This window comes from Drosophila gunungcola, chromosome 3R (genome assembly GCF_025200985.1).
Source record: "Drosophila gunungcola strain Sukarami chromosome 3R, Dgunungcola_SK_2, whole genome shotgun sequence".
In the NCBI taxonomy this organism is placed as follows: domain Eukaryota; kingdom Metazoa; phylum Arthropoda; class Insecta; order Diptera; family Drosophilidae; genus Drosophila; species Drosophila gunungcola.
The window spans coordinates 5,457,247-6,014,271 of NC_069139.1; the positions used below are offsets into that span (position 1 = coordinate 5,457,247).

General features: G+C 39.9%; 66 protein-coding genes, 1 long non-coding RNA gene and 7 other non-coding genes across 123 annotated transcripts; 37 read left to right on the forward strand and 37 right to left on the reverse strand.

Moving 5' to 3' along the window:
* Nucleotides 1-5,416: 5,416 nt before the first annotated feature.
* LOC128266672 (uncharacterized) lies at nucleotides 5,417-82,838 on the reverse strand. The gene is made up of 2 exons (XM_053003346.1): nucleotides 82,556-82,838; nucleotides 5,417-5,428 (listed from the first exon to the last, which is right to left on the reverse strand). The coding sequence occupies exon 1, from the start codon at nucleotides 82,768-82,770 to the stop codon at nucleotides 82,567-82,569; it is 204 nt and encodes a 67-aa protein (XP_052859306.1). The 5' UTR covers nucleotides 82,771-82,838; the 3' UTR covers nucleotides 5,417-5,428; nucleotides 82,556-82,566.
* LOC128266666 (odorant receptor 85b-like) lies at nucleotides 63,116-64,493 on the reverse strand. Its single transcript, XM_053003336.1, has 3 exons — nucleotides 63,524-64,493; nucleotides 63,320-63,475; nucleotides 63,116-63,252 (listed from the first exon to the last, which is right to left on the reverse strand). Exons 1-3 carry the CDS (start codon nucleotides 64,481-64,483, stop codon nucleotides 63,196-63,198), a joined length of 1,173 nt encoding a protein of 390 aa, XP_052859296.1. The 5' UTR covers nucleotides 64,484-64,493; the 3' UTR covers nucleotides 63,116-63,195.
* Nucleotides 64,890-66,192, reverse strand: LOC128266667 (odorant receptor 85c-like). 2 transcript variants are annotated; one of them, XM_053003338.1, is made up of 4 exons: nucleotides 65,820-65,928; nucleotides 65,236-65,758; nucleotides 65,016-65,171; nucleotides 64,890-64,954 (listed from the first exon to the last, which is right to left on the reverse strand). In XM_053003338.1, the coding sequence occupies exons 2-4, from the start codon at nucleotides 65,752-65,754 to the stop codon at nucleotides 64,898-64,900; spliced, it is 732 nt and encodes a 243-aa protein (XP_052859298.1). In that variant the 5' UTR covers nucleotides 65,755-65,758; nucleotides 65,820-65,928; the 3' UTR covers nucleotides 64,890-64,897. The 2 variants fall into 2 exon arrangements, with proteins under 2 accessions (XP_052859298.1, XP_052859297.1); XM_053003337.1 differs by having other exon boundaries at nucleotides 65,236-66,192.
* On the forward strand, nucleotides 71,674-75,333 carry LOC128266662 (transmembrane protein 135). 8 transcript variants are annotated; one of them, XM_053003327.1, is made up of 7 exons: nucleotides 71,674-72,037; nucleotides 72,124-72,224; nucleotides 72,292-72,406; nucleotides 73,561-74,504; nucleotides 74,566-74,706; nucleotides 74,770-74,936; nucleotides 74,998-75,333. In XM_053003327.1, exons 3-7 carry the CDS (start codon nucleotides 72,376-72,378, stop codon nucleotides 75,125-75,127), a joined length of 1,413 nt encoding a protein of 470 aa, XP_052859287.1. In that variant the 5' UTR covers nucleotides 71,674-72,037; nucleotides 72,124-72,224; nucleotides 72,292-72,375; the 3' UTR covers nucleotides 75,128-75,333. The 8 variants fall into 8 exon arrangements, with proteins under 8 accessions (XP_052859287.1, XP_052859286.1, XP_052859285.1 ...); XM_053003326.1 differs by having other exon boundaries at nucleotides 72,127-72,224; XM_053003325.1 differs by having other exon boundaries at nucleotides 71,674-72,224.
* On the forward strand, nucleotides 76,914-79,526 carry LOC128266664 (transmembrane protein 135-like). Its single transcript, XM_053003333.1, has 4 exons — nucleotides 76,914-77,335; nucleotides 77,420-77,876; nucleotides 78,182-78,958; nucleotides 79,018-79,526. The coding sequence occupies exons 2-4, from the start codon at nucleotides 77,724-77,726 to the stop codon at nucleotides 79,453-79,455; spliced, it is 1,368 nt and encodes a 455-aa protein (XP_052859293.1). The 5' UTR covers nucleotides 76,914-77,335; nucleotides 77,420-77,723; the 3' UTR covers nucleotides 79,456-79,526.
* A 26,578-nt stretch (nucleotides 82,839-109,416) lies between the features above and the next one.
* Nucleotides 109,417-111,236, forward strand: LOC128251851 (putative odorant receptor 85d). The gene is made up of 3 exons (XM_052979077.1): nucleotides 109,417-110,448; nucleotides 110,646-110,801; nucleotides 110,868-111,236. Exons 1-3 carry the CDS (start codon nucleotides 109,417-109,419, stop codon nucleotides 110,922-110,924), a joined length of 1,245 nt encoding a protein of 414 aa, XP_052835037.1. The 3' UTR covers nucleotides 110,925-111,236.
* Nucleotides 111,237-117,551: 6,315 nt separating this feature from the next.
* Nucleotides 117,552-119,391, reverse strand: LOC128266665 (pachytene checkpoint protein 2 homolog). Its single transcript, XM_053003334.1, has 3 exons — nucleotides 119,234-119,391; nucleotides 118,803-119,178; nucleotides 117,552-118,563 (listed from the first exon to the last, which is right to left on the reverse strand). Exons 1-3 carry the CDS (start codon nucleotides 119,293-119,295, stop codon nucleotides 117,724-117,726), a joined length of 1,278 nt encoding a protein of 425 aa, XP_052859294.1. The 5' UTR covers nucleotides 119,296-119,391; the 3' UTR covers nucleotides 117,552-117,723.
* Nucleotides 119,392-119,556: 165 nt separating this feature from the next.
* LOC128266670 (28S ribosomal protein S18a, mitochondrial) lies at nucleotides 119,557-120,249 on the reverse strand. The gene is made up of 2 exons (XM_053003343.1): nucleotides 120,055-120,249; nucleotides 119,557-119,964 (listed from the first exon to the last, which is right to left on the reverse strand). The coding sequence occupies exons 1-2, from the start codon at nucleotides 120,149-120,151 to the stop codon at nucleotides 119,594-119,596; spliced, it is 468 nt and encodes a 155-aa protein (XP_052859303.1). The 5' UTR covers nucleotides 120,152-120,249; the 3' UTR covers nucleotides 119,557-119,593.
* Nucleotides 120,250-120,613: 364 nt separating this feature from the next.
* Nucleotides 120,614-121,289, forward strand: LOC128266671 (protein KRTCAP2 homolog). The gene is made up of 2 exons (XM_053003345.1): nucleotides 120,614-120,723; nucleotides 120,780-121,289. Exons 1-2 carry the CDS (start codon nucleotides 120,720-120,722, stop codon nucleotides 121,199-121,201), a joined length of 426 nt encoding a protein of 141 aa, XP_052859305.1. The 5' UTR covers nucleotides 120,614-120,719; the 3' UTR covers nucleotides 121,202-121,289.
* LOC128266668 (uncharacterized) lies at nucleotides 121,207-122,567 on the reverse strand. Of its 2 annotated transcripts, XM_053003340.1 has the most exons (5): nucleotides 122,261-122,567; nucleotides 121,821-122,204; nucleotides 121,501-121,770; nucleotides 121,330-121,398; nucleotides 121,207-121,254 (listed from the first exon to the last, which is right to left on the reverse strand). In XM_053003340.1, exons 1-5 carry the CDS (start codon nucleotides 122,405-122,407, stop codon nucleotides 121,234-121,236), a joined length of 891 nt encoding a protein of 296 aa, XP_052859300.1. In that variant the 5' UTR covers nucleotides 122,408-122,567; the 3' UTR covers nucleotides 121,207-121,233. The 2 variants fall into 2 exon arrangements, with proteins under 2 accessions (XP_052859300.1, XP_052859299.1); XM_053003339.1 differs by having other exon boundaries at nucleotides 121,207-121,398; nucleotides 122,261-122,565.
* A 597-nt stretch (nucleotides 122,568-123,164) lies between these two features.
* On the forward strand, nucleotides 123,165-128,623 carry LOC128264618 (uncharacterized). 2 transcript variants are annotated; one of them, XM_053000216.1, is made up of 9 exons: nucleotides 123,165-123,321; nucleotides 123,404-123,905; nucleotides 123,967-124,122; nucleotides 124,216-125,322; nucleotides 125,402-127,307; nucleotides 127,393-128,016; nucleotides 128,080-128,222; nucleotides 128,285-128,393; nucleotides 128,463-128,623. In XM_053000216.1, coding segments are annotated over exons 1-9 (4,614 nt in total). In that variant the 5' UTR covers nucleotides 123,165-123,319; the 3' UTR covers nucleotides 128,528-128,623. The 2 variants fall into 2 exon arrangements, with proteins under 2 accessions (XP_052856176.1, XP_052856168.1); XM_053000208.1 differs by having other exon boundaries at nucleotides 123,967-125,322.
* Nucleotides 128,624-135,283: 6,660 nt separating this feature from the next.
* On the forward strand, nucleotides 135,284-184,832 carry LOC128266289 (uncharacterized). The gene is made up of 7 exons (XM_053002700.1): nucleotides 135,284-135,679; nucleotides 150,522-151,230; nucleotides 172,429-172,661; nucleotides 173,548-173,776; nucleotides 175,776-175,914; nucleotides 175,980-176,402; nucleotides 180,576-184,832. Exons 2-7 carry the CDS (start codon nucleotides 150,822-150,824, stop codon nucleotides 181,930-181,932), a joined length of 2,790 nt encoding a protein of 929 aa, XP_052858660.1. The 5' UTR covers nucleotides 135,284-135,679; nucleotides 150,522-150,821; the 3' UTR covers nucleotides 181,933-184,832.
* A 5,560-nt stretch (nucleotides 184,833-190,392) lies between these two features.
* Nucleotides 190,393-195,067, reverse strand: LOC128261679 (putative odorant receptor 85e). Its single transcript, XM_052995479.1, has 4 exons — nucleotides 195,021-195,067; nucleotides 191,850-192,722; nucleotides 190,603-191,143; nucleotides 190,393-190,547 (listed from the first exon to the last, which is right to left on the reverse strand). Exons 2-4 carry the CDS (start codon nucleotides 192,635-192,637, stop codon nucleotides 190,473-190,475), a joined length of 1,404 nt encoding a protein of 467 aa, XP_052851439.1. The 5' UTR covers nucleotides 192,638-192,722; nucleotides 195,021-195,067; the 3' UTR covers nucleotides 190,393-190,472.
* A 5,001-nt stretch (nucleotides 195,068-200,068) lies between these two features.
* On the reverse strand, nucleotides 200,069-200,162 carry Trnay-gua (transfer RNA tyrosine (anticodon GUA)). The gene is made up of 2 exons: nucleotides 200,126-200,162; nucleotides 200,069-200,104 (listed from the first exon to the last, which is right to left on the reverse strand). It is a non-coding gene; the product is annotated as a tRNA-Tyr (tRNA).
* Nucleotides 200,163-200,650: 488 nt separating this feature from the next.
* On the reverse strand, nucleotides 200,651-200,743 carry Trnay-gua (transfer RNA tyrosine (anticodon GUA)). Its single transcript has 2 exons — nucleotides 200,707-200,743; nucleotides 200,651-200,686 (listed from the first exon to the last, which is right to left on the reverse strand). It is a non-coding gene; the product is annotated as a tRNA-Tyr (tRNA).
* Nucleotides 200,744-201,316: 573 nt separating this feature from the next.
* On the reverse strand, nucleotides 201,317-204,126 carry LOC128266656 (probable cytochrome P450 313b1). Its single transcript, XM_053003318.1, has 6 exons — nucleotides 203,520-204,126; nucleotides 203,074-203,463; nucleotides 202,950-203,019; nucleotides 202,420-202,546; nucleotides 202,178-202,357; nucleotides 201,317-202,112 (listed from the first exon to the last, which is right to left on the reverse strand). The coding sequence occupies exons 1-6, from the start codon at nucleotides 203,671-203,673 to the stop codon at nucleotides 201,525-201,527; spliced, it is 1,509 nt and encodes a 502-aa protein (XP_052859278.1). The 5' UTR covers nucleotides 203,674-204,126; the 3' UTR covers nucleotides 201,317-201,524.
* A 524-nt stretch (nucleotides 204,127-204,650) lies between these two features.
* Nucleotides 204,651-209,217, reverse strand: LOC128262719 (dual specificity mitogen-activated protein kinase kinase 4). Its single transcript, XM_052997210.1, has 5 exons — nucleotides 208,881-209,217; nucleotides 207,861-208,708; nucleotides 207,661-207,801; nucleotides 207,435-207,520; nucleotides 204,651-207,371 (listed from the first exon to the last, which is right to left on the reverse strand). The coding sequence occupies exons 1-5, from the start codon at nucleotides 208,909-208,911 to the stop codon at nucleotides 207,197-207,199; spliced, it is 1,281 nt and encodes a 426-aa protein (XP_052853170.1). The 5' UTR covers nucleotides 208,912-209,217; the 3' UTR covers nucleotides 204,651-207,196.
* A 139-nt stretch (nucleotides 209,218-209,356) lies between these two features.
* Nucleotides 209,357-209,920, forward strand: LOC128262952 (uncharacterized). The gene has a single exon (XM_052997581.1). It carries the CDS (start codon nucleotides 209,565-209,567, stop codon nucleotides 209,829-209,831), a length of 267 nt encoding a protein of 88 aa, XP_052853541.1. The 5' UTR covers nucleotides 209,357-209,564; the 3' UTR covers nucleotides 209,832-209,920.
* LOC128262788 (dihydroorotate dehydrogenase (quinone), mitochondrial) lies at nucleotides 209,835-211,375 on the reverse strand. Its single transcript, XM_052997338.1, has 2 exons — nucleotides 211,145-211,375; nucleotides 209,835-211,090 (listed from the first exon to the last, which is right to left on the reverse strand). The coding sequence occupies exons 1-2, from the start codon at nucleotides 211,190-211,192 to the stop codon at nucleotides 209,918-209,920; spliced, it is 1,221 nt and encodes a 406-aa protein (XP_052853298.1). The 5' UTR covers nucleotides 211,193-211,375; the 3' UTR covers nucleotides 209,835-209,917.
* A 171-nt stretch (nucleotides 211,376-211,546) lies between these two features.
* Nucleotides 211,547-213,002, forward strand: LOC128262863 (protein SYS1 homolog). Its single transcript, XM_052997461.1, has 3 exons — nucleotides 211,547-211,818; nucleotides 211,879-212,000; nucleotides 212,686-213,002. Exons 1-3 carry the CDS (start codon nucleotides 211,654-211,656, stop codon nucleotides 212,879-212,881), a joined length of 483 nt encoding a protein of 160 aa, XP_052853421.1. The 5' UTR covers nucleotides 211,547-211,653; the 3' UTR covers nucleotides 212,882-213,002.
* On the reverse strand, nucleotides 212,951-214,078 carry LOC128263025 (uncharacterized). Of its 2 annotated transcripts, none has more exons than XM_052997796.1 (2): nucleotides 213,685-214,078; nucleotides 212,951-213,270 (listed from the first exon to the last, which is right to left on the reverse strand). In XM_052997796.1, exon 2 carries the CDS (start codon nucleotides 213,244-213,246, stop codon nucleotides 213,010-213,012), a length of 237 nt encoding a protein of 78 aa, XP_052853756.1. In that variant the 5' UTR covers nucleotides 213,247-213,270; nucleotides 213,685-214,078; the 3' UTR covers nucleotides 212,951-213,009. The 2 variants fall into 2 exon arrangements, with proteins under 2 accessions (XP_052853756.1, XP_052853667.1); XM_052997707.1 differs by having other exon boundaries at nucleotides 212,955-213,604; nucleotides 213,685-213,942.
* A 347-nt stretch (nucleotides 214,079-214,425) lies between these two features.
* LOC128258322 (ATP-dependent RNA helicase bel) lies at nucleotides 214,426-220,542 on the reverse strand. 4 transcript variants are annotated; one of them, XM_052989896.1, is made up of 5 exons: nucleotides 220,309-220,542; nucleotides 219,765-220,232; nucleotides 217,523-217,892; nucleotides 215,242-217,122; nucleotides 214,426-215,169 (listed from the first exon to the last, which is right to left on the reverse strand). In XM_052989896.1, the coding sequence occupies exons 2-5, from the start codon at nucleotides 219,807-219,809 to the stop codon at nucleotides 215,051-215,053; spliced, it is 2,415 nt and encodes an 804-aa protein (XP_052845856.1). In that variant the 5' UTR covers nucleotides 219,810-220,232; nucleotides 220,309-220,542; the 3' UTR covers nucleotides 214,426-215,050. The 4 variants fall into 4 exon arrangements, with proteins under 4 accessions (XP_052845856.1, XP_052845866.1, XP_052845845.1 ...); XM_052989906.1 differs by having other exon boundaries at nucleotides 215,251-217,122; nucleotides 219,765-220,542; XM_052989885.1 differs by having other exon boundaries at nucleotides 219,765-220,542.
* A 135-nt stretch (nucleotides 220,543-220,677) lies between these two features.
* Nucleotides 220,678-223,966, reverse strand: LOC128264362 (BLOC-2 complex member HPS5 homolog). Of its 2 annotated transcripts, XM_052999814.1 has the most exons (4): nucleotides 223,706-223,966; nucleotides 223,109-223,609; nucleotides 221,893-222,741; nucleotides 220,678-221,829 (listed from the first exon to the last, which is right to left on the reverse strand). In XM_052999814.1, exons 1-4 carry the CDS (start codon nucleotides 223,787-223,789, stop codon nucleotides 220,849-220,851), a joined length of 2,415 nt encoding a protein of 804 aa, XP_052855774.1. In that variant the 5' UTR covers nucleotides 223,790-223,966; the 3' UTR covers nucleotides 220,678-220,848. The 2 variants fall into 2 exon arrangements, with proteins under 2 accessions (XP_052855774.1, XP_052855766.1); XM_052999806.1 differs by having other exon boundaries at nucleotides 220,678-222,741; nucleotides 223,706-223,965.
* Nucleotides 223,967-224,189: 223 nt separating this feature from the next.
* LOC128253105 (peroxisomal N(1)-acetyl-spermine/spermidine oxidase) lies at nucleotides 224,190-230,365 on the forward strand. The gene is made up of 6 exons (XM_052981257.1): nucleotides 224,190-224,802; nucleotides 225,647-226,052; nucleotides 226,115-226,889; nucleotides 226,949-227,069; nucleotides 227,133-228,236; nucleotides 230,025-230,365. Exons 1-5 carry the CDS (start codon nucleotides 224,536-224,538, stop codon nucleotides 227,313-227,315), a joined length of 1,752 nt encoding a protein of 583 aa, XP_052837217.1. The 5' UTR covers nucleotides 224,190-224,535; the 3' UTR covers nucleotides 227,316-228,236; nucleotides 230,025-230,365.
* Nucleotides 228,335-228,427, reverse strand: Trnay-gua (transfer RNA tyrosine (anticodon GUA)). The gene is made up of 2 exons: nucleotides 228,391-228,427; nucleotides 228,335-228,370 (listed from the first exon to the last, which is right to left on the reverse strand). It is a non-coding gene; the product is annotated as a tRNA-Tyr (tRNA).
* On the reverse strand, nucleotides 228,851-228,942 carry Trnay-gua (transfer RNA tyrosine (anticodon GUA)). The gene is given in 2 exon segments: nucleotides 228,851-228,886; nucleotides 228,906-228,942. It is a non-coding gene; the product is annotated as a tRNA-Tyr (tRNA).
* Nucleotides 229,448-229,540, reverse strand: Trnay-gua (transfer RNA tyrosine (anticodon GUA)). Its single transcript has 2 exons — nucleotides 229,504-229,540; nucleotides 229,448-229,483 (listed from the first exon to the last, which is right to left on the reverse strand). It is a non-coding gene; the product is annotated as a tRNA-Tyr (tRNA).
* A 5-nt stretch (nucleotides 230,366-230,370) lies between the features above and the next one.
* On the forward strand, nucleotides 230,371-234,169 carry LOC128253093 (transketolase-like protein 2). Its single transcript, XM_052981246.1, has 3 exons — nucleotides 230,371-230,506; nucleotides 232,145-233,743; nucleotides 233,812-234,169. The coding sequence occupies exons 1-3, from the start codon at nucleotides 230,403-230,405 to the stop codon at nucleotides 233,987-233,989; spliced, it is 1,881 nt and encodes a 626-aa protein (XP_052837206.1). The 5' UTR covers nucleotides 230,371-230,402; the 3' UTR covers nucleotides 233,990-234,169.
* A 278-nt stretch (nucleotides 234,170-234,447) lies between these two features.
* Nucleotides 234,448-235,149, forward strand: LOC128266116 (C-type lectin 37Db-like). Its single transcript, XM_053002397.1, has one exon. The coding sequence runs from the start codon at nucleotides 234,460-234,462 to the stop codon at nucleotides 234,985-234,987; it is 528 nt and encodes a 175-aa protein (XP_052858357.1). The 5' UTR covers nucleotides 234,448-234,459; the 3' UTR covers nucleotides 234,988-235,149.
* Nucleotides 235,150-235,185: 36 nt separating this feature from the next.
* LOC128266114 (39S ribosomal protein L19, mitochondrial) lies at nucleotides 235,186-236,303 on the forward strand. Its single transcript, XM_053002395.1, has 2 exons — nucleotides 235,186-235,327; nucleotides 235,381-236,303. The coding sequence occupies exons 1-2, from the start codon at nucleotides 235,264-235,266 to the stop codon at nucleotides 236,244-236,246; spliced, it is 930 nt and encodes a 309-aa protein (XP_052858355.1). The 5' UTR covers nucleotides 235,186-235,263; the 3' UTR covers nucleotides 236,247-236,303.
* Nucleotides 236,304-236,440: 137 nt separating this feature from the next.
* LOC128266115 (protein unc-50 homolog) lies at nucleotides 236,441-238,069 on the reverse strand. The gene is made up of 3 exons (XM_053002396.1): nucleotides 237,626-238,069; nucleotides 236,813-237,172; nucleotides 236,441-236,755 (listed from the first exon to the last, which is right to left on the reverse strand). The coding sequence occupies exons 1-3, from the start codon at nucleotides 237,954-237,956 to the stop codon at nucleotides 236,619-236,621; spliced, it is 828 nt and encodes a 275-aa protein (XP_052858356.1). The 5' UTR covers nucleotides 237,957-238,069; the 3' UTR covers nucleotides 236,441-236,618.
* A 246-nt stretch (nucleotides 238,070-238,315) lies between these two features.
* LOC128266256 (putative transferase CAF17 homolog, mitochondrial) lies at nucleotides 238,316-239,658 on the forward strand. Its single transcript, XM_053002647.1, has 2 exons — nucleotides 238,316-238,455; nucleotides 238,525-239,658. Exon 2 carries the CDS (start codon nucleotides 238,526-238,528, stop codon nucleotides 239,570-239,572), a length of 1,047 nt encoding a protein of 348 aa, XP_052858607.1. The 5' UTR covers nucleotides 238,316-238,455; nucleotide 238,525; the 3' UTR covers nucleotides 239,573-239,658.
* Nucleotides 238,320-240,256, forward strand: LOC128266257 (cysteine-rich DPF motif domain-containing protein 1). The gene is made up of 2 exons (XM_053002648.1): nucleotides 238,320-238,455; nucleotides 239,698-240,256. The coding sequence occupies exon 2, from the start codon at nucleotides 239,710-239,712 to the stop codon at nucleotides 240,175-240,177; it is 468 nt and encodes a 155-aa protein (XP_052858608.1). The 5' UTR covers nucleotides 238,320-238,455; nucleotides 239,698-239,709; the 3' UTR covers nucleotides 240,178-240,256.
* Nucleotides 240,257-240,346: 90 nt separating this feature from the next.
* On the reverse strand, nucleotides 240,347-241,473 carry LOC128251890 (uncharacterized). The gene is made up of 3 exons (XM_052979136.1): nucleotides 241,379-241,473; nucleotides 241,280-241,320; nucleotides 240,347-241,219 (listed from the first exon to the last, which is right to left on the reverse strand). The coding sequence occupies exons 1-3, from the start codon at nucleotides 241,434-241,436 to the stop codon at nucleotides 240,347-240,349; spliced, it is 972 nt and encodes a 323-aa protein (XP_052835096.1). The 5' UTR covers nucleotides 241,437-241,473.
* A 6,657-nt stretch (nucleotides 241,474-248,130) lies between these two features.
* Nucleotides 248,131-249,985, forward strand: LOC128262571 (uncharacterized). Its single transcript, XR_008268353.1, has 2 exons — nucleotides 248,131-248,577; nucleotides 249,578-249,985. It is a non-coding gene; the product is annotated as an uncharacterized LOC128262571 (long non-coding RNA).
* Nucleotides 249,986-253,370: 3,385 nt separating this feature from the next.
* Nucleotides 253,371-253,998, forward strand: LOC128251898 (uncharacterized). The gene is made up of 2 exons (XM_052979150.1): nucleotides 253,371-253,854; nucleotides 253,925-253,998. The coding sequence occupies exons 1-2, from the start codon at nucleotides 253,548-253,550 to the stop codon at nucleotides 253,996-253,998; spliced, it is 381 nt and encodes a 126-aa protein (XP_052835110.1). The 5' UTR covers nucleotides 253,371-253,547.
* A 2,337-nt stretch (nucleotides 253,999-256,335) lies between these two features.
* On the reverse strand, nucleotides 256,336-263,433 carry LOC128266341 (protein hunchback). Its single transcript, XM_053002799.1, has 2 exons — nucleotides 262,990-263,433; nucleotides 256,336-259,536 (listed from the first exon to the last, which is right to left on the reverse strand). The coding sequence occupies exon 2, from the start codon at nucleotides 259,516-259,518 to the stop codon at nucleotides 257,209-257,211; it is 2,310 nt and encodes a 769-aa protein (XP_052858759.1). The 5' UTR covers nucleotides 259,519-259,536; nucleotides 262,990-263,433; the 3' UTR covers nucleotides 256,336-257,208.
* A 13,448-nt stretch (nucleotides 263,434-276,881) lies between these two features.
* On the forward strand, nucleotides 276,882-279,519 carry LOC128252784 (sterol O-acyltransferase 1). The gene is made up of 2 exons (XM_052980827.1): nucleotides 276,882-277,714; nucleotides 278,371-279,519. The coding sequence occupies exons 1-2, from the start codon at nucleotides 277,045-277,047 to the stop codon at nucleotides 279,405-279,407; spliced, it is 1,707 nt and encodes a 568-aa protein (XP_052836787.1). The 5' UTR covers nucleotides 276,882-277,044; the 3' UTR covers nucleotides 279,408-279,519.
* On the reverse strand, nucleotides 279,431-283,025 carry LOC128252790 (cyclin-dependent kinases regulatory subunit). 2 transcript variants are annotated; one of them, XM_052980836.1, is made up of 3 exons: nucleotides 282,885-283,025; nucleotides 279,986-280,062; nucleotides 279,431-279,917 (listed from the first exon to the last, which is right to left on the reverse strand). In XM_052980836.1, exons 2-3 carry the CDS (start codon nucleotides 280,042-280,044, stop codon nucleotides 279,686-279,688), a joined length of 291 nt encoding a protein of 96 aa, XP_052836796.1. In that variant the 5' UTR covers nucleotides 280,045-280,062; nucleotides 282,885-283,025; the 3' UTR covers nucleotides 279,431-279,685. The 2 variants fall into 2 exon arrangements, with proteins under 2 accessions (XP_052836796.1, XP_052836795.1); XM_052980835.1 differs by having other exon boundaries at nucleotides 282,657-282,937.
* Nucleotides 280,553-282,658, forward strand: LOC128252789 (uncharacterized). The gene is made up of 3 exons (XM_052980834.1): nucleotides 280,553-280,879; nucleotides 281,130-281,559; nucleotides 282,384-282,658. The coding sequence occupies exons 2-3, from the start codon at nucleotides 281,343-281,345 to the stop codon at nucleotides 282,575-282,577; spliced, it is 411 nt and encodes a 136-aa protein (XP_052836794.1). The 5' UTR covers nucleotides 280,553-280,879; nucleotides 281,130-281,342; the 3' UTR covers nucleotides 282,578-282,658.
* A 679-nt stretch (nucleotides 283,026-283,704) lies between the features above and the next one.
* On the forward strand, nucleotides 283,705-286,179 carry LOC128252788 (uncharacterized). The gene is made up of 2 exons (XM_052980833.1): nucleotides 283,705-284,299; nucleotides 284,742-286,179. The coding sequence occupies exons 1-2, from the start codon at nucleotides 284,044-284,046 to the stop codon at nucleotides 284,933-284,935; spliced, it is 450 nt and encodes a 149-aa protein (XP_052836793.1). The 5' UTR covers nucleotides 283,705-284,043; the 3' UTR covers nucleotides 284,936-286,179.
* Nucleotides 286,180-286,306: 127 nt separating this feature from the next.
* Nucleotides 286,307-287,879, forward strand: LOC128252786 (uncharacterized). Its single transcript, XM_052980829.1, has 2 exons — nucleotides 286,307-286,487; nucleotides 286,547-287,879. Exons 1-2 carry the CDS (start codon nucleotides 286,466-286,468, stop codon nucleotides 287,653-287,655), a joined length of 1,131 nt encoding a protein of 376 aa, XP_052836789.1. The 5' UTR covers nucleotides 286,307-286,465; the 3' UTR covers nucleotides 287,656-287,879.
* Nucleotides 287,880-287,962: 83 nt separating this feature from the next.
* On the forward strand, nucleotides 287,963-290,754 carry LOC128252785 (transcription factor Ouib). The gene is made up of 4 exons (XM_052980828.1): nucleotides 287,963-288,232; nucleotides 288,311-288,879; nucleotides 289,202-289,450; nucleotides 289,516-290,754. The coding sequence occupies exons 1-4, from the start codon at nucleotides 288,041-288,043 to the stop codon at nucleotides 289,742-289,744; spliced, it is 1,239 nt and encodes a 412-aa protein (XP_052836788.1). The 5' UTR covers nucleotides 287,963-288,040; the 3' UTR covers nucleotides 289,745-290,754.
* Nucleotides 290,755-291,008: 254 nt separating this feature from the next.
* On the forward strand, nucleotides 291,009-292,399 carry LOC128252787 (transcription factor Ouib). Of its 2 annotated transcripts, XM_052980832.1 has the most exons (4): nucleotides 291,009-291,278; nucleotides 291,339-291,414; nucleotides 291,463-291,835; nucleotides 291,900-292,399. In XM_052980832.1, exons 1-4 carry the CDS (start codon nucleotides 291,156-291,158, stop codon nucleotides 292,258-292,260), a joined length of 933 nt encoding a protein of 310 aa, XP_052836792.1. In that variant the 5' UTR covers nucleotides 291,009-291,155; the 3' UTR covers nucleotides 292,261-292,399. The 2 variants fall into 2 exon arrangements, with proteins under 2 accessions (XP_052836792.1, XP_052836791.1); XM_052980831.1 differs by having other exon boundaries at nucleotides 291,339-291,835.
* Nucleotides 292,400-292,720: 321 nt separating this feature from the next.
* LOC128252729 (transcription factor Ouib) lies at nucleotides 292,721-294,206 on the forward strand. Its single transcript, XM_052980709.1, has 4 exons — nucleotides 292,721-292,909; nucleotides 292,966-293,516; nucleotides 293,572-293,817; nucleotides 293,873-294,206. Exons 1-4 carry the CDS (start codon nucleotides 292,790-292,792, stop codon nucleotides 294,141-294,143), a joined length of 1,188 nt encoding a protein of 395 aa, XP_052836669.1. The 5' UTR covers nucleotides 292,721-292,789; the 3' UTR covers nucleotides 294,144-294,206.
* A 17-nt stretch (nucleotides 294,207-294,223) lies between these two features.
* Nucleotides 294,224-295,588, reverse strand: LOC128252730 (transcription factor Ouib). The gene is made up of 4 exons (XM_052980710.1): nucleotides 295,399-295,588; nucleotides 294,793-295,343; nucleotides 294,473-294,718; nucleotides 294,224-294,417 (listed from the first exon to the last, which is right to left on the reverse strand). Exons 1-4 carry the CDS (start codon nucleotides 295,516-295,518, stop codon nucleotides 294,288-294,290), a joined length of 1,047 nt encoding a protein of 348 aa, XP_052836670.1. The 5' UTR covers nucleotides 295,519-295,588; the 3' UTR covers nucleotides 294,224-294,287.
* A 67-nt stretch (nucleotides 295,589-295,655) lies between these two features.
* Nucleotides 295,656-297,733, reverse strand: LOC128252734 (transcription factor Ouib). The gene is made up of 4 exons (XM_052980717.1): nucleotides 297,492-297,733; nucleotides 296,718-297,424; nucleotides 296,418-296,663; nucleotides 295,656-295,955 (listed from the first exon to the last, which is right to left on the reverse strand). Exons 1-4 carry the CDS (start codon nucleotides 297,630-297,632, stop codon nucleotides 295,790-295,792), a joined length of 1,260 nt encoding a protein of 419 aa, XP_052836677.1. The 5' UTR covers nucleotides 297,633-297,733; the 3' UTR covers nucleotides 295,656-295,789.
* Nucleotides 297,734-298,082: 349 nt separating this feature from the next.
* Nucleotides 298,083-301,941, forward strand: LOC128252731 (VPS35 endosomal protein sorting factor-like). 3 transcript variants are annotated; one of them, XM_052980711.1, is made up of 12 exons: nucleotides 298,083-298,210; nucleotides 298,277-298,367; nucleotides 298,427-298,540; nucleotides 298,602-298,773; nucleotides 298,836-299,491; nucleotides 299,557-299,723; nucleotides 299,780-300,062; nucleotides 300,127-300,437; nucleotides 300,500-300,831; nucleotides 300,895-301,203; nucleotides 301,265-301,533; nucleotides 301,593-301,941. In XM_052980711.1, exons 1-12 carry the CDS (start codon nucleotides 298,194-298,196, stop codon nucleotides 301,698-301,700), a joined length of 2,829 nt encoding a protein of 942 aa, XP_052836671.1. In that variant the 5' UTR covers nucleotides 298,083-298,193; the 3' UTR covers nucleotides 301,701-301,941. The 3 variants fall into 3 exon arrangements, with proteins under 3 accessions (XP_052836671.1, XP_052836672.1, XP_052836673.1); XM_052980712.1 differs by having other exon boundaries at nucleotides 298,602-298,770; XM_052980713.1 differs by having other exon boundaries at nucleotides 298,427-298,528.
* A 67-nt stretch (nucleotides 301,942-302,008) lies between these two features.
* On the reverse strand, nucleotides 302,009-315,054 carry LOC128252732 (PP2C-like domain-containing protein CG9801). Of its 3 annotated transcripts, none has more exons than XM_052980714.1 (3): nucleotides 314,672-315,054; nucleotides 304,914-305,211; nucleotides 302,009-304,849 (listed from the first exon to the last, which is right to left on the reverse strand). In XM_052980714.1, the coding sequence occupies exons 2-3, from the start codon at nucleotides 305,045-305,047 to the stop codon at nucleotides 302,848-302,850; spliced, it is 2,136 nt and encodes a 711-aa protein (XP_052836674.1). In that variant the 5' UTR covers nucleotides 305,048-305,211; nucleotides 314,672-315,054; the 3' UTR covers nucleotides 302,009-302,847. The 3 variants fall into 3 exon arrangements, with proteins under 3 accessions (XP_052836674.1, XP_052836675.1, XP_052836676.1); XM_052980715.1 differs by lacking the exon at nucleotides 314,672-315,054 and adding an exon at nucleotides 312,570-312,697; XM_052980716.1 differs by lacking the exon at nucleotides 314,672-315,054 and adding an exon at nucleotides 305,616-305,671.
* A 707-nt stretch (nucleotides 315,055-315,761) lies between these two features.
* On the forward strand, nucleotides 315,762-322,372 carry LOC128256916 (protein NASP homolog). The gene is made up of 5 exons (XM_052987641.1): nucleotides 315,762-315,899; nucleotides 320,335-320,672; nucleotides 320,764-321,389; nucleotides 321,448-321,725; nucleotides 321,785-322,372. The coding sequence occupies exons 2-5, from the start codon at nucleotides 320,356-320,358 to the stop codon at nucleotides 322,064-322,066; spliced, it is 1,503 nt and encodes a 500-aa protein (XP_052843601.1). The 5' UTR covers nucleotides 315,762-315,899; nucleotides 320,335-320,355; the 3' UTR covers nucleotides 322,067-322,372.
* LOC128256914 (uncharacterized) lies at nucleotides 317,255-341,201 on the reverse strand. The gene is made up of 6 exons (XM_052987625.1): nucleotides 341,093-341,201; nucleotides 340,441-340,846; nucleotides 323,107-324,926; nucleotides 322,434-322,673; nucleotides 318,894-319,031; nucleotides 317,255-318,835 (listed from the first exon to the last, which is right to left on the reverse strand). Exons 3-6 carry the CDS (start codon nucleotides 324,338-324,340, stop codon nucleotides 318,555-318,557), a joined length of 1,893 nt encoding a protein of 630 aa, XP_052843585.1. The 5' UTR covers nucleotides 324,341-324,926; nucleotides 340,441-340,846; nucleotides 341,093-341,201; the 3' UTR covers nucleotides 317,255-318,554.
* A 1,620-nt stretch (nucleotides 341,202-342,821) lies between these two features.
* Nucleotides 342,822-344,810, forward strand: LOC128256454 (uncharacterized). The gene is made up of 4 exons (XM_052986833.1): nucleotides 342,822-343,444; nucleotides 343,510-343,785; nucleotides 344,027-344,212; nucleotides 344,322-344,810. Exons 1-4 carry the CDS (start codon nucleotides 342,953-342,955, stop codon nucleotides 344,676-344,678), a joined length of 1,311 nt encoding a protein of 436 aa, XP_052842793.1. The 5' UTR covers nucleotides 342,822-342,952; the 3' UTR covers nucleotides 344,679-344,810.
* A 233-nt stretch (nucleotides 344,811-345,043) lies between these two features.
* Nucleotides 345,044-346,982, reverse strand: LOC128253082 (phenoloxidase-activating factor 2). The gene is made up of 4 exons (XM_052981243.1): nucleotides 346,662-346,982; nucleotides 346,404-346,609; nucleotides 345,897-346,153; nucleotides 345,044-345,839 (listed from the first exon to the last, which is right to left on the reverse strand). The coding sequence occupies exons 1-4, from the start codon at nucleotides 346,822-346,824 to the stop codon at nucleotides 345,251-345,253; spliced, it is 1,215 nt and encodes a 404-aa protein (XP_052837203.1). The 5' UTR covers nucleotides 346,825-346,982; the 3' UTR covers nucleotides 345,044-345,250.
* Nucleotides 346,983-347,936: 954 nt separating this feature from the next.
* On the forward strand, nucleotides 347,937-348,388 carry LOC128261794 (uncharacterized). The gene is made up of 2 exons (XM_052995661.1): nucleotides 347,937-348,129; nucleotides 348,193-348,388. Exons 1-2 carry the CDS (start codon nucleotides 347,998-348,000, stop codon nucleotides 348,316-348,318), a joined length of 258 nt encoding a protein of 85 aa, XP_052851621.1. The 5' UTR covers nucleotides 347,937-347,997; the 3' UTR covers nucleotides 348,319-348,388.
* Nucleotides 348,389-348,978: 590 nt separating this feature from the next.
* Nucleotides 348,979-355,209, reverse strand: LOC128252241 (uncharacterized). Its single transcript, XM_052979812.1, has 5 exons — nucleotides 354,513-355,209; nucleotides 350,267-352,929; nucleotides 349,917-349,994; nucleotides 349,704-349,847; nucleotides 348,979-349,643 (listed from the first exon to the last, which is right to left on the reverse strand). The coding sequence occupies exons 1-5, from the start codon at nucleotides 355,108-355,110 to the stop codon at nucleotides 349,347-349,349; spliced, it is 3,780 nt and encodes a 1,259-aa protein (XP_052835772.1). The 5' UTR covers nucleotides 355,111-355,209; the 3' UTR covers nucleotides 348,979-349,346.
* LOC128252240 (uncharacterized) lies at nucleotides 352,791-379,398 on the reverse strand. 5 transcript variants are annotated; one of them, XM_052979810.1, is made up of 12 exons: nucleotides 377,612-378,111; nucleotides 375,148-375,880; nucleotides 374,331-374,562; nucleotides 371,181-371,294; nucleotides 370,233-370,493; nucleotides 363,513-363,743; nucleotides 363,356-363,457; nucleotides 361,944-362,222; nucleotides 360,319-360,471; nucleotides 358,305-360,002; nucleotides 358,145-358,243; nucleotides 352,791-352,929 (listed from the first exon to the last, which is right to left on the reverse strand). In XM_052979810.1, the coding sequence occupies exons 2-12, from the start codon at nucleotides 375,729-375,731 to the stop codon at nucleotides 352,915-352,917; spliced, it is 3,768 nt and encodes a 1,255-aa protein (XP_052835770.1). In that variant the 5' UTR covers nucleotides 375,732-375,880; nucleotides 377,612-378,111; the 3' UTR covers nucleotides 352,791-352,914. The 5 variants fall into 5 exon arrangements, with proteins under 5 accessions (XP_052835770.1, XP_052835769.1, XP_052835768.1 ...); XM_052979807.1 differs by lacking the exons at nucleotides 352,791-352,929; nucleotides 377,612-378,111 and adding an exon at nucleotides 379,058-379,398 and having other exon boundaries at nucleotides 356,766-358,243; XM_052979806.1 differs by lacking the exon at nucleotides 352,791-352,929 and having other exon boundaries at nucleotides 356,766-358,243; nucleotides 377,612-378,112.
* LOC128252243 (uncharacterized) lies at nucleotides 355,154-356,463 on the reverse strand. Its single transcript, XM_052979814.1, has one exon. The coding sequence runs from the start codon at nucleotides 356,387-356,389 to the stop codon at nucleotides 355,847-355,849; it is 543 nt and encodes a 180-aa protein (XP_052835774.1). The 5' UTR covers nucleotides 356,390-356,463; the 3' UTR covers nucleotides 355,154-355,846.
* Nucleotides 371,301-374,312, forward strand: LOC128252242 (uncharacterized). Its single transcript, XM_052979813.1, has 3 exons — nucleotides 371,301-372,144; nucleotides 372,552-373,712; nucleotides 373,823-374,312. Exons 1-3 carry the CDS (start codon nucleotides 371,897-371,899, stop codon nucleotides 374,244-374,246), a joined length of 1,833 nt encoding a protein of 610 aa, XP_052835773.1. The 5' UTR covers nucleotides 371,301-371,896; the 3' UTR covers nucleotides 374,247-374,312.
* A 424-nt stretch (nucleotides 379,399-379,822) lies between the features above and the next one.
* LOC128259396 (T-complex protein 1 subunit eta) lies at nucleotides 379,823-384,783 on the forward strand. The gene is made up of 5 exons (XM_052991743.1): nucleotides 379,823-379,982; nucleotides 380,162-380,422; nucleotides 380,486-381,305; nucleotides 381,494-381,817; nucleotides 384,364-384,783. The coding sequence occupies exons 1-5, from the start codon at nucleotides 379,980-379,982 to the stop codon at nucleotides 384,588-384,590; spliced, it is 1,635 nt and encodes a 544-aa protein (XP_052847703.1). The 5' UTR covers nucleotides 379,823-379,979; the 3' UTR covers nucleotides 384,591-384,783.
* Nucleotides 381,836-383,987, reverse strand: LOC128259390 (uncharacterized). The gene is made up of 2 exons (XM_052991730.1): nucleotides 383,681-383,987; nucleotides 381,836-383,616 (listed from the first exon to the last, which is right to left on the reverse strand). The coding sequence occupies exons 1-2, from the start codon at nucleotides 383,985-383,987 to the stop codon at nucleotides 382,070-382,072; spliced, it is 1,854 nt and encodes a 617-aa protein (XP_052847690.1). The 3' UTR covers nucleotides 381,836-382,069.
* A 47-nt stretch (nucleotides 384,784-384,830) lies between the features above and the next one.
* On the forward strand, nucleotides 384,831-385,786 carry LOC128259402 (uncharacterized). The gene is made up of 2 exons (XM_052991757.1): nucleotides 384,831-385,139; nucleotides 385,203-385,786. Exons 1-2 carry the CDS (start codon nucleotides 384,926-384,928, stop codon nucleotides 385,760-385,762), a joined length of 774 nt encoding a protein of 257 aa, XP_052847717.1. The 5' UTR covers nucleotides 384,831-384,925; the 3' UTR covers nucleotides 385,763-385,786.
* A 1,426-nt stretch (nucleotides 385,787-387,212) lies between these two features.
* Nucleotides 387,213-388,873, reverse strand: LOC128252870 (uncharacterized). Its single transcript, XM_052981023.1, has 2 exons — nucleotides 388,441-388,873; nucleotides 387,213-388,380 (listed from the first exon to the last, which is right to left on the reverse strand). The coding sequence occupies exons 1-2, from the start codon at nucleotides 388,492-388,494 to the stop codon at nucleotides 387,811-387,813; spliced, it is 624 nt and encodes a 207-aa protein (XP_052836983.1). The 5' UTR covers nucleotides 388,495-388,873; the 3' UTR covers nucleotides 387,213-387,810.
* A 7,966-nt stretch (nucleotides 388,874-396,839) lies between these two features.
* On the reverse strand, nucleotides 396,840-400,249 carry LOC128252868 (protein bunched, class 2/F/G isoform). 3 transcript variants are annotated; one of them, XM_052981021.1, is made up of 2 exons: nucleotides 399,888-400,249; nucleotides 396,840-398,539 (listed from the first exon to the last, which is right to left on the reverse strand). In XM_052981021.1, exon 2 carries the CDS (start codon nucleotides 397,993-397,995, stop codon nucleotides 397,144-397,146), a length of 852 nt encoding a protein of 283 aa, XP_052836981.1. In that variant the 5' UTR covers nucleotides 397,996-398,539; nucleotides 399,888-400,249; the 3' UTR covers nucleotides 396,840-397,143. The 3 variants fall into 3 exon arrangements, with proteins under 3 accessions (XP_052836981.1, XP_052836979.1, XP_052836980.1); XM_052981019.1 differs by having other exon boundaries at nucleotides 399,519-400,249; XM_052981020.1 differs by having other exon boundaries at nucleotides 396,840-398,533; nucleotides 399,515-400,249.
* A 1,634-nt stretch (nucleotides 400,250-401,883) lies between these two features.
* On the forward strand, nucleotides 401,884-403,144 carry LOC128252873 (vasotab). 2 transcript variants are annotated; one of them, XM_052981027.1, is made up of 4 exons: nucleotides 401,884-402,043; nucleotides 402,432-402,623; nucleotides 402,681-402,764; nucleotides 402,856-403,144. In XM_052981027.1, exons 1-3 carry the CDS (start codon nucleotides 402,016-402,018, stop codon nucleotides 402,737-402,739), a joined length of 279 nt encoding a protein of 92 aa, XP_052836987.1. In that variant the 5' UTR covers nucleotides 401,884-402,015; the 3' UTR covers nucleotides 402,740-402,764; nucleotides 402,856-403,144. The 2 variants fall into 2 exon arrangements, with proteins under 2 accessions (XP_052836987.1, XP_052836986.1); XM_052981026.1 differs by lacking the exon at nucleotides 402,856-403,144 and having other exon boundaries at nucleotides 402,681-402,827.
* On the reverse strand, nucleotides 402,869-404,326 carry LOC128252871 (iron-sulfur cluster assembly scaffold protein IscU). 3 transcript variants are annotated; one of them, XR_008267349.1, is made up of 4 exons: nucleotides 404,025-404,243; nucleotides 403,402-403,850; nucleotides 403,312-403,349; nucleotides 402,869-403,009 (listed from the first exon to the last, which is right to left on the reverse strand). XR_008267349.1 is itself a non-coding variant. In XM_052981025.1 (3 exons), the coding sequence occupies exons 2-3, from the start codon at nucleotides 404,109-404,111 to the stop codon at nucleotides 403,470-403,472; spliced, it is 468 nt and encodes a 155-aa protein (XP_052836985.1). In that variant the 5' UTR covers nucleotides 404,112-404,130; nucleotides 404,196-404,326; the 3' UTR covers nucleotides 403,367-403,469. The 3 variants fall into 3 exon arrangements, 2 of the variants coding, with proteins under 2 accessions (XP_052836985.1, XP_052836984.1); XM_052981025.1 differs by lacking the exons at nucleotides 402,869-403,009; nucleotides 403,312-403,349 and having other exon boundaries at nucleotides 403,367-403,850; nucleotides 404,025-404,130; nucleotides 404,196-404,326; XM_052981024.1 differs by lacking the exons at nucleotides 402,869-403,009; nucleotides 403,312-403,349 and having other exon boundaries at nucleotides 403,367-403,850.
* Nucleotides 404,327-404,488: 162 nt separating this feature from the next.
* On the forward strand, nucleotides 404,489-407,573 carry LOC128252858 (armadillo-like helical domain-containing protein 3). Of its 2 annotated transcripts, none has more exons than XM_052981002.1 (5): nucleotides 404,489-404,689; nucleotides 404,764-404,965; nucleotides 405,028-405,484; nucleotides 405,854-406,809; nucleotides 406,866-407,573. In XM_052981002.1, the coding sequence occupies exons 1-5, from the start codon at nucleotides 404,636-404,638 to the stop codon at nucleotides 407,318-407,320; spliced, it is 2,124 nt and encodes a 707-aa protein (XP_052836962.1). In that variant the 5' UTR covers nucleotides 404,489-404,635; the 3' UTR covers nucleotides 407,321-407,573. The 2 variants fall into 2 exon arrangements, with proteins under 2 accessions (XP_052836962.1, XP_052836963.1); XM_052981003.1 differs by having other exon boundaries at nucleotides 405,031-405,484.
* Nucleotides 407,574-407,708: 135 nt separating this feature from the next.
* LOC128252856 (uncharacterized) lies at nucleotides 407,709-411,520 on the forward strand. The gene is made up of 2 exons (XM_052981001.1): nucleotides 407,709-409,473; nucleotides 409,532-411,520. Exons 1-2 carry the CDS (start codon nucleotides 407,973-407,975, stop codon nucleotides 411,472-411,474), a joined length of 3,444 nt encoding a protein of 1,147 aa, XP_052836961.1. The 5' UTR covers nucleotides 407,709-407,972; the 3' UTR covers nucleotides 411,475-411,520.
* Nucleotides 411,521-411,743: 223 nt separating this feature from the next.
* LOC128252853 (tight junction protein ZO-1) lies at nucleotides 411,744-502,327 on the reverse strand. Of its 17 annotated transcripts, none has more exons than XM_052980982.1 (15): nucleotides 501,192-502,327; nucleotides 465,332-465,407; nucleotides 451,898-452,411; nucleotides 428,528-428,697; nucleotides 424,626-426,188; nucleotides 423,964-424,561; nucleotides 420,662-420,895; nucleotides 419,540-420,129; nucleotides 419,322-419,470; nucleotides 418,999-419,098; nucleotides 417,703-417,943; nucleotides 417,342-417,636; nucleotides 416,925-417,057; nucleotides 413,425-415,610; nucleotides 411,744-412,638 (listed from the first exon to the last, which is right to left on the reverse strand). In XM_052980982.1, exons 1-15 carry the CDS (start codon nucleotides 501,730-501,732, stop codon nucleotides 412,415-412,417), a joined length of 7,614 nt encoding a protein of 2,537 aa, XP_052836942.1. In that variant the 5' UTR covers nucleotides 501,733-502,327; the 3' UTR covers nucleotides 411,744-412,414. The 17 variants fall into 17 exon arrangements, with proteins under 17 accessions (XP_052836942.1, XP_052836944.1, XP_052836943.1 ...); XM_052980984.1 differs by lacking the exons at nucleotides 465,332-465,407; nucleotides 501,192-502,327 and adding exons at nucleotides 452,672-453,261; nucleotides 454,622-454,891; XM_052980983.1 differs by lacking the exon at nucleotides 420,662-420,895.
* On the forward strand, nucleotides 448,638-448,710 carry Trnar-ucg (transfer RNA arginine (anticodon UCG)). The gene has a single exon. It is a non-coding gene; the product is annotated as a tRNA-Arg (tRNA).
* On the forward strand, nucleotides 449,778-449,850 carry Trnar-ucg (transfer RNA arginine (anticodon UCG)). The gene has a single exon. It is a non-coding gene; the product is annotated as a tRNA-Arg (tRNA).
* A 4,240-nt stretch (nucleotides 502,328-506,567) lies between the features above and the next one.
* Nucleotides 506,568-510,694, forward strand: LOC128252866 (maternal effect protein oskar). Its single transcript, XM_052981016.1, has 4 exons — nucleotides 506,568-507,199; nucleotides 507,599-508,022; nucleotides 508,479-509,240; nucleotides 509,585-510,694. The coding sequence occupies exons 1-4, from the start codon at nucleotides 506,605-506,607 to the stop codon at nucleotides 509,685-509,687; spliced, it is 1,884 nt and encodes a 627-aa protein (XP_052836976.1). The 5' UTR covers nucleotides 506,568-506,604; the 3' UTR covers nucleotides 509,688-510,694.
* Nucleotides 510,695-511,322: 628 nt separating this feature from the next.
* On the forward strand, nucleotides 511,323-516,212 carry LOC128252865 (succinate--CoA ligase [ADP-forming] subunit beta, mitochondrial). The gene is made up of 9 exons (XM_052981015.1): nucleotides 511,323-511,406; nucleotides 511,474-511,548; nucleotides 512,542-512,645; nucleotides 513,482-513,634; nucleotides 513,696-513,858; nucleotides 513,930-514,197; nucleotides 514,533-514,957; nucleotides 515,038-515,207; nucleotides 515,843-516,212. The coding sequence occupies exons 2-9, from the start codon at nucleotides 511,480-511,482 to the stop codon at nucleotides 516,012-516,014; spliced, it is 1,524 nt and encodes a 507-aa protein (XP_052836975.1). The 5' UTR covers nucleotides 511,323-511,406; nucleotides 511,474-511,479; the 3' UTR covers nucleotides 516,015-516,212.
* On the reverse strand, nucleotides 516,125-518,570 carry LOC128252863 (beta-catenin-like protein 1). Its single transcript, XM_052981013.1, has 4 exons — nucleotides 518,432-518,570; nucleotides 516,929-518,374; nucleotides 516,400-516,595; nucleotides 516,125-516,329 (listed from the first exon to the last, which is right to left on the reverse strand). The coding sequence occupies exons 1-4, from the start codon at nucleotides 518,459-518,461 to the stop codon at nucleotides 516,244-516,246; spliced, it is 1,758 nt and encodes a 585-aa protein (XP_052836973.1). The 5' UTR covers nucleotides 518,462-518,570; the 3' UTR covers nucleotides 516,125-516,243.
* A 6,591-nt stretch (nucleotides 518,571-525,161) lies between these two features.
* Nucleotides 525,162-539,134, reverse strand: LOC128252861 (ichor). 3 transcript variants are annotated; one of them, XM_052981008.1, is made up of 3 exons: nucleotides 538,256-539,134; nucleotides 537,899-538,042; nucleotides 525,162-529,027 (listed from the first exon to the last, which is right to left on the reverse strand). In XM_052981008.1, exon 3 carries the CDS (start codon nucleotides 528,940-528,942, stop codon nucleotides 527,128-527,130), a length of 1,815 nt encoding a protein of 604 aa, XP_052836968.1. In that variant the 5' UTR covers nucleotides 528,943-529,027; nucleotides 537,899-538,042; nucleotides 538,256-539,134; the 3' UTR covers nucleotides 525,162-527,127. The 3 variants fall into 3 exon arrangements, with proteins under 3 accessions (XP_052836968.1, XP_052836969.1, XP_052836971.1); XM_052981009.1 differs by having other exon boundaries at nucleotides 537,899-538,063; XM_052981011.1 differs by lacking the exon at nucleotides 537,899-538,042.
* Nucleotides 539,135-557,025: the final 17,891 nt, after the last annotated feature.

The window sequence follows — 557,025 nt, forward strand, 5'->3', positions numbered from 1 at the left end:
GGAATAACAAAACAAAATTATAAATACAAAAATGTTTAAACTGTCAAAATATTTATTGTATCAGGACTAAAAACCAGTTATTTTTACAAACTTTTAAGTTTTTAATTTATATAAATCTTTTTTATCCAACCATTTAAATAAAATACGAAAGCTCAAAACTTTTTAAGTGTTGAGTTAATAATATGATTACGCAAAATATTTTAACGATCCAGGATGTCGTAATATCTTCCCTTAAAACAATTACAAATTTTATTGCCATTTTTCTGTTTTCCCATACAAAGCAAAATGCAGCTTACAAATTGTTAAAGAAACCATACTCAGCTTGAACATAAGCCCAGAAATGAAGTGCTACTTTCGCTTCCCCCAAAACCCATAATACCCATTCGGTTGACGCTCCAAATGGGATAAAACGAGGCCAGAGCTCTAAGCATTTAAATGCTAAATAGCTGGTAAAAGGATAACGCCATATCCTTATTGCCACCTAACTAGTTCACGCTGTGTTGTGTGCTGCGTGTCGTGCGGCGGGGTCGCGAACAGAAATTAAAGTGTTACCAAAATAATAGCAACAAATTGCCCTGCCTGAACAGCGTCACAATACAGAAATGTCGCGATTCACCCAGCGGGCGACCTTTGGCTCGGTGGTCGCCGCGGGTGGTCAAGAGTTTGGGCCCTGGCCACATGGTGTGACATTTATTTAAATTAAGCCAAACGCGATGGAAGGATAGCGGCTAGACATGCGAGTCCTGCCAGGGGCGGCAACTGCAGTCAATATTTGCTCGGCAGCCAAATGCTCGAACTCCATTTGCAGCGGTAATCAAAAGGAGCCGTCCGTGCTATATACGAGACTCGTGTAATTGTTTAATGTCGAATTTCCCCCCACTCAAATGCCTCGTTTTTTCACAGTTTCTTGTATCCTGTTCGCTCTCGCTGACATTTTTCCGAGGCGCTAAATATAAATTAAAGTGCGCAAAGTGTTTCCTTTTAATGGCCATTTCCATTTCCATGCCAGGCTTCTTGTTGTCGCTCCTTCTGTTTTACAATGTCTGAGCTAACAAAGGAAAGCCTTCCCCCTTTGGGTTTTCTTCAGCCGTTTTTTTTTGTTTCTTTCTTTTCTCGAGCAGAGTTGGAGAAAAATGCAGCTGGAACGTGAGTCGCGTTCAGCGTTCGACGGATATCCGTTTGCAGAGAGCCGGAAGGTGAGACGCAGTAGCAGTTGCAGTTGCAGTTGCAGTTACAGTTACAGTTGCCATTTGCAGTGGCTGAATGAAACCTAAAGGCCCGGCAAACGGATATGTCGCGCAAAATGGTGAATGCCTGGATGCAGGATTCTGGATTCCGGCTGCGGAATGCAAAGTAGAGCAGTAGAGACCGTTTTAATTATAATGCTAAAATATATATGCCAGAAAATTGTGCAGCCTAATTGCCAAGCAGCTGCTTTTGAGGCGAAGACCAACGAATTAAATGCATAAATTGATGGGAATTTATGGCCTTCGAGCAACGTGCCCGACTTAGATTTGTTTGCCGGCACGAAACACAATTAGTTGAGCCGCATCGGGGGCCGACACCAAATACTAATACCATACATAATGCCTGGCAAGTGCACACGACGCTTTGCATCGCCAGGATGCCAGTGCACCGCATTCCCGACTAAATAAACACACGGCAATATAATGTCGAGGACGAGATGTGAATTTCGGTTTGCTTTGACATTTGTTTAACATGCTGCCCGGCTCTCTATTTGTCCCAGTGTCCATCTGCCTCCGCATTACGTATACGCCCACCTGGCTGGCTGGATGGCTGGCTGGCAAAACCAAACAATCTGCCTGTTTCCGAGCAAACACGTCGAATGCGTATGCTTAATATTGCATAACCCCGTATGCATTCCAAATGCACATTAACTGCACACACAAATACGGATGCGCCACCACCTCACCCACACTTGACACACACTTGACACACACATGCCACACACACACACACTGGCACAGATTGTGTCGTTGGCGGTTTCCGGGAAATTGCTGCCTAGCGCCTCCTAGCGATGGAAAATTGAATTATGAATAATTACGTTTTCCTCGCTGTTGTTGTGGATGTTGCTGTTTTCATGACATAGTTTGTGTGCATACATATCCCAAAACATAAGTGTCAATGCAGATCATTGAATACTCTCTCTTGCATTTATTTTGCCTGAAGCGTGGCAGTCCCACAAGTTTTATGCGAATATAGAAATAATAATAAAAGTCTGTAGACCGAACCAAAAGGCAATCGATAATAATTAAATCATTGGTTAAAGTAGATTTAGATTTTCTAAAAAAATAAATACTATCGATTTCTAGGAAAATAAAGGAAAAAAAAGAATTACTCTGCTTTTTAAATTTACAAAAAAATTATAATTTTTGGTAGTTTTCAATCGATGTACTGGAACATCAAGCTATTTATTGGATTTTGAAATAAAAAATTCTTTTAATTACAATACATAAACCAAGTAACTTTTGACAAATGTTTTTCTAATGGAACTTCCACCAAAATTCTTAGAAATCCTCTAATGAATAAAACATAAGTATTTTCGTATTTATGAATAAACCCTTAACCCTTAGTTAAAGTAAACCTTAAGTCGCTGTACCTTAAACTCAGCACTCAATAGAATTTCGCATAATTTTGCAACCATGAAAGAGGGGAAAATCATTCTTAAAGGGTGTGTTCCCGCAGTTACCCTTCTGAAGAGACTTTAATATTCCGTATTCATGCCGCGGCGCTGCATCTGTGTGTTTGCCTTGGCTTTCGTATGGCACAGAAGCCACACTCAATGCACGTGCTCCGTGGTGCGGTTGACGATTACATTTCATCGGCATTGGCATCGGCATTGGAGGTTGCAGAATTTGCATTGCCAGCACACCGACGACTTGTGTTTGTGCAGGCAAACTCATTTGGCTTTTTGGCACATTAGGCGGTTAGCAAGGAGCTGCCAGCTCCTTTCTAAACGACTAAAACGACAAGGACGAGGCAGGCAAAGCCGTCGACGACAATGGGGGCAGCACTGCGACCGTTGATGGTGACGGTGATGCTGATGCCGCTGTAATTGGCCCTAATCTACTTAGCTCATGGCATTGAGGGGGTGCTGTCCCCAAAACACAATGCCCGCGCTGGACGCACGCTCTCACAATGAGCCTTTGCCGAGCGCCAGTCATTGTGTCCTTCTGTACTCCCCAGGATCCGCTGCTATCTCCACTACTCTCCTCTCTCCTCCCTCCAACCTCCTGGCTCCTGGCCATTTCCTTGTCCGTCCGCCAACGTCTAACAAGTCCAAACAATTGACAAAATGAAGCGACAACGCTGAACGAGTCTGGAACGGGCCAAATCTAATTTAGCGCAAGTGATGGCAGTAGTCAGGTCAGGTCGGGTCGGGTCGGTGAAAATTCGTGCCAGAGCGAGGGGCAGTGGCAGTGGCAGTGGCAGGTATCCTGCCTCCGGATGCTGCACAAAGAAAAAAATGTCTACAACTCGAGCTTGTGTTACAAAATAGTTGTTAAACTTGTATAGCTAAAATAGCTATCCAAATGTTGTTATTTTAAGATTTGTAGCTTAAAGCCTTAAACTTCTTCAACTAAAATTACTATATTCATTTAATATAAATTTATAAAAAATCCTATCCCAACAAATATTTTCAAAAACCAATCACTATACTTTTTGACTGCTTTGTGTGTTTGTGTTCAAGTTTTTTTATGTTAAAGTATACTTCAAATTCCATTTGTTGTGATGGGATTGGAATTTTTTACATGTCTTTTGAAATGTTGATAGACCCTTAACTTAATGGATTCCTAGAGAAAGACCATTGGGACCAATTATTGTTAACAAAAAGAAATATAAACAAATGTCAAAAGCCTTTTAAAATAATGTATCTAATTTGTCTAAGAGTATGCAACGAAAAATAGGAGTCATCTTTTGAGATAAAACTAAAGGACTTCCGGACTACAAATATATTGCATTCATTTTAAAACCTGGTGATTCCTGATATATTATTTTTCTTACTGTGTGCTCTGGCTACGTGATGTGCTGTTGACAGTAATTTGGTAAATATATATCTAACGCTTAATTTTTATAAACTTTGCGAAGCAATTTTTGTCGCAGCTTTTTTTACAGCTTTTTTTAGGGAGCATATGTGCCTTTACTTGGGCCGTTCCGCATTGTTGTAAAACGGCAAGCAGATGCTCAGCATGAGCATCAGCATCCGCATCATCGTCATCGTCATCGTCATCAACATAAACCCCCATCTATTACGGGACAATCTGATTCGGAAAGATGATGAGGCTGAGAGGCATTATTCTGGGTGCCGCTGTTGTTGATGAGCGTGAAAAGCAATTGTTGCGCCTAATAGACATTGAGTCGCACCCACCTCCTTGTCTTGGCGTCCTTGTATTTCCTTGGGATTTGCGTTGTCCCTGGCATCACATAATTCTACATATTCGTACTTGAATTATATTATGTCCTTGGCAGACATTCAATAAATTCACTGGGCCATATGATTACGCTGGGGCGTTCACATGTGCCTACGCTCACATGCCTCGTCATGCCACGCCCCCCTACCCGCCCCTAACAGCCCACTTTCACGTTCAATTGTAATGCCAACGTCACTCGAGTGGCATACAATTATGGCATTTTCCATTGAAATCCGCTTAAAAGTATTTTGCTTGAGCTGCTCCTGAGCACTTGAGCAGTTGGCCATTAATTTGGCAAACAAAGCGAGGTAGGGCGAAGAAGTACCCACTCCAGCCCCATCCAATTAATTAGCATCAAAAGGGGCACAAATAAAGGAAGAACAAAATAAGAGGAGAAATGCGCCATGGGCACGCAACAAGAAGAGAAACAACAATGACAACGAGGACATCTGACGAACCCTGACCGACTGCTGCTGCAATGAGCTTTGACACCAAGTGTCAACCGTACTGCTCCGCTGCTCCTCTGCTCCGATCTGCCACGCCCACTTTCACGCCCCCCTCAAAATGCCGTACAAGAAAATCTACTTAGCGAATTTCGGAGCAAGACAGCAATTAGGCAGGCACCGCCGCTCGAAGGGAGCTTCTCAAAAGTGTCACCTGGCTGCCGACTGACGCTGATTGTTAAACGACGTTGGCAGGTACCCAAAAAACTATTGCGCGGAGCCTTGTTCTTTTTATACCCACCACCAACAAGTCCGCTTGGTTCAACGATTTTTATAAGCTGCCAAAAAACTTCTGCCTCATGCCTTGAGAGCGACTTTTAAGCGGCCTTCGACTAATTGAAACTTCACTTGATGGCAAAAAAATAAGCAAGCAAAAACGAGTGATGCCCTTAAACTTAGTCTTTTGGCTATGGAATTATTAATTTATTATATCATCATGATAAAATCGATTGCCAAAACCATAAAAGATTAATGAAAAAGGTAGGTAGTAAAGTGGGTAGCAGAAAAATAAAACCATTTAAAAATTGTAGTTCTTTATTTGTTGTACATAGAAAGCACAGCTTAATGCTTATTTTTGTTTATCGCATAGTCATTAAAATCTATTAACGAAGCCATTAGCTTATGCATTAAAGCAAATTTAAAAGAAAATTATGTGCAAATTAGGTTTGGTAAAGTTTTCCAAAACCTTTTACGTTTGCTTAATATTGACTGAGTTTTTTCAAGAATCTAAAATCTTAAAAACCTTCCGCAATTTTTGGAAAGCTTTCCAAAACCTTTTACGTTTGCTTAAGCTTAACTGTTTTTTGCTAGGACATAGTAACATCAGTCTGATGCAATGCATATTTGTCTAGCGGCCTCGAGAGTACCCCATGCACGAGCGCCTAAAAGCACACACCACATTGATATACTAGATTACGTGCAACAGTGACGGGGCTCTAGTAGAGTGAAAATGGTGCCTTCGAAAAACCTGGAGTGATGTATCTCGTTGTGGGTGTGCGTGCGCAAAAGTTTTGCTTCAAGCTTCAAGCCAACAACAACACAGAATATCAGGCTGCAAACGAAAAAAAAAACCGAAAGCCGAGAGAAATATAAGAAATAACACTTGACATTGACAAATTAGTTGCAGAAGACAACACGAGCACTCCACCTCCCATTACCACTTCGACTGCCACTCCCACCACTTTCTGTGGGTGGGTTAACAGGGCGACAGCTGTGGGGCCGCGTCGAGGTTAAAAATAATAAAATACCTACTGACATGATAGACACGAGAGACTTTTCCTTTTATTTAGCTTAGATTGGAAAAGTTTCGACAGTCCAGCTGGGCCGTAAAATGGGGGGTGCTACGCGATGGAATCTGACTCTGCAGCACTTGCAGTTAAGCAGCGGCCGAGTCCACTGAATAGAGTGTCCAGCCGCTTCGCAGCGATTTACCACGAACATGTGTAGCTAATGCTGCTTATTATATAACTTTGCCCCAGCCCCCCACCCCACTAACTAAACCAGTCTCCAGCTATTTTGCTATGTGGGTCATGGCTATATGGCTGGCAGAACGGAGAGGAGGACACAAATTTCGCAGAATTTATTGCATAGTTGCAGGAGCAAGAGTAGTTAAAGTAAATCTCAACATAAACTCCCGCAGCTGGGAACGCTTGGTTTGGAGGGAGATGGGGATGGGTATGGGTATGGGTATGGGTATGGGGATGGGTATGGGAACTCGCATTAAACTTTTGCCTAATGAGTTATATGGGAACTGCTACTGGGAAGTAGAGAATGGGGAATCGAGCAAGTTGAGGCACCCGACCCGGGAATGGAAAACAATTATAAGCGCGCCAAAAAGTATGCAAGTAATTTTTTACAAGCGCCTCCACAGTACATTACTTGCAGGGCAAAACTTTTACGCTCCAGTCGGTGTGCTGCGACAGACAAACTTTTGTTGCTTTCAATTTATTTTGCAAGTTTTTCGCCCCACTTCAGACTTGAGGCTTCAGTCCAGCTTCCAACAGTCCAAGAGTCCAGGCCGAGTTATGCAACAAATAAATCACGCGAATTCCTTGAAATGAGCAACCCCAGCAGAGTCTATCACAATCTAAGCTCTGCTCAATGTATGCGAAAGTTTTGACAACTTGACCCATCCCATCGCAGGCTTTTCCGTGGCTAGAAGATATCTGTCCGTTGGCCACTGATTAATATTTACGAGTATTTCAATTTGCTAGATTGTTTGGGGCCAGTCAAAAGCCATAAGCGCTTTTCCCGGACACTTTTTGTTTTTTGGCAGGGACTGAGAAACGAGAAATTGTTTTTTCAAATTTTTATCATAAAAATACGTTTTGAATCCCGCTGCCAAACTTTGAAATTTCAAGGGGAGATGCTCGAGGGCTTATTGAGGGGCTGTTTTTGCTTTTAGGCGCTTTTTGACATACTTTTGAGCTGCTGCTTTTTGTCTTGAAGTATATTAAAATCGAGCAAGGGTGCCGGGTTTTCTCTAATTTATCAGCCATTTTCTACGTCCTTCCTTCCAATCTCCACCCTCCAGTCAGCAGTCAGCAGTCAGCACTCTTTTTTCTTCAGCTGACGGCTTTTTAAGTGCGGCACTTCATTTGCATTTAAAATGTTTTCGCCCGCTCAGTTGCCAGTTGCCAGTTTCCAGTTGCCAGTTGCCGGCTGAACTTTGGCCGTTCATTTGGCACATTGCTCATTGTTGGTGGGAGTGGGTCAAGCGTTTATTTGTTTGGATTTGCCTCGGTTATGGCCATTCCTTCTGCGGTCTTTCAACCTCAGCCTCCACCTCCTTGGCCTTTTTGCGACGGTCGAGAAGGCTTCGATTTTGGCCTGCCAAGTCCGCAATTCTCTTCAAATTAAATTACCTTGAATAATGGCTAGCAGACAGCCCCAACCGCCGAAGAGGATTCCAGGGTCTATCCTAAGAATGCCATAAAACGCTACGCAAAACACCTTACGAGAATTTACGCATTTAAATGATTGTGCAACAAGGCGGGGCATTAAGATAAAAGAAAGCAAAAAGGGTCCCTTTAATTTATAAACATTTCTCGACTACCTACCTAAATACATTCTAAACATATTCGGGGACGTGGCACATCGTAAATTAAAGGCTAATTGCAGCTTTGAAGATGATGAATTACGGGGACTGGGCCACATTAAAAAATTAATTTACATTTTTTAATTTATTTATTTTCTGTCTGTATATTATGGCCACTGTCCACCGGCGAATCGCAAGTGGAAATTAACTTGCTGCTGCCACTGTAGCCTAAGGCGAGGTCAGAGGAAAAGCGAGCATAGAAGCTGCAGACGAGCTTTTTAAAAACGGAATTGAAAAGCGAGATACGGTGTACAGCAGTTACACAAGGAACAATTCTATAAAATTCCCGACTTTAATTGTAAAAAGTATTTCCATAAATATTTAATTTAAAACTGACAGTCTCTAAGGCTATAACAACTTTTTCTGCGGGTCGAGATATAGGCCGTGTCATAATTCTTTAATTGTACATCAATGACATCGAAATTTGTCACGTTCTTAATAAGTGGTTAATTTTTTCGTACAAAATAAAACAAAGGCGAATAACAGCAGTGTCGGGACCATTTTATAAATTGTGTGTGATAATTGTATGGAACTCATTTTTATAAAATTATTGAATAACAAGCAGTTATTTATGGTTTTAATTCCCATGTGGTTATATGAAGTATTTTTCCATTATGCAATGTTTATCATTATCGTAATGCTATTATTGTGATGTTATTTTTCTCGCTTTTTTCCAATGCTTCCATAGAAACTTTCGGTATAAACAAGTTGCTTTCATAAACATTTATATTTACAACTGCTGGGGAATCGAAACTTCCGCTTGGCGAGGCTATCATGCCCTCCTGTTTTAAATGAAAACGATATTTGGTCCAGTGCCTGATTGGTTTAAGGGGGCCGAAGTGAGCCCCGACCACATCCGGATCCACTTTCACTGCCACCACTACTAGTAGCTCCAATTTCCCAATCCGCCTGCGCGGAGAGACGAAAAGTTTGGCGTGGCCATGCAGCAACTTTGACACTTCCCGAAATTAATTACTTTAAACCAAATTCCCCCCCGGTGCCACGCCCCTTGGACACAGCAGTAGCAACAGCAGCAGCCGCCGCTGTCCGAGCGAAATTAAATAATAAATTATTATTTCTGTGCGAGCCAATGAAGTGTGGCAAATTTAATGGGGCGCCACGGCCCTGTGAGTACATAGTTCGGCTAGTGCGCCACTTCAAAGTAATTGCAAAGGACGAAGGACTACCGCTACCGTCCCCCATTTCCAAATCCTGTCTGGGATCCATACGAGCGCATGGCAACGGACGGGGAGCAAAACAAAAATAAATAAATTATAATAAATGACTTTAATCTTTCAGCATAATTTCAGTTCTGGGCAATTATTGACGCCCGGCTGGCTTGCCTTGCTTTAAATTAGATTTTCATTTTGTTTTATTTATACCCATATTTCTGTGATTTTCCCCCATTCAAGATTTATCAGAGCGAGCATCGAGAGTACTGTTAAGTTCTAAACGAGTGCCGCTTAAAATTCCAGCGAAATGTGTCCCTCATCATGGCGAAAATATTTTTTTTATATATTTTTACTATTTTGTGACTTCTCCTCCACTTTTAACAGGTGCAGCGACTTGGGCAGATTTAACGTTAGAGTGCACACCTAGCCAAGTGCTGGTGGCATTGTCAAGATGGGCCTTGAAGGCAACTCACCAGAAACTCCACTGCGATCTATGCGATTCCATCACTTTGGCTTACCTGTAAGAGGAGAAGAAAATGCACTCTTGTTAGTGGATGGAAAATACAAGGAGACTGGTTTGCAAAACACAAAAGAGGCAGCCAAATGAGAATTGATTGCAGGCCCAAAAAATATACGCCACCCCATTTCCGCTTGCCAAACAAAAGCCCAAGCCCAAGCACAAGCCCAAACCACCAAGGACAATCCCATTAGACTGTGTGTGTGTGTGTGTGCATCTTCGTCTGGAATAAAAATCGGCTTAGAGCCCAATAAGAATCAACACAAAATGTGTCAACACCTTTATGTTGCCGTTGCCACACCCCAAGGAAGATCTCCGAAAAATGTGTCCCTCTGTGCCAATGTCTTCCTTCTCGTTCGTTCGCTCGCTGCTTTTAGAGACAACATGTTTTCCGATGGCTCAGGACGCATATTTGTGCCAGCGCAGTGGGTGGAACGGAAAATCTATATTCATAGGACGCAAACACACGGCGACATACTATACACATGTACACATACGCGCAAAAGCAAATTATGAGCCATCGCTCCCCAGTTGAGCGAACCGAAGAAAAGCAAAAAGTTTGCGTCGGCTTAATGTTCTAATATCCTTCGATGACGAAGGGTGAAAAATGCTTCTTAAATAAGTAAATTACAACGAATATAGCAGAGAGATTTTTGAGTAAGATTAAGAGTAGTGTAAAACACTTATAATAAAAATGTGTCCTAAGTTAAGAAGGTATTTTTGTCTTAAATATTCTGGTATACCCGCTAAATACAAAATTATAAAGATTAAACTATAAAAATATAAATTACAAAACTAATATAATAACGTTTTTATTATTTGGTTTTAGTTTAAAGATTGCCTTAATATATAACCAACTTTATATCAATTTATTAGATATTGCAACGTTTTAAGTGTATTCAAATGAGTGTCATTCATTTATTGGCGATTTGGCTCCTATTAAAATATTTTCTAAAGCTCTAAAAATGTAAAGGATACGCCATCCCCTAGGAGCCAAAACCTTTTTCGAAGGGTAATCTCTTCAGCTGCTTCGTTCCACTGCGGCAGTGGCAAGTCATCCGTGTAAGTTCCACCTGCCGAACTCGAACCCTTTGCCCTTTTCCGCTGGCAAAGGTATTTGCATTTAGTGTAAACGAAATTTGTGAGCTGGCCTAAAAACAGATTGCCCTTTGCCCCGCCGATAAGTGGGTTGTGGGTGGTTGGTGGATGGTTGGTGGGTGGTGGCAGGTGGTCCTTAATCCAGCGACTGTCATAATTTGACGTGCGCAAGGATACTTGGCAACCCAGGATGTGTGTGTGCGTGCGTGCGTGTGTGTATGGGTTTATGGGTGCCAGCGGACACAGTGAGGCGTAAAATTCTGTTGCCAGATTCATTCGTTCAATTCGCGCCAAGCTTTCTGTCATCCCTTCGACCCCGCAATGTCAATGTCAACTCGTCCACCCCCTCATTTCCGCATATCCGCATTTCCACATTTCCACTTTTCCACATTTCCACCTGCTGTCAAGGTGTTGGCGCTCTTTTATCGCCGCTCTGTTGTTCTTTTTTTTTGTTTTGTTTGGCCTGTGCGATTTGCGTAATTTTCAGGTTCATTTAGCGTTTAATGCTTGTAAAGAAATTTTAATTTTATGGCCAACAGCCAAAGGCGCTCCAAAAGCGGCCGCCAGAAGCGGCAGCCAGAAAGGTGAAAACAAATTTCATAAAGGATTATGCGCGCCTCACTGCATTTTTATGCCAGAATGGGGAGCGTGTGTATATCCTTTATATATCCCTGAACAGCGGAAACGGGTGGTATGGTATCATCGCCTTTGGCCGCTTAAAGTTTAAGTTCTCGTGTCAAGTTGACAAATTATTTGGGTAAATATTTGTATGATTTTGATAATGATGTTAGGCTCGGTTCGGTTGGCTTGAGTTCCACTCGTGTGCGTTTGGAATTGTTGTGGTCCCTGCGGTTCTTCTCGCGTGCCACCAAATACAAGCATACACTTTGCTATATACCATTCAATGTGTCAAGCCAAACACTATTAATTAGCTGATAGTCACAAGCAGGGGCTGGCCTCACATATTGAATATTAATTACACTTCCCCCGGCAGTCACCACTAACCGTTCGCCGTTCGAAAGCTAATTAAGCGACCATTGACAACGACAACAGCCAAATGTGAGCAAGGCAAACACTTGAATGCAAAAACCCTTGAGGGCCTAGCTTGAATCAAGATAGCGCTGGAACACATGGAATCCTTTCGGGGGTGTACAGTGTAATTAGCACCTGACCTGGCTTTCCTCAAACAAGGACTTTGGGTGAACTAGCCGCGAGCCATGGCCCCATCGATGGGGATTCGTGGGAAAGTTGACCGGCTAACAAAAAAAACACTCAATGTGGACTTGACCTACGGCAAAGAAAGAATAGAAAGACGGTTCTGTGCAGAGAAAGCTTTAAATTTTGAAAGTTAAATAATAAAACTGTAAAATGAAGATAGGGTACAAAATAGTTTAAAATGTTGTTGCTGTAACTTGCGAATAAATATTAAAAAAATAAAATATGTTTTCTACAACTTTCTTGACGATATCGTTGTTTTGCGTATTTCATGCTTTCATACTTGTCATAAGTTATTAAAATGATTGTGATTAAAGAGTAATATTATAGAGTAATAATATTCTCTATGACAAAACACTGATAAAATATATTATTAATATTAAATATAAATAAAAATGATTTCGCTTTGTGTAGCTTATCCATGACCGTGGCGCAATGGCTAAAGCTTTGGCTGTTCATAGCCCCGCATCAGACCAAACACTTTCTAATGAACTTTTCGGAAACAATTCTGCAGAAAATCTAAATCTAAATCTGAATAGGTATACGAATGTGGTGGGGTGAAAAGAAACAGGTAAATTACGTGGCCATAGACCATAAACCCGCAAACAGAGAAAGGTGTACTATGCTGCACACCGAGTTATAGACAGGGCGAGAAAGATGGAATCGGGCGGTGGATGGGGTTTTGTGGGGAGGTACTGGGTGACTAACAATGGCGAAAACTGTTAGCCAGCCATGACGATGACAACGACAGACAGACGGACGGACAGACGCTGGCGCAAAATTGAATGCAAACTGGCATCAGAGGCAACCGAGGAGGCGGAAGCGAGGAGGGGTCACAGAACGAAGGGCAAACTTTTGTGCGACCTCAGATATAATTTTTTGGGAAAGTAATATAAAAGGGAAAAGTGCAAATTCCATCCCGCTTCCCCCGGCACTCCCAGTCACACTATCTGTGGCCATCTCTGCGATAATGATGACTCCGGTCGAGCTTTTGGAAATTAAAATTGCATAAATTATGCAAAAATGTTTGAAACTCCGGCCGTCGCAACTGCAGCTGCCACAGGTCACACAAATGAGCCGGACCCTGAGATGCGAGTAAATCACTTTGATTGCCCTTGGATTGGGATTGGTGAGTGGGTGTGTGAGTGGAAGCAGTCCCCTGAGGGAGTGCATTATTTTCTGCTTATTATTCCGGCACACACAAAAACGACCAAGGAGCAATCAAGCCACAGGCGGCGAACAGGGGTTAAGGGGTATGAAGCGCTGCCAATCGTTGATTCATCATGCGAGGAGTGGGAGCCATCATCGATATTCATGCTCCAGCCGGGTTAACATTTCAACTTGACGTCGGTATTCCACACGCCAAAAAAAAACCCTCTGTATTGGTCATACAATTTGTTGAAATTTAAAAATTGGAAGGCTAATAATAAATACAAGGCTTAAAATATGGCAGAATAAATTCGAAAATTTCAGAAGTTTAAAAATAATTTGTTTGAGCTAAGTAAATAAAATTTGTATACTTTAAATATATATATATATATACTTTAAGATATGCTTTTCTAGGCTTATAGACTTATATTTTGCCATAGCCAAAGTTAAATCGTTTTTAATATAACAAATTGAGTTTTTTTTGTTATGATGGTAATGGCTGATTGTCTTCAGTGCAAATATCGTTGAGGAGTTCGAAGGCTGAATTCGCTGAATTGATAATTGGCAGGCGCTCAGCCTCCGCTCACCGATTTTCCGTCTGCCCCGAGGGCATTAATTATTTATAGACACAGCAAATTGTTTGAACAGGACTCGCTATGAATGGCAGCGTTTTGTTGGGCAATTGCAGGTCATTACCAGGTGACTCAGTCGCTGTCTACCTGTGTTTCTGTTGTTATCAGAGGGAGTGCATTAAAAGTGCATTAGTCCCTACCTGAGCTCGCCGTCTCTGGCCGATTGTCCTACACAACGGAAAAAAATATGTCACCAAAAGTTGACTTTAAAATGGTCAACTTTCTACGGCTTGAATATTTTTACTAATGTGCAGTTTCTTATTTATTTATTACACTTCCATGCATGTTTTCCAGGCTATGGTAAATATGTTAAACAACTTATCAAAAACATTTCATGTAATTATCATTTCTCAAATGAATCATTGGAAACATATATACAAATCTTGTTAAGAAAATTGTAAATATTAGAAAATGTATATAAAGTACAATGTAACTCATTTATTTAAAGCATTGATAATCTCATTAACGAAGGGGCGTACCACCTATATAAAAATGTTTATATTTTATTTAAGTAAACTTAAATAAATACATTTAAAATCTTCGTCAATCAAGTACAGCAACTTTAAAAGGTAACTCTTTTGTTTCAAACATTGATATTCTCATAAACTAAGGTCTGTACTCTGATATTGTAATAAACTAAGGTCCGTACCACCAATTAAACAATTTCCCTCAGTGCACTGTGTAATGAGTATGCCCAAGTCAATGGCCCGGCTTATCAGGCTCGCATTTCCTCAAATTGTCGTGCTGTCATTTCCGCCGCACGTGTGTAATCACAGAGGCGTAAAGTGTCGGCCGAAATGCTGCCAGCGCATAAATCCCGCTTCCTTTGAAACACTTCACCGCTGATCTGCAGGAGGGACAGCCCCGACGAACCAATCATGACATTTCCACCGACCGACCGACCGACCGAACAATTAAAGGCATTCACAAAGCAACTAATTTCGCCCGGCAACGCAGCGCTCAAAAAACAAACTCATCACTAAGTCTTTTTGTTGTGTTTATCGAGTGGGGGCGGGGCCGAAAATGAGTCAAGCTGTGCACGATGCTGATGAGAAACACGACCGGATTTCATTTTTCATAGCCCAAACAAACGAATCTTTATTTTGTAATTTCGCACTTCATTTAGCGTTAAATTAACAGCAACAAACATTCGTTCGTTCGTTCGTTCGCTCTCGAGAACAAGAGACATGGACTTCTTTGATTTTAGGCACGAAATAACCATAAAGCGTTGGAGGTTCTGTGGATGCTGGAGAGGACCAGCAGACGGAGGAGGAGGAGACTCGCACGAAATGCCATTTAATCATAACTCAGCAAAAGTCGAATCGGATTGCTAACTAATGTGGAGGTAAGGGAATCCGGGGAGACTTTGTGAGCAAAGAGGGAGCGTGTTGCAGCATAAATAAGAATCAGCACGCGGCTGAAGCGGCTGAAGAAGAAGCGGCACTCAGCCCGTCAGCGGTGATGCGCTTCACTGCAGCGGAACGACAACAGCAACTACAACAGCAGCCATAAATGCAACAACAGCAGCAACTTCAACAGCAACAAGCACACACAGTGGCATAGCTTTGTGCCATGTTGTACAAGCCGGCAAAAAACAAACGAAGAACGATTGAAAAAACAATAAATAAAGGGGCTAATTTGTAGGCCGAAGCCATGGATACCCTAAACCAGACTTATTATTACGGGTTCTGCCGCAGCGGACATGGCAACCGATGACGAATCGCACGCTCAGCAAATGAAATTAGAAGATAGGGATTGTCTGTACTATACCACCATCAAGACGTCTCCATGTCATAAACATTAACATAAACAAGTGTTTGTCATTGTTTGTGTTGCGCTTCAAGTTTTGAATAAATAAATAAACCAATATTTCCAAATTAATTCAACGCTTTTCATATTTCTTGTTAGTTAATTAGTTATTACGATTATTGTTTTGTTCTTGAGTTGTACCTCAAAGATAAATATTAACAGAATCTTAAAGTTTACTACTCCTTGGAAATTAAAATACGATTACTATCCTATCTCGTTTAATTAATTACATCAGCTATGTGGATACGATAAGTTTTAATTGTTTATTACCAAGATGTAGTGTTTTATTCGCAAAGTGCCTAAGGTCTTGCCAGGAGGAATCGAATGTCATTTACCCTCTGGTACGAAAAGGTCATTATGTGCACATTCAGCCTAAGCTACCTCAGGAAAATCCAGTTTAGCTGCGATCGGGCAGAAGAGTCGAACGACTGCGACTCTCGAACGACATCTAACCAAAAAGAGACTCATAAATGCGCAGTCGCAGCGGCAACTTCGACAGCAACAACAGCAACAGCAGCAAGAGCAACAGCAACATCGACAACGGCAACAGCTACAGCAGCAACATGAATGGATTGTTAAATGTGAAGGCCGCATGCCTGGGCCAAAGAAATGCCAAACGATGCCCAGTCGCTGGGAGAAGATTCGGCAAAGCCAAATGCAGCTGTGCAAGCCTACTACACTGGGAAAAGTTTTTCTTTTCAAGTATCAAATTACAGATAAAAGAAGCAGATAGAAAACAATTCATTCTTTAAGAACTGTTAAAATAATACAGCTTTTATATGATGATCAAGCTTTTGAAAACTTATTTATCACTGATATTTCTTACTTATCCTTTCCATCGAAGGGGAAATTAGCAGATATAAGCTGCAACTTTAAAATGTAAATTAACTTTAATGTTTATCAGTTACTTTAAGCTAAGTATTTTGAGGTAGCTTATTGAATATAAATTAAAATTTCAAATCTCTTTGTTTTGTGATAAAAAAAATCGTCCCATCGATCATTTAAAATTATGAAAACAACTTCTTTGCGTTAATATTTTTGTTTTTGGGGAAGAAACTCAATTATATGTTGACAATTCCCTCTCTGATCTCTGTGATTAAACTATCCTCCCATCGATCGTTTAAAATTATGAAAATTATTTCCCGTGTGGCACCCTCGACCCCACGATGAACGACGCTAACGATGCTGCCTTTGCTGTGCTGGCTGCGCATTAAATGCTCAGATTTCTTCGGATTGAATAAAGAGTTGGCCATTCTTCTGGTGCCCCGGCTGCTGAGGCTGCTGAGGCTGCTGTTGTTGCTTCTGCTGCTGCCGCTTCTGCTTCTGCTGGCCAGGCAGCCTTTCATAATCGCAAATTGATGTGCCAGCCGAGCAACATCTTCGTCTCCTCGGCTTTTTCCCCCCACAGCTGTGCAGTGGAGCGTGGGAGCGCTTCGAATGTGGAAACTAGCCAGGGAAGCGGGCTTACCGGGCGGTGGGTGGTTGGTGGGCTTAAGAGGGGGTGTGTGGGGGAACTCATTGGCTAATGCCATCTATAGTACGGCGATGCCTGCTTTCGGCCAGCTGTGCGTCGAAATTGATAACCGCGAAATAACAAAAGCGTCTACCAACTGAAATTCGCTTCATTCAATTTTTATTTATGACTTCTTTTGGCATTCATTTCAACTCGGTTTCGCATTGGCTTTGGTTTCCATACACTGGCGTTGAGGGCATAGTAATGGGTAAGGGAAGCCTTTAAACCTTGGCCATTGAAAAGAGTAGAATTAAAATATTTTCAGGGAAAAGAACTTAAACCAATTAACTATTTTTTTTTATTTTTTTACTGTTGATCACTTTTATATTTATTCGATTTTATTCAAATAAATAAATTGATTTGATACTCGAATCAAGTAAATATCTCATAAGAGGATTATTTTACAACTGATTCTAGGCTTAGTAACCTATTCGTAGGGTATTCCCAAATCGGTTTTCGGCATCGTGCCGCCTTGATTTTTCCGAGATTTTGTTTGTTTTGGCTTTTCGCATTGATTTCTTGTTAATTTTACATTTGCAGTTCGCTGGCTTTCCTTGGGAATTTCCCGCCCGCAACCCAACCAGCACCCCTCTCCCATTGTTTTATCTGCAACTGGCGCCCGCTTTTGTCGGCTTTTGTTTTCGCTTTTCTTTTATGGGGGTTTTCTTTTGCTCATTTTAGTGTTATTCTTCTGCTCCTTCGCTTCGCCAGGGGGATGGGTAGTTATTGTTTTAGTTAAGTTGACCATTTGTATACGATTCGCTTATCTGTGGACCTCCATGCCAGCCATCCCAGCCATTCCCCGCTCGACATTTGCGGCCTCATTTATTTTCATTTTCTTTGTCATAACAATCTTTTTATTCTGCTCATTTCTGATGCTCCTCCTTCCTTCTATTTGACCTTAACACATTTTTCGTGTATATCTGGCTGGCCCGCTTTTTATTCGGTTCTTGTGCTAATGCAATTGCGGCAACAAATTTTATTTGACCATGAAGTGACCGAAAAAAGCAATGGAAATGGCATCAAATCAAATTAACATAATTGCCTCAGATTTGTGACTTCTTTAATGGGTGATGGGTGGAAAAATGAGAAATATGACCAAGTTGCTTTCTTCAGCTGTCCTGGCTCATTAGCAGTCATCTCGGAATCTTCCCGGAAAGAAGATTCATTCATCTGGTAATTTTCTGCTGCATTCCCAGGAATCTCATAAGCAGCTTAATATTGTATTTTTTTTTTCGTTTTTGAGGGGCAGGGGGCACGAACGAGGCACCATAATAATAAAGTTAAATAAACGGACAAACAATAATGACAATTGAAGATTTATGAGGCCCCGAAACGAAGCGAAGGCAACGAGGTCTTGTCATTTTTTTTGTATTTTGGGATGAAAAACCAGTTGTGATGAGGCATTTTAGCATTCAGCAGCCGCACGAAGTTGTCGGATCATTACAAGTTGCACGTTGCAAGTTGCTCGTTGCACGCTGCACGTTGCACGTTGCACGCTGCTAATTAGATTGCAGCCAGAAATGTGAGCGTAGCCGATGCCGAGGCTCCACTGCGCTCCTACACATTTGAGACGTGATCAGTGATCACTGTACCACGCGGAAAGGCAAAAGTGTGTCAATGTCTGTGAACTGGAACTGGAGCGTTGAAACGCCGATCTCGACTCCACTCGACTCGACTCGCTTCTCTGCTCTTTTCTGGCTGCATTTTCATATAATTTACAGGCAGAAGACGGAGGCCCTGAAATGGAGCCGAGCCAACACTGAAAGCAGTCAGTCCGTCTGCCGGTCTTTTGTATTTACCTGTGATTTAAAACGGCGGAGATTGCGCGCAAGTGGGGGCGGCACTAAATTGCCCACATGTGTGCCTGTACAGGTGCATTCAGCAGAGCGGCAAGCTCCGATATTCGAGATCCAAGATCCAAGATCCAAAACTCCAGAACGGCAGCGTGACCCGCCACTTTAGCCCATTCTGATGGCATTGGAGTCACGTCGTCGCTGCAAATTGCATTCCAAACTGCCATTGGAAGACCATCCTCATATCCTCAATCCTCACCATCACCACTCAGTCCCCCGCACAGCCCCCCTAATTAAGTGGGCGTGTCAGGCAAACAAAGTGCTAAATTTATCTGCTATTTTCCTCCTTTAGCCAAATGATATGTGCCGCCCAAAAGGACCATTAAGACGTTTCTCAAATTGGCTGCAGTCGAAAAAAATTATCTTTGAATAGTATTCATAATTGGCATTATGGCATTATGGCATTTTATGGCATTCCAGGAAAAACCATTGAATCAACTAGATTTTAATTTTCTTTAAGAACATTTAAAATGTGGTTTTATGGCATTTTAAGAAAAACTCTTGTTTGTCTTACAAGTAATTTAAAATTTAAAAAAAAAAATAATTTTTGATTGTCTTTAAGAATATTTAAAATGTAAGGATCATGTAAGGATGCAAATGATTAAACTTTTAGTAGATATTTTATTATGTCTTATTATCAGAACATTTGGTTACAAAAATACCCAAATAGCAAGGATTATTGCAGTTTATACCAAAATCCCATACATTTTCCAACCAATCATTTTTTTTCACTGCATCTAAAGGCAGTATTTACCAGTTCAAGGGTCGAACTGGAGGCGTTTCTGCAACACGTGCCTTCACATTCGCAGTGCGTGGCAAATTGCGCGTGGAAAATGTGAAAGCGTCTCAGCGAAGATCGGAATCTTGGGGAGCTTAGGCCAAATCATTTGGGTAATGGCCACAGATGACGAACTATGAGCTGGCACAAATGACAAGGCAGGGGGATCGGGATCGCGGCCCATCAATCAGAGGCAGCGACAAATTATGGAACTTCTGTAAGCGAATCGTGGACAATGTTCGGCTGCCAAAAGGCATTAAAACCCAATCAGAGGCGAGACAACTCGGGGGGAATGGGAATGGGCTGTGGCTGGGACCATCAAAGTCATCAGCTAATGAGACTTTGACTGCGTTTAGTTTTCGATTTGCCAGACAAGGCGGTCGCAAGCTGAAGCCAGCAGCAAAAACTATGCCAGGTCCCAACTGTCAACGCGTGTCAAGCGCGGAAGAAAACATTTGACAGGCCTCCAAACGGAGGGCGGAGTCGCTCAATTAAAGCTTCTTTCGGCCGGTTCCCCCATCTCATTTCATCTTGCCCCAAAAAAGAAATCAATTAGTGCGAAATTAGCCAGGAGAGGCGAGTCACGGTCAGAATCAAACAGACAAGGCCCTCACTTCGCTGCGGAGTAAATCATTTCGGTCTCTTTCAATGGACACTGCCACATTGTGGCTTTATGGCTTTTGATATGGGTCCGACGATTTGTATCTAATGAATTTTTAAGCTGAAAATTATTAGACATTTGACTCCAACTCTAATTTGATTGCCATCAGCGATAGCCAAGACAATCTCAAGCCCGACTTGAAAGATACCCGTCAATCAGATGCAGTTATTGGGGGGAAGCAACTATTTATTAGTTTACATAATTAACTATTTAGGAAATAGTTATGGCAAATGCGACTTTTAATTTGAGGAAATCAAAAAGGGGCCACTACTATAACTAAGATACAAAATTGAGTCAGTTATGTTGTTAAATTTTGCATTTTTTTTAAGTTTTTTAAAGCAATGAATCTTAAATTTAATTTAAAATCAATCCCATGTAGTTATTGGTTGCGAACTAACTATTTTTCAGATTATAAATAATTTATTTAGAAAAAAGTGGCAAGTGCGAATATTAGTTTTGGTGAATTGAAAAGGCACACTAGTGTTACTAAGAAAAAAAATTTAGTCAGTTTTGTTGGTAAATTTTTTTGTTTTTATAAACTTATACTTTCTTTAAAATCCTAACTTTTTTCCCATCTACTCTACGCCCGAAGCCCTCCAAACAGAGTTCTACATCATCATCACAGGCAATCACAACAATGGGCGGCATAGTGATAAGTTAATCTTAAGTGGATTTGGCTTTTAAATGCCAGACACATGATGGGAGATCATAGCCCGCCTGTGGTGGGCTTCAAGTGGAAAACCCCAACTTCCCCCCGATATTGCCGTCTAATTGCAGCAGTCACTGTTTTCTGGCATATCTGGGCTAGGGTGGAGTAACCCTTACCCAAAATACACCCTCTTGCACTCGCGATTCCTCTTAGGATCGCATAAATCACAGTCGAGTGCATTTAATTAATTTGTGCCTAGTGGGGGAAAAAAAAAACAAAAATATATGAAATGAAAAGTTGTGGAATGTGTGGCAACGGGGAAGGGGGGGAAGTAAATTCGACAAAAATATGAGGAAAAATACAAAATAAACTGGGAGTACAATGGAAAAGTTGCGCATGCAGCTGCCACACACAGAACAGAAATTTGTTTTTATTTGCATCTGGTTGTTGTGTTTTTCTAAATGGAAATTTGAAATTTTAGCCGCAGACGCTGTGGCAGGTGCCATTCTAACGGTTACTGCTCACTTTTTGTTTTCCATTTCTATTTCCATTTCCATTTGGCTCGGCTTCTTGCTCTTCTGCTTTTTTGCCGCTTTTCTATTTGGCTGTTTGGCTGTTAGCTTGTTTGTTTGTTTGTTGGTTTGTTTATTTGCTTATTTGTTTTTGCAATCTCTTCACGGTGGCTAGTTCGGATTTCCAATTATTGGATTTCAACACCCCCGCAATGGAGTAGCTCATTAGAACAAGTACTGTAGATCGCTCGCCAGGGGAGAACGACTTCCGATTGCCCATATTCAATATGCAAATTGATGGGGCCAACTAAATCGCATCTAATTGCCACTCTTTTTCCGCGAAGGCGAAAGCCAATGCAATCGATTTCGCGGAAAACACTGCTTCATTCAAAGGCGGGGAATGCGATGGAAATTCCCGGAAAATTTCGCCAACTAGAGTAGGGCAGTTATTGAGGACTCAAGGACTCTCTTTGGCAAACCAAGGACCGAACTACTGTGCATATCAATAATTCCCATTAATTGCCCTCCGTCCATGCAACCGTTTCCCCTTTAACCCAGTGCATTTCCGTTTCCGGCGAACTAGAAGAGAAGGAAGGGGTGAGTGGGCGGGCCGCACTTGCTGCACTTGGCTAATTCTGTTTTAATATTCAAATTTGGTTAAAAAAACGAGTAAATACCTGGGGGTGGATTGGTGTGCTAGTTCTGTTCTGCAGCTCCATTTGTTGATGCAACATCGTGCAATTGCTGCAGCAGAAACACGAGGGGTGGAAATTTCTGTTGCTTTTCCAAACTTACGCCACATGCACAGCCGAAAAAATGTTTCCAAAATAGTAGTCCTTTGGTTTATAAATTTTTGCTATTTATTTTATTATTTATTATCGTAATTGCATTGAATTAAACAAAAATCTAACCTAATCTAATTTTGCAATTTAAATATAGGCTTCAGTAAATTACACTTATTGTATGCTACTCATATACTCATTTTTTATTATTCTTACAAAAAAAAAATGTATATTCGATTTTATAATGGATATTTTTTTAAGTTTCTTGTAAATATTTGGTTAATCATTTCAAAGCAAAATGTGGATAGGCAAGCTCCTATAATTTTAGGTAAAGCTTAAATTGTTTATTTTTTTTTATTGGTACTAAACAAAATTATGAGAAACTATTGATTTTTTTTTAATAAGTACTATTTAAAGTGGAATTTTCCAAACGTCAAAGGAAGTCTGAGCACTATTCCGAAGTAAGCGATTTTTAGACAACGAGACATGATTAAAATGTTTGTGTTTTTTTTTTACAAAACAGACTGGAGACTGGCATTTTTTTAACCACAAAATGTAATCGAAATGTGTTTGTATGTTTTTTCCTGTGCACAAACTGCAGACTGAAAGTGAGCCGAAAATGGAATAAAATCCAACGCAACGCTGAGGCGTTCTGCTTGGCTAGCTACGGCAGCAACAAAAGGTAAAATCGGCATGTGAGTGTGTCGGCTATATGCTATACATTCGTAAGCGGGCGAGTTTAACGAACTAGGCTTTGTGTTTTGGTCCACTCTACTCGGCGCTCGTACTGGCCAAACAAACTAATTTGGCCCTCCATTTCCGCCCCTCCGCCCAACTGCATGCTCCTCTGCACACACACACGAACATTTTCACATTTTCACATTTTCACCATTTCGCAATTCTAAACATTTCCATTCGTTTTAATTTGAAGATAAGTAATTTTGGGACTTCTTCTTGGAATTGCAGGAACCAATTTGATTTGCAAACATTTTAAATTCGATTTGCAGTAAGCCTTTTCAGGACTCTGCTGTCAAGGACGCTGCAGCACGGAAATCAAATAAACAAATCAAATATGAAATGTGCCATTTGAGTCAGTTATTCGGACCGAATGTCGTGCGAAATATGAAATCATTTTCGTCCTGCTATTTTCCTGGTAAATGCTGATTGGGTGTCTGGAGCAAAGGAATGGGGGGGCAACTAAAATAGGGCCGGTGGATAAGGAGAAAGCCGCCCTCTAACTTGCCGCCACATGTGCGAAAGATAAAACCCCGATATTCGGGTGGTGCTGCAACATTTTTCTTATTTACGAGCCACATAGCCATAAAAGGCGACATAAATTTCGTAGAGCAGCTCCTGCTTGCCGGAAAAAAAATACGACAAACGGGAGATTTTTCGTTGCCAAAATGCAGGCGGCAGTCGAAAGCTGTGAGGAATAAAGAAATTGATATAAATGCCGGGGCAAAACTCGCACATCCTCAGAGATAGAAGGGGAACTTCGAATAAGGATAGATCGCACACATTGCGCCGAAATTGCGCGAAATGTCGTCAAAGCTTGTCAAAATATTTAAACGAATGCGTAGTATGTTTGATGCGCGGCGGTATGATGATTCAATCATAGGAATAAATTCCCAAGGAATCGAACTCCTGACATTAAGTTTTTGAAGGCTTTTCCTAATGGCAAAACAATCCTCGATTATTACACCAGCCAAGGCACGGCAATAACCATTAATAAAAATGTTTGGCATTTAAAATTAAACGACTACGCCGCACGTGCCGCCTGTTTTATTTTTTTTTTTTTGTCTTGGGGCAAAACGAAAACTTTGAGGCAATTTCATTTCAATTCAAGTGTGGAATTTAAGGCCATTTGCATATCAAAAACGAGGAGAGACGAGAGTCCTTTTGCCGCGCAGCTGGCGACGATTGCGAATCGCCTCCTTTTCTCGAAGGAAAACAATTAGCGGAAAATAACTTGGCAGCGGAATTCGCGCCCAACGAATCGACGTAATTGCAGATACTTTTCTGCTTTCAAGAGGGGGTAAGTGTTTTCCCCCCCGGCACTCCAAATATCATTAACATGAATTTATAAACAATCGCGGAGAGGCTTAATTAAATTTCCCCTCCTCTGCGCAAGGAGCAAAACTTGTCCAAAGAAAAGGGTTAGCGATTCCATAAAACATTCACAGACCATAAATGTGTGTGAACTTTCGGAGTATGGCAATTTTTTTAAATAATTGTCCATAAATATAAGCGGACATAAAAAGGGCAACCGAGCGCTTAATCCGTTGTCGCATTTAATATATTGGCTATCCCGGCGAATGGAGTAAGTAAAGCGAGCACCAAATCCTTTGGCTCGTAAAATGTCAAGAAAATTTTTATTGATGAGCCAAAGGCGAACGACGGCGACGACGACAATGACAACACACAACGCTTTCGTCTTGCCGAGATTTCCTCGTCCTTGCTGGTGGTACTGTAGTTGTAACTTTTTTTCGAGGACACGCCATAACCGATGGCCGGGAGTTTGGGCCCGAAGTAAAAGTGTGTCAAAGTGTTTCCCGGCACATATAGAGTATAGGTATGGCACTCGTTGGTAAACTGGCTAAATTCAGAGCCAACAAACAATCCGGTGACACGTGACTCCAAAAAAAACAACACTCACACACTTTGTTTATCATATATAACTCATTTTTGGCTATACCTTTTTCAATATCCATGCGATTCCGTATATGCAACAATTCTCGGGCTGCTATTCGTTCACCATCTAAATCACAAGTCACTGTTCACCGCGCCAGATGTTCTATCCGCACGATTTCGGAACATTTCTTTTTGAAACTGACCTTGGGGTATTTCCAGTGATATCGCGATTTAATTGTTGATTTTTCTAAACGTATTAGAATTTTTTTTCGGTGGCGAAACACAATTTGCTCAGAGCCCGGTGCCCGGAGCAGCACGTCCAAACGGCGAAACAGCGAAAACGTATTTGAATTTAACGAACGACCAGCGAACGACGTTTCTTTCCCGTTTTGGCCGCTAACAGAAGTCATTGTTTCCCTAACATTTATGTTGAGGTTCTGCGTTCGCTAACAGAATTGAGAAAGGTTGGTTGTCGCAACTGAGAGAGATTCTCTCAGAGAATCCACCCGAAGCCGACTTCGTGCGTGGGTGCCGACGGAAAACGATCGACCTATACCAACCACTCAAACCTGTTAACGCATTTTCTCGCCTCTCGACCATGTTGTGTTTACGTTTTTTACAGTGGCTCAAACGCGGTTTCGACTCAAAAAGGTTTGAGCATGTTGCAGACTTGGGTTTTGGTGTTGCAAGTCTGGGCCTAAGCAACATGCGCACTCAGAAAAAAGTCGTCCATAAAAACAGAGAATGTAAAGATTTTAGAATATTTTCTTTTTAAATTTGAAAGAGGACTTTCCATTGGTGTGATTTTGGTCCGGTGAGTATTATGCTTGTTTGTATCTCTGATTAAGCAAATTTTTTAATAATAATTATAATATAATATAAATAATTATAGTATTTTGAAGTGTAACGATAGAGTAAATATTATGATATATCTTTTGAGAGCAAACCCTTTCCAAAATTTCAAAACAATCTATATCTTCCTTATTTTTAATCCATTTCAATTATGTATTTTATCGTTCTCATGACCTTCAGCCAATTCAAAACCTTTCGGACTGATTTAAGCAAAGGTTTTGTATTTAAAGAATTGTCAGGCCTAATCTTTTTTAGGAACATCGTTTATCACATTCCCTGCAAAAATTGTGCTTTTGTTTCTACGAGTCAATCTTCCGCGCACCGCTCTTGTGATTATGTCGCGTCAAACGCTTGGCTGACTGTGGGTCCAACCTTCTTTCGAGTGGGTAATCCCCGAATACGTTCTCGACTTGGCTCACTCTGGTCCACAATTAGTTTTCACGCTCGAGTGGCTCGAGAGCAGCCGCCCCGAACCCTGAACCCTCCTAATCGGCCATACACACCCTGTTGTTAAGGAGACAACGTTTAATTAACCGTTTTGGGACCCGCACGATGGTCGTAAAACCGTTAAAGTAACTGAAAGTAACTGGGATTTTTATGGTCTTAGTAGATGTTTTTCAATCCCAAACTAATATAAAGTGGGTGCCCCTGTTAACCCATTTTCCAGCGCAGATAAGCCGAATAACTCACATGTTCAGGGGCAGGGACCGCCGTGCTCCTATCGGGCCTTCCGCATGAACGAAGCCAGTCAGGTGTCTATTAACTGCCAAGATTTTTGAAGCATGCCACCCCCAACACCGCCTAGTATCCTTGTTCGCCCAACAAATTTCCCATTAAAATCAAATGGAATTTCATATATTCAGCGAGGTGGGGCGACTAAAGGATGAGGAGGCAACAGCTGCAGTGACATTTGCCGGCGTACTTAATGACTAATGGACTCTTAATGATCTAACAAGGTACACACATTCTATACATACTCTATAGCATTGACACCTTTAGCTGCATCTTCCGAGCAATGAGGCAAAAGGATGTCGCCCCTGCTGCTGTTTTTGTTGGGCGGATGCACGATGTCGCCTCACAACAAAGTTCAAAACTTAATAATGCAACATTAGTTGCCACGATGTCGACGCTCACATACACAACAAGAAAACCTGATGGACCTTAGAAAAATATAAGACGATGGCAGGATATATAAAAAATATAATTTTCCAGCTGAGTTTCCTATTTAATATTTATAAACTTAAGAACTGTGGTTAATTTTTTCAAGAACATGCGGTAAAAATTTGGTCTTATATTTTGTGTCCATTTTCTGGGCGATTTTTCAAGAGATGGCTTTGCAGTAAAATTATTTAAACCAGCATTTTTAAGGCCATAACTTTTCGTTCACATTTCTGGTTTAACAAGAAAGGAAGCAAACTTCGGTCAGCCCAAGTTCATATACCCTTATAATACCGTATACAAAGGCATAACTGTAAAAGTTTATTGTTTAGTTTTCCAAAAATCTGCGTTTAAATAAAGTCTTTTAATTTTCTGTCGATTTAATTGTAATTTTAGTATTCTATTTCTATTTTCTACTCAAAGGAAATAGCTTTTTTAAAATATTACCTATAATTTTACAAGTTGTATATGGTCCCAAACAATTAGCATTTGAATATTTATACTAAATATCCGAAGTAATTTTTAAAAACTTTTTAATAAAATCAGGCTCAAGTAGTTGGATTAATTTGACAGTTTTTCTCTCTTGTGTAGCTTGTGAAGGTGTCCCGGTGCTCGGCGTTCAATGCACGAAACGTGCCACTTGCATCAGTCGCGAAATGTTGCAAGTGCCACTGGCAGCACGTTGCCAACATCCTAGAGAGAAGTAAGCGATGGGGTGGTTGCCCCATATAGATGCAACGGAAGCGGGTAAGAGTCGCAAAAAGAGCAGGCGAAAAACGCAACCAAATTGCAAAAATTAAATTAGTAAATTTTGTTACAAACTTTCCGAGGGAATGGGGGTGGCTTTTTGGCCATCTAGAGGGGATTTTGGTCTAGGTCAAGGGGGTTGCTGTGCTATTTTGTCGTGGAGTCTTGCGATTTTGCTGCTGCTGCTTCTGCTGTTGCATTCTGTGTCGTTCATGCGCTTCATTTATCACGCAGCTGTCAAGTTTCGCCAGAACCAGAACCGTGACTCCCAGAAGGTGAGTGGAAATGGGCGGAAAATGTGGGGTAGGGGGTAGGTGGAAACCTTACGAAAACAGCTAGGCCAAAATTAACCTTCGACTAGCCCCCCAAAAAGCCAAGAAGCGCCGGAAGAAGAAACCAAAAACAGTTTTACACGCCGCCGCACAAAGCAAACACCTCGAACATATGTCAAGTAATCAGCCAGCAAAGTCAGATTTGAACGGGAATAGAAATTGGAATCGGCAACTGACTGCCTCTCAGTCTGAATCTGAGTCTGAATCTGTGTCTGAATTTGTATCTGTATCTGTAGCTATAGCTGAATCTGAATCCGCGCCAGACGCTGGGGCAAAGTTTACCTTGGCGGCACATGCCAAGCATAAAATTGAATATGTATCTAAGACTTGGCGAAATGAATCTCCAAACGGCGGCCAAGAAGGTAATGTTTATGCTAGACAAGCCCCGCCAGTGTAAACAGGCTAGATAAACGGAAGGGGGCGGCGGCGAGGCGGTCGTCGCCAGAAGTTCACGGCTGAGCGGTTTTGCGTTTGCGCGCCGTTGCCGACGTCACCGGCAAAATATGGGGAGGTGCACTTAGAAAAATATGTATTAGGTTGTTAAAGTCGCTCAGCATAAGCATGGGTTGTGTTTTAAAAATTCTAGCAAAGCATATCCACAAAAAACATTGAAAACAGTAAAAAGTTAGCTCACCGTGCTAACAACTAACAAAACCTTAAATTTATATTTTCAAATAAATTAAAATATTTCATTATTGTAATTTTTATAGTCACTAAGGTTTTAGAAACGCAATTAGATTTACGTAAATCGAATCTTTAATTTGAGAAAGTATAGATATGGATGTATACATCAAAAGAAAATATTCTCCAATTGTTCTGATCATTTTTTTTGGGCTACACCAAAAATAAAAAATTTAAGATACAAATTCGAAACTAGTATTTTTATTAGTGTAAACAGAAGGGCGGGTAAATTGTAGGAGGGTGGATGGTAGGGAAGTAGCCGGGCCGGTTACAATTTTTGACTCACCGGTCCGCTCGACTGAACTGTCGACTGTCGAACGTTTTCCGTTAGCGCTTTTCGCTTTTCGCTTTTACCATTTCCCATTTTCCCCCGGCGCACAAAACCCACGGTGACCGCAAAGCAAAGTTCAGGGTTGGAACGGGGAAAAGCATGGGAATGTTTTCCGTTTTTTATGCAATAGAAACCGATGAAAACTAAAATTTACCAATAAAAACAGAACAAATAATTGTGAGAAAGGGCGGCAAGTGGCCTGGTGGCCTTTCCCTTTTATTATGCAGCATAATCAACCATCCGGTGGCAGCAACAAGAGTCAACCCCTGCCAAGCTGCGAATGTTTAACCCGCCCCTGCAGCTCGTGTCATCTCGTTTTTGTAAAGACATGCAGCAAAGTTGCCGTTCTAGCCATTTGGCTACAATTTGATATTTTTCATGTGAAAGTTAGTGCAAGGTAACAAATTATATAAATTACGGTTTTGGTAAAGCTAAATTTTTATTTATTTTACACCTTAAAACTTATTTATTTATTAATAAATCGTTTAAGTTTTGGTACAGTGTTAAATAAAGAATTTTTCTATGGTTTTGAAGCTTAAATTGAAGCTAATAAATCTTTGTTTTAAGCTAATAAATCCTTTAAAAATGTACAGTGTAAAGAATAATTATAACATATTTACTATAAATGAAATCCATTTTAAGACATTAATTAATGGCAATATAAGAGTATAAAATTTCAGCCTTTCATGCATTCCGTCTGATATAATGCCGTTTCATTTAATTTAATTAAATTTCTTGTAGTTGATTATGTAAAATTGGCGACAGACTTATAGAAATTTTCCAAATGCTTGCAAATTACAACTTGTAATTACCAATATAAGCAATATATGTTAAAGAATTTAGAAACAGTAGATAGTAGGTTAAAAACCCTTTTTCTTGAGATACCTATTTTTACCAAGCAGCCAGTAGAGGACAACTCAAATTAGGAGGCTCTCGACAAGTGCATTTTTTGTAAGCTTTTTGTAAAACTGTGGCATCACTGTGATGCTGCCTGAAGCGCTGCCGCCGTTAAGTGCTTTCCACCTGGCGGGCAGACAACCTCGACACCAGTACACCCCCACTGACACACTACCTCCCCAACCCCAACCCTACACACACACACACGCGCCGCACAACAGGAAGCGCGAACATTTTTGCTCATTTGTTGCCCTTTCTCATTTAACTAAGTGCGATGAAGTCGTTCGTTGGCCCCGCGAGAGGTGGGTCATGTGAGAAGTGGTGCTGGGGCAAAGGATTCTAGCCTGTCTGAGATTAGGCTGATGGTAAATTCATGTTATGCAGTCCACACACACACAGGCGCTCAAAAAAAAAGACACGTTAAGAAATGTTGCATACAGCGGGGTGCTGGCTGAAATTAATTCATCCCCAAATTGTTTTGGACTGTGACAGCGGCAGAAGTCGTTGCACTCCGCCGCCACACTTGTGTGGATCCCCTTTCCCCCAACCCCTCCTTTTTTGCACCCCTCACAAGTGTCCACATGTGGCGAAAAAGTATTTGAAACTTTTTTCTCATTCAGCACCGTGCACATTTTAAATGGCAGCCAACGCTTGACGGCTGGCCTGCCGCTCAGGTGCGCTTACAAGTGGTCACATGGGGGCCAAAGGGATGCCAAAAGGATGCTAAAGGGCGGGGTAAAAGGGAGGTTGGATTGGGTGGCGACTGCCGTTTTGCGCCACTGTGTCGTCCCAACAACACTTTCACAGGACAGCAGGCAAATGCGACAAATTAAAGGGTGAGAAATAAAAAACTAAGTAATTTAAAATATGTTAAATAACCATTTATGAAATTTTATTTAGGGGTGCAATCCATTGTCGTTGGGTAATCTTTTGAACGAGATTATTTATTCATGCAGTTCCATCAGACATCGATACCTGGGGTCATTTTTCTACCGACCTTGGGTGCCACAAGGTGATAACTCAAGCAAATAATTCAATTTGCACACTTGCATTGGCGTTGCTTTAAATATATTTAAATTTGTCTGAGAACAAGCAGACAAATGCTGCAATTAAGACTCTATTCTTCGAGTTGGTTTCATTTGAATGCTGGGATTTGGCACTAAGCTTTATTAGACAACTGCAAAATCTTGTCTTTGCCGGGTTGCTTGGCACTAGTTGTTGCTGCGAATCCGAAATCCTTTCCAACAGCCACCCCCCATCCCACTCGCCTTTCACACTTTTCAGTGATTTGCAGTTAAGCTTTTGCGTACTTCTTGGCACTGGCTACTTATGGCTTTCTGTTGACTTTTAGTTCTCTGGTTTCCGGCTGCCGTCTGCGGTCCAAGTAAAAAATCCGAGCTCCTCGACAAACTCCCCATTAAGTTGCCAGCGTAAGCAAATTTATTACAAACTAGTCTGGGACTTAATACTCGGGTTATTTCCCTAGTTTTTGGAAAGTCGGCTTTAAGACTTTCCGTCAGCTGCATTGACATTTGCTGGTCATCGATTTAATTTCGTCACTCGAGTAAAAGTCAACATTTTGGGAAAAAGGGGGGAGTTGGGTGGTTTTCAGGGGGCGGCGAGTGCGGCTGATGACTTCGTTGAGTCCGTAGAAAAGGCAACAACAATGGCCCCGCACACAGAAGTTGTTGACAGCTCACGTTCGACGGACGATGTTGATGACGTCCACGTTGCCCAAAAACCCAGATCCCACTGCCTGTTGTTTCTGCTTGTTTCGTTTGCGTAAAATTTTGCTGCACGCGCTGACCAAGCGAACAAAAATATGAGGGAAAAAGAACCCACAGTAAAGAAAACCAAATTAATCACAAATATTACTTACCATGTGCAGTCGAAGAAAAAATCAGCAAGGATGGCAAATATTTATTTAACAAAGTATATATTATTATTATTTTTTTGTGTTCACATGAAATATGTTTTTTTTTCAAGTTTCAAGAAGGAATTTTCACCTTAGCTTTGACAAACAGCAACAGATTTAAATAAAATATAATAGTTAAAGCACAAATGGTCAAGAGAAGCAGTGATCTTTTTTTGTAGTGTGTATTTTTCCCTCATTTTCCCGTAGCTTGTGTGTGTGTTTTCGCCATCTTCATGTTATGCGTGTGTGTGTGTGTGTGTGTGGGTGAGTCCTTTTGTCCGGGGCATGTTTCTTCATTTGACACTTGCCCGTTTCCGTTTCCGTTTTCAGTTCATGTTTTTGGAATTATTTCATTTCATTTTTGAAGTCACTCGGAGAACTCCCCCACATGTCTTTGTGTGCCGTTGGCTCTCTCATTTTCCTCATCCCCTACTATTTGTGCCGTCCAGCCCAGTCGTTTTATCATTGTTCTTGTTTGTTTATTTATTAAATTGACACATGCTGACAGCAGCCAGATAACGGCAAATGGAATGGAGTGTCAGGAGCAACATGGACGCAGGACCAGCGGCAGCAACTGCAAAGGAATCGGACATTGTGGCAGCTTCCACTGGCTCGAGATGGGGCATAAATCACTCGGAAGTAAATGCTGTTGGCCCACATAATGAACTTGGCCCCTATTTCGCCCCCTAACGATCCAAGCTGCAGTTGCAGTTGCAGCGGCGTAAAGGAATTTTAATTTCTCGCAAAATTAACTTCTGCTCAAATTATTACGTTGTGCAATGCAAATGCCAGCCACTCGTTTGCCCAAAAATTCACTTAGGGACCCAAGGACTCCAAGCTTCAGCTTCAGCTTCAGCTTCAGCTGCAGAAAAGAATAGAAGGAAAGGCTAAGCCAAGCAAGCCATAAAACAATAATTGCAACATCAGTTAGAGAGGCGAAAGGGTTAGTCCTTATTTTCGGTGCTTTCGCCACTAGCTTCCCGATCCCCCGATCCCTTGACTCCTTCTTTTTCGCTGTTTTGTCTGATTAATACAAATGAGCGGCGATTTGTCATGTCACTGCGTTTAAATTTATCATTTTCCACGACAGGCGCGAGTTTTCCAGCAATTGTTGTTGGTGTTGCGTTGTTTTTTTCGCCGCTACTGTTGTTTCCTACATGCCTTTTCGTATCGCAGCTTTATTTTTATGTGCTTTTCGGTGTGGTTGTTGTTGCTCCTTCCTTCCATAACATTCTCTTGTTTGTTTTTCCTGTTTCCGGCAGGCGCTTCCTCCTCCCCTTCCCTTTTCTTCCCGCCACCCAAAATCCACCCACCTCCCACATTCCCATTACTCGGACTTTCACCCACAATGGACGCAACGGCGCCAAGATCGCTAGCATTGCACATTTTGGCATTCGACTCGCTTTCGTCCTTCGTCCTTTGCCCATCTCTCTTTCCGACTCTTTCTGTTTCGCTCTTTTCAATACCCTCGCAAAGGATAATTGAGTTTTCTCCATTAATATACCTGGTTGTGAGAGACACAATTTCTGCAGTTATTGCTTTATCCATTAACTTTACTCGTTTGAGTTGGATAAGAGAGCAAGGACAATATTCATTTTAAGCATCATCTTTAAATATTTAAGAAACTATTTTAAGTACCTAAACGTCCTAAGTTTAATAATAAAGGAACAAATATTAACTAAATACTAAATAACACCCATCCTATATTCAGTAGTATTATTAATTAACCGACTAGTTTCAATTAAAGTTTTGTATTGTTATTTTAATACTTTTTACAGTAGTAGGTAATTTTGTATACATAGTTTAAAATTCAGAAAAAAAACGCAAAAAAAAACAACAATTAAAAAAGCTATTGAGAATGTAAAGTTCATGAACAAATTGAAATGTTTTGGTATCATAGAAACTGTTTTTATTATTTTAGTTTTGCTTTGAATTTACAATACGGTGAATGAACCGACAGTGAATCATGGATATTGACCTATACCAAACATATAAATATTATTTACTAAACGAAAATAGCGTATTCGAGATGCGGATAACCCTTTAAATTTTCGGTCCGTTCCGCTCCCAATCTCTCCTTTTTCGAGGCTTAGGCGCCTGACTCCTCCATTGTTGCCCCTGCTGTTGCTGCTGAGTGAATTTTATGTGGCATATGCCGAGGCGCAACATTTTTGTTAATGGCTTGTAAAATTTTTTCGCATACACAAATCCTTTCTGGCTTTTTCCTTTGCCCAGTAACTTTTTGCCGGAAACTCCGTGCCGCTGCTGCTTCGCCTTCTGGCTCACTTGCTGCTTGGCTGGGCGTTGACATGACGCTGCACATAGCACATAGCAGCAGCAGGACCGGAGCCATAAGTCCAACCATTCCAGCACCCCACCAGTCCAGTGATTTACCCTCCCACCCCCTGGGATCCCATAATTGTTTGGTAGTTTTTGCCGGCTTCGTGCAGCTGTTGTGGCATTTGCCAAAAGCATAATTCGATTAGCTTTTATCGCAGCGTGTTCAACTGCAATCATTGCGGAAAAATGCCAATTAGAAAAGTTACAGCTACTCGCAGAACGCGTCCACCCGCAGCGACTGTTTGTCCTGAACCGAATTTGTCCTAGTTTTTGCCATGACAGTGCGTCCTTGCGCCTGTCAAAAATATTTTTGTCTAAAAATTCGGTATTTTCTATTTTTAAAAGTCGATCGCTTTTGCGTTGTTTTAATTTCCATAACTGCCTCGGGAATCCATGGCTTAGTTTTCAACGTGTCAATTGGATTATGTGAAAATTAAAGTTTTTTATTTGGTTTTTACAGAAAAGGGTTGTTTTTGATAATTTTAAATAGAGTAAATTTAAATGGATTTAAGTTTATTTGTATTTTTACAAAAGCATTTTAATAAAATACTTTCTATAGGGCTTTATTTATATTAAAAAAAAAACACTTAAAGCTTAAAATTTATCAGTTTTTTATTATACTTAAATAAAAAACTGCAGTACATAATAATGTTTTTTCTGATACAAGATCTATATTTTATTTAAGGTAGAGATACAAATATGTAAACTCCCATTTAAAATAAATATATATTTATGTTAAACTTATAAGAACTTATTTTTTGACACATCCTTTCATTTCACAAGATAGGTGGGGTTTCAAAAAGCGAAACAATAAAATATAGAAGGAAATAAAAGATGCAATAGTGGGATACAAAACACACACACACATTTTCGGAGAAATTTGTGCACCATAAATTTCAGGTTGAAAGCAGCAGAAACAACTATGAAAATTGACAGCAGAAGCGTCAGATGGAGGAGGAAAAGGCAGTCAGTCAGGTAACTAAAACTATCCAGCACAGCAACAGCACCTGGAATAACATGAGCTACCCATCTTTCCGCCAGGAATTATCCCCCTCCCCATTACTCCCCTTTCGACTAAATGAAACTTAGCCGAGTTTCGTTTTCACTTTAATCAAAAACTTTTTGCCCCGCCACTGAAATTTGCATTCATTTTCTTTTCACGCTAAATAAATTATTATCTAACCAGTGCTAGTATGCGTGTTATGTGCACGAGTACGTGTGGAGTATTTAGCCGAGAAGAAAGTCAAGCAAAATGTTGGTGCTTCTGTAAGTTGATGAGTCGAGCAAGAACTCACTCGAAAAAGGAATATTATACACGCCAAAAAACCAATATAAAACTTAAACTTGTTTACCTAGTTTCTATTTGTGCAAGTAAAAAATTATTTGTGGAAATTTAAACAATGTATTGAGTATTTTGATATGTGTAGAATGCGGGAGTAGGTATTATTGAATTTATCAGGGTAAATAAATATTTACTTTGAGATATTTATTTAATTTCTCCTAATAATCAAATTAATTTGATACTGATGTGTGTTCATTAAACTGTTTTTATCTTTGAATTTTAGTGAAATATTTTCCAACTTAAAATTCACAAAAAAAGACAAATTCCATGTACAGAACTTACTTTTCTTATAGTGCAACCTCTTTCAAACAGGAATTGATTGATTCATGGTTAGCTTTCGAAACCAACTCCGGGAGACGTTCTTCAATCCTGGCAATGACATGAAAACATTTGCCACATAAGAGTCTGCAATTAATAAGCAGGAATTGCAGTGGGCGTGGCAGGGGATGTGGAGCAGCTGCCATGTTCGCGTTCCACTTTGACTGGTTGAGATTAGTCCTGCGGAGCGACGGAGAAGGACACATGTTGGCTGTTGGCTGTTGGCTGAATGCTTCGCTGCTGTTATTAGTGTATCTCTCTGTCATTTAAGCTGCAGATATTCCGCCCAGATCTCGGGCCAGCTCCTTCACAGCCATTTGTTGTGCTGTTTCTTTTCCTTGCGCTGGCACATTTGCGGCCTGGCGAGAGGGGCGGGGAGGGAAACTGCGTTTTTGATAACATTTTAATGAAAACTGTCAGTTGCAATGTGCCTGTGAGTTGGCAGTGTTCCGCTGCATCTCTCGGCAACTTCACGCCACGCCCAAACGCCCTCAGGCAGCTGCTTTGTCAAGTGTGAATTCAACACTTGTGACTTGACATTTTAGGCGAAATGCAGTCGTGGCTGTGCAGCGCAGCCAACAAAAAGCGGCAACAACATCAACAGCCGTGCGGCAATCTTCATAAGTTCCGCATACGCCCCGTATACCCCGTTTGTCCCGTTTGTCCCGTTTTTGCCGCACCCTTCACTCTCTGGCCGCAGCTGTGCATTAGGCAAACTCGCCTGCGAAATGACTTAAAATGAATGCGCGAAACAATTCGGCGGGCTGCTTTGTTTGTCAGGACGAGGACTCCACTACACTCCACACCACTCTTCACTATTCACTCTCTACTGCCGACTTGAACTGCGGCTGCCGTTTCCACCACAGCCTCATTTCGCCCTGCTGCTGCTCATTTCGGTGGCTAAATTAAAATTGCATCCCGGCAAATGCGCTGGGGTCGTCGAGGGTCTGATGTGCAGCTCGGAAAACCATGGCTGCTTGTCTTATTTAAGTTTTACCCAGCCTCCGCTGCGGCCGCATGCCGATATTTGCTTTCGCTTTTTGCGCCAAAGCTGCGAGAATTCGCCTTAATTAACGAAAAATTTAGTTTCTTACTACTGCAATTTTAGTGGAAAGAATAGAACAGAGTACAATCGGGGGAAAAACTCTCAATTCTTTAGCTGAATTCGGGAAATTCCGGATGAAAAAATAGTTTGACTTAAAATGACCTTAAAAGGCTGGCCAAACTATACTCAGAAATGTGCTAGAAATAGTTTAATTAAATGTGAACTTTTTGCCAAGATCTTATATAAACGATTAGAAGTCTACAATTTCCGAAGAAAAATTTTCAATAATTATTAACTATTTACTAAATAGTTTGTTAAGATTTTATATGAACAAAAGCTGGCCGAAACACAAAATACTAAATTTGCACTATTTTTTTTTTTTTTTTGGTCGATAAAAAAAACGTTTAACTTAGAAGATTGAAGACTCTAGTATTCTAAAAACCCTGAATTTCTAGAATTTTCCGTTTTTTGTATAATGCCCTACTTTGGGGAACTACAATGAAACGATTATCATAATCATGTTCTTGTTCACGATGGTTGCCACCTGCACTCGACGGATTAACATTTTAATTGTGGCAGCGGAAATGAGCTTGAGCGGGTTTCTAACGGCTGGGGGTAAAAGACGTCAAAAAGCGTAGCCAGAAGCTTTGGGGCTGGCAATTAACCTGACCGCGGGCAAAAATTGCATTTCCGAGTCGAGAAATAGGATCAGGGGTAAAGGCTACCCAGCAGTGGAAGTGCACCTGCAGCTGCGTTTGGCTTTTGTTTGCGCATCAAATTGCAATTGCAATTGCTTTGTATGCATACATAAGCAACGGCAACGGCAGCAGCAGCAGGTGTATGTGTGTTTGTTGGTGGCCCAAGCGGAAATAAAACCAAAACGGATATGCTTACTAAGTACCTGAACACAGCGGCCACATCCGGCGGCGCTCGATGTGTGCTGTATGTGGCTGATGGCTGATGGCTGATGGTTGTTGTCTGTGGGTTCTTCCCTTTTGATCTTGCTGATGTAGATGTAGACTTCAGCCCCCTGGACAGCCGCGCTTCAACCGGCTACTGTCTGTTTGCATTTACTGCGGTATTTAGTCCATTGATTTCCCCTCGCCCATCGGATTGTATATCTATCAAAATTGATCTGGGATGCGAGGCGAATGGAAGGAATTTCTCCAGCTCATTGCATTGCCATTGAAGGGCGAAAAACACTGGCTGAGTAAATTTAAATCCACTCAAGCAGCAAGAGCAAGACGTACTCTGGCAAATTGCTGTCGGTTCAGTTCAGTTCAGTTCGGTTCGTCCGGCTCGTTTCGATTCGTTTTGTTCCGTTTTGGTTCGGTTTGGTTCGGTCAATGATGAGACACACAGAGATTGAATGTCAGAGGGAATATCATATGCGCGACAAAGCAAAGTTTGCTAACCAGATAGCGGGAAAGGAAAGGGGGAAAGTGTTGTCTGCGCTGGCAAAACTTGCGGTGCCAAAAGTTTCGAACAAAGCTGAAACTAAGTTCCACCCCCACCGTTCGTTATCCTTTTAGTTGCAGGCGAATTTTGGCTGGAAATGCATTTGATACTCCGCCCAAAAAGTAGATCACACCTTTCGCCGCCGCCTCACTCCATTCAGTTTGCCAATCATTTGCCAAGCAAGCAGGCTTAGTTTACTTTGTCTGCCAATTTTTAAGCGCCACAAAGCCTACCCAAATTAATCCCTTTAAATGAGTTTCCAGCGACCGACAGCTGCTCATTTCACGCTGCCTGACCTTCATCACATTTCAGCGAATAAATTTCATAATTTCGCACCGCCATGGGAAATGAAAGCAAGACACCCGAGAGCAAATGCCGCAAACGGGATATGGCGAGAACAATAAATTGAATATCATTTGTTTATTCGCTCCAATGCCTTTGTCAACTGACATGGTCGCCCAAACACGCGCACACATCAGCAGGCGCATAAAATGTAATAAAATGCGAGCATTGCAGGTGTCAACCGAAAAACCGACGACCAACTGTCCGCTGCGAGAGCACCAGAGATGCAACTGTAGCAGGAGCGTTCCGAAGGCCACACTTTGAGGCCAAAAATATGCAACAAAACACACGGACACTGGCACTGTGGGAAAAATAGGTAAATATTGATAGCAAAACAGTGGGGTAATGTGCTCCCAGTTTTATAAAACATCACCATTCCATGGGTTCAAAGTGATATGTTCCCAGATTTGAAAATTTTTTTAAAATATGTGGCATTAAATACGCTAAGAACGTTTTTTAATAGTAAATCACGGTTTTAATGTACTTGTCTTGTCATTTGAAAATGTATAAATTTGTTTGAGAAAACAGGTATTAAATAAAAATCATTTATTATTTATTTAATAAAATGTCAGAAAAAATTCTTGAAGAAAAAACATTGCAGTAAAGTAAAAAATGCGACATACCTATGAAAACCTTTGCAAGCTCTGTGTTCCAACCTTTTGTTATTAAACGCAAACAATTGCATTATATTTTTATTAAGCCTTAATTTGTTCCGAATTTTCTTAAAAACGAGAATTGCTTGACTTTCATATCATAAAAATCATATTAAACTATTTCGCACAAATCCTTTATATCTTATAAGTTTCTCAGTGTATCCGCACACACAATGATGTGCTCATATTTATGCAATTTAAAGTAAAACACAAAACTGTTGCCGCTGTTGGTCAACATGGCGTATAAGCAATGTCTGCCATGCAGCCTGCCACACACACGCAAACACGCGCGGGTTCGAAAAGAGAGAGAGAGAGAGAGAGAGAGAGTGAGGGAGAATGGGGAAAAGAACGCGTTTTCAGTGAAAGATACGCAGCATGATGGCATCCTATCCTGCTGCTCACGCTGTCGTCCTTGCTCCTGCCATTTTATTTCAATTCTGTGCAAAAATGTCGAACGGGCTTTGACTTGGCTTGGGCGGCCAGCGGCAACGCTTTGACACGAAACAAATTTAACTTTTTCATCTCCAGAGCGCTCGTCACTGCCAGCGTGTGTGTGTGTGTGTGTGTGTGAGTGGGTGTTGTTTTGGATTGAAACACCAATCGGTATGCCACCCTTTTGCATGCTTCACGCTTTGCTGCATACTTTCAGGCGCAAAGCGATTTTGCGTTTTTGGCATAGGACAGCCAGCGAGTGGGTCAGAAAAAGAAAAATAGAGAGGTACCGCGCAAAAAACGGGCAAATGCGAAGTGAGCAGCGTTGGGAAAAATGCATAAAATATGCGCATATATAATTTGACTAGGCGTGCGTCCACCAAGGTGGTCTGTGTGTATGTGTGTGTACAATATAGGTGTGCGAAAGCCACTGTTGTTGCTGCCTTTGGTTGCATTACTTTCATAAATATGCATGCGGCATGCGGCAGTTTGTGCTTTTAATTAAAATGCAACGGCGCTCCAGTACCAGTAAAAAAAAAAAAACAAAAAACAAAAAACCCAAAAAAAAAAACGAGCGGAACTGCACACATATTTGAAGTTTGCCTTGCAATTGATTGAATTCCTTGAGCCCGTGGCCCCGTTTTCTCTTTTCTTGCCTTCTCAGCTATCCTTGGAAAGCATATTTCAATTACATAGAGTGCGGCAAGGGGGCGTGGCAGTTCTGGTCAGCTAATTTCATTCACTAGTCCGATGAATTTCTGTTCAAACTTCGAACTACGAGTTCGAGAACGAAACTTGTGCTAATTAATTCATGCAAATGTTCCCCCCTCCAAAACAACTGTCAAGAGTTTGAGGCTAATTATGCGGAGCATTCTCCACAAAGCAGTTTTCCTCGGCCCTCCTCCAAAAAGCATTGACATTTTGTCAATGTTGTCAGCGTAAAATCCCAAGCAAGAGTGTCATAAACTCTGACAACAGTGCGCAGTTTTGTAAAATTAATTAAACAAAAATGTAAGAAAAGTACAAATAATTTTCCGGCGCTAGTACTTGAGTGTCAGCAGCGTCAGAAAAGGGGAAAGTTGTCGAAAGACCAACTTAAATGAAATTTGGGTGGCAGCAAGGAGATAAAAACAGGGGAAAGATAATGCAAAGAACGGGGAAATATTTTTTGAGAAGGCAAGGTTGGGAAAGCTGTCATATGCCCTGCCTTTTGCAGCAAAATGGGCAGTGGTTCTTAAACAATTTTTAAACAAACCTCAAACCCTCTGGCAGGAACGTATTTATGGCAAGATTAGAGCGGGAATTGCTTTGCTTGGGAAATGCTGTCTAAGTCGGCCATAATAATAAAGTAATTTGCAACAAAAGGTTGCACGCGGCAGTCAGAAGAGCTGAGCTGAGCTGAACAGAGCTGAACATAGCGCAACAGCCAAATAAACTCGAGCAAAACAATGGGAATTGCACTTAAGAAAATGAATTGCATGCAAATGAGGTGCAAGAAGGCGGCGGTTGGGGTTGGGAAATTGCGAGGTTGAGTGGGCGTGTGCCAGGCAGCCGCAAAACAAGACCACAAGTCAACCAGCGAACAACCAGCAACAACAATCGTTCGAGAGGTGTGTGTGCACAGGAGGATTTTCCTGGATGCGCAAGGGGTGAAAGGGGCAAAAAGGGGGTTAAAGGGGTTCTCGGGGGCTGTGGTCCCAACCAGGCGTTAAAATGGCATTTACAGCGCGGCTCTTTGCTGGCAGAGCGCAATAAATTTTCCATGGAAAATTTCGTACATTTGATTTTCACCAGCTTTAACGACATTTTAATGTGCGTGGAAAACACAAACAGGAAAACAGCTTTCCCCCCAACCGCCCACCAACCCTTTCGCTTCAATCTCTCGAACGCTGCACTTCCGCTGCGGAAAAATGGGGGAAAAACGGGCGGAAAATGGGGAGCCGAGTGCTCGAGCGAGAACTGTAAAGTTTTCCGCGTGTGCTGCTGGCAAATAAAAGTGCAGACTTTTAATCAAATTAATAGTTTTCGGTGCCAGGACCCAGGTCAAGTATCAACATGTATGCACAACAAAAAAATGGACAGAAATCATGTTAGTAGCTCAATTGGGTATTGTTTAGAAATCCATACCATGCATTCACAGAAAAAATTATGTTTGTTTTAAAATTCCATTTATGGATCCTTTTTAAGTTAAAATACTTTTATAAATTTCAAATTGCATAGGATATAAAAATTCAAATGAACACAAAATAAAAATGTTAGAACTGAAGTTGATCAGTAATTTCAACAAAATGATATTCAACATTTCACTTATTTTATACGAATAATTACGTATCTTACATAAATAGGAAACAAATTTAGATTTGTTATAAAAAGTAATGCAAATAATGTCCATCAGTGCAATAAAAAAGATGGCAGATCTAAGATTAATTCATAACATCCAATAAAATAGGAAAATACTTTTATACACTATCAGATTGACAATCATATTTTTTTTGAGTGCGGGTGTGAGTGGAGTTTTAGCAGTGAAAATCGCTTTTGGCAATCAAATGCGAAATCAAAATCCGAAATCGAAATACGCAAACAAAATTGTAAAGTGGATTTGATGTCGAAAGTGTTTAAAATTCGTTTGTGCATTCGCCGCCTGTGTGGGTGTGGAATTAAGTGCCAACTACGGGCGGGAAAACTTTCAACACTGCCACACTGCCGAGCTATTTTTGGACCATAAGAATGATCGGTCCGAAAATACGGGTCTCTAATCAATCAGTCAAAACCAACGCAAGCAAATGCACAAATTCACCACCGCACTCGATTTATTGGTTAAATGCCCTAATTACTTTAAAAAGCCGCTTGCCCACGGTCCGTCGCCCTTTCCCTAGTCATTGTGCATTTTTGCCAGCTCTGCGTTTTTATTGAATGTTTGCAAATGAGCATAAATAAATAATTCAATTCAATTTGGAATTTCGCTCGTTCTGTGGGTTATTTGCCCACACTATTCGACTTCCCTAGGGCTTCGACCAATAAATCAGTCATTAAAGAGACCCACAACTAATGCGACAAATGTGCGAGGCGGTCGCATAAATTAAAATTAACATTTGGTCACCCGAATGAGCCGGCCTGTCCGGCTGTCCTTTTGGGCGCATAGTATGTGTGAACCATCATGTGAATTAGTAAAATTAAACCCCAAAATGCCGACCGCAAGCTGCCGCAACAGCAGTGCACGCAGTTTAATGAGTTCGGTTGCAGTTGGCGCTGCCATTTCACGTTCCACTGCAGTTGCATTCGTCCCATTTCATTGCTGATGTCCTCCCCAAAAACACACATTGACCGCAACTGCCATCATGGCCAAGAATTTCTCTTAGCTAAATCGAATTAAATCGCAAAGTAAAACACAACTCGTACTTGTAATCGCTGCAGCCCTTGTTATTCCGACAAAGTGCCTTTAATTTAAATGGTTAGATGGGCAATCGATACCTGTCTGTGATATCCATTCTTTGTTTTGTTAAGGTCAAAAGCTAATTCATAGATATATTTCTAGTCCCAGTCGTAGATAAGCTTTCAAATGGGTAGACAAATTACGTTGGAATAAATTAGATCAATATTGTTCTCTTATTTTGTCTTGTGAGGTATTTAAAAATTTAAGAACCATTTTAGGAATTATTTTATTGGCAATACAAAGCAGGTTGATAGGTGATTTTTATTCTATGCTTTATTAAGGCTCAGAAACATAGTTTTACCTCAGTTGTAGATAAACTTTCAAATGTGCAGATACATTACATTGGAATAAGCTAGATATAAAATATCTCTTGTTTTGCTTACAAAAATCTGTCTTTAGAGGTATTTGAAAATTTAATGCAAATGTAAGGAATTTAAGTTCAATTAAAATTATTTTAAAATATTTCTAAATAGATAAAGTATAAAATATCCCTGTATCTCCCGGAAAAATCCATTAGTGCGCCGCGGGTAAAATATTAAAACGAAAGCCCACCCAACAAAAAATATTAATATGGCTATCCCTCCATTGAGAAAACAACAACTTGTCAAATTAAGCCGAAAAAAGCCTAAAAATAAAGCCAAAAACAAATAAATATTATAAATTATTTATGTTAAACGTTTCAAAGGGACATTTTGCCAGCGAACCGCTGAAGGAGTAGGACTGGAGGCCACACAACCCACTTCCCAATTGTCCCACCCAAATCCCCGATCTGGTCTAAAAAAAAAGGCACCTGGCCAGGCGGCAAACTAAAACAACTACTACAAACAACTTGGCAGCCTCAAGGCGATGAAAATTCTTTGACATGAATAAATTATACAGGAGATACGGGGCTGGGAGGGTCCTTCCATCTCTTTGGGCCACTTCTTGGGGCACTTTTTGGTGTTGTTGGCCAGGCTTTTGTTTATTGCCCTACTGTTTTGTTTTGTTGTTTGTTTGCGATCCTTTTGGCTTGAGTGAGTTGTTAGTGCCACGCCTGCGGTGGGATTTTATAGTTTCTGACCCAACACTTTCGTTGCTTGGGCATACGTGCTTTCCATGCCTTTCGAGTGCATTTTAGCAACTTAATTAGTTTCATTGTTGGCTTTAAATTTGGGCTCTCCCATTGCCATTTATATTAATAACAATAACAGAGCGGCAAATATGCAAATGCAATTGCTTTTTCCGTGCACACTTTGAAATGATATATAAACATTATTTGTTCGCAATGTCAACTGGCCACTAAAAACGTTCTAATTTATGCCTTATTAAGCTGCTGTGTTTGTGGCTGGTTTTTTTTTGTTTTCGTTTTGAACGAACGCAATCAATCGCAACAAATGCCGTTCGACTGAAATACAGGACATTCAATATTCGGTATACTTTTTTTGCTCTGCTAGATTTTAATTTCAAATTCATTTCGTCTATAAATGCAATTTTCTAAATTGCATTGATTTGTGTGCTCAAAACACACAACACAGCACACAGCACAGCCAGCCGGCAAAGCTGAAAAAACCATGGCAAATACCGAAATTGATTTCTGTATGCCATCAATAATTCCAATATTGCGCATTTTTAATGCTAATTTAAGGGAATTTAATTTGAAATTCCATCGGCGGCCTGTTAAATTTTGTGTCGGTGTCGATGCCGATGAAATGGGCAATGCAAACAGCCCCAAGCGAAAAGTTGAAAACATATTTGCAACTTTCTGATCCTTTCTTTGCTGGCCAAATCAAGCTGGCCCCAAGCCAAACATCAATCAATCAACAGCCTGGAATTCTGAGACTAGCCCCAGTTGCGGCCTTCGGACGGAGTCCCCGAAAGTATTTACAGCATATGCAAGTTGTACGTACAACGGGGCGTATGATGAATACATAAGGATAGGGATCCCCGAACAGGGTAGCATTTCATTATTACACATGGCCAGCACAAGCCACAAAGCTTTCGCAAATTGTCTAGTTGGATAAGTCCAAGGGATCAACTTCTCGGCAAGGGGCAAAACTTTATTTTCTGGCTCTGGTGTTGGTTATTCGGGGGTCGCAAAGTTTTCAGCTCAGATTCTCTGCATCCGAAACCAAAACCGAAAATCCGCCAAAAACTTCCACTACTTATTATTTCTATTCATGAATAATTAACGGCATTGTTGTTGTTCAATGGCTTTCTGCGGTTCTGCCTACAGAGAATGACTTTGAAATTGGGATCCGAAAAGTAGTTAAAGAATTGCAGACGTCTAAAATGTAAAGATGTGTGTGCTGGAGTATAGTTGGTAAACTTTGAACTGTACCCTTGGGGTGCCCGTTCTATGCAAGTTGTACGGCTTATAAAATTTAATTGGTTTTTTGCCGGCAACAGCAGTATGAATTGATTGCAAGAAAATGCAGGAAAACACAAGGGGGGCATGGGGGACACAGCTGAAAAGCAGCTTTTCCTTTTTGCACCGCCAAGTCCCAGCTGGCCACTCATCTGTGAACGCACTTTAGCAGAATGCAGCCAGCACTTAGCTAACTGGCGCCTTTTATTGCCCCTTTCCTCATTCATTGCTGGCCGGCAACAAAACGGTTTAATTTAGTTTCCTGTTCCGATGAAGCTGCCAACCGCTCACTGCTCGAATGGCGCACGTGATTTTTGATACCCCGGCGAGATTTCCGTTGAAAGCAGCACATTCACATGGCTCTGAATGGCAGAGTTCGCTAAACCCACCCACAAACAATGAAAGCCGAACACCCAATGCAGTCTGTATGCGTAGCATTTACAGAAGCGCGAAATTTAACGCCCCGAATTGAGCTGCTTCGCTAATTATATGAATTCACACAATGTCAGGACTTGCGGATGACAAAGGCAAAAGCAAACGGCAGCAGCACCAACAGCAGCAGCAGCAGGCAACTTCCATATCCGCTTCCGCTACGTTTCTGTCTCAGTTACTGCTACAATTACAATTACAATTACAATGGCGCGGCATTAAACAATTCAATTATTTAAAGGAGCGCCCAAATGAACAGCGACAATCTTTCTGTTTGGAAATTATTAAAGAGCCGGCTGCTCAAGGGTTCAAGGGTTTCCCAGGGGCCGGCAAAATGAAGTCTTAAATCACGGCATGTTATTTCCGCTGCACCATTGCGAGTTCCCCTTCCGGCACAACTCCCACACACCATCACCAACACCAACCAGATCACAATCGTAGGGGGAGAATTGTTTTCGTGTTGGAGCGCGATTGCGATTGCGATGGCGATTGCCTTGTTTGCCTTTACGTTTTATCAGCAGCGCCTTTTATGTCATCATAACCGCAGCGGGTCTGAGTCCCAGTCCGAATCCGAATCGGAATCCGAATCGGAATCGGAATCCTTGCCGGATTCTGTGTCCGGCGAATGAGAATGAGAATGTCCGTTTACATAAATTTTCACTGCGCAAAAAGGGAAGAAAACTGTCGAGCGAGCAGAAAAATGAGATGACAAATGAAGTTTGTCGGCTAATGGCAGCGGAAATGCGCGAAGCGAAGGGAAGGGGCCGGGAAAACTGCGGAAAACTGGGCAAAACTGGGAAAGCGGGCCAGATCGTTTGAGGTATGCACCATAGCTTACACTTTTTGCGGCGTGGCAATGAACGGAAGTTGAAACAAACAAGTAAATAAATGGCGCCAATTTGGGGCGGCCATGGCGACAGCGGCTCTTCGAAAGGAAAAAGGAGGTGGAAAGAGGGGTCACCCAGTCGCTTGTTGTTTTAAAATTGGTCAGGGAATGTGGAAATTTATTCGGTAAGCCGAGCTGACTCAGGCGGGGCGATTTTAACGAGAGTAAACAGAATCCATTTTCGCGTATGATTGGTGGCCTCTCTTTCGGTCCATCGCCATCGGATCCGCTGCCTAACGAGCTGGAGCTGAAGCTGGCCTGCTTGCTTAGCTCCACTCAAAAGTGGTCCAGACAAACAAGTAACTCAATATTAAAAACCAATATGTCCAACTTCCGCAACACTTTATTACACCAGCTAAGGAAGCAGCAGCAGCTGGATGTGGAAGTGGAACCAGATAGCTACATATTACGTGTGTCTGATAGGGGTTTGTCCGGCTCAAATATGAGTATGCCATATGATAATATCCCCGGAAAGCACATGTAGCCATTGACCCTTGCCCACTGGCAAGTAGAGAAGGCTAACTTTAAGACAAAGCCACTTGAATACTCTATATAGGGAGTAGAAAAAGCATGTTTAAGGAAATTTTATCCAGTAAATCAAAAGCATAAGAAGGTCACAATAATTAATCTACTGAATACTCAGGTAAAACCTATTTTGAGGTAAAACCCTTTTAAATAATTATTCACAGCAAAAAAATGCTTAACTGCAAATTTCGTTACTATTAAACAAATTATTATCAGACTTAGAATATTAGTTTACCTAAAATTCATTTTTCTGTTGTCATTTAAATTAAATAAAGAGAATTTTGTTGGTATTTTTTAATTTATATGTTCGATAGACTGTTAAAATAACTAATTCGTTAATCCCTCTTTTTTTGTTAAAAAAATATGTATATTAAACTTTTAAATTAAATCCTCAATGTTTTTTTATAAATATAAAATCAAAAAATAAAAAGCATAAAAGCTTATATAAGTCACTACTTACCAAACTAACGCTTTAATAGACCCATATACCCCTTACCCAATGGCAAATGTTATGTCAACTCGGAAATCTAATCGCTGACTGCGATCAAAGTGTGCAATTGTACAGATATTGGGTTATAAATTAAATTGTGAGCTCGACAAGCGCCTCGAAGTCGGCCGGACACTTTGCCGTCGATGGCCACTAAGTAGCACGGCATGTCCATGACTCCAACTTTCTGTCCGGCCAACGTTGCGTATACGTAATTTGAGGGGCGTCGTGCGCCATAATGTGCCATCAGGCTGGATATTCTCCGTTCCTATGACTGGACATTAAGTATGCCATAAAGTTGACTTTGTATGCGTGTGACTTCAGCTGAGTTTGTGTGTGTTGGGATAACCTTTGGGCATTGTAAATATTATTCTAATCATTCGCTATAAATCTACATATGAAAATTTCAGCTTTAGTTTGCCTTCAGACAGAGGAAACCCAATCCAGTCGGTACCTAACCAAACTTAAATTATTAAAGCTGCTGATATATTTTGCTCTTTCCGTTTTTAATTAGCTTATCTGTACCTTCATTATTTCCTGCTCGGCTGCTTACCACTCAAGCATTCGCTTTGGCCTTTGATGGGGCAGGAAACTTAATTGGTTGCCTCCGCCAAAGTTGCATCACTTGCAATGCCCTTCATTAAAAATAAAAAAATTGGTTTTCCTCGCAGTTTGTTTCTGCACCTGACGAAGATTCAGCACAAAAGCGGCTAACGAACTGCCACAAGCAGCTGACCATTGCTGACTTTGGCTTTGACTTTCCCCATCCGGTGGCCGCTCCATCCAGATCCTGTGGTGCGGACTAACTAACTAACTGAGCTGAAGGTTATCTGAAATAAGACTAGCTGCAGAAACTAAATGGCGGGGCTAAAAGCTGCGTCAAACCCAAAAATGCGGACAGAAGTCGCTGCAACATGTGTCAGCCAGACGGAGTGATAATATATTTTTGTGGTGGCTCCTTTGGATTCATTAAAGCAAAGTGAGCGGGGTGGAAAACCTACCTGTAGAAAAAGCATTCATCAATACATATTACAAGGAAAAACTTTGACAAGATGTGTGACAGTGCATCAAAAGAATTATTTCTAAAGCAAATTCATTTAGTGAGTTCCGAAACTATCAATGTATTTTTAAATACGTATATATCAACCAGAAAATCCATGAGCACGTTCAAAGTTAAATAAAAATGGCCAAAATACAGGACTTAGTACCATAACAAAGTAATTGGTAAATGAAAACGTTGTTGCACAAACTTACTTAAAAAGGCTGTTAGTCTACTTTAAAAAAACATAAAATACATTGTTCGTGCAATAAAACGAAATTAACATTTTTTCAATATCGAAATAAAAAAAGTTCCTAAATGTTCCCAGAATTTGTACAACCAAAATTTTACACATATTTTGTATTAAAATGTTTATTCATTGCTAAGCCAAATTTATCAGCGTCCAAATAGTGTAGGGAAAATCTTTTCCACTTTAAAATATGTACATTTTTGTACAGTATGCAGTTTCATGTTAATCAAAAGCATTGTAACTTACTTACCAGTGGGAGAGTGCAGCAAAAATATCTGTGACCTGGTGGCAGCCACGAAGGCAAAACAAACGAGGCCAACAAAGGTGAAACCGAACAACAGAGTAGATAGAGGTAGAGTTTGGGGCTGATAAGACGCATAAGCGTTTGGGTCTGGGTTTGCGTTTGAGTTTGGGTTTGGTCTACCCCGCGAGAGGCTGGCACGTTGATTGCCCGGCCAAAACAAAACAGTTTGGAATAGTGCGGAATACGGCGGAGGATGGAGTATTGTGGCAAAACCAGGACACCCTTCTTGTGCCGGATCCGTGACTGCCAGTTAACTTTGTCTTGCCTAACGAACGCGGGTTAGTTAGCCAACTTGTGTGGGCGAACGTTTTGCCTTATCAGCGGTCAACGCAACGTGGCCTCCACCACGCAGGAGCAGGACCTTCGCCACGTCCTGGATTCAGTTGAGTCGGGTTTTTCTCTTTTTTTCGTTATCCAGGCTGGCGGCGGCAGGGCAAGTTGTTGACACTTTTATGAACTCCACAGATTGGCCATGTTGCGTGGCTTTTGTTGCGGTCTGTTGGCCCGTTACAGCGACCGCAGAGCAACACACAGCAACAGCAGCTGAGGCACCGGCAGCAGCTGCAGATTCAGATAGTCGTTCCACTGCCCCTGGCAGTAAATTCTGCAAAGCCCACGTGCTAATTTGAGGCTTTATTCCGGATTCTAGTCTGGCGATAGCCGTCTACGGCCACGTCACCTGCATCCTTATCATGGATGTAGCTGCCTCAGTTCCAGCAGAACACACACCTTCGCAGCCCAACTCCGCGCCTCGCCACTTCGACACCTCAATGTCGTTGTTTTGGCCTGCTGCCATTGCCCCTTATGCTTAGACAGTCGCTTTTGCCGGTGACACCGTCACCGACCGCGAACTGTCCTTCCAAACAAAGCACTCTGAGTTTCCGGCGAGATTGGTATTCCAGGAGATCATGTCCAATCCGTTTTTCTAACCCAAATGTGGTGGACACACTTTAATTGCTAGTTTTATTACCACTTCTCTTACAGATCGCACTGCTCATAAATCAGCTAGGCAAAACTGGGACCTTTTTATATATTTTATCATGGAAATATAAAATATTTAAATAAAAAACTTATAACTTTTTCAATAAGATTAAAATTGTTTTTCCACTACAAGCTATTCATTGAATATATGCAAGCAGATATTTAAAATTTTAAAGTATATAAGCTGTTCAAAAACATTAAGCCATATATTTATTAAAATATTTGATATACAGTCTTGTCTCTACAAACTGAATTCTTAAAAGTTGAAATACTTTGTCTATTAGAAAGTTATAACTTAAAATCATTTTTAAAGTATTTACCTATACTAATTGATTAAAAGCATATATTAATTTTAAGTTAATGTTTAGGTTTAATTAATTCATGTGTAATAAAGAAGTAATGCATTAAATACCAAGTAAGGAATGCATTCTTTACTTTTAACCTACCTAAGACACATTTGTCGTAATTTCTTTAGTCCATGAGGGAAGACAATATTCTCGCAAAACATTTTCGCAGACACAGGAGCGTTCCTTAAAGGAAACCCTGCGGCTGCGAGCAACTAATGAACGGATCCCAGCAGTCTAGCGTACATAATTGCTGTGCTGATAATGATGATGGCCCATAAAATACGTCAATTTTAATAAATACCCATAAAAAAAAATTTCAGCACTGGCACTAAGCCGTGCTGACATTTTCATTACCCAGAACGGCTGCAGTTTCGCTGATGCCAAATATGCCACAGCTTCTCCTTTGCCAGTCGGTTGTCAAGTGCGCTTTGTTTCCTATGTCTCTCAATGGCATTGACTGTGATTCGCCTTGGCAGGACGAAGCCAGGAGCTGCAGGAGCTGAAGGAGCCACCGAAGCGACGAAGGAGTAGTGAATAAGCGCCATCGGGAACACTCAACTACCACCACCACCACCACCATCAACATTCTGCATAATGTCGTTTGCAATTTTTTAATTAAAAAATTTCCACAACTTGGTTGGCTTCTATTTGGCTGCTCATTTCGGTTTTTTCTTTGTTTACAATGCACTGCGTGTTGAATAGCCCATCTTAGGGCAATAGTGGAAGTCAAGTGACAGGATGACAATTGTCACACAAGCAGTACTCGAGGCCAGGCACAAGACCAAAGGATTCTCCACTGCCAAGAGCACAGCACTCTATAAGGCAGAAGAACAAGGCTCGAGACTCGATTTGTCAGGCTTGAGAAATTAACCCAAGCACACAAACGTGTAGTTCATTAAAAATATGGCTGTTGCTAGAAAAAGTTTCAGAATGCACAAATACGTCCTTTGGTTCTGTTTTTTAACTTTGGCAATAGAAAATGTTAACTCTTTCTGCAAAGTACGCCTTGTTCAGACAATTTTGTTTATCTATTGTGATCCTCACAAGATTTTCTTTGCAACAGGCTCTAGAGACTTACATTTCATAATTTTTTCAATAAAAAGAACAAATTTCAAAAGACAATTGATTTAAATTAATAAAAGATTTTTAATTGGTCCATGTTTTGTATTGTTTTGACAAAAAAATTCCATTTTTTTTTTGCTTAAAGTAAGGACGTATACAAATACATTCTGTATCAGGACTTTAAGCAAAAATATGAAATCCCATTTATTTTTTTTTATGTTATTTTACAAAAACTAAACAAAATTTTCTACTGTTGCGTTGGAGTGTTTTATATACCTTTGTAAATGTTATTTAAAATATTAAGCTCAAATTAAATTCTAAGCAAATTTGTCTATCTGAAGTAGTAGCTCTAATTGATTTCGCTAACAACAGCAACTTAGAATTCTCAGCTTGAAAACCGCTTTTAGAAAAAGACAGGCCTCCACAGAATGCCTTGTCTTAGGCCAGAAACCAGAGCCAGGCTCGCAGCAGAGTCGGCTAGTAACACTTACATGACACAAACTGACGGCCAACATGGCGTATGCGTGTTGCCTGCTGCCTGCTGCCAAGCTGCAAATGCCGAAGAACGCAACGGGTGAGTGGGAGCGGTATGTGTGCGGGTTGGTTTTATTAATATTTGCCTGTTTTTGGGCAAACAGCAATAATGAAAAAGAATTCCACTCTTAATTGCAACACCAACTGAGAGAAAGCAGCTGCTAAAAAGTAATTAAAATTTGTCAACATTTTGCCAAGAGACACTTTGTCGACTAGGCCTAGATTTGTTTGAAGTGCTTGAAACAAAATGAGAAAATTTCAGACAGCCTCAAATGTACCACGAAATTAGAACCGCAGAGAGAAAAAAACGTACGGAAACTAAATCTAATTTAAGCCGATTAAAACGCAAGTAGGCATCAAATGTTAAATAATTATTATTTGGAAAAGTAAATATTTGCCAGGACTGAATGTTGGCAAAATGTTTCCATTTTGGTTCACTAGTCGAATGAACATGCATATTTTTATTTATATTGGTCTGATTTAAGCGATAGAGATTTAGAGCGACAGCGAGTTCCTCTATAATTAAGTTGATCCAATTCCATAACGCATCACGGTCATTCTGCATTTGATTAGTGTAAACATATCATTTATAAATAAATGTACGAGTCAAACACATAAATATTGGTATACATTGTGAAGTTTATTCAACTGTAGGCATAATTTAAATGCAAGTGGACAGAACCGCTGACAGTTGGTGGCCGATTTTCGGCTTATAATTATTTACACTTGACGCACCAAAAAGCTAAGCCCTCCCCAAATCTATTGAAATTTGAACGAAACCCCATCGATTCCGGACATATGGGGTGTCACGCTTTATTTATATATATAGAAATTTAAGTTAAGTTCAACCCATTGATTCAAATTAAATAAAATGCGCCAAAGCTTTCAATACAAAGTAGTAGACTATTCGGAAACTTTAACTTTTTATAATACTTATACTATTGATATTGGTAATAATGGTTTTATTATCGACCATAAAACTTTTAATTACCATGCAGTTGTTATACCTAAATGTTGTATACCAAAAACACTTGTTAATTGGTTAATTCATAAGTTTGGTTGGGCGACTAATTTAGATTTGTAATCAAATCGTCTGTTATGTTTATGCAATCAGTGGCCCAGCGGGTTGTTTGTGTATGGGTGGTCATTTATGTATCCATGTGTCTGTAAATGTATCTTTGTCCCGGTGTGAATGTGTGTCAGTGTGGCCCTGCTAGCCTAATTTAATTACAATCGCCAGAGAGGCAAAAAAAAAAAATGGTGCTTCGATACTTTTGGCCAATAACTGCGAATTTTAATTAAATTCAGATGCGTGCAAATGTGTTTGTGTTTTTTGGCGCTGTTCTTTCTCTCTGCGTGTGTGTTTGTGTGTGTGTGTTTTTGTGTGAGGGCGTGCTTGTGTGCGTGTTTGTTATTGCATATTAAATTTGCACAATTTGGGACTGTTTGATGTTTGCGTGTGACTTTCGACTGGCCACAGCAGCTGAACGACTGGCGCACGAAAGTATGCAGCAACATTTTCAAATCAAATTTTTGGCCATTTGATGCAATTATGCATGCAATTGTGGTGTATTTGTTTGTACTTGCGATGTGTGTGTGTTTGTGTGTGTGTGTTCGTATTTGCCGCATTTGATTTGATTTCGTTTGTGGCAATTTAAATTTTGCTGCAATAGTTTGCAATTTTTTACTGGTGCTGATGCGGATGCGGATGCTGATGCTGCCGCTACTTTGGCATCGAACGTCCACAGGCGACCATAAATGCCACTTCAAAGTAAATTATGACACACGCACACTGGGCACAGGGAGATATACAGCTTGTAGCGGCAGCTGCGGTAACAGTGTAACACTTGCCACCACGAAACGGCAACGTCGCCGGGTGAAAACATGGAAAAGTCCTTCGCATCCTTCGTACATCAACATCAACGCCTGTTGGGCGCATGTTAAACACTCGAATGCAATTTGTTAGACAAGATATGTGGCAAGCGCGCCACGAATGTTGCATCCTAGTCGCCACTCCACCGCCTGTCCCTCCATCCCCCCCTCTTTCCCAGCATTTCCCGCTGCTGCAGTACGCCCGGAGCTATAGCTATGCTGGCTGTGGCGAAATTTATGCAAACGCATGCGGCAGCCGAACGCATAATTCACATAATTTGTAGCAGTTGCATTTTTCGCCAAATGCCTCGTGGTCGTTATTGCTGTGGCTGTTTCTCGCATTTTACACTGGCTGTCGCTGCTGCCATCGCTGAGTTTTTGATGCATTCTGCCAAGGCGAAGCAGCAGCCACTGATGCTTTGTTGATGGTCCGAAAATTTGCCACAAGTTTAGCATAAAATCCAATGCAAATTGCCCCCCACACACACACACACACAAGCACAACAAGCACTAATACAAACACAAGAAAGAGGGACATCTGAGGAGATATTGCCTTACCTTTCTAGGACTCAGCTGGTAATGATTTGTGGCATATATTCCTCATGCTCCACTGACTCACAGTCATATAGCTAAGTATGGTTGGGGCGTGGAAATCGCCCGGGGGATGTCACCTGAAATGGAGCGCAACTGTGGAGAAAACTCAAAGGGAAATGACACAGATCAGTGAGCACCTTACAAAAAGTTCAACATCCTGCTACAGTTTTCGCCAACTTTTGCGATTTCATCACATACTATGGAGTGTTGAAAATTTTAAAACCAGTTGAACCGATTCGCCAAATATGTTTACTTCCACCTATTTTGATATTCTATTTATTCTTTTACAAAGTTTGCCTCCAAGTTGGGCCTTTAAATGTAAATTCTAAAACCAATTTAAGATTTAAGGTCTCAACTTTAGATTAATTTTGAAATGTATAACAAAATAAATTAAATAAACTCAAAAATTAAGAAATTAAAAAAAATAATAAACTTAAGTAAATTTATAGGTAATTTTATAATAATAATAAACTTAAGTATGTAAGTTTAAATTAAAAACAAATATCTGTTTCTATTAACTTTTTATATAGCTTGCCAAGTTGGGGCTTTAAATATAAATACTGCGTACGTTTTATTTTTAAATAGTCGACTTTTGTTTATTTTTTAATTTGATTAATTTTGATAAATATATTTCACTATAAATAGGCCCTTAATTTAAAATAAAAACAATATATGCTTGCGATTTATGAAACCGGAACACGCTTAGGCCTTTTTAGTAAGCGACCCATAAGAAACAACTGTTGAAATGAACAGGCTAAAGGAAGGGTCATTTCGGGTTGACAGGAATTTCACATACACCTGCTGTTGATTCTGGGTTAAGGATAGCCATAATTTAAGGTAAGCAGTTGACACATGGATCCCGACCGCTATCCGCCCATTAATCAATCGACGAGGACTCTCTCCTTGCTGTGGGGATAATTCGGCTCGGCTCTGCTCTGCTTTATCAATAATGCAAATTTATGACTCAGTGCCTGGCCTTCCATGCCTTTGAGCCGTGCCTAAGTTTTAATTAAAAATCTGCCAATAAATTACATCAAAGAAATTACAACAAGAATCGTTGCCTCGTTAACTGATTATGCAAAACACAAGAGCCACGCCCCCCCTCCGTCGACCGCCCTCGCCGACAAGTGCAATTATTGTCAGGCATTTGCTATGCAAAGTTTTTCTAATTGAAAATGCAAGCTCAAGAAGGCCACGGAAAAGGGGGCGGGGCTAGTGCTGGTGCTGGATTATGGGCGTGTACCACAACAAAGCGTTTGGAACGACCACAACGGCAAATACAAATAATAAATTTAAAATGGCCGCCAAATGGCTGCGAAGCGGCAAAAACAGAGGCAGACAAAGGCAAGCGTGAAAGCGCGAAAATACAAAACAACTGGGACAAAATGGGTAATGGAGATGGGGATGGAGATTTCCCAAAAGGGAAGGAAAATCCAAGAACAAAGGGAGCTGGGAGGGGGAGAGGGTTACGACCATGATGCAGCCGCAATGCAAGTGCCCCGGCAAGTCAAAGTCTTAAATTGAAAATGATACTTAAATTAAAATGCCAACTGGAGTGGAACGAAAATGATATTAAAACTGAGCCACAACAACAACAACAACAGCAGCAGAGCCAGAAACAATAACAATAACAATAACAACAAAAGGAGCGCCTCCTGCCTGGCCGCCTGCATTTTCATTGATAGCTGACAGTGGGCGTGGCAATTGTGGGCATGGTCGTCTTAGTGGCTGGCCACAAAAGCCTCGAGTTTGTCAACAAAAATGAAATTACTCCTTGCCTCTGTTGTTGTCGAATATCCTGATATTGTTGTATCTATTTGAAGCTGCCAGTCCAGAGTTTACACGAAACACTTTTCTAATTAAACAACAAAAGGTATGCACACCGAGCAGGTAAAGGCAGTGGAATACAACAAAAATATGAAAAAGAGGCGAGCTCCGGCATTCCCGTACACCTGGCAATAAGTTCAACTCATTTCCGATAGCCGAGCTCCTTTGGCTCGTTAAATGCATAAATAACCAGGATACAAAGGGGGACACAGCGAAGCGAAAGAGGAAGAAGGCACGCACTCCTGTGTCTCTGCCACTGAATTATGAATTTGCAGCACAAATACGAACATTTCTCATATCACGAGCACTGATAGGATACACCGGATCATACAGAGAGCAAATATTTCTAGTTTTCAGTGGTTTCATTAAAGCTCATTGTAAAATTGTCGTCTAGTTTAACCAATGTTCCCAGAGAAATTTTTGTTTAACCGGTTCACATAAAATAATCATTTTTTCCTTTGACATTAAAATAATCGATATCATTGCTCTTCTTTAGTTTAGTTTTGTTTTTATTTTGCAAACAAGTTCTTAAATATTAGGTAAGCACAACCTTTTTTTTAGGCTCCTAAAATAATAAAATACAGTATTGTAGATATAGCAAAAGGAAATGGGTATTATTTTAATGCACCACTTGAAATCGTAGACATTGTAGACACTGCAACAGAAAACAGCCATTGCCCTGGGTTTCTCTCAGTGTAAAGATACAGAACCGTCTTTGGCAGAGCACAATGACCTAGCCGTCGGGTGGCAGCTGGCTTTAAAGCCGGCAGCCAAGCCTCTTACGGGCTCCACTGACAAACAGTTTAGAGTTGGGGCAACGGCACTCCATGGAGTTGCGTTTGCTGTCTTTGCCTGCAGTGCAGTCAATAAAAATAAATGTCATAAGGAGGAGCTTAAGCGACAAATGCATCAGTGTGCAAATAGACCAGCTGGACGAGGACAAGCACTGGGACAAGCAGGTCCTGTCCACTTTCAACGCTTTGAGCTGGCAAACAAACAGGCAAGGAGCTTCCCATCTGGATGCCAATGAAAGAGCTTTTGCTTGACATTTGCTGTTTGGTCAGCTGGCTGGAAAAGGGTGGGGGGAATCCAAGGGAATCCATACAGAAGCCAATTTGGTATGCAACGACTAATCAAGCCACTCTAATGCAAACTCAATTTGCACTGGCGGTAAGAAAGGTGTCGTCGCAGTCTTATACCGACCGCACCTCCAGCAGCAGCAATCATAATCATCGAGCCTGTCCCGAGGAGCTCCTCTATACATACTAATGATGTGCATGCCACACGAGGCTGATTTAATTTCCTTTCCACCTGCAGCACACACACACACACACTCGCACACACAGCGCCACACACGCACCGACATGCAAGGGACACCACCGCAGGTCTCAACACTTACAGGAGCCACAAAAGTCAACATGAGGAGAGAACGGAGCGAAACTTTTCCAAGCACATATATCGAGCTACTTACACTCAAAGAAATCATTTTCAGGAAGTGAATTTATATGAGAATTTCCTTTACCTAAGCCCGAAATTAAAGTGTATTTGTAAAAAAAAATATTAGCAATTTTAATTGAGTAAATAAGTGATATAAAATGTTTGGGGGAAAAAGCATTCTAACCTTTGTCAAACAAAGTTTGGATAAACAAAGGTTTTTCCTAATAAGACAAAAAAAAAAACAAAATGTAAAATTACTTAATCTTTTGACATCGACTTTGAAATTCCACTTTAAAAATTTATAAAAAGGTGCCATAGTTAAAAGAAAGCTTGTATACAAAATAACAAAAATAATAGCTAGCTCTAAAATGTTTGCCAATTTACGAGTCAAGTGTAAGTATGTGCGAGTTTGGGGGTTTTGCATCAAACTTTAACATAAACTTGGATGTCGCTTCCGTTTCCGCTGCCAGAGCTACAGACGATGACAAGCGCAAATTTCACCGCCTTAAATACACACACACACACTCAGACACACACACAGCACATCTAAATGTTCTTCTCACAAGTTTTTTGCTCACATGTGAGTGTAAGTCCTGCGGTCGGCGGTTGTGTTGGTATATGTGCAGGTGTAGTTGCGTCTTTTAGGCAGCCATCATTTTTGTTGCTACTGTAATGTGGCATAAAAAATGAATTATGTGCACATGCATTTCTTATGTGCTCGCAGCCGCACTCTTATTACTTCCTTTTTAGCCAGAAAGGCTCACACCCACACTCGCCACACTCCCCGCCGCTCCGTGTAAGCTGTTGAGTAATGAGCAAATGAAATCCCCTCGCTTATCTTTGCGCGTCTTTGTGGCCGCTTTGTGTGAGGCTCAGCAACCTACTTAGGGCCTAAGCCCTGCTTACGACCACCCTATACTATATCCCCCACGCTCCTCCTTCGCATTTAATAAGTTTTACTGATTGCAACGCATTACTTTTATATAGATTCCCGACTATCGCTCGCATTACTGTCACAATTATCCAGATAAAGGCAAACATCCCATGTCGCCGCCTTGACAAATCGTTTCGAATATGAATGCTATTAGTTGGCCAGTGAAATCCACTATTAATGGCCTGCTATAAGAAATCAATAAGCCAACGTTAAATTATCGACAATCATAGCTCAAAATAGCAGCAACCCAAAAAAAATGAAACCCATTAAGAAATGTTGTCTTGCCGCAAAATCGGAACTGGGGCAGGTCTTTCATTTTGTTCCACATTCATGGAATGCCGTACCATTTGCCTAATGCAAGGCCATAAAAGTATCGCTGCGGCCCCACTGCGTATGAGTAATAATGCTGGAAAAACTAATTTAGAGGCTTTTAGTCTCCATTTAGAGTTTGCTATTGAAAAGGATTCTCCACATGGATTCGTGTGGATTTTCACACATTCACCCAACACCAATGAGCAGGATTCTTTGATGCGAAAACTAAATGAAACTCGAAACGATTTTTGGGCAATTTTCGCGTGGCCAATTTTTAGTATTTTAGCATTTTTCCGTGGACACTCCAGCGTATGAGCCGCAGTCAACTTTTGACAAGAAAAACTGCTCTCAAAATCAATAAATCACGTTAGATCATGGGCATTTGGGGGTTGCAGGGGGGGCTTAGATTGGCGCTAAGCCGAAACTAAAATCCCCAGCTCGAGGAATGGCAACATATTGTTTCAATATTTGAATTCAATTTAATGGCAGCTAATTGAAAAAACAGATCATCCAGTGTGCGGCCAACAATAATGCACTGCCCCCAGTTTGTCCAGCGATTGGGTCACATACTATAGTATTTTTTCCTCTGCTTTTCTGAAACAATGCCATCGGTTTTTTGCCAATTGGCCATTGAACACGCTCCACTGGGTCATCATGGCACCAGTTGCCATCACCATCACCATCACCATCGCCATCACCCCCTGAACCATCGCCATCACGTGTTTGTCCCTATCCCGGGAGTTGAGTTATTTGCACGTTTTGATAAGTGGACTTAACAACCGCTGGCTGACTGGATGGCTGAAAGCATTGTGAGCGGGTGAAAGGCCGAAAAATGATACGATTTTTTGCCATTTCTCCTTTCGCTCTGCCGGTCACGATGCATTTTGCATGGAAAATGCAAATTCATATTTGCCCATAAATGACAAAAATGTTTATGTTGATAGCCATTCGGCTGTTCATGGTCGTACAATTGAATTTTAAGGTAATAAAACAGGAATCGAAGTGATGATGAAGTAAGTGGATAATTGATTTATTGAAATGAGACTTAACCTTTGACAAATAAACTGCAAGCTTTTTCTCTTGGTAAAAGATAAACTTTTTAAAGCTATAAAACAATAGCAAATAGCTAAATAAAAAAAAATGTAATGAAATAACATAATATATTGTTAGTAGAAGAGGCTGCCCACAGATACCACTTTTTAAAAACTGCATTAAAATTAATGTTGTTTGGTTTTTCTCTCAATTTTAAATAGCAACCATATCAAAAATTTAAATCAGGCTATTAAAATTTTGTTACGAAAAATCAGGAAAAACACAACCTGTTTTGGTGACACTCAAATTAAATTTTTTTTAATATTTAATTATTTTTCAATTAACCCAAATGTAAAGCCTAAAATTTAGTAATTGGTAATCATCGACCACAAATGCATCAGAATAATTTGAAAATATAGCAAAACCCTTATATTGTGTACTAGACTTAGCAATGTTGTTTGGCTATTAGCTAATTTGTTATTGATTTATCACATGATTTTATTTCAATATTCCATGGTAAGCCGCATGTGAATGCCAATTTGAAAACGTTGTCGTGGCGTAGATAATTTGCTTGGCGCCAGGAAAACCGTGACAGTATCAGTAATTGACTTCACCTGATATGATCTTCATGCTTGCCATGGATTTGGGATAGGTTAGACAGAAATAAACACATATATATATACATATATATATATATATACATGATAATAAACGTGACCATGTTTGGGCGCCTTAAATTATGCAATATGACAGCGTGAGATATTGAATGAATTTTTCAACCTTACTTTCTGTTGTTGCTGTTGCTGTTGCTGTAACTGTTGCTATTTCAAAATCGCCCAAAACGTGACCAGAAATTAAATTGTAGCCCATTTGGAGCTTTATAAAAATTTCACAAAAATGAAAAATAAATCCCCAAAAAGAGCCACATCGCACACAGCGATGGGAAAAAAGAACAAAATAAATAAGAAAGTAAACCTGGCACACAAAAAAATTAAATATGTCGTATTCAGAGTAAGGGAAATTGACAGAGTTCTGGTTTTCTGGATTGAACTGTGGGACGGGAGTGATGGACACAAAAATAGGATTTCATAAATTTTATGCACGCGGGCGGCCTTCTCAAACAATAACTATGCAGGTGATGTCGGAGTCCGTCAAAATTGAAAATATTATGTGAAAAACTCCCACATCCTGGCCCGCCTGTCGTCCATCATCCTTCCTACAGCCAGGACACGCTCCAGCGCATAAATTGCTAATATTGTTGAGTGCGTGCACATAGCCACACATCATGGGAAAAACTGCATTAGATGCCATCAAACGGTTTCGTTGTCCACTGCCTTCAGAAGGAGCTTTCTTTTGCTCCGCATGAAGCATGCGCCAAACTTAAAATTTCAAAAAAGAAAACTTACACCAACAGCCAAGCAAACTGAATTCGGGACCGAAGTGCCAAACACCCTTGAGACTTACAAAAATGTAACATGTTACCTAAATTGTAACTGAAACACATTGGGAAGGTGAAACTTACAGGTTGTCAGCCTTATCAAAATTTTGATTTCAGGAATGAAAATACAACACAACATAGGTCAGATAACAATCGCTAGCGAAATATTTAATAAAACATTAATTTAACTCATTTTGGTTGTGCCTCTTTAAAAGACTTAATATTTTACTAGTTAAAAGTAGCTTTGCCTGTAGAACTTAGAAGAAAATCAAGTACCCTTTAAGCCAGAGCAGAGAAAACTCATAAGCACAACTTGTGTGCAGTGAAGTGTAAAATGTACTCTGCAATTTTCTTTTGTAGCAACATATTTGCTCGCTCTCCAGTGGAGCCGTAGAATTGCCTTTTCAGTGGCAGCGGCGAACGCTAAAAAGATTACTACGTTTTTTCCCTGTGTCGAAGCGGCAATGGACATGCGTGGAGCTCGTGCCGCCGCATAATTAAGTTCGCTTTGAGCCTTTGAAAGCATTGTATGGGGCACATAGGAAGGGGATTAGGGATTGAGGGATCTTCTTTGGACACACCCATTATCCCTATTGGGCCTTTATAGTGCGCCGCAGGGAAAAGAACTTGTAAGATATCCCCAGCAGCGAAAAAATAGGTTCAATGTTAGAAAAAATTGTAAGATTTTAGTTTCCGTCATGTTTGACCTTGTACTTAATAAACTTTCCTTACTTTAAACTGTTTATTTTATATAAGTTTTTAATAAATTTCTATATAGACTTGGCATAATGCATATTTGGTTAAGGACAATGCTTACGAATAGGTCTGCGTGTTTTGCTGAAGTAACAGCTACAAAGGTTCAAGGTGATCCCAGGGTTATAAGCTTTCGCAACTTTAATTAGGCCAAAATAAATCTTTTACTATAAGTTATTAAAACTTGATTTAAATCAATCAAAACTAAGGAATTTCATAGGTTGTAATCACTCTGAGCTGACTCAAAAATATTAAAGCCCGAACCATTTTATTACCACCCTCACACTAATAAAATAAACTTATCCCATTTTTTTAGGCCCATCACCATTGCTGATATGAGCATTTTATTTTTGAGTTACAAATTAAATTCTAAATAAATGTGCTATGAATTTGTCTACCGTATAGATTGGTCAGCTACATAATTATTTTATATTTCATCTAAGGACTAGGAATAAATTGAATTCTACATAATTACTTTTGATTTCATCTAAGGACTAGGAACAAATTGAATTCCTTTAATTTACTTTATTGACCGTACATGGTGCGTAGCAAAGCGAAGAACTTGTACGAAATCTGAAGAAGCTATAGTTAAAATTAAGACAAAAATATATTAAAGAACATATACAAGAGTGTAAACCAAAAAACTTACATCCGTCATTGTAGATCTGCTAATGTCCAAAAATATGGTGGCCTTTAGATAAGTCAGATTCTGAGCTCGAGCTATTATAATAACCAAGGCTCTTTTATAGCGGATGTCAGCATGAGTCCAGTTTTGACTATATGTAGCCACCGAAAGGCCAAAACTCTACAAAAAAGGACTTAAATAAATCGATTTTTAACTTGTTTAACTCACCGCATCGGCCACCAGCTGACCATAGTGACAAATCAAGTAGACCTGACTCATGGACGAGAAGAGGAACAGGAACAGCTTAGTAATCATATCCGGTGAAACTCCAACGGTCATCTGGAATCCCACAAAGCAGATGACAAACGAGGACACCATAAAGTTGAGTAGCAGTGGTATCCCGAAAATTTCATTCACCACATCGGAGAGATGAAGGATCCGTTCGTGATACCTAACAGTGTCCGCCAGAAACTGGGAGTCCTGCTCCCAGTCGCCACTTAGTTCGTGGCTCTCCATAGTTTGTGAAAGATAATCAAAGTGCATTACAACTTGAGTGGCCACTGCGCAGAGCAAAAGATCGGAGGATATTTGTCCAGCAGCTGCCGTATATCCTGCAAAGTTCTGGGAGAAGAGCAGAGGGTAATAGGTCCAGTTGTCCTCCCATTTCCATGGAATGTACATGAGGTATGGCAATGTTTTTCCCACCACGCGAATGTTAAGCCACTTCTCGTAGACCAGAAACTGCATAACGCTGTACAAGTTGAAGGTCCAGATGAGCAGCGAATAGAGCAGCGAATAAGTAAAGCTGATCCTGGAGCAGGATTTAAGATACTTCTGCAGCTTATACCTCTGCTCCTGCACCTTTCCCCGTGGGTACATCTCCTCCAGTTCTCTGGCCATTCCATTCATAGCTGCCTTCTTCCACCAGATGAAGCACATCTTACTCATGCCCACAATAATAAATCCAATGTAGGATAGCACAGTGACGGCCTCCAGAAGCTTTCCATTGTTGTAGGCACTGCGAAAATATATACTCTCCCCGATCGCAACCATAGTCAAGTTAATCACATTGGCCCAGAATACGATCCGGGTTTTAATACTGTTTTTGTGCTCCAACAAGTCCTTTTTATACGGCTCAATACCCACAGCGGTGTAAAAGAATTTGGCGTACTTCATGAACTTATCCATCTTCGAAGAGAGTTTAGCTACTTCCTTGAATAGAATGAGCCATCTGAATTGGTGGGATGCCTTTTATACCACTTCTACTTGTCACGCAATGCAAATATATAATCAATATTGATTTTGATGCAAGAACCTTGGAATTATATGATAATTATAAGCTTTCGGAAAAGGTGTACTTTCTTAGGTACAGTTTTTAATGCTGATGTACACCCTGTCTGGGTAATTTATATATTTAGGTTGAAGAAATTTGTTTAGCAAATATAGTATATATACTTATTGGAGTTGAACAAAGAACACCCATGTGTCAGTAAAGCAAAAACAGAAAGAAACAAAATTTTTATTTATTTTAATTTTTTAATTATATGAAGTATACATGACATGGTACTATAGTTTCATTAAATGAGTTTCAGCATAAATGGATTACTTGATATACATGGTACGGAGCAGAGCGAAAAATTTGTATGATATCTGAAGCAGCTGGAAAAACACAATGATTATTATTTTAACAAACCGAAAAAAAAAGCCAGATGGATCTTACATCCGTCATTGTGGCCCTCGTTATATTCATAAAAACTGTGGCCTTCAAATAAGTAGTTCTTTGTGGTCGAGCTATTAAGAATACCAATGCACGACGATAGCGAACATCAGCATCATTCCAGTTCTGTTTGTAGGCAGCAATGGACAAGCCAGAGCTCTAAAAATTAATAAAACATTCATGAAATACATTACAAATCGCTATCAGATTGCGTAAGCATTACCGCATCGGCAATCAACTGGCCGTAGTGACAAATCAGGTACACCTGGCACATTGAGGAGAACAGGAACAAAGAAAGCTTAACCATGATATCCGGTGGAACTCCCACGGTCATTTGGAATCCCACAAAGCAGATGACAAATGTGGAGACCATGAAGTTGAGCAGGAGGGGTACTCCGAATATGTCATTGAGGACATCCATTAGACGTAAAATACGATGGTGATATCGGACAGCCCCGGCCAAGAATCTTAAGTTCTCGCTCCAGTCCCCACCCAAGTGATGGTTTCCCACCACTCGTGCCAGGTGATCAAAGTGCATCACCACTTGAGTGGCCACTGCACAAAGCAATAAATCCGTGGCGATCTGTCCCGAGGCTGAAGTATGTCCTGCAAAGTACTGACTGAATAGCAGCTGATAATATGACCAGTTGGCCTCCCAGTTCCAGGGAAAGTATACAGGGTATGGCAGAGTCTGACCAACTACGCGGATCTTGAGCCACTTCTCGTAGACGAGGAATTGCATAGTGCTGAACAGATTGAAGGTCCAAATGAGCACCGAATAAAGGAGGGCGTAGGTTATACTAATACGGGAGCAGGATCGCAGATAGCTATCCAAGCGATAGACCTTCTCCTGATCCTTGTTTTGAGGATATATGTGCTCCAGTTCATGAACCATATCGCTGAGGTCCGGTTTCTTCCACCAGATAAAAAGCATCTTGCTCATTCCCAAGAACACAAATCCTATATAGGACATTACAGTGACGGCATCAATTAATTTTCCACGGGAGAATGAAATTCTGAGGTGTAGAAACTCGCCAGTAACAATCACACTCAAATTGATTACGTTTGCCCAGAAAAGGAGATTCGACCACAGACTAATTTTCCTTGGACGAGAGGACTTCGTATACGGCTCAATGCCCACGGATTTGTAAAAGAAAACTGCGTACTTCATGAACTTCATTCTCTGACGATGAACTTATTGAATAAATGTTGCTCGGAGTTCTTTTATAGACCCTTGTCCAAGGAACACGCAGCCTTTGTTTTGCCACGTAATGACATAATTATAGAACTGTTTACAGTTAATGCATAGAGTTCAGTTTATAATTCAGGGCTTTGTTCACAACTTAATTATTGATTTCGTGTACATAAACAGCGGATAATTGTTATGCCTAGGCAAACGCAATCACGATTCCCATCCAAGTTCCCTCATCCTTCTCAGCCCGTGAAGGCAACACAATAAATCACTCGAAGATTGAATCCGACGGAAAGCAATTGAAACGTTTGAAATGCAATTCGAAAGCGGATCGAAACCAGCGCATCAAACCCAAGACCCGGACGCAGTCCAATTCGGGGAAAGTAAAGTCTTTTTCCCTCGCACTTGAAATAAATTAAATCTTTTCAGCTTTCAACAATTCAGCTTAGCCAGAGTGAGAGAATATAAACACAATGAATTACGCCCGCAGAACACGTTAGCCCAATTATACAACGCGGTCATAGTAAAATATCTACAGTAAAACCTGTAAAGACAACTTATTTTTGACGATTGTTTAAAATACGGAATATAAGTTTTATTAAAATAATAATAAATCTAACATTTACAGTGTAATCAGTCTACTTCATAGTCACACGGCGAAATTAAAAGATAGCTTTTGGGCTTTAAATTATACAAAATATGCGTGCTAAATTATATTGTTTAATATTTAGTGAAAATTAATTTAAAACAAAACGCTAAAGCATAAAAAAAGCAATTCGAATGCACCGTCCATTAAAATATATGTACTTTTCAAAGCGTACATACACTTTAAGTAATACAATTTTTGTGAACGGAGCTGTTTCTCGTAAAACTAGAAAAATATTTTGTATTGGTCTGTGATCTGTTATTAAAAACACACAATTATGATAAAAAACTATGATATTTTAAAGTATTTTGTGCTTAATAATATGAACTTCATGGAAGTCCAAAAATCATTAAAACACTTGAATCTTTTAAGAATGGTACCTCTGCCATTAAAAGTTTCGTCAGTACCCAGATTTGACTGTATCCAAAAGTCTTGCCGATGCAATTCTAAAGCTAGCCATGTGCGTTGCCCTACAGAACTGTGCCACTAAAATGCAAACAGAGCGATTAGAAGTGAAAAAGAAGGCGGGCGGGGGCAGTTACTGGCACCACAGTTGGCCAAAAGAGATTTTTGGGCCAAATTGAAAGACAAAAGCCCTGAAATGTTGCTTCCATTGCGGACAGCGAATCGCTGCGCGAAAAGCAATCCCATCGGGTCAAAAGCAAACGAAAGAAGGATTTTTGCATTTTTCCATTTATCACGCATGGAAATTGAAGCGCTCTCGAAAAAAGTGGGCTGATGGGCGGGTCCGAAGAGTACAACCTGGAACTTGAAATACAATTAAAGCTTTGGGACCCACCACTGGCCAGTCAAGCGCCAAAAACTTTTCATGTCTCAAGTCTCGAATTTCGGGTGAAGAGCCATGTAGGGTAACCAGGTTTCCGGTGGCTCCTTCCCACACCCATCTATTACCTGCCAACCACCACCCCCAATTTATTCACCCACCGGCGGCAAGCCAAACTTATTATATGCACACATACCCCCAAAGTTTACCTGGACTTTGGCGATGGATGTGGAAATGTGGATGTGGGCAGCGCAAACTTTGAGGCAAAGTTTTATGAGCAGCAAACTAATTTCGTTTGACTTTGCTTCGGGAATATTGCACCACGGCTGGGACGACGGGAATTGATTTTGGTCCTGTTGACGTTGCTGTTGTTCCTCCCAAGTGATCACATTTGCATATGAAAACCAGATAGAGGGTTAACACCAAACCACTCAAAGGGCTGAAAGTCTCGATACCCTCGATACTTTTTAGATAATACAATATACTCTATTAGCAGCGAAATATGTTGTATGATTTGCATGAAGATTGGAGTAATCTGCGAGCCAAACACATTAGTTTTCAAGCTACAGATTTTTAAGTTTACTTATATTTCTCGAGCGTTCATGCTTATCAAACGTATTTTTCAATACAAGTCATTATCATGAATCTAGAAAAAATTGTGTCAATTTTATTTAAGAAATTTTTAAGACTTAATTTACTTTTTTTCAGTTAAAAGCAAGAAACAGTGAACTCGACAATAGCGATCTCTCTTGCTTTTAACTGGAAATGTACGGAAGTTGATATCCAGAGAGATTAAATAGTAAAGTCCGAGCATAATCCGTTGTTTATTTCACGTTTGCCAACAATTTCCGGCGTTTGCGGCAATTGTCTTTCGGTTTGCTTGGCTGTGTGACATTTGACACATTTACTCCTTCGCCAAACGGACGATGGAACATGTGTGATTTTGCCCCAAGAAAACAATCATGGTTTGGTATTGGGGTTTTGGTAAAATGTCTGTTTTGACACTCCCTCGTTGGCAGAAGCCGCAAAATTTCTATTTTGAAGTGAAGTCAATGCGGTGTTGGCCACATTTTTGGGTGGCAAAAGTGGAAAATGGGTAAATCGGAAAATGGTATAATGGGAAAATGAAGGAAGGGTTTTTGGGCTGACTCTATGGTCAAAGTCTTCCCACAACCATTGATGATTCGGGGCGAACACAGCAGGTATCGGTTAACCAACTTGTGATCGGGGCCAAGAGAAATGAAACGAATGAAAGCAATTAATAAAATAACAACTTTGTGCAAAATTAATTGTGTATTATGCAAAAGGCTTGCTAATGGCAGGATATGCATCAATGTACGCTGCTGGTCCTGGTCCGCATAAAATATTACAGTGACGACAATGTCTCCTCCGGCCGTAGATCCTTGTCCCGATTCTGCTGCTTCTGTAATGGCCGTGCGCACCAATGAGCAAATGAACAATTTATTACCGCTTAATTGAACACATTTGGAAGCAACCACACAAACACACACACACACACACACACACCCTCGAAAAGGGGGGCCTAAACAAATGGCCACATGCAGGCGGCATCCTGAACAGGACCTCCGCATTAAGCCATGCCAGAGGGGCTTGGGTTTTGGGCTTCGGGTTTCGGATTTCGGGTTTCGGCTGGTTTGTGGACCAGGATAAATGAGCCCAAGACAAGTCTATAAATGCCGGAGAGTTTGGGCAGGAGTGCGAGTCCTGTGTGGTCAAGCAACTCAATGAAAACCCAACCCCAAGCTGGCTGAGTATTCGGAAAATCCGTTCCTTGTAGCCTCGCTGCATATTAAACGCACGGCTCGCTGGACAAATTGATTTCTAAGTGGCTGCCGGATTGACAGCTCACAAGGTCCTTGTGTGTGGTGCTGTTTGTGTGCTCCGCCCTTCTCCCCGCCAGCAATTTCCACAATTATCCTGCACTCGACCTGCAACCTGCAACCTGGTCTGCTTACCCGGGCTAATTGCCAATTGAACCCCAAAGAAAGCGGGGCAACTCTAGATTAGCAGCAACAATAAGGGAGCTCGCCGCTTGAGTGCTTACCTAACGACACGTCAGAAACAGGGATTTATTTCGCGACAGAGAATGGGACAGGGAAAGGGACAGGGACACCCGCTAAACACCTTGAGTAAATTAGGTGAGTGCCAGGTCCTGACAGAGTCAAGTATATTTGATATACATGGCACTCTCCTCCGCCTCCGCCCCCAAAAAACAACACACTGCCTAAGCCAAAAGGCAAAAACAAGCGAATCACACAAAGCAACCGCAATTTCGCTAAGCATTTGAGCGGCAAGCAGCAGAAGTGAAGCTACGCGGCGACCACAAAGGAGGAAAGGATCCGAACAGGACTCACCCCATCTGCTTAGGCCTTCTCCTGAATGAACTACTTAAGCGCTTTTGGCTTTTCAAAATAAGCCATACCACAGGTAAATGGCAAAAGCAACAGCAACAGCAGTGGGAGCAGCCACAAACAATAACGAAATATTTGGTATATCCACAGTGCCGTGTCAATACACTGGGGAAAATTGGGAAAAATATATGTTTATTATTAAAATAAGTACTAAGTTAATTCAATTCATATTTTGACATTTAACCAACAGTTCGTAATTAACGTACATTTAAGACGGCAGTTCCTTAAATTATAAGGTAATCTTTTTTCTAGATGGTGCTTTCAATTTTGTATCCCCTTAACGATTTAAAATAAATACAAATCAGATATTTCGATAACGATTTTTGTAAAGTCTTAATAATGATAATAAAACCCATTTATAACATATAGAAATTTTAAGCAATTAATCGGCAATTCCTAAAATTTTAGGGTCATCTTTTTTCTTAATAATTTTAACTTCTTTGTATCCCCTTAAAGATTAAAAATAAATACAAATCCTGAAGTGCTACACATATTTCGACAAAGATTTTTGTAATGTTTTGATAGAGTAAATTCGTTCAGACTTAGTAAATAATTTTTTTTTTTGGTGCATGCAAACAATTTATTTTAAATTTTAATTTGAAATTTAAATTTAAAAATAGGATTTTAATATTCCATTTAAATTGCTTAACGTGATAGTTTTGACCTTTAAACAAAAAAAAAAACACTCAAATTGTAGTCATATATTTCCACTTTACTCTTTTAGCCAAAAATAAAGCATGTATTTTGAATTTAAATAAAATATTAAATAAGTTCTTATTCTCGCAGTGCATGCGTAAATGAAAAGAAGCAGAAGGATAAGTACGAAATGGAAATGGAAGTGGTGGTCTGAAACCTGAACAAGAGCTCAGCCAGAGACATGCACAGATACACTTTATGAACTACAACCGAAATCCAATTGATTGCACAGGCACAGCCACATAGTCTTTGGCGGAGTCTACTTGCTGCTCGAATGGCAAACAATTTGGCAGGCCAAGTGCTTTGGTCGTCAGGCAGCCTGAGTTCATGGTTGTGGCACGAATTGTGGCCTCAGAGATTGCCGCAGGATTCGCAAATGAAAATTTCAGGCACGCGTGGGCGACAGGACGCAAAGGAGCGTGGGAGGCGGATGGGGTGGGGGAGGTGTAGTCAGCAAAAGCAGATTCATTAGCTTGTCTATATAATTTTCAGCCAATTAAGTTTCACTCTTGGCTGAAAGTGTGATTTTAATAAGGAACAAGTGAGAACTCTATTTGCATTCAAAATATAAAGTAAGCAAAGTTAGCTCAATAAATCAAATTTCCATAAATATTAGTTTATTGGGATTAGATACTTTTAAAAATTATTCTAAAATATTACTTATTTTGGCTTCTTTTGTGACTTTAGACATTTTAAATAAATTTTAATTAAATAACATTTGATTTATTGTCCTGAAATGTATGCATTTACAAAAATTTACTTTGAGTTAAACATTTTAATAAAAATATATAAAATTTGGTAAGTTCATACGTTCTTAAGCCAGCAATTAAAATTCGCGCCTTCTTTCGTCAGCCAAAAGCTGATTGCTACAGCACTCGCTGACATGTGTTCTCGGCACGATATATCGATATACCGATAGGCGAACGGGCGCAGCACAGCCGATGACCAGCAGATTGCTTATTATTGTTTACAAAACGCGCAATTCCCGTCAAAAAAGGCAGATAAAACAGTGATAAAAGTCGCGCAGCGAGTGGGAAAATGCAGCTGAAGGCCTGCTAAGACAAGCAGCATTTGCTGCTCGAAGGCAGTGGATGCAGAAAGTGTTTTCCACCCCGCCCAACCACTTGTTGTTGTTGGACTTTGCCGCCGCCCCATATAACACCATCCATTATCCACTATCCATTAAGCTCGCAAGATTTCTCATTCGATGTCGAGTGGATCCGGAATCGGGGCAATCAAGGCTGTTCACCTATATCACAATTCGGGGATTTCGACGTAAGCTGTCACACATTGTCAAATTCTCATTCCGGAACTTGGAAACGTCGTAACGCCAGTAATCTCGAATCTGAACAAATATTCAGCAGCACATTAAAAAGCCAGCACTAGCCCATATCTCGAATCAAGTTGGTGATTACCGACTGTTCAGTTTATTGCCCGCCGTCAAGTGTCCAGCAGTTGAATCGTAAGTACCTCTCTATATCACTCGATAATGCAGATTAGCAGTACGGAGTACTGGGTATTATTCATAGCACTCTCCGAAAGATTGCGCTAATGTCTCGAATCGACATTGACCTCATGCAAATGGCTATATCGGGGTCTAAGGTTAAAATATAATGAGGAAAACTCGTTCAAATTTCATGCCAGGTAATTCGACTTTAAAAGCCCTAAACAAATTTATTTTAATCTAAGGAGTTCCATAGGTTAAGGTTAATCTTGATTTAAATAACACATTATCAAAATGATTCCCTTGGTTACCCATGGCAAATAAATATAAGTGGACGTTTTTAAAGAGAAAGCTTAAACGATTTTGAATTTGTTGCTATAATGTCATAACAAATATTGGTTTGCTGCTACTTTTATTTCACTTAACGTCGTAATTTCATAAGAAAGATCTTGTTTTTCTTATTTTTGAGAGTATATTACATATAACTTTTTAAACATTTCACCTAATTACTCATTACATTGTGGTAAATAAGCAACGTATTTTGTATAAGGCAAATAAGTAGTTGACTTGGGGTCTCAAATTCGCGCTTTATATGGTTTTTTTCAGGTACACAAGCATATAATGATGAATCACTTTTAAAGACCCCACTTCTCTTTCCATTCCTATATCAACAAAATATAACCAATCCTAATGATTATGTAGAGCCTTTGTTCTTGCCTTTGCCAAATCCCCCGCAGCGGCTAATCTCGCGTATGTGTATCTTATCGATAGACAGCAGTAAATTGCCACAGATACCCACCGAACAGCTGTAATCTGTAATCTGTAATTTAAGCCAACTTTTCAAGGTTTGCCTTGGGAAACAAGTCAGTTCTGGCCCGTCCAGCAGCAGTTGCAGTCCGCCCCCTCAGCGAAAACAAAAAGAAGTATACAAATCAAAACAAAGTTATTTTTGGGGCTATTTTCAAGTTCAGTGGAACAACCGATAGGACAATAATAACAGCTTGTATACCCGTGGCCTGAAGATAAGATTAAAAGGTTAAAAAACGGACTCGGACTCGGCCAACCCATATGCAGTGATTAACCATTGAAATTATTCCACCCGCTCAGAAAGTTTTGATTTTCTTTATTAGTTTCTTATCAAACGTATTCCATTTTTTACCAGGTGTATAAGTAGTTAATTTCTTATCAAAAACGAACTTATATTCACATTAACTATGGTTATCTTATAAATGTGGGTGGTATAAATTAAAAAGAGACTCCTTTCATAATTATAATGTTACCAATTCCGATAAGGTCTAAATATAAATTACGGACTGGTTCCTTTCTAATATAAATCATTTCTCTCTCATCACAGATCTACATTCCACAATGGCAGGGCAGAGCAAGCTGATCAACCCACTGTCCATCACCTGCAAGGAGTTCCAGCATCCATGGACGGACCACTGCATCAGCGCCACCGCAGGAATCCTGCTCTCGACCACACCCTACTGCTTAAGGGTATACACAATAGTGTACGCTTTGTCGCTTCTGATGCGCCACCGCATTCCCAGTCGCGAGGATCTGCGCAAGACACTGCTCGGCATCATCCAGTCGACGGCCTTCCTGGTGACCAACGCCTACACCTTCATCCTATACAACTGCGCACTGCGGCACTTGATGGGCAGCTATCACTTCTCCACGGTGGCCTTTGTTCCATGCTTTTTCGCCTCGTTTTCGGCCATTCTGGTGGAGCGACCTGCCCGCCGTCCGCTGCTCACTCTTTACGTGGCCAATGTGGCCACGGAAACGCTCTGGAAGATGGCCGAATCGAGGGGCTGGGTGCGTTCCATACCGAATGGACAGACACTCATCTTCGGGCTGAGCATGTCGGCGCTGCTTTACCTGTATCGAACTGGTGCCGCCAAGGATTCCATCTTCAACATTCTGCGCATCTTCGTGGGCAAGGAGGAGGCGGGACCGCTGGCCAAGCCAGATACAGCAGTTTCTGGCGAGCAGCCCGCTCCCACCCGGCGACGTCCCACCGTTAGCTTCTCCTCTGTCTCTGACTTTGTGCGCGTCTACAGCAGCCTGATCCGCGCCAAACACGATAGCTGTCGGCACCAGCAGAGCTGCATCGGCTACTCACTGATCGGTGGCATCAAACCCTTCGTGGGAGGAGTGGCACTTCAGGTGGCTCTGAAGCTGGTGATGAACGTGAAACGAATCACTGATGAGAAGATGGCCTGGAAGAAGCAGATTTTCAACCGTGGCACCCTGCAGCTGGGCATCTTCATGGGCAGCTTTTCGTTCCTCTATAAGGTAAGCGCAAGCCTTACAAAATTTGTCCCCAATAGCCCATAACTATATTGCATCCTTGTAGGCGGTGTCCTGCTTGCTGCGGCACAGTTTCAATCGGGATGATGCCAGATTTGCCATTCCAGCCTCATTGATAGCCTCCGCGGCCTTCACTCAATATCCTGATAACACGGTGGCCTTGTATGTCATGTGGAAGGCGCTGCAGGTGAGCCGCTTATACAAAATTAATGTTTGAAGAATGCCAGTTAAATACCTACTTAACACCTAGATCCTGTGCACTATGGGTCAGGAGCGAGGCATTCTGCCGCGCGTTCCCCACTTCATGCTGTTCCTGTACTCCTTCTTCACGGCTGTGCTCTTCCACGCGGGCATCCTGGAGCCCAAGAACCTGCGTCCCAGCTACTTTAAGTTTCTGCAGGCCATCTCGGGCGATCGGTAAGCAAAGTTCGCACACGCTGCTCTAAGCAACCGATTAAGAACCGCTTTTCTCCATCAGACTAACCAAATTTAATCTGAGCGCCTTTGATGTTTTTGGACTGAGCAGTCAGCAGCAGGCGTGGGACACCATGAAAAAACTAAACATTGTGGAGAAGTCAGCGCTGCCCGCCTTCGCATTTGCCTCCTGAGTCAACAGTAGCGGAATTGTGCTTCCCCGGAGGCCCCATTATATCTCCATATATCCGTGTTTTACAGCGATTTGTATATACGTCAAGAGTCTCCCGCGCTCAAAGAGCGGCCAACGATTGCTAGCCTAAGCTAGTATGGGTGGAATTGTAAATTATGTTTTATTACTTGGTACCAATAAATCTTACAAAAATGTAAATCACAAGAATACTTTTTGAGAATCTTCTGAAATGGCAGGGGGATAATAGCATAGAGGTACTCTTCTTACTTAAGTGGGTGTTATAAGCTTTACGTTCTAATAGTTTCCAAAATATTTTTATTGAATTTTAACCTTTAAAGTGCCAACTTTCAAGCGTTGGGTTTCTTAATGTATATTAAATAAAACAAGAACTTATAACGCTAATAAATGTGAAAATAGGAACAACCTTCAAGCTTTGAAAGCTTAATTCTTTCAGAGTAGCCACTTAAGAGAAATACAAAATTAAGCTCTGAGAAATTAACACACTTTTACCGGTGAGAGCTCTTAAAATTTGATAAGGAACCCCCATCGTCTTTAGGTGACTCAGCGTAAACAAACCTTTACGACCCGATCAGCCACAAATTTCGTCTGGCATGGTAGCAATAAACCATTTCTCAGGTAAGCTTGTGCAGATTAGGAATTACCTAAAATGGAGGCATTAAAACCAGCCGCCAGCCGCCCAATTATTTGCGTGGCAGCTGTATTTGATGGCTGATCAAGTACGAACGTACGGCGATATTTGAACTTGGTGGATTACCAATGGCAGATTATTCAAAGAATAAAACGATGAAAATTATTGGAAGAAAACTGAACTGATAGTGGGTTACATAAAGTTAAAGTGCTGGCATATTTTGAATAATATTGCTGAATTAGAGGGTTGAGATTAAGTGCTAAAATTTGGTTTCTATTGGCTGGCAATTTGCGTGTAACATTTGTCGTTAGTCTGCATTCGATAAGTGTAGTCTAGGAAGCGCAATTTAAATTCAAACCGCATAATGGATGCCCAGAGTAAACTGGCTGAGGTGGCCTTTAATTGCAGCTGCCAGGAGTATATACATCCTTGGACCTCGAGCTGTGCTTGAGCCACGGCTGGAATGATATTATCCCTAATTAATGGTACACTACGAACATATAGTATTTACTTGGTGAGTTGAACAGCTTTTCCTACTTTACGTTTCACAACATATTTATTGTATCGCATCGTATCGTATGCGTAATTCATATCTCAAGGACCTCAAGCACACTTTATCCAGTATTCTACAGTCAACGGCTTTCCTCTCTTTGAATGGCAGCCTTTTCGTGTTCGTTATTTGCACAGTCCGACAGTATCTGGGTGGGTTCCACTTAGGTACGGCGGCTTGGTTGCCAGCTCTCCTGGTCAGCTCCATTTGCCTTGCCGTCGAGCGTCCGGAGGGGGCGTGGGTCTATCGGTGGGTCTCAAGGTGTTCTTCCAGTTCACGATGCAGTGGCGGAAATTAAATATAATATTTTATTTAAACTAATTATGTTGCCTTATAGACAACTTCCTGCAGTCTGCGTCATTCTTTTGGCTACGACAGTGCTCTCTTCGCCATTCCGGCTGGCTTGATCGGCTCTATAGGTCTGCTGCGTTTAAGTTGGGTGTCCTGATCTTTCGAAAGCAGTATTCAATAACTACCGCTTAAATATACAGGTACTATTTTAACTTGGGTAAAAGTCACTTAAACATATTTCCCTTAGGTATTGCAACTGAGTACTTCCTCTAAAGAGAATTATGCATCTAAGAGAAATCTAAAACTGGGGGCTCTTTAAAATTGATAAGAAATACACCATAGGCTATGCATCTAAGAGAAATCTAACACTGTGGAGGCCCTTTAAAATTGATAAGAAATACACCGGCTAGAGTGACGCAGCGTCAACAAACTGATTGCCATTGAGCAACTAGCATACTTTCTGCTCGCGTGTGTTGTTTGCGATAAGAGGGCGCACTTCAGCCGAACCATTTGGGGAACTCGGGGGAACTGTGGGACACTATTGCTGATTACGGACGGAATGGAACTTCTAAGGCGCATCTACACGCAGGCCACTCTTAGGCAAATCGTGGCTAATTGTAGTTAGTCAGTTGTGTTTGATGGCCGACCAGGCTAGAACGTAATTCCCTCGGAGCAGAAAGTATTAAATACTATAAACTTGATAAACAAATTTTCAAAAGGTTTGTCATATACATACAAATACGAATAAATAATGTAATGTGCTCTCTTTCTATGCGTGAAAACATACGACATCCGATCTGCAGCGGAAACTAAGTGGATTACCAGCGACAGCTGATTCAGGAAATGCCCAGCAATAATTTCTGGGAAGCGAGGAACTTGGAACATCGAGATTCAGATTTAATGGACGTTTTTCAGAAATTCTCTGGCTGAAATTACACTGAAATAATAAAGAATCTGGAAAATCAAAATACATATAGCCAGGTCATTTCCGTGGCGCGTTCGGACTATCGACGATAAGCCCCTTTTCTTGATAAGCTTTATCATCTTGGACGGAGCCAATTCGATAATCGTAGACCGCAGAGCATAAGTCGATTTTCAAAGTGGATCATGGCAGCCCAAAGTAAGCTGGCCGAGATGGCCTTGAATTGCTCCTGCTATGAGTACCATCATCCGTGGACCTCGAGCTGTGCCTGTGCTGCGGCGGGCATGATGCTCTCCCAGACTCCCCCCGCTCTGCGTACCTACGTCACTGTTTATGCGGTGAGTTAATGCCTCCCTTGTATTATAAATAGCAAGTATTTTGCACCTGCTTTAGTTGATACGAAGTTAAAGAACTAGGTGCAAAGGTTATGAATTAAGTTCTTAAGTTTATAGTTATTAAATTATATTGCAGCTTATTGATATTAGTAAAATAAATATAAATTAATTCTTACACGCTGGCGACCTCTAAAAAAGGGTTTAAACTTTTATTTTTGCTAGTGAATGCCTTTCCAAATACCTTTACTGTATTTGTTTTATTTATTACCAAGCCTAAAAAAACATTAAATCTGATTTTCCACCTACAGTTGGCCCTGATTATGCGGAGACGCATCCCCTCGCTGAAGGACCTTGGACGCACTGCAGCTGGAATCCTGCAGTCGAGCGCATTCCTTTCCATGAATGGAGGCCTCTTCGTGTTTGCTGTGTGCATGCTGCGCCGGCTTTTTGGTGGTTTCTACCTCTGGACAGTGGCTTGGTTGCCCTCCTTCCTGGCCAGCTTCGCCTGCATCGCCTTCGAGCGTCCTGAGCGCCGTGCTCCACTGGCCATGTACGTGGCCAATGAGGGCATCGAAGCTTTGTGGAACATGCTGGAGGCCCGAGGACTGGTGCGATCCATTCCCAACGGACAGGTGCTCATCATGGGCCTCAGTGTCACCGCCTTGATGTACCTATATCGCGTGGGACTTCACAAGACTGTGGCCAAGGATGCGACCTTCAAGGCCTTGGGCCTGATCGTGGGCAAAGAGGAGGAGGGTCCGCTGAAGACTCCTGTGGTGGCCACTTCGCAGAGCTCTCGACAGGCCGCCCTCAACTTCCGCTGCATTTCATCGTATCTGCAGCTCTACGACCGTCTGCTCAATGCCAAGCATCCTAGTTGTCCCCACAAACGAGGTTGTGCCCCCTACGCCCTCCTCGGTGGCCTGAAACCTTTCCTAGGGGGCGTGAGTCTATCGGTGGGTCTCAAGCTGCTGCTCAACATCACCAAGATCTTCCAGTTCAAGATGCAGTGGCGCAAGCAGATCTTCAACAAGGGCTCCTTGCAGCTGGGACTTGCCTTAGGCATCTTCTCACTGCTTTTCAAGGTAGGTTTATAGCAAATCAAATATATTTTTTTAATTTTACTAAAATATTTACCTTTCAGACAACTTCCTGCAGTCTGCGTCACTCTTTTGGCTACGACAATGCTCTCTTCGCCATTCCGGCTGGCTTGATCGGCTCTATAGGTCTATTGCGTTTCCCCAACACCACAGTGGCCCTGTATCTGATGTGGAAGGCCCTACAACTCTTCTACAACTGGGGCAGTGCTGAGGGAAAATTGCCCGAAGTGCCTAATTTCGCCATGATTATGTATGCTTTCTTCACGGCCGTGCTCTTCCACGCGGCAATTCTTGAAGCTCGTGCTTTGCGGCCCAGTTACTACAAGTTCCTGATGAAAATCTCGGGCAACCGCATCAGCCGCTTCAATGTGAAACCCTTCGAGGCCTACGGACTGAAGAGCCAGGACCAGATCAACTATGTGATCAAGAAACTGCGCATCGATATGACCTCACCCTTCCCTTTTTACGCCCTGACTGTCTAGGTTGTTATTCAACCCAAACACTGTAGAATAAAAGTAAAAAACCAAAAGCAATAAATGTGTAACACAACGATGCAGCAAAACTTTAAATTAAATGCGCGACGCAGAATGGCCATTAAGGACTTTTCAGTAAGGAGCCGCAGAGTGGGCCAACATCAATCACAGAGTGAACAAGCCGCTGGCACCCCTTAGCCCCCCTTAGCCACCCTTAACAACCCCCTCACCAAACCCTCACTCAACCCCTGAGCCACTGGCCTCACCGCTGTGACAACTCTAGACGGCGGCTCCGCTCTGCTCAATTATTTACATTTATATGTCATATAAATTTATTGCCCACCATAACTCAGCCGGTCCGAGTTGAGCTGAACTGAGCTGAGCTGAAACCAAGTGGAGATACCCGAAATGCAGCTACAAATTCACTAAAAATAAAAACAATTATAAAGCAAAAAGGCGAATGAATAAAATGAGACGATATGCCATCAAGACGAAGCTGATAATACCCTAACATAATTGTAACTCGCAAGGAAATCTGTAGCATTTGTTGGGTTAAAATTGGTTGAAAAAAACCTTTAAACATAAATTTCCCAAAAATCCACATAATATGTAATCATAAGTAAATAGCTTACTTAGCAACAAGGACATTCGAGTATAGCATTCCTGCTATAAAATTTAAATAATTTAACTTTCCAAGTTTATGTAACAGGTACAAGAAATAGAAAGAAAGAAAGAAAGCATTAACTTCTTTATATGACAAAAAGTCGGGAGTACTTGTTGGGTTAACAATGGGTTAAAACATATCCACAAATCTCCTTCAATGAAGTATAATCATGTGAAATATATTGCATGTTTAGCTATAAGGACATTCGAATAGCATCCCTAGTATTTAATATAAATACTTGTTTGTTGTTTATATGTTATGATTCTAACTGAAAAACATTCAAAAAAAGTTATTATAATAAAATTATGCAATTTTAAAATGTATGTACTTAATTGGATTTATGTAAGAGTTAAAAAAATTAAAAGAAAAAAAATAATAACATTTATACTTGAGTCTCTATCTGCTTCACTTATCATGCATATTTTTTTTAATAATTGTTTGTTTTGTCTGTGTTGAAACACATATTCCCATTCTAAGTGTACAACATTAATGGCATGCTGTGTGGTGCATCCTTTTTAGGACGATTTTCCTGTGCCCAAAGAACTGGGTGTACAGTAAGTATTAGCCGTCCTTGGCCCCCGTTCTAATGATCATCTTGGCCAGCCATGGAAGCGGAACTCAAGCCGAATCCGAGGCGGGCTTAACAAATGAATTATAGGCTCGGGTAAATTTAATGTGCCACTTAGTTATCGGTGGGGGTATGGGGAGCCCATGGCTTTTATTTTTATGCGAATCATAATAAGGCAGGCCAGCGACTAAGCGACTTCCTTCCGCTTCGCAGCCTGACCTGCCGCCAGCCACTGTTTGTCTTTGGTGATTTTCATTTTTAAATTGAGTTGAAAATAATGAAAATGCAAATTCGCAGGCCAGCTGCTGTTGGACACGCCACTTGGTCGGGGGCTCCTCTGATTCTCGTCGTGCAATTGCAGGCTCCTTGGCATTTATGAAATTTATATGCATGTCAGTGGGCTTCGGCGGGGCAGGGGCTTCTAGTCCAGTCAACAGCATGGAAAATACAAATGAAGCCAGTGACAAATCTCATTAATCACAGCGTCGGAAGAGATGCGGTAGCTGGCGGGAAGGGGGGCGTGGCTCTGCCTGAGTGGGTGCAGCTGTTGGCGCCTTGAAATCTGGGATTATCAGCTTAGCAGTTGCAGTTGTTTCTGTTGTTTCTTTTGTTCTCCTATAGGAGCATACTTGTTGTTACTCCTAGGACGCCTTAAGGAACTGCAAAAAGTGCATATAAATTGAATATTATAAATTTTCTTATTTTGCAACTGCTGCTTTCACTTAGCTGGCTGCTGCCAAGTTGTAACTTCATTTAAGTCAATCGCTCTCTTCTGTGGCACACAAATTGTAAACAAGGGAATTATGCAAATGGATAAATTCCCGACCCCAAGGCAGCGTAATGAAATATTATTGAAGCCCCGTAGTCGGGGGGGGCGCAAATCGAACAGAAAATGAACTTTCAGCTGTCAAAAAAGGCGAAATGGAGAAATGGCAAAAAGCAGTGCAAGTCCAGTCCGTCGGAGAAGAAGTTCTCACCACTTGGCCAAGACTCCATGCTGGACATAAATTTCGTTTTATATTTCTATGAACTGACAAGGTATGTCAACGCAAGATAAGCAACCCCAAGCTGTCCGAATGCTGCCCCAAATAAATGACACTTTTTGTGCGTTCGTAGAAGAGATGAATTTTTAATTAAAATTTGCAGTTGTGTTGGCCAGAGATTGAATGCGAAGTTCTACAATGCTGGACAATCTAGAGAGGTGTATAACTCATAAATTAAATTTCTATAGCTTGGAAGCCATCTATGATTCTTTAGTAATATTTAAGCAACACGTTTTCATTTGCCAGGTTTTGCTTTAACAAAGCAATTCCACTTGTGTATTTTTGACAAACTTGAATAATCTCTTTGTGATTAAAAATGTTTTTTATCTTACGAATTTCAGACCTTGAATTTATTTTTTTATTTATTTTTATGAAACAAATATAGATTGCAAACAATTTCTTCAACCTTTCTTTGTTCTTGATATAGGCGTTGATTTTGTTTGTGATTCCTAAACCTGCTTTGAGACAACACTTTGTATTGACTTTCGTCGTTGATTTAAACAAAATAAATATTCAAAAGGCAAAATAAAAAACCAAACTTGTTTTACTTACAGTACCTTATTACCTGATAAATTCTCTCAATAAAGCCACACCCTACGTTATTTATTCTACTAGACTATATTTATAAAAAAAAACTTTAAAATATTTTTAAACTGGCTTTCTTTTTCTTTTTCTTTAAATTAAATTATTTATCTTTGTTGGTTGTTGATATATTATATTTAATCAGTACATATTTCGTTATTTATAACCAACTGTTAATTTACAATTTACAACTAAAAATTATTTCTAGGAATCACAATGACCTTAAACCGTAGCTGTACATAAATTGGCAAGTTAAACAGCCCCTAGAAGGCAAACATTCGAATGCTGATGGCTCCCAGGGTGCACTCGCCCTCAATTTCGCGTTCCTCGTCTTCGATTTGGCGCAGTCTCACGAGGTTTAGGGGTACGAAAACCCTGAGGAACTCCAGTCCGGCATTGACGAGTCCCAGCTGGAGCCAGATGAGCGACAGCCAGAAACAGGTTACACCGCCAAAGGGAGACGTCATTGTGCCGACGAGTTCGTAGACCTACTGTGGGCTCTACATTGTGGGATCGTTACCCCTCGTAACCCCGTCGAAAACGTGTCGCTACCAAGCGATAAGGTCCCAAAACCACATTACCTCGAGGCGATAGCATATTCATTATCTTTTGAGTCTCAACATTATCTTTTGAGTCCCAACATTTGAATGTTGCTGGGAATTCCGCTCAAACTGCTCCATCGAACCTCTGCGGCAGCGTTTCAAACTTCGTGCGTTTCGTTTTGGGGTGGACCGAATTCGGGTTTTTGCATTCGGTTTCTTCGGCTTCGGGTGCGTTCGCAACAGGATGCGCATTGTGGCAGGACACATGTGGCCCCCTCTCCGAGAATCCAGGATCCAATGCCAGTTGTTCCCCAGACTAACTGGGTTAGTGGTACAAGTTCAGTTTGACGCATTCGCCTTATCGATGGTTCCCTGTTCCATTCGTTCCGCTCATTCGGCAAGGATTTGTGCATACCGCTGGTATGCACTCCGGAGTCCGCCGGACTAACTGAATAACTACCGCGTTCTTATGCATCCGCAGTCGTTGCTCAAAGGACACCGACTTTATCAGCAAAGCGACTCCTTATCCCGCCCTTCAATGCGCTTCATTGCGCACTGCAGCCACCATTTACCCAGCACATCCTTAATGGAAACTACATCGTTTACCTACTTGTAAGCCGTACCATCTCTTTGTCCTTATCTCTTTGCCTTTTGGGGCCTTTGTTTGTTTTCCCCAGCGACATATAGCAACCTTTAAGTGAGTGCTATTGGGCATGGGGTTTGGAATGCATCATTTCGCGTTGACGGGGGGCAGCTCCCAACGTTTATTGGCAGAGCCTTCCTGGTATCCATCTCAGTGACGCCTTTGTTCTGTTCATCCTCCTGCCACTCCCCCAACTTTTACTACCAAAAAACGCTTCCTTTGTTATGCCAGCCGCTCGACGACAATTGCACTTGCTGATTGCCCTCATTTCAGACTTGAAATAATATTAAAAACTTTTACTCCGTCTCGCCGACGTACTGCCTCCCGTCTTTTCGTCTTTCCGTCTCTTTCTCAGCCCCTTCTCCTCTCTCTTTCGCTGCCCGTTCTTTTGTCTTTGTCTTCGTCAATGCCGCCTGCCGCCTGCCGCTTGCTGCTTGTTGCAATTGCAGTCGCATGTTGCAGCCCCTATCCCGGTATCCATATCCTTACAGCCCCATCCCACATCCTTGGGCTTTGATTTCCTTGCTTGTTCTAGTTCTTGTTCTTGTCCTTCTTTTATTTACCACATAAATCACATGCCGGCAGGATTGGAGAGACATTTCTATATCTATCTACTTAAGGTTTTCACTGCCCGACTAGGAGCACTTCCTTGCTCGGCACGGGAAAAAATTAAATATAAATGAAATCTTATATTTACAAAAATAATTAATAAAGATTGAATTTAATATGCATTTACAATATTATTTATATTTTGTAAGCGTAATAATAATGCCCTAGACTAAAACAAAAAAAGGTACCTACAAAAAACGAAATTTAAAAGTATTTTATTATTATTATTTTATTTATTATATTTTTTTTTCACTAAAAAATAATTTGTTATTAAAAAAGTAAGAACTAATATTTGACTTAACTTTAACAAATTTAAAATTTGTATATTTTACTTTCTTGGCTGGGCTGTTTTTCTGATCTATTATTCTCAGTGTACTGTTTGTTCTCCTTTTCTTCTCAGCTGGACCTGCTTATCTCCTGTTCTCGACTTTGTTCTGGTCTCAGTGTGGCCGAGTGCTTTTTGGATTGTTAGTTGCTATTTTTACGATTGCCCATTGTGTGGCCGGAGTTCCCAGTCCGCTCAGCTCCTAGCTACCATCTCCCAGCTCCTCAGCGCCCTCATATCAGTGTTCCTCTCTGCTGCTTTTCGGGATGCGATAGGACACGTATCCGCTTTTGGCGATTTCTTAGCAATTGCACTTGTTGTAGCCGGGAAATGCTAGTGCGTGGGTGGAAATTGGCTGCTTTTTGTCGGGTAATTGATGATTTACAACTTATTTACGCTTCGATTGTGCAATAATTGAAAATTGCTCTAAATTCATTTGGGCATTCCTTGGGAAATATCCTCGCCGTTTTGCCATTGGCAACGGAAATGCCAATTGGCTTTGGTAAACGTAAGGAAAAGCCAAGTTGCCAACTTTTGGATATATAATACCGCCGAATAGCGAAAGTTCTTATATGATTTTTGAGGCAAATCGGCCACTTATTATAATTTTTTATAAGTCTGTATATTAAAAAATGTAAAACCTTAAAAGTTCTGTTAAATTTTCCAATTTGCAGGAATCTTTGTTATACAAAAAAGTGGGAAAAAAGTTGAATATTTGTAAATCCATATGGGAAAAATTATTTTTTATTTGACAAAAACTTAGTTGAAAACATTGAATTTATAGTGATATAATGTTTGTGTTAGCGGGAGGATCTTGTCCTTGCAATAAGTACAACCTTTTGGCAGGGTGTAATTAATCCAGTTGGCGCTTATTAAGCTTACTAAAACACATGGCTGCTGCAGCCCTGATATGCAGCGCGGAAAATGGGAAATGGAAAATGCAAACGGCCGGCTAGCGGATTAAGCCGTTGCAGCACAAAGGAAGCTCCAGTTGCAGCAGCTGCGGTGAAAACCTTCCAGTCTGCGATGTCTGGCAAGCGGACAAAAGCGAAATGTTGATCCTGGGGCGGTCAGGAGGCGCTAGATGGGATAGTGGGCTACTAACCAGGGGCTGCGGGAACACATCTTGGCATTGCGCCACGACCACGAACACACATAACGTGAAATAGATGCTAGCCATGGCCAGCACTGACTTTAAATTCAATTCGGAGCAAATGAAGCGGCTCAGGCAAATTTCTCAGGGCCTTCTCCCCCTTTAACGGCTTTCGTTTCGCTTCGACTTGGCTGCGACTGCTGCCAGCAAATGTGGCTATAATTTGCGGCAACATATGCCCCAGCTTGTGGCAGCTGGCAACTGCCACTCCTCACGCCCAATTGGCTGCAAAATGGGGGCGCTCCCGCACAAAGAATCGTAAATTAATTGCAGCCTCAAAGTTTCTTTGTTGCACTTCAAGCTGCACTATGGACGACGGCCTGGCCTCCAATTATGTCATTAGACAAGCTCCAGATGGGCAGCCATAAATTGCCACCGGGACAACCATAAACAACAGTCAGGTACGACAAATGCCGTCCCGGCATGAAAATGTTGACAAATTTTTCCTTCGCCCATCCCATGCGGCGTATACGCAACGTTGACAAACTCTGCTGCAATTCGTCGCCCAGGGAAAGGCTCATAAATCCACCCAAGCCACCCAAATGCACTTCTTTTTAGTGCCGGCACAGACCAACGACCCTAGTCCGATCCGTATCTGAATCAATTAATTTGCCCCGATACGGATGAGCCCTGCAAAATTAAACTACTGCCGCAGTATACTTCTCATCTGAGCGAGATAACAACAGTTTGACTTATTAATGGACTAAAAATAGTAAGCTTGGATTTTGTTCATTTTAAAAATTTTATTAAAAAGCTTTTTTCATATAAATTCTTATCGGTCTTAAACATTTGATTGCCAATTCAAATATTTTTATCTAAATTCTACTAACTGGATAAATTGCTCCGCTTGAATAACGCATGAAAAATGAATTTATAAAAGTCCCAAAAGTCGGTTGCGCTTGTAAAGTGATAGTTGCTCACTACAAACAAATTTTGTGGAAATAAAAATGTACAGTTTTGGATGGTGGAAAATATTAAATTAAATAATTAATCTGACTTTTAATTAAACATACATGGAGTCCTGCTTTAGGCACTTAAAACATACATACAAAATACGAAAATAAATACGCATGTACTAACACGACTTTAAACAACTTTAAACTGTTCCTGTTTTGGGTCATATTTTTAGTAAACGACATTTACTTACATCAGTTAAGTTTTTCTTACACAACAACCAAATAAAGGAAAACTTTTTATAATACGACAAATATAAAAATCTTTTTCTTTGTGTTTTCTTTTCTTTACCAAGTTTACGTTTTATTATTACGTATACAAAACAGCTTGCAGAAATATAACTTCTGTGACAAATTTTTGTTTCCAGTTTAATTTCAAATGCAAAACTTTGCAGTCTCTTAAAGCTGAATGCGAACAGAAGTTCAGCAGGAGGGTCACTTCGGAGTATTTTTGAAAGCCCCTTCGTTCCTTCCCGGTCGATTCTTATGTCGCCATGGGACACAAACACACTCCCCGTGCGGTCAAAAATAATGCTCGGGGCTCATGCGGCGTAGAGCGAAATGGCTGTGGTGAAAACAGCGGCACTAACAGATGCATTAGCTGCAGACCGGTCAGAATGGTCAAGAGAAGGCCAGAACCGGGCCAGAATGCCAAAGGATAGGTCTCTGGACCGGAGCTCTGCACATGGCTATTAGATTACGATGCGGCCATTGAGCAGGCAGCTGTCGCCGTCGAGCGATGGCAACTTTTGCGCCTTGGCCGGGCTAAAACTCCACGCACGATTGAACCCCCTCAAATCCGAATCCGGATGCCATTCGCCATAGCTATGTGAGTTAGTAGTCCCGCTCGGTGTTTCCGCTCTGGTGATTATAGTTGCGCTCCATTTCAAATGAAATAAAGTCGCGGACCGAAATTAACCCAGTTTCGGGATGAATTCGCCCGGGCATCGCCAACATCGCCAACATCTGCAACGGGCGTTTGCATCAATCTGTTCGCGCTGTCCTTTCAGTTGACTTCATTTAGCAGCAGTACCTCATGGCGTATACACGATATTCATACTCAATTCTAACGCTCAACTGATTGCAAGTGGATTTCTGGTGGGGCGGAGGTAGTAATCGTTGATTCCACTACACATCAAATGAAACGGAATCGTTTGCCATGCTGGACGTAATTAAATGTTGCACTTCCGTCATCGGCGGAAGCGGAGGCGACGATTTACGGCTTAAACAACGGCTAAGTGCAGCAATCATTGTCGGCCAGCAACAGGAACTGAGCGGATCTGAAAAAAAAAATATCAAAAGAAGAAATAAAACACCCCAAACGGGCGAAAACACAGCAAATTAAAATTGTCGCACACTTGGCCAAACATTTGTCCAGCTCTTATCAATTGCTCGAGTCGGCGTCGCAGTCATCGCAATTTGTAACTAACGAGTTCGAGACGACTTTACAGCCACTTGATATACTGTTCCACAATCTACAGTCAATCCCCTGAGGGGGGAAATCGGATAAATCACTAAATAACCAAAAATCTCTTTAAATCCCACTTGGCCTAAATTTTATTTAAATTTGTAATATGCTTACACATTTTCTTAATAGGATTAAATCTGTTCAATTCTCGAAAGTAAAAATCATAACAATTGATTTTTATTTAATTGTAAACTAACTTTGCAAAGAACACTTTAAAGCCATATGTCCTACGTGTTTTCAATTCGCATAAATAAAACCATATACATATAAAATACTTGCATTTATGCAGAAAGAATAATTAATAATTCCGCAATTCACATTAGTAATTCTGAGCCCACTAATGGTTTTTGTCAAACACTAATTATATATGTAATGAAATCTTATTGTTTGCAAATGTTTTATTCCCCTTTAGGCAAAGGATTATCAATATTGATTTATGATATATAACAAAAAATCACATAATATATTTCCGCAGTTCAACTTGAGCAGGTATGACTATGTGATTCCCTTATCCGCCATTCACCTCTGTTTTCCAACACTTAAAACGGAAACGGAAGTGGAACGGGCACGGCACGGGAACGAGAACGGGAAGTGAGCGAGCTGCCATTGTCAAGCTCAGTCGAAAACTCGGACTCGGCCTGGCCGAGTTCCATTTGCCATTTTCAATTTCTGCTGCTTTGGTCTCTGACTGACTTTTATCTGCTCTATCAGCTCGCCTTTTTTTAAGCCATCGCCTAAATACTTGGACTAGAGCGTGTTAAAGTACATTTGATTTGATTTCATTTGATTTGTTGTCGACGTCATGGCTATCGTTAATGGACATTTGGCCAGACCCGGGCGGCGACACTAATCGCTCACTTACCCAGTAGCAACCCCCTTCGGCCACTCATGTATCTGTCTGTCAACACAGAGAAAGGGGGGCGAAAAAGGGGGCAGAACTGTTTGAGTGCCATGGAATTTTTAATGCAATTTGTCTGATTTGTTGTTGACGTTGCTGTTGCCTTGTTGGCTTGTCGTGATTTGTTGCTGATTTTGTCAGTCATTTAGTCATTATAGAGTTTTTCTGCACCCTGCACCAGCGGTGGGTTGGATTCGGTGGTTTACATTGCCCAGCCATCACTAATTGTCATTCAAAATTAAGTGGATTTAGCGTTTTAATTGAAATCGTTTGCCCTGGGCTTTACTGGGCGTGGTTGATCCCACAGACATCATCCTCGTCTGGAGCAGCCTTTAAAGCCAAATGAGGCTAATTTAAGTGGGAGACATTCTGTCATCTACATTAAAGCCACCTAAATTTTGGGACCATGAAAACAATCAACTGTCTGGAAATTGTTTCCGTACCGATTGCCCAGTACTAACCATAACCACCTGCCGTTTGAAACCCGCAAAAATTTTCTTCTGTCAGACGACAGCCAAAAACCAAAAGGGTGTTCACTTTTAAAGTTTTGACTTCTAAACACCCTTTCTGTTTCAATAGTAATATCCTTTAAAATAAATGTTTTTCACAATTTACGAGATATTTTTATATTTCTGTCAATTGGTATACAAAAGAAATAATATTATTTTAGTTGATTGGTTCAGTAATAATCATTGGCCAATAACAACATTTATGTTTCACCTAAACTTAATCAGGTTTTTAGCAACAGTTCTGCAATTTAGTTATTTAATAAAATAATTTAATAGGTATTTAATATAGTAATAACAAAACAGATTTTTCAATTGTGTTTGCAATAGCCATATAATCAGTTTCAGTCACTAAAACATTGTCACAGTCAGAAAATGTTATATAATTCATGTTTCTGAATATTAACAATTTCAGTCTACCTCATTTGTGCCCATGAATATGAGCCTTCTGTGGATGCCAGCATTGTGATGCCAACTGTAAGACCTTTTGGAAAGAGCATAATGGCATGAGTGCTTGTCCACCACTACAGTGTTAGCCCCCAGAGCAGACTGCCCCAATCCTGGCCGTCGTTAAACAGCTTTCAGCTGGAGCTTAGGGGCAAAGTCCTTGGGGCCAGGACTAGACTTCCTGCTCCTACAGAGCTCTAATGTGGTTTGGTCAGTGCGTGTGCAGCAGACAATTAGATGGCCAACGGCACCACCTTTGCGTCTACAGCCCACAGCTGGCAATCAGGGCCAGCAATGAGGCGAAGGGAAAAGCCTGGTAATTTTCTTAAGTCAAGGTATGATATTATGGCGTTGGCCTGATGAGCCTCATTCAGCAATCAAATCTGTGTGGATTTAATGGGCGAGAAGAGGATGGTCGGCCCCATCCATCCGGCGGTGGCCTTCACGGCATGCAGCTGCACTTTTAACTGCTTAAATGTCTGTGAAGCAATAAAAACCTCAAAACTTTTTGCCTACTAAACTAAAAACTTGATTGTTAAAGGACGAGTGTTAGTTGAGCAGAGAGCAGGAAATTGTTGACAGGAAGTTAGGGGGCGGATGCGATTTAATTTGTATATTCAAGCTATGCTGGGGATTGTTCTCGAAAACTTTCCGGCCAGCCCAAGGACATTAGGCGGGCGGAAGTGTCTGTGTTGACTTCATTTGTTGCAGTTACAGGAAATTATTTAATTATTCCAACAGCCCGGATAAAGGACCCCAGTGAAGAGGACCTGGTCGTCATTCATTCGTCACATGACTTAATGAAACGAGTGTAGCCAAAACGAAGTTATGACTTCATATCGTTTGACTTTGGCCCAGCAGCTTGTCTTTTCTGTTTTTCTTGGCCCAGCATGTGGTGGCCCCAGGAACATCAACACCTAATGATGGACACCATCAGCACATCGTGGCTGCCAGCTGGCAATTATGGCCAAAGACGAGAGTCACGTCCTTCCACAAAATGATTTTATCGGGGAGCCTTCCTCAATGGGGAAAGGGGGTAGTTTAGAAATGGTTGATTCTTCTAGACGGTTAGTTTTGCCCTTACGACCCTTTAAAGTGTCCCCTCGACCACTTGTTGTGCTTCGGTTATTAAAGAATCTTCACAAACGGTGGGCCAAATAAATTAAGTAAACGTAGCGTGGTCGATTTTGCGTGTGCCATTAATCAATTGCTGTCAGCAGGGGGAAATTTCTGGAAGACGGCTAGGTCCAGCTACAATAATAGCCCGAAATGCCCATTTAAAGAGATCTCCTAGGGGTAGAGGGAGCCTCAGCCTACCAGTCCGGCTCCCAATCAGGTAAACAGGCCCAGATTGGACGACAAAAGGCTGCCTCCTTATCGCAGCCAGCCAGGACATCGTCGTCCTGGCTTCGTCCTTTGGCAATGCCAATAAATAAAATGTTGTGTGTGTGTGCTGTGCCCATAGTAAAGCTGAACGAGTATTTGCACAATGTTTTAAATCAATTTATCAGCAGGAGGCCCATAAAAAGGAAGGGAGGAAAGCGAACTGGGGTGTCTGAAGTGTTTGCTGGTTTACAATGCAATTGTAATAATACACACAGTGTAAGCACCGATGAGCAAATGACAACAGAAAGCGGAACGATTTCCATCTCCATTTCCATCTACACAAACAGGAAATAGGTATCATCAATTCTCATCAAATTGCTATCATTTTAGCGATGATAACAATGCTGCATGGAGTTGGGAAATATATATTGTACTAATCATAGTATATTTTATATAGTTTTAAACTTAAGTTATTTAATATTAGTACTCAAAAAATGTTTATATTATTTGGTAAGTAAGTTATATTAGTTAGTATTTATTTATATTCCGTGATAAACATTGAATAGGGTATAATTGTGACTTTAATCAAACTTCTCGGATCAATCCTAAGTTTACAGTCCTATTTAGTCTCTTGTGATTATTTTGCAATGCTGCTGCTATTCTTTTTTTCTCAGTGCATTATCGAGACAGAGTCATTGGAGTTTATTGATACGACTGGCAAAGCCAAACAGTTTTACAGTTATGACTGAACACCCGATTAAGTCCTAATATGAATTTTATCGCGATGCCACCTCTTCAGTCAGTTAGTGAAGCTGTCATTAAAAGCGTTTATTGTGATTATAGGGCAGGAGAGTGCCGAAATGAGTAATGATTCGCTGGGAAGGCAGAGGGATGGGGATGGGTTGGTGGAATGTGCGATTCACCGGGGTTTTTATTAACGCCCGGCAAGTGGAAAATTTCGTCGAGTTGATAAAGATTGATTGACGGCCCGACGTACTGTGCTCGGGACAGCGAATCCTGAATCCTGGTTGTTTGTCAAGACAAATTGAGTTGTCATAATTTGAATCTCGTTCCCTGGTGAGATTTGGGAATCTTTAATCAGAGAAAGCCATAATGCAGTCCCTGGGAGTATTTAAAATCCTCATGTGAGCGAGGCTAGAGCATAAAAAATGTATATCAAGTAATTACGACGAATGCCAACGGCTGTTACTGCAGTTATGCTTTTATTCGCAACGCATACACATTAAGCGCGTAAACAGTTCGCGAGCTAAGTTAAATACTGCTGCACAAATAACAAATACAAAGCAATGAAATGTAATTTAAACGCAAAAAATACATTGTACTTGTGAACAGGAAATTAAGTATATGGTGTCGCCACCTGGCGGGTCCATTACGCAAAACGCAAACAATGTGCAATCACTGTGAAAAGTTAGAGGTGGGGGGAGTACGCGAATTCTACAGGAAGAGCGTGACTAGAGAAGCCTGCTTTGGATGCATTCGGCTGAATAAAACCACTGATTGCCGAGTGCTGGTTGATTAACGCAGCTATGTTGAATGACTTCACTTCATTTCACTTGCCACTTGCCATGTGCCCCTCTATGCCACACACGTCGCGCCCACCCCTTCTCCACCGCCCCTTCATGTGTGTTTGGCCATCGGAGTGGAGTCAAAGGCTCTCTAACAAAGGTTGACCTTATCAATGTTTATTTCAGACTATTATGTTCAGTTAATGCATTCCCTTAAGGTGTCTGAAAGTAACTTAAAATAATTGTTTGATTCTTATTTGTAATTGCTATTCCTGCAATGTGGTTTATTTGTAATTGTATTTAGTGAGTTGTACTTTAAAAAAGAGGAATTTCTGCTCTGTATTCAAAACGGAGATTAAATATTTAATTTTCAAAAACAGTTAGTATTTGTAATGGTCCACCCTAGTGAACATGCAAATGCATTATGATGCGTTTTGTTGTTGCGGGGGAGTTTTGGGAGTTCGCCAAGTTCGTGGGAATCAAAGGAGCGGAGAACACCGCCTGGCCAAAAGAAAACAATGTCAGACATTCGCAATTGTTGCCAACTGTCAGGCCACTTGTCGCTGTCGTTGTCGCTCTGGATGTCCTCTTGTGTTTGCTGGTGTTTCCCATGGTGTTTTGGAGTTTTCGGGGGAAAGGCATGCGACTGCAGCCGAAATGGTTTATTGTCTCAGCCCGCTGCTCACCCGCTCCTTCATGGCATCGCTTTCTGTCTCAGCTGTCAGCTCAAAAGAGTTGGCACGTCGAAAGGGGTTTTCGGCTTAAAGCACTCGTCGCCCGTATCAGCCATTTTCCGAATGTTGGTTTTCAAGTTCGATCCTGCCACTGCTAAGCTTCTTTTGCCTGAGGTTGACTGTGGCTATTAGCCCAGGCCAAGGTTCTCGACAATCTATCAACTCTTAAACACCATTTGCAAATGCATCGAATACTTTCATTGGATTTAAGGTACCCCTTTGAGGGGTATTCCGATGCTAACGATTAGGTCGATAGAAAGCCAGAAGGAGACTTCAATGCCAGTAATGCTTCTCAAAAAAAAAAATATATATATAAAAAAATGTAAACGCCTACAATTACAGGTATATCAGACGCTTAAAATAGTTTGGAAAAGCAATTATGTCTTTAAAGAAATATGTTGACTAAAATATATTTATAAATATATTGATTTTAAATTACTTAAAAAGCTTTCTAAGGCAATTTAAAAAAAGGAGTAAGCTATAAAGGTGTTTTCAACAAACCGTTTTTAGTTAAAAGAAATATGGGTATCACTACTCTGGTAAAGTAAACCAAACTCTTATTTGAAATACCATTTAAAAACTGTTTTTCGTTTACTTCTCTCTCACTTGAGACTTTCGAGGGGTACCACCGATGCGGGAAATGTCGATCCATTTGCGGTTGGAAAATCAAAGTCCGCTTTGCCACCCAGACCAACGCACTTTGCTGCTATTAATAGCAATAGGGAGCGTCCGACGAACATGGAAATGGACTTAAGCCCGGCAGTTGTCTTAAAGTTGACCCAGGCCGTAGAACACACACTCACGCACTCGGGCATGCCTCTGCTCTTATAAATAAATATATTTAAAATAACTTTTCCCTGTGCTCTGAAGTGCATTTAAGCTTTTGACTCCTGGCCCCCAACCAGTGTTACAAATACAGAAGTTAGCAAACCACAAACTCATACACATACGTCGAGAATCGAGAGAGGTTTCTGGCCAAAACCTGCACCTGTTTGCATCAAATTACGAGTTGAGTCCGGCTCCAGCTTTAGCAACCTCAACTTACCTGTGCTGACCTCATCTGGCATTTGTCTCTACAAAACTTGCCATGGGCTCCCCAATTTCCTTTACCACTTCACATCCTACGCACTTTGTTTCCCATTTTCTAGTGGCTGCGTGTGTATATTAAGTTACCATAGTGCAAATATAAATATTTAACATTTCAGTGCAAATGGTCGAAATTCCGTTTTAAGCTGCATTCCAGAAATGGGAAGAAGAACACGTTTTACGGACAAGTTTGTTGCAAAATATTATTTTGAATACATGTCAAATAAACGTTTGGTCTCTAACACACAAATGTGGACACACAAGTGCAAAGCTTGGGAAAAGGGCAAACAGATAATCAAACTAGGCAAATATCTGGCCAAACTTAAACAACCATAACTTTGGCATCTTCTAGTTTTCAGTTGCTGTTCTCATTTCTTTGCCAAGTGAGTGCCACCAAAAAAATGTATAGGTATGTGTATTAAAATATATGTGGAACTGGGATGCGAATATTAGGTACCCATTTTGGATGCATACTCCTGTAACGACTATAAAAACTCTTATTACAATTCTATATCGAAGAAAGATCTCACTTACATTGGACGTTTTTTTATTTAATGTTTAAAAGTTTTCAAATACATCTAAACATCAACGAATTGGCTGTATTACGATAATACGATAAGTTTATTTAAAGTAAGAAGTATTTAAAAATAAATTGACAATTTAATTTTTTTTTGATTTTTTAAATCAAAAGAATAATCTGCCAATGGTCAATATACCCGAGAATCCAGCCGTCAGTGGACAGAAAGATACTGAAACCGAAGAGCAAGCACAAACAACTTGGCCACTCTCCAAGGTTCTGGGAGTCAAGTGGGTGGCAAAAAACAGTAAGCAGAAAGCTTTTGTCGGTCAGCCGCAGGTGATAAAAAGTTGAGCGGGCAATGGGGGAATCCCCTTAGCCAATGCTTTTTGCTGTGGCATCTGCAAACGTTTACATTATGTTTAACAGCATTTGTGGCTGCAGTCAGCCAAAGCAACAATTCGCAGCAATTCGCTAAATAGTTTCATTTCTGGCGCTTTGTTGGCTTCAAACCGCTGCCTTTGACCAATCGCCGAAAAATACTCGGAACCGCACAAAACCGCATAAAACCGCAGAATCATAAATATTTTATGCTGCGGCGTCTTTTATTTGATTCAAAGCTACATAGCTCTTCTTCTGTTAAATGCTTTCGTTTGGCACGAATTGTTTCAGTCGGAAAAACGGAAAACAAATTATTCAAATTCTATTCGTTCAGCTTTAATTAGAGAGAGTGTTCCGGCCACCGTAATTAGCACAGTGCAGCAACCAAGCCAGCATTCGTGTCCTAATCCACGCCAAATAGGGGAAGATATGCGCTATTTCTATCCCTGCTCCTTTAGTACGCTTTTATTGCCCCACTTTGATACCCTAGCTTCAGTTACAAGGGTTTTTCTAAGTAATTATGCTTTGGGCTTATGATCTTAAATTAAAATCTTAAATCTTTTAAATAAATGGAATAATGTTTTTGATTGCCCTTAAACCAAAAAAAAAATTAAGATAAGATAAGAAACCTATTTTTCTTAGAAAGCTTGTTAAACTGATAATTATTTCAAAGAAATTAGTTTACTTAAAGACGAAATTAATTAAATTATTTTAATATTTATATCATTTTATATTATATCATATACAATTGTTCGTTTCACTTCTACATCTTTAGACTAGTCTAGCAACTATAAAGGGTATCTAAACATAGAACTTATTAAAACATTCCTCGCATTTTTTTAAGTTTCCTTCTCTGAGGCTGCTCATTAAACAAAGAACATTAAAGTAATCAAGCTCACTGCACTGGCCAGCGCCGAGATAATCCACAAAAAGGAGGGGGGACTGCGAGAGATTGGGGAACTAGTCGAGCCCGAAGCTCCGGTGGATTTGCAAACAGTCGGTGCCGTAGTTTGTCATCTTTTAGCTGCAATCATCCAGCACAATCATCCAGCCATCCGACGTTTAAACATCGATTGACCCATCTGCAAGGTGACCCAGAGAGGCGAACATTGGCAGTCTGTGGGGGTGGTTGGGCAATTGTGAGGCACAGAGGCACGGGAGCAGGCATCCTTGGTCCTTGGGGCACCCATTTGGGCCCAGTGTGCACCAGCTGCAGCTGCAGTTGCATTGCATCCATTGCCATTGTTGCAGCTGCACAGCTGAGACACAGGAGGCAACTTTGTCCTTGCCGGCCGAAATGTTGCAATTACCATGCACATGGCGTGTCCTACTGACTAGTGATGAGAAGGATTTTTTTATACTTACAGTAAAATTTTTAATTAGAGTGGTTTAGTATTTTTTATTTTCATTACATCAAATTTTAAGTAATAAGGAGGCTAAAATTATCTTAAAATGTGCCTAAAAGTATGCAGTAAAAACTGATACATAATAAATACCTCGATTTTACTGATTCAAAATTTATTGTTGCATACTTTTAGTAAGCTTTTAATGTATTTTCAAAATCCCAGTTATTTTTGTAACGCACCACAGTTCGGTTTATACAAGAATTCACCAAAACTATTGATCATAATTTAATAAGTTCATATTCATATTTTTACGCCAGATACAACAAACAGCATAAGGATATTTGGACATCACTGGATATGACTGTTGGTATAGCCCCCACGAAAAGTTCAATATGTAAATAGGTGGGTGGGCGTGTGTGTGTGGAAGGGGGGGTCTGTCAACACATTGCCAAACGAAAATGAAACAGTCACCTTGGGAGCCATTGCTGCGGCAACTGTGACATGCACATTTTGTGGGTCACTGCCTCGGTGGTTCAGTTGGCGGATCGTTGAATCGCAGCATCGGTGGGGATGTCAACTGGCGGCTCGCTGCTAATGCAGTATTTAAAGCGACCAACTTGAACTCGAACGCGAAAATCCACTTTTGGCACATGCGTCGAGGGGCGATGGCAGCGAATCATTTGCGAAATGTTTAGTCCATGGAAATTTTGCAAGTGCGTGAAAATGCGCAAAAATCGTGCCGCCACACACTCATATACAGTGCCAAAAACAGGCAGCCATTTCCACCCTCAGAGCGCATTAATTAAGCAGAGATGCCACTCAGATATTGTTGCTGCTGCTGCTGCTGCTGCTGTCGTTTCTGCAATTCCTGTTGCTGCTGGCACTGCGTGTTGCAGCAACATGCAACGCTGCTGCCATCACTGCGGTCTCTCCACTCCACATGCCGACTTAATTAAAGAAAACTTAATTAAATGATAACACAGCAGCAGCCAAATAAGTTATGCCGACTATTTCCACTCCTCGGGTGGTTCGGTGCACTGCCATCTCACAGTTTGTTGATCACATTGTGTGGCAGCAACATGACCGACAAGGACAGATATTTCAAAAATAATTGCAGCCCTCGAACAACAGGTGATGGGATGAAATTGTTCTCTGTTGTAGTCTCAATTATGGCCTAAATGTCGGCGATTACTGGAGCATCACAAAAAGGTATGGTCAGAAATTGTTCGGAGGATTTTGTGCTCAATACCCTAAAATACAAAAGGCTTGACAGAAAACAATTGTGTTTATATTATATTATATATAACATTTTTATGCTAAAGCACTGTGTATTACTGACCCACACGTATGATTTTAAAGGTACTCGGATTAGCTTATATTAAATAATAACAAAATATTTTCAAGCAGCCCAAATATGAATTCAAAAACTTTTTATTATTCAGTCATCAGAGATTTTTATTGGATGTAGAGCAATTTTCTAGTTTCCAAATGAAGTTTTACAATTAACTCCATTTTCAGTTAAAAGCTGTTTGCTAAGCACTTAATAAGTTGGGATGAATTCTGTGCGTCGAATTTCTGTCCATTTCGTATGAGATGCAGGTTGGAAAATTCGAAAGGGGCTTGGCCATCGTTTCCAATTGCCAGAGCACCGAACACTCCTTTTCACTCCACACACTTTAGTCGATGCACACCTCTTTCCGCCCATCCGGCAGAACAAAGAAAACAGATATATTAGCGACCAAAAGCATACATGCACTGGAGCTGGAGTATCTGTGTGCGGGTGTGTGAGAGGCAGCACTTTTAGATGACTATGCCGAAATGGCTCTATAAGTGTTTATGCAACTGTCCTCGGTGCCAGTGAGTTCCTGCCTCCTGTATCCCGGCTCCTACCACCCGCCCCACCCACTCCATTGCTGGCCAAGAAAACAGTGACACTTTTCTGCTTGTTACGCCTGTTGTTAAAATTGTTTGCATTCAGACACATACAGCTGGGGTGAAAGTAATAGCGCTTGCATGATTTCCTTTATTATTATTCCCAAAAAATATAAAAAGTGTCTTTTAAAGCACATACATTTTTTCAACCCTTTTTATATTTAAAGAATTCTTAAAACTATTTTTGCGAATGAATTAATTATTCAGCTTTTAAATATTGGATTAAAATACAAAAATATTTATTTGATAACCTCTACTGTAAACAAAATTATTAGTATAATCTTACTATATAACTCGAGAACTTATTGACAATGTGTATCCATTAAATAGGTAGTTAATCCTTAATGGGTTTTTCTCTACACTCTGCTCTTTAAAACTTTAAAATAGGCAAGCAACTTAGAAAACTTAACGAAAACTTAAATTTATATATATTTTATATATATTTATATATATTTTTAATGAAAAAAAAATCGACACTTTTATTTTGACCTCAACTGTGTGTGCCTACAGGAGACACAGTCACTCGCACGCAACACAGCATCTGCATGCATTATGCCATTGTCTCTGTCAATATTGTTGTTTCGTGGCACTGTCCCCAATTCTACGTCTATGTTTGCGTGTATGGGTGGGTGTGTGCGCTTGTGTTTGAGTGCTGCACAAGTGTGTGTGTGGTGTGTTTGTGTGCGTGTGCATTCAAGTAAGCCCCAAAAACATTTGTTGCAGACTTTCAGGCTCCTGCCGCAGTTGCTCTTGCTGCCTTTTTGGTAATTTGTGGGCCGCTTTAAAGTGTTCATCTCTGCATTTAAATGATGTAGGTTTACGAATGGAAGTATGTGCACATTTACCGATCCAATTTCAACTAACTTTTCCGATTTGTTAGAGATACTCTCCATCTGAGTATCTGTTTTATGATCTCAAATAGTGCCTGGGCCGGTTTAAGTCCTTACACTGGCCAACGACACAGGACGTCGTGTCGACAGCCAGACAACATCCGTTTCCGGCGGAATTATGCTCGCGTGCTCTGCAAAGCAACTCCTTTCAATCGTTATCCTGACTTTTCCTCGGTTTCAGTTGCATCTGTGCTTATTTATGTGCACTGACACCGATGCCTATAATGCAAAATTGAATTTTGCTACCATTGATATCCGCCACCAATTGTGTGGCTTCAACTCCCTTTGATTCCCAGCTAAGCAATCACTTTTTTACCATAAAGTGATCAGACATATCGAATAAAGTATGTGTACCCATTAATTGGCAATTTTATATATCCTTTCCATATCCTTGCAACTATCAACACGGCTTAAAGCTTAAATTCAGCCGTGCGCATATGATATTTCAATATTGTTTTGGGATACCATTTTATTGTGGCATTTACTTTTAACTGACGTTGGCTGAAACTCTCTTTTGCATTTATTTTTTGCGTTTGGTTCAGTTTGGCTTGTAAACTGCAAATGACGATTTCCACTCTCTCACTCGTTTTTTTTCTTCCATTCAGTATCGCATTCTCCAACTGTTTTTTATGGCATGTGGAAATTAGAAAATCATTTTGTTTGGCTTTTCAAAGGCCGTGAGTGTGTGTGTGGTGCTTTTTGTGCAGCATTTGTTGCTAAACTTTCCATAAATAGTTGCAAAATCATCACGCACATACACACACACTGCCGCCCAAGCACTCAAACTCACACTCGCACAAATGTCAAATTAAACTTCCTGTCCGTCCGTCGCCTGGCCAAATGGAAAAGTTTACACAAATGTGTACAATTCGCATTTATTTTATTGCATAAATTTGTCGCTTACCGACTTTCCTACGTTCGCCTCACTTTTCCTAACATTCCCAGGACCCTCCATTAAATCACAAGCAAATTTTTGTTCTGCTCTACTAGTTGAAGTGAATGTTGTACAAATTGATTTTTGATAAGGCAAAGCCAAGGAAAACAGGCGCCCAAGTCCAAAGCGAGTGGGGGAGTCAGATTAAATCCCAATAAACAGCGAAACAAAGCCGGAAAACAAGGCCAAAGTAAGTTGAAGTCGGAAAGCGCTGGCAAGATATATGACAGCCGCAAAAATATATTGTTTGCAAAGTTTTATAAGCAACATGGCGCTATCTCCACAGTGGAACAGTGGCCGAAAAACCAGTGGCATCCTCATAATGAAAATGCGTTTTCATAGACAACTTTGCGCTGGCGGCGAACGTTGATTGATTTTGCGTTTTGGTTCAGTTGACAGACAGCTGTCAGTTTGTGGGAGTGGGGTCGAGGTTTCAGGGCATAGCTCAGCGGTCATCACTTATATATGTCGCTCTCTTTCTGGGTTGGCGATTACTTAATTAATAGTTAACTTGGTGGTATAAACAAAGCATTACTCAATCATTGCGATTGTTGAAATAATAATAATAAAAACGGAATTACTCATTGTGTATGATAATAATTATATTTATATTTATTTCATTAGTTAAAAAGAACATAATTTAATTAAATATTAAGTATTCCAGAGAATATTGCAGCATTAACACAAAACAAACTAAGCAGTTTCTGGATAATGGTTACCTTATTACTTGTTTTAAAGGTCAGCAATAGGCTATTGCAGAAAATGTATTCAGTAGTTGATACGCTAATGTATCACTTTCGATTATGTAAATATTATTAATAAATTTGCCTGTTACCAGCTGATTCAAACAGTGAAGCCCGCACAGGTGTAAGCCACATACCGTGTTTGCAGAGCCAAGGTGAGCAAAAACAAATCGACGCACTGTTTGCAAGGCAAAAGTTTTTAATGAGTTGCGACAGGGCGATGGCGGCAAGAATATAGAGAAGCCGCAGGCTGACAGAAGCGTGCTGCTGATTTTTTCCAATAATTTAACTCACGTTGCGTATACGCCGCGTAAACGTCGCCCAAAAACGCAACCGCACATGCCACTTGCTGCACAATCCAATCAAAAGTTTACAATTTACGCTCGAAATGTTTCGCCTGGGAGACGGCACACATTGATTGGCGTCGCGACGTCACCCACCCACCGAGCCACCTTCCCACCCACTCCCCATAACGACCCTCCTCAGGAATAAGCACCCACACACCCAGCCACTTCGCAATCTGTGAGTGCAGGGCGTAAAAAATGTATTCATCGCTTTAAATATGTGCAGGACAAAGTTTTGCCGGCGGGCCTAGACCTCACAGTCAACGAGTGTCCTTGTTACTTTTAGGGTGGACCTTACAAACCTCTCTCAAAATAAAAATACCGATTTGTTAAATTAAAAATAAATTTTTTTTTTAAATAAAGTGATTTAAACTTTAAATGAATGACTTTTATTCTTTTTTTTTTTGGTTTTTCTAAAAAACAAAGCAAAGTTTAACACATGTTTTGTTTTTATTTGTTGCACTATTCAATTTTCCTTTGGTAAGGCAAACTAGTTTTCTTCATTCATTTTGTTGTACCTCTGTGTCTCAGGATGCCTTAAAGATATTCATCAGACTATGGTCCATCCTAGTATCCATGGAGCGCGAGAAAGCCGCTTAGCAATCTCAGTCTCGTGGTGGGAAAAGCAAGCTTAACGCGTGCTACATTAAAAATAATTTAAGAACACCCCAGACACATACTCCTCGACAGCTTATTCGTCTTCATTTCATCTCCAATGATGATTATGATTTAAGGTAAGTGGCCACGCCCCTTAAACATGCATGCATGAGAATTTATTTTCCTGAAAGTCGGTACATATGTTTTAACACTCAATTACAATTTACTTTGCTCGCATCGTTTGTGAGAAGTTTTATTATGCAAATATTGTGGAAGGGAAAGTCAAAGGAGGCTGATAGCAATGCGCACATTTGACCTGGCTGTTTGTGATTGTGTGGCCGGTCCGTTGAGCAGGGGTCAAAGGTTATTTGGGCCATAATTAATTACTTTCAACACAGGTCCCGCACAAAGGGGCTCAGTGATACTGCTGCAGCGGAGTGACAGAGGGGATGATAGGTGCAATCGAATGGTAATCAGCAGACTGAGACACATGAACACGTCCGTGAAGGTTTACAGGAAGTCATACGACTTGGTCGATATATACAGCATGGTGGGCTTGTTTAAAGAAACAAGGACCCAGTGACGAATCTTTAAGGTAAATAGTGATTGAATTTCTAAGAAGTTTGTCAAACAAAGTTTGATTCCATTTTAGATGTTAATTGATCTCTAATTTTTTATTTGCACTATTAGAGTTTTTATCAGCAAAGAAATGTAATATTTCATTGTAACTCTACTATACTACGGATACTACTACTAATAGTACTAAAACTTAACTTTTAATATCCCTGACTTTCAATCATAAATGGAATTCAAAATTTTGATTTTAATATTGTACAAGTTGTTAGTTCTTAATTTTAAAGTTACACTGGCAAGATTGCAAATCATGAATAAATTCAATATTTCGTTTTTGTACACTCTTCAGTTGACAACTCTGCAGTATTGCCTCTTGTATTGCCACCGCTGCTTGCGACATTGTGCCAAGTGCAACTCTATTAGGATCCATCAATGTCAACCAATTTATGCGCATATTAAAAATGCGGTCTTCGGATGACAAACACACCAGAAGGAAGGCACGAAGGAAGCAGAAGGATGCAGCAAGGACCCTGGCAGGACGCACGTGGCGCGTACATTGGCAAACATATGACGATGCGCGAAATTGAGGAACAACTCGCCAACGTGACAAGAGCAGAAACGCAAGCAGAACCTGAGAAGCTTTCAATCTTGTCCTGGTAAAAGGGTTGTGGGCTACACTAAGAAAAACAAAAGTTTGAAATCCAACTATCAATAAAAGCTTTACTATTACAAATTTGTTACATTTCAAAAACTGAGGTTTTTAATTTTTAAACTCAATTTTTTTAATTATAACATAGTATACTTACTTTATTTTTTATTATAATATCTAAGCAAAACAATTTTTTTATAAATAGCAAAGTTTGTTTGATGAAAATAGCTAGACAGCGAATATAAGTTTTGATATTTATACATATGAACCTGGATAAAACTTAATTTAACAAAACCTTTATTTTAACTTTTATTTTCCACACTTTACCAAAAAATGATTTCAGAGGTGCTTTTCTAAATAAAAATATAAATAAAACAAAAAATGGGCAAATTTTCGCAGCGTAGCATTATAAAGTGCACCAAGAACGGTATGGAACTTTGGCTGGGTAAAACGTAACTTTAATGCAACTCGGCAAGGGAGCTCATGATACGATTAGTACGCGTGTGTGGGTGTGTTTTCAAGGGGTGGCGAATGGGAAATAGGAAAAGGGGGAAGTACACTCCGTTGCCAATTATGACAAATGCATGAAATTGAGTTCAAGCTGAATATCCCCATCGACGCCACGGGGACACAAGTCGAATGCGAATTTCCTCTCAGCTTATCGAAATGTGCAGGTGTGTCCTTCCGTGTGCGTCATGTGAATCCTTTATCCCCCTTCTCGAGTGCTGTGAGAAACTATCAACCAAAGACTTAATTTAATCTTGATTCAATTTTCTAGCAAGGCTTCCGCCTTAAAGATTATAAAGACAGCCCAAGGCATCTGATGGAGGTGGTAGTTCACAACACATATCAAAATGCAATTCATTAACTTTTTAACCTCAGAAAAGAGCTGACCGCAGACCAATAAAACCAGAATAATATATTTACATAAAGGTTGCCTCTTGTCGCAAGTGCAGCCAATTTTGCAATTGAAGTCAAGCTGTGACACATACTATCTATGTATGTATGAAAATATATATGTAAGTACATGGTGGTAGACTTGGGTGGTGCGGTGACCTTTTGGTATTATATCAAATGAAACTGAAAATGACATTGCTTTCAAATGAGCCAGACAATAATGATGATTTTATGCATACCATTGAATAATCATTAATTGGCATGGCTGCCCAAGCACAAATATATTTCAATTCATAGTTAGGTACTTTTATAGTAGGACATTAATATCTGCATTTAAATTGTATAGGATTGTAAGGTTAGCCTAAAAAAAAAAAATTTTAGGTAACTATTAAGATAAAAACTTTATTTTTTTACATGTTATAGACGAAGACAAATTCTTATTATTATTATAATTATCATTATTATTTTTTAATTTATACAAGGGACCATTTTCATAATCAGATAATGTATCTCAAAAATAGGTAAGATAACATTAATTACCATTTTAGATTGTTCCTTGTGCAAACTACGTTTAATTTAGGTCAATTGTTCTAATCAAACGACAAATGTTTGATTCTGTGTTATGAGAGGCATTGTACTCGTATGTGTCTGTCATTAGTTTACTGTTCTTTAATTTATGCAAATTTGGCCCACAGTCAGACGAAGGCTTTGTTTATCCTTCCATTGTATTTGCCCCTCAAAATGCATTCTACAGCCTGTTTATGTGTGTGGCTGTTTAATATTTATACAATAATTTGCTGTTCATCTCTGCAATGGAGAGCATGTCCATGCGCAAATCTAGGTCATGGTGAGCATTTGTTATGGTCATTAATATCGCTACTAATGGTATAGGCTTTGTTTTTGCTCCAAATATGGCCAGTAGACTTCTTCACACTGTAATTTCCAGGCCTCGGGAAGTAAGTTAAATGAAAAATACATCCCCAATGCATCGCATGAAATACGGTGTCACGAAACATATGAGCAATATGCTTAATTTGATGGGGATATAATTGAAACCATTAAAGCATTAATCTTTTGCTCAGCCGACTGCATGGCTCATTGAGTGCACACATAAGTAATTCCATTCCGACTCATTATCTCGTTTGATTTGATTTGCCGTTAATCAAAACATAACAAAGCTCAAAAGCACACACAATCCATCCAGTGCCAAAGTCATCTGTCTACATGTCTGCAAGTGTGGCAAGGACAAACATTATAAGGAGACGACAGCTGGCAGACAATTTAGCGCCCATCCCCTCTTCTTTATATTTCCCCTTGGCAATTTTCACGCTCAGTCAAATTCAGTCCTCGTTTGCGAAATATTAAACAAATTAGTTAAATACCAGAAAAATGCATTTAAAATTGAGTTTAACACTCAGACGTGAAAGCGCTTTCGCCCACGTAAACGCCCAATAAACTGGGAGCGCAAAAGTTCTTTCTCGTCTCGGAAAAAAAGTTTTCAGAACTGAAGCCAGCTGAATGGGTTGAAATATGGAGCAACTTACTTGAAGCGTGCCCTCGTTAGGATTATTAAATCACACAAGGTGTGGCAAGAGTAGCTTAAGGATATCAAGCTGTGCCCAAAAATAAAGTAATCAAATATTCATAGTTGCAGGAATTATATTATTGATTTGGCGGATTTATGAATATGTATTATGATTATTATTAAAATTGTATAAATTTCTAAGGATCTAAGGATTTATAATCACTTATAAATCAGCCCTTAAGTAGCATCGAAAAATAAAACACTATTATTAGCCACATTCACTGTTCAATGAAAGAAATTCAACAAGTTATTCAGCCACCTAAAAGCTTATATTTCGCAACATCTAAACTCAAATTAGGTTTATTATGCGGGCCACGTGAAACGGAAAGAGGACACCCTTAGCATGTGTGTCCTGCCACGAAATGTGGCACACTGCCAGCAAAGGGCAATGGCAGCAAGTCGAAAAAATATTATAAATACAGGGTGGAAAATACGGTATGGCAATGGTAAAAACAAAAAAAAAAACACATCGCGGTCTTATCATTGCACATTTCAGTGTTGCTGTTACAATTACGCCAAAGCCAACAACATTTGGCAAGCATTCAAAAATGCCAGCAGCCAAAATATACACACAGACCCCCCCCCCCCCCCCCCCCCCCCCCATTTCCCCCTCATATCTGTCCGTTAAAATAAAAACCCAGCTCTTCGACCAACCCAAACTCATCCAACGGTTCGTTTTCCTGCTACAAATGTTTTTGATAATATGCAACATTGCAACAAACTAACCAACAACAAGAGTTTGCAACACACACAAAATAAATGAAAATGTTTATACTCGATATATGCATATGTATGTACTTACACCTGAGGTCCAACCACTAGGATTAAAAATGTATTTTTAAGTCCGCAAAACTTTATATAGTTAAAAAAACCAAAATAGTAAGGTAAGGTAACGTTTTGGCAAAAAATATTAAAATATGGAACACTTTCCTACTTTTTAGGTAATGTGTTGACTTAGTTTTAAGAATTTGCTGAAAAGAACTTTTTGAACAAATAAAGTCCAAAGCATAAACTCCAATTTAAGATTTTTTGGATATATTTCACTTGTTAGGCCATTTTTAACCTTCAACTTTGGCTATTTGTTTACTCAATGTTTGGGACATGGATTCCTTATATTTAGACCATTAATGGTCCTAGAGCCCACTCTTTAGATCAGTTTTCCTAAAATTTAAGGACATTTTTTCCATTTATAGGTTTTTATTTTCTGGGTGTAGTGTTAGTGCTATTAATTTGACCGTAATTGTATATATGGTATAGCATGCAAGTTACATATACACATAATTGCTTTGTTTACTGGGCATGGGGGAAAAGAAAAGGGGGAAAGGAAATAGGCGCACAGAACCCCTTTTTTGTCTCTGGCCCTCGCAATAGATAAAGCCCACCAAAAGGGGTCGGCCCCAAAATGCAAAACGGAAACTCAAGGACCTTGTTCCACAGCCGAGGGGTGCTGTATGTATGCCATATGTATGCAGATTAATCTGCATAAGTATTAGCTGGAAAACGAGCTGCCAAAAAATCGAAAGCTGGTTTTGCTTAAAAATTAAGCTGATAACCATAAAATGCATTTTCAAGTTCGTTATTTGAGCTTCTATTTAATCAAGTAGATCTTTTTAGACTTCATATTTCTTTTGTAGTTAATAGCAAAAATCGTTTTCCTTCTGACTAACCCCCAAGCACCTATATAAAAATGGTTTCTTATTTAAAATTCCATATACGATTTCCATTAGAATTGTTCTCTGTTAATCTAGTTTGTTACCGTCACATTTTCAATGCAAATGCCCGCTTCATTAACTTTTTATCCGAATGTTGACAATTACTAAAACAAAATAATTAAAATCAATAAAACCTTTTTGTAAATACACTTTTTTCCGACTTATTTCAATCACTTTTTTTATGCATACATAAATCGTTAAACATGTCCATGTCCAACAAAACCAGTAGACGCGCTGCCGCCGCAAAACCTTAAAGTGGAAAATAGAAATGCATTAAAATTACATAACTCCGACAGACATCGAGGACGGCAACAGCAATTTATTAAATTAATTTTGGTTTAACATTACAAATACCATTAAGGAGTGAAAAATGGCCCCCTGCATGGGATAAATTTAAAATGCTAATTGCATTTGAGAATAAATCTCACATGGCCATATATATGGTATATTACACATACATGCAGCTGTGTGTAAATGCTCTTCATTAACATTGCTGCGGCGTAATAGTCATGTAAATTTCATTAGGAATGCGATACGCAAATGAGGTCAGTTAGTCAGAGTCAGATTTTGTATCAGAATCAGAAATAGGATGAAGAAGGAGTTCGCCGGGCTGTCATCTCTTCGCCTCCCTGAATCGAATTTAATTACAACATTCCAAGGACTTTTTGCATTAAAACAAACGAGCAAATAAACATCCAGTGGAAAGAATGCCAGCAAATTCAGCACTACTCGGAGGCAGCAAAACAGTTGATCCAGACATAAACTGGGTGTCATCTGGCCAGAAGAAATGGGAATCCGAATATGTACATTGCCAACTGGATGTGTGTAAACAGGAAATAGGCAAAAACGAAGAACTCATGTCACTGGCACACACTCTTACACCAGCAAGTGTGTCAAGGAAGAAAACAAGGTCAAAACAAATGCAATCCAAACTATAAAGGAAACACATAAATGGATCTCCGAATACTTGGAGACATCTGAATAGAAAACAAAGCATCAACAACAAATCTTCAAAAGCAAAAAAAAACTTCTGTAAGTAAGACTCTAGAAAACAACTGAGTTAGAAAATCGATACAACAATAAACATAAAACAAAATAAAATATAAATACAATTTTAAACTTATGTATTAAACCTTAAAACTACAAAATTAGTGCTTTTATTCTAAGTTATAAGGAATAAATTGTATTATAAATAATAAACCAAAAACAAAACTCAAGAAATAAATTAACGCTTTAACGTTGGAACTTTAAGAACAATGGTTTCTTTTAAATTCAATGACATGTTGACGAGATTTTATTTGACTTTCTCCTTTTATAAAATTTGAACAATCTAAAAATGTAATTATTTATAAGGCAGTTGTATTTAGCAATTTAAGGGAATATTAATTTATTTTAAATTAACTTGGGCACTTAAAACAAATCGAGGCACGTGAATGTTCTGACATTTGTCCATTCGAATGCTCACCCGTGGCCGAACTAATCGCACCCATTTGTGAGCAACTGGAAACACTTAATCGAGGGAGTCATCGATTTCGACTTAGGCGCAATTAACCACGCCCCAGGACGAATGGAACCAGGAATGGAAATGGTAATGGAACCAACTGGCTGGTTCACAACGCCCTAATTGAGAGATGCTCGCCGTGTACATGCTAATCAAGTGGGCTTGTCAATTGTCGAGTGTGTGCGGCAATAGTAAATTATTAAATCATTGACAAAGGCGGGGTCTGGGTTGAAAATTATTTTGGTACATATATAGGACCAGCGACGCGGGAAATTGGACAATTACATTATGGCATTATGGCAGCAATAAGTAAAACTCAAGCCGTTGAGGATCAGGAAAAATCGGAGCCCATTCCGCTGACAAGCTTTCTAAAGTATGCAAATGTTTTCTATCTATCGATTGGAATGCTGGCCTACGATCACAAGAATAATGGTAAAAGAAGGCAGCTCTTGCTTCACTGGATATTCGTTGCCCAGATGGTGAACCTGAATGCAGTGCTCCTTTCGGAACTGATCTACGTATTCCTGGCGATTGCCAGTGGTAGCAACTTTCTGGAGGCCACCATGAATCTATCGTTTATTGGTTTCGTCATTGTTGGAGACCTCAAAATCTGGCACATTTGGAGGCAGAGAAACAAACTCACCCAAGTGGTCAACGAATTGGAGCATTTGCATCCGCAGCGACTGGATCAGCAGGTGACATACAACGTTAAGGATCACCTGAGTGGCTATAGACGCTATAGCAAGTTCTACTTTGGCATGCATCTGGTGCTGATCTGGACGTACAACCTCTACTGGGCTGTTTACTACCTGGTCTGCGATTTCTGGCTGGGAGTACGGAAATTTGAGAGGATGCTGCCCTATTACTGCTGGGTGCCCTGGAATTGGAAAACTGGACATAGCTACAACTACTACCTGATGTATGTCTCGCAGAATATCGCGGGACAGGCATGTCTCTCCGGTCAATTGGCGGCCGATATGTTGATGTGCGCCTTGGTCACCCTCCTGGTGATGCACTTCCTCCGCCTTTCCGGGCATATTGAGGGGCATGTGGCGGGTGTGGCATCGCCCAAGCGGGATCTGCAGTTCCTTCAGGCGGTGGTGGCCTATAACCAGCGGTTGCTCAATCTCTGCCAGCACATCAACGAGATCTTTGGGGTGTCGCTTCTCTGCAACTTCGTTTCCTCGTCCTTCATCATCTGCTTTGTGGGATTCCAGATGACCATCGGCGGCAAGATCGACAATCTGGTGATGCTCGTCCTCTTTCTCTTCTGCGCCATGGTGCAGGTTTTCATGATTGCCACATATGCCCAGCGGCTCATCGATGCGGTGAGTTCGATTTTGGTTTAACATTTTTTTTTATTTTATTTTGATACTTTCGTGGTATTAATATAAAACTGATCTTATTAAGAGATTTGCCATACCTAAACTCAAAAAATTCACGTTACTATAGTTCAGTTTCTATGACAATTTTTTTTTGGCTGTAAATATATGTTCTTTTTTGACTAATATTACCTTAATTTCAGAGTGAGCAGATAGGTCAGGCTGTCTACAACCACGACTGGTACAACGCCAACTTACGCTATCGCAAAATGCTAGTCCTGATTGTTAAGAGGGCACAACAACCAAGTTGCTTAAAGGCCACCATGTTCCTGAGTGTATCACTGGTCACTGTGGCGGATGTAAGTTGAATTAAATTCTCTATCAATCAGATGTAACTTTAATACATCCACTTCAATTCCTTGCAGCTCCTACAACTATCCTACAAATTCTTTGCCCTGCTGCGCACAATGTACAGTACGTGAAGTGGATGCCTTTTGTGATTATGGCCACAATTTAACAGCCAAACATCAGGTGGCAGTGACATTGTGTGGAGCAAAGGTGCAATTCATCGCAAGCCAATAACTTACGCCAGTTGCCGCACAGAGTTGTGGTTTTTAATTAAAGTAGTAGCTGAAATGATTAGCGCGAATCGCAGGTCACGGAATAAAATCAAACCGCAGTAGCAATGATTAATTATCGACATTTCGTTTGCACAAAGAGCCGATGCCAAATGCCAGACAAAGCATTTTGGTGCTTTTAGAATTAGCGACTCCGTCAACCTCTTTCCCTTTACATTTCACCAAGCATTACCGCTTTACCACCTCGTGATCAATTTAATTAAAGATTCCCGAATCCTACCTGCTTGCCAATTAAGAATGCCATCAGGGATGCAAAAACAGTGAAGTGCTAACTTGGGTTTATAAATTAATAGTTTAAACCAAACTCACTTAGAGTTATATATAATAATATTACTTCTTTATTTTACTTTTTTATACCTCTAAGCTATTAAGCTATTCTTAAGCTTTTTTTAACTTTTGGAAGAGCTCGAGAACTTTGGATTAAATGCATGTTTTTTTTTTAATTTTTTACCTAAACAGTAAGTATATATCTATATACGTATGACAACCTCTACTTAAATATTTAAAAAAAAAAACTTGCATATTTTAAAGATATTATTTTTTGTTATATTTAGCTTTTCTAATATCCAGCCCTGCCTCAAGTCAATCGCATAATAGCCATTTAGGCACTTTGCTTGACCCTATGCAGCACTTAAAAGTAATTTCAAAATATCTTCGCGCCCAGCGAAGTGGCTGGCAAATTGCATTTTTTATGAATATTTAATTGAAAAGTTGACACAAACAGACAACTGGCGGTGGATTTGGCGGGGTAAGGGGTAAGGGCCAAGGCTAATTACATTTCTACGGCTGTCGGCTGATAGATGGGTACGGTCCAGGGCCAGGGCCAATCTGCCAGTCAGATGGATGGCAAAATTGAAGAATTTTTTCAATTAAAATTACTTAAAACGAGCAAAGAAAAGAAGTCGGCCCACGACCAAATGGAAATCAAATTGGTACTGTCTGGATAGAGTGGGGTATGAACAGAAAAAAAATATTTTTTTAAATCAAATAACACGAAATAAAATATATGCCCAGATATGTGCATTAAATATAAAAATAAAATGCAATGCTCTTGAAATAAATGTATATCGTTGTGACTATTTACAAATACAATACAAAGTTTTTAGAAACCCAAATGGATAATCTGGAGGAAATACAACTTTTCAATCTGTTGAACGAACTTCGAAACATTTATCTTTTGTTACATATTTTAGAAATTTAAATACAAATTTGTTTTCTGTGTAAAGCTTAGGTGTGTCTTTTTGGACCCTCCCGAACATAATTAGAAATAACGCGCGTCACGAACTTGACTTTGCCAGGACCAATGTGAATGTAAAATCGGTTGAGGAAGCGGATGTCGATGCCTATGGAAATTGGCATGGAACGGCTGGCCTCCTCATTGCCACGGAAATGCCCAAATAGTTTCGACTAATTTCATTTGCATTTGCAGTTTTTGCTTGTCAAAGTTGAGCGAGTAAAAAGTTTCCTTTCGACTGTCATTCCCAGTTCACTGGTCCCTCATTCACACTCTGCGGCAAATAGTTAAAAAGGGTACTGAATTGCTGGCCAACCGCAGACATTCTTAGTGGGTGCCAAACCACCATTAATCAGAGTAATTGCAGCGACACAAAGGTGGAATGACCCAAACACCTCGGCTAATTAGTAGGCAAAGCAAACGCCCAATGCATACCCCGCCCGATTTTAAAATGAAAAATGCTTTTAACTAACTAGGCCATTTATATTTAAAAAAAAAATTGCATAAATAATGATAAGAGGGTAGAATGAGGAAAACGAAGTTCTTTAATATATATTTAAAGTTGAAAAGCTCCCTTTATTGGGCCTGCTTTTATTTTTGTTTTTTCGTTTGTGTGGGCCTCATTCCATTTATATTTATACATTGCCAAAGTCAAATAAATTAATTCGTGAAACCAAGTTTGGGCGTACTTTGTGTGTATTTCTCCGTCGCGGGAGAAGAACGCAAAGGGTCTGCAAGTTGGAGAAATATTGGCTTTTAAAAATGTCAATATACCAAGCAGCGTGCGCTGATTTGGCAAGAAAATTGCAATTGCAACCAACTTTTTTGCGTCGCTCGTTGAGAAATTGTATTTCGTTTCATCAAATGAAGAAAAATCGTACATTTTATAGGGCCAATGGGATGGGTGTGCTGCAGGACACCACGGGGCCAAAAAGGGGAATGAAGTTGGCTGCCATTGTCCAGGGTTTGGCGCCACAGTGGCTGCCCCTTCTTCCTCGTCAGATTCATCCTGGACAAGGGGTTTTAAGGGGTGCGGATAAGGAAGCACGTCACTTTGGCTGTTATTGAATTTGACATATTTCCGCACAATGTGCGTTGGTTCAATTGTACGTCACAGTCCTTCCTCGCCGGATTGGAATAGGTTGCAAAATTTACCACTTTAAAAAAGAAACATATAAAAAAAAGCTCAGCGTTTTCGAGTTATAGCACTTTAAAAACGAAATCTAAAGTAAAAAGTTATGAAATCTTTAAGTTTTTTTCTGGAACACTTTTGAAAATTTAAAATATTTGGCATACAAATAAGACTTTATAAGAAGTATTGCGTATTTTTTGCAAATCTGGATCACTTTTTGCTTTAATTTCTCAAATTAAAATCAAAACTTTAAATGAAGATGAATCGATATTTAAACGATTGATCGGATTCCAGTAAGTCAAGTTATGGCCACTGGTGGGTGCATTTGCGGAAAATTAAATTGCTGGAATAGTGTGTGTGCGAGTGCCCACTGTACTTGTGCACGCGTATGTGTGCGAGTTGCGCCGGCCAAGGGATTAGCGTCATTGCCATTTTTGGCGTATTTCTCATGTGCCCTAAGCTCGCTAGTCGGATGTGACCCGGCCACGCCTCCTTTTCCAGCCGCCCTAGCACTGCATTTCAGTCGTCTTGTGGGTGTGCCTGTGTGTGTATTTGTCAATTTTCACTCACTTCATTTAAGTAAACACATTTGCTGCATTTCATATTTCCAGTCACGTTCTAAGCATAAATAACACACACACGCACACACAATCGCCGTCAAACAAATGCGATCGCGACTTTAACTAGTTCTCGGTTTTATAACTGCCAAAATTTAGTCAAAACTAAAATGTATCATTTAATTGTAAAATCTTAAGATATTTTTTGTTTTTATAACTGGTTGTACTACTTAAATTGTGTTATTTGATTACCTAGTAAAACGTTTCCATTTTGTTTTTTCCACACTTTTGGAATCGGCAAATTTTAAAAACCGAGTACGGTTTTTAAAGCCAGTTTTTCGATTGTGCAAACAGTTTTATTATTTATCAATACAATTTTGTTTTTAGAATTCATTTAAGATAGTTTTCAGAACATTCCTCTATACAGGAATATGTGTATTTTAGTGTTTTCTCCTTGGGTTCACTTAGTTTAGATGACGGTGGCTGTCATGGATCGAAAATAGAAACTAATACTAAAGCTATGTACTTGCTGTGAACGATGTGAGTTTACTCTGTTGACATTTCTCTGGAGTTTCCCTGGCATCGGATTAAATCTTCCCCACTGCCGCCCAACTTTCTATACAAAAGTTGACTTACAAAATATTGAAACCGCGTGTCGGTGGCTGCTGAAATTAAATTTAAGACTATCTTGTTGTTATCCCTTTTCGGATATTGTGCGGCTGGCTCGGTCTTTTAGCCATATTTCCCTGTTTATTTTGGCCGAAAGTTGGCAAAGAAAATTCTTGGCCAAAAATACATAATTAACGGTCCCTTTTCAATAACGAAACAATTTCAAGTTTGTTGCCCTGACCCGCGAATATTTTCGCAACGGCTGCACTTTGTGGGCAAAAAAGGCGGATGGCCAAAAGGGGAAAATGGTGGCTTTAGAAAAGCTTTACCATATCGACATCGACAGGCGCCAGCGCACACCGCAAAATTGTAAATTAAATCTAAATTGCATCGAACTTCAACGTTTTGAAACGGCTATGAACAGTACATAAATTTAAAAGATTCAAAACTTGCTTTTATGGTTTAAAATTCTTGTAAATCAATAAAACAACAAAATAGATAATTTAAATATACTTAAACTGCTTTTGAAAAAAAGTATTCAAAATATATATTTATATCCTATGTAGTACGATCAAAATAAACTACCAAATCGTTAAGGTTGATATTTAAGAGATTTTTATTTACTTACAAATGAGTTGCTCAAAATGAATTGCCTTACAAACAGCAATTTATACCCGAGTGAAATATTCATCGAGACTTAAAACAACCAGAAATTCTCAATCCTATTGTAAGCTGGGGTATTTGTGCAAATGTAAATAAGAAAATGCTTTCCGATTTAGTTTTCCCATACCAGACAGACGTTAGGCCAATTTTAAAGCATGTTTTGGGATGGAAATTTAAATTTCTTGACGCCGCAAAACGGTAAGCTTACAAATCCAAACAATAAACAAGAAACAATTGCTCCCAAGCAACAAAAACAGGAGCCACAACAATATCGACAGCAGCCGCATTGGATAACAATGGGAATTCGTAGTGGGGAAAAATTTTCCATATTGCTGAAATGCAATTGCAAAATGCTGCTTACAGGCTTCGCACATACACACACACACACACAGAGCAAGGAAAACATAAATAAACGTACCCATCAATGGTTCAATTTTCCATACTTCTGCATGATTGTGCCGGGAGGAACTTTTGGGGGCGGGGGGATCCAAAAGGATGCTACATGGGGAAGCGTTTTTGGTACTGGGAGCCAATGAAAATATAGCATCGTTTTTTTAAGCAATTTATGCCAGCGAGATCTATCCGATTTTCCATAATGAAGGCCAGTTTACCGAACAGAATGTCTTTGAGGTCATTCTAAAGCTTTAATCATTTCTTACCTGCTGATATCCTGCATGTCTTTGGAACGGAAATGATTTTGAATATTTGTACAATGTACATGGATTCAATTGTTTGCACAGACAATACCAGCAATCGAACAAGGCAATGTTGCCGTGCAAAACTCACTGGATGCTCCATACAAAGACCTTCTACAGCTGGGAATCGTAGTCGTTGCTGCTGAAATAAAAACGTTAAACAATAAATAATAGTTGTAACACACGACTGCAACAGACAAATAACGCGCTGTAACTATAAAACGTAAAAATCAACAGCCAAATGCCAGATGAGTCGGAAACTTTTCTCGCCTCGCTGATACGTTTAAAAAAATACCCCAAATTGTGTACAAAAAAAAATTACCAAAAAGGGTTTCAACATGTCAGAAACAAACTTAAAGATTCACTAGTCTAAAACGATGGTATCTGGATTATATGAGAAGTATACATATATTGGGTATAGGTGTATAGAAAGCCATATAAAATAGTGTAGGTATAACGCTCTTTAAGTTCCTTTTGCTGTTACCCACTTAGATACTGATGCGGATCAGCAACCGTGTGGCTAATAAACCCCATATATTTTATATGTCCCGGCAGGAGGACAATGGGTGGAATCACACATGAGCACAGCATCACATTTTCATCAACAGGAATCTGTTTTATCGCACTCCCCTATTCCGGAGCCACATCTACATTTTATTAGCCTTGCAGCTATCCGTTCACATAATTCGATGGCACCCCCCTGCTACTTGTCTATTTTTACTGTCTTTCGGTTTATTGCCACCACCTGTCCTCCTGACCTCTTCCCCCATTTCGAGAGTCCAATGATAGGTATTTGTGCTGATTTAATTAAGGCCACCCAACAATAATATTTACGCTCACATTGAACATAGTTAGCTTTAAGCCTTAAGCCTTATACTCACTTCAATCACAGAAATGTAAGCTCGCATATAAAATTTGGATTATAAAAATTGTCTCTTGTCATTTTGGTCCATTTCGTAATTACGTTAAATCTTTTGAAAGCTTTAACTCTTTCTTCTACCTGTTTTATACTTTTAAGCAAATTTAAATGCTGCAAGCAAAGGTAAAAAGGTATACCTATTTTCTCTAATTAAGCTTTACAAACCATATTTAAATCAAATAAATCAAATAAAATGGCAAAATTCAATCTGTTCTATGGATTTTCACTCTACAATTTAGATCGACATAATATTCCACTTTGATAAAGCTACGATTGCAATTGACTGAGTCTGAGTGGTTCCCAAATGGATGATACGGATCAACAGTCAGGATCAACACAGAATCAAATCGTCAAAAAATTTGATTAGTCGTCACTTGGCCGTGCAATAACTTGGTGTCCCTGGCCACCAAGCTGACCCTATCCTTCTGCATCAGCATCCGATGGCTTCGATGTGTGCCGGACTTGAGAGACGAGTACTCCTGCACTCGAATGTGAAGGACAGGCAAGGCAAAAGTGCTGAGATTGCGTAGGGTCCGATGTCTGCATATCGATGTGGAGGGCGGATGGAGCAGAGTTGATGTAGGAGCTTGCAAGCAAATAACAAGATTTCACGCTTGATTTTCACATCAAAAGCCGGATAAAGAAATGGAAAAATCTCTGTGTCGTGTGCAAATGAAACGAAGCAGTAAACAGAATGGGGATTGAACCCGTGCCTCAGCCTCGGATTGTTTTTCATAGCAGCAAATTGAAGTTTACAATGTATCGCATTTGATGGACTTAGAGTGTAGGTGTAGAAAGCTCATTTTTTTGTTCATTTCTGCTTGGCAGTTTTTTTTAGAGTTCCTTCAAGGACTCCAGTTTCAGCAGTCGCTGCTCGCTCAAATGCTGTTCCAAGGCCATCATCATGGCGTCCAGGAAGTCCGACAGGCTGATCTTCTGATCCACCTCGAAGAGATCGCTGCTGGTGTACTCGGCATGGGCCAGAAGAGGCAGCTTCCGCAGCCTGCGGCCACTAAGCCCGACGCTCTGCAGCGCCAATTGGGTCAGCAGCCCCTCCTCGGCGTCCTCCGCCTCCAAAGCCTCACGTTGCACCACTCCAGCCGACATGAGCTCGGCCAGCATTGTCTTGTAAATGGCCCGAATGGCAGCCATGTCCGGGTACCCAATGTACTGACGGATATCGGCGCGGTCCAGTAAGGCCATATCAATGCTCTGCGCCAGGTTGGAGGTGGCCAGGATGAGCACGTTGGGACAGGTCTTGATGTCGTCCAACTGGGTCAGCACAGCGTTCACCACACGCATGGCATCCTTGGGTTCAGTACTGGACATGGCGCTCCTGGCGTAGGCCAGCGACTCCACTTCGTCAATCAGCACGCAAACCAGATTTTTGGGGTCCGCAACCAGCTCACTGATCTTTCCGAATAGGCGCGCCACCAGCTTGCCGCTCTCCGAGAACCACTTCGAGAACAGGCTGTGGCTGTTAATCTCCACCAGGTGGGTGTACGCATAGCTTCCCTGGGTGCGGATGGCCAGCTTCTGGGCCAGGGCCCGGCAGAGGCTCGTCTTTCCGGTTCCAGGTGGTCCATGGAGCAGCAGCAGCCGGTTGCAGGCAATCACATTGATGTCCACGCGGTGCTGTGAGAAAGTCAGGGCCGACATGGCAAACTTCAGGAGCTGAAAGCAAAATTAAAGGTGTGAGAAGGGTTTGCTTTGCAGGTAAGTTGGTGATGGTGATGGCTAATATACTTTATAACAGTGGTCAGAGCAAGACTAGACTAGTCTAAATAGCCATGACCTTCTCTTTCGCAGATCAATATAAAAATCCTATATCTACAATAGGAATGATCGCGTAAAATGTGGGTGCATCTCGATAAGATCATTATATGTCAATCGGGTTTTGGGTGGCCTCTCACCTTCTCCTTCAATCCGACCTCGTAGATGAGGTTCTCCCACAGGCCCACAAACTGGTTGGCGGGCAGGAGGACATGACTGGCGGCCATGACGCCAGCGGTTCCATCTGCGTCTCCACTGCCGCTTACATCGAGGATTCCGGAGCCCAAGTTCGCCTCCGCCTGCTTTGGGTCATAGAAATGAAAACGGAATTTGGTCCCAGTGGCCTGCAACGGCCGCGCATCGCCATTGTCGCGCTCCAGCAGCACGGATCCCACCAATGAGGCCTGATCATGAGGCAACTCGGGCACGAAGGCCACATTCATTGGCAGATGTGCTGCCAATTGAAAGTAGGAGTACAAAGCCTTTTCCAAATCGGCGCGAGTTGTCGCAAAGCGTCTAAAATAAGGGGTTATTTAATTAGTATTCCACTTGACCGAAAGATTATACTCACATATCTTTCCATTTGAGGCGAACTTCCACGTGAACCGTGCCGCTATTGCTCAAAAAACTCATTTTATAAAAGTCTTTTTTGAAAAATCGTGGGAGCGAGAAATTCAAAGCCGACGCCAAGAAAATGTGACCAAACTGGGCTTGTTAAAAAATACAGGCAAGAGGGATGCACAATATTCGATTGTAAAATGTCCGAGATATTCCTTTTGATAAACTTGTAAACATAGTGCTTAGTTACTTTTTAAGGGAAGGGTAATTCAAAAGTATTTGTTTACTACCCAGTTAAGTTGTTAATCCAATCATAATCATAATCAGCTGACAGAGTACTTCTATTAACACATTTATTGCCATTTAACACTAGCTAGTATTTAATTGTAGACTCCAGGAAGTACTTGTTGAATTTGCGCCAGCCAAAGCGCTTCTTGGGATCCTTTTTGCTCCACGCGGGTGCCAAGTTGGGCATCAGTCCCGCCTTCTGGGCCATTGTCACCAAGGTGCCCAACTTCTTCTGCTGCCGGTGGCACAATCCGGTGATCCTTCTGGGCAGCATGCAGCCATCCGATCGGACATACTGCGACAGGATTAAGACATCCGTGTGCTTGATGTCCAGGCCCAAAGTGCACTCTGGACAGAAGGTGCTCTGGCAGGCGGAGTTAAGCATTAGCTTGGCTCGCGGTGATTCCACATTAACGCCCTCAAAGATCTTCACATTGTTTTCCTGCTTTTCCTGAACTGCAAAGTAACATTTAACTCATTATTTATCAAAATATTCTCTCATTTGGAAGGTTATGAAACAGCCCACCAGTGGTCGGTGATACTAACTTTCTTTAATTTGTCTGGGAGCTGTTGTGGTCACGCTGCGCACTTGTATCATGGAGCTCCGGAGTGACCTGGTGGCCAATTGCAACAGGGATGACATATTGGTGGTGTCTTTTATTTACAATTTATTAAAAAAGTGCTCAAATGCAATGTTATTACTTCGCTGCCCATTCACCACGGAATCTGCAGAGTTGCCACATCAGTTGGGAGTGACTTATCGTATAAAAGTATCGATATATAACTTGTTTAAAGATATCGGTAAGAAAAAAACTATTTATTTATTAATATTAAATACATTTTACGTACAATTGATTCTATAAATATTTTTCGTTTTTAATGTCAAAGCATATATATATATATATATTTTAAATTTTTCATTTTAAAGTTACAACTTCTATTGTTGCCTGTTCTATTAGTATGATTATTTTCTCCCTCATTTTAACAACTTATATTGTAAAACTTAATTCTAATACTTTCCACCATTCACTTGGTGAGCAGGAAATGATTTTTCGTAGAAAAAAGTAAAATCCCTATAAAAGTTTTAACAAAATGGTTTCGCATTTTCGAAAACACCTGACAGCCCTAAACATTAACCGGCTGCGCGCCGACTTGTGAATGGCAGCAGTTTTACACGTACAACAAGACGCCGGCTCGTAGAAGAAAAAATTATGTGTAAGCAAATGGAGCCAAATTGCGGCAATCTAAAACCAAAAACCCAACCATTACAGCCGCCTCGCTGAGCAGCAAAAGCACCCTGGTGTCCTCCATCATCTCGGGCCTTCTCAGCCTGGTCCTATTCGCCACACTGCGTTTCTGCGCCGACTGGTTCAACGATTCGCAGCTGAAGGTCTTAATGGGCGGGTACCTCTTCTCCTGGCTGTTCATCCTGAGCCTCACGTGCGTCTCCAACACGGAGATGATAATCTTCGGCCAGGACTTCCAGGCCAAGCTGCTGCCCGAGATCCTCTTCTGCCTCTCACTCACGGTGGCCGCCTCGGGAATCGTGCATCGCGTTTGCGCCACCACCAGCGTCCTCTTTTCCTTGGTGGGCCTCTACTTCCTGAACAGGATCTCCACCAAGTATTACTCCGTGCAAGTGCCAACCGTGGATGCCCCTGCGGCGAGGAAGGGCGGCAAGAAGTTTAAATGAGCAAGTCGAATCTCTAGCCTGGGCTTTATGTGCTAACCTAAACATTCGAATACCTATATTACACATTAATAAATAACACTCTCTTAAAGTTTATAGTTTGCCGCCTCTGAGGCTGCCTCGTTTCCCACCTCGGAGGTAGATTCATTGCCCGTATCCGTCAAATAGGCCAGTATATTGTGGTCCATAAAGCGCACCAGCTGAAAGTAGGAAAATATTATATAGAAGAGATTTAATTTATAAATTGAGGTCAACCCTTTTTGAATTTAACTACTCAGTGTCGATTTTATGAGCATTCTTACCATGATTCCCTCCAAGCACTTCAGCTCCTTGTGCTTCTCCTCCAGTCGATCCCGCAGCGTCTTGAACCACTCGGCAATCTCCATTGGTTTGGGTGGCAGGTCAAAGCCCCTGTATCCTGCCTGCTTGAGTTCCGCATTACACGAGTTGAAGGCGGCGGTGGCGATGAGCATGGCGAAGGCCTTCACAAAGATGTAAGTCCTGCGCAGCGACCAGTCCAGCATGATGCTGTTATGGCTGATTTGGTTCAACATTTCCCAGATCTCCCACACCTTAAATGACCATAAATTAGCAGAGTTTTAACTAAAACTAGTCGACTAACGCTGCGATAGATGTGCAGGATGATTTGGCAACCAGATATAGTGGCTATCAGCGCGCGGAGCAGCCCGAGGGAGATCATTTTACCGGTGTCGCTGGCCACAAGAATGTGGGGAAGCGCCTCCAGCAGGTGGACAAAGCAGTGCTCCTCGTCGCTGCTGGCCAGCCTTATACTACTGAGCATTTCCACAGTGGCATAGTGGATCATCGTGGGCTTCAGTGTGTCCGAATAGCCGAAGGTCTCGTTTAGTAGCTCTAATCGCTGGTTACATGGTTTTTCGCACTCGTCTTCCGCCAACAGGAACAAACCCACGGATGCAGAGTACAAGGCCACCACCTCCTCCAAGCTCAGGTAACCTTTCAGCAGCTTCAGGAATCCCGCGCGCAGCTTTATTTACAAATCAAGTTTCTTAATGTTTCTCAAAACAAATCTCCAACTCGCACCTTTTCCGCATCGCCTTCTTCGCAAGCTTCCACGCAGAAACTGTAGCGCTGCAGTGGACGCAGACGCTTCAGGACCATCTTAAGCTGTTCAAAACTTAATTCGGGAGCTTTAATAGCTGGCAAGTCGGTCAGAATAGCTTCCAACATGTTTTGTCAACGAACACCAAACTGCCGGCATAAGGTAAGAACTATATAGACACCAGTGTTGCCAAATGAAAAATCAGCTTGTTCCCTAAATAATCCCGCAGAACACCGATTTACCCCTAAGGCCTAGTGCTCAGATAGGCGAAAACCGATCGCCGCCTATGTGAGAGAGTGAGAGGCAAATAACCGGCGAACACTTATCGACAGTGCCTTTTTAACCGTCGGTATTCACATCAACGGAAAAAATACTAGAAATGTGCAGTGCGTTGCCAGACCTCTGGGATGAACTCTCGATGAATGTTTGTCAGGCCCTGGCGAAAAGTATAAAAAATGTAATCTTTGGTGTTGTTGGGTTTGAACTTGCAAGCGAAAAGGCGGGAAAAACGACGAAAAACACGAAAAAGCCGATTTTGCTTTCCCAAATTATTTTGTTTGGCTGCAAGATAATCGAAAAATTAATTGTTTTCAGGGATTTATTTAAAAACTTGCATGTCATGAAATTGGCAATGAATTTATTTTAGCGCTTATACCGCCTTTCAACAAACTTCAATTCGCAATCAACAAATCATTTATTAATTAATGCTCTATGGGGCGATCATATTTAAAATGTTTTTCAATTAAAAAAAATATTTACGCAATTCAATTGTTTAACAAAATATTAAACTAAATGTCTGTTAATTAAATTTTAGCTATTTTCTGCTACTTTTTGGATGGCTGACAGTTTTGACCAGTCCATTAGTCTGGCAACACCATGTTTAGGCGCGTCTTCAAAGGTTTCTGGCAACTCCAATAGAATAGCGTCGCTTCTTTCGTGTAATTTTAAGTTGTGTGCAAAATTAGCGAGTTTTGTTGTGTTTAATTGTAGTAGCTTATGTGACGACCGTCAGAAAAATTTTCCAAGTCAGCACTGCAAAGATGTAAGATCTCAAGAATGGTTTTTGGTCAAGTTATTGGGGACACCAAATTAGAGCGAAGCTAACCGTAAACTTGTTTGTTTAGGTCAAAGCCACAGCAGAACGATGACACCTTGGAGCTGGACGACATCCTCAGCCAGCCGGTGAAGGATAAGGAGCGCATGGCCGCCTTTATGATGCGCAAGCTGGCGGAGAACAAGGCGCCCCAAAACGAGAACCTCTTCGGCAACTTCAAGGTCGACTTTAACGTGGACTTTGAGGTGCCGCTGATCAAGAAGCCCAAGCCCAAGCCAAAAACACCAGAAACACAAAAACAGCCCTTGCGAGAGTTGCCCAGTTCCGCCCCCGAACAAGCCAATAAGCCGCCTGTGGACCAGGCATCCAGTGAGAATCAGCCCCAGGAAAAATCTCCCGCTTTGTCACCCATTCGTCGGCATTCACTGCGGCGCAGTGGTAATGTACCAGGCTCGGACAAACTACGTCGTCATGCCATACGCCGGCGATCGCGGAGCTGTGGACGCCAACTGCTCCCGGAATTTGACGAAGCCAGCAATTTAACCCGCAGCTTCTCCAGCCCCGTAAACTTTGTAAGTTTGTTTGCATCTGTGGAATTTCCTCTACCTAATATTACTTATTGTGCTCTTTAAGATGCCGGGAGTAAGCAGTACACCCTGCGCAGAAAAACCAAACGAGAAAGCTGAAATGCCAGCGGAAGAAATAGCTAAGGATTTGGCAGGCAAACAGACGGAGGAACCAACAACGAATCAAGCAGAGCAGCCAGCGGAAAAACACCTCCAGCCTGAGGTAAAGTCGCCTGCCAGGACCTCTAGTCTTGCCAATGAAATTGCACAAATCTGCAAGGAAAGGCAGTCCTCCTTTCACAACAATGTCTTGCAGCTGGACTATAGTGGTCGGGCACCATATTCAAGACCGGACACACCGCCCTCACCATCTGTGGCGCTACGACGTACCTACACCATGGAAAATGGTCCAGCTCCGGGTCAGCTGCTGCTGTCGCCCTCACAACGCAACTGCGTTGTAAAGCTAAAGAAAAGCCACCAAGAGATTGTGGTGCCCAATACGCCACCACCGCCCAGTTACGAGCCTGCCTGGCAATCGCAGCCACAGCCGGACTTTGTGGTGCCGGAAACTCAGCCGCAGGATCTGGGAGAGCTGGTGCAGACTCTGTCGCGGAGTGTCAGTAGTCCAATTGTGGTGATAAACGCAGCCAATCCAAATCTGAGTGTAAGGAGGGATTCCTTGCAGGTTGGATCGTTGCCAGCTTCGCCAGTTGCCGCAACGTCTTCAATACCGGCGGCATCTTCTGCCAAGCGTCCCGCAGCTATTTCTTCTCCAAAGCATTCCGCAGCTGTTCCTTCTCCAAAACCCAAAGGCTTAACTCCGCGTACGGTAGAAAATGTAGACGCCATAATGACAGACGACGACAGCGATGAGCAGCCCAGCACTGTGGCTCTGAATCTAGCACCGCCGGGCGGTAACACAACCCGCCAGCGTCGCCTACGTAGTTATTATCGAGATCGCGTTACTGGCGAAGCACAGGAAAGTTCTATGCGACTGCTTAACCTCCACCGTTCGGTCAATGCCAATGCCAAGAAGTCAAGGGGCCGAAAGACGAATGTGCAGCTGAACAAGGCACCCAGCGCCCCCATCAATGGCGAGCAGTTCGCCATCGAGCTGACCCGCATGAGCAACTACGAGATATTGGATCTGCGCAAGCGCAACTCGTTGAACGAGGTATATCCTTTGGATGGGCACCGGAAGCCCAGCTCGGAGGAGAAGGATAACCTGGAGGAAAGAATTCAGCGAGAGTTGGAGCGACGGAAAATTATGGACGTGCAGGACGGTTTGCCGGGTAAACCATCCTCCACGGATTCCGAGGATTCAGTGGAGTGGGTGCCGTTGCCGCGGAAGAAACCCGGCCGAGGTAAAAGCAAGGAAATACCGAACCGTCGATCACGCTCCCAGCGACGAGAGCTGCCAATGGTGAGTGTTCGTAGGATATAAGAATATTGTAGATGATTGAAATGGAAGTTTCTAATAATACCGTTTTTTCGTTTCGCAGTCAAAAGAGTTGCAGAACTATTTAAGACTCTCGAGTACGATGGAGACTCGGCGTAAACTATCAAGAGAAGGCAAACGCAGTCTCTATACAAAAGGGGACTCCAATGTTGAGGATTTCGATTCTTCGTCCCCTGTTAAGCTGCCAAGACTTAGTAGAAGCATTCAAATTGTTCCGCCACCTCCCCTTTCTCTGCGCTATTCACAGTCAATGCAATGTGAGCGACGCAGCAGAAAATTCGATTTTGATGATGTGGTGATGTCGGCGCCTCCAGAATTCCACGACAAACCGAGTGATGACACCATCGAGATTGCTCCACCGCCGCCGCAGTATGTTGTAAATACACGAATGAGAAGTACATTTGGGCGCAAGAGCAACAAAGAGGATCTTGTTTCACCTCCACAAGAGTACGAGGGACAAAATGGAGACGTTGAGCAACCTCGAAGGTCGCATGCTATGACCAAACCATCTTTACAATTCAATTCGAGAGGAAGAAGGACGAGGGACAACGAAGTAGTTCCACCTCCACTCGAGTATATTGAACCACCGGAGTACGTCGAAAACGGGGAACACAAATGTAATGATGAGCAACAAATGAGCTTGCGGTGTATTGGAAAAAAATCTGTGCAGTCTTATCCGACTGGACAAGAGACGAGAGTGGAGACACATCTGCTTGAGTATTCTGAAGCACTGAAGCCAGCAGAGAACGATGGGGATGATAGTGACGATGAGCAACCCAGGAGATCGCAGTCCAAAGGCAAGAAATCTCAGCGCTCCGAGACGACTGAACGAAATGCAAAGAAGGACAAAGTGGTTCCTCCTCCATTGGAGTATAATGAAACCTTCCTGTCAAATTCTAAAGGAAAAGAGGCGAAAAAGGTTACAACTCCGCCTGAGTTTAGTGAGCCACTCGAGCCGGCAGAGAACGATGGAGATGATAGTGACAATGAGCAACCCAGGAGATCGCAGTCCAAAGGCAAGAAATCTCAGCGCTCCGAGACGACTGAACGAAATGCACAGAAGGATAAAGTGGTTTCACCTCCATTCGAGTCCAATGAAACCTCGCTGTCAAATCCGAAAGGAAAAGGGACGAGAAAGGATACAACTCCGCCTGAGTTTAGTGAGCCACTGGAGCCGGCAGAGAACGATGGGGATGATAGTGACAACGAGCAACCCAGGAGAGCGCAGTTCAAAGGCAAGAAATCTCAGCGCTCCGAGACGACTGAACGAAATGCACAGAAGGATAAAGTGGTTCCAACTCCATTGGAGTCTAATGAAACCTTGCTGTCAAATCCTAAAGGAAAAGGGGCGAAAAAGGTTACAACTCCGCCTGAGTTTAGTGAGCAACTCGAGCCGGCAGAGAACGATGGGGATGATAGTGACAACGAGCAACCCAGGAGAGCGCAGTTCAAAGGCAAGAAATCTCAGCGCTCCGAGACGACTGAACGAAATGCAAAGAAGGACAAAGTGGTTCCACCTCCATTGGAGTATATTGAAACCACGGATCGATTGTCTAGGAATCTCTCAAACGGGTACAAAAGTGCGCCAGCCGATGCTATTCAGGCGGAGGAGACTATCGAGAAGTCGGAACACATGGAGTCACTTCGTGTAAATACTCCCACCCCTCCGCCTGACCCAAAGGCACGGGATGTGCCTAGCAACAGTCGATCTGCCGTGGGTTACAATTCGGAGGACGATGTGCCAAGTACAAGTCGAACAGCATTGGAAGCTCTGCAGCGTAGCCAACAAGAGTCCAAGACGCAGCCCCAGATCGTATCGAACGCTGATGTGGTGTTTAAGAAACCAACGGCACCGGCACCAAAAGCGAAGAAACCAAAAAAGACTGAAGTAGACAAGTTAAAGCTTCGAAAACTTCCTGTGGAAATGGATGAAGACGACATCAACACCTGTGAGTATACTTTAAGTAATAATATGATTTCCAAAAAAACTATGATTTCTTAAATATAATAATTATATTATTTTATTGTTCTTAGCCGGCATTCGGCGTTCGAAGCGAGGCCATGTGCCACTCCAGAATACCTGGTGCCACACCATGGACCCCAGGACTTTTAGCTTCATGCGTGACTTCTTAGAGCCTCCTAGCCAAAATTCCAAGCTAAAGAAGGCGAATACGAGTAAGGCAAAGAAAACCAGTGTCACACAGTCAATGCCCACTTTGCCGCAAAACTCATCGGTGAGCCGAGGACGAGGACCAGTGGTGGACCGGGGACCATTGTGCAGCAGTACGCCACGAAATCCCGAAACTGGGCTTGGCGCAATACCGAATTCCGAATCACTTGGGGTCACCCCTTTAATCTGGGAAGATACGCCGGTGCAAGCTGTGTCTACGGAGGGGCCTAGAAAAAGAGGGCGGCCACGGAAGCGCGAGGAAGTGGTACAGTCTGAAACAGAAACCGAGCCGGAGCCGGTGACGGCGACGGAGCCAGAGCCAGTAGCACTAACTCCTTCCAGGAACGGACAGCAGGAACCTTTCCTTTACTCGATAACTCCCGCCAGAGACGAACAGGAGGAAGCCTCCATTCGGCTGATGAACTGGCTGCGAGGCGTGGGCAATGCCCACCCCACTGGAAGCATGGCAGACGAAAGCGCCAGCGTCTGTAAGTTGAATGCTATCCCGGATGCTACTTAACTATAACCACGATTCCAATTTGCCGTTGCAGCTCCTGCAAATGATTTAGTTTTTAGCAAGGTGGATGGCATCGACTACGCTTTTTATAAAACAAAAGACAAAGCATCGCTGGGGTATATGCGATTCCAGCCTCACCAGGCTCGCAACAAGAAGCGTGCCAAGGTCTATGCTCTGGTAAGTGGTAGCACTAGTATAATTAGTTCATAGTTGTTCAACATATCCCCTTTTTTTTTTAGAAATTCATTGTGCAATTTGGTGAATTCGCCGTGCAGACCATACCTTTGGGCGAAGAGGAAGAAACGGCAGCCATTCTATGTGTTGGCGACATGATTGAAATAGATAGGGGTAGGATATCGCATTAACAAATATATTGCACTTTTTATTAATTGATTTTTTTGTTATTTATTTTTTCAGGCTCCAGATATAGTATTCAAAACGCTACAGACAGCGTAGGTGTCCTAATGGTTATACGGAGTTAATAAGTTCGTAACTTATAAACCCATTAGCATTTTATGCATTATTTTATTTTCGTTTTCATTACAGAAAAGAATAATATAAAAGTGTGGTTTTGTTAAAAAATATACATTGTTTAGATCTCGTTTTTTGGGAATTGTTGATATAACGCTAAAGGAATTTGTTATCCAGTTGAATTGCAATTCAGTTCGCAATTTCCTTGTAAAAGGAAATGAATAAAATTTGTGTAATTTTTTATTCTTTTCGCCAAGCGAACAAACAAAACACCTACACACGTTTGTGATTCCCATGCTGGCATCCAGTCTAAGCTACTCAGAATTTCAAGTTCATTTAATTTCCATTTTCTTTAAATTTCACAAGTTGCTCGCCGTGATGTGGATGACATTGGAACTTCAAAAGCGAAAAGGCAAACAGGCGTAACAACGCTAGAAAGAACAAACAACCAGACAACTCAGCACCGCATGCAACTTTCTAAACATTTTGCACGTCTGCTGTATGGCAATTTTTATAGAAGACCTCACAAAAAACACACAGCAAGAACACAAACATATATTCTAAAAATGAAAATTAAATCAAAAGAAAACTTTTTCATGGCAGGTGTGCCTGTGCCTGCATCGCAACTCATGGCTGGGAGCAGCATTTAAAATTAACGAAACACCATCTGACATTCATTACAGCAGTTTTAAGCCTTTGATCATCGCACACGCCACTCTCGATGCCGAGTTTTGATAAAGATGCACACAGAATAATGGATTTTAACTTACGGAAAAATAACTGTTTATTTTTTTTTCCATCGAATGATAGACTGTTTGGCAGAAATGTTTATACCCTTTACTTGTAATTTGATAGGAGGATATAATTTAATCTATATGTCCTTTAATTTTAATTTGACTAGAGGATTCGTCTTAGCCAAAAAACTCGACTACAATGATCGATGTTGCCTTAAAATTAGTAAGTTCAATTAAATACTCTCTTTAAAAATATTTTTAAAAATCAATTTTATCTCGTACAATTTTATAATGTTGTTTTAAGTTTAAATAATGATTTTGGGTGTTTACTTTTACCCATTTAATGTTTTAAGTGAAAACTTTTAACAGTAACAGGGTTTTTTTTTAAGTTTTTCGTTAAAATTATTTTTTCTGAGTGTTAAAAAAGCAATGGTATGGCCATTTCTCGAGACTTGTTCAGGTGTAGGCGGGCTGAAATCAGCAGCTACACTCCACGCCCACTACAAAGTGCAGCTCGTGAATGCCAATCAGCGGGATACCTATTGTGTTTCTTTGAATTCTTGCAGAAGCTGCATGGAATTGCCGCTTGACAAACTGCGTGGGAGGAAGGATATCCTAAAAGGTGGACATATATCGGTGCCTGGTTAGCTGTGTGGCCAACCAGTTGCTCCTTTTCACGTTCAATTTCAATTTGTTTGACGACAGGAGGTGACAACACCCCGGTAGGCATGCCAACAGAAAGGACAATCATGCGAGTACTATACAAACGCTTTTGTGCCAACGCATGCATATAGGACATATTTTTATATACGAGGTAAGGGACAATTTTTTTCGCTAACTTTCTAGGGAAAGCGCAGATGTGGGAAACGAGAATTGATAGTCAGATACATTTTCTATTTGAGTTTGACTTTAAGCTAACTGTGCAGCAAGTTGATTCTACTAAATGTACATATGTGGTCAATTTGCTGTTTAACATTCTTAATAAATGGCTTATTTGAGGAATAGCAAATGAAACACTACACCCAAGAAATGATTGATGGACATCGATGTATATGACACAAGATGCAAACATTCTGCGTCTGAGCTGATGGTAAAGGTAAACAGGCCAATTTTGACTTAGAGGTTAGATGTATTAAACTAGTCGTAATTCAAGGCTTTAACTGCTCTTGTTTTTGGCCGAGAGCTGCAATAAATTTTGTTTTTTGGCTGAAGTATTTTGGGTCAGACAGTGCGGTATAAAGTCTATACTTACTGACCCGACCCCATTTATCTTGCTCTGGGCATTGTTTTCTGTGGCGTTGAAAGGAGATATCTGTTATCAAGTATACGCCGGGTATGACCGGACCGAAGGCAAAAAAGGTGCTCATGCATATTTAAAAAAGTTCTCAACGTGAGTATGTGGTTTTTTGAAAGGGTGTCAACAAATCCATTTTATAGGTGGCTAAAAACCCTGACATTGCTCGGTTCGGCTCACATGCATTTGCGCTACGGAGAGGAGTCACAAAAGTTTTATTTTTTTCCGTATTGCCAGGCAGCTGCTGAGAGTGTCTCATGTGACTGCCAAATGAGTAGACCCATATCAAAATTTAATTTTGCTTTGGGTCAGCCTTGTTTACCAAGCTGAATGGACACCTACACAGAGAAGCGTCCTCTGTCCGGGTATAAATATATCTTCATTCAAGTGTGCCTTAAAGAGATGACCACAGAGAATTGGTTTACCGTAAATTCGCTTTTAATTGCTTGACTTGGATTTGCTTAATGACTGCGGTCAGTTAGGAAAATGTTAGCTTAAACTGTAGAATCGAATATATTTTATATTTTATTTTGGGTTCTTATTGGGGGTATTTATCACAAATCTAAGGGGATAAAATTAAAATTCCAACTTATCTGCATTTTTAATTATGCATGGTTAATTGGACAGCTCATTATTGCAATCATTAATGCTTGATTTGTTCTTGATTGACTGACAATGCCATTAAATGTATTTATATATTTTCGTATTTTAATGAATGCTTATTCATATTTTGGTTAAATATAAGCCGCAGCCACATTCACCGAATAGACCACATAATCTGTCTACGTGTGACATTTTCTTTCACTACATACTCGCATAAATTTGGCGTGCTTCGCAGCTTTTTCACATGGAACAAACTAGCGCTAATTAACAGCAGCTGCATCGTTCATTGCATTTGCGGTTGATTAAAGCCTTGTGTCCACCATCAGCTAGCCAGCAAAAATTCTAAATCTATGCCAGTGCCAGTCCGCAGGCTTTGCCTGTTTGATAGAGTACACTGAACCAAATAGCAATACTTACAATACTTAAACCATTGTATCCAGATTTAACTTCCAATAAACAACTTTGTAATCTGCAGCTAACAGATTAATCTGATTTTTGAGGTTTAATTAGTATCTTAAATTAATATTTAAGAAAAGTTAAAAAAGTATTTTATCAAAATTTTTATTTTGCGATTTATTGACAACATTTTCTTGACAATTGTTGTTTTGGCCTTTCAATAAATAAATAACCTTAATTTATATTTTATGTGAGAAATAAATAAAATATTTTCAGCGAGTAAACTATAAGTCCAGTGTGCCGTGTCCCAAATTAGTTTTGCATTAAGAGTGCAGCGGGGAACCACTTTAAACGGCCAACGGTCGAGTTTGGTGTAATGTTAATCAGGATACCAGGGAATTAGCCTGCTGGAACCGACGACTACATCAACTCATTAACAGGTTGTTCTACAAGAGTACTGCTTTTAGTTTGGAGCCTTTGAGTTTTTCGCTTCGCCATTCATTTTAATTAATGTTGTTTCTGCTCTTGAAGTCTCCGTTTGCCGTATTCGGCGAAAGTAAATTATTCAAATTAGTTCTCGTTTTGCATTGAAAAGGGTTTGATTTCGGAGTGAGGGCAGCTGACCTAAAGACGCTTCCCATTTGCGGTCAGTTTGGCGGTGCTACATACAAATATATATTTAAATGAATTCATGTGAGCATGTCCCTTTGGCATAACAAAAATGTTGAAATTTTTTGAAGCTTTTAAAAGTTAAAGTCCTTGTTCCGACTCTGAATGGCTGTCAACCCAAGAAAGGTTGTTGGATTTTGGTCAAGGGTTGATGGCGATGGCTTAATTGGAATACAAAAGTTGAATACTTATAGCTTACTGTTGATGTCAGCCTTTCAATTTAAATTTAAATATACGCGATAATTTAACTTGACGATTTAAGCAGAGAATTCAAGAAAAGTTGCATAGAAACGTTAATAGAGGTGTTTGAATATTGTGTGGCCTTAAAAAGGTTATATTAAAATTGGAGAAATTATATTTTTTGAGAATTGAAATTATGAGTGAAAATATTTTTACTCAGAACACACCTGCATAGCCTACTTTTTAGGGCATTTACTAAAAGAGTGTGATATGTGTCTTCTTTTTATTGCACTTATTTATATTCAATTACGACAAAGGTTTGGAATTTAGCATGCAATCGATCAGCATAGAGGGCAGAGAAATTCTAATGCCACCGGAAACGCAAATATAAATCAGGGATTTTCAAAAACTGAAATCGAATGAGGATGCACACCAAATTCAAGGATTTTGACACGTGCCCAGACTCATTTTTTCAATTTTCCGTTTAGATAAAAAGAGTAAATATTTGTAATTTGATTGTGCAGCGGAAATGCATCAATGCATTCGAGTGGTTTATGCATGGCAGCATTTCTGTTTCCTGTCGCCGATAAACGTCGCATTAAGGGGTGTGGCTGGGGAGGAGGAAAAGGGGCCGGTCAATCGATGAACCGAAACATAAACACACAACTTCAATTTGTCCAAAAATTTCACACTGCCAGGGCGCGTCCATAAAAACCACTCAGCCTCGGCCATTTGGGAGTCCTCCAAACGCCGACAGCGTCCAAAGTGCAAACTCAGCAGCCAAAGGAGTCGCCTTTGATGATGACCACGACCTTTGGATGGGCAGCGGCGACCAGGTGCTGGACAAGTGTCCATCCAGAGTAATTTCATATGTAGGATGCACACGAACGTGTCCAAAGAGGCAGCATGCAAATTGCTTGTCTGGCAGCCTACAGCCAGGATACTTCTGAGGGTGGTCAGTCTATGCCCTCGCCCTTTGGACATGAGCAACAGATAGTTTTCCCGGCTTCCAGGAGGGGAAAACCGGCCATCGGCTGGGGAAATCGGCGCATGTGCAGATCTCAGCTTGAGGGGAAATGCCAGACATTGGCACTGGAAAGGAAATGGGTTGAAATAACAATCAAATAATCATAAAATTTTTTTATAATGTATAAAAAATAAGTACACTTATGACCAACACAAGCATTTTTTTACAATTAACTAGTTTAAAAGCAGTAATAACAGTATCTAAAGACCATAAGATTTTAATTTTACCTAAGAGATTTAACTATTATAAAGAGTATAAGATTATTATTTTATTTGGAGATTTAAAAATTCATATTATATTTATTTTTATAAAAGTTATATTTTGTAAGATTTTAAGATTATTATTGTACGCTTTTTATTGCGTTGCAAAAATTTTTTTTTACTGTACTGAAGATCGTTTGAAGCATTGTAATTTGCTTCTCATTGAAAATTGGTTTTTCATTCCTTACCAACCAAGTACAGGTTTCTTTCGTTCAAAATTAATTTGCGAAAACAGAGCGAATAAATTAAAAACAAGAAAGAAAGCAAACTTCGGCAAGCCGAAGTTCATATACCCTTGCAGCTATTGCAAGAATTAAACATTTTTGAAAACATTAAAATTATGATTTACTTTCGTATATGTTTAAAAACATTGAAGCTATGATGATTTGCAGCTCAATTATTTGATAGTTATTTTATATATTTTTATTATTTCTAAGGGAGCTATATGATATAGACGTCCGATTTTGATAAAATTTAAACCATAATTCTGAAATATTTAACCATTGCTATATGTCGAAGAACTAAACAAAAATTAAAAAACAGAAAAGTTATAATTTTTTTCATTTATTTTTCCGATTGTTCCTATGAGAGCTATATGATATAGTCGTCCGACTTTGATGAAATTTAATCCGTAAATCGGAAATATTTAACCATTACTAAATGTCGAAGAACTAAACAAAAAAATAAAAAACAGAAAAGTTATAATTTTTTTTCATTTATTTTTCCGATTGTTCCTATGGGAGCTATATGATATAGTCGTCCGACTTTGATGAAATTTAAACCGTAAATCGGAAATATGTAACTATTACTAAATGTCGAAGAACTAAACAAAAAATTGAAAAACAGCAAAGTTATAATTTTTTTCATTTATTTTTCCGATTGTTCCTATGGGAGCTATATGCTATAGTCGTCCGATTTTGATGAAATTTAAACCGTAAATCGGAAGTATTTAACCATTACTAAATGTCGAAGAACTAAACAAAAAATTGAAAAACAGCAAAGTTATAATTTTTTTTCATTTATTTTTCCGATTGTTCCTATGGGAGCTATATGCTATAGTCGTCCGATCCGGCTCGTTCCGACTTATATACTACCTGCAATAGAAAGACAACTTTTGGGAAAGTTTCATGCAGATAGCTTTAAAACTGAGAGACTAGTTTGCATATAAACGGACGGACAGACGGACAGACGGACAGACGGACAGACGGACAGACGGACAGACGGACAGACGGACAGACGGACATGGCTAGATCAACTCGCCTAGTGATGCTGATCAAGAATATATATACTTTATAGGGTCGGAGATGTCTCCTTCACTGCGTTGCAAACTTCTGACTGAAATTATAATACCCTCTGCAAGGGTATAAAAAGGGTTTTCCATTGTCAAAAGCAAAAGGACTTAATCGCACACATGGAATTCTTATCAGCTGTTTTGGCCCTATCACAGCAGCTGGTGCCGCTGATAAGAAGCCCTCTGCCACCCTCCCCCCCTCCCCGTGCCAGCTGCTCACTGGAAGCCGCTCCGCTGCACCTGGAAGGCCTACCACCGTCGGCTTTTTGGCCAACTGTCGGCTGTTTGTCGGCACTCCTCGGTCGCCTCGATTTTGGCCACAGTCGCAACAGTTTGGCCAAAACATCCGCACATTTCAGTTCCTGTACGGCGTTGCACGTTGACGGTATCGACGGCATCTAAAGCGGAATAAAGTTGGCGGCGATTGCCAACAAGTGACGATTTCGAATACGATTGGTAAAAGTGCTTTCTAACTATTGTGGTCAACTGTGCTAACAATAATTCGAGAAGAGAATTTAATTTATAAGTGTCCAAAAAAAAAACAAGTTAAAAAAATATTCTTTTAAAATTGTGCTATTAGCCAATCGAAAAGAAAATTTGTTTAAAAATTCAACTTCACGAAGTCTCATACGCGGCGTATATGTAATATTAAAAATTAATTTGAACGAGTACAAAAGTAAATTGATCGAAAAACAGAAGCCGATTGTGTGTAAGCTATACATTTTTGACTGAATATATTAATTCTTAATGGAGGAAAAAGTCAGGACATTTAATATTTGTATCCGCTTGCATAAATAAAATTGTGGATATAAGTTCAAATTTAGTATTAAATTTAGGAAAACATTTCATCATTTATAAGTTAAAAGTTTTTTTTTGTATGAAATTCGTATTATATGTATGAGTTCTGTAAATAAAATGTAAATACATGGATCTATTATTTTTATCCAATCTCGATCAACTAACAACAAAAAAAGGAATTTTTTACGGAAGTTCAGGAACTTTTTTAAAAATTTTTGTAGGAAAAGAATATGTTAGGCACCGAAATTTACAAATTATAATGTACAATTTACAATAATTATTATGTTAAAACTCAATTAGGCGAATGAAATAGATATTGTTAATCAAGTCAAAAAAAACGGACTAGCAACGTTTAAAAAGGATTTTGAGAAGCCAACGTCCTGTCTGCTTGCTCACAAATTTAAAATTAAGTTGACTTTTTATTCCAAGTACAAAATACCTATTTTATTTTTATTCCCTGTGGATACTGTTGGCTCTTTTCTTGCATAATCGTGGTTCGAGCAATGCCAATTGTTGGCAAAATATGGACAAACTTTGTGGGTGTATGCCATTCAAACTGAAGTCGAAGGACTTCGGCAAGGCTGAATAATGCGGAACCACGCCAACAAGTCGGATTGCATCCTTAAGCGCAAAATGCCGTGCCATGTCAACGGCCAGGCAACAACAAACCACAATATTGCGAGACCATTAAAAACCTGCAAACACTAAAACCCCCAAAATAACAATAATAATGGTATAGCAGAGGGTCGAGAAGAAATGGTGGAAATGGTGGAAATGGTGAAAATGCAGGAAGTTCACTTTCTCCAGCGACAAGCAAAGCAATTTCTTCCTTTTATGTGCCAAACTCGTTGAAAAACCACCGAATGGGAAGGTGGTGTGGCAGTGGGAGCGTTAGTTCGGCAAATGCATTTTCGGCTTTTCCCACACTTTTCCGCCATCCTTCTCCTTCACATTGCACCCTGTTTTCTTTTCATTTCGCTTTGCTTGTGCCTGCAATTTGTTTTTCAATGACTTTGTAATTGAGTTAAAAGTTTTGTTCTAATTTCGCTTGTATTTTCGGAATTTCAATAACAATAAAGTCTTGACAGCTGTCAAATCGATCCGATCCTATCCGAAATCCCCGATAACCCTGCCATATCGCCGAAAAAAAATGCCACCCAGTTGATTAAATTATATGACATGAGCTTCATAAAGCTCGTTTGTGGCTCAATAAATTAAACAATTAATGGTCCGGCGAAGGCCATCAATGAAATTGCAGCATCATTCCTCAAGCGGCTGGCAATGAGTCCTCACTCTGCGTGCAGGCATTATCCATTGCGAGGACTATAAGGACGAAAACGAGGACGAGAACGAGAACGATCGAAAAGTCTGAGTGGGTGGCGGACAATTAAAAAAAGCTCATAAAGTAGGGGGAAAAGCGAGTAAACGAGCATCGAACAATTTACAGGCGTAACCAAAACGGGCAACGTCATCCGGACAATGCCAGGATATTCGTAGGCCATCAGCGCTCCATGTCACGATTGCTGTTTTTTTTTTGCCTCCCCATTTTATCCCCTTGCTTTCTCCACTTTCTACATTCCATCCTCGACGAATTTCGCTCGGCCAGTTATTAAGGGTAAAATTTTTAATTAAATTCTCGCTTGAATTAGCCCCGTTTCAGTCACGTGTTAATAATAATAATCAAATGTCCAAGACAACTTCTCGGGCGTAATCATTCGGTGGCGCGATGACGCAGGATCCCGCCTTTTTGCGGAAAATCCATCCATCCAGCATAACAAGTAAAACTTACTACGGCCAATTGATTTTTTGCCGTTCGTTTTTCTGGAACTTTGTTCGCCCTCCATCCGTTTGTTTGAGATTTATGGCCAAAGGCCCGATCGGGCGCAGGGCTACCCTGATTAAAATATTGTTTGACGTTGGCCTTTTGTTGATTAAGGCCAGTTTATGGCAACCCGCAACTGGCGACTGGAATAACGCAGCAGCATTTATTTATACGAGCGTTTATTGACAATTGAGGTAGGTGCCGAAAGACAATATTGTTGTTTACGCCAAAAAATATGTCAATGTTCGTTTCATTGCATAGTAAACATATAGCTCAGTTAAGGGCAAAGGGGCTTATCCTTTTAAATAAATAAAGAAGGCCCCACAATTGTTTTGTAGATTTTGTGGCAACGTTTTGGAGGTTAACTTGCAAGGTTATACCCAAACTAAAATATATTATTCCATTTTGAGTTTAAAAACATTATGAAAACGTATTATTAAATTTGTAAGCCAATTCTCAAATTTTATCATGATAAGAGGGAAAATTTTTAACATTTTAAGGTTTTTTTCCCTGGCAGTATTAAATAACATATTATATTTTTTAAAACAGATTTTTTATATTTAAAATAAGATTCATATACCTTATAATGGTTACTACTTTCAAAATATTAAAACAGTTTTTTTAATATTTTTAATATATAAATAAATACGTTTTCAAGATAAAAGCACCATTATAAATTCGTATTTCCTCAATTAGGAAAATACATCCATCGTAACTAAAATGTTTCATAAAAGTTTTAGCTTCCTTAAAACTATTTTTTTGTGCCTTTCTAAAAGCATACCAAAGCTTTTACTCTAAAGCATCAGCCTTAACTTATTTATTAGGCATCTATTTTGTGGCACATAGTTGGAAAATTAAGTAGCTACTTGTCTTGCTATTAAGCAACTTTGTGTAAAACTATGTCAACAATGTGGGCGCCATATATTTGCATATGCGCCCAAGGAAAAATTCTGTCTAGCCACCCACTCCTTCAGTTGTTATCAAAATATTTTATGACAAAATACTGGGAAATGCTCCGAAATGTCGCTGCTTTCTTCGAAGAATTCGTGGATATCCTTTATGCAAATATTTAAGCAGTAATTTCTGACAGCGGGGGGAGGAGTGGCGTTGGCGATGGCATGATTAGCACGGGACCCGAGACAGGCTCCAACTTTAAAGAGGATCCTATGCCCAGCTAGTAGTAGCCCCCCATTGCCATGCCAGCCATCACCCATCAGATATCAGCCACGTACCCACATAAGCATCCTTGTGGAAGCCGCCTCGTCCTTGCCGCCGTGTTTAAATCAATTTACGCGCGCTTTGGCATATTTAGTGGCATAAAACAGCACAACATGCTGCCGTGAGTGGCGGAATCGGGCGAAAGAAGGCAATGGCGATGGCGATGGCGGAAGGATGGTGCTGCCATCAAGGGAAAGCGAAAAGTGCCGTTGACAGATTTTTCTCGTTTTCGGCTGACTGCCATCGCCATCACGCACTCCGCGGAAAATGCTGGGTGAGAAAAAGGGGGTTCAGAGCTGACATGCCGCAGACACTGCAAAATTTATGAACGCAAAAAATAACGAAAGTGGCGCGGAATGCTATGCCTCGCCGGTGGAGCTATGTCGCTCTGAAATCGGAATGAAATGCTATATATGTGCAACAGCAGTTAATTAAGGCAACATATCCCTTACTCTTACTTTTCATTGATATAAAAATATCATTGGTTTAATTAATTAATTATATATTTTACATTTATGACACTTGTTGCTCTTGAAAATATTTATTTATGTTTCTTTAAGAGAGTGACAAAAATATATATAATTATTTATATAATTATATTATAAATAAATAATAATTACATTTTTCTAATTTAACTTTTGGTTGGTTAAGACCAGAGTAAATTTCATTCCTCTTGCTTTTACTGAAGCACGTAGTGCAGCCAAAAAACTTAAAACTAGAAAAAGTTAAGCACTAGCAAAATAAAATCCCAAATTAATGGACAGTTCAAGCTTTATAGTTTCTGAGAAGATAAACGTGACCATAAACTGGTGAAATGGCGAAAAAATACACTTTTTGTGAGGGATAAATAGCAGCTGCAAACTTTAATTAGTTGGATAAAAAATTAAATAAAAATAAATATATAATGAAAAAAAAGTCCTCTCTGTATGAAAGGGCAACAAGGAAATTCCCAAATAAACACATGGCCTATATTGGTATAGGTACACATACACATTTACATATTGATAGGTTCAATTAAGTGCTTGGACGCTCTAGGGTTCAATTTGCTTAGGCGACTATCTTCTATCACATCTCATCCCCCAAAAAAACTTTTTATTGCCAATTTTGGAACCTTTCCTTTTCCGTGCTTTTGTTGCAGGCCTGTGCCACAGCATAAATATTTAAATTTGTTGCTGGGCGAGGGAAATTGATAGGATTTAATGGCATTAGGCAGGAAACAGCTTCGCCATCGATGCTGGTGATGTTGAGTTTCCGATAAGCTTTCCATAATGCTACGATACTACGACTGCATATGTGTCCATGTGTGTGGATGGCGGGTGATGTGTTAACTTAAACAGCCACCCAAACAACCAACCACCCACCCACTTATTAGACCCGCCCTTCGTATAAGGCTTTGATTTATGGCCCGCACATTTTGGGGCTCATTAAAAAGCCATAAAGTGTTGCCATTAGACAATAGCCCATTGGATGAGATGCAAAGCCCAATTTGAACCAATAAGGTCCTCATTTACTTAAGTGTGAAAATAGCTGGAATAAAAGTAAAAAAGTGGAAAAATAAATATAAAACGTATAAATAAAACTACCGATTTTATAATTTTTTAAATGTGTGCTATGTACATAGCTTTTTAATATGGGTTCAATCATACACAATTATTATACACTTTGCTTTTAGGCATCTAAATTGCTAAACTGAACAATTTCAAACAAAAGAGTTAAGACTCCTAAATAAAAGATATCTTCCGACGATAATAATGCATTTTATTTACTTTCATAGAAGTCAATTCATTAGATAAATTTAAAACAAGGTCTCTATTCTTAAATACCTCAAGTGTGATTGCTGCATATAGAACTCATGGAACAAATCGATTTATATCCGGATACCAATGTATCTAAATGCAATTTACAATGTTTACCACTAAACGTTGTGCAAATATTTCCAATTGCACTTATCAATATTTGTTGCCATTGGTTTTTATTATTAAGCTGTAGTGTTGGTATATGTACAAGGCACATATATAGCAGTTATTATTATCATTTGTACTTTTACCGTTCGCTGGCAGGCGTCGATTTCTGACGTAGGTTATATGGACTGCCAGTTATACTCCCCTTTTCCGTCCCTAACCGTCTTTTTCCCGATTTGGCCATGCCCGTGGCGCTAAAGAGTCCAGTGGGGAAATCACATGGAGAGCATTTACAACATGCATGTGAATGCCGAGTGAACGCTATTTGCGGAGCTGGCAACTTAATTAAAAGGCGAAGCCGGGCCAAGCACACTGTTGGGCAATTATATTTGCCAATGAATATTTGATTTCATTTTAAAACTGTTGGCGGTGAAGGCAACAAAGTGTAAGGACATTTAGAAATTTCTGCTATGGAACTGCAAATTAAATGACTCGGGCTTTTTCCATCCTTGGAATATTAATGTGGGCAAATATCCATCCAAGTATGCAATACACGTTTTCCGTAGGTTATTTCCAAAAATAATATTTGCTTTCCATGATTGTTCCTAAAACTTAATTAATCAAATAAACCGTTTCGTTAAATTGTCCTTTATTTACTAGAAGGACTTTTCTACAAAATGATGTAGATAACATGATTGTAACCAATGCAAAAGTGAACCGTAGCAATACAGTTCTGAAACTTTAAAAGTTAAAGTGATGTTTTATGACAGTTTATGCTGTTTTATGACACAATTTATGACAAATACAACCATTGTAATTTAATACTCTTGTTAATTTCTTATTTCTTACCAAACTATACAATTTATTAATGCCTTTAACTACTTGTTGTTTCGCATCGATAAACAAATCGTTATGAGCATGTGTGCCCCTCTAGACTTTTTAAATAAATTCTTAATGGGCCACATAACAAACGAGCTGCGTTTGTGCACATCGATTCATTCGAAAATGTATGACTTCGAAAGTTTCCATGATTGTGTGTGGGGTCCTGAGTGCGTTTCCAACTAGCTTGTGCGGTAAGTACACTTCGGATGCATTGTTGTGGATTTATAGTAGTGCATGGGATTAAAATGTAAATGGGTACACGGAAAAAAGGGGTTTAGCAATGAAGATTTTATGTTTTTTAGCTTTTATTAATATGCAACACATGCATGTCAATGACATTAAGAAACTAATTTTCTAAAATAAATAACATATAAAAAATAACTTACATAAAAAAATTATTTATCGAAAAGAAACTTTAGTTTGTGAAGGGCTAAATTTATTTAACACTAAATTAAAATTTAAGGTCTGTTTACTTGGTGGCTCTTCCTTTTAAAAATTAGTTTTTTGTGTACAATTCCGTCCGCACAATGTAGTTGCAGCCAGAAAGTAACTAAAATTGTGCCGCGAGTGGCAGGACCTGGTCGCAGGACATCTCACTGTGAAAACTAACCAAATTGTTGCGACACATTTGGCATTTGCTGGTGGGGAGTCTGCGAATGACTTCCCACGTTATTCATATGTCGGTTGTGGGAAACCAAACGATGCCGATTCCTATTTCAATGCCGATGCCGGTGGCTGCAGCTTGCAAGCCACGGATGCATGCACAATTGATTGTCATGATTGCCTGGGAGCCAACATTGTCGGGTGTTTACTGGTGTTTGTACTTCTGCGATGTCTGCACTTGTTGTGGCTATAATTGAATTTTATGGCCGCTTATTTTTATTGCCAAACACCACCTCCCTCCTTTCCCACCGTTTTCAACACAGTTGCCAATTTATGACACAAATCGAAATCGACGCAGGCAAGGCGTTTTGCCCCATTGCAGCTATATAAATAATTGATGCACGCAAATGGGTAAATATGCCATCAAAATTTGCCACGAAATTCGTGTTCAGATACGTAATGAGGGAAATTGGGAAATGCGGTCAACTATTGGATAGCTTATTCACTTCCTGTTAAATCAGCTGCGGGTCCATCAACTTTGCTATGTCATTACAAAAGTTGGTATCCTTTTTATAAATATATAATCAAAGAATTTAAGTTGCCAAACAAAATTCTGTACTAAAAGAAACTTTAGTTTCTGAAAGCATATTTACTTAATACAAATTATAAGCAAAAATCTTAACTTAATCTTAACATGTTTGGCATAAATTTCTTATGAATAAATATATATTTTTAATATATAAATAACTCTCTTCCAAAAGCTAGTAACTAACTTTTAAAGAAAGGGTATTTTACTGGCATGTGGGACCAATATTCTGCAATTTTTCTTGTTTTGCCACTGAGCAAATCAATATAATAAATTATACGTGCTCATATAATACTTTGGCCTGCGCCTTGGCCGGCGATGAGAACTTTCCCTTATTTGCGAGTTCGGGTTTTTCCACTTCCATTGTCCTTCCTTCACACCTGTGAGACCGGCCAAAAAATAATGGAAGACACAACGTGAAAAATTGAAGCCAGATGTCCGTCTGGCCTAATAGCGGATATGGCAAGCAACAACAACAACAACAAGGATATCAGTGGAAAAGGCCTCGGGCTGACCTAGACACACATCAGTGGACTCATAAATCTCAATTTGATTTGGGCTTCCCGTGCTTTGTCTCCGATTCTTTTTTCTCCCGACTTCGCACATTCGACGATTTTTGTGTTGCGCCCATAATTTATTTGATTTTCCCAGAATGTCTTACTTTGGCCTTGACTCTTGCCGGCCAAATCCTTATTCTTGGGAGGCTGTGGGGGGCTGTGAGTGTGTATGGGTGTGTTAGTCATAACCACGCCCCATTGTGCCCAGAGTGCCAGTGTCCTTCTAATTGTTTTGCCATTGTCAATTTCCCGTGTAATTGCCTAGCAATTAGTCGGCCGTTAAATGAGCTTACATAACTCATGTGGGGGCGTTTTCGGAGGGCGTGTTTCCTTTTCCTTCGCGCAAAACAATTAAAGGAAAATCCCGGGAATAGAGTCATGCGGCTTGGCCGCGACTTAAATTGCACTTCACAAAAGTATATATATCATAATATCAGATGTCTTATATCAATCATGAACTTACTGTTCGTATGAATTACTTCATATACATAGTAGTGCATTAATAGAAGTTTCAGAATATATTTATTCCAATAAAACAATATCTGCGAAGTCTTTGCTGTAAACTAAACATTTCATATTGGTCTAAAAATAGCCAGACCTAAATAATCGTGTTTACATTCTGTGCGCTGCAGCGTGACATTAGCCGTAAATGAAGGGAATTCCGTTGAGCTGGAACCCGGCTTTGCTTAATTAGTTTAGCTTGCTTACTAATTGCATCAGCGAGTGGAGCTGCTCGAGGCACTACCCCTGTGGAAACTTGCGCCCGACAAGCTAATGAAATTTTCAATGGAACCACACGGGTTACTCGCACTTTTCACCCCAACCGCCCACACACGTCCTGCATCGCGGTCTTTGTCACACATTCGTGCCTTAATTGCCAGCCCCCTTCGCATAAGAATTTAATTTATAGCCCAAGCCCAGGACCAGGCCCTAAGCTCCGTCTTTGCTCGAGGGTCGCTGGAGTCGTTGGAGGGTTCGAGGGTTCGAGGGACACGCCCCCGCCGAGAGATTGCTCGATGTGGTGTGGTTGAAATTATAACAAGGTTACAGAGAAAGATATCCCCTGAGATTATCATCGCTTCGCTGGCTTTTTATAGAACAGTTGCATCTATCTCAAGCTTATTGCGTTACAATTTCTTTCTGATATTTCTTTTTAAAAGTTTTTTTCTTTACCATATTTATTATGTACTTTAAAATTGTTATATTTACACATTATAACTATTTAAATAATGACTGAATTTGGCAATGCCTTTTTTGTTTATAATTAACAAAATACTTTTGTGAATTGAATTAAATAGTCTACTTTCTTGTTTTTCTGCTTGTTTGTTTTGTATGTATAAAAACAAATATAAGTATCTGATTTACCATTTAAAGGCATACATTTTAGTAAAATTATACAACATTAAAAATTGTTTAATTCGTTATGATTCTTGTATTTATTTATATAAATGGCTAGCTTATGGATTCTTATCTTATACTTTTAATAATTATCTTAGTGATCTAGGAGAACATTTTCGAGTGCTTAATTTTATAAACATTAAATTATTTTGTGATTTCTTATTTAATAATAATAATTTATTTTACATTCCTTGATAGAGAAGGTACAAATTGTTAATTTTATTAGTATTTTTTTGTTATATTTTTTATGTACTTATTTCTGACTAATAGATTTCTTTACATTACTATTATTATGTTCAGTGATATCTAAATAGCTTTTCCGAGTGTTTTGATTGAATAGATATTATTTTGTTATTTGATTAAATACAAATACAAAAGTTTTTTTGTACTTTCCCTGTGAGCATACCATTGTCTTAGCCAAGTTGAGTATACGCTGCGTATTTCTTCATCGTTAAAGAAATGGCAAGGCAACAGTAAAGAAATCAATTAAGTGTGTGCGACCATGTAAGTGGTGTCTAGGACTATGGTTGTGCTGCGATGGCGATAGATAATAATGAACGATAAGTGTTAGACTTGCCGCCTGCCATCAGTCACCATCCACCCATCCAGGGGCCATCCACATCCTTCCACATCCAGCCACCAGCCACCGAAGACTGCGGCATCGGAATCCTTGAGCCGCTCGAGAGCATTGTTTAACGTCGCCAGGAAGCCCTCCTCTCCATTTGTTGACTTCGAGCTGAGTGCATGTGTAAATTTAGCTAACATTTTAAGTGTCAACTTGCTATGACAACTAGTTGGGCTCCCGGCTCGCCCAGGATGTCCGAGTGCGGGTAACCGGGGCTGGAGGCAGCTTTGTGTGATTAATGGCACACCGCAAAGTATATTATGAATGGATATAACAGAGAATATTTTTGCTTTGCCTGAAACTAAAATGCTCTAGCCTTCAGGCTTTCGAAAACGAACTAATTCTTTGGAATTTCGTTAAGTGAAAGTTGTCGTCTGAGTTAAGTTTTGCATGATTTATATCAGGCAGAATGCCTAATTAGAGAAAACTTATTTCCTATTACGTTAAATTGGGAGTTTGTGACTGTATACTGACTTTTAGACCATCTTGTCGTTTAATAAATCTAGTCGAAGGCTAGACTAGTTTTAGCCCTTAAAAACTTTTATAAAAAAAACGATTTTGTTATATTTCGGGCTATTTTTTGAAAACATTTTTATAATATTTGTGGTTATATAGTTTTTCTGGCAGTCTTTTAATTTATATACTGGCGTTTTTTCCTAAAAGTCATGGGAATAATTCCAGTGCGTCAGAACGACTGCGCCAAGATACAAAACTGTTCCGCACAATTGTCACTGATTAATCGCCGGTGGTTTTTCCACTAAAGGGTGCGGTTCGTTGACTTGACTTAACGGAGTAGAATTGTTTTCGGCAAGCCGGAAAAGTCTAGTCAACGGAATATTACGCATTACATCAGCGGCCAAAAGTAGTCGACATGCATGCACATATTTCCGGATGACAGAGTGGAGATGGATGGCAAAAATGTGTGAATGTTTTACTTTGGGGAAACTTCCGTTCCCGGAAACAAAGCTTGATATTCTGCAAGACGATTTAAACCATTTTATGGCTGCTAATATAACTGCGTGTTTGATTAATTTTTTAAGGTTCATTCAAAATCCATTAAAACATAAATGGCAAGCGATTTCGCAATTGAGTCTCGAAAAGGAGCCAATGTCAGCGCACTTTTCAATTTTTGCTCTTGCCGAGGTTTAAATTCAAATTTCAATGGCCTCGAAATTGTTGTGGATTTCGTTTTGCTTTGATCGTTGCAAAAAATCATAAATAAATAAAGCGAACAGAAATTAAATCAAATTGCGTGCTTAAGCTGCCAGGCAAATAAAAATACCTAGCGACCGCACCTGTCTCAGTTTTCCTTTTTCCTTTTTCCGCGTTACCGTGTTACCGTATTACCGAGTTCCGGAGTTTTCACTCTCCGGCATTTTCCCCGGTGGCCGCTTGTCGCTGACATGTGAAAGATATTTTAAAGCAAATATTTGCGCAGTGTTTGCGGTACCTTGGATTGTGTTTTTTGCCCCATAGGCAGTACACATTCGCAGAGCCAGTGAAACAGATATGCGCCTTTGGGCGGGCCGACGTGCCGTATGCGTGATGCGATGTGTGCACCGCTCTGGGAAGCCGGCAGACTACGCTGCGGATAAGCAATGTGCCGGGGAAAGGGCGGCGGATGAGCAATGAGCATGCGATTAGTTGAACTCAGCCCCCCGGGCTCCGATGAACTGGGAATGGCATGCTGAAGAAGTGGAACTGACTAGAAACACTGATCGGATTGGGCAGTTGAGCCTGGCTTCCCCGGAAGCCATACCGATTGCAGGATTTCCAGGAAAAATTCGATTCTGTGTTGGCCAACAACACTTTATTTTTGTATTAAAGGAAAGGCATAGAAAATATTTGAATTGAAAATTAATCAGATGGGTATTAAAGGTGTTTTTCTTGCACAATTTTTAAAGGAAGATTAAAGTTATTTAATTAATGAAACTTCAAGTAATTTATACAGCTATGACACTATCTAAAAGATAGGTATTTTTATTTTAATTTTCTAGGCTGTTTTAGTAAGTTTAGTTTAGTTTAGTTTTATTAGCTAAAATCTGTTACTTCTGAATAAAACCCAACTAAAAATAAAACTTATTAACCAATAAAAGTTATATCCCTCATTTCCTCATTTTAATGCTTGCCACACTTTGTTCATATTACGTATACGCCTTCGGCACCTTAAATTCGTGCCATTTACTTATTTATTGACTCTGACGGTGCGGCAAACAGCCGAAATTGACCCACATAGTCGGTTTATGTCTATCAATGAAGTGACAGACAAACAAAAGTCGTCTTGCCTCGCCTCGCCCGAATTCACTTTTTCGGCCCGGCTGCCTCCCATTTTGGCTACCTTTCGCTGTTTTACGACTTAATGACTCCACCGGGATTAATATGACTAATGGTGCTCCGCTTTTTATTCGATACCTGCCCACCTGAATTCACATAGCCCGTCGCTTCCCCCACGAAAATATGGCTTTTCTGCAATTCATGTCCAACGCGTTGGTCAGGAGTGGGGACTGAATAATAATTATGGGCTCGGGGCCTGACTTTTTTCGGTTCTGTAATGTGCTGACATGCTATTTTTTGCTCGAAAAGAATTTAACGTTATTTATATGAATGGGGGTTACTCTTTAAGAAGGGAATTTAGGGGCAGAGTAAAAAGACACCACTCTTGAAATTTGTATAACCTGCGAAAGTATAAGTTTTATATATATAGTACATTAATGAACACTAAATATTGTAAATTATGCTAAAATATCAGAATAAATTCAGATCTTTCATTATCAAAAAAAATAATTTATAAATATATATATATTTTTTTGAAATTTGAGCTTTGAGAGGTGATACCTTTAAGCTCTTGAGCCTTCGCATTCCTATCTGTCCTAAAAAGCTTTTTGTGGCCTGTTTTACGAACTAATCTATAAATATAATTGTAGCAGCTGGAAATTTAAACACTTGTCGCCCACACAAACAAACACACACACAGGAACACTCGACACGCACCCGACACGACCTTTGACCCATGTACGAGTACATTTGAAGTGGCCATTTGGTTGTCATTAGCCGGCTGCATTGACAGAGGAAACGGCAACTACAAGTTGGCCAACAACGGGGCTAACAAACAGTTTATCAAGGCGCCCGCCCGGACTTCGGCAAGGGTCAGCCTGAAGTGGGTGCCCCACTTATCTGATGGCATGCATCAGTCAGCCAAGTCAGTCAGTCAGTCGGGAAAATTAATTAACAACAACATTGACACTTGAGCGTTTGGCAGGACGTGCAGACGGGAACGAGCCAGTGGCACAGCTTCTCGCAAAGTCAACAAGGTGTTGTCAAGTTGAGGTCTCTTCTCAAAGTTGCTCGATTTGTTCGCCACCACCATTGAAACACCCCCAACTCCTTCGATCTCAGCAAGTGTTGTGTATTGTTTTGCAGCGTTGAGCCTGCTGTTGCGGCTGCACGGAGAAAATATAGCAACAATTTTGCCAACAATAAAAATGTAAAATTTCTATATTAAATTAATTTAATAAATTATCAAAATTATATAAAGGAACGTCAAGAGTCGTGTCATACCGGACACTCTAATTTGTTTTATTTTTATTTTGTAACTGAGTAGAATTTAAAAATTAAAAAAAATTTTATAAATTCTAAAACATTATTATTTTAGCATTTACAATTGGACTTTGACATGACTTTTTCATTTATGTTTTCTTAAAGTAAAATATAAAAAATACTTTTACATTTGACGTAAAATTGTTTAATTATAAAATTTAAATAAAATGTTTAGTTAATGTTAAACTTTTTATCAGTTTATGTAAACGCTTTTTAAAAAAAATGCTTATCTTTAAGTAAACTTTTTTGAAATTGTAGAACATAATATAGTATAAAACACTAAAGTTTTAAGCTAGAACTTTTGTATTCTACAATCATAAGTAAAAACACTGAGAATTCTCTCAAAATTTAAATAAAATGTAACTCATTTTTTTTATATAAACCATCCTAATTTTAGCAAGTGGAAAGTGTAGTTTGTAGCATATTTTATTTATACATATTATGTGCTTGTTTTTCTCTCATTGTAGCTTCCTTACTTGTTTGTCTGTTCGACCCAAGAACAGCTTCAAAAGTGGCCCACTCTAGTCTTGTGCCTTCCCTCCAACCTGACCACTCTTAGTTATGCTTCTGCGGCTGGGGAATTGTGTTATTTCTTTGTTTTGGAAATAAATTTCATGTTAGTGCTGTCCAAGGCACACACAATAGTCCACCGATACTTGTGGTCTCTGCCTGCGGTTGCATGGGCTTTTAGGGCTGTTTTGAATTTTGGATATTGGCCCTGCTGCCATTGTGCCAGGGGCCTCTGTCTCTGTCTCTGTCCGTTGCGTGAAATATGTCTCAATTAATTATCCATGTTTGTGACATACGCAGGCGGAGAATTGATTTGATTTCTGTTATTGTTGCTTATCACTATCGATTTCGATTATTCAAAGTCCCTTTTGCCCCGGCGGCAACTACCGATTGCCCTTAGTTCCTGCAAATCAAATGCAATTATGTCGTCCAATCGTCTGAATAGAGAGCAGAAAATCGAGTAAAAAGGAGTGGGCGGAGGTCTGGATAATTGATGGCCGCCCATTAGCTATTACTCATGGAGCTGTGCTATGACTTATCGACTTTAAGCCAAATGGGCGGATAAAATAACCAGGCCAACCAGACAGAAGCCAAATGTCAACATGAGGGAATTTGTAAATTAGAAGTCCAAAACTGAACTAAACTTGGGCTTATAACAAATATACTGGTGTTTATTAAACTCCTTATACATTGAATTTATTTAATATAATAAAAATATTATACATAAAAACTAAGTAGCGTGTTGCTTATAATATGGATACTAAGGCTACATTAAATAATTTTATATATATTATTATAACTTATTCATTATAGATATGTCTATATGAGTATAATAAAAGTGTCTTATCATACCTATTAACAAATTGTATTTTGTTTCGTGTTTACTCAATAAACTTTACTGTTTTAACAACATTTAAAGGTAATGGTGCTTGAATTCTTTAAGATTTTGCTGTTTAATTAAGCTTTAAAGTTATTTTTATTCGCTCCAAAGATTGCCCATCGAAATAGTTTTCTTTAATTTTTCCATTCTCTTCTCTTCTCTTCTCGATTGCAGCAAAAACTTCCGGCGATTCCGTGGCATAAAATGTTTGCCACCAATATCCGTTCGGTTGCCGTTGGAGTCGTCGTAGTGCCGTGAGCTCGTCCTGTCCAGTCCTGTCCGGTCCTGTCCTTTCCTGTTTATTTCGCGGATCCTGATCCTGTACCCTTCATTCATTTCCGGTGCATTTGCAATTCGAATCGACTCGAATCGGCGCCCTTTTTGTGCGATTGCGTTGCATATGCGTTGGCTAATTAGCATGCGGCATTTGCAGCAATCAGAGTAGAGCGCGCACAATAGGAATATTAACGCGGAATGGAAGAGGATGTGTATGCCTCGCTGGGTGCCTACAACGACAGCGGTGGACTGGAGGAGTGGAGCAGCTCGGAGCACCTGGTCCTGTGGGAGGAGGAGGAGAGTCCAGGCGGAAACGAAAGCCTTCGGCATAATCAACTGCTGCTGGCCGGGTGGAATGTCAGTGGCGATGGCAATGCCACCACCAACCCCATCGAGGATGTCCCCTTCGATGCCAACAACTACTGGGCTCTTTTGGCTCTCGTCCTCGTCCTGGGAACGGCGGCCGGGAACATCCTTGTTTGCCTGGCCATCGCCTGGGAGCGCCGGCTGCAGAATGTGACCAACTACTTCCTCATGTCGCTGGCCATCACCGATCTAATGGTCGCCGTTCTGGTCATGCCGCTGGGCATCCTAACGCTGGTGAAAGGTGAGTCCTGCCATTGTCCTTTCTTTCTTTCCTTCATGAACAGAGGTATTTTGTTCAGCCATCCATTGTTGAGTGGATGGAAGAAAAGGGAAAAACATATTCCGCTCTATGTACACTTCAGTAACTCACTTGCACGAAAAGATTGGCTGGGGCTAATCTTTGTTTGAGAAAGTTTTCGTTTCATAGTTGGCTTAAGAAAAAATTCATTGTAACGAAAGTTTGTGGAAAACTGATATTAATTACTTTGGTCAAGAGAAAAAAGGTCACAAGGCTTAATAGTTTACGTTTTTAATGAACCTTATTTACAGGAGTTAAATGCCTGTCATATTCTTAAAGTTAGGCTAAAATACATACAATTTTTCTAAATAATTAAAGTTATTGAAATAATAAATCTGTTATAATTTAATTAGAAAACTTAAAAATCTGTTTCCCTAATGTGAAAGAACTTTTAACTATGTTTGCTTTAACTTTGGGTTAATTAATAAGTAATTGTATAATGCGACTGTTTTGTGTTATAAAAGTGGAAAGTTTTCATTAATTCTCCGCCAAGATATTAATCCAATTCACAAAATAAAACTGGGTATATGTGCACGAAAAATAAAGCAATTTAAGAGTTCCCTTTGGTGCAACTCAATCCAAATAATAATCTCTTCATGCGAAAGGGTATAATAATCAAAGGCAGTGTCTGAAACGTCTGAAACGAGGACATTCAGCCAGGACCAGCCAGGGATTGCATTTAATGAAGCTGCTGGTGGGAATGGTGCTGGCGGTGTGCAGATTGCATTATGTCTTGGATATTTCGATCGGATAGAAAAATGAAATCGAGGTGGAGTTTGGCGTGGGGCAGGCCAGTAGACAATTTAATAAGCGCATCGTCTTTGTAGCCTGGCTACAGGACGAACCGCTGCCGTAGACAAGGAAGCCGGGAAACAATGCCAAGGAGATGGCAACGGAAGCTTCCACGGCTTTGACAAGCGGCGGAGCTAGTGCAGCATAAAAATTGCATTAGAGGCGGCAAACGAGCGCAGGCGAATTTCGCTTTGACTTAGTTCGGGCTGTGGAAACATCTGCCGGCTGGTTTTTATCCTGCATCTGCACTGGCAGAAACTATATATCGCTTAGTGGTAAAATAAATATGGCATCAATTTAGAAGTCCTTGAGAACAAAAATTTTTTGTGAAGACAAAAAGGATGTATACTACTTTTTAATTTATTTTTAATTTACAAAATTATATGGTTCTTAAACATCTTTCTTAAGAATATATATTCTACCTAATTATTTTCTTCAAATTAAGAATTCCAAAAAGAAATGAATACTTAAGAATTTCTTTAGCTTTAGTTAAGTGATTATTTTTGGGCTTTCAAAGCAAGTTGTTGATTTAAAATTTCATATAATAAGCGTTCGGAGAAAATATCTTATTATTCTTGAAAATGAATAACAAAAAAGTAATAATTTCAAATGAAAAGAAATGTTGCAGAAAAGCATTTTTGAGATGATTCCTTCGGCTTTTGTGAAACGATATTTCGTTGACTTTCATAACGAGTTGCTGAGTTTAAAATAATAAGCTGGTTGTATTTGCGTTCACTGAAAGCATCACACTTAAAACTTATTTACTTCAAACTGAAAATTCCAAATGGAAATGCAAATTTTAGAACGGCATTTATTAGAGTGCTTTCTTCGGAATCACCTAAGCGACATTCCTATGATTTTCAAAACGAATTGCTGATTTTAGAGCTGCATTTATCTGAGTGCTGCTTCCGCCTGCTGCTGTCTGCCTTTTTCATGCCACCCACTGCAGAAGCTGCAATTCGGATGACAGTTTTGTTTGTGCGCTTTGGGAGCCATAACAAACACAAACACAAATACAAAAACAAATACAAACAAGGTGCGAGGTGCACACACACACACTCACACAGTCACAAACACCTGGAGCAATCCTTGGGAAAGTGAGCAATGTAGCAAGGAGGGCCAACAAATGGCTGCTTGTTATATCAAGTGTGAAAAAAATTGCAGGCAGTAGCTGTAGCTATAGAGCAGAAAACTGAAAGCAGAGAAGGACGAAATCGGGATTTGCCTCCTGTCAAGGGCTTTCAAAGGGTCCTGCGACGAAGCTAACATCTCCAGCCAAGAGCAGGCATTAGATTCGAAGGATTAACCACTCACAATGCAAAGGGAAGGCAGCAAAAGTAGCAACTGGATGTGAGAAATCCTTGCAGTACATTAATTGCATTGAGGGCATAAGGTACTCCAGTTAATTTGGCTTCTAATTTGGTTCACAGAGACACTGATGTGGCATTAAGTGGTAATTGGAAACTAATAACAAGAAGATTGCTTCAACACATTTCATGATTGTCAACTTTTAAAACTCATTGAGTGTAGGATATTTTTAAGCAAACAATCGAATCGGTTTTAGTAGTCCAACTTGGCGTATACTTAATAAAATAAATAAATATTTATGCTACTATTTGTTAAATAGTATTTGTTAAAAATACCATTATTTATTTAGAATAAAATATGTATTTTACATTGTAATCAATAAGCTTTGTTTGTCAACAAAATCACATCCTATAGGATTTAATTTTCTGCGTGGCTTACAGATTTATATATCTTTTGACTTTTCACCTCTGTCAATTATATTTTTACCTTAGTATATGAATGTTTCGTCCATCAGTTGATGTCTGACCAACTGACCACTGGACCAATGTAATTAAATGCCGTGTGACACGTGCTGATGCCCTTTAACCGATTGCAGTCCCACTGCAAATGCGTGAATTATGATTACGTGATTACAACATAATTAATGCACAATTAATTTCATTTTAAAATCAGCATAAAACGCCAGTTAATTAATAACAGTAAACGCAATTACTGCATACCCATCAAAAGCCGGGAAAAAAGCAGAAAAAGCAATTGAATTACAGCGGCCCATCAATGGCCGTGAATATTTAAGTAAGCGAGAAAAGCTCGCAAAATGTTTGCAACTTAATAAATTATTCTTGGGACGGAAAATGACAAACAAGAGAACAGCCGCAAATATAAAAATGTAAAGCCAAGCAAAAAAAAAAGACTGAGTGAGAAGAGTAGCTACAAAATTAATTGAGCGCAAATTGGTGAAGCTGCGATTTTCAGCGCTTAAAAAAAAGGAAAACATTTGGGAAAACAAAATAGGCAATGAAATTTTACACAGATATCTTACTGTGCAGAAAAGCGAGGTTGGGGAAATGGAAAATGGCCGAGTGGGATGTCAAATGGCTGGGCTTTTCCAACCGGGAATGGGGCTGCTAGACGGCGCGTGGCTTACACGAGAAAACCCATCTAGAAACCATCTAAAAACAATGGGCAGGGAACGAATTTATCATTCTACCGCCTCTGCCGGCGTGGCTGTTGTTGCTGTTCTTGTCAAAAAGCATTTTAAGCGCTTAAGCCAGAGCATAAGCTGCGACACGCACATATCTCGAGGAGAAGGGTGGCTTGGACTCAACTTTAAGCCACCCGATTGGCAGTGATGCGAATTATCCCAGTAGTTGAGTTCAGATATGTATATCTTTAAATTTTCAGTGCTGTTTGCCTTATCTTTGTACAATGTTCTAATCTTTAGATTTGGAATTAAAAAAGCCCTAAGTTAAACTGATATATCATTTTGTATTTTTGTTGTATTTTGTTGTTGTATTTTATAAAGAAATTCTTTATTTAAACTTAAAATGTTATAGCTAAATATTAAGTTTTTATATTCTGCTCTATGTTTTTCATACATACATACATATAAAAGATATAAATTTTTTCTCTATTTACTATCTCTATTTCTTTATCTACGAACAAAATAAGTATAGCCTTTTCAATCACTGTCGATTGGATTGCAATTTGCCAAGTGCTTCTCGGAAACGCACAAATATATTCAACAAAATAAATTCCCGAAATGTCATCAATAAAATATAACCAATTTATCTTTTATTTGCTATTTTAATATTTAGCAAGCTGAATAATTTCGGAAAATCATCAAACAAACGTCGCGATATTTCAGTTGAAAGACCAACTGGGAACGCTTCGTTTGGCAATCAGATTCCTTCATTTCGTAGATAAACGAGCCGCAATGAGCCAATGCCAAAGTTAAAGCAAAAGTTGGATAAAGTTTTCCACCACCCCCTACCAACCTGCCGATTTGGGGGTTTCATTTCGGCCATTCTCCGATTTCAGGCCCGCTAGTTGGATTTATCATAAATCTTTAAGCTACCTGGAGGCACTGGTGGCCAGATGATGGGCCGGTGGCCTGGTAGGTGGTGTTTTCGGCATGGGGAATTGACATGTCTACGCGTAGCAAATGGCAGGCACAAAATGGCAGCTGTCGGCCGGCTCAGAGCAGCCAATTAATTTTTGGTCAGCTCCCAACAGAAGCCATTCACGCCCATCCTAACACTCGGACTTGGATTTGGATTGGGATGAGGATGAGAATGATGGTTGGGTGTGGATGAGAATGGGAATGGGAATAGGGACCTAATGAAGTCGGAACCCCCGAATCGGTTGTGTTTAAAGCAGCGTTATGGAGTGCGACGTAGGTGAACTGGGGCGTGGCCAAAGAACCCTTTTGGCAATCAGTGCGAAATTTGTTTTGTTTTTGCGGTCAGCCAGAGTTAAGAGCTCATCCTGGCTTGGGTGGCAACGGGTGCCGGCTGCTGATTTCCAGGGAGGATGATGGACGGGGTTCACTGGAGCAGCTGCTTGATGCCCGCACATCCATCAAGTTGTCATAGAGAGGAGTCACCAACTCACACGTTGCCTTCCGAAAACTATGCACTGGAAACAAACTATGAAATGGGGAAAAAATGATTTGGAATGTATAAAATAATATGATTTTTGAATGTTTTAAAGAAACTTATATTACTAGCTGTCTGGGTTGTTGACTATCTGGCTAAAAAGATTTTAGCAGCCATAAAAATATTTACTTAAATTATTATAAAAAAAATCTAAAAAGAAAATATAACAAAATTCTCCTAAATAATTTGTGCCCATAAATTTAAAGCGTGAATTTATCTAAAGATTTTAAAATAAATAACTTTATTGCTTCAGCTGTATTTTAAAGTTGATTAAGTTTATGTTTGAATACAAGTATTATTTTGAATACTATACTTTAAAAATATTATTTATGCCATGTTATTGTTATAATTCTATGGGGTAAATAAAAAATCTGGCAATAAATTTTCCCAATAATGTAAAGAGGGAATTAAACATGCTATCTTTTAAGGTGGCTGAATGGTTTTATAAAATTACAAAATATTATAAATATTAAGAAAAATGTAGTTCAACTTGAACTTAGTATTAAATCTAAGTTGATTTGAATCCATTTTTGAACAGTGTATCACAATCCCTTCAGTGGCCTGTGCGAGTGTGTGCAGCTATGTGTAAAAAGTCAGGGGATTCTTCGCACAACTGCACATCGCAGAAAACGCTTTAGTTTAAGTTTCAGTTTCAGTTTCAGTTGCTGGCTCTGGTTGCCTCTTCCGTTCAGGACCTTAAAGCCCACGGACCTCAGAAATAACATATATGCACGCGAGTGGGCTGCCTCGGCTCATTACTTATGCAAAGTCCTTTTTAGCTGTTAAGTGTTTTGTGTCTGCTTACAAATGTAGCTGTAAATCAAGCGGAAGTCGTTTTGGTGGGGCTGCCCCCTTGGCAGGGTGGCAGTAAGGACCTAAAAGGGCGCAATTGACTGCACGGCTTGCGGAGCCATTAAATTTTTCATGCGTTTACTATTTCCGTAGTGGGAAAAGTACGGCAGCTTAAAAGTGTCGAAAACGGGGTGCAAAAGGGCTCGAGGAACTTTATAGGTCCGCATGCATATATGCAAACCTTTTCCTGAAACGATTGGGCAGGAAAATTGATTATTCCAACACACCACCTTGCGCGAGGATAAAAGTTTTGTTGAGTCCATTAAGCTACTGAACCCTTTCATTCACGTCGATGGTTTAAAGTTAGCTGCTGAATGGAAGACATTGGGTTCATTATAGGTTAAATGCAAATCTAGTCAACTAGACGAAACAGAAATTTACTACTTCAATTTTTTGCTTTTAAAGTGGGAGATTTAAATGTATTCGTTTTTGTTTATTAGGTGCTTTAAAATATTTTATACTAGAGTATTTGCTGCAGCCAAACAATTTTGTTGTTAAAAAAATGTAATCAAAGATTATTTTATAGTATTTCATACATTCAGGTGACTACTGTCTAGAAAACCTTAAATTAGCAATCCCTTATTTTTAAATAGCTCGATATAATATATATATGTTATCTACTTATAAACACCTACTGTATTTTTCCTTCTGACAGCGACAACTGCTTAATTGCACTTTCTATGATTAATTGAACAAGTGGCGCAAACAGGCATTTCAGCGAATGGAAAAATGTGGGAAAAACCAAACACAAATAAATGCTAAAAGCCATTACTCTAATAATATTTGACTTGAATCGATAACTTGTCTAAATTGCAAATAGGTTTTGGGGTCAGACAGAAGAGAAGAGGTTGAGTTTGAGTTTGAGTTTGAGGAGTCCCTGGAGGATAGACGCAAATAAACAAGGCGCTGGCCGGATAAACACCAGGCAGACATGGCAGAGTGGAAAGTAAACAAGGCAAGTGCAGCGAGACAAGTCAAGGAAGTGGAAGTGTAAGTGTAAGTGGAACCGAGAACGAAGAAATAGGTAACCAAGAACCAGGTAACAAGAACCAGGTAACCGAGACCCAGACCCAGACCAAGACCGACCACGACCACGAGAACGAGAACGAGAGTCTCTCACCGGACCGCCTTGACAGTCAATGCCAAAACAATTGAGGTTAGGCCGGTGGTGCAGGGATAGGGGGGGATTCGGAAGGTCGAGTGATGGGAACAGACATTTGCTCGAGCAGCACGTATCTGCCTTTGTGGCAGTTGCCCCGAGACCAGAGGCAAGGCACTCGAGACTCGAGACTCTAGACCATTGGGACCCACACCGGGGCAGGGCCAACGCTTTGAAAAACTCAGTCCAGACTTAGGTCGGGGCCGGAATGAAACTAGACTAGCCGCACCAAATGAGTGACACACTTCCGTGACTTTAAAGGCTACAAAGTGGGCATATGCTATGGCCTCAATCCAATGTCATTTTTTTCCTCGATTTACTAAATGCAAATTGAAAATACCCAGCCATAGCCATATAATATTATATAAAATTCGACTTAATACCTTTTTTTTTTAAATCATCTTAAACATTATAAAATGTATGTATAAAATAGATAAATTGCAAATTAAATATGAAATTCAAATTACAAAAAATTTTTAAACCCTCTACTATATTAAATATATATATTTACTGAAATTTTAAAGTTATTAATATTATCCCAAGTGATAACTTCCTTCATGATGATTTAAAGTTAAATCAGTTTTTAAATCATCTTTAAAATTGTTTGGAAATATCAATATATTAAACCATTCAAGAGTAAGAATAAATTTATAAGTTATGTTTATTAATTCATATACTTATAAATTTAAAAGAAATTATATAAATACAAAATTATACGAAAAATTTCTCATAAATAATGTAACTTTTGTTCCTTTAATTTATAAAACATTTATAATATCAAGTTGATGCAATGACTTTAGACATCTAGTTGTTTGAAATTGATTGGTAGAAATCAACTGAACAATAATAATAGTAACCATAATAACCCAATAAACCATCAATTGGTAAATGATTTTATGTCATCATTAATTAGCCACCTTTTTTAAGTCTATAAAGAGAATGCTCAATGAGATTGGGCCAAAGGCGGTTGTTTCGAATGCACTTTTGTAAATTGCCTGACAGATTGCTGTTGTCGTTGCTTGGGCTCTGAATGTGAGCTGCAAAGTGAATTGTGGCCCCGTGCAAGGACACTGCAATTACTCATTCATCGATTGTTTGCATGCGCCTGGCTGAGGACTCAACTCGAGTTAAAGGACAGGGAAAGGACAGGGAAAACAAAAGGACCGCCCACGAACCACGACCGAAAGCATTTGCTCGAACTATATATTTTTTTTAAGTAAATGGCAATGCTAATGGATTAAGAAATGCATTTTTTATAGACGTCACCCGCTTTGTCGTTTTAATATTTAATTCGGAGCGCACGACGACGGCAGTTGTGTGCCATTGTGAAAGCTTTCTTGCTCTTTAAGTGGCCGCAGGTTCATTTGCAAAGAGGAAAGCAAGTGGCATGTAATTTATGTGCCGCCTCGCTGACACTGCTGCACTGAAAAAAGAGTGCGAAAATAGCCCCAAGTCAGAGGGTCAGGGTGAGGGTGAGGGTGAAAGTGAGGGTGCCACTGCAGTGGCTTACACGCCATGGTTTTTCCATCTTTTCATGGCGACTTGAATGGCGGCGCCGCCAGTGTCCTTTTGTAGCATGCTTATTCTGCGACGGCTTAAAGCTTTCAAGGGGATTTGTGTGAATGCACGCTTTCACAAAGTATTTATTTAATTAAGGAGTCAAAGAAGTCGCATGCGCTTGCATGCAAAATAGCCCAAGAGCTGTGGGGAAAAACCCTTCGGACTCTGGGACTTCCAGCCCCATCATCATTGGCCACTTCATTTATCAAGCTTTGACACTGACAGGGCGCGTCCGAGTTTGCATCAAGTTTCGCCCATCCATTTTGAGATTTGATTAACGAGCCGTGGCTTCGCACAACTTTTGGCCATAGTTAGCATGGCCAGGCACCACAACAACATCAACAAGGACAACAGTAAATGCTGAGCAGCGGCAGTGTGGAAATGTCAAGTCATATTTCATTTTTGGTCAACGCCCACGTCGGACAAATTCGAATGAAACATCATATCACATTTGTATCTCGCTTATTTTTTCCTGGCCTACGCTTCAAGGGTTTTTGAAGCTGGAGGCACGATTTTCGGGTCGGGTGTCGAACTACAAACAGCATCCCATTTGCGTGACAAGTTCGACCCTGTCCTCCCACTTGAGGTTGGCTGTCAAATGGGCGGCGACCTTGCCACAAACTCACCTGAACACTTGGAAGAGTTAGCGATCAATTTAATTTAATTTGTTATCGTAATTATCAGCGAAAAATTAATGTTTTTAAATAACAAGTGTGCAACCTAAAAATAATCCGAATGTTTAAAAAAAAAAATTATCAAATGCAATTTAATTATTTTAGATTAATTTTTGTAAATAATAAATTCTTTTAAAGATCGTCACTTATCGTACAGCAGGAAACAAATACATACAACTTTTTTTAAATATGCTTAAGTATCTTAAGTATCCTTTAAAAAGTATGCATGTTAGTATTTCGTTTGCTTTTCAAATTAGATTTCAATTTAGCTAACCAAATATTATCCAAAGCAAAAATATGTCCGATACAAGTTGTTGAGTGTCAACAATTTTATGGAGATTTTGTTTTAAGAGCCATTTTGTTAGTTTAAGCCTTAAACCCATATCAAGCAAAAGTTCTTTAAGCCACTTATTTTGGCGGCAGATGATTTAATTTTTTTATTGATGTTATGCAAGGGCAATTTGTAAGCCAAAATAACATAATTAAAAACCGATTTTGAGTTTAGATTTCCCTGTGTATCGGCCCACAAGCCTAGTTAAGCGCACTTAAGAAGAGAAAGTCCAATACAGGCAGCGGCACGTGCTTGCCCTTTAACAACACGGCGTATGCGTAATGCGGCCTTAGAACATCGCATTGCCGTCTTCCTGCCGGTACTCCTACTGTTTTGGCACGTGAGTTATAAATAATTATAGACAACCGAGCAACCAAAAATTATATCATTAAGCCCGAATAACATGCCAGGCACGTTTAAGCTGTCCTTGGCTCCTTGGCTTAACTGCGCCTGCGAAAACAATTTTTTTGAAGGATATAGGTCCTCCACCCAACCACTTGTACATATTTAAGGTTCGCGACCGCCACACGACGTGACGTGGCCCAAATTGGAATTATTGCCATCATGTCACTCGATTAGTGGCGTTAAATTGCCAAAGCTACCTCTCATCCCAGGAACCGCCACGGAATGGAATCATTTGCATCTGCCTTGATACGCTCGCTAAGTTCGGGCAAAAAATGTTTAGCGCTTTGTTGTCACCCTCGTTGCCGCTGCCGGCTATCATTTAATATTCTGTCACTTAGGGACTGCCTGGACAGGCTAGAAACGTGGAAGGACCTTTTTTGTCACAATTCTTTGGTGGCACTAAAGTTGAAAAATATTTGCCAAAACTTTTTAAACACTTTAAGGCAAGTTGAACAAAATGTTTGAAGATGTGCAACTAAATAATATTATATTATTGATTTAAATGAAACTAAGGCCATCTTTGTATTGATTTTACAGTTGGCCTGCGGAGTTGTTAAATTGTTGCCATAGCTCTTCTTACAATTATTTACCTAAAGGCCAACTCCTTATTGGCACAAAGCAATTGAAATAATTGCTTTCTAAATTTATATTTTACAAATTGCTTTATAAATCACTTTAACAGGCCTACAATAAATGCAAAATATTTTCATATTCATGTGAAAAAGTATAAATTCCGTTCTCTGTTGTGTCCAATTCATGAAAATATATTCACCGAAAATGTATCCTTGAACTGATACTGATATTAAAAATAATTTTTCTCTCTCTTGTCATGATGCACTGACAGACATGGACAAAAAAATAGAACCCGTTGGTTGTATAGTGTAACTGAAACCTCAGGATGCAAGCATGGACAAACATTTCTGAGCATCAGAAGCCACAATGAGAAAATGAATTTCCTGTAGCTAACATTTCCATATGTGTAAGGTCCTTCATCCCCAGAAATTTTGTTTTAATTAAATTCTTAAGCTCCTTTCACGTTTTATCATCATTTCGTTCCACAAATTGTTGGCTTTTTGCCCTGACCACTTTTTGCTTTTCAATAAAATTGTAACACAAGCTACTACGCAAATATAAACAGACCCAAAATTTGGAGTGCCTTACACATAAAATGTGTACAAATTTTCATTTGGTATTTCTCTTCTGACTGGCCAAGTCAGCATGCTGAACACAACAAATTGTCATTTCAGGTAACAAATTGGGAGTTTCACCCAACACATGCTGGGTTGGGCAAATATTAAAATTGACACGTGTCAAATGTTCTTTGGGAATTTAAAAACACAACTATGAGTTCTATGAAAGTATGCCCCTATACATTTCGACTAAGAGAAGCAAGAATAGCTGATGGTTTAAGCGATTTGACAGTGTTAGCCCTGCCAATATCTAGTATTTTTAGATCAGTGGCTTTGAATTCATAATACCAAATCGAGCTTACAAAGCTGGGCCGTCACAGCAAAGTCAATTCAAATTATGCATAAATCTCAATATAATTGACATTGAACGACAAACTTTTGTTACTTTGCGGAGAAATTTTGCGAGACTATTTTTACCATTTGAGAGGGCGTCTTGTGGCCGTAGACAGGCCATTATATCCAAGTCAAGCCCAGTGGCCCACACACAAAACACAGTGTCGAAAAGTTGCCCCTCGTGAATGAAAGGATGATTTTGGTTTACCCAAATCCCACTGACTTTTTCCGTTTTGTGTGTGCGTGTGTGTGTGTGTGTGTGTTTGTTGGTGTGCATGTTCATTGTGCAAATTATGCGAAAAGTTCTTCGTTGGCCTGAAAACGACTCCATAAAGTGTATTAAATTTTGCATCGCATTGCACTTGCCATGGCCAGTTGCACTTTGGCAAAATCTCAGCCACAAAACCCTTTAAAATAGCTCAAAAGCATTTTGCGGCATTGTCTTTCCGGCCGAGGATGAGTGCCCATTGAGACAGTTTTGCGGTTGTCCGGCTGTCTGAAAAAGCGATACAAATATTCTCCCCGCAAAAGTTGTCGGTTCTGCTTCTTTTTCGAACTTTAAATGGGCCAAGTCTTGGTAAATTATTTTTAGCAGGCCATGAAAACTCTTTGTTTGATAATGCTTTTCTGGAAGCACACAAAAGATGGGAGTTTGAGTTTTAAGTGTGTGTGCTCTTAAGACCTCTAAATGTTAAAGGAAAAAAGCTTTTGTGTCTAAATTGAGGTACAAGATCTCTGTCGTTTTCAAATTACTAATAACTTTTTTTGTATATTTTAAAATACATCATTCTTTGGTCGCCCAAATCAATATATATTAAAATGTCTAGTCGTTTCTAGGAATTTCCCCACACAGTTTGTAAAATAGTCGTTTTAGCATTAAGTACCCTGCTTTTAAAGCTTATTTGATTAACTTGACACGAGAGACGGGGGGAATACAAATACGAATTAAGCATTGCCCGGGAAACATCTGCAGCTGAAATACTTATCAGTGTCGGATGTGGTTGTCGCATAAATGTCTCAAAAATATGCTCTTGTGCGGCCGAAAAACAGAACCATAAAGATGAAATATGTGTGTGGGAGCCATGCATTGCTCACAGGCTCACAGACTCACATGCTAAATTCGCCCCGGCGTCGACATCTTGTAATTTTATTTTATTATGCCCAAAAAGGACCAGAACAGAACCGAGTGTCTCCTGTGTGCTTGGCCCTTTTTATATCCGCAAGGAGAACAGTTTGTAATATCTTCCCATGTTCTGGTTGTCTTAACAAATTGGCAAGGAAACATACTAAATAAACTGCCGGCAGGCGGTATTGATGGCATGGCTAATGACCTTGAAAGTGATGTGGGATCCCTTTTTCTACCTTATTGTTTTGGGGTTTGTTTTGGCAAAGCTTCATCATAATTTGATTGAAAATACTTTGACGACCCTGAACACATTGAAGGCACAACACTGTTATGTGGTTCTTCAAGTTGCTCAGTAAAGGCTTTTAAATTATTAATTCCATGTTATGGAGAGTCGAGAAGTTTTCGTGCTCAAAACTTTCCTTATTGTTGTGTTTTCTTTGTTGAAAATAACAATTTTGTTAAAGAGCATAGGAGAAAAAGCGAACAAATCAAACTTGAAGTAATTAAAGTTATACGCACAAATTCCACTATTTAAGTTGGAGCTTTGTTTTTGGTGTTTTAAAATTTTCCTTCAATGCATTACAATGACAAAAAGGTTTTGGGCAACCTATAAAGACAGTTCAATGCATTCTTTGTTTTCCTCTTAAAAACTTTCGTTATTGGCATGCTTTTCTTACCGATATAAACAAGCATGCGCAAGTTTCAGTTTGCGTGAGATGTTGGTGAAAGTGAAACCGAACCGGGAATGCTGAATGTATTTAAGAAGAGTTGCAATAACTAAGCAATGCACAACAGCGGCGTGAAAACAAAGGTTTACAAGTGCTTTGTAATCTATTTGAAAACTTTTCCTAGACGGAAAACACACGCCATCCACGAACCCAAACGAGAATAATAAAGCAGACAAAATGGGAAAAAGGCAGAAGGACCAAAAGGACGAAGAACTGCTAAAGAGCCCGTAAGAAAAACTCTCGTAATAGACAAACAATGAGTATAATGAAACGTTAAGGCGTCGTGTAATGACGCAACGGAAGCGAAGCAATTTACGTAAGCTTGCAGAGCGAGTTAGGAGTTTAATGAATGCGAAGAATAGAGCGCTCAGCTTAATGACGGTGCTTAACGGTGGAAAATCGGAGGGCGGAAAATCGAAGCAGTCGCCACTTTATATGCCACATTAGAGCAATGTCAATAGCAGGAGCAAAAGTTGCGGCGAAAAATGAAAGCCGGAAGGAAGCAGCCAACAGACTGAAGGACAGACACCGCATCCACACCCACATCCACAACAACATCCACCTTTCTTTCCCCTCGACTTTTCACGTTAAGCGATGTGGAAACAATACCAAAATAAAGCTGTGTAAATAAAAAAAAAAAAAGTAAAGAAGACGGGATTAAAATAGCACCCAGTGTTAAATGGAAGGGCAATCGAACTCGACGAGACATCAAGAGCCACAACAAGTATGGCAAAAGTTAGATTAGTTAGGCGAGTTGTAATGAGCATAAATATACTAATATAATATACTAATATATTTGTTGGTATATGAAAATTTAAACTTAAAGAAATCGTATATTGAGTTACGTATTGCTTTTCAAAGTGAAATATATTTCTTGTATTTAACAAGGTCATACTTAAATTGATTTAATTTAAAGCCATCGATTTATGAAAAAATGTTTTTTTTTTAATTTATCAAACACATTAAATTATGATTATAATAACCCAATACCAAACATTTCTTCTATATACCCAATTATTTTCTCTCCCTATTTTGCAGTAAAGTGGAAAAATAAAGGACCTGTTGAGTATTCGCTTTTCCTAAACTTGGTTCAGCTATTCAGGGTGTCTGCGCTGTCAAAAGATAAACAAAAAAAAAAAAAAATAGCATAGATACGTATTAAAAATTCAATACGACAAAACTTGTTAGAAATTTAATTGAATTTCGTGTCGTTTCCATTATCTGTCTGTGCTCACCATTTGATTTTCCAACACAAACAACAATTTATTTATATATATTTGCTTTGGGACGCAGACAAGGACTATGGACCAAAAGGACACAGGCTCCCTCTCATACGGATGTATGAAAATTTGTTGTAGTTTCAGTTTTCCGCCCCTGCAAAGCCGGCAGCTGTCAATGGCGCTAGAAAAGGAAAAGCGCTGAAGGTTTGCTGACTTGCTTTTGGAAAAGTTGAAGTCTGTGCCGAGTTTTCCTGAGCATATGGATAAACATTCGCTTCATCTTGAGCTATGAAAAAGAAGGCGACAAGGTTGTCAGTGGAAAATTTTGATAAGCAGTTCATATTGTTCTAGAGGGATAAGTATATTTTGTTTATTTTTCCTAGGGAGAGAACTATTTAATGTATTGATTGCACTTTAAAGACTCTCAAGTGATTTGATAACTTCTTAATATATTTTTTTAAACTTTTCTTTAAAATGACTTTCATAAATGTTTTTTTATACAGATTATTTAAACATAGAAGTGGATTTAAGTATTTATAAATATTAATGACCTTAAGATAAAATCAAAAAGCGAAATGATTTTGTTCAGATTGAAAACAAATTTTTTCTCAGGCCACTAGAGCTAACCATGAGCAAGTCGTATATAAATCAATAAACATTTTTGTCATATTTCCAATGCAAATTCAATTGAAAAAATCCTTGCAAATGAGGTAAATGCATAGCGTTTTCTATATTACGGTTTTACTGTTTCGCATGCCAGCTGGCAGACATCAAAGAAAATCAGGAAGCACTTGCCTCACTAAAAATAGAAGTGTCAGCAGCACTACAGAAATGTCCAACAAAGAAACCGAAAGGAATGGAAAGCAAAGGCCAAAGTCAGAGCCGAGTCACCTGGGTCACACGGAAGCTAGAGCTAAAGGTAAAGCTAAAGCTAAAGCCAAAGCCATTTGCATTATTGCCAGGCCACCCACTTTTGGATGTCGTCGGCAACTTGAAACGAAATCAAAAGTCAAAAAAAAGGGGTGGCAGTGGGGAAAAACTGAAAATGAAGATGCCGCTGTCAGGGCGAATTGCGTAAGAAAAATGATTTCAGCCAGCCAGATAAGAAGGTCGTAGGCCACCCTAATCGACCACCACCCACAACCTCGATTCAGTGAACAGCTTTCGATTTCCGTTCGAGATCCGATGGCCTGGGCAAATGCGTTTATGGCCACATCGATGGAAATCGAAAGACCATTAAATAGTTTACTTTATGCATGGCAGGCAGATTTCAGCCCTACGGTTATTTACTCGCCCGTTCGACCCAGCCTCATCAGATTGATGATGATCATCATGGTAATGATGATGATGGACCCGTCAAGCGCTTAGAGCCCAGTAACCATCAAGCACTTGAAGAACTTTTCTTTCTTCCACACCTTCATTCATTTTTATTCCGACCTTGCACGTAGTCACCGCATGTTCCGCTGTGGGTTCCTTGCCATCCGGATTCCTAAGTGTCCTGGCCAGCAAGTTGTGCGGAAGTGGCTATCATATGCATGTTAATAGCTTCCCCTAAGCGAGTTCTTATGGGGGAAGGATTTGGCCAGGCATTCAAAGCCAATATAAAAGCAGTTAGGCAGATCCAGGCTGTGGCTGATAATCCAGAAAGTTCTTTGTCTCTTAATTGAATCATTACCAAAATGAAATTAAGCTATTACATATATTCGGATCGTTTGAATTAATAATTTTATAATTAAATGTAAAGCGATGTAAATGGTTTTATTGCAGTCAGTTTTTAAAATGTTTTAAAATATCACTCACTTTTTTCACAAACACGTACGAATTTCCAACTCCTACATTGCGACAACCGCAGAAACATTTTGATTAAAGAAAAAGTTGCATTTGTATTTTCAATCCCTTTGCGGATTTTTCGCATGGCTGCAATGTTTTTGCTTGCTGTCAACACAAATATTTGACCACATAACAAAAAAGTTACAGAAACAATGCCCTCAACAACAAAAGCTCACAGCATCGTTTACAACCAGCATAAACAACTAAAATCAGCCAACAACAGTATCATATTTTTGTCGTTATTCGAATTTTAATTAATATTCATTACAAATTATGAAGGGAGCTAAAAGTGATAAGAAAAAAACAGTTAAGGCATAAACTAAAAATATCTACTTATATTATTGTTAAATTTTTATTTTGTTTTGCCGCAAATTTGTAAAAGAAAAGTTACACAATAGTCGATGGTCGATAATACCCCTTGTTACCTAGTCATAAAGCCGAAAAAACGGAAGCAACCAAAATACATCTCACAAGGGTCGAGGGTCACAGATTCGAGCACATGAACAAGGACACATGGAGCGCCACACTATATGTGTACATTCGTATGAATAAACATATGCATGGCCATGCAAATGTGTCAACGGGTCGCGCGAAATGCAAATGAAAATGATATGTGTTTACAAGCGAAGCGGGCTAAGAGTCAAAAACTGTTGTCAGTCAGCGACAAAAAAAAAAAAAAAAGGAAAAGCGAGACGTGAATCCCCGGCGGACTAACAACAGTCATCTCTGGCTCGTTTTAGCCTCTTTTCGATGCTGCCCATAAATTTGGATGACAGTCGAGGTGACAACGTGTCAACGAGCGCCGCGGGCAACTGCCACGCCTCTGAAATCACGACGCCCACGCACACACACTTATGATGGGTCATAAACCAAGTGTCAAATGTCTGGCAATTCGGGCAATTAAAGATCAGCTTTAAGAAGCGCTTGATTGATTATTCGACATCAGAAATCAGGGAAAACTAAATTGGCAAGAGGTTCTTAAATTCTTAAAAATATGCTCTAGTTTAATGTTTTTATTGATTAAGGCATATCTATTAATTTAATTTTAAATTCTGCTTAGTTGTTTGTAGATTGATTTCAATTATTCGTGTTAATTTATATCCAAAGTTTTATTTTAAAACTTTCAATTATTTATATTCAATTATACATCTTACTTTTTGTTACCCCAATATTTTTTTTGTGTGTAGTCGTTCCTAGTGTTTTTAAGGAATCCCTCTAGGTAATGACCTTCCCACGCCTCTGTCCTTATTTGTTATCATTGCCGTTCTGGTGTTGCTGATGCTGATGTCGCTGTTGTAAGTGGCTGTCGCTGTCATCTGCGTGAGGCAGAAATAATAAAAGAAATGCGATGAAATTCGGCCCAACTTCATGTTAAATTTGTTTCTGTGATTTGTTATTGAAATTGTTATTGTTGCTGGTTGCTGGTTGCCGGTTGCCGGTTGCCCCCCTCGAATGTGTGTGACAACAACAGAGAGTTGTGCTGGCTTATTTTATAATCACAGCAATTTTCGAGCTTTGGATCAATGATTTTTTTTCGGCTCACATATTTGCATTTTATTATCGCTCGCCCTTTTTATTGACACAAATCATTTAGGTTGTGTGTTCTCTCAAGTGTGCGTGAGTTTTATTTGTCGTCAGGTATTTGATATTTTATTTCTGATTGCCTCGGGATTTATGGCGATGTTTATTTTGTTTGCTTATTTGCGAAATATTTTGAAAGGATTTCCCTCGAATTAAACCAACTTAAAAGTGAGAAAAATTGAAGAGATGTAACATTATTTGAATTGTAAATTGTATGAATATCATTAAAATGGTCTTACAATATTTAATGAAACAGCTATTGCTTATGTCATATATAAATAATTGAGGATTGTTTTGGATTTGTTTAATATAAATTTTGAAAGAGACTATACGAGTTTTAATTGTTTTAATAATTATTTTGGAAATTAAACATCTTATTTAAGCAATAATTAAAGTCGAAATCACACTGACCCATAATTACAGCGCTTTATTTAAACGGCAGATGACGTCAACATTTTCTTGGGGCATTCCACTTTCTAAACCTGTTTTCCTCCCCGAAATCTGCCAACAAACTCACAGTAATCGGTCAACTAAGGAAAAAGCTCCCAATACCTTTTTGGCCAATCATTTCCTTCCTATTAAGTTCGTTTGCTGAGCAAACAGTTTTGAGGAGCGTTGTATCTAATTGATGGAGGGATGCTGTTTGAGGGAACCGAAACTAAAATTGAAATCGATCCCGCCACAGCAACCAAAGTGGGGAAGTTCAACAAAGGCTTGTGTACTAAAAACCACACACATGTGGCAGCACGCAGAAGTCCATTCATAAATCATCATATTTTCACCCGATTTTTACACATTTTTGCCCCGTTTTTTGCCCGGATTCGGTCCACTGCTTGGTTCAGCAACGCGAAAAAATACAAATATTTGTTATGGTAGCTCACACAAAGGCTTATGTTGTCATGAACGGGGTATACATACTATACACACATATATTTTCCATTTTGTATGCACGATTTTTTTCCAACCCACATTGTTCTGTCATTCACTCAATTTGGCAAACAACCGAATCATTAGCTGGACCCTATTTTCCGCTGCCATTCCGCTCGCTGACGCCTTTATATCCACTTAAACTTACAACAAATTAAATAAGTTTCAACTCATTTACCAAGTCATTTTCCTGCCAACTTTGCCCGTCATCAGCCTCGTCGGCTATTTGTGTTTCTGTTTAGTTTTATGACCGGCCCTCTCGCCCCATTTTTGCCCCATTTTGGCCCCACTTTGAGCCCCATGCAAAGCGGAATCCACACAAAAGAAATCAGCTAAAAATTTATTTACCCTGACTTTGGCAGCGGAACTGGAAAACGGCAAAGTTTTGCGCTTTTGTTTGAAATTTGTTTCGCATTTGTAAGTTGAAATGCTTTCCCTAAGAAAAGCGGCCCTGAACAAAAAAAAAAACAAAAAAAAAAAAGATAGAAACACAAATAAAAGCTTTGTCCTGCTCCTCAAAGGAAAACTAAGGAGGTGGGACAGTGAGGTTCCACGAAACCATCCCGGACAGAACCCAATCTCAGGTTCCGTTTGCTGTTGTTCCGGCTAAAAATGTTTCACAAGTTTCCCTTTTTTTTTTTGCTGGTCACCGCCAGTTTTTATTCAATTTAACTTACTTTCCCAGTTACATTCGGTCTTCAGGTTTCAGATTAAATAAATTTGTTCCATTTTAAAGGTTCTCGACACGACCGTCTGCTGCCCAAATTGATCTTATTGACACTTTACTTACGGCTCGGCCCAAATGGTCTGCGACGGGCCCATTGCCGGCAAAACCCAATGACCGTGTCATTTGTAACATTTTCGCTCCGGACTCGGGGGATCAGCATTATTACATTTTGAGCGCTTGATAGACGCGAATTGTGGGAGGGGTTGCAAAATATTGCCTTGCCATAAACAAATCCTTATGGTTTTTTCCGAAAAAAAAGAGCCACGGCATTCAACAGATGCTTTTGCCTTTAAGGCTTTTCGTTTAAAGTAAAGTGGATTCGGGGAAATTGAATGAAATGGCTACGTTATTAGGTCAATTTAAAATGTTGACTTAATATACCTTCATTAGGAAAATGGTTTTCAATTTAAAAAAAAAAAACATTGATGGAAATTTTTATCAAAAGAATATATTTAGAAATCCATAAAGATTGGAAAAAAACTATTTTATATTAAAGCACATATTTCTTATGTATGTAAATTATCAAATCCTAAAATCCAACTTCGTTTTCGCTTCATGCTTTTTTTGATTTATCTTTGCCTCGATGATATCTAATTTATTGTAGTCTCGCCCGTTGGGAAAAATTCCGTTTCCCAGAGGCTATACTTATCCAACAGATTCGTGTTCGACCAGATTCTGGACACAAATCCCGCGCCCAAATCTCAGGGCACACGCAGCATCAGAGTAAACACAAGTATCACTCACCAAACATGCCGGAGATTCAACCTCCAACCGACCGACAAACAAACCTATTTGCACAGAGAAAAATTCGAGAGGGAATTTAACACTATGCAACAAGACCGAGCAGTAATTGTAACATATATTTCTAAAATTTCTTCTTATTAAAAAAGTTTCAAGTTCTTTTAAATGTAAATATTTTAAAACCTTAAGGTCTTTCTATATAACATAGTTACCATTATACTTAATTTAATATTTTTCAGATCACATCCAGATTATTTTAAGCAAATGTTCAATTAAGCTTAATATACCCAAAACTTAATTGGTACGGGAATTCAGCGATGAAAACATTTTAGATGACTTCCAATATATTTATTTTATATAAAATTTCGGTACAAAAAATATATGATACTAAAAAAAGATCAGCTCGGTTTTTTGATCAAAAGATTTGGAAAACAATGGTCAAATGTCGGCAGGATTTTTGGAAAAATACAAAAGTTCAAAATCTGTCTGGAAAATAAAGATAAAATATAGGAATGTTATAGATCGATAAATTGGTCATTTAATTTCCAAACGATTGTATAATTTTTTCTCAGTGCCCCCACAATTGTACTTTTATGGGAAGTGGGCGAGAGTGGCGCGCTGAGTTATGATGTCCAACAGCTGTGCAAAACGATGGCCACAGCATCGGGAATAGCCGCTCATATATGGGCCAGTTGGGCTGAAATATGTTGCATAAGTCTCACCGGAGGCGGAAGGGTCGGAAGGAGCGGGGCAATATCATTTGGCAGCTTACGATTGAAGCGGGGCTCCAGGGAAAATATGGGCGAAAAAAAAGCGAAGGAGTATTAAACAAAAAAGGCCAGGCGACAGTTGGGGCTTGCATTGTTGCCAACCAAAATCGTAAATCTTGTGTACACATAGGTGGAATGAATTGCAGCCACTTAATACAGTCATAAGTCGGCGAGCAGGGAATATTTACAAGCACGGAAAAATTCAATAGAGAACTCAACTCCCTCTTTCGCAGGATATTTTCCCTTGGGCTCGGAGCACTGCCTGACCTGGATTTGTCTGGATGTCCTGTTCTGCACGGCCAGTATCATGCACCTGTGCACCATCTCCGTGGACCGTTATTTATCGCTGCGCTACCCGATGAGATTTGGCCGGAATAAAACCCGCCGGAGAGTGACTCTCAAAATTGTTTTCGTGTGGCTTCTGAGCATCGCCATGAGCTTACCCCTGAGCTTAATGTATTCGAAGGTAAGTTATTGTCTAAGACCTTTAATTTAAATTTTTAATTATAACAATTTAATGTAATTTAGCTCCGGAAATATTAGTTTGTCCTTTTAAAATTAAATAACAACCTCTCCTATCGTTTCAAAGCCGTTCTAATACTTTATGTTCTTTTATTGAAACCAGGTCAAGCTAAAGCTTTAAAAAAAAAGAGTACAAGTATAACTCTATACATGCACCAATATTCAATATTCTTAGATATAAGTTTTAATTTAACACAAATGCTTAAAGTCTAAACAATATTATATTATAAAACTCTGGAAATATTTGTTTGTCTTTTAAACATCATAATTAAGTTAATAAGTCACAAATAAAAGTACCTATCTTATCGTTTAAAAGGTTTCCAAGTTTTTTTTATGAAACTAGCATAGCCAAAGCTTTGAAAAGTAAAGTGTTAAAGTATAGTTGAAATTAAAAAGTTTAAAATTTGAATATAAAAGAAATTTTTATACAATATTAACTTAGTGTTAATGATGTATATATAGTTAAAATCTTTAAAAATATTTTGTCAATAAAGGAACAAATGTCAAAGTTAAATCCCAGATTCCAATGCTAACAAGTAACTAAATTTAAAGTGACACAAATTCTTAACTACAATTGGGGCCTATGTACCAAAACTAAAAACTTGTGTGAACTTAAATTCTGGTACCCAGTATAAGCATAGTAATTAAAATCCAAAGAAAAATAGATGCATACACACTTTGTGTACTATGAGTGTGAATAGATTTCGGAAAACAAAGGCTACGTTAACCCAATAATGCTTAAGTATTTTTTGAATATGCATGTCCTGTACTTACGCAAATTAATTCCAGTCTTTGCCCTGCTATCTGTTGTATCTGCCATTTGATTCCAGAATCACGCCTCGGTGCTGGTGAATGGAACTTGCCAGATACCGGATCCGGTATACAAGCTGGTCGGCTCCATTGTGTGCTTCTACATTCCGCTGGGCGTGATGCTGCTTACATATTGCCTAACCGTCCGCCTTTTGGCCCGGCAGCGTCAGAACCTGGGCGGTGGCCAGCAGACGGCAGCCGCCACCCCCGGATGGGCCAGTGGCTGGCTAGGTCAGGCCCCGGCCTTGGGTAAGGATTCTCTATCACTCATTTCCCCTCAAAAAGTGCCCACGAAGAGCTGCAGCAGCTTAATATGATTTTCAGTTTGTCTAAAATTTGCATTTTCGTTCTCGGTTGCACTTTTTGCACTCGAAACTTTACTAGGGGAAAATGGGTGTGACGAAAGTGTTGAAAGAGGGACAAAACACTAAACAAACAATGCAGACACATGTGCCGGATACTCCCTGAATCCGTGTCCCAGGGATTTTTGAGGCCGAAAGTGCGACTAAGCCGCAGCAATGCACACAAAATCGACATTGCCGTCGACATTGAACTGGGAGGATATGGGTAAACACTCCAGAGAAACCTACCATCCATCTACACACAGACACACACAAAGCACACACACCCCCTACAAATAGGGGTAAAATCCGGCCCATATGTGTAGATAGCTAATTTCCACGTTGGCATGAATCGAAAGCCAGCAACGTAAATGGCTTGTAATGCTGTGAGAGCTTTTCAGTTTTGTGCTCAAATAGTTTTAAATCCGAAGTTTCAAGCTTCAACTTTTCAATGAGAGGGCTCGTTATTTTCCCTTTGAAGAGTGAATTTTTTAAAAATTAGGTATGGCATTTGGAGGGGTAGATAGCTTTTACTTTTGTACTAATATACTGTATACTTTATATGTATATGCTATATATTAATATTTTAACAAGACTCATTAAAATAAAAATCCTGTAGGAAGAAGTCGTTTTTTAATCGAGCAGTATATTCAAGATGCATTTTATATAGATATTTTTATTAAAACAGTTTAATAGTTTACTTTTAGGCAATTTTTTTGATGGTACAAATTTATTTAGCTCTTGAAAATATATATTTATTTGGTTGATTTAATTACATAAAATTTGTATCAAAATATTTAATCATGTTTTAAATAATCAATTCATTTTCTATTTTAACTCTTAACGGTAAACTACTTACTTATTAAACCTAATTATTTAAATAGTCTATTTTTGTCATAGTTAAGCTACCCCCCTTTTTGAGCTTTGAGCTAAAACAATTCAACATCCTGCGATTCTGTTATTCCTCCTACAATTCAATGGACCAGATTCAATTTATTTTAAGCATAACTAAGTGGGTCTTAATGCCTTTGTCTGCCCGCAGAATTTATTCAGCAATGTTCCCATTTCTCGTTCGATTGGCTTGGGTCCCGGAGGGAACCGTGGGTAATTTTCTGGGGGACAACCAAGATCCGAGAAAGCCGAAAGTCAATACAGACGGGGAATATTTAATGGACTGCTGGTGACTGCAGCTGAATCGCTTGCACTGCAGGGCATTTCGGTGGATGCGAGCGAGCATTTAGGGGCGCCTTGGAGGACGCGGTGTCCCCGATTCGTTTGAGTGGATCCCATGCCTCAGCTGCAAGGATTAGGGTGTGTGTGTGTGTCTGTGTCAAAATTAACATACGAACAATAAAACAAAAACCTTAACCACGCTTTTTCAAGTTTTAAGCTTTTTTATTTCTAAGAAATATAAGGAGAAATACATTTTAATGTTATACGCTTAGTTGTATTAATCCTAAAATCCTATGAATAATTTAAGTTATATTCAAACGTTGAAATTTTAGGTGGGTATTGTGTAGGCTGTCAAGACTTTGAAAACTTCCCTAAAAATAATTTACTATTTTTATTTATATTTTTGGATATTTTATTATCCAAATCATACTGGATTTTCAATCTTTTCCGGTCTAGTTTTTACATTGTTTTTAAGACCACATACAAATTGTTTTCATTTGTTCGATATTCTTTATTTAGGTTGTATTGGTTTTTATTTAACTATGTATGAATTCATAAGAAGTTTAAAACTTGAAATCAATTTTTATCTTTGTGTACGCGTGTTCAGGAGCATTTCTGTGTGTGTGCTCGTGCAAGTTTATTAGCGCATTTGTGACTAGTCGTAGTGCACTCATGGGCTGACTGCAATTTAATGGCAACTGCATATCCGTTTAACCCACGTTCGTGCTCCACAGAACGCCGATGTACCTGGCGACGACTATTGAAGCCGGGTCCCGGGAACGCCTCCTCAGTGCTGCACGCCCACTCAGCCAATTCCACGGATACAGATCTCAGCACATTGGACAACCACGAGCTCTGGCTGCCCGATTCCAGGTGGGCTGTCCTCGCCAACTAGCGCTTTGTGTGGGAATTACCATTTATATTATTCGTATCTGCAGCATAAAGGAACCCACGCCTACGACGATGACGGCTCTGCATCAGTTTGGAGCCGAGATGCTGAAGCTATCCCGTGGCCTGGAGTCGGTGGCCTCCTCATCCACCACGGGTTCGCCCACCAAATCCGAATTTTCAATATCGAATCACCTGCAGCTGCAGTACCCGTGCAGTCCCCAGCGATATGCCCCCCACCATCAGTCCCATCAGTCCCACCAGCCACATCATCATCATCATAATAATCATCATCACCAGCAGCAGCAGCAGCAGCAGCAGCAGCAGGGCAGCGTCTACCACCAGCAGACCTCACCCAAGGGTCGCCAGGGGACCACAGTCCTCGGTCTGTCCACCACCACGTTGGGCATCGAGCGGGAGAGCACCCGGAACTCCTTGGCCAGCAGTCGCATGGGTGGCGAACAGAGCGACGGGTAAGTCGAGTGCTGCTTTAATCATAAGATAAAAATTAAAAGATACCTTCGACTTTGATAATATAGAAAGTAATTATGCTTATGATATTTAAAACCAGTAAAAAAGGTCTGCTTATCGGGTGTAGTTCCTACTCCCAAAAAAATAAAGTTAAGTCTTGTAGGATTTTAGTAAAGGCAAAAACCAGATTCATAAAAAATATACCCTTTACATATCTTAGATTTATTTAAAAAAAAAAACCTTTATGGTTCCCTTTTCCTGCTCCTGTAAGTCATAATAGCTTAAATCGTTTTCCACAACTTATAAAGGTACCTTCGCCCTTCAGCATTAAGAATGTAATTAAATCGATGCTTTTGATATTTGAAACCAGGACAAAAGGTCTGCTTATCCCAAAAACAAAGTCAAAGTCTTTTAGAAATTCAGTTAAAATTTTCAAAATACATAACCCCAATATATTATTTATAATTGATATTTAATTCCTTTTCCCGCTCCTTTAAATCATCATCATTTTCTCGTTTTTAACAAATAATAAAGATACCTTCGCCTCAGGTAGTTTTTAAACAAACAGTGACAGATGTCCAAAGTTGTTTTAGCTACACACTAGCAAACATAAAATTAACAAAGCAAAATACCATTTTATTTATGATAGCTTATAAATTACATTATTTGATAATTTTTAACTTGAATTTAAATTTTGGTGAAATATTTGACAAGCACTAAACAATTCACTAATAAAAGCAACTGAAAAATATTAATGAAATTAATTTAGAAAAGTACAACGTATTTTTGTCACACATAATCACATATTAAAATGACGGATTTAATTTAGATATTTTACTGTATGTATAAGGTTCCATTGCTTTAAACCATTTTAAGCCACCCACATTTTCAGAGTGATGCTGAAGGATAATTAAATTCGTTCCCCACTTAACCAACAACCCGAATTTCCATTGTAACAAATAATATTATCACAGACAATTAAATTCAGTCAACTGTATCCTTTCAGTGTGGCCCACAAGTTTCACTAATATTTTGTCATACCCCTCAAGAAACGTAGACAATTGTGTCTGTGTGTGAAAGAAATCCAGCGAAGTACCTGGAAAAACGTGAAGTTTCCTTGCTCTTTCGCCTGACAAAAGGACAAACAGCTGCGACGGGCAAACCGTTTTGCCAGAGTGATCCTTTCTAGTCACTCGCTGGTCCTTTTGTTGTCGCAGTCGCAGTCCCAGCCGGTTTTCGAATCCCATTCCCGCTTCTGGGTACCAATTTCAGGCCAAGTGTGCTGACCGCACCAAAAGCCAAGTAAAAACTGCTCACCTCGGGTCCTCGTTTTGCGACTCGTTTACTTTCTCCTTTTCCATTTATTTTTTTGTGAGCTCCTTTTTTCTGTGCACTGCCATTTATTGTCCTTCCGTTTTTTGACTTGTTGTGAAATTTTTCGTAATAATTAATTTTTTTGTGAGTTTTCCTTTTTCTTTTTGTCGGTGCAAACTGTTTTTTTCTTGGTATTTTTGGGCACTGCCTTTTTTATTTGGCATCCGAGCCGCTCAAGTGATTTTGGCCTCGTCGTCAACCGAGGCCTTTTGCTTAAATGTGTTTTTCATTAATTTTCTAATTTTAGTCGACTGGCTTATGTTGGGATAAGTGATGCGCTGAGAAATTCAATTAAAAAATTGTAATCATAGAAGGCGAATATTTTCATGTTCTCAAAAATGTAATAAGAAATCAAAGCAGGGGCGTTCTGGGATATGAATATAGATGGTCATGTAAGTGGGCAGCCAGGTGGAAAGAATATTAAATGGCCATGGATAACAACATTTTAAAAAAGGATATTAAAAAATCAAAACTCTCTTGTATACAAATCTAAAACAAATATATAAGTTTGTAATCATTATGTACGTTCCAAATTTAATTTATTCGTAGCATTCAAATGCTAGTATTTCTTTGTACCATTTGTATAAAAGCTTTATTTGTTTTTTATAAATATTAAACTTAAATTTTTTAAATTCCTTCTTTAAGCTCCAATAAAAGGCAGCTCAACTCTCGAAATGACTGAACATATTATCCCGTTCAGACCTTCTCTGTTTTGGCAAAATTCCTTTTGCACGTTTATATCGAGTGTCATTGTGACTGTGCGCATTTCATTGAACTGGCTGGCTTGAATATTGGGCATTGGGTATTGTGCCTCATATCTGTCACATTGTTTGACAGTTGAACGAATTTGCACAATCAATAAAATGGATTTCGGCTGTGGCTTCTCTTTGTGTCCGTACTGGATGCAAAGTGGCGAAGGACGAAACGAATCGGAACGGGGTCAAAGTCGAGTGGCTTTTAATTGTGCGACAATTTGTCGTCTCATGCAGAGAAGTTAACAAATGGTGTTGAGTGCTAAAGCATTCTAATTTTCGGGATTTGACGCACACAATGACAATGACGGCGGAAGTGTGTAGAACTTGGCTTCAGACTCAGACTCAGATTCAGAATCAGCGTATTAGCCCGCCTCCAGCCATGTCCTGATGAGCTTGGCGGCTGCCTAATTCCTTTGTGACTGAAACAATAACAAACTCGGCATCCGCTCGTCTTTGTTTCACTTGCATAGTGAGAAGTTGGCCATATCCCCTTCCCATATCCCCATTGCTTAGCCCTGTTCCAACGCATCTCAATTTATGCGCACGTCTCGTGCAAACAAATCAAAAACGCGAAGGATGCATAATGAGCTGACATCCTAATCCAGCGTCTTGGTCCCTGGGTACCCTGCCCTCCGTCTCCTTCAGCTCCACTTGCCCTCCTGTCTGCTAACGCCTTCATTAGCAGCTAACCACGCCCACAACATCCGCCCCTCCGTCTTGGCTAAATAAAGTTGGCGCGCATTTGCATGCAAGGCAAACGGGCGGGCGGTAAAACAAAGACCGCAAAGGCAGCTCGGAAAATTATGCGCTTTATTAAAATGAATGCAAAATGAGCTGAAGAAGTAAACCTGCTCTTTACACTTGAAAAATAAATACATTAAAACAGAATAACGAAACATAATTTTTTTTTATAATAAATTTATTAATGCAGAATAAAGTTTTCGGGTTCACCCGAAAACCAAACTAAACATAAATTTTAGTAGAAAACTGTTTTTACTGATTACTTTGACCAAAAAAATCATTATTTTGAAATTTAAATTTTAAGATTGTTCCTCCTTAATCTCGTAGTACAATTTGTAAGCGTTTAACATTAAAAACTATTTTAGTTTTCTAAGTCAGTCGGAAAATTATAAGAGTAAACAACTTTGATCGCCTTGACTGTGGTTTATCTTATTGCAAAGTTGCAACGAATAAACTTTTAGACAAAAGTAGCATGTTTCAATTGAAAATGCTTGAATCAAATTTCGAAAAAATCAAATCTGTATGTTACATACATCAATAACACACACATTTTTCTGAAGTGTACCACAAACAGCCGTAAAAATGAAAAGAAAAGCCCTTAAGAAGAAAATGTTCGACGGCGGCAGACCACAAAGCGCAAACACAAAAAATGTTGCCTACTTCCCAGCGTGCTAAAGCACAGGTGAACGAAACGTACTCACCACAAAACGTGTTGCCTCTGGTCGAATTGCTGTTAGCGGGTGTGCACTGCATTGTTTTAGGCACCCCGCCTTCAAATAGAGTTTTTACCAATTGGCTGCGCAATTTTAATTAAAAATGTACAACGCCCAAGAAGGAGATACATTAGCACAATGGGTGCCAAATCAATAAATCGTTGGGGTATGAAATAGAAATTGTTTTATGCTTACCTTAATAAAACCATGTGGTGTCCCATATATTGCAATGCTTTAAGTAATTTTAGAGAAATTTTTAAAGTAACTGATCAGCAAAAAGTTGGCTTATTGAAATAGACTTAGAGCTTTGGACTTTTATATTTTGGCAGTTGTTCAGTGTAGCAATCAGCTTATGTTTTGTTATTACTACTGCCTAAGGCAAATATGGATAATTGATTTTACTCAATTAAGCTGATTAATAATAAATGCTTAATTTACGGAAAACTAAAGCCCAATTAGGTTAGTTATTAAGAAATGGAAGCAAAATAAGTTGTGGAGATACCTAGAGATAGTACATTTAAGTTGTATATACTCTTATAAAAGAAATTTATCAGTAACCAGTGTAATGAATATTATCATTGTTTATTTTCAGGACTCTCTCGCAGCTTTCCCAGCGACTGAGGGCGTATAAGAAGCGAAGGAGGGCCTCGTCGGCGGTGCCAGGACGGGATCAACGCTCCGGCCACGACGATGCCGACGAGGATCTGGATACTCCAACGTCGTCGCTGCGTCGTCACAAGCGTCATAATAGTCTGCCCAAGAATGCGCTCTACCCGCGACACACCACCGTACAGGAGAGCCTCGACGATGACGACGACGAGGCGGAGGAGGAGGAAGAGAGTGGGCCATCGAAGACCAAGGCCTGCCACTCAGACACCGAGCTGGATCCACCGCAGAATGGAAAGCAGTGTCACATCAATGGCCAGAATGGCCATCAGACGGACTATCTGCAGCTGCCCTCCGTTTGCACCTGTCCGTATTTCGGGGACAGACCGCTCCAGAATTGTGTGAAAACGGCCGAGGTGAAGATTATTTCATCCGCCTTCCGGGTGACCACCACTACGACGTCCACGGCGGTGAGCAGTTCGCCCAGCGAAATGGAGCTGCTCATGTGTAGTGGTGGGAATAAGAAGTCGCTGACCTCCAGTGTGAGTGCTGGCATGACAGGTGGATCAGGAGGAGGAGGAGGAGGAGCAGGACCTCCTCCCACATGTGGCTCCACCCTTAGTCCACACTCAGCCCACAATCAGGGCAGCTCCCTGACGATGCAGAGCGATGGCAGTGGTTATTTGGCTGCCCCAGGAACACCCTGTCCCGGCAGGAGAAAGCTGAGCATCTCGAAGACCGCCTCGGTGGTCACCTGGGATTCCAGTCGTCATCGCCGAAGGGGCAGCAGCTTCGGCGGCGTGCGAACTTCCCTGCTGCTGACCCCCACCAAAACAGGCAACTCCTCCAACTCATCCACGCCCCTGAGAAGGTCGGCCACCCTGAGGAGTCATCAGAACATGAACTACCAGGGGGCGGGGGATTGTGGGGGTGGTGGTGGCAAGGCCAGGACGACCACATCCTCGCCCTGCATGCTGCAGCGCCAGCAGACAGTGCGTTCGCATCACTCGCGCAACTCCAGTGTGATCTCGAGGAACTCCTCGCGGCACGGCAGGATCATCAGACTGGAGCAGAAGGCCACCAAGGTGCTGGGCGTGGTGTTCTTCACCTTCGTGATCCTGTGGTCCCCGTTCTTCGTCCTTAATCTGCTGCCCACCGTGTGTGCGGAGTGCGAGGAGAGGATCAGCCATTGGGTATTCGATGTGGTCACCTGGCTGGGCTATGCCAGCTCCATGGTGAACCCCATCTTCTACACCATCTTCAACAAGGTGTTTCGGCAGGCCTTCAAGAAGGTCCTGCTCTGCCGGTATTCCAGCACGAGTGCCTGGCGACCGAGCAGATAGCAGACGCCCGTCAAGCAGGGCAAACTCAAGACAAACCCACACAAGTGCACCAGTGTGGACTTTCAGGACTCCACCGCTCCAGTGCGGGGTGTCCTTAAAAGGAGTGTGGCGATGGCAAGTGATATATAAATACAGAGACAAACAACCGGTCATCATTTCGAATGCGGTCCACCGCACAACGTGTCGTATACACAATCTCGGTGGAATGGATTCCCTTTCACCATTCGACACTACACGTGTGTCCCTGGGGCTTAAACGCTTATGTGTCTCTAATTAATATTAAATTCAATTTGCATGCCATTGAAAGCACAGATGGCCAAGAAGTGGATCGGCTTGGAGTCTCATCCCCCGCTGGATTGCCAAGGGTCTGGGCTTAAGTTTGAAGCAGACAACGGAAATAACGAGCATTGCGCGGTTACGATTTCCTTTTGCTTTCGCCAGACGTTGAGTATGCAATTAAGTGCGGAATGTTTGTTTTCGAATAACATAATCTGGGCAAACACTTTAACTTTGTTGAGTGGTCGGTTAAACTCTAATGCACGGTAAATTCACACATGGCACTCTCTAATTATTTCAAGAAATTGTTTAGATATATAAAGTATTCAGAACTTTCTAGGTAGTTTTTGGTACTTCCTAAACTTTTTTTTTTTAATTTCAAAGTAAATTCAAAGTAAATCTGCACAGTACACAAATTTTCCATTTCTTTGCGCCAAGCTCTTTAAATTCTCCGAAAAATATGTCGCCTTTGCAAACTCCAATCGATAAACGCTGTTTCGTTTCGGCATTTGGCAATTATGCATTAAATTTATGGCAAATTTCCCACCCGCAAATGCACAAAGAATTTCATTGGGCTCCATTAAAGCAACCGACACGTACACAAATCCACGGCAATTTGTGACTTTTGTTGTTTGTTCGTGTGGCTTGCCGTGGCTCTCGGCCCACTAGATTGCTATTTTTATTTGAAAAGTTCATTCATTTTGTTTTATTTCTGTGGCCAAATGAAAAATTTTAGCTGGTCACGTAAGAATTTGACGGTCAGGATGTGGATGTCGATGAGAATCCCAGTGGCCAGGAGGTACAACAAAATAAAGGAAAGTCGGAGCAGCTGGCCGAAGGACATCAAACAACAAGAGCCCCACTGTAACAACGAAAGCCTGATGAAAGTTTGCAATGTGCTGGCAAGTTTTAAAGCCCCAGATGAGCGGTTCGCTTTTGAATGGGGGATGGGCGGCAAATGATAGGTAATGACGCCATTAGTGGCAGCCACTCAAAGGATCTGCCTGTCTCGATGACACCTCACGAAACAGCCGGCAAAATTTGTACAATTTTTGCTGACAAATTTTTAGCGCCCCCATGCCAAAACTTTGCACAGCGGGGGCAACGTCAGCGGAAAGTGCTGAAAATGCTGAAAACAGACATAAGGAAACCCCCGTTGGCACTTGGAAATTTATAGCAATTTTATCGCCGGCGGAAATATTTTTTCCACTTCATTGAATCCTTGGTGGAGGCAGGTCGCGGCTGGGTCTCAAAGTGTCGCACTCGGGGAACTTCATTGAACTTTAATGGCAGGCCGTTGGGCAAACAACAAAGGCCGTCGGGGACCAGCTCCTAAGCCCCACTTCCGTTTCCTCTATCACCGCTCCTTCCGCTGAGTCAAAAACCTATGCTCGTTTGGAGCAAGAAAATAAAATAATAAACTAACAGAAGATTACTCTTGAAAAACTAAGGTTTTGCACATTGCGAATATCAAAAGTGAATATCAGAAACATTCTTAGATTTTCTTTCTCAAATGCACTTCTGCATTTCCGGAATTGTTGACTTTTCAAGGTAATATCCCAAAGAAGAATACTTCAATGTGTGAATTTTTTCAATTCCGAACAACAAAGTAGTAATGTTGAAGCTCAAGTATCAATGTAAGAAACTTTTCTGTGACCATAAACTTAATCTCTCCTAGCTTTATTGGTCTGATTAAACAGTTGCAGTGCTTTTGAAGTCACTGAATGGCTAAAACGTAAATAATAGTGGAAAATACTCAAAACATTTCATTGCCTAAAGCATATAAGTCCTATAAAACATTTCACAATAATCGAATTTAAAACAAACTCACAGCAAATTAATCATAACTTGTAATTGGTGTTTTGAATGCTAAATACTAACTGTTAAGACCATAGTGTACTGTATATTGTAGATTGATCATTGATTTATGAATAATTATAAATCAAGAGAGGGGAGCATTGTGACAAAACGCTTTTACCAGTAGTCCTAGTTATAAGGAGATGCAAACTCCATACCTAAACTGATCTATGGAATAAGTACTATAACTCTTGTAAATAATCAAGTTGTGTATTATTTGTGTTTAGCCTAAGGGAGTGATTGTAGTCAAGGCTTCAAGAGCCCGACAAGCTTATGCCCTGATTAGATTATACCGAAGTGTAGCTTGATCGGGATGTTTTGTGATTTGCAGACAGATGGAACATATTTACGATTGTAAAAATAACTATAACACACCTCCAAAAACATGACAATGGGTAACAAAATGAGCATTTTCTAAGTGGTCAAACTTATGGTTTCCATGCTGCGAAACTTTCGAATTTCTAAAAGAATTAAGAAATAAAACCCGAAACCAAGCTCAAGTTGCTTGCGTGTTTTACATAAATGTTTAACCATAAGAAGCTGAATTAATCAAAACTGCTTGCACCGAGAGAGATAAATACCAAAGAAATATATCCAAATATCCCGAAATGACATATCCCCCTATATATGAGTGTGTATTTTATGATAGTCCTAGCGAATCCTTCCTAACCTAAGTCAAAGACACTGAATCGTAGATAAAGAAATATGTGAAACATATTAGCAATAATGTATTATGATTTGTACAAATGTTTTCTGATTGTATTTGATTTGTATTAAATGTGCATTACATCAATTGACTGCCACTGGGTTTTATTGGGTAAATACTATATACTCTGCAAATATATTGTGTGTAAGTAGTGATGATGTTTGGATTGCTTTTAGTCAATCAATCAAGCGGAACTGATTGATTAATGCTTTAAGGGAAACATTTACAGGATCTCACACACTGGTATCCTTATATTAAGTAGCAAACTGCGTTGGCAGCTTATTGTTTTTCTCACAATTATTATATTTTACAAAGGTTTTATGGGAACTGATTTAGGTTGATTGATAAAAAAAAATATATTAAAATGAGGAACTTACAAAGGCCGCAACAAAAATAGAAAAAAAAAAAACAGAGACAGCTGCAATTCAAATTGAAATTCCGCCTCCCACGTTTTGTCCACTTTAGCGATATTGCGTATACGACCAGTTGTCCAGCGTTGGCGTAATTCCACTGCAGTTTGGGCGGCACTTGAGCGTCAAACCAAACAGAACAGAGTTTGCTGCATTAACGTCACAAGTTAAACGATAATGATTATTATTTCCGGCACTTGACAAATTATGCACACTAATGGAGCACAAATTTTGTGCATTTGTAGGTTGCGGACTTTCGCGGAATATGCATAGCAAATCCCCTAACGAAATTGCAAGAGGAAAAGCAAAAAGCCTTAAAAAATGAGCAAAGTCTAAAATTGCGACTACTCAGCGTTTCTTAATTTTATTTGCAGCGTTAAGGGCTCGTAAAGTAGCGCGGAAAAGCGTAGAGGTGTAGGCTGTTTAATGGAGTCCCTTTGCCCTTTGTCGCGTCGAAAAAAAAAGTTACCATAATAAACGGTTTTTGTGCAAAGCGACAACGCCGCCAACTTGAAAATTCTGGCCAAGAGCGCCTCTGGGTAGGCAGGCCAAAAAAATGGAAAGCATTCCCCAAAACTCTGAAGCACTTTCATGCGCTTTTAATCTGCATATGTTTGAGCTGAAAGGTGCGGGTGATAGTAGTCTGTTTTCTTTTTTTGCAAATATTTTCGAATGCAAAGGCGGTTTGTGGCGGGTTGTAGTGCTGCACTCAAGTCTGCGGGCCTACAATGAAGCGGCGAGCGAAAAAATCCACTTACCTTTGTTTGTTTATTGGTCGCACATATCAGCAAAACAACAAAGAAAAGTGAAGCCGCAGTTCGCGTTAAAAAATGTTTTTGTTTCGCGAATAAAAACGGCAAGCAAAAAAAGGTAAAAGTCCTATTATTACCCTACAAAATATGGGAGTAAATAAATATTTACATTCAAATTCAGACATCTATACATTTAGGGCAACGAAAATAAATGTAAATTCGATGATGCCAATGGGCACGTCATCAATACAAATATAAATTATTAAAAAGAGATCCTTTTGCACATATGCATTTAAAGTGGTACCTTAAATCAGCTTTTGCAGACCACTTCCTTTGAATGCCAAGGCTGATTGTGTAACAGGATTGCGCAGTCCTCATGTTCAATTGCCAACAAATTGTGGGTAGTTTCTGTTGAAAAGCCTCAGTTGCTGCAGATTCCCCATTTACCCTTGGCTTTCTACCAAATGGACAAGCAATGTATGGCATATACACATATTGGAGTAGGTAAATGGGAAAATCGTGCCACCTGCCATGAAAACTGTGTATATTGATTGCATTGATTTACGGCACAGATGCTGCTGCATGTCGCTTGTTGCGCACTTTATGGCCATTTCGATTGGCTCTTTGTATCAGCACAAAAGGCTGAATTGCAATGCCTTGCCTTTTGCAAAGTGCCCTGCAATTCTGCAACATTTTAGAGCCGTTTTGCGGGCCCCACAAGAGCCATGAGACTATAGTCACATTATGGCGAATCACAATCATAGGCAAGGCAAGGATGATAACCCAAGGTGGACAGACTTACTATACATATACCGATGCTCTCCATTCAAAACATATTGGTTTGTGCTACAAAAATCACCAGGTTTTTAAATTCACTTATAAGAGAGTCTAAAGTATATTTGAAATCAAAAGGCCCAAAGGATTCTTTAGGAATTTATTTTGTTTTGCATACTTTTAGACACCTTTAAATACTCTTATAATAGAGTCTTAAAGTATGCAATAATTTATTTGAAATAAAAAAGCCCAAAGGATTCTTTGCGAATTTATTTTGTATTGCATACTATTAAACACCATTTTTAAGTGGCACATACAACAGTGATTTTAAATTTTGATGTTTTCCAAAAGTTATTAATAAATAAATTTAAATCCAACAGAAGAAAATAAAATTGGAAATATTTATAAAATTTAAAGATGCAATATTAATTATATCCTTTTCGAAATAGACTTTAAAAACGGGATTATTCAAAGTTTATAAAACTGCTAAGTGAAATTGGCAAAGAAAACCAAAGCAGACACATTAAAAGGGTAACGCTGCAGGCGGCTAATTAAAAGCTTGCATCTGTATGTGCACCGACAAATTGTCAGGCTGGTAAGGAGCCGTCAACAAGGATATTCACTCACCACCCACACGGCTTTCCTTAACGGGAAATTATATGCGGCTGTATTTTGCTTCGACCAGCGTGTGTTTGTGCCGTAGGGGGAGTCCTTGGTCCTGACCACAAGCGTAAGAACGTTGGCTGAATCGCTTGCAATTTATGTGACAGCAACAACCCGACAAAGACAAACATCCACCGCATTCGCAAAACCCTGTTTACCTTTATGTTTGCAGGCTGACATTGCGTATGCGACATGTTGTACAGCTCAAAGGCAATTGTGTGCTGAATTTCCAAATTACACGTCTAAATGATGACAGCATGCAAATGTAAAATGAAGTAGTAATGAAATTACCCCAAAAATGGCAGAGCTCCTTGACATTGGCAGTTGAGGCTGTTTTTGATTAGATTACCGCCCCCACTGTGATGAAGAAGAAACACAATTTTGACAGGTTCCGGTGCCTTTCTGAAGAGTGAATTAAATCAGAGTTCATTTCATCGCAGCTCAAAAAGCAGGTTGAATTTCATAAAGTCGATGCCCACCTGTCGTTTAGTTCGGTTGGAAGGTAATATAACCTAGTAAATTAATTGTGATACCCTTTAAATGAGCTATTTTGGCAATTTCTTTAATGACTGTTTATATTTTATACATGTAATCTTTGAAGATATAAACCCTTTTTAGATTTGTTTTATAAACAGAATTAAACGATTTTTTGGTGGAGTTTAATAATATGTCTGTTAAATTATAAGGTTATATTTGAAATAATAATTTTCCCCAATTTTCCCAGGAAAAACTTAAGTGTGAGTTGGCATGCCGCTGGTGGCACCCCATATTGATTGCTTTCAATTAAAATACCACCAGCTGGCTGCCGAAAAAGTAGACAGGGCTTGCCTTTGTATTAATTTAATTTCACGGGTCTACTTCAAAGTTGTTGGCTGAGAAGCGGAGTGATGTTGGTGGGATATTGACAACAATGCCAGTGGCTAGATCCTGTCAATTCTATGCGGGCAATCTAGACAGTTTTTGCTGGCCCATTGCCAAGACACTGACAGCACGACGGAAAGGATCTGGGAGGAAATTTAGTTTTCATTCAACCACTCAACTTTAATTCACTCTGTTGAAACTTGGGTTTAAAATTGAATTAGTTTTTGGCACATAGTGTAAAGTTTTTGTGTTAAACTAATGGGTCAAAACCAAATAACGACCATTGTCATGCTCGTAGGGGATAGAGCGCAATTAATTGTTTTATTTGATTGCTTTTGGTTTGATAATAGAAAGGCTAAATAATAATAATTAAATGTTTTTTTTTCAAAACTTAATAATTTTTTTGGTTTGCTTAATCCAAAGAACCCAAATTGAGCAGATTACTATTTTAATGAGAAAAACCTTTTGATATATTTTTTTTATAAATAAACAATATTATTTTGTTGGGAATAGAACGCAGTGAGTTGTTTTTGCTTCTGGTTTGATAATAAAATGTAGTTCGAATTAAAATTGTGCTTACCTAAGCATTAGATATGAAATAAAATGTTTTGTTTGTTTGATGCAAAAAAACCCAAATTAGGCTTAGTATTCTAATGACAATGGTAACAAAACAGAGAGTTTTTGCCACCTTTCACTAATTCATTCCCGTGATTAGCATTTTAAATAGTCTGCTTGCCCAGGAAGCGATCCTGGCTAATGTGTTCCATGACTCCAGATGCTTCGACTTAGCCAGCCAATCATTGTCCCAGCTTAAGCATCCATTTGTGGGCTTTGGCCGATTGCCGATGCAAATGCTCTTGCCATTGAATGCATTATTTTTCCAGCTAATCCCATGGAAACGGGGAACTTCTGTAGTTGCTTTTTGTCCTTCGACTGGATGCGATGTCCTGCTTCCCGGTTGCCATGACATCGACTGCCATTTCCCCGGGGCGAAATATGGCAGCACATTTGTCTGCGGGCCGGCAGCTCACTGCTCACAGCTCAACTGTGCAGTGCGCTTATCAAATATCGTGTAATATAAATGTCCTGCTGGCTCCGGCTCCGGCAGACACGCATAAAGGTAGTTAGCGTGGAGAGGAAGCGGAAGTGGAGAAAGTGAAAGGCATTTCCGCAGGCGAAACCGAACCGTGCGAGCGGGCACAAAAAGCACAATGCAAAGGGAATACAAAAAGGTAATCATCTAAGCTCGATGGTGGCAAAAACTGAAACAAATGAGTCCCTATAAATACACACGTAGCAATGGCCTCCTCCAATTCACATTTCTCAACCCCCATTTCCCATTCCATCCAATCCACATTCACATCCACATCCCATCGGATCCAAAGTTACAGCAAGTCACCGAGCGAAGAAAGAAAAACTTTTCGCTTTGTATGGGTGTCTGGGTATTTTTGTGTGTCTGTGACACAATGAAAAATGCAAAGCGCAAATGAGTTGAAAACTTTGCCATAAGTTTGTGTGCCTACGACGTGCAATCGCCAAATTAAAGGCGACTTTCAGGCTTCTTACAAAATCTGTGAACTTTGTTCAACAGATACGCGTAGACATCACGGCGAAAACAAATTTTAAGTGGGTACATTAGCTGTCTTTTAAATTCTGACTCGTCAAAGGAAATATTACCTTTTGGCTTAGGCTTGTCAAGTATTATTATATTTATTTATTTATTGCCAAAACATGCTTTAATAAACAAAAGGAAACTTATTGAAAAGGTAGTACTTCTTGTAAAGTCTTTATACAATTTTAAATAGTAGCAAATGTTAAGATAATGGTTAGTTAATATGCAATAGTAATATATTAAAAATTTGCTTTAATATTTTATTAAATTTATTTTATAGGGCTCTCTACTTGGGTAATCAAAAACATTTCTCTCACAAAAAGAGCATCTAATTATCATTTTGCAAAATGTTTACACTTTTGAAACGGAAGCTTCACCTCAAAATTGTTGGGAAAAGGGCTGTTTATCAGTGACAAGCCAAAGGCAAAAGAGACATGGGACTCCGCTTTTCGCGGAGGTTCGTTAGGAGTTAAAGTGGGTGAGATCCACATCTGCTCGTGCTGCAAAATGTTAAGTAAACATTTAGAGGCGGAAACGCAAATATTGTTTTGCATTTTACTCGACTTCGTTTTTAATGTGCAAAATAAATATCAACGTGTACAAACACAATGAACGAATGCGGTTCCAGTTTAGAGATTCGGTTCTGCCTTCTTGGCAGCCAGCTTTTGCAGCAAAGTCAAAAAGCTGAAAGCCTGCGTTATAACCTGTAAAAGAATTATGTTTAATGATTATTAAAATTTTGTTTAATTAATTCCATACCGATCGCAGACGATTAACGTCCATCACGTAGAATTTTCCAGCGGATACGTGTACGGCCCGTCGACTGTTGACCAGAAAGATGAGGATGTCCTGGCGGATTAAATGGGCGTGCTTCCACCACGCCCCCCGCCAAAAGGCGTCCCCAGATCGAATGCTATGTCGACTCAGCAATTCGCCGCAATATGTGAACATCAGCAGTTCAAAAAGGGTCAGTCCCAGGTACTGCAGCTGGTTGACTATTCGCAGGACCACTCGCGTTCCCGACACGCCTACAAATACCAGCAGGCAGAGCTGGAAGGTGATCTGCAGGGATTTCACCAAGCAATACGGGCTAAACAGGTTCTCCAGCTCCACGGCACAGTGCAGTATGAACCGGTGCAGGCGGACGCACTCCACCAGGGCACTGTGGAATACATTCCCCCGCTCAGGATATTTACGTCTCGAACACATCATCAGCAAGTCGGTGGGGTGCTCCTGGAGCACGGCATACTGATTTAGCTCCCTGCTCGAGTCCTTTAGCAGCAGCTCATTTTGCAGCATACTGTAATAATTATGGTGATTTAGTTCATTTGAATGCTTAAATGGTTAATAGCCAAGAATAGCATTAATAAAAATTATTAAAGTTTCTTCACAGAGAGAAAAAATTAGGAACATTTAGCTTACACTTAGAACACTTATGTGCTTCAATTTTTCTGATTTTGTGTTGAAGAACGTTTTTTAAAAAAAGATAAGCTTAGCCGGAGCAACTTTTTAAGGAAATTTTAAGTTAGCTTAGACTTTTATAGGGAAATACATTTAAATAGATTATAACAGAGATTCTCAAATTAAAATTTTACCAAAAAGTCACTATATATTTATTATTTATTTAAATATATTTTTGAAATTGTTAAAATTAATTTTGAATAATGTTTACTTTAAAAAACCTTGTAGCTTCACAGGCAAATCGTAAAAAAATAACTAATAATTTAGCTATTCAACAAGTAAAGATTTTAAATTAATAGTACATTTGTACTATTACTGGTGCTAAATAAGTTTTTACACAAGTACGATTTTAAATGATTTTGATTTGATCACGAATTTACAATTACTTATTTAAAAAGTACAGATATTTTTTTTCTTTTTTATATTTTAATATCATAAAAAATTTGATGACGCATTTACAATTTCAGGTTTTACTTTAAGGAAATTTTTAGCTTCACTTATTAGGGCTTTACTAGCCATTTAGATGTTTGTGTAGGAATACAAACCTGAGGCTATTTACAGACTCTCCGGCCAGCAACTTGGCGTGGGCATCCAGGTTCTTCAGGCTGCAGTAGAGCACATCAAATTGGCCGAGCAGCAGCAGGCTGAGGGTGACGAACAGCGATCCCCCAAAGCCATAGGTCACGCCCACGAGAATCTGGCCAAAAAGCTGAGTGGCATACACCGCCGAATATGTGATGGGGGCCAGGGCGTCGAAGGGATACCAACACTGGAGCGGCAGCATCCGGATGCCCAGTATGAGGGGCGAAACGCCCCAGGAGATCACGCCCAGCAGGCAGGCCATTATCCACACGGTCGTGAAGTTCCGGGACTTCGTAAAGGACGCATGGCTGCTGACAAAGGTCACCCCGGCCAGCGAATGGTGGCGATAGTCACGGCTGATGTGCTCCATGTAGGCCAAAAGCCTCCGGGAGCGCACACACCAGTAGATTGTCCCGTAGCCCGTGAAAAAATATATTATTGTCATGGTGAGGGCATCGGTAATGGCCTGCAGCTCGCCCGTCGGCAGCACATCCAGTGTGGTTTTCGTGAACAGCACTCCCAAATGCAGCGAGGTGAAAATCACCATGGCACAATAGGCTTTGGCCAAGAGATTGCCGACTAGTTTCAGCCATTTTGGCCACCATTTTGGTAACCGCGGCGATGGTTTCATGCCCATCGCCAACTGCAGGCCCATCAGCAGGCGGAACAAGTTCGATTCCCTCGCCGGATCCAGATCAACCTCATATCTGATGTCCGCATCAACGTTGCCGTGGAACTGAAGACTGGCCATCGACTGCTGAGTTCTATGGAATTTGAGCCAAAATCGAACTGCCTATGGACTGATTCGCTTCCTCGCAGCAGCTATTTAAGGGACCCTAAATTTATGCATTAATGAGTTTTTAAAAGTTTTCACCCCGCCAAGGGGCCGCCCCATTTTATGGTAAAGGTGTCTGGTAGGGCGTGGCTCATAATTAACCGCCTAAATGCCTAATTGCCCCAGAAAGTTGGCGAATATTTCGAAATATAAAGCTTAGTTTCAACACGAAGAGTAGGTACTTATAAATTATAATTTACAATGGGTTCAAGGCTGTATTAAAAATAAAAAAAAGAGTTAGTGCGGATTATTTGTGTGTGCTAAGGTAGGCGTGGCTCATAATTAACCATGAAAATGACTAAATGTTTTTTTTTTTTAAAGAAAGTTCAGACTAGTTTCCTAAACATGTAATATTATCAAGCTAAAGTTTTACAACAATTAAAAACTTGTTGGAGTAATACTTTATTTGTAAACTATTATTTATTAAGCAATTATTAAATAAAACTCTGTCTAACATTTGCCGACAGCCAAAAAAGCTTATCGAATGCATTTTGAGAAATGTTTATCCATCGATTTAATTTCTTTGCACAGCCTAAATTGCAGACATATTGCCAATTACATGAGTTCTTACTTCCAGTCACTTTTCCCTTTAATTGTCATTGCGCGGTTTTTCCATGTCAAACAAGTGGCTTGCGCCAAACGTAAAACTTGACCTTTGCAAGACAGAAATATCCTTAAAAATAATAGCCGTGCAATTTGCATTTAATGAATGTGAATATGAATGTAAATGTGGAAATCCATATAGCTTATTACCCATGGTTAATTGGCCCAGAGCCTTGACAGCGTCGTGGCATTCAGAATTCAATGAAAGGAAACGGGTGAAATGGCTCATAGAAAATGCTAATTGCCGAGTGAACTTTGCACACCTTGCAGGTGGCAAAATCCGAGCCATATGTTGGCGTGTCGTGATCATGTAAATTGGTTCTGCCGCCGAGGCATTTAATTAGCCCCCAGCGACATGCAATTAATTTCACAAAATATTTAGCGAGCGGTTGTGAGGTTGACAAGTGTTTGGTTGCCAACTTTTGGCCGACCATCAAATGCGAACTAATTCAATTCCCCTGGCGGCGGGCAGCTTTTTATTTCCTGAAATTGTTACACACTGTTGGCGTAATGGAGGTCCTCAAAATGGCCGGATTTATGTCAGAGTTATCTCTGCTGCTTGGCAGCTACTTGGCCGAATTGTTGTCGGGCTGTAAATGGCGAAACTTTACAGCGCCCTCGTCCTTCGTCCGTTAGAATTCTGCGCAATCCTGCGGCTTCTGGGCAATACGTTTCACGTGTCAGTCTGTTTCATTGTATATGTATGTAGGCGCCGCTTATTTTTCAGTCTGTCAGCCTGTTCCACGCATGTCGAGAGTTGTTCGGAGTGAATTTCACCTGCTGTGATTTATTCAATCAACTTGTGCGACGTCCCACAACAGCTCAGGTTGCCTTTATTATTTAGACATCTCTCTTGTCTGCGCCCATCCGAAGCGATGCGATGCGATGCGCCTTATGCGAGTTTAATGTCATTCGCCGGGCTAAACAAACTTGACTGTCACATTTAATCTGCATAATTTTTATGAAAATGACAACAAAGAACAGACAAGACGACAGCGAGAAAGGCACAATTTCACTCATAGCGAATCAAATTACTTTTAAGATGTTTCAGCTACTTTAATTGCCGTCCCACGCGGCGTATGCTTAATAAAAATTTTTATTTCTGTACATTCTTTGAAAATTATTATTGTAAATGTGAAAATGCTACAAAAATTTTAATATTTATCTGGGTTAAGTTCTTTTAGCAAGTAAATAATGTTTATGAAAATGAAACGTTGAGTTTAAAGTTTTTGTCAAGTCTGCAAAAAGTGATTTTAATAGTTTTTTCAATTTAAACTAAATTGAACTCTCTTTACTGAAAATTGAAAAAACATTTGATATTTTCCTCATTTAATTTTTTGCTCACTGTTTTGAATAAACGGCCATTTAATACATAAATATTTATTTTTTTTTATCAATACTTACGCTCTGTTGTAAACAAAAAAACACTTGTAAGGAAATAAATAAACTTTGGGATATGAAATATTCATATCAGTTATTTTTATGCATGAATGTCAAAAATTGATTGAAATAGTTTTGCTGCAAAGCTCTACTTTTTAATCTTTTTGCTCTTTTGCACACATACAAGCTCTTTTTGCACACACAAAAACACACCCACACAAAATTTAATTCGCATTTATTTTATACTCGTATAATCCTGTGATAAAATAAAATTAACAAAAAAAAAAAGAGTTTATTCATTTTGCTTTGGTTGTACCTGCCGTCCGTATGCAAAGTTTTTAATTAAATGTCGCAACGTATGAAAATAAAATAAATACCCCGCCACCTGGCCAAATATTTTTAGAGCTTTTGCGAGGACCAGAAGCCACACCGGCACTTGGTGCGATTGCATTGTGGGCAGCAAAACTTTTTAATTAATTGCGCTGGCCAATTTTTCGGCGGAGCCAAATGCTGTAATTGCAATAGAGCGTTTCAGGGGGCGAATGGCCAGCGAGAGTGGACCACACGGTCCGCCAGAAAAGCGGGGAATGCGGAAAAGCGGGTGAGGCGACGAGTCAATCAGTTGGCCATTTGGGTGGCCAGTATTCCAGGTGGGTCATGGCCTGGGTCTAAGCCCACTTCTGCCAAAGGTCCTTCAGTCACGCGCTTCGCTCGCCTCATGTTTGCTAATTTATGCGCCACTGCAGCCGGAGGGCGACGGCAAACAGCGAGCGGCAAAAGTTTACCAGCTGGCACCCAACAAAAAGGTGAAGCCAACACTGCAAACCGAGGTTAGAATATACTCCTTCGAAAAAAAGCCCCACACCCAAAGAAAAAACTAAAAATTGAATAAGTCTGACTTGAAAATAAACTACAAACAGTATTAAGTACAAGTATTAATTAAATACTAACTTATATAATCAATATACTTTTAGTTTCATTTCTATTCCGACAATCCTTAAACTGTAGTCTAAGGTTTTTTTTTAAAACACTTAAAAAAGGTAATATACACCACTCAAATCCTGCAATAAATTAATTTAAAATGCCCAATTAAATAGGAGGGCATATAATTTTGTCACTTTATTTCTAAGATAATCTACAAGGAACAGAAAAAAACGAACAGTTTCGATTAAATTTATTTATTATTTTCAATGAACATTTATAATTAACAAGCCAACAAGCCAATAAGAAAATAAAAATAGTTTATGGCTCATCAGTATCATATTTAAATCATAAATATCTATGATAATTTTCTCATTCTAAAATATAATAATTTGTATATAAACATTTAACATTTCTTTTAATTTAGTGAAGGAGTGCAGGCTTAACGACTTTGATTTCACCCTGAGAAAGGGTATAAAAAAGGCACTGATGGGAAAGCGGAAAATGAAATGGAAATGAGTAGTGGAAAATGGTAACAGGGAAACAGGGAAACAGGAACAAAATCGGAAGAGGTCTGGCCCCTGGCAACGCCTGTGCCTGTCATTGTTTTTTCCGCTCTTGTTCGCGCTTTAAACTTTGCTCTCGCTTCGATTCTCCGCCCACATTCATTACACATTGATGGCCAAGTCTTTCGCTGGTTGTCCTTCCAAACCCACCACCTCCCACTCCGCCAACATTATTCGAACCACCCAGTCCTCATCCGCTTTACAGTCGAATGTTGCCTTTTATTTCCTTCGGCCGCTGCCCAAAACAATTTGTCACACAACAAGCGAAAAACTTTCTTCTCTCGAGGGAGGTGCAGGCTCAACACATTTCCACTTTTATGAGGGCCAGTTAACCCCATAAAAAATCATTTTGAATTGATAGAAAAACTTTTAGTCGCTGTTTACAAAGTTAAATTTGATTTGATTCCATAAATTATTTCATTTGCATTTAGTTTGAAAGTTTTTAAACCTTTTAGAGATTTGAATATTTGATACAATAATATTATACACTTTAACTAATAATTATCAAACTACATATTTTTAGGAGTAATTAATATATATGTTTCGGAGCAACAAAGCTTTGAATAAATTCCTTAAAAAGTATGTTCCAATCCCCTCGGGACAAACAAAACGTCTGAATGTCAGAGTGTTAAGCTCCAATAAGTATGTCCCCTGAGGTGGCTGGGAGTACACCAGATTCTTAAAACTTTAAGTTAAGTTGGCAACCGATACGATGAACACAATTTTGCCAGAGTACAAATACTCTACTCCGCATAGCTGACATCCCTCGAAGGCTTGACTTGAATTTGCACAGTTTGTTAGGTCGTTTTGTTCGGCAATTTTGTGTTGCCTGGCAAAAAAGTTTCTAATGCAATTTTGTTAAATATTTTTGCTGTGATTTCGTTTGCCGCCCTTTTTCCACCCTCACCAAATAGTTAGGCATCCACCACGATCAAAATGTCCCGACTATAGTAAGGTCTGTGAGCGGGGGCGGCACTTTTTATTTTGGCAAGTGAAAACTAAACTTTTCGACCTGCCAAATTGAGTTTGGAAGTTGCAAACTGTCTCAACTGACAGGCCACACATATGAGGCTAATTCAATTTGAGGTAAGTGGTGGCTCTTACCGCCCCACTAACGCCACGCCCACCCAAGGCCATGCCATAGTACAATAACAATTAGCATTAACACATTGATGAGGCGCCACCACTTTTGCCCGTCGCTGCGGTTTGTTGTCCTAGCAAATGTGGTCGGGATTTACTTTGGCGCGTGTCTCGTAAAACGGGAGTAAACTTAATTACAGCCAGGATATGCAGCAGCAGCAGCTGGATCTACTTGTTAATGCGGTTTCGGGGGAATCCCCATGTTCAACATTGGTTTATTAGTTGTGTGTTGTGGGTGGGCCACCCCCCAGTCCTCCGGCAGCCTTCACAAATGTTTCCCTGTAATTAACGTTCACGGTTAGGCAAACAAAATCCTAAGTCTAAACACACGCGACTAGAAGGCACTGCATTGGTGGATTGCCAAAACTCAGCCAAGTGTTACCTGCTTTGCGGTTCAGCGGAAATCGACCCAAATTGCTTGGAGGTGTATGAAGCGAATTAACATTAATTGTGACTGTAACAAAACAGTCTTACCTCAAAGGGAAAAAAGAACAAACACTAGGGTCTTTTTAATCCTATATCGCAACACAAAATTGGAAGTGCTAATCAAATTCTTAAGGTTTGAAAAAAAATTAGCAAAGTTGCTTAAAGCAACACATTAAAAAAACTTGACATCCATAACGAGCGACTACGCTTTATTTTATCACCTAATACGTTAATAAATATTCACAGTAATTTCAAGATATTATTGTTTTATATATATATTAAATTTTATAATTGAGCCTTTAAAAAACGAAGCAGTCATAATTTGATTTATACACATGGTTCAAAGATATAATTTTAGCTCTAAAATAAAGTTACTATTTCCTAATTTAAGAAAATTACTTACTGCTAACCTTAAAATGTATTAAATTTTAACTTATTAATTTGCCATGAAAATCCATATACTAAATAGTAAGCAAATGTACAAAAAACTAAAACTTGAAAAATACTTTAGAGAAATCAAATGAATTGGATAATGGAACGAAAATCAAACAAGGAAAATCAAAACGAATTAAAGCTTATTTTGGCAATCTTACTAAGCAAATGGAAATTCATATTTTTAGACAAATCGCCTTCCAATTGGGTTACCGAATATGTGCTCATTAAAATCTGATTTCGTATGCAGGCGAACAAAGGTTTGGGTCTGCAATTGAAAGAATCAGTTGACGTGGAAAGCAGAAACCTTGACTGCAGGAAGAAGGCCAACAGGTGAACAGGAAAATACGTAAATACGTAAATGGAACACCAGACAGCACAAGCTGTGGCCAGAGGTCCCGGCATTCGAGCACCTGCCGGCCCTAATATTCAATTAATCACATTATGCAGGCTGTCGACTTGGATTAGCAGACCTTGCCCGGGTCCCAAGTAACACAGTAATCAACCGAGTCCCAGTGCGAATACGAATCTGTTGCCGAATCCAAATCCGAATCAAAAACCGAGCAACGTCCTGGCTTGTTATACAAATAACTGGTGGCCAGTCAATTACGGCGACTGGCCAAGGAAATCCAACTAAATATTTTATTATGAGCCAGCGTTTGTCTTGATAATGCGCCAACTCGCTGGAGGGTAGCGTAACTAATTGAAAACTTGCAAAAGTTTTTCTCATTAATAATTAGCCAGGCCGAGAGCCCTCGCGACTATTTGCTTACGAGGCGGACACCATTTCCTCGTCTTTCGTCTTTCCTCACTCGTCCTGTTCTACAGTCAGTTTGATTTGTTGTAAATGATTGAATAACTTATTGCAAAGCGCTGGCAAGACTATTATCAAGTTGGATGCCCGCCAGGCCGCACTAAACACGCGTATTAGATTAATGTTGGAATTACACAGACATCTCAATCTAAAGATTCTCTACGGAAAATAAATCTATAACCTTTTTCATAAAACATATTATACAGACCAGTTTGGAAACATCCACACTTTTTTTGGGCTTGAAATAAGTAACACATAGTTTGGACACCGATTTAAAATAAATTAAATAAATACATACACAAACTTCAGAAAGGTATTGTTGATACCCAAATGAACCATTTTCGACCTTTTTTGATAACGTACTCTACTCTTAACAATTAAAACAGCTAAATTTATAAAATATAAATATTGCTTTTCTTTAAAAACAAAAAAGCCAAGAGCCTTGGGAAACAATTTTTAACAGCTGAACTTGATACTAATATATTTCGCACAGCTGTATTTACCCCGCACTTCATTCCTCCCCATATTTCGAAGTGTTAACGAGTCGCAATCGCTTATTGCATACTTTTTAGCTCCCGTCGAGGGGCTTCCCCCTCATTCCGCAGGATTCACGTTGGCAAGGACGCAGCTCCTGCTATTGAATTATGCATATTTCGTTGCAGGCAGCGGAGCTTAAAGTGAAATGGTGGCTGGAGGCTGGAGGCCGGCTGCCCAGACAGCAATCTATTCGTTTGTCAGTCGTCGACGGCGGGGGAAATGTTATGGGACGGAGGAGTGGCAAATAGAATTATTACCTTGGCAAAGTGCTGATAAATTGTATTTGCAACAAGTCAATGATTAAGTAAATTAAAACGACAACAACTACATGGCCAGGTGACCAGTAGTCAATGTTTTCATTTAGGTCTGTGAAGTACTCTTCTTGTTTGGTTTTTCTGAATATTAAATAATATAAGTGAAATATTTAATATTTAAACAAAGATAATACAAAATGATTAATTTTAATAAAAGTAAAAATCGTTTAATAAAAAACAAACTGTAGAAAAAAAACATTTAAATTACAAAAAATCCTTCGAGCCGGATTTGAACCAGCGACCTATGGATTTCTATTGCTTGCTTTCCCAACTACAGTCCACCGCTCTACCAACTGAGCTATCGAAGGTCGGTAAGGGGCTCTCATCTGGGGACGTTGTTTTGGAATTGGGTATCCGGGTCTTTGCACCCGGAACCTGTATACGGATTTTTTTTACTGATCAGCAAACATACTTATTTTTTTGTTAAAGTACAACTTTGTTCGATTGCATCTGTTGGACGCAAATCATTTAAAACTGCTGGTTCGAATGGTTTAGCAGTTTAAATATCATCTTTCCCAACTATTTTTTAAAAAATATTTACTTTCAATTCTTTAAACTTTATTTTAACTTTGTTTTTACTAGCTCTGTTTGTGACCGGTTTTTTTTTACTGTTACAATCAAATCTGTTTTCTCAAAAATGCGTTTAAAGAAAATTTTCAACACTTTATTAACTAAAGTTGAGGACATATTAATAGATTTATCATTTCAAAACGTTTTAAAAAGGCAATATTTGTTGACTACAAAAATAAAAAAACTCATGTCTTAATTACAATATTCAAAAAAAGGAAACAAAAAATCCTTCGAGCCGGATTTGAACCAGCGACCTATGGATTTCTACCGCATGTTTTCCAACTACAGTCCACCGCTCTACCAACTGAGCTATCGAAGGTTAAAATCACGTGTGACCAATGTGAGTTTTGTGTATATGCGCAAGCGAGACAACTGCTGACTGAAGAAACCACTTTGATCGCAACTAATGACGTCACGTTGTTGATAAGCAACAATTTATAAGTAAAGCTTTTAGAGTATGGCAGGTATGCTTATATGGGATTTATTTTTAGATACAAAGTGTCTACTACATTTTTATTCATTTTGAAAAATTTTAAATACATACATTTGAAAATATAAGTTTATTTTATATTTGCATATAAAAGTTATTTTAAAGTATTTTATAACAAATAATGAAATTGACTGAAGTCTTAAATTTATAAATAAATAAGTTCCAATTACATTTTTATAAGAACGCAAGAATTTTGTGTTTAGATAGAGCTGTTACTTTTATAAAAACCGTAAATAGCTTTCCAATGTTATTAAAATGCAGAATCAACTACGCAGATCCTCTAAGGGCAGGACCTTTGACCAGCCATTAGTTGCAACAGATATCCCCATTCCCAACCAGCTAGCTTTCCGAGGAATTCAATCAATTAGGTAACGTAACACGTATACGCAACGTATGCTGTAAAGTTGTGGGAGAGCACGAACAAGTGCAAACTGAAATCCATTATAGCCATTAGCAAGCTGGCAATTTTTGCCAGAGAAGGAGAGGTCCTCGTTAACGAGCCCAACAGGAAAGTGTAACAAACTCAATTTTCTACGCAGAGAAAATGCAACAAAAATTACATTTTTAATTAAAAAATTACAGCAACAAATTGGGGGCAAAACACTTCCTGTTATCTTCGCTCCACTTGACACAGCGGATAGTCCCGAAGCTTCAGGGAGATATTGCCCTTGACCAGGAGCTCCTCCAGCCGTGCCTCAGTGCTGATTCGATAGCTGCGAAAGATCCTGGCGAGCAGCAGTTTCATCAGCATCTGGGCATATCGGTAGCCGATGCACATGCGCAATCCCTTGGTGAATGGCACAAAGGCGAAGGCATGTCTTTGCTGCGAGTCCAGACCGAAATGCGCCTCCGGATTGTAGGTACGCGAAAGTGGTCCCCAAACCCGTTCATCTCGCTGCATATTGTATATGTCAATGCCGATCTGGGTGCCTCGGGGAATAAGAAACTCCCCGTCATCCCGCCGCAATAAAACATCCTGTTCCGCCGCTCGCAAAACCATGGGCACAGGAGCAAACAGTCGCATGGCCTCATTGATGACCATTTCTGTGTACTCCAGTCGTTGCAGCTGCTCCAAGGCTATATCGCCAGAGGGCGGCAGCTCTTTGACCAGCTCCTCGTAGAGCTTCTCCTGGTAGCCAGGATGCATGGCCAGGCAGAGAATGGTGAAGTACAGTGCAGTCGATGTGGTCTCAAAAGTCTAAAACAGGGAATTCCAATTATTAGAGTTTTTCTGACTTAAAGATCAAACTTCTTTTAACTTACGGCTGCAATGGTCACGTTGGCCTCATCCCTCACATCCTGCCAACTAAGCTGGCCACGCTCCACATGTTCCCGCATCTGCTCGATAAAAATGGCCTTGGACTTACCCCTCCTTTCCAGTTCCGGTGGCTGCAGCTCCGGATTGGCATTGGCAGTCACCACCGAGACAATTGGTTCGAGTAGCTGCCGGAAAAGGTAACCTTTGGGTCACGGGTTAACCAACACTTATCGGATGAACAGCTTACCTGCTCTATAAACCCAAAGAGTGTGCCGACAACCTTTTGCTGCAGGCCAAAAAGTCGCGAGCCCCGGTAAATAAGCTCAGGATAAAGCCACGGCGATAGCATTCGTTTCACACAGACTTCCGTTAAGCTGTAAGGATATTAAATATTATTATTGCTTATGTAAGGTAAATATAGCAACCATATTATTGCAGGCCTTAAATGCTTAAATGCAATTATGAAACAAAACAAGCAATTTAAAACGTGTTCTTCAAATTTCTGAATGTTTTAAAATAAAGCATATGTTTTCATTAAACATTTTAATACACCCAAACAAGAAGAAAACTATTTTTGCATAAATTTTAATCTATTGGCTTAAATAATAATAATAATAATTTCTCAAGAGGATGGGTATTAAATACCAATAAAACTTATGTGGTTTAATAATGGGGCCCTAGACTACAGTTTAAGAAAGTAGTATTTAATTATTTAGTATTAAATTAATACTTATACTTTACATATACTTTACATATATTTTAAAAATTTTTACTCACCCATTATAAGCCTCAAAAATGGCAATAGAACCGTCATGCTGGAAATTCATTTTCTTGCCCATTGTTGTTTCTGATAATAATAAAGTTTGATAAATAAGTATCTAAGAGAAAATTACCTACTCACGGCAAGCTGCTTCCAGGACGATTTTTTTGAGGATTTGATAGATCTCCAGCCGCTTGCCATGCTGCACACCCTCCAGTTCCAGCTTTTGCAGCAGGACCTGAGCCTCGGCATTAAAAATGGGCAGGAAGTTGCTGAGAATCTGGCGACCAAAGGCGGGATTTATGAGTCGACGATGTTTGTGCCAGCGCGGAGAACTGGATGTGAATAGTCCATCCCCTATGGCCGAGCTCATGAAGCGGTAGAAATTGCCCTTATTGGTGCAGTGCGTCGAGTTAAATATCTGCTCCACGCTGTGTGGATCGTTTATGTAGAGGAAACAATTGGTGCCCATCCAGGAAATGAAGGGGGCCTTGAACTGTCGCGACAGACCATCCATGTACTGCAAAAAGGCTGTGAAAAACTGGAGCTATCAACTGCCTTTGCTTCGAAATCCTCTCTACTCTTACTCTCCGGGTTCATCATTTGCAAACCCATGCCAATAAGGGGCCAGCCAATGGGTCCTCTTAGCTGCCAGGCTGCTCTATAATACCTTCGCCGGCTCCACAGGAAGTATATCCAAACCAGCAGCAGCCAGCCGACTAAAATGATGCAGGCCAGCATGTCGTTGAACCTGGTAACTTGGACTCGTATTTCAAAATTTAATTGCTCCACGCGCAACGCTCGACGGCAGACTGAAGCAGCTAGCTATTCCCAGCTCAAGCTCCATTCAGTTTTCGATACGAAATGACGGGCACCAGTCATCAATGGATGCCCAAAAAATCGAACAAACTTTAGCCAGACTAATTGACCGATTTTTTGGAATTTTACTGAATTAAGCTCTTGAAAACAACCTTTTCGCTTGGCTGTGCGCCCACAACTCATCGGGGTTTCCTGCTTTTCACCCGATATTCGGCTATAAGTCGGTCAAAAAAAGGGGTTTGTATCTATGTATTTAAATTTACGTATTTTCTAGCTGAGGATTACGCATTTGCGGCTTTAATGCGGCGCTTTCCATGCCCACCACGATTCTCGTTTGGGCGGCGATTTTCATTCAAGTCGCGTCGAGTGCCCCTCAAAATTATGCCAGTCAATAATAATATGCAGCAGGCTAAAGACATGTTAGAAAACAGTGATTTTTAGTACCCAGAAGTAAATATGCTCTAAAATATAATATAAATATTTATAAATAAATATTATAAATGTCTTAGGCAGACTCAATTGTTCTTGAAAAATTAATTATCTATGGGTTTGATTATTATAAAAATATTTCTGTACCCTTTTATTTTACTTCAAATTACAAAAAAAGAAATTATAATAATAGCAAATTTCAGCCAACGGCTACTCTTTCTTTTTATATTGCCTAACATTTTATTTTTTAATTTTCAAAATAAGTAAGTAAGTCTCAAAGGACTCGTATAAGCGGGCTCGTAAGGCAGCCACATCGCCTTCACAATTGGAATGTTCTTTGATTATACTCATACTTCGATTTAGTAATTGGTTGCGATTTCCGCCTACAAATACATCAGTTGAGTGGGCGTGTCCGGCCATGAGTCCCAATGCCCCATCACATCCCCATTAACACAGCTATTAGGCATTAATTGAGTTTTTGAATTATAATTTTTATTTGCTATTAATATTTTTACAAATTGTTTTATCTGTGGTGTTTTGCTTTTTCAATTTTGTTCAACAGTACTATGTGTTATTTTTCTGTGTGTAATTACCATGACACTTAATCTTTTCCTTTCGGTATTTTGGTTATCCTTGTGTAGTTTTATTTTAGGCCGAGTGGTACACACAAGCCGGGATTATATGTATAGGCTGTTAGTTAGTAAAACTTAGTGCGCTAAGTTTAGAGTGAGTTTCTCCGGATTTTGCAATGGGTTTTTGCTTAGGATCTGAACCCGAATATTGGGCTCCCACAAATGTTCAGAAATTTAGCACTCTCTTCTTATTTGTAGTAAGCTAGGTTTAAAAGTTTGCAAATATTAATATTGTTGTGGACGTTGCGTTTCCAGTTTTGTCATTGGTTAGATTTAGTTAAGAGCTTTAGGTTGTGGCATACACTTGCGATTTAGTTATATTCAAAGGCCTTGGATCAATGGAAGCCAATCATGGGGGTTTTGGTGTTAAATTTCACTTGGGGATTTGGGTTCGGGATTGATGAACATAGCCATCGTACTTGACTTGCAGCTAGCTCATAGATTAGTATATAAATATTTGCCAGTCATATGTCCTTAGTATATCTACCATATATACATAATCCATATGCCCTTGCCGTAATCATTTCAAGGGACCTTAGGTTTTTCTTACTTTACAAATAAATTATACTCCATTTATTGTCAAAAATATTGACGACTTGCGATTGCATTATTCCTGGCATTACACATGAGTTGTATAATATGGTTATTATGTCTACCGCTAGTTTTATCAAAAGTGATCTGCCCAAGTACTTAGGTAATTGTTTTCAACTATACCGCCTTCTGATTAGGGTATTAAATTCAACATCGTGATCAATGAGTACGCCACCATTGTCGTATTTTGTCTGCAACCATAGAAACTATTTCCTCAGAGATGTTTTTAAATGGAATGTTAATTAACTTGCATCTTAGATTATTCCAATGCATGTGCTCCCTTTTATTAATTAATGCTTGTTTAATGTAAATATTATCCCAAGGGCGAACAAGGCTCGGCTGACCGAACATTGCCTGACAAGTCTATTTGCGAATTCTATGATGTTTGTGGGCTTAATAAAAATATATTTCATATATGTATATATTTTCGCTCTAAATGCTGCATGCTGTTGGATTTCAGTTGGCAAACAAACTTAGAAAAAACAAATGAAAACTGCTGTTGCTTTGCTTACTCTATATGCAACCCGTGCAAATATATTATGCATGTATGTATATATGTATACAAAATAAACTTTGCTTTCACATTGACGCTTGCATAAAAATGTTAATCAAAAAACATTGGTTTTTTCTTCTTTTTTTGTTTGTTTGGCTGTTTTTGTTTTGAGACGGGGACATAGACGGTGCAATTGTTTGGTTGTGTATCTTTTTTGGGGCAGGGATGGCATGTTAGGCTATATAAGCGTGAGTTTAAAAGCTAGGCTAAGGATTATAAATGGCTTATGAGTTTTGATTAAATTTAAATTGTAGTTCTCTTGGTGAGTTTTTATCATTTCGGTTTATACTTAGGCACAATACATTTATTTTGTTTATTTTCAGTTTTCACACGACTTATGTTTTTGTAGCTGTAACTTTTTGCTAAATATTTTTGCTTCGCTTAAAACTAATTACTACGCATAAAAACGTGTGTATATGTGTGTAGTGGGTGAATGTGTCGGTGTTGTGGCTAATTATTTCATATATTATGCGATTAATTTAGCATTTTTCTGCAATAATTTCTACTACAATTTAAACATCTCAGCCGCTTGGCAATTATTTAAAGCTTTTCACAATCATTTTCATATATGCAAATTAAAAAATACAATAGGATTAAAAAATCTGTTCAATAAATAATGTATAATTCAATAGTTTTTGTTCAACTATTTGGTACGCTCCTTTAACGCGTATTGGTGTTTCTATTAGTTTTGTATAGGTAGTTAATCTTTGTATTTTCCTTCAAAAAGTTTTTTTACAAATATTGCTTATGTTTCGCCTGGCTGCTAATTAACGCAAAATGCATTACCAATTGGTCTTGTATTATTAATAATGATAAAAAAAAATCAACCGGATTATAAAATGCTCGCTTGACAAAAGGTAAATGGGCACTGAGCTGGGAGTCCAAAACTAGTCAATTTATTGGCCGAAATACTCGACTGTACCCCGCTACTCGCCTGTTTTCAACAAAAATTTATTTTTAACACAAAATTAAACGCACAAAATTGCGAGTACAAAAATTATTAAATTACCATAGGCTTTTTAGGGACTTTAAACTATACACACATTTGCTTACTATCGCTTACACACTTTTTACTTTGTTTTGTTTTTCTGTTTAACAAAATATGCGCTACGTTTTCTACGAATGCTACAAAGTAGACAACAATTTAAATTTTCTCTGCTCCCCATCTGCATAGTTTGTTTGTTGTTGTGTTATTGTTGATTCTTAGATAAATTATGACTTGCTTCTTTGCATAGGGTGATTAACTCTCCGCCTGCTGGTTGGCCGTGAACTGCGTGATGCCGTCCTTTTCCATGGACTCCAGGATATCGGCCACGTACACGGCTACATCGGTGTGGCTCGTCTCACCGCGACGGATGAAGGGCATCTCCAGCAGCCGGCTGTACTTGGGCCTATCGCTCTCCTTTTTAATCAGGCTGATGAAATTGTGACATTAATATATGTTAAATTTTAGTCCTTCAGTTTTTATTAAAGCTTACCAAGTATTGACAAAGTCCACAAACTCTTTGGAAAACTCCATACCGTTGTAGGAGGTTAATAGCCTCGGCGGTTCACCTTGCACAACCTAGTAAAATGTAGGAAAATAATAACAACATTATAAAACATGATTAGAACAAAAATGATTCATACATATTAATCAGGCAAACTTTGTTTATAACGAATTATAATAAGATTAAATGTTATGTTCTTAGCACATTTTCTTACCTGGCACAACTGCTCGAATACGGAGTCCCATTTGCGATAGGGGAAATTGCCTGTCGCCACCTCCATCAAAGTGATGCCCAACGACCAGACATCACTTCGAACATCGTACCCCTTGGCGCGCTCCGGATCAATGCGTTCCGGCTGAATGAATATTAGTTAAATTATAGTACTCTGACTGAGAAGGATTGGGGTTTCATTACCGCCATGTAGGGCCTGCAGCCCGCATCCTTGGTCTTGGCAATTGAGTCAACCAGCTGACCCGAAATGCCAAAATCACACAGCTTTATGTCTCCGCGACGGTGCAGCAGAATGTTGCTCGGCTTGACATCCCGATGGATGATTTTGAGCTCCTCCTTCAGATAGTTAAGGGCATTCACCGTGGCCACCGTGATTTTGGCCAGTATGGACTCCGGAATGTGGCGTTGCTGCTTCTCGTAGATGTACTTGTAAAACTTATCCAGCGATGTGTCCATCAGTTCCATGCAGATCCAGCAGTCGCCCTCTTTAAACAGGGCCCCATAAAACTGAACGATGTAGATGCACTCGTTGGACTTCATGACCACCTCGAGATCCATGAGCAGCTGCTTCTGTTCCTTCTCATCGACGGTGGAACGAATGCGCTTGACGGCCATTACCTTGTCCAGTTTCTTGAAGATCATTTTGTTGACCGCCCCGAAGGCTCCTCGTCCGATTTCGCCCTCATCCTCGAGATCGTCCGAAGTGAAAGTGTGTGTATTTGCGGCGCCCTCGCCAAACTGAAGCTTGCCGCAGGCCTGCTGACGAATCCGCTCCCGGTGGCGATCGGCGGCGCTGCTGCTCGAAGTCGAAGTGGCCGGAACTGCGGGCACATGGCTACTGACCACCGGCGGAGCCTGTTGCGGCTGCTGGGCACCAAAGCAGCGGGTCACAGGATTGTGCTGCGACGAGGAACTTGAGCCCGAGGATGTGGAACCCGACGAGGTGGACGACGTGGACGAGGGCGGATGGCGAATGCTGAGGTTGTTCAGACTAAGCTGATCCGGGGGACTGCGGACGCGGCTGGATCCGGCTGAAAAGTGAGGGGGGGAATGGATAATGCAGGAGGATTTATGGATGGCTTATCACCGCTGCACCCGAATCCACAGCTATGCGTCACCCATCAACGCACAGAGTGTGTGTATTTCCTGGTTCGACTGCATATGTGTGACATGCGTGGGCGTGCGAAACCTTTTCGTACTCACTTGCGAACAAATTTTTCGGTCGCTCGGCCATTGTGTGTGCAGTGTGGCTGAAAGTATCGATGTCCCTTTGTGTGTGGCTGTCCTAAGGATGTTTTGTCCGTTTTTTTGCAGGCGCCGCGCCCCGAATTAAACACGTCGTCTTGGGCTTCCTTGGGCCCGCCAATCGCTTGGTTACTGGGCCGCCTTTAATGGGCTCTTCGCCGGATGCAATGCAACTATTTTTCAGCAATCGAGCGCACTGATATGCACTTTTTCCGCAGTTTTGCTAAACATTTACATAAATAGCGCAACCAAAACTTAAAAGAGCTAGAGATGAAACATTGATTATTTGCGGCCTATCGATAGGGCACCGAAGAGCGGTCGATTACAAATATATCGATAGGCAGCCCTGCACCTGCACTGTGGGAGAATTGTGGGGTGTCTAATTACACAGGTACCAAGAACCATTTGTACTTTATGATATTTGTGTGCTCTGAGTTCAAGTCCTATACAACAAATCCCAGGATTTGCTACATTTAATATTATTTATTTTGAATTCTAATTTATATTTGTAAGGAAAGAGTATTAAAAAAGGATTTAAGAAGTGACGTCACAACAGTTCGAAATATCGAATAGCGCCACCCCTACATTAGCGCATTATTTTATAACCCGCTTTGAAACCCACCGATCTAAATATCCATAATCATGTCCAGCGGATTCGCGCGTAGCTACAAACTATTTGTGGGCAACCTGCCGTGGACGATCGGCAGCAAGGAGTTGCGGACATACTTCTCGAAGTACGGGCACGTGGCCAACGCAGAGGTGGTCTTCGACCGGCAACTGGGCCTCTCCAAGCACTACGGATTCGTGGTGTTCAGCCAGCGGGATGCCTTCAACAGCGCCAGCAACCAGAACACCCACTTCCTGGAGGGACGCGTGCTCACCGTACAGCGGGCCAATGAAAGTCCTTGAGGATAATAGACAATAATTCGATTGATTTACTAGTTGTATGGAACAGCGGCGACAATGAGAGATGGTTCAAATATAGCGAGGTCGTATCATTTCTTGGGCAGATAGAATTTGTAGTTGGTGCCCACCACATCCGCCACATTGGTGTGACCCAGCTGGGTGATCAGGGCCGACAGCTCTGCCTTGATGTCGTCCACGAGAGCGGGTCCCTCGTACACCAACGCTGTGTAGACCTGGACGTACGAGGCCCCGGCCTCGATCTTCTCGTAGGCATCGTGACCGGTGGTTACGCCACCTACGCCGATGATGGGCACCTTGCCATCGGTGAGCTGATACATCTGGGCAATCATCTCCGTGGAGCGGGATTTGAGGGGCGGTCCACTCAATCCGCCTGCTTCCTCGGCCAGTTTGCTGGTTTCAATCTGATCTCGCGACACAGTCGTGTTGGACACAATCAGACCATCCACACGGCTCTTCTTGCGCATGATCACCCAAACGATGTCCTTCATGTCGTCCAGCGACAGATCCGGCGAAAGTTTCAGGAAGATGGGCACATTCTTGTTCTTGTCCAGTGAGGAACGCGTGTCGTTGACCTGTTCCAGCAGCTCCCTTAACTTATCCTTGCTCTGCATATCCCGCAGACCTTGGGTGTTCGGACTGCTCACATTGATGACCAAATAATCCGACACAGGACCAAAAACACGCACACCCTGCACATAATCTGCGATGGGGCTCATGGTGCTCTTGTTGCGGCCCAGATTGACGCCCACCACGCCATTGAAGTCCTCCTTGTCGCGGATCAGGCGGAGTCTTTGGAGCACCGCCTGGTGTCCCTCGCTGTTGAAGCCGTACCGATTTATGATGGCCCGCTCGTCGGCCAGCCGGAAGACCCTCGGCTTGGGATTGCCCTCTTGGGGGACGGGGGTGACAGTGCCCACTTCTATGAAACCGAATCCCAGATCCTGCAAGCCAACCACCGCCTCTGCGTTCTTATCGAATCCGGCGGCAATGCCAATAGGGTTGCTCAGGATGCGGCCAAAGAAGTGGGTGTGCAGGTTCTGGTCATCCTGGTACTGGGACACTGGACACACGCGGTACTTGCAGGCCAGCACGGCCAGCTGGTGACTGGTTTCCGCCGGAAGAAGCCGCACCGCAGGCATCACGAACGTGCGGACCAGCTGGTCCTGCTTCTTGTACGCCGTAATGCCCGCCAGCAAAGCCGCCGCTCCGGCCGTAACGATTCCCAGCGATCGCAGGCGACTCTGTGGGTACAAAAACTTATAAACTCGCCTCCATTTAAACCGTATTTTACTCACAATCCTGCGGGTTGCGTTCTTTGCATTCTTCAAGTGATCCTGATCCATGGCGACTATCGCTAACTATCGATTATGGCCGATAGAGCGGAAACTAACTGGTTTGGCGGAGTGTTAAAAAAAGTAAAAAACTGTGTATGGCTTGGATGAGACCTTTAAAATAATTTTAATTTGGGAGTGAGTCTTTTCATTTTGAGAGATAATTCATGCCGAACTCTGTACAGTTTTATCAAGACAAATTTAACATAAACAAAAAAAAGGTATTTTAATGTGGCGTAACATTTTTAAAATGTAATAAACAGAAAAAAGTTAAATGTATTGTTGCTCATAACAATTTTTGCTTCTATGTAGCGATAGTGCATCCTTTTTCCACGACGCTCCTGTCCCCACAATAATCGATAACAGATACTGACCCCCTAGTGTCATCTCTAGAGATTGAGTCAGTTTGTTATGGCCAGCTGAAATTTGGAAATTTCGCATTTGAACTGCAGATTTGGAAACCCGGGACAACCATGAAGGGCGGAACCTTTCGCAACACCCAGTGGGATCCCACGCTACTGTCCTCACAGATTGTATCCATGCAGTTCTGCGTGTACTTCACACTCGGCCTGCTCGTCTATGTGGCCAACAAGTTGTCCGGGGATAACTACAGTCTGGATCACTTGTTCGAGTATCATGTATGCTAATAGCGATCCTGATCCGTTAAACCCTAAAGTAATTAACTTTTGCCCTTAAAGGAGATTCACATCTACGATTTGGGCGGCAGACTGGTGATCTGCGCCTTCGTCTTGAATGCTTTCCTGGCCTCGCTGGCACTCTGGTGCATTGTGAGACGAGCCAAGCTCTGTCTGGACTTCAGGTGGGCATCTCAAATATATCCATGATTTCCATGATGCGTAGAATACAAAACTCGTAGGGATGAAAAGGAATAGATGGCTCCTGCCAATTTCGACCTTCAAATACTATAGAATAGAAGCAATCCAAGGCCAGACAATCAACTTGCTCATTTAGTGGGTCAATGAAATTCGCGACTTTCACGATAATAACAGAACTTTCTTTAAAAGAATTATAACGTTTGTAATTCCGATTTGGATGAAATCAAACAAAGTTTTTTTTTCTAAATCTATGTGCGTAATTGAATCAATGTACGTAATTTTTAAGGTCACTTATAGTATGCTCTTTGCTGCATCAAAGTATATCACTCATACGTAGAGTTTCCTTTAATCAAAAAAGTAGTTCTACGCGTCGTATAAGTAGTTTTAACGAATATTTTGGGACCATTGACTTACGAATACATTATTGCACTCAAAAAATTATCACATAAAACAGTGGGAGCAAAGATTTTTTTTGTTTTTGCTTACAAATCTTTGACAATTAAAAGAAACAAATACCGGCCGTACCGTAATTAAGAGTATTAACTGAGAGTCTCGTTTCAATAGATTCTATTGTATAAACACACTCTAAATATTAATTTTCGATATTCCAACTCACCTCTCAAAATAATGCACCTAACAAAATTCACAATGATCATTCTTTCGCCGTAGCTGCACCTTCCACGTCCTCCATTTGCTCATCTGCTGGTGGTACAACCGTTCCTTTCCCGCCAACGCATCCTGGTGGCTGCTCAACGTCATCACCGGCACGATAATGTGCATAGGGGGCGAGTTCCTCTGCCTGCAGACGGAGATGAAGGAGATACCCGTGGGATATGCGGCCCTCAATCAAAAGTCGGACGTCTGACTCTTATCCACCAACTTGTGATGCCTGCTAGCTTAACCAAGCCACCCAACCAGCTTCTTTGTAAATGTAATTTATTGTTAAACTAGCCTAAGATTACATAGCATAATACACACTGTATAATAATCCATTCAATGTAATATCTGGTAGACGAACGGGGGTCCTTGCCTGAGCTTGAGTTCCTCGGGCACAGAAGACGGCGGAAAGGAAAACTTGATTCCCGAATTGTTGTAGTTCCTCGAAATAATGGACCAAATTTGCAATTCGCGGGGCACAAACATCCAGTAGCTGAAAGCAAGCATAAAAGTAGCGATCAGCGATCCAAAAAGGAGCAACATCCAGCACATTCCATGTTGTGGCTTCTGCATGATTGGTGTGTTTGAGGTGGAGGCCTGAAATTGACACAGCTGAGATCCGCAAAACAAGGCACCACCCAAAATTCCGACTGATCTCCGACGAGGTGTGGCCTAGTCTCTGTTTAAAATGCCAACCTCCGACCGACAAGCAAAGCTCTCCGAGTAAATTTATATCACAAACAAAGAATCGACGAGCTCCCCTGGCCTTCAGAAAACATCAGAGGAAACTAATATACTTTGCCTAATCTAATCTAATTAGTGAGCGGGTAGGCAAACACACGATCGTCACATCCTCCTCGCTGCTTGCTGAATTTCCATTTTTTTTTTCACATTTTCTCCCCTCAGTTTTCTGTTACAATTAGGCTGATTGCTAAAGAGTGCATATTTTAAGCTTTTGTGGTGGGAAACAGGTGACAAAGCTCTCTGAGAAGCCACTAAAGGGTCACTAACCTGATCTATGGATATCACGCTTTTAATGTATTCAAGTACGGGCAGATAAATAGGTTTATACGTGGGAGATTAACAAATTTATATAATTAGGTCTGCGTAACAAAAATAACGCACGCACACGAAGTGCATGGACTTGCTGCTGTGAGAACGGTGGACCTTCCGCGGTCCGTTTTTTTGTGTCCAAATGCGTCGTATGAAATGACCAGTCTATATGTTGTATGGTTAGTGGTGTAATGGTTCGCAACCCTTGGTTAACTAAGGACTCAAAATAGAAAAACTGGCATGCCAATTCTTATCAGTAGTGGTGTTAATTTAAAAGCTGATAGCAATAAGTAAATAAATCTTAATCAAACAAAATATTGTCGGTATTCGAGTGTGTATGTCCCACATTGACATATAAAGACAATAAAATCGATTTGACAAATTAATCTGCATACATTAAAGGTAATCTACCAGCCATAGAAATCATTCCATCTAAAATCTTCGTTTTCTATAGAAATATCCCAGCCAGATAGCTTAAAATCAAGATAAAAACAAAACTAGTCGAACTCTTTTTTCATTTGCTAAATTATTAATTTTAAGTTTAGCAAACTTTGTTTTTTAATTATTTTTTGTTTGTTGGTTTCTCGTTTCATATAGTACATTATATCTCGATTTATATATATTTTTTTTAAATATATCATTACTATTTTTATGTTTTCTTCGTTTAAAATCATCAATTGAAGTTCAAGGATTTGCGCATTCATCGTCTTGATCCGATATCGACCGTATATATGTCTATACATATTTGTATTTTAAGAATTCCAAGAAAAATGATGTGTGAGAAGTGTAACTTATGGACAAAAATTCAAAATTGTATCAGTTGCTTAAATATTCTTAATATTTGTGGTTGTTTAGCATATTTGTAATATGTATGTTTGCATATCCTTCAACTATACGCATCGATTCAATAAAAAATAAAGATGGATGTGGTGGTGGGGGATGGGAATAGGGCCTGGGGTTTTCGGGGGGGCTGGCTATACATGAATGTAATATACTTTCGCGATGGATTTGCACAATTTATTATTAATGCTGGCTCCTGGTTTTGAGGTTGTGAGAGAGGAGTGAATTGCTAAACGAGGGTGGAGGGTGCATCTGTGTATCTTTTCTGTATTTTCGTGTTTTGTGTTGCGCTGCGCACAGACAGTTTCTCTTTCACATTTGCTGTTCCCATATAGTATACGTGTGTGCACATATATATATAGTTGTTATCGACTTTGTTTTTTTCTCCGTTTGGTTAGTTTCGAAAGTGGCTACGATGCGACGACTGCTGCTGATGCTGCTGCTGCTGCTGGCCCAGGACCTTTGCCTGAAGCTGAGGCCTTGCTCATTGACCCCACCAGTCGGGGTCGTTGCCCGAGTGCGCGGCACTGCCACCGTAGGAGCCGCCATAGGAGCCCCCTCCGGCGCCGCCGCCAAAGTATCCACCACCGCCCGAGCTGCCACCTAAAACCAGAAGACGACATCACTCTTTAGTATGCACTTCTGGGAGCATCTGATGGATGGTTCCACACTCACCGAACTTACCGTACGAGTTTCCGTTGCTGCGGTAACTGCCACCGCCTCCTCCGGATCCAGAGCCACTGCTGCGTGGTGGGGGACCACTGCGTCCGCCACCGCCTCCACCGCCGCCAGAACTTTGACGGTAATCCCTGGAACCGAAGCCGCCTCCATAACGTCCACCACCGCCTCGTCCGGTCCGCTTGGCTCCGCCATGACCACGATCCGTGCTCATGTCCTCCATAAAGCTGGGGATCTCCTGCTTCGTCTCGATCAGCAACTCCAGCAGATCCGAGCAAATGTTGCGGTTTTTCTCGTTGAAGAATGAGGTGGCCACACCGAGATTACCCATGCGGCCGGTACGTCCGATACGATGGACATACTCCTCCACATCCGAGGGCAGGTCAAAGTTGATGACGTGCTTCACGTGCGGAATGTCCAGACCTCGGGCGGCCACAGCCGTGGCCACCAGGATGGGGCAGTCGCCCGACCGGAAGCAGCGCAGCGCCTCCTCGCGCTCCTTCTGGGTGCGATCACCGTGGATGCTGGTCACGGGATGGTTGCACTGGTACAGGAACTCCTCCAGCGAGTCCGCACCCTTCTTGGTCTCCACAAAGATGAGCGTCAGGCTGTCCTTGCTGTACTCGGGGCCATCGCGAATCGACGAGAGGAGATCCAGCAGATACGAGCGCTTGTCGGGCTCGTAGACCCACAGGATCGTCTGTGTAATATTCTCGGAGGTGGAGCCCACGCGACCAACGGCCAAGAAGATGTAGTTGCTGAGGAAATCGCTGGCCAGCTCCTGAATTTGCTTGGGGAATGTGGCCGAGAACATGAGCGTCTGACGCTGTCCGGTTGGCGGCATGTTCAGCTGCTCGACGATGCGACGGATCTGTGGCTCGAAACCCATGTCCAACATGCGATCTGCCTCGTCCAGGACCAGGAAACGAATGTTCTCCAGTCCCACCTTGCCGCGCGTGATCATGTCCTCCAGGCGACCGGGTGTGGCCACAATCAAGTGACAGCCGCGGTCCAACTCGCGCATCTGCTCGGTGGTATTGTTACCGCCGTACAGCACGGCCGGACGCATCCGGGAGCGGTAGGCGAACTTCTTGGCCTCCTCGAAGATCTGGGTGGCCAGCTCGCGGGTCGGTGCCAGCACCAGACCCAGCGGATACTGCTTGCGTCGGCTGTACTGCCGGTTGCTCTGCGGCGGAGCCGAGTGCCCGTGCTCGTACATTTGGTTAAGAATCGGCACCAAGAAGGCGGCCGTCTTACCAGATCCGGTCTGGGCGCAGGCCATTAAATCCCGGCCGTTGATGATGATCGGAATGGCGTGCTTCTGCACCGGTGTCGGTTTGTCATAACGTGCTAGGGCCACGTTGTTGCGGATAATCTCCGTCAGCTGCACATCATCGAACGATGTGATGTTCGGGGGCACATTCTGGCCCGTCGCCTCCACGGGTATATCCTCGTATTTGTCAAAATTGATACCCGTATTGCCCACGCCGAACAGCTCCACCTCCAGGCGCTCGTCTCGGGCGCCCAGCTTTGTGTAATCGACGTTGCCGCCGCCGCCCTCCTTCCAGCGGCTGTTGTAGCCTCCTCCGCCGCCGCCTCCGCGCTCGCCGCGATTGTTGAAGCTTCTGTTGCCGCCGCCGCCGGAAGGTCCGCCCTCGCCGCCTTCAAATCCGGCCGGACGCTCCGGCTCCTGCCAGCGATCATTTCGTGGCTGCTGCGGCTGCTGTGCCTGGCCATCCTCGCCAGTCTGCTCGTTAAGGGCGTTTCCGCTTCCGCCGCCACCTCCGCGGTACGAGGGTCCACGTCCAAAGCCGCGTCCTCCTCCTCCTCCTCCGCTGCGATTCCAGTCACCGCCGCGACGCGAGTCGAATTCACCACCTGTACGGGATTAAGATAATTGTATTAATAAACTATATAAGAATGGAGATTTGAGCTATCAATATAAAAACCAATTAAGATAGTCAAGAATACAACAATTTGCAAAACATTACTCCATTTGTCTGCACAATTTTTTTTTTTGTTTGAGTTTTTAGTGTGTTGAAACATTTGTTTTATCGAATTTTGGTGTATGTATGATTGACAGATATAAGAGAGAACAACTGTTTAAAAAATATTCTACGAATTGCAAAATGACATGACAAAAATATTTACTTGACTGTACTAATTTAAGGTTCAACATTTTTGTACATTATCTTGCCATTCTTTATGCCCTAAGTTTGTATTTTATTATACGCTGAGGCACAAAAAAATATATGTATGTGACTACTGTATAACCCACCGTTGTAGTTGTCCTCGTAGCGACCTCCTCCACGACGTCCACCGCCGCCGCCGCCGCCGCTACCGAAACTGCCGTAGTCGCCGCTCTGGCGATTGAAGCCACGACTTCCGCCGCCGCCGCCCCTGCGATATTCACCTCCACGCGGCTGCTGCGGGTCCCTGCTGTCCTGGCGCGGATTCCCGGCTCTCGAGTCGAAGCCCTGGCCCTGTCCTTGGCCCTGGCTCTCTGCGTCCGCTGCGTTGTTATTGCCACCACCACCACGAAGATGCGGGGGCACATACACACCACCGGTGACCGAGTTAGTGGAAGTCTTGCTTGTTATGGGGCCGCTGTAGTCAGCAGAGCCGCCATTCAAGTCCAGACCAGCAACCTGCAAATGAGATAGAGATAATCGTTAGTCTTTGTTTGAATAAGGGCCCTAGAAAACAATTACAGAATATTTAGTTTCATCAAACATAAAGAATGAAACACATATTAATTAATTAATATTAAAATAGCGAATTAAACCCACTTTGAAATATACTTCTTGTCAATGTTATTCGGATCATTTTTTTTATACAACGCTTTTAAAGTAATTTGTAGGAATAGAACAAAGTGCATTTCAGATAAGAATAAAAACCAACACACTAACAATAACAATGTTTTTAAAACAGATACATATACGCAATTTCTCTGGAATAGCTATTCGTTTGCTATTATATTTCCAGCTGTTAACCAACACATTAAAATGGAAGTGCAACGAATTGTTCAAGTTCAACGGATTGGTTTCCGATTTCCCAGTGGAAATCTACTCCAGAACTTCCTAAACTTCACCGTTCCCGCTTAGCAACATGTGCTATTTACCGCTTCCTCTTTCCAGTGCAACGTGTATAAATATATACATACATATGTACATATGTACGTGCAAATCTCTGGAATAAATACAAGAGAGAGAGAGGCGCAACTAGTTTAAAGCTTTGAATTTGAATTTTTCGTATTCTTTTCGTCACCAGCGAAGCCGCTCTCCGTTTGTAACCGTCTCCCTCGCACTGAGTGGCAGCTTATTACACAAAGACGGGCCGCCTAGCAACACAACAAAAACAACACGTGAAAGAACCACCCACACATGGGTAAATAAATCGTAGCCGTAGTGGTAGAACACTAAACCCGGTTGTGGAATCCAAATTAAAACAATGTGGAACTTGTTCAAAGAACTCTCCCCGAAAATAATTGCAATGGACAAAAATTAAACTAAAAGAAGAACATTGGACGAGAACGATGTTTTGTTTTTTTTTTAACTTTTTTACAGTTGAGTTTTAAAAATGTAGCTTAAATAGTTTGCTCTCATTCACCCTATATTCTCTTTTATGAAATTCGTATAGTTCAAAATCGGGGGAGTCCCACTCTTCTTTTGGCTCGTGAAAGACCATAACGCTTGAATTCCAAACAAAATCTTTATAAAATTGAAAGCAGTTGTGACGTGTGCGAAGAATTAGTTAGCAAACTGATGTTCTAGAAAGTTCATTGAACTTTGTCGACCTTGGGCACAATGGGGTTAATATAATATACATAACTAAATCCACAACAGTTCATTTAAATGTTTATATGAAATATGTTAAACTGTTTCATCAAACGTTCAAAAGATAGCAAATCAATCCATAAAAAAATTAAATTATTAAAACTGAACAGAAAGATATGAATTCAACTTCATTCAACTTATTGTTCTACTTTTAAACGCAATGGCCACTAGTGAAAATCGTCTAGATTAGTTATTTTTTTGCCAAATCACCCTTGAAATTAATCACCACTTCGCCACCCCTGGCAACCCTGTTTACAACAGCTTCCACATGTGCGCGCAAGCGAGAGAGTGAGTTATGACACACACACACGGTCAGCCTTAGAACAGCGGCACTACTCGCACACGCACACAAACATGGGAGGCCGAGTGGAAACTTTCATATGCATATAATATACATGTCAAATTGGAGGCAAGCGAGCAAAAATTATACAAAAGAAATTACAAATTGGAATGACGAAGAAGAACCCAGACGCACACATTCAAACATAATCCACACGGACTTGATAGACCGTTGTAAATGAGCAATAGAGGCAGTAGTGTGTTATGAAATCAATAAATTTTTAGCCGAACTTTTTCCAATAGCCGCATGAGCATCACTCACACACACGCACTCGCTCATTGTATATATGTACTTTTCTTATATATATGTAGTATGTATTTTCACCACTTAAGAACTCTACTTACTTGCTGCTCTAGACCTGTGCCATTTTGGTTAATAGCATTACTCATATTATCCTCCAATCAGTTGCTTTTTTTTTCTTGCTTTCCGTTTAGGAAAATTTTGCAATGGTTACGCTTCGGTTTTTTATTTTAGGGTGCACACTTGCAATTTGCGACAAAAAAATGTATACGATCGTTGTGTTGGTGTTGCACTTGGTGTCTATACGTTTTTCCTTAGTTTTTCCGACAAAACTTCTTACGTTCCACAAGCTACTGCGTTCTCGTGTGAAATTTAAGGGGTCTGTTCTGTACTTTTTTCAGTTCTTTTTGTTCTTCGCACAGATTTCCTTTGTTCGGCTTGAAACTGAGACGTTTCCGTATCGGATTTGGCTGGCCTGCTTGTGCCAACAATTACAATTACAAGCGCTCTGGGCTTGAAAAATGCTGCTTTTCCGACGAGTTCACGTTTTTTTTCCGCTTTCAGACGCGTGTCTAAAAATTAGGGTTGTGAAAATCTATATATCGATGAGTAATCGATAGGTGCACTGGGAAAAGTTATAGACTCAACCCTGGGGTTGGGGCGCCGGAAAGCTAGCAGGGACACGACCCTAAAATATTAGGCACGGGCGTTGCCAGATCGCTGCGCTAACTTCGCGGACTATCGAATTTAAATGGTATGTTATTTGTCTTTGATTTTTCGGGGCGTCGATATCTTCTAGGCTGTTTAGTTTTTTAAATGGAAGAGAATTAAGGCTGGGCAGTTGAAATTTTGTATCAATTTGGCCAAAAATTTTTGTGTTTATGCTGAGGTGTAGTTTTTTTACCTTTCCCCTTTTTTTCAATTTGAAGCAAAAAGCAATGTTAGATCTTAAATAAAGGGCTCACTTAAGGCAGTGAACAATTAAAACAACAGAATCCCCAGAAAGTATTACTCGAAGTCTCGAACCCTCGAATAATTCATGCACTTTCGTATTTATAATATACATATAGTGGGTGTACATTTTTATATAGAATAAATGCTTTTGGTATTGGCCTTAGCTTGAGATAATATAGTGGAACAATAAATATGGCTATATAGTATCGTATATATTTAATAATGTCCCATCGTTTAGCCCTTGAGCAGGCAGCGGGAGTAGAACTCCCGGTCGATGGCGTCGTTTGGAATGTACGAGCTCCACTTAAAGATCAACGCCAGCGTGTCTCCGGCGGCCATGTGATCCAGTGCGACATTGAGGAAGCAGTTCCAGTTGTAGAAGAAGTGGCGACCCAGCTGCTCCTGTTCCACCCCAGAGATGCACTCACAATTGGCGCACACAAGTCGCCCACGTTGGAGCTCCACGAACTGCTCAAAGCATCGACCCCAAGCCCCGACGCTCAGTTGTTTGCCCACGTCCGCCAGAAGTTCCGGCAGTCCGTAGTTGAGGACGATGGCCACCACCTTGGTGAGATTCTGTTCGGCCAGGTAGAATTTAGCCAAGACATCCAGTAGCGCCGGAACAGACTGCACCACATCGAAGCACTTGAGCTGCTCGCCGCGGGACCAGAAATATCGCAGGAGCACAGCTCCCAGTTCATGATACTGACAGGATGTGTCGAAACGGAGTGGAAAGGAGCAGTGCTCACACTTTACAATCTCCGCATTTTCGGGCGCATTTAGCAGCACAAAGCCCGCGGCTATGTGATCCCGCGTGGCGTCGTCCACCTCCCAGATTAGCTCCGGATCCAGGTAATCAAAGTACATCTCGTAGCAGTTGCGTCGCGCCTGATCCGCTGTATCACCATGCTCCACCATCACCTTGGCCAATTTCTCGAGCAGATTCACCAGCTCCCCCGCTGCATATTCATCGAAAACCGCCCGATAACGTTCCACACACTGTGTCCGGCTAAACTTGGCGCTCTTGGCGATCAGGTAGAGATTGTAAAGGGTCTTCTCCTCGGGACTGATGTGCGGAGCCTGGGGAGCCGGCCTTCTGCAGCGGCTCACAATCTCCTCCTCCTGATCATCGGCTCCCGATTCGTAGCGCGCCTTGATGTCCTTAAAGGGCAACGAACGCTCGCTGGCCGGAATCAGTTCTCTGACCAACTGCTGCTGCTCTTCGGCGAAAATATTGAACTTGTACTTAATGATGTTCTTGCCGAATTTACCAGTTACCGTCAACAGGGCATCCTTGAAGTGTCCCGACTTCAGCGGCTGCTTCAGGTTGTCGCAAAAGGCGTTCTCCAAAACGTACACTCCTTTGGGCGGCGCTTTCACTGAACTTCCTCCGCTCAAACTTCGTTCAGTGGTGGCCGAACTTCCTCCCGAACTTTGCGTATCCAAAGCACTGCCCGTGCACTGGGTAATGGCATCGAAAATCACGGATATATCGTTCAGCAATTCGTACTCCTGCCGTTCGATAAGCAGCTGCTTTAGGGGATTCAGTTGCTTCAATTCGAAATCTTCGCGAGCCTTGTCCGCAAAATATCGTACATGCTGGCGCAGTAGATTCGCGCAGGGCAGCAATTTGGATTGCTGTACAAGGGAGACGGCGTGCGATTGCAGCGTCTGCAGCTGGACACTGTAAAGTGCACCCGACTGGGTAAACACAAAGATCTCCGATCCCGAGGAGCGGCAGTCGGCGATCCTCTCGAACTGATTGCACCAAAGCACCACAGCCGAGCGCCGCACATCAAAGACATACAATCCCAGCTCTGTGAAGGCCAGCAGGAAGTCCTCGTTTAGCCTTTGCACCTTGGCGAACTGCAGGTTTTGCGGCTGATGGTCCAGCAGCTCGGCATTTGCGTCCATTTCATCGGTGCCGCTGCCCGGTCGCTGAATTCTCGCAGGTGCGGTGGCCAGGGCAGTCTTAAATTGGTGTGTCTGGATCACCTCGCCCTCGAAGTCAACCTCCCAAACGCGACTGCCAGGTCGGGCGCAGTAGATTCGAGATGGCTGCAAGGACTCCTGTGGCGAGACGAAAAAGCAGGCTCCGAAGGCGCCATCCCGCGGACGGTTCCCTATCTGAAATGTTCAGAAAATGAAAAATATATTCAGCTAAAAAATGAATATGAAATAAACTAAATTAAATTAATTAAGCGTAGATAATAATGTTAAGATTCGTCCAAAAGCCAAAGTGGCTACGGCTGGGATCCCTATCTGTAGCTTTAGTTTATAACTTCTAGCTTACAGGCTAAATAAACAAATAAAATAGTAATAGTAAAGTAAAGGTTACATTGTGAACCTTTCATGGACATAATAGTTTCATCTTTTACGGTAAAAGTTTAGTTTGTTTGCTAGAGAATTCGATGGTTTATTAAAACTATTTAGTTTACATAAGAAATATAAATAAATAAAAATATAAATTAAATCTTATAAATACAGGACCCACCTGCTTGTACTCCTCGTACTCTGTGTTGCAGAGTATGCACTTGGTGCAGTTGGACACCAGCAGCAGGGACTCGAAGTCGTCGATCTGGACGATGGGGGAGTCCAGGTAAAGCAGCGGATGCACGGTCATGTTGAGCAGCAGGCTGTGTCCGATGAACGAGGAGAGCAGGACCAGGCTGACCTGTCCGCGGGAGTCGCCATAGTAGAACTGCTTCTCGTCCTGCGTCCAGTGGATGCAGCTCACCTGCACCGACTGGTCCAGATGCGTGAATATCACCTGCGGTGTCGCCTGGGCGGACAAATTCACAGCGTAGACGCAGATCAGCGATCGTTGCGTCGCAAAAGCCACATATTTGCTATTGGCCGAAATGCTCAGACTGGTGATTGCTCCATGTTTGTTCGGTATCAAGAGCAGGAACTTGCCGTTCCGATTGAACAGGTACAGCGATCCAGATGAGGCCCCGAAAATGATATAGCTGTCGGAGATGTCGAAGCAGGTGTACTGCAAGGGGGGGGAGAGGGGAAGAGAGAGGGTTTATATCAGTGGGTGGCCTGCTATCAAATTACAGGTGGGATTGCTTTGGATTGGAGTGCTTACCTTGATGCGATTGTGGTGTTTCAGCGGCAGCGACAGCGACAGCGAAAAATCAATAAAATTCGTCAGACAGTAGGCGTCGGCCATCTTAACGGGGTTTACTTAACCAAAGCGCTTGCCAATCACATATCTCCCTCTTTAATCGGAAATTAGTGATAACTTCGCAAATAGCAAGCAATTATTTACACAATTTGTGTTTTTATCAGCGAGCAATTTTTGTACACAGTTCGAACTTTCTGGCAGCTCTGCTAGTGCTGGCAGGTGGGCGATAACAAGTGTTTAGATTTATCGGATTCAAGTGTGTGTGTTTCAAAATCAGTAAAAAGATTTTGAAATAGTTTATGTAGATAATGTATGTATTAACTAAAAAAATAATATTATAATGTAACTTTTTTTTAATTTAGTACTAATAATAAAAATGGGGATTTATATTTTAGTGCTGTATAATGCCAGATGTATTGTTTACCTTTACAAAATTAAGTATGGCAACACCCTAATCAACAGCTGTAAATAAAGTTTTCATAAAAACTTGCAATAAAAACCTATTTTTAAATAGAAATTAGTTAGAATTTTACTAAATATGAAGCAAAACTCTTAATTAACAATGTTTTTTAACCAAAAACATAAATATAACACCAAGACGAACAGCTGTTTGCTGATACCCCAACCGCAACATCTACTGTCAAATAAACGTCAAAACAGTCGCCCGACTCGCCACCAAAAAAAGTGCAGAAAAAGTGAAATGAGGCGTGAAAAACGCTAAATAAAATATAAATAAATAGCAAGGGGAACACAACTAACTCGCATATGTACAAAGAAAACAAAGTGTAGCAATGGGCGACAAGGAGGAGCCCGTAACACCCGCTCCCTCGCCCACGGAGGAGGGAATGGCCAATATTGGGGCCGCTGGAGCCGGGGATCAACCCCAAACTACGCCGGGCAGTACCAACGTGAAGATCGTGATCATCGGAGCCGGAATGGCCGGATTATCAGCGGCAAATCATCTCCTGCAAAACGGCTGCGAGGATTTCGTGATTCTGGAGGCAAGGGGCCGGGTGGGCGGACGCATAGTGTCCATACCGCTCAGCAATAATCAGAAGGTACATTATCGTTATATAACCCCCAAGCTTAAGAACCAAAACAAACCATATACTACCCTTTGGTAATATAAGGTAATTCCCTTGGCTAGGAAAAACATGCATCATGTTGTAACAGATTCTTTGCCCCGAGTCCCAAGTTGATTATAGATTTTTCCAAGCACTGCGCAGTCGGTCAGCTGTTCACGTTTCTCATTGATGCTATTTTTATATATATATTCCTGTTCCTGGTTTGACTATTGTTAGTTTAATTTGTGGCATACGTTCATGTCCCCTTGGGGCCACTTAATTTATTTAAATGCATCCGGCATGCTTTTTAATTTTCAGAATTCTCTGCATTATGCTTTTCTTCTGTTTATTTTTATAGTTTACACCGGTGCCTTATCGAGGAATTTGTTATACAACTTTCTTTGGCAACGTTTGGCCAGATTAGATATGGTTTTTCTGAATTAAGCCAACAATGACGTTTCTAGTGCAATGCCCTAGTAAACTCACGGGCTTGCGCTCCCACGATCACGTAGTCTTATATATAGGGCTGAAAATCCAAATAAAATATACTTATTTATAGGACAACTTATTTTTAAATATTTTTACAAGTTTAAATATATGTATCTCAATTTGCATAGCTATTTGTATTATTGTAAATAATTTTCTTAATGATTTCATTATAAATATCCTTTTTATTAAAGATTATTTACTTAAGCGCACAAATGCCCATTAAATATTTAATAGTCTAGGTCAGTTTTTATCTGCTTATCGCTGGCAAGCTTAAGGCATTAATCTATTTTTTTTTCTACTTGAATTTGCTTAATAAATTTGACTAAATTATCTCACATTTATCTCACAGGTTGAATTGGGCGCCAATTGGATACACGGTGTCCTGGGCAACCCCATCTTCGAGCTGGCCGTGCAGCATGGTCTAGTCAGCGTGGTCAACGTTCCCAAGCCGCACAAGGTGGTGGCCACCACAGAGAACGGACACCAGGTGCCGTTCAGCATACTACAGGAGATCTATGAGGCGTACGTCTGCTTTTTAAGGCGCTGCGATGAGTACTTCCTTTGTCAGTACAGCCCGCCGCCGGATATACACAGTGTGGGCGAGCACATAAACTACGAAATTGAGATTTATCTGAGTGGTGTGCAGGACCCCAAGGAAAAGCGCCTTAAGCAGTCCATTTTCAACTGCCTGCTGAAGAGAGAGACCTGCATAACCGGTTGCAACAACATGAATGAGGTTGATCTCCTCGAACTCGGTTAGAACTATACCATAGACAAGTATAGACCATTAAATTAAAACAAAAACCTTCCCTTACAGGCAGCTACACGGAGCTTCAAGGAGGCAACATAGTGCTGCCCTCTGGTTACAGCTCCATCCTGCGACCGCTGGGCGCCCAGATACCCAAGCAGTCCATCCTGACCAAATGTCCGGTGAAGAAAATCCACTGGAAGCGGAAAAAGACCTTCACCGGCCTGGAGACCGTCGACGAGAATTCAGAGGATGAGCACTCGGACGACTCGGAGCGAACGGTGACGGAAGTGCCCACGGGAGGGCTTCGTGGCGGGTCCGTGGAGTCAAACTCTAGCAGCAATTGTGATTATCCTGCAGGCAATGTGCGCGTGGATTGCGAGGACGGTCGAGTGTTCCATGCATCTCATGTGATATGCACCATACCGCTGGGCGTGCTGAAAGAAACACATCGCACGCTTTTCGATCCTGTGCTGCCCCAGTACAAACAGGAGTCCATCGAGAATCTCATGTTCGGCACCGTTGACAAAATCTTCTTGGAGTACGACCGACCGTTCCTCAGTGCCGATATATCAGAGATTATGCTGCTTTGGGACGACGATAAACGGGACATGAACAGCTCCGAGGAGGAGCTGGCCAGCGAGGATTATCTCAGCAAGAATTGGTTCAAGAAGATCTATTCGTTTGCCAAGATGACGGACACGTTGCTCCTGGGCTGGGTCTCTGGACGGGAGGCGGAGTACATGGAGACACTTTCCCACGAGGTAGTGGCGGAAAAGTGCACGGAAATACTGAGGAATTTCCTTCAGGATCCATATGTGCCCAAACCAAAGCGATGTGTGTGGTAAGTCATTGAATTTAGTCTCATAGAATCTGGTATTAAAGTTTATCTTCCCATTTCAGCACCAGTTGGAAGTCACAGGACTTTACCGGTGGGGCGTACACATCGATACCTGTGGGGGCTACTCAGGAGGATATAGAAAATCTAGCCCAGCCCTTATATGCCACGCCCCAGGCCATGAAGGTGGGTTCCGCAAAACAATGTAATCATCAAAATTTTACTTATATTTATTATATATCTTCTTAGCCCGCCATAGTCTTTGCCGGCGAGCACACCCATTCCAGCTTCTACTCCACTGTACACGGCGCCTATTTAAGCGGACGGACGGCAGCACAGCATTTGTTGGCTAGCGAGGAGCCCGACGAAATCATCATGGAGTCAGACGGCAGCGATCTGAGCGCCTGGATACAGGGCATCGCCCTGAACTGAGTCTAAGCCAATCAACGACCACTCATCGATTTTGTATTATAATTTATTTCCGTTTTTCGTACACTCTTCAAACGCTTTTTAGCTAGTGATATTTAATTTTTTCGATTGTAATTTATTTTGCTAACGTCGTACAACGATTTTCCCCTTTTTTGTAAATCCCTTGTAAGCATTTGTTTTATTTTGTTGATGCAATTATTTTGTAATTTATTTTGAATCCGCTTGTACAATACTATAAATAAATTTTACCATTTAGCTGAGCTGATCAATGTGCTGCCAACACTAACAGACCGTGCACTCACAGCACAGCTTTCACTGTACTTGGATTAAAAGTGTGCACAAAAACATAATGTTGTTTAGATCTAATTACCGATTAGCAAACATAATAACATAAATACAAAAATAATGCCTATTTTTATAAATTCGTATTTACTGTAGCAAGCGTTGCACCAAGTTGGTATTAAGACGGGCGTCAACTAAGTGCAACAACTGTATATTTGAAACTAACTATTGTTAACGTTGACTATTTTGCTTACTAATTTATGCATTAGTTGAATCTTTAAGACAGGAAACAGTGGGCAAAAGTTGATATTCATAAGTCCGTTCTAACTATAGGATCTGCATATTATTTGTATTTGTGACAAAGATTGACTTTTACGCATAAAAAAATAAAAATGACTGCAGCTATAAAACAATTTAAAGTTTCTAATAAAATAAGTGGAAAATTTGGTTCCAAAACAATAGGAACTGAAACAAAAAAATCTGGAATCAAGATATGCTTTTTGTTTTTGACCAAATTAAACAAAATTTTAAATTATTGTTTTACATTTTTTGAAAAAAGCGTTCAACATAAGCATCTAAATTTCTTGTGATACCTCAATAATCATTAAATTTGGGAGCGTTAATATAGCACATACGGACAAGGTAATGTAGAAATAGGTAAAAGAATTAAAATTATATAAACTATATTTGAAATAGGAAAACATTTAATTTCCATTTGAACAAAAAAAAAAAACAAAAAATCCTTCGAGCCGGATTTGAACCAGCGACCTATGGATTTCTATTGCATGTTTTCCAACTACAGTCCACCGCTCTACCAACTGAGCTATCGAAGGGGGCGTGCTGGGGTGTAGGTTTTAGACCGGGTATCCGGATATCGCGGCCGGACTGTAGACACGGAATATTATGTTGGTCAACTTTATTTATTTTGGTTTCCAAATTTTATTGAGGACAAGGCCATTTTTGACCAAGATGGTTGTTATATTGTTTTCTTGATTGTGAATGTTGGTGGTTTACTTTTTCTACAGATCCCAGCGATATAAGAAATAATTCACTTTTTGTTTAAAGTGCATACTTAAAATCTATTCGTTTTTATTTCTATTGTATTACCTATTTTGAACATCTATTCCGTCCGTCTCTCATACATTATTTATTTTATTAATAATTTAAATGTTTTAATTTTAAAAATAAGTGTTTTAATCAATAAAGTAAAAACTTTAGAAGATTTCTATTAAATAAAAAAATTACCATCTTTCGAATCCTTCGAGCCGGATTTGAACCAGCGACCTATGGATTTCTATTGCATTTTGCCAACTACAGTCCACCGCTCTACCAACTGAGCTATCGAAGGTTAAATTTACTGGCGGCCAATGTGAGTTTTCTGCATGCGTGCAAACGAGAAGGATGAGTTTTCAAACAGTACAGTGTTTAATTTTCCATATAGGATAGTATTGGATTTGCTTCAACTTAGTGCAATCTTTTGCAGCATTCGATTATTTTTATAGCAGCTAAGTTCGAAAATGTTTCTCCAAAATCACGGATTTTCCGTGCATTTGACTCGGTCAATGTAAATCTTTCAATATTAAATGTTAAGGTGTTTTAACTCTAATGTGAAACCTAATGTATTTCAAAAGATTGCTTTGTTTTTGAGACCTTTCTACTTGGTGGTGAAAAGTTTACCAAACTCGAAAAAAATTGTCTTTTATTTTAGTTTTTATCTATTATGTATTTCTCCCAATATATCCGTTCAACGCATTATTTTATACTTACCAGTTAATCGGTACATGCTTATGATCAGTAAAAAAAAAAGAAGATTTAAAACCAAGTACTATGAAAAAAATAATACTTTCTTTCGATCCTTCGAGCCGGATTTGAACCAGCGACCTATGGATATCTATTGCTTGTTTCCCAACTACAGTCCACCGCTCTACCAACTGAGCTATCGAAGGTTGAATTTGTTGGCGGCAAATTCGCTTTTTCTTCGCGAGCGAGGAGGGGAAAGTAACAAAGAGCGAGCAAAAGAGAACGTTTAGCGGTACTCTTATTTAAACTTTTGCTTCAGAGCACTCTCTTTTTTCACAATCTCGTTCACGTACAAATGGGGTCATATAAATATGTGTTATTGAAAGTTTTCAATCTGCTAAGCCACAGAAATTTCATAACACGACAATTACTTACGTTTCAGTATTGAATAATGCATTGACAAATGTATTTTTTTTATTCACACGAGTATACGGATTAGTATTGTATTTTTATTTATATTTTATTGAACAAAATTTGGTTGGCTAAATAAGCACAATAAAAATTTCAAAGTAGTGGAGGTGTAAGCTGAGAACTTTTAAAATTAAACTATTACAAAGAGATATAGCTCAACACAAAAACTATCTTATCCATTCCTTGCAATGCCGATCACTACTAGATATCTATCCGCAGTTGTGCTCAGATAAGAGGGTGCGGAGCCAAGCTGACGTTGTTCATATATCCATCTCGCTCCAGCGCTGACAAGTAGAGCGGTACCAGAGCAACGAGTTTGACATTGCGAGCACTCCCCAAGATTGAGCCCCCACAGCGTAAAAGGGACCGAGGCACCGGCGACGAGAACATTTCGTTTTCAAAAGCCGGCTGCAGCGGTCCGTTCATAAATCCGATTCCAGCTCCGACACCACGTCCAAACTCTTGTCTGCGTCGTGCAAATATAGAGGCGTCACCCTTTGGCTAAAGAATCCGAAACTCTCGAGGGTCTTTGTACAAGCATTCAAAGAAAATAATCACATTTACAACGATCCCGTAAATACAAAAAATTTTCGCAAGATGTCGTACCACAAGCCCGAAGCTAAGACCGTGCAGGACCTGAAGGATCTGGCCCAGAAGCTGCGAATTCACTCTATCAACGCTACCCAGGCCTCCAAATCGGGGTAAGCAAACGAATAAGCCCATTAGCAAGTTAAAGTGTGCGTATATACATATGTGTGTGAGCTGCGAATTTTAAAAGTTGTGCACCTTGCACTTGTTGCTTCAAAGGTGACCCAACTGTTCCAGGGATGGCTGTAGAAATTTTTTTCCAGGGGATTTAAAATTTCTTTTTGGAGATTTGAATAAATTAAATGAAATGTAATTATGAAATCAACTTTCACATAAACATATGTATAGAAAATTGTTTGGAGACCGGTTCCTTAAATGGCACCTCCTCACCCCATCCATGCCAAGCCACGTGTTTTCCAGTAACTTTAGTGAATTCGCGAATTTTTCGCCGTGTTTGCGTGCCCACTGATAAGCCGCATTCACCTCATTTTCTGAGTTTATATTTTATGACCTTAGTCAACCTTGAAAAATTTAGCTTACTGCTTTTAAATTTTTGTTTTGTTTTTGTGCGTGGCTTTCAAAAAGCCGACGCCGCCATTACACACAAACACACATGGTTTATATAAACATACATAAATATATACATATGTACATCAAACAGCGGCAATTTTATACATACATATTCGAGTGTTGGAAAGCACAGCTTGTGACGGGAATGAAAGGGATGGGGATAGTAATGGAATGATCCCCTACACTTGAGATTTACGACCTTATGGCTTTTAATGTAATTATATCTCGGATAGACGCGACTAAATTGTTACTGCAACAGTAAATAAAAATAGAGTACGCTGATAAGCCAAACACTTATATCGCTTCCATTAGTTTTTTTCATTTCTTTTTCGTGTCAGTTTAAGATAAGATCTGCTCTGTTTGCTCTAAATGTGACCTCTGCCGGCGAGATAAGCCGGGTTTGGTTTTCGTTACTCACTGGCAACGATATGACCGATTAGAGGTGACCAGCTCAAGTGTGTTCCCCGCATGATAATCGAGAATCACGGAAAATTGATAAAATAAGTGAGCCGGGTCACTGCTGACACTCCGAAGTATCACCTTCATTAGTACTTGATTCAGCTGGAGGAAATGGGTAGGCACTTGGAAACTATCTAGAAACACGTGCATACGACCCCATCGTGTAACCCAAGAATTTTTTTTTTTTTTAAGGCTTTTGTTTGGGTTTATTTTGGCGATCGGAAAAGTTCCAAGGTCTAAAAACCGGTGTGGAGCTGGCGATGAAATCACACCATATACCTCTTGTACGGTTGTGTACGCGATATGGTTTATTTATATGCCTGGGGGTAAGACGAGCCCCCCTTTTGGTCTGGGATTGTGTGTTTTTGCGGTTGGAGTAGTGCCAGATGTGCAATTTACAGACTACTCTTTCGGTATTTATCTTATTTGTCGAAATACGATCGCATGGGAACTCAAAATATTGCAAAATAGACCGAACCTTATTTAAACTTTGAAATTTAATACTCCAGATATTGGAATTAAAAAAAAAAATATGTATAGATTTTCAACGGATGGCTAAAATGTAAACTTAGTCTAACTTTCCCTTTGTATTTCGGCCTTCATTGACTCTTGACAGGGTCTACTTTCAATACGGTTCAATAAACACCAGCCTTAACCTAGAATTTAGTGCACAAAGTTTATTCTACAATCTAATGTTTTACCTCTATTTACGCTCGTTATAGCCATCCCACATCATGTGCCTCGCTGGCCGAGATCATGTCCGTGCTGTTCTTCCAGCAGCTGCGTTTGAACCTGAAGCACCCTCGCGATCCCTCCAGCGATCGCTTTATCCTGTCTAAGGGACACGCGGCACCCATTCTGTACGCCGCCTGGGCTGAGGCCGGTCTCTTCCCCATCGAGGATCTGAACAACCTGCGCAAGATCGACAGCGATCTGGAGGGTCACCCGACGCCCCGTCTGAACTTTATCGATGTGGGCACCGGATCCCTGGGACAGGGTGTGGCTGTGGGCGCCGGAATGGCCTATGTGGGCAAGAACTACGACAAGGCCGACTACCGTACCTACGTGGTCGTGGGCGATGGCGAGTCCGCGGAGGGTTCCGTTTGGGAGTCGCTGCACTTTGCCGGCCACTACAAGCTGGATAACCTGTGCGTGATCTTTGACGTGAACCGTCTGGGTCAGTCGGAGGCCACCTCCCTGCAGCACAAACTGGATGTGTACCGGGATCGTCTGGAGGCCTTCGGCTTCAATGCTGTCGTTGTCGATGGGCACGATGTCGAGGAGCTGACCAAAGCCTTCCATTGCGCTGCCATCACCAAGAGCAAGCCCACCGCCATCATTGCCAAGACGTTCAAGGGCAAGGACTTCCCCAATATCGAGGATCTGGACAACTGGCACGGCAAGCCGCTGGGAGACAAGGCCGCCGAGGTGGTCAAGCATCTGCAGGGTCTAATTGTCAACAAGGATGTTAAGCTGACCCCCAAGCCAGTTTCCAAGACGGGAGCTGCTCCCGAGGTGGACATCAGCAATGTCAAGCTGAGCTCACCTCCTGCCTACAAGCTGGGTGATTCGATTGCCACCCGTTTGGCCTATGGCACAGCTCTGGCCAAGATCGGCAAGAACAACCAGCGTGTGATTGCCCTGGATGGCGACACCAAGAACTCCACTTTCTCGGACAAGCTTAAGGCTCTTGACCCCGAACGCTACATCGAGTGCTTCATCGCTGAGCAGAATTTGGTGGGCGTGGCCGTGGGCGCTGCCTGCCGTCGCCGCACTGTGGCCTTCGTGTCCACCTTTGCCACCTTCTTCACCCGTGCCTTTGACCAGATCCGTATGGGCGCCATCTCGCAGACGAACGTGAACTTTGTGGGCTCCCACTGCGGGTGCAGCATCGGTGAGGATGGTCCCTCGCAGATGGGACTGGAGGACTTGGCCATGTTCCGCACAATTCCGGGCAGCACCATCTTCTATCCCTCGGATGCGGTGAGCACGGAGCGTGCCGTGGAGCTGGCGGCCAATACCAAGGGCGTCTGCTTCATCCGCACATCGCGTCCCAACACCAGCGTGATCTACGACAACGAGGAAACCTTCACCATTGGACGCGGCAAGGTGGTGCGCCAGAAGAGCTCCGACGAGGTGCTCCTAATTGGAGCGGGTATCACCTTGTACGAGTGTCTGGCTGCCGCCGATCAGCTGGAGAAGAACTGCATCACCGTCCGTGTGATTGATCCGTTCACCGTGAAGCCTCTGGATGCTGAGCTTATTATTGAGCACGGAAAGCAGTGCGGAGGACGTGTTGTTGTCGTGGAGGATCACTACCAGTGAGTTGTTTCCGTAACCCTTTGAGGATACTTTTTTGCTAAATGGGTTTGTTCTTTCTCCTTTACAGGCAAGGAGGTCTTGGCGAGGCTGTGCTGAGTGCCCTGGCCGGCGAGCGCAACTTTGTGGTCAAGCACCTGTTCGTGCCCACCGTGCCACGCTCGGGTCCTCCCTCCGTCCTCATCGACATGTTCGGCATTTCCGCCCGCCACGTCGTTAACGCCGTCAACGAAATCCTCAAGGATTAGGAAGCTAGCCGTGCGACAGACTCATAAAGTCATCATCTGGCTATTCATTTACCGCCTACAGGAATTCTCCCAGTTACTACTTACTCTTATCCTTTATCATTCCCCTTTAAGATGGTTAATATACTTTTACAAATTTAAACTGTAACACCAGGAAAATAAATTTTTTTCAATAAGACATTATATTTCTGTTTAAATTTATTATTTACCTTTTTGGTATATTATCAATTAGAATGAACGAATTCATTGTCGTCTCACAAATATGTAATCTTTTTTTTTTCAAAGAAAGCCTGCAATTCCAGAGTAACTGGAATCTAAGGCTAAACAAAAAAACCGCAAGTTTCTGTTGAATTTTAAAGACTAAAGAAATTCCGCAGAATTTGCAAAAAAAATTGCGCACCCAAAAAGCGCACAGAATGCTATAAATATGGATTTGGTTTGGTAAGATCCGTCATTGTTTAATCAAATTCAAGATGTTGAAGTACTCAACCATTCTATTTTTCGCATTTATTGAATTTTATCCATATGGAGTCTTGTCCAAACCTGTTGACTTCGTGAAAAAGTTAAGAGAGGTGGGGACTTTAGTTACCGAAATCGCTGAAAAGCTACAGGAACCCCCGGAAAGCTTCGAAAGGATCGGATCAAAGTTTTATTACATCGAGACAATTCAGAAGAAGAATTGGTTTTCTGCACGGAATACTTGTCGCAGGATGGGCGGTAATTTGGCTAATATACAGAACAGCGAGGAGCTGATCGTCATTAAACGCCATGCAAAAATTAACCGGGAAGAGCATTACTGGCTGGACATCACAGATCTGGCGGATGAGGGCCAGTTTGTGTCATCCACCACCGGCGAGAGTGCCACCTTTTTAAAGTGGGCTTGGACAGACCCCAACAACTTAAATGGCGTAGAAGACTGCGTTGATTTATACAGGGATTTGATGCAAGATGACAATTGTAAAGCAAAGAAATATTATTTTATTTGTGAAGCAGGCAATTAAAGACATTGTATTCCTAGCTTTAAAAATGCATAACAAAATAAAAATAAATTGTAATTAAAGATTTTTCTTTTCAAGAATCTCAATCCGAAATAAGTAAAAATTTTCAAAAGTCAGTTACATTTTTTTCTTAACTAAACCAGCCAAGTTGGCAGCTCTAGTCCAATCACGAAAAATATCGATAGCCCGGTTATCGCCATCTTCGGTAGCAGCTGATTATCGTGCGGCATGATTATCTAAACATTTATTTATTTCAGCGACTCAGTAAATTAGTTAAAAATGAACCTAAGCTCTAGAGATATGCTGAAAAGATTGGTGCAGCAATGTGCCTACAAGCGGATTGGTAAGGGCTCACTTTTGGCATAGTGGCACGCATTCAGGAAACCTCTTTTTCAGTCACATTCTCCACGAAAACGGCCGAACATGCTGTTAAAAATCAGGAGGAATCGAAGAAAGGGGAGGCTCCACCTGCCACACCCACTTCACCAGCTCCTGTGACCCGCAAACCCATTATACCGGCAAATTATCGGTTCGTTTACCCAGAATTCCTTCCCGATCCGAAGGTGGAGTGGCGAAACCCCATCCGCGAGAAACTGGAGCGCCTGGACATGCTGGAGCGGCGAAAACAGATCGATCTACCCGAATTCTATGTGGGGTCCGTGCTGGCGGTGACCAGTTCCGATCCACATGCCGCCGGAAAGACCAGTCGATTTGTGGGCATCTGCATCAATAGGGATCGTTGTGGATTGCGCGCCCGCTTCGTCCTGCGCAACGTCATCGATCACCAGGGCATGGAGGTGGTCTACGAGCTGTATGATCCCACCATCCAGAAAGTGGAGGTTCTGCGCCTGGAGAAACGACTAGATGACAGCCTTTATTATTTGCGCGACGCTCTGCCCGAATACAGTACTTTTGATGAGAACATGGAGGCAGAGCCGCTGGAGGATGGTGCTCCCGTGCCGGTGAACGACATCAAGGTGGTGCTGCGACCACGTCCCTGGCTGGAGCGTTGGGAGCGCCAAAATCTGCGTGGCGTGGCCAACATTGATGAGTATCTGAAGGACAAGCATCGCCTGTCGTCGGCCAAGGTGCAGAAGCCCTGGGAAAAGTACGACATGATGAAGGACTACCGTAGCTCGATTCCCGAGGAGGAGCAGACGGAGATCTTCGCCGAGGTGCACACGGAACTGCACACCCTGGAGCTGCAGCGCAAACGCAACAAGCGAAAGCGCACCTTCGTCAAGCCCAAGCATTTGGCGTAACTGCATTTGTTGTCCATTTTATAGATTAATAAACTCGGAAAAATGTTGAAAGGACAATGATACTTTATCAAGGAGGATAAAATGGTGACATAGCCAATGATTTTCTAATTTTTGAAATCTATATAAATGACTACGTTAGTTTTTGAATGCTTTACTCTAAATGAGATTGGCTGATAATTATTTGAGAAATTTATAAAAACAAATACTTAGTAACAATTTTAGCACTTCCTAGCACTTCTTTAGCAACATAAAAGGCAGCTCACACATACACTTTTAGTTTTGATAACTCTAAATTAATTATTTTATTAGTCATAATTGTAGTGTAGTGCCTAGCAGCTAAACGCAAAATAATTTACAACGCACGTTACATGATTAATAAACGCGATACTTGTAGAAGTTGACGAAGGATATCGTGGCATTCCAGCCAATAATGGTGACAACCAGAAACAGAAGGAAGATGATGGGCAGGGCGATGAGTATAATTCGGGTGTTCTTTAGATGGGGGATGCCTATAAAGGGGAAAACGTATTAATCAGAGAGTTCTCTGTGTCCTCAAACTAACTCACAATTATATCCCAGAAAGGTGATGTACACGTAGTAGCCCATGCCCAGCAGCCAGAAGGTGTTGCCCAGGAATCGGGAGATAAACCACGTCTGGCTGATCAGCCAGTTGTAGAAGAACAGCTGGATGAAGTGCAGCAGCATGAGTGGCGGAAAGAAGGCGTTCAGATGCACATCGAAGGCATAACCCCATTCGATGTCCGGTTCCAGACTATTCGTGCGCAGGTACCGATTCGTCACCGCCCAGAAGAACGAGGCGATTATGATGCCCGCGAAAATGCAGTCAACGAAAACCACGTAAAATATGAAGGAAATACTTTGCCAGAAGGACAGTCCCAGCACATACGCAAAGCCAAGTGAGGTGACTGTTGAAATTCGATTGAAAGAAATAGAAATTAGAATAACATATTTGTTGTTCCTAGATAAATAACAACGTTCAACGAATTTTGTACTTATCTTTGGTGTATCAATGAAATCATATTGGGCACTAATACCAATTGGTATATAATTATTATTATTTAAAGAGTACAAAATGTCTCAAAATAATGTATAATGCAAATTCAGGATTATACTAACTATATAAATTTGCGAAACATATGATCTTTAATGTAAAAAGGAAAAAGTAAATCGACAATAAGAAAGTCTTCACGATAATACTAACTGTTAGGATGAGTGGACATTTTCTTTAATCAAATAAGTATATATTTTTATATCTTTATCTTTTAAAGTAAATAAAGAAAAAGTTAATGGACTATAAGAAATTCCTTAGGTTAATACAAATAAGTATATCTAGATAAAATTAGGGAATGAAAACTCACCACATAGGCAGACCACCAGGAGCACTAGGAACGCCGGATCGTCGCGGGCGAACTGTGACTTGGTCTGTTTCCGGTAGTTGAAGTTCCGGTACACCTTTTGGGGCGCCACAAAGAGGTAGAGCATCTGCCACAGGGCAAATTCGAAGTCCATCTGATTGAACTTGAGCAGACGTCGCAGGTATTTGTAGCTCTTGGTGGTCGCCGATAGGCAGTCCCTCCTGTGGTTGGCGGGCGGCGGGAGGGGCGAGTGGAGCCGGGAGGCACTCGAGTAGCCAGAAACCACCGACGGCGTCGGCGATTGCGTATACTTAACGTGGCTGTATTGACTCATTTTGTTTTGTTTAAAACAAATTTTTTATGTTTCCAGCAAAGTGGCTGCGCCCACAGCGCTACGAAATACCGATTTTCCTAACAAAATGTGCTAAAATTAACCAGGAAAAACAAGATGATGTGGTCTCACGATAGGAACAGCTGATTAGAGATGGGAGCGTGACTTAGCACAAAAATTGCCAGCTTTAGCTCGAACCATTTATAAAAGCAAAATAAAAGTATATACCTAAAATAATTATAATAATATTGAAAATTATATTTTCTTGATGTAATTATATATTCAATTTGGTTCATTATTTATAAATTTGTTAAAAATTTTTTGTCGTGACACGCGACGAAACCCCAATCAAGCGCTCATCTCTGACGAACTGTCAAGTCTCATTGTTATGAACCGGGTGCCAAAAAATCAGTTCCTTGCCTGACTTTGTTTTTTGTATACCAAATTTAAGTTACTGCAGCTAGATAGAGCAAATAAATTAAGTCATATTTCCACACGCAAGGTAAGGGCGCTTTATTTTTGCCACTTCAAGTACAGATTTGCAGGCAACCGTGATGCCTCCATTTTGCAGCATGAATAGATGTTCAAATCCGTGCTTCTTCCGCGCTGCGCGGCTGCACATACGTTATCTGCACGAGATGCGGATTCCGTACGCCCGTCCCATGGGCATAAACCAGCGCAATTTCACCCTGGAGCCGCTGGCCAACCGAGAACTTATCCGCATCCATGGGGCCGAGGTGGTGCCCTTCCTGCAGGGTCTGGCCACCAACGATGTGGCCCGGATCCAGTCGCCCGGAGGTCCTGCCTCCATGTACGCCCACTTCCTCAACAAATCGGGCCGGGTGCTGTACGACACGATCCTGTACCGCACCAACAATCCGGACACCATCCTGGTGGAGTGCGATCGCGAGGCTTCCTCGGATTTCCGACGTCACCTGCGCACCTATCGCGTTCGCAGGCGCATCGAAGTGGACAGTGTGGACGACGAGTACACCCCTTGGGTGATTTTTAACTTTAAGGACGGCTCGGAGATGGTGGCCAATCCGCATCCAGATCTATTTGTATCCCCGGATCCGAGGCTGTCTGCCTTGGGCACTCGCGTCCTGGCGCCCACCAATATGGACTGGGCCAAGCTGACCAAGAGTTTCGCTGACTTTGGCATCGCCACACCCGCCTCCTCGGATAGCAATTACCAGCTGTTGCGCTACAAGCAAGGAGTGGGCGAGGGCAGCTCGGAATTGCCTCCGGGCAAATGCTTTCCCCTGGAGGCCAATGTGGATTACCTGAACGGCGTAAGCTTCCAGAAGGGTTGCTATGTGGGCCAGGAGCTTACAGCCCGCGTCCACCATTCGGGTGTGATCCGCAAACGTTATATGCCCATCCGGCTGACGGCGCCAATCGATGCCGGTTCCAGCCAAGAGGTGACCTCCGTGGCTGGAGCGAAACTAGGACGCGTCTTTGGCTCTGCCCACAACCACGGAGTGGCATTGTTGCGAATCGAGAAGGTGCTCAACGGCCACCCGGAACTGATGATCGATGGCGAGCGCTGCTATGCCGAGCGACCGGAATGGTGGCCCGAGGATCAGCCCGGAAAGCGGCGAATGGCCTTCGCTGAATGACCCAGGAGCTGATTTAAATTACTATTTGTTATTATACCAATAGTTTTATTGTTATTAGTATAGTAAACGTAACTAGTCATCGTCAATGTTTTGCCCAGTTCCTTGTTTCTCTGTTGGTCTTGCAGTGAATCTTGGACATGGAGGCCGACGAGGAGGATCTCTTCCTGGACAATGAGACAGCGGAGATTGAGCGTTTGAAGCTACCCGAAGAGGACAAGAAACCTACCGATCCCGAGGAGGAGGACGAAAGAGTAGCACGCATCGACTTCCTTTGCTCCGGATGTGAAATGCACGAAATGGTTCACTATTTCGGAAGGAAACCACCCTTTTCCCTGGGAATCAAGTATCCGGAGGATAACTACGTGATGCGGGATCCGTTTCAGCCACCTCCACCTCGCTGGCAGACGAAAGCCGAGTACTATATCTCACTGGGGGCCAAGTGCTCCATCTGCTCAAAGACGGTGTGCAAGGATCCGGGTTGCAGCTTTTACTACACGGCCACCTTTTGTTTGCCATGCGGCCAGGAAAAGCTCAAAAACTGGCCAGCTGAGGCCCAAGCTCGTCTTCGAAAGCAGTTGGCAGTCAGTAAGGGGGACAAAAAATAGGCTAAGAAGTACAAATATTTAATTACTTTGCTTATAATATATAGTTTTGTAATCATTATGGTTCTGTGCACGTAGAAAAAGTGGTTTTGCTTCTTACTAAGTTTTTTAAATAAAAAAAAATATAAATATTCCTAAGAATGGAAAACGTAAGTTAAATAATTTTATTTTACTATATGTTTACAACTATAATATTATGATTTACATTTTCCGTTTTAACACAAGCTTGTACATAGTTTGAAGTAAGTAAGATCTGTCGTTTTTTCTCAATGGTTTCGAACATTGCTCGACTGAATCGCTTATTTATGTATAAAAGGTTTCCCTTGCAATCATTATTCGGTTCGATTGCAATTCGTTTTTTAAATTTTCCAATTCGCAAGGCTAAGGCTTTATCCAGTTGGGCACGATCTTTGTCATATTCTAGGAACGTGTTTAATGTCTCATTTTTATAATTGTTATCGTCCTTATTCGTGGCCATGAAAACTTTCCAAATTTGTTCGTCGAATTCCACGTATTTTCGATTACCCCACGGGCGCTTTTTATATTTTTTCAAAATCTCTAGAAGTAGTGAATCATAGTTTATGGGCTTTGGGGTTGTAGTCGGAGCGGTTGTTGCCTTCGTTGCCGGATAGGTTATTTGATTCAGTTCAACACTTTCACACTCATTACTGGGATTATTTAGTATTACCATTTTCGCGAAATTCGATTGACTGATGCTTGCGGTGAGTTGCACTTGTTGATCCATAAAAAAGGTACGACACTGGGGCACAAGGTTTTTAAGCTTAAGAAGATTTTTCGCGACTTGAAGTGTTTTCGAAATTTCTCTTTCCAGCTCCAATCGCATTTGATTGTAAACTGTGAAATCTGTGTAAATATCAATTTTGTCAACCAAGTCGTAAGCGGTTGAGTTTAAACCAATTAAAACCTTTTGAAAGAACTTTTCAAATTCCGCATTGTTTGCTGTATTATGGGGTCTACTATGGTATGTCGAATTTATCTCCTGTAGTAAGGCAGTGTATTTCGCATCCAATTTAAGCAAAGATGCCTTTGGTTAAATATAATCTGTAAAAATTTGCCCATAAGATACGTAATCTCAAAGTCTTACCAGATCTTTAATTTCATATTGTTCTGTTGTTTCATTGCCATCTTAATAGGATACAAATTTGTGAGTTAATCTTTGTTTGAAACGGAGAAGCATACGTACCAACCTTAACGATCCTTGCTAAAAGAATTATTCCAATAGTTAGTGCGGTAGTCTTCATGAGAGCAATCAGTACTGTTTTAGGTCTACCGATAAGTGGCTTTACTGAATGAAATGTAGTAGAATTTAATTAGAACTGGCACAGCAATTTGATTTGGTAGATTTTCCTTGCTTTCTAAAGCATATTACAGTGGGTCATATAAGAAACTCAATAAAATAAAAGTTAAATGCATTTTAAAAGCAGAAATAAGAGCAGCTTAAATTTAATTATTAATTATGTTATTTAAGTTTTAAATTAGAACTTGTCCAGGTACAACAATCACTAGTTTTGATGGTCGCATATTTTAATGCTTAATAGAATTATGAATTATGGGTGCCTAAAATTTTTTTGCTATCCTATTTTTAATCGTTTTATAAAATGTTCGATTTAAATAGATCGAACTAAATTTAATATACATCATTTTTCTTCCCCTTGTTCCTCTTGCCATGGTTTTTTATGTGTGGTTTGTAGCCTCTTCTACAATCGACAGCCATAACTTAGGGAATTACATGTGTAAGATATCAAACTAGCGCTTATATTCGCGCCACACAAATGGGGAGCGAACCTTTGATCAGAGCAAAACACACGTTAAACACCCACAATTGCCGGCCAGTTCAATGGAACACGACAGTTTCAGCTGCCTGTCCCACAATTAAGGCATCATTCAGGGTATTTCCTTGCAAACCAAACCCCTAGTCGATGATCAACGATATCCAAGATCAACGGTCAGCGATCGGCGTTCACCGGTCTACGGGCAATTTATGGCACGGTGTCCAAGCAATTGCACAGAGAGACAAAAACCAAAGACGAAAAACAAAAAACAATCTTTATCACATTTATTGCAATGCCCCAGACCTTTTGTCAACGATTCCGGAGCGAAAAACAAAAGGCCAAGCGGGTGCCAAAAGAAAAGGTTACAAGGTGACCCGAAGGATGCGCACGGAGGACACAAAAGGAGCAACGCGCGCGCTTCTCTCATCTCTCATCTCCCATCTTTGAGGTCGTCTTAGAGGTCAAGTCTGACCCTATTCGGAAAAATCCTGGGGTCTACAAATTGAAGAAAACTCATCTTGAAAGATATTCACTCAATCTGAGCGAAGTTGCTTGCTAAATTAAAATATTATATTCTACAAACCGATCCTCACTCAAACATAACTGAGTTGAGTCTTAATATAGGGGTTGTTTTTTATTTTATCAGGGAATTAGGGAAACACGAAAATTCTCTTTGAGTAGAACTCTCTTTTGCTCACTCTTTGAGTTTCAAAAAAAGAAAAAAACCACTTGGGCGATGGCCATCGATCCTTGTCCACGCAGGACATTTCCGGATTGCATTCAATTGTCATTCTGCAACAATTGCGCTTTTCTCTGGATTCTTCATTTGTTTGTCTTCTTCCGATTGCCTGTCACACTTTGTTACTTCTATTGGTTTTTTAGCTCATGTTACCTTCATTGTCCACATCATTGTTCCATACTGGATACTGCCAGGATAAATGGCCAAAATTGGCCGGGTATTTCGTAGTATCCAAGCAGCAGCCGTCTGACATCTTTTGGCGCCCATAAAAATTAAACGAAAATTAAGCGCAAACATGAGAATTCTGTCACATAAATTGTAATCGCAGCCTGCACCTTGCCATCAACTATTTTTAGTCCTTTGGGCAGCTGTAAGTGTGCGGGGCTTACCCCGCCTTTATTACCCGACTTACACAAAAATTAGTCCATCTGCAACTGAGTTATGCGCTGCTGAGGTTGCCGCTTGATTAACACATGTCCTGGAAGATGCGGGCGTGGCGAACAAGCACCTCCGACGGCATCCCAGATTTCAATCCCAACCCATATCGAGGTCCCATGTGCAGTAGTCCTCTGACGATATGTTCGTGCTTCGTTTGTTGATGCTCTTAACTCATTCATTATGAATTGGAGGTGTTAAATGTGCCACATGCATCATGTATTGCTGCCAATGTTGCTGATGTTGCTGCGGTGTCATGTGTTGCTGATGGGAGAAACCATCAGTAAAATAAAGAATTAAAAGTATTTCTTGTTGTAGATCTTAGTTTTTAATATTTTTTATTTTAAATTTTAATATTTATAAAATTAGGCTTATATTGCAACGGATAATAATTTTTCTCTTTAGATTTGCTGACTTCTGTTTTAAATACATATGAAATGTAACAATGTTAAAGCTTTTTAATTAATTACATTTTTGTACATTCTATAATGAAACTTTATATAAAGTTTTACAAATTCTGAAAGTTTGTAAAACATTTTAGAATAAAATAATACTCTTCAACAAATTATTATTATAAGCTATGAGTACTTTCATGGAATGTTTTCCATTTTCTGTCAATTTATATTTATTAACACATAGACTTCAGATAATTTTCAAATTATTTAAATTAGTATATTTATTACTTTTTAAACCCAATTGTATGCTCTTTGACTGAAATAAACATAAAATAAAAAATTGAAAATCGTTCTAAAAGTACTTTTACTTGCTTGCCTATATTTTTTTTTTAATAAATCTTACTTATTTTCTATGCATCATTTAATCATACTTTTTCAATTTCGTTCAGCTTATCCTCACCATTGATTCTTTCGGCTGTTAGGAACAAAGATGAATTGAATATTTGTCAAACAGAGTGCCACGACCCCGTCCTCCAAAAACCAATCGTTACACCCACGAAAACGCACCAAAGATTCATCATGCTGCATAGAGAATGCCACAAGATTGTGATCGTGTACATGGAGAAATCATGCGAACAACAATTGCTACAAAACACTGAATCAATCATAAGACACGCAAATCCTCAAGGAAATCAAACAATGGCGCGCAGATTGGGATCCGTATGAGGTTAAGGTCGAAGGGTAAGGAACTTAAGGACTAAGGACTAAGGACTCGGGTCGCAGGGTGAGGCAATGTTGCGCGTGCGCAGCGCACGCTCCCGGTAAATGTTTACGCTATTACGCTGAGAAAATCAGGAGCCGAAGGAGCAGGCAAGGAAATGAGCCTATTATAATGCCTTGAGTCCCGACCCCCGACCCTCGACCCCTTGTGTGACCCCGATTTTTCCGAGACGGCGACCCCGGAAAACACAAATCTTAAACGCGCCAACACGCGACATTCAGATTTTCCAAAGGGATTCTTTGGCATTTGACTCAGGGTTGATCCCTTGGAGTCCTTTTCCCCTGCTCCACAAATGATTTTCTTATGTCTGCTCCTTTGGGATTTGAGGGTCGGAATTTGTTTGCTTTCCCCGGAAAACTGAGACCCCTCATTCAAATGAGTTGAGCCAATGCTCCTTGGGCGATATTTGTATTTAGTGTGATCTTTAGCAGCTTGACATCTGCCCTGGCTCCCGACTGGCGAGTTATGGAGTCATGCCCTAATTTCTGGTAGTTCTTAGTTCATTTTTCAGCCCGTGGAAATTTGTTTTGCTCCAAAGAAATGGGAGCTGGGGTGCGTACTCCTTTAACAGCTGCAAAAGTGCAAGTTTTCTAAAATGAATTCTGTGAAATTAGTTATTCCATTAACCAAATCAAAAAATAATATATATTTTACAATAAAGTTTGAATCAAATTTAAAGCAAAAGTTTTAAATATTACTTTTATTTATTCGTATTTTTGAATGTCATGAATCTTAAATGTTTAGATTCATAGACATAACAATTCAGAATCCTTTATTTCGAATAAATATTTTTTTATCAAACAATTACATTTTGGTTATAAAAAATCTGTAAGCTATGAGATTTTTAAAAAAAAATTGCTAAAATCATCAGTAACCGTTTGCAAAGAATTTTTAGGACAGTCTTATTTTCTTTACAAAACCCAAGAACAAAGTATAAAGTCTTTCCTAGCGAGTTCTTAAGCTAGATGTCAGCTCAAATTTAACGCCAATTGCACGCCCTTGGAAAAAGAAAGCCAGTTAGGAAAGGACCTCGAGACACATGTCTAATATCAGAGTTGGGCCATCGGATGATCGGACTCTGATTTCATGGCTGTCCGCTTAGGAGGACAAAGAGTGGATCGGTCCAATTAGCCCAGATAAAAAACAGCACTTCTCCTAATCCCGTCAGCGTGTGATTGGCCATAGAAAAGGTAAAGCTGCAATCAATGGAGGCAGGCTTCACTGAAGAATACGGAATTCTGATTGAGAACTCAGATTTAGATCGCCAGCAATATGAAAATGTCACGCTTATCGGGTCGGAAACATGAACGGACCAAGGGGCTGATCTGTTTTGTGGTTTGGCGGCGAAGAGGAAGTCGATGCCTCTTCTGGCAGTCCGACTTTGTCCTCATCATCGTCGCCTTTGACTGCATGCTGAATGCGGAATGTTTTTGTAGCCGTCGGCCGCTGGTTGTCAGTCAGCTGAGGCCAAACCGGATGGAACTCGAAGACAATAACAATATACGCACATGTATCCTGTGCCAGGATATTGCAGTGCACTCAAAAAAAAATCAAAAATCAGAAAAAATTGGAGTGAAAATCAGATTGGAATACTTTATATCAATTTTTAAAAAGTTTTTATTTATTTCAAAATAAATTAACTTTAAAAACTAATTAACAACAAGTTCTGAGATATACATATAATATTCTTAATGTATAAATTCTTACAAAAAATTTTACGTATTAGAATTGTTATACTTTTCTATTGATATTTATGTTGAAAAATGCATATGGTTTTTTCAAGTGCATTTAAAAGTGAGAAAGAAAAGTATAGAGATTTGCTGAAGTCCCGAAATGAGATGCAGGCGTTGCTGTTACCTCTCCCACTCCTCGTCCCCAGGACCTCATCCACCTTTCGGCTATATGGATTTCCTATGCCTATGCCTATTCCTACTCCCACTCCCACTTCCACTCCAATCCTGACCGCGTGCGTGGCCATTGTCCTGACAGCCGTTATTTGAATGACATTTGAATTTTGTGCATTTTCCTCCGCTCGTTGCATTTCAATTGTTGGCCTGTCCTCTGTTCGGCAATCGACGGGTCCTGCGATCGCAGCCAGGATCAGCATTTGATGTGATGAATTCATTATGCGGACAAAGGCGCAGCCAGCAGCAGATGATTCCCGAAGGATGCCAGGATATCTAGGAATTGCAAATTGCTGATCCCTTAAAATTTTGAAAATGTAGTTCTATTAAGTTTTTTACTATTTCATTTTGATATCTTGTGTTTTAAAGAATAAGGAGCATAAATATTTTTTTATTGACTTATCGATTGCTAAATGTACCATTGATAAGCGCTCATTAAATCAACCAAATCAATCAAATCAAAAACCATCCTACAACGCCAAATCCATAATAATGGCTGATAAAAAAACAGCTCCCTTACAAAAAATTCCATCTTACCCACAAAACACCACTCCCTTTCTATCCCCTTAAAAATGCCCTTCCCCGATTATTCCCAATAAAAGGTCAATTACATAATAATGCCTTCATTTCAAGCATCCGATACAACCAATTACCATGTCAACTTTTTTGTAGAGCGTGTATTTTTTACCCTCCCCATTTGCCATGTAAAAAAAAACTCACCCCATATGCATATCGTATGGATAAAAAAGAAGTGCCCTCATGTTAAGTGGCGCTAAAAATCAAATTAAGGGTGTTTACCTAACGACTCCTCGATTACGGCACAGGCTAAAAAATATTCGAGGGAGCAACAGGCAGCAGGGATCAGGATCCGGAGGGGAAACAATGAAAAAACGGAAGTTGTTTTCCTTTTTTTTTTACTTTATGAAGTGTTGCCTTTTTATTGGTGGTTAATTTGAGAGCTCTCGTACTCCATGTTTGACGAGGGTAAAAACTCGATGACGATGATGATGATGCAACAGGCGAGAGATAAAAGATACAAAGGGTAAAAGGGTTCTCAGATCGGGATGAGTTTGTTTTATTTTTGGGAACACACCCGAGGTGTTTATGTCAGATTGCCCAAATGCGTTGAAAGGGTAGAGTTGAGTCGCCAGTCGCCAGTTGTCTGGGGCACGTTTCTTCGGCTCTTTTTCAAGTTCAATGACAAAGATATTGCGGTGCCACACGCCCAAAGACCATCTAATCCCTCGGCGATGATTGGCCCTTTGAAAAGGGGGGCACCCCCTAAGGGGGCTTCCAGAAATAAGTCTTAAAACATTTTAAGCACTTTTCAAGGGGGTACTCGCCTTAATTTCATTTTGTTTTTATTACGCCCTCTAAATTATACCGAAAGGCAACGAGAGGAGCTAGATTGAAGGAAAGGGGTGCGACACTTTTAAAAATAAAACTAACAAACTGTTATGAAGTGTGGCTGAGGAAGGGGAAAAAATGGAGTTCGGGGTCGCCAAAAGGGTGAGTTTTCTTTACCCGGGAAAACTTCAAAATGGCGACGAGCGTCAGAGGAAAAAAGTTCACGTAAAATATAGGGGAAAGTGAGTAGAAAATTAATTTTTTTCTACAAGAACTTGCTCTTTGAAAATTTAATAAGTCTTCTTGTATTGCCTCTATGTAAATTGAAGTACTCAAAAACTAATTTTATTCAAGTTCAAGCCCAAAAACGTTTGTACTTTTTAGTTGTATAATAATTTGCCTGATAAGAAGTTAAACCGAAAATAGGAATTGAAATTTCAAATTAAATACTTGACCATGAAAACTCTTATCTCGAGAATTTCACGACAAAACAACATGCTAAACAAAAGTGCTTATACACCAATGTGTGTTTTATTTCAGATTAGTTTCTATTCTACGCTTGTACAATTCACAGCTTTAACATAATGAAGTCAGGAGCTATTGTGCTTTTTCTATTCTTTTTGCTTTCGGTGGATTTTTCTAAGGCCGATTCAGCGCCAACCTTACCACAGAACACAACAATACAAGAAAATGTTAGCGAACTCTTAGAAACTAAGGATAAACATATTAGTGATCTTTTGTCAATAGTTAGAATAAAAGATGATCGTTTGGAAAAAAAGATGAAGAAATTCAAAATCTTTTGGATCAAATTAAAGAAAAAGACGTACTAATTTGGAAACTACGTGCAGAAGGAAATGTTAAAGACGAAATTATAAGAGTCAGAACCGAGCAAGTAGCATTCCTACTACATTAATTAATGGGAACTAAAAATACATAATTGTAAAGGATTTTACTAGTATAAAACGTTTAAAAAAAACCCATTGAAGAAAGCAATTACTGTTTGGCAAAGGTAAAATGTTTACAGATATAAAAAAAAAAAACCCAGTTTTTATACCCTTGCAGAGGGTATTATAATTTCAGTCAGAAGTTTGCAACGCAGTGAAGGAGACGTTTCCGACCCTATAAAGTATATATATTCTTGATCAGCATCACTAGGAGAGTCGATCTAGCCATGTCCGTCTGTCCGTCTGTCCGTCTGTCCGTCTGTCCGTCCGTTTATATGCAAACTAGTCTCTCAGTTTTAAAGCTATCTGCATGAAACTTTCCCAAAAGTTGTCTTTCTATTGCAGGTAGTATATAAGTCGGAACGAGCCGGATCGGACGACTATAGCATATAGCTCCCATAGGAACAATCGGAAAAATAAATGAAAAAAAATTATAACTTTGCTGTTTTTTAATTTTTTGTTTAGTTCTTCGACATATAGTAATGGTAAAATATTTCCGATTTACGGTTTAAATTTCATCAAAATCGGACGACTATAGCATATAGCTCCCATAGGAACAATCGGAAAAAATAAATGAAAAAAAAATTATAACTTTGCTGTTTTTTAATTTTTTGTTTAGTTCTTCGAGATATAGTAATGGTTTAATATTTCAGAATTACGGTTTCAATTTCATCAAAATCGGACGACTATAGCATATAGCTCCCATAGGAACAATCGGAAAAATAAATGAAAAAAATTATAACTTTTCTGTTTTTTAATTTTTTGTTTAGTTCTTCGACATATAGCAATGTTTAATTATTTCAGAATTATGGTATAAATTTTATCAAAATCGGACGTCTATAGCATATAGCTCCCATAGAAATAATAAAAATATATAAAATAACTATCTAATAATTGAGCTGCAAATAATCATAGTTTCAATGTTTTTTTTTAGCACATACTCAAGTAAATCATAATTTAAATGTTTTCAAAAGTATTTAATTAATGCAATAGCTGCAAGGGTATATGAACTTCGGCTTGCCGAAGTTTGCTTTCCTTCTTGTTTAATTTAATTTCTAACTACAGATCACTACATGCCTAACAATAAATATATGCGTTAACCTTTTAATTAGCCTTAAATACAATTTAACGAATGTCACAGAAACAAATGAATAAATAATTGTTTAAAAATACTACAGATTCAACTCGAGTTTAGGCCCATAAATCGCTTTGTAAGAAGCAGTAACAAAAATTGTAATTCAAATCTAGACCAAAAAACTTCTTATCGCAAATAATGTCACGTCTTAACTACATGCTAAGCAAATATGCTTATGCGCCTAAGATTGTATAGATGTTAAACTTAATTAAAAATACTTGGGACAAAAAAAAATTTTTTTAATCCCATATAAAAGCCATGCAGCTCTAAAATTGATGGATAATTACATATATTAAAAATAAATGAACAAGCTTTCAAGGAAAATAAGCTGTAAAGAACTGTGTCTCGCTTTTTGGGGACCAAATTGGTTGGAGAGTTTTTTAAATATTTTCTTCGATGAAAATCTTTGTTAATTTTTAGAAAAGAATTGGGAAAGTAAGTAGAAAACTTCTTTTGAAAATTTTGGCAGAGGCTTTTTCATATTCAAACATTTTTGCAAACTAATTTTTCTGAAATAATAGATGAAAGACCAGCTGTCCAATTAGCAATATTTGGTATTCCAAAAATAACCACCACAGAAAACCATATATTGGAAAAGGGTTCGGAATTGAATCTGAAAATTGTACACCTTTATTCAGATGTTACTCCCTCGTTTTTGGCAAAAGCAAAAATTATTACAATTTTTCCGGAGAAAAACAAGAGAAAAATCAATTTCCCATTTTTCAGTGAGGCGAAACGAGACCCTTTTTGTCAACCACAATGACCAGCTGAAAAATGCAAGTTAACCCTTGGTAAATCGTACCAGAAATTTCTGCACTTCACTTTGGGCAAATAGTAGTCGCACAAATCGGAAATTATTGATGGATGTCGCATGAGCACCTGCGGGAGGAAAAAAGGGGAAATTCTGGGGGGAAATGCAGCTGAAAATGAGAGTCAATCATGCAATTGCCAGATGTCCTTGTTCGAGGACACAAGCCAAATGGGAGGAGGTAGAATTTAGGGCTGGCTTGAACTTGATTCCTTGGTGGACAGCCAGCGGAAACTTGAGATCCATATCCGCCCATCAAGCATCGAAGCGCTGACAACTTGTATCTAAAGTATCGTTTAGCACCTGTACTTCATCCTTCGTCCTGATACTGATACATCATCCTCGGGGTCCTCTAATTGCTCACATTACACTCCATCTCGCTATCCCTACAGCTGACATTTGCACTTCGAACCTGGCACAAAAGACCAATAAGTCGATTTACCAAAACCAAATAGAGGATTCCCAAATCTCAAATCTTTTCAAAGGACCAAACACATGTTGCTAAAAAAGTATCTTTTACAAAAAAAAAAAAGAGGAGGAAAACCTTACCTTACCTGTTTTTTATTCACATGTCGACCTCATCACTCACCCTCAAAACAAAAAAAAAACAAAATATCGATCCATTGAAACTATTTCTGTGTTCTTTTCCATTTTTGTTTTCGTATTCGGTTTTTTTTTTTTTGCAACCCTCCATGAGGTGGTGGTGGTTTGCTTTCCTTACCCACCCCTTATAGCAATTTTGGGTAGTTTGGGTTTCGATTTTTTGCCTCGTTTTTAAGGAGTGTTTTTTGTGTGATATTTTTATTGGTGGTAATCGCATTTTTTGCGTGAAATTTCCTCAATTCGGATTGTGTAATAGGCGTTGCTTTGACTTTTTGCCTACAATTTGATTGGTTTTGATGACTCGATTAGGGAGGGTTTCTGTTTTTTATTGGGGGAAGGGCATTGTTGAAATAAAAAAAGTGCAATATGGGGTTTCTGATTTTTCTTATTTTATATTTGTTATTAACATTCGGTAGCTTAAATCTCATTAGGTGCAACGACTATTGACTGCAAGATTTCGAAAAATCGGCTTGAACCGTTTCTGGAGTTAAATTTCACTTCTTAAGATATTTTTTTTCAGCGGAATAACAGTTACTGAACTGTTTTTAAAAGGGGGTTACTATCTTATTATTCCAAACAAGTTTTTCCAAAGGCCCTAGAGTCAGTCAGTTAGAAAATTAATAAGTTAGATTTAGCAGAGACTGTTGAAAACTATTAGTTCTTTTAATTAAAGTATACCCCTTGATTGTATCTTTTTCTTTACCCTTCCCGAACTTTGGGCCCTCCCAGGAGTCTATGATTTCACTGTTGACTTGCCGGCATCTGGTGGATGTGGTCCGAGGGCAAACAAAAGTAAAGGCTGCTGGAAGAGCACGGAATCGGGAATTCAATCGACTGCTGGCATTGTTTGTAGCAAACTGACCAAACGAATCCAGCGGCTGGACTTTCTATAGTGCAAATATGGGATATAGAGTAGAGTAGGGTAGGGGACAGAGGATAGTGGATAGAGGACTCTCCAGGACACGCGTATCGTATCTGTGCAACCCCCACACTCGGATACAAAAATACGAAAATACGAAAATACAAAAATACATTCACAGGCCGAGGCACACGCTGTTGTCAACATCCTTTTTTCGGTCTCTTCATAACGGATGCTGGACATTATCGATGGAGTGGAATGGGAATGGGAATGGGAATGGGAATGAGAATAGCAATGAAACTCAGAATGGTATTGGGTGTATTGGGAAGCCAGAGTCCGCTTGCATATATTTTTAACCTTTTGTTGTTTTTCGTTAACTAAAGTGCCATCAGGGGCAGATGTTTTTTCCAACCCAGTCGGAGTTTTTCTCCTACGTCTCCGCTTTTTTTTTTTTTTCCTATCCATTTACATGTGGAGTGGACACGATGGACGCATTCTGTTTGCCGGAACTGTAAAAATTGTTTTGTTACTTTCGCTGTTTGCTGTCGCGAGTTTCCTTAGTTATCCGCTTTGTTTATTTCCCTTTCGGGGCTGGTGGGTCCTTCATGGATTTCCATTTGGTATACACTCCATAGTTACACCCCACCACCATCAACATCATCATTATCTTGTAGGCTTCCTTTGTATGGCTTTAATTTTCTACAGTTTTGCATATTCATCAACTGATTCGCTGCAATTAGTTTTGGTTTTTGCCTTTGAATTGCATTTGAAATTTTGTGGTGGAGTGGAATGGTTGTCGGCTAGGATGATTAACTATCATGCTGGGCATAGATAATGATAGTTGAATAGATATTTAAGTTTTGCAGTTGGAGGTGTTTTTCGCTGTAAATTCCTTTAAAATATATCCTTGAATAAAGCAAAATTTATGGTAAGGCTTTTAAATGTTTAATGGTTTAATGAGGAGAAAGTCCGAAATACCATTAAAGAGTGTGTTTGCCATTTTTTTTAATAAAAACCAGAGACTATTTTAGTTTAAAAAAAATGATTTAAGAAAACTTGTTGAACTTATTGATTTCTTTAGAAATAGTGCAATTAATTAAACGTGTACCAAAAAGTTGAAAGGGGGTAAATTATATTTTTCATTACTGGGGTTTAATAATATTTATAAAATAAATTAAAAAAATAATATCGTAGTTTTTAAAAATTGTAATATTATGCCAAATGTTTATTTTTTTTTTATATGTATACCTGCCTGCCGTAAGTAATTCATCTAGGGTTAAATGTAAGAAACTCGCCACGCGTTTGAGAAGATCTATTGCCTGGCCGGCCAGCCCTCATAACTTGGCCGACTGCCAAAACTCAGATGGTCAGCACATCCTTAGCGCTTGTTAGCGGCGGCGTTGGCCACTTAAGGATTCGCTACACCCTCCTCGATCTCGCAGGACGGACGCTGGTCAGCTGTTGGACGAGGCGAAAGGATACTTTCTCTCTCATTCGGCGCTCAATTCCAGTGAAAAACTGTTTACAGAAATAAATTATCGGGGGTTCAACAAATCCTTAAGGTGGCTCGCACATGACGTCACGCATGAGACGTCGAAAGGATCGCCGCTAGTAATTAACCCACACACAGATGCTGGCGAGGTTTGTTGATCCGGGTGCAGGATCGGCCATACTGCCCCTGCCAATTTTCATAATTAAAATGCGTAAAGTTGTGGAAAAAAGGAGCCAGAAGCCGGAGAGTTTCGGTAATTCTCCGTTGATCTTTGGATGTGGGCGCCGGCTTTTACTGATGCAATCAACAGCTCATCGCAATCGCAGGATAGCCAGGGGTGGATTGCTAGTCATCGAGTCCTGCATGAGGCCACTGGCACCCCGGGCGCATTTTAATCAACTAAACACCCACAACATGTTACCCCCCGAGCAATCCATATTTTTGGGTGAGTGAAAACCCTTGTAAACCCCTTTCCCCCTACACTATTTGCTATTTTGGTTTTCTGTTATTTTTAGTGCCAACGCAGCTAAAAATGGCTACCAAATTGTGCACCGTTGGAACCAAACCGTTTCCAAAACTCAATCCGTAACCCACACCAAATCCGGAATACAACCCCATCCCAAAATGGCGAAGTCGGGGTGGTGGTTAAACATAAATACCCTATTTATGGCGTTGCTCAGCCCTGTGGGATATATGTACTTACGCCCAAGCCGTTATTATTTATAAATACACTAAGGGAAAAAATGTATCAAGTTGACCTAAATAATATGTTAGAAGTAACCAAAATGTTTAACAAATTTGTGTGTAGATTTCCGAAAAAAACTATATTTTCTATAAAAGTTTAGTAAATGTAACACATTTAAACGTTGCATTTTAAAATATGTTTGATTTATTGTCTCAACAATTTTAATGCTATAACATCCAATCCGAAAACTTTAAGAATAAGAATTAATTTGCATTTAATTATTTATGTACTTAGTTGAACATTATTATTACAAATATTGGTAATACATATTTATTTATTTTTTGTATAGCCAAGGTTAAATATTAGAATTGTTTTTCAAATTTACTATTTAAAATTTTTTGTTTATTTATAAGAAATAAATATATCGCTTGTCATATTTAAAATTTAAATGTTTTATCAATTTTCCAAGTGCAATTATGTTATTCTCTAGACTTTGGATATATTCATAATTGCCGATTGAAACGGGGCTATGGTAAAAGCGCAAATTATGTATTGTGAAAGTGTGCCATACGCGTGTCCTGCTGATCAATCAGAGTTGAGGGAGTCAAAGGTGAGTCAATAACTGGGAAAGGAACTGAGCAAAAACAGCTGCATCCAAGACACAAGAGGAGACCCTAACAGGACCAAAATTACACCTTTCAAATGGTCAGCAGACGGGCAATTGAACTACTATATTTGAAGAACTCCCAGGTTACAAAGTGGCCAGGACTCTTCTGTTATCCTTTCTTTTTTTGTCTGTTCCGTAAACAATGACCGACAGCAGAATGAAAAAAAGATGCTACACAGCCACAAGCTGAGATAAGAGCCAAGTAACAAAACCAGAAACTAGGGATCGTTAGCTCAGATGCTAACAATGAGACTGGGTCTGGGACTGGAACTGGGACTGGGACTCCCTCGATAAACATCTTACGTTTGCGGTGGCCACAAACCAAGAGTTCATCCGGTACAAAGGCCAAATTGCCAACTTAACTCCGCTCAAATGAGCAGGGATCTTCAAATCTTGGGCTCTGGCTTTAATCTAAAAGGGATATGCAAAATCTAATTTGCGATAAGATCAGGGGCTTTAAACCATCATCTCGGGCCTGCGCTCACCCCTGACTCCTATGGAAATTAATTTCACCCATAAATATCAATTATTGAACAATTTTTAATGAGGAAAGACGCCATTTAAATCATCAAAAGGGAAGTGCATTCTTTGATCATATATATACAACCACCAATCAGAAGCAGCCCGGAGAAAACTATTTTTATGCCATTGAGTTTCCACTCAAGACCCAAAAACTACGAGAATTTCCCTCCAAGCACGCGCCATTTGGCTGAAGTGCGTTCGACGCATGCGCGCCAACCCCAGAAGATTCCGAAGATCGATCCCCGATCCCTGAAGGAGACGCCTTGCTGCGTCATCATCATCCTGCCACTCCCCCGACTTCTCCAACGCGTGCTCATGAGTTTTTCATTATTATATAATGCCCCTCTCATATGCAATGCGAATTGTGCGTTTTCACGCAAAACGTCAATAATCCATCAAAATTGTAGGGATAGAAATATGAAATGAGAAAATTTCCAATTTGTTTGGTTGCGCCCGCAAACAAAATTTTTTTTGTTTTTTTTTTTCTTTTTCATTTAACAACTTGGGTATTTAGCACATGATGGAGCAGTTCTTCACTTGAATGGAAGAATCATCTATTTTGTTTTTAATTTTTATTCAGTAACTGTTTTGGTGTGGGCGATCGGTTTCGGTTTCGATAAATCATATGTTAAAGATCGCGTGTTGACAGTGGCCTTTGGTCTTGTGGTCATCAGACATATGGTTGCATTGAAAAATTATGCTAGGGTTATATCTTGAAAGTTTCAATTGGTTAAACCTTAAATTTTCCTCAAAACAATTTAATAGACAGAACAGTTCCAACCCAATTTCTTGAATTTTTTTTTGATTTTCAGAAGCTAATTTTTAAAAACGCTTTTCAGATATTTAATAAAAAGTCACAATAAAAAAATATATTTCAAGGTCAACTATGGATTGTAATAACAATTTTGTAATTAATCATACCTTTTTGTATCAAAAAAGTTTAATTCTTTAAATAAAATGGGTTTTATATATCTTTGCAATCCAACTAAAATGCTCTTAAAAGTTCCCAAAACCGATTCTAAATCCACCAGACCACATAAAAACCACTAAGATTTAATAATGTCTTAATTTTTATTATATTATTACATAAAAACATTTCGTGGGCAAACCTTAGGCTACTTTAATTTACTTAAAGAGGATTTATTTAAGGATTACACTGGGCGCACATATAAAGTCTCGAATTTCGTTTCATGACATCGACTTCGACTTCGGCTTAATTGTAAAGGCTAAATACTAATTTTGATCCTTTGCTCAGATTGCGGGCAGAGCTGCTCTTTAAAAATCTCTAAATTTGTACTTCTTCTTTCGTCAGTTTCAGTTGCATCGAAAATATTGTCATTTGTGCCAAAGAGTTTGAAAAATAAAAAAAAACTTGTAAAATTATATTGAATAAATTGTATTTATTTGATTTGATTTCGTTCGTTTCTGTTTCGCTGTCGCCTTTCAACTAACAAAATACTGAGAGAATTTCAGAGAAATAATTGAGCATCATGTGTATACATAGGTTAAATAAGACTAAATACTCATATTTTTATGTATATGCTATAAACTATATTTTATTAATTTGACTTTGGACTGTTGGTTTTTGTTAGCTTGTTTCGCTTGACTCATCTTACAAAATAAGTTTTAACTTATGCTTACGTTTCTCCATGCGTTGATGATAATTTTTTAAACCGTTTTCAAGGTTTTTAGTCGATTTCGAAATATAATAGATTATAGAGAGAGAGAGAGAGACAGTTAGATAGAAAGGTGGCTACAGTTCGATACAGTTAGGATATAAACTTAGGTCTAGAATTAGCGGCTTAATTGGCTTATGTACAATTCTCGACAACAAAATAATTATTGGAAAACTTAGGCTACGAATGTATATACAATTCTGGACAACGATTAAGGTGATAATAGGTGATAAATAATAACAATGGGACTTAGGAGTGAGCATTCCTGGCCATGTGGACGAAGAGGCCGACGGGTCCGTCGCACTTCTCGCCGCACATGTTGCACTTGAACACGTCGTCGCAGCTGTGGTAGCCCATGTGGATGGTGTAGAGCACGGCGTCCTTGAAGAAGATATCACAGTACTTGCACTCGTAGATGGCCCCCGCTGCCGCCGGTGTTCCGGATTGTGGAGGATTCGCCGGTCCTGCTGAGGTGGTTCCATTGCTGTTGCTGGTGCTGTTGCTGCTGCTGTTACTGCTGCTGTTGCCATTGCTGTTGCTGCTGGCATTGGAGCTATTTCCCGAACTGGAGGCCGTCGAGCTGGCACTGGTATTGGCCTGTGGCACACGGGCCGTCTCCATGGACTCGTCCGCCGAGCTTGTCCCAGAGCAATGCTCCTCGGGCGTGGGCTTGCGCCCGGCAATGGGCGAGGACGCAGTGGGCATGTTGCCGCTGCTGGGCACCTTCAGCTGCTCGGGTGAGGTCATGGTCTCCGATCGGAGCTGCAACAAAGTGTCCAGCTTGAGGACTCGTCCCTTGCGCCGGGAAGCAGTCGAGCTGCTCATCAGCGGCGTGGCCTCCTCCTCCACCTTGAGATTCATGGCCAGTGGTTGCTGCTGCTGCTGCTGGTGGTGCTGCTGCTCCTCCTCCTTCACCGGTGTTCCCTGGGACAGATCCATGGCGGAGTCCACCGACTTGCGCTCGTACTCTTCATCCTGCTCCTCCTCCTCGTTGTCGCTGTGCTGCTGGTTCTGCTGCTGCTGCAGTTGCTCCCGCATGCGCGGCGACAACTGGGCCAAGACGGCAGCCTGTTGCTGGGCGGCCAGCATCTGGAGATTGAGATTCCAGTAGGGGAAGAAGGCCATGTTGCGGTTCTGCTGCAACAGGCTGGCTAGAGGAGGCAGCAGATTGGCTGGACTGGGCAAGCTGGGAGTCTGGTCCACGCTGGCCACACTCTTGGCTGGAGAGGCGGGCAGCGGCAGAACAGGAGATGCTGCAGTGGGTGCCAATGGGAATCCTTGCAGGGCGGCGCTCAGTTGAGATGTGGCAGGCTGGATAGGCTGAGATTGCTGCTGCTGCTGTGGGGCCACAGCTGCCACATTTGACTTCCGACTGCCGCCGCTACCACTTCCGCCACCGGCAATGGGTCCACCATTCTTGCTCTTCGGACCACGACGTGTGCCATAGACATCGATGACCAGCGAGGGATTCGGGGTGCCATCCTCGTCCAAGACCATGCCAGGCTTGTGGCCATACTTGCGCAGATGCAGCTTGAAGCTGTGGCAATACTTGGTGGCATAGTCACAGTCCGCACAGCGATACTGGTAAACGGAACTGTGCGATTTGCGGTGCGAGTTCAACATGGACTTGTTGACGCACGTATAGCTGCATTTGTCGCACTGGAAGGGCTTTTGGTTCTTGTGCTTCCGGATGTGGTATTCCAGGTGGTGCTTGAACTCGGTGACGAACGGGCACTTGGGGCACTGCAGGATCTTGTCCGGCTTCATGTGGGTGCGGGTGTGCGCCCAAAAGTCCACCTTGGTGATGGCCACCACGCCGCAAGTCTTGCACTTATAGTTCTTCATCTTGCCGTGCGAATTATAGATGGGCATGCGGATATTGGTATCATCGTCCTCGGACTCAGCCATATATTTCATATCCTCGCTGGAGTTGGACATCTGATCGTGCTCCTTTTCCGGCTCCAGATTCGATTGGTTTGACTTGGCCGGCGATTTCGGTGGTGTGACATCCATGGGCGGTGTTAGAGCCTGCAATTTCTCGCTTGTTCCATTGGGTACCGCCACGGGAGCAATTGTGGATGCGGATGTTGGTGTGGGCTGTGGACTGGGTCGCAGATTCCCGCCATAGAAGTGCTGCATGGGATTGGGCAGACCCGGTGGCGTCAGTGGGTTAAAGCCACCCATCAGGTGATGATGATGATGGTGCTGCTGCTGGGCGGCCTGGAAATGCTGCTGGTATTGCTGCTGCTGCAGCAACTGTTGCTGCAAGCCGGCATCGTAGTGTTGCAGACTGTTCTGATCATTTTGGCTGGGCGATGGTGTCATGGCGCAAAGGGTATCCATGGGTTGCTGCTGGTGTTGCTGCTGCTGCTGCTGCTGCTTGAGGAACTGTTCCAAGTGATTGCTTGAGGGTATGGGCGACTGGCGAGGACTGCTGGCCACGCTATTCCCATCGAGATGGTGACCAGGCTCCTGTTTTATGTTGGCCGCAAACATGCTGCTGTACCAGGCGTTGTGCTGCTCGTAGTTGGTCGTGGCTGTCGTCTCCCAGTTCTGCATCTTGGCGGCTCTAGACGGCTGTAATGTGGAAAAAAACAGAGAGAGTGGGGTTAGTGGGGCTATACAATCAATGCGCCTGCGTCAAGTTTTTTTTCTCTTTTTTGCTTTTTTCGCTTGTTTTTCATTTGATTTTTCTTTCTTTTTTTTTGCGTGAGCGGCACCACCCCTAAAAAATATGCCAAGGGTGGCTGGCCACCCACCCCTGAACGGGATTTGAGTGATTTCTGAACAAAATGGAGAATCTGGGTAATATGGCTACAATATCCTACCGTTTCGTGGCCGCTTTTTGTGTGATTGTATCAAAGTATATTCCAAGTTTTTCGGTAATTTCGTTAAAGATTTCCTGCTGCTGTTGTTGCTGCTGCTGCTGCTGCTGCTGCTCTTGTGTATTGTCGCTGTTGTAACAAACTCGTGACTGACTGAGCATTTGCAACAGGCATTGGCTTATATATGACTCAGGTAGACGGGCGCACGCGTCAAGGGATTAGATGGGAAGTCAGGTACAGGTCGCGGATCGGGGATCACGGATCAAGGATCGCGGATGGCGGATTGCGCTCTTGATCCATTCTGGATTAGAGCAGAAATTGGTGCGAAAACAAAAAACTACGCGCACTTGGGTTTAGATGATCCGGGAGCTTAGCGGATAGCCAGCTTAGCAGCGAGCTGCGAATTTTCCCTCAGTTTTCTATGTGGATTAAGTTGGCCTCTCGACAGCCGGAGTAGGCAACAACGTAGGCAGTTCAACGCTTAATAATAAAAAGCAAAAAGGATTGCTGGATTTAACTAAATTAACGGATCAGAGACACCTGTCGGGATTGCCTTTGGGCTAAACAAATGTGCAGGCTGACTAATCTATAAGCGATTCCATGCATTATTCCTTAATTACCGCACTAGATTAAAATATCGCCTTTTTTAGAAATTCCGATGTGAATAGAAAATAAATTTGCAATGCACTAGCCATTTAGAAACATTTTATTTCAGTTCTAGATTCTGCATTGTGGAAATTGTACTAGTTAATTTAAGAAAAATTATTTCAATTCTTTGCATTTTGAAAATTTCAATGAAATCAAAAATATATTTACACATTTTTTCACTTAACTTTTTATATAAATCCCCCGCTTTTTCCAATCATCATTTGAGTATTTTCGAAACAAAAACGTTTTCCTGACTGCAATTTTCCGTTAGACATTTCACTTTGATTTGCGTAGTTCTACAAATAATTCTCGCATTAAAATTTTTTGTTCTGCTGCATTTGCCTACTTTTTTCAATTTTTCAAATTTCCGATTTAACGCTGAAAAACTGTGCAGTTGCTGCATTTTTGGGTAATTGTTTGTGCTTTTAAGTAAATATTATTAAAAACGCAAAAACGTGAGGAGTGGCGACGGGGGTATATTATTATGGGTTGGGGTTTCTCTATTTGGCAGCTAAAATATCTACAATACTTAGGCATAATTGATGGTTCAGGAAACAGCAAATGCAAACTAAATGAAGCTTAGCATATTTATTTAATTTCGCTTTTGTGGGTATTTTTAAAGAAAAGCCAAAATTAATTGCTGTGTGTGGTGTGTGTGTGTCTCTATGAAAGGAACAAAGAGAATTTTTGCCTTTCGTCTGGGCTTTTTTGTGTTATGCCCAACAACAGCAACAAAGCCAAACTAAAGGCCAAGTGTAAAATTAATATTACGCCGGGGCAGGGGCGTTGGGAAAGGGGGGCGGATGGGGAGAGGGGTTTTGGGTGGGGGGTGGCCACATCGAGTGCAGCCAGGCAACCGAAACTGCAAAAGTAAACTAAACATGTGCTAGTCGTTTTTGGTCCCCCTCCCCAACACCCCCTTTTTACCCCTCTAAAAATATCATGAAAATGGCAAAAATGGAAAATTCGCAAACGCAGAAAATGCGCCACAAAAAATGTTTTTGTTGAAAAATCCGTACAAAAAGCGAGCCAAGAGAAGGATATGCCAGAAAATATACAAATATAGTATATCTATGGTTGGTACACATGCATATATGCACCCGATTGTTGTTGGCTTAGAGCAACTTGTTGTTGTGCCTGGTGAAATGCCATTTTTTGGAGCTGCACTCGCTTGGGTAGAACTGCAACTGCAACTGCTGCTGAAGTGATTCAATGTCATTCGGGATTTATAAATATATCCCGTATAATATGTGTATATTTATTTTTATGCGACTAACAAAGCCCCATTTGTTTGATTTGTGCTCGGTTCTTTTTGTCAGAAAACATTAAAACTGTCGGCTGACAATCAATTCTGCAGCACTGTCTATGCAAAAGATCTTGTGATGATGATGATGGGGTCCTAAAAAAACATCGCCAGAGGCCAACACATATTTATTATATTTGAAATGCATTTTGGCAAGTGCCAAACTATTTGCCATTAAAAAATTGCCACGTTGACTTTGAATTATAGTTCGATGTCTAAATTTAAATTATTAAAAAAGAAGAAAAGTCGAAAATGCATTTGCCGAAAGAAGAGCAAAAAGAAAGGCAACAAATTGAGGGGCCCGGAGGCAGGAAGGAGGCGAAAAAAAACAACATGAAAGTCGACATGTAAACAAATAAAATTAGCTGTCAGGCGTGGAGGGGTGCGGGGGCCAGGCGTGGAGGGGTGCGGGGGCCAGGCGCGTTATATTAGGGGGGCTGCAGGGGATATACGCTGCAGTTCTGGGCAAAAACAGACAGCGCGGGCAAAAAACAAGTTCACCCAAAGATCGGCCAAAAGCCAGACAGATTTTAAAATATTGTTTTAGAATTTTTGCCGTTTGCATTTTTAGCAAATGATTTACCACTCGGTGTAAATCTATGTGAGTGTATGAGTTGTTTTGTTTGTGTTTCTAAGGTTAGACAGAAAAAGAAGCACTCGACCGCAAACAACAAGAAAAGGCTAAAGAACAAGAACTCGAAGTTGGGGACTTGGGATAATAGGTGCTATTACTCAGAGAAATACTAATTAAAAGCACGAAGACAACTTAAAATAAAATTGTACTACAAATCTTGTAAACTAAAAAGTTAAAAAAATCAACAAATAACTACATTAAAAAGGTTAAACTATTATTTGGTTTAAGTTTTTCTAACTTCAACTAAACTTGTTTTAATGCAAAAAAAAAAGAACTTTTAATTAATAGTAAAACCTATTTATTATTTAACCGAGTAACCGGAGAAGAGGTTTTTTTTAAATAATGAAATTTATTACTATTTTTTAAAGAACTTAGGAATCAATTTGCAAGTTTGTTAGTCTATTAAAAAAGGTAGAGCCCAAAACCTTAACCAAATTGTTTATATTCCTGGATACCTCAACAATTTGCCATTTGCCCCCGCAAAAGCATTTGCAATTTTTGTTTATTTGTTTATCCGTGGAAACTTTAAATTTTTTCTACCTGTATGTATTTTTTAGGATTTATTGGAGGTCGAATGCGATACTGGGAGAAATTTGGTTGGTAGGACCTAATTTACTTACCTTGGTTACGCTCCAAAGGAATTCTCCGGGAGAATTTGGAAACGGGAACCGCCTCGCTCGTTCTCTCTCTCGCTTGACCGCGGCACCGTTACCGTTAAACCAACACGCACAGTGCGTGCGAGGGGGAGAGGCGATGTGGGGGCTCCTTGCTCTTCGTTTTTGTCTATTTTTTGGTCCTCGCTTTTTAGCTTGCTTTTATGCTTTCTTTTTCGCGGAATTCGCGCATGTGCGGGAAATAGTCTTTGCCAAAAAATGCGGTTTTTTTTGGGGAAATACTTTTTTTTTTCTGAACTTGGTTTTGGTTTTTTAAGCACGAACACTTAGTTTGTAGTGTTATGTTGGCAATGTTTATTTAGATAGCAGTCGACACGTTTCGTCCTTTGGGTTTGTGTGGTATTTTTTGTCTGAGGCTGCCTGCTGATGCTGGCGACTTTCGTTTTCGGGACTCGGAGCACGTCTGACTGAAAATCGTGCTCAGCGGGCTCTTCTAATAGCTGAAAATCTGCTCCCACGGTGCACTCGCCAAAAAGACTCAAATTTAGTCGACTCAAATCTCAATTGCAAAGCGAAAACAAATGGCAGAACTGCAGCCACACAAAGGCGGGGGAGAGCCGTTACACGGAGAGTAAAAGAAAGAGCGAAAATGAGCAAACCGAGAGAATTTCACTCGAAACGGATGCTAGCTGTAAATCTGAGTGACTTTCCCCATCCCCAAAAACAGCATCCCCTTCGGAGCTCTCTCTCTTTCACTCACTCACTAACTCTCTCTCTTTCTCTCTTTTTATCCTTTTGCATTTTCTGGCGCTGCATTTTGGCCGATTGCAGCTGCCTTTTTGGCTCTTTGCCGTTTTTTGGCAACTCCACTTCACTATCGATTATTGATTTCTAGCCCCAAATTGGGAGAGTGAGAGGAGGAAAGGGAAAAGAGAGAGAGAGAGAGGGGCACCTTCGCCAATTGTTTTTTGGGCAACTTTAAGCCCAGACACATTAACAACTTAGCCAACTGCAATTTGGCCGATGGTAAGTTTGGGCCATGGGAGATTTCTTGTCGCTTTAACCCATTTTCCGGCTTGTGTGCGTGTTAACTTAATTTTGGTAAAGCTTTGCCACAATTAGGATTCGGCATTTCGGATCTCAGCATGATTTAAATTGTGTTGTGGGATAAATTAGTCATAAATTATAAATGACAGTTTTTTAAACTAAACAAGTATTATGGTTTACAATCAATTGTCATTATAATTTGTATCCATAGTTCCAAATAGTTTACTTGAAATCAAGGTGCCTTTAGTCATTCGATTCGCATGCTTTTATTATATAATCATTATAATTAAAATATATATGGGCTAGGGCTGATAAAACGGGGGGTATTTAGGCTTTGCCAGGGGGTGGTGTAAATGTAAAAGCAATATTTACAAAACAAACGACATTCCAGAAAGCAAACAAAACGCCACCGAAATGCAAATTACACAAGTTGTTCGCAAATGCAGGAGGACGACAGAACAGGACCCCAGCAGGTAGGCCAAAGGACAGACCTGCCATTGACGTTGACGTTAGATGTGGACATGGACATGGACATGGACATGGCCAACCGGATTACGAACTGCAACCGGACTTAGCGTCCGAAGAAAGGATTAAAGGACGCGAAACTACCTGATCGGCCCGCCCCGTTCATTAATCCGCGCATCCGAAGAAGTGCGACTCGAACTAGAGTGACGTGGATTTAAAAGCGATTTAAGAGTTGGCCCGCTGTGCATAATCCAACATTACGTAGTAACCGGGATCACGAGGGATCAGTGCCGCTGATCCGGAGGATCCAGTTAGTCCCGAGCGATTAGCGCTCGCTGATCAGCCCGATTAGCGCTGCTCAAGCGGGCGGGTGTGGATCCTTTGCGGCCCTACGCGATCCCTTTGGAGTGTTATGTAAAGTTGAAGTTAAGGACATGTAACAAATAAACCCAAGGACCGTCACGCTTGACCTTTTAATTGAGAGTGATATGCGAAGATACCTATCGTGATCTGGGCAAACACAAACATGCTGATTATCATGATCGTCTAATTGCTGAAAGTCCTTGCGACAATATGCAAATGATCCTTAACCTTTGCAAGCCTGCCGCCGCCTCAATAGATTCTTCGAGGGGAAGATCAACAGGGAGGATCCTCCTCACATCTTCATCTTCTGATCTTCGAACCTCGCATATATGCAAATGTATCTCTTGAGAATGCAGTCAAGCATTTGGGATTTTGTGGTTGACCGAGTTGCTCCCTCACGAGAGGATCTCATTAGGATCCCTTTTTTGTGTTTTGATTTGGCGCACTCTTCTCCTGACCTTTGTCCTTTGGCCTGTTGAGATATCACCTTGAGTTCGTAAGCTGATTTCATGCTAAGGATGATTTGCCATTTTACTTGAGTTTTTTCCTCCTCGAGGATTTTTCTTTTTTTTTTTTTTGGCTCTTTGGTATTTTGTGTTTTTTGTACGGAGATTTAGCTCTTTGATCCTAGGTGCAAATTGGTTTTCTACACAATTACTTAAATTTTAGAGCTACTGTGCAGTGTAGAATATTTGAATAACAGTCTTGGGTAAGAACTCAAGGCAGTTTTAATACTTATACTATTTCTTAACTCTGAAAAATAATGCCCTAATATTTGGTTTATAAAAATATATTTTATGTGAAATCTAGAACTTAAGAACTTTGGAATTAAAAATAGCACGTTTATTGTACTTTAAAGCCATAACGTTTATACTTTTTATTGTATTGCTGGCCATTATTTAAAAAGTCTTTGCAAACGAATAAACAAAAGTCTATTGAATTCATGGAAACACTGTCATTTTACTTGATCGCATAAAATTAGAAATATCATTTTCTAATTTCAAAGCACTTTCCAATATCATTTTTTTCTAGTTCTGACTTGTCAATTTTCGGCCTATTCAAATTAAAGAACAATTCCGTTTTGGTTTTCCTTAGGTAGCCCAAAAAACACTTGCAAGTCTCTGTTTCATTAGCTGGCGAGTTTTGCACACTTCACAGACATGTCGAGACCCTTAGCAAGCCGCAAAAATTAGCATTTGGCATAAATCAGATGTGAAAAGTGCTCGCGACGTTCCGCCCACCGAAAAAAGGGACGAAAGCGAGGGGAATGCGGGAAAATTCCGCCGAAATGTTATGGTAAACAGGATAGCTGAGGACGGGCGTTCGCCCAACATCCGTAAATCCTTTTTTAGCACGAAAAACCGAAGGATTAAAAAAGGAAACTAGAGCAGAAGACCGGACTGGGCCGAATAGTTGCTCTAATTTTCATTGTCCGCCTTAATGGTTACGCCGTAAAATTGGCTATGCGGCGATACAAAAGCGTGAAGGACAACGGCAGGACATGGAAGACAATCGTCTGGTGGATTTCCAGTCGACACGCCACGAGATTTTATGAAGGCGAATCGCTTTGCATGTTGCTCTAAACATTTCGCTTCGGTGACCGTTTGTTTTGGTCAGGTAAGACCTTCGGTTAACAATGAAAATAGCTGGAAAATCGCGAGAAACTTCTAAGGATACACAGCGAAACAATATTTGTCAGTCTAATGGTCATTAGAGTGCACCGTTCTACTTACGATTGTACCAGGACTTTTGGACGAAACTTAAAAAAGCGGCGCAAAAAACTCACTTCCGCGGAAAGGATCCTTTTTTGGTGGGGATCATAAAACATTTAGTTTTTTATGGCCAATGTCGAGCAGGTAGACCGCTGCCGTTTTTTGTGTGCGACCTCAACCCTTTCACCATTAAGAAAAAATCGCATCCTGTGAGTGTCCTTGTCAGTTTCCCTCGAACTTCGTACCGACCCACGATTTGTGTGCTCTGCGTTTTCTCTTCTTTTTGTTTTCAACTAATGTCTGCGTCTTTGTATTCTTTATGACGCCTCGGTTGTGTCTTTTTTATGGTGCCCTTTGTTCTTTGAGCCCAGTTGCACGGCCGAATCCCTACTTCCTCAACCCTTTTGCGGACGGAGAAATTGGAACGGCGAGAACGGGTTAACTGAAATTTCCATAGCACTTTTTACGAGCCGCGATCTTCTCGGAATCTTTTTGGTCATTAGGCGAAAGGGTTAAGTTCGATTTTTGCTTTACAGTGGGTTTATGGGCTTATTCAAATTCAAATGGTGAAACGAAGGAAAGGGTTTATACTTTTAAGGAACGTCTTCTAATATTTGGAACTGAAATATATTTTCATGAACATAAAAAGTGAACTATAAACCGAGAATAACTTTTTAGCTTTATTTTTTTTCTTTCTCATTGAAAAGCTTTTGCAAAAATAAAAAAAAAAAATTTTAATATTTCCATAAATTTAAATGAAGAAATAAAGTGAAGTATTGACATTTTTTTTTAAAAAAACAAATAAAATATTTTCTAAAGAATATTAAAAGAATTAAAACATGTGGCATATTTGCCAAATCAGACCTTTTACTACAAATAAATTGTTAAGATTTAATATTGAAAGCGAAATCATTTTAATGGTTCATCCATAAGTAACGGCCGTGAATAAAAATTCTTGAAAATCCCACAAATTATATACGATCCTGCTGGCTGAACATTTGGCGCGATTACATTCGTAATTCTCTGGAAATTAAGGCCACTAAGTCGCCAGCGAAATGCATTCGGACATTGGACAAATGTAAAAAGGATTTTTGAGCCCGGCCATTGTCCATTGTTGTCCGTTTGTTGTCCAGAGGACCCAGAAACGCACCGAACCCAAATCCCGAGCTTAGGCAATCGGCATTGGGAAATAAGCGCCAAACATTTTTCATCGTCCACTCGATGAATATAACTCACCCACCCCAGAGATCCTTAAACGCAGGACGATGTGCCGTCTAATCAGTCCACATTTTCACACTTTCGTGACCCCTGCGGCGCTACAGATGCGGACCGGGGGTTGGCCAATAGCCCTTGGCCATTGGTCAGAATAAAACAAAGTGAAGTAAAAATAAAATAAAAATACATATACAAATAAAATTGGGAACGCGCGCCACCATTCTGTATCCTGTGACCCCTTGTCAGCGTCAGGCACAGAGGTTAAAATTAATGCGAATACTGTGGATGTGCGGGGAAATTGCATCAATTCGGGGTCACGGCTAAGACGACGCCTCAAGGAGAGCTCTGACATACATAATATAGGGGTGGCTAGGGTCAAATTTATGGCTCGACATTGAAAACTGTAACAGTCGAGCGAAAGATTTTTGCAGATCCAAAAAATTTGCGCCTCATTGTTTTGCATGCTATGAAAAATGGTTCGATTTGGTGAAGGGGGTGGGGTTGTCGGGTTATGGCGATTTTAATTGACCATTGGGTGACCCTCACCCGGAACCGGGTCGCCGATGTGACCTTTTTCCGTCTTGACACTCGGAAATGATTTAAATAATTTTTCATTGCCATCCAGGTTTGTTTTTATTGCAAATGGCATTTAATTGTTGACCCCTGAGTTTCCCACTCGTCGCAACGGAAAATGTAACGTATTTTTCGTCATCGGCAGCTGGTAAAATCTACGCTCATTTTCCAGCCCATCTCGAAGCTCTTTGGTTGAGCCAAAGAATTAGCTAATGGCCAGACCAGTTTTGGGAAAAATGTCGGTAATGGCCCGGCCAACTAAGCCGGAAAACGTACGGCGCAAATGCGAATAAAAAATTGAACTTCTTACGATAAATATGCGAGCCTATTAGTCGCACAGTCAACGCCATGCCAAAAGCACGGCCAGCAGGCTTTTAGCCCAGGGCAAAAGCCCATGTCAAGCGCTGAATAAGTAATTCTTTTTCTAGGATTGCGACCATCAGGACGATTCCAGGACTCACTTGGCCAAGGTGTGGGTGCCAAGAACAAAAGGCATAAAACTCTAGCACGGAGGATGCGAAAGACAAAGCAGAATATTTTATTTTCTAATGAATGCGTTGAAATGCCAGATCTCGGATTTATTTGGCAGTAAGGACACTTTCTGCCTTATTAATACCCTGTAGTAAAGGTTAATTTTTACAAAAAATATTCTATAAATCCCTAAAAAAGATTTGTACGAACAATTTAAATGGTTTTAAAAGTACTTAAAAATTAGCTAGTGAAATCTTTTAGCGCTTTTTTATATTGCAGGTTAAAAAAAGGAAAGTATCAATACAAATGACATATAATATAACCAAAATAAAGGAATAGTCTTATATTTAAGGTATACTTTCGCATTATTATAACTCTCAAACTAAACCAATAAATGGGTCGGCTCATATGCTTGCATCCCCAAAAAAGGAGCTGCATTAACACTTGGCCCTATTCCTCACATAATCCCCATACACATATAGTATACTATTCCGTCGTATCCCCAGCGTCTTTTGGGCTTACCGTTAGAGTGTAAACACCACTGTCATTTATTTTCGTATTATCATAATGAGGACTCGTATATTTTTATGTGAATTTCTTGCTTTTTGTGCCAGTAACATTCACTAGGAAAAACCAACCACCCAAAAGGGGGAGTTTACCACCCCCTCACATGTCACTGAGTTCCCGAATGTGTGTGTGAATGTGTGTAAAAAAAGCAGCCAAGCAAAAATAAAAGTAAAACACAAAAACAGTTTCGCATTGGCAATTTGGTTTTGTTGTTGTTAAATTATCACCCAGTTCGGGGCCATATAGAAACTATTTATCCACCCCAAGTGCCGTGGTTCGGCTATTTATGCATCCTCCCACCAACACCCTTCCATGCCAAATACTTTCACAGTGACGTACGAATAATTACATGGGGGGGTAAGTACCCTTAAGTATTTCTAAAATAAAATATTTCATATATTTTAGCTCCAAAGATTTTTGTTATTTATTTTTATAAACAAAGAAAGTAAAAAATTAAAATTCTGACTGTTTTAACATTTAATTTCCTTACAACATAAATATTTATTTATGAAAAGTATTCCCTCTTAACTAAGACATTGTAGGTCGCTGTTCGGATTGTTAGATTCTGGTTTGTTTTTTCCTAGCTGTCAACAGCGATTTGATGTCTTTCTTTTAGTTTACTCGTATTGAGTATCTTAAATTTGAACTGACCTTAAGTTGGCACTAGCACTTAAGTTTATTTAATTTTTATTAGATTACCTTGAGTTGACTTTTGTCTAAAGTAATCATGAGCCCTAGTCGAAGGCTTATCCCGACGTAATTTTCTCCGTTTTATTTTCTTTGTTTCACTGCCCCTTGCTTATCAGCAGAAATTTTTACTTCATACGAATTTCAAACCAAAACAAATTAGGTTCGATGGAAGTCTTGTAAATAACCTAAAAGTCAAACAAGATTTGTTTAACAATAAAAAATGCAAATATGTGTATACTGAAATTTGGCTGTTTCTGTTTGTTCGCACTGATAAAAATGATTTGTTTGCCCAATTGGTCAGTCAACTTTTTGCTTTACATGGAAAATTTTGAAAGTGATTATAGATAGCGAGTTAAGTGTGTTAAGTGGATTGAACTGAAACAGTTGCATTGAGTTTGTATACTTTTACCTATATTCTTAACAAGATCCACCAGTTAAATCTTTGTTTTGTTCCCAAAAGTAGTGTTTGTTTATGAGCAAAATAATTGTATATAAATTGAAATCCGAATGAAATCTAGAGTTTGTGCATAATTATGGAAGCAACATTTAAATAATAAATCAATCAGGAACTAGTTTTTTAAGAATGGGATTTTATAAACGAGTTTATCAATAGAAGTTCAATATATTTGCCTTTCTATACTATGAATATATGTTATAGGTAAAAAAAAACAGTGTTTATTAAAATATAAATATGTCAATGGTTTTATAAGCTCTTTTTTCGTTAGAGATGTTGTGTTATTTATGAGAGGTGTTATTTTAACCAACCATGTTTCTAGAAAAATTTCATTGCATACTTTTGCGGGTTATAAAACGTCAGCCAATAAAATTCTACGAGCAACGCCATTTCTATCAGCGGCCACACAAAAACTAATTCCACATAATGGGCCAATCTACATAAAAAATCGCTAGTTCGCTCGGTGATTCCCCCAACCTTCGCCGACAAAAAATCGATGAGCGGAATGGGAATGAGTCACTGAAGCTGCCACCCCCCGCATAAATTTCCAAATAATATAATGGTAAAAAAAATCAGCACACGAGTGCGAGCGAGAGAGGCTGAATGGGCGAAATCGGGGGAGCAAATAGAGTTCGAAATCATGAACCATACAAAATGAAAATCCACCCTCGAAAAAAGTTGCCAACGTTTTTTCCGTTCGTTTTTATTTTGTTTTCTTTCCTTCCCCTTTGTTTGGTTTAAGTGGGCAAAAAAGAAGAACGCAAAAAGCATTGAGTGGGTGGGTTTTTGTATGTAAGGGTGGGTGAAAGTATTTATTTGAGTGTGTGTGTGGGTGGGTAGACGCTGAAAGTACACTTTGAAATCAGAAAAACTTCATATTTACTTAACTTTCTTAGCAATAGCTATAAATTCAAAGAACTTCAAGTTTGAAATGCCTAATCTTTACAAAAAAATAATAACACACATAGCTTTTACATATATATATATATACAAGTACAATTTTATAAGAAAATACATTTTGGCAAAAATGTACCTTGAAGATTGTTGTCTTTATCTAAATTAAAGTTTAAACATATTTAATTTTTTAAACGTTGGCAATCTTTAAAATGTTATAAACGACAATCAAATTAATTTTTTAAGTATAATATGATGATGGCTGAATCTAAGAGACTGTTTCGCTTTGTTTGCAAAACAATCAAAAGCGAACGGAGCCGCCATGTTCATTCCCAGTTTCCTCGGTCCCCCTGATTTCGTACCGTTGACATCGTTGGCGACATTAAATATTGCTAAGCGTTCTTTCTTTTTCCACTGCCCTCCGACTACCAGCGATTTCCACCGGTTTTTCTTCTTCGTCCTATTTTTTCCGGCCAAACCAATTTCAAGCATATTTTTATGAGTCCTGTGTGCAGGCGGACCGGTCAACAAAAGTCCATTGGGCCGGCAGGCGCAGCAGCTTTAGTTTATTTTGCAAACGTGTGCCACCGACCACGCCCCCCGGTGGGCCCCCAAAAATACAGGACGGTACGAAGCCATGTGCTAGACGCTAATAACGTGGCCGGCCAAAAATCGGCAGGAAATGGCCAGAGTCCTGCGTTGAATCCTGGCGTGGGTTTAAGTTCTGGCCTCGCTTCAATATGGTCGGATTCCCTTGGTCTGGACGTGAGGGCAACGAAGCTGCAAGGAATTTGGGGGATTGGTTAGTGCATTACGAAGGGGGCAGTAAAGTATTTTTGGATCATTGGTTAAAGCAATATTTATACTTGATTAGAAAGAAATCTACTTTTTGCGTAAAATATAAGCCTATTTTGGTAATAAGTGTTTTTAAATATTTTCATTATTTAGTAAGAATACCAAATTAAACGGTATACTTATTATTTTAAATTAACAAAAAATATAAGGATAAAAGTTAATTACCTGATTAGCTTACTTTATTGCTTAATTATACATTTTAACAGAAAAATATTTAAATTTGTAAAAAAAATAATTTTAAGGTTAAGGGCCAGAAAAAACGTACGTAATTGTTCAGGCTTATATAAAATTAACTTTAAGCATAGAAGAAAATACAAACAAATAACATCGTATTGCTGAACAAAACTCTAGAGTACGTTGAAAGCTGTAATTGGCTGAAAACCTAATATTTTTAATAATAATTATATTTAAAATGCTTCAAAAAGTATTGTTGCTTGGCTGGGAACTAATTCATTATAATTCATGGCCCCAGCTAAAACTACCTTTTATACTAAAACCCCAAAGCATTTTAGTGTTGCGCTTAAAATTATATGTTTGGGTAGACTTTTGTGGATATAACTTCCATTAGGTCTCTAATCGAATGGCATCATCGCTCACATTTTGACTGCGTTTTATGGGCCTTTTTACCAAATTACAAAAATGCGCCATTTCTAATTTGTGTGAGCTTTTTTGTTTTTGTTTTCAATTCGGGACACACAAAAGTGTGCGCCTATAAACCAACATCGCAACGACAAATAACGGAAATGACAAAACAAACACACACACACACATACATTCACGGGCACATGGCCATCCCATCACCCACACTCCACCGCCCACTTTGGGGCACCGTCACCCCTCATTTCCCACATGCCCAAAAATATGCAACATTTTTTATATGTTTCTGCTTCACAAAACTTTTGCGCAGGCAGCATCATAAAATTTTTTTCTGCTGCTGCTGTCACTTTTTTTCCTCCCGTTATTGTTGCTGTTGTTGTTCCGCTTTTGGTTTGTGGCCAGGCTTTTATGTTGCTTTCTCCTTGTGTGTGTGTGTGTGTATGTGTGTGTGTGAGTGCTTTTTATGACCCAATATGGCCGCCACAGAGCGGCGTACGTGTTTGCCTTCCCGTGTCCGGTCTCCGGTCGGCTTTCTCCTTTCTTTCCCCACTTTCCCCAAACTCTTTACGGCAGTGATGACACCGATCTATTCCAATTTGCTCATATATCATTCAAACCAATTCTTGCATTAAAAGTTTTGAAAAATCAAATTTTTTTAGTTTAAGAAAACTTAGGTAAAATAATGGTGATGTCGCCGATCTATTCAATTATACTTATAATACTTACTTATTATTATGCTTAAAAATTGGCTTTAGATATTTCTGTTAAAACTAATCTCACTAGACTTCTAAATTTATCTTAAAAATATTCAAACACACGTTCATTTTAAGTACATATTACAATCATAAGGATGTTGCGCATAAAATACAATTTTGCAAAACTCAGTCCCTAGAGGTTTTAATATACTTATATTTTCCTGATATTATTCCTAGTTTTCCAATCTGTCAAAATGGGAAATTTTATTTTTAGTTTTTGCTTCGGCTAAGACATCTAAAAGAAGTTGAGATCTCTAAGGGAAAAAGGCCACTTGGCCAGCACTACCCCGAGTGCGGGTTTATGAATTATATAGATTTTTATGCGGTCGCATATTATTTTTGTTGCCTTTTTTGCTTCTCCCTCTTTTTTGTGTTGGCCTTCGACTCCACGGTTTTCTGCTCCTTGGAACGGGGGGCAATAAAAATGTCTTTTTATGTGTACGTTTGTCTCCTATCCCGGCCAAAGGATCTCTCGCCCATTTTGGTTGCTCCATAATGGCCGCCTTCAGGCGGCATGTTTATGAATACGCCTCGACTCCGCTTTTGCTTTGGCTTTTGCTGTTGGTTCCTGTGCTTTACGAGTCCTGGTACTGGCGCAGCTTTTATTATTTCTATTTTCATATATATTACACTCTCCATTTTTGGCTGTTATTTTTTCGGTCCGCCTTCGGTTCTAGCTGCTGTTGTCATTTTTGCATTAATTTCATATTTGGTTTATGGGTATGTGCGTTGAGTTTTTCTTGCCGCTGCTGTTTATTTCGCATAAATAATAAATATTTTTGGTTATTGCGTCTGCACAGTATTAATATTATTTTCAGCACACCCACACGCACCGCATGCATCCTGCGAACCGCAGGACTCATGGCCGAAAGCTTTAATTTCGGCTCATTTTTCGCTATCAAAACACTATGTTCGTGTATTTGTTTTTATTCCACTCATCGGTATACGCACATACATATTTATGCATAAACTTACACTCTCGTAAATATTTGCAATTAAATATGCCAAAAATACACCAAAATTGCACAAACACACACACAAACACATGTATTTCTTGTGCACTTCGCAATTTGGGCCATATTTGACCCAGCAAAAACTATCTACTATTTATGCTGCAATTTTTTGGCTTTCAAAAAATTCGTTAATTAAAAATTTCATAATTTACACACAAAGTTAAGTATTTGTTGGAATGTGTTCGGAAACCATTTTCAATGATTCAATGCGTTGACTGACCGCAAGCAGTCAACAATTACACAAATTTAAATGTACATTTTATTCCGTATTGCATTTTGAGATTTAACGTTCTTTGAATGGATACTATAGTACATGTCAAGATGTTGGTAATCAAAATTGACAAATTTCAACTCCTAAGGCTTTTATAGGGTCAATCATATTCTTAGTACAAGGATTAAATAAGAAGGCTAAGGACCATAAATTAAAAATAAACCTTTAACAAAGTCACTACCCATTTTGGTGATTGTGCTTTTGATTAAAATCTAATTCTGCTGAACCTAACAAACTTTAGGCTATTCATAAGGTTCAATATCTAAAGCCGTTTGGTAATATATTTATAAGGGGTGTCTTAATATAACAATGTCAGTATTTTAAGGCATTTGGAAATAATATTATATAGGTGTTTCTTAATATGAATATGTCAAAAGTAGGTCGTGGAAAATTTCTCGAGTAGTTTCTCTTTATAAATTAGGCAACCGGTTAACTCGTATTAGTTCTGTAAGTACATCACGATGGCAGGTGCGCTTAGCCGCAAAGAGATTACAAAAAGTGCTAATCTTAATAGTTTTATTAGCCCCCATCAATAAAACGCACGAACTTTGATAGAGATAGCGGCGGACAAAGTTAACGTTACCAATGTGTAGTTAAAAGCATGGGTCTCCCTTTAAATTGGATCGTCACTGTAAGGTGTTCAACTAATTTAACTATTTTTTATTGAGTTAGCAGTACAAAAATTGACTTCGTTTGATATTCTAATAAAATATAATTAGTTTTAAAGTAAAACCAACCATAACTCTGAAAATAAATGCATATTATATGCAGGACATTTTAAATAGTCGAACATTTAATTTGTAATTTTTGTTCTATGAAATAGTTTTTTTAATTTACTTAGTTTTCTATTTACACAGGTTGAAAAACTATTATAAAATCTCATTCAACTAAAACAAGTTTCCAAAGCAACTAAGCATTTTAGTTATATTTTTGTAATTAAATCCAGAGGGTTTCACTGTGCTTGCCCCACTGTAAGCCATGCACCGGGCTCAGGCTCGGGCTCCTAGCAATCGGGTCAGCATCATGTAAACAAATCGAGTGCATGTGCACTCGCCTCCTCAACAAGCCACCAGTGGCCACCATCACCACGAGGCCAATGGACAGGGCTTATCGCACTTGTGGCGTAGAATAGACTGATTAGGGTGCCGTTGACAGCTAGTCGTCTTGCTCAAAGTGCGAGATATGCATTAAACCAAATGTATTTCAATTACAATTGTAGCGCACTTAACATTAGGTCCCCGTTTTCCGAGCGTTCGAGCGGGCTCAATCAAACGAAGAGAGTGACTAAGAGAATCGAGGCCAGAGACGTACAATAACTAAATTATTAGGGGTGAACGAAAAAAACCCCAATGTAATGCCCTAAGTTAACCGAAATATATATATCCATCTTAGAGAAAGAGTACTTTGGATATACAATAACAATTTTAAAGCATACACAAATTGAAGAGAGTCTAACCTAACAATTTTTCAGTAAACATTTTTTTTAAGTTATAAAAAAGAATAGTTATAAAAAATTTAAAACATGGGTTAAGAAAAAAATATTCTACCTAAATATAAGCTTTATACCTTTTATGAAAAGCTCTTTTATTTGTTTGTCGTTTGTGGAATAAAAAAATAAAATGTGTATAAAAACACCATTTTAAAAATGTATATTTCAAATCTTGAATTTTGCAGATTATTTATTTAGTTGAAAAATTATCTTGTTATGTTGAGTAAACAACAATCTGTTTTTGTGCCAATTAGATTGTAGTTGTTTTTAATATGTATTGAAGACCATGTTTTACTTTTTAAGCAAAAATTGACAATAATAATACTTTTTTAAAATCAGTTGTATTTTTAAAGTAAAAATTCAAAATATTATGTATTTTTCTAATGCTTCCAAATCTTAAGTATTTAATCCTAAGATCCCCCTGACTGGACGCCCCTGATCGCTAAGTCATCCAAGCGCCGTTATCATCACGGATTTGAAAACAACACAGAAGCGCAAGCGACGCGAGCATTGTGCAAACTGGCGTCAACGGGGGCAGTCGCTCAGATCGGTTGAGTAACGCGTCTATAAAATTGACCAGTTGACCAGTACTAAAGCCCCAGAACAAAGGACTAATTTAAGGCTTCAGCGATGGCCGCGGAACAGCAGGAAAAAAGAAGTGCGGAGGAGGCACCGGATGCCAGGTTGCCGGAACTCAACTTTGTGCGCGACAAACTGCAGAAGTTCCAGTCCACAATGCTGCGAGATTTCGAGCAGCGGCTATCCTGCATGGTGGAGGATGTCCTCCAGGACCTCCGGCAACGGGAGCTACGCGCCCACGAATTCCCCAATTTCGAGCGATCGGATCGGAAGAGCACCTGGCACAATCGCGTGACCAGTGAGGCGCCCGCGGACGTCAGCGATTCGCCAAATGGTCATGCAAATGGAAATGGCACAAATCCAAGGCCGGCAGCGGCACAGCTCCAACCCGAAAAATCCGGCCAAAAACAGCGACGACGACAACTGCCCGAAAAAGTCTTCGTCGCCCGGGAATCGTACCTCACCGCTCTGCTGCAGGTGGAGCACATGCGCACCATCTACCACATTTTCTACATTATTCTGGTCATGTTTCTGCTGAACGTGATCTGCTACGATTACTTCGTGGAGGGGCGGATCGACCTGGGTCTGGGCACTGTCCGGGGCGGATTGCTCCGCCTCCACTGGGTGATGGGCGTGTGGCTGCTGGAGCACGTCTTCGTCCTGGCCCTCTACTTCGCCTTCCGCGGATGGGCGCTGGTCAGGCACAAGCTGAAACCGCACAGTAAGTTTTTGGATAAGGGGCTAACAAGATGAAAGAGGTAGTTCGATCGAGCATCGAATTGCAAAGACAGTTTTATAATTCAAAGCTTCATAGATAATGCTTATTATAAAATTTTTTAATTATTTTAAAAAAGTTAAAATAAAATTGTAATTGAGAAATTTAGGTCTTATACCAATTATAAATAGGTCAGTAGTATGGGGCTTAAAACCTTAACCTCTCCCGTTAAACTTGTACTAATCAAGCCAAATTATTAAAAAAAAAACCATACAAACTTTTTATGACAATTTTTAAAGAGTGTTGGTTTTTGCACTTAGCCAGGAAATGTTGACGACTTTGTTTGTAACAAAGGAAAATCAAGTTAATAGTTAGTCATCTGACTTATACTAAGATAAATTGCGTTTTTTTTTTTTTGACAAATCCTGGACTTAACTGCTGGAATGTTGCATACCCTATTTTAAAAAAAAAAACCCTAAAAGTAAAGTTACTATGCAAAAGCTTTCCATAAGAGAAAAATCGCATTTAAATTGCAATTAAATGTATACTTCTTGTTAAATGAAGCAAAACTTAACTTACATTGAAATAAGCGAAATGATATGAACTAAAGCCTCCAATTTGAGTGTAAACCAAGTACCTAATGAATTTTACTTTCTTTTAAGGTGCTCTCCAGAGCTTTTGGTCGCACAGCTGCCTCATCCTGTACATCAGCTCCCAGCTGGTGTTCTGCTTCGTGTCCACATCCCTCTGCCTGAAGTTCAACCTGCCCTTCGTGAGTGGCTGTGTTTTGCTGCTGGAAAGCACTAGACTTCTGATGAAGATGCACGCCTTTGTGAGGTACAATGCAGAGCGGGTTTTGAGAGGGAAGCTCAAGAAAGAAGACGCAGAGGAGGAGGAGAAGGAGGAGGCCACTGGCAGACCTTTTGTGCCACCGCTGAGCTGCTACACTTACTTCTTGTTTGCCCCCACGCTTATTTACCGCGACAGCTATCCGCGCACCTCGCACATCCGCTGGAAGTTCGCCCTGAACCGCCTCCTGGAGGTGGTGGCCATAGCCTTCCTCTACGCCTTCATCCACGAGCGACACATCCACGAGCACTTTGGGCAATACGGCCTGGAGCCAATGGGACCCTCGCAGCTGATCCTCAAGCTGTTCGGCATGATGCTGCCCAGCGCTGTGATCTTCCTGTGTGGCTTCTACCTCATCCTCCACTCGTGGCTAAACTTCACGGCGGAGCTGCTGCGCTTCGGCGATCGAATGTTCTACAAGGACTGGTGGACGTCGCACACCTACGACGGGTATTACAGAAATTGGAACGTGGTGGTGCACGACTGGCTGTACGAGTATGTGTACAAGGATATGTACAGTCATGTGTTCCGCGGCTCCAAGGTGGCCGCCTCGCTGTCGGTGTTCATGATATCCGCGCTGGTGCATGAGCAGGTTCTAGGCTTCGCCCTGCAAATGTTCTTCCCGGTGATGTTCTTCTTTTTCGGCGTAGTCGGGGTGGCCTTGGTGTTCATCATGCGAAGTGCTCCCAAAGTGCTTGGCAACATCTTCCTGTGGTTTTCGCTCATCCTGGGAAATGCCTCACTAATCTCGCTGTACGCCATGGAGCACTATGCGCTGAAGAACTGCAATCTGAGCTACCGGAGCTGGACGGATCACCTGTTGCCGGCGGTGTGGCGCTGCTACAATTAGTCAATTAAAATCAATCACTACTGTTTAACTGTCTGTACAGTGCGTACACTGGGGGCGTACGCATCGATTTGTATTTTAGGTAAATAAACTTAATGAAATTAACAAAAACGTCGTCTTCATGTTCTCGTTTCTTGTCTTTGAACTTGCCAGCTAAACTGCTCTTAAAGGGTATTAATTTTACATCAGTGTCTGCCTGATGCTAACTTATGAAATACTGCGTGAGTGTTGGGTTTGGGTCCTTGGAAGAGGGATTCTTGGGAGGATTCCCCGTTCCCTGATTAACCGCACAGATTAGCGATGGCCTGCGCTGCATTTGCCGCAGCCACCTGTGGCGCGTCCTCTGCCGGAATGCGTTTGCGGCGGAATAGAATCACATGTGGCTCCGGCGCATGGACCATGTAGTGCACCCAGCCGGGACTCTGCTGCACGCCCAGATTGCGCCACTCCGTCTCCGTCATCAGATGCGCCTTGGGCACATGTTTGGCCAAATCCGGTGGCAGGATTACATGCCTGCAAGTGTGATCAAGTTCAGAGGTAAACAAACACTTGACGGGGTGTTTAGTGACTGTGCCACCTACCTGTATTCAAAGTTATCATCAAAATACTTCTCCGAGTACTGGATTTGATCGGCCGGCATCGCGAAATGACAGTAAATCTAAGGTAAATAAAATAATTTAACCAAAATAGGGAAATTAATTAACTGGAGATGAAACTTATTTGATTCACAAAATTATCGTTAGGGGTATTCGATATTAAACGGTCGGTTATCGGTTTAACTAACAACTGTCAAAACTGAGACCCTTTGGCACGAAATTCAAACAAAGCGGGCAGATAAATAATATTATATTAAATGTTACATTTTTAATTTATATTCTAAGTTTGTATTACCATATATTGATGGCCAAATAAAGTTTAAACATTTTCAGTGACTTGGTCTTCCAGAGAGTAAATTGAGGAGGGTGTTAGAAGCTTAAATGTCTGTCAATCATAGGGTTCATTTCTCTAATGTTCGAGAAAAACCAAAGAAAACAGCTGGACAGTTCTACATTACCAGTGTGACCGAAACACTCTGGCCTGGAAATGTACAGCACTCGCTCTCCTCCAATTGGAAATGCGAATTCTACCGTTACTCGGCAATGGCCACACTGCTTGTGCGTGGAGCAGCGCGGGGAGAGGTTCCATCGATGGGCAGAGTTTTTATATAAGCCCCTCTATGTGCCACTCGTCTCTCGCTAACAAACCAACAACAACCAGCCAGGCCAGCGGACAACAACATCGCACACGCGTATAAATAAACGTGAACGCATGTACTTAATATTAGCATAGAGTTGTCGCCTGCGTGTATTGCATATATGACATCCACCTACTCCCATGACAACGGGACCCCATCCAGAACAACAACAAAAGTAACGGGGGAGCAGCTAGAGGAAGAGCAGAGGCGAAGGAGGAGAAGAATAAGTATTGGAAGAGAGGTGAGGGCTGAAAAGTAAATACAGTCAAGCTTCCACAAGTAGAACCAACATTTGCCCCCTACAAACGATCCTCTATTGAAGATTTTGAGTTACACAGGCTTTCAAACGTATTCCTACTCCCTATTATCAACAAAATGAGTACCATTCTATCACGGGTGTCAAAGATAACTGTAGAAAAAAGTTCAACTCAAGGAAGTTTGACTGTGCATATGTACATGTGAGCAGACCGCAATTAGCAAAACTTTTTCAGTCCAACAGACACCTACCCCACATACCACTCAAAAGTTTCAATGCGGGCGTAAGGAAGCCGAAACACCTGCTGCTGCTGCCTGTGGAAAAGCTGGAGGAGCTGCTCCAAACTGCCCAGGTGACATCCAACCAGTTGGGGGCGACGCACCTGCCGCCTTGAGGAACCGGAAACAACGGAGGACAACACGGACTCGATTTTGGAGTAGCGGCCACCATGAACGCCAGCCTCATCTATGAGATACTCATGTATCTGAACTCCTTCTACTTCGGCATGTACGCCGCCTTCGAGGTGGGCGTGGGCGTTCTAAAGGCGATCAATCTCAACTACGGCGAGAACGCGTTGTCCCGGGAGGCCAGTATCCTGCTCTCCCTGTGCATCATCGAGACCTTGCGCATCGTCTTCGGCCGCAAGAGCAGTCTCAGCGATCGTGGTGAGTGTATAGTACTTCGAAAGGAGGTGGATAAACCCACCGGCAGTGATGATGACATGGCGAAATTATTTGTTTGCCCGGTCACCCGTCCCCATCTCCATCCCCTTTCCGCTGAGACCATAACCCATAAACGTTTGGGCATACATATAAGTATATGTAGTCCACACGGCGTATGCGTAATTATGGTCATCACCCCGTATGAGTGTTTAGCGTTTGGGGGCGGCAGGAGTGGATGGCGCCCTTCTGGCACATTAAGCAATATTCAATGGAAATCTTTCAAAGCGAATCATCGAAATGAGCCAGCTTCTCACTGAAAATCTTATTGAAAAAGCAATTGGTGCTATAAATAGCCCTTTTGAGTATATTTTTAATAATAATAACTTTCCCTGCTGTACTAAAAGCCCTTTATAGAATTTTTTTAGAAAAACTACTTTTGCGATTTAATCTATTTGGAATAAAATATATTTCAAGTTTAGTTGTTAATCACTTGGTTTTGCTGGTTCTGTTAAAATCTGATTTTTTAGTACTTAAAGGAGTTCAGATACCCTAGAAAGAAAATATTGTAGCTTCACTTGTATATCAATCTACTCAACAACATTAAATTTTCAAACGGGCTCAAACGAAATCTCTATTGCTCTGAAACCATTAAAACTTGCCGATCTACTTTATGGCCTAAACTTTCGATTTAAAATTTGTATATATTTTAGGAACAGCCACGAGCAAAATTTATTATAAACAAAGCAAACGTTAATCATCTTCCAACTGAGGCATATAAAATAATATTCCATTCCTGTACATTCATAGTTTACTTTTTCTTATTGCAGGCTGGCAAGCAACCGCATCCGTAATATTAACACTGCCCAGTCTTGCTATTGTTATCTACCTGTGTTGTTTTCAAACCTTTGTTCTCAAACTCGAAATTATTCTGAGTGCCTTAATGATCACCCTACAAGGTGCTGAACTAGTCTACGCCAGCATATTCATTTGTACAATGTGTCGCCCCGTGACATACACCTAGCAGTTGATATACCACGTTGCCGCCGCCACGTCAACGACCAAGATCGAGATCAAGACCAAGCCAGCACTAACACTCCCACCTGGAGGAGGAGAAGAAGATGAAGGAGGAAGAGGAGCATCCACAGCCGAGCGGCGACTACGACGGAGACGAGATACTTTCTTCTGGCACTTTCACATCAAGCGATTCGCAAAGGCCTCACAACTGAGCTACTTTAATGCCGACTAAGCCACCAGCACACAACAAACTACACTACAATAATCCACTTTCAACACGCAGATTTTAGAGCAAATTCCGAACCGAAACATACCCATTGGGTGGCACTCGTGGAGGATTTTCCTCAAGGTAAGTGGACCCTAATCGACTTATATAATCCGTACAGACCATCCGCGACCACGGAAATCACATCGCAACTCGAAACGCGACACGTCCGATTCTATCAAAAGCAAAGCTGCATTTAATTTTCATTTCTTGGTTGCATTCTTTTGTCCGGCCTTTGTGGCGATGCCTCCCTGCTGGCGCAGTTGCGCCTCGGACCCGCTCGTTTTTGGTATTTTTATACAGCTCTGATGGTCTAAAATTATATGCGAACTGCATGCTCGTGCAACAACGCTGCTGTCCCCTAAGTGCAATGTACACTTCTAATTCAAATGTAATATACACGAGCCACTGCGGACACGTTAGGCTGTCTAGTATGGTCAGATGAGAGGGCCGCTTGTTGTCACCATTCTCTCGGTTCGGTCTTGGCTAGCCATCATACCCTGTATAATTCATGGGATGGTTTAATATATATTAGGAATGAGGGGGTACGAATTGTGCTAAAAGAATTTAATCAAAATAAACACGTTTGTGTTGCTAAATTTATAATAATCGCGATTTTGTTATCAGCTTAAATTATACGATCTAGTTCTAATTGCCAATCAATTTTAAAATTGTATTCAAACTCTTTTTATTCCGAACCACACAAAGCTCTTTTCAAAGTCAAACTTAAAAGCATTAGTCTGACATAATTCACTAAGTAAACAGTATTTTGTAATTGTAGCGAACCATTTAAGGGCGGCTTTTTACCCAAGGGAAATGTCCGCCAAGGGAGTTTTAATAGTATGCGTCCTAATAGCTTTTGTTATGACCAGGGAAATTATTTTTGCTAATTTCTGGGCAGGCAATTCGTTGGCCCATGCTGACCAAAACACCGAGCAGGGAAAACAAATAAAAGGCGACAACGGCCATCAGCACATTATTCAAATAAACAGCACATTTCGCAGCGACAAACCGTGAGACCGCCGATGTGATGCCGCTGCATTGGCCAAGCGAGCAGCACGGCAGGTCCGCGTTATTATTATGGTCAGTCTATAAATACAGTGCCCAACGTGAGCAACGCCGTCGTGTGAGCGATCCGGGAGATCGATTCGGGCCAATTTGCGGTAGACTTCAAGGGAAAAAGCCGGGGAAACCAAGCCGCCAGAAAGATGCCGCCCAAGCGGCCCCCACCGCTCGTGCCGAAGAAGCCGAATCCCAGCATGAACTACGAGGTGCTGATCTACCTCAACTCGTTCTACTTCGGCATGTTCGCCTGCTGTGAGATGGCCATGGGCCTCTTGAAGGCCATCAATCTCAGCTATACAGGACATACGCTGGCCCTGGACACTGGCGTGATGATTAGCTTCATTGTCTTCGAGACGATCCGCCTGATAATGGGACGAATGAGTTCGCTGGCCGACCGAGGTAGAAAGCATTCGCCCGCCTTCCAGTCTAATTTTAGGATTTTCTAAAACAATACAATTATAGAGGGTGTTATCATTTGAGGCAAAATCCATTTAATCAGTCTTGTATATAAAATAGTGATCTTTTATAAAATTTAAGCAAAGCATAATTTCTACTTAAGTCTTTGTAGAATTTCATTTATTTTAAGGCAAGGCATATAATTTAGTTTGTTATAAGGACTTTATGGAAAAACCAACTGTCACAAAACTATAGTTAAATATTGATCAAATGTTTATTTACACTCGAAGAGCTTTTATTATTCACCATAATCGAGAAAAAATTATGGTTTTAATATAGATATATTTCTATTTTAAATGCCTGAACTTATATAGAAACATCCACCATATTTGTGATCAATTTCGAACTACTTTTTTATAGAGTTTTTCTCTTCTTTCGATCCCAGGTTGGTCAGCCATACTGTCGGTCTTCATGACCGCCCCCTGCTTTGTGGGCGTCTCCTATCTGCTGCTGATGCAGACCTACCGACTGCGCCTGGAGTACTGCCTGTGTACGCTGCAGATTGCACTTTACCTGACCGAGGTGTGGTATGCCATCGTCTTCGTTTTCTCGCTGTGTCGTCCAGTAACTTATGATTAGCCACATATACAGCAACATCAGCCAACCAGCAACAAATGTACATGCGGCGAATGTTTAGCAATATACAAGATCGGAAATAAATGAACAGAAGTGAAGTGAAGTGAAGTGTAATGAAACATAATGAAGTTTAAAATGCAGTAGGAAGCTGAATTGCTCATGGCCGAAGAAAAAACCAAACAGAAACAAAAAAAAACATATGTAGCATATTAATACTTATGTATAGTAAGGTTTATGATAACATACACACACTCTTATATACATATATTAAACGGTTTTATATACAAAAATTGTTAACATTTAAGCATCAATTGGAACCAATATAAGACAACAAGCAAAAACTTAAACTTGAATAATTTTCAAATTTTTAAGATGACAATTTTTTTGTAAAAAATATCTAAAACAAAAAAACACCCAAAACAAATTTAATGTGTGCAAATAATTTATAATAGTTCACAGATAACTCGAATCTTGAAAAGAATTGTAAAAAATAGAATATCTCAGAAAATCTAGTCAAAAACCGAATCATGTGAATTGTGCTTAAGCGAAGCAGTTAGTAGTTTATACCTATATTCAGGCAGGAGAACAAGTGTGCAGAACTAAACTAAAACAAAGCCCAGCAAAAGTCTAGACCATGTGTGTACTTTAATGAAAATACTTTATATAAAACTAGCATATAGCGTAAATAACATGTTCAAGACGGTACTAAAACTAAGCGAAACCCAATGGTAATAACATTTACAAGAAAGGGCAAACAAATAAGCTAAATCATATTAAACATCTTTAGAGTGTTAAAAACTAGGCAGAAAACCCTCCATTAAAGTGACGCAATGTCCTTGCGAAATTCTTCTCACTAATTCTGCCTATTGGCAACTAAAAACCCCCGGTTAATCACGCTCAATTATCCCCGCCTGAAAGGAACCGAGGATTCAAAACGCAGCTCCACTAATGCTAGTCACCAATATTCACCAAAGAATGCGTACAATTTGTAAGACCTTCTTGTGGTTTCATAGCAAATTAGCGCACAAACCGATTGCAAAACTCTCAAAAGTCCACAAATCTCATGCTTTTAATACGAAAATTTTAATTAAACAAAACCGCTGAAAGCTGGAACAAACCAAAGTCACAGCCTATGTTGAATAATTTACTTGTAAAATATTTATGTCATTTCGTTAAACGCAAAATGTTAACATACTTTTAAAGCGCGTGTAAAACGGATTAGTTAATAAACAAAAAATAAAAACCAACACCTTAAAGATTTTATGACAAATTTATAAACACTCGAAGAAAATACCAATTAAAGATCAAAACCAAAGAATCCATATGTGTTTATAGTAGGCTATGGTTTCATAACGATCTTTTAGAGTACGTATACAGGTATATTTTTTTTCCAAGCAGACAAAATTTTCGAAACAAATTTCAGCCAGACAAACACAGTTTTTCCAAATTTGTGTACTCTCCAAATTCGGGAATCAGAACTGCTGCGTGCCTGTGGTTATTTCAAGGAACAAAAGAAAGATACCATTGAACTCCATGGATAAAACGCACAAGTCGGGTGAGTTCTAATAATATGAGGGTTTATATACATATATTTTATATATTTATGTTTTTCAGACGAGGCCTTTGACCAGTCCGTATCCAGCAGCAGTCGTCGAGTCGTGTGGAAGCTCAATGATGAGGAGGAAACCTTTGACTCCTTGGTCAGCTATCGCCGCCTTCCCGTCCAGAGCCGCAGTCAGGTCACCGATGTGCCGGATAGGAAACGTACGGCTGGCGAGAACTGGCAGCTGCTTCTGCACGACCTGGACAAGAAGAGGGCTGGAGTTCAAGAGCGCGAGGTGGTTAAGAAGACGGTCAACCAAAAGGAGCCGGTGTGGAAAGCCAACCAGTCATCGGCCACATCTTTGCCGGAGATAAAGGAGTCTAGCGCCAAGGAACGAGCCATCGTCTACTGGCGGCGTCTCTTTGACGGTATTCATAAGCGGCAGAATGGGGCTGATGTACAGGAAGACGTCGTGCTGACCGCGAAGCCCAGCCTGGCGTTGCGCTACAGGCCATCCCACGAATCGCTGAAGTTCAAGCGGAGCAAGAGTACAACCCGGGAGCTGGTTTCCGACCTCAAACTGGAGTCCTTCAGCCTGCCGCCGCAGCAGACGTGCGTGGTGCGTGAGGTGGAGCCTAAGTTTGCCCACCGCAGGCGCATGACGATAGCCAACGAAACGGATTCTTGCTGCTCCGGCGAGCTGGAGGTGCCCAAGAACAGTCCAGTTCAGGATCAGGAACCAGGATCCCGGGTGCGCAGTGAGCTGATCAGTGTCCATGTCGCGGCACCCACCAGCTCCTCGTTTGTGGAAGCGGTGCGCCGTAGCACATCTGCTAGGAGTCGCACTGTGGCGAGTAAGGTGTCCGCCGCCGGGACAAGGAGTGGATCATCCCCCGAAACGGTGACAGCGGCGGGAGGCAAAAAGTGCTCCAGCACCAGCAGTGCAAGTGCCGGCACCACCCAGCTGCCCACTTTCCGGCAGCGCCAGCAGGAGCTGCATCGCTATCGCGTAATGGTCGAGCGACGGCGTCTCGATCTCCTGGAGTTAAAGATAGCTCGCGAACGGGAGGAGGCGCTCCACAGTGAGATCTTGTTCTACAAGGACCTGCAGATCAGGGGCAATGCCATCAAGGACAACGCATTCAAGTTATACGAAGACAACGACTGCTCGAACGTTTAAGACTTTAAAAATTCAACGGGACTCTGTTTCGGCTCTAAACTCGTAATGGTTTTCAATAGTTCGCAATGGCCCTGGCCGCAGTAGTTCAAAACTCTCACCGAAAATAAACCAAAAACATTTCAATCCATGAAATATTGAGCCTGATTAGGATTTTCAAATTTATTTTAGCTACTGTTAGCTTATTGAAAATAGGAACAGATAATATAAATACGTATAATACTGAACCTATATTTTTTTTAAAGTTCTTAATCTTATAGATAGTAGTTTTTTCAAACATTTTTAAAATGTATTATTTTGAAAGTGATTTAAAGTGGCGCGCAAGCTCCATTTGAATATCAGCAATTTGTCGTTTTGCAGCACTGCTTATGCCTGCGTTTCGTGGTGAATGGACTTTATAGCCTCCAACCAGTTTCTTTTTAATTTGTTTGCTTCGAAATTACAAAAAGTTAAAATGTTAATTAACGTGTGCCGAGTGTGCGGCAGGAGTAGGCTGTGCCCAAAGGCCGTAAATCTCTTCAAGCCTGGCCGCCAAGAGATGGAGGTCCTGCGTCGCATCCACCTAATAACCGGAATTCGCGTAAGTTTTGGCCATAAATAAAAATAGATCTTGCAATATATAATTGCGTTCCCTTTTTTATGTGGTACCATGGTGCAGCTGCAACAGATTCCCAATGCACCGGATATGGTGTGTTTCTGCTGTCAAACGGACATCGTTTCGGCCATGCACTTTCGAAAAATCTGCATTTCGGAGCAGAAGAAATGGGTGCCAGTCGAGAAGAGTGAGGCGGAAGTGGTGGAAAACCAAGACCAGGAAGAGAAGCCAATGGAGGCGGTGCCCAAGAAACAAAGAAAGAACCCGCGGCGTAGGGTGCGGTCCACGATGCCCGTGGAAAAAGTGGACATTGTTGTATCACACGAGAATATACCTTTTCCGGAAGCAACAGGTGGCGACGATGAATTTGATCAGCTAGCCGAGCTCTCCGGGCCACCGGATTCCCCGGAATGTGATCCAAAACTGGATGATGACGATTTAAAGATAGAGGATTGCTCTGTAAAAGAGGAGGATCTTTCTTTACAGGAAGATGAGGATACAGACTCGGAGCGCAAACTAACCGGCAAAGTTCAAATCTACGCATGCAACACTTGTGGAGTTATTAAGAACAATAAATCATCTTTGTTGAGGCACGAGTACGACCACACCGGCAAAAGACCCTATCCCTGCAAGTAAGTTAAAAGCAATTATGTAATTGAATCCAAATGCCTAGGTCAAATAACAAGATAGAGTTTTCATTGCATTGTGTGTATGTATGCATGAATGTTTCATCAAGATGAAGATAAGAGCATGGATGCGAAGCGCACAGCTCTGTATCTGGTAAGCAAAGGCTGGAAATCAAATTCCAGCGATGCTGCATAAATTTGTATAAGAAGTGAGAAGATCTTGCATATTTACATATGAAATGAAAATGCTGGTATGGGGTCCAAAATAATATGCAAAATCAGTTAAATTGTTATCATATCATTAAATTAGTTTTTTTCCTTTTTTCAGGGAGTGTCCAAAGTCCTTTTTGTCAGGTAATGAACTGAAGGCCCATAATCTCACCCATCACACCAAGGATCCTCCTTTTCCCTGTCGCTACTGCGAACGTAGATACTTCTCCGTGGTGGGCCGAAAAAAACACGAGAGGATCCATACGAATGAACGTCCTTTTGTGTGCGATCAGTGCGGAAAGGCCTTCACAAGGACTTGTATCCTAAAGGCCCACATGCAGTCGCACACAGCTTTGAGAAAGTTCGGGTAAGTCAAATATATTAAAGTGAAAATGTAACAAGTAAAATACTAATGTTATTGCACCACTTCAGCTGCGATGTATGCGATCGGTCGTTCAGCTTGAAGAAACATCTCGTCACCCACTTTGTTTCGAACACGCACAAGCGGAACGCTGAAATGGCTGGCTCATTATCATCAGAAACTATGTCCTCGGTCAGCATCGAAACCGACGAAACCTGGCCTCAAATAACCAAACTGGCTAGTCCTATCGACGAAAAACTAGTGCAGACGCACTTCGACATTTTGTGTCAGGAAATTTAGTTCTGTTCAATATGCCATTTTAATCAATTTCTCAGTTAGGAATACCAAAAAAAAAAGACATTTCGGTTAGTAGGGATTCGCAAGAGCTGAATGAGATCTAAAACTACAAAAGACAATATTAAATTGAACCCTGTTGGGTTACATTTTAAAATTACTGAAGTCTCGGAAACAAGAGAAACTCGGCACCAGATTTTTATACTCTGCAGCGATCTTTTCCAAAATTTATTTACAAAAATAAATTTCAAGGAAATGTGTGGAAAGTTTGCTAAAAGTCTTCCGCTAAAATATCAAGATTGTGTCTAAATTGTCACGTATAATGTTGATGTCTGTTTTAATTTTTACAAAAATCTCTCATTACATTTTTATATCTTCTGCACGGTTTAATAAAGTTTGTTGAAGACTAACAATTTTACAAGTTACATATAATCTCAAAAACATGTTTGAATTACATTTGTTTTTAAATGTCCTGCTTTAATTATGTACAAAAATCGATCTTAAAATTGTACTAACTTCTGTCAGCTTAAACTAAGTTTGTTATATACACGTTGAAGAAAACAGTTTTACAAATAACATATAATCTCAAAATGTTTTTATATGCCAGATAAAAGGTTAAGTTTTTATAACATTTACAGAAAGTTTAAAAGGCTCAACAAGGCTTTAACATTTTTTAATGTTAAACAAGTTGTTTTCAAAAATCTCAAGTCATATACAAATTGTATTATTTTTGACGTTATAATTGTTAAGAAAACACTCAATTGTTAACCGACATATTTTTAGACGAAAGAATTTTAAAAATACAAGAGAAGGATACGAACTTGAACATATTTTAACAAATATTGGTACCCAGCTGCAATCAAAATTAAAGTAGAAGTATAAATATAATTATGGGATTTAAACATGTGCCTTAAATCAAAAAATGTACTTACTGTATTAAATTGTTTGATTATTGTTATTAAATCCGAAACTGCACAGCTTCTACAACAGTAACCTTGATACATATATAGATTAAGGAATGTCATCAAATTTTTCTGTTTTATTATACAATCTGTAGGCAGCCTATAAAAAATCAGATTTCTCGATTTAAAAAAAAAACGTTACTTTATTCTAATCAAACTTGAAAACGAACATAATTTTTACCGCAAATGTACAATTTTTACAATAGTGACATTGGTACTTATATAGTTTATAGTATAAGAGCAGCTTCTGATGATTCGGGCTGCTCGAATTGTTAAAAGAACGTTACTTTATTCAAATAAAACTTGGATATTTAAAAAATTCCCCTGATTTTGGCGCCCTGCATATATTAAACGCGTTTTCCTCTGACTGATGACGCAGCCGTTTGCTTCGGATTAACTGATTAACATGCAATTGCATTTCAATTCGATTCAATCAGTCGAGCTGAGCTAGCAAGATGCTGAACAACAAAATCTGCAGAGTGTGCGGAAGGCAGAAGGTCTGCAAAAGAAGCGTGAATCTTTTCGACTTGGTCAATAGAAAATATCTAAGGCATTTGCAGATGATAACCGGACTTAGGGTGAGTAAAAGTGTGTTTAAAAACACAGGCAAATAATAGACTTAAATGTGAATATATCAGTTGGAAGCACAGGAAAATGCTCCAGGCTTTATGTGTCTCTGCTGCCAAATGGATCTGAGATCGGCACTGGCATTCCGTAAGTTGTGCATCAAGACCCAAAAGCAATGGCTGACCATCGAGGAAGACCCATCGTCCAGTGAGTCGCAAAGTGAAGAGAAACCTGAGCTGAAACCAAACCAATGTGCCGAAGTCAGCACTTTTGAGGAGAGCGACGACGACCGGGTGCTGGAAGAAACGTTTCAAATTCTAATTGAAGAGGAGCCCTTGGATAATAGTTTGATACATGAGAAAGAGGGGCCACAGGAAGTGGATTGTAGCCAAGAAGGAGTTGAAGATGGCATCTCCGATCCACCCCAAAAGACCACCAAAGTTACACACAAACCCCAGTCCGTTCAAAAGATAAATATATGCGATGTGTGTGGAACTCCATTCGTCTCCAGATCCTCTTTTCTTCGGCACAAGAGAAAACACGCTGGCGATCGACCGTTCTGCTGCAAGTAAGACTGCCTCTTGGCTCAGAAGTGTAGATTTGTGTGCTGATATTTTATTATTTTTTTCTAGGAAGTGCGATGCCAGGTTTCTCTCCGCTGCGGAACTTCGTGGCCATCGTCTGGTCCACACCGGTGGCCAACCATTTGCATGCCGCTACTGCGAGAGGAAGTACGTCAGCTACATGGGTCGCGTGAATCACGAGAGGACTCACACCAACGAGCGGCCCTTTGTCTGCGAAGAATGCGGCAAGACCTTCACCTACTCCACCGTCCTCAAAAACCACATGGTCATCCACACGGGCGAGAGGCATTTCCGATGCGACCTTTGCGATCGCTCGTTTCAGAGAAAGGAACACCTAGTAGCGCACTTCCGAACGCTGTTTCACCACCAAAATGTCGAAAAGAAGAAAAGCAATGGAACAACAGTTTAATCCTATTTCAAAAATTAAATCTTAATCAGCGGAGTTGGAGGAGATACTTAAGATGGGCTAACTTTCGTACTTAAAATTCAGGGGTCTTTATATATTTTATGTAAGGACAAACAATTGTTTCACATTATAGAAAAGCAAACAGATATCTAGCTATTTAGCAATTTTCTTAATTAAATTTTTTTTATATAAAGTGTAGTTTTCTACTTTTCGCAGAAAAAAGTGTTTTTTATTTTTACCAAGTTAAAACAGTCATTCTTAGGGTTTCGTCTTTTCGTCTTTTATTTGTTTTTCCACTTTTTAACACACCGTTGTTAATAACTTCGAAAGAAATCTAAAGTTTTCATGCATTATTTTGAAACGGCTAGCAACCGTTATTAATTCGCGGCCTTACTCGGTACCAGTGTTGTATAACGTCTATAGAAGTTATATGGAATGGGAGTGTTTTGTCGTGAATGGCAAATTTATTTTGGGTGGCTGTCAATGTTTACAATTGGAAATTTACCAATTTATTTTAGGATAACTTGGTAAAATGCTTCATAATGTGTGCCGCGTGTGCGCCAGAAGCACAGAGAACTCGAAATCGCTTAAACTATTCAACAATAGTGCTCGCAAAGTGCTGCAACAAATCAGCTTGCTCACCGGCGTTCTGGTAAGCCCATGAAAAATGTTAATTACTTCCATTTAAGTTGATTATTTTTGTGGCAGCTGCACTGTGAACCCGATTTACCCGACTGGATGTGTGAGATCTGCCAAAGGGATCTGCAGAGCGCCATAGCTTTTCGCGATCGCTGCGTGAGCAGTCAGAAAATCTTTGAGGATTCGGTGGCCAAGACCGAGGAAGTTAGCTCCCGTTCCTCAGTTCGTCGTAGTGCCCGCTCCCAAAGACAACGCCATGAGGAACCCGTTCCGGTCCCGACCCCACCCAGTCCCCTAGAGATGATGATTAAGCTGGAGAACCTGAGCAACGGCGATGAGGAGGACGATGGCATCGATCACCTGGATTCCTGCAATGAGGCCGATATGGAGTTGGCTATTAAAGAGATGGCCACTTCTTCGGAGAATGATGGGCCCGCCTCACCCATCAGGGTGAAAAGAATTCTACGTCGTGGAGCCAATAAATCCGGGAAAAGTGAAAAGCGATCCAAAGTACCACTCCCTGTCTTCTTTTGCGATCAGTGCGGCAACAACATTACCGGCAAATCCTCCTTCGATCGTCACCTGCGGAAGCACAGTGGGATTAGGCCGTTCCAGTGCGAGTAAGCAACGCTTTGGTCATTGTTAGATTGTATTCTGATATTACAACCTTTGCAGACTATGCCCCGCACGTTTCCTTTCCTCCGGTGAGCTGAAAGGCCACCAGGTGATGCACACCGGGGATCGCAATTTCCAATGCCGCTTCTGTGACCGCACATATGTCAACTACAGCGGACGACTGCGTCATGAGCGGACCCACACAAACGATCGACCATTTGTTTGTGCCCAGTGCGGCAAAGGCTTCACCAACTCGTACATCCTCAAGAATCACATGCTCATCCACACGGGCGAGCGGCTGTTCAGGCTAGTAACTGATCTTTTGCCAATGCCAGTAATCACTTAATCAAAACCTTTCCAGATGTGAGTTGTGCCACAGGTCCTTTGCGCGACCCACCCACTTGAAGACTCACTACCGCTCCAATACCCACAAACATAATGTGGAGAAAGCGAAGGTGGAGTCGGGTGAGGTTCAGCAGCCAGCGGAGCAGGCTAAACCCGTTCTGGGAACCGAGCCAGAGGCTGTTGCCTTTACGATAGAAGTGCCTTTGCCGGCGGAGCAGGAGCAGGATGATGCATCTTTGGACCTGGGAGCCCTGGGAACATCAAATCTGATGTATAGTACAAATTAGGTCATTAATGAACAATCTCAACCTTAACAAAGCCAAATATAGTTTAAACAAGTTTTTATCTTATTTATTTATTTTTTTCTTCTGTAGTTACTAGATCCTTAAGTAAAGTTCGCATTACTAATGAGTTACATTCTAATAGCACTGTTATATTCCCTCTTCTGAGTCCTGATTGATGACTAAGCCCTCCCTTTGCATGTTGCGCTTGTGAGCATTTGAGCGGTAGTGAGTGTTGAGATGTGTGTCGCGACTGAAGGACTTATTGCACAAGTTGCACCTGCAAGGAAATATAATTAATAGCTAAAATGTCGTGAATTAAGGCCAGTTCTCACCTGAAAGCCCTCTCTCCAGTGTGTACAAGCATATGGTTCTTTAGAATATAGGCGGTGGTAAAGGAGCTCTTGCATTCTTTGCAGGCAAATGGGCGCTCGTTTGTATGGGTCCGCTCGTGCTTCAACCGCGTGCTGTAGTCTGAGAAACTGCGGGAACAGTGCCGACACGCAAATGGCTTCTCTCCGGTGTGCTTCCGCGTGTGACGCTTAAGTTCGGCCGGCGTACAGAAGCGATCCGGACAGAATCTATAAGTCAATAAAAATTATATACAAGGGTGGTCAAAACTATTTAAACAAATAAAAAGCATTTGAGTACGTACTCGCATTCAAAATCCTTGACGCCGCGATGTCGCTTGCAATGCAGCATAAATGCTATTCGTCCTTTGACGTTATTTCCGCACTCCTCGCAAACGTAGGTGCCATTGGATTCACCGGGTTTCCTTCGTATTCTTCTTGTTTTGGGTTTCTGAAGGCTTGGTTTTTGTCCTGGTTGTTCAAGCACATCTTCATCGCTCTCATAAATGAGGTAATCCACTTCATCATAAGTGACATCGTCGTCATCAGCCCCATTCTCATTTACTTTTGATTCACTGAGGTTGCTTTCCAATTTGATGTACGACGTTCCACTAGGATCTACATCGCCATAGTCTATTCGCTCGATTTCAATACTGATTTGTGTGTGGTCCAAGTGATCCTCCGGCTCAAAGATCCTTCTGTAGTCATGGGGGACTTTCATGAGCTCCTTTTCATTCATGGATTCGAGGAGCTCCCGTTGAACTTCCAGACATCGATTCCGAAAGGATATGGCTTGTTTTACGCGTGTTTGGCACGACATGCACAATAAAATGGGCAGACTGGTACAGTTCTCCAACTTTAAAGGATAAAGTATTATAAATTTGAACATTTTTGTAGGTGTAGCCACTTACCAAAACCCCAGTTAGTAATTTTATGTGCTCCAATGTGTTTTCATTGTGTTTTTCAAATATATTCATCGATCTCTCCCTATTTGTGATTTTACCACACGTACGACACACTTTTGGTTGCATTTTATAGTCGCTTGAACAATTTAAACAAATTGCCTCCAAAATATTTAAGTAAACAACGCTACGCTCGATTCAATCAGCTGTTTAGTTTTGCCATTCACATGGAAACGCCGAAAAGTTAAAAAATAAACACAATTAAGTGGGTTTTGAAGATGGTTTTTATTCATGGTTAAGTTCTATTACAATTTATATTATGTTTTTTTTTTAGCAGAAATGCTTTTTGGCTGTGCGCCATTGTCGATCATGCATCGCTTAGTATTGCTACATTCGGAGTTTAGATGTGAAGGCTGTCCTCCTCCTCCTCCTTAAGATCCCGCTTCTGCTCCTGCTCAAGGACCTGCTTCATTTCGGCCTTCTCCAGGTGACGTTTGTGAACTCCAGACCGGAAGTGGGTGCTCAGGTGGGTGGGCAGCATGAATGACTTGTCGCACAGCTCGCACCTGCATTAGAATTCCGATTTACAATATAAGTTTTAGTTGCAGTCTAGTAAATATAATCATTTTCGTTTGATTTTGTATTGGAGGGAATATTAATCTCTGTATTTTTACTTGAAAAAGCAGTTCTGGCCTTAATTTTTTCGGAACAATAAAATAAAATTAATGTTTTATTGAGTTTTAAAATTGTATCGGAACAATATCGTTTATACTTTTTTTTCGTAACTATGTATAAAGTCTACAAATTTGAAATAACCACACTATTCGCTTCAAGGAGCTCCCTAACTGATTAAAACAATAACTTTGGGCCTAACAAGAAAATGATTTCTACGCATTAAGTGTATATATATTGCAGTCCCAACAAATCAGAACGAGACCGTGTACTTTACTGTTTTAATCTCATTTCCTTCTGATTAAAACAGTAAGGACCTAATAAACTTATGATTTCCCATTGAGGGGTCAACTCACCTATATGCCCGCTCGCCGGAATGTATCAGCATGTGGTTCTTGAGGATGTAGCCGGTGGTGAAGGCCTTGCCGCAGGTTCCGCAGACGTAGGGTCGTTCGTTGGTGTGGGTGCGCTCGTGCTTAACCCGGGTGGTGTAGTCGGTGAAACAGCGACCGCAGTACTGGCACGCGAACGGACGCTCCCCGGTGTGCTTGCGCATGTGCCGCTTCAGTTCGGAAGTGGTGCAGAAGCGAGACTGGCAGAGCCTGACGATAAACACTATTTTATCAAACTGTACACAAAGAAAGAGATTCACTTACTCGCAGCCGAATTGCTTGTCCCCGCGATGGCGACGGCAGTGGAGTTCAAAGGCCATGCGACCTTTGATGTGGTTTCCGCACTGCTCGCAAATATAGACTCCTCCGGTGCCCCGACGACGTGGATCATCCGAGCGGGTCTTCGGCTTGGGCGGCAGACTACACTTTTTGACCACAATGTTCTCATGCTCGTACTCATCGTCCAGCACATTGTCCAGCACGGCCACCTCATCATCGGAATCGTAGACATACGCGTCGTTGACATCGCCCACAATCAGCTCGGTATCATCTTCCAGTTCCATATGCTGCTGCTCCTCGTCCTCGGCCATGATGGATTCGTACTCGGCCTCCTCTATCAAGGATCCGCCATCATCTTCGCCAGTATTGCCCTCGGCCACCTCGTAGTAGGTACTTTCGAACTCCTTGCTCTCGTCGATCTCTTCCTTTGGCTCCTCGAGCACTATTTCCTGGTAGGTAGCGAATACCTCTTCATCATCGGGCGGAAGGTACTTCTTCACCGCCTCCGATATCTCCTCACCCATAACGGCGGCCCGGTAAAAGGCCGAGATGCCCTGGCGCTGCTCCTCGGTCAATCCCATGAGCAACTCCCGCTGGGCGGCAATGCAGCGCTCCCTCAACTTAATGGCGGCGGCCAGTTCGATGCTGCAGCACTCGCAGATCTGATCCGGCAGGCAGCCATAGTTCTCCAACTACAGGGGAAATCAAGGTTTGCTTTTATAACTATAGAAATCTATAAATCGACAGTGGAAAATTTACCCGCAAGCCTGTTAGCGCCTCAATGTTGTCGATCATCTTTGTGTTCGTCCGTTCGAATATTTTCGGCGATCGCTTGTTGCTCGCATACTTTCCACACACGCGGCACGTGCTCTTCAGGTGTTTCAGTGCAGATTTGGACATTTTTTCAGTCGCAATCCGAAATTAAATCGTTTTTGAAGATTATTGTGAACACAAAATATAAAACGCGTCGCTTGTCAACTGCATTTGGCATTCACCCGGCGGTTCGCTGTTAACGATTGCCATTCGCCACGAAACAACGCCTGTCACATGGGCGCAGTTTGGGGGATGAAAAGTGTACTGAAGTGATATTTGGAAATTTTAATATATTATTTTATTATTATTATATTTTTTGTTATAATTTTTTTCAATTCGTAATAATAGTTAATTATAGCTTATAGGTAAATTAAAACCAACTTGAAGTCATGTTAACTTAAAACCAGCCAAAAAAAATCATGTAATAAAGTTCTGAGCAAAAATCAGTTATTTATGGAGCATAACTAAATATAATTAATTAATTAATAACTAAATAAATAGTTTCACAGCTATTAACTTGTTTCAAAATTTTGGCCCAATAAGTACAGTCTCTTCCGAGCCATTACAACCCCCTTACATTTTTCTGCCAACGCCCATACCTGTTAACAAACAGCTGTCTGGAATGCCGACAACAACAACCGCAACGCTATGGCGAACTTGGAATGGTACTTTATTTACTTTTGCACGAAAATAAACAAATAAGAATTAATAAATATTGCATCTGACTGCAGGGTTTGCGTGCCGCGATGCTACGAAGTCCGGAAGAACCACCTGGCTGGCCAGGCCACGCTGGATCATCCGCTGAAGCAACAAACAGTGACGGTGGGTAAATGATACAACGCCCCTTAGTATTGCTCTATAAAAACATAACTCCTATCCAGTTGGTGGACAGCAATCCCTTGAGCCGGGCTCTGGAGGGCACCGACCCACTCTCGCAGTTTGCCCGCCAAGATGAGGAACTCCACGATCCTCTCAGCCAAATGGTCAGTGAGTTCGTAAGTAAAGTGGCACCACCCGAAAGGAACATGACTAATCATATTCCATTATGGTCTGCAGGACCTCAAGACGAAGCGTCGCGAGAGGGATCGAACGGAACCGGAGGACAACACGTTGCAGTGGAGCTGTCGTCGCCTTGGCATCCTCAACCGCTTTACCACCAACGAGAAGCTATCGCTCTCCACCAGTTTTTTAGTGGCCTCCGGAAGCTTGGATGGCGGCAGTGAAAGTAGTACGTATTTTAGTTAATAAATTGATTTGTTAACCATTTTAACACGTTTATACCAATTATAGTCAAAGCCCAAACCGTGGTGGCAGACAAGACAAAGTACCGCCTGGAGCAGTTGGATCACTTTGATGATGGCAGCATGCGCCACATGATGGATCTCACGCAGCAGGAGTACATCCAGCGATTTGAACAACTTAAGCAAGAGCTCATCCAGTCCTGGCACAACGATCAGAGGGTAAAGGCTCTGAAGATAGCCATACAGTGTGCCAAGATGCTGGCGGACACCACTGTGCTGCAGTTTTACCCAAGTCAGTATGTGCTCATCACGGACATTCTTGATGTTTTCGGGAAACTGGTATATGAACGATTGCGGGCCAAGGCCTCTGGAGATCCCGCAGCATCGGCGACCACATTGGAGCGAGAACGGGAGGCTGCCCGGGACACGTGCCAGAATTGGTTTTACAAGATCGCCTCTATTCGAGAGTTGTTGCCGCGTCTATACTTGGAGCTGTCTATATTCAAGTGTTACGAGTTTCTGTCATCCTCTCGCGAGGAGTATGAACGCATATTGCAACGTTTGACCCATCAATTGAGGGGTATAGCCGATCCTTTGGTATCCAGCTATGCCCGCTGCTACTTGGTGCGAATGGGCGTGACCCTTACGCCCAGTAAGACATACATCAGGGAGAACTTTAGCGATCTGTTTGTCATATACCCACAGGTGAGTGTTATTTTCTTTGTGGAAATGTCAAACATATTATCTCTTAACGAAAATATATTTGATAGATCTTTCGTTTTGTGGCCCGATTTAATCTTCATCCGGAGATCGTCACTGCTAGCTCCTACCTACAGTTATATGCACCGGCCTTTGACTATATGTTCCTCTGCCTTGTTCACAAATGTGAGCTGCACACGCAGGATATGCTTAATGAGTGCAAGCAGTTAAAGAACAAGTAAGTCATTTTCCTCTACAACCTATCTGTTTTACTAATACTATACGTAACCACAGCGGTGCAATACTGATGTCTATTCTAAGTTCCTTTAAGTCCGAGTTTATTGCTACAAATGCATTAGAATTCATAGAGCTTATTAATGCTTCCGAAACCCCTGGAATCTCCAAGTCCCAGTTGCTACGGTCGCTAGGAAGCTGCGTTAGTAGCTGTGCTCCCTTGCAAGAGCAGCGGATTTCCTTTTTGAAAGCTGCTTTTGAGACCATTAACAAGCTGACGGATCCTAACGAATACATCAACTGTGTGGAGACTTGGGCAGTCTTCGTATCTCAGTATTTTACGGTTAGTTTGCTTGTTCTTCTAGTTTGTTCATTAGATATAAGATATTAATTAATCATTTTTATAGATTCACGAGGTGAACCGATTGTTAGGCGAACTGAATGCGCGGATGTGTCTCGGCAAAGCCTATGAAAAACACTACTCCCAATTGCAAAGCATTTTAACCAGGATAATGCAAAACTATCGCAGCATTGAGTTGCTGCTGATTCAGCCGAACTTTTTGCCCTACTTGGACCTCTTTCAAAAGGAATCGGTGCGTGTGGAAGTATGCAAAAACATTCTCAGTTTTTACAAACAAAACAGTGAGGAATATACCTGCGATGCTGTGGTAACAAACGCATTGATGTATCTCGGAAAGATTTTGAATGATTCTGTGAAGTGAGTAGCCCAATAATATGAACAAAATGTTGTTTAAACAATTTGTAATATTATCTTGACAGTGCCCTCTCTGTGGATGATGAGCGCCGTCAAATTTCTCAGCTCATTAATGTCTTTATCCACAAAGTTCACTTTGGGCGTGATTTGGAGCAGCAACTCAGTTTCTATGTGGAGGCTAGGGGCACTTTCAGCAATTTGGATGCCGTCTATGTGACTCTCGTTCATGCGGCCTGCAAATTAGCCACCCGAAATCGTTCGAAGTCAACGGGATTCGTAAAGGCCTGCATTGCCTACTGCTTCATCACCATTCCCAGCATTGGAGCTGTTCAGCAGCAAATGAATTTGTATTTGCTTTGCGGTCAACTGGCACTGCAGCATCTCTGCTTAGGGCAAGGTTAGTATTAAATCAGATTTATGTGACTTAACCATTTTTAAATAATTATATTTTCTACAACAGCCGATGCCTGTTTTGAGGCTGCCTTGCAGTTGGTTAATGAGCTGCCTGCAGCCACCGTGGACTTCGATGGAAAGCCGCGTAGCCTAGAGCGGTTTCTGGTGTCTTATATGCGTAATTTGTTGGCCACTTTAATCGTTGTGCCGGATAGTCCAGAGCAGGGAGTCCTGTATTTCCTACGGCTGCTGCTGGAGGTGGTTGGAAGGCATGAATTCAAGGCGAACAGCACGGCGCCTAGTATCATTTATCTGCATTCCCTGGACATGCTTTATGTTCAGAGCCTGGAAAAGTTCCCTTATCATATAAAAGGCGGTAGGTTATAATAATGACAATTATCCTATATAAACTTTTACAAACGAATCCTATTTTACAGTGGTTTCCAATGACGATTTGTATGGCCACGATCCCAAGTTTTTGCAAGAGGTAAACAACATGTGTGCTCAGGTTGTCGATGCCATCCTGCTGCAGCTGAAATCATTGGGCGTGGCCCAGCAGCAACGACCACAAGCGGAACTAGCCTTGGAACTTTTCCTACGCATCGTGCGATATGCTGACCTCGAGAAGGAATCACTCGCTCAATTGGCAGTGAATCTATGGCTGCTGGCCAACAAGGCTCAAACACAGCTAGATGTAAAGACACTAGTATGTTGAATTTACTATGTTATCTGAACCTTCTTATTATAAATTTGTTTCCTTTGCAGCCGCAAACCCTGCGAAGTGTGGAGATTCTGTACAAGCAAGTAAAGGATGCCTCACCCTCACAGGCTCAGGCCATAGCAAAACTACTTCTGCGCATGCGCAACAGCTGAGAAATGAGCTTGTAGCAACTTATAGTTATCCGCTGAGATTATATTCTCTTATGTGCATGAATCTTTTACGGATTTATTGCCTGGTTCTATCTTGAGTTTTTGCTTTTTCAACCTTCAAAAGGAACTGACACATTTTGTATTACATTTCTGTGCAATTACAAGTATATTATAACGTTTGAAGACTTAATTAAATTTTGACCTGAAATTTCGCGATGTTTTTCCAGAGATAATAAAAAGCATATTTAGTAAATGGTTTCATGCAAATAAAACAACTGTTTTATGGTGTCTTAAAAGCGCAATTTTGCAATGCGTTTATTCAATTATTGAATGCTCGGGCCCAATTGGAACAGTCCATGGGACAACTTAAGCTGTGCGTTACCAATTTTAAACGCTGTCACCATATATAATTTAAAATTGTGCCAATTCACATAGTTGCAGCTGGTGTAAAAGTGGCATTTACATTGAGTTACGGATGAGAGTGTAAAAATACGATGTACATTTTGTGTATTCTTGTTCTTTTTGGTAGTTTAAAACATTTGAGGCATTTCTGTCGGTTGCAATTTACAAATAAATGGCTAAAAATCTATGGCTGACACGTGAGAGTACCGAATTCAAATCAACAAACTTAAGCGAAAGCTCTATGAATATTAAAGACAAATGTGAGATATATCACTACATATGTATGTAAGTGTTTATGTAAATATTTATATATATGGGTACTTCATTGTTAAATATATAAACAATTTTCTTCAGGGTCTTAAAATCACATTTATAAATATATCCCAAAAATACAGTTAATAAACCCTTTTCTAAATAAAACAATTAGATACAAATTATTGTGTATACATGTTTTTTTGTTGATTGGCAAACTAAATAATGTATTTGGCGAAAATCTAACAATATGTTTTGTATGTATGTTTTTCATGGATCTTTTGACTTTGAAGTAACAAATTAACCATTTATCAATAATTGGCAGTTTCTGCGTTAGTAACTAAATAATAAAACCTGCATCAATGAGCAAGAAATATACACTTGGAATTTATTACAGACCCCGAAGATAATTGATTTAACATAAGTCAGAACTACCCATACGCGGGTGAGAAAAATGTATAAAAAGCTTATTCTGCAGTCTAGCGTTTTCTATGTTTTAGAAATTCGTCTCCTTAAACTCCTTGGATTGCAGTAGGGGGGAAATGGCTGCACCATCGCCGTTGACATTGCCATTGTCGTGATCCTCTCCACCGCCCACTGTGTAGGCCATCACAGTGGCATGATCCAGTTTCCCGGGCAGAGCCACAAAAGCGCTGCTGTCCACCACTCGTTTCCTGGCCGCTCTATGCTGCATGCGATTCAGCTGCACCTCCCGCTTGGCGCCATCTGGTCCCGTTGAAAGTTTGTAGAACAGCTCACGCTGCTCCAGGGTCTTTCTTCTCGCCGATGTTATCATCCTGACGAAATCGATGAGCAAGTGGCAAAGTCTCCGGGCCGAAACGCAGGGCGAGAAGGTGCCGTTTATGCCGTAGCTGAGCAGATCCTCCAAGCGGTACAGGGTGAGAGCATGCCTCTGCGGACCGGTCACCAGGGGCAAGCCAGAAATGGACTTTGGAATGCGCTGAAGGGCCACAGAAGGTGGCGGCGACGATACCAGTCCCTGTCGTGGTTCGATGAGCGTTTGGGAACGCATATACTTCGGGCGACTGGGCGCATTGCTAGGCGGACTGCCCGCCTTGGACTGCCGAGCGGGTCGCGTGGGCGGCGTCGAGGGATGCAGGCGGGCATAGATCGCAGATGCACTCTTGTTCTGACGTTTGGGAGCCAGAATCGCCGGTTTACCATGCCCCGTCGCCGACTGCATCTTAACATCCGGCGTCCAGGCCTCGGCAAATTTGCCCACCACGGGATCAAAGTTATCGCTAATACCATCCGAGGTAAGGAAAACTATATCGCCGCGTTCGATGCAACTCATCGAGAAGGTCAGATTGCTTAGCTCCGGCTTGTTACCATCGGCCGGTCCAAGGGCGCCCAGGGCGTCGCGCATGTCCCGCATGGAACTGATGTCGTGGGATGCCTGCGTCAGTTCGCGTACGCCGTGCTTCTTGGAGTACACATATCCCAGGGAATCGCCCACATTGCACGAGCAGACCACATACTTTCCTGGTGCTCCGTCCAGCGGCAGCACCACCGCAATGGTCAGCGTGGACAGGGCTCCTCCAACTTCCAGGATGCAGCCGTGTCCCTCCCAGAGACTGCGTAGCAGGCTGACGAAGACCTCCTGGGTGGTAGTAGCCCGGCACTCCAGCGCCTGTCCAAATACAGCCCTATCCAGATAGTCCAGACAGCCGTGTACAGCGGAGCGGGCAGCCAGACGGGCGCCATCGCCCCAATTGACGCCGTCTGCCATGGCCATGGCTGCTGAGTCCCCACGCACCACCATGCCGTAGCAGTCGGCAATTGGATTGCCCATGGGCTCCTTAGTCAGCATGTTGGTCTCGTACAGAGACACTGAGATTCCATACGCGAAATCGCACTCCATGCGCCAGTTCTCCACGCCGGCGATCGCAGCAGACGGAGCAGAGCCACCCTGGTTGCTCACCGCCTCGCGGAGCAGACGCTCCCGCTCCGAGTTGCAATCCCCGTCCGCCGAGGCCTCAGTCTTTGCATTCAACAGGTTCCTGTTGTTCTGATCACCGCTGGCTTTGCCAGCATCGCCGCTGCCACTAGAAGCCGCTGCCAGATTGGCTATACTGCTCTTGGAATTCTTGCGGGATCGCATTCCCGAGACAGTAGCCGATCCGGATGGTTGGTCCACACTGCTCTGTCTCCGAGATCCGGTTGGCGGGCGTCCGAATTTGCTGGCCAGTCGGGTGGAGTTCTGAGTGGTCGCCTGAACCGGAGGTGTACTCTTCCTCACACCATAGCAATCATCGTTCTCCTGCTGCGTGTCTATGAAGTCAATGTCGTCCGCAAAGCTAGTGCTCAGGTGGAGTTTGGAGCGCTTAATGCCGGTGAGTCCTTCGTCCGGTCCTGTGCAGGCGGCTGTTATGGAGCAGGTGCCAGCCTCGTAGGAGTCCAGCTTGAGGACGGGCATGTCTGTGGGATTCTGGCCATTGTAGATCTCCGGACCATCCACAAACTGTCGCTGCATGCGCCTGAAGGAGGTAACGAAAAACGGGTTAGAAACTACCCCTTAATTCCAGGTTTCTATTTACTCACCCCTCCAGATACTTTGTTATGAAGCTGCCATCGTCATCCTCGTGCTCACTGGCCCGCCGGCGACCCTCGCGAGGCTCTGCGATGAAGCTCAACTGGCGGAAGTAAGTGGTGACCTTCTGGCGCAACGATGGCATCTTTAGTGAAGAAGCTCCCTCCTCCTTCTCGCCCTTCAATTAGGGATTCTGTTAATTGCCCGAGATGGAGGGGCAGTAATTGGATGCTGTGGAGAGCTGTCCAGTTCGTTCACCTCATCAGTGGCAATTGTTGTGGGAGTTGAGTCACTCCAACCGACTCCAGCCTGGAAAGAGAGTTTAATTTAGAGCTTGATTTAATTATCAATAAATTATGCAATTAAACGGGGCAGGGCAAACACGAAAAGAATTAAGAGCAAATTGCAGTGACAGCCGCATAACTGACATTGCTCCTAATGACGGGATGTGCTTTTTAGATGCCGCCGGCTATGCATCCTTCCCCTGGCCACACAAAACCCTTCATGCTCATCAGGATCAGGAGTAGGAGCTGGAGAAGGAAGCCAACGCTGAATGGGCTTTCAGTCAACTCATTGCGAATGCAGGAGACACTGAGGCGAACACAGAAATCCCATCCTTCCTTCGGATGACATAGCTTTAAGCAGGGCTCTCCGCATGCGTGCTGAGCCAGTGATGCCAATTTTTTAGTCGTTTTGGAATGATTTAATATTACCCAAATATATTAAGCTTCGTGTTTAAATCGTTCAAAAGTTCTATTTTATTTGTATGACATGACTAGACATAGGACTAAATTGAAAAACTGATTTTAAACAATGAAATTTGGGTATCCACAAATCTTTGTGATAGAAGCAAACTACAATTTAAAGTTAAATTAGTTTTGATTTAATTCTAAAGATTTTTGCATATATTTCGATGTCTAGTCATAACACAAAATTAAAGTTTTATCACCAAAAATAAAATATAAAAACATATATAATTTAAGAAGCATACCATTTAAAGTGGAAATAGGAAACCCTATTAGAAAATGTGTACTTATTATATTTGTATATACAGATTCTGAATAAAAACTACTTGACATATTAATATTTTTATGATTTGAAATCTTAGTTTTGAAATTAAAGGCATTACTTTTTTACATTTTAAGACACCGTTAAAAAATTTTTCAAATATTTTTGAAACTTTGTAGAGGTAAACTTGTATTGGTCCTGAATTTTTACTGAATGATTGTCATCACTGATGATGTGATGATTAATGAATGGACAATCCAACTGCCTGGGGTGACCTGAAACTCCAGCAGATGTTGGGTTTTCAAATTCTGACAGCTTCAAGTTCTGTTTCAACGGAAAGATGATATCATATGGGGGAAAATAAAAGGGATGGAAAGTATACTGGCATCAGGTAGGGTATAAAAATATAATATTATAAGTCTCCGCAATCGCAGGCGACTTTTAATTGCCGTATTAGAGCATTTAACTACCTCAAACAACCTTATAGACAATACAAAACCACAACAGTTTTGTCACGGCGAGATTACAATGGATTGCAAAAACAATTAATGCTTATCTTCAACAGCAATTTCTGTGGAGATGATTTTCTCTAGACGCTGTACACAAAACGATTTATATAAATGATAAACAACAACAAAAGTCGGCTCTTGAAGTAGTTTCGTTGGCGAGGGCAATTATTTAAGAAGTCTCGTTTGTTGTTGCTAAAAACAAATACTCAAAACATATAAATATAAATAAAACAGACAATCAATCACTTTAGTTTATGACATGAGCACTTCAAGTGACAAATGAGTGGTCCATTGAAAACAATGTCGATTAACGGTAAATAGTGTGGGTGGGAGCGCCTTTCTATGCGATTCTCATATAAGGCACTTAATGGCACGCAAAAATCACATAAACCTTGAACCAATTGGTCTTTTGATCGAGTTTCACTGAACTTGGACTTTACTCACGAATCAATCAGCGGGTAATGTAATTCAATTGAAATCTGATGGCCACAAGATGCGCGATTTCTTGGCAATAGCTGGGCACTGATCTGATTGCCACCACACCCGCATTCCTTGTGGCAGAGCATTAAAATCAAATTAACCCAAATAGCCATTAAGGGCGGGAGGGGAGCAGACTTCCCATTACCATATCCACTTTTCCAAGATACAAATCAAATGAATTGAAAAGTCAGAAACGAGACAAAGTCTTTTGGGGGGCAAAAGGGGTGCACAGAGTGCGGGCCATGTATAGAGTGCAGCTGTGGTCATATATCTCTCTGTGGGTTGTGGGTTGTGCATTGAGGCGCAGCCGGCTGTGTGCACTCGATGCCGGTCCATGCCAATCAATCCGGATGATTGAAAAGCCCACCTCCACACCGCCGCAAAACAATTCAATTTGGCCGCAACAATGTGCAATTTGCGATTAAATGTGCAGCCAAAGAGATTACGACTGCACCACAAGAGCCAACATTCAAGCTCGGCCGCAAGCGTTTTGTAGTTCTCATCTGCCACTGCTCCAATTTCTTACTGCCATCTCTTTGCGCATCCACGTCAATCAGAGTCATCATCAAGATCATCATCACTTGACACACAAAGGGCATCTCACTGTGACTTGCTGGCTTCTCAATTCGCCGAGCTCGTTCCGCTGATGAGAAGCCATTGTGGGTGCTGCTCACATAATATTTAAGATCTGGTTATTGTCCACCTGTCAGCACGTGCCGGTAAAATGTATGGATTATAATGAAAGCTAAATAGTAAGAATCAAGAAACACATTCAAGAAATTCTTTAAATCCCTGTCTACTGAATTTTAAAACGGGGAATCATACCAATTTTAGCATGTTATTTATTAAGATAAATAATAGACTTTGATTGATACTGGCAGTTATGGCCAACACGTCAATATTTTGTTTGCGTATAACGTTTATCCTATTGAAAATGTATCTCACGTTTACCATAATTTATCTTGAATTTCATTCTAGAGGCCAAAATATTTATCAAATGATTTGTGACATTAAAAACACACGCCCAAACTCAAAACAAACATTTCCTAAGGCGAGTGCCGCAATCAATCGACACTTTTCAATGGGATTTCGGGACCATCGAAATTTTCAACACTCGAAACTAATCAAGCGTTGAAATGTGGAAATCGTAACGAGGCAGTGTGAGATCATTGTGCAAGATCTGAACTGGGCGGTGATTAGTAGTAGTGTATAAAAAGCAACTGTGTAAATATTATCGGATGTGGCACACAGAGATCCCATGAGTCGTTCGAAATTTGTTTATGCTCGGAAACCAAAATAAACCATTCGGGCTTCCTCCAAATATATGTAAATAGTTGCGTTGGCCTGTACTATTGGCTGCCACCCATCAAATGTCTGAAAGCATTCTGCGGTTTTGGCTTGAAAGATTTATTTGGCGTGGCATCAAAACGCATTTCCTGCTGACTCTCAAAACATCCATTTTTTCCGAGTTAATCAGATGTGCGGAATTTCTGTTTACCCACTGGGTTAATTAGATGTGGAGGTTTCTCTGCTCCCCAGAGAAAAAATCTTTTAAGTTCGTCTGGCTTTGTGCATATTAAAATGTGTGTGGATTTGAGAGGGAGACATGCCAAAGCTCAAAGTAAACAAGTCTTCTGCAAACACACCCATGACTGGCTGACTTTGGATGCACTTGAAACATTTTGAAAGCCACGACGAAGTGACAACAAGTTGCCTGCAGATTATGTGCTACATAGTATAGTATACTGTGGAATCTCAAGGTGCAGTTGGTGGGCCATTGGCTTTGGCCAACCAAAGACTTAGACCAAGTCAAGTGCAGCTGCTCAAAGCGCTTTTTGTGTGTTTCTGTTTGGGCCAGACAACAGACAACAAGAAGCTATAAAAGCAGCGACACGAAAGTGAAAATTTGTAGCATTCATTGCGTGTTTTCCTCGAAAGAAAGTTGAAGGCCGTTTAGCTGAAGATGAAATAGAGCTGTTTGCTTATTTTAAAGCTGCCAAATATTTCAAACATTTCGAGCAACACATTAATCTTATTTTCGCCGAGAAATATCTCTACTTTATGTGGTAATTTATGGCAATAGCAGTAAAGTCATAAAACGCTGCACTCTATTGACGTTGTTTTTTATATGTATCAAAATTTAAAACTTTGCTGTCTTACTTTTATATAAACTAATTAATATATATAGTTAAATTTATAAGTTTGAATTTTTAGGAATCTCCGATATATTATGTATTGGTTTAAAACAGGTTTTATAAACCTCAGACCCGGAGTCAAGTGCCGATCCAACCGCAGTCAAGGCAATCTTGGAAAAATAAATACAAGCTTCATTTTCATTTCCTCATTAGCAGTCTTTTTTCATTCCATTTCAGGCTTATCAAGCTTTATGAAAATAAAATATTAAGTGGCAAATGCATTAAGCACAATGACTGCAATTTACATGCATATATAATAGGATGGTAGGGTTGATTCCCCAAACCCCAAATTCCTGCATTCTATGCAACAAACTGAATAGCTTTTGGCTTAAAACCTTCCCCCAGTATTTAAACAGGTTTTGACTCATTGGACAAGCTGTCAGCTGCATAAATAATGCATTAGACCCGCCCTCAGGGGCAGAAAATACCCCAATGAGCCAAGTGGGGCCAACTGGGCCGGGGGCTTCATTAAAATCTGGCAATTAAAATTTTTACATAATGCAAACCGCACGAAAACAATCACAAAGGAGTTCCTTCACCTCTCGACATGGCATACATGGCATACATGGCATACATGGCGTGATATATGGAAGACAAAGGAGAGGTAAAGGGGGTCTCTTCCCGGTTCCCGAAACATTTCTTATAAATTGCCACCTAATTGGCGTGTATTTCGCTGTGCGTGGTACGCCTCATTTCCTGTTCCAACAATTTGCATTACTGGTGCCTGTCCTCAGTTTCAGTACCAAATCCCCCCATCTGGAAACGAATCTATTACTGCAACTACAACTGCAACTGCAACTGCATCTGAGTCCCATTCAATTGACAGCGCGGTGAAACGGAAAGTTAAGATTCTTTTGGGGGTTGAATGTATGTCAAAAGTTGAGAAACATGCTTTGTTTTATGTGCCCTCCATGTGCGTTCCCACTTTCCAGCAATGCCAGGATCGAAATGGGGATTCACTTAAGACCCCGCACCCCCCAAATCGCACCCAGTTTGCCCCACTGCATTTCCGCTTGCATGTTTTCCCTTGTCTTTCCACTTTTTGGCCCGGTTTTTAGCAACGGACAAAAACTTTATTTGAAGCAGTTGCCACAAACCGAATACAATAAACCAAATGTGGGACAAGGCGAGAATTCGGGCTTAGAAAAGCGATTTCAAAGGAGTGCCCATCAGGTCTTTGGCTTTGGCTTGAGTTTAGAAATGAGGGTAAATTACTTTTTTGGGGGTGCTTTTCTTCCAGTAAGCAATCAGTAAATTGTCTTTATACTTCAAATACCAAAATCCTTTTTTTTTTGATTGTTATTTAAATCCATATAATTTCGGAAAAGCTCGTCATGATTGGTGGATTTTTTTGACTTTGCAAACATCTGGCGAAAAATGTAATAGCATCTGGTTCCACCAACTATCCCCATCACACATTTGGCAAGCCCACAAAATAATTTGCATAAATTGAATTGAAGTCTTCACATGCCAGCCAGGTAGCGACAGCTGTCGTCGATTTATGTAGGACTTATATACGACTAATCCTGCATGAATAAATTAAATGGGAAGCCTCAACTAAGACTGTCTGGCTGGGGATTGGTCTTGGGTTTGGCCTTTGGTTAACAGCCTGACAACGAAGGCATACAAATAAGCTGGATCAAACTCCTGGGGGCTGGCACTCTATGCAAATCTAGAAAACCAGTAATCTGTTGGTGTAGGATGAAGAGGGGCGGGCGGGTTTTTTGGAGCAGGAACCGGGCACTCAACTCACATATTAAATTAAATGTTGATGGCAACAACAAAGACAATTCAAACGAAGTCAAGGCCCGGGCCAAAGAACTGTGGCAAACAAAGAAACGCCAACTTCTCGACTGCCCGCAGCAATTGAGCAACCAACGAGCCACTTTGTCTGCCCCTGATACTCCGCACTCTTCCCACTTCCCACTCCCAGCCCCTGTCCACCCATGACATCTTTACCCCACCTTGTGCTACCACCAGGTAATGTTGCAGTCTTCGGTGTCAAATGGCTGTCCACCGACGGACTTCTCAATGCTCCGTTTGCTACGTTTTTTTAGGTGTCTTGTCACAGTACAGTAGAAAATCAGGAGGGTGAATACTGTCACTGTATTAATTTTTACTATTTTCAGTTTAATATAGTAAGAATCTAGTAAGATAAGAAAATACCAAAAGAAATTAAAAAGCGAATTTTGGCGATAGCATTTATTGTTCTTTTACGAATTTATCTATTTCTGTTCTTAACTAAAGTATTTGATAAGATACATATCTACAAGTTATTTTAAGCTTTTAAGTCAAGACAGATATGATCGAATTTTGTTAAATAATTCACGAAACTGCATAGTTAGGTTCTAATGAACATTGCCCCAAGTCTATAAATTATATAAATTTGTTCCCAAAATTTTCTTCAAAATTGCTACTATAAACAATTACTTTAAAGTCGTTTTCTTGTTAAAAAAGAGTTCAATTTCCCTTAAGAAATATGTCCGTCTAAAAGAGTTACTACTATGAAAGACCTTGCAGCGGGTTAAGTGACCGATTGGCTGTCAGACCCCCTCAACACCCACTCTCCCCTCTACCAATTCTAGTTTTAATTTGAATTTTATTCCGTTTCGTGTGGTGGCCAAACGATTTGGTGGTTCGTTAGTCATATCACTCGGCTGACTAATCATTGGAGACGGCGTTCGCTTGGGGAGAAACCTTAAACCCCAGATATACCCCCTTCTAATCCGAAATCTTTCAGCGTAACCCCCAAACCTCGAACAACTGCAAATTCAATGAACTTTTGCTGCTGTTGACTTTGCTGATTAATTGGAAATTGGCAAAATGTTATTTATTTTTATGTGGCTGGTCTATCGCCAACGGATGCCTTTCATCAAAGGCAAAGAGTTCTATAAATGTTCCCAGCCAAATTGGTTTTAATGAGGCGGAAACTTTATCAGCTGAGCTTGGATTTTTGTGGGTTTTTGTAGAGAAGGGAAGGAGATGCCACTTATTGGCCACCCTGGTTGGTTTTAAACAAACATGGAAATCCTATACTAGGACAACTTCTTCAGTCGCTGGCTAATGCATTATAGAAGAATGAACTCTTTCAGGCACGGCCGAGCAAACAAAGTTCAACTTGCCCGGACCAACTGCGTCATAAAAGAGCCATCGGCAGCGCCATTCGCTTCCACCGACCGAGACAGCAAAGGATGTTGGACGAAGGAAAAAGGAGACGGAGGCGCTGGCGCTGGGAAACCCACCAGTTGTGGATGGAGTCCAGACAGAACAACTTCATGCGACCCCCATCCCCTGGGAAAAAGCCAGACGGCAACAAGGAGTCTGTGTGCCTGCTCGAAATAAAAAGAAGCCGGCAAAAAATATAAAATGGAGAAACAAAATATTTGCCCAATGTGCATGCATAGTTCAAAGTTAGTTGCCAGGAGGAGAACCAACCACCAGCACCACCAACTACATCGCATTCCTCACTACTTACAAGAAGAGTTGTGAAAATTCTCTGGTTGCCAAGCGAAAGTGATTGAATTCTTGGGGATTTTGTCGGGCGCCAGTTGAAAAAAAAATTTTGATATAAAGGCTAAGCTTGGAATGGAAAATTTTTTGGGTGCATTAAATAAAAGGGATACGTTAAAAGTTTTTAAATTAAAGATTGACAATGATGTGTGATACTATGAAGATGTGTTTGGCTTTAAAGAAGTGAACTCAACACTAACTAAACTTAAATTTTATTGTTTAGATGAAAGTTTGATGATGATTTATTAGGCAAATAATGCTTTAACCACGTTAAGCTGGAATTGTACTTTAATATTGGATTAAGAAAATTGTACAAAACATATTTGTTGGGAAGCCCTTTGCATTAGGCATTAAGTCACCCTTAAGATGAGTCATGCTTATTAATCTGTTAATTGCGGGTGGTTTTACCACTGATCCTGACAACTTAAATATAATTCTCGGATTTCCTGAAAATCAAGTTCTCATTTCCGGCACTTTTTATCCTACTTTCCCATTTTAAAGCTTTAAATATCTTAATGGCTCTAAAGCTTTCTCAGTTACAAATCGCAAATAGAAACGTAGATAAGTTATCTTAAAAACCAATTTGTTTACTATAGGCTGGTATACTGAAAATGTTAACCATACTGATGCAAACTCTTTGAAAGTGTGGTAATTCCCGTCTTCAGTTGGAGTTCACCCCAAATAGATAATTCTAGATACGTTATCTGCATCTAGACTAGTCCCTGGATTTAAAATTCAGTTCCCCCAAAATATCTGACCGAGTTGTCCCCTTTAATTTACGGCTTATATCCGGCATGTTTTTCGCCCGTTTTATTTTTGCCGCAGTTTGCGCAAGAAGTTGTGAAAAGGGCAGAACGAGTTGAAAGTTCCCATTGGCATGCCCTATCCCACCCATCCCATTCCCATTTCGCCTCCCATTTTCCCCTTTTCTCAAATTCCCTGCCAGGCGCCATCACGTGTCGGCTTTTCTCCAAGGTATTGGGCTTCGTGGAGAATCGATTTTGTGGCCTGACGAGCCTGTTATCCTTGGAGTGAGTGCTTTTGGCTTGTTTCAGGACATCAGCATGGTCCATAGCAATTGCCTGCTGCATGACCGAAATGCTCAAAATAAAAATATGCTAGGTAAACTGAGAGAAAAATTAATTCCATAATTTGCATTGAATAAGTTTTTTAAGGTCCTTTCAATTACTTAAATAAATTTGATCTAAAAATATAGGTTGGACTTAAATGTTGGTTTCAATAAATACTTTTCATTCCTTAAGCAACAACATAAAATACTTAACAAAAATATAGAGTTTATCATTACAAAATTTTTATAAGCTTTTAAAAAAAATGTTTTCTACTGATTCGTTGTTAAATTAAAAGTAACATTTTTTTTCTCAGTGTTTGAGTAGGAGTGAGTGGAAAAGAGAAAAAGGAAGCTACCATCATATGCAACTGAAGTTGGCAGGCGAAAATGTAAAAAAATAAGTGACTGACATTATAAGTGGAAAAGTTTTTGCATACTTTTCTTACTGCATCACAATCAACTTCCTGGCAAAAACATCAAAATACAATATATTAGCAACTGCTGCCCATTTAAAAATTATCGCTATTTTTCACAGTCGTTCATATTACTTAGTTTATAATTATATGGGTAACGAAGCGATAAAATAAGCCAAACGAAAAACAACACCAGTTATTAGCACAGTTTCGAAATACGATAAAGCTCAAAAACCGGTTATTGCATTAACGAAAGCTGACGTTTTTCTGTTGTTTTTGTTTTTGTTGTTGTTGTTGCAGCTGAGATTTCGCAGCTGCCCGTGAAGTTGAAAATGAAAATAAAACAAACGACAGGTGAATCAACAGAGAGGTACAACCACCCACCCCACCCACATTTGCATGGGACCAAAAAAAGGAAAATAAAGACGTAAACCCAGTTGAATGGAAAAATCAAGACAACACACACGAAAACAAAAGCACAAAACGAAAGGGGACAAAAACAAGGCGAAGGCGGCAAAAATGTTTTTGGGGCCACAAAAAACCCAAAAATCAATAGAACTTTGAAAATGATATGCATTAACTTACAATAATTGTGTCTGTGTATCGGCTCCCCTGTTTTTTCTGCTTTCCTTTTCTATTCGGTTGTTTTCTTATCGCTGATTTATATATGTTGGCGCCACTCGCAATGTTAAATATGTAAGTGCGTGCGTTCCGTTGGTGGTGTGTATAAATATTTAACAATTCCGGGGTAGTTGGGTCCAGAACTTTGCCTTACTGAATGGAATTTGGGCTAAATATTAGGTTTAATCGGGTTGCACAGGCCAGTTTCCGTATTGCACTTTGAGTTTGATTGGTTGCCAATTGGATTCACTACGAAATCGAATAGTTTTACTAACGTTTATTTCACTCCCTTACGCGCAGACCGAACGTTTTTGCTCCGATTTCAAATTCGAAGTGAGAATAGTCCAAAGCAAAAGAGAGACGATGGCTACAAGACCGATGAAAATAACCTAACGCTTGAAAAAAATACCGCAATTTATTCATTTTTAAACGGATCACACTTTACTGCTACAGCGTCATTTATTTTAAAGACACTACATGCTGAATTTTCGGCAACCGTATGTTACGCAGATAAAGTTAACTTTTCGGATCAAATCTCCAGGAGAGTAAAAATCTTTTTGTCCTTATATTGTTTTTAGTGTTCTTAAAAATTGGTTAGTCAAACCTCATTCTTCTTTTGAAATTGCAGCTCATCGGACGACAAAAAATTTTAACGTAAACCAATTTTTAAATTTGTTGTTATAAGGCATGTAAGGCATTAATTTTATTAAAGGAACTACTATGTCATAGATGTTCTTAAAATATCCATCAAAAAGATGTGGAAATCAACAAATATCAAAAATGGTACATAAGATTAAAAAAGCGCTTCATTTGAATATGCTGTCTCATTAGGTACCAAAATTTGTGTATGTAAATATTTTTCTACTTTTATAAGTAATGTGTTTTCGTGGCGCTGACTTTAAATTAATAAACAGTGTTAACACTCTATCATTGGTTACCGCCCAGCTCAACAAAGTTGGCAGGCCATGTTTAGTATATTAGTGGTATATTTTGGCGAACATAACGGCAAATTCAAGCGCCAGCAGTGCGGTCACATTGTCGAATTTCTTCAGCATTTCGCGGGATCTGTAACTTTTATAGGCGAATATTTGCATTTTCGCGGTTTTACACTAAATAAAGTGTTATTTTAAACGACAATCAATTGGTTTTACTGCCCCTTGCTTTGAAAGCAATATTTAAAATCGAGAAACAAGTAAGTTTAAGCTCAATTTTTACAGTTAAATGCCGATGCAGGCACACACTCACACAAACGCAGCCAAAACAGCGACACGCGAATTTGCGAATTTCTTTTTGGCCCGTTTTGTTTTGTTGTTTCCCTTGCTGCCATGTTTTTTGTGCTAAACACTAATTAATTGTCGCAATTTCTGTTTCGCTATAAATATGCGAAACGTGCTGTGGTTATTTGCGCTACCTAAATGGCCAATTGCGCTTTTGTGCCGGTGTTGGTGAAGTATTGGTGACGGTGTCCGTGTCTGTCTGTGTATGTGTGTTTGTTGGCGCGGGCGAATGGCGGGCAATCACACACACAAGCATATTGTTTTTTGCAAAGCGTTTACGCGACATTCGTTTTGATCGTGTTTTTAATAGCTCTTGCCTTTACCAACAATTTATTACTTACTATGTTTATACGCGTGCTATATTTGCAATTAATTTATATATTAAATATGTATGGTATTTGTGGTAATTGCACTTATCTGCTAATAAATATTTTGAGCTAGAAAAATCGTCCAAAATGGGAATGTAATATTCAAAAGACAATGGTTACACTTGGATTCACTTGTAGTAAATTTGAAAAAAACTTGCCCTATTATCCTTTAACTTCTGTAACATAAGATGATTCGTCTTGTCTAAGTAGCATTTATGCTCAGACTTATCACTAATTCCCCGATTTTCTCGAATTGTGCCTTCGCATAAACGCGTAAAAGAGCGAAACAGACACAACGCACATACAGGTGAATGAACCTTTTTGCTTGTTTTGTAATCGCAATTTGTTGCTGGGCCTCCGAGTTGAGTGTGAATTTTGTAATTGTTTTGAGCGCGGGAAAACAAAGTACACACATGTTGTTTTTCCTCGTCATTTTCTTATTAGCAGCTGTGTGTTCCTCGGCTTAGTTGTTGATCCTCATTTTCTCATTCTCAGGGCCTTGTATTTCTCCTGCAAAAGCTCGCGAAAGTGTTGCGTTTTCTCGCCAATTTTTTTGCGAGTTCATTTGCATGTTTGCTTAATTTGTTTTCACAGCAGCTCCGCAAATGTTAATGAACCTTCCCGGCTGACAATAATTCGCAATACAATTTTTACAGAATTTAAAGCTACATGAAATTTCATAAATGTATGCCCATCGGTTATTAATAGACACCATTGGGATTTACACAAAAGAATTTTAATTGTATCTGGATATGCACAGGAATGACATAGTAATGCCAAAAGAAGTATTATTATCTATTAGCACTTACCTGATGACCGTATAAAGATATAAACACGTTAAGTAAACTTTTTAAAAGAAATTTTTTTTTTTGTATTTAAATAAATTGTTCTTGTTTTTGTTGTTTGTTTTGTTTTAAGGCAAAGCGTTTGCATAAAAATACTTTTTTAATCTTCTAGCATATTGTTCGGTTTGTGGTGGCCTCTATACAAGTACAATACGTTTTGTAAACCATTTGTTCTAAAGCACTAAATGATCTCATTACATTATGCTCGTATTTAAACTGTACCCCTGGAGCTCCAGAAGTGCTCGTAAAGTTGTACAATTCATTATGCTGTTGTGACAAGCCCTAAAATTCTACTAAACCAACTGGAGGGATGGCTTTCAATCGGGGAAACTAAGCGTTAGCTGAGGCATCTCACGATTTAATCCTCTCCAAGCAAGCTGTTCTATAAACATTCCAAGCAGTTGTTACTTTATTTTCTACCTGATTTTCGGACATCTGTATGTCACCATTTCTCCAGTTAGTTTGTCTAATTTCAAGCAACTGGCACACCCAAAAAACTATTTTTGGGCTGGATTAACGCTACGCAAGCGAATTGTTACTAGAAAGCCCTTTAAAGCCAAAGCCTTTTGTTGGAATTATGATTCCCATTTCGCTCGTCTAGTGTAAATAAATGTCTCACATTTTACATGTTACATGCTCATGTAGCTAGGATTAGTGGGGTGTTTAGAGTGGTGTAGAAATAGAGTCAAATCGAATGTATACAAAAAGGTTTACTTGTAAATATAGAGTGTAAATTGAATTTACAATTGGGTTAAGTTAAGATAAGTTAAGTACATCGTACAATAAGAATAAGTTCAAGTTTAAGTTGTATAATTTGTGTGTGTGTATATATAAAGAACAAGGCAATTGAGTTTTTAGTTTGGTACATTTCCAACATAGCTAACTAATATGAAGGTTTACATAGGAGTAAGGGGTTGCATTTCCGAAGGTCTTCAATTTGTAATGTAAAGTCTTTAAACCTTTAAAATTCTCAAATTCTTTAAGATAAATCCATTAAATAAGCTAGAAATAAGTTTGTTTGTAATGGTCTTCTAAATTATACAAGTTTTACAAATATCTCAAATATTACAAGACTTATGCCTTCGGAAGCTTTTCCCAAATAAGTTGAGTAAGGTTGTAGATCCAGTTAGTTTGAAAGTGAATTCGGAGCAGGGCTGGGCATTGCCTACAGGATGTACTTGCCCTTGCCCCGGTGCTCCGCTTGCCGCGTCGACGAGACCGCCGCCAGGAGGAAACTGGAGCTGCCGCCACTACTGGTGCCGCCGTGGGAGTGGGTGCTCCCGTAGCTGCCGTAGCTCTCGCAGCTGCCCAGGCTTCCGTAGCTGGCTCCGTAGACGCCGAGCGGCAAGGCGTTTAGCTAAATCATGAGCGCCGAGAAGGGATTGTACCGCATGATCTTGGAGAGCAGGATCCACAGAACGGAGGTGATGGCGCACAGCACCACTCCGCCCCATCCGAGATCAAGGCTCCAAGAGGTCAGGAAGATGCGTGCCCCCAGTAGCGGCTTGGCCATAATGGCCACTCCTCCTGGTCGCGCCACAATTCCATCCACGGTTCCATCGTAGTCGCTGTCCAGCATTGGACGTCCCTGCTGCCGCTTGAAGTGGATGATCATCAGCGTGAAGAGGGCAAATAGAGCTGTGTAAAAAGACAATTAAACCTAAGGGATCTAAAAATAGGTTAAATACAGACTTACCCGCCAGTAGATACATCACCCCTGTGATCAGTATGGCGCTGATTTGGCGCTGGCAGACGCCAAAGGCTCCCACAAGAGCAGCACTGCCCAGAATGATGAGGCAGACCAATGAGCAGGATATGGAGAGATTTTGCATTCCTATGGGATATCACAGATCAATGTTTAATTTTGTTTAGGAATAGGTTTGGATTAAGGAATACAAAAACGCTTAAGTGGGGACCTTTTTTACAGAGTGGTGTAGGATGAGGAGAGGATGGCAAGCGAAAGCTTAGTTCAGATGTGTAATGATCAATGGTATTATATTTGATAAAACAATAAACTTATTCCCAAAATTGGATTGAATTGGAACTGCATCCTTTTAGCCAGCTTAAAGAGGTCGTCCCTCTGTAGGTTTCCCCGTATAGGTACCATTTTATTCGCACGTTGTGCAGCCGCCCGTAAATTCATTGTGGCCCAGCTCAGCACTCCAATTTCCGCTCACAATCTGGGCAACTGTAAAACCAATTACCCAATAGCGCCACAGCAATTAAATCCCATGTGGGTGCATGTGTTCTGTACCACAGGAACACCATTAAAAGTACAGCAAAAAGCCCGAGTGGCAATTGCGATTTTTAGAACGCAGGCAGGAAGTGGAGAATGGGGAAGCCAGCCACACGGTGACCCATATTGGAAGCCCCCAAAGCCGATCCCCCGTCCGCCTTTAGTTTACTGCCATGAGCAAGCAACTCTGACACGAACATGTTTCATCTTCGGGGACATGGAAACTGCATGGGGAGCAGTGGACCATTATTGACAATATAGAAAACTGGAGGCAGCAAGCTCGGTTTGCTGCTGTGGTAATTACTTTATATAGACGCTACAAGGACAATCCTTGTTCCTGTTCCTGCCTCTGGCCATTGTTGGTGTCTGGCTTCTGCTTTTGTTTTCTTTTATCTACTGTGCTCCTCCGAGGATTTGTGGGCGCCCACATCTTTGAGCTGCTGCAAATGGGATTTGCGGTAATGACTTGTGAAATGTGCGACAGCTTGGAGCTAAAATTTTAAGCCAAGTGAAATGAATCGAGGTGAATCAGGTGACGGTGGGTGGTGCTCAAAGCCGGTGGTGGTTCTGTTGCGTATAAATAGAATTAAGAAGAATTTCTATAAAAAAAATTAACATTCGTGGTCTTCTACATACATCGAAAGTGACGTCTAGGGCTCAACCTACGGGGGAGATTGGATTGTGGAATGAGGGGATTATAGTCAGGTATATAAACTTAAGATGCGCAGGAAAGTGAAGAATAAATAATAGAAAGCTTGTGACCACAAAGTCGAAATTGGTGCGTAACAAGGATTCCTGTGAGCTAACAAATTGTATTACTAATATATTTATAATATATATTACGATCTGTATAAAGTATTATATCTAAAATTCATGCTCAATCCTATATTTTCTCCCACAGATCTCCCTTTGATCACAAAAAATGTCTGCTGAAGCCGAAGCTATGGTTACAACGGCCGCCGCCGATGTGTCATCACCCAGCAAGACAGTGGCCGTGGAGCCCGTGGCCGCTGATACAACACCCGACAATGCTCCCGCAGTGTCCACAGAAGGAACCGGCAAGGCCGAGCAGGAACGTGCTGAGAAAATACTCAAGGGCAAGGAGCTGTTCAGCCAGGGATCGCGCAACTTCCTGGTGAAGAGTTACGACGAGGCTGCCGACGAGCTTAGCCAGGTGTGCCAACTGTACGAGGAGGTCTATGGAGAGCTGGCCGACGAGCTGGGACAGCCCCTGCTGCTGTGAGTATGACGAAACTAATATTTTGTTTAAGAAAATATCTAAAAAATTCTATATAAAAAACTTAATCTTTTCAAATCTTTTCTTTTATAGTTATGCCAAAGCGCTGATTGCAATGGCCCTGGATGAGAACAAAGTGATTGACGTGCCTGATGAGGCCGCCGACGATGATGACGAGGATGTGGACGACGACGAAGAAGAAGCCCCAGAAGATGGAGAGGCCAAGAAGGAGGACCTTAAGGAGGACAAAAAGGAGGAGAAGAAAGAGTCCAAGGAGGCCGCAAATGGAGCGAGCAGCACAAATGGCAAAGATTTGGACAGCATCAAGGAGACATCCGATGAGGCCGATTCCACCGGTGAAGCCGAAGCTCAGGCCGATGAAAAGAACGCCAAGAAGGCGCCCACTGGCGTTGATGAGGTCAGCAGTAGCAATGGCGGCGGAGGAGCTGCCGTCCACGATGACGAACGTCCTAGCACATCGAATGGTGAAGTCACAGCTAGTTGCTCGAACGGAGTAGGTGCCGCCGGTGAGGAGGAGCCAGAAGAGGAGGAGGGAGTTAGCGGAAGTCTGCAGTTGGCCTGGGAGATCCTTGAGGCGGCTGCCCAGATCTTTACGCGCCAGGGCCTCAGTGGTCTCCCATATTTGGCCGAAGTTCAGACGGAGCTGGCCAACATTGAGTTTGAGAACGGCATACTCGAGGCGGCACGCGAGGATTACGGTGAGTTAGCAAACCAATGTTGTGTTTTATAGTCGAATCTAATCAACTTGCCTTACAGAGAAAGCCTTGAAAATCCATGGAGAGCTGCCCACCAAGAACCGACGTGCTCTGGCCGAGTTGCACTATAAGATTGGGCTGACCTATCTGATGCAGCAGCTCAACAAGGAGGGGGCGACAGCCTTGCGACACTCGAGCACCTTAATTGAGGAGGAAATTGCCGAGATCAAGGGCAAGGACGAGCCTAGCGAGAAGGACAAGAGCAACATGCTGGATCTGGAGGAGACCAAACAGGAGATTGTGGCCAAGATACAGGAGATAGAAGAGATGCAGGCTCAGGTGGGTGTTCACCAATTAAACAATCATATTTTCCTTTACTCAATTTGATTAACTTTTAGACCATCGCCGAGGTGCGAGCTGCCCTGGACAGCTACATCAAGCCAATGAGCAGTGGCGATGCAGCTGCTGCTTCCTCCTCGTCTTCGTCGTCCGCCAATGGTGCCGCCAGCTCTTCGTCGTCATCCTCCAAAGGCGCTGCGGCGGCCTCTTCCTCGTCGACCATCAGCAGCAGCTCGGCCAAGCCCACAGACATAACACATCTGATCAAGCGCAAGAAGCCCGAGGAGCCCAGCTCGGAGGCCGAAGCTCTGTGCTCGCCGGCCAAAAGGGCCGCTGTTTAGGGCGGACATTCCAGTTGCCCAATGGCACCACACCCACTCACAACCACAACCAACACACACACACATCAGCTACTTAAAACCACACTCACACGCATTCAACACCATTCAACTGTCCTATATTCCTCGATCCTATTTATGCTATTTGTTTGCTGTTTTCTACCAAAACTCTCTGTAAGTCTGTAAGTTTACAATCACAATTAGTGCTAAGTGCGTACATAAAATAATGTTTTGTATTAAACGAAAAAAACGAAGAAGGAAGGCAAAAAGTGTAAACAATAAATACGGGAGATTTCCCCAAGAAAGTTAGATCGGAAGGTGGATCTGGAGTGGAACTGGATTCACAGTCGGGCTGCCCCCGGATACGTACTCAGATGCGGCTGCAGAGTGACCTGTGACTCACTGTGCTGCCAGTCGTTGCGCTGCTCCTCGCCGCGGGCGTTCTCCATGGAGCCGGCCAGGTAGTTGACACACGGCGGAGCACCGCGCGGGAATTTGGGATTGCGGCGCAGCTCCTGCAGCTGCTGAATGGGCAGGTCGATGCACAGCGTCCAGATGCCACCGTGCATGGGCACCAGGAACACGGAGTCGCGCCGGAAGCGATGATCGGCTGCGTTGGGTATATGAAAATTGAGAGGTTGAATATGATTGATTTACTTTATAGCATATAAACTAGTCTTTAATCAAAGGATTTATGAAAATAATCATTTTTAACAGGGTATTTGAGAATTAACATTTTTAGGTCAAACAATTGTTTTTATGGTCAAAAAAATTAATTATTATGTAATGAATAAGCCTGTCAGTTTCCGAAAAGTGTATTTCTTTAAAACAATTTTTTTCTAATTATTTTGGTCACCGATTTCGAAATGCCAGATCGAGAAAAACGCGTTTAAAATTTTGAGTTGAGACCTTATTTTAAATGCTTATATCTTTGTCAATTGTTGTAGGATCGACTTGAAATTTAATTAGAAAGATATTTTTGAAAAATTTGCAAACACAAATATTTCAAAACTTTCAAAGTTTTATCCAATCTAATGACTTACCCCTTTTGTCCGGCTTGAGCATGGCCACCTGGTCGTCGAGCAGCCACTCCAGGTGCAGACCCGACCGGTTCGAGTAGCGATCAAGGCTGTTGCGGTCCCACGTCACGTGCTCCCAGTGGTCGGTCATGATGGCGGCGCACAGCATGGCCGTGGCGCTGGTGGTCATCAGCAGGGTGACGAACAGGAAGAGCACCGGAGGCGGACCCATGCAGCAGCTGGAGCAGCAGGCGCTTGCCGCTCCGCCGCCGCCCATGCCCATGCCCAGTCCCTCCATCTGGGAGCCCAGGGAGGTGGGTGAGCCGCTACCACTGCCGCGACGCTGGATGACCTTGGCGCAGCTGTTCTGGCGCAGCAGGATGCTGTTGCTCCGCCTCAGACTCTCGACGGCGGCCGCCGCCGCAGCTGTGGTCGTGGGATTATCGAACTGCAGGGATCCTCCGACCACCGAGGAGGGGTGCTCGTAAATGCTGTTGTGCCGGCTGGGCGCGAAGTAGTAGCACGTGGTCTGGCGGTTCTCGACGCCCGAACTGGAGGCTACTGGCTCGCCGCCCTGGAGCTCCTCATTGCTGCTGGAGTAGACGATGGACTGCTTGAACTGGTTGGAGTAGCAGTTCTGCTTGAAGCTTTGCTGTTGCTGCTGCTGCTGTTGCACGTACAAGGCTTCGTAGTCGCAGTGATGAGGATTGCGATAGATGACCGGCCAGGAGCGCGTGGTCTTCGAGTTGTGGCTGTAGCGATGTGCCGCTGCTGTTGCTGCTGCCGCTGGTGCTATGGAATTGGGTTCCTCCACCAGCGGAGTGAGCTCATTGGGCGGTTCCGCCGGCTCAGGCAACTTGCTGTGCTGGTCCTGCTGCACGGGATGCTCCAGATCCGGATCCTCCTGATGGATGGTGGTGGCCAGCTGGCGCTGGAGCACGTTTTTGGCTGTGCCACTGCCGCTGGCCAAGCTGAAATCCTCTTCCTCGACCAGAGTGGCCCCGCCTGGCGTGGAGAAAAGGCTGTTAGACGTGGACGACGTCGGCGGTGACGGTTGCGAGCGACTGCGTAGCAGGGCAAAGTGCTTGGGCTGCGGCTGTGGCTGTGGCTGGGGCTGAATGGCGCCGGATGTTGGCGACGTGATGCTCACTTCCGGTACACAGCGGGCGGTCACCTTGTACCGGCTGCCGCTGCCAACGGCGACGCCGACATTGACCCCGACGCCAACGCCGACGCCGACGTTGCCCTTGGAGCGCATCAGTCATAAGTCGCTCGCGTCCCGCTTCTTGATCTTGTTCAGGCTCATGTGGTTCGTGGTGGTGGCGGTGGCGATGGTGGTTTGTTGGATGTTTGCGGTTTCGGATGGATGTTGTATATTTATTGCTCTGGTTGCTGATGTTGCAGATGTTGTAGATGTTGCTGTTGTGTTCTTGTGTGCCACGCCTAAGAGTCTACGTTGCAAAATATTACTTTGCTTGGGTGCCTCGACAAAAAATGTTAATATTACATAATGTTGTACGTTTTTTTTTTAGTTGTATATATATTTATAATATCTACTAGCAGCGGTTGTTGTTGTTCTTGTTCTTGCTGTAACTCTGTTCTGTTTTATTGTTGTTGCTTGCTTTTGTTGTTGTTGTTGTTGTTGTTGCTGTTGTTTATATTGTTGTTCTTGTATTAGTTTTTAACTGTAGTTGTTTTTAGCTGTTGCATCGACAACGCTTGTTCAGTTTATATTTTGCATACCAATTTACATTTATGTTTGTCTGGTTTGGGTTTTGATTTTGACTTTTGATTTTGGATGCTTTTTCTTTTGTTCAGTTACTACGTTTTTGCTTAGCTTGAAGCTATAAAAAGAAAGAAAGTAGAAGAAAACAAATGTACAACATGAGTTTAAAGGAGAATCGATAGAAAGAGTCGAGAACAAAGACGGTATAGAAAGGAGTGTTCTACAAAAAGGTGCGATGATAACAAACACTAAAACATCTAATGTGCAAAAGCAGCAGGATGCAGTACACTATAATGACTATAATGTTTTACAGTGCGGTACAAGACATTCGCAACCCATCCTTATAGATGGCTTTACAAATTTGCTCATAGTATCTTAAATAATCAGTTACCAGCCAAGTTAATAAAGGAATTTCCATTTCTAATCGCACTTGATATTCGTAAATTTCTTGAAATTGTATATTAATTTTACATACAGATTAAAGTATTGCAAATTATGCGCAGCTCTGGAAAATACCAGCGAATTTACGCCTGATAAACCCAAATTGCATTTAAAATTCCAAATAGACCTCCCCCCAAACGGGTTTAATCTAATCCAAGTTCATAGTTGGCAACTCCTGGTGCCAAATATTCAGCTGAATTTGAATTGGCGTGGTGTATGAAATGGCCGAAGGATTCAATTGTGCTCGGTGCGACCTGAATCCGGCCACATACTCGTTGCCGGCGAGCGGAAGAGCAGTACGGCGGAAGAGTACGGAGTGGCTGTTGCATATTACATGAGGATGGGCCAGCGCCCGGCGGATTTCCGGTGGCCCGACTGCCGACGGTCAGATCCGTGGCTCCACACCCACATTACGTATACGCCCAGGGGTTCGCTACCCTCATACCGTATCCGCCCCGTGGCAAATTCAATTTGCTTCTTGTGCCCGACCACCCATCCAAAGTACCAAAGTGCAGCAGGTGTAATGTTAGATAGAGGTTAGCAACACCGCCACTCATATGCGGATGTTTATGCGGCCCCAGGCCAACCGCATTTTTACCCAGTTTCCCTTTTAGGCCACATCTGGCCTAGCTTTCCTGGGACGCTTTTGTGGTCAGCATTTGGTATTGTCCATCTTTGCTTTGTGGCCGAAGTGAATTTTAATTTTAATTCAACTTTTTCATTTGCTTTGTGCAAGAGAATTATAACAATTTAGGCCAGGAATGGTCTGTGGCAATTGCTCTCTCTGAATTTAATTAAACTGATGTTAAACATTGTTTTTAAAGCAATTATTTGCACATATTTACAGCATTTAGGTGCATTCTGGTTACACATGGATAAGCATTTATAATTCAATGACCATTTAGCATTTAAATTTTAATGAGATTAATTTTAAATAAAATTAAATTTATACGTTTTAGAGCATTAAATTAAGACTTTCATTAAACAGGCAATTAGTTTGATTTCTTGTTAGTATAACTATCAATATTGATTATCTTTAACTAATTAACTTGTCTTTTCGGGGTTTATTAAATAAATAAAACCTAAGTCTTAATGATTTATATTTTTAAACAACAATTATATTAGAAATAACAATAAAAAATAAATTACAACTGAAATATGTTTACATTAAGCAAATATTATTACATTAAGCAAATGTTTTAAACAAAATGTTATACAAATAAACTTTAATTTGGGAATTTTGGTAAACCATAATACATAGTTTTGGTTATAAATCAAAAAAATCATAAATCAAAATCAAAAATGAAACAATAAAATTTAGTTTTATACAAGGCTTTTTCCTTTATTATTCTCTTGATATTTGGTTACACATATTAAATTAATAAATAAGCCAAAGAAAATGTATTTAAAAAACATAATAGTTTATTTCAGAATTCAAAAACTTCGCCTTAAAAATTTCTTTTTCCTAAGGGTGAACTTGTCCTGTATGTTTCTAATGCTTTAAGCAACGCCTTCACGCCACATACATTGAGAGAAGGCAAAAGTCATTTGCAAGTCATCCCAGATCACCTTGCCTGATTTTAGTCGCCAGGCACGTGCTTCCACTGACATTCCAGCTCACATTTGCTCTAGTTTGTTTAATTTTTAATGCAAACGAAAGGAGAGACTGCCGACGCTGTTGCAGGCCCTCGTTAGCATAATTGATCGGCAGACACACACGTGCCTCCTGATGTCAGTCTGGTCAGTGGGTCAGAGCCACAGCCGCAGCATCTGGAATTAATTAACACGCATGATGACCCCGGTGAGCCGGAGTCGGGCGAGCAATCTGTTTTGGCAGAGCAGGCACAGAAATAATTTGATTACGCCATGAGATGGCCACTTGACAGTCGGTTCAGCACTTCCATTCGCAGTCAGTCGACTGAAAACTGCCCACACGGGGAAAAAAACGATTAAATTTAGCTGCCTGAACTAAATCATTTTTCCATACTTCGTGGCAAACCAAAAGAACTTATTTTTGAAAATAAAATGATTCTTGCTTGATTCTTATTTTAAATGATTTATTATAAAACGATAAATTCAATTGAACACGACTAGAAAAAAAAAACTTTATAAACTATAAGTATAAATTAACTTATAATGGCGTTGATTTAAAATCATAATATTCAAATTAATACATCGTAACAAACTTCTAGAAACCCCATTGAATGTCATTTAACATCTATTTTTTCAGCACACCTAAGAAAATATATTCAATTCCTAAAGTTTGTATTTTTATTTAGTACCTACAGAAATATTAAATTCCTTAATTAAATATATTTTTTAAAAGCCACTGTATAATTATTTGTTATAAGAAAATACCACTAAGCTTTGGGATGGTTTTTCTCCCTGTGTAGTGTCCCCAATGCCGCACACTTATGCAATACAATTGGCCGGCGGCACGTTCCACACGCACACATCCATCACTGATGCAACGCTGTGTGTACGTGAGTGCTGTAGAAAAGTTGGCGAAAAGTGCAGCGGCCAAATAAGGATACTTGAAGCGACGAAAGGATGCTGGAATATGTATGTGTGTGTGTGTGTGTGTGTGTGTGTGAGTGTGAGTGTGAGTGTGTGTATGGAGTTCGCCACAAAAGCGGGATATAGTTTCTATAGTCGCTATAGTTGCGGGGCAAACTTAGGCGCTGTTTACACTTCCAACGACTAAAAGACGAACAAGAAGTCTTCAAGTAGAAGCGCTGGAAAACTTTTGCAAATGTTTGCCCAGTCGAAAGTTTTTCATAAAACGGGTATTGGATTTAATGTTCGCTTGGCTGAGCTCGTTTGGCGAACAGCCAAGTCACGTTTAAGATCCTAGGACCTTAGTCTTAGAACTTGAACAAAATATTTTAAAAGACATATTTATTAATAAACTCCTTTTAAAAAATTTTGTTATTAAATTCGCCTGCTTTACTAGATAACTAAACTAACTAACTAGGTAAAACATAAACTTCGGCCAACAATTTGCTTAATTTTTAAGTTCCGTTTTTTTGTCCTAAGGACTTAATTAAAATATTTTAAAATGTATATTTATTAAAGAGTTCTCTTTAAAAGATTTCTTAAAATCCGTCTGCATTTCTGGATAACTAAGTTAACTTACTAAATATTTTCTTAATTCTATTATTTATTATCATACTTCATTCACAAAGAATTTCATTACCAAAGTTGTTTCGTGCGAGCAATAGCATTTGTTGTAAACTTGTTTTAAAAGGTAGATACATAGACGAGTATTGGGAATTTATAGTTGTCCGAAGACATATGAACTTTAACCGATATTTCTCGGGGGAACCACAAACACTGTCATTTTACCTGACCAACCACAAATGTTCTGCCCGTATCTGCAACTTTTGCACCACTTTTCCGAGCAACAATTGGTGGGGGAATGGAAATGTCTTTATTTTTTATGCAGGCAATTAAAAGCAGCACTTGATTGGGGATACCAACCATATAAACGTATGTGACAGCTTAAAGTCTGAATTGTTATTGTTATTGCCCGGGCAACGTTTCGCGGTCGCCTTGGCAATCAACTACGTCGGACTCGGACTGGGGGTAAAAACAGCTGGAGGAACTCCGACGAACGAAGTTCTCCGCCCCATAGGGGTCACCATAAATTACCAGTCCGAGCAGACAGTGGCTCCTGGCCAAACAACTGCTGTTCCTCCTTCGGTAGCTCCCTCGTTGTACAAATGACGCAATGCAAATGAAAAATAATGCGCGAACATTTGGCCACAGACGGAGTCGGAACTGGAGCGAAGGAGGACCAAGGATTTTGTGAGAAGAGATGCCAAATTACTCGCAGAGTTGTAAGATTCAACATCCCTTAAACGTAAAACCTTTTGATATCAACATTTCTTGATGAAAAATATATAGAACAGAAAAGTTGTGTACCTAGACTTTAAGGTTTTTGGTCACTTTTCTGGAGTAATTTTTCGGAAATTAAGAAATTCATCAAAATATGAAAAAATCGACTTGAATTTACAAACCAAGGTCTAAACGCAGATTTTCTAAGCCTAACGACACAATACTTTAAAAATATACCATTTGAAAATCGGATGTCTCTAAAAAAGTTATGGATTTAAAACTGCAGGTTTTTAGTCACTTTTCTGCTAAGTCATTTTTCGGAAATTAAGAAAGGGGTAACATCATCAAAATATCAAAAAATCGACCCGAATTTACAAACCAAGATTTAAACGCAGATTTTTAGAGACTTAATCCACAAGACTTTAAAGATATACCACATCAAAATCGGACGCCTGTAAGAAAAGTTATGGGTAAAGAGCTGCAGGATTTTGGGCAATTTTCAGCAAAGCCATTTTTCGCAAATTATGAAAGGGGTAACATCATCAAAATATCAAAAAATCGATCCGAAATTACAAACCAAGATTTAAACGCAAATTTTTTGAGACCTAAGCCACAAGACTTTAAAGATATACCATATCAAAATCGGACGCCTGTAAGAAAAGTTATGGGCTAAGAAGTGCAGGATTTTGGTCAATTTTCAGCAAAGCCATTTTTCGCAAATTATGAAAGGGGTTACATCATCAAAATATCAAAAAATCGATCCGAAATTACAAACCAAGATTTAAACGCAGATTTTTAGAGACTTAAGCCACAAGACTTTAAAAATATACCATTTGAAAATCGGATGTCTCTAAAAAAAGTTATGGATTTACAACTGCAGGTTTTTAGTCACTTTTCTGCTAAGTCATTTTTCGGAAATTAAGAAAGGGGTAACATCATCAAAATATCAAAAAATCGACTTGAATTTACAAACCAAGATTTAAACGCAGATTTTCTAAGCCTAACGACACAATACTTTAAAAATATACCATTTGAAAATCGGATGTCTCTAAAAAAAGTTATGGATTTAAAACTGCAGGTTTTTAGTCACTTTTCTGCTAAGTCATTTTTCGGAAATTAAGAAAGGGGTAACATCATCAAAATATCAAAAAATCGACTTGAATTTACAAACCAAGGTTTAAATGCAGATTTTCTAAGCCTAACGACACAATACTTTAAAAATATACCATTTGAAAATCGGATGTCTCTAAAAAAAGTTATGGATTTAAAACTGCAGGTTTTTAGTCACTTTTCTGCTAAGTCATTTTTCGGAAATTAAGAAAGGGGTAACATCATCAAAATATCAAAAAATCGACCCGAATTTACAAACCAAGATTTAAACGCAGATTTTTAGAGACTTAATCCACAAGACTTTAAAGATATACCACATCAAAATCGGACGCCTGTAAGAAAAGTTATGGGTAAAGAGCTGCAGGATTTTGGGCAATTTTCAGCAAAGCCATTTTTCGCAAATTATGAAAGGGGTAACATCATCAAAATATCAAAAAATCGATCCGAAATTACAAACCAAGATTTAAACGCAGATTTTTAGAGACTTAAGCCACAAGACTTTAAAAATATACCATTTGAAAATCGGATGTCTCTAAAAAAAGTTATGTACTTAAAACTGGAGGTTTTTGGTCACTTTTCTGCCAAGTCGTTTTTTGGAAATTAAGAAAGGGGTTACATCATCAAAATATCAAAAAATCGACCCGAATTTACAAACCAAGATTTAAACGCAGATTTTCAAAGACTAACGCCACATTACTTTAAAAATATGCAATTTGAAAATCGGATGTCTGTAAAAAAAGTTATGGATTTAAAACTGCAGGTTTTTGGTCACTTTTCTGCTAAGTCGTTTTTCGGAAATTAAGAAAGGGGTTACATCATCAAAATATCAAAAAATCGACTTTTTGTTACAAACCAAGATTTAAACGCAGATTTTCCGAGACTAACACCACAATACTTTAAAAATATACCATTTGAAAATCGGATGTCTCTAAAAAAAGTTATGGACTTAAAACTGCGGGTTTTTCGTCACTTATCTGCAGAACCATTTTTCTGATATTTTGAAAGGAATACATCATAAAAATCTATTCCAGATTTCAGATTAAAGCCACAAGACCTTAAAATTATACTACTTGAAGATCGGATGTCAATAAAGCTTTTAAATTAATTTTATTAACCTGCCAGTGAATTAATAACAAAGCAGCTTTGCAATAAATTGCAGTCATCTCTGATAAAGAGCCAACCTCGACTAGAAAAGCGTTGCCTGCTTTTTCGGGCGTCGAGTGAAAAAGTTTTTGTTTACTTCCTTTGCCAGCGGCTCCTTGCACTTTTCCCGGAGAGTGGAATAATCCGTAGCCCCACAGAAGTTTCTTGGCTTCTGGCAACGAGTGAACTGCAGGCAACTTATTTATTTAGAATTTCTGGTAGAAGCTGCTGTTCCAACACGTTCCTTGGCCAAAAGTGGCCCCAACTAATTAAAACTAATCTTATGCAATTTCTTGCTAATTATGCACATAAATCGCACCACGGGGATCGCAGCATCTGTAACTCGAAGGCGAAAAGTGCCAAAATAGCGTTAAATTAAAACGAGTGTAGGGGGAATTCCCAGGGGAAAAGTTATTGTCCTTAAAACTTGAGCTTCTAAATTGATTGTCTGATGAGGTGATGACTGGGTATTGAAATAACTGAAAACGTTTATAAACTATGCTACCCTGAAAAATGTTTGTCATTAAAACTTAATTGTCACTATATTCTCTTTCAAATTAATGTAGCTTAGATCCGCACCACTACTTAATCAATAAATCATATTAAAGGTTTTGGAATTTTAATTAAATTTAAGGGTCAAGTAGCCCCTACCCATTTCAATAATGAGAATTCCCATCACAATTCATTGCACTTAAGGCCGAAAGCATTTATATAATAGCAGGGACAAACCAGCACTCAAATATCCTTATTCCTGGCATTGTCATTAATTCATTCCTTGCCGCACAGACATATATAGTAGAATATATAGGAGTATAGTATAGCTGAGGACATTACCAGTTGGTGTGCGTTTGCCGCCATCGGTTCGTGTGCAAAGGGGCTCAAGTGTCACAGAAACCCAACTCTTCCGCTAAATTAATGGGCTGCCAGAACGGAGAAAAACTAGATAAAAGCTGTTAATTTTGCTAAATGCCAACATGCAGCAAAAACGCAAATGCGGACACACATGCTCCCCCAATTAATATGAAATTTCATGCATGGCCCCATTAACAGAGTCGGGATCTGCGAAAGGTCAGCATTTAATTTATTCAAGTGGTTGCCGAGGTTAAAATGTTGAGGGAGCATATGAAATCTCTCACTAATTGCAGCCTGCATTATTATTATTGCTTTATATTTATATTATGCATGTGTATGTCAGTTGGCTGGATTAGTTGTGGCAATTGCAATTCCCAACTCACTATGGCCCAGTTTTTCTGGCCGAGATTTGGCCAATTGCCCATAGCTCTTTAGCTCCACTTTCGCTGGCATTGTGTATGCGATAAACGCGGCGTATACGCGATTCGGTGAATAAATGCATTCAAGGGCGTAGCCTGCCGGCAATCTGACACTTTTCCTCCCCTGGTTATTTATAACTTTTTCGGGGCGCCTGCTAGATTACATTTTTCCGGCGATTTTTCAGTGACTGTCTGGTGGGGCTGGCAACCTCAAGGCCAAAGTCGTAAAGTTTGCCAAACTTTGCTTAACGAGAACATTTTTATGAGCGGCGAAAATGCATAAATTGAATTCATATTGCTCGCCCTGCCAGAAGTCGTATTTTCCTCTCCAGCTCTCCGAATGCTAACCAACCTAAGCTGATAAGGAGCTCAAGACCCGGCGACAACTCCAAACTCATTACAGTTCAAGGCAGTTCGGGCAGGTCAAGGTATGAACCCTCATTCGAATGCCAACTTTTTCTCCTTCCTTTTTTCTTGGCACAACTTTTGCCGGGAAATAGTTTTGTCAATATGCTGGTAAAAGGGGGGAGGGTGTGTGTGTGCGTGTGATGATGTCAAAGGCTTCTGCTATTCGGGTCAATCTAAAAAATTTATGGGGCAATCGTCAAGACATGCCAAGACAGCCTGGCAGCGGCATCATCATGCCAGCACCTACACTCGTCCATTAAAAAAACCTTGGAGGAGTGGGCGTTGCTCTGTGACCCGCCCCTGGGGATTTTCTCCACGTTTTTGTGGCTATTATCTACTTGTCAGTGATGCCAGCAAACTATTTCAATGCTGGATCAAACTGAAAAATTTAAAATGAATATAAATATTGACTTACAATGGCAAGTTTTTTTTTGTATTGAAAAAACAATTGGTAAAATGTTGTATGCTTTTCCCTAAAACGTTTATTAGCAGTGATTTGTTTATATCATGATTGCTTTTACTTACATTTGTTTTATTTCATTATACATCTTTATATGTTTGCTGTTACTTTATTATACTATTTATTGTTGTTTAATTATTGTACTGTACGTGCTACAATTTCTTTCAATAATTTGTTTGACTTTCCTGTTATTTAAAATGCGTATATGTTCAAAGTCATATAACTAAAATTTATTTTCCATACAAAAATTATAGAATTTGCAGCATTCTTAGAAAGAACAAATAAAAAAACCTTTTTGGGTGGAAAAGAATAAATCAAATAATCTTCAAACTGTCATCTCTACATGCCGCTTTACTTTTTTTTTAACCCTGGACGGGATTAGATGGTGGCCAAATGCTTTGCTTGCACTCCGCAGAAAGTTTTTCGTTCAATGCCAAGCCGCTCGAAAATGTCAAATTGATTATAAATATTTCAGCTGGCAAGTGATGCAGCAAAAATGTTGTTTTTCTCGGCTTGGGTTTTCCTCATTTTCATCGTAAGAAAATCGATGGCAGCAAGCAATTTCGCAGTTGACTTAGGACCTTAATCCCATAAAATATGAATTGTCCTGCGACCCCGACAACACCCACTTCTTCCAAGTACTTTTATACTTATAAGTTTGTGGTTGGCCACTTAGCATTTTTAGTTTACTTTCCTAAAGACTTCCTCTTTCCAACAACTACTATTTGTCATTTATGGAACAGTGTTTGTTGAATAAATGATAATAATAATAACGAAATTATAAGAAATTTACATTCATAAGCATATAAGTTTCTTTAAATATTAATTTACGTTTTACAGTTAAAGGCCAAAATCTTAACTTTAACTTCCGAAATCGCATAAAACATAACACTTTTTTGGGGTTTATTGTGTTAACAAGAAAAGATTATTATATAAATTTTAAGTTCCATGACAAACACACAATATCAAAAATCAAAGCCACAACATTAATTCAAAGCGACATGCAGCAATGAAGTCCAGCGTATAACATCGCTCATACGCCATGTTGCGCTCTTTATCCTAATTGTATTTGACTTGAGTTACTTTGCTCCCTCTTTTTCTCAACACAACTTGCTATGAATATGAAAATGTGAGTGTACGTGTCCTACATGAATACGAATAGCTTACCATGTTTATTGAACGAGTGTAAACGCATTAATATTCATATTTCCCTGTTATGATACAAAAGAGAAAGTGTCCTTTTGCCCTACATGTGTGTATCCCCATAAAAATATATGTAAACGTACTTCATATCGTATTCCAAACATTCTTTTTTCACAGCAAATTTAACAATTTTTCATTCTAACCCATTCTTATGACAATTGTAGCAGATTTATATATGAGATTACCTTCAAATCCATTTATCCGGCTTATTGTTATGAGTTTCTATTTTGTTTTGCCAATGTGATTGTCTAAAGTGAGCAACTTTATATGCTGTTTTAACCATTTGTTAGAAAGACTTTATGCAAGCCATAAGCCATGGTTTGAAAGCTGTTGTTTAAGTATAAGCCACTAGGTTGCTATTAATGAAATTGTCTGGGAAGAAAATACTTTGTAATCGCTAAATATCGATCTGTTTACAAACTGCAAGTTCCTTTCTAACTTTTGCATGTCCGATGTCCGTAAAACGAATCAAAGTTGCAATTGAAAGTTTTTCGCTTGCCGCCGAGACAACAATTAAACGGCTCCATGGGCCGAATAAATTTGCATAATTTCTCAACTTGTTGAGGCGCCAGTCATAACGCCAAGTCATGTTCTGGCAGCTCACCCTGACATTTGTGTGCACTCGAATGCATTTCGAAAATTGCGAAATTTCCCACCCAAAAAGGGGGAGGTCCAGCAGATGGTTTGTCCTCATGCGTGTGTCATTTCAATGTTTTTATTTTCGTATGTTTTGGTTTTCCGTTCGTCGTTTTGCACCAAATCAAGTGGAAACATCAGCGAAATGTTTGCATGTCCCAGGGGTCTATATATCCCCTATAAAGACTCTTCACGAGAGTGTGCGTGAGGACTGCATTGACGTCAACCTTTAATTATTTAATAGCCAGGAGTTGTGGTTTTCCTGGTAAAACAAATCGATGAAACTGTCCATATGAAAGAATTGAAATACCAAAGGGGGCTCAATTTGTGTAGATTTTAACCCATTTCCCAGCGGATTCAGATGCGCACTAATGACGAATTTTTTGTAGCATGCTCGAGGTTTTAAAGTAGAGCATAAAATGTAAATTGAGTAGAGCTTTTAATAATATATAACATTAATGCTTTTTCCAGCGATTTTAACGCACAGCAATTTAATTTAAATTCATTAAACTTTATTTTTGTTTTTATGACAGCATTTTAGCTCTGTTTAAAATTGAAATTATTTATGAATACTAAGAGATTTAATGGATTATGTCATCACTTTGACTTTTGCAGAAATTCTTGGCCGTTATAAATATCCATTAACCTCTGTTGGAAACAATTTAATTTAAATAAAGCACCATTTGCAACAATTAGTTCATTCCGCACGAAATTCAAACGAAATTTAATTAAATATTTAAGCCATTGGCGTGGCAATTGTGCTTATTTGCCCGTCGACGGGGCGTATACGCAATGAATATATATGCGCTACTATATTTGTTATTTGGCTTCGTTGCATTATTCAATATGTTCGGATCGCAGGCGGAAAATGGTGCAAAGAGTGTGTAACACAAAATCGAGACAATCAATTGGCAGGCAGGCAGTATAGTATTTTCAATCAATTTCCAAAGCACTTGTAGCATTTAAGATAACCAACTGGCCAATTGTGCGAGTGTTTGTTTTTGTTTGTCCCCAAGTGGGTGTGAGAATCTGTGTGCCAGTGCCGTGTGTTTGTGTTTACGCGTTGAAAGTCAAATCGGGCCATTTATCAAGTCCTGGGAGCCCTTAGTGGGCCAATATAGTATTGCCACGCAGGTCAGGAGCTTGAGTTTGTGCTCATTTTTCAAGAGCGCTGGCAAACAGAAAGTTTCCGTCTGCTATCCACCAACAAATATATATATTTTATATATATCATATATTGAATTTCCAGCACTTGTTTTTTGCCAATTTTCCAAATGCGCATTTCAATTGAGCTTTGCCCGAAAGTTTCCTTTCGTCTAAAATAACAAAAAAACATTTACACAAAAATACAAAAAGAAAAATAGCGGTTCAATGTTTTGCGGGAAAGAAAAGAAAAGTTTTCTTTGCGTTCTGGATTCCAAGAAAAAATCACTCAAATGGATATAGCAGTAATAAAGTATGCTAGTAATGAGTTGAGTTTGATTAAAAAGTTGTTAGCTAAATCTTTGACTTTAATAAAATACGTTATAAAATATTTTAAAAGTTTGAAATGTTTTTTCTCTACATCTATTTTTATATGTCAAATATTTGAAATGTCTTCATTTTGACCTTATTCTTGAACATTTTGAATGTCTTTATGAAATTCTTTGGGCAAATTAAATTTAATAAGGCCACACCCATGACGCTGAATGGCCATAATTTGATATGGCAAATTGTCATTCGTGTATATACGTATATATTAACGTCTTTATCTTCGGCTGTTCATGGTCCTCCGCTTTCTGCTTCTTGCCGGAATTATTAATGCGACTTTGCTAACTTTGCATAATGAAAAGTTCAACATTGTTATTATCATCAGTGAGTGCTTTCAAATTAAGGCTAAAAATGTCGCATGTCTTGCCAAATTTTTAATACGTATACATTCCAAGAACGTGTAGAAAAAGTAGCCTTAAAAAAGTCAGGGAGAATAAAGGGAAGAACGGCCATATTTTGTTGACTTGGCCATGGCCTAAGTCACCACCCACCGAAAAAGCCCCCGCTGACAGCAATTACTGGCCATGTTTTCGGCTCTTTGTTACTGTCTTAATGCTTTCATGTCATCTAACAACGTTGTGCAATAAATCAAAAGTTGCCAGCATGAAACGATTGCTTATGCTGCCTATAGTTTGGACACCAAACATACACTTAGCCACATTTAAACCGAGTGATTTGTGGCTAATTTATTTATAGCGCCCATATAATGTCAGGCAACACTTTGCCGAACAAAGTAAACTTATGACAGTGAACAACAAACGCCAACAGCAAAGGGAAACACACTATAACTATAAAATATTGTGACGTGGCACTCGACTATGTGGAATGGAGCTCAAGGCCAGCGAGTCAAACAATGGCTGACAAAGGAGGCCGAGACCGTCAACAAATAGTGCCAGCCCACTCCGTTCTGAGTTCTCTGTTCTCGGATATGGCGCCACAATGTGGGCCTCACACTTTCACTCCTTAGCCATTGCCAATGGCAATGTGTGAGTATCCATACAAAGATTCTCTGCTCTTATCCCCACAGGTCTTCATCTTGGAGACCCACACACAATGCACAAAGTTGCAGCTGCACGGAGGCAAAATATTTGAAAAAAAGTTAGCAAAGACAAAAAACAGTGCCAAGTTCAGAACAAATTACCAGAAATTTAATAAAGCTTATAAACTTGATAAAAAAAACACTATTAGTAAGATGTCTTGGCAAAATTTCCTTTAAAAAACTATCCGTTTATTTATACATTTTAGGATGAAAAATAATAAGATTAGGAATAATCCCTCAATATAAGTTAATTTAATAAATAGAAATAGTTTCAGTAGCATAACGAACATTTGGTTTAGGAAAGTAAAATAGAATGGAATGGAGTGGGAAGTCCCCCCATTTTAGATTTTGAACAATAATTTTCGCCAGTGTGGAGTATCTAAAACATTCCCGTTCGTGGCTGGATGTCTAAGATGGCTGGCTGGTTGCATTCAAGCCATACCATTCTGAGGAAAAAAAACACAAGGCCGGGCCAGAGCAACTCCCCTGACATGTTGGTCACATGTCAAACGCTTCGATTTTTTCCCTTTTCCATGGAAAACATACCGGCAGACAGGAGAAAGGAGGCGATGAGGCATCCCCGCCAGATTGACATTGCTTGTTCCCTGAATAGATCAATGTGCAGGTGTGAGTAGATTGCATTGTAGTCCTTGCACCTGCTCCGATTTCCTGTTCAATGTGGACATGTTGGGATTCGCAATCAAAGTTATCACAATGCGATGACACGAGCTTACCTTCCGGCAATCGTAAAGCAACATTTACTGGGTACCGCTCAAATGATTGTATGCCTCGGTTAATATTTAAATGCATATATAGCTCTGAGTGCACATTTCACTTTAATGCAGCTCATGTGTCATCCGATCTCGGAATACGTCGCAAGCTATGCAAATTAACACGCTTGTCAAGTCTTGCACTCAGCTGTTTGATATACGCTTCAAAGGACTACATCTCTAATTAATTCTAAGCCAAGGAACAGGAAACCAAAATCTATGTGCATTCATTAGTGAAATTAGTTTTCGTTTAATTTTGTTGTCTTAACATAGCATTAGTGAAATGACGGTATTGAATTATATAAGAGATATTTTTAATTACTTATAGTCTTAGAATAGTATTTACAACGTTTTGTTTTTAGCAAAGACATTAGATAGAAAGTTTTTAAATCATGGACGTCAAAACTTAAGAAGTAATCAAATGTGTTGATTTATTTTTTCCTTATCTCCAAATTTACATATATAATTTATTTGGGTAATTAAAAAATTAACATAGAGCTGTCAATTTTCTACATTTTCTGCTTAAAACCATGTAGCTTTTCCATAATAGGTGTATTACATTTAATGTAACTCATTTGAGCACATGCTTTGCCATGTTATGTAAGTAATATACAAATTTTATGAAAATTTTCCATTACATTTTGAGGGCATTGACCACATCGGTGTGAGCTCACTCCGCTGTTTTCCGTGTTCTATTAAGAGCTTGTCGCTCGGCTGGTGGAAAACGCATGCATCTGACGAGTTTGCTTAGCTGATTGCGGTCCTTGTGCCCCGTGGCGTGGAAAGGAGCAGGATCTGGTGGGCGACACCACGCGTACCCATATCTCTTGGCCACACGCACGGCGAAAAAGTCCGGAGGACAGACGACATGGCACAACAAAAAGCGAATTATATTTTCATATTAAACGACGTATGGGTAATCCCTCGCTCGAGGGGGTAAAGGACATGCAGGACATGCAAATGCCATCGTGAGAGGTGCTCCGCCCCCACCACGTATTTCTTATTTATTTATAGAGTTCTCTAGAGTCGAGCGCTAATGTTGCTTCCATCGCTCCCATCGCTTGCAGATTGACAGGAAGCGGAAAAGGCCAACTCGAAATCGAGATGTTGGGGATATGGGGGTAAGTGCGAGCGGAAATTGTTTAAATAATCATGCTTATAAATAGGTGTAGGAAATTACAATCTTACACTCAGCATTCAATTTAATAAGAACTTATGGAACAATTAAATGCAATTTAGATCAAATTATATTCCGCAGCTAAGACGCAATTTTAAATTCAAAATTATTTGATAGCTTCAAGTATTTCAAGTCAATCATATTTTAATAATCAAATATTCCACTAAAGTTATAATTAAATTCGTTTCAATCAAATGCAATTCAGCACTTATAAATGAGATTAATATAAATTTCAGTCCTGGTTGAACTATAATGACAAAAAGGAAATTCAATCGATTTTTTGGCTTACGGAAAATTCAATAAATATTCTAAAAAGACAACTAAAATTCAATTAAATAACATGCACTTAAATTCAGCATGCCTCAATTAAGCTCGAGTGTCGATAACTGTATTTGAGTGGTGCACATGATCTGGATTTTGAAAGGATATGTAGGAATATGGACGAAGGTATGACATTTTTTTTTGTGAGTAGGCGGCACACAGACAATGCAAGGCACTTAGTTAAAGGAGAGTGTGTAGTATTTAATCTTTAATTGGGTACTTATGGGGCAATGCCGAATGCGGAATGTGGAGGTGGATGGGGATGTGGGATGTGGGAGGCACTTACGTAAAACGGCACAAGGACCTGCTACCTGCAGCTAATTAGCCCAGGCGGACAAAAGCAATGCACGATGTTTGGACAGTCGATGATTCAGGATTCAGGACTCAGGATTCTGATTCTGATTGGCATGCATTCTGGCTCACAGACACCGATGCAAACACAAGCACAGGCACAGAGACAGGCACGAATACAGGCGACATAATGGTGTGTGTGTTTGTGTGCGGACTCAAGCACACAAGCACAAATGGCGGTTCGCGTAGACAAACATGACGTAAACCCAAAAAAGTATGCTACAAACTTGGTTCGCCTTTCGCTTACTATTTTGTTTCTTATTATCTCTGTTCATTGGTCTTCTTTTTTTTTAACTTTTCAGAATATATTTATTTTTGGTTATGATTTCGCTGGGATTTCCCTGCAATGGAAACATCAAAGAACAAACATTTTAATTGGCGTCAAACGTTTGTACGAGGGCGTAACTCCGACTCGGCGGCGACATCAAGGACATTAAGCCAAGTCAACTAACAACACTAACACTAAAGTGTGTCACATAAAATAAGGAAGTAATGGTTCAATCATGATTAAATGGTAGTAATAAAATTCACGGGATTACACAACACTGCTTCTTTGCCTTTTGGCTTGGCTAAAATCAAGCACTAACACTTTCTAGCATTGGCTGTAATATTGAGGCATTTGTTGTTGGTACCACTTTGAAGGCTCTGCACTCGCCCAGTGTCCTTTTGATCCGAACTCGCGACTATAACGCTCGAAAGCCGAGGACGGACTAAAGGAACTCCGCCAAAGGACTCGCCGTTCGAGCCCCCTTTCGTTTCGGTTTCGTTCGGCTCTTCGAGTGAGTTTTATTTTCAGATTCAGATTCGGATTCGGATTCGTGTATTTGAGTGGGACTCGGTATTTACATGACTGCCTTTATGGCTGAATTGTTGCTTTGCCTTCCTTTCGTTTGCCGCTTGCATTTTTTTTCGCGCTTGCTGGGTTTTCCGCTTACTTTCTTTATCCTTTTTGGATTTTCAGTTTTTGTACGACGTGATTCATTTCCGGTTACGTACGGAAAGGACTTAAGGTGAGTCGGATGCCACAAAAAATCATTGAAATGACCACAGACAAATTTTGTTTATGCATGGAAAATTATACAAATGTACAATTTAATTAAATTAAACAACTAACAAATATCGGTAAAAAAACATTTAATGATATTTTATAATGTAACATATTTCTTCAAATTTATTTAGCCAGCATAGTTTTTATTAAATATGATAAACAATAATCTTAAAGCTTTCTGCTTATCATTTCCTTTGTGTACGTTTTGTATTATTACGTTTTACAAAATTAGGCCAAAATTCATAAAATTTGCATGCCAATTTCACGCCTTGAATAAGGGGAATGAGGAGGGTTTTTTGTGTATTGGGGGATTAGTCCCTTGGGAATTGGCTGCAAATGAGTGGCTTGTTTATGAGTGGGACGCAGCTAAGCGAGCATCAAATGGCCAGAGGTGTCTGCCTTTGGGAGTGTGTGTGCCTGTTGTGTCTGCCCATCCGTGAGTGTGCACACATTGAAAGCGAAAACAGATGGGCCCTGCAACCTGTTGGCTTTTCATATAAATTGAACCTGCCTCCGCTTACCTATATATGTATGCATGAGTGCGTACTATATGGCAGTCGCGTTTGTATGTGCCCCTTTTATGTTTTTTTTTGCGTCCCTTTGGCTGTCTTTATGCTCGCACCGCACCAACGGGTCGTATGCGCAATTATTGCCATAATGGCTTCACTTAAATCTTAACCCCACAAGGCCCCGACACCTTAAACCCAGTTACGTAAGCGGATTACTTGAAGTGACTCCATCTCTCAAGTGAAATAACTGAAATCTTAACCGCAGTTGAATTTGGTCCTCTAACTTTTTTTGGCATTCAATTAAATTACCTGTTTTTGTATATATTTTGATTGTATTGTGTTTTCGGGTGACTTATATTTATAAACATATTATTAAATACCTTAAAAGGTGAATTTGAAACCTGTAAAAAAATCCATAGTAAATATCAAACTTTTATGGTAGTAAATCAGAGCTAAAAAGTAAATAAATTCTTTGTTCTCATATGAGATAACTTTAAAACGATAGAAAATATTTATAAAAGTCTTGCAAAGTTGTCAAACAACCGATTGGCATTCAAAGTTTAATTTTGATGTATTTGTATCACTTTTGCAAAATCTGGAGAAAGATATATTTTTGTGAAGTGTATTATTTTGTGCATTTTGTATTAATTTACAAAAATTAAATTTCATTTCATTTCTTTTTGACGAAAATCTAAAAGAACCATATATGTTTTATTCCAAAACCAACGAACCTAACAATTCTTAGTGTGCTACACTAGCCTACAAGCTCTGGTTGTCAACGAACGAAACAATATGAAACTCGTATTGAACAAACAAACTGAACGAAAATTCCGATACTCCACCGGTGTCAGTTTCGTTACCTATTTCTTGTTCCATCCGCAGTCGCAGAAATGTCCGTGTTGGATCACCAGTATGGGTCGACCGTCCGCCACACGATTGTGGCTAGGGCCAACCAGCCGATGGTTACCCGCACATTGAGACTGAACTCCAGCATAGTTCCGAATTTGACCACCCCACTGAAGGCGAAGTCGACGGAGGTGAAGGCTCAGCTCATGCAAAAGGAGCGATCTTCCAGCACCGGGATGAGTGGCTTCTCCACGCTGACCTCTCGCGACGGGCTGAAGGGCAAGGACTACTGGAACGCGGCCATCGAGGATGTGGAGTTCGCCGCCGCCTGTCGCTTCCAGCCGCGCATCCCTGTTATCGACTACTCCCTGGTGCTGCCACCAAAACTTCGCGAAAGGGTCAAGCGCATCCAGAACTACGACTATTCCAAGTCCGATGACGACATCTACATTCGGGACGAGATGCAGGAGTTGCGGCCCGAGGACTACATGAGCGCCAGTAGCTCCGAGAAAAGCGAGGAAGAGGAGGAACCGGTGGTGCGTACTGCAAAGCTCTAGAACTTTTATAAAATTTTAGTTTATGACGGGAATTTCTTTAATAGCTCCTCGATATTGGACGCAAAAAAGTGGAGGAGTACTTCAACGAGAGCGATCACTCGGATATTGTGCGCATGGAGCACGAGTTTGAAAAGTTCGATCTAAAGTTGGACGAACCAGTGGGTCATACCCATCGCAAAGTAGATAAAACCAGTTGGTATGCCAAGTTCCTTTGTGCCCCGCGTGATAAAAGGGTCAGCTGGCAGAGCCGCGTCGAACATCCCGGCCAGAACTACTCCATGGTGACGCTGGACGAGCAGGCCGAGAATCTCATGGATGCGGTCAGTAATTTTTCCTCGAAAAAAATTACTACAAAACTAACATAATTTATTTAATTTTAAGATTTTATTTACTACAAAAACAGCACAATTTTTATTACTTTTTGAGGTTGAGCAGATTTAATTTAATTTTTTAAAATCAACTCGATTAATAAGGTTTTAGTTTTGATAGTTTTATCATTTGTGCAACACGATCTGCTTTTAAAAGCAGCTTTTATTAAATATTTCAATTATTTTTTAATAGTCTGCGGAACGCTTTGTCGAGTGGTTAAATTCTTTTGGAACCTTGGAAAGCAACCTGACTCCTGAGAAGGTCAAGAACCTCTTCTCCATCAAAGGCGATCGCACTTTGCTGGCCTCTGTTAAGACAGATCCCAAAGAGGTTAATGCCATAGCCCAGACGGTTGCCGACAAATGGAACAAACCACATGTGAGTAAAAGCAAAACAATTACTACAAAGAGTTAGTAAAAGTTTTTAAAAAATTATAGAATTTTAAAATTCAAAATACCAGAGATAAATTTAAATATACCATTTTCAGATGGCCATTGAGCTGAAGTACGAGAAGCATATCAACGATCACGCTTCCCGCGTTAACCAGAAACCCATGCTTAGTGCCTTTGGACGCACTGTGCCCCTGAAGGATCGCCCCTGGCTGAAGCGATCGAATGACACCGCCATCAAGACCGTTTATCCGGAGGAGCTGCTGACCCGCGAGAAGATCTTTAAGGGCATCACCCACCTGCGCAGCACCACTGCCCTGATTGACTTCTATTTGACCCATCCGGAGCTGGAACGACCGCAGTATCTGCTGCAGAGCGGCGACTTCGAGGAGTCCAGTGCCAGTGTATCTGAGGTGGAGATTCCCCTCTACGAACTCCTGGGATTGCGTTATTAACCCTAAGTTCACCAAATATGATCACCCCTCAAATTGTCAGTTGACGATAGTGATTTAAACTTCTATTTTCGGAATCTACGATTTTAATGAATAAAAAAACATGCCAATTTATTTGATTAGTAAAAAAATGTAATAAAGCAGCAAATTATGAAATGCAAAAAAAAATGATGCTGAATTATAAGGAAAAGACAATTTATTTCACGAATTAACTTTGTTCTTACCAATAATATATATTTTTTTAATGATATACTCTGTAATCAAAGGGTTATTTTTTTTTTTGGGAAAACGATTACAATTATTTTAAAATTACAAACAAATTAAATTTGGTTAGAAGTTAGAAGCTAAAGGTTAAGTAATAAGATTATTTATTTGGCCGAGATTACTTTGTTCATATCTAAGTATACGAAAACATGTCAGTTAAATTTCATCTTTTTAAGGCCTAAATATATTATTGGTAAACTCTAAAAGTTGAAGTACTTCAATTAAAAATATGAAGTAATATAAAAACTTATTTGAATGCCCCTTAATTAAATTGAGAAACTAAAACATAATACAATAACAATAACTCAGATTTACAGCGTCAGAGTGGTCTGAATCCAAGGCAGAAATGTGCCCACATTGACGTAGACCCCCGGAACTCCAGACTGGGCGCATCCGATGCCCCAGGCCACCAGACCCACCACATACCAGACCCCGTTGCTGGTGCAGACCAGCGGAGAGCCTCCATCTCCGGTGCAGGCATCCTTGCCAGCCTCGCCGCCGGCACAGACGAAACTGGTGGGACTGAGGACGAAGGAGGCGCCCAGCCGAGTGGCCTGCAGCGCCGCCTGGCAGTTGGCATTGGGTATCAGTGGCACGTCCACCTGCCGCTGAATGGCCTGATAGGCGCCAGTGGGTCCGAAGTCGTTCTTGCCCCACCCGGCCACCCAGCAGCGCTGACCCACAAAACTGGTGGTGGGCAGGCAAACAGTGCCCACCGTGGATTTGCTGGTCAGCGAAACTGGAGTGGACAGCTTCAGGATGGCCACATCGTTCTGCAGGTTGTTGGGATTGAACGAGGGATTCACGTACACATTGGAGACATACACATCCTGAGCGGGAATCGGTTCACTAGTACTGCTGGCATCCCATTCCCCCAGTCTCACCTTGAATGAGGTGAGCCTATAAAAAATAGTTTATAAGAAAAATGATTTTGGAACAAAAAGAAGCCAAACTTACGCCAAATTGTAGACTTTGTGGGCGGCGGTAAGGACATGTTGAGCGGTGATCAGTGCTCCTCCACCCAGGTAAACATCAGCGGTGGTTAGTATTGCCGCCTGCCAGGGATATGCCCCAAAACTGGCCTGACCAGCTCCTGCGGCAGAGGCACCAGGCGGAGGTGGAAACCTGCGGCCACATTGATAGCTTCCCGCCTGGCAGCAGGCCACCAAGCCATAGCTGCAGGTCAACGTGGCAGATGTGCTCGGAATTGAGGGCTAAACGGGATAAGTTATTACATTATATATTTCATAGAGTATATACAGCTGCGGTGAAAATAATAGTAGTGTAAAGTTCTTTAAAACAAATAATTAAAGTCAACTTTGTATTGGACTTTTTAATTTGTTTTAAGATATTTTCTTAACTTAACTTATTAAACATGTAATAAATGTAGATTTTTATGTAATTTTATGTATAAAAATATTAAAAATACTATTATTTTGATCGCAACAAAATGTGCCCCCTTACATATCCTCCATTATTGACAATTCTGATGTCCAGCTGACCACTGCCATCGCTGGGTACAGTGGGCACGGGATTGGCACAGGATCCGGGCGGAACGCACCGGCAATAGCTGGTGGTGCCGGGATTCACAATGGAGGGCACTGGTGGCCAGGTGCCCGGCGGCACTTGCGGTGGCAGTAAGGTGCCCACAATCAGCTGCCTGGTGAGTACTGATGGGCGATAAAATCCGGAATATTCCACTAGGTAATAAGAGCCACTTACTCGTGTGGTTCGCGGTGCTGCCCACATCGCTGGGTTGGGGTCCGGTATCCTGGCCGGCATCCGATTGTGCTGGTCCAAAGCTCCAGGCCTGCGCTCCCGATCCTATTCCCATGGCCAGCCACTGCAGCAGTGACAGCCACCACATCCGACCGAACGGAGACATAGCCGATGACAACTAAAGCGAGTCGGCGAAGCTCTGGGGGGCTTTATAGCGATGGGAGCTCACAAGCCATCACTCCTCCCAATAAATTGCCTGACGAATGGCCTCCTCCGTTCAGGGATTTTCCGCGCTACTTAAAGCCACAAAAAAAGCAATCATAAAAATCAAATTAGGGGCTAAATGTATTGCAACACCACGAAGTGCATTTACTCTTTTTTTATCCTGATAAAAAATTACAGAAAAAATAAATATCTCGTTAAAGCTTAAACATTGTTGCATTTTATTGTTAATATTATGTAAAATTTTAAAAATTTACTGAAGAAAGAAAAACCTCTTGAAAGGTTAAATATTGTAACAATTTATTACTTTTAAATTTTAAGACTTTTGTATATACTTACTATTTGGTTAAGTTCCCTTCAGTAGTCATAATGCATTTTATGTTTATATACCTTCTTTACTCTTTTTTAGCATTTAACCAAAAGACGCCTACAAATTATTAAAATGTTATTAATTTTGAATCAAATTTATAACGAATAAATGTAAAATTTGTTGGTGTAACCAACATAAATATCCTAGTCTCTAATCGAGAACCTTGTCATGGTTAAATATTCATAGTATATTTGAAAAATAAATATTTTTATTAAAATATTTTTGTATACACCATACATTTTCTAACTATTGAATTTATGAAACGAACTTTACGATGGCAGGTAGACTTTTTCCTATTAAAAGAGTATTTCTGTAAAGTACCAAATAAATTGTTTTCTAGATGTGTTGTGTTGACAACTCTCTGGTTCGAAAATTTCATTCAGCTGAATGTTCCCCATTGTTAACAAACAATTTGGCTCTGCTCCACATTTTTTAGCTATTACATTTGATTCTAATAACTTAATGGTTTAATTGCTTACAATTTGGGGTTGATTCATGTTTGACACTTTCCACAGTCGCATTTCGCATTGCGCCCCGGAAAACCGTTAGCAACTTGGCACTAAAATTTGTTTAATGATTCACGCCCCACAACATTCCATTCAATCTAACACTAAATCCCCGACTAGAGCTGTTAAACTGGGCAAATGTTAGGTCACCGATAGGAAAAGCTCCCGAGCTTTCATATCAGGTGCAGCGTTAACTTGTTTGGTTTTAATCAGTTCAGTCCGTGCGGCAAAGTGGAACGAAATGGGTCACTTGGAGTTGGATTTTCACGCTATTCCCAAGCTACATGGCCGTGAGAACTATTGGCAGTGGCGCGTCCTCTTGAAGACCTATCTGGAGGCCAACGATCTGTGGAAGCACAACGAACCCAAAGAGGTAGCCAAGTACCCTTGATCGAAGTAACATTTTTTTAAAGCCTTATCACTTGTCAATTCGCAGAGCCCCCAAACCAAATTCCTGATTTTGGCCAGCATTACGGCCGATAAGGTTGAGCCAGCCTATGATGACCAAACCTGTTCGTACATATTCCAGAACATGGAGAGTCGATTCGGGCCTTATAGTTAGAATTCGAGTATTATATTTAAGGTGTCATATAGCACCTTTTAAATAAATGGTTATTTATGTGCCCCTTCTATTTTTTGATTTTGTTTTCTTTGCCATCGTCGTTTTCTGATTTCTTGCCTCCTCCATCACCACTTCGTCCTCCACCTTTGCCACCTCCTTCACCTCCTCGTCCTCCTTTTTTACCACCTCCATCACCACCACGTCCAGATCATCCATCCTGACCATCTTTTTTTACTTTCATTATCTTTTTTTTCTCATCCTGACTTGAGTTTTCTTTATTTTCTGGTTTTCCAGTTGCTCCACGACCGCCATTCCTACCTCCGCCATCACCGCCACGCCCACCACTTGCACCACCACCAACTCCTCCTCCGCCTCCTTCACCAGCACTTCCCCCTCCTTTTCCACCTGACATTTTTAGCTCCTCATATGTCGACTATTACAATAAAATAAATAAATTTTATACTTTTCAACAGCTTAATGGTTGCAGGTGTTTTTGCTATTTTACTATTAAAGCAGTATAGAAAATCGAAATTATCTAGAATAAAAATATATAGATGAAGTAATGGCGTAAGGACTACAAATCTTTCAGCTTTCAAATTAAAACTTTTTGGCAACATTACCTTTTTAAGCTCATCCTCATCCTCATTAAAATGCAATGTGTTTACTTTTTGTGATATCTCTAACAATGAGATTCATTTATTAAAAGTGAATTTGGTTTTTGTCAACTAACACGGTGCCATCTGCTTTCAATTCCTTAACAATGCATTGATCTCCGCTTAAAATCTAGCTTTACGACTTAAGGCACTATGTAAAGCACTACATACAGATAATTTCAATTCGTATCGTCCAGAAAAACAACTCTTAACAAACACTACATATACGTTAGGCTATATGTACAAGCTAAAATGTGGGGGAGCGGCTAACTCCTTTGTTCCGATAACGGTGATATATCCGATGATATTCGAGATATATATATATATAAATATATATATATATATATATATATATGGTATATATATGATTTTTGACTAGCACTCTGGCACGCCTCCCGCCGACGGCGCATTGAATTGGTTGGGATCATAGTAGTAGACACTGGGCGACCACGGCCTCTCAGCTCCGGCCGCCAATTCCGGATTAGAAACGGCCACCGTCCGGCAGCCACAATCCTTCGGTAGCTTGCCCATTCCCTCGCCGGGAAACTCCTGACCCACCGCCTGGGCACGCAGCACTATCTGGTGGGGACACGTCACCTCCACATCGGTTATCACTCCGGCCTCGTGCCGAAAACTGTGGAATCTGTTTGTCAAATGCCCATCCACATAAATCTAAGATACAGAAAAGGTTTTGAAAGGAATTTGTGGTGTTTGGAAAGCACAATTTCTAACCTCATATCCTGCAATAGCACGACAGTCCGCCACATCCCATCTGACGAAAAGAGCAGTGCAACCCAAGGGGGTAACACTTGCAATTGTAACCGGAAAACTATCACCCGGTCCTGCCCTGTTTGTTGCATCATTTGCCTTGACATCCTAGAAAATATATACATTGGAGGATTTTATTAAGCATATGTGATGGGTTTTAGTCAGTGGATAGCCTACCTTAGGCTTTGCCTTCTTGTTCCCCAGCACACAGTCCATGGCATGCAGATCGATGATCATCGAGTCTATAAAGTATTTCTGAAAAATACAAAAAAAAAATTGTATTATAAAAAGTTAAGATAAGGGGGCAATGTAATATTGTTTTTATTGAAAAAGGAGATACACAATTTTCAAAACTGACGAATTTTATGAAAATCGACCGAAATTAATAAGATTCTTTTAAATTATATTCAGTATATAAAGTATTTCTGGAAAAACACTAAAGTCCTTCTAAAGTAAATGTTGTTTTAGTTATTTAAAGTTCAGAATTAAAATGGATTATTATATGGATTCCTATAGGTTTGACTTACCATTTCGCAGATTGGATCGCACATGGCCGAGCGAAGGGTCTTGGAAACCGTCTTGCACTCGTCGTCGCAGATGAGGGCGCGGCAGTGGCAGCAGAGGCATCCCTGCTCAGGTGCCCCCTCCGGGCACTCCTCGGGACACTCCTCCGGGCACTCCTCCGGGCACACCTCATCGCCCTCCTCGCACTCCGTCGGACATGTGTCGCAAGGCTCGGGTGTGTCCTCACAGGAGTGCAGAGCCGTCTCATCACCGCCAGGACATAGTCCGCAGTCCTTAAGAGCCTTGCGTAGGAGCTCCTCGCAGAGGTTTTTCAGTTCGGGCGACAAAGCTACTTCGGGTAGCAGACCAGTGCAGGGAATCTTCGGCGCCGGCGTCGGTGGTTCTGGCTCGGCACAGGGATCTATGTTGTAGGGATAGGCTGCCCAGTCCGTTTCCTCTTTGGTCCACGGAGGGCAGGACACCATGCCGGCGAATGGACATATCTGCTCGCTCTTGTCCTCCTTCTCGCAGGGCGCAGTGGTCGTGGCGCCATCACAGATCTCCTTCAGGGTCATGCTGTGGGCCTTCTGTTCCGACTCATTGCCCTCCACATTGATGTCCGTCTCCTGCAGCTGCTTGTCGAAGAATGCTTTCAACTGCTTGCAAAGTTCCGACTCCTCCTTGCAATCACAATCCTTTTTCTCATCCTCATCGCCCTCGCAGTCGAGGAATACATCGCCATCTAGGCCATCTCCCGAGCAAGTTCGTGGGTCTCCGATGTCGAAGAACTGCTCTGAGGATAGGTGGCACGGCTGAATGATGCACTTTTGGGTCTCCGGATCTGGCGGGAAATCCGGGTCCAATTCAAAGGCGTAGATATCGGTCTCGGGGATCTCCGGTTCTCCTGGCGGCAGGAAGCATTTGCGCAGGTAATCCTCCAGCTGATGGAAGCACTCGACTCGCCGGAGCTCCCTCTTCGACTTGGGTTTCTCGCCGGGCTCCTCCTCTTCACCCCTCCGGTCATGTTCAGCCTTACAGCACTCATCGAATTGCAGACAAGGCGGCGATGGTTCGTCCTCCGGTGCAACTGCAGTTTCCTTTTCGGATCTTAGGAGAAGCGTGAGTTCCCGGAAGAGCTGATGTATCATACAGGGACGAGATACGCCGCAATCGCAGCTAGGACTTGTAAGCTTCTCCATCAGCTCAAGAATGCGCTGTTTTCGCGTGCTGCATGGGTTACTTATATTTCCACAGGGATCTAGTGGTGTCTGAAAACCCGAGCCCTCCTGGGCACTCAGCATTTCTGGCATATCATCCTGCAGGTAGCACTGGCATTCCCTGTTAACACACGGTGCCTTTGAGAGATCCTCCGGCGGGGGATCATCGCCATTGCACAGGCAACTGCCGCCAGAGAGACTTCTGTGGGTGTGCAGACTGGTCTGGATGGGACTGGAATCGGATTCGGAGGACTTGTCGCAGTCACAGAACTTTTCATGCGATTTGAGGCTCACTTTCCTAGAACGGAAAGAGTTACTGGGGCCACATTGGGATGTCTGGAACTCCTCGAACTGGGAGAAGCCGGATGGATGTTGGATCCTGGCGGAGGCACAGGGCTGCAAGTTGCTCTCGTGATTCTCTTCTTGATCCTTCGGATGGGATGGAGCATCGGCCAGGGTGGACACAAAGCCCTTGGTGGACTGCTGTTCCGAGGCACACAGGCAGGTGATCTTGCCCACAATCGACTGGGATCGCGTGGTGGCCGAGGTCTCGGTATCCGCTCCAAAGGAGGGTTGATTGCATGGATGTCCACTTGACAAGCTGCGATAGTTCGCCGCCTGGCTCGGTGGATAGGACACCATCGAGGGCACCTTAGACGTCTGCGTGGCATTGCATATACAGGGAGCTCTGGCAGGCTGTTCAATGGGACTGACTTCAACTTCAATCTCCGGATCCTTGAGGGCAGACAACCAAGTCACGCCACTTTGATTCGGTGGATGCGACTTATCGGGCATACTGGATAGGCTCTTGGAACGCGAGTGTTTGCTTTTGACTTTGTTGCCATCGGAAGTCAGGGTGAAGTTGGTTTTTAACGAGGATCCGGTGGGACCCAAGGCCCTGCTATACGATGGGGCACTCACCACATTGCTCTGATTGGCCCAATAGGGCGGACTGGAGCCACAGGTGCAGGGATCGAGGAGCTCCTTGGTGCAGGCTGTCAGGGCACTCTTGAAAGAGGTGCCAGCACTTTGTTCCGTCACCGAAGTCCTCACTGAGCAGGGCACTTTATGGCTTGGCAGTTTGTCATCGCGACTCACGCCACAGGGAAGGGATTCCTGGTGGCACTGGCACACGTGGGCCTTAACCGCTGGCGGATCGGCGGACTTTGATCTCTTGGCCTTGCACGAGCAGGTTGGCCCCTGCCCCTCCTCCTCCTCCTCCTCATCCTTCTCCAACTTCGATTCTGGCTCAGATGCAGGGTACTTGGGTGTGTGGTGCTTCCGCAGATAGGAGGCCTCCGTCTGCGAGGGCTTGGCATGGGGATCCTCGATGTCAGATGGCTGGGACTGCCACTTCGACGGCTTCGAGTGGGCTTTCAGGTAGGATTGCTCGGTCTGTTGGTGGCGGGAGTTGGGGTCATTGTCGTCGGATTGTCGCTCATGCTGCATGTACATCAGAGCCGGGCATTCTATGGGTGAGAAAAAAAAGAGGGAGAAGTCAGAGCAATGATGGATTAGGGATTGTCTGAAATGGTGGATTCCCAAGAACTTGCTTTGCATATTGAACCTGTTGAGCTGCGATTCATGTTTATTATATTATTTTTAGCCAATGTTATACTTATTATTACTTTTCCATTTCAATACTAAAAATTACTAATATTGCTTAATATTTGTTTGCAAACATTTTGCCTAATATTTCCTTTTTTGCTTCGTCCCCATATTAAAATTTGAATCGTAACTGCTAGACCATCGACATATCGAATCATTGCGTCTTAACCACTAAAATAAAGTGACAAAAATCAACCAACACTATACATTCAAAAAACTATAATATATCATTAGATCGAATGCGACTTTAATTTTAATTAACAATACCTAAGTTATAAAATAAAATATACGATTTAAACTGAAAACCAACTGTTTTTCAGCCTGAAACATAATATTGTTAAAATTTTCGACTATTTAAAGATGTATATTAATTAAAAATAATTGTATAAAATGAAAAATAGGTAATTTCAAAAACCTAGAAAAAGTTTAAGCTAAGTTGTAAAAGTAGTTTAAGAAGCCGACGTCGCTTACGATACTGTTGCGGTTAAGGCTCACAAGGATGAGCGCTATAACCGCTACCGAACCGATACCGAAAACCGCTTCGGCCCGATTCCCCGGTTAGAACACACACGACTCGATTCGATTTGATTCGATGGGCAAGCAAACACATTTTATTGGGATGGGTGATTCGGGGGTACGAGCAGTTCCTTGATCTCAGTGAGTTGGATCTCGCGTCCGCGGGTTAACTCCGGCTGGGACCACATCTCGGCATGGTAGAGCTCCAGGAACTTGGCCTCGGCCTTTTCCCGGCACGGACAAAAGTCAAAGTAGGAGGCCTGGCTGCAGACCTCCCGATCCTCGAACTTGGTGAAGATGGTGCCGCGCTGAACGCAGCGGCAGACCTTGACGTTGACGTGCTCCTGGTTCTGGGCAAAGGAGCGCTTCCGCCACGGACACATGCAGCAGCCACAGTTGCCGGGACAGAACACGTTGCCATCCTCGTCCATGATGGGACTGGGATCGAAGCGGCAGGGTGAGCAGTTGGAGAACTCCTTGTTCTGTGGCCGGGCCATGTAGTATCGTTTGCTGGTCCTCGGTTGATCTTCCGGAGGTGGAGCTGGTACCTCCGACTCACTGGACAGCATGTCATCCGACTCCTCGGTGCGGTACTCCTGTTCGGCCTCTGGCGCATAGATCTTCAAGTGATCCTTGTTGCCCTCCCCGGCCTCCAGATCCTCCAGCGATTCCTCAACCGGTGTAAGCGGAGGCAGTGGCTCTGGCTGTGGCTCCGGTTCGGGTTCGGGTTCCGGCAGCGGCAGTGGCAGGTAGCATATGGAGATCACCTCCCGCGTCTCCCGATCGTACCGATGGCCACAGGTGGCGTTGGTGCAGCGGTAGTACTGCGAGGTGGAGTCCCCACAGCTGCCCATGTAGGTCGTGCCGGCGGACCGTTCGGTCAGCTGCTGGGACTCGCAGTTACGCATGTGTTCGCTAGCGGATTTACCTGAGCTGGCCTGGGGTGGAGCCCTTGGGGCGGGACCCATCCGCTGCTGGGAGCGGCACTGGCAGATGGACTCCTTGCGATGCTTTTGGCCGGCCGGCGGGGGATGCTTCTGCTGGCAGCTGACCATCTTGCCGCTCTGCGGATTGAACTCCAGCGGCATCTGGACAGTGACGGGCTTGCCGTGCAGCGGACATCCCACGCGACTCTTTTTCGGATCCACCAGTCGAGCAGTCAGCTCCAGGGTGACGGCACACGGGCGATTCCAGCCGCCGGAATTGTCGAAGTTCTTGAGCAGCATCTGGGTGGCATTGGCCGCCCGTTCCAGGGCCTCCCGAATTGCAGCCGGATCGTCGAACTTGCAACGACTGGTGGCACTGCGGCCCTCCCGCGGCGAATCCTCTGCCGGGCTAAGGCAATCGAAGAAGATGTCCTGCTCACTAGGCTGTTGCTGGAAGTGGTCGCCCATGAAGAGCAGTCGGGTGGAGTCCATTCCGCGGGACAATGTGATGGTGTTTTGGCTGACGAAGCGACCCCCACGAGTAAAGTCACTTCTATTTATGCTCGGATCGGCGGGCGTATTGGCGAGGTCCTCGTCCATAACGTTTGAACGGCTCGAACTGTTCTGCCCAAACAAAGTCTAGAACTCTCAATTTTTAATTGTGTATTGCCTGCTCGAGTGGGCCTAAATTACTAAATCCAGACGGACCGAAAAGGTGACATTTGGGATTGGTTTACTTTGGTATGACAAGCAGCTCCTATGATTTCACTTAAAAAACATTTTTGACTTATGATTTTTAAGTATTTACAATAGGAAATTAACATTGCGAGGTTTCTTTTAAAATGTTAAATCTAGCATTTTATTTTCACTAAAATACGAACTAATTGTAAAATGGCTATAAATAGGACTCACTGCCCAACGACACATACTTTCATACAGCTAGTGTCATCCAAGCGATTCCTAAACCATTTATTTTTTAAGGTTTTGCTTTTTTTTAAGTCATTATTTTTTCGAAAATTAATTGAAATACAAAAGTTTTCCGGCTTTTGGATTGACAATTTTATTACGAGCCCAACGAGCTATTGCACTCCACATTTTGACAATCTCTTCAATAACTTTTGTCGAAAATACTAGTTTTGATTTAATTTCTGGCAGTTCGCTAATTGGTCTTATACAAAAGTAATTTCTAAAATATGACCAAAATGGCAAAACTGCCTAATGTTGTAGAAAAAAACCCAAAAATTTTTACTAAACATTGTTCAATTTAATGGGTAATAAATTTTCAAGAGAAGCAATCACTTTGAGGACATGGAATGGTAGTTGCAATCAGTTGAATTCACTTTGATTCGCTTTGATTCGGCTCCTGGCCATTGGAGCAAACCTGCTCCTGGGTGCTCCATCGCACACTGGACCTCCTGCTCTTGGGTCTGCTCTGATTTTTGGGTTCATTGCAGCCGCAGAAGGTGCCAATTGACTTCGGCTGGAAGATGTTCACCTTGACCTGGCCGCTCTCCGGATTCAGTTCGATGGGAAGCTTGAGGGTCACCGGGTCGCCAATCAACTTGCATTGCCTGTCCTTGGGACACGGACACTTGTCATCGGTGTGGAGACGGGCACTGACCTCCAGGGTGGCCGGGTAGAACCGGGTCATCGTTGGACGAGGGGGCACGCAATAATCGGTGCCGCCATAGCACCTTAAAAGCCGCTGTGTGGCAATGGCTGCTCGTTCCAGCACGGCCCGAATCTCCACGGGATCATCAAATCGGGGAGCCTGTTTGCAGATAACTTCATCACCACCACCCACAACCAATTCCGGCGAACCCTCTTCGTCACTTCGGCAATCGTAGAAAGTATCTACATCATCGTTACCGCCAAACATAATGCGTAATCAATAAAAAATTTGGAAAAATCTGGGAAAGAACTTACTCAATCGAAATAAGAAGTGATTATGCAAAGGGAAACTAAGTTCAAGGCACTACAGATCTAGGAAATCTCTAAAAAGTAAATAACCATCTGAAACTTTATAGTAATTGCGCACAGAACAAGACTTTCCGTAAACCAATTCAAAGGTCTAACTAAAGATCTAACATTTGGCACCACTCATAAAAACCAAAAAATAACCAGTTTTTTCTTGGTAATTATACCTATAGTAGTTATGTAGTAGTAACATAGATTAACCTAAGTTTTTTTAACATGTCAGACTACTCATTAGAACACAAGTAATAAGTAGTCACTTGATAATTTACATTTATAGTATTTATGGAGTAGTTATGGAGTAATTATGGAGTATTTACATCGTTATTGAGACCTTAAAAAGGGGCATTCATTTGGGAGCCCTGAACATCATGGTGTTGCTTCGCTCTACGGGAATGTAGATGGTGCAGCAGAACTCCGACTCCATCTTCTGGTTGTGGAAGAGCACGAGTCGAGCATGGATACGCTGCTCGATCTGGTTCAGCAGCGCTGAAGATGCGGGTTTGAGAGCCAACATCAAACTCCGCACACAGCCCAGAGCTGCCACAAATCCTTCGTAGCTCTCTAGCGATACCTGGTTCTTCTTCTCCGTCCACATGTCCTGCAGGAATTCCAGCTGCTCACGGAAGTCCTCCCCATCCTCCCACAGGTGGAGAAGACGTGTCCGGAAGGCGGACACATCGAAGTACCCATTGACGGCATCCTGAAGGAGATCAACGAAGCAACGGGTTCGCAGCGGCATAAGCAGCAATCGCTGCTCCACGCCCACATCCACTTGGATTCCGCACTCGACGGATGCCGGTTGAACTTGGGTCTCCTGTTCACAGCAGTCCGTCGTGGTCTGGATCTCCTCTTCCATACTTTTCGGGTCTTCTGTTTGGGTAAAAGACCCGCTGGCCAGTGATTCCCAATCCAGATTGACCACCTCGGCATGCAGGGAGAATAGGGAGATACCCGACGTGGCCGAATGAACCGTGTGAACCGACAACACCGAATGGAAACTGTTGCAGGAGAGGCTCTGCTGGAGCGGAAATTGATTTGCAGATCTCGCGCGAGCACGGTAGATGCGCCTGAAGATAAAGCGCCTTAACATGGATCGCTTATGGCGAAGGGGACTTGACTGCTCCTCCTTCTTGTCCTTCTTATCCTTTGTTTTCGGCTTTTTGCCCTGCTTCTCGGGTTCCACATGATCACCTTCGTTGACAAGTTGCCGTAAGGAAGAGGGCACCTCGGAAATATTTTCCTTTTCGTCATCTGGTGACTTGACGACTTTCAGATTCGTACGACTATCAGCTCCGCCTCTTGATCGCCGAGATTTTTGGGCATATCGGCCCACTTTAAAGCCCTTTGGCCGGGTTGTGGATGCCTGGACACTTACACAACTAGATTTCTTGCTACTTAGAAGGGGTTCACTTGCAAAACCTTCTTGACCTTGTGGACTTTCTTGAATGGACTGACTTTGCTGACCTTCCTGACTTTCTTGACCTTCCTGAATTTCTTGACCTGCCTGACTTTCTTGACCTTCTGGACTTGCTTGACCTTCTTGACTTTCTCGACTTGTTACAGTCGGTAGTCCTGACCCACTTAACCTAGCTGATGAGGCATCCAGGGCCGTGGCCCAGCTGGTGCCTTCGGATTCCGGGCTCTTGACTAGACTCACCTCGGACGGACTCTGGGAGAGCAGGGTATCCGCCAGATGCTTCACGCTGCAGGCGATGGCCTGGAAGTCCTTGTGGAGGGGCAGATCGAAGTCACGGCCCTGTAACCAAAGGTTAAGAGGATAAGGATTCACTGCAGTATATTATGGCTAACCGACTCACCTCCAGGTCGAGCAGGGCCACGCCCAATCCTTGGCTGGCGGCCTGCAGACTCGGCACTTTGTCCTTTTTGACCCGCTTGGCAGGACTGTCGTAGAGCTCATCGGCCAGACTGTAACCCTCGGGCATGACGCCCAGCTTGCGCTCCATGAGCTGGCACTGCTCGTCCTTGGTGCGCAGCTCGTCCTCCAGACAGCGGGCCCGCTCCTCTGAGTCCCTCATCTGCGTCTCCATCTGGCGGATCTTGTTCTCCAGCGTGCCCACCTCCTCCTTCAGCTCGCTGTTGGTCACCTCGATGTGCAGGTACTCCTTCTTGATGTCGAAGATCTGGGTGCGCAGGGCATCCGTCTCCTGTCTCAGCTGATCCTCGGTGTTTTGTTGCACCTTCTTGGCAAAGCTCAGGTCATCCAAGAGGGCCTGACACCTTCGCCTCTCGTTTTCCAGTGCCTCCGTCAGGGGCATCTTGTGCTCCGCCTCCATTTCCATCTTGGCCATCACGCTCTCCATGCTGGATTGCAAAGTGTGATTCTCGGTTAGCAGATCCCTATGCTCCTTGGTCATCCGAACCAGGCAGGTTTTCAACGCCTGTTCGCCCTCCTCCAGCTGCAGGATCTTTTCGCTGGCCGCCCGGGAATCCTCCCTCAGGCAGTCCTGCAGCTGGGCTATCTTCTGCTTGAGACTGGCCTCCTTCGATTGGTAGGCCTCTTCGCGCTCCTTGTACTGCTGTTCCAGATCCACCCAGTGGGAATCGGCCGTCTCCATGGCCTCATAGTGGCGCGCATTCAGCTCTTTCAGCTGGCTTCGCAGGCTCTTGACCTCTTCCTTAAGGTAATTGATCTCACGACCCTCGCCCGGTTCGGCATATCCCGCAAAGTGCTCTGTGTGCAGTTTGGCATTGGACTCCAGACCTCCTGGCAGGGCAGAATCATAGCCCGAGGAGAGTCGAGGACTGGCCTCCGGCGACGAAATGCTGTTGCCCATTTTGGCCAACGATAACAAACGACCGATCAGCAGCCAAGGCAGTGATCTTCGCAGATCTTGCAACTCCTTTCTGGCCTGCTTTCGTTCCGTTTGGAGGTGCTCCAACTGGGTTTCTGCTGCCACGAGGTCCTCTCGCAGAATGAGTACCTCTGCCCTGCAATCCTGATACTTGGCGCCCAACGCCTCCTTGCCGAATTCCAACTCCACGTTGCGCTGGCGAAGTATTTCCAATTCCACCTCGTTGCGCTGCAGATGGAGTCGCGTGTCGTTCTCCGCCTCCTCGAACTCGCACTTGGCCTCCTCCAATTGGGCGTTCTGATCGATTAGCAGCTCCACCCGGTCGCCCAGCTCCTTGAGATCCTTCTCCAGCTGCAGCTCCCTCTGCAATCTCTGGGCCAAGTGGCGGGCCTGCGTCTCACCACTGCTCTCGTAGATCAGTAACTTGCCCTCCAGTTGCTCCAATCGCTCCTGGTAGAACTGCAGATGCGGATGGCTCACTGGATTCGAGGGCAGGTCGCACTCCACGAACACTCCACTTTCGCTCAGACTGCTGCTCTGCCACGAGCTCACCTGGCTGCAGTGCCTCTTGCTGGGCGTGGGCGGAGTGGTGGGCGTGGCACAGTTACTATACGGCTGAACAGTGGCAACGATCCTGTGATTGTGATTGTGACTGTTGTGACTTTGGGTTGGGTTGTGCCTCCGCGGAGTTTCCGTCCGGTTCTGTATAGCAAAAAATATAAACAAAACTTTAATTTAAGCGATTTTTCTTAGTCCGAAATTTGCATTAAGCTGGTTATAACAACTAAAGGAAAAGGAAGAAGTTTAATATCGGTATCTATATAGATTGTATATGTCTACGTTGTGTTTCCTACGATTAACTGACAGACATTACTAAGGTAGTCATGATAATGAAGCATGATTTATACTTAAAGATGGGGAGTATGAGGTGACTTTCAAACAAAACTTATAGTCGGGTTCACAATCAGTTTTAAACGTCAAGTAAAATTAGCTCAATGCTAATAGGGCTTATACACACCTGATCGCCTGGCATCATGGCATCGAGGTCCAGTTGCTGGACGCACTGCAGCAATTGTTGCAGACAGCGCTTGTCCCGATCCTCCAGTTGCTGGGCAGACTGCTCCAGCAGATCCTGCAGACTCTGGCAGTGGCCCTCGCAGGTGCTCTCCATCTGAAGTGGATCGAAGATTGAGAATACATATACATATCATTTAGATATAATCTACTGTTTAACAGTTACTTAGGCAAATTATCACTGGCACTTTATGCTCCACTGCCGGCACTGACACACTCTCGTGTGCACACCACCGATCTTCGACTAATTTCACTTTGCTAGCTGCTCGAATAATTACTTTTGGTTATTGCAATTAGGCGAGTGAATTGGACTTTCAAGCTGAACGACTTTACTGCTGCTGGCTGCCAGCTGAAACTGTTCGGCTCTAAAAATTAAACGTACCGCAACTGAAAAACAGCAGAAGTTACTTGTGGATAGTGGCAACGAAGTGGAGATACCCTCTGAGATTCTTGCAAAACAGAAAATAAAGTAAAGTATTCTTAGTGATGTACAGAAAGGCGCTATAATTAAAGAACGCAATTTCTCATCAGCCTTTCATTTTAATTGCTTTATATCTGTATATATATATATATATATATATATGTATATATTTTCCTATTTTAAATGTCAGCAAAGCAAAGAATAAAGAATTTATTTGTAGAATTTGTGTTTAATTTTTTGGTCTGTTGATTCACCTTTAAAAAATATAAGAGGGCATGCCAAGCTACTAACCAAAAAACTGAAAATGCTCACTGCACTTAATATTTTCAGAATAACAAATCAAGGCTTTATAAGCAAAAATTCATTTTATAGAACCGAAAGAGATAAAGATTTCTTATTTTGTGCCAACCCTATATACCTTCATCCGCTCCATTTAATGGGCATTACTAAGGTGTGGGGCCAACAAAGCCTTTGGCTTGATTTGGTGGTCTATGAGTAACGACAAAAGACTCACAAGTATAACAAGATACGTAGATGGCTGCCACTTAGGGCGCTACCCTTATAAGAAGCGTTTTAAGCGCTTGACTCTGATTTGGCTAAAACAACTCTTAGGCCAAATCGTCTACATGGCCAAGTAGCGACACTAGCATGGTAAAATTGTAGGTGTTGATCACGGATCACGGATCGCGGATCACAGATCGCGGATCGATGTAGTGACATAAAGTCGCAGAGCACAGACTCTCTGGCAATTGGAAAGTTTAACCACAGATTTCAATTCCTGAATATTTTATAACACAGGCTAATGAGTTTGCCATTAACTGCGGCTGCTCCAGTGAAACAATTTCAATTGGAAAATAGAAAGATTGTTGTTGCCGTTAAAACCAAAACAATTTCCGTGCTGGCTTAGATGCCAAACAAAACTGAGACTGACTTCGGCACACGAAGCTGGCCAAAAGCGCTGACTTGGCTCAGACTTGGCGCGCTCAAGTCGGGTTCGGATGAAGAGTCGACTCGATTCATTCATAAACAAGCCAGCCAAGTGAGTCACTCGCTCGAGTGGTTTCACAAACAGGCTTTCGAGTGATTCGCAGTATGAGATGTGGCTGGGGATGGGTATGGGGATGGGGACGGGAATGCCATTTGCCTACCTTATCGTTATCATCTTCCAGTTCGAGTATGCGAAACTCGAGGAGTTCATTCTGTTCACGCAGTTCGCTGGTCTCGTCCTCGAAGGCTGATTGCTTCTCCTCCAGCTCCTTGATGCGCTGCATCAGCTCCGCGATCTGGGCCTGCTTTTTACCGCTACCCATTGCAGCCTTTTCCGCGGCATCCAGCTCCTGTTTCATCAGCTGCACCTCCGTTTGCAGGCGCTCGTTCTCCTTCTGGTACATTTCCGCTTCCTTTTGCAGCTTGTCCAGGTCCTGCAGCTGCAAGAAAACGGGGGTGGATTCAGTATGCGTTCAACGAGAACTATTCTACAATCCCTGGGAAATAATCCCTGGGAAATCCTAGAATTCTTATGGAAACTTTTGTTTAATCCTATTCCTCTAGTTATGTAATCATTTAATAAAACATATAATAAGAAAAAATATTTTGCAATTTAACAACTAACAAGTAAGGAGTTAGGAACATAAATAATTGTCTTTAAAGGTTTAATTTTAAACTGATTTTTGTTCTGTTTAAAAAACAATTATTAATGTTATTTAACTAGTATAAAATGCTTTTAACACAAAAATTGTAAAACTCAGTTTAAAATTTGTATAATGTATAATATATATAATGTATTGTATAATGGTCAAAAATATTTAGGACAAGATTTAAGGAATAATTTCAATTACTTTCTAATTTCATTTGCACTATTTTACATTTTAGGGATCAGCACAAATTGTTGTGGATTATTGTATTGCATAAGACTGTCTCTTAAAATTAAAACAACTTATTCATTTTCGAAACATACATTTATCAAAACATTATTTTAGACAAATTCAGAAGAAAACATACATATATTAACTATTGTTTCAATTGGGTAGAAATTCATAGACTAAATCATGCTAAATTTTACAGATCAGCATAATGTATTAAGTGCTAGACAGTTAATGGCTTTTGTATTTCATGAGACTAAATCGTACAAATAAAACATCTTAATTAATTAAGTAATCAATTAATAAAATTAATTAATTATACATTTATCAAAGAGTTGTCTTTAAAAAATGCAATCTATTAAGTAGAAAACAAAAGTTTACTTACTTAAGTTTTTCTAAAAATGCTATTTTCTTGCATACTAAACAGTTAATGGTTTTTGTATTTCATGAGACTAAATCTTAGTAACAAAACATCTTATTTATTGAATTGTTTATAAAAAATGCAAGATCTATTAAGTAGAAAACTTAAGTTTATTAGCTGATACGTATCGTTTTAGTTTTTCTAAAAATAATAAATCATGACCGAACATCATTAATCAAGTGATTCTCCTCATGCCTAAGCTTTGATGGACTTGTGTTGTTTTCAAAGCCTAATTTAAACTACAAAAACTGCCTGCTGGCGGAGACCTAGTACTTACAGTCTGCCAAATCACGCCGCTGTCCGATCCGCTCGAGGGCGGCTGCGGGCTGATGGAGGGCGGGGCCGAGGACAGAGCCGAGTCCGTGTCCGAATTGGGGTCCTTGAATGGGAGGCCAAAGGTGGTTTAGATGTCGGAGTTCGAGGAGATGACTCACCTTTGATTTGGCTGCTGCCGGATGGTGATGATGATGATGATGATGATGGCTGCCGAGCAGCGTCGTCATCCAAGTGGTGGCCCTCATCTCGTCGGGGGCCCTCATGCGAGGAGGAGAATCATCATCCAATCCATTCGGCTGACTGCTCTTCATTGTTGTGCGCATCTCGAGCGCTGATTTATGTGCATTTTTCGTATTGTTGATTAGCTCAATGTTCTTGAGTTGGGTTATCTGCGGGAAATGCACGGGGGGAAAAATTAGAAAATGTCGTGTCGTGTGGTGCCATAGTTACATTTATTCCACCACTCTCTATCACTCTTTACCCACGTTTTCTTTGGGGCGACCTGGCCCAGAATGGACAAAGCAATTAACAAAAGAATCTGTTTTTTATCTGCGCTTTCGTGGAGCGTACGTATAAACTACGTATATAGTATGTGGAATTCTGGTATAAAATAAAGAGGGGGCCTCAGAAGCGAAGAAAACTGAAAAGAACGCTCCGCTTTGCGGTGTGCTCTTTACATGTGTGTTAACAGTTATGACTTGATTTCTTGCCACAGACACATAGCACACATTTCGCTAAAAAGCGCCAAATCATTATTATGGACAGGTACAGGTTGCTTTTGATCCGGACAATGGGTACCAGTGGTGGGTCCCAAAGTGACACGGGTCAATGACACAGCCAAGAGATCAAAGTGGGGAAAAAGGAAAAGGTGCGTCAGATTAGCTAAGCCAAGGCACCTATCCACCAATCCATTAATCCACCAATATACCGATCCTGGTCGTGAATCACGAAACTCCACGAAACTCCACGCACTATTGAATTTACAAAATTCAAAAGTCTCATCACGATTTTCATGGTCACGATGCCATCCATCTGGCCTGTCAGCTAATTAGCCTCGAAGACCAACGCCAACGTCTGAAAATCAAGCAATCCAAGCCGAACCCAATTCGAAAAGCCAAATCACTTTCCAATCAAGCAACGCCCAGTTATGTTTTACTTTCATGTCAATCGCATGTTTTATATAACACCCATAATAGCAGTGTTATTATACGCATAATGCAGCATTATGCTAATTTGTGGGCCTCGTTGGACATGAGTGTGTTTTGGTTTGGGTTTGGGCTTGGGCTTGGGCCCGGAGAAATCATTAATCAGTTGTGAAACGAGGTATGCTCATATGTACAGTGTACACCCAAAAGGTTTCCAGAAAGCCAGTGCAATGACCAACATCAACTGACCGCACTGGAAAAAAAAATTTATTGAGCTGGGGAGATTGTACATGTGCACTTTAAAAGCTAAAATTAATATATATTTAACATTTTCATTAATTGCTCTAATCTGGGTTGCTATTTTATGATATCTTTCTTAAGATATAATTAGTTTTATTAGTTTTGCATGAATGATTTTATTAACATCATTATTTATGCATTTCAATTCCAGTTTAACTCAATAACAATAAAATAAAACAATAAAACTAAATTTACATATATATAATTAAAATTTACTTATTACTTTTGCAATGCAATAAAAAATAAATCCATTCATAAATTGTAGATTAGTTAAGTAAGTGGCTTTTGGCATTCTGAATAGCACCTAAAATCTGTATTCAATCGTTGCGAAATTTTATTTGAAATTTAGATAAAGTTTTAACAAGCGAATTAATTTTTCTGAGTGCAGAGATACGTATATGAGAGTCCAGGGTCTGGGCCCAAAATGGAGTTGCTTTTGCTGATGTATTGCTGCTGGCGTTGGTGTCGCATGCCTGCACGTCTTCGATTGAAATTATCGGCTGAATGTGGACTGTGGACAGCCAGGCCCGAGATCGCCGACCGATACCCAGACCTGAGCTAACCGTTATGGTAATTTCTTGGATCGATTCCAAAAGAACTTTTTGCATAACGGCCGGTTAACGAACTCGATCAACGTGCTCGGGGCGATTAAGCAATTGGCTGTGGCTTTGGCTGTAGTCCCCCATTCCCCATTCCCCAAACCAAACCAAACCAAACCACCCATCTACCCCCGATTCCGGGAAACACTTTTTTTGATGGCTCTATTGATGCCATATGCAGATTGCGCTAAATGCAGCGTCGACGTTGCGAGACGGAGATGCGCCATCGGGTCGATTTCAAACGCTCGATGGGTTTGGATTGTTTGTAAATCTGTCGGCAGTCCCAACCTGCTGAGCCATATACGATGCGGAGATGCCCAGATACTCAAACACTGAGATACTCAGAGACTCGGATACTCGGATGCACATACTATAGGTGTGTTTATGTCTCGCTGTCGCTCTGTTTGCACAAGCCGCGGGCCAAGTGATTGTGATTGTGATTGTGATTGTGTGAAATGATTTTCCTTTCTGCAGACAGGTTTCACTTCGATCGGTGCAACTGCCACTGCAACGTTCCGGGTTCGACTCCCCCGGTCCCGGTCCGTGGACGATTACGTGTTCCAGCAGCCATCAAAAGGCATCGCCGGTGTCTTACAAACATATATGGTCATTCTAATAGCACTCATTGTGCCTACCCCGGAAATTAATGATTTGGATAAAGAATTATCGTATTTTTCCCTTACTCACTGATATTTACCATATTTGTAACTAGGAATTTGGTTTGCTTTATTTTAATGTCTTTTAACATGATACTATCTGTTTTGCTTAGTTTTTTATATTTACTAGCATTATGGGTATAAATAAAAGACTTATTAAATGGGAATATTACATATGAATATACCTACAAAACTTTAATTGACATAATGTCATTGTCAATTTCAAATTTAAATATTTTTTGTTAGCAATTCTCAGAGCTATTATATTGACCGCAACTGTATGTACCAACTAGTAGGTATATATTTTCTTATATTTGCATTTGGCATTGTAATTCAGGTTTGACTCTGCACAAAGGCACTGCTTTGATTTGATCTTGCGAAAGCGAAAGTTTATATGCGCTAATGAATTATACTGTATTGCAGATGGTATATGGGTCCACGGTATCAGGAGGGCCAGCCAAGCGCAACTGCCGTCCGATGGGATAAGCTAATTGAACTAATTAATGGACTTGGTAGGGCACTGTTGACATATATGCATTGCGGCCCGTTAATTTGCATCGATATCGCCCAACGAACCCGTGGATTAACTTGGTTGTCCAACTGTGGTGATTTCCGATGTCGATGGCCATGCCGATGCCAAAATCGACGTCGAATGCAAGCCTTTCCCTTTCGATCTGAGATAGCAAAAAGAGGTAATTATTCATCCGTCGCGGCCTCAACTGTTTTTGATGATGGCCTCTTTTATGTTCAAAAATTTGCAAACTTTTTTTAGACGCTGTGTGGTAGAAATGTCAGGCAGCAAAACTTTTGATATAGCCGATTGATAGTTAATCATCCAAGATGATCTTTTAATGGTTTTTGAAAGTGGATTAAATTGAGGCAGATAAGCTCCAGTTTTCGATTTTCAAGCAGTTTTTACGCATTATATTTTGTAAATTAAATTAATAAGTGAGTTTATCGATTGGTGTCAGCTTTCGAAATAAAGTTTTATTTGTATGTTGGTGTTTAACTTTACAAATTAAATTAAGAATGTTTGTATGTTTAAATAGAGAAAATATAAACAAACAAACAAAAGTACACAAAGATCTTAAATTCTCAGACTTTGTTTGAAAATAGCGAAATACCGATTTAAATTATGATTTCTGATTAGATTCCTTTCCTTTTTTAATGGAACGTCTTCGCTTTGTGAGTTCTTGAATTATAATTCATAAATCAGGCGCCAATTTGGCACTTCTATATGGTAAACGCAACACCATTCCATTCCCATAAATCAGATTTCCCACCTCTGGCTCACAGCAAACTAATTGTCTATGGAGTACGCGTCGTATGAGCAATGCCCGTGGAATGAGTAACAAGTGCTACCAGAAATAGGAATCACTTAATGGCTTATACTATATGTATATTTGCTCTGGCTTTGGCTCTGGCAGTGGTCAATTACCTTGACATCTCTCCGGTTATAGTAGTAATCCATTGTCAGGCGTCTTCAGGCATTATTCCCACATATGAAGGTGTGGGTTTTGTTTGACAAAAACAATTAACCGCAATTTTCAAGTTTTCGTCTCTTTGATGGCAAATAGTTTTCACCGTGGTAATTTCACTAAAACATCGAAATTTATAGACACATTCGCCCAAACGATTCGCGATTTGCATATGGTTCACATTTCCATTTCACACACCCCTTTTTTCTCTCTGAAGTCGTTTATTTTTTGTTGTCTGCACACTTTTTGTGTTGTGATTACTTTGCATATTGGAAGCGTCCGCAGTCGACAGTCGCAGTCCACGGATGGCGTCTTGTTTTAGCAACATCATCACCACAATCATCATTACCATCGCTTCTACTTCGCTTTTACTGTCGTTTGGCGATACGATGGGATGACTACATTTTTGCAGGCGGCCGAGGCATAGTCAGAGTCATAGCAACACATATCGTATTTAAAATAGCGTTAACATTTTAAAAGCTTTTCACTGACCCCAATTGGTGGTGTGCACACACACTCCCCACAACCACACACTTTTTCCCCAAAGACTCTTAACTCTTAGCTCTTGGGGGAGAGTGTGCAGGCGAAGTACACAGGCGAAAACATCAATCAATAATGTAAAGTGATTAACATACATAAAGTAACAACATAACATCTTATTTATTTAAATACTATAACTATTACTTTAAGCTGATGGGGTGAAAGCATCATTCTGCTGCATAACTCTTTCATTAAATCTGAGAGTCTAGGGGTAAATCAATGCCCAAAAGCAATACATAAATATTTATTTCTTTACTAATTCAATAGAAAATTGTTGGTAAAAAAAACTATAAAAGCAATTGCGTTTAAATTACAACGTAGTAATTTTATGAATCTAAAAATAATTAATTCTATTTTCTCAAGCTTAAAAATTTAATTTCAATACAGCAAGTGATAGACTACTGTATATTTCTCAGTACTTATTTAAATTAGCAGAATAAGGCATTTTTTATAATCAGCATATATTATTACTATATTATTTTGCTTATGATTCTTATATCATTGCCTTTTGAAAGTGTTATAATATGATGACTTTATGATATGAATAATTAGAGCGTTAAATTAATTCTTTATGGGGCAGTTATTTGTTAACACATTTTTATGGTTTTCCCGGGTTGTTACTCTACAGAACGTGATAATTTAAGCAAAATTCTGATCACTATTGGTGCTTTATTTTTCTCTGCGTGCACTAATATCGATGCCGCGCTTAATTCTTGTTGCTCGATGACATCGATGTTGCCCGATTGCTGATGGTGATGATGATATTGCTGATGCACTTTGCTATGCAAATTACTGCTGGACTGCTAGAAACTGGCGCACTGGCCGACATCCGATTGTGGATTAAAGAGATCTGCCAGATGCGAACCCAAATCTCGATTGCGAATCCGAATCTGAATCTGAATCTGATCCACACCCATCCCCAGTTGTCATGGCCCACTGATCTCGGGATCTTGGATCTTCGTAACAAATTCTCGACTACTTTGGCAACGATAAAAACAATTACGAGCAGGCGCGATTAATGAACTGTAAAATCGAATTCGATCACTGGAACGTAACGAAGCTATATGGCCACAAATCAAGACAGACGGATAGAAAGAGGGGGGGAAACGGGGGGTGTGAAAGGCAATTAATTTTGATCGTTTTTGGCATATTTCACTAAACTATAGTGCGAAGTCGGTGAAATTATGGGTTCGTGTGCGTTAAACAATGCCAAAGTGAAAGACAAACTTTGAATGGGTTTTCCTAAACACAAGTAACGATTGTTTATTGTTGTGTTGTGTTGTGTTGTGTTTTGCTGTATGTATCCATCAATGTGTGGCATTTGGTTCCTTCATTTTTGGCATAGAAAATCAGACAATGCACTGCGTCTGCGTCTGCGTCACACTATACTTTTCATTAGCGCTTCTTTTGAAAAGTCCGCCAATTCTGGGCCGCGAATTTCACCTGATTATGCACTACTTGAACTCGGATTTATACCCATTTGATATGTGCACTTCACTCGGTGTTTTTGTGGATTTTTGTTAAATTTTATTGGGCACTGAGACACCTGCGACCGCTGCGAACTTAAAAACCGAACTGACGACCATTCATCCGAGCGGTATAAACTCTCGAGCGGCGGGAGAGAAAGTGAGTGAGGTAGTGAGTGAGTGAGTGGTGCGAAAAACCGGCTTGGGACCGCTCCACTCTCTCTCTCTCTCTTCCTCTCTCTCTCTGTCGCTTTGGCCAGCGATCCACTTGCAACACTTGCGCTGCTGCAACTGCAACGCTGCTGCAACTGCCGCAGCAGGTTTTTTTCTTTCTTTCATATTTTTTTTGTCGATTTTCCTTCTTTTTTTATTTTTGCCCACCGCTTATCGACGCGGCGATTGTTGTCTTTGCCATTCTCATAACTAACGCAAAATTATATCATAGATCATGCCAATAGTGCATAACCGCCACAGGTAGACGTACAGATGCAGATACAGATACAGATACTGTGGCGGCAGATGCAGATACATGCATGTAGATACTTTGGGCTCCAAAGATACTGTATCTGGCCGAGCTCTTAACATTTAACCCGACTCTCAGGCAAGTTCAAGTGCTGCCCCCCACTCCAAAAATAAAGTTAACACAAAAAAGCCAAAGAAATAAGATACAAAAAAAAAAAAAGCACAGACTCACCTCAGGTGTAACTTGAGCCTGGCGTATGGGATTTTGCTCGACTACTATATCTGTATCTGGTTCGGTTTTAGCTTTTGTTTCTCCCACTGGCTTCGAAGTGGGTTTCTTTGGCTTTTGGCTCGTTTCGTTGGGGTTCGTTTTGGGTTTCGTCGTCGCTGGCACTTTGGCTTCATTTTGCCTCTGCTTCTTGGGACTCTGCAGTGCCAGCAAGTCCTTCCTCAGTTGTCCTATATTACGTTCTTTGGTCTTTATTTCCTCTAGCTGTAAGCAAAGTTGCAAAGATCAGTGGCGTTCACATGTAATTGATGTAGAGACCTGTTTGAATAAACTGTATTTTCATATCTGAAACATAATAAACATAAATTCTTCTATTTTACACAATAAGTTATTACTTAGATACAGTATACGATTCCTGCAATGTTTATAATTTAAACTTTAATGTAATAAGTATACGTTCAAATTTAAGGAAAATGTACAAAAAATCCCAAATCCATTTAACATAATGTAACTATTTTAAGTGCAAATAATTGCCCTTACACAAACAAAAATTGATGAAAATGTATATACACATTATTTTTTATAAGCCTTTTGTGAAGTAAATAAAAAAAGAAGATTATGAGATTTTATGCAATGTAATGTAATATGACCTTTTTTTAATTTGTCTGTGTCCATACAAAATCTAAATAGGTGATAAATGTTAGGGAAATCAAATACTTATAAAACATATATACATTATGCAAGCTAGTTAAGAAAAAATGACCTGTTTCTTGCTGTGCAAATTCAAAATGCATGTATGAATTTCAATGGTTGTATGAAAAGTTGCCCGTCCGCTTCTGAACCGCCGGGTTCCGTTCCGTACCGCTCGCCCCCCTCCCCTTCCCCTTCCCCTTCTTGGCCAACTTTTTTTATTTTTTGGTGACCCGTTAGCAGCCGCTACGCACAACTTACCAAACGTGTTATTTCAATTTTGGCTGATTTCTGTATGTGAGTCAATCGGTTTTCGTACGCGTTCTTCAATTGCCGCATATCGGCAGCCTTGAGTCTATCAGCCTGCCCCATAATCTGCAAGAAATGGTCGAATCATATACAAATGCGTGCTGCCAACTTTCGGACTGGGTGGTTGTGGTTCCAAGCAGCGGGATGGGCCAAAAGCAAGTTAATCCATGCTGTTAGTTTGCACTTTGCGATTAGGTCGCACATCCATTAACCAAACGAGACACAAAAACACACAAAAATGCTACAAAAAGAACGAGAAATGAAAGTTCTCGGCACAGTCGAAGAAGCACATACCCTTTAAAAGGCGTGTTAAAATATTAAATACAGAAGCTAGCGAAAGACTTTCACTCAGTTGGGTGCTAATGAATTATGAAGCATTTTTTAAATACATCGCATATTCTGGAGCATTAAACAGAGTTCCTATAAAATGTACATTTTATCGTTTTTAAAATAGAAATTCAGCATAATCTAATAATAAACATGGACCATGGTATACAGTGACTTAAACTAAAAGGTCTTCCAAAGGGTATGAGAAGCGCAAAAGATATGGCACAATATTTGCTCAATATTTGCCGATATGGCAAGCATTAAGGAAATTGCTATATCGAAATTGGCTCTGGGTATAAAAACAAAGGTGCCATCGGTCTCGACAAACAGTTGGCATTGCAATGGCCATCCTGTGGCCAAGACAGCTCCTGCTCCTGACCATCCTGGCACACGTGGGCTGGGCAGGTGAGAATCGCATTCCGTTGAACTTCAATAAGAGCTCCCACCTGATGGTCAAGATGAGCGAGATCCTTTGTAGGGCTCAGATTAAGGTGTTATTCGTTTACTTCGAGAACCAAACTTCGCAAGAGCACACGGGCCAGATTCTGCGAGAGGTGACCAAGTGCGACATATCCTACATATCGCTAAGGTTAGCTATTCTCTTATAATAATAGACCTAAGTTAAACTTATCTGCACAAAAAAGTATCAATTTGATATTCTTAGGTCAACATGCACCTATAATTTTTACCCATGAATAGTGAAAAATTCTTATTGATACACTGCTATTTTTCGTAACCTGTCAAGGTAATACCCCAATTTATGAAGACCATTTTAAAACGCAATTTAAGAAAAATAAGTTTCATTTCATGTAAATTATGTTTCTGTGTCCTGCCTTTAGAGTTATATAAAACACTTAAGTTTTTATTTCTCTACAGGTGTTTAAAAAGTTTTTTAGTATTTATCTACCTAATATTAACTAGACAGTCACTTCAATCTATACAGACTAAAGGAAATTTACATTTTTAAATGTCTTTTGAAATGTTCTACCTTGCCAGAAATCAAAATGGGCCACTGGAGGCTGTCAAGGATGACGGAATACTCATGTACATGGTGATGATCATCACGAACATATCGCAACCGTTGGAACTGTCGCTGATCCGAAAGAAATCCGCTGCCAAGCACCGATCTCATGTATTTTTATTGGTAAGCGATTCTGATAACGTATCCGACGCCTGGATGCGGGCCAGTTTCCAGCAGTTCTGGAAGATCTGGCTGCTGAACATCGTTATCCTCTACTGGCGGGATAATCGACTGTATGCCTATCGTTACAATCCCTTTACGGACAACTACTTGATACCGGTGGACCATGAGCCGGATGGAGTGCCCACATTGGAGCAGCTCTTCCCCAAAACAATACCCAATATGCAGAGGAAGCCCCTGAGGATGTGCATCTACAAGGACGATGTTAGGGCAATATTCTGGAGGCAGGGAATTATCCTTGGCACAGATGGATTGCTGGCGGGCTATGTGGCCGAGAGATTGAATGCCACCATGATGATAACCCGTCCGCACTCCTACAATAACCACAATCTCAGTTCGGATATATGTTTTCTGGAGGTGGCCAAGGAGTATGTGGATGTGGCCATGAACATACGCTTCTTGGCTCCGGATACCTTTCAAAAACTGGCGGAGAGTACGGTTTCCCACATGCGCGACGACCTGTGCGTGATTGTGCCGAAGGCCAAGACGGCTCCTACTTTCTGGAATATATTCAGATCATTCGGCACATCGGTTTGGGCCCTTATCCTCGCATCTGTTCTGGTGGGAAACGTTTTCTGCTACATCCTGCAGGCTGGAGTGGGTCGCGCTCCCATGATACTCTTCGCCGGCGCTTTAACCATGCCCATGGCTAACATACCACGAAACCACTCAATTCGCTTATTCCTCATATTCTGGCTCTATTTTGGACTGCTCATCTGCTCGGCTTTCAGGGGTAATCTGACCAGCATGATGGTGCTGCAGCCATATTTGCCGGACATTAACCAGCTGGGTGCTTTGGCCAGCTCTCACTATCGCATCCTCATTCGTCCGAGGCACATAAAACACATCCGGCATTTCCTTACCCTGGGACATCAGTACGAGGCCAGGATCCGGGAACTAATGCTGGAAGTTCCAGATGTCCAGATGTACGAAATGATGAAGAACAATGATATAAGGTATGGTTAACATAGCACTCATAAACCAGCTAAATTCTTAATTTACTTTTAAGTCAGTGTTCCATTAATATTATATTTAGAAAAATTAATAATTCAATTTGTATCCCCAGATACGCGTATTTGGAGAAGTACCACATCGGGCGCTTCCAGGTGAACAACCGGATGCACATGCACCTGGGTCGACCGCTCTTCCACCTGATGAACAGCTGCCTGGTGCCCTTTCACGCCGTCTATATAGTGCCCTACGGATCGCCCTACCTGGGCTTCCTGGACTCGCTAATCCGGAGCTCGCATGAGTTTGGATTCGAGCGATATTGGGACCGCATCATGAACTCCGCCTTCATTAAATCGGGAATGAAGGTGGTCAATCGGCGGCGGGGCAGCAGCGGCGATGATAAGGTGGTCCTTAAGCTGGAACACTTTTACGCCGTATTCGCTTTGTGGCTGGTGGGGATCGGGCTGGCATGCATTGTGCTGGCCTGGGAACACTTGACCCACAACTACAATTTGACGGTTACAAAGCGGCGGCACTAACTATCGCATGCAACATGCAATGACTGCGATGGTGATGGTGATGATGATGATGATGGTGATGATGACGATGTGGCATCCACTTACCTGGGTCTTCTCCTCCTTGCTGCGATTCGCTTCCTTCAGCACGGCGATCTCGTTAGTCAGTCTTTGGATTTCATAGTTGATGAGGCCATCGGCGGTCACGTGAGTGCCGGCCGAGTCTGGGCCCGATTCAATAGGCTTCTTTGCCCCATTGCTCTTCTTGGCAATGTCCAGCGCGTGCTGCAGTTTCTTCGCCTCGCTTTTCCACCGACGACTATCTGCGTCATTCTGGGCTCTGGTGCAAAAAAAGCAAGATAAATTGTAGATTTAAAATACGTAAACAAAGTCAACATTTGATTAGCTATCTAAAATATTTAACATTGCATTGATATGAAAGAAATGAAAACTATTTGCAGATTTAAAAATATACGGAAAACAATTCACTAAGCTATATACTTTAAGTACTTAATATTTGTAGAAAAAATCATTCAAATACATGTGATTTAAATGCTTGCAAAAATAAGCAGAAATCTGATTTTTCAGCGATATATAATCTGTAAATTTCTTTGAGGCTCCACAAGCCCATACTATTGTTTATATACTTGCATGCACTGTTTTTTATATTCTGTTGTTGCTTGGCAGATTAATTTTCAGAGTCTACTGATTGCCGATCGTCTCATAAATCAAAGGTCAGTTAATGTCGCAGTGCATTAATGTATAGGAATGTATTATTTAATTTGAAAGGTGCTCAAAGTTTAAGATGTTATGAAACAAAATTGGGATCAAACATCTATTTATTTCTGGTTCTTTAAAGTATTTTTATTGTCAATGAAAACAGCAATAACAATTTTAACTTCTTGGTTTGTATTACGTAACTTACCTCAGAGCCCTCACTGCACCGCGTTCTGTGATCAGGCTGGACTTAAGTTCATTAACCTCCAGACGAAGTTGCTCAGTAAGGGCATTTAGCTTCTGGATGGTGTCCAGATTCTCCTGCAGCTTTCTCTTGATCCTCTGCGGAGGTGCTGCTATCACATTTGTGGTCGTTACGCCACCAATTATTACGGGACGCTCCCGTTCCCGATCTTTTTCAACCTTTCCTATTTGCTTGGTTGATACAGTTGTGGATGGGCTCCTTTCGGCCTCGAAGGATTGGGTATCCTGGGGTCGCAGTTTTCCGCGACACTGCAGCTGGATGCCCTCGATGCGGGTGCGTTTCTCCTGATTCACCGTATCGCCCACGGAAGTGAGGCTGGTGCTCAGTTTCTTCTTGCGCTTCAATTTGTTCTTGGCCATCGTTTGCCAGTCTTCGATATCGTGCTTTTCCGTTTGAAAGCTCTCTTTAAGTTTGGAGCCAGGATCCGTCCTGCGCGACACAGTCCCATTGTGCGGCGCCAGGATATGGGCGGTCCTGCTCAGATTGCATCCCTTGCTAGAGGTCGTTTTGAATTGGTTTTCAGCCATTTTTATGTATCTTCAGTATATAAAAATGTTGCCGTCGTTTTTTTTTTTTTTGGGTTTCCGTTTTCTCAAACACTGCATATGCGGTACGTTCCGACCCTTACGAAAGTCCCTGCTATACTTCACCTGGTCATCGTTGGATTCTCCTCAATCTGTAATAGAAACGAAGGAAATTAATCTTGGTCGTTAAACTAAAAACTAACCATTTTATACAAATTTTAATTAAACTGTATTTATTTGTGTAAAGTTTATTTTAAGCTGTATAAATCGGTTTTTTTTTTGTATTTTAGCGTTACTTGTAACAGGTTTCTCGTGTTACCATTAAAGGTACATTTACATTTACGTTATTTCGGTATTTATTGTTTCTTCAAATGCTTTATTTATATTTTATAACTCATTTTAAAATCTATAAATAATACAATGAATGTTAAAATGTTAACCACAAAAATGCTTTTTTTTATATATGAAATATGTTTTTTAAACAAATAACGTTTTTTCAGTAATCTTTATAAAGACATGCGTTGAAAAAGTATTCAGAAATCAAAGTCTTTGCCCGCAAGGAGGCTACATCTTCTCAAGAGCGGAGATTCTCCTTTGTCTGGCTGCATTTCAATGGCTTCTGTTTAGCCGTTGACTTTTCAACGCTTTTCCTCGCTGGCCTGAACCAATCAACAAGTATGCCCCATTATTGATTTACGGGGAAAAGCTTTTTCTGCCATTTCGCCACAATGGGTCGGGCCACACATGAATGAAAAGAAAACACATCGGCAACCCTGGGACTGGGAAGTGGTTTACGATGCGAATTGCGTTGGGTTTACCAAATAAACTGGTCCCGAATGGCGTTTCCTAGTGACGTCATGTGGCGCGCCTTTCGAATAGAACAAATAGAGTACATGTGTTATTTTTCAGGCTCCCCTCTGGGGGCTCTTTACACGCAATAAAAACGTTTTTCATTACTAGACTTTTTCTAGAGCAAAATTCTTTGCATTGCGCCCACATCCGCTCGAAAGATTATAACAAAGCATCTATATATATTGTATGGGGTGCCCTCAGTTCATAAAATGCTCTGCTCTCCGAGATTTCTGTCCGATCATCTTTATCAAGGCCGCGATCTATATGTGTATGCATTACGACAGATGTGTGTACTTGGCAACCTTCTGGCGCTTAATTGGAATTTGATTTGTTTCCCTAACACACTCCATTAGGTGTTTATGGGGAGTGATTTTAAGTGGGTGGTGCCCAAGATTATTACTTTTTTGTTACCTATATAAATCAAGGAACTTATCTCTTAACAAGAACCATGATTTTACTTTAAAAACCAATGTTTGAACTGCGTGGGATTGTTAAGCAGAGGAAAAGAAAATACTATGTTATAAATATTATCAATACGATATAAATACTGTTATCTATCTCAATGGTAAAATTGCTAAATATGTATTACAATTTCACCAGTGATCGCTCTAATGGATTTGATATTTATTGTGTGGTGTAGGTTTACAATATTAAGTTTACTTTTAAGCTTGAAGGCTGGAAAAGATAATGGCTCTCATGTTGCATTTAATTTAATTAAATTAAAAAGAGCTGCCCCCAGTCAACTCGTTAATAAAGTGTTTTTGGGACGACATACACGCCATGGTAACATCACAGCCTCGGTGTGACCGGCTTGGATGGGATTGGTTTCTGTGCGAGCGAAGCCACCCACTCGATTACCATATACCATGCCATCCACATGGGCAGATGAAAGCTGAAAGTCTCTTTTTTGCTCTTTAAGTATGTATATTTTCAGACATATATCAATTTGAAAATATTGCCAAACGATGAGTCGGACAGCCGACGAGTGTACAGTCTTTTCGGCTGATTCACTGAAGATCACGTATACGCACCATTAGCACTGAAATCCTTGGGCGTCGTAGACCAAAGTTTGGCGTGCCTTAAACTTGTTTATATAGTATATATAGTTCACTCACTCACTCGCCCGACGATGTTGTAATGTAAACAGTCAATTTACTGCCTCTCTACCACTGTTTCTTGCAGTGTAATGACGTCAGTACTTTAATTTTTCATCGAATTTTTTCGCGCACAGACCAAGTAGAATATTGTCGGTATTTGGAGCAGTTCTTCGACAATTGTTTCGCAGAATTTCCTATATTTCATTTAAATAATTCACAGAGTTCGTTACAGGAAGCACGCAATGTTTCTTAGTAGTTACACAAGTTCGTCGGATTGTAAGTGAGTTTTGTTCGTTTCGTTGGGGTGTATCTCAATTAGTTGCAATTTATGAAAAATTTTAAATTAAAAGAAGTGTTCTATACTAGCTTAAATTTCGTTTGCTCGGCGATAGCAGAGATCTTTCGTTTCGGCCGGACACCGATTGACTAACTCGGCCTCTCGAGCTTTCGCAAGCTCTTTCACATTTGCCTCCATTTCCATTTAATTAAGGAGAGCTTTGCCATTTATTGATGCAGTTCTTGGGGCTACGGGGTGGTAAAGCTCAGGCCCACAATACTATATGTGCGTGCCCCAAAGAATGGCGGACGTAGAGCCGGAAGAGGCAATTTATTGAAAGCCGAATTCATAACAAAAACAAACCATCCGCTTGCGTATTAATAACCAAAATATGCACACAACCCGCTACGAGTGCGGTCAAAATAAAGGCACACCGAAAGAAAAGATATCATAAACGATAATCGATTGAATATTAATGCAGTCCATGTAAACCTTAATCTTAGGCTGTGAGAATAGATAAGATAAAAAACTTTTTGACAACAATAAAATTATTTTTTTATCTGCCCACTGAAAACTATCTAAGTATACATGTTTTTGTACGCTTCCGTATGAATGAATGGCATATTTTTTTTTTGTATTGTTACAAAGCATTTGTGCTGGTCTAAGATTAATTTCAATCTAAAAACGTGACACTAAAACTGTCGAAAATGTCACATTTTTTTTAGACCATAAATGATTAATTTTTACTAAGGTTTTATATATTTTTTGTCTTAAACAGTGAAAATTTAACCTATTGCATTGAAATAGAAACTTAAAATATGAAAGAAATTCTATTTGGACTTCAACTTTAATTCCGAATTTATGAACCCACGCCTGTTGTATGAATGTATGAATGACCCCCCAACAGCTGAAACTTCACAAATCACACACAAATTTGACAGTCGCCTTAACGACACAATGAATGATGGACACAATTAGAACACATTCGGATTCCAGTTTGTCAACAGATTGGAAATCTAAATAAAAGCACAAAAGGGGAAATTAAACTTTGCACTGTGAATGTGAATGCCTTATCATCTGGTAGCTTCCACCACTTTACTTACTCAGTGTCTGCAGTTTTCATAGCCGATTTTCCGAGAATCAGAATCCTGGCACGTTTCGTAATCACTTGGCAATTTCTGGGCTAGTATCCATTGACATCTCTTGTGGTCCGTTGTCGTCGTTAGAAGTAGTCTTGAGCAACTAAAATTCCAATTCCACATGACCGAATTAGATTTAGACTGCCGCCTGCCTCCATTTGAACCTAATTTCGGTTGAACGTTCTAGCGTTTTGGCCTTTAAACGACTCTTATTTTATTTTCCATTTAATTATAATTATTGCTCGGTGCACAACTCACTCAAGTTGAGCGGTAGGAGCAAACTGAAGATGCGGCGCACATTCTAAAATGGAATAAGCGACATGCGTGCGTGCATCGCCAAATTTATATAAATAGAAAGAATCACAAATCTATATTTGAAGTTAGGAGCATTTTCAAAAAACCGCTCACCGGTCAACAGTGACGTCAAGAAAATATCGATAAGAGACTTCACTTTCAGCAATCAATTACGATTGTTACTTAAATTTGGATAATTTAAAATAACTTAATTTTACATTTTTTTATTTACAATTAATAAGGATTTAAAAATTGCTGGATCGAATAAGTTTTAATTAGGTATTGTGATCTAAATAGACAATTAAGTAAACTTTTAAAAAAAAATTAAATGTTTTGTAACTTTTAGTTAATTGGCTAAAAAAAAAAACTGAAATATGCGTATTCAAATTCCGCTTAAAAAGTGCGCCAGCTCTAGGAACAAACGTCTACACTGGCAGCAATAATCGATTAAAGGCGAAATGATATCGATGTATCGATAGGTCCATTACTCATCGCGGAAAACGTGAACGAAAAGCAACTTGCCGCCTGTCTGCTAGGAAATTCATTTTTTTAAACTGTTTTACGTGGAAACGGCCAGCCCCATCACACAAATATGGTAAGTCCAGCTGCAAATAACCCAAGGATGGTCACGGTATTCCAAATCAAGGATCCACTTGCGAGCGGCATGCGAACGTAAACATAACCTGCAAAGAAGCTTCTCGCAAGCCGACGACATCTGCTGACTAATTGGAGGCTTTTCACTATATATTCCGCTATATCCGTTCGATCCCATAGCAACCGCAAATCGTGCTCCTGAAGGAAGGCACCGACACGTCGCAGGGCAAGCCGCAACTGGTGTCCAACATCAATGCCTGCCAGTCGATCGTCGACGCAGTGCGCACCACCCTGGGACCCCGCGGCATGGACAAGCTGATTGTGGATGCCCACGGCAAGGCGACGATCTCCAACGATGGGGCCACCATCATGAAGCTGCTGGAGATCATTCACCCGGCGGCCAAGACTCTGGTGGACATTGCCAAGTCACAAGACGCCGAGGTAAGTGCTTGCCCCCCCCCGGAGCACGTGACTCAGCTAAAGCTCTGATTTTGGTTACTCCAGGTGGGCGATGGCACCACATCCGTGGTTCTGCTGGCCGGCGAGTTCCTCAAGCAGGTGAAACCCTTCGTGGAGGAGGGCGTCCATCCGCGCATTATCATCAAGGCCATCCGCAAGTCGCTGCAGCTCTGCATGGACAAGATCAACGAAATGGCCGTCCAGATTGTCGAACAGTCCAAGGAGGACCAGCGCGCTCTGCTCGAGAAGTGCGCGGCCACGGCCATGTCCTCCAAGCTGATCCATCAACAGAAGGACTTCTTCTCCCGCATCGTGGTAGAGGCCGTGCTCTCGCTGGATGAGCTGCTGCCCTTGAACATGATTGGCATCAAGAAGGTGACCGGCGGTTCGCTGGAGGAGTCGCAGCTGGTGTCGGGCGTGGCCTTCAAGAAGACCTTCTCGTACGCCGGCTTCGAAATGGCACCCAAATCCTACGACAAGTGCAAGATTGCCCTGCTCAACATCGAGCTGGAGCTGAAGGCCGAGCGTGACAATGCCGAAATCCGCGTGGACAATGTCAAGGAGTACCAGAAGGTGGTGGACGCCGAGTGGCAGATCCTCTACAATAAGCTGGCCAAGATCCACGAGTCTGGCGCCAATGTGGTGCTCTCCAAGCTGCCCATCGGCGATGTGGCCACACAGTATTTCGCCGACCGCGACATTTTCTGCGCCGGCCGCGTTCCTGAGGAGGATCTCAAGCGCACCATGAAGGCCTGTGGTGGAGCCGTCATGACGACGGCCAACGACATCAAGCCCAGCGTTCTGGGCCTGTGCGAGCACTTCGAGGAGCGCCAGGTGGGCGGCGAACGTTTCAATCTCTTCCAAGGTAAAAAGCTACCAAACTATATAAAATATAAAGCGCCATTTATGTTTTGATAATTTTGTTAATGTAAATGTGATTATTAGCAAATAGATCTTAGGCACATTTTCAAGCCCTAAATGGCTTTAGCTTTGCAAGTACTATATTGCAGACCTTTTGTTTTTAACTTATTTCATATTGATGTTTCTCAACAGGCTGTCCCAATGCCAAGACGAGCACTCTGATCCTGCGTGGAGGTGCCGAGCAGTTCCTGGAGGAGACCGAGCGCTCACTCCATGACGCCATCATGATCGTGCGCCGCACCATCAAGCACGACTCCGTGGTGGCTGGAGGCGGTGCCATCGAGATGGAGCTGTCCAAGCTGCTGCGTGACTACTCCCGCACCATTGCCGGCAAGGAGCAGCTGCTGATCGCCGCCATTGCCAAGGGCCTGGAGATCATTCCGCGCCAGCTGTGCGATAATGCCGGCTTCGATGCCACCAACATTCTCAACAAGTTGCGCCAGAAACACGCCCAGGGTGAGTACTCCAAAATCGTTGATCATCATAACATTTATTACTTTTGGAGTTTAACAAATACTTATCGGAATTTACATATTAGCAAGAAACGCAATATTTTTGTCATTATTTGATACTTTACTCTAATGGGTAAGCACAGTACTTCAATTTACTACTACAAATATGTATCTTCAAACAGCTTTAGTTTGTATTTTTTTAAGCACTTTTTACAATCCATTTTAATTCGCTTGATATACAAAATTGTTTTTCTGGCTACTTCTTGAGCTGCTCATGCCAGAGTCGGAAGCAGGGTTCCTGGCACAGACCTGGCTTGTCCGGACAAGAGTTGCACATGAACTTGCTAAACTGCAGCATTCCGCCTTTGTGGCAGTGACGACAGTTCTTTCGAGCCGGCTTTCCGTTCTGCTGGATGAGCACGGGTTCGTGCCTCACGGCCTTTAGCTTGGCCTCGGCCACCGCCTTGTCCTTCACCTTTTCTTGTGCGTCTGCCTTGTGGGGACTGACTGTCATAGGTTCGCTGATCACTTCCTCTTTCAGCAGCGACTTGATTATGACCACCCGATACTCCGAATAACTTTTAAGGTGTCCACCTCGCGGATTCTGGCTATTGGCCAGGTACAGCAAATAGGCATTGTAGACAAGTATATTGAGTAGAAATATGCCCACTTTCTTGGCGGCCGGAATCTCCTGGCATGCCGGTTGATAGTGGATCAGATGCTGCCGACTCTCGTTGCCGGGGCGCAGTTGCCAGTCCAACTCCTGAATCAACTTGGGCCTGGCGTTCGTCTTTTGCATCGATAACTCCTTGGCATAAATGGCCAAACAGTCGGAGCTGAAGAAGTAGAAGCTCTTCGCCCGACGTCGCCACTTGGCCATCATCAGAGATTTGGCATAGCTGGTGGAGATACTGTTCGAATCTAAACGCTGATGCACCAAGGCCTTGCTATTGCCATATCTATTCCTGTCCAGCAGTCCAGTGCAGTAGGTGCTCCTCTTGGCCAGCTCATGGGCCAGGCCATAGCTGCCATAGAACTTTGAGACGTACACGGTGCGTCCTCCATGGTGGTCCTGCATTAGCTTCAGAGCCAACTCGGTTCGGTGCTCCACCAACTGCCGGGAATTGCGCACCCAAGCCTGTGCATCCTCCTGACGCACAATCTCCGGCAGGAGCTTCACCACTAGGCCACTCTGCTCGGTTAGCATGTGCAGCAGTAGAGAGTTGGTGCGGAATTTGCTGGGCAGATCCTCCTGGTAGCTGAATCTTCCCTTCCACAAAGTGATGGGTTCATTGAGCACCAACTGCTGGCCACAAACGTACAGCTCTGCCATGCGTTCGTTAATGAAGTTTAGGAGTGGAAAGTCCTTCGGTTTGTTCTTGCTCTTTACCGGGTGCTCTGGATCAAAGTTGAAATGATGAAGCAGCTGTTGATAGCGCTCCAGGGGCATCTTTCCGGTGAACCCGACGAAGCCATAGAACATGTTGGTGCTCCAGTAATCCGAGAGGCGTTCCAGCTTCAGGTCACTCATGAGCAGGGAAAGGGCCACAAAGGTTTCCATTTCCTCGGCAGTGGCGTGCAGGGATCCGGATGCTCCATCTCCCCCCCTTTGGTTGCAGTTTGCGGCCAAGAGATTGAAGAACCTGGAGCGATCGCCCAGCATATGGTTGAAGTAGTGTATCGGGCCCTGGAAGCGTTTGGCGAATTTCAGGCCAGTTTGATGGCTGGGAGTGGGAAATTGAAAGAGCAGTCTGGAGCCCGCCTGCTGGCTGCTCCAGTCCGGGTCGTAGTAATCCGGTTCATCTGGTTGTAAAAATTGGGTAGAGGGCGTTATGTAAGCAGGGGAGGGCGGGGCAGCCACACTTACCCTGGCAGAAGACATCAGCCGCCTGGTAGTTAAGCTCCGAATAACCATCCTCGTCGGAATCGCTCTCTTGGTGATCCAACTCCGAGCGACTGACACTGGGGGCCACCTGCTGCTCCACTGCCTGCTGTAGTTGCAGCTCAGTGAGATCTGGCTTGATGTCCGCCGTACTTAGGTCATAATCCGCCAACGCCGGATAGCCGTCCAAAGGTTCTGTTTTGATGTCCACACTGCGCCGCTTCACCGGCGACCGGTGCTCATCCTGGCGCGGCTTCAGCTGCTGCTTGCGCTTCCTCCCGGAGCTGGACATTTCGCCTGGCTTTGCTTTTCTTTTCAAAACTTTGTAAACAGTGGAAATTTCTGCCACAGCAACGCGTGTTTTTTTTCGACCTCTCTGTTTCTCGCCCTCTCTCGCTCTAGTCACATGTGCTGTAGTGTGTGCTCTTTCGCACCTACTCAATTCGTTTGTTGCGCGGGCTGCGGCGGCGTTGCCACCTAGATGAAATGTTAACTCTCTAAAATCGGTGGGCAATTTGAAATGTTAACCTACGCGCCCTTACTGATTCCTACGATTGGTGTATAAATAATATTTTTAAAATTGAATAATATTATATCAATGTATATTTAAAACTTATTTATTGCTGATTTATAACTAAATCATGTTTTTTTCACTTACCTTTTTGCAGGAGGCCAGTGGTTCGGCGTCGACATCACCAAGGAGGACATCTCGGACAACTACGAGCAGTGCGTGTGGGAGCCGTCGATCATCAAAATCAACGCGCTCACGGCGGCCGCCGAGGCAGCCTGCATGATCCTTTCCGTGGACGAGACAATAAAGAGCCCAAAGGCCGGCGAAGCCCCGATGGCGGGGGGCGGTATGGGCATGGGTCGCGGCATGGGCAGGCCCATGTAAATAGAATCATTCAAAATCCAGTGAACTCTACACCCCCTAATCATCAACACTCACTTGCATTTTTCTCTTAATTTAACACGTACACGTATTACTCGGTCATACCTACGCATTTTGCACGCTTCAAAGCTAGAACAACAATAATCCACTGACCTTTCTGTATATGTTTAATAATAAAAACAAAATTGAAAACATATTTTCATAACATAAAAAACGTTTAAAAATATAATTCCGGGCAAGATGGCAACTCTTTATTAAGTGCTGTTAAGTAATTGCGGTGCTGTTAAGCGCGAACAATGCTGTAGTTGTTGATCCGTCCCGTAAACAAACAATAAATAATGGGGAACCATAAGGTTTTGCGATCGGCGGGTAGTAATTTGCGTTATTCGATGTACGAGTTTATTGAGGCGGTGCACAAGCGCTCAATTATATGGGAAAGAAGTCATCCGAACTTCCACAACCGGGAGCTGAGGGATCAGGCCTGGCAGCAAATCGGCCAAGAGCTATGCGCGAATTTCCAAAGCTCCAGTGACCCGGAGAAGCAGGAAATCGGTGGGTTCTGGCCCTGTTATTATAACTCTCGTATACCGTATAATATATTCCATTTAAATCCAGTGAAAACCCTGCTCAAACGCTGGAAAAACACGAGGGACAGCTACTTGCGGGTGAATCGGCTGCGACAAAGTGGCGAGGAGGTGGCCAGAGCTTCGTATATCTACGAAAAGGAGCTGAGTTTCCTGCTGGATGTAAAAGCAGAAACGGAGGACGACGAAGAGCTCCTGAAGGAGGAGCCCAAGCTCCAGGTCAAACGCAAACGTCTGCCAGCCGCCCACGGATCTGTGAAAACTCCAAAACGAAGGAGGAACTCTGACCAGGAATCAAGTCTAGAGTGCGCCACCAATAACCCAGCCATTCCGGATAACTTCCACTCGGTTCTGGAGGATGTGAGCTACGCAAGGGAGGATACAGTGCCTCTGGAGATCACACCCACCTCACACTTTCCTGCAGATCCACCAATATGTAGTACAAATACCGTCCCCACATCAGCACCCGCTGATCCCGACCAGGCATTCTTCGACACAATTAAGCCGCATATGCAACGAATGTGCGCTGACCGCAAGCTCGACTTTCAGATCGAAGTCTTAAAAATACTACGTAATTTTAAGCCAAACTGAATAATAACTATAAATGTGAAATCATGTTTTCGGCTTTGCATTTTAACAGAGGATACATGGCCAGTGAATAATCGTTATCGTTAATCGATTTGTGCACTAGGCGCGAAAGATTAAACGTTATTTGAAAACTCACATACAAGCTGGAACTATTTTAAGTGACGGATGCATTCGACTTTTGAAAGTTCTGAAATTTTATTGTGACGAATACTGAATAAGGTCATAAAAACCGTTCGTTGTAGGTCCAAACAGCAAATGATTTGTTTTTAATTGTATGTTTTCTAACTAAGCAATGCGAATTATTGGTATTTTCTCTTAATATAATTATAAGTATTTAATACAAATAAATTTTACTGTGCCTTGTATTATATTAATAACAATGCAGAAAACCCTATAAGGAAGCATTTACTGAAAATAAAATTAATCTGATTTTTACGCTCACTGCAACTTCAATAAAAATAAATTATAAAATTCTGAAAACATATATTTACGAGTATGTATGTTCTTAAAAGTACTTTTTAACAAATTGTGGGTATACAAAAAGGTTTTTATTTGTGTTAATTGTTAATTCCTTTGTTCTGCTACTTTACATTTCCCTTCCCCACAATAATCCCTTCCTTGGCCCGGATCTCTTTTCAATACATATTTTTAGGCCTGCAGCGATATTTTTAGTATAAACATAAGCTGTCAAAAAGATACATAAGCCATCGGATAGCCTGTGGTTCAAAGCGGTTCGACCAGTTTCGGTTGATGTTGATAAAAAAGAGCTTAAACCTGTATTCATATAGCTTGTCCCTCTTATGCCAATCGAGTTTCCATTATGTATACAGATTTCTTCATGCTTTTTGCTCAACACAAAAGCAAATTTTTTCCATTTATGGATGGTACGCGTGTTTTGTATGAGTCGATACTTCAGACGACACCCCTAAAAATAAAAGAAATCGGTGAAAACCGTTAAGGAAGCCGTAAGGGTAACTCTGAGATTTGGACTCGGTGTCGTATTTCAAGCGTTCCACTATGATGGAAGTTCCCGGGGAACCTCCTGTGGGGGGTATGGAATCGTTACCCAGAAAAACCGCCCCCATACTCCACACGACAAATGTTTCACATACTCTTGATGATTTTATTTCCCTCAAAGTCCCCCATCCACTTCCCACTTAACTGCATATGGGTTGTTGATGGCAGTGGTTGTTTCGGGTTTCGGAAATTTCGGTCTGCGATCGGGACTCTACCCTCCACTTCACCCATTAGCAACGGCTCTGGCAGCTGTTGTTCGCTATTAAATGCTCCCTTAGATCCTCGGATCCGACTACCTGCTTCGGCTGAATGGTGGAATGGGGAACTGCACTTGGAAAAACAAGACTTAGATGGATTACTTTACCAACAGTCCTCAAGTGATAATATAGTTTGCCAGCGAACATTCCAAGTACAATAGCTCGAATAGATTTCAACGTTTTTCTTTACATATTATTATCAAGGAATATTTATTGCTTCTATGGTTGATAACTTATTTGATTGTTTCCATTTGTTTTTGTGGGCAATCAATAAACATTTTGATAATAATATAACACTTTAACTGATAAGAAACTTAAAAATGTAGATGGACTTGGACTACTTCAGTTTAATAGATTTACATATTATAATGGTTTTCCCTTAAGAATCAATTGGGTTTAATAAAATACTTTTTATTTACAAATGGTAATGATTTGCACCCCGGATTTTTCCCTCAGTGTATTAAGGCATTCCCAGCGTGTGTAACGTATTTTCCAGCCTTAACGAAACCGGGCACTGAAGGAGATTTAGGTCTGCTACCCCTAGATCTATCTCCCATGGCGTACCTGTAGCAATTCTGGGCATTGCAGTGAAACCGAATAATAGACAGGAAGTCCCTTCAATGGCTTTCATTCCTTTTGAAGGACCGTGCCACCCTAGATCATGGTGCAGCGATTGTCTCGTCCGATGATGCTGGTCTTTGTCCTGCGCTATCCTAAAACTATGTATATCCCTAGCAAGGTCTGTAAGACTAAGAGCCCTAAGCAATTGGGCTGGGTTCAGGTGGAGTTATTGAGCAGAACCACCTGTGTGTTTTGGTACCTCCGCCAGGCACTCTCCACCGGATCCAAATATTCTCCGACCTCGTGTCGCTTCTTAAGAAGATCGTATTTCTCGAGGGCTAGCTTTAGGAGTACGTACTCCAGACTGCGTATTCCTCCCAAGTTGTTGGGATCTCTTAGGCCATCCACCAGGGTGACGAACTTCCTGAGCAGCTCCACCAGCTGCCCAAAGTTGGTCAGATCATCCAGGGCGGCATCCACATCGTTGACATAACGCAGACTCTGTTTGATTCTCCTGGCCAGATCGGTACTCCTGCCCGCCAAGGGTGATAGCTCCGTGTTCAGCTGCTGCACCGATCTCCGTGTATCCATCACCTTCTGCAAGGTGGCCCGATTATACTGATCCTGATCCGTCCACTGGCCCATCGGAGACCTGGTTGTCGTTTCTTCGTTGTCCACCATCGATATTTGATTGTTCTCCACAATAATGGTCTTGTCGATGGTGTCGGTCGAGTTGGGTGGCTGCTTCACATGGAAATCCAGTGAGAAGTGAAACTGCATGTTAGCCTGCAAGGATCATAGATGGGTTAGGATACCTCTGAAAGAATTTCATCACTAATTACTTGCCTGGACCAAAGTTATTGCTCCTAGGACAATGAAAATAGTCGAAGAGAACCACATCTTGCCGGCGAACTGGGATTTGTTTGACTGATTCCAAGCCGAGATCTCGCATCACACCACTCCACAATCCGATCCAAGCTTGGCATCTCGGGGCTTATCTAGCCGCGGGGTTATCTCTTTGCTCCCACTTGACCGATAACAGATCCATTCAATGAATTTTCTAGCAATAGGGGAGCCCTCGGAGTGGGGAACATTTTTCGTCGACAGACAAAGCCCAAGTCACGTGGTCGCCGAGATGAAATGTGAATACAGTGAGGTGAGCGATTGCCAACTTAAAATTATTTCAAGGTGTTTGGCATAGCAATAATTTCAATTTGTTGAGCGGTTCGTTTCTAATATGACCTTTCTGACAACTATTAAGTTCTTTGAACCAAGCTATAAAAACAGCAATACGAAAAAAACTTAGTTTGTTAAGTAATGAGTAAACAAACTAATTTGTATTAGCTAAGGGTAAAATTCAATTAATTTGAAATTCAAACAGATTTTAGAGGTTTTTAACATTTGTTCATAAAAACCAAAATAGTTCAAATTTTAAGATCTGTCTTATTGCTTTTGCCTAGTATAATTCATTTCAATTTTTGGATTAAAAAAAAATATTTGTTCGGGAGTTTACTATATTGTGACTTAAAAACAGTCTACGAATTCCATTCATATTTAGGTCCAACTAAATTTAAACTTAATTGTTTTAAGCTAAATAACGTATAGAAATATATGATCACACGTGTACAAAAAATGTCTATCAAAAACGAAAACTTATACCCACGTGGAAGTGAAATTAATAAAGCCATTAATAATAAATGATAATACCACTTTAGGAGTATCTAAATGGCATAAATATAAGTGGTTTGTGCCTGACTACTAATAATATTAACTTGCGATAAGGGATAGACACAATCTGAAATTAATTCCCACGTGGAATGTGTAGGTACTTATGTATGTGTGTATTGTACATACATACATATGTATTTAAATTTCAATTTCAGCCAAAAATTTGACTTTGTATATTATTATCAATAATGATTAGCTAAGAAATGCCAATAAGGGGACATTGAAAATTCCCAGTGTAGATTGTCCCCGTACCGAATCAGTTCCCACGTGGAAAGGCCGTATGAATGCCACTGTAAAGTGAATAAATGTGATATAAAAGTTTTGATGTGGCATGGGTAACGACATAACCCGCATGGTTATTTCGAGTACGTGAATAATCCACCTTTTTTTGGGGACTCATTTCACAAAGCCATTTCCGTTACGAGTCTCGACGAAATTTCCGACTCTCTCAAGGGTTAACATCTGCTCGATTGCTTTGCTTATCAATTTGAGGTAACAACAACCATTCATATCACTATTTTCTGTTGACGCGTGCAATAATAATTATATTGTACACAGAGCCACCACAGCGATAAGGTGCGAATCCTATCTGGGACTGAATATATAGCATGTATAGCATAGTCGGATGTTTGTTTGTGCGAAAGTATGCCTTAATTTAGAAAATGGTATCAAAGCAAAGCAGGGCAGTTCATGGAAGCCATGGCGATAGGGGCAGCTAAAGAAAAGCATAAAATAAATGCGACTACATATGCGGGGAATCAATAGTAGAAATTGCGCAGCAAAATAAAATTATTCCATTGCCTGAAATTAACAAAAGCAAAAAAAAGATGAAGAAAATAAAATAACCGTTGACACACACTCACATGATTGCCCATACATATATTACACAAGAAAAAACATTTTAAAATTATAGTTTAGGCAAAAACAAACGTCAAGCTTAAGTTCGATATGTTCAAGAAATATATGTACATATCTATGTATGTATGTTTCCGAAGCAACATTATACATTTTAAATCTTCTCTTATACCCTGCGTATTTACGTCTAGAAGTAAATATTTTTGTTTTGTGTATTCAATTTATTTTTGTATTATAATTTTTGTATTATATTTTTCTTCAGCATTTGCGTACTTTGCACGCATATTATTCACATATGGGTGTACTGAAATACAAGGGGATGGGGTGTCGGGGAGATGGGGGGGCCAGGGGGCCAGGGGGTCGTCAGAGACCAACGCACAAAACTTGTAAATACGAATGCCCTCCGTCACCCATCTCCTATCTGCTCCATCTATAAGTATCCCATCCCAGCCCACTCTGCGAACAGCGCGTGTGGCGGCAACGTGAGTTTTCGGGTTCGGATGTGTGTGTATCTTACAGATACCAATTGCGTAGATACATCTACAGGCCCAGTTCGAGACCAGTGCACGCAACTTTTTGTTTTCGATTTGCCCCGTCTCGTTTTGATACCCCGCAAAACCCGTTTGCGAAGAGAGGCTATGATAAAAGCTGATCCAATTCGACACCGTTTTATTTCAGAAATTATTTTTTTAAAAACCAGTACTCTGTCCAGGACAGAATATTAACCATAACAAATCTTGGTATTAAATTAAAAAATGTACATGCTGATAATATAATAATAATTCCGTGGTGATAAGCTTGAGTAACTTTTAACTCTTACACAATTTCAAAAGGATAAAAAATAGTTCGCGCTGTGACAAAAATCTCTTTGAACCTACATACATATGTACTTATGTAATTATTCCACATCCCAGAGTATTGGTCAATAGTACGCGTTGCAAATTGAGTTTGTAGATATTTTAAGAGAACGATGGAAAGTAGTTCAAAGTCCTACCAGAAACTCATTTGATTTTTAAAATAGTCCTGGTTTAAATTCAATAGCACTATATGTAAAAATCTTCCATATTTATGTAGAATATGTTATTATTGTAATTTCAAATAAAATTCCTTCTTGAGTAAACTACGTTTAAATGCCAATCAAAGGGTAAAGACATTTTCATAATGTCACGTTTCAGATGATTTATAGAGGTTTATTCTTTGGCTCTTAGTTTTTGTTTTTATTTATATTTTTTGCTTTTCGAACAACAATGGAAACTCTCGCAATCGCAAATTCAAGCGGACGTGAGAGCGAGAGGTAAGATAGCCCCCTTTACCGCTTGGCTCCCCTCCCCCCATCTCAACTTCCACTATCGTCGTCGCCGTTTATCGTTTGCAATTAGCTTAAGCAGAGCGCCATCAAAATAAAAGAGTAGCAGCAGAAAGCGAAATAAAAACAAAATTGTTTACGCTTTTGATTTGCTTTAAGTTTCGAGGGAAGACATACAGACATAAATGGGTATACATATGTACATATGTGCATATGTATATGATCGTATACAATACATCAAACATACATATCTCTCGGGGGTGGCCTGAAACCGTAAAAAAAAAATAATGGAAAATTAAAGAGTGCGGGTCTCAGCACAAATCATGAAAACAACGGGGGCAAAACGCTTTCAATGCTCAAATATGGACAACCCATACATTTATTTTCTTGCATTCGTTTGTCGTTTTTCAGTTCGATTGGGAGACACGAAGGTACATACATACATGCATACATACATATATAATTAAGTACGTACATATGTATGTACTTGAAACGTAGCGAAGCGGTAAACAACGACACCGAATTCAAAACCGAAGCCCATTGCCAACTTTGTGTGTTGTCTGTATATCCAGTTTTCTTTTGCGACATCGTTTATAAAGAAATCCCAAAGAGACGATGTAAAAATCAGCAACGTCAAATGCAGTGAAAAAAAATTAAACAATTGGCTGGATGAATCACTGAGAAAGCTAAATAAATGTTGATATTAATCCATATAAGATCCTTAAAATACGCATATAGGGAGTTTATTTTTTCAACAAATGGTATGGTATGGTATCAAAAAATATGATAGTGACAGCAAATTTGTTTCTGTGTAGAGCGGGAGGTGCGAGATGAGGTGATTCGAAGCACGTTTACCACTCGCAGTTTGGTGTCGGTTTTTTCTTCGAGCAACCTCTAGAGAAATCCACCTAGATAATACTAGTTTATACTGCCAGTGAGTCATGTTCGTGTTTTGCCCACTTACCTCTGAACTAAACTGATCCAAACCGCTCTCTCCACTGGCCTCCTTCTGGGATCCATCATTTTTGGGGGGTTCCATTGAAGATACAGCCACTAAACTCCTTCTAGCCCAACTCAAATTGTCCAAAATTCCAACCATATTTCACTTTAGACTTCTTAAGTTTTCTATCAGTCAAGCTCTTATTTTTTTGTATTGTAATTTGAATTATTTTGACTAATTTCTTTTGGTTGTGAAATGCTTAGCTATAAAATATTTCAACTAATTTGGTTTTTAATGGAATGGTTTTACGTATCGCCGTTGCCTTGACATTTTTTCCATATCGAAAATTTAAATAAAAAAACATTTCGTTAAATTAAGACACTACTTGAAATATTTTTTGGAAAACAAAATAGTTAAGTGGTAATGTTTTTGTAGCACCTAATCATTTTTAAATTTAAATTTGTTCAATCAAGAGAAAATAAGAGCTTTGCTTTCAATTCCAATGATTATGGCTATTATAATGGCATCTGGAGTTTCGAGCTGGACAGTTTCGGCTGTATCCGAATCGCTTTGGGGGTTTCATTGAAAATATCTTTCTCTTTGTTCACGCTTTAGGGGATTTGGGGAAATGGAGGGGATGGGAATGGGATTTTGGGGTTATATGACTGGCTGGGGTGCTTTTTGGGAGGGGATTTACACTTCGATTGTTTGATCATTAGGCATTTGTTGGGTTCGCTTGGTTTTTAACTTGACTCTGATGCTTGCTGAGCTCTCTTGGTAAGATCTTACGGTCTCGTATCAATATATATATTACTTTTTATACATTTATGTATCTATTTTGTGTAGTGGTGTAGTAAAACCTTTAAACATTTATCGTTATCATGCTGACTGCCTGTGTAAGAATCTATAAAATGCTTAAATGTTGCGTATATAAATTTCCTCAACTCACATTGACAATTCGCACCTATAGCATAGGTGTTTTATGGAATTGCCAATCCGATTACAATTACACAAATATTTAGTCGTCTATGCTGATCTAACATAGGAACAATCAGGATATTCAGGATATTCACATTGAAACGGAATTGGAAATATTTTGTTATGCCCATCGGCTCTGTAAAGTTGCTTATCGTTCTGTTTTGATTCATATCTGGGTGTTTATGAGATCGCTGCAAAATGCAGCTGCATTGCATACATACATACAACATTTGTAGTATATTGATATTATGTGCACATGTGCCTTTGTTTCGATCGCTTAGCTTAGCGCTTTTTGTTTTTCAATTTTTAATGGTACTGGTACTGGTTCTGGTTCTGTTTTCATTTCTCGCTTAAAAATCGTGCTGCAAATAAAAACATCGCTAGTGGAATTTTTCGGAGCACATGTTCGCTTCTTCTGGAATGTGGAGGGGGCTACAATCTAGGGGATTTTGCCGATTAGCTCTGAAAATAAAATGCCAACGAAAAATTGTACGTGATAACGCAAATAAAAACACAAATTTGAGGTTCTTTTTTTTGTTAATTATACAAAGCTTTAATAAATTACTTTACGAAAGCCGTGTACAATTGTTTATTTGTTTTTTCTATTGTTTTGCTGTTGGTTGGTGGATGCTTTTGTGGGTTTTCTTTCTATTTTTTCTCAAATGTTAAAAATTGACTTGGATTTAACACAATTCCAATATTGCTATACAATTTTTCTCAGATTTTTTTCACAATCGTTTCTATAATTACAATGTTGAATGGCGAGTTTGCTCTTCATAATCGCATTCATTATAATGGTCCATTTAAGGTAAATGTGTGGGTTATTAATTAAACATTTTCTCTTCAGTTGTATTTGTTTTTTTTTTTAATTTGTATATATACCAGGTTTAAAAATATAGCAAAGTATCACAAAAAATTGCAAATTAAATTGTAAATTAGATCAATGGAGAAATTAAAAAAATACATAGTGCTTGGTTGCTTTCTTTTCATTGTTTTTAGAACGACGAATCATGTTACGGCTTAAATAAGGAGGCTAAAATTAATATTCGAACTTGGTCGAATCGTCGTCGTTACGCTTTAAATTTAAATAAAAATGAATTTGAATTTTCTTTCAGGGGCCAATAATCCGCAGTTGCCTTGGATGGGGGCACAAATGCCTTGGACTCGCATGGAGAGCTCCGCGATCTTGTTTCGAGCTCCGAACTTTGAAATGGAAATTAATTTGTACTGATTGGTGTTGAAAAAGTCGGCGGGCCGGAACGTTTGTGTCCACAGTCCAAGGCAGAGCAGGCGGGTTATGACCCTGTTTTGGTCTGCTTTTCTACTTTTTTAACTTTTACAAATAGGCTTTTGTATCTTTCCTGCTTCAATGAAATCTAAGCTGTTCTCCGCTTAAATTGACGTCCAGTAAGTAACAAACGTTAAGCTTACACTTAAAAAAATGCAAAATTCTGCGCGACAAGTTTAGAGTTCTTCTGTGGGGTGTGTGTTTTATGGGTGGGGGAAATGGGGGAAGTGAGCTGAGGCTTTTTCGAGCACTGCTCGAGTGACCTTCGCTCCGTTCAATACTCTAAGTAGTGGGTATATGTATGGGGTGTACTTGTAGTGTAACTTGAAGATACAAGCTTTAAAGCTACCAATATATGACAACTTGCTCAGTAAACCTAAACAGTGCTTGACTTTTTTGGCTTTTCAACATTTTTAAAACTATCATCGAGTGTTTTGTTATAGTTTCATCTTTCTCTATATCTCTCTCACTTCATAATTTAGCTGTTTCAGGAAGTTAAACAATATGCGTAAACAAAACTCAAGTGTGTTCTTATTTCTGGGGTTTTCCACTATCAATTACGTTTTGGGGTTCTTTTTGTTTTTGGCTTATCACTTCGGGGCCAATTCACTTGGCAAAAACACATAACAAAACTCACGCTGCCTCTTTCTACGCAAAATACAAATAACTTTGGATTGGTTTGGGATCGGGGAGTAAGGGAGGGGGTTGGTTGCTTAAATAATTTACATACATATTAATGTTAACAATTAATAAGTAATGCTAATAATGAAAATAAGGTACTGGGTTCAAGTGTTTCAGTATTGAGCATCAACGAATAGTTTACATAAAGTAGTTTTCATTTCTTCATCCTCATCTTGCGATATCTATATCCTTTCATCTCATAAAGCCTACGCTTTGGGGATTGCAACATATATAGTTTTTAGTTGTTTTCACAATTGTTTATCGCTTGGCGCAAGATCAAACATATTTTGGAAAAAATAAAATCTTGCTTACGCCGATAGCGCGCTACCACATTTTACAAGTGCTGATCGATCTCTTATTCTTATTGTTTATCGATTTATCGTTTTTAGAAAATTTTATTTGAACATTTTAGCGTTGTTCCCTTCTATGTACAATTCAAGAATGTTTAAATTAGAATTTTTTTAAAGCCATTTCGCAATTACAGATTAAGAATAATTACACATGTACGCATATGTAGCTCAGTATTTTTGGGCAATTGCTTCTCTCGCGCGACGTAAAACTAAAAGTAATGGAAGTATCTAGGTAGGTCAAAATTACAATACAATAGTGGATTCTTTTATCTTAAGGTAGAGGAGAGTTGTAGATGTTGTTTTTAGGCAAGTTGAATGCATTTTGCGCTGCGGCTCTGCTGCTGCTCTGCTGCGGCGGCTGCGTTGAGTTTTCGTCGTTGAGTTTTTGTTTGAATTAGTCTTTGTGATTTGGTGGGTATACGATTTATAGTAGTTGTATTATTATTATTAGTTATTAGGTATTATTGTGTCTCTTGAATATACTCTGTTAGCTTTTGCTGCCCTCTGCATTAATTCTTTATCAACATTTAAGGTACGTTGCACATTTTGTCCGCTTTTCGGGGGATAAACATAAACTGTACGTTATGCTGCGCTTCTAGCGTCCATTTTTGAATTACTCATAAATATTATTATATTTATAATTTTACTTATTAATTAATTTTCAAGTCTATTTGCGTATCACGTTTAAAACAATGTTCAGTTGTGAAGTATCCGTTGTTAGACATATAAAGTTCTCCTTCCTCTTCTCGACTTTCCTCCTTTGTCCTCGTTCCATCTGGGTTTTCGTAATTTTAGCCAGGCTTCCATGGGTTGTTGTACTGGTTGCAGTTTGTCGATTGGCTTTTTCTATAAAGTTTGCGCATTGAAGTTGACAGTGGTGGAGATTAATGGGGTTCTATATAGCGGGGAATTTTGCATCTTTTTTGCTGTGTGTTTATTTGTTCTCTTTGTCGTTGTTGATGTTGTTTTATCGGTCGGTTGTGTGAGGACAGTTGTTTGTGTATTTGTATTTTGTTTACTTTCATTTTTCCTTGAAACAGGTTTTTTGCTTTTCTTTAATAGCTTCTCAAATTGGTTTTATTGTTTCATGATACACACTTGAGATCACAAACATTACTCTTGTATTTTTTTTTTTTGTTTAAAAAAGTTCAATTTTTCAGTTGAAATGTTTTCGCTTTTTTTTAAAGGTTTTTTTCATTTTGCATTTTTTCTTTTATCTTTTTGTTAATTTTTTTGTTTGTTTTATGTTCATTTCGATTTTTTTTGCAACTCATTGACGGGTTCGGGGTCCACCGGGTATTCAGGCCATTCAAGTCGGTCCTCCGGATCCATCTTCAGATCCAGCTCTAGATCCAGATCCAGCTCCAGATCCTCCAGTTCCTGCTTCGCTGCTCCAGACACAGATCCTCCAGCACCAGGGGTGTTACGACTGCACATTGAGCAGTAGCTTCAGGTTGTGCGTGTCGAAGTCATCGAGGAGGTTCCGCTTGGAGCGGCCCGTCTGCATGGGCACCTGGAACTTGGGCATCGACGGCATCGCCAGGGGGTACTTCCCCTCCGACATGGAAAGCGTCCAGTGCTGGGGCGGCTTGGGCAGCGCTGTTGGAGCAGGTGCATCGAAGCACTTGCTGCCCGCGAAATGCGTCAGTGCGGTGGGTATGAGTGGGTGCTGCTGCTGCTGCATCTGCATCTGCTGGGGCGAAATCTTTCCGCCCAGCGGCGGGCTCTTCCTCTGCTTGCGAGCCGATCCTCCTCCGATTCCCGGTGAGAAGCCTCCACCCAAAATGGTGGCCGGTGATTGCCGCACTTGCATCGCTCCCTGGGGCGAACGTCCTCCGCCGTTTCGCCGGTTGTTGTTGGCAAAGAAGAAGCCGCCGCCTCCAGTGGATCCTTGCTGCTGCGGCGACTGGCGCTGCTGCTGATGCCTGCCCTTGGATCCGGTGGACTGGGATTGGGACTGGAGTTGGCGCTGCCTCTGGTTGGGGGGCGTGGCCAGGGAAGATAGACCCAGGCCCTGATTCGTGGGCGAAGAGCTCAGGAAGTGGGCGTTATTTGTACTGCTGGCAATACTGTTGGAATGTGCAGTTACCAAGGGCGTTGCTGGTGCGGATGCGGATACGGATGTGGGGGACACGGGTGCGGATGTGGGCGAGGGGGTGGATGAGTTGGATGCGGAGGTCGCTGATGCTGCTCCCTTTTTTAATCGTATGGACTTGGTGGCCGATGCGGTTGTCATTCTGATGTTGTTCCTAACGCTATTGTGCGAGTATGTCATAGTAATTTCGACGCTTTTCGATCTCTGGATCTCTCTTCTCTTCTATCTTCTCTCTTCTCTTCCTGGATCACTTTTCTCTTATTAAAATTTCTGCTGTTTTGCCTTTTTGTTTTTGGTTATTTCGCTAAATTAATGCTTAACGTTAAATATCACACGCACTTAAATCAATTCTTTATAAATCGAAACCAAACTCCTTCTGCTGCTATTAAGATGTTGTTCTAGCTGCGGCCGCTCTATTTTCTTTGGTTGCTGATAATCAAATCGCCGAAGATGCCCTCCTCCAAAACTATAATGAAATCGGCGAGCAAAGGGCGACGGGCGGCTGAGCACGTAGCTGCTTTTCCACTCCAGGGGTCTCGCTCGTATGTACAGCTGCTGTTTACTTTACTTTATTTAGTATAACTTGTAACGTTATGTATTGTTTATCAGTCTGTTGATTTATCTCTTTTACTCTGGTTAAGCTATCCTTAGCTATAATTTCGCAAACTCTTCTCGGTTCTCCGCTGATTCAACTGCTGCTGTTGCATTCCAAGCTGTGCTGATCCTGTTTTTTGGTAAGAAAAGGAGAAAAGCAAAGGAAACCATTGAGCATTTGATGCGAGGTATTTGGAAAAAGTTTATTAAGAAACTTTAAGTAAAATAAGTTGTTTATTTTTAAAATTGACATTATTGTGTATTAAAATTTACTTAAAAAATACATTTGTTTTTATACTTCTTTTACGCAAAGCTAAAACTGCAGAATATATATATTTATTCTTGTCTATAAAAAATAACCCTAACAAGGAATAAGCCTTTGGAAACTATGAATAAATTATTACGGAGGCAAATTATGCTGTTGGTTGAAAGAAATGTTGTTTGTTGATATAAACATGTATGAAGCGTCATGGAATAAATAGTCCATCGGGGGTTAAAAATGTCACTAAATTTTTATAAAAGGATTTGTAAAAGAAAAGGTAAAATTATTCCATTAAGAGCAACGTGGAATTGAATAAAAATCACCATGAAGGGTTAAAATGTCATTATTTTAATTTTCAAAGGGATTTGTTAAAGAAAATGTAAAAATATACCCTTTTGTATAACTGAAGCATAGAAACAAAGATAAAACCTGAAACGTTGAATATAAAAACTACAAACGTAACTGCCAGTACAGTACAGGGGTACACATTTTGCAAAAGAAACCCTTTTGAAAACAACAACAAAAGAAGCCTAGCAGTTATATTATGCTGACCGCATCTGTATGTATAATAAGAAACGGGAAACCCAAAAAGGGGAAATAAGAAATGGACATGTAACGACTCGGTTTCCAGGTAGCAACAACCTGTAACGTAGTGCTAACGACGTAACGGCTGCATTATCGTGCCCGTGTGTGCTATTTACGTCAACAAAAGGTATTTGTTTGGCTATTCTCGCATTCTGGGGACGTCAGAGGGACATATGTATATATGTACATACAGTCTGCGAGAATACCTGAATTAATGAATCAACACACAAACGTAGCGATAACCAACACACTTGCGACTTACTTTTTTGCCGTAGACCTTCTCACACCAACGAGTGTGCGTGTGTGTGTGTGTCGCAGTTTTCTCAGCCACTTCGTTATACAGATTCCGATATTTCGACAAGCGTTATATACAAAATGGGTTGAGTTTTGGTTAAAAGTTGCCTTGGTTTTGTTGATTCACTTTAAAATGTTGCGGAAATTGGTTTGTTTTGCGTTTTTTCTTGGTTTTTCGGACTTTAGATGGGGTTTACTATGTGTATGTGTTCGCAGTTGTGTATATATAGATGTGTGTATGTGTATTGTAAAATCACTTTCAAAATGGCGACGGGCTGGCTTCGTATTTTTATTTATATATAAATGTAATTCCGCTTAAAGCTTTCTCTTCACTTACAGACAAAGGCTCAAAAAAATCACACTTTCAACTGATTCTGATTCGGATTTTGTTAAACTCTTATGTACACCACCGTCTATTGCGCAGCGTTTATTTCGATTTTCCGTTATTTCGCTCGCCAAGTACTCCGTTTTGTGTGCGGGTAGCCTCACTCGTTGTACTTCGACGCGTATTAAAATATTAAACGTTACACAAATATTTGATTTATATCACTTAACTTAAAACATTTACAATATGCGTTACATATATATTTTATTTTTGTAGCAGAAATTTTAATCGATATCTATCTTCTTCGCTTATTTTTATTCTTTGCGCATCGGTACGCTATCCTCGAATTTTCCACCATGACTCACACATACAGACGACCGTGCGGGCTTATATATGGGCCGACGCACATATTATACATATATATATTGTTTTCGGAGCAGCCCTGGGTTAGAAACTCGGATGAAATAGCCGTGACACGACACCAACTAGCATAAATGTTAAGTGGCAACGTTATAACCATGGAAATGTTAAGTTACCTGCTTTCGATTGCTACCTACTAGAGTTGTCGCATCTGCTGTTTTGAAAATCCTATGAGCGCGGCCATTTGAAAATGGGTAATAAAAAACATCTGCTCGTACCTACTGTAAACCCATTTGCTCAAAATCAGTTCGTTTTTAAGACCTCTTTGGGATGGGTAGGCTTTTTAGTTTAAAAATATCAAATTGTGTGACGAAAAATGATTAATCATTTTGGCCAAGTGTCATCCCTTTTTTAATTTGCTTTTTCGGCACGCTTCAACATGTCAGACTAGACAAAAAGCCACAAGACTTTAAAGAAATACAATTTGATAATACAATTTCAGAAAAATAATGCAGTTTTGGGTCACTTTTCTGCAGTCATTTTTCGGAAATTAAGGAAGGGGTTACATCATCAAAATATCAAGAAATCAACCCGAATTTACAAACCAAGATTTAAAAAATAAATAATTAAAAGTGAACGTTAACTGAATGTTAATTTGATCCGCAGATGCATCACGTTTTTTTGAAGCCACGTCTACAATCTAAAATTGAGCTAATTAAAGTTTGTCAACTTCCCCATTTTGGGGATAATATCTTAATTTTAATGGTTGACTCAAATTGAATTCAACGCCTCTGCAATTTTGTTGTCATAAGGTTAAAGTTGCGTTACGGTTACACAATCTTTGGTGCACTGAAAACATTTGAATTTCCATTTAAAAGATTTTTATTTAAAAAAATGTTAATGTTATAAATGCTTAAAATTATATTGTACTAAGTATCAATCTGATGCGTGTTAAAATATCAATAAAGTACATACTATATATATATATATATATATATATATATATGTAAATATATATATCGTTTCATATATAGGTATTTACAACATTATTCTTTTATAAATTAAGAAAATTATATATATATATATATCGTTTCATATATAGGTATTTACAACATTATTCTTCTATAAATTAAGAAAATTATTTTTACGATTTGAAAACATAGCCAAATTATTACCAAAATAAGTCTCTGTGCTGTTAAAACGCATTTAAATGGTCCCCCATTGCAGATTCATCAGGATGTTATTCGCCCCGCAAAGTGGATAAATAAAATAAAATAATGAGAACCGCTTTCAACCGGCGACGCGTGTCACTCAAACACTGCCCATGCTCAGATCCAGCCTGATCAAACCCATTATCTATCCAAATTGCTGTCCGGCGGAGGCACTGCCTCCACAGCATCATCATTATCATCACGTTGACCCGCCATTGTTATCCCGCTAGCTTGATACTCATATGAACAAGTGCACTTTATGTTTACTCGGCGTTTTTTAATACTCATCAGTCCGCGATTGTGTGGGTTGAGGTGAGAGATATATGTATGTACGATTCCTATCATATTTGTGTCGTCGGTCCATCTACATATACATTCTGTGGCTGTAGCTGTAGCTGTTTCTGTACTGGTTTTCTATTGTTCATGAGCCGGGCTTTCTATATAAAGGTGATCAATCTCGTAGTCTAAAATTCAGTTCACTTCTAACGCGACTCGAAGCCGGTTTTTGCGAAAATCAAACAGTTTTTATTCTATTTGTGATTTCGTGGAAATTTCGATTGTTATTCAAAATGCGTTTCGCTCTGTTTGCTTTCCTAGGTAAATACCCAACTACGTGTATAAAAAAATTATAAAAGGTGTACTGAAGGTATCGAAACAAAACGATTAAACGATTTTTATAAATCAAAACAAACTGTTTACTTCGGTAGATCTGATAACAATAAAATGTAATGGTATATTTTTAAATTAATAATACGCATTAAGAAAAAAATTATCTCACATTCACAATTATATGAAGCAATCAAAAAATATTTAATTGCTTCCAAAAATTGGTGATGTAATTTTGTTTTTGTTATATTTTCGAAATATAGTTCAAGGTATAAATTGATGTAGCAAGCAACTCTATATTTTTATTTTAATAGCATTAAAGACCGTAAAAATCTCCATAGTCTTTTGCTAATAAATAATATTTAAATAAATTATTTAGCTGTGTGCCTGTTGGCATTCGTTCTGGCCACTCCGGCCAAGGACACCAAAAAGCCGGCAACTTGCCAGCGAGCCTGCGGCGAAGTCTACGATCCTGTTTGTGCCAAGGCAAAGAACAGCAGCAAGGAGCGACTCATCACTTTTGGCAGCCCATGCGTCATGTCCAACTACAACTGCCAGCATGCCGACGATCGTAAGACATCCTTCATCAAATCCCTTAGGAAAATAATGCTATTTAAATCATTTACAGCATTCGAGCAGAAGTCCAAGGGCGAGTGCGGCGGCGGAGTGAGCGTTCGTCTCTCTTAAGAAGCAAAACATTTACCAGCAACTCGTAATTACAATTGAACATCTTTTACTAATGGTGCAATAAAATATTTATGTATTTTTATTCCAACGGGAACGTTTTATTTCTCTTCGAACAGAAAATTTAAATAGCTCTCGGGACTACATAGAATTCCCCATTAAAATACACACGTGAACATGCATTCATACAAGATCAGTTCCAGCTATCCGTCAGTATCAATGAATGTCGAATCCTATACTCCCTGTGCACTTATCAGCAGTCACGCGGCCAATCTGCAGTCAGAAAAGAGCATTAATCGGCTAGCAAGAGTGTTTAAAGTGCAGTAGAAGTGGGTTAAGAGAAAACACAATTAAGAAATAACATTATTGTATGTGCACAACATATAGAGCAACAAGTTTTGATTAACGATATCAGATTTATTATAAGATTTCTAAAAAACATTATTTCAATTTAAAGCTTACTAATAAAATACCAATCAATTGCTGCAAGAAAGAAGAATTGAGTTCATAAGTAGGATAAGTAGTTTCTCTTAACCAATATCCACTGTACTTGTACTGACATCCACTTGACTCACCACTCTCAGAGCTCTAGCGAATAATCGCATACTACGACCTAATGCCAAGTATCTATATAGTATATGGTATTGTATTGTATTGTAGATTACTTATAGTTGTGTTTTTAGTAGTTGTTCGGAGATACGCTCCACTACATTCACAGATTCCGTACAGCCCCTCAGTTCGTCGCCTCCTTCTTCTGCTGCTTGACCTTGTAGTCCGCCAGGGCGGCCTTGATGGCATCTTCGGCCAACATCGAGCAGTGCAACTTAACGGGCGGCAGACGCAGCTCCTTGGCGATGTCTGTGTTCTTCAGTTTGCCGGCCTCATCGATGGACTTTCCCTTCACCCACTCGGTGGCCAGGGAACTGCTGGCGATGGCCGACCCACACCCGAAGGTCTTGAACTTGGCATCCACAATCTTGCCGTTCTCGTCCACCTTGATCTGCAGTTTCATTACATCGCCGCAGGCGGGTGCTCCGACGAGACCAGTGCCCACGGTGACATCCTTCTTGTCCAGCGAGCCCACGTTGCGCGGGTTTTCGTAGTGTTCAACGACCTGTCAACAGAAAGCGGTTAGTCAGTTGGGGGTTCCATATTTAATCTCCCTTATCAATTTGCGTGCCGCCTGAAACGCTGTCTATCAGAACGACAACAAAGTCGGCTACAATCTATACTATATAGCTTCTAGACATTACGAAAGAACTTTCCGCGCGGCAATTGGGAAACTTACATTTTCGTGATATAATGCCACGGGCACGCTCTGCACACGCTTCAACTGCGATCGCAGCAACCGGGAGGAGTTTCGCACCAGAGACATCTTGAACCAGTAATTGTCACTTAAATAAATCAATAAATATACCAATTGTTGTGAAATTCGAAGGAAACGGAAAAAAACACGGACCGGACTACTGCGTGTTAAACACAGCTGATGGAAAGTGTGACCGTCTTCTGCTGATGTGAAAATGCCAATATATATTGATGCCGTTAGATAGTTTCATTGCCAGTTCCAATTCAAAAGTAATTATATTTTTCTCATGACTAAAATAAAGAACTTAAAAATATATTTAAATATATAATATGACCGACCAAAATTGGTTTAAATACTTGTTTTAAAAACAACCTGAAGATAATTTGAAATTTCGTAGAGAGTAAAGCTTAGAGCTGGCAAATGCAGTATGACCGTTTGGCTGGTATTTCCGTTAGTTCACACCTGCGGCCACACCCTAATCACCAAGTTAAATATTGTCCACTATTTTTTGCCAACTTTTCTGAATTTTTTATACTAGCAGACTATGAGTTTCTGAAACAAATTCCTTAGATCAATAATATCCACATCCAGCCATGACCTCACGCAAGCGAAGTGGCAGCGGTTCCACCAAGAGGCCCAAGGAGAAGGTTTGTCCAGTGGACTTTGCGAACTCCGCCCTCGGCGAATCGTGAATTGCATGTCTAATTGGATCCCATTGCAGGTGGTCTACATATACGAACTGCTGTGCCGGGGCGAGGATCCCAGCAGCGAGAGTCCGGAGTTCTGGAACGAGTTCTTCCTGCTGCAGCCGAACTTCGAGGCGCTGGAGAATGAGATCGGAAAGCTTAACAGCGACCAGCTGCAGCTGGTCAAGCCGAATCTGAACACCCTCTTCCAGAGGTGCATCGAAATGCTGGACACGGGTAGACCAGTTAGACCCCAAATTGTATACCGCAAGCCACCTATATTCCTTGATTCCCCCCAGAAGATCATCCCAAGCGCCTGTGCAATAGCCTGCAAACGTTGTGCTCCCTGTTCTACGGGATCTTCAAGAAATCGAACGCGGAGCCCACGCTCAACATCCTCAACGAGATCTTCGGCCACGAGAAGATGGACGAGTGGCTGAAGCTGATGATGCAGTACTGCAATCGCATACTATTGGGCGATGTGCCCGAGAACGCCCGCTTCATGTGCCTGAAACTTCTGCAGGTCTTGGTCACGGGCACAGATAACGTGAACCAGAACGCCCTCTTCGAGCACCTGATGATGCACAGCATGTTCGACGCCTTCGTCCGGTTACTTAGCGATCCCTCGTTTCGCACCCAGCACGGACATGACATTGTAATTCTGCTTACCATCCTGGTTAACTACCGCAAGCACGAGGCGACCAATCCCTACGTGGTACAGCTCTCCATACTCGCCGATGAGCTGGCTCTGAACGGGTAAGTAGATCTTATCGATGTCCACACGGCTTCCAATGGGAATCTCCGTTATCGCCTTACAAAATACTGTAAAAACTCTGTTTATATGGCATTAAATATTTAAATAATTGTATAAACAGAGCCAAAATATCAGATGATATTTGAAATAGTAAAATAACTTAACTTTTAATGTTAATGTTATTGACTTTTTATATTAGGTCACATTTATTATTTTAAAAACCAGGGCAAAAAATAAATAAAAAACTGATTCATTGAATCACCAACTTTATTTATTTGGCAGCTGCTGCTGGCTGACGTCATTGAATAGATAACTTGCCACGCGCTCCCATATCTTAATTCAATAGTAATCAAACCTTGTGATAATTCCAGCTATGGCCAAATGATATCGCAGTCGCTCATTGACTTCTGCCGCCAGTACATCCAGAGCCTCAACAATGTGCAATCCTCGTCCTGGTTTTCATCGCTCTCGAACATTGTGGGGAACATGTTTGTGTCGGATGAAGGATGCGAGCGGGTGCAGCAAATCAAGGCCAACAATGGCCTTCTGCTTGCCCTCTACGAGGCAGTGCACCTGAACAGGAACTTCATCACGACGCTGGCTCACACGCAGGCGGAGTCCAGTGCCCCGCCCTCGCCCAGTAACACGTTGAGCCTGGCCCAACCAGTGCCGGACTTAACCAATGCTCCTATCATCGACATTACTCAATATCCCACCAATCTCCTGGTGGCCGTCTTTCAGTACTGCTCCATCGTGATGCAGGACAACAAAAACGAGTCGAGCATTGCCAACCTGAAGCTGTGCTTTCTCATCCTCACCTGCATTTCGGAGGATCAGTACGCCAACTCCATGATGCACGACAGCAATCTCACCTTCAAGGTTATGCTGCATCGGGCGCAGATGCGTCATCGCAAGTTGAATGTGGATCGGGTGGGCAAATCGCAGCCATTGGCTGCCACTCTTCTGGATCTCCTAGTGGAGTTTATTGTGTCCCACTTGATGAAGAAGTTTCCCATGGAGCTGTATCTGCTGTGCATTGGCGTTATCCATCGAATTCTGTGTTACCAGAAGAGGTGTCGAGTGCGCCTGAACTATCCGTGGAAGGAGCTGTGGTCGGCACTGATTGGCCTGCTGCGGTTTCTGGTCAACCAGGAACAGACGCTGGTCAAGAAGTGTAACATATTCCATTTGTCGCTGCAGGTGGTGAATATATTCAATCTATTCATTACGTACGGCGACACTTTCCTGGCCACCACAAACAGCTATGATGAGCTGTACTACGAACTGAACCGCGAGGAGAAGGTCTTTACGGAAATACATGCAATGGGTAGGGGTTTTAAGGAAATCTTTTTATGAAAACCAAAGTAATTCTTTAAATTTCAGTTCTGCGCTACACAACCATGCCGGAGTGCGAGTACAAAGACGACGTCATCAAACTACTGAACGCCCTGGTCAATATATTGGCCATTGTAAAGCACTTCCAGAACAAGATCAAGGAATGGCTGGCGGAGCAAGGTCTTTCCACGCCCACGGAGGAGCAAATACTCGATGTGGTGCGCAAGAACTACGACCTCACGTTGAAACTGCAGGACTCCCTAGACCAGTACGAACGTTACGCGGAAACGCCGCTGCACACAAACTTCTTTAAGTTGATGGTGCGCGATGTTGTCAACGACACGCGAAAACACATCTACGGGTATGTGAAGGAGGCCGTGTCCGTCATCCCCGACCAGGAGGTGCTCCTCACCACCTCGATGACATCCGGCTCGGCGGGAACAACGAATGCGGCGACCCCTACAACAGCAGTGCCAGAAGCAAAAGCCACGCCTGCCACGTAATGAGTGGACCTCGACAGACTATCAGACTGTGTAATTGTTTCTTTTAGTTTTGCTTAGTTTTGTAATTGTATTTTAAATAATCAAATCTCTAGAAGCGTAAACTCGATGTAATCTTTAAGATTTAAAGTGCTTTGCAAGTCTTTGTTAGCTTTTGTTGTGAAGCAGTGCACTTAAAGCATATACATACATATACTCTATGCAAGTTTTTTACATACGTATACAAAATATATTGCGTGTATATATAATTATGTAATGCTGGGACATTCGGGATATAACATTTTACTGAGTTGAACTTTATTGGCTACTTTGTATCTTGTTTTTTATCTTGTTTCAACGTATCCTTTATAAATATCATCAAACTCAAAACGCAATTGTACACAGCAAATGGAATTTATCTATGAGCCTTATCTTTTACCTACAGAAATTGTGTGTGGCAGGTCAATATAGGACTAAGAAAGGATCAAAAAGGACTTGCACAAAATTTTGTGTGTATCTCCTAAAAAGTGAAGTGTAGATCAGGTACCTAAACATCTATAAGAATAGATCTGTTTGAAAAATGAATCTTAGTCCGGTTTAAGCTGTCACAGTGGTAATACGAAGAGATAGTGTTCAAGCTATACAGAAAAATAGGAAATTACTTAAGTAACACAAAATGGAAACTGTAATAAATTGTGATTTCTGCCTCGAGAACTTCAGCTTTAAGGAATTCGAAGCTCATTACGAATACTGTGTGAAAAATCTTAATGCATTTGAGGCTATTATGAACAAAACTGATACCAACCAAAGAAAACGACCACTCAAATCGCGTGACAATCAACAAGATGTCAGAGAGAAAAAACGTAAGAAATCTTGTAATCCTGGCATTTGGCAGAAAAAGTGCTTTGAATGCGGCGCATTTTATCTTGTGAAAATGGAAATAGAGCATATTGCAACAGAAAGACACAGATATGCAGCAGCTATGAATATAAAACAAAATGAGAAAATCGTTCCAATTTCAATAAAGTCCCATTTTCCTATAAAATCATATCGAGTTTATCCCAATGATAGTAAGCCTGACATACATCAATTAAGCAATCAATGCAACGATAATATTCTTAACATTTTATATTATTGCCTGAGCGAATACAGATCCATCAAGTTTCAGTTGAGGGCATTTGGAGTGTACGTTGATGAATACGATGAAATCATACCCTTGAAAACGATGAAGCCTTTCGTAACACCATATAAGCCTATATACGAAATTGATTCTGTAGTCGAGGAATTTTCTGATGCGTTGGATTACCTTATAACTTCAAGCCTTAAATTCCATCATCACGACCACAATTTGTCGAAAAAACATTTTCAATACTTTGAGATCACAGCAATAAAATTGGAACATATTCAGGCAGCTGGGTATATTCCTGCCCCTGACAAAATAAAGAGTCGAAACGCATTAATTAATGTTAGAAACATTGATAATTACTGTTTCAAGTGGAGTATTTTGGCATATTTGGGCTATGTCAAACATGAAACATTAATTTTCGAAACCGCTGCAAAGCGAAAATATGACAGAGAGAAATTAAGAAATCCTTCACATTATAAAGTTTTGGATATTTCCGGAGACATAATTGATTACGATGGGATATCACTCGATTTCTCTGGTATAAAGTTTCCAATAAACATAGAAGGTATTAAACGATTTGAAAAAAATAACACAGAATTCAGCGTCAATGTCTACGAAGTTGATGACGATGAAAAGAATGTTGTTGGACCGACAATTAGAACGAAGGAAAAGCGAACGCGTCATGTCAACTTGTTAGCAATAAATAATAAAGACAAGCAAATAATGCATTACGCGTATATTACAAGCATGGGGAAACTATGCTTTTCACAGCACTCGAAATCCAAGGCTGCCGCTGATTTTTGTGAAAATTGTCTTCAATTTTATAACCGAAAAACCAATAAACACAATTGTGGAGAGGAACCGGTTCGATACCCCTTGCCAAATACCACTCTCTGTTTTAAGTCGCATTCAAAAAGCATATCTCCGCCGGTTGTAATTTATGCAGATATAGAGTCTTCCTTGGAGTCTAAGTCCTCAGAGGCCTGGGCTGCCGCATTTTATATTGTTCATCAATATAACCCAAATTTAAACGAAATGGTGATTCATGAAGGTAAATATTAAATAACTATTAATGACTGTTATAACTAAAGTTGTTCTTTTTTTAATAGGTTCTGATTGCATAAGGAATTTCTGCAAAACACTTAAACAAAAATTAGTTATTCTTTACAACCAATACTGGAAGGTTTCAAAACCGCCAAATTACAACCTGGATATCTATGATGAGTTTTCGCAGGACTTTGGCCAATGTTGTGTCTGCGAGGAGGATATTGACACATGCTCTCTGAATAAGTGCCTTAATCAATTTACTGGAGAGTATATAGGCCCTGTCCATAGTGATTGCAAGCCAAAATATAAGTTAACTAATCCCTTTTTCCCAGTAGTTTTCCACAATTTAACGAGATTTGATACAAATTTATTATTTAGTGAATTGGGAAAGTATGTTAAACCAATTCCTGGCCGCCAAGAGTTGTACACAATGTTTTCTCAGCATTATCAGGTTAATGTATATGATAGGTTTCAAATTAAGTTTATGGACTCAAACAATTTTTTAAATTATAACTTAGAAGAGCTTGTTAGCTATATGGACAAGGGAGACTTAAAAAATTTAAAAATGCAATTTCCAGGCGAACAATTTGATGTGATGTCGCAGGAAAAGATGTTACGTAAAAACTTTTTAGAATGTTTTGATCAACTTAACGAAACACGATTACCCAAAAATCATTTCTTCTTTAATTATGCTGATCGGGTATGGGATATTTTCGGTTGTAATAGAATTGGAGATTACCTAAAATCATATTTTGAAAGGGATGTCATTCTTTTGGCAGATGTTTTTGAACACTTTAGGCGCACTTGCCTAAAAATATATAAATTAGACCCAATTAATTATCCTACAGCTTCTTCAATGTCATGGGATGCGATGCTGAAAGTCACCAAAGTAAGTTTAGATTTAATTAGTGATCCCGACATGTATAATTTCCTAAAAAGTGCAGTGCGTGGCGGACTGGTTCAATGCAACCAAGAGAGTGCAAAGGCAAATAATAAATACATGGATAATTTTGATTCCAAGAAGCCTATAAATTACTTGGCCAGTTTTGAGGCCAACAATTTAAGCGAATGGGCAATGAGTCAGCCGCTACCATTTTCTAATTTTGCGTTTTTAAAAGATTCCGAAATTGAAATGCTTGATTTTAAAACACAAACTGCAGATGGAGATGTAGGGTACATTTTAGAAGTAGACGTCAAATATCCAAACCATCTTGAGAGGAGGCACAGTGGTATGCCTTTCTGCCCTGAATACGAAATTATTCCAGGTGGAAGACATAAGAAACTGACAGCTTCCTGCACAGATAGAAAAAAGTATATTATTCATTTGAAGCACCTTCAATTATGCCTACAGAACGGACTGGTCGTAACAAAGATACACCGCGTGATGACTTTTAATCAATCCTGCTGGTTAAAACCATATATTGACTTAAATATAGAGCACAAGAAATTAGCTAAAAATAAGTTTGAATGGCAGTTTTTTAAACTTATGAATGAGGTTATCGTTGGAAAGTCATTGGAAAATGTTGAAAAACGTCGTGACGTGGCCTTGTTAACCCATTATCAATCGAAACAAAATTCTCCAGGGTTTCGACAACGAGTTGCTAATAATAATTTTCGTGGTGTTGAGGTTTTTAGCAATAATCTAGCTGCGATCGAGTCAACAAAGACTAATGTTATTTATGACAGGCCAATATATATTGGATTTAGCGTCTTCGAAATGTCAAAATGGTTTATGTACGAACATTATTATAATTTTCTTTCTGTCAAATGTCGCTCGGCAAAAATAATATTTATACGTAACAACTTATTGGTTGCATCGTTAAAAGAAGATTATGACAAATTAATTAATGAAAACCCTCAGCGTTATCATGAATATAAAAATTTAAGTTTATTTGAAAATTATCATAATATTAATAATAATTTAATGCAAGAAGTAGATTTAATGAAAACATTTAAAGGAAAGCAAAGAAACTATTTAACAGACTATTTTAAGAAACAATTTTAAGAAACTTTTTTAACATGTATTATAAATAAACTGAATTTTATAAAAATTGCAATTATAACAATAGATACATGCGATTAGTAATGAGAGTAATGAGAGTCAATGTGATTATTATGAAAAAACTTAAGGTCAGAACTTTTGGAGCAATAGTTTTTGATTTGAGAATATAAAAAACATGTTAGATATTTACCTTTTTTGAAAACAATAAATGCACTCCCCATTCAACACCTTTTTTGGGACCATTTGGGCAAGAAATAATTTCGACAAAGCAATTATTATTGTTGCTCTTTTATTTATTTCCAAACTTTCCACGTGTGTATAATCTTTAATACAAAAATGCGTATAAATAGTTGTATATTATGATTTTCTTTCCGGTTATACAAGCGCGTGTATAGGCCCTAATTATATCGCTACGATTTATAAATGTGAATGGTATATATATAACTTTTGCATGCAATACTTGCACGCAATTAACAATTTGAATGCAATTGAAATAGATCATGGGTCGAAACAATATGCGAATATCTTATAAAATGTCAAGTAAATATCATTTAAAATGCACTAAAATTATGTAAATATATAAAATACATAGTAATTGGTTGCTTTAAAATATACAAAATAATTATTTTATGAAATTATATTCTAGTCGCTTTATACAAATATCCTTTTGCATTCGATTGATTTATTTCTAGCTCGACATTATAGTTGAAAGGCAGAGCAAAACGATCACTCAAAGGCACAATTAACAGACAATATTGAATTAAATTAATTATATTATAAGCAATGCCTATCTCTACCTCTTTGCTGAGCTCATTTCGCTTGCCCTGGAATTGCGGCCCTATGAATATATATCATATATGTATTAATGGTATTATGGATCTATTTACAAGTGAGTTTATCGTTCGAGTTTACGGGTGAAAGGTAGTGCTGCGAATGTTAATGATTAGAAGTGATCCACCTTGACGGAGACCGTGTGTGCGGCGGCATTGCTGGGCAGATCGATGTTGTCCCACTCGGTGTGCAGGTTCTTCTCGCTATCGGTCGCTTTGAGGGCCAATCCCAGTGATGCAGTTCGTCCGGCACAGTGGGGAATATTGAGTGTAACCGGCACCAGGAACTCAAGGCCCTGAGGCCCACACATGACCAGCGGTGACAGCATTGTCTCACCTGCGATGGCAAATAATTTGATTAGGCGATCTGGTTAATTTCTTGGGGTTTATCAAATGCAATTAGGGTTGTGTGTAATAGAGTGTGAAAATTCGTGTAGGATTAAAGGAAGTGTAAGTGGGCAGAGACATAGACTTAGTTGGCTTGGAAACATAAACAGTTGCATTTGGGAAAGTTTCAATACGTTTGGGTTGAGATAGTTTTTCAAAGTTTAAGAAAGTTGTAATAAAAATTAGGGTTTAAGATACTACAGACATTTTTACGAAATTTTAGAACAATTATTTTTCATTAATCAAATGAGCTGTTTTAGTTTTGTACTCATATTAGATTAAATTAATTAATAAATAATAATAATTGCTTTAAAATCCAATACAAAATCGGAGATAGTTGCTATAAATTTAATGGGTCTCTAGATAATATAACATGCTGAAAAAAGGGTACAGAAAGTATAAATGAAGGTTTTAATAAATGGAAATGAAGTTACATGCAAGAAGCCATAACTACGGGTTAGTATTTTAAACATCAAAGGCTACAATTAAGTATTAAATACAACTAATCACCAGCCACCATTTAGAAAAGCTTAAACACGTAACATAAAACAACTAAATAAAGAAAAAACGAAATAAATGCTGTAATAAAAATCAAAATCAAAGACAGTAGACACGTGTTTTTGGCAAGTGGTTGGTGGTAGTGGCGGTGTTTTTTTTTTTTTTTTTTTTTTTTTGGTGGATGGATTGGATACAATACGGAGTAGAGTGTGTGTTTTGTGTTTAGAGGGGGACCAACCATTTTCCATGTCCAGCGGAGGACCGCCGACGGCTTGTCCCATTCTCGGATCGCTGACGGTGAAGTAGATCTCCTGTCGCACGCCCGGCGGAATTGCTCCGGGTGGAATTTGCAGCGAGACGTGCCACAGTTTGTCCGCCAGAGTGCCACCATTGGAGTCGAAGAATCCCCGGGAAGTGCTGGGTTCACGTGGTAGTGTGGGGAAGGGTCCATTGGCGGGAGCAGGAGCATTATTCACGGGTCCGGCGATGGGCAGTGACATGCTGCTGCTGAACGGAGTACTGGTGGCATTGGGAGGACCCACTGGCAAGCTGGCCTGCGATGTGTACTGGGTTTCGATGGAGGTGCAACTATCGCCGATTGGGGAACTTGGTGGCGGAGCTGTTCGCTTCAGGATATTCGAGATGTGGAAGGGCGCTCTGCCGGATCGCGGTGTTAGGGGCACCAGAGCTGGTGGCGGTGCCAAGGGGGTGACCTGATCTGCTGCCTCAAATACATCATCCGACACATTTTGTGTTTCACTGGCCAGCATTCCCTCATTATGCTGATTGTTTTCAATAGCAGTGGGCTGCTCTGTTTGCTCCGCAGAGCTCGAAAGATCAGCATCATCCTCCTGATCCTGATCCTGTATAGCCTCCTCATCATCATCCACCTCATCCTGAACCAGAGGAGCCCTGGCGGGATTTTCTATCACCGTATCCGAGGATTTTTGCAGATCCGAACGACTTAAAGTCGAGTCCTCCACTTGCTCCTCCGGCTGAGCATTGATCTCCACCTGAATCTGCTCTGTCTTGCCCTCTTTTTCCTTCTTCTCATCGGTTTCATTTTCCCGGGACTGAAGGATACTCTCCTCACGCGTTTCGTAGATGGGCGCCGGTCTGCCCATGTCCCTTTTGGACACATAAATCGGTTCTGCCATGCTGTCCAGAGCTTCGCGCCGCGTCTGATAGATCTGATCCCTGAGCTGAGCTTTGGCCTCCCGCCGACTCTGGTAGATGGCCTCGGGATTCGAGGCCTCCGACTGGCTGCTGCTGCTCTGGGGACTGAACTCCCGCTCCATGTCCCTCTTGCCCTGGCTAATCCTCTCCTGCATTTCGCGTTTCGATTGGTACAGATGATTCCGTTGCATTTCTCGCTGCATTTCACGACGCGATTGGTAGAGGGGTTCCTCCTCGGTTTGCTCATTGGCCGCTCCCGGATAGAATCGCCTGCGGGTCATCACCTCGGAACTGGGCGCCCTTCGCTGATCGGGCAGCATGTAGGCTCCGTTGCGCGTCTGATAGATCTCCTGGGGATCTTGTTCGTAGCCGGGACTTATTATGGGTCTTCTGGGCGGATTTCCAGGATTTCCAGGGGTGTTTCCTCCACGATCCGCTGTGGTAGTGCTGTGTCGTCGCACTATTCTCCTTCCATTTCTGCCACCAGAAGCTGCAGCTGCCTCCGCTTGCCTCCTTTCGAGATCGATGCAGGCTCGATTGGCATAGAGATCGTATTGGTCATAGCCGTAACCATTGTCCTGGGGATGTGGCATTCGGGGCACTGTGTTGCCTATATTGCCATAGATGTCCTCACCCTCCAGATTCTGGTAGGTGCTGTTCATCATCTCCTGCTGCTGTGGGGCATAGTGACCACCTCTTTGGTAGTAGACATCCTGCGGATGGGGCTGCATCATGCCTTGTCCACCATGGGAACGCTCCTCAAAGCCAGCCGGGTAGGTGGGATACTCATCCGGATAGTAAGGTCTTTGCACACCCCTCTCCAACATCGATTGCTGGCGTCGCAAGCCCTTGGGTTTCCTTTCCGGCTCCACCATGCTATTCATCCTTCTCAGTGGCCTAGTACTCTTGAGCAGGGCATTCTTTAAGGCCACCAGTGGACTCTTCAACACTGATTTCTTTTTCTTATGAGGTGGCAGTGGCGGTGGAGCCATTTCCATGCCATGATCATCGTAATACTGCTGCTGCTGGGGATGCTGAGGAGGATATTGCTGACGTGGCTGACTATGTCCCCTAGAGGTGCCATAGTGGCCATAATAATTGGGATCTTGGGCGGGAGGCGGTCGCTCGTGGGGATAACGTGGAGCTGAGCGGGATCGCTGCATGGGATGATGCCCTTGGGCAGGATGCGCGGAAGGCGGTGGCATGGCATAGTAATCATCGTAACGCTCGTCGTACGGCTCCATATCGCTAAAGATTCATTACATTCGGAATTCGGAATTGTTGTGTGTGATTAGCAAGGGTTTTTTTTTTTTTAAAGATTTCGATTGCTGTAATTGTCGGGAAATCAACTCAAGGGATATTTTGTTTAAAGTATTAAAAAATCAAAACCGAATATGTTCACATACAAAGTGTCACAGAAATTTATAGATTTTTGTAAGTTCGTTTAATTTTTTTTTAAATTTAATTGGTAGGACTTTTGCCACATAGTATTTTATGCTTTAGCTTTTCAAATGAGTTGTTTTGACTTTGTTTTCAAATTAATTGCTGAATTTAATTGGAAAGACTTTTATTAGCTTTTTAAAAGAGATATGAAATTGCAATCCTGTGAAATATTGTCTTCAACAGAATCTTTCGCATATAATTATTTAAATGTTAAAGAGTTCCAAATTCAAAAACCCTGACTCAGACGCATTTTATTCCTGCAAAACTTTCGCTAAAGACACACAAGAAGCGCACATATAAAATATATCCATATAATAATATTAAATACTTTGCAAATTAACCAAAACTGTAGAGAAAAATTAATACCAGTTACCATTGTTGTTAGTTATTATTTTATTAAAAAAGTTGAGTTTACCCAAAACCATAGTTAGATTCAAGATTAACTTTTAAATAACCCGAAAAATCAGCTAAAAGCATGATCATAAAATGTATAATTAATAGTACGAGATTGAGTTTAAGAGTAGAGAAATATGGATACGAATCTGTACTGCATAGTAAAATGGCAAGTATAAGTTAACCCGAAAAATGTTTTATTTTCGTTTTCATATTTTATGTGCGAGAAGCGCTCAACTTTTTACAACGTTTTTGGTTTTATTTTTCAAAATTTTGTTAAGCTTTAATTTATGGTTTGGTTAATAATTTTGGTTATTGCAAAATACAATAATTATTAAATTTATGGAATATATGCGATTTGTTTTTCGTTGTTGTGCGTTTTTTCGTGAAATTTTTGCATCGAATAATTTGTAATGACCAGCAACCGTATGAAAGTATGAATAGATTGGCATAATGATTGATTGATTGACTGATTGTTTGGCTGACTGTTTGACTGAATGTTTGAACGAGTATTGTGAAGTACAAAAATGGCATTTAACATGAATATAAAACATTTTTCGTTAACACAAATGTTGAAAGTTGAGGGGGGAATCAAAGAAATGTTTTTCGTGTATGTGTTTTCTTAATTTTTGTTTTTTTTTTTAAGGAATATATCCTTTTGGAGGGACATGGATCTATCAGAGGGGTGACTAAATTGGGGACTACGGGTATCTGACATTGACTTACCTCATGTTGTGATGGTGCCCAGCCGCTGCGCCGATTTGCGGTTTACGATAAAGCTCGAAGGCCGAACCACGCTGCTCCCGACTCCCAGCCAAATCCAAGGCATGACGTTCGGGCGTGTGGGGCGGAAGGTTTCCTATGAATAACATTAGTTTTTTATTAAAGAAATGTTTAAATTATTATACTTAAAAAATCAAGTCAGTCACATGATATGACTAGAACATGATAATTTAGAAACCCTTAACTTTTCTTTTATTCCTATTCCTAGATTTCCAACAAAGATTGAAAACAAAAATCAATCTGTTTTGATTGAGGGACTTCATTGAGTGAAATAAAGCTCTCCTATCATTCTTTCAAAATTGTTAATTTTTTCCTATTTTCGTCCTATCGTTCTTTATAAATATTTTACAGATATCTTACCAATTGGCGGCGGCATGCCGCGATGTGGTGCAATGTAGGGTCCTGTGCCGCTGCCTCCATTGTAATGGTGACTATTGCCATTGTAGCCATTTGCTGGGGGATAGGGTTGGGGAGGTGGTGCCTGTCCATAGTTGCCATTACTGCCTCCGTAGGTGGGCTGCTGCTGCTGCTGCGGCGGCGGTGGTTGCATGTGTCCATTGCTGGGTGAACCAGGGGTAGCCTGCTGACCATAATGATGATGCGAAGGCGTTGGCGGATAGTAGAAGCCATTGGGGGAACGTGGCGAACCAGAGTCCTGCAAGGGGGTTTCAAAAATTAGTTTTTAAGTAGGGGAAATCCATCATCCATAGCTATAACTTACCCCATTCTCCCAAGGAGTGGTGCCACCACTTCCACTGCTGCCACCACTTTGCACCGGTGGCCTATAGTTTTTGGGTTTTGGCGGCGGCACTGGCTTAAACGGTCCACTGCCATTGCTGCTGGGCGTTCCGCTGCCATTCATCTGGTTTTGGCCATTGCTCACATTCGGCGGTGGAACCACTCCGTGTGGCGCCGTCTTCGGCAGCTTGGTGTAATCCGCTTGGGTTACGGAGTTGTTGCGACTGTTTTTTCATGTGGTTGTGGGTTTTTTGGGGTCGAGTGATATGTTTGCAATATGGGTGGTTTTGGGCGTAAGAGTGTGTGGGTTTTTTTGGGACAAACAGTTGATGATGGCGAGCACAAAACATAAGCAAGAAAGAGAAAAAATATTATGTAAATATAAGGACATGTGTGATAGTAATATGATAAATATTTATAGTGCTTAGACGGCATACAAAAAACTGGGTCGTTCAGGTGTGAATATCGTTTATTGCAATTTGGTTTTGGGATTCTCAAAAAAGAGTTTTCTATTTACATGGTTGGATTGGAAATCAAAACAAATTATGAAAAACTTTAGAGGGTGGGGACCAAAGGGCTGAAACCACAACAAAACATAACTTATATAAGACAATTGGCTTAAATTGATTTCTTAATCAAAGGGAATGTTGTTTTATAGTTCAAAAGAACGATTTTCAAACGTAATTTTTTGTTATTTAAATCAAGGATTTGTCTAGTGCTTTTTCGCATTAAAAAATTAGCGTTTAATCTATAAAGTAAGTTCGTTTTTCGATTTCGTTGCTTAGACGAGCGTATCGTAGGCTGAGGCACTGGACAGCAGTGCAGGCGGTGGCAGTGGTGCCATCAGGGCATGCAGACGGGGTGCAGCGATCGGTCGGCGATCGAAACCTCCGGAGGAGAGGCGCAGGAGCTGCTGCTGGGTCAGCTGAAGGCCGCAGGACATGGGTAAGGGCAGTTGCAGGGGCAAGGGCGAGGACGAGGGCGCAGGTGAGAGCGAGTGCATCAAATGCAAGTGCTGCAAATGGGGCGCATGGAGATGATAGCGTCTAATGGACCAGGGACACATATATATATTTTCATTTTATATATTCAGAAAAGATACAAAAAAATATTTACGACACGGTCGACAAATGCATGCGAGTGAGTTGAAAAAAGAACGACGGCGCAGGAGAAAGAGAAAGTAAATAGTTTCATTTTGTTTATTTTTGACTGAGCCACGCGATATGTACAAATTGTGGTGGTTAGCCTAATCAATGGATATGGTTTTTTGTGGTCATACCTGTATTTTCCGTAATCCGTTTTGGTCTCCACCAAAGGCTTACGCGGGCTGTTTTCCAGACCCAGATTGGAAGGACGCTGTGGTGTGCCATTGCGTGGATCTAAAAATATATTTTCATAAGTTATTTATTAAAAAATAATTTTTAAATATTAAGCTACGGTTTTTTTTATTTATTTGCCTTAATAATTCATAGCAAGACAAACTTGGAAACTTTCCTTTCACTGAAGAAGATATTTTTATATTTCCTAACATAAAGTATTAATTTTTGATTTCCTTTAATTTATTATTTTGGCATTATTTAAAGGATTTAAATTATTACTTACCAATATTACGGGACGCATTCATTTCATGATAGTGCGGCCTGCCTGGACTGCTCTGTCGATTTAGATCGTTGGGTCCGCCGAAACTGCGATGATCGTGCGGTGTACGGCCGTAGTCATGCTGCTGACCCACGGGCGGCAAGGGGCGACCACTGAAATAATTTAGAAAATATGTATATAAATAAAATATTTCAACATTAAAATGTTATGAACAAACTTACCTTGCATTTGGCACTGATTTGAGATCGTCGGGCGCATTGGGACCCAGTCGTCCCAGGTTTTGCATGGCCATTTGTGTATTGTTGTACGAATCGTAGCTGGATACACTGTCGTAGGTGGATGCACCTCCTCCTCCCGGTCCATTGGCTTTCAGTTGGGCATTCAAACGAGCCTGCCGCTCCAAGGAGGCATGAGTTTGCTGCTGCTGCTGTTGCTGCTGGCGATCCAGGGATTCAGCTGCTACAGAACCGACCAGAGCATTACGGGTGATGTACTCCGCCTGGACATCGTCCTGCACCACGGCCTTGCCAAATAGCCGCTCTTGGGCACTTCTTCCCAGGGTTCCATTTCGAGATGACGATCCAGAGGTGTTCAGCGGCATATCACCCGGCTTGGACTGGCGATCGATTCGGGGCGGCAGATCGGGGGCATTAATCCCGTACAGGGACTGCGGCCTGACTGCAGCCGGATCTCCTCCTCCTCCGGATTGCTGTGCCTGCGGTGGCACATTGGTGCCGTAGATGCCGTACTTGCTGGAGTCCATGGTCTGGCGGCGATTGGGATTCGCGGGGACACCATGGTCGTAGGGTACCTGCACAGGTGCATTGCAAGGGGCCGTGAGTGGGTGGCGAAATAGATTAGCACACTGGTTAAACTGGTCAACAAAATAAAGATTTTATCTAGGAGCTATTATTGGAAAATTTGGTTTTAAAGGGCTTGTAATCAATTTTTATTAGTGCGTATTATTTTAAATATTTATTTAACTGATGGTATTTTATCAAGTACTTTTGAAGCTGTAGTATTTAGTTTTTTTTTTTTATTTTGAAAAAGAAGGCAAACATTTCAAGAATTAGTAATATTACAAATTTGACATAGTTGCAAAATGCCTTATCGTTTGTTTTTAAGCCTAACTTTTTTTAGACTTTAAAAACCCCTTTTCAAATCTCCAATAATTACTGCAATAACTAAATTTTGTTGACCAATGTTATTATAATGAATTTTATTAGGGCGCTTGAAAACCTCTTTAGTTTTGATATGTTTTTTATTCGTTTTAGTGGAAGCGCATGCTAAGTTTGTTTCTTGGTTTAAGTTTGTTTGGTTTGATTGGTTTTTCGACCTCTTACCGTATATGGAGGTGGTAGTCCTTCACCAATTATGTCTCTATCCCTATCCAAGTTATCCTGATTAGTGGCAATCGATGGATCTGAGCTGGCTTTAACCAACTGCGGCAAATTGCCAAGCGACAATGATGCGGATGGGCCCGGACTCAGTTCCAAATCGGATTCGGGACTTGATGCATACGAGAGTCGGGAGGTGGTCATGGGGAATAGGAAATCGTCGGAAAGGGATTCTACGGGCTGGGGTTTGGTGTTTGGTATTTGGCGGATTCGGATTCGGATTCGGATTCGGTTCATGATTAGGCGCAATTTGTTGGGCAAGAGTTAATTGAATTTTAGCGGTAGTTTCGTTGATTTTCGAGTGTCAAAGAATTTAGCGCGTTGAGAGCAACCAACATTTGTTTTTTTGATAATAAAATAAAACGCAAGAACAGCAACAAGAAACGTTTATGAAACATTAAAAAACATGATTGATTGATTGATTTGATTCGATTGATTGAACGACGTTCGATTGCGAAGCGTTTGGATACGTAATGTGTGGACGAACACAAGATATTTGGTATTTTGAATATATATTTTGTAGTTTGATTTTGGTTTTTAGTTTTGGACGAGGACAATTTGATTATTTTGGTGGTGTTTGATGTCGTTTTAATATATGCATCGGGTTTTACGGGTGATTAAGCGGGAAATGACCATGATGATGTATATTTGGTTTTTGTTTTTGGTATGTAAATAAAAGAAACAAATGAAACGAAAAACATTTAGTTAGCAACTTTATAAAAATATTGGCAAAAATTTGTATGGCGATTTTTGCGTATATACTTAAGCCTAAATATGTATGTCAAATATTTTTCAGGATTTCTGCTTGATATATTGATAGTGAGTTGGATAGGATTTGGGAAATTGTCATTCTTATGGGGGAGTTGAGAAAGTGGAAATGTTTGAAGATAAACGAGTGAGAAATGCAGAGTTTAAAACTCTTGAGAAATATATACTTAATATTCCCCCCATAGAATGACAATTTCTTATTTTCGGTTCGGGTCATATGATATTCATGATCTGTCTACAAGCTTTTAGCTTCTCAATTACACACATTTATATGTACATGTTAAACGAATAGCGGTCTACACACAATATTATTGCTCTTGATCATGCTACATGAGGAGTTTTGGGGGCTTATGAATAATTTAGTACAAACAACTACATGCGATAATTACACAGAACAGAAAGGGTTGGATAAATATATTCAGTTGAAAAGTCTTGTGCCCCAAGAGGAATGATTTTCAGTAATCCAATAAGATTAGATCTCATTCTCTGGACCTCTTTTCAACTAAATTAACACCGATTCTCATGCAATGCATTCGTTACTTTGGCCAACATTGTTGTTGGAATCAGCATTATTAACATGGCTATTATTGTTATTAATATTATTATTGTTGTTGCTGTTGCTGTTGTTGTGGTTGCTGCTGCTGCTAGTGCTACAAATATTGTTGTTCAAGCTACTTGAGTTATTCAAACTGGCAATTTGATTGGTGAGATTGTTGAAGGCCAGTGTAAAGCTACCCTCATCCGCCAAAGTGCCATCGCTGCTGTCATGACCATTACTATTATTACTATTATGGCTCAATCCATTGCCATTGACATTGCCCAGAAGATTGCTAAGTGATCCCGAGGAGGAGTAATTGGTTCTGCCCATCTGACCATTGCCCATCAATCGCTGCTGTGGCTTGGCCATCGGTGCCCTTTTGGCTGCATTTGCATTTGCATCTGTTAAATGCTGCTGTTGCTGCTGCTCCAGATTGCTATTCTTGCTCTTGGCCAGATCCTGTTGCTGAGTTGGCAACAGGTTCAGACTGGAATCGAAGAGATTTTTCTGCAGCAGCAACTCGTGGTAGTAGTAGGGCGTGGTCCTACGCTCCACCGGGGCATTGGCTCGCAATCCATAGCGGCTGACTGCAGCTGGTGGTCCGGGCTGAAAGCCCCTCGAGCTGTTCGAGTGATTCGTACTGCCACCATTCGAATTCGAGGTCAAATAACTCTGACTCATTAGATTCGGCTGTGAACTGTGGTATTGGGAGTCTGTGAGGACATGATCATCCAGTGGCATTGTGGGAGCGGGATCTACGGGCGGTGCCAGGCCACTGGGCATCGAGGAAGCTGGCTTTATGATAGGCACCATATTGTAGGACAGACGATCACGCGGCTTCTCCGCCAAACTTTGGCTGTGGGCGTAACCCACGGGCGGTGGGCGTGGCGGCGGAGGGGTGTGACTTTGGATCATAGTATACGATTTATTGGGATTCTGATTCTGATTTAGATTAAGATTTAGATTCAGATTCTGCGAGTAGCGTGGCACTGAGGTCGATGAAATGGGGCGGCAGCAGGCGAATTTGCATGGCTGGGCAATGTAGGGGGGGAATAACATTTCGGTGGGGGAATCGGGGAACTGTTAATATTGTTTATTTTTTACGATTTGTTGACAACAATCATGGGCATGTTTGTATATGGTTGTGTGTGTGTGTTTTGTGTATTTAAAAAAATAAACGAATAAGAAAAAGTTTCGAAAGTAAAAATTAGAATATTGACCATAACCATTTGTAGAAATTATAGAGTTATAGGGGATTTAAAATTAGTTAAAGAATCAATACGATAAATAAGTATTACTAAAGCTAGGTGATTTACTAGGCTGGGATATCACTGATTTAATTAATACTGTACTTAATAAACTTTTATGTAGTATAAGTTACAAACAAATCATTCCGTTTTTCTAGGTTGTCTAAATTTTGTATGTATATATCTGCATCTATTAGTGTTGATATACTAATTGACCTGTAGTCGTGCTAATAATATTTAGTTTGGTCGTAAGGGAAAATGAAAACAAAACTGGTTTTGTATTTATTGTAAAAAAGCATTCGCAGGGTAATTTAAGTATTTAAAGTTTAACATTACATTCATCTTGGTGAATATATAAAAGACTTGTGGATTACTTTTTATTGACTGATTAATATTTAAATTGTCTTTAAGTATTGTGTTATTTTTTTTTTTAAGTACTTTTCACTATATATCTTAACCCTTGCTATAAGCTATTAAAATATTTTATTTTGTTATGAAAATTCTAACTTCCCATCACCTATTTGGACAGTTAGGACATCGTTAAGTTAGAGATTACGTAGTTATCAAATGGAGTCACGACATCCACGAGATGCATTGGGTTTTAATCAGACCTATGAACTAACTACATTGGACAACACGCAGACAACAACTATGGATGGAGTTGAATTGAACCCGGGACTATAACAAAGACTCACCTTGGACTCGGACATCCAGACTGCGCCGCTCTGCTGCAGATCGATCGAATCGCGCAACTTTCGGTACCAGGACTCCTCGTCGCTCAACGCGATCTGGGTGCTAAATATATGGGACCAGACGCGCTCCAGTTTCTGGCACTGCTCCAGCAGCTTCTTGGAGCTCTTGTGGGCCGCCTTCGGAAGTCCGTGACGGAGCTGCTTGATCACATGCTTGCTGTCCGTCTTGAGGAAGATCACCACCGGATAGAACTGGGCATAGTTGAGGCGATCCACCGCATTCGGTGTGATGTCCAGCAGGGCGTGCTTTCCACGATCCATCACATCGCGTATATTCGATAGTCTCACAATGCGGCACTTTCCACTAGTCCCAGTCGACTTGTCGTCATCCTGCAGAGGAGTCGAGAACTTGTCGGGGAAATCCTTGGCCAATCGTTCGCGAGCCAGGTCGGAAACGGGTCCGAAGAGCACTACGGGTCGCACAAAACCGGGATGGCGCAGTACCACACGCTCGTAGGCGGGGAATTTGGAAATGCTATCGGAGAAGACCACATCGTCCCAGTTTTCGCGGGACAAACTCTTCGAGCGACGGTGCGTGGAACTGTGTGTTAAAAATCAAAGTATTTAGCAATAAGTTTACATTATAGAAGTCTATTAAAACTCACCGTCGTCGCCGGAAGAAGTTACCCCTCGATTCGTTGGCATTCATCTCCTTCTTGGTGGCATTGAACTGAGCAGTGGCCAGCTCCTCGGCCCTCGACTTGTTCGGTATCACGCCGCGCTGCATCTCCTGATGACCCCGACCGATCTTGAGCACCTGCCAGGATCCCACAACACCATTGTGCAGCGTATCGATCACCCGGAAGACATCGCCCGCCTTGAAGGCCATCTCGCCTTTGGAGGGATTGTCGCAGTGGAAGTGGGTCTTTATGTGGAAGGAGTCGCCACGCTGGTTGGTCACCACCTCGTCGTACTCCTCCTTGCAGTACTGCACAATCAGATCGATGCGATCCTGCAGGCTGAGCAGGAAGAGCACAGCCTCCTCGCGGGTCACTCCGTTCATGTCCATGTCGTTGACCTTGAGGATCTTGTCGCCGGGCATGAGGCCCTGCAGTGAAGCCGGAGATCCTGGTTGTACGGCAGTCACAAAGATGCCGGCTTCGTTGCCGCCTGTCAAGCGGATGCCCACACTTCCCTCCTTCTGGAAGGAAATGAATCTCGGTTCGGCGCTCTGCCGTTCCTCGTAGAGTTGTCTTCGCGAGCTGTAGAAATCCTCTTGGGCGGCGCCGCCACTCGATCCCCTTGGAGGCGGTGGACGCGGTGGCTCATCGGTGGCTCCACTCCTGCCCCTGGTCGGGGTCACAGGTCTGTCCAGCTGTTGCAGCGACACCCCATCCATTATGGGTCCTCGCGAGCGTCCGCGTGGTGTGAGATTACTCTTCTCCTCGTTCAGTCCATTGCCGTTCATGTTCGGACCATTGGAGGTGCGAGTGGGCGGTTGCACGTACAGATTCTGCGAGGAGTAACTGGCTCCTCCCGGCAAATAGGGATCCTCGAGATTGTTGTTACTGCCACTGCAACCGGATACCTGAGGCTGATGACTGCCATATATATTCGCGGCCGCCTGATGGCTGGTCGAATTGTTCAGATTCAGTTGGCTAACAGCCGCCTGGTTGGTAATATCACGCAGAACCACTAGATTCAGTCGCTCCTTGCAGCCATCGATGATCTTTTTCGCCTCCTTGAGACTCATCGTGTCCCCGCAGTTGGTGTTGTGAATGCGCGTGATGATGTCACCCTCTTGTAGACTATAGCCATTGGCATTTAGTTGCTCGCGCGCCTTGGAGGAGATCTCCTTGACGAACAGTCGACAGCCGAGAACCACTCCATAGTCGTCCTTCTTTCCGCCCTTCGTTAGGGTCACCTTGATGGGCTGGCCACCGCTGGCATTCTGCACCAGGGACGAGTTCAGCGAGTTGGGTTGACTCAGATTCGTCATGGGCGTTGGGGCCACTCCGCCACTTCCATTGGCCACCAGACCCACCGAACTCAGGCTGTGCGAATGCTGATGCTGGACTGCACCACCGGGATTAATGGGGTTCAGGGGCACGCGTCGTTTGACCACCAGTTGGACCGTGTTGCCACTATCCCTCAGCACCTGCACCGCCGTCGCATACTCCACGTTCTCCAGGGAAACGCCATTCACCGATATTATGCGATCGTTGACTCTGCAAATAGGGAAAATTATGGGTTTAGTTCCAGGCGCACTCGAGTTTAAAATGGATCACTTGGCTTGGTCTAGTAATTGTCGGGTAGCTCGTAAACCCTGCCCTAATGACCGAATCGTGACCAAACTAGAAAAGTACAGGTTTCTTTTTATATGCAGGTCATTAGAAACGACCTTGTCCATTTCAACATAGTCATTAGACCTGCAGCCATGATAAAGGAGAATATTTTTGAGACTGCTCGAACTAAGAGATACCCAGAGAGATTTTTATTTGAGTAATACTTATAAGTAGAAAATAGTTTAAAGGTCACTGTATTTTAAGGAACATGCTATATACTTCTTTCGGTTTGCGACCTTAAATATTAGAGCAGCCATTAATAAAAAACTTATCATATCAGCTATCGCAAAATTATAATCAAGATATTGTTTAATCAAGTTGGTCAATATCACAGCGTTACTCAATGTCATTTTAGAGAACAGGGTATCAAAAAAAAAATTAATACAGTAGATCACATGAAATGGAAAACACCTCCAGCTGCAGATACAAAATGTTTCGGATCATTGAGTGCAATGCGATCGGGCTGGTAGAGATCAGACCTCTCAGTCTCAATCCCACAGCAACGCAAAGTGAAATCAGGTTAGACTTGGATTGAAGACATACGCTAATAAACAGGCAATTGTCTGAGTTCTTCTGCATGACTAGACTACAAGTAATATGGCCAAGAGTCGAGTGTCGAGAATCGAGAGCCAAAACCTCTGCTAAGCGGCTTCCGTGGTTTTCTGTGGAATATCTCTGGCGGTACTTTGTGTGTTTGTCCAGACCTAAACAATTACGGTCCGTTCTTGGAACGGAACACAGAAGTGGAGGAATGAAAAGTAAAAATGTAATAGTTAATAGTAAATAGCACATGACGAATTAACGACAAGAATGTTATACTTTAGATACAGATACAATAAGTGTGTGCTGTTGCTCTCGTCGCGGCAGACAAAGTGGTTAATGATAGAAATTATATTGCATGTCTGAGGCGAAACATATCCATAATTAAGTTGTCTACGAGTGCAGAAAGAAGCGGCAGCCGAACCGAGCCAAACTGAGCCGCGTTTTACTTTCGGTCTGCCAATGGAACCATTGAGTCTCGCCGGAGCGGCTTAACAATTAAGCCGGCCAAAAATGCGGAAAATGCGGCATGGAATGGCATAAGTTGGGTTGGAAAAACCAACTGAGGTACTCACAAAAAAAATTATTACTTTAAGTACAAACTATAAAATTATAAGGAATTGTTTTGGAGAAGATAAGAAACTATATTTTGTTTCATTCGTCTAGTGTTTAAATATTTGTTAAGAAACAAATTGAATTTTATATTTAGAAATATGAAATTATAAAAACAAAGTTGAACTGGTAATTAAAAACCCCAACGGAAAGTAAAGATTAGTACATTTTGAGAGGGATTTTAAAATATATTTATCTCACAAAGTATTTCAATCCTTGGGCAATCTTTGTGCCTGCTTATAAAGGTTAATTTTACACATTTTTTCCCGTAGTGTAGACTTGCTGCTAAGCTGCATAACAGTAAAACTTTGGCCATAATAAGCCCACATGCTCTCAGGCAGCTTGAAAAGACATGTGCTGGGCTGCAGCTAATTTCCACTTGTCTCCGCACACTTGGCAAACATTTTTCCAGCCCTGACAGCGGGATTTTCCTTTTGAAATCCTCCGGCAGAATTCAGGTAAGGGACATAGTGAAAATTGTACGCTGCATGTCTGGGCCAGGGTAAATAGTTTCTTGGGAAAAAAGATTATGACAAGTTTTTAATCACTAGGGTCTGGCCAACGTTCTCTGGTCGGTCCGGTCCGGTCGCTGTCTATTGAAAAACGCTTTGGAATTTTTATTATCGACAAGAGGAACAGCTTCAGCGGCAACGGCACCGAGTTGGAGCTGTCAAAGCGTTGGTTTAATTAAATATTTTTTTTTTGGGACTCGCTACGTGAGTTTGAAGTGTGCGCATTTGGGGTTTTATTTTCTCGAAGGAGTGGAATACAAAAAAAAAAAAAGAGAACAAAGTTCTAAGCCCGAGATTAACGATGTCAATTGTCAGCGGGCATGTTGGGAATATATAATTTTTTGTTTGGAGGAGAATAACTAGTTCTGGGCAAATAGGAAATGCTTTGACTGCACTTTATTTCATCAGCCTGCATGGGGGCCCATTCAGCATGTCGGATGTATCTTAAACAACAATTCATTTCCTGACGGATAATAATTCAAAATGCACTCAAAAGGTTTACTTCTTAAGGGGTCAGTAGCTTCTGTTGAGTCATCCCAAAGGTTCTTTGATACTTACTGCAATCGATCCTCGGCGGGGCCACCTTTCAGCACATCGCTAACTGCTATCGAGGGATCACCGTTGGCGAAGTGCGGATTATCACGTCCACCGGAAACGGCGATACCAAAGCCATAACCCGGAACTCGAGTCACCGCCACTGTGTGGTACTCCCAAGTGGTGCGATCACCCTGAAAAATTCAGAAAACAATTGGAAAAATGTTAAAATGTGTTTTGAAAAAATGTAAAGATAATACTTCTAAATTTAAAGATTGTTCGAGTAAAACTAAAGTTTCTGAATATTTAATTTTTTTTATCATAATTCGTAATTACACAGATGTATGTTTATCATATATTTGTTCCAATCGAGTTTTAAGCGTAGAGATTTCCGTGTCACACCTGAACATTGGTATACATTTTCATGCTGATGGTTGAAAGTTCGTAATGTATTAAGTTTTAGTTTTAATTCTTCTTAATTAAAACAACAATTTTAGTTTAGTTTTGTTAGAAAACAACTTTAAAACTTATCAAAATAGTTTTCTATAGCACTCGAGCTAGACATTTAAAATGTGTCGTTGAATTTTCGGAGTAAAAACATTTCTCTCTGCTGTCTTTCTCAATTTACTTCAATATAATTTAATTGGAATTTGTTAAGGATGGCTGCCAGACGGAAATGCACATGTGACTTCCGTTTTTCCATTATTTTTTTTACATACTCCTATATGCGACCTGTTGCCCAGGCCAAAGAACGACCCATGAACGCTCAGCCACTCGTACACGATTCAATTTTATGCACTAGAGGTTCCATCCGAAATGCGTAAAAGGGGTAGTGGTTAGTTGTAAAAGTAATAATAAAAATAATGGGTGTGCATTCGCTGTGACTGAATGGGAATTATTGTGGAGTTTTCCTATTTCTGTTGTTTTTGTAACTGAGGCACCTAACACAAAGCGGAACTAAATAAAGCTGAAAACAATTTGCTAGCGAAAGAAAACGGTATGAACAAAGTTGAATCTGAATAAATAAACGAAGGGTGTAAATCATTTGTTTAAGCACAAAAGAATACGAGCTTATAGGAGAGTATAAGGCAAATTAAAGATGGACTCGAATGTGGGATGAATGTATGTCTATTAATTTTTTTATGGCAAAAACGTCTTACTTTTTCTGTTTTAATTAAGAATAATGACTAGAGGGAATTTTCTCATGTCATTAAAGTTTTATTTGCTTTTGACCCTTTTTTATTTAGCTTTTAGAACTAGATAACATTTTTTCGTTTCTGAATGGTGCCTCAAAGAGATTTAAATACACCACATCAATACATTTAAAAGTTGTTTAGCTGAGTAATTACAAATCATTATGATTGGAATTCAACCACTCGACTAAATTAGTGAAAGAAATCACTCTGCACGCATTTACTAACCCAATTTACCACCTGCAACTAAAAAATCATTTGAGTTTAACATCATTTACCCTCACAGCAGGTGCTGGGCGGAACCCAAATCACAATTCGACACACAACACCCTCCATATGGGCAAATTCAATTGAGAGATCCAACTGAATCTCTCAATCATTACACAAATCCAATATACAATATAGATAAATCAATTAAAATCAAATCCCATCAAGCTGTTTCCCAATCCTGCTTGCATTCACCATGATTCACTCGACAAAAACTCCACAAAAACGATTCGAAGCTGCAATCAATTTTGAATCTGTCGTTCCGCAAGCCAGCCAATCCCCTAAAACAAAAAAAAATAAAGCGAAATTTGTATGCCTGTCTCAGGTGGGCGCCACAAATATATAATTTTAACAGACAGACGCAACACGACGCATCCAATTACAAAAACTTGGAGAAAAAAAAGCATTCCACGCGTGGGCTGGTATAAATAATAAACAAAATTAACTAACAAAAATACAAATTTGTGCAGTCGCGTGGGCCAGTCTGCAGTTAATAAATATTTATAAAGTTTAATGTCTGCTGCAGGTGTAGGTAAATGAGTTTGCCTCAGACTGACTTCACATCTGCCCAGAAATCTTTGGCTATGCTTGGTTTGCATTAAATAAAAATACAACGGAGGGAGTCGAAAACATGAAAGAAGAGATTTATGAAAACGTTGCTGGATTTTTGACCGAGTTTATGCATTTTGATGGGGGCGGTAGAATTATAATTAACTTAATTGCAAGTGAAATTAGTTGGAAATTTAATGGTGTGCATCCAGAGGAAGGCGTGCGTTAAAGACTTTCTTTATGCCAGATATAGCCCATAATTAATCTTGTCATGTGTGTTCCGCAAAGTTTTTTTTTCTGTTGGCCAAAGAAGTTTTCCCGATTCTAGTAACATAACCTTCGTCTAATGCTCATGCATTCATCAGATTGTTTATCTACCCGTTTCTGTGGACCCCACCCTTCTCTTTAGTCATAATTTAAGTCAAAGTTGTTTGATTTATGACCCAGTTACTACAGTGTTAATGACTTTAATTATAAGGAAAATAAGTTGTTTGCCACTGTTTTTGCTTACCATTAACATGTTGTTTGGAACATAATCCGGAAACTTCATTGTGTTTGCTTTTATTTGGTTTCGTTTGCCGCAAATAAAAATGTCTCTCATTTGAATTGCACTTTGAGCGAATCAAAGCAATTAATTTGATTATTTAATTGGTCTCGTATGACATGTTTATAGAGAGTGTAATCTCACTTGTCTGCTTTACGATATGAATGCACGTAATTTGGAAACTTGAAGCACACACAGAAAATAAACAAATATTTTCAACAAATGGGAATAAATATGCATGCAAAATAAATACAATTCAAAAATCGAGGAATTTCGCGATAATAAAGTTCGAAGCTGATGTCACTTTCAATTGTTGTTAACACACAAATAGGTAGTTGAATATGTCTATTCATAAATATGTCTATGGAAAAACCCACAAATTGAGGTAATGATTTATAAATAAACTGTTTCTTATTTGCTGCAACTTCACGGCGTTTAGTTTCGATTTCAGTTTCGATCTCGATCTCGATTCTTTTCAATTTTATTGGACGTAGATTTGCATATGCTAATGGCTGGCTGGCAGGCAAGAAATATCTGAACGAGGCGTCATCGAATGGCTCTCGCAGATACTTTACACTCCCATAAAGTTTTCGGTGCAAATTAGCATGTTATATACACCAATACAGAGATGGCGAAAAGTATCTCATAGATACACCGTATCTCTGTTTATAGAGACATTTGCATTGTGCAAAAGGTTTCTTGCCGCCAAGAGGCAAAAGCCAATGACCACCAGCCAACTTTGCGTTTCAAATTTGGAGCGGCGTGCAACAATCGCTCGTATCTGTTGGATGCACCGAAAGTGAAATGTTCACAGCTGCGCTCCGCTGAGCATTGCGGATTGCAAATTGGACTTGGATTGCGGATTGCACTGGGCTACTGTTTCTGGTTGCCGGTTGTTTTAAAAACCCAAGGTGTTCCTTGTTGCTAGATAGGATTTTCCTTTTCATTTTACATTTTAATTAACATTTATTACTTTTTTAATTTCTTTAAGGGGTGATTTCTTGTTAATAACTTTCAAATATTCATTTTTATTAACTTTTTGGTTAGTTATTCGGCATTGCATTCAAATCAGTTAATTTAGCTCACTAAAACCTTTCGCTATTTATTTAGAAATGTCTTTCTTTAAGTGATATATTCCGGCTGTATCCCATAGGTGTTTTTTTCGGTTAGAATGACACCGCGCACTTGATTCAGCTGGGGCAACTTATTAGCATTAAGGCTTTCGAAATGAACAAACACAACACACACAGCGTAAAAGATGGATTAAGGTGCAGATACTCGTATCTCTCGGATACGTCGCGCCGTCGCAGTTGTCCGCTGGCGGCAACCGTTGACGTTGACGGCTTGAAACACGCTTCGAAACTGTTTTTACCTACGATTGTGGAGTCGTGGATGTGGAAGCCAAATGCCAACGCGATCCAACGAATGAAGGCAAAGCGCAAAACAAACAAGAGAATAAAGACCAGCGCTGGTATCTGTGAGATACAAACGTATCTGTGTGGACGTTGTTGGTGGGCACACAAGTTCCACTCTGTAAATTAAAAGGCCGGAAAGGCGAACACGAAAATGTAAACAAACCGAGAAAGAGAGCCAGACAATAGAAAATATTTGATAAAATTGTGTATGAAAGAGATTTTCAGATTGGAGTTTTATTTCACAAAGTGCGGGTCGGGTCTTTACTGAATATGTGAGTGTGTGTGTGTGTTTGGGTGTGGAACGCATCTGTGGAATAGAAACGGAGCAGTCAAGAAGGGAATATAAAAGAAAATGATCCGGTTTAATGTCTGGAACTGCTGAGGAGGATCAAAGGAGATGTGCCACATCAAACAAAGGGAGGAATTTCATGATGAATTGAAAATAAATGGGGAGAAATACAAAACTTCAAGATCCACACAGAAAGAATAATCTCCCATATATGATAACCTGAAATGTTCGAAGGATATATTAATTCAAATCAAAATTATTAAGACATAAACAAAGTGCATCTGTATCTAAAACTGCCTCAATCGGTTCTATAAATCTCTATTTATTCAAAGATTTTCCCATTTCTTTTTCGCCACTTGAAAAGCGCTGAAAAGTTGAAAAGTTCACAACTTGAGGAAGGCAAACTTCAACTCAATTAACTCTCTCTGCCCATCTACGAACCAATCCGAGATCATGTGCAGCCGGTCAACAATGGCATATTAATTCAATCAAGAGATCGCTTATTAAACGTTTAAACGTTTAAAGTGACAAACATGAGACCCCGGAGCTAAAGAGCCACAGAGATCACTCCATTACGCGACGACTGGAGTCCAGAGTGACACAAGAAAATTCCATGAATTAAATTCTACACATTAAAGTGCAAGCGATGCAGAAATTGTATTGCATTCATGAATTTTAAAGACAGCTAAAGCCAAGAAGCAGCTTTAAAGAGTGTCAGGGGTAGAGAGTTCCATATGCAGATAAACATTTATACAGTAGAAGTTCTTTAGGAGAAAAAAGAAATTATATAAATATAAAAAACTAGTTTTTAGAGAAGTCTATTAATAATTTGCTTTGACTTGAATTGTATGCACTTTAATCATATATTATTTAGCTTCTATTTTAACCAAGTTTGAGTTAGAGAAGCTGGACTGTACACAGTTATTCATATATGTAGATGTGTAGTAAAGTAATCCACCATCCAGACTGTCAGCAACTGAGACAGCAACTGACAGCAGTATCCCCCGCCTCCAGAATCGCACATATTTATGCAAAATTAAAAGTAAATCAACAAGGCAGTACGATTTCCATTTGCAAGCTCCATCAGCATAGTTTTTCACCCCCCGTCCTTTGGCCGATGGCAAAAAAATATGTAAACGATTCTGACGCCATTGCCAATACCACAAAAGCTGCCAAACAATGGAGCCCTAGTCTGGAATTCCAATAAAGTAGAATTTCTTGTTGTCGGCGAGGGAACTTTGGTGCCAAAATAGTGGGGCAAAAACAAAAGACACTCGTCGTCTCACACTTGGTCATCAAAAAATCAACTTAAGCAAAGGCAAATATTGTTGAACTTTTTCGAGCACAACGATATTGAATATGTGTAGTTGAGGTCAAAATAAAAACAATGGTAACCCATTGCTGATAAATAAATCATGCAAGGCCCCAGGTCAGATTCGGATCCCATCTCAATGATCGCTTTTAATTTGTTCAACACCTACCGGGATTTAAAAAGGGACTAACCCATTTAATTTTTTGGGTCTCACGCAATTTATCAACGATTTAATGAATTTTTAATCTATTTCTAGTTCTTCCCCAGACTGTTGTACAGTCTTTACTTTGGTCCCAGATCAGGTAGGAAAGTGAAATACTCCTAGAGGCATTTCAGGTACAAAGAAGGCAGAAAACATGTCGGGACACGACCTATGTGGATGGTATCTTGCTGCAACAAATTCCACTCGAAGAACACCAGAAAAGTGGTGGCTGCTCTTTGCTCTTTGCGTTTTTTGTGTACCTCAATTGATAAACAATTGACTCTTGTGCATCACACATACAGCCACGAAAATGCAATCAGCCATGACAATTTTAATTTAAGTGCTCCCTTGATCCCCTCTCTATGTTTCCTTTGTTTTTCTCTGCAGGCGCAGGATAAAGTTTTGTATATAAAACTTGGCAGGGCGTTTTGCTTGGTCTGCCAAAAAAACTTTTTCTTTTTTTTTTTTTTTGTATTTTATTTATCGAAGAGGCACGAACAAAAGTAAATAAGTTTGGAAGTAAAGGATTTTTATGCAGTTTTGTTCTTGTTTAATGTTACACCCATGCAGTCTGTATTTGTTTTTAGTTGGTCTGTTTTCAGTAGGGTGGCTCACCAGATGTTGAAGTTTTGGTTTCGTTCAATGAAAAAAATATACACATGTTGGACAAATTACTCGGAATTTGCGGAATTGTCTGGCGAAATAAATTTGTGGATTATCGGATTTATTTTCAACATAAATCAGTCGTCGAACAGGTTCATAAAATGGTTGTCAAACACTTGTTTTGGATGTTTATTAGGTATATCTCTGGAATTTTAATGAAGGCAATTAATTGGTAGTTTATCGGATTTTTAAATGTTAAACTTAACCAAATAACGAACTTGTGTGTATGTATTCATTAATACTATTTTTTTAATGTCAACTTTTCCAATCAATTTTGAATTTCCCAATGGATCACCATAATGTCACATTTAATGGCAATGCATGTGAGGCAGATGTGACTCTTTTCGGGAACTGTTTTCGTATGCAAGTCAGAGGTCCTTGGAACGTGTTCCTGTGCCCAAGTTGGCCACTTGTCTGTTGGGTGTTAAGCGACATCAAACAGTGCTTTTACCCTTCAACGTGTCTGTGGTTGCGCAGGATGCAGACTGTGATATTGTTGCAGGACAAGGCGCCACAGGCACATCCACAACAACGACAACTGGTCGAGGTTACGTTATCCTGTCGGCCACGTAGATGACATACGACTAGTCTGTGGCGATTACCAAGGCGGAAAAGGGTCGGGGATACAGGCGGTAATGGCCACGTGACAAGGTGAGTGGAAGGACCCCACCCACTTGACATGTCGAGGCCATTTTGGCGAAGAGCTTTTCAATAACAACATTTGCATATTGCCTGTACAGCCACTGAAAATTAAATTACTTCTGAATTTCTTGTTTCAAGCTCGATAAATGTTTATGTATTTATATAAAGTTATTTAAAGCAATTTGTGTTAAACCACATTAAAGCCATTTAAAAAATGTCTTTATGTTTTTAAATTTTGCATTTCTCGTTTTAAACATAAAAAATTTGAATATCACAGAATATGAATAAATATTATAGACCTAATTTTTTTAAACTAGATTTATTTAAACAATTTTAGTTATTTTTTCAAATTTCTCAACAGAAAGGACCAAATTTCTTGCAGTGTAATGTGTCAGACTAAATAAAGCGACTGCATGTCTGTCGATTGTCCTTTGGGGGAGCATTTAACGGGTTTTATGTCGTCGCGACGTGTTAATGTTTTGCAGTCAGCTTAAAGTGCGCTAACCGAGAGGCCCAGCAAGAAATTTCAACCATATAGGCGGCGAAAAGTATCATTGCATTCATTGGATATGAAAACTTTCCAACCAAACTCAGACCACTCTCATGGGCATTTTTTTGCTTCGAAAGAATTTCTATCTGTGCCCATTTGTCGAGTGTTTTCTATTGTTTTTTATTTTTCGCTTTGTGCGTGGTACGTGCTTGAACTACAAAACTCTAGATTTCGTTATATATATATATAAATTAGGCATCCCTCCCCTACCCCCCTCCACCAAACTACAATTGAGTTTCCAGCAAAGTGCGTTCATGTGTTTGAGTTATGGTGCGCATGCGTGCCACTTGGAAATGGGAAATGGAAATGGAGATGGAAATGCCCTCGGGAATGCATTTGTTTCTAAAGATAGATTTTAGCTGTCTAATGAAAATGACCTTAGGTAACTTATTTGGGTCAGCCGTGCAGGAAGGCTTAACAACCAATTTTTGGGATCACTTGAAATTCAATAGCTAAAGTAAATGTTTATGAAAGGGTAGATGATGAATGAGATAAAGATTTGCTAAGCGAAAAAGTGAATATATCCTAATCCAACAAATCAATATTGAATTCAAAAAATAAAGGATAGAAAATAAATTAAAATATTTTGGGTATAATGTAAAGATTAGTAGCTAAAAGTTTAAATTTCAAATAAAATTGTATATCTCCTGCTGATCATTAAAATAGGTTAATTAAAAACCAGAACAATACCCATGAAATATTTATTTTCAATTACTTGCAGCTTGTACATTCAATATACATGTAATATATCCATTTTTAGAAGATAACCCTACATAGTCGATAACTTTAGCCCTGCCAAATCTTTAAAGCTTAACACTTTGTGCTGTGCCCATTGTCATTATCCGCATAAAAAACGTTCGAGCATCCTTTCACTTGTCAGGACGTGTTATCCTCAACACACAATGGTGCTCTATGTGCTCTTTCTATGGCCCAGAGCAAACACCTACTCCATTTTTTTCACATTTTGTATGGACACGATATGTAAACAGGAAATGGGATACAACAGGATACAGGCTACGGAATACATTTTCCATGGCTCTTACATCTTGCTACTATCTCTTCGTTCCGTATGCAAAAAGTAAACACTCTGAAAATGAGTGTGTAATTTTCCAAGGCAAACAAGATGTGCGGGGATGTATGTAAACGAAGGAAACATGTGAAGTGCCAAAGGAACTGGAAAAATGCCGACAGAAACGTCTCCGGGAACAAATCATTATGTCACATTCTAATCACTGTGTGCATTGCGACAGGCAAAAGTAGAGCAAAGGTGAAGTTTCCTTGAAATCCTTGCCATCGGAAAATATAACTGAGGCTGAAAAATGTGAAATGTGAAGGGAAAACGCAGTCAACCGAACTGAAAGGAACAAACATAAATAATCAAGGAATGTAAATATGATTTCAGCTTCAATCAGCTTCGTGAAATCCTATTTTGTATGCTCACAAGATTTCATTTGGGCTCCTTTAATATTTTCTAGGTGCCATTAATTAAATTGAACCACCTGCTTGTTTAAGCCATGTAATTTTATTTATCTAACGGAACAGTTTTATTAATTGCTCATTGAAATTTAAAACAAATTCAAATGCAATTAATTTAAATGCTCTTAAAATGTCCCATAACTTTATCTGGGTTATAAGTTGCCATTTAATTGAGTATTTTTATTAATGATTTATCCATTTGTTCTCCATTCAGCAATTAAATAGCAGATATAAGTGTTCAACTCAAAACAGAGCACACAAAGCCCACGCAGAAGGCTTGGCATTCAAGAGTGGAAAATCCATAATTGTTAATGTTACTTACTCGTTTGTAATATATGCAAACTATGTGGTAACCATCAACACGGCGGAAAAAAAAGAACAACCGCAGACGATTATCGATACCCACACAATCGATTCAAGTGCAATTTGCATGGCTGCGGTGTCACTTTAGATAAACGCCACAAAAATAATTGACATCGGTTTCGGGGTGCAGTATTTGAAAAAAAAAACATTTTTAATACATAAAACTGGTGGAAGATTTTGAAGACAAAAATTGGAAACCTTTTGTGAGCCATTTTAAAATAATATAAGCTTCAATGTGTTCTGCTGAATCGCACTGTAATTGCACTTAGTGTGGGCTTGATGTCCACACCTTTGATGCACCAATGATTCGTTTGGGAGACAGTTAAGTGCAATCTCGTGGAATCTCGTTTCCACCAGGGGAAGTCAACTGGAAAATGTACAAAAAATGAACCTAAATGACCCGTCGCCCCAGCACCAATATATAGGGTTTATAATGCATGAGAGAGTTTAGATCCAGAGTCCATCCATCATGTGAGGCCACAATGAGCCCGCAGCGAATCACTCGCTGGTCGAGAGAGAAGCTTCTCCCCTAATTATGCTAAAATTATTCATACTCACGAATATGCCCAAAGGGCATGCAAATTGTTTTTAACAGAACGTTTAACTCACCTGCAAAGAAAGGGAAAGAAAACAGAAGCAAAATGTTAAATAATTATATAATTATGAACATTATAACTAATAATTTAAGGGCCCTAAAAAAATACATAAGCATTATGCATATTAAAATGTATTCATTTTCTATAAAAAAAAATAGATTATACTTAATTTTGTTTACTTATGAGCACATTGTTGAATTTCAAGTTTTTTATTTACCATGATTCATAGAGCTCTCGAACCCATCAATCTTTGGCTCTATCGTTGTACACAAATTCCGATTTAAAAGACGGTCAAAAACAAATTAACATAAAATGCGTACGCAAATACGACAAAAAGTCGCCCATGAGCATGCGAAAAAGTAAAATTAAAAAATAAAAGAATTTAAGTTGGCATGAAAAAAAGCGAATCGAATCTTTTCACAAAGTTCGGAGTTCTTTTTTTGGCTCATACGGGGGCCTTCGTTTTACTCTACCCTTCGATGTCTGATGTTTTATTCAGTTGGCGATTGATTTGCATATAAAATTGCTTGTTAGCATGTTTCGCCAGTTTTGTGGTTTATTCAGGTTAAATATTCTCCACGAAAAAAACTTTCACATGTAATTCACTTAATTTTCACAAGACAAACCTGAATAATCAAATTCAACTTTGACATTTAAGTAAGGTGAGCGGGAAATCATTGGCTATGAGCCGAATCTAATCGAGCCCACACTTTAATCGTGACAAATACAAAGGTGTGCATAATTTTCTATTGTCTAGACGATGCTATGGATCATTAAAAAAATGATAATGATATGATAAAGGAAAAAAAGTGTGAAAACTGTAAGAAAATCAAAAAATATTTAAATTTCATAACAAATGTTTACTAATAAAATGTCTTTCACCAACTCCACGTAACTTTCAACATAAATCAATACTCCATAAATTCGACATTTAATTGAATAATTTAATAGTCTGTATCATCGTGGCATCTCTTTTTTGAAAACGCAGCGACAGACAATGAAATCAGCGAAAAGGCCAATTACTTTTATCAGCCTTCGTAAGCTTTCAATTTGGATAAACAAAAACGAAGCTGGCAAAAAAAAAGCGGACAGAAAAAATAATAATATTTATGGTGAAAAATCAAATGAATAAATATTTGGCATGAATCGAAACAAAGGAAAATTTATTGTAAATCAAAACCGAAAATGGAACAGGAGAAGAAAGAGCTTTTCAATTGACATCGAGTGGGGGTGTGAATCACAAAGGGGGCTTGTGAGAAGTGCGAATTAATTGAATGCAAATGAGAAAAGGCTCAAGAAACCGCAGGTATTGGGCCAGGTGTGTTGGATTATGCATTGAATATGCTGGATAGGAGCGTTCTGCCTGATTTGATGTGAATAGAACGAAGTTATGTCGCACGGGAGAGTTACAAATGCACTAAGAATAAAAACGTATAGGTTTAAGTTCACATTTCACTTAGGATAAATGAATGTGAGTAATGACTTTAAAATTTAAATATTGTTCTCTCTTTTAATTGAACATTTTAACATTTTTTCCAAGTGTATGCAGAATGTGTGTCTCTGCTTTAGAACAGGTTTTTTCTTATTATTATGAATCAATCGACAAGAATTTGAGACTGGGTGCGGTGTGTGTGTGGTTTGGGGCAGCGTGTCAAGTGAAGTTGTCGGTTTTGTATATCCACTAACTGCAAAGACAAAACTACAAATTGTGTCCATTCATTTCCCAATCAATGCTATTACTACCTCAAAGCTCAGTGTTTGTTTTTGCCTTCAAATGTGTTTCGTAAGCCGCAAAAAAAAAAGAAAAACAAGTCTTGGCCACAAAAAATGCAGCTCTCAACGCATTTTACATGTTTTATTGTGCATTTTTTCGAGTCTTTTAACTCTTTGCTGAATGAACCACACATACCTCAGCCTGATGAGGTTTTGTTTTGCACCAGTCGCAATTTTGAAATCCAGTTTTTTTTGTATATCTAAGATTGTCGCTTTTGATTTCAGACTTCCATTTAAAACTGCTAATAAATCTTTGCTTTTAATAAGATCGTTTTGCGTAAATGTTGTGTGAAATGTGTTTTTGTACTTTTTGCCATGGTTCTGAGAAGTGGAGCAGGTGGACCTAGTTGGGTATTCAAAGGTTAAATTGAAAATTTATAACTATGAATATTAATTACAAGTTTACACTTTCAATGCTGCATTTTTGAATAAAAAAAAAACTAAAACTACAACTACAACTAATACTAATCTTTCACATATTATAGCTTATTAATGAAAATAATAAGGGTTAAGGTCTTAATTATATGCAAAATCATAAAAAAGTCTGCCAAAGAAAAATCGAAACATTACCCCTGCCAAAATTATTTTTTTTTCAATCACATTTTCACATGAAACCATACCCACCCATCGAAAAGCCAGTTAATTACAATGAAATGACTCCATCAAAGTGCAGGCAACAAAAAAAGTTAATTTGAAGCTCACGTGACTAACACAAGACAGAAGCTAAATTAACAATTTTACAGCTGCAGTCGGCGAGCAGGGGAAAGTGGAAAAGGGTTTTCCCCGATTGCAGGTCCAAACAATTATGCGGCTCAACATGGCAACCAACTGGGCGGAGATACATATAAATACAGGCATGGGGGCTGGGTAATTGACTGAATATGGGAAGGGCCCATGGCCCCAGAAAACAAAACCTTGTGTAAAAATCACTCAATCGCCGCGATCAATTCAATGTAGTTCATGGCCTCATGGCTAGATAACTTTCCAAAGTCTCTCTGACTGGCAGCTGCTGCAGAATATAATGGCGTTAAATTACCAATATAAATCAATGGGTTAAACATAACGAAAACCAACACCCGCATCGCTCGATCAACAACAAACAACAAAAAAAGATAATAATATTAGGGAGCGGTTTTTGTGGCGGGGGAGGGTGCAAAAAGTCTCCAAAGGGCACCGGCTATCGTTTACTTAGCCACCAGAAAACCAGTTGAACAACTTGACTTGGATGCTGGCCAAAGACTTTTTCTTTCTTTCGAAGCGAGTTTATTTTTATCTGAGTGGAACTCAATCCTTGGAGAGTTCTCGAGTCTTAGGGCCGCGATTCGTGTTTCTGGTTCTGGCTCTCTTATTTTATTTCCAGATCGAACGCCGAGTTCGCCTTTTTTCTTTTTCTTTTTTTTTTATGGCAGTCATGTGAAACTGGTTTCCTCTCGATGTGGTGGTAGAGATTCTTTATGGGCCTGCTGTATTTGCTTTTCCAGAAATCGGTTTAAAGGATTTCAAAAACTTGAGCAGCGGCGAGCATAAATTGAGGCTTAAGGTGCTTCAAAATGTCTTCATAAATATGGTATATCTGAACTTGGCAATGGAAGAGATGATAGAAATCCAGAGTTTGTTTATGAGAGGATAAGAATCAATGCTAGCTGATCTCTCATATTAAATAGCATTAGAATTCCACTTTCTACAGCATCTACATATCAAAGATTCTCATAAATAGTCATTAGCCAGCGTCTTAACGCCATTAGTGCTGAATGGCCATAAAAACGGCGTAGAATCCATGGAATGTGACCAAGTCAAGTCGGTTATTTATAATCAATACAGCAATATTATTTTTACTATTTGCAGCCATGAATTATGCATTCCAAGCGACGCTCTCAGATTGTGGCAGGTCTTGAGTTTAAAATAAAAAGTGAATGTCATTTCATGTCTAGTCTTAGCAATGTCAAGTTTTTCATGCTAACTTAGCTAAGCTTCGTACGGAAAATGAAGGGGAACACTATACCATAAAATCATTTTAAAATACTAGAAGATTTTACGAAAAAAAAGAAGTCAATGTTTTTAAGGCCTATTTTTTCATTAGTATTTTGAATTTTGTCAATCTGAAACAAGTTTTTTTTATTATTGGTCAACTAATTAAATATTTGAATTCAATAAAAGCATAATCATTAACTCACAGCACAAACGAATTTTCGTAATCCCTGCTTTCATGGCTTTTCTTTCACCGAATTTCCCTATCTCTGCCTGCCTATCTGAAATATTCAAAAGCTGTTTCCACATTCATTTTTAGAAAATACACGAAAACCTGAATCAGAGTTTCACTTTCAAAATATTCATTAATTTAACGACTACAAGTTTTTGGGTTGGCAATTTCTTGGCCCATGTTGATTACGATGCAAACAAGCGAGCCAACAGGTTGAGGTCCTCGTCTTGCGTGGAAGTCCACCTTTTTCACTCGGCTGCACCAGATTGTGGTTTTGTTAATTATTTTACATCAAAACTTGCCATATGGAATTACAGATTTTATGTTAATTAACAAACATCCCCTTTCATTTAGTTTACGGATTTTCTTTCGATTTTATCAATAGCAATTTTTGTGATTGAACTATTCCGGCGATAATTGAGGGGTTTTACAGGGGTTATCAAACTTTTGGCATCGCTCTAACCATCAATTTGCTCAGTTGAAACCTCTAACTTTGTTCGTGTGTCTCTTTTTTTATAACCTTTATGGTTGGAGTTTGTCTGCCCATAAAAAGTTTCCTCGTCGTGTTTTTTCAATGCATTTTCACTTAGTGCAAACTTGGCACTTTTTTCCACATTCAGCTTGGGTTTTTGCTGATGAGGTGAGAGTTTTCAAGCAAATAAAGAGTGTAAACAGATTTTGCTGGGGGGAAAAGGATGGTCTTAAACTCAGTTTGCATGTGTTTTTTCCAGTTAATTAATTGAATTGTTTTCAGAGTTATCAAAGTTGTTTGCTTTGTATTTGTAATTCGCTTTTGATAGTAGCCATTTTTATACCTCTTTGACCCACATTTGTCGATCCTTGTCATACCTACATTTATGAATAATTATAATGTTCAATGTTTTAGCAAAGCCTTTATTCAGTTTTGAATAAAAAACTATTTTAATATTAATTTGACATTTTTAAAAGCAATGTCTTAATGTTCAAGGTTCTTCTAAATGCAGTTTTCCTATCTTTGGGGCACTATTTTGCTTTATTTAATGTGTCAAGTTTCTAAAGATGATGACCATAGGGTATTCTGTATGCCAAGAGGAGTTTAACACGAGCCTAAAGATACGAAAAAGAATCAATTAAAATCCACTGCTGTAGAATTTCAAACCAATTAAAAGACAAAACAAAGTTAATATTTTTCACACCTGAAGTTGTTTTTAACAAAAATGTAAGTCCAATTTTCAATATTGTTAAATGCTACAAATTTTGTCAAAATTTTAACACCGCATATATGTATGTTAAAACCTTCGAAAACCTTGCCAAATTCTGTGGAACTTAGGTTTTTACCTGTTGCTGAAATGATTCATGTCGAAAGTGATTGTTTGGCAGGACGTGCTGGTTGCCCGATGCCGATCCGCTGACTATATCCATTTCGAATTTACCAACAATTAATTATCTTGCGCGTTTAAAGGAGGTTACTGTGGTCGTTTGAAGTCGCTATTGCCACATGTTGCACATTTGAAATCTTGTTTGCAGAAATGTAAATGCAAGATTTTGCACAAAAACTGGTTTCGGGGCACTTGGTTAAAACATTTAACTGGCCACAGGAAAAACACACGAATGACACTTGAATTACATCTTTCTATGGGTACTTTTCATGTAATTTTCGTTGCAATTTTTGGTTTTGTTTAAATCGTTTTGTTTGTGATTTTGGTTAATTAATTGCAGTCGCGAGACGCGCGCGTGACAAACGAAAATCGGCAAAAGATCGGGGAAAAAAGTACAGGCGCCTCCAACGAAAACGAACACGAGCGAAATGGAGGGAGAGAGGGACGACAGATCAAAAAAAAAATCAAAGCGAGGGGGCGAACACAAAAAAGTATTGAAGAAATCGGCGCGATATATAGAGAAACACGATTCGTCCGTTAATCGCGTCCACTCGCCAGCAAACGTTGGCCACTTTTGAAATAGACTCAAGAAAGCAAAAGCCGACCGACGTACGTGGAAAACGTTCAGTTCGAAATATGCTCAAAAATGCCCACTCACCCATACACACTTAGACAGTGTGGATGTGAACCAGGTAAGCACACGCATACACACACTGCAAAACAACTTTTCGTTGGACCCGGTTTGAACCTTTTTATTGGACACGTTTACCAGTGTGTGTGTACAGGTGTGTAGAGTTTCGACTCACTCAAATCACTCGAATATGTGGTGAGGCGACAAAGCTACAAAATCTTCTTGCAAATGGGCAGCATTGGCAACGGGTTTTTGGCTTAAAATTTTTTATATTTTGTATATTTTTTTTAATAATTTATGCAGGATAATTTAAATTCATTTAAAGTAAAGTTGTATTGAATTCATAAAAATTAAATGTAGATTTTGTATTTAAAACAATAAAACCTTAAATCTTTCTCTTTTCAAAACTAACAACTTGAGTTGAATTTTGAAATATTTTTATAAAGGTAGGAATTTATGTAACTATTTTTAAAACTTCATAGTTGTTATAAAATTTTGAAATAAATTTTTTATATTTATAAAATGAACTCAACCCTTTTGGTATTTGGTACCAACGGGTTAAGGCAGTTGTTGTTGCTTTTCAAGTTTGCAATCAAAGATAAAAGAAAAACTTGGCAAAAGTCTCCTTTTTTGAGTTGTTGCTTTTGTTGGCATTGCATTGCAGCAGTGTGAAGTTGGTATTTATAGGAATGCTGGTTGCTTTTGTTGTTGTTGGCCAAGGTGCTGTGAATTCGCAATGAGCGAAATGGTTAAGGAACTTACGAAGCAGGTAAATAAAAGGAGCACAACAGATGGTAGCAAAAGTGCAACGAAAATGCAATGAGTCAGTCACCGGCTGCAGGGCGTTATTTCACATAAATATATATTTGTTCGATTCGCAGGTAGGCTTAGGAATTCCATTATCATAAACTTTAAAATTATAGATTTTATGGAAAAGGAATGTTTACTGAAAGAACAACGTTTAGCTGGGGAATCGTTTAAATGCTTTATGCATTTTAATGATTTATGAAATTAAGTTAAAATATGAAAAACTATTTAAGAACTTCATTAACTGAGACGCCCTGTCCAACTCAAGCAATAACAATAAAAAATACATTTTCAGTTTGCTCAAGTGGAATGAGTAGACAAAAAGTCAAGAGAGATGACAGAGGAAATGTGGAAAAACCGAAATACAAAACGTTTTCCAATCTCATGCCACAAAGATACCACGATTGGTCAAATAATTTAATATTAACCTAGGTCATGTTGTAACTAAACAAAAGTACGATACAGTAACCAGTTTTGGAAAATCGGAAGCCAGAGAACGAATTTCAAATAAATATTTGATTAGTTATGACCGATAACGTATACGTATAGTTATGTTGTTTTATTTTTTTATTTTCCCAATTCAGTTACCTTAAACGTTTTTTAGAAGACTGGACTTTTTTAATGACTTGGCTTATGTGAAGCAATTACCCAAAAACTTAATGTACTGCAATTACTTTATCTCTTTCTGTGTGTTTGTCTTTATTTGTTTATATTTTCTTTGGCCAGTTGAGCACGTGCAACATTTCAAATTGTCGGCGTGTCTTTTTAATTTTTTTCGTTTGTCGTTTTTTTATTTTTGTTGACACAATTATTGTTCCGCTGGGTCTTACGAAAAAGTTGAAATCGGAGGCTACGCCACCTGGTGGCTGCTGCCGGTCATTACATATTAAAAGGGGCGGGGGGAGTGGCTTTAGGGGCCAATATAGTCTCGCAATTGGGTAATTTGATTTGAGCTGCACTACCACACAATGCAGAAAAACTATTGCTTTAAATTTTACACTATTTGTGATTTAAATTAAAAATTAATTTTTTTTTTAAATTTAATTAAATTTGAAATGCCTTTAGGTGCATCGAAACAAATAATCAATAATGTTAAAAGTTAAAATAATTTCAAGTGTACATAATGCCATTTTAGTATATTTCTGTGCATGCATAAAGTTTCATGGCTCGTAATTGTTGGCCAAAGATATTTAGATATTTACGATTAGGCCTGGTAGGGAGATTACTTTCAGAGATTTTGCAATTACAATGGCCTGAAGGTATACATTATTTTCAGCTTTTATTATATTTTTGAAGGATTTTTTACTCTCCAGATATTTTCCATGAAAAGGTATTCCAAATGGAGTAACTTGAGTTTAATACCTTACTAGTTGAACTATTAATATAATTTTATACTATGTTAGTCTTTTTTATTTCTGCCTTGGAAAACCTAATGTTAGCGTTTTGCCCTAAAGTGACAGACTTCATTAAGATCTCACACTGCATTTCCCTCTTTTCTTGATTGAGTTTACACTGTCTTGCATTTTCAATAAGCTACAGCAATTCGTTTACAAAAATATCTTGGCACGTGACTGTCTTGGAATACGAAATTAAAACAAAAACTGGCGGCAAAAGAAAATCTGTAAAATGTCTTAACAAGTTACTGGCCCAACTTTCTTCGCTTCCCCAGCGGAACCTCAGAAAGATTCCACAATCGGGGGAAAGGGTGACGAAGTCGTGTGCCTTATTCGATTTACGACCCACTGCAGCCAAAGGGGAAGTCCCCAAGCGGACTTGAGCTGCATTGCAACTGTTTTTACTTTTTGGTTTTCTTTCCTTTGCATATTAAAGTTACACTGAATACATTTCCCCCAACAAATGATTTTATTCGCCAGCATGTTGGCTTAAATTCCTTAACCCTTTCGACACGACTCTGAAGCCAGAATTTAAAGAGATAAATGTATTCTTATTTCGTTTGGGTTTCCACTTGCAATTTATTTCATTTCATTCGAGTTCTAAATGGATTTATACACACGGCGGAAGTTGAGTCAGGGGCGGAGGCGAACTACACTGGGTTTGGGTTGATTGCAAATTGTAATGGAATCAAATTGTCAATGGATGGCCCCAATTTTATTGAATTTCCTCCTAATTTTATCATGTCTGGGACAGTTCAGTGGATAGAGTACTCAATATTGGGTTGAAAAACGAGACAATAAATATTTGGATAACTCTTAGCCCACTGTTATGACCATGTCTAAAAGCACAATCAACGAAACCAATTTCTCAAACTCAAGTGCTCCTCAGATTCCGAATCTGGACTCGAAACAGAAGCGCATAAATTTTGCCCCAAGCGAACAAAGAATTAAGCCAGAAAAAAGGCTATATATATATATATCCACTAATGACGATAGCAAAAACGAAGAAGAAAAATCAAACTGAGAAAAAGTCTAAATCGTCATGGAAGCCTGAGCAGCAGCGGGTTAAAAATGCATAAAATTGGCATGAAAATAAAAGGCCCTGAAAGAAGTAAAAGGAACCGCAGCACAGCTTTGACTTTGAGGCTTTTTGAGAAATTGAAAGGCTGGAGCTGGAGTGTATATTTTTTAGGGGCAGGTGTGTTTGAGGATGCCAAATTAGCAGCTACCGTCGTCTGACCAGCTCCTCCTCCTTTGCCACTCTCTCAACTCGTTTATTTCTTCATTCCATTTCCATTAAAGCCCCCCAGCGAAATTTTGAACATCATTAATTTTAATTTTTGCGCAGACGCACCCCAGGGGCGGTGGGCTTCACTGCCACTGCTTCCATTCTGGACACTGCCAACGCAGACAATTCGCGGGTGTTGAGTGATGATGACCTGGCGGAACGAGCTACACCACATCCACATGCCCACGAAAGTAATTAAGGTGGCCAAACGGAAAAAAGGTGCCACAGCGACAATTGAAAGTGTTGCAACGCGTGTTGACAAATTATCAAGTTGCCCAAGACCAATGTAAAGTGGTGATTGATTGCTAGGCTAATGCATCCAGTTGCATGCAGAATTTCGAAATTTGTAAGCTAAGGAACTTTACGGAACAGCCGTGTATACATTGTGTATACATTTACTCAGAAGAATGTTTGTAAATCAATTCAGGTATTGGTTGTTCAAGCTGCCAAAATGACTTTCCAAAAAAAAAACTCTGTATAAAATTTAAAATAATATACATTTGTTTTGGAATAAATATAATTGTCGGAATACTAACCCATAGTTTAATATCTAAGCTTACTCAAAAATAAAATTTATAAGGCCTGCATTAATATAAGTCCCATTTTGTCCACGTGTTCAGCTGACCGTGTGGCCTAATGGATAAGGCGTCGGACTTCGGATCCGAAGATTGCAGGTTCGAGTCCTGTCACGGTCGTGAGAAACTTTTTTTTCTTTTTTAAATTGAAAAATTATTAAGTTCTAAAACCAAAATTAAAAGTCTTATTTACTTAAAAAAAAAATGTTATATTTCCCAGTAACCAACTAATGGGAACAAGTTTTGTAACCTAATTTCTTTTAAAGAAACATTTCATACCCCTTTTATATTTTGCTTTATAAATTAAAGGTACCTTTCTCACCTTTTTAAAACGTCTTCGCTGCGTTGAAGAGTGTGTGGATGCAGCATCGAGGAGATTGCCATTGTTGTCCCCATCTCTTTTGCCCAGCGCCTGGAGGAGATCGTCCACATTGCGTATATAAGGACGATCTCGATCGCGATCCCTTTCCCTCTCGCCAGCCCCTCCTCCACCGCCACCCATGCAACTGGTAATGCTCCGATTGCCCAGACTATTGCTGCGTGATCTGGATCTGGACTTTTGCTTGCCAAGCCAATAAACCTGATTTGCCAAATTTATTTCAGCGGCTGCAGCGGCCTTTCTTCTGCCCAATTGCTGTTGCTCCTGCACCTGCTGATTTTGCTGGTGGTGTTGTTGTTGCTGCTGCTGTTGGTGTTCATTGGCCAAATATTCTCCGGCTATATGAACTTTTGGTGTATTGACCAACTGCAGACCCGTGGCTCCAAATTGCTGAGGGAACTCATGCAATTCGAGGGGATAGCGGGGATCCATGGGTTGGCCGGGCTGACGGGGATACATATAGCCATCACGCAAAAACATCTTGCTGGTGGTATAGACTCTATCGTTTATCTGGTACAGGCCACTCGAACCGGGACCCTCGCCGCCCCCAATAATGCCATTTCGCACATACGCCGTCGGGCGATACCGAACCAGCGGGTTATACACATTCGCTTTGGGGGGTTTCGTCTTGAAACTGCGACGTCGAGTGCTGGACTTCATAGTTTTGTTTTAGTTTTTGTTCGTTTTTATTTTCACCCCCCGAGATAACCTTTTTGTGTTTGCTTTGCTTTACAAATCCACCCCTGTACTGTCGGGTTGCGTGCGCACGTATCAAATGTTTTCCAGTTTAAGCCAGCTTGGAATAAGCGACCGTGTGGCCTAATGGATAAGGCGTCGGACTTCGGATCCGAAGATTGCAGGTTCGAGTCCTGTCACGGTCGACACTAAATTAACTTTTTTTATTCTTTTTTATTTTTACTCACAACTTTTATATATTTTTTTTCTATTTTAAATATAATTCTGATATTAAAAACAATCAAAAAACCTTAGAAAAAGAATTTAGAGGTAGACTTGAAATATTCTACAAAACTTCTACATGTTTGTAAAGTGACGCCTCCCCTCATTAAATGTGGTTACTTTTGGTACTAGTCGTACAAAATTGAAGGCATGCAACCAAAAATGGGGTTTTAAATTATTTCAACTTCAAAACCATAATTGGTTTTAAAGCTGTTTTAAATGATTAAGTTTATGTTTTTAAATTCTTTTTCTTATGTTTTAGTTGTATATAAAAATTGATTTCTAGCAGCAGAAAAGTATGCTTTTATTTTTGTTGCATTCAATTTCGCAAATATTTTGCTTGACGCGCACGTAAGTAGGCAACACTTTTATGTTTATAACGCCAAAAAGCTGCCACATAAAAATATAAATTCAATAAAATCTCACAGAAAAATATTAAAAATATTTTATTTGTATTACTTTAACGCGACTAACACGTTCGACACATCGCACGTTCGATTTTCCACTGCAATTGTTTGATTTTATTGCAACTACTTTTTCTGTTGTTTGCTGGAAAGCACGCACTGGCAATCCAATTAGCCAGGGTTCACCTTTCGAGCCGTTGCCTCTGCGCAAGGTAAAATGTTTTTCGAACCCAAAGTATTGACACAGTTTTTCGAGTCACTTGTTTTGTTAGACACATTCGTCTTCCTGAACTGTCACCGAGCTGTCATATAAGTAAGGCGGAGAACAAAAAAGGGAGCTATGCTAATCTGTCAGCTCTGAGTTGGTTAATTAAAGACTGATTTGGCAAATAATTGCGGCTTAGCCATGCTCGACCCCAATACCATTTTACAAGCTAAAAGCATTGCGAAAATTCAATAGTACCTCGATTAGGTCAGTGAATGTTTGGTGTATTTCGATGATGGTATGATTGACGCCCCTTTTTACTGGATGGCTTGTGAATTTAGTTCAGCATGGAAAATACTCTTTCAAGGTTAATTTAAAATGGGTTGGAAAATTACAGCTTGTGGCGCTTAAAAGTTTAAATAAATTTATGATTGACACCATTACAAGGGATTTAGCTAGACTTAGAATTAGAAGTCTAAAGTTATTTCACACTATGAAAATTGATATTAAAAAAAGTGAATAGACCTTTTTCTCCATATATATTTTTAACTTTTCCCTTTCTATTTTATCATTATCATTTATCATTTAATTTTATAGGCCTTCCAATTTTAATCGCTCAACTTCCTATTCTCTCCACCTTATCTTTATATAGATTTGTGTTTCTTACACTTCCGCCTATCGGTTATTTTTGGTGGAATTTTTCTTGTTCGAAACGCGACGAGCTTCAAATACGAACTGAACTGAAATAAATTCATTGAATTTGAAGAGCCTATCGGACACGAGCACTGTTTCCAATGGATAACGTTTCCAGCCGGAGGAGAACACAAGAACAAAAGCGATTGCGATAAAGCTGACTGTGTGGTGGACTGAGCTGAACAGAGCCCGAGTGAAATGAAATGAATCGAAATGAAGGGCTTAAGCCAAACAAATACACCCCCTAAAGTAAAAAAAATTGTGGAAAGGGGTAGTTGTTTAGGGGCATCAGACAAAAGGAAAGCTTTTCAAATAATACAATTTTAAATATACACCTGAAAACATGTTTAAACAAATAAATATTCCAAATATGTAAATATAAAGCACATAATGTGGTCATTGTAGTCATTTAATTTCAGCATTCCGACAAATATAAATCACATTTTTAAACTAGTTCTTTATTTTTTAAAGTGTTAGAAATACCAAAAAGCATCAATAATAATAATAATTCCCTAAATTTTGAAGGTTAATGAAAACCAATTTTAAAGTGTTTGATTTAATGAAATTTGCCTTCTAATTTACCTCTCTTATTAAAATGGTAATATTATTCTCAAAATAGTGATAAGAATGACCCCCTAAGTTCGCAAGATTTTTGTTGTGTGTACTTACAAAGAATTCATCCTCGATGACGGGATCGGCCAGCATCTCGATGGCCTCCGTCATGGACCTGCAGGTGCGGTTTGTGTTCTTCTTCTTCTTGAGCTTCCTGCCCAGGGTGGCGGCATCGCTGAACCGATGGAGCAGCTTGTCCCGCTTCCGGACTGCCAGCGGACTGGTCGTCGAACTGGCGTGACACAACAGCGACCCATAGCCATTTGTGGAGGAAATAGTTCCGGTATTCGCATAGAAATTCTGCGGCTGATATTGCGCTGGAGCAGTAAGCGTGCTGTTCGAGTCGATTTTCTGTATCAGATTATACTCGGATTGGGGATATTTGCTGGCCAAATGCGATATGGAGTCCGCTTTGGATCCCAACTGCGGTTTGGGAGGCGGCGGTGGGGGTGGATCCTTCATCAAGGCCACACGACGGGGGGCGGCTCGTGGAATGGTAGCCGAATGGGGCGAGGAGGTGATATCACCGCCATAGCTGACAGCCCGACGATTGCGATCGTTTTCCTTTTCCCTGAAAGGATAAAATATGGAAATTCATTAGTTAACATTTAATTATTGTTTAGCTATAAAAATATTATACAAATTCTTGTCTAAAATTTTATTTGAGGTTGCTAAGTTAATTCACACAACAAAAACCAAAGCTTTAGCAAAAAAATATTTTACATTTATAAATTTACACACTTATTAAAACTAAACTTAAATTTTTTTGTTGGGTGTAGGTAAAATCGTTTTACAATATATTAGATATATTTTATTTATCTAACTTCGCACCTATAACGCCTCCTCTGCATGGGCGGACTAAAGAAGCAGTTTGGCGAAAGGGGAACAAAGTATCCCCACTGAGGATCCCGATCCGGTCTCTCATGGTACATTCCCAACTGAGGAGTCATCTCCCTGGATCGACTGGATCTCAATACGGGCATTGAGACTCTCTGGGGACCAAAACTTCTGCTGCAGCGAAATTGATTCCGATGTACATGACGCTCCAGAGAAGATGTTGTGGTTGTGGCATCCGATTCAAGGGTGCAATCCGAATGACGCTTGTTTTCCAGGGTGTCATTACTGCCCAGCTCATCATCATCATCCGTGGAAGCCTCGGGCACCGTATAACAGGTGTAGTCGAATTGCGACATTTCACAATCTTTTTTTTTCCGTCTTTATTTGTTTGGCTTTTTGTTTGCACAAATTTAGTTCTTTGTCATTGTCTTTGCGACTCCCACGTAAAATGTTTCAATTATTTAATTAGTCCGCAACTTGTTGCTGTTTTATTTGAGTGTTTAACTTTTTTTCTCCTTGACAAACGTAAAATGACAATTTCAGCTGGTCTGACACTTAATTGCTCCACTCGAGTTTGGCTCCGGCTAAAATATTTTGGTGGCAAGAGAACATTAGACAGGCCAAGGCATTTATCATGTTCACCCTCTGGACAAATCTAGCTTGCTTCCTGCTACAACATTTGAAGGGGCTGTGTATGTCCAGTGGGCACAATTAAAAGTCGTTTTCGGCCTCCGTCGAAAAGCCGCCCTAATGAGGTGTTGAACGGAAGACGGTTATTTTCGGTCTAGTTAAGATATTTAACTTGGTCTTTTCTTTTCACAGACAAATTTCTTTGGTGGAACACAAAGAAAATCAGTGGGAAAACTTGGAACATATTTTACGAAAGCAATTATTAATTATAGAAGGAAAACATGAATCGGCGCCGGCGTTTTCTAGTAATTAAATAAGTAGTCTTTTTCTGACATTAAGTAAACCTCAATATATTAGTTTTGATACTTTTTTTATTTTTTAAAAAAGAATTTTTAACTTCCAAGGATTTGTTTTATTTATTTAAGCAAACACAAAATGAGCTTTAAGCCCACTGGCTCGAAATCTTAAAAGTTCATTAACAATTTATGGGGCGAAAAAGGAAAGTGTCAACAGAGAAATCCATCAACAATGCAATTAAAATGTCAAACAAGGAAACGAGTGAGAGCCAGACTCCCCTTTGACCCGCACTTCCTACTTTTAAATCCCCCATTGGAAACTTGGCATTATTTGCCTGACACACACAGCTCTTTTTAAAGAGACTCCATCATAATGATGATTCAAAAAGTGATTCCTGTTGGGGGAAATGGAAGGCTGGGGTCCATCTGCAGAACTCGCAGTCAGCAAAAAGCCGGATATGAGGATTACAACGGTTTTGGGTTGCTACTTCTGCAGTTGTTTATATTTATTTTATTGTTGCAATTATTTTCCTCTTTATTGCATAGAATTGCATATTGGCGAAACTAAACGTGATTGATGGCAAGCGAGAGAAATGGGGGATCAACCGGATTGGCAAACTAAAAAGATGTGTAATTTATGATTGCTCAGATGAAGACAGACGAATGCGGCACTGATAGTATAAAGGTGGGAAAAGGTGAAGCAATTACATTCTTTTTATGCTTTCAAGGTAAACAAATTTATTTATTTGTTATCTGTTCACATTTGTATTTTATTTAAAAAATAATAGCCAACGTTATTAGAACTTGTTTTTCACATTTCCAACTTAAACTTTTTCTTTTAAATTTCCATCACTAGTTTTTTATCTTTAGATGCCACTTTATTTTTTGTTTTATTAAGCGCATTTTTTATATTATTCACTCAGGATTTATTATTTAATTTCTTATTGCTCTCATTACACATTTATATTATTCTTGATATTTTCTGTATTTTTTCCACAGTTCCCACAGACTTGCTCACCAATCATTCTATAAATACTTTGATTGGGTCAGCAAATTTCCCAATTATTTCAGAAAATATTCCAGATTTCTCGTACTATATTATTTACAATATTTTTTTATGAACAAAACACGGACACACACTCGGTCAGTTCCGTAGAGTATAGACCGATAGAAAAGTTCAAATAAAACGCGTGTCTATTTTTCAATAGGAACTTTTCAGTTCACGCCGCGGCTGTTCAAAGTAAATGTGCTGACCGCCGGCAATTTCCGAACTGATTTCGAATAGAGCCACAGAAATTTCTTTGCCGCCGTGGGGCATCACCAGCAACAAATACAACCCTCTCAGTCGGAAACATGCGCGACAGACTCGAAAATCGTCGAAAACACTGAGGAAATCGGGAGAGTGGGATGGCTGGGTGAAAAGGGGGGAGAAGTCAAGCGGAAGAGAGTGCGCCAAATAAGAACAAACATTGTGTTTGACTAAATTGCTTAATATTCGGGTACCAAAATAAAAGCATCAACGAAAAGTAGCAGACAAAGGGAAAAAGAAACAAACAAGACGAAAAACAATAGCTTGGGGAACCGAGTATTTTAAAGATACAAAAATACCCTGTATATTCTATTATTTATTAAACACGGCAGAGCAGACGTTCAATGTCTACTGAAAGATAAAATATTTCCAAAAAAGATTAATTTGCAAATTGAGTACAATATTAGTCATTAAAACACGGAAAACAAATATTATAATACAATTTTCACAATTTAAAAATCATTTAAAAATTCAAATGTTTGCTAATTTTACATGTTTGATTTCGCACAAATCTGCCAATATCATAGTTTTGAACCTAGTTGCTTATATAATAATGATGATCGTATGTTAATATTTCAAAAACTGGCTACAATCAACTAGTTTAAACAACTATACCCTTTTAAGGGGTATTTAAAGAATCGAAATGGCTCTCAGTAAAGACAATTCTTTTGGATAACGAGGTGCAACACCCAAGTTTCCATAAGCCTGTGTGTCTCCGTGTGTGAAATGTCATGCAAAATAAATGTCAGACGCTTAAAAATTAGTCCCTCTCTCTCTTATATTTTTTTTTTTTCTATTTCTGCAGCTTGTCTCCCTGCTCAGCGGCATTAAATTGCCGTGACTCTTCAAAAAAAAAAAAAAAACTTTAACTGTGTCTGTTGTTATTGGTGTTATTAAAAATAAACATGGATGAAGTGGTGCTGCTGGGGTGCCACCAAGAAAACGCAACATTTTCACTTGTCACGCATTTATTTTCCCATTTTCCATGTCGGAAAATGTGTGTCATTTGGGGCAAGACATCGTCTGCGGTTTTTATTGACATCTGTCTGGTTCTTTTGGGCAATTGGTGCGATTAATAAAAGGGAGCAGTGCCCCCTTATTCCAGTCGAAGCTCTATCAATTACACTTGTTAATTAAACTTGGGTGTGGATTAGCCCGCATTTCCAGTTTTTCCCCGAGGGTGTGTGTGTGGCGGTGTTTTGATAACAATTGCATGTCTGCCGCACAATTGCAATTAAATCAGTTCTAAAACGGGCGTGCTTGCTGCATGGAACTTAAGTCCAATTGCCCGAGAGCATTAAATTAACAATGCAGGCAGCAAAGGAAACCAAATGGAATGGAATCGATCGGTTAGCCACTATATATAAATATTTTTATTTACGTGCATGTGGGTTGCGAATGGAGCAGAATTAATTAAAGCAGGAGGGGCAAACGAAGTAGATCTTTAAGATAAAAGAGCGGGAATTCGTGCTATAAATAAATGCAGCTAAGAGAATTGCATAAATCACAGATAAATATTTTTGGGGCTATAGCTAAGATTAATGTGTGGAAAAAGAGCGCAGGAGCAACAAAAAAAGAAATGGATTTGTAAGTAAATAACAAAAAAATTATAAGAATTTAAGAATATTGTTTAAAATTTAATTTTGCCATTAAATATTAATTTAAGTAGTATGATCAATAAATTTGAATATGATTACTGTCCCCTTCTAATCACAATGTTTAAGCCACTTGACATCGTTTACCTTTCTCGACCCCGAACAACTTATGTCAGGGGGGAATTTAAAATGTCTATAATCGATTCGATTAGTGTCACTCGGGGATTAATTGAATTAAACTGCAAGTCTCGGTCGCAGTCGTTGCACTATGAAAGCTATGTGAAGTGTAATTACAATGCACAAGATGTCAAATAATTTTAACCTCTTACCAAAGAAAATTAAAAAAAAAACGACGAAAGAGGCAGCTGCGACCAGAAAAGACAAAGAGAAATGTTAAAAAAATATATGTAGCGCTGACAGTTCATATGATAGATACTAGCACGTGGTCTTAATTTAATTTGTGGCCGAGAAAAAATGATAATTTATTATGGAAATGTGCTGGACATTTGTAATGTGGAGTAAATATGAATCTACAAACAGGTTTCTTAGCCGAGAGAGTGGACTAAAATATAGAACTGGTTCTGCTTAAGAGAATATTCTTTATTCTTAAATCAAAGGAAATGTTATAATCCCCATTAGAAAATGCATGTTCTTAAGATTCATTGCTAGCATAAATCATAAATCAATTGGGAATTGTGTTTTAAACCAAATGCCAAATACCACAATCTCTAAAAGATTTCAAACTTTAAAATAGTTTCGTTAAAATGTAGACGAAAGGTGGAGCAACACAAACATTGCCCTGCATTTGTCGCTATAAATAACGGCCACAACCAAAATAATAATCAAAGAAAACAAATATACACATAAAACTTAGCAACCCTTTTAGCCAGCTGCTGTGTGAGAAAATAATTTAGGAGACAATGCGGCATCCGTTCGGTGGAATAGTAAAAATAAACATTACAGTCAGCCAACACGAGCCAAAAAAAAACGCAAATTGAATTGGGTTTTTCTTTGGCGAAATATAATTGCAGGTCATAAATCAGGGGCAGCTTAACTGGTTTCCTTTTTGGCAACTGCAAAACGCGTCAAAATATATTGAAAATAGGCCAACAAATATGAATAATGAAAACTCATTTTGGAGCTTCTCAGAAATTTGTTATTTGATTATATTTGTTCACCCATTCACGCCGACCACAAAAGATCTCATCAAATATAAAAATCTCTAAATGCTGGTATTGATTTCACTTAATGAGTAAATTGTAAGGGCCATGCCTGCAGGGGTCCACCCACTTTAAAGAGCTTTTTTAGTGAAAGGTCTACGTCGGAGTGGAAGACCACCCATTGGGGACTTGGATCTGGTTCCGGTTTAACCGTAATTGATCGCCTTAAAAAGACGACACTCTCACGCTCGAGATATGGGAAAGATGTACTGGATAATTAAGGCAGGCGTGTGAAAATCGGGGAAATTAAAAAGTAATTTGAGTGGTTATTATGGAGATTAGAAAAATAAGTATGAAATTATTATTATTAATTCATTTTACATCTCCAACACTATTAGAACAAACAATATTTTAAACATTTTGTATATATTTGTATGTAGCTTTTAAATTCTTAAATGAATTTTGTACAAGCACACAAAAAAATTCATCATAAACTCATTTTATGTAAGACTCATACATTTGTTTGGCTAATTATAATTTAAGCACATTAAGGCCATAGCTAAGTCCCAAGGTTATTTGTTTAGTATTTCTAAACTGCACCAACAGTCAATATCATAAGTCAAAACAAGTTTCTAATGTGTTTTTGTTGAATGCATAATTTTTCATACTTCATTTTGGTTATTTATTTTCTAATTTTGTTTGGGATTAACACATCACCTAAGCGTTTTTAAGCACCAAGAATAACCAATAAAAAAATTAAAAACAGGTAAGCAGTAAAATTTAAGCCAGGAACCCAAAAGCCGTAAAAACAGCTTTAAAAGGTGTTGAAAGCATTGGTCACGCAAAGCAGCCTTCAAAGTGATTGACATAAGTTCGATTCCTGTAAGAAATAATGACCCCACCCAAACTGCAAAAGAAAAAATCACGAAACTGAGCAGAAAATTTAAGCAAATTAGAGCCCCAAAACAAAACATGAAACTAAATCACAGCACATGCAAAAAGGTTGCACTAATTTGCTTCGGGGCCAATTTGGTAAGAAAAAACAAAACACCAACTACAATTGTTCGGGTTTTTGAGGGTGTAGTTGGCAAATTGCAATTGGCCAAAAGGATTGATTGAGTCATAAATTGGAGGAGAAGCAATCAATTTCTTTTTGTCGACATCACGAACACAGCCAGTGGCCAATAAAACAATCGATGCAAAACCAGTGGCCAGCGAATTCGGTCTATTATTACCATTTGTATCCATTGGCCCCGAGTGGAGTCCTTTTGCCATTCAGCTCTATTTTTCTGTCGAAAGTTGATCAATATTTGGACAATAAACCGTAGAGAGTTTTGAGCCAAAACATCAATTAGAGAACGCAAGCCGAGCTACGAAAGCAAATCATGAGCAGCTGCCGGAGAATGGGGTATCTGGTTCGGATTTGGCCAGAAAGAGAGTTGGCCTGCAGGCGGGGGATCGGGCTCGAAATCGGGATCTGCAATACCATCTGCGACGCGTGTAGCCAATTTATCTTTGAGCGAGTGACCCAGCTGGGGATTTGATCGAGCATGACTCATTTCGCTGGGGATAAGAGTTAATCCTGTTTTTCCCCTTGTTCAAGTCCGACTTTCAACTGAAGGCGGGGTACTCTGCTCTAATGGAGGCTGGCAATGTTTGTCTACCACTTGAAACTGGAGAGTAAACTAAACTTCGGAATGACTTTAAGTCGGAGATTTAAGTTCGAAAAAAATTCGGATCGGCAACGAGAATGCCCTAAAAATATGTTTAATTATAACATTGGTTTGGTTATACTGATTCATTTCAACTTTCATAAAAAACGTAGAAGTTTTGAAATTGTAATATTATTTTAACATATTTCAAGAGATAAGATTGAAGCTTATCATTTTTTGAGCTTAAAACATCTAAGTTTAAAATTTGTAATATTAAAACATTATATTTATATTAAATATTGCTTAAATCTGCAATAAACATTAGTACTGGCATATGTATTTTTAAATCCTCTTTGTCTGAGAAGATTTAAGATGTTAAGGACCTTAAAATTGGAAAAAGATAACTTTTAAATATTTTAAACATTATTTAAAGCACATAATCATCTATAGTCTTAACTAAAGTTACAGTCTAAGCAAGGACTTCCAAGTCATAAATTATACGGCTATTAAATTGTCCCATCAATCTGTTGTGATTTTAATATCCCGGATCAACATTCAATATGCCTAGACCTATCCAGCCTTTAACAAGACCATAATAAACCCATGCAGTAGTCAATTGTTGACGGGTGCAAGGCATACAAATTTCGCCATAACTCACAAAGCACACGGGAGACGCTTTTGTTTATGGCCTGTTACTTCGGCTTTGTTTATAAACTGGTTCAAAATTTGCACGTCTCTGGCATATAAATCCAAGAAAAAATATCCGAAACTAAGAAAAAAAGAAAAGGCTGGCAGGCCAACTTGTTTATCTGTCGTTTTCAGCTGGCTGAAAGCTGACTGGCCAAGAGTCCGTCTGCAAGTCCTGTCCCCTCGTATTCCTCTAACATTTCCCCTCTTCTCTTCCCCTTTAAAATCCCCCAGCCAGGATGATTGTCAGACCAACGCCAACAGCTGTCGTGCAAGTTTGTTTCCATCTCGTAAACTCCGAGAGTAGGTTCCCCTCCCGAAAGTCTGGTCTTTAAGCCGGAGTTGAGTTCCCAGTTGGACGATGATCGCTGCTTGCATGCTAAGCCCGGTGTTATATGGCCAAACAGTTTATAGTTATGTTTTATTGTTGTCTGACTTTACCCCCTGCTTTGCTAGATTTCATGAAGCTCACGCTGCTTGCCTGCTTCTTCTATGCTAATTTCACATATGGCAAACGTTTTCTGAATTTTAACTTTTACTTGACTTCACTCTACTGGCGCCTCGACTTGGCCCTAACGGTTGTGCCACAAAAGTTAGGGAACTTCCTACCAATGGCAGGGTAAGCATTTTGACTTGGCAATTGCACCTCGTTTTTCTTACTCAGCTGCAATCTGCATAATTAACAGCTATGAAAATGCGACCTGCAATTTATGTGTCAAGTGAGCCAAAAGCAGCAAAAGATTTTTACAGCAAACCGCCCAAAAATTTAATAAATAAAGTCTGCAGGGTGCTCAAAAGTATATGCATTGTTGGCTAAATAATAATAATAACTGTTATATCATTTATATATATTCAGAAACATAGTTATTAATTAGCTGATGCCAAGAAAATATTTTTGTTCATTTAATTTATGTCTTGTTATTATTAGCCTTCAAGTTAAATGTGAATATTTGATTTAAAAAGCATATACAATATTATCATTAGAATTTTAGTTGTAACTTTACCACAATGTCTCCCCCTTTTTGGTTAACCATTTCCTCATATATCCATTTCGTTTTCCATTAACAAGTTGGGAAACATAGCTCCAACACCACCAAAGAAGGCAGTAAAACGGTCTCTACCTCTTAATTTACTTGTCTCTCATTCGGTTTTTTGCATTTCAACTTGGCCAAGGCTCGTGCCATATGCCCCCGCAGGCCATAAACGTATTTTTATTTATGCTTTTTTTCTTTTATTGTTGTGAAAGCGTTTTTGCCAAGGTGTGCTTAGAATTGAAAAAAAAAATCAAAAGAGTTAGCAACTTCGACCTGTGCCTGTTGTCTTTGTTCCAAAGAAAATGCTGCATTTAATAATGGTATGTTACATTTGTAGGTGGTCTTAGGCACAAAATATAAAACGAAAAAAGAAAAAGCCGATAAAAAATGGGGCTCTGGCAAAACGCCCACGAATTGTGCAAGGCACATTTCAAGCATTTTCCATCATCCATTAAAAAACCATAAAATATTTGGTCTTGGGTGTTTGATTGCATTTAAGGCGTAACCGGATAATGTGTTGCAATAGAAAATCCGATAAAGGATAAATGTTTAATTAGAGCGCTAAGTGTTGCCTCCCCCTCGCCACCCTAACTCACAAAAAAAAAAAAAAAAAAAACAATAACTTGATTGTCTTATTTCACATATTAATTTATCATTTATTGTCTTTTCGGTTGTATGACAAAACAAAAGACTTAGGCGACAAACTCGTTCCTTTGTCTTTCAGTTATTTTTTTTATTTGCATAGATTGCAATATTATCTTTGTCGGAGATTTAGCTTTGATGGATTATCGAGTAGATTTTATAGGATCGGAAAAAAAAGTTGTAAATAGTTTTAGGGTTGGATTAAATAATATGGGTGCCACATTTAAAGCTTGGGTAGAGGTTTTTAAATCAAGTACCCAAGTATTAAAAGGTACTTTTAAACTAGCAATTTGATTTTGTTGTATTTCTATGTATTTTACAGCCATTTAGAAGAGATTAATATCGTATCATTTATTTTTGTGCTCATATCTGCTACTAATTTTCAATAAGTAAGTCCACCAATTTGTATTCGGTCCTAACTCTGCCCTTTACCCTCAACCCTTTAAAAGGTCTTTATAAACAGTATTTAATGTTTCGTTTTTGATCTTCTGTTGCTGTTCCGTTTGCTGGGGCTTTGCTTTTGTTATGCTAAAACCAATTGGTGGCCACCTTTTGGTATTTAAACTTGACTTTAGCCAGCGGCAGCTAAAACAAACTTCTCTTTATTGTATTAAATGCTGGCTGTTGGTGGTGTTGTTATTGCTGTGTTTTATTTGTGCTCCTCCGTTGTTATTGTTATTATAATCTGTCTGCTCGGAGTCTCCCATCAAGACGTCACGTAATAGACGATCGGTCGGTCACTGGTTACACCTGTTTCAGCACCGTCTTTTGGGGTTTTTCTTTTTGTGTAAAATCGTGTAATGACATGCCAGCAGCAGGGTTTACGGTTACACGTTTTCCGAATCAATGAAAAGTTCATCAAACGCATTGGCATGCAACAAGTGGGAAATTTGCTGCTCAAACTATAATCTGCTAGAGTCTTTGACTCGGGTAGGAAAAATCACGAAAAATTCAATAGCGTTTAATTTGAGGAAAACCCATATAACAGCAGCCATCCTTTAAACGCCTTCTCTTTCAAAACCCAAATCGGCAATTAAAAACGACAAGTGAAAGTTTCCCTCGATGTTGCTCGCATAGGATATTTCGTAATAAAATTTCGATTAAAACTTGGTTTGATATTCGCACGTTTTGTGGTTTTCTTCGCTTTTTTTCCTTTATATGCTAATTTAAATGCGTTTCGTTGGGGCGACAAATTGCCAGTTGGAATCGTGCGTTTGTTGAACTTCATTTGCATACGTGAGCTGAACCAGTTTTGTGTTTTTGTTATGTTCCCAACGATTTAGTCCGATGAAAAGGTCTTCGATTTATCGAGTGGAAAGTGAAACTTATCCCAAAAGAAAGTGTTGCCTCCCGCGTCTTTCAGTATATATACACGATGACGGTGCTTCATTAAGTTGTAGGAGTTCGAAATGACTTGCCTGTTTGCTCAATTTGTTTATTTATCTAAATTCAAATGCATTTGATTAGTCGACAGAGATAATATTCTAATTATGGGCCAGAGTCACTCTAATGATGATGATTTAATTTATGGTTAAGTGGTCGCGATGACTTTTAACCTACGCCAATGCGAATCATAATGGGAACACAGATGCGGATGGATAACATTTTAGGGTTTGGCTTAAAATTTGGTTTATGGCCAAAGGAAATGTCACGCCTCCGCAAAAGGTGTAACTAAATTTAAGCTTTTAGAGGTTTATATTTTTGTTTGATATTTATACAAAACTAATGAAACGGATTTAGTAGTCTAAAACATTTTTGGTACCACTTTAAGCGAGGAAAACATATAATTTTGTTTAATAAACCTATTTTTGTTTGCTATTTCCACATTGTGTAATCGTTTTCCATCGGATTAAATTATTGGAAGCAATCGAAGAGCTTGAATGAACTTCTTACACGTTTTCGCCAAGCTTCGTTAGTGCAAAATCGTTTCTTTTTTCCACATCTTCTTTTGAGATCATTTTGTCGCCTCGATCTCGTTATGTTTTTTCTGGTTTTTTGTTTGCTCTTCCCAGGCAACAACTTCCACTTGAGTCTTCAATCTCAGAGTGAAATTGATATAGTATGGGAAGTTAATTAAGAAGAAGTCGTCGAAGAAGTGGCAGACATGGGAACTTGTTTCAGATATTGCATCAATTGGAAACCAGAAACCAAAAAAGTGCCGCTCACAGACATCAATACTATACATTGTACAACAACTTTGGCTACCTGTCTGAATATCATAATTATTTTAAATCATTAAACTTCAAGAAATCAAATCTCAACTACGTATCAAAAGTTAACCAACCAATGGCACAAGAAAAAAGCCGAAACAAGAAAATCCCGCAACGATAAGGAAATTATGTATTAAACACATTGACGATTGGACAGGCCACCACCGCCCGTAAAACAACATGATCTCGAGACAGTTGAAAAGACTGAGAAAAAAACTTAACAAGTTGCCAAAAAGCACAACAAAAAAAAATAACGATGTAAGGAAAATCTCGCCACACCAACCGAATTTGGCGGCTGTTTAAGTGAATTAAATATTGCGCAACATCTGGGGGGAATAAAAAAAAGCACTACTTCTGCAGAAACTTGCCCGTGTTCATTGGCCATATAAACGGTAACAACTTCGACGATCCGAATCTCTCTGACGTCTCCTCGATGTTTGTTGCATTTGTGGTCGAGCTGTCGCTCAATTGCAGTCCGCAAATGGCTTAAATGCGCGCTCATGACCGCAGGCAATAAAATAATTAAGACGAACATAAAAACGCGGGCAAAAAATGGCTGCATAATTCACACTTTGAGCTTGTTCCAATGTTTTGATCAGGTCCAAAATGAGACATGCCTTCAACTTTAACTAAATGGGCCATTTAGTGGTGAGAAATTTCATTTTATTGAAGGGAAAATAACTTTACCTAGAAGCCCTAGCTATAAAAATTTTTTTAATAACAGTGCTTACACATGATGTAAATTAATTTTGAACATTTAATAAAAGGGTTCAAAAACCGATTTTATTATAGCAATTTTGTAAAATTGTGTGGGACTAATGTATTACCAAATGTGTTTACACAACATTTTGGTAACTGAAGAAATGGTTCTCATTAGTTTGTAGAGTATTAACTTATTGTACCTTTAACTGAACGCTACCCAATAAATCCTTTAAACTTTCTATTAACAAAATATCAAAGAGCTTTTTACAAACGATTTCCAATCCAAACTCATTAAAGTTTCATCAAGCAATCGGCAAATTGTAGAGCAATCAAGCGAAACAACGATAATAACACCCAACTGTCGTCGCAGTGTTTTGTCAATTTTGAGGATTGGTCAACGTGTCGTATACACAATTTGCACAATCGGACGTAAACATTGCCACAGCACAGCACAGCACACCGCAAATGAATAGTAAGTGCAGCAGCCAAGGAAACTTTAAGTGCGCTGCCACACTGAGATTAGTAAACAATTATGGTTTTCGCGAAATCGCAACAAGCTAATTCTCAACCCCAGCAATTGGCGGCGAATAAATTTACTTGTAGGGCGTTAACCAGACAGAAACTGGAAAATTGCACAAGTTCAGGCCAAGAACTGGTAGTTGTACGCTCCTCCGACGTGGTAATTCATTTCTTGCAGATAAATCGGTTTGAACCCAAGTAAATTTGTGTCCACTTACTTGTCAATGTAATCGATCGTTTCGATTTCCTTTTGGATTTTTTCCACCTCGGGACTGTCCTCCAAATTAGCGGCATCTGAAAGGGGAAACAAAGGCAGCATAATTAGTTTACACTTCATATATGGTAGAACTTTGGCGTTGCATAAATTATAGTGACACAAAATTTATGAGTTGCATTCTCGGTAAAATGGTAAACACATGTCACATCCAACATGACCAACATAAATTATAATTAGCGTGGCAAAAAAAAGTCGCTGCCGAAAACAAGAACTCTAATGTAGGCAAATGGAAAACAGATAAAACCACGCACCAACTCAAACTCAAACTGAAACTCAAACTGAAACCGAAAAGAAAAAGGTGTACAAATAATCCTGTTTAACCTTAGAGTCACATGTTGGATATATACAGACTGTGTAGACAAATAAATCGTTGTTCGTGGCATGATTTACGAGACAGCAGCTGAGCGAAACATATAGATCACTTCAAATGCCGGCCGAATGTCAATCAACACACATATAGCGTTATAAAGAAAGAAATCGGATGGGGTATATATATATACACATATATGCGCTATAAAGACACCCTGACAGCCACTTTAATATTGTAGACCTCGCCAAAGTAAGTGAGATCAAAGTGATAGTATTCATTTTTAACACGCAAAGAACAAATATGAAGCACACACATGACAAGGTAATCAAATTTACAAATGGAATCGAACAATGCACACCATAAACAATTTAAGTAGATGGATCAAAACTGTTATTAATTTATTCATTGTGTTATCTGCAATAGTATTTCTTTGTGTGTACTAAATCGCCAAGAACTGGTAACTGCTTTGTGATACCAACAGACAACTTGGCACTTTGTACACTGCGTTTCAGGAATTTAAGGCTGACTTATTATTTAAAATGATACATGTTTTGGGAGTTCTCATTTATAAACATAATTTCTATTATATCTATCGCCTGTATTTCTATTGACGTTATTTATTTTTTTGCAATGTTTTTTTTGTAATTTAACTTTACATTCTTTATTCTTTTTTAGGTTTGTGGATAGGTTTGATTTTTCTACCAAATAATTGGCTATTGTCTAACTTAAATTCGCTGAAACGCACTGTATTTGACATACACTTAACCAGCGACTTGGCCAAATCTAGGCAAGTCATTTTCGGTCTTTGAAGTCAGGGGAGCGTCACTCTAAGACAGACACTTCAAGTTCAATTGAAAAATGCGGCAAAAATAAGAAATGAGTATAAAGACCAACCGCATTGCCAGACAATGGCAACTCGCACACTCGAATGTAAACAAACGGATTGAGGCTAGACTTGATCTGCGCCAGCTGGTGCGATAGTTTCAGACAAGTTTCTGATTATTCTTGGGGCTCTACATATATATGTATGTATGTACGATATATATGACAGTTAAGAGACTGTGTCGCGATCGTGTCTGAAAACTAAAACTCCAACAGAGAACTTCCAGACATGCAAAACTTCATGCATGCAAATTAGTTTTTGAACCTGTTGCAATTTGTTGTAACCCCCCTGAAGTATGGTGTTCCCAGGCGGAATGCTAATTGGAGAGAACGGGTGGGATGGGAAGAGTGGGGAGTCTGGATTCTGGAATGAACTCATGAAAAATAGTTCGCAAATTATAATAAGTCCCTAGGTACAAGTAAGTACAAGAAGCTCACTCGTGCATATCCTAGAGACATGCGTGAGAAAATCATCGCAGAACTTCTCACGGTAGCAACAGCGACTGTAAATTTATGCAATGCCAGAAGCGGCTAAAAAGAATACAGTCGATAGACCTTGAAGTTGCAACTCCTGATGGCCATTGCTTGATTTTATACTTGTAAATTACCCAGCACAGATGAAGATGCTCTGCCGTTGGAGAATGTGTGGCAAACAATGTTTTGCAAGTGACCGCAGGCCGAGTTTGGCACGTTTTCAGTTGGTTGCCTCTGATCGCCCTGAAATTATGTTCATAAAAGTTATGATCGGAAAAAGTGTTGCCATTCAGCCAAGAGCGATTGGAAGGTTAAGTGCAGCTATTTTTATTAGGACCATAAAAGCAAGCACAATTCTGTGGTGTTATTTTAACAGCAAAATATTCGTTTTTCATATTGCATAGGTTAAAATTTTGTTTTTATTTTAAGCATTTTAAATAAACTTTAAGTATACAATCTTAATTTGTTTATTATTTCCACACATTTTACTCCAGTAAATTACAGTTAACCCACCATAAATGGGTTATTATTTTATTGCTCAACACGGACGAAAAACTCTTTCTGCGGTTGGTCTGACGTTTTAATAAAAACGAAACTTAAGCAAACAATGAACTTCTCGCCATCTTCAAAGTTGCTAGTAATTTCCTCCAGAATTCCTGCCACAATTGAATGCAAATAAAACCGCAGAAGAACAGAGATTAATGTTAGAATATGGAAAAATTACGAAAAAAGAAGCAGTAGTCGAAGAGGAACCCAAAAGAAAGATAAATGATGCGGCAGCGGGCAAAGCGGAAGCGGATATATCTTAGCCAAGTTACGGCAATTTGTGGTTTTAATAGCTCTTCGGTCTGGTCCCCATAGAGTCTCCAACGGTTTTATGGGTTCTGTAATTGAGAACCCAGAACATGGCACTAGACACCTCATGCCGGGTGACAAATGGCGGGGAAGACTGAGGGAAAGTGGCCTCCTATTTCTCCACTTAATCGCCAAACACTTTTCCCATCTCCTGCATCGTGACGAATGTTGTCCGATAAAATATGCTAATATTTTTACAAACCAGCCAGAGACAAGTAGCGAAATGGTTGCAGTGGTTGCACAAAGCACAAAAAAAGTTAAGAAGTTTACAATTACTGCAAGTAAAAAAATGTTTCCAATGGCTAAATAAATCAGCGTGGGAAAAACACTTTATGCCAGCGAAAAAAGGAGGGAAAAATCATGCAATGGAAGCCCCCAACAATTATCATACATTTTATTTGACAAATTTAATGCAATTGGCAGCCAATAACAAATATGCTATTAAAGGAAACATGAAACGGCAAAAAGTCAAATAAGTCCCCCAAAAACGTTGTTGCTACCATAAAAAAAAGACAAACAATTGTCGCGACAGTTTCACCCGAGTATCAAGTTACCCCAGACAGTTTTATGCACAATGCAAAGAAATAATGAGAAATATATCTATATATATATACACTCGACAACAATTACAATGTTTAGGGCTCAGAGAAAAGCCGCAAGTGACATTATTTTTGTATTTTTCTTTGGAGAAGCTAAGGCGATTCAAACAGACCCCCAAGCCCGTTCAAAAATTTATTTGGCTGATTTTCAATTGTGTAATGTCTGCGAAGAGTGAGACAGAAACGAAAATGAAAGTAGGGATTAAGTGCGTGTGATATACGATATTGGGCTGGGGTTATGGATATGGGAAATAAATTGGGCTGGGAAGCTTTTGGACAACAAAAGATATGTAAGAAAAAAATCAAAGCTTGGGTAATATCAAAATTTAAATATAATAAAAAAAAGCGAGCTAAAAATATTTTAAACCAGTAATAGTTATTTCTAGATAGTCAACCAAAAGCCCGTTTTTTTAAGCAAAAACTTTAACACTTTTTTAAAGCTAAGTTGAATATTTTTTTCAAACCATAATTATCTCATTAATATGACAAACCAAAATGCACAAAAATATGTTTGGAATGTTGGCGCATAGGAAACCGCTTTACATCTAAAATTTTCCGCATAACTCTCGAAAACATCAAATAATTATAGCGATGCTTGAGGTTGCGCTATGTAAATATTTTGGAAAGCGGAAAACGCACGCTTCAACGATTTATCAATGAAATAATGACCCCTCCAACGGTGTCAGTCAAATAATTTAATTTTGATCCCAAGCTTAACATAAAATTTCACAGAGATTAACATTCGGCGTTCACAAAGTGTTGCAATGTCAGAGTTGTGCCACCGAAAATGTTTAAACTAAAAAACTGGGGATTAGACATGAGAAATACAAATCGATCTGTGTTGGCTGCGTTGACTGACAATTGATTCAGTTTATGTATCAACACAGGAAAAAAATATTCTTAATTTATAATTATTATTAAAAAAAATAAGGAACATAGTATTTAAATAATTTGTTTAATAAAAAATTAAACCTTATAAAGACAAAGCTATTTTTTTGACTGTTTCAATATTTGTTTAAGAATGGTTAAATTTAATTCATTAATATGTTCTATCAAAAACTATACCAATACTACTATACTATTTCACAAGTATTCCTATAATTTAAGCCAAACACAAAAATACAATTATAAAGTTAAAGTTTCTGTGTGGTAATACAGACAACAATATAAATTGTGTACTGATTGCGTGGCAGACTTGTCCCTGACAGTCATCAATCTGCGTCATGTTAAACAATTTTATTATCATTAGATTCTAATTTTTTTCTTGTTTTATTATTACAATTTTTTGAGTTTCCCTTTGAATAGCTGGTGGCGGGGATTCTATTCCGTCTTTTCAAGTACAATTCAAATAGAAAAACGCACAAAAAATACATCAAAAGTCAATGCTGAGTGCGCTCAAGTGCGGCAACTCATCAAAGTAGCGACTGGAATTATGAATGAGCTGGCAAAGTGACGGGTTGTACGAGTATCTCTTCTATATCTGCGTGAATGACAATGCCGATTTCTTAAATCTCTATTTTTAGTCGGCTTCGATCTGAAGGTCAGTGTCTACTAGGCCTAGGAAACCATAATGGATATCCCAATTCGAAAACGAAAACAAAAAGGTAAACGCAAAGTGGCGATTAATTCGATGGCACTTCCATATTTGTAGGCATATAATTTTGAAGAGAGACAAGAAACAACAAAAAACAATATACTGAAGTTAAAACTAAATATATACGCAGGCATAATAAATTATAAACAAATTGAGCTTGAGCTTTAATCTGCGTGTGGGATTTAAAAAAAAACTGATGACTGTAAGATATTGCTTTTGGGTTACTTTAAAGGAAACCAACTTATAATTTTTAAGCTTTTTGAAGCCAAATTTGACTTTGATATACAATATAACATATAATTAACTTAATTGTGCCGCCTTATTTAACACATTTAAAAATACTTATGCATGAAAGTAATATTTCCGTTTCCGATTGAGGAACAGATATCGGAGCTTTTGAAACAGAAACTATTATTTTCCGTTAAATTTTATTACCCGAATAATAGTTCAACACTCCGATTTTTGGCAATAATAATTTCTGCCAAAAAAATTGTATGATTCATGAAAATGAACATTGTAATTTAAAACCACTTCCGGCGAAAAAAACATCTAGGTACAATAATATAATGCGTAGTTAACTTATTTCAAAGTAAACTAAGCAATATCTTATTCAGCATTATTATAATAATTCGTATACAACGTTTTTTAACATTTATATATTTTAAGTTGAGTATAAAGAGCAAATAAGATTGCCAGCAAGCGTTAAACGGAATTGGAGTTTTGCAGAAATATGTATTTTAGAAATAAAAATAAAACTTTGGCATAAGCGTTTCATATTTTTTTCGGCGACATCCTTTCTTGGCGTGGGTTTAAGCGGAATGAAATTCGACTGAGACGCAAATGCAGTGAAGCGAGTGCATCTAAAGGGGATATATCGGGGTAAAAGGGGGTAAATTGCAGGCCAACAGCTGCCGACGACAAATTTCGCATATTTGACTAGAATTTTCAACAAAATTCGCCCCAAACTTTAATATTGCAGCCGAAAAAAAAGAGGGATGGATACGCAGGTCGCTGAGTGTGCGAAATGGTTTGCAAAACCGTCCAAGGGTTGCAGATTGTACACACAGAAAAAGGTTTCAAAATAAATTTAACTTTTATCTAAAAATTATTTATAAAAATACATATTTGATTATTATTACCAAAGCACAAATGATAATTACTTTAATTCTGAAAAGAACATAATCACGTAGTTATCAAAATTATTGGTTAGAGAAGAGCATACGTTTTGCTTGAAATTTTTGCAATGCATTTTTTCAAGTGCAAGGGGAGTGGCATCCATGTGCTGAGGACGTCGGGGGAGTATCAAATTTCCTTCAAAATCATAATGAAAAAACGTTATTTGCCTTTAGGCTGAGCTGAAGGGCAGAGAGGCACCTGCCATATGGCCTTTCGTCATGGAGTGTGCGTGCCATGTCCCTTCACCTCCATGTTGTCCTCGAAATCCACCCTTTTTGGAACCCTTTCCAAGCGAAAAGCAAAGCAATTACAAGTACAAACAGATACTGGAACCGAGCCCAGGACACAAAACACTTGTTGTAATGTCAGCTGTCAATAGCACGAGTCGCCTCGAATTGGGTTTCATTTCAAAATCAGAGCAGGAGATTCCAGAAGCGATTCGCCGGCAATTGGGGAGATTTTTACACAACCCTAAGCATTTGCAGTCTGCTGCAGACTGTAGGGAATAAAGCTGGGGAATATGGATTTAGTATGGATGTGGCTCTGCCAATTTAAATAGTCTGGAAACTATATTAATGTAAAGTGTACTTTGAAGAAACAAGAGATTTATTATCTAAGATACATTAACTAACAATAAGATTAAGCCTAAAGCTATTTAAAGTAGTAACTATTACATTTAAAAGCCCGCAATGAAGATCTTCACATCATATAACACCATTCACCCAGAGACCTATTAGAAATTGTTATAAAGAAATCATGTTGCACTTACTTAGCCTCATATTCTCACGCAATTATCTTGCTCCCCTTTCTCTGTAATAAATGCATTCCCTAAGTGGAAGCTTTAGAATCGCAATATCTCTATTGCGAATAAAAAATGGCAAGGCGGGGAAAAAACATCATAAGAATGTGCAAAACAATTATGACAATTCTTAACCCACTTTCAGTGCAGTTCCGTTCGGTTCGGTTCGGTTCCCCTTCATTCGACAATTTCTACGCAATTTACGCGGACAACCTCAAAAAGCAAATTCCATCTCCAACTCGGTGCCATCAGGTCATTAAAAGCAAATTTCCCCACTAATTGCATTGTGTAGGCTAATTTTTTGTGTATTTTTTTTTCCAAAGTTTTCTCTATTGCATTGCATTTGAACTAAAAAACTGGAACGTGCGAAGGCCTATGTAGAATAGGGAAAACATAGCAATGGAGAGTCGAAATAAATAAATAGTCGGTAGTATAGACAGAGTTCCATTGATCTCGAGTTCAAGTTTCCTCCTATGAGCTACTGATTGTAATTAACTCAACTGCAAAGTGCCGCCAAAAGTTGCACACGATTTGTGCTGAACAAATAAATAAATACAGCGAAAAAAGGAGAAGTAGGTTACCTATAATACAACAACGTTTAAAATACTCTTCAAATTTTCTTAATAAGTTGAAATCGACGAGTTTTAAGAATCATTTTTAAAGGGAATATTTAGATCTAGAAAACTATTCATTAATCTCATTTCTGAATTCCTGAATTGGAAAATAAATGTAATATAACATAATTTAGACTGCTAAAGAATGCCTGGAAAATATTATAAGTTTTATTTAACAACAGGAACTCATTTCAGACAATTTTTACCGAACCTATTTATGTTAATAAAGAAAAAAAAATGGTCAACAAAATTCTCTAATTCCCCTTTGTTTTGAAACTATTAAAATTCCAATTTTAATAGTTTCGAAACAAAGGTGATTTAATGATTTTAGTACCCCCTTTTAGAGTACAAAAACGAAACCAAATTCAAAGAGAAACGTTTACGGGGACAGCAATTATGATGGCTGTAGCTTTGGTGGCGGCTTCGGCTTCGGCTTTTGTGACTTTTGGGGCTGACTTTGGTGACTTGGTAATTGTTTGAGTTAATTGCACTTGGCCGCTTAATTGCAATTCAATTGTCATGCCACCATCGGAGTGTGTGGCAAAATCGTGTGTTGTAAGATGACTGCCACCCAATTGAAGGTTACAACAAAAACCGACATCATGACGAGTGTCTCCGCCGTGTGTGACTTTGATGCATCGTTTTCCATTGAATATCGAGTGATCCACAAGTGCAGGCCATAAATATGTATCGGCTGATTTAAGCACATATATAAATCTTTATATATGTTGTCGTACACAAAGGCGTCGTTACACGTTTGCCTGTCTTAATGAGTCTCAATGGTATTGAATTTTTATTTGAATTTTTGTATTTGCACATTACGAATGCACTTCGATCACTTGGCGAATTTCATTAGAATTCCATTGTTCAATTAGCTATAAACGCTTATGTAAACGTGTTAGGGGATTTATGAGAGTTGAACTAATGTGAACAGTATTTCAGATCGTTTTGGCTTGTTTTGTATGCCCTTCTGCTTAAATTGGACCACTAAATCTCTACATCAGATCTTAATTTCTCCAACACAATCCTAAATATTTCAATGACAACAATCTGCTCTTTTTCACTACAAAAATTCCAGCGATTCAATCACGAACATCAAACACTTGTCAAACGATTGTGACAAAGTGAGTGAAAAAGCCTGTCCGCTTCTCCTTCTTTCAAGTTGTAACTCGGTTTGCAGGTCAACTATTGAGCTGAGGCAAAATCAAAGTGTAACCAATTACAGTGACTAACCAACTTGAGTCGGAAGAAGCCATCAGGGATGGGAATCGGGTTTGGGGATGCGGCTGGGGAAACGGCAAAACCAGTTGGTGGCATTCTGTGGCGATTCCTTGGAAAATCATTAACGTGTCTTAGCATAAATAATTAAAAAATCAAGCAGCTCGGTAGACGACTGACTGTACCCGTCAAGTCAACGTCTTGTTTGTTGGCCCGGCCATCCCCACATCCTGGTGCACGTTGAAAGCCTTTCAGCAGTGCCAGATACAAATGTATCTCAAGCTTGTCGTTGCTCCCATTGCAGCAATTACACATAGGAGATAGATAGATAGATGGACAGATGGATGGATGGTTACAGGCATTACGCTTGTCAATATGATGGGCATGTGTTTGAGATTGACATCCCGTACACAAAGAAAAAATTAAAGTAGGATTATCTTTAGTCGCTTATCTTTGGAAATCTATTTGTTCCACTAATTAATATCTTAGTCTTTAAAGGAAATTTCTTGTAAATTTAATATTGGTATTTATAATTTATTTTAGTCCCAAAACAATTTTCTTTTGTGTACTCAAAAGTCTTGGAGCCCAGCTTACAGTTTGTGAGGTCTGCCTCGAGAAAGTTAACCTCAAAGTCAGGACTTCAAGAGAGAGCCTCTGGACCATCATTGGATATCGCATATCCAATGCGGTTATTGTGGCAATCGTATAGGAAAATCAAAAGAAAGAAACACACGCGCAGGAAAAAGCGAAACTGAATTAATGACATTGCAGATTAAAATCTCATAGTCGGCTACTGATTCAAACGGAAAACATTCGAAAAACAATAAATCGTACACAAATACATAATTTATCTACACTCGTAGGGAGACTTGTTCCAAATATTTATAATACCACTTAGTGCCACTGTCTAATGCACCAAATAAATCAGTGCAAATATTTAGCATTCGTTTAGCACTCGGATACAAACATACTATACACACGAGTGTGGCAGAAACCAGCCATTCTAAGCTGACTCACAAACTTGTCTTTTGCACGCTCCCACATTTAATAAATATTTAAGCGTTTTTAATCTCAACAGACTGGGGCACTCAAACACATAGGCGTACATATATGAACACAAATCCAACCTGATCTGCACGCAAAACCGACGGCTACTGTGTTCAGCTCCACTGATTGCTTACCTTATTTACAATTGTCTATACTACTATCCTATTCACACTATATCTCAGCCTGAACATCTTAAAGTTCGCTGAAAAGTCAAAGGAGCGCTTGCACAAATATTTTCCCTTCGTGAGTTGCGAATGAGTCGAAACAATAACGCAGTGTACGTACATATATGACTAAAGTTAAGTCAATAGATAGGAAATCTTTTCAAATTGGTAAGAAAAACACAGAATTAAAAAAAAAAGTTTGAAAATTTATAAAATTAAATTAAGATTGATATGATTGCTGGTTAAGCCTAAGCATCGTTATAAATTATTTGTATATTGTAAAGTTTATTTCCAAATTTTATTATTTCACTTCCAAATATTGGTAAATTTATGGAACACAGTTCTAGAGCATGGTAAATATATTACTTAACTTAGGTCAAATAAATGCCCAATAGAGTAAATGTATATTAAGTATAAAAATTAATATATAATACCTTACTAAACTCTCATTAACTACCGATAATCAGACTCAAAAGGTAACACATTCTTAAACATGTCTTTAAAATCCATTTACAAATATTTGTTTTAAAGTTACAAGCTTTGCAACTTAGCCAAGCGACCTTCGATATATTTTTTTGTTTCTGCATAACATTCAAAAACAACTTGGACAAGAGAAACATAAGGAGAACAACAACTGGGAATTATTTATGTGGGTGAAGTTCTATGACAGGCCGACGGCCACTGGCGTTGTGTTAGTTGTCAGACGGTGTGCGATGGCCAAAAGTGATTTTAAAATTGAAACTCAAAAAGCCACAACCAAAAATAACAGAACTGCTGTATTCAGCCAGCGGCACGTTTTGCCATATAACGTCAGAATAAGAAAACAATAAAAAAAAAAAAACAGATCAAAAGGGAACTTCTCATATGGCGGCAAGCCGAGCCATTCAAATGAAGTAGAAATAAAAGTTGTGAGAGCTTAGCTCTGGCTCTTTGGGTTTGGCTTTCGAGGGATTTGGCTCTTAATTTGGTTTTTTATCTTTTTATTTCGCTGCGTTGGCTGTTTCTGGTGCTAATGAGTGGAGTTTTAGTTGCTTATTTGGTCCGTGTCCGGGCTAATAAAATGTATGGGGTGTTTTGTTATGTGTTAAAAAATATTCTGTTCTCCGTCTTTTATCCGATGTGGAAGCGTGCTTAAAGGTTTGCATGTGGCTAAACCAAATGAATCGTCATTAGACCGGGCTTAGGCAAATTATATGATCGATGTCGGGCTGAAAATCACGTAAGCCCCATTAAATAATCAGCGCAAACAGGAATGACAAGTTTTGAATTTCGTCTTCGGACCCAAACGAAATAAATAGTTGGGGCCTTTTCTCTCCCATAAAAATCTACGATGCAAAAGTGTCAAATATTTTTGTTTATTTCACTTGCTATGCCCTTCACAAATTACAAAAATTCGTTGGGATTTTAAGGCGCCGCCTAAGATTTCTATGGGTCATCATAAGTTATGACCAGTTGGGTAAAGACGAGCCCCCATTTTTAAAAAGGTTATGGGTTATGGCAGAGCAAGTGAGTTCAATGATTGTAAAGTGAAAGTTTTAGGAGAAATTCCTTTACATTTTAGTTTAAAGAAAATGTGAAACTAGGCCCAAAAAATGTTTGGCAATATTAGCTTTTTTTTAAATAGCAGCAATCATTCTTACCACTAATTAAAACTAATTTGACAAGCTAATTTGTCTTTCATAACCATTTTAGCTTGTTTATCTAATGACAAAATTATTAGCATATTTTGGCTAAGAATTACTTAATCTCCGTCTCTAAATTATGCAATTAAATTTTGCATTTGCGATCCATAAATCTCATATTATAAATCTTTTTCAGTAGCTGACAGAGTACGTGAGCTGAAATCCCATTATGTGCTACTTCTCAAGTGGAATTCATAAATTGTGAGGTTGCTGACCAATTCATAAACAATACCGGGAGGTAACTGAATATCAACTTAGTGCCCCGCAGATCTCGGCACCTCTCTTTACTCAGAATGTGAATTGATATATCAGAAATGGTCGCAGCCACACCTGACATCTTACACACATCTATGTATGTTGTCACCTGTAATATAATACCCGAAGATAACGTGGCCACAAAATAACAATAAAAAACAATTTTGTATGCCAAGAACGTAAGCACAATAATATTATTTAGTTGTTTCGTTGTGTTTTTTTTTATATAGCCCGAGGCGGCAAATTGCAAAGCAATTATTCGAATCACACGTTTGGCGGCGGAGGTGGCGAGCGAAAATGTTTTGCATCGTTGCACCTGGAAAGGCGTCACAAATATTTACAATCCCCAATCTCTCAAAAGCGATGATGATAATTCTGATGATGTCATTTGCCCCATTCATTAGGGCCATAATGAAGATAAATTTGATTTTCTATACTTCGTCGCCTTTGTTTTAAGCTTTGCTTTGCTATTTGCCAAAAACTTTGGCTCCGGTTTGGGACAGCGACTACATATGCTTGGCTTTAATAAATATAAATCTGATTTTGGCTTTTTGCGAGTCCAGAAAGCAATATCATACCAATACCCTGTAAGTCAGGGCAAACGGTATATTTGTTTGGTGTCTATCAGGGAAACTATTAAAAAAGGCAGACATTTTAAAGTTAAGTTAAACAGATTTCCTTTTAAAGTATTAAATTTAAATTAAAAATAAGTAGATTCCCCGAAAAATTAATAAAAGGTATAAAAAAGCCTTTACTGCTAATTTTGAAATTTTTACTTGCTTATTTTTTTGTGCTTTTGGTTCAACTCAATTTTTGGCAAGACTCTGTGGCGCCGGTTTTATTTTGTGTATTTGTTTTGCTTTCCAGCTTATTTTTTCCTTTTCAATTATTTTGCGGTGATCAACAATATAAACATAAAATTGGCGCAGTGTAAATACCTTGGGGTAAAAAAAAATAAATAAATAAATTGACTCGCATAAGCGGAAAATCAAAATCTGCAATGTTGTCAATATATTTACTATTTTTATTTCGTTGAGGTTTTCTGTTGACTTTGCGCAATGGCGCAAAAAAGCGAAATATTTATAATTTTGGTGTTTTTGTGTTTCTCTGTCTAATTTTGCCACCTGCATTTTGACATATTTGGTGGGTTCGATTTCATGGCTTGAATTGGCTCGTTTTGCTGGCTGGCTCTTGCCAAGTTTTTGGGCAATTGATGAATTGGTTTTGACCAAATGCGTTAGCAGTCAACAACCACCCCAATGGCAGTATGGCAGTCGGCCGAAAGGGTGTCTCGAATTGGTCAGAAATGATTTATTAACGTGCTCAGTTGTTTATGTCGACTTAGGCCAGCCGCTTTTGGTAAAAAGCAAATTTGTTATTTAACAATTTCCAATTTCCAATGCAACGCGGTCCATTGCAATGCGATGCGTGTAAATGTTATAAGCCAATTTGACAATTTTCTTGTTCAATTTGTAATTCCAATTTTACAAGCCGAACAACTAACATTTTGATATAGTTATTAGATATGGTTGCGGATTGTCTGATCAATTAATTGTTCGAGTTGTATATGGCTGACGCGAAAAACGTTTGGTAATTTAGACATGGTTGAAATTTTTATATTGCAAACGATTTTTGAATTTCTGCTGTACCACGTCCATTATATGATGATTAACTAATCTTTAAAGTTTGAAAACATTAGGCACAATTTTTTTTTAGAGTCAAAGTCATCACCATTTTAGCTATAAAGACTATTCCAGAAGAGACAATTGACTATATCCTTCTTCGCTCATTTTTCCTATTTTTTTTTTTCATTTCCATTCTTACACAAAACACGTGCAAAAGAACACAAAACGAACCTGAAACCACAAAGCCAGAGTATAACAATAAGAATCATTATCAAATAGAGGAGGAAAGGAAAAAGACAGCGGCAAAAAATAAACAAAAATATCATAAATAAATGTTCAAATAAAATGGCAACAAAAAAGACAGCCATGGTAATCAGCAAAACAACAAACAATGGACTGTAAAAAATCGTAAGAAAATAAAACGATTGTTGGCCAAAGGTTTTTGACATCAGAACCGTGGAAAGCTTAACGATTATAATAAAACCATTTTGAAAGCATTTAGATTGACTACTGTATTCGGCCTTAAAACATTGTATAGCAATTTGCATAGGCGGTTGGATAAATTGCTCGGGAGCAATAAAAAACCGTAAAGATGCAAATTTTTGACTGAATGATTACCATCTATGAATTGTATTTATTGAGCATTGGATGTGATTCATTGAAGATGTTAAACTAATTTCATCTGGTGGTCGGCAAAAAGATTTAGATGCAAGAGTTGCCAATAAAATCTCATAAATCAACAGAACTTGTTGTGATTATAAATGCCAAGAACTTAATGTTTATGCCATAACAACACTTAAACATTTTTGCATATAAATTAACAAGCAAACATAAAAAATTGCTAAATGACAATTTATAATCATGTTTAATGTTTTTCAAAAGATATTTGAAAACGATTAAAATATCAATCAGGACTAAATAACCTTTACAGACTTATGTATAGGTCCATAAAATATACTATTACCAATTATACAGTAAATAGTAAAGGTGCATGTTAAGCAACTCGTATAACGCATTCTGTATACAGGCAATAAACCAAAACCGAGATCCGTGTTGTAATACCCTCATAAACCTTACAAATAATCAATGCTTTGTTAACGACATAACCATCTGACCGTGGCGTCTAACCATAAAAATGCAAATCTAAACCTTCGCACGGCAACGACAAAGAATTTCAAATAGATCTTCCATATAATTTATAACGAGACCTTACGTATTAAAAGGGGAATGTTATACGAAAATAAGCTCAAAAAGTTTAGATATAGTAATTTCTTGTTTAAAAAATGTTGCTTAGCGTTTATGGAGACATTAATAATCATTTTTTTAACAAAAGATTTTTGTTATAGCACATATAGGTCTTTAAAGTTGTTCCTATCTTACAAAGACCATTTAGTTCTGAGCACGCATTATTAAATTATAATAGAGTTAACGGATATCAACTAAGTATTACCTCGGACCAGTTTTGCGTAATGGCAAAAAAAGCTGCTTTTGTGTGATTGGAAATTGGCTTGGTTTGTGGACTTCGTCTCGGGTTTTCCTACTCCTGGGGCACGCGTGTCGCTTTGGACTTGGTACCCAACTGGCCTCCACAGCCCACTCCACCTCCCCACCCCCAAACTTTTTCAATCTTGGCTCAATTGTCTGCCTTCTTGAGCTCCAACTCCTCCTCCAATGATCTCGGGGAGTATTCAAAGCACGCGCGTTTACAAATTGAAAACTTGTTAAGTGCCAGGCCCGTCTTGGCCGAAACAACAGGTGAGCCGGGCCTGAATAGATGCACTCAAAACAATACATATTTTTAAGTAAATACATGTCAAATTATTTTGTCAAATATGTCTTATCTTGGAAGTTAGAAATATGTCTAAAACCTATAATAGAATCACTAAAGGTTCTCAATTTTTCATTCCTACTTATCAGGACAAGTACATTTTCTAATCGTTTTTGGTAATATTATCATGCTCCAAATACTTTTTACTACGGTAACACAAAAGGCTCCCAAACAAATTAGTCACAAAAACAGTTACTCAAAAGTTGACTCACTTAAAAATTGAGTTTTAATCTTGCATAAAAATATTATTAGTTTTAATGTATGATCCTATATTGAAAAAAATAATATCGAGTATGTATATTGTCTAACAACATTTAAGTTTAAGAGTCTTTCTTTCAGTGTCCCTTTTTGTTACTTGAATGTTTGCCTGGTTAGTTGGACATCTCCTGGCCCGTTGACAGATTTGTGTTGCCAATTTGCGTTGAAGTTGACGTTGGAGGCTTTCTGAAATTCGCTACCAAAAGAGTGTCGACTCTGTATCTTTCGGGCTGATAGAGTTGTTGACATTTGGCCGCTTTGCTTGTGGCCCAAAGTTTATGCAAATTTCGACGAAGTCAAAGCCAAAGGGGCACTGCACACACCCACACCCAAACCACATAATGGGAGTATACATACCTGCAAAGAAAAAGAACAAATAGAATACATTAGAATGTTATAGATACTTTTAATGATTATTTTGTGGCATGGAAATTGGGTTAACGCATTCTTGTCGGCTCTTATTTTTCGGTAAACATTTATCGAGTGTTGACTGCTCGGTCTACCTGGCTAAGCAATTGCTTTGATTCTTCGGAAAACATAAACATAATTTTTTCGGTTTCCCCTGCAGCGCAATTGACCCAGTTCTCTAATCGCTGTGCACTTTGGGGCACACACATTTCCACAGTCGATTAAGTGGCCCTGCACTTTGCTCTCAATGCAATCACAGTCGGCGAGTTTCGACTTAGGAATCGAATTGAGAGCTGGGGAAAATGCAGTTTACACTTGAGCAACACTTGAGTTGCGTCTAAACAAAACGTTTCCTACACAAAAATATTTTAAGTGCATTGGAAATGTTTTTCTTTTGAGTGGGAGAAGTGATTGTGGGCGAAATCATATGGCCCGTTCAATTGGAGTTATGAAAACAGGCGAAGAGCCAGCGTCTTAATTGCAAGATAATATTATTCTAAATGGGGTATCTCCATATTTTATAAAGGCTTCTTAAAATCAATGCATTTTTTGTGTTTTACAGACTACAAACTGGTAATACTTTTACCATACTGCAATTCCTAGCTCACATGATATAACTATAAATTTATTTTCCAACCTCAGTAAATCTATTGTGTATTCAGTTACTATAACTTCCACCGCAATCTCTTGCAAATCACAATTCATCATTTATTGCAATTTTAGCTTATCCAATTACACAAACAACGAGCAAAAGGAGTTCTACAACAAAACCACTCGGAGGCGGTTTTTACATTGATGTGCAAGCATATATAAACGGGTATATATGTATATGGAAAATATACATTTATGTTTAAGAAGGGCTCAACGAGGGCTGAGTACAGTGTGCCGTCGACAAAGTGGCCTGTAAGTAAGCCCAATTGACACTTGAACATCGTCAGAAGCCGGCGGTCTGGGCCATCAACGTGGTGGGTTTTCCACGGACACGGATTGCGTCCGTGGTGGTGGTTACTCCCCATCCTCAGCCGCTGCCCTTTCTCCCACTCGTGTCCATTTTGGGTTGACGTTTTATTTGATTTTACGCTTGGTTGCATTTTTTTGCACTCGTCTCGAATCGAAATGGAATGGAATGGAGTGGTGGCGAGAGGGGTGGAGTGGAGTGGACACTCGATATGCATGAGCCTAGGCCATCGATTTTCAAGTGTGCTCTATGATGTGCACTTAGAAAAAAGGAGCATTATTGCCAAATAAATAATTTTACATGAAGTTAATTTTGTTCCATTTTATTTCTGTATATTAATATTCGATTTTCTGGCTTCTGTAATATTGTTAATTGGTTTGTTGCATCATTTTATATTTTTAATACTATTATATCAGAATAAAAGCAATTACTACATTTTTCCCAAGTGCAGGCCCTTTCTTATCCATATTGCCATCTCGATGCCTAACTCAACTGCTGCATAATTTATAACTATGACACTAGCCAACGCTAGAACAATGCCCCAAGATTAATGGTCAGGGGATGGCTTGCATGTTGTGAGGTGGACAGGATGTGTTTGAGAGGATGACACTTGGCTTGCACTTCTACCATTTGGAAAATTCATGGAAATTGCCTGCAATTCCTGGCCGAAAAGTGTCTCGCTCATGTTTAAATGACTTGGATATTTCAGGAATAGGGATACGGATAGCATGACACCGGAATACCCGGGGCATCACTTAGTTGGACACGTAATTTACGGCCTGGGTATTCGTACAACTTCATTAGGACGACTTCCATTCCAACACCTCACTGCAGAGCCGCATTGTCTGGGATTGTCTGTCAGATGATGGTGTCCAGAAAAAAAAACCCAGTCCCTAATGCCCTGTTCTGCACTTGACATTGTGTGCTCTGTGGAGCAAAATAAACTAACAGGATTATTGCGGCAACTGCTGCTCCTGCCTTTTGTAATCCTTTAATGCAGGGCTCTTTACCCTTTTGACATACCCGCTAACCTCGGCTGCCTTCTTGTGGCAATTGTTCGCCAGCGACTCCATGTGTATGCAAATTTATTTACATACTGTGCTAAAAATATACTTTTTTACCATATACAAAGGGAGCTAGGAAAAACAAAGCAGTGTGAGGTGGTGCAAAGAGGGGGAAACATGCAACACGCCACCATGCACAAGGACAATGACACCAATCACAGGTAAGTCCTTCTTAGCTGAAGTTTAAATTGCTTTCAGGCTTTTAAGCTAGAAAAATGTTTGCTTTACTGCAGCTAAGCCTTATCAGGAAAATCAAATCAAATTTACCTAAAATAAGGAACTAAAATCAAAAAATAAGTGTTCATAAATATTATACCAAAATTTATCATCGATTTAAGTTTTTAAATTAGAGCAAAAAGCGGATATGACAATATGATTTATATTAACTTTACTAGTTAATACTTCATCAAATCTAAATCTAATCTCTTCATCTCAAATGTTGTACTAAAAATCCTTGATCAATTACGAATAAGAAATGTCCAATTAAATCCAAATTGATGTCAGATTACACTTTATTACACCAGATTATCTAGTAAATTCGCAGCGTGTGATCTTAACTCCAAACGAAAAATCTTCGAATTTAACTTCAAAAGAAATCAAATAAAATAAAAGAAAAACCGGAATAAAAGCTGAACAGTTGCCAAAAAAAATTAACTCAATTTTTTTTTGCTCCCAATTGCATTTGGATTTTCCATTCAGGAAAGAGTTAAGGAAAAATATTGTCTACTCATGGCGAAAAGTAAAAATCGAACAAAAGCTGACAGCACAAAACGCTGAAATACACGAATAAGAAAAAAAACAACACATATAAGAAATCAACGAAAAAATGTAAATGTGCCACGATTTCGAAATATGCACAAATGCATTTAATGGATGGAGCATGCTGGATGTAAAAATAGAAGAGCTTACAAAGGGAGCACTGCTCGACTGAGCGGATATTTATACACAAAGTCGGACGGGGAGTCTGGGGCACTTGTTTTAATTTTATTTTCCAACGGATTGTTGATTTGCATTCGAAGTTCTCAACTCGAATTGCTTCGATTCGGTCGGCGGCTATTTCATGGAACTGTGGCACGTGGCACCAAACCAAAAGAAAAAAATAAATTCATTTCATACTACATATCCAAATAGCCCGCATGTGCATCTGCTCGTTTTTTCCCCTATTTGGAGTTTTTCCGCGCCTTGGCATCTGTTTTACATTCTTGACAAATTAATAATAATTACGCTTTCCAATTTCACATTAAGTGAATGTTTTTCACTCGCCCTAACACGCCCCCTTTTCTAATTCGAATTGCGTTTGGTTAAATTTGATGGATTTGCTAACATTTTTTTTTGACAGTTTTGGTTGGCGTGATGTGGGAAGAAAACTGAGGAACTTAACTAACATGAAAGGGTTTTATAGTCCAGAGATTAGGCCTGCATGGTGGTTGAGATTGGCTTCGGTTGGTAATTTGTTAAACATGAAATGTACATCAATGGGGTATATCCAAAAAAAAGGGTAATAAATCAGAATATACATATGGAAACTTAAAATTAAAGGGTTAAAAATTAAAGTGTTTTTTAATTCTTGAGTAATTTAAAATAGTTTTAAAATGCACATCAAATTTAAAACCACTTCCCCTATAGCTCAAAGTTTCCTAAGCCCACAAACTATTTTATCAACTGGAGCCAACTAAAGATAAACATTAAGTACTTAAAATTTACATATTTCTTTATCCTCAAAACCGATCCAAGGACCGTCTTTTACCTGGAAGAGTTGCTTTTGCTCCTGCGAAGATATAAATTACCGGCGAATGAGGTAGACAAAACGCGATTTCAATAGAATCCAAAAAGGTTGAGGCAGGAAGAATGGTAGTAATCCCCAGGCATTTGGTGGCTAAAGTACTTCCATGCGGTTCTGGCTCTATCGATATGCATCTCGGCCAAAAACCGAAACGAACCGAACTGAACTATGCAACTGCAACTGCAATTTATACCACTTAGGCACTAAAGTTGCACCATTAAAGCCAAAAAGGCGTTAACCTGACTCCTTCTGAACTGCATAAAAAATGCAAACGAGGCTGCTGCAAATGTTTTATGGGCTTCTGTTTCGCTTCTACTCGGCCACAACCGCAAAATGCAGAAAAAGAATAGAAAAAAACGACAAAAAAGATGGTCTAAAACCGGAGAAGCTAAAACGTTTTGGCCAAAATAAGCTGATGGAGAGGGTTGAATAAGGGGATGTTCCTTTATCCTGGCCAAAAACGTTATACCATTTCAGCATTTTTACACTCTCTTCGCTTTTTGCCAACATTCAAAATGTTAATTCCTTTCAGTGGTACTGAACCGGATTTTTATCAGGACGAACAGGAGCTGTTCGTACTAGAATAACCAAGGAAAATGTTGTCTGTTGTGGTAGTAGAATGAGTACAGGAAAAACACTTCCGTTTCCTCTTCCAACAAAACGTGGCTTTTAGTCCCAATAGTCTGTTCATTTAGTTTGGGCTCCTGTTGAGTTTTCCCCATATACATATTATTTATTAAATCCCCCTCTACAATATATTATATTACTTCACATTTTTAAAAACTCATTTATTATCTGGGGTGCTCAACTTTATAATAACTGAATTTCCGTCATTTAACTTCATTGCACCGAAAAAATATTGACTTTTAATAGCCTTGTTGCCTCGGGCAGTGCGCTTCACTGTGGGCGCTGACTTGTTGAAAAGCTGCCTTAAATTATATTATACCATATTTTTATACAAAAAATATGAAGCTTGGCTGATTAAAAAAGTCGAAAAGAAGGGGAAAGCTAATTGACAGTAATGAAATTCAGCTCAAATTAAATTTGAGCTGAGTAGTCATCAAATTTGGGTGCGTAATAAGTGGATTCTCAAATTAGTCGAGTTAACTAACCATGGCTAACCATACTTATTAGGTGAGGTAATAAAATAAATAGAGATTACGTAATACAAAAGCCAAAAAAAGATATTTTTCGATTTTGCTAACAATTCTAGTTTGTGATTTATTAAATTCAATACAAATACATGTAATATTGTAATACAGGTAAGATTTAAGAAATAACTCCAACTCGGTAAATACCTATATAAAATATTATAACAATTTTTTTTAATTATTTAATTTTTATAATTCCAATTATTTTTTAAGCCTCAACCACCCAAACACCGGCCTCTTTTTGGCCTACTAACAGCCCACTGTACAGTGAGTACTGGCCAACTTGGTGGTGGATGTTGAGTGCTTTGCCATTGGGAGTCACAAACTGCGAGTATGCAAAAAAGAAAGACCAAAGGGGCTAAGGAAAGCGGAGGGAAAGTGTGGGTGCCAAACAACATGTGTATGGCCCGCAAAACTACAACAAAATCAGAAACAACTACGAAAACAACAACATATCGGCAACAACAATATCATCAACAATATGGAGGTAAAACTACTTCGACATCGATGTTTGTCGATGGTCGTCGTAATGCTTTAGTTTGGCGCCCACTCGGCTATCGACAAGCGGATGGAAAAATTGGATAAGAAAACAAGCTTGCACTAAGAAATAATATTAATGCCATATCTATTTTATATTTGTATATATTTTTTATCAGAAGTTCTTTCCTAACTAAAAACTTTATAATACAGCAACTAAAAAGAAACTTTTTGATTTAACAAGATTTACATTTAAAATACTATTTATATTATTATTATTGATTTGCCTTAAGTATTATTTATGTACTTGCATATAAAGTTTGCAGTTGGGAACTTTTTTTTTCTTTGTGTAGGCCTTGGGGAGCTGGAAGAGGGTTTCCATATGTGGACAGCATGGGCTGACCAAACTGACGTACTAACTATATGGCAAGCGTGGTCGTCTGGGGATTTCTGGGGACTTTGGGGAACTTCGGGGACAGGTGAGAGCACATTTACATGACGCGGCGAAAGTGAAACGCGCCCGAGGCCGTGATTAGATGCAGATGCAGGTTCCTGCTCCCCAATGGCGGACATGCGGCGACAGGCAACGTCAGCGGCATTTGACATGTGTTTGATTGGACGGACAAAGGAGCAAAGCCTCTATTCAAAAGGAGCAGCGGCAGTAATGGAAACATGCCTTGTGTGCGAAGCCTAAAATACCCTTATAGTTGTACAATTATTCAATTCTTTAAGTTTTGAAATGTATGCATCAAGCCATTTATTTTCTTAAACTTGTACTTTAACTATAATTGAATTCTTAACTTCTTTAAGTTTTTTTTTTTTAATATATAATTTTAAGAATGGATAAGGGCCTTTTAGTTTATCAAACTCTTATCTGTCTTTATATTTTAATTCCATAGATATGGTATTAAGGAAATCACTTTAATTTCTGCATATATTTCAATCAAGTTTAATTCTGCTAGACAGCAATTCTACTATATTTTAATATTGTGTTGATTGATAAATAACTTGTTTTATATACCCTCCCAAAGAGTATATCTATCGGAGGAAAGTCAAAGTCTTGTGGCTGCCATTTTTACAGTGGGAGTCGTAAGATGTCTGACTGGCGGGCACAAATTAATGCTCATAGCGGAGTTGCCGCCGAAGTCAGGAAGGTGGAAGTTCCAAGTCAAGTAGCACGGGCTTCAGTCGCCCCGGTTCCCCTTTTTTCTCGATGTTTTTGTGAGCGATGAGCCGACAAGGCGTGCCCGACAGCAGCCAAAAGACCAGCATTGCACACTGATGATGTTGCTGCTGCTGCAAATGCAGACTGATGTTGCTGGTGTTTCACTTGCAGTTGCTGATGATGGCGGCAGTCGCTCAATCAGCTCAAACATCTGTTGCCAGCAGCTAACGTGACATGAGAAGTGACATGAAGGCGGTCAAAAGCGGCGTTTTCAGTTGTCCTTATAATTTGCATCGGAAAAAGGAAAATCGAGGAAACCACCGATTGAATTTTGCGATAATTGCACTTAGGCACTTAAAGATTAATAGACAATCTAACCTGCAAAAGTCAAAGTTTTATGTTCGACTTTATACCAAAATCAAGGTTAATTACCTCGAATCACATTGCTTTTGTGCTTGCATTGATGTGTTTTTTTTGTTTTATACCTTACAAAAAATACAATCTTCCACTTTAGAGTCTTACGAAAATTCTCCCACACCCACCAAAGTGTTTGTTTTTCCTCAACATAGACCAAAACCCCTTTTGCAGCCTACTCTTCTGATTCGATCACTTCACTGAGGGTATTTGTGGCATGTATTTTCGTTATTCAGAAAATCAACTCAGGCATGAAAATGCATGGCGATGAATTGTAATTTATAGCAATTTCCTTCTTGCTGTGACTGCAGTTTTCGTGTTTAGCTCTATGATATGGAAATTTTTACGGCCAAGGAAAATTTATTAATTTATGCAACACTTGGGCTTATATTTATTTGTTGTTGTTGCTGGATGTTGATGCTTTGGTATGATTTTACGCTACATTTGGCTGTTGCGAGCAGAACAATTTATTAAGTCTTCGATGTGGTTGAGTTCGCTGAGGTTGGGTTTGCAATGAATTAATTTAATGACGGAGGGGAAACGACACGATAACACACACACCACGCACTCTGCCCCCTTCGCATGTCATCTAATTGCTTTTGGTTTTGGTTTCTTTACTTGGAATTTGCTCTTGTTTAGTCGCCACCACTTGTGGACACGCCTACCGCCCCCAATTTAGAATGTGTGTGTAAAGGCACAGAGAAAAAAATGAGGTTTTAAATTGACATCTACGGATTTTCTTTTAACAAGGTTGGAAGCAGATAGATTTGAAACGGCTATTATCCCAAATACTATTGTAAGATAATCTACTTTAGGATGGTTTTACATTTATTTTTTATTAAAGATTTATGAGAAGTATTTCTAAAGACAATTTTTCTAATTGACAAACAAATTTCATAAACATTTTTCCCAGTGCATATCTTTTTGTAGGCGTCCGTTTCCTGCTGCACGCAACGCACACAAATGCACTCATTTCCATGTTGGGCGTCGTGTAATTTTCATGATTTCTGTTTTCCATCTCTTGTTGCAGCTTTTTTTCGAGACTGTTATACATATCTTGTTATTAGCGCTCTAATGAACCTCTTTGAAGCTGCCAATCATCGGATGAGGAGTTTGTGGGGGCAGTAGAAACACACATCGTATCCATTGCGGCTAGTTAACACGAAAAAATAAGGTTTCCGCGGGCTCAAGTTCACATAATCGGTGGCCAACCGATATGCATCCGAGTGTACAAGTGTGCGAGTTCGTGTGGGAGGCGTGAAAAGTGGGTTTTCTTCGCCTCTTCTGCTGTTTTGTATTTTTCTTCATTACTCATTTAAATTGGTCATTGACACTGGTCAGTTGCCAAGAGAAAAGGGCGTGGGTAAATGGTTTATAGAGGAAATATTTTAAAGTTATTAAGCCCATAGATGAGTCGATAGAGTCAATAAAATACTTGTGACAATAAGCTCATATTTAACATAGGAAATAAATAAATATCACAAACAGACATGTTAATCTCATTTCATTTTTTAAACATTGGATCTTGTTAAAAATATAAACTGATCGTCTAACTTTTTATTGAGCTCGCCTTGTCATAAGTCATCAGAGCTTTGTTAACCCTGAACTTCTTATCACATCAAGTCGGTCGCATTGATTAAGTTAATCTTTGAATGCAATTCATAATTGAAAGGCTTCATAAGTCGACAAATCACACATGAATACCCACATTGTTGTTCAATCATTATACATAAATTCCCCAGTTAATAAGATTCCTGTCCCTCGGCAATAAAAGCTGATCCACTAGAGTGTTCCCTGTGGTCGAGGATCAGCAGACGCATAATAAATAACAATAATTGTGCGAAATTAAATTATCAATTGCAGACAGAAGCCATAAATAAATGATGAGTGCAAGTTCTGACTGTGTGAACCGAAATGTTTCAGACAGTCAAAGAGAAATTGCATTTTCCCACAGGACAAATGCAAAGTTGTATGGGGTGGGGGTGGAAAATTGCATGCAATAATTGCACAGCGAGTGGTTTTGTGGCCACGCAGCGGAAGGGAAATTTCGTATTTCCGTTTCACAGTTTTGGGATATGTGGGCACGTGCAAAGAAAATATTTACACACCCGCTGGTGTTTCATTTCGTTCCCTTCTCATTTATTTTCCCCTAATTTTCCTGCAGAATAAATGGAAATGTGCGGATATTGCTGGCCATACATCACGCCCTGTTTGCTATATATGTATATTCGTTTGCCAAAATTACACATCCAGCAAAGTAGTCATGCATTTATGCAGATTCATTTGCAATTTCAACCTACGGTGTATGTGCTTAGTGCTTTTTTATAGAGTCTGCCTATATTTGTTAGTGAAACTTAAACTAAAACTGGTTACGTACAAAAGTGTTAATCTAAAATATTTCAATATTTAATTTTATTTATTTATTGACTGAAGCCTAAACATTCTAACTTCCTATCCACCGCTTTATTCCGATTAAAATAATCATTGTAATGACGTCAATGCGTTGCTGGCAACGCCAACACAAACCTACTATACTTATTGAAATTTTGTGTCGCCAGCCACGCCTCGTCATCAAAAGTTGCTCTAATTTGCCATTGTATTGCGTTTTGTATTGAATTTATTACGTTTGCCAACACATGTGTGTCACATGAGGCCCAAACTAATGGCTTCCAATCAGCGATGTTTGTTCAATGTTTTTTGCGGTGGCTGCGACAGGTGCAATACAGCGTAAAAAAGCGGGGGAAGTGAGTCAGTAAATAAATAAACTGAGGTTAAGCATTCGTTACGCCTACCAGTAGATCAATGCTGAAATAAAGCTCGTAATTAAGGGTCCAGCTACGGCCAGAAATTTGCATTCAATGGAGTCGAAAATTAATTAAATTAAAACACAGCCGAAATCAAACTGGCCAATTGCATTTTTAATCAATTTATGTATCAATTCGGTAAAATTGCTTTAAATTCAATTTACTTCCCAAAGAGTGGGTATTGAAGTGGTATAAAAATAAAATTCAAAGTGGTATAGGAAATAAATTTGAAAGTGGGTTTGTACAAGGCTGAATAACAGCCAAATATTAAACAATACCCGTGTTATTTAAATAAATAAAATCGCTATAAATTTGCATAAATTAAGCTCTAAAATAAGCATGCAAAATCTCAGATAATTTAATCAAAGTCCGAGTGATCTTCCCATAAAAATGTGTATGTACTTTGTGACGCCAGGCTGGATCTTGATTAATATAGATCAAATCAAAGCAGAACAACCAGAACAAGTCTACTGTGGCGTCTGACGTCCAGCTGCTTCAATTAAGAAATTTCATTAAAGCCAAGAGGAAAAAAAAAAGAAAAGAAGCCAGCCACCGAAAGAGAGAGTGGAAGAACGTGGAAGAAGTGGTCTTCTGGGGAGGAAAAGATTCGGGATGGGGGGATCCCCTGAACTTGGAACGGCCGTCGATGATTGAGATAAACAACGCAGGTCCCAGGTCCAGCGTATCCAACAAACTCTCGATTCTCGATTCGCCGGAAGCTGCTTGCACTCGCGCACATAAAATCACAGTGGCGCCCCCTAGCCCCTCTATAAAGTGTTTACGAACCTATCCTGAACACTGCAAAAAAAAATCTTAACTTCCTCATAATACGTGGCAATATACCAAAGGGTTAATTAACCATTTACACTGCTGTTTTAAATAAATTATTTACAACGCCTTTCCCTATAATCTGTACCCAGCTTATGATTATAATGTTTAATTTCTATTTTTCAATTTACATTTGTTTAAGCTTTGAGCAAAAATTGCTCAGTTATGTTTTTTTAATAATAATGTAGGTATACAAAAAATATTTTTCAGTTTTTTCAGTGCAACAGTTTTGCTATGATATAATTTAAAAAAAAAAACTTGATTAACATCTCACAACTAGTTAGTGCAGCCCAACGACGATTCAACTTATTTTTTCAACTTAATGGTGATTGATAATCATATAAAAAATCCATTTCATCCTGATTTATGCTCGGTGCAAAATAGCAGCAACTGAAGTTGAACGATATGTTGGAAAGGGGAGTTATTGCTATTGGTATGCCATGTGTAAAACCAATCATTTTTACGTGGTACATCTGTAATTTATAGAACACTTTCAAAGTTTTGATATAATAAGTTAATTGATGTTGAAGGAGATTTATTTAATTACCCACAACCTAAAGGTTGTTTATTATTTTAATATTTATTATAAAAAAAGGTTTAGGTAAATTCTTATTTAATCCCAAAAAAAAAAGTATTTTACTTTCAAAAAACCTGGTTTGCTCATCTAGTTATAACTTCCCAAAACCCAATAGCATTAAATCATAGTGTCAGAACTCCATAAACGGAAGAACTTTTAATCTTTTGATAACAACAGATCAATTTATCTTCCACTTAGTTCCATTCAACACCGCATGTGAAAGTCATGAAAAATTGAATTAATTTGAATTTGAATCGATTAACTGACTATTCATAAGCAAAATCCAATTTCCAAATCATTTCGAAACAACTTGTTTTCTTTGGCTTGGCCAAAATGCATAAATATATACAGCCAAAATTGGTTTATTTTTTCGCACTGCCTTCATTTTGTTTTCTTGGGAGCGTTTCAACAATTTAACGCCATAAACAATTTTTTGTGGATTTGCCAAAAGTCAGCAAAAAAGTCTTTTGCTTTGTTTATTTATGAAAGAGCTGCCGTTGATTTTGGGGCCGTCTTCCCGGGAAGTTCAACATCAAAGTTGTCTGGAAGTTTGCCATGGTTTATGTGGATATGAGGTTCTCGGGGAATCTGACCCACTGTAACCATAAAGTTTGTATTACCATTTCCGCCTAAGGCGGCATAAAATGCTGTCACTCAAACCGCAAGCTGACCACACAGCGAGAATAAAGGGGGGAGGACAGCTGGTCAATGGCACACTCCTCTGTGGTATCTCTGTCAATTAAAGTTGAACTGCAGATGACCCTCTAAAACCTCATAGCCAACGAAAGAAATGAGGGATAGAAGAAGGCAAATACAAAGTTAACAAAATCATGTTCATTTTCTTTTTTTCTTTGATTTGATTAAAAGTAAATAAATTATCGATAACCATATCACATTACTGTTTGATGATACTCGTTCCCTTCTCAGTTTTTTTTTTTATTGGCATTTTAGGGTCTTTGAGTTAATGGAGTATTTAATTGTATATTGAAAGCATTTTGTTCGCTGCCTGTTAAAGTGATTTTTTACGGCCTCCTCCACCCCGGAGATTAGAAATATTGTTTTAACGCTCCTAAGATAAGAAACATGTATATTGAGAAAGAAATAAATCGTTCTATGTTTTGTTCATAACGAGTATAAATTACTTTTAAATTTAAATCAGAACGTTTGACAAGTTACGTTTCTTGTACCAGTCAAGGTAATTCACACTTCCATATTTCATGTTTCTTTTTTCAATGTCAAATTTTCGCTTTGATTTAATTGAATTATAAACTGAGCTTGGGCGTTTTTTACTCAGCCTTGAAATTAATGGTTTATTCAAATTTATTGGATTTATCTGGCTTACAGTAGCTATCGAGCGTAGCAAATTTCATTTCGACTTGTTGACATTATCTGAACTTCCCCCTCCACCTTCAGCTTATATATTTCCCTCATTTAGTTGTCATCATCATCATTATTGGGGGGATAGCTAAACAAAGGCCAACAACAGGAAAAGCAACAATAAAGGCACTTTTTGCGCAATTGAAAAAAGAAAGTTTTTGCGAAATTAGACTTTGTTTTGAACAGAAAATTGTTTAAATAACAAAAAAAAACAGAAAAGCGAAAAAAACATTGCGGTCATTGTTTCTGCGTGGTACAACTGCGAAACACATTTTAAACGGTCCCCAAAAAAGGTAAAAAATCAGCAAATAATAGCCTAGATACAGATGAGTGGATGAAAGTGCTTGTAATTTGAAAATAATTGAGTCCGAAAAAATCTGAAATGGGGCAACAATCGGCATAGCTCAAATGAACACTCATTTCTCCTAGAAATTTTTACTATTTCAATCATTTTTGCTGGCCTCAATTTAATATTTTGGTTTTTTAATTTCTAGCATTCGTCGATTACTTGGTCCATCATAAAATATAAAACCATCTAATCAATGAAGTAATTTAACAACCATTTATTTAATAAATAATTGGCAAGCAATATGAGGTGCTATTCAATATTCGAACTCTACCCAGTCAAGCAATGAAAGCTTCATTAGTCGACGGGTATTTATATACCCAAGATCAACGAAGCGTTAAATCAAACATTTGGCCAGTCAAACATCTCGATCAAACTAATTAATCATAATTTTGAACAACGCAAAAAGACACCAGTAAAAATCAAAAAAAGGTCGCAAAACGAATTTCAATGATTTCAGTGTGGTGGGATCAATGGTCCACCAAGATTGAAAGTTCAATACCGGGAAAAAACCCATAAAGAAGTAAAACACAAAAAAGACTTTAAATGGGTTGGGCAAAACGCAGTGGAGCGGCTAAACAGATCGATCTTGTTGATGCATTTCCTAATGCCAAGAAAACGGGGAACGACCATTTAAGGCGCTCTCATTGAACAGAACACCAACTATGAATATGAATGAAACTAACCATGTTGCTTGGACTTCGGATTTGTAAATTAAAGCTAATGACTTGTACAAAAAGGTATAGAAAAAGTGTAAGATTTGAAAAAAAAAAAATGGGGAAGAAAATCCCCAGGGAACGAAGATGATTCTGCATTCGGCTCTGTTGTGGTTGCTGCCGGTTTGAAAGCAGCGGGTCAAAATGCAGTAAACACAACGGCTCTCCTGTTTTTCTTCACCTTTTCTTAACCATTTGGGGTACAGTGATCTCCAAAGAAGTTAGACTCGGAAGAATTATAAAATTCCTACAATTATTGGTATAATAAGAAATTTTATGCACCTTTCATGTTTTAAATTAAAATTTTTAATGAGGGATTAATAATAATTAAGTAAGTGTTGCATAAAGTCATCTATAAAAAACATTTAAATGTATAAAATATATATATGTCTTATAAAATTCTTGGAATTGCTGTTTTTCTTATTTTCAGTAATTTTATATAAATAAGTCAGTTTATATTTATCGAAAGACTCCTGTTCGGACAGGGACGACCAGCGGAGAAACAGTTAAAGCGGCTTTCAGCTGCAACCACTGCAGCAACTTGCAGCTTGCAGCAGACGCCAGCAGTCTGGAACCGATGGAGCAGTGCCTGTTTTTGGAGAATGGCTTTACGGCCCCCGTGAGTCATAGTTTCTTTGCCCATTTTCGTTAACTTCTCTCGTTCTTTATAATCAGAACGAGTGTGGAAACGGCAAAAATGGCCAATAGAGAGTTAAACAAGTTACCTGTAGGGTAGGGAAATGGGGATCGCGGGCTGATTGCGTGACAGTTGTGTGGGTAATCGGCTTAGCAGACTGTCCCAGACCTCATACCACGGATCATAGCTTGCGATCAGCTACCGAAATGAATAATGATTTAATGGGGCAGACGCAAGGGAAACTAAATTGTAATCACGGGAGTCGCTATTATTTGTCATCAAGAAAGGCCACCCAAAAGATCTAATTCAATTTAAATTTAAAGCTGAAGAAGTTTAATTTCATATGGACAGAACTAGTTGGTGTGGGTTTCCATTTAAAAACATTAAAAAAAATTAACACATTTTCTTGAGATTTTTTAAGAGGCACAAGTCATTGGTTTTTAAACCACTACTTCAACAAAGTTTGTTGCATCTAAGTTAAGATAAGCCGGAATTAAAAAGCGTTAAGTGAAGCCAAGAAGCAATATACATACATATATCAAAAGTACAAACGATAGTTGGTAGATTGATCTTTCCTGCGATATGATTATAATAATTACTTCGAAACAATTGTTGGACTTTAAGTTACATTTTATAACAAAACACATAGATGAAATGTAAGTTGCTTTTTAAGATCCGGTTTTTTAATGAGCTCAGAACGCAATGAATTCCGATTACTACCGGAGGTAAACGAACTAATGAGTAGTCGACCCATTTTGCAGTTTCTTCCACTACTTTCCTGGTCATGAATTTGAAAATCAATGACGACCAGTCTTCAGATCCTGGGCCACAAGACCGAGTTTCCCTCCTCGATCAAAGTGCAACGGAAGAGAGGTTGGAAAATCAAAACGCAAAAGGCAACAAACAACAACAAACCTCAAGACCTACTTCAACCGAGAAGCAGCGAGAACGAGATGGCAGAAGAAGTAGGACAAAAGTAGAAAACAAAAAGTCGAAAACAGGATGCGCGCATGCGCAGTAGAAACGAAACGAAATGGAACGAAACTAAAGGTGAACATCATTATCATCGAAATGGAAAAAAAAAAACACAAATAAGAAGAAAAAGCGAAATCAAAGAACTCAACAAATAAAACATAAAAGGAAACGATTCTCAGGGGCAGTGCAAACAGCCACAAAAGATGCACAGAACACGATAAGGCGGATCAAAAAGGAAATAGGGGGAATGAGGATAAGGGAGTAAAGATACCGAATGGAGGGGACAAATGGGAATGGCAACGATAAACGTCATCGGCCAGATTATGCTGCATAAATTATCAAATGCAAAAAGACACTACCAAAAGGGAGCGCCGCTCAAAAGTGGGAAGAAATCCAAATGCGAAGAGAGCCAGACATTGCGCGCTGTAAATAATTGTAATTTACGTGAAGGGTACTGACTCTACCCTCGATTTTACTATTATGGTTAAGATAATAGTAGCGTTAACATGATTTCTCAACATTCTAAGATCAAATCTAAGAGAATAACTAAAAAAGGCGTACAATTTATTAAATGTTGCATCTGTTTGGTTAAAAAGACCATTCCATTTTTAGAAACTTATTTTTTTTTTTTTAAATAAGTGTGTTAATTTAATAATAAATAAGATTTAGTAAAGGTTGGTAGTCCCATTTTTTTACTAAAACAAGGTCAAATGTTTTTTGGCCAAAAACTTAAAAGCAAAAATTTCTTACCGATCCGTTCAAATTCAAACTACAGTTGTTGTAGTGAAAGGTTTCAGCATTCTTAGCCAATTTGCGCAAGACAAGTAGTATTATTATATAGTGAAGATAACGCTGAAAGCCAAGTACTATTATTTTCACCTGAGCTGTATGTTCTACCTACCTGAGCCACCGCCGCGGCAAAGGTAAAGAAAACCAGGAGGATGAGGTAAAGAAAGGAGGGAGGAAAAGAGGGAGGCAAAAGCAAAGCCAGAACATCACGTACAAGAAATTAGCAAACACAGAACCAGCTAACGAAGGAGAGCAAAAGAGAGTCTAGATGAGGAGGAGCTGAAAAAGTCGTAAAGAAGTAAAAGCGAAACGACTGCGAAACGGATTATGATGTTCCCCAACCTGATCATGATGATGATGAATGGATTGGTCTACGACACACATAGATGCCGGGAAAACAGGGGGAAAAAAAGGCGAACAGGAAAATAGCCTGCGGGGGCAGTTGGACAAATGGAGTTACTAAAAAACAAGAAGGAAAGCAAACTTCGGCAAGCCGAAGTTCATATACCCTTGCAGCTATTGCATTAATTAAATACTTTTGAAAACATTTAAATTATGATTTACTTGAGTATGTGCTAAAAAACAACATTGAAACTATGATTATTTGCAGCTCAATTATTAGATAGTTATTTTATATATTTTTATTATTTCTATGGGAGCTATATGCTATAGACGTCCGATTTTGATAAAATTTATACCATAATTCTGAAATAATTAAACATTGCTATATGTCGAAGAACTAAACAAAAAATTAAAAAACAGAAAAGTTATAATTTTTTTCATTTATTTTTCCGATTGTTCCTATGGGAGCTATATGCTATAGTCGTCCGATTTTGATGAAATTGAAACCGTAATTCTGAAATATTAAACCATTACTATATCTCGAAGAACTAAACAAAAAATTAAAAAACAGCAAAGTTATAATTTTTTTTCATTTATTTTTCCGATTGTTCCTATGGGAGCTATATGCTATAGTCGTCCGATTTTGATGAAATTTAAACCGTAAATCGGAAATATTTTACCATTACTATATGTCGAAGAACTAAACAAAAAATTAAAAAACAGCAAAGTTATAATTTTTTTTCATTTATTTTTCCGATTGTTCCTATGGGAGCTATATGCTATAGTCGTCCGATCCGGCTCGTTCCGACTTATATACTACCTGCAATAGAAAGACAACTTTTGGGAAAGTTTCATGCAGATAGCTTTAAAACTGAGAGACTAGTTTGCATATAAACGGACGGACAGACGGACAGACGGACATGGCTAGATCGACTCTCCTAGTGATGCTGATCAAGAATATATATACTTTATAGGGTCGGAAACGTCTCCTTCACTGCGTTGCAAACTTCTGACTGAAATTATAATACCCTCTGCAAGGGTATAAAAAAAATAAATAACCACACCAACACACTCACATGACAAGAACATGAACATGGACCACGCGTAACGCGTTCTCTCTCACTCCTCACCTTCCGTCTCTTTCTTTTTTCTGTAATCGTGGCCGGAATCGTAAAACGTGATCGAGGGCTTTATGTGTACAATACGTTTCGCCATGGGTCTGTTTTTGTTTTTGTTTCTATAATGTTCTTGTTTTTCAGTTGGCTTGTTCTTGTTGTTGGCACTTTTCAATGCTCTACAAAAAGCCAGGCTTGTGATTCATAGGTTAAGTTCCTGGAACGATCTAAATAACCCTAAGCAATACAACTAAATTCAATCACAATTTAACCATCTAGCCCGCTTCCATCAAGTTTTTATATCACATTAAATCCACTAATCCTTATATAGTGATCATGCTGTGTTCCAAAATGTATCTCTATTAATATTAATTTAGGAGGTACTCTAAAAAATGTATCTTAGGGATTTATGGAACATCGTTCAATTAATAGCATCTCATAAATCAATCAAAATGTACTTAGTTCATTCGATTCAAAATATATCTTTGTTATTTTTATATGTTATTTTTTTTTTAATTTATATATTTAATACCCATTGTTCCTAAGAAGAGAATTTTATTTGTGTCTGCGGCGCCCCGAAAAAATTTTAACTTCTTAGGCTATAATCCGTCTAAGTGTAAGTCTTACTTATTTGGCTCTTATGCTCTTGCTTTGGCTGAATCTTTATTTTTCTATCTTCAATGTTGTATGGATCTTGTATCTAAATGTATGATTATTTTGTTTTCTACTCCCTCCGGCCAAAAACTTTTTCATTAGAGCGGAATAAAACAAGCGAAATCAAAGAACAACAAAGGTTCTTTTTTTGTGTTGTTTTTGTTATTTTAGCTGCTTTCAGCTTGTAATCTCAATTTTCGGTTTTAGCTGTTCAGATTGTTCCAAACACCCTCTTCTTTTCCTGTTTTCTGTCTTTTGGTGGGGTAATTTACAAGTCTGGGCAGCAAAATTTACATGCCGACATTGATTTGTTGTTGTTTTTGTTGAAACTGTTGTTGAACTGTTGTTGTTTTTGTTGTTGTACTCTTTTGGATGGGCTTGGCTACGAATGTTGAAGTTGTGGGTCAATGAATCAGAGTGTGGATGCCGCAACAGCTGTGCGAACTTTTGACGGATCGTTTTGGTTGAAGTTGGCAAAGAAATGGGAGTGGATATAGGAAAGATGCTCAAGGTATGACAATCACTCTTTAATGGAATGTGGGAGAAGTTGATAGTCCCAGCTGTATATCGTTCTCCATAATATATAGAATATCTCATTTCAGTTTATATATAATTATAAAAATATTTAAATGGAATGTGTGAGAAGTTTCACTACTTATTATTATAAGCAAATTTATACTTTTCAAAGATATGTAGATAATCCTCTATTTGTAAAGATTGTAGTTATATTTATATGGATTTGATAAAAACCTTCAAGTGATTAATACTGAGATCTTGTTAATAGATAAAACTTATTAAATCTGGCATTTTAAGCTTGCAAAATCAATTTAATAAAAAAGATTTCCTAATCCTATTAATCTCAATGTATTAGGAAAAGCATAAAAGATGTCTCAAGTACCACATCAGAAATTCTTTTTTTTTTTGTTATCATTTTTTTTTTGACGAACCACAAATCAAGAGTTTTCTTATCAACCACAAATGAATACGTTTCTTGGATTGTTCATCTTGCGGTTGTTTGTTCTTTTTTCTTTCTTTTATTTGAATTTCTAACCTCTGAAGAAGTGATAAGAGTTTTTTACGGAAAATTGTATTTACTCTTACAAAGTGTGAATTCTTTTAAAACGCGCTTGAAGTGGCACCTGCCACCTCATAAAACGAATTTGCATAAATGCTAAGTCTCCATAATCAGCACAATAATCTGAAATAATGCCAATTATTATTAACGCGCCACTGTAAATGGCTGGTGTCCCGCCCACTCGCACACCTTCTAAGCCAACTCCCACGTTACCATGGGCAAAAGAGCAAAGGCGACAAAAAAAAATTCGAAGAATTAAACAGTGATCTCTCCAAAATTGGTACTTAGAATTATACATTTCCCAAAAAAACTTAAAATAAAGTAGAGCAATTTTTATAATTCCAAGCTTGGACTACATAAAATTTGTATTATACCAAAGTTAAAAACAATAATTAACCAGTGCTCCCTGTAAGGCAAAACCAATTAGCAGAGATGAGAAATTCGAGAACCGATCGCGAACATTTACGTGAATAATTTACAGCTGAGATACGGGCTACTAAAGCTGCCAACGCATTGTGGGATCAGGTAGATCATACATAACCGGTTAAGAGAGGGTGTTTTCGTGTTTCTTAATCGAACGGCGGTTTCTACACAATAAAAAACATAATATTGCGATTTTATTTAAGTGTATAACACTGTTTCAAAAAAATCCTAAAGGTGTTCGAGTAAGTCTAATATGTTTTCTGCAAACGCTGAATCAAACCAAATGGATGCCCTTTGTTGGTAATAGTTTTCCACTGTGTACAAAAAGGAAAGGGGTACTTACCGCTCTTGAGACGATCGTTAATTAGATCCTCGATCAGCTGCGGACACTCGCACTCGATGGCGTAGCAGAACTGCTTGAACTTCTCGAATCCGTTCTTGGCGATGATCTCGATGAGATTGGAGCACTGGAGTCTTAGGATTTCGGCGTCGTTTAGTCCAGAGCATAATCCGCCGCCAGAGGGCGTTAGTGAGCGGCTGTCGCAATTGGCGTCTCCGTTTACACTTGCGCACCGAGAGGATCCACTGCCCCCGCTCCCTGCACTTCCCCCACTTGCCGTACTACCACTGCTTGCAACGGCACTTAGTTTCCTCTTGGTGAGAGAGGGAGCACTGCCAGGAGGCTCCACTGTGGCAGAGGCGGCGGTCGAGGGCGTCGGCGTTACGGCATTGTACGGCTTTAACAGTAGATCCTCTTCCGACTGGCTAAGCACCGAGTTTTTGACCAAAACCGCTAGCAGATCGGTGCTCCCCAAATCCAGCATTATGCGCTCCGTATGACGGGTGAGTAAAGAGCGCACCTCTTCCTCTTCCTCGCGCGTCATCTTGAGTTCTTCCGTTGTTAACTGTTATTTTTACTGTTATTTATTGCACCTTACTGGTACACAATCAATTCACATTGCCAATTTTGCGGCATTTTCGTATTAGATTTACTTGATTATATATTTTGTATTCACTTTATTATAATTTTATGTAAGGAAACTTTAATTTATTTGATTAATATTGATAGTTTAATTATTTCACTTAATTAGATATTGTTATAAGTTTTGGTGTTTGTTTGCTATTGTGGCTTTTGCTCGTTATATTTTGCCAAGAAAATTGCCTTTGTTTTTTATTTTTCACTATAATTTTATGTATTCCTTTTGTTTTATTAATATATAGAATTAGATTCCAGGTGTTTCAATTTCTTCTTGTTTAAGACATTGGTTTTTTCACTTTAACACAGAATACACATAAAATTGCGCGCCATTTATTTTGCTTTGCCGTTCGCTCTATAAACTTATAAACTCGTGTGGTGGTCAAACATAATATATTTTTCGAGATCAAACATTTATATTTTTACCGGCACTTTATCTTATTCGTCTTACTGTTGATATTTTAAAAACGCATAAATCGACGGCTTTCGGACCGCGCGTTCAGCTCGGCGCTTGAAAAAAATTACCGAGTGGGTAAAGATGCGAGTTGCTTATATAGATTTTAAGACCCCGACTCAAACATTTTCTCCCTGATTTGCTCTCTCTCAAAATGGTCTCAAAGTACCCTGTAGTTGGGAGGTATGCTGTATATGTCCTAACGGGTTGAACGGATAATCCTGTTCACAGTATTGCTAGATATTGATTTAAATTGTAATGAAAATAAATACTTAATAAACAATTATTAACAGTATAAAAATGTTACTTATACGTGTTTTTGCCCATATACTAAATACATAATTTTCCATAAAATATAACTAATAAATAATAATAATGCTTACAAGAACTATTGCCAGCTACATGATTAATAAATAGATATTAATGACTCAATGTAATTTTCGATTTTGCTTATAACAATTCTTTTACGTGGTATCCACTAGTCAGTATACACTCCTTCCTAATTTGAGTGAATTTGAGCGCGTTGTGAGCGAGAGTGTAATGGAAAACCGGTATACAATGAGTGCAAAGATTGGCTGAGAGAGGAGAGCGAGATAGTTGTAATTGCTTTTGATTGTTAATGCAGTTTTACACTGCAGCTGCAATGAGCGGATATATACATATGTGTGTGTGTGTGTTTGTGTGAAACAAAATCAAACAAAATAATTTTGTTTACTTTGCACTCTCTGTGTTTTTCTCTCTCTTGTAGCTTGGTTTGACTTTGCCATAACAATTGGCTTTGTTTTTGACTTTGCTCAAATAAATAAATACAATTTTATTTATCTCAAAATGTAACTTCAAAATATCATAATCTAAAAATTGTGTTTTATTTGAAAGCTTTCTTGTAAACATTCATGAAATATATATATATTTCTTTAAGAAATATTGAGATATAAATAAAATAGTTTATTTAAACAATATTAACATTCAAATTTGTAAGTTAAAAATGAATTGGAAATATTAGGATGCGAATAAAATGCCATAATATTTTTGTAAAGGTTTTAAGTTAAATAAAATGTTTTCAAGTAAAATTTACAGATAACCAAAATAATTTGTATTTTTTAATCTTGCAAAGTAAATATTGAATTGAACGGGGAGCCTTCGGTCGAAACAGCTTCGAATTACCATATCGTGTGGGCATTAATGAGGACTCTCTCGGGGTTCAAAAACCGGAATCGGAAGCAGTCTTACGGTCCTCGACACCTAGCCTTGATTAATTGGCAACCGGCCACACACTCAGCCACATGCTTAGCCGTTTATCTCGAGTGCTTTGCCATTTTACAATCTGTTGGCCAACTTGTAACCGGTCATCACTAAGGGGCTAGCCAAACACTGATCAAAAATTCAACCAAAATTTAGAATCCTTTAAATTAACTGACCTTAATTTTATATTTAAGAATTTGTTTACATTTCCAATTGATTCCAAACAAAGCATTTTCTTTAATTTAAAAACTATTCGGAATATTGTATTAACTATTCAAAATATATTGCATTTTTTTTTTTTGGAAATAGTGAAATAGTGCTTAAGAAAAACTTGTAAACAAAATATCCGATATCGTAATGGATTTTTTTTGCTAATGGTATTAATAAGAAAAGTTTTTATGTTTTCTTAGATTTTAGGCAAGTGCTTAGGTAAAACTTATATAACAAATTTCTGATCAAATTGATATATTTTTTTTGATAATGTTCTACTAAAAATTGTTTAAATTACTTACATAAGGAAAATTGTTAAATTTTCTTAGATTTTGTTTCCTCTGTGTAACTCCACATACAAACAATTACAGAAAGGCTCTAATTACGTGTGTTTGAATTGCGGCGCCCTGATTAAGGCCCCTTTGCAGGCCAATCGATGACTGCAGCGGAATAATAATAACAGATGTTGAGCCAGACCCTGGAAACGGATAAGGATAATTGAGGGAAATTAGTGACGGAGCTGCCGAACGGTGATCAGATTCCAATAAGGTGTACTATAGTTCTGGGCAAGCGAATGGTCTGCAATCTGCGAATTCCAATTCCAGTTTAGCATTCCTGAAATTTTTCGCCTGTCAGCAGATTAACAGGTGTTCCCGCCCCCAAGTGAGGCAATCGCAAAACTGTTCGCATAAATTGATTACAATAATTTGCCTATCCCCCAACTTTAAGCCGCCCTCTGCGAAATAACCTCGCTGCTGGTAAATATTCTAAAATAGCAGAAAGAATAACAACAAGTTGTTCTGTCGGCTTCCATAATTTATGCAAAAATGCAGTCGGACCCAATGAAAAGTGTCGCTCACAAATCTAGGCGGTAAATTGCATTTTGCGATTACCAATTCGCTACCAATTCGCTATAATGCAAAAGTTGTCAATCAAAAAGGGCCCTTAGAGTGGGGAATATTAAATAGAAACATAGATCGATTAAATCATAATAGCTCTGGCGCGGAAGAAAATAGTAATAATATTTCAATAAAATTTTGTAGTGTTCACATATTATAATATAAGCCTTATATTCCGAAAAAACAATTGCACTTACCAGAGATTTAGGGGTGTTACATCCAACAATCGAGTGATCACTGTAGTTTTTAGGTGGGTGTAGAGAAAAAAGAAGTTAATTTGTGCGAGTGTTTGTGGAAGGCCTGGAATGCAAATTACTATTATTACCGGACAATTGCTGGGCTGAGAGTGCATTCAAAACAAATGAAACACCACCAGAAAGGAAAAGTTGAATAGCACAAAAATCTGGCTGATTTCATCCCACTCTAACTTTCCGGGATTACACATTCAGCAAATAGAAAATGTGGAAGTGGCGAATTTTATCAAATTGTACCACATGCTCTTGTCCAGTGTTCCTATTTTGTATTGCTCGTCACGTCTCTGCAGCTTCCTCTGCAATTAAGTGAGGATGGGGAACAAAATACAGTGCAACATCTATAACTAAATACTTTTGACTTTGCAAAATTTTGTATAATCCATCGTATTGAGTTTAAAAAAAATTCTAAATAAGATGAGTATTAAATTAATACCACGAAATTATCAAAACAAAACATATGTGGTTTAATTGTAATGCCTAAGACTACAGTTTTAGACTTTTCGGTATAGAAAATAAACAAAAAAGTATAGGGACTATATTATTTAGTATTGTAGACACAATTGTTAAAACTAAACTTTCAGTCTTTTTTCTGGGTAAAGTAAAAAAAAAAATAAAATATTATTTATAAACTTGTTACTTGGGTGTATGAGTTACAGAAGAAGGACTGTATTAAGTTGCCAAGATTAAGAGGCTTTAAGCCTCTTTCCGATTGTCTGTCGCTCTTCCGGGGTGCAGAAATCCGACCACTCTGTAATGTAAGAAGGCCCTTGAGTCATCCATCAATCCCTGGACTTACCCTCGGACGAAGTTCTTCCATTACTTTTCCCGCAATTTCAGGTGCACTTGCTCGATTATAATCATCTTGGGGAATTGCTGCCGAGACAGCTCCATTTGCCGATTAGCAGCAGACCCACCGCACGTGGCATCGCTCGTCGGCACTATTTGAATTATTGTGGAATTTTTATTACATATCGTAGTTACTTATCAAGCACTGCAGACCCATTGGCGTGCTGTTTTCTAATCTGGACCAAGAGAAAGGCCATAAAACTGAATGGCCAGCTGGAACACAGTGCAAACTGCTTTGAGTAATGGTCGTCAAATGGTTCTGCAGGTGGTAATTGAATTTAATTGGTTTTAGTGGCTCCGTAACCTGCTTTAAATGTGTCTGTAATGATGGTCAAGTAAGCACATCGTGAAACTCAATTGATGACTGATTAACAGAACAGAACACATGTTAAGGTGTCAATCGTTTATGATAAAGATTCCACAATAAGCTTTTGAGCTTTAATTAAGTTTTATTATTTAGATTTTTATATGTTTCTGCTTGGCAGAAAGCTGGTTTTACCACTTAAATTTGTAGCTTTGAAACATTACATTATTTTTATATATTTTAGGTTGTTCGATTAAAAAAATTGTTTGGCAATTTCTAGCTTAATTCTTTTAAAATGAATCTGCATTAGAATTTGCGTAATAAGTTTTGGATTTATCGTTGGCGAAAGTGAACCACCCTAACCATATGTAACAGATCTACTGATAGTAAAACATAATCTCCGCTAACTGTTTACAGTTACTCTATTGCCACCTGCTAATTCGCCTTCCAGTACGAAAAGACCCGTAAGTCTCCAAATCGAGATGTCATATACCCGTAAAACGGATGAATGGAGATGAAGGAGATGGCATAGCGAGGAATCGAAAAAGATTGGATCACTTTCGTACGAGCGATGGCCGCAGTCAGAAGTGAATTCCCCAGCGAACCGAACAGTAATACCAACACCAACACCAACACCATTACCACCAACAAAACTGATCGCCTGAGGTCCGTGAAAAATCGGGTGACCACGTGTTTGAAGCAGTTGTGCGAAAAACTCCAGGCAACTGGATCTTTTCGCAAGAGTTCGTCCAGCCGATTCTATAAGATCTTCGTGAGGGCTGATTATTACGGTTTTCGGGAGAAATCCAAATTTTTGCGCCAGTTTCAGAAGATCTATAAATCGGCGCGAAAAACCGAATCGCCGGAGTTGTGGAAAGTGCCGTTGGCCCATGACGTCACCGGGCAGAGCAGCCAGCAGTTGCAAATCGTAGCCAGACTTTTCTCATCCACTCTGATTTCCACCGAGGAAATCACTTATCACACCAACAACTACAAAAATAAAAGCTGCAAAAGTCGGAAAAGCCACGAAAGCTACAACAGCAGCATGACCATTATCGAGAGCAACTATATAGCTGTGCGCGAGGAGTTTCCCGATATCGACACCGAGGTGCGCGCCATATTGCTCAGCCACGCCCAGAATGGTATCACGATATCGAACATCAAAAGTAAGTTTTATTTATTATGTTGGTATTACTTTCTTGCAAAAAATTCCATTGGATGTTAAAACTTTTTTTGTATGACATTTTCAATAATGTGTACTTAAACTTCTTTTGCCACTGTAGATTTTGTACATTCTGGTTAAACTGACAATTAATGACTATAAATTTAATATTATTGTTCATTTTTTGGTGAAAAAAAAATGTTGAACCAAACACGTGGTTTAAAAAGGTCCCACAAAGAAATGGCCCACCCGAAATTCATACTTAATTTTTTTTTTAATTTTTTTTTTAGTACTCAGCAATTTTTTGTTTCTTAAATTATTTAAGTTATTTGCATAATGATGGTAAATATTTTTAGTGATACAAAACCTAATAACTTTTGTTCCCAAATTTTATTAATTCTAGGTGAATATCGAAAGCAGACGGGCTGCCAGTTTCCACTGCACGACAACGTGACGGACTTCCTGCTGACCATTCCGAACGTGACCGCCGAGTGCAGCGAGTCCGGCAAGAGGATCTTCAACCTGAAGCCGAACGTGAAGAACCGCCACCTGCTCGACATGGTCCTCAACCAGAAGCAGCGCACCAGCGACTACAGCAGCGGAGCTCCCTCCGTGGAGGACAAACCTCGTCCGCCACCACGATACTGGAAGTTCCCCTACAAACGGCGGGCCTTGTCCCAGCTGGACAACAACCTGAACACCGGTCCAAAACTGGAGGAACAGGAACACCAGTTCCAGGCGGTTACCACCAAGGCGGCTCCACTGCAGCAACTGGCCAAGGAGGCAGCGGAGTCGAACTGGTGCTACCAGGACAATTGGAAACATCTGTAAGTGGAATCAGACTAGTTAGAAACCACAATTGTTACATTAATGAACACAACATTTTAAATCTTATCTCCCTAAATAATAACGAATTTCCTACTTTAAGATATACTACTTTTTTTTTTAATTTTAAATTTAATTTCTTATTTTAGTCAATTTAAACATTGCCTAGAGAAGTTATTTGGTATAACTGTTTGGTGGTTAAGTTTTATTTATGAACGAAATTTAATTTTGTGCTGTTTCATTTGAAAATAGTTTAAATTTTCCATTTAAGGAATGCATTTAGAAATGTTGTAAAGCTCATCTTTAAAATATTTAAAAAAGCAAGAGAGCTGTTCTTTTTATTTCAATAATTAGTAAATTCAACCATTTTGATTGATCTTTTTAATTAATTAAAGATGCCCTAATATTTTTTAGTAATTTAAAATTCTAATATTTGTTTTAATAACCTAATACTTTAGCAACAACTTCTACCAGCAATCCAGCGCAAACGAACCGCAGATGCCAGTGCCCATTAATATCTACAGCGATGCTACTGAGGAACCAACTCAGTTTGCTGTTCCCGAGCCGCGACCATACGGCAAGAACCACAACCAGAATAACAAACCAAATGTAAATCAGCAACTGGGATCATTCGTGAACCCATTTAATGATATGAATATACTGAAGAGACGCCACGATATGACGCCAACACCCACGACTTTATCCAGTGGAACGTATAACGATTCAATGTTGACCATCAGTTCGGATTACGATGCCTACCTGCTCGACTTTCCGCTCATGGGCGATGATTTTATGCTATATCTCGCCCGCATGGAGCTAAAATGCCGATTCAGGCGACACGAGCGGATCCTTCAGTCCGGACTTTGCGTCTCCGGGCAAACGATCAATGGCGCCCGGCGGCGGTTGAAGAAAGTTCAACTGCCCGCTGGCACCCAGATCATCGTGAACATCGGCTCCGTGGATATATTGTGCGGAAGGCCTTTGGTTCAAATCGAACACGATTTCCGGCTGCTGATCAAGGAGATGCATAGCCAGCGATTTGTGCCCATTCTCACAAATCTGGCCCCGCTGGCCAACTATTGCCACGACAAGACTATGTGTGATAAGATCCATCGGTTCAACAAATTTATCCGCAGCGAGTGCTGTCACCTGAAATACATCGACATACACTCCTGTCTGATCAACGAACGGGGCATCGTGCGGTTCGATTGTTTTCAAAGGTACGAAAGTGATTTGCATACTATAAACATTTTACCACTTAATTTAAAGAGGTTAAAAATTATTTGATACGTTATACTTTAATCAAATTTTTACTATCCTGTGTTTATTTCTTTTATTTCTTAAAAAATATTCGTAAATTAAATTTGATCGGTAATCTTAAGAAACAAACTTTTCATGCTACAAATCCTTTCATATCTCTATAAATCTTATGTAAATTTAAGCTTTATTTAAAATTTGTTCAAAATCTAAATCTTTATTAAATGCATATTAATGCCTACAATTATTTTTTTTAATACGCATTAGTTTGAAGTGTTTAAAAATTAAATCAAATCTTTTTTTACAGCTCACCACGCCAAGTCACGGGTTCCAATCAGCCATATCTGTTCTGGAACAAAATCGGGCGTCAACGCGTGCTGCAAACTATTGAATTAAATCTGGAGTATTGAGTTTGAGTTTCTAACTCAAGATATAGTAACTGGGCTGGCACCATGAAGATTTTGATGATGTTTTTACGATTTACGCTGATGGCTCGCTGTTTTTACGGAATTCGCTTAATTTTAATGTGTTTTATATGTATGTCCCCTGTTAATATATATATGTTTGTGTAATTGTGTTAGTCCCTAATTGTATAAAATTGTGTGTTTTGTGTTATTTCCTAGATTTTAATATTTTCTTTTTCACTGCCTGTGAAATGTTTGAATATTCCATTGAGTTTTTGCACACTTTTTGCTGATATCCCAAAAGGTGTGCAAAAATTCAAATACAAAATAATTACAGGCAGTTGGAAACTTTTCTCAAAACTTTTTCACTTTTCTAAAACCATTTTCCCTTGAAATCTGCTTTATAAATCAGATTGCAAAGCAAAATGGAATTTAAATGCAAATCCATTGCAAATGTTGTAAACTGTTTTTTGTTCTTCATTTTTTGTGGGTCAAAATGCTTTATGCTCCTGTATAGCAACCTGCCACTCCCCCTTCCAAAAAAAAAAACGGAGGATGGAGTGGGCGTGGTCGAAATACATTTGAGCCATGCTGCATTTTGTCTTCAGCGAAAATGCACTTGCTCCACTTGGAAAATTCGCTTGCACAAAATCAACGCCGCGGCTGATTTATTATTAATGTGCTCAAGCAAATTCAAGTGAAGCATTTGCGCGATTTTCGTGTTCCGGCTTCCGTTGAAATAAAGTTTATAAAAAGCTTACACTCTGCTGCAGACACGCCACCGGAAGTGCGCACTAAGTGTGTTTCTGTCGCACAGTGTAGAATTACATAGCAAATTACAGCACTACTCTAAACTCTTCTAGATAGCTATCTACTATTTATAAACTTATTTATTGTCTTGAATGTATGTTAATTGTATGTTTTGATGGTGATCACGTTTTTTTTGTCCTATAACAAGATGCAATGTAAAATCCAAAAAAAAAAAGAAAAAATAATAAAACAAGGGAAAATAACTTTTGTTTGGAATTTCTTCATTCAGTTATTGAGTAATTTTTATACTATTTAGCGAACTAAAAATCAGATGAACATGCAAATATGGAAACCTCAAGACGTTTAAACAAATAAATATATATTTGTCTTGCTAATAATGAAAGTGGCTAAAGGAAAAATAAAGTAATAATAATAAAATACAGACCTGACATATCTAAATCAAGTTAAGATACATTTAAAAGTTAGCGCCAACTAGGTTTGAAGCACTGGTAGATGCTTACCCGTGTTTCAAACCAACATTATACAAACTTAAAGAATACCCCAGATATGTTAATTACCTATTTGTTTATATAAATTGTTTAAAAAAGTGAAGGTATGCATTACGTCGATGTTTGAAACAGTAATATGTTCTCTAACTCTAATGCAGTTGTTGATTTGATGTTTAAAATAATGCTTCTTAATTTGATTACTAGGTATTGCAAACATGCCAAGAGTTTTTAATGAAAATTATTAAGCTGCTCTTATATTCCTATATTAAATTTAATATATTTTCAATGTTCGTATGGAAACTGCTAACCAAAAACTGACCGAAATTCAACGGTTAAGCTATTTAATCGTTTACGGGAATACCCCAGCTAAATGTATTCGAGGTATCGATACTATCGAGCGCTTTGTTTTCTCCATTTCCAATTTCTCCACCTCTAGTTCAGTAGGTGACGACAAAAAAATCAAACAGTAAGCAGCTTTAATGTTAAAATTTCCGCATTGAAATTATTAGACGTACGTTTTTAACCGATTTCAGAACAAAATGGCTTCATTCTTGGCACGAACGGGAGGTCCCCTTCTGGAAACAGTTAGGCCAGCGGCCGTTAAAAAGGTAAGTCTGCCAATTAAAGGTCATATTTTTGTAAAAAATGCAAAACTCAGACGCTTTACATAATAAGGCGAAAAGAGAGAGGTGTTCGCTCTTTCTCTCTCTCTGTCTTACTCACACATGGTGAATGCACGATGGGATCGCGGAGTGGGGGGGTGGAGATCGCTTATCGCTAAAAACTAATTTCGTTTTAAATTCCCTTTAATTTGTTAAACAAATAATTCCCCAGTGAGAGAGCTTAAGGTATATAGTTTTCCGATCCAAAGAGAGTCACGATCGCATGAAGACACCTGACTTTTTTTATTGTATCAGTGTGACGCAACTGCTGTTTTCGTGTTTGTGTGTGTGAGTGGACCTTGAAATCCCAATTTATTCCCCTGTTTAATTTTCCTTTTTTTTTATCAATGAGCGTATGACAACTGTTGCCTTATCGTTCGCGGTTGTTGTTGTTTTAGTTGCCGGGCCCTCAAATTAAATTCTTAATCTGCGAATTAGTTTTGGTTATCGCCGGGAAACGCCGTTATCCGCCAGACTTGCTCTTAACCCAGATTGCGTCTCTTTTCATTTTTTTGTTTATGTTTTTCGGATGAATCAGCGAACCAGTTTTTTATTAATTTTTGCTTGACAATGACCTCGTGACTGGAATAAAGGTTTCATTTACCAGATAGCAAAATCAGTTTTTGGAATTGGAACAAACTATACTTATTTTGTTTAATGTATTGGTCTTATAAATAATATAGTTTCCTTAAACTACAAAATAATTAAACAATTTTTTTTTAATAATTTTCTTTAGATAATAAACTTTTTTCGTACTAAATAATTTTAAAAATTAAAAAAAAATCATTTTTAAAATTCTTAAAAAATTCTATAGTAATACATTTTTGATCCTCTATTTTGAACTCCCAAACTACTTATAATTTTTTCATTCAACACTTAATTCAATTCTGCCTTATAAATCTGTATATTATTTTAACCCTTCTATTTCCAATTTTTCAGATTCTTGGCCTGGCTCCTGTTGCCGTCCAGCAGTTGAGGAACCTCAATGTCCAGGAGCATGTTTCCTACAGTCTCCTCAACGAGAGCAAAATCCCAACACCTCGGTGAGTAAACCCAAAACCACAGCGGAATTATTAAATAGGCGTAGGGAAACAACCACAATCAGCCACAAAGTTGCGGTCCAAAGTACAATGAAAGTGCCGCGTTGTCGTTGCGTCGACGGTTTCTTTGGTTTATTTTCGTCTTGGACTTTGGCTGAACTTAATAATTTGCATTAATTAGCTAGGCTGGGGTAAACAAACCATAGAAGCGCAGCCACCGATGATAAGGTTGATAACAAGTTATACACTTTGATCGACATAAAGTGACAAGGGTCAGTGACGTGGGCTTTGATAAGATGTAAAAGACGGGAGATACTCAAGGTGATAGTAGTTTAAAAGCCAAAAAAAAAATGCAATAAAATAACAATTAAATGTTCTCGTTTAAAACAAGTCGATACTGTTATTTAAAATCAATTTATTTCAATCAAAACAGTAAATGCCTTCAGATCTTGAAACTTTAAATCATCATTTAAAGTAAAAATAGTTTGTAGACCAATAATTCTTTTTGTGAAGTTAAAAACTAAAAACAACATATAAATAATAACAAATAATTCAACATTTGTTTGTTAATTTCAAGATTTTATAAATAACGTACCTTAATCTATTGAACGCAAAGCAAAATCATACGATTATGTATGTTTTTCTCAAAATATGCTTCTCATCTCCCGAACGACCGAATAACCTTGTCTTAAATTCCCAGCCTTCGGGATTTACAATTTTGACGCTTACTGATAAGAGAACTCACGTGAAAGGTTCTTATCAATCCAAATTTATTGCGGCATCGTGTAGAGAACACCCAGAAATAAATTAGCATACTAAATGACTCATTTCTTTTGCAGTTTCGCTGTTGCCAAGAACGGAAAGGAGGCCAACGACATTGCCACTAAGCTGAAGACGGACAATCTGGTGCTGAAGGCCCAGGTTCTGGCCGGAGGACGAGGCAAGGGAACCTTCAAGAATGGCCTGAAGGGAGGTGTTCGCGTGGTCTACGAGTGAGTTATTAGCAATGATTTATTCTGTTAGGATATTCATTAATTCATTATCGTATTGCAGCCCCCAAACCGCTGAGGAGCTTTCCGCAAAGATGATCGATCAACTTCTGGTCACCAAGCAGACCGGAGCAGCTGGTCGCATCTGCAAGAAGGTGATGGTAGCCGAAAGGAAATTCCCCCGCCGTGAGTTCTACTTCGCCGTGATGATGGAGCGTGCCTTTAACGTAAGTTCAAAAATGCGACAAATATCTGAGAAGTTCACCTATTATAATGTATAAATTAATCTAATTTTCAGGGTCCCGTCTTGATTGCCTCCAAGGAGGGTGGCGTGGACATTGAGGAGGTGGCTGCCAGCAGTCCCGATGCCATTCTGTACGAACCCATCGACATTGGCACTGGCTTGACCAGCGAACAGGCCCAGAAGATCATTAAGAAAGTTGGTCTGGGCGGTGATGGTGAGGACACCCACGTCCAGATGTTGATGAACCTGTACGATCTGTTCGTCAAGAAGGATGCTCTCTTGGTTGAGATCAACCCGTATGCCGAGGATGCCATGAGTGGCTGTAAGTTTTCCGGAATTAATTTCTCTTTAGTGTTTTTATGTGTGTCCTATTCTAATATCTCATCTCATCTTTTCTAACAAAATAACCCATTTGTGAATGTCACTGGATTTCATGTTTTTCTGTACAGGCTGTAAGTATATATCACCAACTAACAAAAGGAGCATTTAATTTGGAAATAAGATTGGTGCAGGATTTACAAAGATAAACAATTCAATTTAAATCTTGAGATATGTACATAAATTTCTTCGACAGCAATCGAATTTCTTTGCTTACTTTTTTCACCTATGGCAAACATTATTTAATGTTTTTTAATCATTTAAATTCTTTTTCCGCAGACTTCGCATTGGACGCCAAGCTGCGTTTCGACGACAATGCTGAGTTCCGCCAGAAGGAGCTGTTCGCTCTGCGTGATTGGACCCAAGAGGATCCCAAGGAAGTTGAGGCTGCCAAATACAACCTTAACTACATTGCCCTGGATGGCACTATTGGTTGCATGGTGAATGGAGCTGGTTTGGCCATGGCCACCATGGATATTATTAAGCTGTACGGCGGCGAGCCAGCCAATTTCCTGGATGTGGGTGGTGGTGCCACTGCCGAGGCTGTCAAGGCCGCCTTCAAGATCATCACCTCCGACCCGAAGGTGCTCTGCATTCTGGTCAACATTTTCGGAGGCATCATGCGATGCGATGTCATTGCCGAGGGTATCATTTCCGCCACCAAGGACCTGAATCTGAATATGCCCGTGGTTGTGCGTCTCCAGGTGAGTGGAATATGGTCTTCAATTGATCACTTAAATGATCTTATTTAGTACATGGTTAATAATTACAATTATTTTTGCAGGGCACCAAAGTCAAGGAAGCCCGCGAATTGATTCGCACATCTGGACTGAAGATTCTGGCCCGCGACGATCTGGACAAGGCTGCCGATCTGGCCGTGCACTTGGCGCAAATCGTCAAGCTGGCCCGCGAAATGAAGATGGATGTGAACTTCGAGATTCCCGATGCCCAAAAGTAGATAGCTCCATCAGATACCGGCTAAGTCAACCCTCATAAGCACACGCAGACACAAATGTGAAAGTCGACAACAAAAGTAGAACCAAAACCTAACATTTACTCTAGCCACTCAAACTACTCAATGAAAAACTATGCCATCGGTTCGTAGTTAGAGCATTATGTGTTCGTAACGATCGGTCGAACAATTGATGAATTAATTTTGCAAAAATGTTAAGTTTAAAACTGTTGAGAGTCCTAAGATATGTCATATAGATAATTCGAATAATTCAGCAAGTTGAGTGTTCTCTTTGCACCTAAACAATTTCTATATTGTATCTAAAATAGTCAACATTAATTGCACTTGAATAATAGAAAAATGGAACAGAAAGTACGTTTTAATTGTGATTTTTGCAAAAATTCATTTAATTTTTATTTATTTAATTGCGACACTGCTTCAAAAGCAGTTCCATCTTGTGTATTATGCTATTTAGTTTGCTTTAAATTAAAACACAAAAAAACAATCTTAAACTGAACATGCTTTTTACTTTCTTTAGAATTTAATTGTGCATAGTTTTATATGAATTTAAACGAAAACACATATTTATATTGATTTACAATTAAGTTTCTAACTCGATTTAATTACTGCACTTTAGTGGAAAGGGTGGAAAAGCAGATTGCAAGAAAGACGATAAGAAAGATGAGAAGAAAGGGGATAAGAAGGATGACAAGAAATCCGATTGCACGAAGAAAGAGGCAAAGAAAAAAGAGGAAAAGAAAGACATTTGCAAAAAGAATGAATCCTCTGACAAGAAGGACAAGAAGTGATGGCCGGAATTCTATTCAAGAACCAAGTGGGATCTGCTCGAGATTTTTCTAAAAATTACACAAACAACCGGAAAGAAGCCATTCCTAAAAGTCCAAATCCTTTATTGAACTCACCAGAATGATAGAGCTGTCAGAGTTTATATAGACATTTTACCGCCATAAATTTCCTATTAAGTTTTCAAAAAATTTCAGTTTTAATAGTTCTGTTTTGTTTATTGTATGGTGAGCCTTAGAAACGATCGACTAGAGATAAAATGTGGGTCTGCTCCTGTTCCCGCCAGTCAGTGTCGCCATCGCCCAGGTTGCCAGCATATTCTGTGCATACAGTTTTTAAGAATGGTTAGTTTGCTTTTGAATAAAGAGAGATAGTTCTTTAGGGGATTACCTCTCATAATGCTGCGTATGGTCTTCATGGAGGCGCCACGCAAGTTAAGGATCTGCAAAACGCGCTGCTTAACAGTATCGCCGGTGGCACTGACCTCCAGCAGGATGTAGTCGATGCGCTGCAATGTGAACAATCCTCCGGTCAGCCGTTTAATATAGTTGTTCTCCGCCTCTTCGTCTTCGTCAATGCTGGGATCCTGTGGGGTTATATAAAGTTTAGCAAAAAAATCATAAGTATACATCTATAAGCTATTAGATACCTTCCAAAACAAAAAATTAATAGTTTTGTTACGCAAGAAATATTGTTAGCTTGAATACTTGGCCTTAAATGGAATTTAAGCTTTCTAATTTTACCCCTAAGTTATTATAATTTCCCTTATCATGATTTGTCTAAACGTTAGTTTGAAACAGATTTTTTAGCTTTGCACCACTTAGTTTTCTTTGATATAATGTTTTCCCAGGCTTCCATCCATTATATCAATATGGACAAGATTATAGCTTTCTCTTCAGTTAGTTTTTTTTGTACTTGCCTTAGCCTGCTGATCGATCTCCTTGTCTATGGCCTCCACCTTGGCCAGATACTTGAGATGCAGCTCCAGCAGCCGGTCCACCTTCTCGTGATCGTTCTCAGTGAACTTGGCCAACATTCGCTGGCGATGCGTGCCCTTGCAGTTGCGCAGCATCGATGCAATGACGGAGGTCACATGCTCCTCGTGCTCATCGGCGGAGATCAGTCGCTGCTTGTTGCGCTTGGGGGTTTTCATGAAGAGCGGAAAGATGGTGCGCAGGCCGAGGATCTCGACGAACTTGTTACAATTATCCCTGCCATCCTGACCGGCCATGGCATGATCGAGAACCTTGAGCGAACCATTCCGGGACATTTTCTTCTCCCTGAGCATCAGGTTCATTAGCTGAAGACCCTCGCCGCTGAGAAAGCGATCGCGATTCTCACGGGCCATCAAAGCGGAACAGAGGCAATTGAATAGGTTCTGCATATACTCCTGCTCCTCGTTGCTCCCGGGATCGTGTCTTTTGTAGACGGCCAGCTGTTGGAGCAGCACATCCACTCCATCAAGCGAGCCCAGCAGCAGTCGGTTGTCATTCTCGGTTTGTATGAGGATGGAAAGAATCTCGCTGCAGTACAGTTTGTTGGGATCGAAGGGCGACTTTCCGCGCAGGCGTTTCAGCAGCCACGCCAACAATCCCTGTTCAGCGGCCTCCTTGACGAATTCCGAATCGATTTCGGTGAGGTTCTCCACAATGGCCAGTGTGTTATGCACTCCATCGGATTCCTCCTTGACCTGCTCGTTCAGTCTCTCCAAATTCTGGACAAGAAGAGCACAGATTTGCTCTTTCCTTAGGGCTTCTATCAGGGATTCGGCACCCTCTTGACTTTCGCCCAGAATGTCCACGTCGGTTACCTCCTGCAAGAGATCCACAACGGCCACAGCTATGTCCGTATTTTGATGGGCCAGAAGCTCCAGCAAACTGTGCAAGCCATGCAGTTCCACAAGGAGCGGATACAGATCGGGAACCGTGGCCACGCCCTTCAGCTCCTGGATCACTGTGTGCAGCTCCAACTCCGAGTCCATGAACTTTTCGGGACTGTCGGCGAACTTGATGCGCATCTCCTGGTTTTTGAGGTTCCTCTTCTCGAACACCAGTATCAGTTTCTTGAGGCTCTGCTCGTCCAGAACATCGCCATCAGCCTCCTCGTTCTCCACGTACTTAAGGATGTTCAGTCGCTCCTCCTCCGTGAGTTCCGGATCGAATTCGAAGCTGGTGGTGGCGGTGCCGCCGCCGGATGCGGCAGATGCTCCTCCACTTTGTTTCAAATAGTGTGCCGACTCCTTGGCTTCGGCGATGCGCCGCATGCGTTTGATTTTCTCATCGCCACCGCCCCGTTTTCCATGGGAGCTCTCCAAATCGAAGTCCTCGTCGTCGTCCTCGTGCGGACGCTTTGGCGTCTGTTCCGGCTACAGATTGGGATGGTTTAGATATAGCTATATCTCAGGAATCACTATAATATTTACCTTAAAAGCCAGCAGTTCGCCGATGTCCATGGTTGCGGGGTCTTAATAGAGGTGGGAATACGTCGTTGCCAACAACGATGTTTTTAAATTACCTGTCTTATCGATGTTCAGCTGGGATAATCGATGTTTACCCAATTCTATCGATTTGTCACTCCTTTTCTTGAACCCTTTGTTAAAATTTTTAATTATCAAATGCACTAATTATTAAACACTGCTCTTGTAATAGTAAAAACAATGTTTTTTAACATTACAAAATCGAAGAAACATTGATGGTTTACGCCAAAAACATCGATCTCTAACGATTTAATTTTCTAAGCTAAAGGTTGAGATCTTTGATAAACAGCCTTATCGAAGCCTCCTACCAGTTAACCCTTATAAAATGTAATTTCATTTCGATTTGCAGTTAAAATTTTTTTTTTCTTACTTTATATTTACAAGTAAAATACAAAAATTATTAAACCCTTTTAGCAGTATTTTGTACATACAATTATTTAATACTATTATATTACTATATATATATAATACTATTATATTACTTTTAAATTTTAATATACAGAACAAACAAGTTTCTAACTATTTACTTTAACGTTTAATATTATTATATATGTAAATTAAAATCGTCAATATACATTTATTTTTCTTTTTGCTAGAACTTCGGTTAGAAGGGGAACCCAGTAGGTTGATTAAGAACTTTATCTTAAATTATTGAAACGATAGTTAATAACATGATATTGAAACAAAAAATTAGGACACTGAAAATAAAAATATTTTTAATAACAAGGTCAATCTAAAATAAAGTGTTTTAGGGTTTTTTTTATAAATTATTTTTAAAGTGTTTTACAACATCATGTTATAATTTTTAAATTGTTTCTATAAAAACATTGAGACTTGCTTTTCTTTTTTTTATTTATTTTAAGTTGCTATTTATATCTCACACAAATTCCTACAAATTAAATTAGTGTAATGTAAACCATTTCTGCCACAACCACCCAGCCTCCCAAAGGGCATTTGCCCGTTTTAGCCCTGCGTCTGCGACTGTGATGACGACTTTACATAAATTCCTAAAGGCCAAGCCCCAAAAATATATTTACAACTGCTTTAAGCTCTGGCAATTCAACAAGTTGTTTTGGGGAGTGTGTGCTGGTGTGTGTGCGCCTGTTGCCATCTCATTCGCACTGTCGGGCTTTCTTCGAGCCAGTCTCTCTTCAAGCCAGTTCGTCAGCGTGATTTGGCGTTGTTGTTGCTGCCTTTGCATTTGCCATTGGTGTTGGTATTGTTGCTGTGGCTGCTGCCGCTTTTTTATTTTACTATTTTCTGGCTTGTTTCATGTTGACCCACTTTTGGTGGCAATACGTGAGCCAGTACAGTGGGCCAAAATACCGGTGAAAGCTTATCTTTGTCAAAGCTTGAACTTAAAATTACAATAGAGTTTTTATTTATTTGAAATTGATTTATAAATGTTTATTTTCATAACATTTTTAGAATTCGGATCGTTTTAAATAGCTAATTTTAACTGCCACATTTTGTCAAATATAATATGATTTGTATGTACCGAGTTAGTAAACCCAAGACGCCAAAATTATCAAAAATTAGTCGTTACTATAATTTATATTTATAGAAGTACTGATCAACTGTTGTTTTTCAAAATCATTTTTTGGAATTTAAAAGTTATTCATGAAAATAAAAATGTAACTTTTTATATAAGGTTTAAAAAATACAAGAATTCACATAATAAAAATATATTTTATAGTAATTTTTGTTCAATAAAAAATTTATTAAAATTATTTTCCTATGATTAATAATTGATTAAGGACTGACTCAGGTTTTTAATCATCTTGTCCCACGGTGGCGGGCAAAAAGTCATAAACTGAATTGCCAACAGGTTATGGCGACGACCACGAAGACGACGGATGGCTGCTGTTTTTGTTGTTGCTGTTGCTTTTGCTGTTGCTCGGCTGCGGAGTAGTAAAAAGGGCCATGACAGTGACACTTTGAAGTTTGAGGTTAAATCGTCAATGTTGTTGCCTTGGCTTTGCTCTCCGGTTGCATTGGTTTGCTTTTTGCTTTATCTGTCTCTCGCCATATTCCCCAACATATTTTAGTCGGCCTTTACTGTTGTTTGGCTCTTTCGAATTATCGTATATATTTTATGCTGTTTTTTGCACTGCACTGCATTCAAAAGACTTAGGCAACGAACTTGCCAAGAAATAACTTTGAACTCACGCATGCTCGCACGTTTTTATGTTTTTCTTATTAATTATTTTTGCTTTTTTGCTTGCCGACTCACACACGAGTTCGGATTTGAAAAGTGAAATTTCAAAGTAGAACAAGCGGCAGCGGTAGCAACAACGCACGTTTAGAGGTTCCAATAAAAATGGGGTCACTTGTCGTTGGCCAGTCGGTTAGCCACCTCCCCGCCCGAAAACCCCTCGAAAACCTCCACTGACCATCGAACGCATAGATCACGCGCCGTCTCTGCTGCTGTTGTGGTTGTTGTTGTTTTTGTTGCTGTTGTTGCTGTAGTTGATGCCGTTGTGCATTGTAAATTAATTGCAGTCGCGTCTCGCGTCTGTTTTGGATTTTTTGGCTTGAACCGTTCTCAACCAGTTTTAGGCCATCCATCGTGTGTGCCATTAAAATGCACAACGAACTTGACAACGAAACGGAATAAATGGTGAAATATTTCTCTTCCAACTTAAAGACTTTCCCTGTGACTAGATATTCAATTATGCACTAAGTTCTAGCATGTGATATGGTTTGACTTATATTGAAATCTTGCTTATGTTATGTTGAAGGACTATTTGTCTATTATTTTATATTTAATCTTTTGTTATTATTAATTATTAAATATGTTTATCTTATGTATATATTATATATATATATAAAAATGCAGTAAAACAGTTAAATAAAAAATCGTTTTTAAGGCTAATAAAATATTAATCAATCAACTGTAAAAAAAAAAATTCCTTGTTTTTTTCGGAGCAAAAGAACTAAGTTATATTGAAAACTAATCAAGTTTCTTATCGTAATTACTTTTTAAGGAAGGTCCAAATAGTTTAAAATTTGTTGCATGCTAACAGGAAAAGGCAATTAATTATTTTAAGCACACTTATAAACATATATAACTAGCTTTTCCGCCAAAATAAATATGAATATCCGCTGCATTCTTGATTTTGATCTTGTTACAAGATTTACTTTGTTGCCTTCTGATTTTTTGGTTCGTAACAATAATCAAGTTTAATTACGTATTTCATAAGATTTTCGTTGTGCACTGTTTGCTTTTGCTGCTAATTAAAGTTGGCTGCCACAAAGAAAAATAAACAATAATAAAACCAGAACAACACTTAAATATTAATAATTGATTATAATGCTATTACAAACATGATTTATTCTCGTTAGAATCTTGGTCAGCGGATTGGCGAAGCGTGAATAAATGCAGTGATTGTTGCAAAATCAAAAGTTGCACTTGGGCTATGGATATAATTTTTTAATTACCGAAAAATTACTGAGTGAATAAATTATGAAAATTGCGAAACTCAAGCCAAAGAAGTCCAAGTATAGGATCTTCAACCACTTCACTTCCGGCACGCGATCCATTTCCGTTCTGCTTTGCAGCGCTTCTTCCTGCCCTCCCTCGTCCGCCCACTCGTGCATCAATCAAAGTCTTAATCAAGAGCAAAAATAATCAAAACTAATAGCAACAATAGGGTGGGGGGGAAAACACAAGCCTTACAAATAATCTCAAACACATACACAAATCATGGACGTAAACAAAAAGGGAAGAAGTCGGGGCGACAAGAGCAAATAAGGCAAAATCGTTGAAAATAACAATATATGTGTGTTAAAAATGGCATGGTAGAGGCAATAGCAAAAGCAACAGCAACAGCAACAGGAACAGCAACAATGCCAGTGAATGGGCCACAAAAAAACAAACAAACAACAATACACACACAAAATAGAAATGGAGAGCAACTTTCACCCAAGGTCATTGTGTCTTTAACTGCGCCACAGCACAAAACAGCAAGGCAGCAGCAGCAACACTAACAACAGCAACATCAACAGCAGCAACATCGGCAATGGCAACTAGCAACCAGCAACTTGCAACTGCTGGACAATATGAATATGCGACGGCGACACGACACGACCGTCCAAGCGACCGACGCCCGATTTGCTATTTTGCACAAAAAACAAAGCCACATACAAAATGTTTTGCTGGCGAATAAAGCATACCCTTCCCAATCTAAAGGCATTATCACATGAGTCATCAAACTTGTTATGTGTAGTACATGAGCTGAAAAACAAGGATGGTAATTTTATTGCTCTAGCGATGAAATTCATATTTTAAATTCTATTCCATTTTATAATTTCTCCAATTTTCATTTATTTAGCAAGTAGATATACACAAACTTATAACATCCTTTCGAAGAGTATGAAGAGACTGGCTGGCCTGGTTGTCTATCAAATCGGGGAGTGAATCAGCGAAGGAAAAAGTAGTTTTCTGTAGCTGCCTTTGCTACTGCATGTGCCAAAAATAAACTGAAGCAAATTGCAGTCTGAATTTTCCAAAACTGGTATCCGCAAGCTGGGAAAGGTCGAGAGGAAACTAGCTGATCATTTACAAGATAGTTCGTGTCGATTTTATAAGGATGTAATCGAGTAGAGAGCTGTGTTGCCTGCATTTTACATTATCCGTTAGGTCTTATAATTGACAATACACTTTGCTTCCATAAAAAGTGAATCAGAATTAACAGATTTAAATAAGATTGTGCTATAATAATAATAAATACATTTTTTTTATTTTGAATCTCTTGGTCTTTTCATGCTGCGAAGTATATTTTTCACTCTTCATCTTTATCCATATTTCACTCTAAAGCTGCTTAAGCCAACCTAAATGTCTGCTTAGGCATCTCAATCTTGGGCACTTCAATCTTAGGATTCCCTTCCCCCATCATTCATATTATCTATGCCGACACCTTAATCTGGGTCATGCTTACCCTCATTGTTAGCTGGATGCAATTAAGTGGCCGAAAACTAAGAGATGGGAGAGTGGAAAATAACTTTTAATTGACATAAAGTTTAATTCAAAATGGAGAAGAAACCAGATAAAAGAAATTCCGCAGAAGTTTGTCTTTTACGTTTCTAATGCATTTCAAATTACATCATTAAGTTCTCAATTGCAAAAATCTCTAAATTAATGGCCCGACGATAAGCCAGAGTAAAAAGTGTTATATCATTGTAATGTAAAATATTTTTGTGAAAGCTATTAAGAGTAATATATGGGAAAATATAAATTTAAAATGCCTGGCTAAAATATAATATAAATTGGAAAACTAAGTTTAATTAAGTTTTACTTGAAATTTGGAGTAAGCAAAAAGTTACCTGAAAATTAAGTTGTTTATCATTTATTCTTTAAATAAATATTAAATGTGTTATAAAATGTTAAAAAAATATTTTTGAGTTTATCTAGCTTTTTTTTTTTTTTTATTTTTATAATTAAAAATGTATTTTTTTAAGTATTTATTAGTTAATCGAATTCTATATATATATTTTATAACATTTAAATAACTGTTTAAAATTATTTAACTATCATTTCTCAACACTAATAAATTTAGTTTAAAGATTTAAGATGAAATATAAATATGACCACATAAATGTAAATATATATTTCATATTTTTTGTTTACATTTTTTTCCAGTGCGGTTTCCGTAAGTATAACAAAAGCTTAACCCATGACAGGCGACGCGTCGCAACACGTAGCACAGTTTGATTAGAACAAAACGAAGCCACAGAAAGAGCAGCAGCAGCAGCAGCAATAGCAACAGCAACAGCAACAGCAGCCATGATGTTGCATAAATTTAAGTGCCACAGATACAAGGCGCAAGATACAGAAACGAGTTACAGATACATCAAGAAGCAGGCGGGCCAGCAGATGAGGTCTCTCCTCGGAGTCGGCGGCATAGAAATGCGGATGCGAACTGGAGACCCCACTTCGCATATATATACACACACCGTACACTATATATAGGTATACTCGTATATCGGTGTCTACCCCCAGACGGGCGCTGCGGTGAAAGAGCAAAGTATCTTAGTATCTTAACATTTCAAATCCGCTGCGGTTCTGTGTGGAAACGAGTCTGGAAATTGGGTCAGTGGCACAGTATGCATGGCATTCTCCGTCTTCGTCGCCGTCTCTGTATCTGTATCTGTATCTTTTTCTGTAGTCGAAGTCGCACTCGTACTCGTATCTGTGAGGTACATATATCCCCTACAACTGTGTGGGCTTCGCTGCTTCGCTGCTTCGGTCTTTCTTTGGCTCTTTCTTCTTTGCCTGGCTTTCTTTGTGGTCAATATAATGATTCTGCCCGACTGGCTGGTTCGGTTTAGTTTGGTTTGGCTTGGTTTCTTGGTCGCAACTTGACTTGGCTCGCATATTTTTGTGGCTGCTACTCCATTTTATTTGTTTATTTATTTTTTTTTTTTTTGTATGTTTGTGGGCGAACGTGCCTCAATGCTACGCTGTCAGGTTGCTAATGGGACCTAAAAAGCGGGTCCACGGGGCGTGTGAGGCATATGCAATGGGGCAACACCCAAATGTCACTCACTTACCTTTGAGATGCCATCTAATGCCGAAATTTCCACCCATCACGCATACGACATGTAGTCCACGGAAGTCCACGGCCCCAAAAAATAAAATACAGTAGAACACCTTGGCAGTTGTAGGCTTAGTTTGTTTTGCACATTTTGAATGACATTTGAATTTATTTAAATATAATTAATTAAATATTAGGCATTACAGCTACGAAATAAATATTTACAAATCGAAATGTGTTGAACAAAATTCAAGTTTGCTTTTGTAAAAATAAATAAAATTGCACGATAACTAAAATAACACAATTAATATTGTCTCTTGTTTATAGAAATTACACATACATTTAAATTAAGAATTAAACTAGTTTATGATTTATTTAGTTGTTGGTTTTTTTTCGGGTGCTGAGTGTGTCCAATGGTTAAAGATAAATAATTTCGGGTATATCGAACATAGTTTAAGGTTAAGATTAACGTTAAAACTTTAGCAACAAACTTTTTAAAAAACAAATTAACAACGCTTTACGATATTGGCTAAATTAAATCGAGTTTATTACTTGAGTACTTTGCTAAACGATTTGCATCATTTCCATCGATTTCGGTTTAGATTTATCTCCTTCAACGTTACATATTTCGCAAATTGATTATTATGAATAATATTTTGCCAAGCCCGCTACAAATTCTTAGATCTAGACATTGTTAAATATAACGCTTTTTTCCATTGTTTTGTACATTTTAAAAGTAATTAATTTAAAATTGTTATTGCTTTTGCTTGATTAGTGTTAATTTAAATTGTAATTTGTATGCGTCACTTTTTCAGTATTCCACATAATGAGGTACAGACAACATTCAGAACTTTATACAACTTTCGCTCATTTCCCGTCCTTAGTGGGTATTATTGTCTAGAGTGTTATATAAGATGCGATTTACCTGTGCCAGGACCTTTTTTGCTCGAAGCCCGCGTCCCTGCATCAAAACAGAACAACAGTTGCAGAATGACAATTGGACGCTTCGCTGTTCTTACATTGCTTGTGGTCTCTTTGGATTTTCGCTGTCTCTGATGATAATAACTCGATATGATAAACCATAAAGTGGTCCTTAAACTGCTCAAAATTTCATTTTCTTGGTTGGAGGTAGTAGGTTGATGTTAAGTTAACCTTTTACAAGTAAACTTTTTGGATATATAATGGTCCAAAATGTTTACTGCTTAAAGCAATTATTGATTGAACTGGATTAGAAGTAGAAATCAATTTAGTCAATTAAAACTTTGGTACTACAGAAAATAAATGTATTTAAAAAAAAAAAATATTTTTAAGAAAATTGTGAAACACTTAACTACAAAAAAGTTTTTACAGCTTTTAAATATACTGTTCTGCATTTTTCTAACCATCTACTTTTCACAATTTACGAATAAACGAAGAGATCAAAAGCAACCAACAACAACGAATATCAAAAGTGTGTGTATGCCACTGCGTGACCTTGCTGGCATTGTACTAAATATGCTGTTTATATATAGGCTGGACAATCCCCGAGATCTTAACGATACTTGGACATTGTCGTGGCCAAGCACTGGCACACACGCACACAAAGAAAGCAGGGAAAATCCATCCAGCACCCAATTTACCAAATTGAGGCGGGAATCATCCCTCACAGAAAAATATCAGAACTTGAACAAACTTAAAAAATATCAATCCTTGCCTAATTCTTGATTGATATGAAAACAATATGTAATATGAAATCACCTGAAAAATATGTATTTTTAGGGCAAATTTTCAAGAGATTTCTTTGGTCTATTGTTTTTATATTTAAACAAAATTTCTGAAACTATTGAGGCAGGCAATTTGTGTGATATGAAAAAAAAGGTATGATTGAAATTTTGCAGTTTAAATTTGTTCAACAATTTGGCGGATTTGTTAAGTATAAAATGTATACTTTCCATGAAACTATACCTGATAGTTCTGTGGAAAGCAGAGCTTTAACCAACTTCAATTCCACCAAATTTGATTTGAAAATAAATGTATAGAACCTAATTTTTCTGTGCTGGTAATGGAAGTGCTCCCTGTTAGATGCTACTGGTTGTTCGGCTATAACATAAAGCTCGTGGAGGAGCGTCAGTCACGCCCAATTCTCTTGTGTATCTGTTGATGTTTGAGCAGGTGCGCCTTCTGGCGAAAGGCCTTGGCGCAGACATCGCAGCGGAAGGGTTTTTCGCCGGTGTGGGTGCGCAGATGCACCTTGATGTTGGACTTGTTGAGGAATCCCCGATTGCAGATGCTGCATCGATGCACGGGCTTCTCTTTGCCGAGCAGGCCACTTAGATCACTGGCGCTAAAACCGGACGGGGAAATGGCGCTCATTTGGGGCGTTGTGGGCGGTCCACCGCCCTCGCCCTGCTGCTGTTGTTGTTGCTGCTGCTGTTGCTGCTGCTGCTGCTGCTGCTGGTTGGACTTCTTTTGGGATCGGGATCTCTTGGCCTTGGGCGCTCCAGTTCGCAGCTCCGAACCCGTCGTGCTGGCCGTTGTCGTATGGGGATAATTGCCCAGTAGATCCGGCGAACACAGGCCATTATCCTTGAGAGATAGGCCAGAGTTTTGCATGGTGTAGCCACCATGCTGATGGGGATTCCCCGTCGCCTGATTGCTGGTTGGGTTGCTCAGGTAGCGCGGATTGATCATCAGCCCGTTCGGGTTGTCCGTGGTGCTGACCACCGAACCGGGCGGACTGCAACTGCTGCTGGTGGCCGCCGCCAGTTCGTTGCAGTACGAGGTAGATGTGGGCGCCTGGGGATCCCCCTTGATCCCCGCTCCGGGATTCGATCCTCCTCCTCCTCCCGAGGAGTTAACATTTGGCGGACCATTCTGCAGGCGATTCTGCAGCAGCGGCATATAGCCGTGGCTCAGCAAACTCTGCAGCGTCGAGCTATTGGCATGCATGGGCAGTGGACTGTGCGGCAGCATGAAGTCGCCCAGTGAATCCTGTTGCGAGACCAGCACCTTGGCCGACTCCTGCTGTATGCAATTGCCATCGATCCACGCATCCAGATCCATCCAGCTGTCCCGCGTGTCGTTGTTGTCATCCTTGTCCAGCTGATTGGGCACCGTGGTATCCGCAATGGCGGACCCAATAATGGCGGCTATATCATCGATGGAGTTCATGTCCACATACTCCGTCAGGTCCTTGTAGATGCGAACACCCGAGTTGTGCAGGGAATCGGCCACCTGATCGATGGGCGTTAGTGTGGCTATGCTTGGACCGGCTCCATTGCCGTTCGCCGACGACCCCGACGATCCGTTCATCACACAGCTATCGGCCACGGAGTAAAGCTTAGAATCTAGTTGACTATCGGCGAAGAGCTTGACATCCGCTAGGCAGGCATCGTTGCCTCCGCCTCCTCCGCCTCCTCCGCCTCCGCCTCCGCCACCGCCTCCTCCGCCGCCACTCCCACTCAGGACACTTTCGGGCAAGCAGGTGGAGGAGGAGACTATGTTGTGCTCATTGGAATTGGAGTTGCTGTTGCTGCCCCCGTTCGATTGCGTGGCATTCGATTGGTTCTGGGCATGGTAGGCACTCTGCATGTAGTTATTATTGCTCTCATCCGGCAGCCTTTGGGCAATGGCATGGTAATGGTGGCCGGAGATCCCATTGATGGACAGGTGGCCCGTGTAGCCGGTGAAGGGCGGCAGGGGCTTCAGATCCGACAGCGCGTTCAGCGACGATCCGTTCAGCAGCAGATTGTCCAGCACATCCAGCGAGTTCTTCTGGTCCGCATCGCTGGGCAGCGAATCCAGGTCGTGCTCCAGCAGCAGCTTGTGCCCGTCGAGCAGGTACTGATCCTGGGCGGACGTCTGGGGCGGTCCCCAGCAGGGACTCATCAGCAGGCTCTCAACTTCCGATTCACTTGGGCCGTTCATGCTGCAAAACTTCATTGTCAGTGGACCCAGGCGATCGAGGCGAATCTTCCGGCGATCCGAGGGTTAAAAGATCCAACGCTATCCAAGGACCAAGTTTTAGCTGAAAGGAGTGCAAATCGGAAATGGGATACTTAGTTATGAATTTTTAATTTGTAAGGAGTTAATAAAATGTTACTAACTTAACCTATATATAAATATATATATTCTACATATGAGATACTTGGGTTAAAAATCTTTTTGTTCAAAGACTTTTATATATTTATATTTTAAAATGATTTTTTCTTCTTGGACATTGAAAATAAAACAAGAGTTAAATAATATTTGTTTAAAAGGAAGAAATACAACATATTTATTGTTAATTTTATTTCATATTTAGGGCTCAGCAGCTAACAAAATAATTTATATTTAATCAAAGATAATTTAGTCGATAAGATACCAATACATTTTTTTCCACAAAATCAAACTTATATATTTATTAAATACGACCCTAACTCATAAAAAAACCAAAAATAGTTTTGGTTAATAACAGGTTTAAAAGAGATTTCTCCAAGTACCATTTAAAATATAACTTCATTCATCAAAATTAAGCTTGACCAACAGATCCATTCTTAGATAGACTATCTTCCAAATACCCGAAAATCCCTTAGACAAAGCATAATCTTAGATCACAATTAAGCTTACACTAGCCTTCCGCTGAGATGACCCCACCTCTATATATAATTAATATCAGGTTCTTCCCGTTCCCCGCACTTGCTGACAACCTGACACATCGATCCCGACCCACTGATAGCCCTCACTAATGATTCTTTAATATGAAAATATTAAACAAAAGTTCGGCCCGCCCGTTGACCAGAAATATATTTTTCCACGGGGCTTCCCCACTCCCTTCTTTGGCCCCCCAAACGAAAGAGATTAAGTTAAGACATTCGATAAGCCTAAATGTTCGTAAAGAAGAAGAAGCAGCGGCATGAGATGCATAGGAAAGCGAAGAAGAAACTAAAATCGATACCAGAATCGGCCAATAATAATTTCCAAGCGGTATTTGGGTCAAAACATTAATAATCAGTTAAATTAGCATATAAATTGGTGGCGACAGAGTGAGAGGGGTATACGAAAGTGGGAAAGAGAACGCATTTGGCTACGAGTGTGCGATCGTATTCGATATTTGTATTTCGATGGTGCACGCTTGATTGGAATCCAAGTGGAAGTTCTCCACCGAAGCCTCATCATATGAAAGAGTGACAATGAAAGCCCAATGAAAACACACAGGTGTAGTCCCAAAAAACTACGCGAAGAAGAAGCAATGTCGGCCCACACTAAGCACCAACAATTATACACACTGAAAGAAATTGCAATAACAAGAAAAAAATGTTTCTTAAGGTAGTTTTGATTGAAAGGATGAAATGTATTGTAGTAAAACTAAACACACATCAATATGAAATAGTTTGTTATCTTACTATTTCAAAATATCAGGTGCAATGAATTTTAAAAAGACTGCTATTAATACAAACATTTAAAAAATAACATAGAAGGTAAATAATTTAATTTACACTTTTTATTAAATGCTAACCTATATTAAAGAAAATATTTTTGTTGAGTGTATAAGTTCATTTGGTTAACTAGTTGGAACACAAAACGAAATGGAATGAAATGAAATGAAAGAAACGGTAAAGCAACAACACCCCCCTCTTTCTTTCTTTCCCTCTCAGTCTTTTGTGCATAAACAGTTAACTTGATTTCGAGGCTTGGCCAGAAAAGAAGAAGACGAAGGCGAAGAAGAAGAAGAAGAGGAGGCAGAAATCAAAGCTAGACACTGTCCAGCTGCAAAGAGAAAATTTCGCTTTCAACAGGTTGTCTGTCGTTGGCAACATTTATAGCCCGGATACTTGGCAACATGTTGCGAGTTTAGCTAGCGGAATAAGAAGAAGCGCCTCTGTCGACGTCGACGTAGGCGTCAAGCCAGTTAAGCAGAAGCAGCTAAGCGTGGCGGCAGAGGATCGGGCGAGCAGCGACCGAGGCAGTGGCAGAAAAACTACCGTTAACCGAGAGACGTCGAGAGACCTGCTGACATACTTCCGCGATCGGCTAAAACCCGAAGCCTCCAATCGCACGAAGCCCGGCTTTTCTGTCTCTCTCTCTCTCTCTTTGGGTCTCTCCCTGTCTCGCTCTGTCAATGTAATTGTTGAGTTTTTGGATGCTCATTGCTCTTTCTCATTACCAACTTTTTTTTTGGCACAGTTTCGGGGAATTTTTTTTGGTTGTTTCAGGCTTGTTTTATGATTTTATGAATTTCAGATTGCAAACCAGTACACTCAGGGAAAACAAAAACAGAATTCAATTAAGGACTGAAAATTAAATAAGTTATTATAGTGATTTATGAGTTCAAAACTAAAAGCAAATATTATCCAAATTCTACAATACTCCTAAAGGCAATTCCAAACCGTTTCCCTTGTGAATAATTTATTTTTAAGTGTAAATTGGGGCGCCATAAGCCTGAGTGACCATTCCATGCTACCTTTATAGCACACGTTGGGAATTGAAATTGGCGTGAAATATTTTATGGCAAACAAAAACGCCACTCATTCTCATTCCAATTCCGATTCAGATGCCGTATTCTGTATCTGAAACTGAGTCCCCTATTGTTATTGTTTGACTGCGCGTCAGATTTTACACATTTTTGTTTGGCCGGCGTTTTATTGTTGCTGCTACATGAGCATTTTGCTTTTAATGAGCCACATTGTAACGGTGGTCCGCTGCTCCGTTTGCATTTGAATGCCCACACACACACTTAAAGCTGGAAGCACACCCGAACTCACACCATCACACGATTTGCGGGGGCGCGCCGCACAATGGGCCTCTATTGTAATTTAAGCTTGTAAATGGTCAGAAGACTCCACAATGGACAATGTCAGCCGACAGAGATCGGCTGTGGGGGCATTATAATTACTGCTATGTCAGACAACCGGGCTAAAAACCTTTAACGGTTATTCCGAACGAATTAGTGCGAATTTTTGACAGCCGAGTGATTTTATGACCTTTCCGTTGGTTTTTTTCGTGTTTAATGTGTTGATAATGCTGGGGTTGGATTTCGGGTTATAGTTTAATTGTAATTGGGAACTAATTAAAATAAAAATTTTTATCTAAATAATTAAATTAAAAGTGAAGAAAACGTACTTGTAAAATATTATTAAATGTTTGGTTTATCTTTTTAAGATATACTATTCGTCAATTGGGGCGGTGCATTGTTTTTAGTGCTTATAAAGTTAATATTTTATTTTTTACATGCACTAAATACTTTTGAATCTTTTTCCAAACAAATGATTTAAGACACGAACTTCATATAGTCTATGTTGCGTTAAGCTTTGAGTAGCACCATATATAGAAAATATTGTTTCAATAAAGAAAGTCCGCTTCCATATACACAAACAATTAAGAAACTGTCTTCCATTAACTAATCGATCTGTTACTCCAATGTGGTAAAGTGATATCACAGAGAATCTGTTTAGTCCCCTCACAATCTCTCGAAAATTCCCCAGACAAATGATCGGCCAACTATCGCAGGTCGAAGACAAAAAAATAACTTACTTAACGATCTAACAGGCAACTAAATGTCTGACCCGAGCAATTGACCAGCGAAATGAACTCTAAACCGCATCAACAACACGAAGCGAAACAACAGCTGTTGATCAGATGGAAATTGAGTTCTTAACGTTTCCTAGAAAACTTGAACGGAAATTGGTCTTAACCTTTGGCGGCAATCAACTTCCGTTTAAATGTTCGAACACGATGCGGCGGCAAAGGTCAAAACGTTTTGGCCAAAGTCAAGCTGCAAACACTTTCCACCCGCCTCCTCACGGACCCGAAAATGAAAAGAAAAATCAGGTCGACATTGGTGTTTTTCGCGGGCTGCTGTGGGGGCGCGGAACGCTGGAAAAAGCGAATGAAAAATTATTCGATTGCAAAATTTACAACCGCAAAAACAAAAACCGCACGTTGCAGCTTCCAGTGTGGACAAAAAAAAAACTTTGACCAAGACCGAGAAGCCGAAAAAAAGCCTCGGAAACGTGTGGCTTGCATTGAGGTCACCATCAGTCATTGAAGGTTTGCGATGCTGTGAGGTTGCCCCGTTCCTCCTCCCCCCTTCCCCCCTCCCCCTCTCCCTGGCCCAGATATCTTGGCCCACTCGGATGTGGATGCAACAAATTGTTGGCAGTGAAAAACGAACGAGTCGAGAAACGAAAGACTTGAGTTGGCTAGTCCACACTTTGTATACTCTTGGGTGCTTTTCCTTAAGCCCCAAATAAGCCGATTTATATTCTATTGAGAGTGCCTGTCTGGGTTATTAAAGAAATGGGGCTTAGTCTGGAATTTGATTTTTATATTTATTTAGTAACTGACCTATTTTCCAAAGTTTTTAGAAAATGGCCAAGTGCTGCTACAAAAGTTGTCCTTAATTTATTTAGTTAAGGAGCTTCAGCACTTAAATATATTTTTAAATGAATTTTTCTGTAATTAAAAAACATGTTAATGTTCCTTGCTGAACACACAATAAATAAAATGCCACATTTTAAGAAGTTAAAAAATGCTGAGCAAAAAAAATGAACCTTTTAGAATGTTTTTCTTATTAAATAAATGAGTTAAAATTAAAAATTCTGCTCCACTCAAAGTATTCAGGTACTGAGAACTCGACAGACTGGTTAACTGGAAACTGAAAACTGGGAAACTGACTGCGAAGGCAGCGGTGGGAAACGTGCTTGGTTCTAAGTTCTTGATTCTGTGCTCTTGGTTCCAGTTCTTCATCTCCTTGGCAGCTGCGCACTTGACCGCACATGTGGCACGTGTGCTGGATGGTGGATGTGGATAGAGGACGGCCGAGCTGTGTGAATTGTGGCATGCCCCTCCTGGATTGGACCCCTCCAGAATGACTAACTAACCCAAAGGCAGACGGGGAGCCAAGCCCATCTGCAGACTGGTCAACAAATAGGCGCAGCAACTCGCTACAGACGCAATTAAAATCTTGTTTTCTCAAGTGGGCACAGAAAGAAATTTTAAATCGAAATAAAGTTTGGTGCTTTTTAAGTATCCTATTTAATTTTTAAAATCTTTTTTTTTGGTTTTGTATGTAATAAATAGCGTTGTTTAATAGCTTTTAAGTTTGATTTTTAATTTTAATTTTAATTTCCAATATTTAAATATCCAATCATTTTTTTGATTGTTTTGCCAAGTGTAAATTCAGGAACATGGTCAAGAAATCTTTGGCAAATGGGTGGGCGTGAAGCTGCCTGTTGTATATCAAATGAGTTGGCTATATTCATCAATCTGATGCACATGAACGATGATGTTCGAGGTGTAAATTAGGTTTTAAATTTACTAGTCTAACAATGATGAAGAAAATGTGAAATAGTTTTTGTGGTTTGCTCCACATAACTTTAAGAACCTGTTATACTTTAGAACATTAGTTTTAAATTCTGATAAAATTAGTGTTTATAAACTGGTTTCTTACTTCATCTTTTTTCTCTAGGTAGAATTTATAGTACAAATTTAAATAAATTTTGATAAAATAAAAAAAAAAACGTAAAATAACTTGCATGTGTAAACAGGTTATTCCTTTCCTAACTTCTTTACCCCCATGCATGTATCTTAGCCCCCCCACATCTGTTTAATCTTTCTTTAAACTCTTGTGGTTTTGAGCAGCTCGGTTTTATCGTCCGCTGTTTGTTTAAGCCATGAATGAACTTCTGGCAGAACAATTTGCTCTGGTCGGCACTTGACTCGCCTCGACATAAGTCCCTGGTCGTCGGGAACTACAACTGCCGTTAGCTTCCACGGCCTCCACTCCCTTTTTGTGGCCAACATGTGTCCAACAAGCCAGATGACAAGCTGGCGATAAGGCCAGTCTGAAAGCCCCACAGGAAGGCTTGGCGATACTTTTATGACCGAGGCTGTATACGAGAAAAAAAAAAAAAACTGAGATGTACTGGACCCTCCACACAGCAAATCCACTCCCTGGAGTCCCAGCAAACACAACTATGCAAATTTTTGTGAATTTTTTTATGATGTTTAACTATTTTTAGTCGCTTTTTTCCAGCTAGTTTTTTGTTGTTATTTAAATGTGTGTGTGTGTGTGTGTGTGTGCGTGTCGAGACTCTATTATTATTATTTTTCGTGTGTTTGTTGTGGTCATCCGAGAGCAGCAAAAGCAACCATAACAACAACCACAATGACAGCATGTCTGGCAAGTCCAAAAAAGCATTGCCCAGGTCAGCGAACTTTTTTCTCTCCGCTGCCTTTGTGAATAATATTTGCGTAGTTTATTTTATTTGTAGTTGTATTCCTTTTGTTGTGCAGCTAAATGTGCAAATTAAACATAAAAGTTTTGGACTAGGGAGACTCCTAAGCAGTTGGCAGGCTATAAATACTTCTGAATTCATACATACATATTTGCCAAATTATTTGATCATCTTTGGTTCTTGGGTTATGATCAGCTAATAGACTAACAGACTAAAGGTGATTGGTCAGTTTAAGCTTCGACATCATTGCCGATTGAAAGGAACTTTTTGTTTCTTGTGTTTGTAATTGGTTTAAATTACTATAAATTTTTATTATTCAAATATTTTGTAAATTGATTTAATTCTTTTCTTAAAAATTAAACTCGTGTTAAAATATAAAAATCAAAATAATGATTAACAAAAGCTTAAAAATTAGTTCCAGCCGAAATTTTTGAATTTTCCGAATTAGTGCATCAAATTATTAATTCAATACCGTAATTATTTGAAAGCTCATGGTTAAGCCAAGCTCAAGAACTTAATTTCGGTTTGTAATTGATATGTTATGCTCGCCTCCTCATTTTCTGTCTTCACGGGAAAAAACCTCCTTAGCTCGCCCAGCACACCTCTTAATTAAAGATCGAATCGGAGCCGATTGGGAGCTCAATTTTGAAATTCAATTAAAAACGAAAGAAGAAAATCAGAAAATGTGAGAGAAAGATATGGAAACAGCAACGAAAATCTTTAACCCAAAATGCAACTTAATGCTTAGCGAATTGGTTACGCTCATTGACGCTGCTAGACAGCTGAAAGAGTTGCTGTTGCTCTTGATATTGCTGCTGCTGGGCCAATTTCATATGCCTTCCCGCTTTGGCTTACACTGAAAAAAAACTACATTTTCATACATAAAAATGCTGTACATTTTAAGGAAATAAATGTAACACTAAAATGTGTGCAACATTAAAAATAAAAAATATTTTACTTATTTTTACAAGTATTTCATAAGCTATTTTAAATGCTTCAATTATCAGATTATCCTTTGTACAACAAAAACAGCAAACTAAATATATTGAATAAAATTGTTTTTAACATGATTAATTATTGAAAGTTAGTCCGATTAAAAACAAATACAAGTTATAATATAATTGTATAACTTGTAGATTTTTTTACAATATTTCTCCCAGTGCCGCTCTATCTCTCCCACTTTGCTTTGTTTTTGGGGGAAGTGCCGCTTGCCGAATGAGTAAGCGTAATTTTGCGTCATCTAACGGTACAAGCAGCCGCTACTGCTGTTGTTGTTGTCTTTGTTGCTGTAGTTTTTGTATACATATATTTTTTTTTTGGCTGCCATTGCCATTCCGTTCTTAACAGCCGATTGTTGTTGTATTTTAGACCATTTTTGTCAGACAAACAAACGGTTTTATGATTTATTTTTAGCCCGACCAACGGCTTGGCAACAGTAGCAACCCCTCCCCTTGCCGCCTCTTAACTTCCCCCTCCCTTGCCTTTTTACCAAAAATATAAAAAACATTTAAGTGCTAGCTGTAAAGCGAAGAGAGGAGAATCACAACTTTTTACTTCCGACTGCAGTGGGGAAGTTCGTTTTGAGGTCGCCTAAAGACGCTTAATTGTTTTGGGATCATTATATTTTACAGCTTGTGGATTTTTGGCTGCACGTTGCGCATACGTCATGTGGGAAGATCCGGCTTAAATGCGGAAAGAGTGTTTAATCCGATCAACTAAAAAAATTTAGTTAAACATTTTTGTTAGGGGAAAGTGCATTTATGAAAATGTTCATCAAAATTGTTTTTAATCTCAGGTTGTGATTAAAAATATTCGCTTAACCTTTCTAGCCTACAATAACAGTATCGACATTTACCTTTTTAGATTTTTTTGTTTTTTATATACAGTTTCGGCCTGATGTTAATTAATATTTTTTTATTTTTTTATTTTTTACAAAAATAAGGATAATTAAACTTCTTGCTACCACAACTAGTCTATTTAAGACTCTAGAGTTACCTGAGTCTTTCTGAAAAATCTTCAAAGTTAAATTCCCAAAATTTTAAACTAGACGAAATAAAAAAATTTTTTAAATATTTGTTCTGAAAATTTACTTTATTTCGTGGAAGAATCTAGAGTGCTATAAAATAACGTTGACTATAATTTGTTGGTTTTAAAATTTTAACGCAATATTAAGAACATTGAGTAAAATTAGTAAGGTAGTTCCAAAGTCTATAATTCAGTCCTCTAGATAGAGCATAATGGATCTAATGCTAAGAAGACTAATGAGAATATATTTTTGCAGTAGTTTCTTCACCTCGCTGAGTGAACTTAGCTCCGAATTCCGTTCCCAGTTCTAATTAGCATTGTATCCATCTCGGGATGTCTTGTCACTACCCATTAGTGGCATGTGAATTTCACAATTGTCATAAGTAGAGCCCTCCAGGCTGGTCCCCCTTATTCTACATCCCCCCGTCCACGATCCACCTGCCTGTCTATAGGCCGTCTATTTGTATTTCATAACAGGTGAGTAATATACGAACATATCGGAAACGATTTCGGTCAATGACTTTTGCCTGATTTGTTTATAAGCCAGAATTGAGAATATTCTTCTTATTCGCGGGGCCGTTGACTTGAGGCATTTCGGTTTGTTTGGCTTTGCTCTGGCTTAGGTTTTTGGGGTAGGAGATTCATTCATTACTTACTGTTACGAAATTGCAGCTTCAGCTAATTGACATTTTGAAAAATATATTCTAAAATGTATCAACGTCTTTTGGCAGTTTTTTGCTGGAGTTTTCCGCTTGAGTTTTTGTTTGCGATAATCCGTGTTCAGTTTATATTTAACAATCCTTGGGGTGTAATTAAAAATCCTTTAATTGGTTGTCGTTTATAATTCTTGATGATATTATTGGATCGATTTTGAAACATTTAAAGCAGTGCAGGTAAAATAAACAATAGGCCAAACACCAAGAGAGAACAAAATAAAAACCAATACCAAATGCGGGCAAAGTAAAAATGTGGAAGATAAAAAATAAAAAATAATAAGATTTTTGTATACTCACAAAAACAATGGGAGGAAGACATAAAACTATGCATAAAATAATGAACGGGTAGTAGTACGAGTAGATTGTTTATTATGTGTGGGATATAGATATAAATTGCAACCTTGCAATTCGGGATGATAGTTCCGTAATGGGTAGTGGTTTAATTTAGATTGCTTTCCAATACTCTTGGCTTTTATTGGATACTTTTGTTTTTGCAGTATATACAATGGGTCAACGCAGCTGATTTCCGGGTTAAAATATTTACAACAGCGTTTTTTGGGAGTATTTAGCATGTGTAATAATATTTATTTAGTTTGGATATTTTGTTTTGTATTTGTTTTGAATTTTAACTTTTTGTTAAGCGTATTTCCTTTGTATTGCACTGTTTTTCTTCACTTAGCACTTTGTTGGGAATTTTGTAGTTGTCGGATTTGGAATGTATTTGACAATTTCTTTAACTTTTTGTCAACCATTTTCACAATTTTTTAGCCGCATTTTAAACATAGTAAAATTTTTTCTTTCTTTCTTTTGTATTTTTGCTGTGGGTTTGTTCTAATTTCTGTTGCTTGCTCTTTCGATTATTGCCACTTCACATGTTCGCCACTGTATCTGTGTTCGTTTTTTTTTTTTTTGTGTATATGTGTGTGCGAAGAGGAGGAATAAGTCCACGTCCACAATCAAATCGAACCGAACCGCGAATCGAATCGAAAAAAACGCAGAAACGTGCGCACAAATCCGCAGACGTCAACGATAGAAAGCCAACTGTGCGCAGGCGCAACACGAAAAGAAATTTCCGAACCAAGAAGTTCAACGGCGACGCCGACGTCGACGCCGGCAGCGATTCGAGCAGCGCAGATACAAAGATACAAATCACGTTCGAAACTCAACGCCGGAGAGCGCTCAGTATCCCGCAACATGCTCGAAGCGATCCAGCCAACATGTTGCAGCAGGTGGTCGAGGTCAGTTCGAGTCAGTTCAAAGTCAGGGCTAAGTTTGTTTATATTGGTGAAACGTCGATAACTGCGTTTGCTTTTAAATTGCAATGTTACTTAAAATTGTTTGATTTTCAAGAATATATATTTTATTTTATTATAATTTTGACATCTTTACAAAACCTGGAAAGGAGGTCTATGTTTTATTTAATGTTATATTTTATACATTTTTTATTACTTATAAGCTATAGACAAATAAAAGTGATAACTTTTTTAAATATTTATATTTAAAATTATAAGTCATCTTGCTAATTTTTTTTAGTTCTAGTTCGACGATCATACCTGTTCGAAGCTGTTCTCCCTCTCTTCTTGACTATTACCTGCTCTCTCTCTCTCGCGGTCGCATACAACTTGACCTACTTAACAAAAATTTAAACATTTTTTCCTGTTATTCCGCCTCGTAAACATGTTGCAGCAATTTACAGTTCCGCCAGCAACATGTTGCTCATGGTTCGTGCTTCAAAAATATATATGGTATGTAGTTGTTGCATTTCCTCTTTGGCACTTGCTATTGTTGTTGTTTTGGTTGATTGTTGGTATTGCTGACGCTACTGCCGCTGCTAATATTGTTGTTGTTCATGTGCAGTTAACGGTATCGCTTCGAAAATGAAAGCTCCGAGCAGCGCTCACAGGTTGCCGTGTGTTGTGTGAATTTTTGTGTTTTTGCTCACGACTTTTTTGCCACAACAGAAGTTGTTGTGATTTTTTGTTGATTCGCTACCCTGTCAATGGGTATTATCATAATTTAGAAGAGCTAAGATAATCTTAGAGGGATAGCATGGTTGTTTTAGGCAATACATTTAATTTAAATCGATCTTTAAGAACTACTGACATTTGAGCTGAATTTCATCAATGCAAAATTAACTTTATTTTTATTATTTTAAAGCACAAATATCGTCATAGATTTAAAATGAAGTCTGTATTTAAACCCCTAATTCAAGGGTATTCAAGTCTTCGGTCTGCGGCATTGTCAATCTCATTTTAAAGTTGGTATCAGTGTTGGCTGGCACTGGCATTAGCATAAACAAGAGCCGCTTCATCACCGTGTTGACCAAATGCCACTGCGTCACTATTACTACGGAGATGGTCTTGTGGGTACTTTCCCCGTCGCCTCCGCCGTATCCGTCTGAATAGTTGGTCATGTTTATGCCTCATGATTTGTTTTTCATCTACCGCCGCATCTTCCTCCCCCTTTCGAGCCACAGTCATTCTCCTTATTTGTGTGGCGTCTGTTTTTTTCTTTACTGGAATTAACTTGCGTTTTTTATTTCGCAAAAATATTTTATATGCATGTTGATCACATTTTTTATATCAAATATTTTGTTTTTGTTTTTTTTATTTCTTTTTGCGTGCGTGACTCATGCCAGTTAATAAAAATTTATCTTGGGATTGTCTTGAACTTTGTCATCTACTTTGAAGGGAAGCTTTCATGGCCAAGTTTGTTGCCTAAGTCTTTTGTTTTATGATTAACAATGGACAGAAAAAGAATAGTAGTAAATATGATGGCTTCTTTTAATATTTATTTGGGAAGCTGATTTGTAATTAAATTTAATTACAAGATTATATAATAGCATATGCAAATAAATAGTTGGGAGCTTCTGCAAATTCATCTGAAATGGTTAAGAAGTATATAAGTACTATCTGACATACTTCTCAAAAAGTTTAAATATCTATAAAACTATTTGTATTACAAACCTCTTAAATAAACTCATTTTATTTTTATCAAAAATTTGTATATTCTTAGATATATAACCTTCAAAATTATATTCCGACATATCTTGGATCGTAACAATTGTTATATCAATCAATTTATTGACACAGAACCAAACGAAATTCAATAATTGCTTGGCTCAGAACAAAACGAAAATCAATTAATGTTTTGGCCCTGCCATATTCTTTCCATAATAAAGCCAGTCAGCCACGGCCTCCATCCGAAACTCCCGCCAAGTTCCGAGTTTCAAGATCAATAATTTTTACGGCTAAGGCCGAGACAAGAGGCAAACATTCGGGCAAAGGGAAAAATACAGTTAGACAAATTCTATGCACGTCAAATGTCAATCTCGAGATACACAGCCGCAACTTTGGAGGGATCAATCTTGGCATTAAAGAAGTTCGGCAAAAGTTGTGAAGAGCGCATACAAAACTAATTGAACTTGGACAGCGTGACACTTCACCCAAAAAAAAAAAAAAATAAATAAAAAAATGGAGAACCAAACCGAACAATATAGGAAAGTGCCTCTGGAGTCAAGCCATCAGTCAAAGCATTTTGTTCCAAGCAAATAAAGGCAAGCAATCAAATTCAGGCAAACGCCAAAAGAGTTGGAAAAAAATAAAGTGTTGGATGGGTAAAAGGGGGATGCGGGGAGAGGTCAATGGGGCAACGGTAAAAAAGTAAAAGAAAATAAAACTCAACCGCACATTGTGTAAATATTGACACGAGGGTCAGGCCCTCAGAACAAGATTTGTGCATTTGTCAGGGGCCACATTTGGGTTAGGCAAACTCAACTCAACCGAAAATGAATGCGCCCAAAACAAAATGAAGATCTTCCGGAGATCTTCACGCAACGGGTGGTTCGGCACGCCTGACCGCAAAATATCTGTAAATTAAGGTGCAAATAACAAATTGCGCAGAAGTCAAAACAATTTGCAACGCCTCCGAGCTGCACCTTTCTATTTGCCCAAAACAAGACGAAAAACGAAGTGCAAATGTGACATATACCGAGGACAGAATCTCCAACAAACAAGTGCTCGCAGGGTGGTCATCGTGGGAGAGGTATCACCCATAGGACAGGTAGGATTTATGTACCATCAAGTGTCGCAAATTGAGTGTTTGACTACTATAAAAATATCCAGATCTTGACGGGTGAACAAAGTAAACACTGTTTGGCCTTACTTTCCGTTGAGTTTGCTTCATAATTCTTTTGTTTTGATAGACGTATCTAAAATGCATTGGATTTATGGTTGAGTTTGTCTTCTAAGTCATTTGTTTTAATGGGCAACAAAAAAACTGCAAACACAAATAAGCGATATGATATCATAAAAAGTAAAAAGTATGTGTAGTGATGTGAGTTTTACTTATTATAATGTTATATATTGAGTTTGTGTCTTAAGTCATTCGATTTTATAGGATATAATAGTTGTTTTCTCTAAGAATACTATCCATACATACTACTTTCGTATCTTGAATCAAGAATGTATTTTAAATAGATTTCCATTCCCATTTATTTGCCATCTAAGATCTAGCTTTAATGCTATTCCGCACATTCCCATTTTTAGATCTTTCACATCCTTCTCCCACCACAACCATTCGCCAATCTCGTGTTTCTTTTTGCCTAACCCAAACCTCGAATTGATGTCAAACGTTGCATAAATTTCGCATCATATCTAACAGCTACAACAGCAGCAACAACAAGAACAAACATCAATAATAATAATGCAAATTTGGCATGCATAATTTTGTACCGATCAGCATCTTCTACCACTTTTTTTTGTTGCTTGTAAGCCAAGGTGCGGGCGTCAGTTAGCCCAGAAAGAGGAAGACAAAGAGTTGGAGATAGAACACCTCTGAGCCGAGATCTGCGATGGAGGCGCTGTCGATGCGAAGGCTTATCAACGTTAATAACACGCAAAAGACAAGCAAACATAGCCGAACAATAAAAGAAAAGGAGAGCAAGAACGAGAACAACAAAACGCGGAGGCAATAAAAATGCTAAATAAATGGCCGCATGTGTGCGACAGAGGAAGCGGAGAAATGGATCTAGGAGAAATATGAATGTAGTGCAAAGTGTGGGAGGACTTTCGGGTGGGCGACTAGATCCACAGAAAAAATAGCACAAACAGAATGGTCTTATAAAGTATTTAAATTTCGATTTCGAGCTAATGTGAATATATTACCAATATTATTTATTATTTGTAAAAAAAACACAAAATTATACAATTAAAAATTGATGTGCAGAAATTAAAAGACAAATAAACTTAAGTGTAACACACTGACTTTTTTAATATTTTATATTTGATTCTTATTTTTTATACGGATTTAAAAATAACGATTATAATGTCAAAATTTGAAAATATCTCCTTAAATCATGGTAAAAAACGTTCTTTTTCCGTGTTTTTTTTTGTGTGTGGGTGGGGTGTGTGGGGTATGTGGGGTATGTGGGGTATGTGGGGTATGTGGGTGGTTGTGAAGCTAGGCAAAGGTCAAGACGAAACGCAATTGGCAGCGCGGCAGCCAGAGGCACAGAAACAGGCAACTCCGACTGGCAGCTTGGCAACCGGAAGTGGGTCAACGAAAACCGGATCCGCATCGTCAAATGCAAACGCAGCTGTGTGTGGAAAGAGATAAACAACAAATGGCAACAGCAGCAGCAACAGCAACAGCAACAGCAATAGCAACAACCACAACCGAACAAACAACACAAAACAAACATCAGACAATGCAAAAACGCAATTGAGATGCAAATGCAAATTGCATTTGCCACATGTTGCAGTTGCCGTGCGCTGTTGTGTGTGCCAGCAACATAAATAAACATGAAAATAATGCACACCATTAACATTGCCAATGGCCCCCAAAAAGCAAAGAGGGCGGGAAAGGAGGCGATGTTGGCCAGATAGACGGGCGGCCAAAAGGCCATGTGTCTGCGTGCCGAGCGGAGTGTCATGGGCATGGCTTTGGCTGACTTTGCTCTTGACAAACTCTCTGCTGCATCTAATGAAGTTCCATTCGACGGACTGGAGATATATGGCGGGGGAAATCGAGAGACGTTGGCAAAATATGGGCAGACAATTGGCTTGAAGAGCCTAGACATTTTTATCTATTTTACGGTTGATAGGCTTGCTCTTTGTTGCCTGGGAAAATGGTTGTTTGTTAAAAGTGTTTACGGTATTGTATAATTATATTTAAGAAATAAAATATAATATATTTGTATTTAATTTTTTTGCATTTCAATCCCTATTTTTGGACAAACATATTTGCAATATTTTAACAACTTTCAATTCCAATTAGTTTTAAATAATGTATGAATTAGCCAATTAGCAACAAAAGTAGATAACCTTTCTGGTTTCCAAATAGTATTTTAGATAAGCTTAATTTAAATTATTAAGCTAACTTTGTCTTCCAATTTTAAAAACGTTTGTTTTTAAAATGTATAAATTAATTATTTAAGGGTGATAATTAAGTTTATAATAATCACTGTATTAATATCAAGCAATTATTAATATGTAATTTCAAAGCTGTTATTGAAACTCGTTTTGTGATTAAAATCCAATTGCAACAGTTAACATAAAATGGCTTATTTATTGCCAATCAAACCGTACAAAAATAATTCTGTATCCATGTATTCAACAACAAACATATGTGCTTGGTTTTTCATTGATTGCAATTTGTTAACGAAATTTATGGCATTCAACGTAGACTGGAAGTCGAACTGAGCTGCAGCTACACGGTAAAAACATTCAGTTAATAATTTATTAATTCAATTCAATTTAAATTAATGCTTGACTAATAATTTGAGGATTCTCTTATAGCTAAGAATCAAATATACTTTAAAACTTCAAAAATAATTCTAAAAACCAAGCAGATAATTTAATAAATTTCTAGCAAAAATTCTTTAAAAAGACAGTCGTAATTGGAAAATGTAGTCTTTTAATTTTATTTGATTTGTTTGACTTTGAGTTAATTAAATACAAATATTTTATTATAATATTATTATTAAAAATATTCAAAATAATGTAAATAAATGAAAAAAAAATGTTTGTTAATAATTGTTAGTAAATGAAACAAGATCATTTTTCGTTTACTTTTATGTTATCATGATCATCATTATCCAGTTATTTACTTTTAAGTATCCATTCCCGTTTAAGCATCTATCTTAAAATTACATTTTACAAACAACTGTTTGGGATTGTTTGTATGTATTTTCCACTGTGCACAGATACGCAAAGACTCAGGCAACGAACTTTGCCGGTTGATATAACTGGAAAAGGGCAGCCAAGCTTAAAGAACGGCGGCAGCGGCAATAACACCAACAATCATAACGGCAAAGCGAAGTTGGAGCCCCAAAAAGTGGATGAGGAGACACCGCGACGCAGACGCAGAAGCGCATCGCATCATTTTGTCTAACGGTTATACAGTTGGGCATGAAGCTTAAGGAGCCGTCGACAAATGTCGGCAACGGAACCTTTTTCACTTTTCCCGCTGCTGCGAGTTACAAATGGGCCTGCACCTGTTCAAATGCATTCGGACCATCCCAATGACTGGGCCAAACACAAGCCGACTTCAATTTTAATTGAATTTTCCTCCACTTTGTGCAGCGGCGTTGGCTTTTTGGGAGTGAATACCGTTTAAGCGGCTCAACTGCTTAATTGTCATCAGATGGAGCGCTTTATTTTTTGGATAAAAATTTGTCTTCCCGTTGCGACAATCGCAGGCGTAGCGAAATAATCAATTTTCAGCGGAACCGAAGCAATGAAACCAACTTTTTCTGGCTCAAATGCATCCATTACATCCGAGTATCGCTGCTCTTATTTCTGAAGTTTTTAGCATATCGGCGGGTGTCAGCTGTGTGTCTCTATCCGTGTCACTTTGCAATCAGTTTGTCATTAAATTGAGCGGGCCCCAGGCCAACTTTACATTGTATCTGCCAGATTCCCCGGCTGGGATAGTTGTGCGGCGAAAAAAGAAATTCTGTGCCAGCTGCAGCTCCTCCGGTAGCCCAGATGCAGCCGATAGCTACGGAAAGCGGCTCTTGGCTGTAAAGTAATCCATAATTCAGTTGATTGCAGATTCGAAGAGAGTTTTTATTATTTAGATTTTTTCCAAATTAGTTAACTGCTTGTAGTTTTTACTATTTAGTATAAGGCTTTCTTTTCAAATAAATGTGAGATATTACAATTTTATTGAACTAAACAGTTGGGATCAAGTAGTTTTATTTAATAATTAAAAGCTCATATAATTTTTAAAAGAAAATTGTGTTTTTATTAGAATAAATTAAATACTTAAATAAATACAAATACAATATTTATTGGAAACACTTTGTAATTATAAAAGTAATGATTTTTCAGTCATTTAATTTATGATATTAAAATGTTCATAAACTTTGTTTTGCTAATAAAACCCCAGTTCGTTGCTTAAGTCTTTTGATATGCTGGAGAGACTTGCTAACTTTTAAGCTAAATGCACAAACTGCAAATCAGTGGCCTTTCTTTTAGCAGTCTCTCAACCGACTCGCAACCCCTTCGAATCTTTTCGAATTTTCATTTATTTTTTGCATTATGCTGCATGTGTCACGGCTGTCAAACGGCAACAAAGCGATGAAGAGGAAGCGGCCAAAGATGAACCCGACTCGAATTTTTCACTGTTCACCTTTAACCACAACACCACAGAAATCTTGGCCAAAACTTAACGCCTGTCAGTGAGTTGTCGAAAAAAAAAAAATTGAGCAAAGACCCAAAAAGAAAATGGCGAAAAGGGAGCGAAAAATGCAGCGAATTATTGGCCACTTGATGGTGCCACACAAAATTAACCCAATTATGAGAGGCGCAACATAATCAAAGCGGACAAAGGATGCCATGGTATCCTGCTTATTTCAAGATATGTACTCTTCTCAAAGCAGACCTTTTACACAGGAAAAAATAAGCAAATCTAAATTTAAATTCTCTTAAAAGACTTGTTTTTTTTTAATTTCTAGTATAACATACAATCAATTTTCACAGGCCAAAATTTATACAACACAAACATTTGTCATTTAATAAGCCAGCTTTTTAATTGTTTCAAAATAAATGCAATATAAATTTTTTACTATTTATTAAATTATTAGTTGTTTATATTCTTTAACAAATAATTTTAAAATTTTTATTTGGAAATAAGTAATTTGGATTCAGTAGTAAATTGTTAACGAGTTTTTTTATGGTTTTCTGACAGTGTGTAATAAGAAGCATCTCAAATTGGGTCACGTGCTTGGATCTGACATTTTTCCGTTGTTGGGCGGCTCGTGATCCGAAGAGGCCGCTGGAGGCTGGGAGTGCGTAAGGTAGGGTACCCTCCCCCTCACTCCAACCTGCCCCCCTTTGGACAAGTGCAATGCGTTTGTCTTCTTCAAGTCCGCTTCTTCTGGCCGCTGTCTTCTGTTCTTCGCGTCGCGCCCATAAATTAAATGCACAAACAAGTTTCGCATCGCATTTGGAAGATAAACTGAAAAGGGGGACAACAACAACAACAACAACAACAGCAGCGAAGGGGAGGGGGGCGGGTGGTAAGGGGCGGTGGTGGGTAGTTGCTTTCGCATATAATTCAGCTTTGGGCTACATAATTAATTCCGCCAAGCGGCGGCGTTCCAACTTTTTATGTGGCTCCCAAGGAGGTGGAGGAGGTGGCCAGAAGGTACGTGATATGGGCCAACAGGTTTCGTATTTTGAATTTCGTATTTTGTATGGTCAGTCGGCGCACTTGTTGCCGTCGCCCAAAAATAAGAAATGAAGAAAATCAAAAAAAAAAAAAAAAAAAAAAAATTCATATGCGTCTCGTTTTGTCGTTTCGTGGGTTTTCGGTCAAGTGGCTCGGGGACCCAGACCCAAAAAACCGAAACCCAAAAGCCAAAAAACCAAAACCAAAACCAAACCAGCGATTCCACTTGATTTGATTTTGGTATGCACCATGAACCGTTATTCAAAATATTCGAAAAACGTTTAAAGTGCAAGTGTGTGTGCGTCTGTATATGTGTGTGTTGCGGGCTTCTTTGCTGCAGTAAACTGCTGCAGCACAGTGCAACCAAATTGGCAGGACATCCTGCTTCCTTAAACTGCTAATTATTATTCAATTAATCTTGTTTTTAAGCATGCTATGAGCTTTATTTCATTTACTTCCGTTAAGCTCTTACAAATAAAAGGACTGGCTTACATATTCTCTAATAATATTTTAATTAACATAGACTTAAAAGTTAAAGTTTACTTACAAGCCTTTTTTAAATACATCCTTATTTAGTGATTTTCGTTTTTAAATCATTTAATCAAATGTTTATTTGCGCTTCAAATATTTTCAGTTATTTTAACAACCAAAAATTTTAATCCTCTACATGTATTTAAAATATTTGCTTGTTTTTGTTAGTACTATTATATGCACTTCTTCCACCACTGTTTTACAGTTGCCAATGATTTAAGGCAATAATTTTAATTACCCAAATTATTGGCACATCAGGAAACAGTTTCCAGTGGGTCCCCAATCTCAGAGCACTGGTATTTTTAACGTTTTTTGTTTTATTACATTTTTTTATGTGATAGATATGTCGGTGGGTGGGGAGAATGGCGGCAGCTCGACCGCATTTGCAAAGAAAATGGAAATGGAAAATTGTGCGGGCTCAGACTAGACCAGGCCAAGTGTGGAAACTAGTTAAAGTCGGTATAATAATTGTTATTGTTACTATTGTTGTTGTGGCCCGGCATGGTAATGAGCTGAGCTGAGCAGCCAAGAAACAGAAACAGAGTCTGATTATCATGAGTAAGCATGATTATGCTTATGAGCCGAGAGTAAAAGTGAAAGAGGCGGAGAGTGTGTGTAAAGAATGCCTTGAGTGTCTGAGTGCCGTGAATGTAGGCCAAGTCTATTATGCGGTTAGTGGTGTATATACTATAGTATGCCGTGTCTAGAGCGGCTCAAAGTCTGGCCAGAAGCGGGGGAAATATTAAGAAAATTGCTGGAAAAATGCGCTGGGTGTTGAGCCTGTGAGAAATTGTTTTTAAAGCGGTTCATATTCATCTATCGGAAAAATATACAACGATATTGGAAGCCAATTTAATTTAAGCTTCTGGCAATTTAAATTTATTATGGCCTAATGATTTATTTTATTATTGAATGGCATGAATAGACCTACATTTACTGATATTACTTCTTTCTTTATTATTAAGCTATTACTCAAAACAGTCATTAAAAAGGAATGTATTGCTTGTATTTTTATATCCCTAATTCAAATTTATTTACTTTACGACAACAATTTAAAAAGTCATATCTCAAGGGTTTTTTTTAAAGCAGCAAACAATAGTATTTCCTTGCAACCTCAATTTTTACTTTTATCCACGTATCTTTTACCCCACTCGTGATCGATTCATTGTAGATTCGGCAAGACAATCTCTTCCTTTGCTTTCACTTTAGGAAAAACACCAAGTGGAAAACTCCTCGTGCCACAAAAAAATTGCATTTCCCATCGCCACATGGAAAAGCATCACGAGACGCCCGCACTTTGACTTGAACCTGCTGTTTTGACCAGACCTAGACACAGACGGAAAACTGAGACTGGGGCCACGAAAAAATGTCATTAGCTAACAAGCAAAATGGTGCAGCATGGGGGGATATCGTGAGGTGGAGTCTGCAGACTTCCTTGTACATACAATTTGGTCAAGTTTAGTGACGCATACAGGTCCGGCTGTGAGCCGGTCGAGTCATTCATGGCGGGTTTACCACTGAAAACCCCCCTTGTTTGCCAATTATGGTGTCCTCTTTTAGATTCGCTACGATGCCTGGTCTCTGTCCTTCTCTTTCTGCGCGCCATTTGCTGTCTCTATCACGCGCTCTAGCGTCGCTTGTCATATTTGTCTGCATCGCGTTCGTTGCCTGAGTCTTTCGTTTTTCTCTTCTCTTCTTTTCTTTTTTTCTTTTTTCTTTTTTGATATTTTGTTGTTTTTTTTGCGTCGTTCGCTTGCCAAGTGGGTCACTTGCGATTTCATGACCGACTTTTTGCTGTTGCTTCTTCTCTGCGCACATTTCTTTCGTTTCGTTTCCTTTTATGTTGCTAACTTCTACCTCATTGTTGGTTTGCTTAAGTTATTTATGATTGGTCAGAGAATTTCTTTCTTTAAGCCAAAGGTTTTCAATAGCTTTGCTTATTTTTTCCTAGAAATGCAAATGGCAAAAATTTGAGAATAAATAAATTAGCAAGCTTTAAAGCTTCTCTTCTCTTATCAACTGACTTGACAAAAGGTTTATAAATATGTATGATATTTAAAAGAAATATTCATTAAATCTCCACCAAATTCGTTTTTTTTTAAAGTATTTTTCATCCATTCTGTTGCCGCATTCATGCTTCAATTGCCACACAGAGGAAGATATATAAAGTAATATATCAATTTGGCCAATTAGGCTTCCCCTTGGGCCATGACCAATACATGGTTATTATACCCCGTATCTCAGCCCCTCCCTCACCTTACAGCCACTCCATGCTGCTACGTGATTTACCGTACAAATATAACTCACAATGAAATTTAAACAAAATTATTATCTCAGTGTTTGTCCATAACTGTTCCTGGTACATCACACAACCCCTCCATATTCTGCCTGTTTCTTTCTCCGCTCTTTCTCATCTTTATTGGCCACAAAATTGAATTTAATTGCCGTGTCTCAACTTCGGTTTTATTTTGGCTTTTTTCCTGCCCGTTTTTTATGACTTTGCTGAAATTGTTGCTCAATTCTATAATTATTTATGCATTCTGTGACTGCAAAAGCGGTTAACATGTCTCGTTAAATCTTTATTGAATATTAAAAGTGGGCATGGCACGATTTTACATGCCAGTGAGGAAAGAATGAGATTCTGATTGTGTGTGACAGAATTTTTGACTGCTTCGGTTCTTCTCATTCAGCATTTATGCGCTTATAATGGCTGGGGCCAGTCAGAATTCGGTACTTAATAAAGTAGGGCCAACTCATTAAATTAAATCATTACACAATTACATTAAGATAAGCGAAGGAAAAACAACACGTTCTTCACATACCCAATACGCTTTTATTATAAGTTTAAATTAAGTTTGAAAACATTTTGGAATTTATAAGATTTAAATCTCTTTTTATAAATTTAGTGCTTAAAATAGGCAACAAATCGTAATTATTTTTGCCACGTGCTTGTATCTTATCCCAAGAAGTTTACCAACAAGTGTTGAAAGTCTGTGATAGCCAGTCTAAAGACTATCAAGCTAAAGCTAATAATGCACATAATAAGCCATGGCATTAGAGTAGCCGCACCAACTATAACAATAACAATAACAAATAATAGCAACAATCAAGAAAGCAAGTAAAGCGATGGGGAAAAGTAAAGAATCTGTGACAGTCGACGGCTCGGCGCTCTAAACGACAATCATCATTTGAGTGCTTCAGGTGGTGGAACATCAACGCGGCAATCAAAAACGATTAACAAGATCGCACCACTCCAGCAGCAGCAGCAGCACCACCACCACCACCACCATCACTTGCCCCACCAGCTGACCCACTTGGCCGGCTTTGACAGATGTGTGTCAACTGCAGCAGTCGGAGAATTTTACAAGTTGTTAAGTGTTTCTGATACAAAAACTAGGAACAGCCCCAGCCTCAACTCCGTCTTGAATTCAGTGTTGTTAGAAATAGTAGCTTAATCAAGCATTCAACTTGCTGAAAGAAATTTAAAATTAATTTAAATTTGGTAAAAATTAGGTAATGTAAGTGTATTAACCATACGTTTTACATTTGTGGCAGAACTGGAAATATTTATTTATAATATTTATATTTATTTGATATATGTTATTTATAAAGGGTAAAATTATTTTCATTCCGCCAAAAATTACCTAAATAATGTTTTATTTAAATCATAATGTTTTATATATTAGATAGATAGTAAATGCCAATACAAATATAAGTTATAAGTTTTAAGGCCTTAAGAAAATTATTGTTATAGCTAAATAAAAGTTTTAAGCTAAATTAAAGAGTCTTCTGGTTATTGAATCATAAAAAGAGCCAGAATGGGCTAGAAAACAGCTGCCTTAACGACACCAACTTGGCTTCAGTTTCGCCTCAATAAAGCTGACTCGTATCCGACATGTGCAACAAGTTTAGCAACTGCGGCAATGACGATGCCAAGTTGAGTTGGAGCTTGAGCTGGGGCTGGAGCTGGAGCTCCGACTCCGGTTTGAAATCCGGGTGCAGGAGCAACTACAGCTAAAATGTAGTGCAACATTTGGCTGCTTGTTTGTTGGTTTTTGGGGTGTCTGCCGCCAATACCCGCCAGCCCTCCCAGTCCACGCACTTTGGCAACCCGTTTGCCGTCAATGGGAGCAAGCCAAGTCAAGACGCGACCAGGCCAACCATGACTTGGCCAGCCCCCCAAAAACAGACAGCCAAAGTTCCTAAAGTGGCCGAAAAAAATGTATATACATATATATATTTTTAATTACCAATCATAAAGTGCGGCCGTCCAAAATATTTTTTGGAACAGAACCAAAAGTTTAATAAGCATGACACGCGGTTGGCTATATTCCTCGATCTCAAGCCACAACTTGGGTTCAATTACGGTAATACACCCACCTGGTATTACTTCTTGGTACTTCCAAATTCATGCACGACTGAGAGGAGTCGAAAGCATAATTATTTGGGGCTTCTTTCTAATTATGCTATCTGTGATGTACCAGATGTTTGGGGCCATATAAAACCGATTTACAATAATGTAATTTAAAATAGAAGAACACACTAAAAGTAATGCAGAAGAAAGATTGAATTTTTACTAACAAACGAAAACTCGTTATTTCTTTAAAAAAAATTTTAAATCTTTTAAAGTGTTCTTGTATTGCCATTATAGTACTAAAACGTAATAATATTTAAAATTTTTTTTTTTGGTGTCCTCAATTTCCTTATTTATTTTTGCCACAGCAATTACCCCTCTTTTGCTTACCCCTTCTTAAGCACACACACACGCACCTATAAGTTTACAACAATTTAGGGCTCTGTGAGCAAGTTGAACAACTTTCATTTAAGTGCTCACCTTTTTGTGCACTACCCCAAAAAGTGGCAAAAGCAACAACAAAATTCCGATTCCCATTGAAATCAAGCTCTCAAAAATAAATAAAGAAAACAAAACTATGGCAACAAAAACAGTTTATAACAACGTGATTCTTTTGCATTGTCTGCGAGTTCCCTCATTCGTCCGCTTTTGGCCGAAAGTGTGCTCATAATTAGCCCTTTTTGTTGACGTTTTTTTTTTGTTTGGGGCCAGAGCAATGCACAAAATTAGCAACTATTACGCTTCTATTATTTCTGTTTTGGCTTCCGTACTGGGTATAATCTTGCCTTTTAGCCGTTGTGAAAGTAACAGTTTTCCTTCCACCATTATTTGTCCGTTTGTTATTTTTTAGTCTTTCTGCTGACTGCCATTGAAAACTCTCCCATTCGGGGCAATTATAATTAGAGTCATTATAATAAGCACGGATTGAAGAGGATACTTGTTTGTACTGAAAATATTTATCCAATTTTAATTGACGACTCATGGCTGCAGTTAAATTATATTTACTTAGCTAAAAGTTTTGGTTTTGAATTAAATTGTATTCTTCCAAATAAGTTTGGTTCCTAAGTCTTTTGATATGATTTAAACATCCGTTTTACAAACTCTTTATAATAATTAAATATATATTGAGTTAACTATCAAAATTATTAATTTTATTACTTTTATCAATATTATTATATATAAAACTATTAATAATTTCAGGTCTCATTAATATGAACTTGGTATTAGAACAAATTAATAATCACAAGGACTATTTTTAAATTTTATTCACTTAAAATCAGTAACGTAATTTACGCATTAGCCGAAGGTTATGGGACTTTACCACCCACGCTTCCTCCACCACACATGTGTGTCGGTCGTGTGCCGAGCAAAAGGGATAATGGGCACGCCCCTGGCCTGTTCACATATTACATAACAATTGAAAACATTCCCTTTATCTGAGAACATCGCACCAATCGAAGGTCATTTGCTACACCGCTACAAAATTTTAGTCTTTTGACTTTAAAATATTTACTTTAACTACTTCGTTTGCTTGGTATCAAACTTCTTTCTTTTTATATGGCCTTCATAAATTTTGTATACAAAAATGTACATAAATATGTATACATTCAAAATAATAGAAAATATAACAATTTAATTTTGATCCTAACTTATTCAACCATACTTTTTCTTATTAAATTAAACAATTTTTTAGCATTTAAGAAATGTAACGTTCGGTTATCAATTATATCCCTGTGAAGTAAATGATTTTTTTTTAGTTTTGTAAAATATAAATATAATATAAATAAATAATTTTATAAATATATAAAAAGACCAAAAGTCCTGTTACAGTTCTGTTATGTCAATGGAATTTGTTTGTATACAAATATCCGAAAGAAGGGTTCTCGTACCAAGCTGAGGAAATCGAGATTGGACACGCTGCGGATTAGTCTGGGAAATTGGGTCAATCTCTTGTCACTCGGGCCGTGTCACATGCAAAACATTGCCGCATGATTTACGACTTGGCCGGGGCAAGAGCAGCCACTATGGTGAAGGCAGCGGCTCAAGAGTGGCTGCAATGCAATGCGGATGCAACATTTGTCGCTGGCTGTCTTTTGTCATGGCCATAAAACCTCTGCTGCTGCTGCTGCCGATGCTGCTGCCTCTGACTGTTTGCCGTTTTCCACTTAAAGTCCGCCATAAAATTGTAAATTTCACCGTTGGCCGTCCTTTGACATTGTGCTGCGCTTACCTGATACCTGCCCACCGAATGATGCAAAAATGGCATGGATATTTACTTAATGACATCCTCCCAGAAGGGTTAAGAATGCTTTTACTATTCCCCTTGAACTATAAAAATGCAGAATTCTTTCTCCGCGTAATGCTGAGCTCATGCGTGAATAAACAAAGGCAAAGTAGAGAAAGACCGAAAGAAAAAGAAAAAATATATAAATATAAGTAAAAATTGGGTCAGGGCACACCTCTTTATAGCCAAAGGCTGACGGCACCGCCGAATTCTTGTCCATCTCATATGTATAACTCATAATAAGGAACGCCCACAGCAATCCGATTCTGTTTTCTTGCTTTATTATTTTTTCACAAATCGACACTAAAAATTGCCCACGAGAATGAATGATTACACAAAGAATGTAAACAGAACATCTGGACATTCGAGTATTTGCCAAAAGAATTACGAAACTTGAAATTTTAACAGTGTTTTTAAAAAAGAAACTTTTCAAGTTTTGTCACCCTTTAATTATGGTTTACTAAATTTATTTTATCTTTGAGCTGGTAATGTACAATATTTTATTTTTAACAAATTTTAGTTATATTAACATAAATTTAAAAAATGAAGTGTATTAATTAACCATATTTGTTTTTGTAGGGTCTTAAATAGAATATCAGACTAAATGAATAAATTAATACAATATTGAAGCATTATAGAACTGAACAACAGAACGCAGCTAATTCGCTTATAGTCTTTTATTTTTAAAAAAATCTTGCATTTCATATTATAATTTCCTTAAAAACAATTTATATGCATATTTTTTTGTAAAGATACCTCTTAATCTACTCGGAAGACATTCTCTTTTAGGTACAATACATTTAACAAAGTGGAATACAAATATTGGCTTCTTTCTTTTTGCCGAAAAAAGAAAAAAAATCCGATAACGAAGAAGCGGAATAAGTAGGGTTGACATATTCAGGTTAAAGAGATGCGACTAAAGCCCACTTTTGATCTCATTTGGTTTGCAAAGAACGGCTAAAACATTCTGATTCACTTTCATGCGCGGAACCATCTCTGATTGTTCGGGCCAAATTTAAAAAAAAAAAAACAGCTAACAAAAGTGGCTAGAAGGAAATGCAACAACAAGAAAATGAGCTTGGAAGATGTTATTTGCTTAACCAACGCTGTGAATATTTAATTTGCGCACTCACACACCGGAATATACATACATTCGTATAGAGGATTTAACGACACTGGTGACCCAGATTTTCGGGCCAGCTTAAGCTTAAAAGCTACAGCGCTAATAAGAACAGCAATGCCGCCGCCATTACCCATACAAACACACATACAAATCCAACAAAATTAAAGAAAATAAAACTCAAACGCCAAAAGCACTGTTGTTGTTTTCCTCTTTTTATTTTTGTTTTTTATTTGTGCGTGCAGAGGAAAGATACTCACTAATTAACCCAAAGACAAAGTCAGAGCCAAAAGAATCAACCAAAAACCCATTTGCAAATTGTGTCCGAAAGAGATAGACACACACGAAGTGAAAGAGACAGATGAGGACAGAGAGAAAGAGGTAGAAACAGACATCGGAGACCTTTGGTAGAAGTGAAAAAGAGGAGGTAACACCCAAATATAAATTATGCTTAGGAAACCCCAAAAAAAAAATCGTAGAAGTTTGTGGGTCTGTGTGTTCATAAGTTGTTCAAATAAATATGACATCATATCAGAGGCCTTAGTGTTGGTGTGCAAAGACAATAGCTTAAAGATTGTTATTCTTATTATAAATGGCTATACTAATTCTTACACTTCTTAGATTTTATTAAATCTTGACAAGTTGGGTTAAAATGAAATTAGATAATTGAATAAAACAAGTAACAAAGTTACTTCATAAAATTAGATAACATGTTTTGGGCTAGCTTTAATATTTTAATTTTTACAATAATAACCACTCCTAAACTAAAAATTAAATTATAGCCTTTATAATAACTACTTTCAGCTTACCAAAAATCGTTATCATACATGTGTTTTAAAATATATAGTTTTTCACAACTAGTTTTATTAAAATAATTTTTGTTTTTATCACAAATAATACGATGTAAAAATAATAGTGATTCAGTTTGTCTATAAGCATCTTATTCATTGCATATTGGTTTACAATATTAATAACATTTAGATTAGCGATCTTAAACTTCCTTTCGATTGTATTAACATGACTCAACGCGGGTAAAACCCTTTGGCACCTGCATACCCCTTTCTTTCTTCGGATTTCTGATTTCACAACACCCACAATAACTT

Coding starts and splice junctions, on each gene's coding strand:
- LOC128266666 (XM_053003336.1), bottom strand. CDS start 64,483: ATGGATAAGTTCATGAAGTACGCCAAATTCTTTTACACCGCTGTGGGT. Junction 63,476..63,523: donor GTCAGCTGGTGGCCGATGCG/GTGAGTTAAACA, acceptor CCTTTTTTGTAG/AGTTTTGGCCTTTCGGTGGC. Junction 63,253..63,319: donor GCAGATCTACAATGACGGAT/GTAAGTTTTTTG, acceptor TTTTAACTATAG/CTTCTTCAGATTTCGTACAA.
- LOC128266667 (XM_053003337.1), bottom strand. CDS start 66,192: ATGAAGTTCATGAAGTACGCAGTTTTCTTTTACAAATCCGTGGGCATT. Junction 65,172..65,235: donor GCCAGTTGATTGCCGATGCG/GTAATGCTTACG, acceptor ATTAATTTTTAG/AGCTCTGGCTTGTCCATTGC. Junction 64,955..65,015: donor CGAGGGCCACAATGACGGAT/GTAAGATCCATC, acceptor GTGTTTTTCCAG/CTGCTTCAGATATCATACAA.
- LOC128266662 (XM_053003325.1), top strand. CDS start 72,376: ATGAGGAAAACTCGTTCAAATTTCATGCCAG. Junction 74,707..74,769: donor TCATGTGGAAGGCGCTGCAG/GTGAGCCGCTTA, acceptor CTTAACACCTAG/ATCCTGTGCACTATGGGTCA. Junction 74,937..74,997: donor CAGGCCATCTCGGGCGATCG/GTAAGCAAAGTT, acceptor TTTCTCCATCAG/ACTAACCAAATTTAATCTGA.
- LOC128266664 (XM_053003333.1), top strand. CDS start 77,724: ATGGCAGCCCAAAGTAAGCTGGCCGAGATGGCCTTGAATTGCTCCTGC. Junction 77,877..78,181: donor CCTACGTCACTGTTTATGCG/GTGAGTTAATGC, acceptor TTCCACCTACAG/TTGGCCCTGATTATGCGGAG. Junction 78,959..79,017: donor TCTTCTCACTGCTTTTCAAG/GTAGGTTTATAG, acceptor TTTACCTTTCAG/ACAACTTCCTGCAGTCTGCG.
- LOC128266672 (XM_053003346.1), bottom strand. CDS start 82,770: ATGACGTCTCCCTTTGGCGGTGTAACCTGTTTCTGGCTGTCGCTCATC.
- LOC128251851 (XM_052979077.1), top strand. CDS start 109,417: ATGGCAGCAATAAGTAAAACTCAAGCCGTTGAGGATCAGGAAAAATCG. Junction 110,449..110,645: donor CCCAGCGGCTCATCGATGCG/GTGAGTTCGATT, acceptor CCTTAATTTCAG/AGTGAGCAGATAGGTCAGGC. Junction 110,802..110,867: donor CACTGGTCACTGTGGCGGAT/GTAAGTTGAATT, acceptor AATTCCTTGCAG/CTCCTACAACTATCCTACAA.
- LOC128266665 (XM_053003334.1), bottom strand. CDS start 119,295: ATGAGTTTTTTGAGCAATAGCGGCACGGTTCACGTGGAAGTTCGCCTC. Junction 119,179..119,233: donor CGCCTCAAATGGAAAGATAT/GTGAGTATAATC, acceptor CCCTTATTTTAG/ACGCTTTGCGACAACTCGCG. Junction 118,564..118,802: donor AGGTCGGATTGAAGGAGAAG/GTGAGAGGCCAC, acceptor TTTTGCTTTCAG/CTCCTGAAGTTTGCCATGTC.
- LOC128266670 (XM_053003343.1), bottom strand. CDS start 120,151: ATGTCATCCCTGTTGCAATTGGCCACCAGGTCACTCCGGAGCTCCATG. Junction 119,965..120,054: donor TCCCAGACAAATTAAAGAAA/GTTAGTATCACC, acceptor GTTACTTTGCAG/TTCAGGAAAAGCAGGAAAAC.
- LOC128266668 (XM_053003339.1), bottom strand. CDS start 122,407: ATGTTGGAAGCTATTCTGACCGACTTGCCAGCTATTAAAGCTCCCGAA. Junction 121,771..121,820: donor TCCTGCACATCTATCGCAGC/GTTAGTCGACTA, acceptor TGGTCATTTAAG/GTGTGGGAGATCTGGGAAAT. Junction 121,399..121,500: donor AGTGCTTGGAGGGAATCATG/GTAAGAATGCTC, acceptor TCCTACTTTCAG/CTGGTGCGCTTTATGGACCA.
- LOC128264618 (XM_053000208.1), top strand. Junction 123,906..123,966: donor TCTCCAGCCCCGTAAACTTT/GTAAGTTTGTTT, acceptor GTGCTCTTTAAG/ATGCCGGGAGTAAGCAGTAC. Junction 128,223..128,284: donor GTGCCAAGGTCTATGCTCTG/GTAAGTGGTAGC, acceptor TTTTTTTTTTAG/AAATTCATTGTGCAATTTGG.
- LOC128266289 (XM_053002700.1), top strand. CDS start 150,822: ATGGAAGAGGATGTGTATGCCTCGCTGGGTGCCTACAACGACAGCGGT. Junction 172,662..173,547: donor TGAGCTTAATGTATTCGAAG/GTAAGTTATTGT, acceptor ATTTGATTCCAG/AATCACGCCTCGGTGCTGGT. Junction 176,403..180,575: donor GGTGGCGAACAGAGCGACGG/GTAAGTCGAGTG, acceptor GTTTATTTTCAG/GACTCTCTCGCAGCTTTCCC.
- LOC128261679 (XM_052995479.1), bottom strand. CDS start 192,637: ATGGCCAGTCTTCAGTTCCACGGCAACGTTGATGCGGACATCAGATAT. Junction 191,144..191,849: donor GAGTCTGTAAATAGCCTCAG/GTTTGTATTCCT, acceptor TAATTATTACAG/TATGCTGCAAAATGAGCTGC. Junction 190,548..190,602: donor ACGTTAATCGTCTGCGATCG/GTATGGAATTAA, acceptor ATTCTTTTACAG/GTTATAACGCAGGCTTTCAG.
- LOC128266656 (XM_053003318.1), bottom strand. CDS start 203,673: ATGCTGGCCTGCATCATTTTAGTCGGCTGGCTGCTGCTGGTTTGGATA. Junction 203,464..203,519: donor GCAAATGATGAACCCGGAGA/GTAAGAGTAGAG, acceptor AGTTTTTCACAG/CCTTTTTGCAGTACATGGAT. Junction 202,358..202,419: donor TCTTTGGGTTTATAGAGCAG/GTAAGCTGTTCA, acceptor CTTTTCCGGCAG/CTACTCGAACCAATTGTCTC.
- LOC128262719 (XM_052997210.1), bottom strand. CDS start 208,911: ATGGCCGAGCGACCGAAAAATTTGTTCGCAA. Junction 207,521..207,660: donor TATTCGAGCAGTTGTGCCAG/GTAAGAAAATGT, acceptor ACATTTTACTAG/GTTGTGCAAGGTGAACCGCC. Junction 207,372..207,434: donor GTGGACTTTGTCAATACTTG/GTAAGCTTTAAT, acceptor CAATTTCATCAG/CCTGATTAAAAAGGAGAGCG.
- LOC128262952 (XM_052997581.1), top strand. CDS start 209,565: ATGTCCAGCGGATTCGCGCGTAGCTACAAACTATTTGTGGGCAACCTG.
- LOC128262788 (XM_052997338.1), bottom strand. CDS start 211,192: ATGGATCAGGATCACTTGAAGAATGCAAAGAACGCAACCCGCAGGATT. Junction 211,091..211,144: donor AGAACGCAACCCGCAGGATT/GTGAGTAAAATA, acceptor TTGTACCCACAG/AGTCGCCTGCGATCGCTGGG.
- LOC128262863 (XM_052997461.1), top strand. CDS start 211,654: ATGAAGGGCGGAACCTTTCGCAACACCCAGTGGGATCCCACGCTACTG. Junction 211,819..211,878: donor ATCACTTGTTCGAGTATCAT/GTATGCTAATAG, acceptor TTGCCCTTAAAG/GAGATTCACATCTACGATTT. Junction 212,001..212,685: donor AAGCTCTGTCTGGACTTCAG/GTGGGCATCTCA, acceptor CTTTCGCCGTAG/CTGCACCTTCCACGTCCTCC.
- LOC128263025 (XM_052997796.1), bottom strand. CDS start 213,246: ATGCAGAAGCCACAACATGGAATGTGCTGGATGTTGCTCCTTTTTGGA.
- LOC128258322 (XM_052989896.1), bottom strand. CDS start 219,809: ATGAGTAATGCTATTAACCAAAATGGCACAGGTCTAGAGCAGCAA. Junction 217,893..219,764: donor GCACAGGTCTAGAGCAGCAA/GTAAGTAGAGTT, acceptor TCTCATTTGCAG/GTTGCTGGTCTGGACTTGAA. Junction 215,170..215,241: donor AAACTCGTACGGTAAGTTCG/GTGAGTGTGGAA, acceptor TTCTGGTTTTAG/GTGGCAGCTCGGGCGGTGGT.
- LOC128264362 (XM_052999806.1), bottom strand. CDS start 223,789: ATGGCCGACGCCTACTGTCTGACGAATTTTATTGATTTTTCGCTGTCG. Junction 223,610..223,705: donor AACACCACAATCGCATCAAG/GTAAGCACTCCA, acceptor CCCCCCTTGCAG/TACACCTGCTTCGACATCTC. Junction 222,742..223,108: donor AGTACGAGGAGTACAAGCAG/GTGGGTCCTGTA, acceptor TGAACATTTCAG/ATAGGGAACCGTCCGCGGGA.
- LOC128253105 (XM_052981257.1), top strand. CDS start 224,536: ATGGGCGACAAGGAGGAGCCCGTAACACCCGCTCCCTCGCCCACGGAG. Junction 226,890..226,948: donor AAACCAAAGCGATGTGTGTG/GTAAGTCATTGA, acceptor TTCCCATTTCAG/CACCAGTTGGAAGTCACAGG. Junction 227,070..227,132: donor CCACGCCCCAGGCCATGAAG/GTGGGTTCCGCA, acceptor ATATCTTCTTAG/CCCGCCATAGTCTTTGCCGG.
- LOC128253093 (XM_052981246.1), top strand. CDS start 230,403: ATGTCGTACCACAAGCCCGAAGCTAAGACCGTGCAGGACCTGAAGGAT. Junction 230,507..232,144: donor ACCCAGGCCTCCAAATCGGG/GTAAGCAAACGA, acceptor CGCTCGTTATAG/CCATCCCACATCATGTGCCT. Junction 233,744..233,811: donor GTCGTGGAGGATCACTACCA/GTGAGTTGTTTC, acceptor TCTCCTTTACAG/GCAAGGAGGTCTTGGCGAGG.
- LOC128266116 (XM_053002397.1), top strand. CDS start 234,460: ATGTTGAAGTACTCAACCATTCTATTTTTCGCATTTATTGAATTTTAT.
- LOC128266114 (XM_053002395.1), top strand. CDS start 235,264: ATGAACCTAAGCTCTAGAGATATGCTGAAAAGATTGGTGCAGCAATGT. Junction 235,328..235,380: donor ATGTGCCTACAAGCGGATTG/GTAAGGGCTCAC, acceptor CCTCTTTTTCAG/TCACATTCTCCACGAAAACG.
- LOC128266115 (XM_053002396.1), bottom strand. CDS start 237,956: ATGAGTCAATACAGCCACGTTAAGTATACGCAATCGCCGACGCCGTCG. Junction 237,173..237,625: donor CCTGGTGGTCTGCCTATGTG/GTGAGTTTTCAT, acceptor GAATTTCAACAG/TCACCTCACTTGGCTTTGCG. Junction 236,756..236,812: donor CACCTTTCTGGGATATAATT/GTGAGTTAGTTT, acceptor TCCCCTTTATAG/GCATCCCCCATCTAAAGAAC.
- LOC128266256 (XM_053002647.1), top strand. CDS start 238,526: ATGAATAGATGTTCAAATCCGTGCTTCTTCCGCGCTGCGCGGCTGCAC.
- LOC128266257 (XM_053002648.1), top strand. CDS start 239,710: ATGGAGGCCGACGAGGAGGATCTCTTCCTGGACAATGAGACAGCGGAG.
- LOC128251890 (XM_052979136.1), bottom strand. CDS start 241,436: ATGAAGACTACCGCACTAACTATTGGAATAATTCTTTTAGCAAGGATC. Junction 241,321..241,378: donor AGCAAGGATCGTTAAGGTTG/GTACGTATGCTT, acceptor TATCCTATTAAG/ATGGCAATGAAACAACAGAA. Junction 241,220..241,279: donor AATATGAAATTAAAGATCTG/GTAAGACTTTGA, acceptor ATTTAACCAAAG/GCATCTTTGCTTAAATTGGA.
- LOC128251898 (XM_052979150.1), top strand. CDS start 253,548: ATGCTGGCGAGGTTTGTTGATCCGGGTGCAGGATCGGCCATACTGCCC. Junction 253,855..253,924: donor CGAGCAATCCATATTTTTGG/GTGAGTGAAAAC, acceptor TGTTATTTTTAG/TGCCAACGCAGCTAAAAATG.
- LOC128266341 (XM_053002799.1), bottom strand. CDS start 259,518: ATGCAGAACTGGGAGACGACAGCCACGACCAACTACGAGCAGCACAAC.
- LOC128252784 (XM_052980827.1), top strand. CDS start 277,045: ATGGCCGCGGAACAGCAGGAAAAAAGAAGTGCGGAGGAGGCACCGGAT. Junction 277,715..278,370: donor GCACAAGCTGAAACCGCACA/GTAAGTTTTTGG, acceptor CTTTCTTTTAAG/GTGCTCTCCAGAGCTTTTGG.
- LOC128252789 (XM_052980834.1), top strand. CDS start 281,343: ATGAACGCCAGCCTCATCTATGAGATACTCATGTATCTGAACTCCTTC. Junction 281,560..282,383: donor GAGCAGTCTCAGCGATCGTG/GTGAGTGTATAG, acceptor TTCTTATTGCAG/GCTGGCAAGCAACCGCATCC.
- LOC128252790 (XM_052980835.1), bottom strand. CDS start 282,695: ATGCTCCTCTTCCTCCTTCATCTTCTTCTCCTCCTCCAG. Junction 280,063..282,656: donor ATCTTCTTCTCCTCCTCCAG/GTGGGAGTGTTA, acceptor TATTTACCTTAG/ATTTACTGTCATTTCGCGAT. Junction 279,918..279,985: donor GATGATAACTTTGAATACAG/GTAGGTGGCACA, acceptor TCACACTTGCAG/GCATGTAATCCTGCCACCGG.
- LOC128252788 (XM_052980833.1), top strand. CDS start 284,044: ATGCCGCCCAAGCGGCCCCCACCGCTCGTGCCGAAGAAGCCGAATCCC. Junction 284,300..284,741: donor GAGTTCGCTGGCCGACCGAG/GTAGAAAGCATT, acceptor TTTCGATCCCAG/GTTGGTCAGCCATACTGTCG.
- LOC128252786 (XM_052980829.1), top strand. CDS start 286,466: ATGGATAAAACGCACAAGTCGG. Junction 286,488..286,546: donor GGATAAAACGCACAAGTCGG/GTGAGTTCTAAT, acceptor TATGTTTTTCAG/ACGAGGCCTTTGACCAGTCC.
- LOC128252785 (XM_052980828.1), top strand. CDS start 288,041: ATGGACTTTATAGCCTCCAACCAGTTTCTTTTTAATTTGTTTGCTTCG. Junction 288,880..289,201: donor AAAAGACCCTATCCCTGCAA/GTAAGTTAAAAG, acceptor TCCTTTTTTCAG/GGAGTGTCCAAAGTCCTTTT. Junction 289,451..289,515: donor ACAGCTTTGAGAAAGTTCGG/GTAAGTCAAATA, acceptor GCACCACTTCAG/CTGCGATGTATGCGATCGGT.
- LOC128252787 (XM_052980831.1), top strand. CDS start 291,156: ATGCTGAACAACAAAATCTGCAGAGTGTGCGGAAGGCAGAAGGTCTGC. Junction 291,279..291,338: donor AGATGATAACCGGACTTAGG/GTGAGTAAAAGT, acceptor TGAATATATCAG/TTGGAAGCACAGGAAAATGC. Junction 291,836..291,899: donor GATCGACCGTTCTGCTGCAA/GTAAGACTGCCT, acceptor ATTTTTTTCTAG/GAAGTGCGATGCCAGGTTTC.
- LOC128252729 (XM_052980709.1), top strand. CDS start 292,790: ATGCTTCATAATGTGTGCCGCGTGTGCGCCAGAAGCACAGAGAACTCG. Junction 293,517..293,571: donor ATTAGGCCGTTCCAGTGCGA/GTAAGCAACGCT, acceptor CAACCTTTGCAG/ACTATGCCCCGCACGTTTCC. Junction 293,818..293,872: donor ACGGGCGAGCGGCTGTTCAG/GCTAGTAACTGA, acceptor AAACCTTTCCAG/ATGTGAGTTGTGCCACAGGT.
- LOC128252730 (XM_052980710.1), bottom strand. CDS start 295,518: ATGCAACCAAAAGTGTGTCGTACGTGTGGTAAAATCACAAATAGGGAG. Junction 294,719..294,792: donor GTCAAGGATTTTGAATGCGA/GTACGTACTCAA, acceptor ATTGACTTATAG/ATTCTGTCCGGATCGCTTCT. Junction 294,418..294,472: donor ACTGGAGAGAGGGCTTTCAG/GTGAGAACTGGC, acceptor ATTTCCTTGCAG/GTGCAACTTGTGCAATAAGT.
- LOC128252734 (XM_052980717.1), bottom strand. CDS start 297,632: ATGTCCAAATCTGCACTGAAACACCTGAAGAGCACGTGCCGCGTGTGT. Junction 296,664..296,717: donor GACAAGCAATTCGGCTGCGA/GTAAGTGAATCT, acceptor GTTTATCGTCAG/GCTCTGCCAGTCTCGCTTCT. Junction 295,956..296,417: donor TCCGGCGAGCGGGCATATAG/GTGAGTTGACCC, acceptor ATTCTAATGCAG/GTGCGAGCTGTGCGACAAGT.
- LOC128252731 (XM_052980711.1), top strand. Junction 300,063..300,126: donor TCGTATCTCAGTATTTTACG/GTTAGTTTGCTT, acceptor TCATTTTTATAG/ATTCACGAGGTGAACCGATT. Junction 301,204..301,264: donor CCCTTATCATATAAAAGGCG/GTAGGTTATAAT, acceptor CCTATTTTACAG/TGGTTTCCAATGACGATTTG.
- LOC128252732 (XM_052980714.1), bottom strand. CDS start 305,047: ATGCCATCGTTGCGCCAGAAGGTCACCACTTACTTCCGCCAGTTGAGC. Junction 304,850..304,913: donor ATAACAAAGTATCTGGAGGG/GTGAGTAAATAG, acceptor TACCTCCTTCAG/GCGCATGCAGCGACAGTTTG.
- LOC128256916 (XM_052987641.1), top strand. CDS start 320,356: ATGTCTGCTGAAGCCGAAGCTATGGTTACAACGGCCGCCGCCGATGTG. Junction 321,390..321,447: donor GGCGGCACGCGAGGATTACG/GTGAGTTAGCAA, acceptor CTTGCCTTACAG/AGAAAGCCTTGAAAATCCAT. Junction 321,726..321,784: donor TAGAAGAGATGCAGGCTCAG/GTGGGTGTTCAC, acceptor ATTAACTTTTAG/ACCATCGCCGAGGTGCGAGC.
- LOC128256914 (XM_052987625.1), bottom strand. CDS start 324,340: ATGCGCTCCAAGGGCAACGTCGGCGTCGGCGTTGGCGTCGGGGTCAAT. Junction 319,032..322,433: donor CACTCTGCAGCCGCATCTGA/GTACGTATCCGG, acceptor GATATCCCATAG/GAATGCAAAATCTCTCCATA. Junction 318,836..318,893: donor GGTGATGTATCTACTGGCGG/GTAAGTCTGTAT, acceptor CTTTTTACACAG/CTCTATTTGCCCTCTTCACG.
- LOC128256454 (XM_052986833.1), top strand. CDS start 342,953: ATGTCCGTGTTGGATCACCAGTATGGGTCGACCGTCCGCCACACGATT. Junction 343,445..343,509: donor AGGAAGAGGAGGAACCGGTG/GTGCGTACTGCA, acceptor TTTCTTTAATAG/CTCCTCGATATTGGACGCAA. Junction 343,786..344,026: donor CCGAGAATCTCATGGATGCG/GTCAGTAATTTT, acceptor ATTTTTTAATAG/TCTGCGGAACGCTTTGTCGA.
- LOC128253082 (XM_052981243.1), bottom strand. CDS start 346,824: ATGTCTCCGTTCGGTCGGATGTGGTGGCTGTCACTGCTGCAGTGGCTG. Junction 346,610..346,661: donor CAGCACCGCGAACCACACGA/GTAAGTGGCTCT, acceptor ATCGCCCATCAG/TACTCACCAGGCAGCTGATT. Junction 346,154..346,403: donor TTGTCAATAATGGAGGATAT/GTAAGGGGGCAC, acceptor TATCCCGTTTAG/CCCTCAATTCCGAGCACATC.
- LOC128261794 (XM_052995661.1), top strand. CDS start 347,998: ATGGGTCACTTGGAGTTGGATTTTCACGCTATTCCCAAGCTACATGGC. Junction 348,130..348,192: donor AGCACAACGAACCCAAAGAG/GTAGCCAAGTAC, acceptor GTCAATTCGCAG/AGCCCCCAAACCAAATTCCT.
- LOC128252241 (XM_052979812.1), bottom strand. CDS start 355,110: ATGGACGAGGACCTCGCCAATACGCCCGCCGATCCGAGCATAAATAGA. Junction 349,848..349,916: donor ACAAGAAGGCAAAGCCTAAG/GTAGGCTATCCA, acceptor TATATTTTCTAG/GATGTCAAGGCAAATGATGC. Junction 349,644..349,703: donor GTGCTATTGCAGGATATGAG/GTTAGAAATTGT, acceptor TCTGTATCTTAG/ATTTATGTGGATGGGCATTT.
- LOC128252243 (XM_052979814.1), bottom strand. CDS start 356,389: ATGTTTGGCGGTAACGATGATGTAGATACTTTCTACGATTGCCGAAGT.
- LOC128252242 (XM_052979813.1), top strand. CDS start 371,897: ATGGCCATCCTGTGGCCAAGACAGCTCCTGCTCCTGACCATCCTGGCA. Junction 372,145..372,551: donor ATATCCTACATATCGCTAAG/GTTAGCTATTCT, acceptor CTACCTTGCCAG/AAATCAAAATGGGCCACTGG. Junction 373,713..373,822: donor ATGAAGAACAATGATATAAG/GTATGGTTAACA, acceptor TTGTATCCCCAG/ATACGCGTATTTGGAGAAGT.
- LOC128252240 (XM_052979807.1), bottom strand. CDS start 375,731: ATGGCTGAAAACCAATTCAAAACGACCTCTAGCAAGGGATGCAATCTG. Junction 362,223..363,355: donor GCGGCGTGATTTGGCAGACT/GTAAGTACTAGG, acceptor GTTTTCTTGCAG/CTGCAGGACCTGGACAAGCT. Junction 358,244..358,304: donor TGGCCCTGCTCGACCTGGAG/GTGAGTCGGTTA, acceptor CTTTGGTTACAG/GGCCGTGACTTCGATCTGCC.
- LOC128259396 (XM_052991743.1), top strand. Junction 380,423..380,485: donor CCAAGTCACAAGACGCCGAG/GTAAGTGCTTGC, acceptor TGGTTACTCCAG/GTGGGCGATGGCACCACATC. Junction 381,818..384,363: donor GCGCCAGAAACACGCCCAGG/GTGAGTACTCCA, acceptor ACCTTTTTGCAG/GAGGCCAGTGGTTCGGCGTC.
- LOC128259390 (XM_052991730.1), bottom strand. CDS start 383,987: ATGTCCAGCTCCGGGAGGAAGCGCAAGCAGCAGCTGAAGCCGCGCCAG. Junction 383,617..383,680: donor GGCTGATGTCTTCTGCCAGG/GTAAGTGTGGCT, acceptor TTTTACAACCAG/ATGAACCGGATTACTACGAC.
- LOC128259402 (XM_052991757.1), top strand. CDS start 384,926: ATGGGGAACCATAAGGTTTTGCGATCGGCGGGTAGTAATTTGCGTTAT. Junction 385,140..385,202: donor CCCGGAGAAGCAGGAAATCG/GTGGGTTCTGGC, acceptor ATTTAAATCCAG/TGAAAACCCTGCTCAAACGC.
- LOC128252870 (XM_052981023.1), bottom strand. CDS start 388,494: ATGTGGTTCTCTTCGACTATTTTCATTGTCCTAGGAGCAATAACTTTG. Junction 388,381..388,440: donor GAGCAATAACTTTGGTCCAG/GCAAGTAATTAG, acceptor TGATCCTTGCAG/GCTAACATGCAGTTTCACTT.
- LOC128252868 (XM_052981021.1), bottom strand. CDS start 397,995: ATGACATACTCGCACAATAGCGTTAGGAACAACATCAGAATGACAACC.
- LOC128252873 (XM_052981027.1), top strand. CDS start 402,016: ATGCGTTTCGCTCTGTTTGCTTTCCTAG. Junction 402,044..402,431: donor CGCTCTGTTTGCTTTCCTAG/GTAAATACCCAA, acceptor TAAATTATTTAG/CTGTGTGCCTGTTGGCATTC. Junction 402,624..402,680: donor CTGCCAGCATGCCGACGATC/GTAAGACATCCT, acceptor AATCATTTACAG/CATTCGAGCAGAAGTCCAAG.
- LOC128252871 (XM_052981025.1), bottom strand. CDS start 404,111: ATGTCTCTGGTGCGAAACTCCTCCCGGTTGCTGCGATCGCAGTTGAAG. Junction 403,851..404,024: donor TGGCATTATATCACGAAAAT/GTAAGTTTCCCA, acceptor TTCTGTTGACAG/GTCGTTGAACACTACGAAAA.
- LOC128252858 (XM_052981002.1), top strand. CDS start 404,636: ATGACCTCACGCAAGCGAAGTGGCAGCGGTTCCACCAAGAGGCCCAAG. Junction 404,690..404,763: donor CCAAGAGGCCCAAGGAGAAG/GTTTGTCCAGTG, acceptor ATCCCATTGCAG/GTGGTCTACATATACGAACT. Junction 404,966..405,027: donor CATCGAAATGCTGGACACGG/GTAGACCAGTTA, acceptor GATTCCCCCCAG/AAGATCATCCCAAGCGCCTG.
- LOC128252856 (XM_052981001.1), top strand. CDS start 407,973: ATGGAAACTGTAATAAATTGTGATTTCTGCCTCGAGAACTTCAGCTTT. Junction 409,474..409,531: donor CGAAATGGTGATTCATGAAG/GTAAATATTAAA, acceptor TTTTTTTAATAG/GTTCTGATTGCATAAGGAAT.
- LOC128252853 (XM_052980982.1), bottom strand. CDS start 501,732: ATGACGCGCGAGGAAGAGGAAGAGGTGCGCTCTTTACTCACCCGTCAT. Junction 419,471..419,539: donor AAATCAGTGCCAAATGCAAG/GTAAGTTTGTTC, acceptor AAATTATTTCAG/TGGTCGCCCCTTGCCGCCCG. Junction 415,611..416,924: donor GGGCACCATCACAACATGAG/GTAAGTCAATGT, acceptor ATGAATCTTTAG/CGATATGGAGCCGTACGACG.
- LOC128252866 (XM_052981016.1), top strand. CDS start 506,605: ATGGCCGCAGTCAGAAGTGAATTCCCCAGCGAACCGAACAGTAATACC. Junction 508,023..508,478: donor CAGGACAATTGGAAACATCT/GTAAGTGGAATC, acceptor CTAATACTTTAG/CAACAACTTCTACCAGCAAT. Junction 509,241..509,584: donor CGGTTCGATTGTTTTCAAAG/GTACGAAAGTGA, acceptor CTTTTTTTACAG/CTCACCACGCCAAGTCACGG.
- LOC128252865 (XM_052981015.1), top strand. CDS start 511,480: ATGGCTTCATTCTTGGCACGAACGGGAGGTCCCCTTCTGGAAACAGTT. Junction 514,198..514,532: donor CGAGGATGCCATGAGTGGCT/GTAAGTTTTCCG, acceptor CTTTTTCCGCAG/ACTTCGCATTGGACGCCAAG. Junction 514,958..515,037: donor CCGTGGTTGTGCGTCTCCAG/GTGAGTGGAATA, acceptor TTATTTTTGCAG/GGCACCAAAGTCAAGGAAGC.
- LOC128252863 (XM_052981013.1), bottom strand. CDS start 518,461: ATGGACATCGGCGAACTGCTGGCTTTTAAG. Junction 518,375..518,431: donor GCGAACTGCTGGCTTTTAAG/GTAAATATTATA, acceptor CCCAATCTGTAG/CCGGAACAGACGCCAAAGCG. Junction 516,330..516,399: donor CATACGCAGCATTATGAGAG/GTAATCCCCTAA, acceptor CTGTATGCACAG/AATATGCTGGCAACCTGGGC.
- LOC128252861 (XM_052981011.1), bottom strand. CDS start 528,942: ATGAAGTTTTGCAGCATGAACGGCCCAAGTGAATCGGAAGTTGAGAGC.